A 483,864-nucleotide genomic window follows, 5' to 3' on the forward strand; every position below is an offset into this window, starting at 1 on the left:
TTCAGTTATCTAGCAAGGTGTAATCTTGGAATTGGTCGTCAATACTAAAACTATATATATATATATGTATATTCATATATATACATATACATATATATGTATATATAGTTTATACATATGTATATATAGTATATACATATATGTATATATATATGTATATATATATTCATATATACACATATACATATATATATGTATATTCACAGGATATAGAGTACAGCATAGGGAATAGAGTCAATGGAATTGTAATAGATATATACGGTGTCAGAGGGGCAATAGATTGGGGGGGTTATCACTTTGTGAGAGGTGAAATTTCTAACTAGTACATTGTTTTGTACACCTGAAACTAATAATAAATAAATAAATACATAAATAAATAAATATATAAAATAAAACATTCAAATAAAAGCAAGTCCTATATTTGTCTTTCTAAAATCTAATTAATAGTTCATTGTACTGCATTAACTTTTCATAAAAATAATTAATTTAACAATATATTTCTGGTAGTCAAGACTATATCCAAGTTCAGATACTTGATCTCAAAGAGTGGTCACCAAAGTTGTTAAATTACCCAGGCTGAGCTGAACAACTTTTATCTTACTTATAAAAGCTTTCATCTTGATGCCCTAGAGGTATTTGTACATTTTCTGTGTCTCGTTAACTTGACTGAAAAATTGCTCTGAGGAAAACAGGGATCACAGACTATCCAAATACAATCACTTTTAAAAGACAAAACACCTACACTCCACCACTAAGCTTCATGCAACTTTTTGATCGAGTACTCCTGTCAAGCACCAGACAATAGAATTGTTATAGAGAAAACCACAGGCCCCAAAAGCATCACTTGTGCTAAAGCCCATGATGCCAAGCCTAGATTTCATACCTGACCTAATTGCTGTTTCAACCTCTCCCAGAAACATAATCTTAATCAACCAGTCTGGAATTTTCTGGTCAACACCAATGAGGTAATCTGTCACATGGCTCTCTCCACACCCCATAGAAATGAGAAGCAATCTGTATAAGTAATAAAAACGCTTTCCGTTCCATTCCCCCCACCCCCAAAAAAAATGTTGTCTTGGTCTAAAAATAATCCTGCATTTCCTTTTCTCTTGCACCACCTTTCTTCATATGAAAACCTTTGGTTTTGTACAACCCCGCCCAGTGCCCCCAAATTGCTAAATGAGCTGCTGCTCAATTCATGAATCACTTAATAAGGCCAATTACTGTGTTTCCCTGAAAATACAACTTAGCTGGACAATCAGCTCTAATGCGTATTTTGGAACAAAAATTAATATAACACCTGGTATTATATTATATTATATTATATTATATTATATTATATTATATTATTACATTATATAATTTGACATGACATGACATTATATTATATTGTAAGACCCGGTGTTATATTATTGTAAAATAAGACCGGGTCTTATATTAAATTTTTGCTCCAAAAGACGCATTGGAGCTAATTGTCTGGCTAGGTCTTATTTTCAAGGAAACACGGTAGATCTTCAAAATGTATTCAGTTGAATTTTACTCTTTAACAGCCTCCTGACTCAACATACATAAAATTCATACTTATGAGGATAAACACGTGCTAACGACAAGAAATATCCCAAGTATGATCCTCGTTTCCACGTCACAGCAGATTCTAAGTCAGTGTGAAGGAACATTGTTCCATCACCAGCTCTGTGATCAGTGAACAACTCTGTATCCTGTCATGGACCTTTGACAAATGATCTGCAGGAGACCACACTGACGTCATCAGATGAGGATACTTTCATTAAGGACACAAACGATCAAGACAAAAGAAAACGTTCGACAAAAAAACACTGTAATGCGAAAGGTAATCTCTATTTCTTAAATTGCAAAAAAATTATGTTTTTCCTTTTACAGTTACCCAGAAAACTATTGTTCCGAAATCCTGCCTGTGTTCAACTTGAGCAGTAGATACATAAAGCTGATGGCATCAAAGCATTCTTATTTTAAATTGTTTAAATTATCATTACACAGCTTAATGTGACTGTTTTATATATATATATATATATATATATATATATATATATATATATATATCTACTTTTGAACATAAAAACTTAACATCCTTTTTTCAAAAGTGAAAAATTATTCTGGATATAAGGGTGGGGGGGCGTAGGGAAGAACAAGGATAAAAGAATGATTTGGGTTTTGTATCACATAAGCCTTCCATTATATCCACTGATTATCTGCTCAGTTTTTCTGCAACTCTCCTGAAATCACATTTACTTCAACTTTAAACAAAACTTTTGAGTTAGTTAGAAACTAAGACGTAGGTTTTTTCACAGTGGATCCTTCAGGCTCCGAGTATGACAGTGGAAGTCTGTTTCTGCTAATTTCAGCTCTTCCTTGGCAATGTCCAGAAGCCTACAAGGAAATAGGCTTCTTTCTGGTCCCATCTATCACAGCCACAGAATTATATAATAACACGTCAAAATAATGAAATCCTGCAGGGCCTTCCAAAAGTTCCAAGAAAGATGTAAGTTTTTTCTTTAACAAGTATATTTTGTAGACTCATACTACTTTGAAAACTGAAAATCAATATATGGCATTTTGGTTGAGCATAATATTAAAAGACAGTATCATGACGTTCTTCAACTTTTCAAGAGAAAGCGGCATTTTCCACATATGCTCATTATATCTGGGATCATTTCAGCTTTCAGAAATGGTAAGCTGTCTGCTTATAATTAGATCATAAAGAATGATTCAATGACAATTGAAGTATCTATACAAAAACAGCATTTGGATGGTATTTCTCCTATCAAAAGCCAAATTTCTTTTGCTGTTAAATCTTTCAGATACTTTCTAACACGTGATATAACATTCTACATTATCTTATTAAAATAAAACCGAATTTATTATCTTTTTTTCCACAACCGAAGTCACATACAAGGAATTTCCTGACCAAAAGTGAAAATAACATGTTTTCCTGACTACACATACTCATTATAGAGATTTTAGAAAACAGAAAAGTATGAAGGAGAAAATAAAAATCATTTATATTTTCACTTTCCAAAGATATCTGGTACATTTTGTCCCAGTTTAAAAACTTTTTGTTTTGAAAGAATTTTAGACTTACAGAAAAGTTGCACAACTAGCACTGAGGGTTACCTCAAATTCCCCACATAACTTCCCGTAAGGTTAATACCTGGAATAATCATAGTAAAATTACCAAAACTAAGAACTCAACATTGGCACAATCCTATTAACCAAACCACAGACTTTATTCACATTTGTCCAGTTTTTCTATTTATGTCCTTTTACTGTTCCAGAACTTTGTGTTGCATTTAGTTGTCATGTTCATATGGTCTCCTCTGACTTGTGACGTGTGATGAAGTTGACACTTCTGAAGAGTACTGGTCAGTTATTTTGCGGAATGTTCATCAGTTTGATTTTGTTGGATATTTTCTCATGATTAGAGGTTATGTGTTTTGGGCAAGAATAGTACAGAGGTGATGTGTCTCCCCCCTGCCCCCCCAGTGTATCTTATCAAGGAGTATATGATGTGAACATTTCATGGGTTATGTTAACCTTGATCACTTTGTAAAAGTGGTGCCTGCCAGGTTTCTCCACTCTAAACTTACTATTTTCTCCTTTGTAATTAACACATGTTTTGGAAGAAGTACTTTCAAATGCAAATATCGTGCTTGTCCTCAAACTTTCACCTAATAATTTTAGTATCCATCAGTGGATCTTGCCTACAATAATTTATTGTGGTATTCTAGTGATGATTTTCTATTTCCCTCACTATTTCTTCATTTACTAATTGGGATTCTTCCCCAAGGAAGAGCTGTCTCTTCTCTATTCACATATTTACTCAAATACTTATTCATGTCAGTATGGCCTCATGGGTGCTTATTTTATTCTATGGGTTATAGCCCAATTCTACTTTTTTCTTTTGTAAATTGTTCTAGCTTTGACTTTTGGAAATCTTTTCAGTTTGGCTGCTGTACCGTTTCAACAAGCCCCTATCTTTTTTACATGCTGCCACTGCAAGAGGTGGGAGTCTATCTTATACATTTTCTGTCCCAGCCCTATAAACAACCATATCCCTGGAAGAGCCCTGGTTCCTTTTATTAGATAATGACATTATAGACCAAGATCTGTGTGGCATTTATGCTCAGTGCTATTAGGGTGTCACTAATTTTAGTCTCTCTCAATGGACAGAGCTTCAGAATATATGTTTGTATGTCTACTAACCCACATATACACACAGATCTAAATTTATTTCTGTATTTATCTTTATATATATTAAAAGCCATGAGCTCATATTGATGTCTACAATTCCAATTCAAAACTACAGCATTTATTCTAGCCTTCTCCCTTGCCTTGTATTTCACTTCTTTTTACTACAGACAGTGAGAAAACTGACTCTCATTGTTTACAATATACTCGTATTATGTATTTGTCTAACTCCAGTATACACAGAAGTAGTTTCTAAACTATGAATCCATACCCATGTAAGAAACAAATTTACTAAGCTAAGTACATTATTTGTATATGGTTCTTTTTATCTTTAGTTTCACATTATTCAGTCAAAATGATGTTTTGCAAAGTTAATTTGGTTAGTTCTTTCCTCTTCTACCTCCCTCAGTGTTATGTCACTCATGTGTCATATAGTCATATTCATTTGCTACAGTTTCTGTACCATTTGGGGTTCTTTCCTCATCCTGGTCAATTTAGAAAACATTTTACATATTAGGTTGGTGCAAACATAATTGCAGTTTAACAGGTTAAAAATAAATGCAAATACCCCAATTACTTTTGTACCAACCTAATACATACTATGCAATTCATTCTTTGTGATGTAAAGTTGTATGAGTTTTGACAAATACAGAACATACAGGTACCCTCAACCTCCAGCCTCCAGAAAGTTGAGAAGCCTGTGTGGCACTCCCCAGATCAGCCTTGCTAAAAAAGAAAAGAAAAGAAAAAGAAAAAGCACTTCTTGCTCAGCTTTTGCTTTTCAGTGTCCTCATCCCAGGGCTCAGAAGCCAGGTGTTGAGGTGTGCATGGGAAGCCTGAAGACCTGTTTCATCTCTCTCTGTGACCTTACCGCTGAATCTCCACGATCAATAGTCACCAGCCCTTTACATGTGGTTTTATGTGAATATGAAATCATCCCCACCCCCACCCAAGTTCCCACATAGGCCAGTTCCAGTAGTCAACCCTGAAAACGTCTTTTGTTAAAATGCCTTAACCAGCATTTGTCTCCCCAGAGCTAGTTCTGGTGTGATGGGAATTCTGTGCTCCTTTGTAGTTCAAAGAGATACCGGGAACTAAAGCTCCCAAAACCTCCCTAGAGGCAACTAAAGCTTTGAGCTTTAGTCATCAGGCAGCCCTGCAGGAACTGGATATGATCCAAGGACTGTTCAAGCCTATTGACCAATGTGAGAGGCCTTCTGAAGTGGCAGGCTTTCGGATAGCAGTAAGACTGTGGAGTCTTCAACGGGCCCTGGGTTCTCTTGGTCCAAAATATGAACAATCTTTCATGCCACATGGGAAGAAGTTATGACATCTGTGGCAGCCATGGCTTCAGGTAGCCCAGGGCTTTTTAAATATCTGTTAACTATACTTCAAATAGCTCTATAACCAAATGATTCATTGATCCTGAAAACTAGATGAAAAGAATCCCCGTTCCTCTTTGGATTCCTGATACTCTTTAATTTTGGAGCCAACTTTTCAGTTTTGAAATTGAAAAGACTGAAGAACTTTGCCAGTTTACAGCTTCAAAAAAATAAATGAAATGGAGAAGATAAGTCTGTCTTGAGGCAGTATAATAATAGTCTTCCCACTAAAATGTACAATGGCTTTTATAAAATTGTTAAGGGCACACGGAAGAAGGAAAAAAGATAAAGATGATGCTGTCTACCTTTTTACATTTCTAAAACAAGTGTTGAAGATTTTTCAAGTAAAATAGGAATACTGAATTTTACCTCCATGTAGGGATTCTTATTTTAGTCTAGAAAGAAATGGTTTTCTACCAATCTGAAAAATTCTCTTCTCAGCCAAATATCAAAGACTAGAGCTGGAGATGTAAGCAAGGTGGGGCAGAAAGAGCCCCCATGCTGCATCAATCAGCCTGGATTTGAATCAACCTTCTATCAATTACCAGCTAAGTCACTGCAAGGAAGTCATTTAATCGCTCTGGCTCTCTATTTTCCCATCTATAAAGTAACACATACCTCACAGGCAATTAGAATCAAATAAAAAATTTGTGTCGACATGCCTAGCGCATAATAGGTTTTCTATAAATGTTAATTGAATCAGAACATAACTGTGGTTATATGTGGTTCTGCATATTTTCCTTAAAACCAACTCTAGTGATAATATTGTGTGCATATTGGCTTTGTCGCCTAGCTACCTGGACATTGCCGTGGCTATTATAACACAGGGGAAACAAACTTAGTCTCTGATGGATGGCAGCTCACACTCCAGACCTAACGTTGTGCCCTCAATAACACATAAACAGAATTATACATTAATGTCTACTGCGGAATTATGGCCAAATACTTGATGGAGAGTGTCATTCTCTGGGTAGGAAGGAAATCAACCATAGCCTGATGCCTCAAATAAAGCCATGTTTTAAGACAAAGAGTTTTCCAGGAATTTTCTCAAGACTGCTTTTTCTTTTCTTTTTTTTTTTTTAAATTCCCGTTGGACTTAAAAAAAAATTCCAGCTGCTGGAAAGAACTGCAAAATATAAGTAATTTTATTTAATAAAGCATTTTTTTGCCCCTTTAAAAATGAGCTTACTTCATGGAAAACGGCTATATGATTAAAACTTTCTTAGTTAAATCTCAATAGCAACAAGCCCATATCATTAATAGAATTTCCTAGTTGTTGCCTTAACCAAGAATAATATAACTACATAATTTATTATCCAGACTGAGACACTTTGGGGAGTAAAAGTAGGCTTTAATAATAAATATGCTGGGACCATAAAGCAAATTTAGGGATGGTTTTAGGAAAACCTGAACAGAGGGTCACTCTCCCTTTCCAGAAAGTTTGACTCGCCTGATGGCTGATATTTAAGAGGACTGACGCATTAAGGAACTGCTGAAAGAAGTAAGGCTGTTTAGACTTAGCCGAAGCGTATCATGACTCTTTTTCTCCCTGAATTGGAAGATTTTCATGTCATTTTCATTTTAGCATTAACTGACTCCACAAAAAACTCTGTGTGCCTGAATTGTCACCAAATTTCAAAGCAGGACTAGATTTCCTATAGGGAAGGCCTGGACTATGATCTAGCGTTTGCCAATGCATCAGAAACAGTATGCCAATTTTGTGATTATTAGATTTGAACCTCATCATATGGCACCCCTGTCCCCTGTCAAAGGACACATTGTTTTCAACAGGTCTGAGGATATGAGATTAAAAGAGAAATCTGGGTTTTCAGAATACGTGTGAAAGGAGCAGGAGGGACGATGTATGTATTATATTCTATAGATATTTCTGTTTAAATATTATAGTGTCTGCAGTACATATTTGAGTCTATTAGATTTATCAATTAGGTATAGTGGAAGTTGTCTTAATATTGTACAATATTCTTTTTGTGAAACAATTTGCTTAATAATATAACATAAATATCATCATTAATTGTTATTATAAGTAACTCACAGGTACTTACAATGTTTTTATAATGGCATGTTTTCTTTTTCAGGGATCAGACAAGGCCTATTTGTTTTACCTCCTGTCTTTTTCCAGCTTTCTATATTCACTTTGAAAATTCACTTAGATATATCTTCCAGCTGGTATATTACTGAAGACACTAACATAGTATTTTTTTAAAAGTGAATGATTGAATTAAAAATAAACTCAATTAAAGTTTCTTGCCAAAAGCCAGATACTATATATTTAACATGTTTATCCCTAGTTGCATTTGTAAATTCATTTTTCTCTTCTTCTTTATATGATTCATTTATTTGATAATTCAAGTAGCATTTTTGAACAATTTTCTCTGCGATGAGTAGAATGATCATTGTGAGCATGCCAGCGTAAGGCCTGTGCCCTGTCTCAAGGTGCTCACTATCCCATTTTTCTTATTTAGAATAAGATAACAGAGTAAGGATTATTACTATATATTTGTATTATATGTGCTTGGGGTTCAGGAAAAACATGCGCAAAATATGCAAATTCTAAAATTATTTTGAAGTCTAGGTATTTAAAAAGGTCAAAAAAAGTGTTTTTCTCTTCCCAGCTAATAGAGATGGAGGGAAATCTGCCAAGCAAAGAGGTTCAATTTGGCCATGCATTCATTAGCATCTTCGTACACTGCCACTCTACCCAGACAAGAGGAGGTACTTACAGAATGATATGGGGACTGTCAAGCATGAGTGCGTTTCCCAAAGGGAAAGCCTTATTTTCCACCAGTATTTCATTATTTCTTTTTTTCTCTCTCTCTCCAGTAAACAAAGTTCTTTGCAGAACCCACCTATTCCTTCGCAAATGCTAGATTGTACAAAATTTCATTTCAGAGTAAAATATCTTTAATGCAAATGCTCTTGTCTAATACCACTTCTGTATGAGATTGATGATGAATTTAGATATTTCATTTACAAAGAGCCATAGGCTGACAATGTTTAGTAAATTTTACTCTCCTTATAAAGACAAAAACAGACTTGTAGAAATTTATCAAATTAATATTTGACTAATACGATTTATCCAAGGTTGATTTAAAGTAATGTATATTAAATTTCCTGTAGTTCAATGTTGAAATTCATTGCTAAGCTCAGTGAGGCTAAGGCATTTAAAATCATCTTAAATGAAATAGGAATAGAACAAACTGTCATTTGAATCAAGGACTGAGAAAAGCAATATTAATATATATATATATATATATATATATATATATATATATATATATATATATAAATCATTAAAATAACCACAAAAATAAAATATAAAGATACATTGTGTGAGATTTTAGTAAGTGTTACAAACTGAAGGAAGTAGGGTAATACCCACACAAAGTTAGCATACCCTCAGGTGACTGTCCTAACTGTTAAGATTCAGGGTGTCTGCTTTCCAGACAAAAGCAGCTCATAAATGAGTCTTTCCATCCAAGCAAAAAAGTAGCCAAACATCTATGTCTCCTTCCTGGTCACTCATATCCACCAACACTACAATAACAAATTTATGAACTTACTTGTTATATAGACAGATGGAAAGTGATTACCAAGTTACAATAGTTTACAAGAGGTGGAGGGCATTCCTTGGGGGAGCAAGTTCTTTTTCCAGGAAAGTCAGATTCTTACTTCAGCTGGTCACTGTTGGAGTCCCTTGTTACCAAATAATCACATATTCCTCCCGTCTGAGTTCTGAGCAAATTGAGAAATGGGCTCAAAAGTCACATAGTGATTAAACTATCTACTGAAATTTCATTAAAGCTGGATTAGAACGTTCCCTTGGATCCAAGAACAAAAATATGCCTCTAATTCATCCTCCTGTGCAGTTCCAGGGGGTCTCATCAGGACAGGCCAGTCCTATGGGGCATTGAACTTAGAGGAAAGAGAAACGTGTAAGGGTCCTAAAGGAAGCCAAAGGGAAGAACAGAGGGACAGAAAGACAAGTGACACATGAGCCTGGCTTTTACATCTTATTTTGCTATCACATCAGTTAGATAAACCATCCTCTTAGAGAAAAGGACCTGTTTTTACCGCATGCTTCACAGAGGGCTGAAGTGACTGGTGAATGGGTGAAGAAAGTGAGAAGACAAGATGGTCAACTTTATAGTGGTTTAGAATAAAATACAGGTCCTCTAAACCAAATGAAGGAAGAAACAAAAACCTCTTTAATTACATCTGCCTACGTTGTACTTATTTTCCCTGACTATACACATGCGTATACACACACACACACACACACACACACACACACACACGACCATTTATTCTGGCACAAAATCATATTTGGCCTTTTGTTGTTACTTAAATGTCTCACACGTGTCTTCCTTCCCCGATTATAGATTATAAATTCCAAGAAGAAGACAGTATAGTGCAGCAAAAGCATATGAGCTCCTGGATAACTTGGTGCAAATTCCAGGTCTGCAATTTACCAGGTGTGTGATCTTGGCCGACTAATTCAACCCTTCTGAGGCTCCATCTCCTCATCAATAAAGTGGGACTAACTCCCAGGATCATTGTGGGTCATACAAATATCAATGCATACAAAACATCTGTTGAATGTGCTTTAGAAACATCACTACTTGTATTCTTCCCCACAGCAGACATCTGTTATCTCTTTTGAATTCTGCACGTAGCATGATTTTCTATACATTTTTAAGAATGTCAAATGACTTAATGAATATTAAGCTCCCACTGCCCTGCCTTGGAAGCCACTACTGAACAAATACTACTTTTGTATGTACAGTTTTTGAATATTTGTATATTTTTAGTGTGTGAATATTCTATCCTTGTACATTAGGAATAATCTGCTTTCCAAGTTAGATGTGTTTTGTAAAACTATGCCAACACATTTTGCAGTCCATTGTTTCTAAGACTAATCGAAGGCTTATTACAATGGGTATGAAGTTTCAGTTCTGCAACATGAATAAATTCAAGACATCTAATTTATAGTATGGTAATTATAGTTAACAACAATGTGTACTTGAAATTTGCTAACAGGGTAGATCTTAAGGGTTCTCACTGCAGGAATAGGTAGTACCACAGAGGTTGGAGATAGAATTGCACCCAAAGAAAGCTTGCACCACTCAATATTGCTGAACCATCACAGATTCTTGAATAAAGTGGGTGTCCCTGGGTCTGCAGGTGTCTGGGACAGACTATCTCGGAGTTCTCTGAATTGACTTTTGTGTAAAATGCAATGTTATTAAAGAATAAGTAATACAACTATGCTGATTTGAGGTAAAATATATTATTGAAACTCAACAGTAACCAAAGCAATTTAGAAATTAGATCAACAAAGTTTTCTTTTCTAGTAGGCATACTTTATCACCCACATTTTTAAAATGGCAGGTGGATGGTAATAATAAAAACAAGAGAGATCTTTGCTTGGTTAATTACTGTGTTTAATTTTTTTACAGACAGTGCCTAATCTTTTCAGCATTCCCTTATCCTGGCTTGCTCTTTAAGCTTTGGGAACTTCCACTTACAAAATAGTAAATACTATTCTGAGAATATTTTGATGAGTCAAAATTTTATAAACATAAATACACATATAACACATATATGTATCCATATGTAAATTCACTATAAGGTTAAAAATAGTTTTCTGGTGGAGAGGATTATCCTCTTGTATTAATTAGTGTGGTAGCCAGCCTTCCAGTTGACCCCAACAATTCCCACCTCTTGATATTCACACCTTTGTTTAAGCAACACCTTTGTGAGCTGGCTCCTATTTGCAGGGTTCCATTCAATATGAGAATAAAGGTGCCCCTAGTTCAAAAGCAGAAAACAAAAATTGCCATGAAAGGCACTCAATTATAAAGTTTTTTCCTTTCTTCCATGGTAACTTCCTTTCTTACCTTGTCACGGTATTTTTTATTTGTAATTTGGTGTCAACCATATTATTTATGCATGTGTATAAAAATATTTATAAATTGTCTGATCAGACATCACCTACAAAACATAAATTCAACTATAAAATTATTAAGATTTGCAAGATCAGAGAGCATTAAATCAATTGTGGTGCCTTTCTGAACACAGTGTTCTCTACAGCTACATACATTGCAAGCCCGGTAAACTAGTCCATCCCCTTCTACAGTGTACCAGGGATAATCTGTGGGATTATTAGAATTTAACAGAAGTGATTTTAAGTCATTTCCATGATTAGGTTATACAAGACGTTGTGGTGCCTCTCTCTGCACTTACTGTAATAGAAGCCAGCTTCCATATCTGAGGACACTGTGGAGAGGTTTACATGGTGAAAAGAGAGGTTTCCAGCAAGCAAGAAACGGAAGACACTAGCCAATAACTATATAACTGAGCCTTCTTAGAAACAGTTCCGTCAATGCAATCATGGCTTCAGATGATGCAGCCCTTGCAGAAAATGTGATTGTATCCTCAGGCAAGACACTGAGTCAATGCTCTTGAATGCCTGATTCTCAGAAACTGTGACAATAATTACCTAAAGCTGCTGCATTTTAGAGTGCTTTGTTATGCAATGATACAACTAATATAGTTAGACCGGGCGAATTTCTAAAAATGAATAGACTGCCCCTAAATGTGTGACTTACCAAACACAATAAAAGTGTGCCTTTTCCTTACATAACAGTTCTGAGCACACGAATGGGTTATTGAAGCAGCTCTCTTCCACGAAGTCATTCACGGACCCATTCCGGCAGGGTTTGCTGGCTTCAACACATGGCTTCCAGGTCACATTCAATTAAAAGGATTCTTTTTTCCAACAGAAAAATTTGGTATCATCCAGATTTTCACATTTATTTATATCAAGTTGAGAAAAGCAGTTTCTTATTATTCTTTGTATTTTCTCTGATGCTGCAATTATTCTCCCCTTATCATTAGACATTTCTAGCATCTACTCTTTTTTTATTTTTTATTTTATTTTATTGGGGAAGAGTGTGTTTCTCCAGGGCCCATCAGCTCCACGTCGTTGTCCTTCAATCTAGTTGTGGAGGGCGCAGCTCAGCTCCAAGTCCACTCATCGTTTTCAATCTTTAGTTGCAGGAGGTGCAGCCCACCATCCCACGAGGGAATTGAACTGGCACCCTTGTTGTTAAGAGCTCAGCAGCAGCTCATGGTCTTCAATCTAGTTGTGGAGGGTGCAGCTCACTGACCCATGTTGAAATCAAACCGACAACACTGTTGTTCAGAGCTCGCATTCTAACCACTGAACCATCCGGTTGCCCCTCCTTTTTTTTCTTGCTTTGGTGAGCTTGTTCTTTATATTTTTCAATAGCGTTTGAAAAAGAACAGTTTTTGAATTTTTCTTGCCAACTCAATTCCACTTTTATTTTGTTAATGCCTTCTTTCTGCTTATTTTGTTCCCATTTCAACTCCTTTATTTGAATGTATAAATTATTATTTTATTTTTATATTAAGTGGTTATAAGTATTTAATGTATTTAACTCTCAGCAATGTTTTACTAGTATGCCACTAATTCTGGCGTATAATGGTTTCACTATTGTTATAGATACTGTGTTATTTTTATTTGTATTTCCTCTTTGATCCAAAGTCATTTTAGAGATACTATGAATAAAGGAAGTGACATTTCATATTCTATAATATAGTGACGTTTTCTTATTCTCAATTAGTGACACAAAACTCAAATCTTGAAACACATGAACAAGAAAAAACTTCTCATTTGTTTTCACTATGGCTACTACTACTACTACTATTCCTAATACTTTTGCACATACATATGCTTTAAATATAAATGAAGCTACATGGTTTCAAATTAATTGTAAGTGGAATGGAAAGAAACAGTATTAAGTGTAAATTAACACTGCAGCCCTCAAACCCATGGTTGTCCCCTAAATAGCTCTCCTTTTCACTTTTCTGTGAGTTAAAGGGTACAACACACTTCTGGAGGCCCTACCCCATCTTCATTCAAAGAGCATATATGAAATTAGGTTCCTGTTTAAATTTACTACATTTGTTGTTTTTCAGATAGGGTTTTCTTTACATTTGAGGACACTTGCAGCATTTTTCTAGGGTGAAACCTGAATTGATTTATAAAATACATTATTTATTCTGTTTCAAAATAGAGAAAAATTATGGATCTAACTACCAATGGGATGTTAAGATATATTTATTCTTAATTATCTATCTAGTTTCTCAAGCATCCATCTTTTCGTGGCTCAGATTCTTCACATTCTTCCCCCTTAATTTAGAGAAGTGCAAACCTGGCAGCCATGTTGATACTGAAAAGCTGAATGTCTTAGCTGTAGATGCCCAGGACTAAATAAAGGCAATTGAATTATTTCTCCAGTATGTTAATATTAGGACAGTCCTCTCTCTCTCTCTCTCTCTCTCTCTCTCTCTCTCTCTGTCTCTCTCTCTGGCTGAAACTATTATCCGTGCAACAATTTCCACCACGTAGATAGAAAAGCAGCAGAGAATACTGGCATGCAAGATGAAGTGGAAAAAAACAAAACAAAACCCCCCAGCAGAATGGTCTGGGGTGGGAGTATCGGAGAGACAGTCTGGAGAACATTGTAGTTTGTTTTAGTCTTTATCTATCTCTGGCGTCCTTGGGGCATTTCTGTTTAATGATTTTCTTTTTAGCTCAAGTTCCTTTCTCTCACTTATAATTAAAGCAGTCCCAACTAATATGATCTCCTAATCATTCCCACGGGCACAAGAAAGCATGGATTGATTGCCGGTATTTTGCTCATACGCTGAGACTGGTATGCATAACTGCGGTTTCCCCAGAGAACCTCAGATTATACCTCTGTGGGGAAATGATCAAAATGGGGGCTCTGCCCTTGGCCTTCTCCTGCTTCCACTTTATTAGCAGTGGCAGTGGCAGTACCAGATCTTCCAGGCTGTTCTAGTTTGTAGCCATCTCAGGCTTGGCTCATTTATCACAACTGTCTGGTTTTCTCTTCCCTGCCTGTCCAAAGTTATTTTTGCTACTTTGGCTAGAGGAAGGTGGAAAGGAACTAATGGGCAGCAAATTAGGAAAAGTTGAAAAGTGTGGAGAACCAGAAATACTAGGAAAGCAAATGAGAAAAGGAAGTAATACCATAGCAACCAGAAAGGGTTTGGTTGGTCAGAAGTAAAGGCACAAAGGTGGGAGTTATAAGAAAAGGGAGTGAAATAAGTAAGGGGAGAAAATAATGCAAAAGACTGCATCTGTCAGATAGATATTAAATGGCATTTTCATTTCTCCTCATTTTTTTTTTCACTCGAGAGATATTCCTCAGTGTCTCTTTAGTCTCAGTAGGTGTCATGCAGGGTCTCTGCTTCCACTCCCCACATAAGAATGCAGGACATGGTGAGGCCAAAAAGGAACACCCACGGAGCCATAGATAGGGGAGTCATACCACTATATTCTCGATGGCGGCTGGGTTGGAGACACAGGAAGCAGGAGCCACTATCTGCAACCTGCCGTCCACTTCTCTGCAATCCGCAACCCGCGCTCTACCGCTTGCTAGCTCAGCTACCATCTTCTTACTAGTCCCCCATTTGCTACTAGCGTAGCCATGGCATTTATATTAGTGGCCAATGGCTCACTTGTTACAGCTGACGGCCAACTAGCCACAGCTGATGGCCATCCAATCACATTTGATGGCCATTTACTACCTGAGCGAGCACCTTTCCACGTGAGGCCGAGAGCTTGGAAACTGCACTCCTGGCTCTGTCCCCACACTAGGTTTTGAAACCTTCTCTGCCTCCTTTACATATGGACACCCCAGCCTTTCTCTCTAGCCCATGGTTCTCAACCCTGGTTGAACATTAGAATCACTTGGGAAATATTTTAAAATACTGATACCTGGGCTCCACATCAGACCACACAGATCAGAATCTCTGGAAGCACAAGCCAGTGTTAGTGTTTTAAAAAGCTGCCCAGCTGCATTGAAAACTGCTCACTTTCCACTTCCTGTGAGCAGAACCACATGATAAAAAACTCTTGCAATATTATATTCCTTTTGCCTCAAGTTTCTTCAGCAATTGTCATTCATATTTCTTTTCTTCCTTGTGATCTTGGCGGAAAATTGTCCTATGTGCTTTCCAAGATAATGCCGCTATGTGTCTTCCTCGTTCCACTACCTACTCTTCACTATGTCCAGTTGCTTCATTGTCACTTCTTTTTCTTGATTCAACCTCTCCCTTTCCTGAACCTAAAAACTGCCCCAAACAGCTACTCATCAAGGAAACCTGCTATTTATACCCTACTTTCTCTCTTGGTATCAGTCCTTCTGCATTATCTTCACCATCGAATTTCTTTTTCCACTTTCTTAGATACTGTTTTCATGGTTCAAGTTAGGTTTCACATTCAACTCTAGTGGCACTGTTTACTCAAAGGCCACTGATGGCTCCCTGATACCCAGATCCCGTGACTTACCTTCGTCCTCATTCAGCCTAATGTTACGACACTATTTGACCGAGCTGGTCCTGATCCTCCTGATGCTCTGCCCTGTCTCTCTTACCTGTGGTGACAACATTCCATCTGCCTCCCTATCATCAGTCCCCAAAAGTCTCACCCATCTTGTAAACCTCATTTCAAACTTTCCCTCATCCATGAAGCTTTTATATCATAGAATTCTTATGCCATAGAATTTACCTCTATCACTATTAACAATCATCTTTCCCTTTATAATTAATCATTTTAGGTGTTTTACAATGCTGCCTTAGAAAAACATACATCTATTATTCATAGTAAAATTTTCACGAAGAAATAACAATACATTTGGTAGGACTAGTTGGATGTGAGGAGTAAAGGACGTATAAGGGTCAAGGTTGGTTCGCAGGCCTAGGGCTTGAGCAAATGACCTTGGACAAGGAACGTGTTAAAGGAGTGAGAGCCGAAAAATCACTACATTTTAGAGCACACTGTGTGCAGGATGGCTGTGGGCCATTGACTCAGATTGATAAGGGAGAGAAAGACAGATTTTGTTGGAGTTTTGGCCAGGGAAAGTGGTCTCTTTCTCTACTGAAAGCACTCAAAGTGAACAGGTCAAGAACAGAGCCTATAGATACCAATATTTGAGAATCAGACAAATGAAGAGATTCCAGCTTCCTATTTAGATAAAACTCATATAATGGGCAAAATCAAATACTTTGAAATATTTGATGCCATGTTGATAGATTACAACTTTCATTATATTTATCTTATGTGCAAAACAAAGCACTATGTCATAAAAGGAAATTAAATCAGTCTAATAGGGGCTGCATTCTTCAGAACACACTCTAGATTTTTTGTTTTTTTTCCTTTGCCTGTGATACTTGAGTTTTTCCATTTCTTCTAACAGAAGCTAGTATTTTCAAAATATTTGGCCCTTTAGGATGGTTTCTGTCCACAGAAAAACCTAGGAATGGCAAGTGCCTGGAGCCTTAAATACCTGTTGATGTGGTTACAGGTTTGCTAGAGAATTTTTGCCATCAACAACAACAACTTACAGAAAAAAAAAATTAAGATGATATGGGGAATACAATCACCTATCTGCTCAAGTATGATTGCATCTTCTCAGTTTTGAATCCTTGTCTGATATTCCATGATAGTCATCATCGTCATCATCATCCCTAACATTTTTGGAGAACACAGTGGGTGCCAGGCATTGTGCTAAGTGCTTTACTCCTTATAACAACTCAATTATGATAATTTTAAAAAGCAGAAACTGAGATTTAGAATTAGTTGCCTGAGTCACATAATCATTAAGTGCCAAGACAGTCATCTTATGTTGATGTAAGCCAAGAGCTCTTAACCATCGCAACTGTAATATCCCTTCTTTTGTATGACCACAAAAACTCGTGGTTCACTAAAAGCTCTCTTCACCAACCTCCACTTGGCAGGTGGACTGATGCTCTCCATTCCCTCCACGGTACGAGCTAACTAGCACCCAACGCCCGCTGCACACCGTTACTATGTCTCTGCACTTCGACTCCCATAAGGTGAAGCTGTACACTTATAGAGAGTCAGTTTGTCTTTGTTTTCAAACCTCTTTATACTGTTCATAGATAGCAATCATGTGACTTAATTAAACATTATGTAAATCAATGATATAGAAGGGTCAGAGAAGGGATGTTGTTGTTCAATGAAAACAATGTTGAATACATGTACAAATAACTTTGTATAGATGAACTGCCTAACATTGCTGTTGAATTAGGTGTTGGCGAGATAGTAATAAAATTTCTAAAACTTGACTCAGCATTCAAATTGCTTTCCAGGTCTATAAATTCTTGTTTCCCTTTTTTAAAAGCTAGAATTGGACACTGGACTTTGCATGATGGTTGTGGTTTATGAGAAAAAGGAGTATGCATTCCAATCATCAGATATACACTCAAAGGAAATATCTTGGCAATACAGCAAGTGACTGTGCCTTGCAAGTTTTAAATTTAAATATTTACAGTATATATGGGTTACCTGTTTCTATTAGCTGACCAACTACTGGTCCCAACTATAGGGTTTCTACCAAACATCTTATACTGCACTTTTCACAACGTGAACACAGATGCTAACATATCTGTCTTTTTTCTAGCTTATGAACTCTTTGATTACATCAGTGATCTCCCAATCATTATATATAACTTTGAAATATACATTTGCATTTACTATTTTAATAAATATAAGTCTGATAATCTGTTAATTTACCATAGCCCAAAGATAAAATCAAGCCCTTTATAATCTTGATCCTAGGGAAGCTTAGGCACTTAATGCCCATATTTCCCACCTCCATGCCAAGAACTCTTGCAAATATCACCTGAAACACAGCTGCCATTTCCTTTTCTAAATAATATTCTTCATATATCCTGAAACAGTAAGTATGTGGCTTAATCTAATCTCTCCCACCATTTAAAATTCTCCATAGGTGATATAAGGAAGGGATCTAGTATTTGTTATGCACCTACTACATGGTAAAGTGGGTTATGTATTTTACATGATATTTAATTGTCATAGCAACCGTGTGTGGTAGATATTATTACACTCATTTTATGGATGACAAAATGAAAACTCCAAGGAGGGAAGTATTCGTGAAGTGTTACATAGGAAATAAGGATTCAAACACAAGTTTGTCTAATTGTACATTCTACAATTGTTCTGATGTACCTTGGTATTTATGTCACCAAAGAATAATTACATAAGATAAGTAAATAGCAATAAGAATGTGAAGGGAATAGATTTTTGCACAACCTGATTGTTTTATTTATTTATTTTATTTATTTATTTATTTATTTATTTATTTATTTATTTATTTATTTAGTGTCATTTAAAGACTCTCATGCTGTTTTAAAACAGGCCTCTAAAGTCTAAAGCTTTAAGACGATTTACTTATTCTAACAACAGAAGATTCTTCATCCATAAATGCTACAATTGTATAAACCTTATCTAAACAAATAGGTGAGATAGATAGATAGATAGATAGATAGATAGATAGATAGATAGAAAAGGAAGGAAGGAAAGAAAAAAGGAAGGAAGGAAGAAAGGAAGGAAAGAAGGAAGGAAGGAAAGAAGGAAAAAAGGCAGGGAGAGAAGGAAGGAGGAAGGAAAGAAAAGAAATTTAATTTTCAGACTATTTATAATGGATATACAATATACATACACATATATACACAGATACATACATAAATGTATACATTTCTACTTATGTTGCCATTTTTCTAGGCAAACTGGTTTGATCAGAAAATTTTTTATCATACTTAGATATTAGCATATGTATCTCTCTGTAAATTTTCTACCTGCAACTTATTTTCAGTATTTGCTATGTGTTACATAAAACACATAGCAATACCTGAAACAAAAATATATATATGATTCCCCCACTATATCTCATATCATGACAGGATCTCCATCTACTCCTCTGTTTTCCGTTGGGTACACTCAATTTTGTTTTCAACAAAAGTTGTGTCATGTACTCATCATGCCATGCTGACCATTCATGAAATACTTATTCTGATGAACAGCCCATCTTTTCACATCTTGTCAATTCTCTTTATCCTTTCTGTGACTCTGATGAACCATTGTGAAAACAACAAATAGCAGCTTCCTGGATATACATGTGTATGTTGTGTAAGAGGAAAAGAACATCCAGGCATAGAATAAGCTCTGCCCTTTTCCATGTTTTCAAACCAACAACAGGTATGGCCCACTAACTCTCCATCAATGTTTCTTTAACAAGGAGGGGGAGAATTTCTCCTTTTTTATTCTAAAAGTTGTAATCAAAGAAGTACTCCATTGAGAGTAGGTCTACATATTAGGGCTACCTGGTTCTGCCCCTCTTCAATATGCATATTCTATTAGTAACTAAAAACAAAAATATATTTTAGAAGGGTAAAATTACAAACCCCTAGGGAAGAAAATTACTTGTATAATGAAAATACTACCAGGCACTTAAGTAAAGCAGCTCTGGCGGGGACAACAATAATATAATTTATCACCAGAAAGCACACTAAGACGCAGAATACATAATCATCTTATCAGTACGCTGAGAGCAGTGGCAAAACTCATTTGAATTAAGAACCAAAGATGTATATCTCAAGGAAATTATAAAGTGTCAAGCAATCAGTAAAACTGAGATGAATGCTAACAGTCTTTCAAGAGGTAGAATTTGGCGGGGCGGGGGTGGCGTGGGGGACTGAAGTCTGTAACTATACAAAGGGTTAAAAATGTACTGCAAGGTGAGGAGTAAAAATGGCTTGTTAGGGAAGTGCATGTACTTGAAACATAATAGAATTCTTTCCTTTTATTTTTTTTCTTCTATAGAACTATCTATCAAGGTACCACAACAATAAAATTAAAATTATTTCCATTTGCTGAGAGCCTAAAAGTATAATATATCATCTGGGGCAGGAACTTCATTAAATGCACAGTGTTTAAGTTTTTGCTGCTATCGTTCCAATTTCATTTTGTTGTTAAGCTACTCTGTGTTGTATATAAACCACCATTATGCTCTTTTAGACTGAAGCCATCCACAGTAAACTGCACTGAAAATGTAATATCCGGCACACTAAAATAGTACTTTTTTTGCAAGAGAATTGCCCTGGGTAGGTGAGGAAAGAGCAGCCTTTCTGTCCCATCCATTCCCAGAGAAAACGTGATAAATGCCCCAGCCCCAGAGGGCTTGTGAGTCTCTCCCTTGATGTGTCCTGGGACGCTGTGGGGCCCCATGGGCACAGGTGCCCCCTTCTTTTTGTTCCTTAGTGCAGACAAGCCATAATATATTTCCAGATGGAACTATTCTAAGAAACAACAGAAAAATAAGCAAAGGAAATGCAAAAACCTAAAAACAAAATATAAAGTGAAAGCCTCCAGTCTAGGATGCCTAAAGACTGCAAAGAAGCGTTGGAGGCAAAGGAGGAAAACAATGAGACTGAAGCAAATTCATCTTAATTTCATCTTTGTTTTGCCTTATACTGGAGATGTGCATTTGGATATGGTGGTCCACAATTTCTGCTGTAATTTGTTTGTTTTAATGTATAAAACGTGACTAGTAACTCCTACTTTACAGGCCTGTAATAAGGATTCACGTTACACAGGACACTAACTTTTCTGTAAACTCCTAAGTGTGATCAAATGTAGGCATTTTTTTACCTTTTGAAGCAGCTGTGTTCAGGAACAGCTCATCATACACTGTTTCAGTTGGCACTGCCCTTCAGGGATGCAGAGATCGCTTGTTAGTTCAGAGCTCACAAGTAGATTCAGTCACAGTATTATGTGTGACCTCTCCAGTGAGAGTGCTGCTTTATGTCTGAGAACCTTGCCCTCACCCCCGTGTAATAAGTCTAAAAAACTTAAGTTTTGCCTGCTCCAATAGCCCTGTGCCTGTTAAAGGCATATTCTCTCCCAAGGGCCTGCCTTTCCCCCCTCTCTATCCATTTTTCAATTTCTCTCCCAGGTGAGACTCATATTTATTTCATTTGATAACACCTGACATCAGTGCTATATAGCCCCCTGAAGCCAGTCCCTCCCTAGTTTATACAGAACTGGAAAACTCTTCTTTTCCCCTCTCCCATTCTTGTAAGGGGAGAAGGAGTATTCTGGTCAAATGAGTTTAGCTTTCCGAATATCACAATATCTTAAGCATTTATAAATAACCCTATGCATATATTCACTTCTTCTTATGCCTTAGATCCTTCCTATGAACAAAGCTAGGCACATGAGTCCCCACACAAATCACCACCATGGCCAATGCCTCATGGCCTTATGCCTCATTAAGGGCATAAGGACTGCGGAGAGAGAGACAGCCCCCACCCTCACCACTGAGATGCAGGAGGGTTTGAGAGAACCAAGAAAAACTTCCTGCCAATGGGCTTTGTACCAAGTTCAAGGTAGTGATAGTTTGCCACAAAGGGAGGGGCACGAGTGCCGGGAGGGACCCACCAAGAAAGTGCAGGAAAATGAAGTCCTTTGTGTCTGAGGGTGAATGAAAATTGACCAAAATTCTCCCGCACGCCATACCCTACATTAAGTGTAGTGGTCCCCACTTGTCCACGGTTTCACTTCCCATGGTTTTAGTTGCCCATATAATCAACTCAGTTCAAAACTATTAAATAGGAAATTTCAGAAATAATTCATAAATTTTGAATTCCGTGCTGTCCTAAGTAGTGTGATGAAATATCACGCTGTCCTGCTCCCTCCCACCTGGGACGTGAATCCTCCCTTTGTCCAATGTCTCCATGTTCTATACACTACCTGTCTGTGAGTCACCTCTGGGTTAGCAGATTGACTGTGGTATCACAGTGCTCGTGTTCAAACCACAAGAGTAATGATGCTGGCAATGAGAATATGCGAAAGAACAGTCATAAAGTACTTCCTTCATGTGAAAAGGTAAGTACCGTACAATAGGATATTGAGAGAGAGAGAGAGAGAGACCGACCACAGGCACATAACGTTTATTACAGTATATTGTTATAATTTCTTTATTTTACTATTAATTATTGTTGTTAATCTCTTACTGTGCCCAATTTATAAGTTAAACTTTATCCTAGGTATGTACAGAGGGTGCCAAAAAATATTAAGAAAGGAAAAAACTATTAAAATTATACTGACAGTAACTAACCACTTTGAGCACCTCTTGTAATTGCAGAAGCCCAATGTGACTTGTATTCATCTTTTGTGATCGGTATACATTGAGTATTACATTTTTCCTTTCTTAACATGTGTATGCAATTTTTTTGGTGCCCTCTGTATATACAGGAAAAACCATAGTATATAGAGGGTTCAGCACTATCCAGGATTTCAGGCATCCACTGCAGGTCTTGGGACATACCCCCTGTAGATGAGAGGGGCCTTACTGTACTTGCATGTTTTCTTACAAACAATGACTAGAATGCAATAAAAAATATATATATATAATATACATGAAAATACGTCATCAAGAATAAACAGTCAATAGATGAAAATCCAGGCATGGAACACATGTAAAACTGATCAGACTGGGACTTTAATGTAACTACTACTCTAGACCAGCTGCAGCAGCATAACATCAATAACCCCCTATCTATTCAAGCAGTGGTTTTTCAAGTTTGTTTGGAAAACCACCAATGGCGGCATCTCCTGGGAACTTATTGGAAATGCAAGTTTGGGGGCCTCACCGTATACCCACAGAATTTTGGAAGGGCGTCCAGCAATTTGTTTTTAAAAACCCGCCAAGTGATTGTGATGCATACTAAAATGTTAGGATTGCTATACTAAAGAAATTGAATTCACTACCATAAATACAGACAACAGAAGACCCAGATATCTCCACTCATAAATTCTATTAAAATTTTAGGATTAAATAATAGCAATGCAACTCAAATATTTTTGGAGAATAAAGTGGAACAGTTTTGAACTCATTTCAGGAGGCCAATATAACCCAGATACCAACCTGGTAAGGATATTACAAGAAAAGGAAAATATAGACCAATGTCCCTCATAAACTAATTTATTAAAAATTTTAACAAAAATTAGATTATTTAATCCAACAACATATAAAAAAAGATAATACATCATGACCAATGAGATTTATCCCAGGAATGCCAAGTTGGATTGACAATAGAAATTTAACCATAAAATTCATGATATTAACAAAAAAGAAATATTGTAAGATCCTTTTAATAGATGCACATAAAGCATTTGACAAAAGTTAACACCATTAATGTTAAGAATTTCTATCCAAGTAGGAGTAGAAGACAAAATCCTAAATTTGATCAAAGGAATCTACAAAAGACCAACAGCTAAATTCCCACTTAATTACTAAACATTATGCATGAAGCCCTTAGAACAATGTCTGGGACAAAGTACAGCGAAATGTTCTGCAAAAAAAAAAAAAAAAATCACATGAGTTTTTAATTTGTCTTGGCACAAATGCTACAAGTAACTACATGTTGTGAAATTTCATGATATCATATTAACTTTTATCCTGGCAAAAATTAATATTAAATTTTATTAAAATTTTAATAAAATCTAAAAAAAATAAAGAAATCAATAGATGTTCTTTGACTTTTTTTTATTACTACTATTTTGGGGGGAAGCTATCTTTACATTTGGTTTCGAAAGTTAATGATGTTCTGAATACGTCAGCACAGGAAAAGAGATTTTGAGTCATAAAATTATTTTTAAATGCTTACTATGTTCTTCCTTCCTAAAGAATGGATAATGTCTTTTTTTTTCATAGACTGAAAATCTTTGCAGCAAAAACGCAAGTTTCTTATGATGTGACTGTGTGTTTCTGAGAAAGAGTGAGAATGTATGTATTTGATCTGTTCTGCATGCTGAGGTCCCTTTTTATCTTTTCCTACTTTATGTGTCTGAATAGAGCTAGTTTACTTGCAGCATCAGATATTACTAAAGCACATACATTTAGGTGGTGGTTCAGTGGTTCCAAATGGACCTAGTGTCCCAGTAATTTTCCCAATACAGATCTTAAAAATCAAAAGCCTATTCAGAGAAGTACAATATTTCCCTATTTCTCTTTAGTTTTCTGAAAGATAGACACTTTCTTCCTTTAAAAGCTGCCTTCAGAGTTTCAAACTGTCCTAACTCCTTATTTCAACTCTCTAAACTTTAGTCCTCTCTCATTAGGACAAAACAAAGAAAAAAACCTTTATTTATAATAATTCATATCTTCACTATAGCCCTGTGATATGATACTAATATTATCTCCATTTTATAGATGAGACTGTGTCAAAGTGAGATTAGGCAATTTAAAGTGCTGTACCTAGTTAGTGGCAGAGCTAAATTGTGAACCCGGGTATATGGACTCCAGACTCCAGCCCTTAAACAATACATATACTGCCACTCAATTTAAAATTACTTGCTTGATGTCTTCATTAAAGGGTAGGTTTCACAAAGACACCAACTATTTACCTTGCTTACAGGGCCTAGCATATAGTAGATATCTAAGAAATAGACACTGAATGAATGAACCATGCCAGGTAGCTATTTTTATCCCTGATTTACTGATGAGGAAGCCAAAACAATCTCCTAGGATTAAAGAAGCCAAAGTAATCTACTCAGAATCAAGCAAATAGACAATATATCCAGGATTTGAACCTGGACCATTCTGACTCCAAATCTTTTCCTAAGTCCTCTTATAGCACACCGTCCTAACTCTTCTTTAGAAATCTGGAAATACTCAGAAAATTAACAGACAGCAAAAATGCACTAGGGAGAATTTATCCCTTTGAGGGATTTGTATGAAATCACTGTTGTCATGAAGCTTTTATAAAAGGAAGTCCTCAGCATTATCTGCTTGTGATGGCAGTGGCCTTCAGGTACCTGACGATGATGATGATGATGATGATTCCTAAGACAAAAATCAATCTTAGTACCAAAAACAAAAAAAGGAGACCAGTGTTGTACAACTAGGACATAATATTGTTTACTTCAATTAGTCCATTAGGCATCAGGTATGAAACTTCTATGTGTTTTGTAAATATGATCTTCTATTTTAATGGTTAAACATTATCTGGGCAAATGAAAAATTCACTCAGTTTTGTAATAAAACATCAGATATTGATTCAGTGTTGTAATTAATGTAACACTACACGACCTAGATGATTATTTGAAAAAATTTTTTTAACTCTTTACTTTTTAATGGTATCTTTCACACTGTATGAAATATTTTTCAACAGGAAAAGGGTAAAATAAATTTAAGGTAGGCAGACTGAACTAAAAGATACCGATACAATCATAATAAAAAATATAAAGGAAATAAATCAAATTTACTTGTTTTCTTTACAGATACAGAGGTAAAAATGGAAATTTTTACAATTAAGTTCACGGACTAATCCTAGAAAAAGGGCTATCGGCCTTATTGCTGAATATCACTATGGTCACCTTTGAAGTACTCCCCTTAGGAAGCTATGCACCAATGCCAGTACCTAGTCCAACCTTTAAAGCAATTTTGGAACGCTTTTTCTAGAATGGCCATCAGAGCTGTCATCATATTACCCTTGATATCATGAATGTTATCAAAATGTCTTCCTTTCAATATTTCATTTATCTTCAGGTAAAGAAAGAAGTCATTGGGGGGCCAGGTCAGATGAGTAGGGAGAGTGTTCCAGTACAGTTATTTGTTTACTGGCTAAAATGTCCTTCACAGACAGTGCAGTGTGAGCTGGTGCATTCTCGTAATGCAAGAGCCATAAATTGGTGGTGAAAAGTTCAGGTCATTTTCGTCTAACTTTTTCATGCAGCCTTTTCAGCACTTCCAAATAGTAAAGTCGGTTAACTGTTTGTCCATTTGGTACAAATTCATAATGAATAATCTCTCTGATATCAAAAAAGTTTAGTGACATCTTTGCAACAAGTTCATGAACTTGTTATATCTTGTCTATTTTAGCAGATGGCTAAGAATTAGTCTACTAGGAACAGCATTCAAGTCACCAACATCAAAGTCAGAAGGCCTTTATCTTAACAGTGATGTTCAGTAACGTTCTATCCTTACATCCAATTGTTTTCTTCTTAAAGGAGAAAACTAAAAGAGCATTGGAAAAGCAGCCATTGTCACCACTCAGGGCCAGCTGCAGGCATAGCCACAATGTCTACCCACATAAATCATGGTCTGCTGCTGTCCAGACAAGCTGGTGACTCATTCCCAGACTTGCCCTCTGGATAAAATTGTAATTACTGGAAAATTTCACAATTTCAGCCTCATGTTGTAAGTAATAAGAAAGCACAAATGTATGTTTAATGAACAAATAAAACATTTGTTTTTGATGGTTTGAGTGACCTAATCTAGTGCTTCCATCTTTTGATCAATACAAGACTAAAATACCTTCCACTAACTCTTTAAAGTAGCAAGAAGAAGAAATGGTATCAATAAAATATATGTTGACAACAACCTGTGAATAAAGGCCACACTAAAGTGTATCGTCCTTACTTTTTTTCCTTCTTTCCTACCTCACTTCTCTGATGCTTTCATGCACTAAATATTTTTCGAGCATCTATCATGAGCAGGCTAAGTCTGTGGCTATGTATGCTGTGTCACTAGCACACTTCTGGAAGCTAGGACACTGTATTGATATATGGAAGTATACAATGGATAACATTAGAAAGAGTGATAAGCAGTTCAATCCATTGAGATAAGTGAAGCTGGATGAAGAGAATTTCTGGCTGGGGTAATCAGATAAGACATCTGAGACCCTACTCGATTTTCATTAGGATTACCAATTCATTTATAACTCCTCTTTAAAAATATGCTAGTCTTCTGTTTTTTTTTACTTTCCTATTAATTGGAATGGATATATGCCATTATCCAACATTTCAATAACACTCTTGGGCACCTCTAAATGTATTTGTGTTTTGATTTTTTTTATCACATTGGTCTTACAAAATACCAGTTCTGGATAATCTTTTTTATTTTTCCATATTACTTAGCAGTGACTGTTTTAAACCTTGTCAATTTTCCTGAAACTTCCATCTTTGTTACTTTCCATCTCTTCCTTGGTGTCAGCAGTTCACATTACCTATACCGCCTCAGAGGGAAAATAGACAACGTCAGTTAGACATTTCCTCATTCTCTAAATCACCAAACATATTCCTTCTTTTTACATCCATCTCCACCCTCTCTCTTTTTTGCAAAAGAGGAGCTGGTCCTCCTCCTTGTAAAATTCAAAATCCCCCAGCTGTGATTTGAAGCTCATCTTCTCCCACCTTATCAGGCACTTTACACAAGCAAGTATTTTTTTCTCCCTGCAATAGTTTCTAATTTTCCCTTTAAACCTAATTATTTTCAATTGTTTTTAAGCTCTCTCAAGCCTGTTAGAATGAAAAAACTAAAACCTTGACCTGATTCTTCACTCTCCTTCAGCTACAACAAACTTGTCAAAACATTGTGCTTGTTTCTCTGTTTCCAATTTCTCATCTCATTACTAGTCAATACTCTAATCTGACTTGAACTCCCACCATTCCACCAAAATATCTTTCATCAAGACGTCCCTAGTGACCTCCATGTCACTAAATGCAATTATCTTTTTGAAGTTTTTATCTTATTTGATTTCTGAGTAGCATTTGACAATGTTTAACATTATCTTCTTCTTGAGACACATTCTTTCTTTGATATGTTATATCCCATATTTGGGCATTACTGCCTGGTGTTCTCCGCATGCTTTTTCTCTTCTGCCCAGGAGGTACTTATTGGCCTTCCTCCAGGCCAGACCTAGGCTCTCTTCTGCTTCTACATCTCTCTCTAAGCAATTCCATGGTTTTAGTTACCATTGAACATAAATCTTATGCATCTCCTAAGATTTCTCTCAATTGCTTCTCTTATTCTTTGGTGATCAGTGATCAGCACCCTACTTAAACCTGGCCACACCTCTACCTCAAGGTGAATACTGGGGTTGTTTGATTTGGGTGTTAATGTTGAATAGACTTTTACAAGGTGGAGTATAGAAATAGAGGAAATTATTCCAGATATCAACAAAGGCAAATGAAGGCACAAATTCATAAGAAAAAAAAAGATCAAGGCCAATTTTGGAATCAGGAAGTCATCAGCTTGTTATAAACAAAAGCTTTAAAATAGGTTGAGCCTGGGTTGGGGAGGCATTTGGCTATCAGATAAGGAGCCCAGTCCCCACCCAATCAATAACAGTAATCCCATGATGGTTTGCAAGAAGGGACATATGATATTAAAACAGTGGTTTAAGACGACAAACCTCAGGGCTTTATGAAAGGTAGATTTATGGAAAGAAAACTATAGAAACTGGAACATGAAGTTGGAATATAACTATTTTAGGCTTTCTGATTTGGGATGAGAAAGGCCTAATCCAGATGACAATGAGAACTAGAAGAAAGAATGAGCCCAGAAAACATACTGAAAGATGGCAACTAAATTTGGTGTGCAGGATATGCAGCAGATGGAAATTCAGGCTAAAAAGTCTCTTGAAGTTCAAAGCAATTGGAAAAAGAGAGTTACTGTTTAGTGTTCATGAGGGGATTTGAAAAATGTGAAACTAGCATCTAGGACAAAAACCTGGGCTGTCCATATCAATTGAAAAGTCATACTCAAAGAAATGATAGCTAAAATTTTCAAAACTGAGTTTTCCAAAGAGAAGAATGTAGACAAAAGAAAAGAGAAGTTCATGGATAAGCCCTTAGGAGGTATATACACTGTTAAGGAAGAAGAAAAAAAAGCACAAGCAGAGACTTAATTTTTTATTTTAATTTGGCCAGAGAAGCCAAGGAAAGGAATTATGTCAAGAATGTTTCTGAGAAGTGGAGGAGAAAGGAAAGCTCTTGGCAAATTCTGAGAGTTTTTAAATCTTTGCAAGGGGTTTAGAAGAGATAGATGAAAACAGCTCAGTCTTTGAAGAAATGTTGTGGTTACAGGAAAACAAAGTTATAAAATGCTAGTTTAAAGAGGAAGTAGAACTGGTAAAAAGTTTATATTTTTGCTTGCTTATTTTAGGCAAAAAAAACCAGACAGTGTGTTTATATAGTGTGGAAAGGCGATTTTTGGAAAGAGGAGACATAATATATACTAAAGAAGTAATTAAGTGATAAATATTTTGGAGGATGGAACAAACTAAAGGAATGTAGGGAACGGGAAAAGATAAGTTAGAGAAAAAAAGGAACAACTCTGTCCTTCCAACCACTGTCGAAAATAGATTAGTTGTGAGAGTAATGTGTTCAGAAGTCTATTCAAAATGAATGAGATAAAGTTTTAGGGCACTGTTGGAAAAGAAAGATAAGGGAGGAATCAGATCACCTGCAGTTATTCATCCCCTAAAATGGCCATGAACAAAACAGAAAGGAGGGGCTGCCAAGATACTTCTGCAGCATTCCTTTAGAAAAGCGATTAGGATAAGTTTTGCCCAAATGATTGTTGTATGTGTTATGTTTAGAAAAATCGAAACCTGGGAAAGCAAATAGGTTTAGTCTGTCTTGTCAACTCCAATTAATAAACCTGCAGCACTCCTGGAAAAGATTCTGAGGCCTGTTCTAGCTCAGCAGGAGAGCACCCTGGGATTGGCTGGCAGTGTCCACTGTGGGCCCCGCATACAGGATTGATAGTTTTGCTAAATCTGGAACCACAACTATAACTTGTTTAGTCCAATTTTCTCATATGTAGATGACAAGTAAGACATCAGTTGGATATTCATCACAGGTTTATATGAAAGTAGAAATGTCAGGCCAAGCCAACCCACTTGAAGATTCCTTACCTGAAAGACTTGGACTTTGAAAGCTGGGTTTTGAAACCTACAGGGTTCAAGCACAAATACCAGACTCCCCTCATTTCTCTAAACTGTTTTCAGATTTCATGTTTGCTCCTTCCTTCCAAGTTCATCTGGGACTGATGTGGAAATACATTTGAACTTTACATTGAAAAGATAGAACAAAATTTGCAACACTATCCAAGATTGGCTGTCTGCTATTCATTTCAGTGAGTGAGGATGGTAGGGAGGGAGGACAGCAGAGGTAGCTCTATATGCAGAAAAGTCTCTGCAGATCAGGGAAGGGAGGTGGCAAAACACCTTCTATAGAGTGTCAACCCCTATCAATGATGCAAATACTGGTCAGTGGACCTGGGAGGAAGGCGCGTAGTTGGGGGCAACCGTCCTCTTCATTTGCTTCAACGCATTAATTTAAACTGGAGATAAAAATTAGCTACGGGAAAGTAAGTCAAAAGGTCCATCGTTTTATTAAAGGTATTTAATGAAGAATAGAAATATTGATATATTTCTTGAGTATAATTAATTTTTTGACTGACGTTGTTGAAGCTAATTTCTGTATTTCATAGTTGCATTCTTGTTTTCTAACTTGTGCTATAAAATTCCTCTGTTATTATGTAGTGCATTGTTCATGTGAAGCTGTTTTTAAAGGAAACACAGTTCTGTCTTGATAACTATCAGGAAACTACCAGATGTTTCCTACTGTCTCAGCCAAACCAGTCAACAGTTTGATTGAGCTTTCATGGACACGGTCATGAAAAGCATGCCATCATGGCCTCCCCCATAATACAGCATCTAAAGCTTCAGCACACAGCAAAAGGTGCCACTTAAATAGTTAGGAAAAAATAAAAAAGCAAAAAATGAGGAACATCATTCTAAAATGTTATATTTCTTACTAAAAAACAAACAACAACAACAAAACAACCGCAGTAGTCATATTCAAACTTTTAATCCAAAAAAAGTAACAGATTTGCTTTCTAATACCAAGTGACATTACCATAAATAAAACAAAAGTTATATTTTTTTCTCTTCTGAAAGTGGAGAAATATTTGAAATTAGTGAGAGAGTTAGGTTACTTGCTGTTTAAGAATAATATAGTAGGACCTGCCCGGTGGCTCAGGCGGTTGGAGCTCCGTGCTCCTGATTCTGAAGTCTGCCAGTTCGATTCCCACATGGGCCAGTGGGCTCTCAACCACAAGGTTGCTGGTTCAACTCCTCGACTCCCGCAAGGGATGGTGGGCTGTGCCCCCTGCAACTAGCAACTGGCAACTGGACCTGGAGCTGAGCTGCGCCCTCCACAACTAAGACTGAAAGGACAACAACTTGACTTGGAAAAAAAAAGTCCTGGACGTACACACTGTTCCCCAATAAAGTCCTGTTCCCCTTGCCAATAAAATCTTTAAATAATAATAAAAAAAAAGAATAATATAGTAATGTTTATGGTATTTCTGGTGCACAAAAGGTTATCCTCTTTATCTGGTTAATTTATTTATCTTTCTCTTATCAATCTTTGCCTTTGGTGTTTACACTTAGAAGCATCTTTAGGGGTGGCGGGTTAGCTCAGTTGGTTAGAACACAGTGCTCTTAACAACCAGGTTGCAGGTTCGATTCCCCACATGGGCCACTTTGAGTCGTGCCCTCCTCAACTAGATTGAAACAACTACTTGACTTTGAGCTGATGGGTCCTGGAAAAACACACTTAAAATAAATAAAAGTTTTTTTAAAAAAAGGAAGTATCTTTGCCACCCAAAGATTATTTTTTTTCAAAGGATATTATATATCCTGTGAACGGCTATTTGCTAAGCAAGTTTTTTATCTGAATAATCCAGAAGTGGTTGCAGTACCCTTTGCTCAGTGTACATTCTAGCCTCAGGGCTACCTGGATGCAGGTGAGGTGGGGAAGGAAAGAGGGTTTCAGACCAAGTGATTGGCATATGCAATCCAATGGGAGGCAGCAAACCATAAGGCGTACTTAGCTACTATCAGCCAGCAGTCCTTTAGATGGGCATACATACAGACGAACATGGGGCAAAATCTAACAATATAGATTCAAAACATGTGGCATGGAGCTTTGAAGCCAATCTGAGTAGTTTATATCTGTTAAGCAGGCAAAATAAGGCCAGTGACGTTTTCTGAAAGGGAAAGTGAATTATTGAGCAATAGTGAGATTCCTCATGCAAGGGGTAAAGAGAGAAATGTGAAGGGCAGTGGGTCATGGCATGTCCGTGCATGACAGCCTGGAAAGAGTTGCTACCAACCAAGTCAGAAAAACTCCAAGAAACAGAGGCCAGCAGGGAGGCATGGTGGGCAAGCTTTCAGACCGAAGGAGAAAAGGACTTTGAGTGGAAAGCAGCTTCCAATGATACAGAAGGTCACAAGTGAATGAGAATTTAAATGCAGTAGATTTGGCAGCTGGAAAGTCATACAGAAGTAGCTGGTGGTGAGAATGGATGTGAGGTGGCAATATTTCAAAGAATGAGTAATTAGCAGGAATGGAGTCAGGCAAACCATGCAGACAGTGCCTGAAAAAGTAGGAACAAAATTGAATAAAAGCTGGGAGGGGTACTGCTCTCACAGGAAAAAGGGAAAGTTTCTCCTTTTGTTTCCTTGTTATAATTGTTCTTATTTCCATTTGGGTGGAGAATTCAAGTCACATTTTTTTAGGCAGAAAAGAGAAAAACAATCAAGGGCAAGTATAGAAAATCTAAGTGATATACCATAACTTGTAGACATACTATGTCCCAGGAGATTCAAGGATACAAGAGCTCAAGAAGACAGGCTTAGCGAAAAAAGGAAAATGCTTGCTTCTCCATCAGAAAAGAGAGGCACCAAGAAAGAAATATGAACATTTGACATATTCTGATGTAGAAAGGAGAAAAATTAGGGAAGCATACATCTGATGTTTTAAACTTTTCTGCTGAGTAATAGGGTAGGACATTTGCAAGCGAGATGGCAGGCTGACGCAAGGCGGGACTCTTAAAGCGAAGAGAGAAAGTTGGTAACTAATGCAGTGGAGGATTCAAGAAAGAAGTAAAAGATAGGTAAAAGTGAAAGGAAAACAATCCCAACGCTGCAACTGGCTTAGACAAGGTTGGTTAGGATTTCTCCATACTTAGTCATCATCCTGGCAGCAGATGAAAACTTGAGATCACAATGATGGAAAACCGCTTTTCATTAGAAATTAACTGGAATTTGGAGGTGAGATAGAACAGAAAATAGAGGATGGGGAGGAGACATGTTGAAGGAGGACTGGTTAGCAAGGTTTGGAGAGAAGGATGGCAGAAAGACAGTACCAGAGATATCTGAAACTCAACTTGAGGTTGTTTCCGCTTAAATTCCTCTTTACTCACATCACGAATAATATTTGCTACATACAGAAATGCCTGTGAGAGCAGTTTGGGGGAAGTGAAGAAAAGACTCAGAAAAGAATAGTGGCAGGAAGAGAAATATGAGTGGGCTAACGGGATGTGCTGTGCAGAATTCAGAACCAGAGGTGACCTTGAGAAAATCTCAGGAATTCATACACACGGGCCTTGACTTTCCACAGGACATAGAACAGGAGAGCTGAGTGAGTTTTGTCCCACTCTTCAAGAAGGGTGTGAAATTATCTGACAGAACTGACACAGGTATGATAGTAAAATGCTGACTACCTGGTCCAAGCGGGGTAGAGGCAAAGAAACTCGGAGTGTGCGGAAAAAATTGGAGAAAGTAGAGAGAATGTAAAGGTAGATGTGGACAAACATCAGAATCTATAGAAAAGGAAGGGAGAGAGGAAGGCCTAAAAAATTCACAAGTTTGGGGTTGAAGATGAAAGAGTTTTAAGATTAACCAGTGCTGACAGAAGTAAAGAGGAAAAGAAGATGATGAAACAAAGTAGCAACTGCAATACTGAAGCAAAAGGACAATACTGATATTTTGATATTTGAGTTGCTAATTTATTATAAAGCAGGACGTGGTTGGCATTATATTCCACATTCTGCCTAAGGGGCCGTTCTCCCTGAAAGAGGGTCGGGGTCCAAGCCTGGGGTGCCTTGACCTTTTGGCTCAGATGATTGAGGAAAAAAGTCCTGGTTTAAATAAATCATCTAAGAGCACCAGGGGTCAGGCCCCTGACAATTTGTCAGGCTTAGAATAAGAAGCAAAGGAGACTGAAGTGCATCAGTAATCAGCCTGCAGAGACAGCCTGGGAATTGGACAAGTAATGACCTCGGACCTTTCCTTACTGTCATCTACTCCCACAATCAAATTAAAACAAGAACAATGTCATTAGATAGTTTCAAAGGGGATAAAGGAAGTCAGAATATTTTCTATGTGATAGCAAAAAGGGCACATATCATACTAATACACAGTACAAAGAATTTCCACAAAGTGAACACAATTGTGTAATTAGGGACCTCATCCAACACCAAAATATGACCAGTGTCCCAGAAGCCCCCTTCCTGTTCCCCTTTGTCACACCACACACCTAAGAACAACCACAATCTTGACGTGTAACATTATGGATTTGTTTTGCTTTCAAAAATTCACTGTCATTTTGTTCACATTTTTAATATGCTCTGGTTATAGCTCAAGATAGAAATTACTCATACCTCAAATTGGTAATATACCAACAAAAATGCTAATATTTTAACACTTAAATAGCACAGCATAAAATAGCACCAAATAATGGAACAGCAGAATGTACAACACTAGTATTGCAATCACTTGGGTGAAGGAGATTGAGAAATTCTAAGGTTGAAGTATTGAAAGAGTCATCCCATCATCTTAGAACTTGGCAAGAGGTCAGGTGGAAGGGTGGAGTCCAGGCCTCTGATGTCATCAAGGAAGAAGCATGGTTAGCAGGTGACCGCATCCAAGGAGACGGGATGAAAGCAAGCAGTATGAACTTCAAGTGTTAATAACTGACGGCCGTAAAGCGGTGGTCAGCGTATGGCAGTGGGGAACCCTCCAGTCCATGAAGGACAATTGGTAAAAGAAGGAGCAACCCCTTTAATTGATGGTGATAATAGGAAAAGCTAATGGAAGTAAACATGGGGGAAGATGGGTCAGTTTGATTACCGTGGAATGTAAGGTAGACAGGGCACAGTGGAGGGTGCAGAAGGCTCTGTGCTCCAAGTCTTCTGGAAGTGCTGAATACAATGAAACAGAAACAGGGTCTAAATGAAAGGCCCAAAGCAACCTGTTTTATCTGGGTTATACAGGCAAACTCCCTCTTAAGGTAAAGGGTCCTCACCATTTTTGCCTTATTGACACTTCAGAGATGAAAACAGTAGATTTTCTTACCAATGGGGGCAGGCAGGGAGGCATAGGCACACATTTTAAATTAAATTTCAGAAGGTTAACTGACTCCTGAAATTCATTCCTATATACTCATGTATACTACTGGTTAAGAGCTCTTGGTTTAAGGAAAATGTGTATTTGAAAAAGTAGCATGCCAACTGAGGATATTTATTTAAAGAGAGTAAAGACACTGTGTAGTGGGAAAAGTCAGAAGTCACACTAGATGTAAGACCTTGGGAAATTCCTGAAGCCCTGAGACTTAATTTTCTCATCTCTATGATAAAAATCAGTCATGAGGTCCTTAGGTGTTCTGGGACCAATTTCCACTTGGAGTGGGCCAGTTCCCACACAACACTAAGGAATTTTTAGACATCACCCAGATATCTAGGAATTTAACTCAATTCTGACACTATCTGCTTGGAGACAGTATCAGATCCTACAGGTTAAGGGTTCAGTCCTACAAGACTGCCCCCACTTCAGATGCCAGTTCCAAGCCCAGCTTGTTGTTATCTGCACTTCTGCCCTATAGGCTATCAATAAGAAGTTCCCACAGCCTCCTCCTTGGGTTTGATTAGTTTGCTAGAACAATTCATAGAACTCAAACATTTTACTTACTAGATTACTGGTTTATTATAAAAGGACATAACTCAGGAATAGCCAGGTGGAAGAGGTGCATAGGGCAAGGCAGGGGGAAAGGGCGTGAAGATGCCATGCTCTCTCTGAGGGCACCACACTCCCCAATCTTGCTTTTACCAACCTGGAAGTTCTCCAAACCCAGTCCTTTTGGGGTTTCATGGAGGCTTCATTACATGGGCATGCTTGATTAAATCATTGGCCATTGGCAACTGATTCAACCTCCAGCCCCTCTCTCTTCTCCGGATGAAAGTTCCAACCCTCCATTCACAGGGTTGGTTCCCCTGGCCACCAGCCGCCACACTTAGGTGCCTTCTAAGAGTCACCTCATTAACAACAAAAGACACCTTTGTGGCTCTCCTCCCTCAGGAAATTCCAGAGGTTTTAGGAGCTCTGTGCCAGAAATGGGGACAAAGGCCGAATATGTATTTCTTAATATAAATCACAATGTCACATGGGGTTTAATTAATATGTATACAGCCTACCTCTCAGGATCAAATGAAATAATGTGATTGGGCACAGAAAACATCAAAAAACTCTACAAAGAAAAGTCATTAGTGTTATGCTTATCCATTGTTGGTTCATTCGCCCACAAGAATCCAGCTCTCCCTAGTACTGAATGTATGAAGAGTAGGAAAACATCTTTCTTGTTCCCGCTGATAAGTAAATGGGTGAATCTCCTCATGTATAGACTGCAATCAAGACTGGAAAAAGGAAATAAATACATTTCAAATGGGGGAAACTAAATTTCAAAAGGGAAAATTTTCTTTAGAAACTTTTAGTGGCCTAAATTATGAGTTAGATAGAACAGTTTTTTAATTTCAGATTTAGGTGCATTATAAATGATAGTAACAGGCAGTATGCCGTGCTATTTTTCCATTGCTACTTAATCTCAGATGTCATTTTCTGGATGTCTTTATCCTAAGTTTCTGAAGGAAAGAAAAAAAGAAAGAAAGAAAACTTTGTGTTCCATTGTGTCGTCAATTAAACAGCAGTGAAACACTCTGTTAAAGTATTATAGCAAAAATCTGTTAAAGCCAAGTCTAACCAAATACCCCATTCAGATGCAATTTTGGCTTAACTCAGTTTTTTAAGAAATATAGAAAGTTAAGATTAGTCTAATCAGGTTTTGGTAATAATAATAATAAAGATAGAGAAAAAGATGGAGAATAAGAGGAAATGAGAGAAATGAGAAAGAGGGAAGGAGATGGGAGGGGAGAGTACGGGAGAAAAAGAGGGAGAGAAAGAGGAAGAAGAGAAAAAGATGTACAAGAAAACCAATACCGTGTCAATGTGGAAAACTAAGAAGATACACAGGACTCTAACCCAATACTCTTTATCTTTTACCCTCATTCATTATCAACCTCTATTTATTAAGGGTTAACTACACCATGTACTAAGGGGAATACAAAATATGTATGCGATGCAATTCTTTGTTATAGACATACATACCAGGTTTCACATGAAAGAAATTAAAATCAACTTCTCTCGAGAATGGAAAGTACAATATCCAAGAAAACAACATTAAACAAGGAGAAAATGAGATTCCAGTGGAATCAGACACTCTGGCCTCAAATCCTGTATGACCCTGGGAAATTACCTAAGCTATCCAAACCTCAGTTTTGTTTCTATAAAATGGGGATAATCCTATTCCAAATTTTAGAGGGTCCTTGTGAAGATAAAATAAGTCAAACTGTACGAAGCCCCAGGCACAAAGTCAGATAAACTCAACAAAAGTTAGGAAACAGCAGGAACAGGAACAGAAGTAGGAAGAAGCCTCTAAATAAGGAGACTACAGAAATGACACCCTCCTGTGGCATTGCCACTAATTTGCTACACAACCTATATAAATGCCACTGGCCCATGGTTTCCTCATTTTATGAGTTAGAAGGACACAGTTGACAAAATTTCCCTCACTTCTGATGCCAATTGCAAGTTCAGGGGTCCTTAAGACTAACCTTAAATAATTTGCTAGAATGACTTCCCAAACTCACAGAAAGCTGTTATGCTCACTGTTCATTACAGGTAAGAGAAACAGATTAAAATTAGCCAAGAGAAGTGATGCATGGGGCAGAGTCCAGGAAAGTTTCAAGGAGGGAGCTTTCAATTGCCCTCTCCCAATGGAATCATGGACACCACTACTTTCTCGGGAACAATGTGTGACAGTAAGCATGGGTACTGCCAAGCAGGGAAACTCACTGAAGTCTTGGTATTCAGAGTCTTTACTGGGGCTCCATGGTCAATTGGCCACACAGCTGGCCTGTCTGTAGCCTCTGCAGAGATCAAGCTGATACCACATGACTCAAAGACTCACTATAAATCACAGTGTTATACTTTCTGCCATGGCCGGATGTCCCCAGGTAAATAGACATTCTTATTAGGCAGGACATTTAAAGGGCTTAGAGGTTGCCTCCCAGAGACAAATAGGCAAAGGCCAAACCTCTCTCTGGACAATGTTAAATTCTTTACTATATACTATCAAAAGTTGGACTTTGAGCTCTAATACTCTAGACCAATAGTCTTCCAACTTTTATTGCCTGGAACTTACAAAACAATGAATTTTAGGAGTTGACTTGAACACGTATATGTTTTGTAAGATAAATACACTTTTGTTATACGGACTATATGCTGATATTTTAATTTGATTTGGTTTTATCAAAAATATTGGTGACAGTCCACTGTATTGACCACTAATGGATCCTAACATGCAGTTTGAAAAACAGGGATGTAGAGCAGTGCCCTGTGGGCCAAATTCAGCCTTGTGATGGTTTTTATAAAAATGGTTTTATTGAACCACAACTACACTCATTCATTTATGTATTTTATTGTCTGTGGCTGCTTTCATATTAGAGTAGTTGCCACAGACGCAGTATGGCCTGCAAAGGCTAAAATATTTATTATCTGGCTCTTTACAGAAAACGTTCAACAACCTCTGATCTAGTGTATCATTATTATGATTTATGACCTCAGGAAACTATATTTATAATATTGCCTATCTCTCTTCCAATTCATGACAAAGGCATAATCTTCTACCCACTTTTATTTTTTATGGTTTGTACAAATGTATGATAATAGCACCAATTTTAGATTGCAGGCTCCCAAGTAAATTTTGTGAATAAGACTCTCTGAAATTATGTTGAAAAATGCTCTTCTAAAAAGAATAAAAAGATCACACATTTCTGAGGTCAACTACCACCTCAATGGATGCATCAAGGCAGTAATACTTTAAGCTCACGATATGCGTGCTTTCAAATTTGTGATTGTGTTACTCACTAATAAAATAAAAGTATTTGCAAACTCCTTCTCTTCCAGATAATCTGCCCCCTTTCAACTACAACAAAGTATGAGGAATTATGTGAGAAACTTTTGATATACGCGCAGTAAAAAAAATCACAAGCCTGAGTAATACTGATCAAGATTGAGGAGGGAAAGAGAAACATAGTACATCAAGAAAAAAAAAAAGCCAACACAGACATACACACAAAGAAATAGCAATAGGAATCCTGCTAATAGTCCAAATTTAGACAGAATGTTCAGAGGAATTAAAACAAGAGCAAATTTGGGAGGTAAGGAGTAAATTAAATAGCAAACCCATATTCTCTGGACATCCTCCTCATCCCAGACATCAAGACTGAATATTAGAAAAGACAAGAAATGTAGCCTGCCCCATAGGGTGAGCTAGGAGCTGCATAATATTATCAGCTTCTGAAATATTGGCAGGATTGACTTATCATAGACTTTATCCTCACCAGACTGACTGACAAGTGTTGGGAAAAGAAATAAAAGCTTGTGATTTCACAGAGTTTGTCTCCAATGAAAAGGAGTTCTCTGCGTGAAGAGGTCATCCAGTTTCAGGAATCCATTCTGTTCTATAAGATGTGATAAGGACACAATCAGAGCCTGCAGTCTCCTGTTTTCCAGAAACTGAGGTATCCTTAAACTGAGTTAGAAAGTTAATTTTCAAGAGGTTGCTCTTTTTTTCCTAGGTGCAGTTTGGCTCTGCCATGCTAGCTGTGGGTGTTTGTCAAGTTACTGAAACTCTCTGATTCATTTTGATGCTTCTCTTCTCACAGCAGATTTTTAATCCTAGCCCTCCCACCTTTTTGAATTACTGTCCGAGTAGGTGCCCTGACCATCCCCATGGTTAGCCTTTAGCATCAGAATCTTCTGGTTTATCCTAATGGAGCTTCTTTTCTCACATATCCCCAGGTTATTCCTTTTGGCTTCCACCGCCCAAGGTTGAGACCAATATGCTCATCCAATGAGATGGATCGATTATAAAATGTCCCCAACTTTTCACCCTTCTTTGTATCTATGCCTTTTGCCATGTGACTTTGCAGCTCTCTCACTCAAGAGGGGGTATCTGTTTTATTTCCTTTGAATCTTGTGTATTGCTTTGCACAAATGAATATGGTGAAAGTGATGGTGTGTTAGTTATTTCTCTAGGCCTAAAGACACCTTTTATGCTTCTACTTTCTTCTTAGAACCCTGTTAGGTTATGAGAACAAGTCTAGGCAAGTCTGTTAAAGGATGAAAAAATATAAACTCATCACCAACTTTGCCCCAGCCCACTCCTAGCCAACACCCAGTGAACCAGTCGGTCCTCAGCGGATCCGTCAAAGGACCGCAGACGAACCAGGGAAACCAGCCAAGATCCACGTAGAACCAGGCCCAGATACACTGACTGGCAAACTCATAAGCAATACTAAGCACATCATGCTAAGTCATCGACTATTCTAAATATGTTACCCACAATAGTTGAAAAACATTTCAAAGACTTTTTCCCAAAGACAATATACCCCATTAACTATAGGTTCCTTCTGCTATTGTTACATACATTTAATAAATGCTCTCTTGGACTGTCAAGCTGCTCTGAATAAGTGAAAGTTCTCCCTCTTAGTTTAATATTGCACAATTCTGTTCCTTCTTTTAAACTACTCTCTCTCCTTTCATGAATTGTTCCCAGAAAAAAGGACAGAAAATGTCCTAGTTTTTCTTGAATCATTCACTTATTACCCCTCGTTTTCTCAAATGCTTAATCCACTTACCTCTGTACATAAAATTGGTTTAATTAACGGACTTGATAAATGTCACTACTATTCGTGTCGACCAGTTCCTAGAATGCAGGGAAAATATTGGCGGAACTTGTCCATAGACGGTCATGTTTATAGGCTGTTAGTCCATTTGTCTAATCAAATTAAAACAAATGGTTTTTAAATGTCTCAATTACTCGCTGCCTCAACTGAAAACCCCAAATATTAATATATATTAATTCTACCTAACATCTGCTTTTATATTAAAATAATATACATATAAATAAGAATCAGCTGAAAACCTAATTGCATACAATCTTTCAAAGACTAATTAAAACCAAAAAAAAAAGACGTCTGGATATTGGTGATTAAAGAGAATGCACATCTATGTTGTGATGTTCCGTATTAACCCATAACTTTAGTTATAAAAAGGAAACCCTCAGTAACAGAGTACTTTGAACTGTTTTAAATAATGAGTGAACTATATCAATATGTGTCAGAGTTTTCAGATTATGTTTTCAAATTATTTAATATAGGTTTAAATGTTTCTCTCCTCTTCATTCTTTTTCTCTTAGATTGAGACACATACAGGTTTTAATATTATTTTAAAACATTCAGTAAGTCAAGACCAACTCCTTTTTCTTCCTCCCTACACAGTACCAAACAGCTGTGAAAGTTTGAATGAATACGCCCATTCTGTAGAATAGATACATGTTTTTATGTATTTATATTTAATCTGATTACTTCCGAAAGAGATTTGAAGGTGTTTACTTATAAATATTGATCAATGTCAATACGTGACAATTTTTATGGATTTAAGGAGCTCTATTCTTAAGCTAATCAGGCCCATTAATTCCCAAACAAACTCTGTGAAGTAGGTTATTAACATCATCTGTCTCAGGTTGGCTATAAGAAAAGGCTGAGATGACACAAGCAAAAGCTCATGACAACCTTTATTAAAGAAAACATACAAGGTTTAATAGAAACTGAGTTTGATCACCTCTTTGAAAAGATTGCTCGGTACCTAGAGGCAATTCTCTAGGGCTGACTGACTGTCACTTATTAATTTTGGTATTTTCAGCAAAGTTCTTACAGGGTCTGATTTATTTCTTTTAGGCATTCTACCATCATTCATGTAGCTTCTGTCAGATAAATTCTGGTACTAAACTGAGTGATTATGTTATTCAGCAAATGAGCAAAAGCTATTTGACATGTAATTAGAGTTCATCACTGTTATAATAATTTAGAAGCTTGATATGATTTTTATTAACAAAATTCACCCACTTCAAGTAGGTTAAAATTGTTATATTAGGCTGTGATTACAGAAAATCAACCAACCAACAAACAAATAAAAACAACTAAAATAAGCTGCTATAAAACTCTATGTCATGTACCAGGCCTAAAAATTTCTGAGGCTATAGTAGCTGGCTATCCCTATGCCAAAAGCCTCTTCAAAAAATTGTTGAGCTAATAGTTCTTTTCACTCTGCATATGTGTTGGCTTCTATAAGAGAAACAGTATTGTGTAATGTTTAAGGCACAGTCTCTGTGTTGCTAGTTACACTAGCTACATGACTTTGTGTAAATTATTTACCTGATACGTAGGGTACTTGTGAGAATTAAAAAACATAATCTATGTAAAAAACTTACTCCAGTGCCAAACAAACATTAAGCACTTCATATGTATAAGCTATCATCATCATCAATTATCATCACCATTATTATTATTATCATGCCATCATCATATCATTATTAAAAAATACAAAAAACACTTCCCCATTTATCCTAACTTATACATCATAGTATATTCTGTAATTTCCACTGATATTTGATTAATTATAATTTCTGTAAATTCCATGATAGTAAGGACTTTTTCTAATTCAACACTATATCCTTTGGGCCTAAACCAGTGCCTAGTACAGAGAGGGAACTCCAAATATTTTTGTTGTGGAATAAACAAATGCATACATATATTTATATATGTGTCAACATGAATTATTTTTCATGACTGTTGAATTTTCCAAGGATCTTTTACCTTCATTGGAAGTGTAACTTTGGCACGATAACTTTGGGGCCAATTTTCATGTTTAATGAAATTATGCACTCTAATAACAGGGTTTTTTGTTTGTTTGTTTGTTTGGTTTTAGAACAGGAGATCATTATTTAATGTGTGTATGACACAAAAGGAAAAGGAAGAATAGCATCAATGAGTCTCTACATTCTCCCAACACCAGTGAATCCTTTTTCATAGTCTATGGATTCATCCCCTCAAACAGAATGTAGCTCAGGTGGAAAAGGTGCTGATGACATCCTGGTCTTCCTTGGTTAGTTCAGCTCAGTGCACAGAGCAGGGTATCAAGGTTCATCGTAACAGGAGGGCTCCCGCATCACTTTCCTTCTGTGACCATACCTCCCCTCTCTGTTACATCAAAGATATCTTCTCATTAGTCCCTGCTCTCCTAGTCTGTTATATTAGAAATAGGGGCTTACTTCTCCTTGATTATCATCTTTCTAAGACTCAGAGGGGAAAAGGTGGACTATACTTATTATTGATTCAATATCCTTGTCTTACTTGGTAGGATAAGCTTAATAGATCAAAATATTCTACCAGTCAAATCATATTGACTACAGAAATTTATTTCTTATTCAAAGAACATAATATTAATACCAAAATATACTTACTTTCCAAAGCCTAAACATAGCTATATGAATTTTGATTCTATTATTTTGTTTTTAAATTAATTTTACTTTTTAAACCAAAGAATATATTCATAGGGTCCAAAATCAAAACTTTATAGAAAAATATACAATGAGAAGTCTCAATCACATTCTTTCCCTCCTGGCTCTAATAGGTAGCAATTTTTATTAGTTTTCTATATAGCCTTCCAATGTTTCTTTACGCAAATAAAAGCAGATGAAAATAGATAACATAAAAAGTGCTCAAAATCACTAATCATTAGGGAAATGCAAATCAAAACCACGATGAGAATCACCTCATACCTGTCAGAATGGATATTATTAAAAAGAAATAACAAGTATTGGTGAGGATTTGGGGAAAAGGGAACCCTTGTGCACTGTTGGGAACATAAGTTGGTGCAGCTACTATGAGAAACAGTATGGAGTTTCCTCAAAGAATTAAGATTAGAACTACCATATGACCCAGAAATTCCATTTCTGAGTATTTATCAGAAGAAAATGAAAACACAAATTTGAAAAGATATATGCACTCCCATGTTCAATGTAGCATTATTTATAATAGCCAAGATAACAGGAACAACCTAAGTGTCCCTTGATGGATAAAGAAAATGTCACACACACACACACACACACACACACAGGAATATTATTCAGCTATAAACAAAAGAAGGAAATCTTATCATCAGCAACAACATGTATGAACCTTGAGGGCATTATGTTAAGTCAAATCAGACAGAGAAAAGCAAATGTTGTGTGTGATCTTACTTATATGTGGAATCTAAAAAAAAAGAAAAGCAAACTCATAGGTATACAGTGGTGGTTGCCAGGGTGGGGAGTTGGGATGGGTCCAATCGATGAAGGTGGTCAAAAGGTACATGAAAATCTGACTGTAAAAAACACAGGAAATGAAGGAAATGCAAATTTAGAAAATAATAAGATATCAGTTTGCATCCAACATGCAAAATAAACTTTCTTAAAATACCAAGTATAGTGAGCTTGCAATGTAAATTCTGCCTACAAGTAGAAAAGCCATTTTGCTTATTTAATATGAGTTCATAGAATCTAAGTCTCAGTACACAAAGCATAGTAGCTAATCAGATACAAAATGTTTGCACAACTACTACATATAATTGGAAGAAACTGAACACATGATTTAAATTCTACTTACCAAATTCCCACTAAAGGTCACTTTAATCATATATCCAAATATATAGTTGCCCTATTTTTCATTTTCTTCATAATGCAAGCTAATAAGTTTGTAGCAGAAAATCAAGAGGCTTTTATTATATTTCTAAAGGTTTGCTGAGTTACTACGATGAGACAGTAAGAAAAAAAAAAGCGGAATTACATTGAGTAGAACATCTACAAGGTTGGATATTTACTAACAAATAACCAAAAGTGGGCTGACTAACTTGTCACCCCAATAAATTTAATTAATTAAAAAAAAAAAAAGAAAGTACATGAAAAGAAAAAGCTAGGACTTACTTGGAGGTGCACTGTCATGCTGTGGAGCCATCTACTTGCTGCGCCATTTGTCCTGCAGGGTCTCTGCTCCCGCTCCCCACATAAGAACACAGGATATGGTGAGGCCAAAAAGGAACACCACGGAGTCATAGATAGGGGAGTCATACCACTATATTCTCGCTGGCAGCTGGGTTGGAGACACAGGAAGCAGGAGCCACACTATCCACAGCCTGCCGTCCATTTCTCTCTGGCAAACAACCTCACTTGCTAGCTGCAGTCCGCTGTGCTAACTGCAATCTGTGCTTGCTAGCCCAGCTACCATTTTCTTGCTAACCCCTTTTTCCTGCTAGCCTAGCCACGGCAGTTATATTAGTGGACAATGGCTCACTGGTTACAGCTGACGACCTACTAACCACAGCTGATGGCCAGCCAATCACAGTTGATGGCCATTTGCTACCTGAGTGAGCACCTTTCCATGTGAGGGCGAGAGCCTGGAAACTGCACTCCTGGTTCTGTCCCCACATGCACTTTAATGGAATGTGGCTAATAGAAACTCAGGGTACAGCCTTGTAATCTACCACTCTCAAGAAGTTAGGGGATAAATGTGTTGACTTGGCTCTCCATGAAGGAAGCACAGAATTGAATCTGCTTTCACAAGAACCAGAAGGGATGTTTGCTTTCTTGTGCAACAGAAGAAAACGTTATGACTTGAAAGAAATGGAATAGCTCATTAAAGTAAAACTTAAAAAGTACCAAGGTACTAAAAAATCCCATGCCACCTTAAATGTTAAATGACTAATAGTAGCAACATATTCCAAATGCAAATTGTTTTATGGTTGTTGGAAAAAATATGCATACCTTTACTGTCCTTAAACCTTACCTTAGAGTAGAACGTGCTTTGGGCTAAAATTATCCTTGGACTCTCAGTAATTCCAGTTGACGTCAGCCCATAGAACAAGGCAGGAAACTAAAGGAAATAGTCTCTGCTCTTGGTTTGTTGTAACGTGCTCTTTCGAAAGCCAGGGTATCCAGTTCTTTTGCAGAAACGGAAAGAAAAGGAATTTCGAAGTGAGGGTGCTGATGTACTTTGGGAAGCTGCTGGACGTTACAGCACCCTGGCTTGGTAACATACACCTTCTATGTTATCCCTGGCTTGGTAACATACACCTGCACATCCAAGCAGGCAAAAAGACCTCACCAAGGAAACACCTGGTCTTCTGGTTCCACACTCTGCAAGGCAAGTTAGTAACTAAGCCCATTTGAGCTGAAGCTAACCTGTAATGGCTTTGTCTTTCTTCTGGCTTAAAACAGGAGCATTTTGCATCCAAAAATAACAGAGAAAGACGGGGTAGGAAATGTTCAAAGAAGGGAAGAAAGGTCCCTTTCTTTGAGGTCCAAGATACAGGGCCTTCACAAAGGATTCCAGCAGGCCACTTACTCTGGCGTGTTGTGCCTGAGGGCTAAGATGGCTGCAGCCGTGATTATGCTCTGAAAAGTTACCCCAGGGAGGAGGAGAAGGTATTTGCAACACCTATCCCCGACAAAGGATGAATGGACAGAATATGTGAAAAATTCCTACAAATTAATGAGCAGAAAAACCAGCTAATTTTAGAAATGGACAAAAAATTAACTGGTCCCTTAGGAAAGAAGGAAAAGAGTCATGCTTGCATTTATGACAACATGGATAAAACTAGAGCATTATGCTAAGTGAAATAAGTCAGAGAAAGACAAATACCGTAAGATTTCACTTATATGTGGAACCTAAAAATAAACGAAGATACAAAACAGAAACAAACTCATAGATACAGAAAACATGTTGATGGTCCCCAGATGGGAGCGGGGTTAAAGGGATGGATGAAAAAGATGAAAGGGATTAAGATGTACGAATTGCCAATTATGAAAATAGTCATGGAGATGTAAAGCACAGCATAGGGGATACAGTCAATAATATTGTCATTACTGTGTATGGTGTCAGGGGGTACTAGACCCATCAGGGTGATTATTTCATTAGGTATATAAATGTCTAATCACTGTTGTACACCTGAATCTAATATAATATTGTATGTCAACTGTAATTGAAAGACAGATAAAACAATAATCATCTAAAAAAAATTTTGGAAAAAAATAGAGGCATGGTTGACTAAGGCCTGATGGAAAAGGGCTGGCAGAAGTGAGTGCAGAGCCAAGTGTCTGTGCCAATGCCACTGAACTAAAGTGTCACCATGCTGAAGACCTGGAGATTCTGTGGGAGGTGCAAGTCCCTGATGGCTTACATACCTCGCTGGCCCAAGGGTTCCCCTCCTGGTCTCCAACCCCCTCTCTTTCCCAAGGTACTATGGCAGCAACACTTTGAACAAGATCTGCGTGATGATAAACCGGAGAAGTGCTAATGTAGACAAAGTGTGGCCTGGTTCCTGGACTCAGATAATCTTGCTCTTGTCAACATTAGGGATTCTACTCACTTCGTTTCCTAATAACATTAGATCGAAAACATTCCAGGAGTCAGAACTCAGTTCAGCACCGTAAACCCTGAGAGGTTTGAAGCAGAGAGCTGGATTGGAGACCTGATCTATCAAACCATCTAATCTTTTGATACATGTCCCAAACACCCAAAAGGTTATGGGGAGAAATGTAAAAGTGATGCAAGAAAAAAAAAGAAGAAGCATTCTTAAATTGCCAACACTCATTTTCCAGAGATACAACTTTATTTGAGGCATAGCAATATACTGAAAGAGGTGAGTCATGCACAAGTAATGTCCTTATTTCCATAACTGTACATTTGTTATTCTCTGCTCTCTTAAAAGGGTGGGTAGTGAGCGAAGATGAGAAGCACATAGCTTTTATACAAAACCGTATCTATATAAGTGCTTAAGAAAGTCCCCTTTAAATTTAGTTTTTCTTTCTTTAAAAGGCATGTCGGTTTTATTTTCGAAAACTAAAACAAGCTAGTTCTTCCACTGAGGATGAAGTTTCTCCCCAGAGTTATTTATGAAATAATGCAGCTGCCTTTTTCTTTAAAGGGATTCTTGTCTTCTGGAATTCCTTTCACCAGAGGATCCTCTCCAGAACGTTCTTCAATGTAGTTCTTTATTTCTTCAGAACATTTAGACACCTTACGGAAAAAAAGAAAGAATTAGGTCAGAACTGTTCAAACTTTGGCACTACCTTTCAGTGACATTAATATAATTGGGTACAACCAGCATTTTAGAAAATGAAATAGAAGAGAATAAAAATTTTAGCGTGCAGCACGGAGCATGTATAATATAGTGAATGATACAATCTATGTAAAATATATTTCTTACTATGGTCAGGGTCAAAAAGTTTGAAAGTCACTGTATTAAATAGGTCATCCCCAGTAATTTCTTTCCACTGGGCTTCATAGGATTTCCTTCCTCTGCTAACACAGTTATGACATGTCCACAATAGTTGAAGAACTGCAACATACCCTGCTTTCAATTTTCCATGCTAATGAACAGGTGCAATAATAAATTCCCAAATGTTTTTGGGGTGCGTCCTGCCAAAATTCTCACTTACTATGGGTGTGTGCCATGTTCTGCAGTTTCACAAATAGACAGAAGCATTGGAAAAAGTCTGACTCTGAAAGGCTGAAGTTGCCCAATCGTCTCATTCTGTGTCTCTGCTCAGAATTCCTTCCTGTTAGTTGCTTGAGGGCAATGATCCTAATAAAAGACTTATCTGAGGTTTATTATGGTAAGCTGAGTGAGACTCCAGTGTGTGTATACAGTCCTTTTAAACTTTGTGTGCAGTGGAGAAAGAATTAAATAGCTTCTTCAAAAGGTCTATTCTTAAGAGATAGTTTGCAAGAGTGTGTAAAAGGAAAAGGACTAATAAGGGAAGAAAAAATAAAAAACAATTTGTGTATTAATTAAGGCCTGCATATTACTACCGTGTTTTCCTGAAAATAAGACTTAGCCAGACCATCAGCTGCGCCTTTTGGAGCAAAAATTAATATAAGACCCAGCCTTATTTTAATATAAGACCAGGTATAATATAATAAATATAATATAATATAATATAATATAATATAATATAATATAATATAATATAATACTGGGCCGTATATAATATAAGACTGGGTAATATAATATAATATAATATTATATAATAAATACTGGGTCTTATGTTAATTTTTGCTCCGAAAGACGCATTAGAGCTGATGGTCTGGCTAGGTCTTATTTTTGGGGGAACACAGTAGTAAGAAATTAGAAGTAAAACTTACAGAAGCTCCAGCAAATTCCAATAGAGACCTCTTAAAATGAGGCAAACGTTACCACTGAATTTATAATCTTGATTAAGAAACTTCAAACTGTTATTAAATGGGTGACACTAAAACATGTTTGCATGTGTATCCCAAAAGGTATATAATTATTTACTTATAAATAAGTACAGATACTATTGTGTTAATACATCATGCATAATTATAAAACAGAACCTGGAAATTATTTTTTAAATGAGATTTAAAACCGACCCAAAATAGAACTTTAAATATTTTACTCCCACACCCCAAAGACTGCACACCAGTGTGGAGGCCACTGATCTAAAATTTCAAATGAGGTCCTGTAGTTAGCTGGATTCAAATGTGACAAAATAAAATCTTTTCAAGTACCAATCTCTCCATTCTTACTGACATTCACAATGTGTGAACTGTAAGTGAATTTTCAGAAGTGACGATGCAAGTATCCATAACTTGGGGTCTGTGGCCTTAGAGAAACTTATGGGTAAGATTCAAGTTCCCCTAAATTGTATCTGTTCTTAAAGAGGCTTCCTCGTTGGGTTTCCAAAAAGTTCTGCAACCTCCAAAGAGAATCAGCACTTCTCTGATGCATTTCCTTCCGTGATGAAGAGGGTATGTTTGAACAATAATTAGCTGGAGCCAAAGTTCAGCCTGTGAATTTTGCAGAGCACACAGCTCAGACAAGAACAGTTGATTGACCAAATAACAGACTGGGTATCAGAAGACATGTGTTTTAGTAACTGCCCTATCATTATCTCTGGGGTCTTAAATGAGGAGTTAGTTAGATGCTTGGAATTCAGGGTTTTTTAATCCTGAAATGTAAGAGAGTTAAATGATCTCTAAGAGCCATAGTGTTTGTCTAGCACTAATATTCTATAATTCAAACATAATGAAATATGTTTGAATATTATTCTTAGGACTTTGATGTCCCTCTCTCTATCCCCTAAGGCTATCCCTAAAAATTTCCCTCCCTCTGGCATGTACACTTGGAGTTTCTGAAGCTGGAAAGCCAATCTAGCAGGATGTGCCCTAGATGTAGAGGTTGGGAGCTGGCAGGGAGGACCTGCTATGAATAATGCTTTAATTTCCACATAGTCAGCTGCATCTAGGTCCTGTCCAATTTCTAATTTGAAGTCTTAAGTAACTAGAAGACACTTTTTTCTTTTTTCCCCTATAACTTCTGCATAATGATACCAGATATTAAGATTCTCTATCTTTGCCCACAAATGCTTCACTTCTATATATGCAACTGTTTAACATATAACCTCTAAGGTTAATTGTGTGAAAAACTAAGTGGCCAGCACATGCTGTACTGTGGCCTTTGTCATCCACAAGATGGGCCCCTTAAAGTTTCAAGAAACAAGCCTATTCGTGGGTCTCTTAACTTTGTTTTTTTTTTTTTTCCTTTAAACACAGCAGAATTTTTAAAGCTACAAAAACTCTCAACATGGGTAGAAAGGGCTTTGTACTACAAAATCTAGGAAGAGTGGGGATATTTGGAAGTGAAAGGTAAATTTGAGAAAAGAAATGTGTAAAGAGGAAAACTCAGAAAAGCTGGCATCTTCCAAACATCACTCAAAATGTACATCCTGAATAACAAGACTCTTGGTCATGAATGGATTTATTATTACTAGAGTAGGAAGGTAAGTGAGCATATTTACCATACCTACTTCATTGCTGTTGTTTTTAATTTTTTTTTTTAGCATTAAACCATAGAGAAATAAAGCCAGTTTAAATTTTTCTTAGTGGGGAGAAAGGACGAGATCTTATCCCTTAAAAAAGATATCTATCCAAAACGCTTTTCCTGGACTAAGGTTACCTGATTAGGGGGAAAAAGGAAGAAATAAAGGCCCCTATTAACAGTAAGAAACTGAAGTAAAAAAATTATAAAATCTCTAACAAACTTCAGTGGAGACTTCCAAACACAGGCATATATTTTCACTGAATTTGTAATCCAGTTTGGAGGTTTATACAATTTTTCATCAGGATCACTAAAAAAAACTTTCACATGCACCTCAGTATATGTATAATTATAAGTAAATACATATACTGCTGTATTTGTTCATTAAGTATACTTATAAAACATAAACTGGAAATTATAACGGGATGGACTTTACAAATAGAAATAGAAATTGTAATGTTGGCTTCTGAGCCACCGACTGTTCACAGCACACATTTGGAGAGCCCTGGTGGAACTGAAAACTAGGTATTTCAAGACTTTAAATTGTGATTTTAGAAAAACCTTTCAAATACCATTCTTTCCCATAATGAAAAAGATCAAGGAACTAAGTAACCATCTGTCCTTTTTCTACAGCTTGAGTGGTTTTTTTTTTAAACCAACTGTCTAACAGTAGGCAAAATTCCTTGTCTGTTTTCCCCACTCTAGGTTCCTCATATGTCCGGACATCTGGCTTTACATTACTCATCGGATCCCTGCTTTCTCCTGTACCCCCCATGACTCCCCCACATCAACTGGCAGTTCCCAGGAAACACTTCAGGAAGAAGCCCTATTTCAAGAGAAGCTGCCAAAACAAAACAAAAACAAACAACTATTTTACCAGGAGAAGCCGACCCTGGTTCATTGCAGAGAAGGAAATGTTCTGAGACAGGCAACTTACCTGTTGTCTCTGCAACTTCACTTCTTTGCGAAGTTGCTCAACTTCCATCTTCAGCTTCTCCTTTTCTGGCAAATCTTCGATGTGAAGGGCCGGCATCCTCGCCCCAGAAGTGGGCCCGGGGACAGCGCTGTTAAGTGGCGCGGCTGGAAGTGCTTGCAGAGCAGGGCGCGTCCCAAAATAACCGCGGTGCCTGCGCACCGCGCCCACCCGCTCAGGACGGGACCGCCTCCCCGCGCGCCGGTCCCCAGGGCCTAGAGGGCTCGGCTGCCTCCGGGCGGTGCCCTCACGCCAGCCCTGCCCAGCGACCCGGGATCTTAAAAGCCCTGGTCTCTTTCTCAGGTCCCCACAAGCCCAGGAGGCCTGTCCTAGGGAGGGTTCAGTTTAAAAGGCAGCCTAAGGATCTTGAAACGCTTCGCGCGGCGGGATCTCCAGCGGGGATGCTGGCCCGGGACCTGGCCCTCGTCCCAGCCACGCCACAACCGCGGGGCACCAGCCTGGGCTGGGGCCCAAGGTTTGGGGTTGTGCTAGCCCACTTTCCTGGTGAAACAACAAAAGCGTTACTTTTTGTTCCTTTTTTTTTTTTTTCGTTCCCAAGTCATATCCGGGTTTTGTTTGTGAAGCAAGAAAAGGAGGACACTACACGGCAGGAAATAACGGCCCTTCACCTCTCCAAGAGTTTCAAAAATATACAGCACGCCACTTTCCCCCAGTTACATACGTGTTTGTTGTGGGAACTGTGGACGCTTAAGACAAGTCCCAAGAGGAAAATGAAACTGAGCAGCTGTGATCTCAGAAACACCCACCACATCTGTTGATGTCTATCCATCCAGTGTGTTCAATGCCTCGGAAGGACTTACACATTTTGGAATCAAAGGGGGATGGGGATATGAATAGTATTTACAACGTGCAGGGCCATTTTCTGATATTTAACAACTTTCTGCATCGTCACCAGCAGAGTGTGTATTCTTTCTTCAGGGGGTATTTTGTAATGATTGGCGGATAAGCAGATGATACTAGAGAAGACAGAAGAAGGAATCCTGTTCGCGCCAAAGATTTTCTCCCCTCCCCATCTGCCACTTTCTGGGTGACACTTGACCCCAAGGGTTTTCAATTCCTGGGTGGAGCACCTTCCTGGATGAAGGCAGAAAATTCACTGAGTATTGGTTTCTCCACTTTCTGGAAAGCAATATTCTTCTAACTGCCACTGTGTAAAACCAGGAAAAGTGTCTAATGTGAAAAATGTTTACGTGCAGTATAAACTTTTCCTTTAACTATAAACCAAAACCCTGTTAATGGTGTTTAAAAGACTAGAAGAAAAATAAAGCATGAGTGTAAGAAACCTTCCCAAGCAGTGAGATAGTTCTCTTTCTCTCTGGGGATTACCTACTGCCTATAGAGTCAAATTCAAATAAGAGTGGAGCCATTGACTGACTATTTTGGGGTGCTTCGCCTTACCCACACATAGCTACTCCCTGTTTTGTGAGCAGAGGTTTTGTTTGTCAAAAAACACAAAGAGCTATTTGATGAGTACTCCTGGGTTCTAGTCCCAGCTGTGACACTGGCCATCACTGGAAAAGTCACTTATTTTTTTATGGATTTTGGTTTTCTAATTTGTAAAATATGTGATGGGTCAGGAGAGGGGTGAATTAGCTAAGTTATGTTTGTTTCTTATTATATTTATGTATCTACATCTGATAAGTCACTTTCACGAAGAAAAATGTGGAGGAGTTTCTTTTTCTGTATTAGAAGTACCAGGCATTCCAAATCTCCCAGACTCAAAGAACTTAGATCAGCTGCTGGAGTTTTCCCTGTTCCTAAGCAGTGAACCAGGACAGAAACCCACATCTGTCTCTAGAACCCATGCATTTTTTTGGATTCTCCATTGCTCAAGTTTAAAAGGTTGGTTAAAAATAGGTTAAATAGGTTAGGGAAAGCAGTTAATGTGGCCTAAATTAAATAAGTTCAGCATCCAAATTAAATAAGTTGGTTAAGTAAATTAATGTATATTTCAAGTCATAAACATAGAATTACTTCTGGTTAGTAATTTTTTTCCCCCTGTGTAGTCATCTAGTTGCATGCAGTGAAAAATATTTATAAATCTAGAGTGATTCCAACTTCTTCCACAGTTTTATGAAACTTAGGGATGAAATACGTATTAGTCTACTTTTTTAAGGTTTTATTCGTATCAAATAATTCACATGCTAATATTATATTAAATACATTGGTTAAACTAAAATGAATTGGGAAATGCTGAAATCCCTTGATCACACAGGGATGATCATTTTGTAAGTTACATAAATGTTATATAAATGTCTAACCACTACCTTGTACACCTGAAACTAATATTATATGTCAACTGTAATTGAACATTTTTAAAAAAAAATCATTGGTTACATAAGAAAAACTAAAAAGAAAGAAAAGAGGTCAACTGTAATTGAACATTTTTAAAAAAAAATCATTGGTTACATAAGAAAAACTAAAAAGAAAGAAAAGAGGGCATCTGCGTAATAAGAATAAAATTAACCATGTGGTTATTTTCACTTTAAAGCATAAATGAGCAAAGATCATGAAATATTTACCTTGGCATGAAAAACAAAGAAATACAATTATTTGACTATTTTCCTCATGTATTAAGTATGTTGTTAAAAATCCATGTAAAGAAAACTCTTTTAGAAAATGTTAAGGGCAGTTATATTGGAATGAATTTAGTACTAAGTTGAACTCAGAAAAGACCAGGGTTCTGGTCTTATTTTATCTTATGACTTTTGAAAGACAATGCCTCTGTTTTATAGGTATAAATACACTAGGTTGCCACCCAAATTCTGCTTCTCTGAAATTTATAAAGTAAATGACTGTTTAGGCCATAAAAATGATGGTTTATTTAAGGAAAATCTTTAACAGACATTTCGTATACTCTTGGTTCACTTGGCATTTGGTTCTATTTATTATAACAATCACATGGACATTTTCATGAACTCATCCATTCCATGTAACTACGTGTATAAGATTCCTTTTCTAGATGGAGATAATGTGAAGTCATAGGATGACCTGTGTCTGATGCTCTGGTTACCTAAACAACTAATAAGTCATGCTGTCAAAATGATTTATTTTTTCAATTTTGTTCTTTCAAGCCTTTTACTTCCTTCATATATAATTTGCCATTCTCATTACTCAGCTTATTGTTTTCCTCATGTTAATACATTCTTTTAGGAATTTTGTAAATTTGATATTAGCCTTGTTTTAAAATGTGGTTACAATAAAATCAATCCAAATTAAAATAACACTGAGGTTTTTGTTTTTTTCTTGCCAAAGCTTAAACTCACCTATGTATACAAAGTGCAAGTATCTCAAATGATATAGTAAGTACATGTATGTATACTTGACCCATTCTTACTAAAGGTATCAAGAAGTTTTGTTGAAAGGCAAAATGCTAAGACTGTGCCTGGTGTATTTTTTGCTTCCCCATAGTTTTACTTCATTTTATTTAACCTAATAATCCATGGCACTGAAATAACTTCTGTGGGAAAAAAAAATAAAACAGTTACTCAGTGCCGTTTGTAGCTGGATAGCCTGTGGGACTGTCATGATTTCATTTCCTTCTTCCTGGATCATCTTTCTTTATACTTCCTTCCTATGATTTTTATCTTATTCAAAATTCTGCTGACAATCTATATTTGTAAGCAATGGGAAGTTTACCCTACTGTTGATTTAATTAATACGTCAATAAGAATTCTGAATTACCCAATATAAAAGTGCCTGCTTTGAATTAAATTAAACATTTATTAAGTCAATTAAATTGTAGAGACAATTTATTGGTAATTGGTATGGTCATTTCAAAGATGAACAGGACTCTGGCTTGGGAAATTTACAATATACCATTAAGACAACCATACTAATTATAATAAGAGAAAGCAAAGTAATGTTAAATGACTTAAGAGACATACAAAATACTCCTGGGATGGAGTGAGGGACAGAAGAGATAGTTTTTGTGAGCCTCAGAAGAGAAGTAGGATTTCAAGAGGCTGAAATGAGATGTAATGGACGGACATTTCAGGTGGAGAGATTAGTATGACTATACTCTAGAAGGTGGGAAGATGAGGTGTCACGTCAGGGATAATTTAATATTTAAGTTTGTTTACTATAGGAAGTCTACAGGGCTTATAATAATAAAGGACATTAATTAGCTTTTCTTCTATATGCTCCTGTTTGGTCTAAGTGATTTTAAATATTCATATATTCATTCTAATTCCCCATTTATACATTAAAAAGAAAAACACTGAGGTTCAAAGAGCAGAAGTTACTTCTATAAAGTCCTCAACTAGACAGTAGATGAACAAAGATTTTAATTAAGAATTGACTGACTCCAAAGTCTATTTCCAGCTGTTAGATGAAAGCTAGAGAGGTTGGTTTGGACTGTACATGTTACTAAATTCCATAGCCAAGACTGTAGTTTTTAATCAGAAAAAAAAGATATATGGAACACATTAATAAACACTAAATTGCCCATGGAAAACCCCTAGAGACAGACCACAATTAAACAAACAAACGAAAAATAAAATCTATAGTAGGCTAGATGGTGATAAGTGCTATGGAGCAAAATAGAGTGGGAAAGGAAGACAGAAGTGCTGGGGTGGTTGGAGAGGGTTTTTGTAATTTTAAACAGGGGGAAAAGAGCTTTACCTGAGGAAAAAAAGCTAAGAGACTCTAGTATTATATTCTGGAATGCCTTAATACCCAAAACATGTTTGATATGTGGTAGAGTGTGTTGCTAACTATTCAGCCAGAGAGCCAGAGTCTGGACCCGAGAAAGTTGCCAATTCACTTTTTTGGGCCTTGATTTTTCTCCACTCCAAAATGAAGGTGTTGGACAGGAGTCACTAGATCTTTGTTGAGCATTTGCTATGGCCAGAGTGGGAGGATGCAGTGCACATCCAAACTTGGGACGAACTTTAGATTCCCTTCCAGACCAAATAATAGATAATTCTTATCTTGCAGTTAAGAGGATTATGATGAATTAGCATTTCTGATGACTGATGCATCTAAAAATATCACTGTAAATGTGAGAGAGCAACAAGGAAACACTAACAACAAAAATAGTTTCCTAGCGGGGTCTTTAACACGTCTTTTGTTACAGAAGCAGAGGCAAGATTATCTCTGAGTCATTAGCACACAAGTAGTGAAATTTGGCTTATGCAAACTTAATAAGATGCCAGGAGGAAAGGGATTAGAAAGAGGATTCAAATGATGGCTATTCTTGTATCTTGACTTTACAGTGTCACACAGAAGAAAGGACTGAACTGGTGAGAGTCATCATGGAGCTGGAATAGCATGTATCTTATTAAAGGATTCTGGATAGTTTATCTAGTTCCCTTCCCAGTAATAATACTAATTAACACTTATTGGGCCTTACCATGTGCCAGGCAATATGCTAAGTGCTACAGTCACCCTAGTATAATATTTAATCCCCATGAAAAAGGGGATAGAATTATTATTATCCTTATTCTACAGTAAAAGAAGCTGAGATTTAGAAAGATGAAGTAGTTTTTCCAATCAGTTAGGCAGTAAAGTGCCAGAGCCAGAACTCTTTGGATTCCCAATAACCTTCATTCTGGTGCTGGTTAAATCCACTGTGACCATCCACTGAACCCTTAATCCAGTTGGCATACTGGGAAAAAGTCACTTTATTGGTGACAAGTAGAACCACTGACTGGGGGTTAAAGGGAAAAGGGAAACAGAAAATAAAACATCAACAACAAAAATCTTTACAGCACATATTCTGCCAGGATAGGTCTTCTGTGAATCAAAAGTATAGACTCCCTAATTTTGTAGGCAAGAGAAAGGTTGGGAAAATATAAGTCTAACCATAGGATTTCCAAGTGGAATACTTCAGTGTTGAAAGGGGAAGTAAAGAAATACAAAACATTAACTATAGGCAACTAAAATAATATAGGCTCATTCATAAAACATAATAATTATTATTAAAGAAAGGGGTGAATCAATATTTCTTGTCAATTGTGTATTAAACCCTGTGCTAAATACTTGAACAAAAACAGGCATGCATGCTCACATCCCAATTTTTATTAAAAGTTTATGTTTAGAAATTTAAAATTTCATGTACATGCTTAATATTGTTATATATGATCAAACATTAATATTGTCATTAAAGCTCAAGATATTCCAAGGATTTTTAAATTTATTACTATTATTATTACTATTACTTATTACTTATGAAATCACACAGCCTCCTTTGAGCTCCTTGAAGGGATTTTTGTCCTCTGGGATACCCTTTACTAGTGGATCTTCCCCAGATCTTTCTTCAACATAATCTCTTACTTCTTCACAACACTTGGATACCTTAAAGGAAAGGAGAAAGAGATGACTTATTTGTTTTCATATAGAAACTGGAGAATCCAAAAATGTATTTATTATAATTTTTGTGTTCTATCTTTTACGTGTGATTCTGCTTTCTGCCAATGTGTGTGTACTTTCTAGCAGAGAAGAAGAAATAGCTGCACCCTCCCGTCCTGGATATCTCCAGGCAAAGGATAAACAGCTGGCCACACTCCAGCTAAGGGCTCCCAGCAGATACTGCCTCCAGCCTCTTAAAAGGAGACAGGATCCAGAGATCAGAACACAGCTGGCAACATAAGTCAAGAATGTCACCAGAGAGAACATTGATTAAATATTTTTCCTCATTCCAAAAATGTGACCTGTAAAGGTGGATGGGAATGAATAATTGCTAAATTCCAGGCTTATAGCCACTGCTGGAGTCTCAGAAGTATGCACATGTAATTTTATTTTAAACTCATCTACAATGATTGACCAAGACAGTACTCTAGAAGGTGAGTGCCAAAGGGTCGCGGACCTTTGGCTGATTTGTTCACATGTGTGCCAGGCAGACAAAACAGAGCCTGCGTTTGGTTGGTATTCAGTAAATAAATATTTATTGCAATGAATCATTTGTTTTGTTTATGTGCTTGCGCTACACTCATCTGCACCATTGTAGTAATGACTTAGTGAAAACTTAGGCTTTAGTATTTTAATGGACTCAGCTGGAGTCTGTTCATATATCATTTAACACACCTTTTAAAGGCAATGTCCCATACATGTGTAAATATAAGTGTGTAGGTTGTGTGTGTGTGTGTGTGTGTGTGTACACATTTATAGACACACATGGGATCAAATTATTCATGTTTTAAACTTTCAACTTGTTTTATTTTCCCTTAATATATCATTCATGAGATTAACACAGAACAACTTCATTTTTGGCAGCCCATTAAGTGGCCATTCCCTAGTTACCTAACCAATTTATTGCTTTATTTTTTTAATGAAATCTTTATATTCATTGTTGTATGTAAATTCCAAGCAACATTAGTCATACGACTTAAGATTACAACTCTGCAGATTCATTATTTACATTTTAGGACATATCATTTCTAACTGGGGCCAAGCACTGGTCAAGTGGCTCCTTCGTATGATGATACTTGGGGGTAATATAGTTTTGAAATAAGTTGTCATTTAGATTCACATTTCTTCTTCCTCAAAATGCAAAATTGAGATTTAGATTCACTCCCCCTCCCTCCCCTCCCCCCACCCCTCGCTCCTCCCAACACCAGTTCTTTTGGATCCAATCAGATGTCAGGAACAGAGGTTTAAATTGCTGTCCTAATTCAGGAGTCAGTGAGGAGTTGGTTTTGACAGAGTCTGGGCAGGACCACAGGCTATAAGAAGCAATAAATTACCTAAAATCCTATGTGAGTGTATATGTTTAAAATTATTTTAGTGATACTTATTATAAGAATGCATACATATAGTGCATTATATATATATACATATATATGTATATGTATATATATATAGTGTAATTCAAGATTACATGGCATGGTGGAAAGCTTCAACACTGGATTCAGAACACGCCAGTCTTGAATTTTGGCTCTGCTCACTGACCAGCTAAGTATCTCAGTTAATTAAGATTGCTCATCTAAGATTTAGTTACTTCATGTGTAAACTAGCAAGAGCAACACTGGTTACAGTAAATGCCTGACATATAAAGATGCTCAACCAAATGATAGCTCTTGTTATCTATTATTCCGAAGATTATCTTTAGTCTTTGCCTATTACATTTGCTTTAGTTATTGAAAATCTGTCTGTCACCTTTAGAAACTGGATGCAAAGAGTTGTCTTACTCTGATAATACTACTTCCTTGACAGAAAAATAGGTTGAGGAATATTATGACTAGTCTGGTTCATCGATATCAATAATAATTTAAAAAATAACTGAAATAATAGTTGAAAGCACTTGCTATGTGCTAGGCATTGTTCTCAGAGCTTTGTATATATTACTCCACTTATTCTTCCCAATTGCCTTCTGAATTAGATGTTGTTACTATGCCCATTTACAGAAGAAGAAAGAGAAGCAAAGATAAGTCAGATAACTTAGATGAATGTTACACAGGGAGAAAGCTGTGGAGCCAGAACCTGAATCCAGAGACTATCCACTTAACCATGCTGTAATGACACTGTGCCATCCGGTGTCAGAGTTGTGGGTTCAGGACCTGGAAGGTGTGTGTGTGTGTGTGTGTGTGTGTGTGTGCGCGCGGTTTTGGCAGTCTGAGATTCAATTAGTTTGACTTCCAAAGTAAAAATTCCCAGGTGAACTGGCCACAAGAAAATAATAAAAATATGAAGACAACCAAATTGCCTGCAAAACAACAATCCTGAATATATAAATAATAAAACAGCTTTTAGATGTTTCAAGTAAAGAAGCAAAAATAACTCTCTTTTACCTGAAAATTATATTTTATTTTCCCCAAATTCTAAAGATTTGAACTTTCTGGGGTATGTGTTCCAAGCTTTTATGCTGTTTGTAGATTGAATTTTATCTTGACAACAAGACATGTTTTGCTTATATGGAAAGGGCCACAGTGAAGTTTGAGACAATTATAAACATAAAATAAGCCAAAATTCCTGTTTTTATAGGGAGTAAGAGTTTTGAGCAAAGTCTGAAGATAACACAAACTCCTTTTTTTGCTTTGGCCTGATAAAATGAATTTTTAAAAAAGTTTAAAATATAGTCTTATCATGTGTGGAGGAGTTTTTGTTTCTGCAAACTTTTCTAAAATGAAGAAATCTAACATACCTATCTACATTTGCTAAGCTTCAGTCACTGTTTGCTTGGTGGAACTTTTATTCCTTTGCCATTTCTGCTCCTTCTGATGGCAAAGAACATTCATTTCTTAGACCTGTCAGATGTTTCTGAGAGCAAACAGTGAGTTCTTCTACTTGAACTCATTTTTATTTGCAAAGAAGGGATAGAATGTACTTATTCATTGCAGGCCATGACAGTACTGGAGGCCTTGGCTAAAAGTACTTGAACAATATCAAAGTATTGTACTAAGTAAAATAAAGGTTATCAATTTAGAAAGGTAAAAACAAAATGCCTATATGCATTGCTTCATTTTATTGCTTTGCTAAAATATGGTCTCTGTCTCATAGTCTTCATTTTTTTCTTTCTTTTCTTTTAAACAACTCTAAAAATGTAAAAACATTTCTAATTTAGTGGTCATAAAAAAAACAGGCTGAGGGCTAGATCTCGCCCATGGGAAATAGTTTGCCCAAACTTCCTTCAGTTTAGATTCTAAATCAAGAGATAATTGTGATTATTAATTTTCTTAATCTCCAATGAATTTTTACCTGAAAATTTTATTTTTAACTACATTGAGCCTCTCCAGTGAACGGTGTGGGGCACGATAAATAATTTCCCCTCTACCTTTCTAGGTTCTTGGCTGAGAACCCTCAGTAATAGAAAAGCAGATTAACAGGAGAAAAACAAACAGAAGTTGAATAACATGTAAACCCTCTGTAAACATGGGAGATATACCAGAAAACTGAATAAATCCCTGAAATGGCCCGGGGCATCTCCTTAAATACATCTCCAGCTAACGACAAAAGAAAGATGGGGTGATGGTGAGGGCCATTTATGAAAGGATCCCAGGCAAAGCATAATGCAGGAGGGGAAAGTGTTATGCAGATTTAGTCTTTGCCTCTCCACTGGTAAGATTTTCTAGAGATTTATTCATCCTTCTCTTCCTGGTACAGAGACACCCTTCCAAATAGAGATTTCCCTTATAAACATAAATGTCTCTTACAGACAGGTAACTCCTGCTTGGTTTTCAGAGCTTCTCCTGTATCTGCTGTATCTTAAAAATAACCAGCCTACAATAATCCCAATCCTTATGCCAAAGAGGCGTATTTTGGGGGAGCAAATTCTGCATCCTTTCAATGGCTTCTAATCTGGTAAGTCCTACAGTATCTCTAGTTTAAAATAAAATTCAAAAGAAAACAGCAGTTTACCAGCATTCTTTCCAGTGTCACTTCTTTCTTGAGCTGGTCCACTTCCATCTTCAACTTGTCCTTTTCTGTCAGATCTTCAATATTGATCACAGGCATCTTTTGCCAGCTGGAAAAAAAAAAAAAAGTAGAACATTAGTTTATACACCAGAATTTCTGGACTTGCTTCAACTCCAGTGTTAGCCAACCCTTCCCTCAGATCTTCACTTACTAAGTGAATGGGTTCTTTCTTTGTGTGTTAACCAATTTCTCACAAATGTTCTCTGAACAATTCTAGCATTGAACATTAGCCTTGGGATTTTAAAGCTTCTTTGTAATCTTCACTAATATGATTAAACCAAGTGCTTGACTCTAAACATCTGCTAGTCGGTTTGGGGGGGAGGTCAGTTCAGTGAGTAGGTAATTTTAGATACTCCTAAACTCCTCCTTTCCTCCAATTTTTTCTCAGTGTAAAGTTTTGGATTTCCAACCCTTTTCTCCAACTCCAAAGCCCTCCACCACATGATTTAGAAATAACCCATGTGACTTGAAAGTGTTCCTCCAAACAATACATGGCATTTGTATGTAGCTGTCACAGTGAATTGGACATCAATGATGAGCAAATGTAACAGGTTAAAGGGGACATAGTGAGTTTGATCATGAAGGAATGGACTTTTCTGCACTCTTAGCAATCTCTACTCTTCAATTAGATAGATGGGCACTAGGAAAGATCCATGGGCACAATAGCTGGTGGTACCTGCGTGAAATTGCTTGGAAAATATTTCATTATAGCCAAGTGGCATCATGCTTGTAATCTCTATTTCTCTTTTGCCTCTCTGGTCCAATTTTTATAATGACATATTTTATGAAAGTAATCATATTCAGGTCACATGCTATTTCAGAGAACAACTTATCAGACATCTACATAAAAATACTCTGCTAATCATACATCAGCAATTAACTTATTTCCTAGTGTTTTCATTTCCAAAATCTTTGAGGAAATATTACTTCCCCTCCCAATTTTATAATATCCTGTTCTTCCCTGGGAAAGAGGTAGTTTAGCATATTTTTAGGAGTACCTGCCTACACAGGCAAGCACAGAGGTAGAAACGAACACCCCATGTGTACCCAAAGCCAATGTTTCCTATTTTTTTTTAATTTTGTTATTGTGTTCTTATTTTAAGAAACAACGTGACAACAAAAAGATTATTTGTTCCTGTGTAATTACTGTTTGATATTCGAGAGCCCATTTTCAATTTTATTCTCACCTTCCTTCTCACTCTCTTCTGACTAGAAAAATTCACAAGTGCATCTATTTCACTGATCATTTTTACCTGTTGACATCGTTCTTTGCACAATTTTTCTCCGTCTTTAGAAACTTCTTCCACTTGGCAATGGCTCTGACACTTCAGTGTGTGTAAGAATCACTTTGGGAACTTATGAAAATATGATCCCAACCTAAGAGGTTTTGATTTGGGGTAGGGCTTAGAATTTCATTTTCTCTGTTCCAGAGAAGCCATACCAACTTAACTTCTCTGTGCCCCAGTTTACTGAGAAATAGAAGCAATATTACCTACACTGCAGATTTCTTAAGAGGAATAAAGATTGCATAACAATGTGTAGCACAGGGAAAGCACTTAGTACATGTTAGCTGAATGTACCCCTAGACATTCAGACTATACTATCTTACATGTCACTTGCTCATAGGGGGCTTTATAAGTGCTCTTAAAGGCTATCATGTAGACATGATTTAGCTCCTTTAATATTACGTGCAGTAGATACTCTTGGTGCCCTGCCCAAATCCTCCTTTCCGGGGGGTGTGGGGGTATTTACCCTACCAGCAGCTATAGGTGTTGAGTGTCAAGGGCAAATCTTCTGCATAGGTTTGTCTTTAGCTGATTGGAACCACTTCTACTGGTGATATCTTGGTGGTGATGTCTCCAATTGGCTCCCTGAGATGACCTGAACAAATGACTGGTTCTAATAACTCAGACCATTTACCTCTGGGCTGAAAAACCTTTGAATAATTGAAAACCTTCCTGAGCTCCCCATGGGTTCAAGGATGAAGCAAGGCTTCCGAAACCATATATTTGCTTAACTTCTGTTTTATCCTGCTTTCCTCCTTCCTTCAGATGTTTCTCCTGAGAGCTCACCCTAAGTAAATCATTTGGACAAGGATCCCTGCCTTGGCTCTGCTTTTAAGAATGTAAAACAGTATGGATTGCAAGGACCTTTACAAGAGCATCTGTATCTTTCATAACTTTTATGTTCTTATTATTTAGTGTCTGTTGTTCTGTATATTGTTCGGTACACAGAAGAGAATCATGAAGTGTTGATAAACCGTGCGCAACTTATGTCATAAATATTCACCTAGACATAGAGAAATAGTGCAACACATCTAACATCACTTTATTAACTAACAAATGATTTAACTTTAAAATGCTGCGATTCACCACGTTTAAGAATATTTTAAGTAAAACACGCTTCATTTCACAAAAGTGAATATTAGAAGATTCAAGAATGCTTGCCAGATTTGATGCCACAGGTCTTGTGTGAAACAAATTTAAAGAGTGAGGATCAAAACTCTCAGCCCCCTCAAGGACACCCAGACACACAGAGAAGGGAAGCGTATATTGTCTGCATGAAGCGTCTAGATGCTCAGAGTTGTATTGAGGTCAAGGGTTTAAAGGGATTCAAACACCATCTAATTTACTCTCTATCCCATTTTGCAGATGAAGTAAAGGTGGTCTGGAGAATTAAAATGCCCCAAATCGCACAATGGGTGGTCATAAAGTTGGGGTTATAACACAGGTATTGGTTTTCTGCCCTGGGCTGTTTTCCATTCCAGCACACTTTTCTCAGTTACCCTTCTTCAAACCAGTGTAAATTAGTAGATTTCCTTTTTCATACTCCAGAATTAAATTAAATTATATATATAAAGCAAACAAAAATTTATTTACCCCCTCACACGCACCACCCATTCCTACCTGGCTACCTGGGCCCCTCATATTCTAAGCTTTCAAGATTGACCACTTCTCCATGAAGTTCTAAGTCGGGCTAGATCAGTTTACTGGCCCTATTTCCAAGTATCCCCACCCCAAACAGCACCAGAATAGAAGGGGAAGACTGAAGACTTACATATCAACAAGCTAAGGTAGCCGTTACTGCTAACCCAGGGGAGAAACATACCACCGTTATGTAGAAGACATTTGCCTTTACCTCTTTCTGCATCCTGTACTACCATCAGTGGAGCTGAGATCAGAAGCAGAAGAGGAGGGGAAGGACACATATCCCAGTTGTACCCTATCTATGGAACAGTGGGTTTCAAGGGGAGCAATACTGCCCCCTAGGGGGACTTTTGAAAATATGTCTGGTTGTTTTTTTTCACTGTTTTTTGTGGGTGTGGGTGAGGGGATGTTGGGAGGCTAGAACTATGTAGAGTAGCTTAAGTTTCTCACCGACGTCTTTCAGAGTTTTCATCAGGTTTCTTGCTAATTTATTTCAGAATTAAAACGGGCTAGTGTAAAATTTAAAGGCTACCTGTTTCTGCTTTATATATTATAGATAAGCACATTTTAAAGTATGAAAACTTGACAAAACATGTAACACGTAAGGGCTATATTAGAGAAAATTTATTCAAATTATTTTAAAAAGTCCTTTGTTTTCTACAGAGGATCAATCACAGATTATTTGAAATAGAAATCTTGCTAGCACACTTTAAATATTTTGAGTTATAAACAATTCAGTTTGACACATTTATAAACAAACAAATCTACTGTTTCATGTACAATGAACTTGTGATCATATGGGTATACATTTTCTTATCTTCTATTCTTTTTTATCCTGACATTATACTTGGGAGTATAAAAAATAAGAGCAAATATTTTATTCATTCATTCAACAAATATTTACTGAGCGCTATTATGTGTGAAACACTATTTTAGATAAATGCTTAAGGGTAGAGCAAAGAAAAAAAATTAGAAAACTTTGCCCACCAGGAACTTACATTCTACTGAGGGAGACAACGAATGCAATCAAAAATAAAAGGTACCCTATATCAGATTGTGATAAGTGATAAGGAGAAAAATAAAACAGGGAAGCAATAGGAGTAGGAAGGGTCAAGAAAAGTGGTTCAATTATTGAGAGAGTGATCAGAGAAGGCTTCTCTGAGACAATGCTAACCGAGTGAAGACCTGAAGAAAATGAAAGAGTGGGCCATGTCTGTAACTAAGAGAAAATTGTCCCAGGAAATAATAAGTGCAAAGGTAGCAGTGAGCCAGTATGATTATGAGGAAGCAAAGGAACATGAGGGAAGAATAATATATGGTATCAGTGAATAGGTAGATGTTACATTGTAAAGACTGGCTTTACTCTGAGTGACTTAGGGAACATTGGAGGGTTTTGAGTACTAGAGAGACATTATCTCTATAAATAGACTCATATACTTTAGTGGCATTACTCTGGCAACTATTTCGAGTGGCACTTAGAGGGCAAGGGTGGAAGCAGGGAAGAGGCAATTTCGGTAATTAAGGTGAGACATGATGGTGGCTAAAACCAGGGTAACAGGAGTGGAGGTTGGGACAGTTGGTGAGGTTCTAAGTATATTTTAAAACTAGAGATAATAGGATGTGCTGAGAGATCAGAATGAAGAAGAAAGGGAGAAGTCAAGATAACTCCAATGATTGGGGCCTGAACAACAGGAAGAAGGAATTCGCTGTTTTCTGAGATCACAGAGATTGTGATAAGAGGAATCCAAAGTTTGAGATGCCTGTCAAACATTCATTTCAATGGGCAGTCGGGGAATTTAGGAGAAAGGACAGAGATTAAGAGAGCCACCAGAACAGATGAGAAAAACCAGGGCAAATGGGAAAGACAAAAGAATGAAGGACTAAACGCCTCGGGAGCATTCTAAATAGAGGAAGATAAGATGACATTTACAAAGGATATTGAGTTGGCTGTGATGAGGATTAAATGAGATGATGTTAGCTAACAACTCTGGAATGTGTATTGTGTGCCAACACTGTGCTGAACACATGTGTGCAATGCCTCTATCTATGTATCTACTCTTTCCTTCTGTATCTACTCTATCCTTCTGCCTTTCTATGGGCCAATAAAATGATAGCAGGTAACAAATATTTATGTATTCATTCAGAAAATATTTATTGAGTAACTACCACAGACCAGGGACTTCTTTGATTGCTAGGGGTTGCAGCAAGAAACAAAATCAGTTTTCTTATTTCTTACTGTGTTTATACTTCACTATATAAATCATTCTTTCCAGTTGAGTTTTTTTTTTCCTGTTACATAACAGGTAGTTTGTATTTTTGGTTTTTTTTCATTTAATCAGGTTGGTCATGCATTTTCCCGCATTTGGTTTTTGAAAGCCAGTTGCTTTTGTGTCTGTTGATATTTTATTACATGACTACCATTCTCTCTCAGCCTGTTAGCTTATCCTTAAAGTACAGGTGACTTACAGACATTCAAATATATTTTATGATAACTCACTATCTTACCCAGAGCAACTCTGTTTCTCTGTTTCTACTGAACCAGTTGGGTCTTCAAGACACTTAAAAAGAGGAGAAATAATGATAAGTAACTTTTCCTTTCCATAGACATTTATGAGATCCTACTTTCTAGGTCTTTTTATTGGCACTAGAATACAATGGTGAATATGGCAGGAAGTTCCCTGCTGCCACAGAGCTTATGTAATACTGAGAGGATCAGACAAGTAAAATATAAATAATAAACATTGCAATTTAAAATGATAAATGCTATAAAGATGTTTTGTGATACCATAAAGTCATCAGGAGTGACCGGGATATGGAACAACATCTCATGGACTGATGAGAGAGAGTGCCAGGAAACCAAAACTCAATGGCCAAGGAGACAGTGAATATCAGGAGGTGAGCATTTCATGCAGCGTGAAGGGCTAAGCAGAGGAAACAGCCCATGCAAAGGAACAAACTTTTTGTACAAAGAGAATAGAAGACAGAGTGTAACTTGAGTATAGTAAAGTCACAGGACAGTGATAGGATAAAGTTAGTAAGGGATACAGTGGTCAGATCACATAGAGTCAGAATGAGTGACCTTGCATGGTAGGTAAGGAATAAAACGAGGAGCTAATGAAGGGTTTGAATTTTTGTTGAAGGAGTGAGGTGTGTGATATGGTCCGATATGTTAAAAAATACTCTGCTATGTGGGCTTGAGTGGGGAACAAAAATGGAAACTGGGAGTTTCGGTAAGAATCTGATGTAATGGTCCTTTAAGAACAGTTGGATCTGAACTATGTTGGTGGCCGTGGATATAAAGAAATAAAGGAAGATTAAAAATGTGATTTGGAGGTAGAATTGACAGGACTATTGATGGATTGGGCACTGAAGAAATGGGAGGTGTTAAGAATGATTCCAAAGTTTTTGGCTTGAGAATGTAAGTGTCATTTACAGAAAGGAGGAGAATTGGGAGAATATGACCAAGACTTCAGTTTAGAATGTATAATTTTTGAGATGTCGTTAGACACCCAAGTGGAGATGTTAAGTAGATATAAGTGTTTGGAATTCAGAGGTGAGATCAAGACTATACATAAATATCTGTATATGTGAATAGATGTGTGTGTGTGTGTGTGTGTGTGTGTGTGTGTGATTTATATATACTGGAAATTATATATACTGGAATATATACTGGAAATTACATAAAAAGAGAGTACAGTTACAGAAGAAATCTCAAGGTTGAGCCTTGATTCACCCCAACCTTTAATGGGCAGGCAGAGGAGAAAGACAGATTGATTGAGAAGTAGTAGTCAACTAAGTAGGGGAAAACCAGAAGAATGTGGTATAAAGATTAAAAGAAAAGCATTTTAAGAATGAGGAAGTATTTGAAATTGCTAAATACTGCTGGGAGGCTAGACAAAATGTAAATGGGAAACTGTGGTCTTTGGTGACCTTATGGAAAACTGCTTGGGGTGTCACGATGAGTTGCCCTTGATAAGAGCACTTTCTATTCTTTCTTTTCCCAATGTGACAGTTTAATTGGAGTAGCATGTGCAACAAAAGGGAAATGAGAAAATGGAGGCAGATAGTGAAGATAACATTTCTGTTAAGTTTTACTGGAAAAGGGAGCAGTGAAATGGAGCCCTAACAGGAAAGAGATATGCAGTCAATTGTGAACTTTAAGTTTGGGATGAAAGAAAGTCAGATATAGGTCACTCCATACAGAAACTATTAAAACCTGGATGCTGAGGAATAAGATGTTGCAAAGGGATGAGAGGAGCGAAGTCCTTGAGAAGGCAAGAGGGGAAAGGAGCCAGAAGAGGAGCCAAAGGGTTCATTTCTGCCTAGAACAGGGCATGATTTCCATTGTAAGAGAAAGGAAGACAGAGAATATAGGAGATTCAGTTGGCCAGTAAGAACAAGTCTCTCTCCTCTGCAGGGTTCGGTATATCTAGTCCAGGCTAGCGGACTCAACTCTCTTCTAATACAGACTTTTCAGTTCAATTCTGTTTTTCCCTCAGCTAATAATCAACAAGAGAAAAAAAAAAGTGAGAGTCGGAGGAGATGTATGCCCCTTTCAGTCTGTAGCTACTGCCTCCTCCTGCCCCCAAATGGCAGGCTGTCCCTCTGATGTGACTTGACACAAAATAATTTCCACACAAAGCTAGAACAAACGAACATTTGGAAGGCTGATGACACTTTATTTAGTACGTAATGTATAACTAACATGAGATTTGGGCTAGAGTCTAAATATGACAACAGTTTTGCAAGAAAGAGTGTCTTTATACCTGTAGAGGTCAAGATCCATTACTTTCTGCTAAATATAACTCTGAAAATAATAAGGACTTTAGGGATTAACTCTCTCAATCCTCTAGTCTGATTATCAACTTTGGCAGATGTTTCTTTTAGAGCATTGTAGCAATGTATTGACATTGCACTTATCTTTTTCTTTTGTTTTGGTTTTCAATGATACACTTTATATTTGAGTAAAAAGAAAATCTGAAATAGAGCTGCCCAGGAACTAGGGTCATGAGCACATGTTATATATAATAAGCCTGACTTTGGTCCCCACTAACGGGAAAGAAAAGGATGTGTGCGTGAGACCAGGGCATTACGATCAGATTGCCTCTTCTGGCTCCATAGGAAGAATGAGAACAAAACGAGGCATAAGGAATATCTCATCCTTTCACGTGGCGCCAACTTATTACATAACACTCACAAGTGCACTCCGTGTCCGACAGAGGGCGCATTAGAGCAAACATTTCCTACATGGCCCAACTTGCTAGAAAAATGCCTACTTGGTGAAGCAGTTACCTAAACTTTAACAAAACCCTCGTTATCCCTAATCTCTCAGAAGAGATTAACTGCCTTTCTTAGTAGATGTGTAAACTCCTCGTTGGTGCCAGTTGGACTCATTTCAGACTTTATTTTGACAGGGTTTAAACTAACAGGCAGCAAGAACATCTTTGTTTAAGGCGTTTATCCATGTAACTCTTCGTGACTATGTTTTATATAATATGTATGGCCAAGTCACTGGGCTCAATTAATTCTCCTCATTAATTTATGAGCTAGACATGCCACTTCTCTCTAAGGTATCTGACAGAAAGGAAGACCATCTGCTTCAATCCTTTCCTTAAATTCATGGTTACCTTCCCAGCCTGTGGGGCTCTCAGAGGATAGAACAACAAGCTAAAAGCTGAGGAACTCTAGGAGCCAATGTGTTCCAATTCAACTTTATATCCATTTGTTATGGGGCCCAGGGGTGGGTGAGAAAGAACAGAGGCAGGTATCTGACACATGCACAAATACTACTGAACTCACTGCAGCTTTTGTGTGTTTTAATTCTGTATTTATTGTTCTACTGTAAGGTTTTGGTAGAGGAGAGCCCAGGTCTGGATATAGTCAAATGAATCCAGGTCTGAGTATCAAGAACTTGGGTTGTAGTCTCAGCTCTGCCAATAACTAAGGTTAAGTAAACGTGATCAGCCATTTTATCTTGCTACGTCTCAATCTGTAACTCTATAAAATGAAAATACTGGAACAGATGGTATTTATAGTTCCTTTCAGCATTCTCATTGTAAGAACTCCATGCCTTATTTTACAGAACGCAAAGCCATTTTGAGCCTCTGATTTTGCTGCAGCCACTCAAGCGACCTATCACTTGGTATTGCAATGACAAATCAATCTGGGTGACTGTTCTTCCCAGTTCCCTCCAGCCTTGCATTTCCTGTTGACTTTGGATAAAGGAATTGTTTTCCTTAGCTATGTTGTAACCTTTTGGCTTAGACACTGGTTTAAAGGGATAGAAGTACAATGACATCCCTGTGGAAGCCGATAGTGGTGATCACATAACTCCTTCCACATGGTCCTAAGGATAAATTCTGAGAAAATTTAGAGTCCCTGTATATTGGAAGATTTGTTTTTTTTCCATGGATATAACAATACTCAAGTGTTTTACAATTAATTTCCTCCCTGATAACCTAGCTTGAGAATCTCAAAAGGCTAACTACTCCTTTTGTTCAATTCTCCTTCTTCCCTATTCCTGCTGCATACTCACGGAGGCGTTAAAGATGTCCCCTGTTTGGCATGGAACAAGGGAAGGAAACTAACATTTCTAGAGTACCTCTGGACATGGATTTCAACATGTGACTACCTACAGACTCTACTCCACAGAGGGGTGAAAAGCCTGGTTTTGGTCCCTTCCCACTCCTTGTGTTACACAGCAGGCTTAAGTGGACTCAGTACTCTGCTCTGAGAGAACCCCAAGCTCATTTCCTCAGAAAACACCATCACAAAGTGATGTTTGATTGTGTGCCTCCTTCCTGGGCAGAGAGGTGGCCTCTGACTCAGCCAAAGAGAAGAGCTGACGGGAGCCAAGTCGCAGGTTTCAGTCCTACAAGGACAGTTCAGGTGGCTGTTTCCTGATTGTGGTTGATGCTTCGTCTGAAAATTTTGTGTCGAGGCACAGTGGGAACAGGGCCATGGGGTGATGTGAGTGGCTTCTGCGCCTGAGTGTGAGGAGTTGAAGCACATCTCTCTGGGTGCCTAGGCATTTTCCCATTAATTCTCATAACACACTCCTAAGGTACAGTTATTATATCCATTTGACAGATACAGAAACCGAGGCTGAGAGTTTATATAACTTGTCCAAAGGAACAAGGAATAAAATCCAGGTCTCCTCTGACTCCTATGTCTATTTTCCCATTACATCATGCAATTTCCCAAAATAAGCTGCCCTAATTAAAAAGATTCTTCTTTTTATATGAAGCAAAACATGTCCAAAAAATGCCAAACAAAAAACAGAAGTGACAACAGTCAAGAAGAACGACAAGTTTGACACAGTATCCATCCTTGAATGTATTTTAGTCCATTTGGGAGATGTTTTTAATCATATTCAGAAGAATGGAAACAAGTTTGAAGTTGAATTAACTTTTTTCCTGAACATGATCCTGGCTAAATGTTTGATAAAAATTTCCTTCCTCTAATAATATGTGGGGGGTACTGGGAGGGTCTAATCTGATTCTCCTATGAATGTATCTTCCTAAAACCATCTGGCTGTCTCACTGGTTGGTGTGCTGCAGCCAGCTCACAGTGGCTCTGGCAAACTGTACCCATCTATTTCCAATTCTGGTAGTTTGACATTAGTCACAGCGGGAGCATTTACATCATGGAAATCAGTAATCTATACAAACCAGCATCTCCACCCCTGTTTTTCCTCCTGGAGAGTTGGCTGTTAAACATTTATCCTTGTATCTCTGTCATTCTTAATCATAGATATCTGGTCATCTGACAGCATAAGCAATACTGAGTATTTCCAGACTGGGCTAGTTTTCCTAGGGATATGATTCTATGCCACTACATTAGAATAATGAAAAATGACACAAGGGGGTATAGTGTGCAAAATGTCCCAGACTATTGACCCACTGTGAGCATAGGGGGTCGCAGAAACTTGGAGAACTCCTATAAACTCCCTCCACTATCCTCAGGAGGAGTTAGGAATAATGATTCTCTTGAGAATATTGAATAGAACAAGAGGAAAAGGGGGCAGAAGGGAAGATACATTCATTGAGAGAACTCATTAAAATCTCCAAAAATATCTTTAATATCTAATGTAAAATTCCAGTGTAGAACCTTTATTTTTCCTCTTATCTTTTTGGTATAAATACAATGTTAGACTCAGGCTAATGTGACAGAGGAGCGATGAACTTTAATAGATTCACTGATATTAGGATATGTGTGGAGCAGGGCTGATCTGGTCAAACGCTCAGGGTCCCCCAAGGCCACCTCTCTTTGGACATTTATGCTCCTGCTCAAAAAACATAGCTACAACTGTCATATATGGCTGATAGGTGTAAAATGGTATAATCATTTTGGAAAACGGTTTGTCAGTCTCTAATATTTCCAAATATTTTACCCGAGTAATAAAAGTTGTATGTACTCACAAAGCACCTTTATTCATAATAATCCCAAATGAGAAACAACACAAATGTCCAGTAACAAGACATTTATGGTATAGTCTTATATTGGAAGATTCCTTAGCACTTAAAAGGAACAAACTTTATAACAGCGTGGGTGTGTCTCAAAAACATCAGTGGAGCGAAAGAAGTACAAAACAGTCCGTGCTTTATGATTCTATTTGCGTGAGATTCAAGAACAGGCAATACTATAATCGTCAACGGTGATCAGAAGAGTGGTTGCCCTTGGTCTGGGGATGGAAGGATTGACTGGAAAAAGGTACGAGAGAACGTAACGGGGTGAGGTGATGGAAATGTGCTTATTCTTGACTGGAGTGGTGATTACAAGGGTATATACATAGCTGTGAAAAATTCATGAAACTATGCACTTACGGGAAATTAAGAGCTTTTTACTAACTGTAAAGTAGATGTCGATTGAAATATGTATAGATGTATATATGGATAAATGCAAGTAAATACACGAATGTGTAAATTTCTAATCTAATCAAAGGGTCTATTACAATGAGCCTCAGCTCTATGAATTCCACACTTTCTCTCTGCCCTTCAAACACGTGGGGTTAGTGCTTTCAACAACGCAGATTCAGGCTTCAGAGAGATGCTATACCTGGGAACCTCGTACGATCATTTCCCTCTAGTTTGCCGATTTCCAATCACTGACACAAAAGGCCCCATTTGGTCATTCCCTCTGGGCCGCAGGAGAAAGTTGGGGCAACAGGTTCAACTTGGAGGGGAATTCCTCTCCTCCTCCGCACGCACGTCCCAGGGCCGGGACAGCAGCGGGCGTCACAGCCCGCGGGGCATGAATCAGAGTCCCCCAGGCTCCGCAAAGACACGCCCCGCCCCGTCCGGGGTCGGAAGGACTCTCACCCTACAAAAGGCGAACACCCACCACCGACACCCAGGTCAGGCCGCCCTGAGTCTGGACTCTGCGCACCTTTCTCCTGCCGGTGCCTTCTGGAGACCCCTCGCCTCGCGGGCCCCTGAAACCTGGACACCATGGACCCTCCCGGTACCCTCGTGCTGTTGGTTCTGCCATTGCTCGTGATGGGCACTGCGCTGGGCGACGTGACTCAGGACCGGCCAGGTAGCGCCCGCCGCCTCCATCCGGAAGACCCCCTCTTCCGTCTGGGCTTCCCCCGGGCCAGGCAGGGAGGGCGCCCTGCCCCCGCTTTCCCCAGGCCCCTGCCTGGGACCCGGCGCCCGCGCCCCAGTATGCACTTTTTATATCCGCGGGGGCCCCTCCGTTCCGAACTCCCCGGGAGACCCCTCCCTCCGCGGACATGTGGCTGACCTCCCTCCCTCTCTGACTTCCCTTCTGCTCCTCCCGTAGGAAACAACGCGGCGGTGTGCCTCCTGCCCCCAGAGGTAGGGCCGTGCCGGGCCCGGATCCCCAGTTTTTACTACGACCGGTACACGCAGAGCTGCCGCCAGTTCATGTACGGGGGCTGCGAGGGCAACGCCAACAACTTCGAGTCCCCGGAGGCCTGCGAGGAAGCCTGCTGGAAAATAGAGAGTAAGTCGCGGCGCGGGCACTCGGAACCCTGGCGCCCTCCCGCGTGCGGAGGGGCCGCCAGGAACTTAGCTGACTGTCTAGGTCCTGCTGCCACCAGGACATTTTAGTCTCAAATGTTAGGCAAGGCTCACCGGTTTTCAGTTTCCCGAAAGTCATCACCAAGCTGCAACCCCTCACGTTGTTTTCCCTCCCCTAACTGGAATTCATCAGAACTCGGAGCCTGTGCAGACTGGGAAAGATTTCATCTTAGGGCAAAATAATGCAAAGGTATAAGGTAGTAGGCGCGACCCAAGTGCTTTTCTCTACTTACCTTTAGTCCCAAACCTATGATTTGTATGCCTCCCTGAGAACACCATTTCCTCGTGTCAGTTAGGCATCTATCTGAAATACTTTGAGTGGATTTTATTAAACTGTGATTTAGCTCATTAAAACCTTACTTTTGCCCCCTGATAGTCAAATATGTCTTTGTTAGTATAGGGATATAGTGGAGATACACTATACTGTTTTCTATTCTATTTTAATTATGTTTATTGTATCTGTGAAGGCCTGTAACAGAACATGGGGCTTCACCATTAAAGGAATTGAACCAAGGGGGAATGTGTATTCCTGTGAATAGTTATTTAAACTTCTTATGTAGGAACAATCAGAACACCCCAAGAGAACAGTGTTTCTACTGAATCACGGTTCAGTCAGGTCTGGAGACACTTTATAAAACAAAAGCTAAATAAGTGGATTAATGGGCAATCTTTGGGGATTTACTATCCCAGCACTAAATATGATGCCAGTTCCTCCCAGATGTTTCTGAAAATACAGTAAAATTTTGAAAGTAATACTAAGAAGGCTAATTTTTGACTAACATTGCTTTTTGCCCTCCTTTTCCTAGAAGTTCCCAAAATTTGCCGGTTGGAAGTCAGTGAGGGGCAGTGTGGTGAGACCAGAGAAGACTATTTCTTCAATCTAAGTTCCATGGCATGTGAAAAATTCATGTCTGGCGGGTGTCACCGCAGTGGGAACCAGTTCCCGGATGAAGCTACTTGCAGGGGCTTCTGTACACCAAAGAAACGTAAATACTATTTTTATGCTGTTTCTATTTCATTTCTTAACTGAGACTTGAGGGTGGAAAAATCCCATTCAATGTGGAATTAACATGGTTTGTGTTTAGGTAATTTCATATATAATGCAATATCAATATTCACACTATTGCTTTGTAAGGGAGCATAATTCCCATTTTTACATATGAGAAAACAAGGTAGGAGAAGCTAATGACTTGCCAAGTTGTCAGGGCTTGAAAACAATAAAGCCCATGATTCAAATTTTTGCTTCCTTTCTGCATTGTTTCTTTAGAACTATTTTTCATCTGTTCAATTTACACATTAAAAATACAGTACATATTTATTAATGAGTGCCATGACCTCAGGTTTGTATAGAATCAGTTGTATATATGAAATAGTGGACTATACATAGACTTAAAATGGTGAGACTTCAAAATTTCTTCCTAAAGTTTTTGGTTAGATTTGTGTAGCCTTTAGTAATTGCAAATTGCAGCACAAAAAGATCGCTATTCCATGTTTCTCTTCTCCCCATTTCTTATCTACCCCCCACCACAGTCCCTGAATTGATGAGTTACTTGGGTAGTATTTAATATTTGTAGACAGAGATAATACAGGTATTTTCCCTAGGCACAGCAGAGACACATACACACAGATAAATAAATTCAACAAACCAGGAAAATTTGCCTTGACAGAGACTTTGATAAAGCTCTACAGCTATACTGTATTGAATATGCAAAATGTTGAATCAATGAGGTGATGGTGATTGCTGGTGTTTTTAAAAATTGTTTGTGTTAATGTTTCAGGGGCCACCTGGGAATTAGATACAGGGATACTTGATTAATCATGGAAGGAGAGCTGATAAACATTTAAAATAAAACTACCAATGTAAGAAAGTTTGCAAAACATGTCATATATTATCACTTGAAACATGATTATCTGTTTGTTTGGTTTTTTTACCTGACCATATCTGTTTTTTGGGTTTAATTTGTTTACATACTCAAATGATACAAGGACATAGCTTCTGAAGAAGTTCTGTCCTGTTTCTAAACATTTAGAATTAACAAAATACAGCACGTAAGCTTTCTTGAAATTTGAGGCACATTTTTTCAATGGTTTAGTTTGATATGTTGGATTCAGCATGAAGCTTCTATGGGATTAGACTGTCTTCAGTTCCTTCAGTAATCATCACAGTGTAGTGATTCTGGTATCATTGCGTTTCTAATTTTATTTCCTTTTTCATAAAGGTCCATCATATTGCTACAGTCCAAAAGATGAGGGCCTGTGTTCCGCCAATGTGACTCGTTACCATTTTAATCCAAGATACAAAGCCTGTGAGGCCTTCACCTACACTGGCTGTGGGGGAAACCACAATAACTTTGTTAGCATGAAAGATTGCAAACGTGTTTGCGTAAAAGGTAAATAATTTTTCGTACTCAGTTTTCAAACTAACTTTGTAAATAATTCCTAAGCAAAACTGTATGTTGTGTACCATACTGCCATTACTAGACGATGTCTACATAAACAGCACCGTGGTACTGATCAGCTTTGTAACAATGCTTATGCTGGTTCGCTACAGTAAACAGTAGCTGTACCCTTGTGTTTTGAAGATAAATTATTATTAACTGAGTGGACAGTAAAACTGATTTTATAATTATTAAAACTCAGGTGAGGTAATTTTGTAAGCATGTTGGAAATGGTGATTTACAGTGAACCTACAGATTGATGTGATGTTTATTTTTATTTTGTTGACTGTAGGCTTGAAGAAGAAAAAGAGTAAGAAAACGCCAAAGTTTCTGTTTACTAACAGAAACCTGGAAATTCAGAAGAAGCGATTTTAACCTTTTTTTTTTTTTGGATATTACCTTGTGAATGCTATTGCCTTTATGGTTACATCTGAAGAATAATATGAGAACCTGAGTAAATGAATCACTAGTGATTTATTCACCAGTTTTTATTGATCAAAGTTACTTTTTAAAAATTTTGTCCATTTTTATACACCATTAGCTGCTACTTAAATGTGAATCTATTATTTTTCATTTACTGTTCAACGGTGTTTTATGGGTTTGAATTCTTGCTGTGCATAAGATATAAAAGTAAATATGACTCACCCAGTTGTTGGGGTTGCCCTTCTGATTTCAGACGATGATAGTAACTGAAAAACATAAGACAATATAGTCATGTTCTTTTAACCCATATGATGATAAAAAGAGTCAGCAAATACATTTAATTTTGCATTTAAATGTTAGATTACATTTTAGGCCCAAGGTGACAAACTTGTAGATTTACCAACGGTTTGAAAAATATTACAACTGTAATGTAGACACTAACTTACTTCCATTGCTGTTGTGTCATTTAAAAGATAATAAATTTTTGACTGAATTAAAAAGCTTGTAAATTTATTAAAATCAGAAATCTTCCTAGAGGGAAAACATTCTCTCTCTTTGTTTTTCTTTATCTATTTACCCATCCATCCATCCATCCATCTCCACAGGCATATATATGGTTTACTATACATATAGATAGATGGCTTTTAATAGTTTTCCTGTTGTTACATTATTTGCTAAGACTAATGGATTGGAGACCACAAAAGTTGATAAAATCTTTCGACTATTCAAGATGTTTATTTACATCACACCAGAGACTTAAATTTAATAATTTACATTCTACCAATAAGTTATTCTTGATAAATATGATCATTTTAAACAGTTTTCTCTTCCTCTGTAATAAAAAGATATTTAAAATTCTTACTTTTTTGGCAAAATTAATATGTTTATAACTATGCCCCGTGATCTAGCAAAATTTTGAATGCATTTGCCTTCTGCTTAAGAAATCCCTCTTTTAAAAATCTATCCCAAAGGTATTGTGACAAAAATACAAAATGGTATATGCCTGAGGTCATTCACTGATATATTATTTGGAATAACTGATAACTGGAAACAAACCAGATGCTCATCGATAGGGGATTGGTTAAAGAAATTATGGATGAGAAATGAGCAAAATATCTCTATATAGATACCATTTGATCCTCAGAATAAGATGTGGAATTAACATGGTTTGTGTTTAGGTAATTTCATATATAATGAAAACATTAAGGAACATTAAGGAAACATTAAGGAACATTAAGGAAAACAGGTTTTAGAGCAATATGTATAAACACTTACACACACACACAGACACAAATCACAGAAGGTATAAAGATATTAAAAACGGTTGCCTATGGGGGAAGGAAGAAACAGAGGATTAGATAGGTATGGAGATAAAATTCATGTGAATGTACCTTGCAACATAGTTTTGGTCTTAGACCATGTAAACATTTTACATACTTAAAAACCAAAATTAAATAAAGAATTAAAAGCATTCCCTTCAAAATTGGAAAAAAAACAAAATAATTGAACCCAAATGAACATCAAATAGTGGCATAACTATACAAAGGATATATGATTATTTTCAGTGACTTTCAAAACAAGTATTTTGACTACATATCTTTTGGAGGATATACTCTAAGGGTCAACTAAAACCTGAAAATGCATTTAGTAGACTTACTGCCAGTAATATTGATATTGTTATTTTGAAACTATCATATAGAAAATTCTATCTTACACTATATATTCTGTAAGAAAATATAAGGACTTACATTTCTTTAGAAGTCAAGATTTTCAGTGTTAAGAGTAAGAGAGATATAAGTACAAAATTAAGAAATTACCTCTAATTTTTAAATTGGAATTACAAATATTAGTATGAACTCAAAATCTATTTTCTCTTTCCAAAAAAAAAAAAAATGTGTTTTCCACTCTTCTGTTGAAAGTCCTTGAATCAATGACAACCCAGTAGCACTAAATGCACCTACCATCCAAATCGTGGTCTCTAAATATTATTTCCCACTAAAAGGAACTAGAGCCAGGGCTCTTAGGAATAATTGCTGAGTCCAGGTCTAGAACAGGGCATATGTAAGATGAACCTGGGCAATCTTATACCAGAAATCAAGGAACCTATCGAAGACTAATAAATCATGTCACAAAAACAGGAGAGTAACATTAAGGGGCTCCCACTGACCTAAAATGAGATAATCTGAGCATCAAAACAAATAATGACCACAATATATATATAAGTATATAAATATGAATATAAAATGAGTTCATAATTACACATACACACACACCTCTTTGGTCACTTTTTGACGTTGCTAGGGCACTCGCATTGCTTTGAAAAACTGGTGAATTAACGAAAGAATAAAGCCTTTATTCTTTCTTTTTCTTTATCCTTAAAAAACTTTACACAAGGAAACTAGTGTATGAGAGAAAGTTACTCATAGAGGAGTCCCTCCTAATACATGCACTCAAATGTTAGAAGATAGCCGTAATGAAAGTAGGCATCACCTGTGGATGTAGAAACCATGGCATGAAAAGTTTATGGTGAACAGTATCAGGGAGGAATCAGGCAAACATCTCTGAACTCATGGATACTTTATTATCATCAAAAGTGTGCCATCAGACATTGTTTGCTGTCTAATCTGATATAATAAGAAGTGTACACGCCCTTCCCATGAAGTAATTTTTCAGAAAAAAATAAAGAAAATACTTGAACCTGAAATTAGTTGAGCCTCTAGACCTTACTATCATATTGCCAGATTCTAAGGCAGTTTTGGGGATAAAGGAAAAAGAAGAAACCCGCGAAAGTCAATCAGTCAAATCCATAATGTTGGCCACTCTACAGGACAAATAGTTTTTCCAACAAACCAATGAAAATTTTAAAAGAAGGGAGGCGGGGGAGGCAGTGATTTTACAGACAAAAAGCCGCATGTCATTAAAAGGTTTTTCGTTGAATAAGGCCTGTATTTGTAGCTGTTTTGGGTGGGTTTTGCGAATGATTACAGCAGAAAGATCTTGTGTGTGCTCTGGGGTTGTCGGTTAAGTGCTACAGAGCCTTTGGGAATTTGGGGGATTCCTAGTGAAACAAGGAAATTTCATTTAGTATTTGCTGCCTATAATCCCGCTGTAGCCAAAGACCTTAGGGGTTCATGGACCCCACTCAGCCTACAGCTGCCACTCTGTTCAGCATAGGTAGGAAGTCCATCTTTTTGATACAACTGTTCTAATACCCCAAACCTCTGCCATTTTATTTTAACGAAGAAACAAATGAAGCTGGATATTCTGCTGTCAAAGGGAAATTCCTTTTCGCCACAATCTGCTTCAAGACAAGTCACTACTGTGGTTTCACCAGACAGCCTGACTGAAAGGAATGTCTCATTCTGTGACACAAAAAGACAAAAAAGAATTGGCTGGCTTTAAATAACAGTCTTTGACTGAAAAAAAAAAATTGCTCTGGACCACGCATGCCTCCCTTATGCACACACATTGTCTTGTCACATGTTCAACCAGAGGAACTGCAGCGGAACTTTCAAGATTAACTGGATCAGAGTATCTCCAAGTCCACATGCTGTGTCCCCCAACAGTCCTGTGGACATTTAGCTAACAATATATATTATCCAGTGACGGGATGTTTGTCCCCGTATTGTAACAGCGGCTGTGGCACATCCAGAGATAAACCTCTGAGGTGTCCCCAGGGAGTGCAACTGAAAAAGCAACATCAGAAGGATGCTGATTGGTTTTCCTTTAGCCTCTTAATGACCTTTTGGACTCCATGATAAGAGAAGGAACTTGTCTTTAGGAGCTTCCTGTTTCTCGTAAAATATAGGTCTTGTGATGAAAATAAGGAAAAGTGGAGTAATGCCGAGTTGTAACTTTAACATATTCTTTTTCTATATATTCTGTTATAAACTTAGAGATGGACGCAAGCAAATGTGGAATTCAGAATCATTCAAAATTATTTCTTCTCTCTTCCCCCACTTGTTCTATTAGTCACCAAGTGTACCTATTGAAGTCTATTCTAATCCTCCTTATCTGATTCTAGGAAAATTAAAACACTCTCCCAAGTTTTCTTCCTGCCTATGTCTGCTCCATATCCAGTCATCCACAATGATGCCAGGGTACTCTTTCTGGAAAAAAAAAAATATTATTCCTCTGCTTGAAACTCTTCAGCGGTTTCTACTGAATGCTCCCAAGTCCCTAATGTGTCATTGAATCAAGACTTCTTACATGTATACCATGATATTCCTCTCCAGATTCATGCCCCATTTCATCATCACCTATAACCTGCAATTCAGTTGGACTAAATTATGTTCAGTTTCTAAAGCAGGTCATACTGCTTGATTTTTCTATAGTGTGGTTATTAAATCTTGTACATGAGAACCATCTGGGGAGCCAGACACACGGCAGCTCCTATTCCCCGTGCCCAGGGATTTGATTTACATGGTTGATTTGGTGTACATCATAAACAAAGGTGTACATTATAAGCAATGGTCCTGGATAGTTAGGCTGTACACTTCATCACACTTTGAGGACCACTATTTTATGCCTCAGTGTAAGGAATTTTTGTTTTGGTCTCACTGCCACTCCAAGATTGCCACCTCTGTTTTTGCAATTTCCACATCTCTTCTCCTTCCCAATTCCCCAATAGACTTCCATCTACCAGGCCTCAGACTCCAGCTGGGTTAAAAACCCTCTTTTTCTTAGGGTAGCATTATCTGTATTTCACCAACTGTAGGACACCACGACACTCTCCTGTTTTTTGGATAATCTTCACATTATTTTCTCAGTTACATATAAATCGAAGTTTTGCTTCAGAAGTAGGCATAGGTGGTTTTATTAGGTCTCCTTATGGCTCTGTACACTCTTTGGAGGGTACGTGGAGTGATTGTTTAAGTATCCAAATTATCCTAGGGAAATCTAAACATTATGTTAAAACTAAAATAATGTTTTGGTTTAAAGACCATAGGTTAATGTTTCCTTTCTGTTTTGTATCCTACTTTGATTTTTATATTTCATACCTCTTAATGTGCATAGAATATAAATTATATGTTGACAGTACCTTCAAAGCCTAAACTCCTTAACCCATGAATGCATTTGTAACCTTCTGTTTCCTAGTATTTGATGCAAATATATTCTTTAGCAAAGACACAAATTGATAGAGTCCTAGACTAGCTGAGGCCAGCTGTTCCCCTCTCAGACTATAATGGGGGTTAATCTTATAGTAATTTTATATTAATCAAAAGATATATCTTTTGCTTAGACTGTTCTTTTGATATTTGATACTGAAGAGGTCTGCCTTCTGTTCTTAGCCATCCTCTCCTGGAAAATTTTCATCTGAACCACAGCTTTAATTCACATGACAAATTGATATTCCACCTTGTGTTTTAAAGTTAATCCTTTTGGATAACTTTTACTTGTAAAATATATTTTTTTACATAGAGGAGTTATTCATCTATAATTTTAAAGGATATATTCTCAGTTCTTTTTTATTTCTTGAGTTTGTTAGGGCTAGATGAATGATGGCATACCATCAGTTTAATTATTACCCGATGTAAATAAACTTTTGTTTTAAATATAGACTACAATTTTAAGTGAACAAAGCTGTTTACAACTTTTTAACAAATATTACTATCTATAATAAAATGTGGCAAAATGTTATTTTCTAAATTAAACTTTTGTGTGTAAATGTCATTTCTCATAACTAATAATCAAGGCTAGATTAATCTCAAATTAAGTGTTTCCATATGCTTCAAGGAAACAATTATCTTTAAAATCAGGATATTTCTACATTATTAAGTCAATAGTCCTAACGTGTTAAAACAAACATTTAACTACTAAAGGCCAGGAAATTGTCCCTCTTAAATAATAGACAAATGAGATGAAATAGTACATGAATGGATCTTGAGATTATAATGCTAAGTGAAATGAGTCAGACAGAAAAAATAGAGAACCGTATTATTTTACCTGATATGTGGGATATAAAACTGAAAACAACAAAAGAACAAGACAAACTAATGAAGAAACAAAAACTCATAGACATAGACAGTAGTTTAGTGGTTACCTAACAGTAAGGGGTGAGGGGAGTGGTAGATGAGGGTAAAGGGGATCAAATATACGGTGATGGAAGGAGAACTGACTCTGGGTGGTGAACACACAATGTGACATATAGATGATGTATTACAGAATTGTACACCTGAAATCTATGTAACTTTATTAACAATTGTCACCCCAATAAACTTTAATTTAAAAAAATACAAAAAAATTGACAAATGGTTATTTCTGGTCTTTCTTTGCTAAGGAATCGTATTGACTTTTATAATGGTATCACAGAGTTTTATTTCTCTTTAAAAGTAATTTCTTCACTATTTGGATACATTCATTCTTCAAAGTAATTTTAAAATCTGTTTTTCAAGTTAAAAAATAATCCCAATCCTTTAATTCAATTTACATATACAATTGCATTGGCTGAAATTTCCAGAAAAAAATGATGCCTAATAATGAAGAAAGTGCATTTTTTATTTCTGAATTTTATCAACATACCTTTTGCGTCTGATAGTTAACAATGCCATTGACTACAGGTTTGAAATTAATATAATTTATCAAATTAATAAAGTATAATCATTTTCCTAATTACTAGGAGGCTTTTCCTTATATCAAAAATATATCATGGATCTAGTTAGATTTTCAACACATAAATGTGATCATATGTTTCTCCTTTGATGTTTTGATATGATAAATTATCTAACAGATATATCAATATGGGCTTATTGATACATTCCAAAAAATAAACATTATATGAACATTAAAACAATATAATGCTGGCCTAAATTTGATAATTTTTAAAGAAATTGACCTAAAATCTGTAGTCTTTTTTCTTTCCAATGCTCTCTCAAACTTTAGCATTAGTGTTATGCTTATATACAAATATTCTAAAATATTCTATCTTTTTTTATGTTCTGGGATTTTATAAGATTTACTTATTTCTTTTTTTTTGGAGGGTTTTAATAACGTACACATTTAACAATCTGAGCTTAGCACTCTTTTAGAGGAAGTTCTTTGTTGACATTTTCTATTTTATTTATGACTTAATTTATTTAGGCTTTTTATACTTTTTGGAGTTAATTTTAGTAATCAGTCTTTTCCTTTGATGGAGGCTTTGAATTGAATTTTACATCATATCTTTTTAAGAATTTTTTATGCTTATTATACCTTTATCTACTTGATTAGACTTTTTAATGAACAAATAATTAAACATGATTCCAGTGTATGTATCATAATAAATTAATTTTTGCTTTTATCTTTATTAATTCCACCACCTATTTTTGTAAGTACATAAGTTTTGGGTTTTTTTTCTTAATTGATTTAAATATAGATTTTTTTCTTAATTGATTTAAATATAGAAGATATGACTGAAATGTAACATAGGTTTGAAATGTAATAAATGAATTTAAAAAGTAGAAATCTGTAATTAAATCTTTAAAAATTTATGCAAAAAAATCAATAATACTAATTTTAGGGAGGGTTAAAATATGATAGAGTTAAATTGAAAAATTAAGCTTAAGTGGAAGGGAGACTGGCTGCAATTAAAATATTCAAGGGAAATAAAGGTATTTACTGATATTTGATTTTATTAGGTTAGATATGATCACTAAAAAAACGAAGATACGGTATGTGGTTTATAAATTATTAAAGAAAAAAATGAAATTAGAAACATAATCAATTCAAATGAGGGTGAAAATGGAGTAAAGAAGAGTCCAATGATACAAAAGCTAGGACCAATAGAAAGCACAATATAAGCCAATAGAAAGAAATTTAACATTAATTACATTAAATGCACTTCTAAAGACAAAGAACTTCGAAAGACAAACATTATCTTCCTGGAATAAATAATAAATTCCAGCTCTTTGCTGTTCAACAGAAACAAATCTAAAACATAAATAAACAGAAATATTAACCATAAAATGATTGAAATACATACCAGGCAAATACCAACCAAAAATGTTAGTATATTTCTATTAATATAATGCCAAAATTCTATCCAATATTCAAATTTAAAAAACTGATTCACTAAGAAAATGTAACTATTCTAAACTTAAGTGCACCTAAGAACAGATTAAGTATGTATCTATTTACAGCAAAACTGTAAAACTTAACAGAACTATAAGGATAAATGAATCAATATACTACCAGAGTGGGAAATCTTGATACACTTCTCTTGGTAATTGAAAGTTTAAGAAAGAAAAGAAATCACTAAGGATATGTATCCTACTTAAGTTAGTATAATATCACTGTAGTATAAAACAGACAAAGACCGTACATAAATAAATGGGTTCAGTTGTGTTCCAACAAAACTTCACTGACAGAAACAAGTGACTGGCTAGATTTAGTTTGTAAGCTATGGTTTGCTGATCCCTGTTCCTAAGTATACACTGAATGTTAATGAAAATTACCACCTAACAAAAAAGCAAGTCTCAACCATTTTCAAGGAATTGGTATATCAGTCATGAAAACAATACAGTTAAGTTCATTATCATCAATAAAAAGTTAACTAGAAAATTTCTTTTGAAATTTAGGAAAACCCTCATGGGTCAGAAAGAAATAGTTGGAAATTAGAAAATATTTTGAACTGAATAATAATGAAAATATTGGCTGTCAAAACTTGTAGAAGACAGCTAAGCAGGTACTTAGAAAGAAATTGTTAGCATTTAATGCATATATTTAATGCACCTTATCCTAGAAAATATGAAATGCTTAAATTCATGAGTTGAGCATCCAAGTTAAGAACTGAGATTTTTTAAAAAAGAAGGTTGAATTATCAAATCAGACTCATATGAATAAGATATCAAGCTTTATTAACCATATCAAAGATGCAAATAATCAAACAGCTTAATCAAATCACAGAGAGATCCAGCACTTCAGGCAGGGCATTTTTTTTTTAATGGAGTATTGGAAATTCTCTAGCCCAGAACACTCATACTAAAAGAACCATTTATGTCATAAATCATCTTTGTTTTATATTCTGATGGTTATAGCTTATTTGATATTTTCCAGGCAATTATGTCCTATAAATCTATAGATTTCAGATTCTTAACTTTAAACAATTCTAAATAACCAGGCATCTCATACAAAAATCCTCTCATAGATAAGACCTCTCCTTCTACAAATCCACTTGGTTTGTTTGTTATGAAGTCTGTCATGAGTTTATTTACACAGAGATTAGACTGAGGCATTTGCCTTCTTTTCCAGGGGTTTCTGCACCCCCAGCCAGAAATGCATTGCAAAACTGCTGCTTTAATCATTTATTTCCCAAGAAAGAGTCAGAACAATGGAATAAAGCTAAAAACAAAACAAAACAAATCCCCCCAAACCACAGAAGGATGAACTAAGTAGAAACAAAGATTAGTGGACAGAATAAATGATACCAAACAAACAAACAAGCAAACCCGGATTCATTGGCAATATTAGTAAAATGGATAAACTTCTGGCAAGATTAACAAAACAAAAACAAAGAAAGGGAACGAAAAATAATAAATATCAATAAGTACATCTGTGAAGAGGGATGACAAGGATAATAAGAGCATATTTATCACAATTTTTATGACAACAAAACAGAAATCTTAAATTGAATGGACACAATCCTAGAAGAGAACCTGTAGCCAAGCAAGCAATGACAGAGAAACTTGAGGGAAAGGATTGTTGGGAGCTGCAAATGTTGTTAAAGGTAGAACTGAGACTAAAGAAAAGGTGGGAGTAAGAGTAAGAATGGAATGACTTAGTTGTATGCTCAGTCATAGCGGAAATAAAACAACAAAAATCAGGAGGTAAAGGAGAGAAAGTGGAAAACAGAATCAGCTCTGATAGCTGGGAGTCAAAGGATATCTCTTGAAAGCTGAGAAATCAAGTAGTTGGGATATTAACATTTTCACAAATACAAACACTAAGATTGAGTAAAATTATGCAATTTCACTACCAGTGAAGGGTAGACAATATGAGTTAATTGTAGCTCATAGTAAGGAACAGATAGATAGAGGGCAAAGAAAGAGAGAACAGAGAACATTTTATAAAAGTAAAACTACAAAGTTGCTAGTAGAAAAGAAATACCAAACTTCTGAAATATGTGAGAACTGATATAAAAGGCAAAGATAATAGAACACCTAGTGAAATACACATATTTATAAAAACGGAAGAGACTTCCCATTTCCAGTCTGGCTTATAAAGAGCTTGGGGGCTGTCATTCTGTCCTCACAAGAAAAAAGCAGAACAAACTGAAAATCAACAACTTTTCATAGATATATCAGATTTGAGGTCACAGGATAAACAGCTACCCCCAAAACTGGAAAAAAAAAAAAAGGTGAGTGCAGAGAATCACAGCTTACCAGGATCGGAGGCTGAGAGCAGAAGCACACAGCTGAAGCCAGCAACTAGTACTAGAAACACTTAAATGAAAATTGACTAATTGCTGGAGCCTGAGCATGGGCTAATTTGAGAGATGAAAAATTCCTGGGGGCCCAGCCTCATAAAGTTGAACATAGTCTTACCATATGATCCAGTATTCGTGCTCCTGAGTATTTCAGTTGATAATTTATGTCCACACAGAAACCTGCACACAAATCATTATAGCAACTTTATTTATATTTACTAAAAGTTGCATCCTATCAAGATGTCCTTCAACAGGTGAGTGGATAAAGAAATGGAATATTATTAGCAGTAAAAAGAAACAAGCTGTCGAGCCACTGAAAGACATGGAGGAAACTTAAATGCATATTGCTAAGTGAAAAAGCTAGTCTGGAAAGCCTACATCCTGTATGATTCTAACTATATGACATTCCGGAAAAGACAAAACTATAAAGACATAAAAGGATCAGTGATTGTCAGGCATTTGAGGGAAAGAAGGGAAGGACAAGTAGGTAGAGCACAGTGAATTTTTAGGGCAATGAAACTACTCGTCATGATACTCTAATGGTGGATACATGACATTATGTATTTGTCAAAACCATATGACTGTACAATACAAAGAGTAATCCTAATGCAAACTACGGAACTTAGTTAATAATAATGCACCAATATTAGTTCATCAATTGTAACAAATATAGCACATTAATGCAAGATATTAATAACGGGAAATTGTGTGCAGGAGAAGAGGGGATAAATGGCAACTCTACTGTTTGTTCAATTTTTCTATAAATCTAAAGCTGTTCTAAAAAGTGTATTAGTTAAAAACACGGAGTAAATAATGTAACACACCATGAAAGGATTCAAATATGCCTACCATATCAGTGAAGGCATATCAGTTTTACATGATATGTAAAATAAAAGATTGCATCACAAAGAAAAACCTACCTTCCTATTATATACAAGAGACAAATCTAAAAGTAATCTGATTAAATCTAAAAATAAAAGGAGGAGTAAAGGCAAGTAGAAAATAGATTGTTTTGAGTGTGAAACGGTAGAATAAAAGGTTAAAACCTACATTTAAATAAGACAAAAAGGACATAGTATAATGTTAAGGATATGACTCATAATGAAGACATAGTAGTTATGAATATCTATACACCCATACACCGATAACACAGAATCAGTTTTCATACAGCTGAAGTGCCCATATGTACAATGGATATTACTCTGCTATGAAAAAGAATGAAATCTTACCATTTGTGACAATATGGATGGACCTGGAAGGTATTATGCTAAGTGAAATAAGTGTCTTTCTCAGACAGAGAAAGACAAATACTATAAGTTCTCATGTATTTGTGGAATCTAAAGAACAAAATAAATGAGCAACCAAAACAGAAACAGACTCATAGATGCAAGGAATAAGCTGATGGTTGCCAGGGAGTTTGGGAGCAGGGTGAAAAGGTGATTAAGAAGTACAAATTGATAGTTGCAAAATAGTCATGGGGATGTAAAGAATCGGAAATATAGTCAATAATGTGGTAATAACTATGCATAGTGCCAGATGAGTACTAGACTAGTCAGGGGATCATTTCTTAAATTATATACATGTCTAACCACTATGCTGTACAACTGAAGAGTTTAGCAAATAATAAACTGACACAGATTTGCTAAACTGATGTAGGGTATTCTTATATTCCCACTTTAAGATGCATTCTGGCATTCTAACTTGGAAAAAAGTAGACAAAGCAGAAAAACCTCATGCTGTGTGGTTCTTCCACCCTCTGGCTTGCCAATAGCATTTATTTGGAAAACCATAACTCCCAAGATACCCGGTTCTATGGTCATCCCTCTTCTCTCCCTCTCTATTTCCTTCTGCATTGTTTGCTGGGAGTCACAAGCGCTAATTGGCTACATATAGGAAAAGTGCTACTGATGAGGGATTGTGATATTGTTCTTCCCAGGTAGCTCCCATACTCCCTGCTTCCTGGTACTCATTACCTTGTCCCTTCTCACATTGGATCAGGAGTTGTCTGTGAGACCAATAGCGTACGAAAGAAATGAGGGGACATGATGGGATGTAACTTCTGGGATTCCCAAAGTTTCCATCTTGCTAGTTCTCTCACTCTCTTTCTTCTTTTTCTTTTCTGGGTTACTCATTCTGGATGAGTCTAGTTTCTACATCTTGCAGACACTCAGGTAGCCCATGGAGAGAACCATTTGGTGAGGAATAGAAGCCTGTCAACAACCACAAGAGTGAATCCACTTAGAAGTGGATTCTCCAGCACCAGTCAATCTTTGAGATGACTGATGCCCTGGCCGCCACCTTAGTGTAGCTTTATGAGAGATGCTGAGACAAAAACACCCAAAAAGAGCTGCTCTCGGATTCCCTGACACTCAGAAACTGCATGAGATATGAAACGATTGTTGTTTTAAGCTGCTCAATTTTGAGATAATTTGTTATGGAGCAATAGATAACTAATATAAGAATGAAGGTAAATATTTTGGCTTATCTCAAAAATTAGTACTCACACAGTATATGGATGGTTGACAAGTTTGTGGTGGTTTAGCCAAAAAATGTATGTATATACTTTTCTAAACTAGGAAACAGAGTAAGGGAAGAATGAAGGATCTTTTATTCAGAAAAGGGAGTTTTCTTTTTTTCTAGCATGGCTGCATGAGCGGGCAGGAGTTTGTTTTTTAAATCTAGTTCCTTTAGTGCAAATGTCTTTCAGACCCTGATAACAGGTTTTCTAGCAATTTTAGTTTTCAGCATCATTATGTGTTTATTTTTCTATATCTTCATGGATTCATTGTGACCATTTAGGAAAACTCTATAACAGGATTTACTAAGCCAATTCAATTTAGAAGCAAACTTTGTTTCTATAACAAAATTAAATGCATATGATTTCAATGATTTTAAGTTTATTGATGTTCATTTCATGGGTCAGGATATGGTGTCTTGGTGAATGTTCTGCAACTATACTTGTTACTTTTTCTATTTCTTTTTTCAGTTCTACCAGTTTTGCTTCATTTATTTTGAGACTTTTTTGTTTGGTGTGCACAGTATTGGCATCATTATGTGTTTCTGCTAAATTGATCCTTTTATCATTGTGTCATATCCCTTTTTCTTTCTAGCAATTTTCTCTGAAAGTCTATTTCATCAGACACCTCCTTCTGGTCTCGGTGGGTTCCCCCCCCCCTGTAAATCTCAATGCTTAGCATCCTGCCTTGTAAATTATTGGCAATTGATAACTATCCTTGGAATGAATGAATAAATGAATTTCTAGGAAGCAGTCACATTTCAAAGCTTCATCATATTATAGTTCTCTCTATTTCAGGTTGTATTCATTGGTTTATAAAAAGGATTTGAAAAATCACCTTTTTTTTGTGTGGCAACTACTTGATATAAATGGTTGATTTTCCCATCCTTGGGAATAAAAAGCAGAAGTTAATTCATGTCAGGCTGTGTTGCTTTTTGTTTCATCACCATAGTTATCTATTGTGAGCAAGAAATAACTTGTGTGGCTTCCTCTACCTCCTATGTTTCCGCTCTTACCTGGAAATTAATCACTACTTACACCACAAAGGCTTGTACAAACAGCACTTGTTCAATGTGAAACTGACAAATCAAGTACTGCTAACATTCTTTATTTCTTAGCGAAGTAAAGAGCAGGAAATGCTAAGTTCATGGAAAAGTGACATGTCCTTCAACCACATAGAGAGAGAATAGAAGATCATTTTAAATTCTATGGGGTTTCAGGTCTATTACTTTTAGAATAAAGGTGTATAGGAAGAAGGAAGTTAAGAAACACAAGTTAGTGTGCAATAGTGGTTACCTTTTGCCATTTTTTATTAAGCTTTTCCTAAGTATGAATAGTAGATGATTACAAATAGATACTTTGATTTTCTATAGAAATTGAAAAACTACATTTGTTAAGGAAAAAATCAACTTTGTTCCTTCAGAATAATTTCACATTTCTTCTTATGTTAAAAGAGGGTGGGCGAGAAAGTAACTTTCCCTTCCTTGTAATGCCAAGCATAATTAGAGAGAGAAATTTGGATTGCTCAATGCTGAGACATTCTCCCTAGTATATTAATCATATCTTGTAGAGGATTGAGTTGTGCACTACTTAATGGTGAGGTAGCATTATCTGTTCAGATCAGTTTGTTCAGCTTGCAGGGCCAAGGGTTCATAAGTCATGAATCAGTTTCAGTCAGTTGCAAAATAGACCTGAAGCCTGAGATGGATAGGGCTGAAGGGAAATGGCTGACCTATCTACCCTCCCAGGGAGAAGGGCAGAGTGAGGGCATGGCAAGGGGCATTTTAAGGCAGAGTGAGGGGTTCTGTTCCAAGAAGTCCTAGGGACAAGACTTTCCTGTGTTCGAGGGTGGAAATTTGAGCACTTTTACAGGAATGGGTAGATACCCTCCTGCTAAAGGCTATACTTTAGAAATAAATGTAGCAGTAACTTTCCCTTCCTTGTAATGCCAAGCATAATTAAACAGAGAGATTTGGATCTCTGAGATGTGCTGGCTTAGTCAGGGAGAACTAAAACTGAAGACATTAGTCATGTGACTAAATAAATTAATTTCTCTCAACCAATTCCTTGTAAAGAGTTGACAGTATCCTCATATAAGGAAAGGGGAAAAGCCTTTACTCCTTTTGCTCCACTACTTGGGTGGGAGTCCACCATAGACAGCACAGCTATCATCAAATGCTTCTAAGCAAGGGAGTCTGGAAGCATCTTATCTAGGGAATCCTCTTGCCTCTGCCAGGGGAGAGACACCTCCAACAGGTGCAGGTCCCATGTTTGGTTAGACATAGCAATATTGTGGTGGGAGGGTGACTAGAGCAGGTATCAGTGGCAACAGAGAGTTTTCGGTAGTTATGCATGAAGCAGACTGATGCCAGATAGAAAAGTGCTCTAGGAGGGGTAATGGGTGTGTAAAACATATGTCTAGCAGGAGGGACCCCTTGAAAGCCTCAAATGAGAGCAACAAGACGTGTTTCCTCAGTTCAAATTGACCATTAGAGCGATGTACCCCTCTTGATCTAGAGCTTTCTCTGAGCTGTCTGTAACCCATAGGAACTTAAACGTGAAACAGGCTGGAGTGGCTAACAGGGTAGGGACAAGCCTATAAAGAATAACTTGGGGTACTCTATGGATCCCTTTTCCACTGTGGATCTACTTCAGGTTGAAGTTCTATAGGGCCACTATGGCTGCAGAAGACAGGGACTGAACACCCGAGAGAAAAACTTCCCACTCTTCCAATGTTTCATTGGGGAACATGCCCCTAAAAATAAATTGTTAGGAAAATGGATACTGAAGTTTAACTTATAATAATTGGATAATTCCAGCACTTAGCCCTACTCTTAGAAAGGTCTGAATTGTTTTCTTATTTAAGAAGGCACAGGGGAATGAGTGTTTAAGTACTTGCCAAGATTTTTTTCTACTCATATTTCATGAAACAGTTTTATTCAAACTCTTCACATATACAAAATCAATTCTGAGTGTTTTGAATCAATTACAAGGGTTAGATTACATCATATCACTTCTGTCTACATTGGGAAGTAGCACTCTTTGAATCCAGGATGGGTCGTGTGGTCACTGGATATTTTATCCTAAGCTGCCATTTGTACAGTATCATGGCAGATTCCCTATAGGTATATATTTATTCATCCTATAGGTATATATTTATTATCTTCACAATATAAGACGTACTGTTCTATTTTTTTTTGTTTCTTTAACTTCTGTTTTCAGGTTTTTCAAGGTAAAATGTATATACAATAAAACACATATTTTTAGAGTATAATATAAATAATTTTGATAAATCTACTCAACCGTATGTTTCATACCCCCATCAAGATAAAGAAAAATATCCCCATCATCCTAAAGTATTCCTTCATAGACCATTCCACACAATTACATCCTCCCCATAGATACCAATTTTCTGATACTTTTCCCTTTAGTTTACTTTACCTGTTCTAGAATTTCATGAAATGAAACACTCCAATATGTACTCTTTTGTGTTCATCTTCTTTCACTTAACATAACATTTGTGAGACAGTGTGTATCCAGTAGCCCGTTCTTTTTTATTGCTGAGTAATATTCCATCATATAAATATTCTGTAATTTATTAATCCACTTCCCTATTGATTAACATTTAGACTTTTTCCCCAGTGTTTGGCTATCAGGAATAATGCAAATTTTATAAAGGTATGTTTTTTATTTCTCTTGGGAAAACATTAGTAGAACTGCTGGATCATTGGGGAATGTTTAACCCTTAAAAAACTGACAAACAGTTCTCCAAAGTGGTTTTAGTATTTTACACACCCACTAGCAGCATTTAGTTCTCGTTTTTTCACATTCTTACAATTGTCACACTTTTAATTCACACACTCTAATTTTTCACACTAAGGATTGTCAGCCTTTTAAATTTTAGTCTTTCTAGTAATGATATCTCCTTTGCTTTTAATTGGCATTTCCTTAATGATTACTGTCAATGAGCAAATTTTCATGTAATTTTAGCACATCTTTCTTTGTGAAATGTTTGTTCTTTTGCCTGTTTTTCAATTGTTGTTAGTCTTCTTATTGTTAAATTGCAAGAAATCTTCATGTGCTCTAGATATAACTCCATTGCCAGATATAAGCTGTATAAGTATTTTCTCCCAGTCTGGCTTACTGTTCAGTTTCTTAATAGTGCTGTGAAGAAAAGGGAGAATTTCCCCCTTCTACCCTTCTTTAGTTATGACTGGACTAATACTAAAACAATACAATTGACACAAGACTAGATTAACAGTAGAAAAAACAATTTAATGTGTATGCATGGGAGAACCAGAATATGATGCTCATATCATAAAAATGAGGCTCAAAGAAATGATCAAACCAGGCCCTTTTTCGACTTTTCGACAAAGAAACAATAAATTTGTGAGAAATTGACAGGACAAAGAAGGTTAGTGCTCATTAGAAAAGAATCTAAGCAAGACTTGAGTATTTGTTAGTGAGGAATCTATATGTAGTAAATTGGAAAAGTGGCAAAAAGATTTGATTAGACAGCATTTTTGGTTCTGAGTTGTTTAACTCTTGTGATCAGGGATGTCTTTGGGGTGCAGGGAAGACAGCTTTCGGGTGGACTATTTATTTCCTGTACCCAACGTGACAAGGGAGAATCAAAGTGCCCTTCTGGCATTGGCTGCTTATCAAGTAACTTTAATTCAAAGTCATCAATTCACCATTGTGAGATATTTTGGGGCAGCCCCTCTCGGGCCCCAACAGTGTCTTCTGATGAATAAAAGTTTTAATGTTAATTAAGTCCAATTTATCAGTTTTTTTCTTTTATATTTTTTGCTTTCTAGTTTTGAACTAAGACATCTTTGCATGCCCTAGATGTCAATGACCATCTCCCATATTTTGCTGAGAATATTTATGGCTATTCCTTCTTGAGTGAGTTTAGGTAACCAGGGCTTTTCAAGAAATTTGTCCATTTTATATAAATTGTCAAATGTATCTGCATGAAGTGGTGTATTATAATTTCTTACTATCTGTATAGTATCTGCAGGATTTCCTCTTTCATTTTTTGATGTTGTCCAACTGTGCTTGTTTTCTCTCTCCTAAAATCAGTCTACCTATGGATTTATCAATTCCATAAATATTTTCAAAGAATTCATTTTTAGTTTTGTTAATTTTTTCCATTGTTTCTCTGTTTTTTACTTAATTGATTTCGGTCCTTATAGTTATTGTTTCCTTTTTTACTTATTTGGGTTTACTTTGCTCACTTTGTTCCCAGCTTTTCATCATGTAAATTTAAATACTTGACCTTAAACCTTTCTGTTTTCTTACTGTAAGTATTTAAAACTGTAAATTTCTAAGTCTTGTGTTAGATGTATTTCATCCATTTGATATGTTGTTTTTATTTTCATTCAGTTAAAAATATTTTCCAGTTTCCCTTGAGATTATTTCTTTGCCTCACGGATTACTTACAAGGGCATTGTTTAATTTCCAAATACTTAGACTTTCTAGATATTTTCTTGCTATTGATTCCCAATTTAATTGTTTTATCTGAGAATATACTCTGTGCTAATTTAATGTTTTTATGTAATAAGAGTTGTTTTGTGACACATCATATAGTAAATGTTCCAAATGCACTTGAAAATAAGTGTTATTTCACAGTGTTAGGTGTACTGTCCTATATATGTCTGTTATATTTGGTCATTGGTAATCTTGTTTACATCTATATCCTTTCTAATTTGTTGTGTACTTGCTGTCAATTACTGTGAAAGGGCCAGGAAACTCTTGCACTATGATTGTCGATTTGCCTATTTCCCTCTTCACTTTTGTGAGTTATTGCTTCATGCATTTTGAAACTCTTTTATTTGGCATATATATATATATATATATTTATATATCTATCTATCTATCTATCTATATATATATATATATATATATATATATTTATATATCTATAGATATATATAGTTTTGCCTTAATGATCAATTAATCCTTTCTCACTGCAAAATGTATTTCTTAACTTGAAAATTTTTTTCCTGATATTAATGTAACCACTCCAGTTTTCTTATATATATACTACTTGCCTTGATGATATTTTTTCCATCCATTTATTTCTATCTGTGACATTTTATTTGAAGTATATCTTTTCCAGACTCCATATAATGGGTTTTTGCTATTTTATCCCATCTGAAAGAATCTTTGCCTTTGATGTAATTATTGATATGGTTGGATTGAGGCCTACCATTTGCTGTTTGTTTGCTGTCTCCTATCTTTATTATCTCTTTCTCCTATCTTTATTGTCTCTATCTCCTATCTTTATTATCTCTGTCTCCTATCTTTATTATCCCTTTTCCTGCCTTACTTTTGAATTAACTAAATATATATTAGAATTTCATTTTATTCTTAGCTTGTATAGCTATCATCCTTAGGTTATCCTTCTAGTGGTTTCCTTAGGGGCTGCATTATATATTCTTAATTTATCACTGCCTACTCATGGTTAATTTTGCAGTACTTCATATACAATATATGAATCTTGCAAAAATGTATTTTCATTTCTGCAACCCATATTCTTTAAGGTACTGTTGTCATATATTGTACCTACATATATTATGAACTGCACAGTAATTTATGTGTTATTTTTAAATAAGAGAAGGAAAACATCTCTTTCATATTAACCATGTAGTTATAATTATTGGAGCTCTTCAATCCTTTCTGTAGACTGTGTTTTCCATTGATGATAGAGCAAATCCTTTCTGCTTAAAGAACTCCCCATAGATTGAAGTGTCCATTGACCACAGGCAAGGAACCAATGCAGTGTCTCTTAGGAATGTATCATCACAGGCAAAGGAAACAGTTTTAAATGATATGACCTTTTTATAGAAAGTAGATAAAGAGTTGGAGCCAAGGTGAAGGACTAAATGATATGGAAAAAAGGGGCAGAAAATGGATGATATTAAAAAGTGGAACTGCAGCAGTCTACATGCATTTCTGATCTGCTAAATTTTCTTCATTTGTATTCAAATTTGATTTACATCTTCTTATATCACTCCAGTGGCGACTGACCTAACTTGCAGACTATATTAAAGGCAGAAAAGAACAAACCAAATTCAGCTTCTACAAAGTTATTTGAGTATAGCAAACTACCATTCTTGATTACAGGGTGGAATACAAATGATTGAGGTGTGCACTCTTGGATGTAACAAATCTTCAGTGTCTTTGATGTATAACCAGAGTCATTTTTGTCAAAGGACAGATATTATAAGTCACCTGTACTTATAATGGTTAGAATGTATTCCTAGATCTTTATACTTGTATAGTTTTGCCCTGCTTGATATTGAAAGGAGAACAAGGAATAACAATGAACAATTTGAGACATGTATACTTTGGGCGATGAAATCTATGACCTTTTCAAAATATTTCAGCCTAGCTTCATTTTGTTTCTAGGTGAGGATTCAGGAAAAGACACTGTTTGAATCTTGAGTCAGTGCATTTTTCCCCATTAAATATAATCTTTCATTTGATTTTAAGGAATTTTAATTGTTATAATTCCCTATTTCTTGGAAACATGAACATACGACCGTAGTTTAGTTAAGATTCTCTTTCCTTATCCTGTTTTTCAATCTGGAAAAGGAATTTCATTGACCTTTATTGCGAACACAGATGTTAAATTGCCAAATGTCTTAAATCTAGATAGATGTAACTTAAATCACCTTTCCTGATGATTTGAACTTTGGGTCCGTCAAGGTATTGATTTATCTTTGTCAGTATGAATTTGAAATAGCACCTAATGCTGTTTTCCCAAATTTTCCACCTTTTCCCCATTGTTTTCTCTTCCCATGAACATGTGTTTAAAGATATATTTTTAATTCAACAAACCACATTTGTTAGACAGTAGCTTGTGTTCCCTCATAACAGATCAATGTCTAATTTTTGTTGGAACTTTTAAATCATGGAAAATTACTTGTAAACACACATTTATTTATTTTGGGTAAGTCAAATAATACAGGGGCTGCAATGGGGATGTAGTAAGTACAAAAGCTAGAATACGATGGTTTCCTTGATAACAACATCTATCTTATTAGAAACATTTTCAAGAGTGACTTTAGTAAAGAGATATCATTAACAGGGTCAGTAATTGCTACTGAAATCTAGAAAAGAAAATTGGCTGCATGGCATAGTCACAAATATTATCTGGAGACATTTTATTGAATAATGTCTCCAGATAATATTTGTGAATATTGAAAATTATTTTATTTTATTTTTAAGGCAATCCATAAGGTAAAAGTAAATCTCATAGAATATTAAATATTTAAATGTATCTAAATATCCTCAACATTCTTGTCTCTTCAAATTTTCCACTTCCTGTCATATCAGTTGTTTCAGATTTCATAGATCTGCCTTGGTCCAAACACCTCTGTTTAGAGGTGACAGGATGTCACTCTAAATAGGTCATCTCTAAGTGCTTTCAGTTACAAACATTGTATTTATACTCTATGAAATTAATAGTTTGATGAAATTTTAAGGTTCAGATCTTTACCCTTCATACAATTCCCATAATACCCCTGTCAGGTTCCAGATACCACTTCTCCTGGCTTTGTGGTTCCTTATCTGTAGAAAGACCCATGCTTGATTTTTTTCTTTGTTCCTCTTCTAACCTCCATCAAAACTCATCGTTTGCATAATTGCCAACACATAGTGCAAAAGAAATTAAAGGGGCACAGGGCTAATTCACATGATAAATGCATTTACATTTTATGTCCCTCAGTAGAATGGGAACTTTCTGATGGAGAAAGCTTTATCTTCAGTTTTCCTCAAGCACAGGAAATGTAGTTAGCATTTCTTCTCTTCTTCACTCTCATGAAGCTACCCTTGGGTAAAGCAGTACTGATCTCCTAAATGCCACATACAATTTTTAAGTTTTTATCTTATTTGCCTTTTTTTCAGCATGGATAGATTGCCTATTTCTTTCTAATTTGTTTTTCTTTTGTTGGGTTTGGAAACACAGCTCTATCCAGGTTTGCTTATTCTCTCTGACTTCTCTTTCTCCATCTGCTTAATTGGGTTTTCTTTCCTGAAATAGTGGTGTTTCCCAGGATTTTATCCTCACCACTGTTTTCTTCTTATTTTTCCCCTTCTCTCCCTGAATAAAATAATTTATTTCCATTTTTCTGAGTATTTTTGAGTACTAGATGTTCTTGCTTTTTTGTCTGTCAGGCTCTGACAGGTCCTTCGAGATCCAGCTGGCCATCAGTTTCTCTTAAGGATGCTAAAAAGCCCAGCTCTGGTATTGTCTCCTCTGTGAATTATTTCTTGGTCTTTCTCTATAGAGCAAATCAATTCCATTCTATAAGACTGTTGATTTACATACAACTCCATGATTGCTCTTATTATGCTTTAACATGTCACCTTTTTTTTGTGACTCTATGAGCTACTAGAGGGCAAGTTTTGTGTCTTATTTGTCTGTCTCTAATGTCTAGTATAGTGCACAGTATATGGCATATGCTCAATACGTGTACATTGAATGAATGAGGGAGCACATGAATAGATAAGCAAGTGAAAAAGTAAATACTATTTAACTGTATTGCTTCAAACAGTTGTTTGAAGCAACTGTATTGCTTCAAACTGTATTGCTTCAAACCACGGCCAGTTTACACAAGTACAGAAGCAGGGAGGAATCAAAAAGTTTCAGTTCCACACTTACATAACTAAATTGTAAATTTGACCTTAAAATTATTCTGTCATATCTGCTTCCACAGTTTATAAACTCATGTAAATTTAGCAAAGAAAGTTCCCCCTTTGATGAAATCAATTTTAAAATATGCATTTTGTAATCTTTTATAAAGGTTCCACTGACAAACCCACCATGTCCCCAATATATGTACTAATCTTTGCTCATGTTTTGTTTGTATGACATTTAAGTATTGTCAAATATTTGAATTCATTTGGCTGCAAAATTTAATCTGACTAGAAAGTAAGAAAAAAATATAGAAGGAATGACTAGACTACTTCTTTTTCAGAAGTAAAATATGGTTTTTTTTTTTGTGTTTTTTTTTTTCATAAATTTATTTATTTATTAGTTTCAGGTGTACAAAACAAGGTAATACTTAGACGTTCATCATCCATATCCCTCACACTGTGAACCCCCCTCCCCCCATCCACCATCCCTCCGACCCCACACCGAACCATCACATTATATATATAAAATTATAGTTGGCATTCATTAATGTCCAGCCTCTGGTGTCCAATGCCATGATCAGGTATCCACAGCATCCCTGAGGTGGTCTCCCAAACAGGACGCATGCCCATCGGATACCCAACAAAATCTCCACAACATTATAGAATACCTTCCCCAAATTAATTTTCAAAAACAAACAAAAAAAAACAAACAAACAAACAAACAAAAAAAAAAACAAAAAAAAACCCCGAGGCCATCTTGTGGTCACCAGCTGCCTCCAAATCCCTTCACTTTTCCCCTTATCCCCAACCCCCTCCCACACACCCATCTAACCACTCTCGGTTTTTTCTCCGCGTCCCCAAAACTGTCTCTGATTAGTTCATTCGCATAGTCTTTTCTTTAGATTCCATATATAAGTGAGATCATATGGTACTTGTCTTTCTCTTTCTGACTTATTTCACTTAACATAATGTTCTCTAGATCCATCCATGTTGCTGCAAATGATAAGATTTCTTTCTTCTTTATGGCTGCGTAATACTCCATTGTATAAATGTACCACAGCTTCTTAATCCAGTCATCTACCGATGGGCATTTCGGTTGTTTAAATATGGTATATTTTTTACCTGTTTATACAATCAAGCTTTCAACATTCAGGGGAAAAAGTGCACTGATAGCCCATGGTTAGAGACTCTATGATAGATAATTATTGTGTTTAAAAATACATTTAAGATAATGTTTTACTGACTCCATTGGAAGTCTCTGGTGAAATTCAGAATCCTTATAATAATATTTAATGAAATTAACTGGTCTCTTAATATTGAGCCAGTCATTTTTTAAGAAATACACCTGACACCTTCATTTGAACCACCCTAAAAATAGCAATGCTGACAAAAATGATTAATCATTAGAATACACCATCTTGTATATTCTTTGATCAATGGTTACCAGTTAATTTTGGGAAAATAACTAATTTGAATTAATGGAATTTTCTCTCTTGACACCATGGATTTTAAACAACTCTGAAAAAAAATGTCTTACCCTCAGACTCTATGGTTGTATAAAATTTTGTGGTTGATTATGTTCACGTGGCTAACTAAGAGAAAATAAAATGGTTTGCTTGTTATATCAGTGTTCCAGAGTAAATTATGTGGATGCCAATAAACTCTCTAAGCTCATCAAAAGCAAGAAGGATTAGATTGCATCAGGCAAACAAATAATTCGCCATGATTGCTGCTTATTTTCAAGCACATCTTTATATATAATTGGTTCCTTTTCCTTAAAAGTTGTCATTTTGTGTCTAACTTCATGTCTAAGATGAAAATATAATTTTCTAGTGTTGGTTTACACAGCCTATCAAGAAGACAGCATTATTTAATTTATTGGATGAGAAAGACTTATTGGGCAGGAGGAATTTTTTCTCTATTTCCTTCCCTGAAACTGCTTTAAAGCCAAACTTATAATGAAATAATGGAAGGATGGCGCCTACCTGCCGCCTGCGTGGGAGAAGGATTTTACACAGGGAAAATGGCAACTGTCCCGCCAGTCCTCACTCTGAAGCCACACAACTCAGTCTCTCCCACAACTCAGTCTCTCCCTATTCATCTCTGACTCCTCCCAAGTCACCCATTGGAGCCCAGGATATTTGAATGGTATTTTCATAAATATGGAACATTATTCATTGAACAAGTCTCAGTAAGCCACTTGTGTCCCCTTCTGGTAGGGGTTGACAATAAATCCTCCAACAACTCTCAATCTAGTAATAAGGACTGAGACTCCAACAGGCAAAGCATCTCAGAATGCCAAGTATGGCAAAATCCACTACATTTATTTTGGGGCGCTGAATAGAATCGGTACAATTCGGTGACAGGACAAGAGCCTCTGACTTACTATGACATGAATCTCTGTACAGGACCACCAGACATTTTTCACTTGTGACTTAGACCATCTGCGTCCTGCTGATGCAATAATGAAGAAAGCCTGGAAAGAAACCCCCAAGCTAGGATTTCTGCAATTCAAGAAGCCTGAGAAATAAATGAGTGTGCAACTGCTTATATTCTTTTGCCTGAAGAGGAAGCAACAACCATTGCTGAAGCAGAAAAGCTGTTTAAGCAGTCCCTGAAGGTTGGAGATAGCTGTTACCCATGTTACCCAGGAGCTCCAGCTTCATGGATCCCACCCAGTGTGAAGCCCAACACAGAAAGGTTTCCCCCAGGTTGACGTGTTGGGGGCTCAGAATTGTAACATGATTAATCAGAGCAAATTTTCAGGCCAGTTCAAAGAATGATTTTCCTAGATAAGAATAAAGACTGGTTTTTCCTTTCAAAAGAATTTAAGAAAAATAAAGAAATAAAAGTCCAATTGCCATATCTGACAGTATTGGGAAAACAAAGGATGGCAACCACAGAAAAGAATGAACAAAATTGTAATTACTATTGTGGTTACCTTATGGTAAAGTGCAGGAAAGTCTCAGAAACATCCCAAAGGTGTAATAACTGGTCTGAATATACTCAGAGCACAGACAACTCATTACAGAGACATTTCTTTGGGATTTCTCTAATGATCATAATGACAAAGATGAGTCAAAGATATAGCCAAGTTTACAAATGACCCAAAGATACAGCCAAGGAGTTATACCTCTATATTGAAGGGGAGCAGAATTTGCCACTCAAAAATATGCCTCTTTGGGATATTGATTAGTTTAAGCTGATTATCATCAGCAAGGCCCAGAAGACTCAGAAAGAACCTTTGACCTTCACCCTAACTGTGTAAAAGAGTTAAAGATAGAAGACCTCTTTCAGGAAGGAGTTATCACCATAGATAAATACAGTTTAATCTGAAACTTCCTACGTATGGTATAGACAGGGAGAAGGATTGATCAAAGTCCTTTCTTTGGCCCCTTGTCTCTAGATGGCCCAGCAAACACTTGTTTACTAACGATTAACTCTTTTCATCTACCTGTAAATTCACTTTACTTCCATTTGAAGTCCCAGGCCCCTAACTCTTCCTTAGACCAAAATAACAAATATACCTCATTTTGCCTTTTTCTTTTGGAATTCTTCATGCTTATGTGAATTTCTGTGTGTATGTATTAAAACTTGATTTTCCTTCTCTTAATTTGCCTTAGGGCATAAAATTATTCCACCAGCCATAAGAACCAAGAATGGGGGGAACTTTCCTTACCTCCGTAATATCATATCCCCAAAGACTTTGTTCTTGACACAGTAACTAGACCTGGCTTGATTAAAATCCTAAATTCAGTTCACTATAGATGGTTATGATGAGTCAGTTTAAAGACTGAAGAAATATCTGGGCGATCTATGCATTTTCCTGCTATTACTGTCTGTCTATCAAAGTCCAGAATTCTGTGAACCTGGATATAAGAAGTGGGTCATCATTCAGCACTCACTGTCCTCCTAAACAAAGAATGCAAAGTAGTACAAAGACCAAATCAAATGCAAAATTTGGGATGAACTCAAGGCTAAGAGTTATGCAAAGAGATGGAAAAAAAAACTAAAAGCACTGTATTCATTTTTTCTCAACAGACAATGACTCCAAATTGAAGAAGACGAATGCAAAATGCAATAAGAAGGTCATTATGTTATCTTAAGGAATTTTGATTAATAATAGGAGTCAATGTAGATCAGCATCCACAAATTCTAACAAAAATTACTCCCCCCCAAAAAACCCTGAAACCTCATTGTACACAAACCAAAATAGTTTAACTAAATAACTTGTAAATCATATCATAACTACAGTAGAAATGATATGGTGGCACCAAAGAGAAGAGACAAATTGTTCTGTAACATCAGGAGCTCGCTCGCTATGAAAACCTTCTGCAGGCAGCTGGTGGAGTTGCTTCTCCTCTAGCCGCCTACAGAGCAACAGAATGATCTTTTGTATGTTTTTGATGAAGCAAAAATCATACACACACACACACACATACACACACAAAACAGTTGTATTCAAGTAAGCCTCTCCAGAATAATGAAAACTGTCCTGAGTCTGCTGAAAAAGTTTAATATTTTTTTAGACAAAATTCATCCTACATACTAAATATTAGTTTGCTTAGGAGTTTCAATGCTGCATATAGAAGCATAGTAAATCTTCCCTTATATAGACTCGGAAGAAGGAAATAAGGTCAATCTTTGGAGTATGACCTAGGTGTCTGGTGGGATTTTTAATTTTAGTCTAATTAACATGAAATGAGGTCATCTTTTCAGAAGTCCCAGAACATGTATTATGAATGGAAATGCTTGAGATGTTTATAATTACTCATGTTAAATAAATTGCTTAGTGAGAGTATTAGGTCCCTTATCAACAGCCTTAGAGGAAATATGCAAACTAATTATTTTTCAGTCAGAAACTAGAGAAGGAATTACCCGAAGATGAATAGTTGGAGTAGTTAGGGATCTGGTTTTATTCATCCTCAATTTACTTTTGAAGGTAACATATACAACACATTTAACATTAATTTACTTGTAAATACTATAAATCAGTTTTCTAGTACATATACCAAACTTGGGCTTATCTGCAAATACAGCCAATCTACCTGTGTACACACATAGGTAATGTATCTCATCCATGACAACCTGGAAATCTTTCATTTGGTTTATTACCTTTCCTGACGCCATTCTTACAATGTCATCTTAGCAAATACGTAGTAGCCTAAGTTCCAGAAAAAAAAAAGGCAAAACTACATAGACTAGATTTGTATAATGCTTAAGTATACTCTTGTACTTTATATGAAAAATTAAGGTATGAGGACAACCAAATTGAATAATTTTGGACAAAAGTCCATTTGGGGAAGGAAGTCACCCAAATCAATATTTTGTAGTCATTATTTAAGCCATATATTTGCCAAATAGCTCCTTTAATTTGGGCAGAGAAACTCTATAAGTTATAAGGAATAGTTAAGAAGAAAGGTTAATCCACCATGAGAGAGTCCTACAAGTGAGATAAATCTCAAATATAATCTTAGTAAGGCCCATCACAGCTTTTGGTGAATACTTTGAGTGACTTTTTGAGAGTTGCATATTTAAAAAAATATGTTCTTACTTGAATGCCTCATAGCCTGTCCTTCACATAATTAGAGTCAATATTTTAGGTTATAAGGAGCTTACAATCTGGAAGAGAAAGACGTTAGTATTTTATAAAGAATTAACTACTATAAGAAGGATGTCACCTAGTACATTATATTCAGAGTCGTGAAAGAGAAGGACAAGAGATTTTGAAAATGGAGATAGAAAGAATAGCAACTTTAAAAAATCTAGAGGAAGAGAGGTCAATAGAAAGATATAGAATGGAGGTCTAGGATGGAATACCCACCTCATAGAGAAATCCGAATGTATATGGAGGAGGGATAGAAGAGAGTGGGAGAAATAGAGGATAAACTTTTAATCTTCGAATTTGAGTTTGGAGGTAGTCGATGTTGAACAGTCAGGAGGGGAATGAAAAAGACAGGGGCGGTGGGGGGAGAAAGAAAAGTTTGACAGGAAAATAACACCTGTTAAAATTTGTCATTAATAGAGCTGAGAGTGGGTTTCTGAAGAAGATTCCCATAAGCAGAAAATCACAAGCAAGATTGGCAGATTCTGTTTCCAAATAAAGTCTGACAGGCAGAATTTCACAATGTATCAGTCTATGGATGACGAAATTTCCTCCTGCAAGAGACAGGAACCATGTCTGGGTGAAAATATGAAAATCGAAGGTGTCCATTAAAATAAATAACATTCTGTCACTGGGTGTTTACCTTCATATTTACAATGATTAACCATTTGTTACTTTTACCTGGGAGAGTATCAGGACATCAGACTTCCCTCCAATCTTCAAGAGAACCATCATGGTATTTTCTTGGTTGTCTGCTTTCTTTCCAGCAGGCATTACATTTTTTACTACTATTACTCTATTCATTTGCCTAATTTCTCACATTCCTGCAGATACTTGGTCACTGAAACAATGTTCGTGAGAGATTTGTGCAATGGTACGGCTTCATGATATGACTTGGGAGCTGCTCATTCCAGAGGGTAATTTCTCACTGGTGAGCTGCTGGGTCATCAGCAAAGCCAGTCACCTCCTAGGCAGATGGCCTCAGGCTTGACAGGAGCCACTAAGGAGGACATTTACGTATAACTTTTTGAAAAGCCTAGCAGATAAGCATGGATATGTTCCCATCATTCTGAAAAATCATTATGTTCTGCCTAGAATGCAACATTTTTCATTATAATGAATAATACAACAAACATCCTGATCTTATAATGCTTACACTTTAAAATTTTAGTGGAAAAAGACCATGAACACTATCTAATACAATGGTTTCCCAATGATAGTAGCTGAAATTCTTTCTTTCAAATGAAGTCTTACATGGAATTCCTTTGTCTGTGTGCAACTTCTCTCTGACGTAGTGCCATGGTTGTTTAGAGAAAGGAGAGAGGTTTCTTTTATGTTCCATCTTCCCTCAAACTTTCTATGACTGTTTCCTAAAAGAGTTCCTATATTTTCCATTTTATCTGGGAGATACTTTTCACATTTCTTATTAAATCCTTTCTTTAAAATCCTCAGCACAGGGACTGATGCCCTTCCAAGATTTCTTTTGGCAACTTTCTAATAGGGAGGGTAGTCTTGATGAGCGATCTCATCAGCAATTCTCATGAGTCTCCTTTCCCAAGATTAAACAAGTCATTTCCCAGGTCTCAGGGGTTTCTATCTTATTTAATGGAATGCTTTCAAGAGAAAGGCCCCACATTTGACATATAGATTAAGGGGGGGAAAATCCTAACACAGACTAATTTTGTTATCCAACAGGGTAGAACAGTGTAGGTGTAAAATTGTGTTCTTCCTGAAATAATACAGTTTAGAAAAATATTAACTCTTCAAACCAGATGATAACAGCATGCATATACTTAGATCCCCAGATTGGATTTTTATCTAATAGTTTGAGCATTGTGTATAGGAGAAACCAATTTTTTGTTGTTGCTGGTGTGTGTGTACGTGTATGTATTTTACTAACACGTGATTATATTTTCTAACATCTCAATCCAAAATAGAAATTTATTTTGGAAGGGAGCAGTGAGGAATACACACACACACACACACACACACACACACACACGCACGCACGCGCCAAAAAAAAGTATACACATTTTAACAAAGGAAAAAACTATTAAAACTGTAACAATGTGTGCTGATAACAAAAGATGAATACAAGTCAAGTTTGACTTCTGCAATTACAAGAGGTGCTCAAAGTGGTTTTTTCAGTGTCCAGACACTTCTGATTATGGCGAATTACTGCCTGGGCAACGTTGACCAAAGTGCCCACTTATATACATTTTTTTGGCACCCCCGGTATACGAGTATATATCCCTTTTCTTTGCAAAGGTGGCAACCTGAAACTAATAAGATTTTTAAAGTTTGAATATTTAACACTGTCTTTAAGTTAAATAATGACCAAGTCTATGAGACAAAGATTTATTTTCTTGCTTCTTTCTTCTTGCTTTCCCTCTCTTTTTCTTTTATCCCGTCAACTATTTACACTTTTTGCTTTTGTTTTTTACATAGTGCCATTTAGCAATTCACATATGTCTCCTGTGGAGCAAACAAATATAATGTTTTCTTCGCTTTTGTGACTGGCAGGGGCAGGACAAGAAAATAATTCCAGCATAAATAATTGGCTACCTAGAAGAGTTTTCCACAAAACAAAAATAGAAAACAGTAAATTAAAAACTTCACTTTCAGAAACAGTTGTCTGGCAAACTTTCTTTCATTTGCAAAGTAGTCTCTGAAACATCAATCCTGTGACAAGCCATTCCCCTTTTTGCATGGCTTACCAGGTCAAAATGGAGTTTTCTCACACAGTTGCTTGGATCTCTTCAAACATCTAGTAGTTATACCCCAGTCAGTGTTCATTCTAATTGGCAGAAGCTTCAGTACCCAGGCAAAAAAGATAATCACATCTTTTCACATCTCAGTCCTTAAGTATTCTTCGCACATTTGATAAGCGAGGTTACACAATATTCAGAGCAAAATCTCCAGTGTTGAAATTGTTATAAGGACTTTGTAGATTCACAGTACTATTTTCCTTAAGTAAATTAATTTTATGGTTGAATCAGTACCATGGCCATACTTAAAAACAAAAAGGGAAAAAAACTCAATTCTCAAAATTAGTATTTCCAAACCTTATCTGAAAGTTGTAAAGAATTGCTTGAAGTCCAATGGGCTAACAGGAGGTATAATGTAACCTTGAACTGAGGTAAATACAGAAGGCACTGAGAATACCTTTGCCATGCTCTGAAGGGAAAGAGCTATGGTTTTCTCCTTCTGGGAACAGCCCTTCATCTGAGTGGGTGAACAGTGATCTGCTTGGGTGACATTTGAAGCAACTGGACTCTCAGCATGACTTGGGTGAGTGTTCAAGCCAAAATAAACTTGTATTGTTATCCAAGCCCTTGGTTTTTCAGAATCATTAACTCACTAGGGATGACAGGAAACTGCATTATCTCTTAACAGAAACCCATTTTGTCTTGAAACAAATTCCCACAAACCATAGTAGTATTCTCTGAGGCTTTATTTCTTACACTTGCCTTTGAGATATTTACCATCCTTTTATAAGTTGGAGTTTTGATGATTAGCATTGTAGATGTTTTGTATCATCCAAAAACTTTCTAAGGAAAGAGGACTAGAACTAGGAATTTTAGTTCTGAGAAGAAAGCATTTCTACTAAGTTTGAAGTACTAATATGTGAGAAATCAAAATTCTCCAGAGTGTATAGGTACAGAATTTGAAGAAATGGAAAATTAACCTCACTGGGCTCTTTTTAGTTGATTCAAAATAAGTTACCCATTCACTTATTATTGAGCTTCAGTTGATCCTGCAGAACGTCTCCAAAGATAAAGGACTGAAATCCTGTCACATGTGGTCAATTTAATCCCCAGGCTATCTAGTGCATCACATGAGCTCTTAGAGTGATCTAAAGACAGAATTTTAAATATTAGCTTAATATTAATCGGTTGATTTATTTGATTTTCTCAGTAATATGCTTCATATTTGCTTACATGGATTTTCCTGTCATCCTGCTTCTTCCAGCATTAACGGCCACCGCACATATTAACAGCACTCGTGGTTTATTTTCTGTTAATAGACTGAACAAGCCTTCCCCTTCTGTCTCTTCAGGCAAGCAGTCTCCTCACTATAATCATTTATCTCTAGTCACAGAAAAAATACATCTCTGTCTTGGTCTCTCTCTCTCTCTCTCTCTCTCTCTCTCTCTTTCTCTGCTCTTACTAAATAAAATTTAACCTTTGAGGAACTACCTGTGACACGATCATGGTAGCAGAGGTTTTTTTCTTAATCTTCCTGAAACTCCTTGAATCCAAACTGATTAGCCATAGAGTAAAAGACAAAAAACATACTCAGATGACATTTTCAACAAATTTTATATCACAATCCGAAATCTATCAATTTACTTAATGGGGAAACACTAGAGGCTTTCCAACAAACGCCGGAAATAATACAAGGACACCCACTATCATCACAGACATGGTATTGAAGACATGGTATTGAAGATATTAGCTGATGCAATTAGAAAAAAAAACAGAGACCAGAAAGCAGAAAACAAAAGGTAAAACTAGCATAATTAGTGGGTGATGTGATTGAATTTTGGGGAAATCCAAGAGAATCTATTTAAAACGTGTTAAAACAAAAATTTAGTAAAGGAGAAGGATGTAAAATTATCATACAGAAATTAATAGTCTTCATGTATACAAACAATAATCTATTAGAAATATAAGAAAAGGCCCATTTAGGGTAGCAATAAAAATAGTTAAAAGACCTAGGCAAAGCCGTAACATAAACATATCTTAACAAACCCTTAACGTTAAAACATTATTAAAACTACAAAATGTATTTGAATAAAAAGATTGAATTATCATGTTTTTTTAAACATAAAGACTCAATAAATGTGTATCAGTTCAATGTTAATATATAAGTTAATATAATTCTAATAAAATTCCAAAAATGTTTGCAACTAGATATGATTATTAAATTGATAAGGAAAAATAAGCAAGAATAGCAAAGAAAACAGCAATTCATGATAAAAATTCTCAGCAAACTAAATGAAGATGGAAACTTCCTTAATCTAACAAAGAGCATCCATGGATGGTGGGAGGGTACCCTAAAAATAACGTCGTACTTAATGTTCAAGTATTGAAGGTTTTCCACCTAATATTTAGCACAAGAAAGGATGCTAGCTCTCATCAATTCTATTCAATATTGTACTTGGCATCCTAGCTATTGTAATAAAGCAAAGAGAGGAAATAAAAGGCATGCAGGCTGAAAACAAAGAAGTAAAAATATCTCTATATTCTGAAGCAAGATTGTTTATAAAAAATAACCAGAAAACTTTTGGAAAGAAATAACAAAGTCAGTGAGTTTGCTTCTATAATTTAAAATGTGTGTTGATGCATGAAGAGACAGATCAATGGAATAGAATAGGAATGGCAATAATAAACCCAATTATATGCAGAAATGTAATGTATAATATAAGTGGGCTTCCCAAATTGCTGAGGAAAAAGGAAAAATTTGACTTTTTATTACAGGTGTTTCTCACTCTGCATAGTAAATTAATGCATTGTGATATAGTGATGTAAAAAATGACTATTCAAGTTGACATCAGGTAAAGCAATCTTAATAGCTAATGGAAAAGTTATAATTCCGTGTTTCCCTGAAAATAAGACCTAGCCGGACAATCAGCTCTAATGCATCTTTAGAAGCAAAAATTAATATAAGACCGGTCTTATTTACTATAAGACCATATTATAATAATGATATGAGATGATATGATATGATATATGATATGATATAATATATACCAGGTCTTATATTAATTTTTGCTCCAAAAGACATATTAGAGCTGATTGTCCGGCTAGGTCTTATTTTCGGGGAAAATTGTTTGTTCTATAAGGTCTTTTAACATTTTTTTGTCAAAGCACTAGACTTTCCTTTAATGTGGATTATGAATGTACAGGGGATTTTTAAAAAGTAAAAAAAAACATTTATTTAGCACACTTCAATTTGAAACAGAAACATGAAGAATGTGTGTTTTATTTCTTCATAAAAATTTAAGAGTAGTTTTAATAGTGCTAAGCTTCTTCTTGCTGTCATATAACTTATGAAACAGAGAATGCATCTTCTTGAGGCCTTGGAAAATTGTCCCCCTCCTTTCTAAGTTTGGATCAGTTTCCCAAATTTTATTCTTTGCACTTTCAATGTTATGAAATATCCCTCATAGTTCTAATGTGAACTTTTTTTCTTTTGCTGGCATCCCTTCCTCTGGGATTCTTCATGTATTTATTGCAACTGCATTCTGTATTTATGTCATCAAGTACTTTCGGCTGAACATACAAAGTTTCTCAAAATGCAGAAGTGTCACCATTCCCACACTCAGCTATTTTTTAAAAAATAATTCCACTTATGTTTGGTTCATATCTACTTACAACATTATCATTTTTATTTCTTTACCACATTTTTATCTTTGTTGAACAATTCTCTATCTGTTTTTGTCAAATATCAAATGGATTTGTCACTGGGAGACAAGAAATCAGGACAACTACATGCTTTACTGTCTGTGCATGAACTGAATCATAGGTGTACAGTGACTGATTACCAACAGCCTTTGAAAGAATAGCATGATTTTTCACTGATCAAGATGTACATCTGTTGTTTATGTGGTGATTTGTAAACCAAAGAGCAAGCAACAAAATTTGTACTTTATATAATTATTCAGTTACTATGGTAACTGGAATTTGAGCTATATTATTGAAGGACAGTGTTATTTACCTAAACCGTGGTAATTGAAATTCATGCATATTTAAATCATGAAAACTGGGATTGCTTGTAATTGTTGTTCGTATAACTTGTTAGCCATTAGAGAAAAGACAAAATCATATTTGTACCTTACTCCCACACTCGGATAAATTCCACAATAGATCACAGCCCTAAACATAATAAAAAAACACACAGAAACTAAAAGAAAATATAGATGAATTTCTTTGTAACTTGAGTATAGGAAATATTTTCTAATCATTACTCAACATATAAAAGGAAATGATTAGTAAATTTGACTACATATGTTTTTTTCAGTGTAATAAATAAAAGAAAACAAAGAAAAATTCCATGAGCAAAACCAAAGGACAAACAAAAATATTTTTTAAAAAGGTATTTCTATGTATACCATGTACCAAAAGCTTTTATAAATCAAGGCGGGGGAGTGGGGGAAGACCAATAATTTCCTGAGAAAATGGGCAAAAGATATGAATAAAGCATACAAGAAGATATATTTAAAATTATCAGGCATGTGGAAAACCCCCTGGCTCCATATATAATAAAAGAAACAACAATCTAATCTATATTGAGATATCACTGCTCACCTATCAGATTTGCAAAAATAAAAAAGTGGTAATATCTTGCAAAACTATAGTACAGTATTACAACCAGTATGGATATTGATACAGTCAAGATATTGACATTTTCATCACCAAGATCTTTCTTGTTGTCTTTTTATAGCTATACCCCTACTCTTTTAACCACTGGCAACCACTAATCTTCTCTTTTATAACTTTGTCATGTTAAGAATGTTAAACATATATGGAATTACCTAATAGTATGTAAACTTTTGGGACCGGCTTGTTTATTTTACTCAATATTTTTCTGAAGATTCATCCAAGGTTTTTTAATGTATCAATACCTTGTTCCCCTTTTACTGTTGAGTAGTATTCTATGTTACAGTTATGCCACAGTTTGTTTATTCACCAATTGAAGGCCATATGGCGGTTTCCAATACAGTTTCCAATTTTTGGCTGCTTTAAATAAAGCTGTTATAAACATTTATGTACATATTTTGTGTGTGTGTGAGCATACATCTTCATTTATTTCTCTGGGATAAATGCCCAGGAAGGAATTTGCTGGGTCTTATGATAATCGCATATTTAGTTTTTTCACAAACTGTGAAACTATTTCCACATGATGGTGGTACCATTGTGCATTCTAACTAGCAATGTATATAATCCACTGTAACAGTGTCTGTCTTTCAATTGGTGTATTTAGACTTCTTAAATGTCATTTAATTGTTTCATATCAGGGGTATGTCTGCCATTAAAATTTTCACTTTCTGTCTGTCCTGTTTTTCCTGTTTCCTTTTTTTCTGCTTTTCTAAGGTTATTTGAACATTTTTAAAGAATTTCCTTTTGTTTATTTGTAGCATTTTGCTTTAAAATCTTTATTAGATAGCCACGTAAGTCTAAGATTTCTATCATGTTTGTGAATGAACAATCATATTTAAAAAGATAAGGATAGCTATTTTTCAGTAGTTATAATATGCTAAGACTTACACTTCTTATGTGTTTATTTCTAGAATAGCTCTGTGAAGTAGGTACTATTACTACCTACCTATTATTAGGTGATATAGCCCTCTCCCCTCCAACTCCTAGTCTAGGCTGAAAAGGAAAAAGGTGACAACATTAACTTCGAAGAATGGAAAATAAGCACACCACCTATATTAAATCCCTATGCTAGAAAAAAGTGTTACATTGGGAATGATTCTGAAAATAAATAAATAGCACATTAGCGAATACTGTGGATCCTATCCTAACCCAAAAAAAAAAAAAAAAAAAGAAATCCCATTATAGATTGGGATTGTAAAACAGATGTGTGCTTTGGGTTAAGTTGACACTATTGTGAAACTCTATTGGTGGACATTGATTGGCTCAAGTCAATCAGTAGAATATCATCTTTTGTTACAGTAATTATTGGCTCAAGGATCGGAATATGACTTATGTCAGCCCACACATCCTAAAGTCCAAGGCTTTGCCTGAAGGTTAAGGAAGGTAAATTCTTTTGTCTTGGTATTACCTAGAACTTCAGACTTTTAGCTAATTTAAGGAATGTGAGATTGAGAATAAAGATAATACAGAAGGGCAGAGTTAAGATAACAGCAGAGAAAGGAAACTAGAACTCTGACAAACTCAGGTGAATCTAGCTCTACCTCTAGAATTTTCAGTTAAAATAGCCAATAAATTAACGTCATAGTTTAAAAAAATTAAGTGATCCCAAAAGGCCCCAAGGAATACAATCTTTCAGTTTTATGCTTTATTGTCTTTTAAGACAATGCTTCTACAAACTGCTTACCACTGTCGGTCTTGAAAATTTTTTCAAACATTTTTCCGTCTTAGCCTTCAAAAGGCATAAACATAAGGAACTGCCAAGTCTTATAACAGATCAGCTTAGCTGACAAAATCAGCAAAAAGACATATAATGAGAAATTTATAATGTGCTATAGTTTTTTTACACTAATTTTATAGGTATCTATGTCTTATATTTTAGATTTCCTGTATTTTTGTAAATATAACAAATGTACATGGAAAGAATTCAAATATCTTAATTGAAGATATTTGATTCAAATATCAATAATTGATTGATTCAAATATCAATAAGCTACAATTAATAGATACTACCCCATCCCTGCTATATGGGCCTCTAGTTCTCTTACCTAGAGGCAATTACTGTTATTATTTACTTGATTAAGCACGAGGAAATATTGTATACACATAAAACAGATGGGTAATTATCTGTCCGTTTTTTGTGAGTGCAAATGATTACTAACTGCATATACCTTTCTGTATATTGCTTCTTCTATTTAACAATATATTTTCCAGACATTCCATATTAGTCACGTTGGTCATTCATTTATTATATATGAACTCTGTAATTTATAACCAATCCTCATTTTATGGATGTTAGGTTTGTTTTCAGTATTTCATATCACAAACAGCCTTGTACATACAATACAATACAATAAATACAATACAATAAATAGCCTTATACATACTTCTTTGCAGATGTATCAACATATATCTAGTATAAATTCCTGGAATTGCTAACCATGATATAAGTGCATTTTGAATTCTAATAAATATTGCTAAATTGCCCTCCAGAGATTCTTTTTTTTTTCATAAACTCTCCTCAATTTAATTTTGTTGACATTTTACCATCTGATAGGTAAAGACTTTTATATGTTTAATTTGCATTTATTTATTATGAATGATATTGAGCCTTGTTTTACATGATTATAAACTATCCATATCTGTTTCCCTGAGAAGCTTTTATGTTGATCGTTTGCTTATTGATTTATAAGCTCTTTTAAGGATGAGCCATTGAGGATCACGTGTTTATGGTGGACAGTGGGGATTGGTTTACTTAAACTCTATTCTCCCTGTCTCTAGTATTCCTTCTTTTCTGAAACTATTAGAAAACTAACACAGTAGTTCCCCCTTATCCATGATTTTGCTTTCCACAGTTTCAGTTACCCCCAGTCAACGGTGGTCCAAAAATATTAAATGGAAAATTCCATAAATAAACAATTCATAAGTTTTAAATTGTGCACCATTCTGAATAGTGTGATGGAATCTTGTGCTGTCCCCCTCCCTCCCACCTGGGACATGAATCACCCTTTTCTCCAGTGTATCCATACTGTATATGCTACCTGCCCATTTGCTAGTCACTTAGTATCTGTCTCTGTTATCAGATCGACTGTGGCAGTGTTGCAGTGCTTGTGTTCAAGTGACCCTATTTTACTTACTAATGGCCCCAAAGTTCAAGACTAGGGATGTTGGCAATTCAAATACGCCAAAGAGAAACCATAAGTTGCTTCCTTTAAGTCAAAAGGTGAAAGTTCTCAATAAGAAAAGAAAAAAAAATGTATGCTGAGGTTGCTAAAATCTATAGTAAGAACTAATCTTCTATCCATGAAATTTGAAGGAAAACGAAATTCATGCTAGTTTTGCAGTCACACCTCAAACGTATTGTCAGAAGGTCAATACTAACCTAATGCTACATCACAATGCCTGTCATTCACTTCACTTCATCTCGTTACGTAGGCGTCTTATCATCTCATCATCACAAGAAGGGTGAATGTGATATTTTGAGATCTAAAGAGACCACATTCACATAACTTTTATTACAGTGTATTATTATAATTGTTCTATTTTATTAGTTGTTATTATTAATCTCTTACTGTGAATAATTTATAATGTAAGCTTTATCATAGATATGTGTATATAGTAAAAACATGGTATATAAAGGGTTCAATATTATCCACTGTTTCAGGCAGCCACTGGGGATTTTGGATTGTGTCCCCCATGGATAAGGGGGAAGTACAGCAACATTTCCAGACTACCTTAGAGCTAGATTTCTGTAGTGAATTGGTATTGCAGTTAGATGTGTTTGCATGAGATTTGGATGGAAGCAGTAATAGAGAATCTGTGTTCATTTTCCTGATACTTCGGCTTTTTACTGTTAAGTAAAATTTTGGAGATGTGAAGTTTATATACAGTATTGGTTTATTTCTCATCTTCTTGATGGAAAGAGCCTCTTATGTGCATGGTGAGAGACCCTTGTGCTAGAAGCAGCAGGTACCAGTGCCAATTCACCAGCTTTGTGTCTTCCAGTGTTTCAGCTTCCCAACTCCATCTCCCTGATCCTTGAATTCCAACATCCCCGGGTATCCACAGAGCTTATCTTTACACTTTTTTTTTAAAGTCTCAGTTCAAATATCCTTTCTTGGGCCATGTATTTAAAACCCTTCTGTTTTTAGCTCTCCGTATCCTCCTCATTTTATTTATCTTACTCACTGTACTTACACCATTGAACCTTCTATATATTTTCTTATTTGTTTTTTTAGTGTCTATCTCCACACTAGGACATAAACCTGAGGAAGGGAGGGATTTTGTCTGTTTTGTTCAGCGCTACCACACAGAACCTAGCAATGTACTTGCCTCATGGTAGAGCCTCAATACATACAGAGGGTGCCCCCAAAAACGTATACACATTTTAAGAAGGAAAAAACTGTATTAAAATTGTAATACTCAATATATACTGATAACAAAAGATAAATACAAGTCACGTTTGACTTCTGCAATTACAAGAGGTGCTTAAAGTGGTTACCATTAGCGTAATTTTAATAGTTTTTTCCTTCCTTAAAATGTGTATACATTTTTTTGGCACCCTCTGTATTTGTTAAATACTGAATGAATGAATTCAGGAGTGGAAGAAAAATCTAATAGATTGAGTTGAGGACAATAATGGGATAAAAATAAACTTAGCTTGCTCAGTAAACCAATAATATAGAAACTACGAGTAAAGTCCCATATGGTTTTGAGATTATTTGGACTCTAATATGTTCCATATAAATAAATAATTTTAGCTGTTATATCTCTATATCATTTGAGAGCTGATAAGCTTTCTGTCTCATTACTTTTCTTTCTGATATTTTGGCTATATTTTCAATTATAAATTTCAGAATCAATGTAATTATTTCCTTACATCTCATGTTAGCCTTTTTTATAGATAGTCTCAAATGTGATTAATTTGGGGAAAATAACAAATTCCCAATATTGGATTGTTTTATATAAAAAAAAATTATCTCTTTTTATGTTGCTCATTGGCCATTTAAATATTTCTTCATATAGATTTTGTTCACTTTTGCTAAGTTAATTCTTATGTCTTTTTTGTATATGGAAATATTTTATTACATTATATTTACTTAATGATTACTATTTAAACATAGGAAAGTTATTGATTTTTTAACAACTTCAAAAAATTGAGATATGCTTCATATACCATAAAATCCACTTATTTTAAGTACACAATTCAATAGATTTTAGTATATTCTCCAAGTTGTATGACCTTCCCCGGAGCATAATTTTAGAACATATTCATCACCCCAAAAGAAATGCAATGCTCATTAATAGTCACTCCCATACCCTTCTATTCTTAGATTGTTGACTGATATTACCTAGAAAGGGGTTTACTAAATGTTTTTTCTGCATCTGTTCAGATGATTATGATGTTGTTTATTCTGTTACTATGATATTAATTGATTTGCATATTTAAATCCCACAAAGACATGGCATATAATTATTTTTATGTGTTGTTGGATTTGTTGATGATTTTTGAATCAAGATTCAGAAGAGATATTGGTGTGTAGTTTTCCTTTTCACACTGACTTTGTCTGGTTTGGATATCAAAATAATACTGACATCATAGAAAGTGTTGAAAAGTTTTTGCTCCTCTTTTATTTTTTTCAAATAGTTGTAAAGGAATGGTACTAAGTCTTCTTTAACTGTTCAATAGAATTTACCAGCAAAGACTTGTACACTCAGGCTTTTCTTTGTGTGAAGTTTTTAAATTACTAATTCAATCACTTCATTTGTTATGTCTTTTCAGATTTTTATTTCTTCTTCAGTTGAGGTGATAGATGTTGTGTTTTCATTTTTTTAAAGTTTTCTATTTCATCTCTCTTTCTAGGAATTTCTAGGAGTTTGTCCATTTCATCTGAGTTCTATAATTTGTTAGCATACAGTTGTTCATTGTATTCCCTTACAATCCTTTAAATTTTTGTAATGTAGGTAGTGATGTCCCTTATTTCATTCCTGACTTGAATAATTTGAGTCTTCTCTCTTTTTTTATTGGTCAGTGTAGCTAGAGTTTTTGTCAATTTTGTTGATTTTTTTAGTTGAATTTTGTTAAACTAACTTTTAGTTTCATTGATTTTTCTCCATTCTTTTTCTATTCCTTATGTCATTTAATTCCAGTCTGATCTTTATTTCTTTCCTTTTGTTTGCTTTAGATTTAGTTAGTTTTTTTTTTCAGTTTCTTAAAATGGAATTTTATATCATTAATTGAAGAACTTTTTTCAATATAGTAATTTTTTATACCTATATCACAGCCATAAATTTTCCCCCAAATACTGCTTAGTAGTAACAGTCACGGTGCATAAACTTTTCTCATTCTTGTGTATTGCTGAAATTGTTCTATGATTCTGCCATGTTTGTTTGTTTTTTACAGTGACTCAAAGTACATGGAGACATACAGACACATACTAAATAACATTTATTCATATTTGATATACTATCTTGTTAAGATAATGTCTGGATTGCATCAATTGTTTTTCATTATCTTAGAAGATAACTGTATATTTTCTACCTCACTATCAATCTCATGTGACTGAGTTGAGGCCACCAGCAGCTGGGATTCTCAGAACGATATCTGGAACACCAGGAAGGGAATTCAGAGGTTGGCTAGCAAAAAAGTAAGAGAATAAAAAAGAAAAGACAAATGTCTAAGTCAAAACACTGGGAGCCAATGCCAAAATAAAAATTCAAGTGGAATCATTGAAATCCTGTGACTTCTGAAAATTATCTGCAAGACTTTATTTCTCCACTTGAGATTATTCTTTAGATATTTAGGTATTATTTCATGTATAAAACATGAATCAGCACACCTTGTGAATGATACAGTTATATTAAATAAAGCATTTATGAAGTATTACTGATAACAACAAAAATGATACAATTATTTCCTAGAAGAGAAATTTTACTCCTCACACATAGTAAGATATGAGACACAGAAAAGAATTTTGTTTTTCCCTTATGAATTGCAGTTGATTTGATGGATTGTGTGTCTCCAAAAGTTTGCATACAGCTATTTTGGCTCAGTTTCTCATTTTATTATGAATAGAAGGAATCTGCTTTTGCCAATCAATAAAACTATACTGTATCATCTGAACTGAGATGAGAACTACCTCCTGTTGCTAGTTCAATGTCCTGCTGTCACCCTTGCTCTTTAGCCATGAGAATAGCATGTGTGTACTATTTGCCCTAAGGTTGATATTCATATGGAAACATTAACTGGCCGATGGTGATCAAGACGCTCTCGCTCTTCGTCTAAAGACTGTTGTCATTTGACAATTTGTGCAGAGTTCTAAATATTTCTACTTAGGAGCATTACTTTGCTGATCCTTGATTATTTGTATAAAACAGACCCAGGTAGGAGTCATCTCAACCCACAGATAGCATTGAGTTCATTTTATTTAGTTAGCACTTTAAATTGATCTAAAGTCTTCTCTTGTAATTCAAGGTTTGAGAATCCTGTTCATTATTAAAATAGTGATAGCTGTTACTTATTCTTGTTGGGTTAAGAGCATTTCTTTCTTAGGTCATTTAATCCTATGAGTTGTGGACAATTATTATCTATTTTTTTACAGAAGATAAAATTCAGGCTTACAGGTATGAAATTATTTTCCCAGGCTCTTATAGATCTTATACAGCGAAGACAATATTCAAACCCAGAGTTCCTGAGCCGGTTTTCTTCATCTCTAAACTCATGTTATTCCTAACCACCCCTTCTGTTATCCCTTCATTAGTTGTTGTTTCATGTTACATACAATCTTAGTTTCAATAAGAAGTGGGCAATGGAAAAGAAAGGAGAGGAAACACGAATTTCTCTTCTAGTCATAGGAAAGAAGAACATTATAGTGATCTATTTCACTTAACAAATACTTATTATATTTGTTAAATATGATATCATCTATTATTTTTAAGGCAATAGGGATATGCAGTTTTAAAAAATGACAGAGAAGTCTATTCTTATGGAACTTACATTCTAGAGATCATGAGGCAATCAAGTCTGAATCTTTTGAGGTGAATTTGTCTGTATTTTATTTGTAAAATTTAACTTCAGGAAAGGTGTAACCAGACTTCATCTCTTTGTTAATCAAAACTTTCCAAGGGTTGAATTTATCACTATTGGTATCTGTGAGGCAAGCTTGGCTTTCGTAGCTTGGCTTAATAAGCTATTTATAAATAATTAAAAAAACTGACACACAAAAAAACTATAACGTGAAATTAGCCAATGTTTTTCTATTTAAGATAACAACTGAATATAGCAAAATTAAATAAAAGAGTTTTTTGACTTTTTAACTAGGTGATATATTACTTATTATGGAGTCTACTGTCCACTTTATAGACAGATATTATATCTTAGGAGCATGGCTTGTCATATAATTTCATGGTGACACATTTTACTTGAACAGGGTACTACCTGCTTTCCTGTAAAATCAGAGGGTTCAGATGAATCTCTAGTTAACTAAAATTGTGATTCTAACTATTTTATATACAGGATAAAATATACGAAAAAATACTGTGAGGTTTTACAAGCACCATCCAAATGTTCCTTTTCCTTGTGAAAGACATTTTCAAGATCACACAAAATTAGTGGGGAGCCAGAATAAAATCCAGGTTTCAGTTTCCTAAACTGGGGCTTTTTATATTGCACAACCCTTACGTATAAGTACATGAGCCTGAAAGATGTATGAGGCACAATGGATAAGATTTTTTAGTATAGTAACCTCATTTTTAAAACGTCATTTTCATTCTATGAGAGTGACTAAATTTGCCAATACATAGATCCACTTAAGGTTTTAAAGTTAAAGAAAATAACTAATGGCTTTTAAAATATGTCCTTTGCATGGACCAGATATGAAATAGTTTGTGAAATGAAATGTCAGAAGTACTACACTTTCCAATAATTAATCACTATCCATTTGTCTATGCTAAAACTTGGCTTTTAAGGAAGAAATTTTAAAAACTCTAATTATAGCTTACAGAACAAAATAGCTGAGAAAATTGATGTTCAGCAGCTTAATGGGATTCGTTATTGATCCAATATAGCATTATGAGAAGGTTGTTTTTCTCTTTATCAAAAGGCTACCCACTTACACCAATACTACCAGTTCAAAATTATCAATTTGTCATACTAACATGCTACTCAAATCAATTGTCAAGCTCTAAAACACCAAAGTTATATATAAAAGGCTAAAAGACAGATTTTCTAGGTGAGTACATATATGAGATGTTGGGAATGCATGAAAATCTCTCTTGAAACTGAAAAGTGGAAATACTACAAACCATTTCCATTTCAGTGAATTTACATTTTGTATGTCAGCTCAAGATGGTGGAGTAGGTAAATGCTTTGCTTACCTCCTCTCACCACCATATCAAAATTACAACTAAACTACAGAACATTGAGCATCAGCTGAAGTCTAGCTGAACCAAACCTCTACAAGTAAAAACATACAGAAAAAGCCACCTTGAGACGGGTAAGAGGGACAGAGACATGAAATGGGCTGGTCCCACACCTTTGTGTGGCCATTAAAAATTGGGAAGGATCTTGGCTGCAGAGGTCTTCCTGAGGCATAAGGGGTCCTAGTCTCACACCAGGCTCCCCAGTCCAGGGTTCCACTGCCAGGGAAAGAAGTTCCCATAACTTTTAGCTGTGAAAACCAGTATAGATTGTAGCTGTGTGAGACTAAGGGCTGCAGTCACAGGTGCTCCTTTTAAAGGGCTCCCACATGGACTTACTCGCTGACAGACTCACTCATTCTGAGCTCCAGCACTGGGGCAGCAGCTAGAAAGGCACTAGGGACATATGGGTGTTGGGGGGTGGGGGAGACTAAATTGTCTAGCTTGAAGATGAGGGTTGGAAGGACAGCTTTTTCCCTGATGGAGGAGCTGATGGAAGCCATTGTTTCTTTGTTGAGCCTTCCCCAGTCCCGGCATGCAGACGCAGGTGGCTGCCATATCTGAGTCTCCATCAACATGGCTAACACTGTTCATTGGCCCCACCCTGGTGATTCCCCGAGACTCTGTCCACCCAACTTTCAGGCACACCCAAGCCTCTTCCAGTGGCTTTTCCATACAAACAGCTTGTCTTGGCTCATGTTGCGCACCTTCCTAAAATCTCTCAAAGGTTGACAAAACCTAAATAAGTAGCATCTGTCTTCAGCATGTCCCATACCTCTGGTTGAGCAGCCCTAAGCCCGGCACTAGCAATGGCCAGCCTTGGTTCACAGCTTGTCCTCTCGAAGTATTAATAACTCCAAGCCAATTGCTGGTCATGGCCATCTGTGGATTGCTTGTGCCTGATGCCAGGTGGCCCCTGGCAGGGCACAGGCTACAGCTGAATGTGACCAGCAGCAGGTCCCCTCCCAGGAGGTCCTGGGGCTGGCATGTCCAGTGGCCATCTTCAGACCTAGCCAGAGCATCACCGGATTACCTCCAAGGATGACACACCTAAAGGGCAGACTGGGCAGGCACCAGATCCCTGCTACAATGAACCCTGCTCTGTAGTGTCAGCTCCTGCCCTACAACTTCTCCACTGTAGTCACAGCCAGTCCTCACAACCAGACTGAAGGTCATTCCCTCCCACTGATGTATATGTGGCAATCAAGGTTCAACTACAACAGAAGGGCACATACTACCTACACAAGGGACACACATGGAGCACCTGGCTTTGATGACCAGGGAGACTGTGCCACTGGGCCCCACAGGACACCTACTATTAATATATAAGGCCACTCTACTAAGACCAGGAAGCATAGCAGCCATCCCTAATACATAGAAATAAACCTAAGGAGGCAGCCAAAATGGGAAGATAAAGAAACATGTCCCAAATAAAATAAAATTAAATTAAATTAAAAACAACAACAACAAAAACAAAAACAGAACAAAGCTCCAAAAAAAGAACTAAACAAAATGGAGACAAACAATCTACCAGAAGTAGAGTTCCAAAGACTGGTTATAAGGATGTTCAATGATCTCAGAGAGCATCAACAAAGAGATAGGAAACATAAAAATGGAGATAGAAAACATAAAAGAGAATCAGTCAGAAATGAAGAATACAATAACTGAACTGAAGACTACATTAGAGAGAATCAATAGTAGATTGGAAAAAGCAGAGGATCAAATCAGCAGTTTGGAAGATAAAGTAGCAGAAAACACCCAATCAAAACAGCAAAAAGAAAAGAATCCAAAAACATGAGGATAGTTTAAGGGGCCTCTGATACAACATCAAGCATACCAACATTGTCATCATAGGGATACCAGAAGAAGGGAGAGAGCAAGGTATTGAAAACCTATTAGAAGAAATAATGATGGAAAACTTCCCTAACCTAGTGAAGGAAATAGATATACAAGCCCAGGAAGCACAGAGTCCCAAATGATAAACCAAAACAAGCCCACACCAAGACAAACCATAATTAAAATGCCGAAGGCTAAAGACAAAGAATCTTAAAAGCAGAATCTTAAACATCTGAACAACTATGGTACACATATTTGCATAAAAATCTTTAAAAAGAATAAAAATTTACGTTTAGTGATGTAAACTCACTCCTTGGTTATAATGAAATTGAAAGCAGAACTGATTTCTTTCATTTCATTACTTGCAAATCAACTTTACAAAATATTTCTTTAGTACCAGTCAGGAAAAGTCACATTCCATTAACTAATTCCTTTCATAGAATTACAACTTATTCTTTTACTTGCTGGATTTAGGTACTGCTCTTATACGTTAAACAAGTTTCAGCTTTGTCATTGTTCCTAAGCTAAGACAGAAAGCAATATGACTGCAGTCCTCTGAAAAGTAATCTTAAATATTGGTTTACCTTGGAAAGTAATCTTAAATATTGGTTTAACCCATGTGGGGGTTATAGTTTATGTAAGTCATAAGTGTAAGTATTGATATGTTTTAAATGTCATTTTAGAGTTCAGAAGCCCAATAGCACCCTAGTTGTAGGACTTTCTATTGCTTTTCCCATACTATTCCATACTTTGATCATATTAGGTTACCATTTCTAATTTCCAAAAGTATTCTGTATTAGAACAAGAAATACCAGCCAACTGTGAAAAACAACTATCAAATCTCAGTGGCTTAGCATGATAAAAATTTATTTCTTCCTCAAATCACTGTTGGCTGCAAGTTAGCTAGTTCTCCTTCAAGAATGTCTCAAGAATCTAGGCTACTTCCATCCTAGAACATTGCCATCTTAAACACATGGCCTCCACGGTAACCACAGAAGTTTAAGAGAGTGGACAAGCACTCAGTAGATTGTTATGGCAGGCTTCTAAATGAATACATTACTTCTGCCTACAATTCATCAGCCAGAATCCAGTCCTGTGGTCATATCTAATTGTAAGAGAGGCTCAGAAATACAGTGTTCCTCTGTGTCCAGGAAAAGGAAAGAGGAATGGTGAACACATACTTATTTTCTGTCACAATTCCCTAAACAACAAATCTGTAATTCCTAAACATTTCGGATTGTCATCGGAACCCTAGAAAGCTGGTTATTAGTGGTAGAAAGGGAAGTTGTTGGGGACAGATAAATGTAGCAGGCAGGACACACACAGATATTTGACAAACAAAGAGCTGTCAACCCCTGTCAGACATAGCGTCTTCTTGTCTCTCTTCTGTTCTCCCCACCAGCCATCCCTCCTGGTATTTCCCAAAAACTCCCCTTGAGCTGACTTTGGAACAGTTTGAACTGGCCCACAGAGAGTAAAGACTTTCAAGGTTTCTAAGTATCTTGATTTCTACTTCATGAAGAAACCAGATAACCTTAGTGGAGGCAGCAGGGGGCAAGAAAAAATAATGGGCCCAGAATTTAAACTGTTTATAGAAATAAATGCTTTTTTCTGTTGAGATACTGAAGTGTACAATTCTGAGTCACTCTATTTAGCTGCATATTAAAATGAACTTCCAAAGTACTGTGGGGTCATATTGAGGCCTGCTAAGAATCTAGTGAGCTGATAAACTGATACCTCAGAGAAAGGAAAAATAAAAATTAAATTGGAAATAAAAATTAACAACAACCTTGGGCGGTTCAAAAATAAACTTCCATCTTATCAGTTCCTTTCAAAGACTCCAGTCATGGGTATTGTTGTGCATGGAAGAAGTAATTTTCTTTTCAAAGTTTTTCATTCAATAAGATGACAAAGGTATCTGAAATTACAGATCTGAACTCACCGAGAATCAATGCTTTTCCTGCTGGCAACTTAGCAGCTTTTGTAATTGATGTGACAGTTTGATTTTCTCACTGCCACCGACAATCGACATGTTACTCCATCTCTCAAGCAAATCTTTAAAAAAAAAGATTTTCAGTTTTACTTTTTAGTAGATATTAACATTCTCTAAACAAGATATGGGAGCAATGACAGACGATACATTCTAGGTTTTAACAACATCCTGCCTTGGATGATACAAGACAAAAAGTTGTCAGTTTGACTTTAGCAGTATACCTAATAATTAGCTCCACAGGACAACTGATCGTTTAAAATCTTTCTCTAAAGTCCTTTAGAAAAAGATTCTCCTTAGCACAAGGTTAGCTGGACATGAGTGGTGGTAGACATGGGCTCAAACCTTGACTTCACTGTCCCAGAATTATTTTTCTTGGCTTTGAGAATAAAGTAGAAGACCTTTAACATAGCAATAGAACACCATTTAGACCTTGTCCTTTCTAACTTTATCTTTTTTCACCCTTTTGTCACCCACACATGTTGAACTTGAGCCCCACTGAATACACTGTTTCAGAATGTTTCACATTGATTTTTCACACCCCTAGGTCTTTTTGCACTAACTATTCTCTCAGCCTGGATATACTGTATCAGTCAGAATTAGTTAGGTTAGGTTGCCTTAAGAAATGACCCTTCGCATGTCAGAGTCTTAAAACAAGAGACGTTTATTTTTTCACTCACGCAGTGTGGATGGGTGAAGCTCAGGTCATCACAGCCACTCTGACACCAAGCCTGGTGGAAACTTCATCTCAAATTGTGTTTCCACCATGATCACAGCAGAATTGAGAAAGGAACATACCAAATACTGTACTGGCTTTTTTTTTTTTTTTTTTTTTTGTAACCTGAAAGGGTCAGTCTTTCATTCTACTCACATTTCCTTAGCCAAAGAAAAGCACATGCCTATTCCTAAATTGAAAGGGGATTATAAATGCAATCCTCCCACGGAAAGAAGAAATCCTCGTATTCTTGTTAAGCAGCACCTCTGATTACCACATCAACCTTTCCAGCAGGTGAAGTTTTACTCACTTCTCACTTCACAAGATCCAAGAAAATGCCACCTCCTCTGAGAAGCCTTCCATGACATCTCAAGATAATTAATTGCTTCTTTATCTTCACTGTTCAAATATTTTGGACAGACTTTCTTGGAATACTTATCATATTAGATTAGAATAATCTAGTGCCATGTCTGTATTACACTGTATTACAATGAAAGTTCCTTATTCACAGTTTTTTTTCACCAAATACCTAGTATAGTTGCAGCATGTGCTGGGTGCTTGCTAGCAGCTCCTTGAGGAAGGTTTGTTTGTCCATGTTCCTCATTAGATCATAAGCTCACTGAGTACATAGACAATGCCTTTGGCATCATCTTAACCCTAGTGTCTTGCAATAGTACTTGGCACTAGTAAATGCCTGCTATATATTGGATAAACTAATTAATTGATTAATTATTTTGTAATTATACATGTTTTATTAGTAGGGTAGGCTGGGTTATGCTGCAGTAACAAAACAGTTCCAAAATATTAGATAAGTTTAGATAAGTCTATGAATTGTTCATGTTACATATTCTACATAGATGGGCAAGTGACTCTGTTCCATCCACCCAGTTAGGGACCTAGGCTGATCTAAGCTCTATGTCTTAGAGCTGAATCATCTGTAACTCAAGGCCTTTTCAGTTACCCTGGCAGAAGAATAAAAACCTGGAGCATCGTAGATGGCTCTTCAAGTCTTCAGCCTAGAAATGACCTATCACACTTCTATTCATGTTTTATTTTCCTTGGCCAGAACTTATCACATGGGCCCATAACTGCAGAGGGCTGAGAAATATGAAGAAACAAATTGGAAACAGTGTGCATTACTGCTTCGGTCACACAATTGAACACAATATTCTCATCATAGGAAATAAAATGTTCTCAATACGGAAATACAACATTGGTGAGTAATATAATCACATTTCTCTAGCACTTTCCAAGTGAGAACGTGCCCGAACTCAAGAGCTGCTATAAAATGCCTATAGAGTTAATAATAAGAAGAATCAAACTGTTGTTTTTTAGGAAACAGTTCTTTCACAGACACTTAAATGACTTTCAGGTTAAAAATGAATCTTCCTTCCAACTTCCTGTTAAGTACCTATACCAATAAAACTATGCAATAATACTAAAAGCTAAGAATAATATTTAGCTATGTGCTAGACAGAGGCTGGAAGGAATTTACGTACTCCAGTAAGAGATGTTGATGGCTTTCCACAGACAACCAAAGTACTAGCTTTTGCGAGCCTGGCTTCCATGTCAGCACAGGGCTTGGGAGGGAAGGAATACTCACTTCCACGTTTTCCCAGCTCAAGGATGCTGAAATTTCACTAACCAGAAAACTGTGATGTTTTTCATCATTATATAGGTATTGGTACATTATGGAAGTCACAGTTTTGTCCTGCTTCTATTTTTCTATTTTTTTTTCTCTCTCTATTTTCTTTATGGTTAGAAGTCTTAAAACCGGCAACGCCATAAGCAGACAGGTGGGAGCCTTGTTTCCTAGAATGTCCTCTATTAGAGTGTGTTGTTTATGTGTGTTCATCTGAATAAAGCAATAGGGATTGCCTCAGACTCTCTCTTTTGTGTATAAAATACAGGATGGCAGCAAAGAAGTGAATTTTATCACACGCTATTGGAGTTATATTAGTTGAATAGCTAATAGGCCTGGAAATGTGCTCATTAGGTTGTACTCTTAAACCTGCTCCTTAGCTATCAGGATCACAAAAAGGTATTCTACTGCAACGAAGTGGGCAAGGGAAGCTGATTCAATGAACATACCCCGTGTGACAATAGATAATTTTGACTAGAACATTTCACTTTCAAGAATAAGTAAGCAAGAACAAAATAAAGCAAATGAGAACTATAGAAAATGTACTTCAAGATATTGCAAAGCATTCTGAATGTAGAATATTCCTAGGTTTTTATGTCTTCACCCCAATCACATATTTTGATAGCAACATTTCTATTTTCTAAGCTATTTGTAAGCCTTTTCTGAGACTTCCCAAAGCTTTCATTTTGTTTTTATAGAAACAATTCTTATTCATCTCACATTCAAACCTCATGGGTTTACATATTTGATCAAATTACATGATTACTACAGCAAGTGCTTACGCTATCGTTGTATAACAAAAACTTAGAGGCTTAAAAGAATAATTTGATTTTTTTTTTTTTTTACACTTCTGCATTTTGAATGGGGCTCGGCTGGGTGGTTCTTTCATCCTACCTGTTGTCTTCTGGGACTGGCGTGTCTGATGCCTCAGCTGGGATGGCTGGAATAGCTAGGAAGTGACTGGGAGTCTCTCTCCATGTGGCCTCACCACAGACCTATATTGGGATAATCAGACTTCTTATGTGGTGGTTGGTGTTCAAGAGACAGGAAGCAGGTGCCCCCCAGTGCCCTTAAGGCTCAAGCCTGGAACTAGCAGAACTGCATGTCTGCCACATTTTTATTGGTCACAGAAAGCCACAGGGCCAGCCTAGATTCAAGAGGAGCATAAGTAGGCTCCAACCCTGGAAGTGAGGAGTTGCATGTTCACGCAGGGAGGGAAATATGATTACAGCTACCTTTGGAAAGTACCACAGCAAATAAAACTGGCATTAACAGATTTAGAGGCAAAAATAATTGGCTCTTGGTAAACATCCAGCTTACCTGGTGTGAGCAGATGTGTGTACACTTCGGGGAGAATAACCCACGAGCCATAAATTCAGTGGGTAGTAACATGAATGTGATCATTTTACAGAGGCATTACTTAATCCAGTGATTTTGCATGGTGAAATTTGGTTAAGAATGTTTCTATATATTAATTTGTTAATTAAAAAGAAAAAACTGTTAGTAGAAACGATGATGAAAATAAACTGCAAATGACCTTTGATATAAAGGAATATATCTTATGATAGAGAGGAAGGAGAATTGCATGAAAAGAACGTTTGGACCAGATATACTGAATTGAGAGGTAATTGGATGTGCAAAGAGAGCATTCATGGACAAAAGGGTGAAAGTCTGGACAGTCCCTGTTTGACCAAATTGACAAAAGTTGTCCTAGCTCCCTAGGTCAATTCAAAAGACACGATGCTCTCACATAAAATACACACCAACTTCTCTATACATGAGTTCATTTTAATACTCAGTGTTTCATTTATGGAGTCAAGCATTGCCTTACCCCAGGATTACGGATTAAAAAAACCAAAAAACCTCTTGTCAACACACAACTTTTTCAGACCAAACTCTCACTCTTAAAGTGTCTACAAAGTGTTGGAGTGTTTCTGTATGAATGAGTGGTGCAAAGAAGTTTTAGATGTGTGTCTAGCTCACCAGACCTTGAATAACACTTACATTTAATGCTTCTTCCCCAAATCGATCCCTAATTTTGTCCTGCTGGCTCAGCGGTGGCCTGCTAACTTAACCAATTTTATTCTACTTCTGGTTTTTAATATGTGTAAGTGCTATTAGAATTGAACGTGTCTAACAGATTTTTTTTCACTATTCATTAAACCAGCCTTTAAACTATGAAGTAGAGTTTTGAAGATCAGAAAAATGAAAGAACCAGAAAGTACTCTGAGAGATAATCTCATTTATTTTCAAATAAAGATCTGCTATCTCCAACCCTCGAAGGGTCCTTGTGATTTGGTAAGAAATACACAAGTCTTTTGAACCAACTGGGCTTGAACCCTGGCTATTGAGCCAAGGTATTATCTTCTCTGAACTTTGCTTCCCTTGTCTGTAAAATATAGATAATAGTGTCTTAATCAGAGAAGACATTTAAATATCAAATGAGATAAACTATGAGAAAATAGTCTTTAAGGTCTAAAACTCCATAAAATTCATATATTCATTTAGCTAATGTTTGCACATTACCCACTCTATGCCATGAACTGTACCAGATACCATGTATACTTCTCCATGTGGATTACAGTGGTGAATGTTGATTATTTAAGTTATAATCTTTCATAATTGTCTCGTTAAAACCCCACAATATCACTGAAATTAAAGCCTTGGTTTTCAGGATAAGTGTCCTCATCCTTCTGTTTTGAAGGTACTATAATGCCCCGTTGTCCTTTGAAGTGATGCAGTGATTCCCCCATCTAAACTCCCTCAACCTCATACAGTTTACAATTTTTCTTGGCAGTTCAACCATTATGAAGAGTTGTGTCCAAAATCCCTCTGTCATAGAGTCTGACTCGGTTTTTGATGTTAGAATGCTGAGAGCTTTTAAACTTCCCCTCTCCTCTTTCCTTTCTGCCTCACACCTTGGCAACCTGATAAGAAAGCCTAGGTACTTCCTCCATTGGAAATTGAAACCACAAAAGCCTCTTCCTACCATCCTGTAATTATAAAAATAAATAAATAAATCCCCAAACTAGTCTCTTCTGTCTGCTTGCTCAAGCCATTTTTGGACCTGTTTGGGAAATCTGCTCTCCTGTCCCCAGAAAGCCTCATTATGTATAATAAATAATAACCCTTTTTTTCTACCCTCTTGGTGCATGCCTGGGCTCTTCAGACTTGATATCCAAACTAAATTTTTGTGGGGGTCAATTCTGTGTCTGTGTATGGTCCCTGATTCTGCAGAATGGCCACAATTGGCTCTGAGAGGGCAATGCCAACAATCACTCACTGAGGGGGTCTGTCTTCTCTTTGGCTTGCTAGCTGGCTCTGTGGGCTGATGGCCAAAATGCACTTTGAGCTGCTGCCTGCTGGCTGGCCTGCGCTTTGAGCCGTGCTCTTTGTGCTGCATTTGCTGAGTTCTACTGAGCCTCTGTCTTAGATTTAACCAACCTAAGTTAGAAGTTTCAGTACTTAATTGGCTTCTAGGGAAAGAAGTAACAGATTCAAGTTCTGGTTAAAGCAACCCTGCATCACGTGTCTCCGCCCAGACCTACCTGTGTCTTAGATTAAATCATGTGTTTCAATTCCAGCATCCATTGTTATAACTGACACTGTTCAGAGAACGACTCTTGTCCTGTGACTAGTTGTGACCAAGTGGATTTCATCCAGGTGAATGCCCTCATTCTATAGAGTTCATGAGAAAGATAAATATAGCCTTATTGGGTAGGAACTCTCATGGAAGAAGAATTTGAATATCAGTCATTAGTTGCAAATTTGAACTCCTAAAGGCAGATGGCCCACTAGTATCCTCCCAAATGCCTCTGATGATGCTGCTACTGCTGCACTTATGTTTCTGTTGCCAAAAAGACACTTATCATCAGACGTATAGAGAAAAAACACCCAAGGCATTCCTATAGCACAATCAAGGACGAATTCAACCATTGCCAGAAGGTCTAACCCTGATAATATTGATTTGAGGGTCTCTGGAGGAAGGAGCATATAATATGAGCAGGGTAGAGAGGAACCCACTCAAGTGTATCTTGTAAACACATCCATACACACACTCATACACACACAGAGCGACACACACACACACTGTCTCACAGAGAGAGAGAGACAGAGACAGAGAGAGAGAGAGAGAGAGAGAGAGAGAGAGAGAACAAGAAAGCAACGAAGAAAGAAAGCTAGCTAGCTAGCTGGACATAGAGGAAGGTAACATACAAAAAAAATGAATTAAGAAAAGGTCCACAATTTGACCCAACTGGAAATCCAAAAGTTACAAAAATAATTTAGACAGCAAAAGGAAAAAAATGCTGATTGGTTTTTGTGCCTCTCCAGCATAGATTCTTAATTAACTTTAACATCTGCTGAAATGCACCAATTGGCAAACCTTCATGTCCTTAATCAATATGGGGACTCAGGTTACAGTTACACTGGCAATCCCACTAAAATGAAATAAGGTACCTGCCATAATCTTAGGGGACTTATTGAACATAAAGTAGAGGACATTTGCCTCATTTTCGCCACTGGAACTATTGCCTTGCCTAAATTCTCCATATTCATAGCACTTATTGCCCCAAAATATTCTATAATAAGCATAAATGCCCTGACCTAATGCATAGTAAGTTAAAATTAAATTAAGTCTTTGCACTTACAAATTAGATTGGCAAATGAGAGTACATGGACCCTCTCTCAGATTAAAATAGTTAATATAGCTCAAGGTAAATTAGAATTGGGAACTTCAAGGATTGAACCACATAAAAAGACCTATTTAGAGAAGAGGTGATTATTTCCACTGCTTCTCCATTTAATAGTCTAATTTGGCTTCTTGTACTTGGAAGGAATGAACAGCACCACGCAGTTCTGCAACCTGGCTTTGGTCTCATGTTTTAAGGTTCCCATACCCAATGTCACTGAAGTTACTGACTCCATACAAACAGCAACTAGTAAATATTTTGCTATGGTAGATTACAACAAAAGGCTCTAGAATCAGTCCAAATTGTGTACAATAGGCACTCCCATTAGTATACCCAAGACTCCTTTATTGTAGAGGCTTTAATAACCTCCTGCCGTGTCTTTTGGAGTCTCTTGACCACCTATAATGGTCACAAGTCACCCATCGGCTTCTGATGCAAGAAACTGCCCTCCTTGACCCCATTCTACAGGCCATTATAGTGCAATTTCTGGCCACATACTGGGCCTGTGGCCCTCCATCCCCACTACGTACCTTGTCTTGGGTCATGGAAGCAGCAATTCTCAAGTTCGACATGACTACTGAGGCTCCTTGCTGCTGGATACAGCCAAACCTGGGCACTCTGACACATTCCACCTGTAGGACGGCTTGCCCTCCTCTGTCCTTAGTCTCTTGCTGTATTCCAGAGTGCTATGGGAAATAACCCGTCTCCAGGTTCCTCTGGCTCCCGGAGTCCCTTGGAATCAACTGAATGAACCGTGAAGAGAGTGTATAAACTTTATGGATGACACTATCAGCATCACAAATAATGGAGCTCACTGCAGAGCAGCTGCTTTCCATCCCTTAGCCAGGATGTGCCTGATAAAGGACAGGACACATGGACCAGCACAATTGGTCAAACTTCAAGCACTGAAGCACTGGATGTCAGGCATCTTCGTACTGGCTGACTGTTGAGTCAGCCCTATCTGCACAATTTTAGTCTTTGGGTGTGATCCACTCAATGGAAGCAACAATTCCTTATCTCTGATTACCACCTCAGAGATAAAGAACTCTGGTAATTTCTTACCTCACAGATACCCAAAACATAAATCAAGGATATACATATCTTTTTTCTTTCCATAGCCTGTTTTCTTTTTCAATTACAGTCGACATTCGATATTATTTTATATTAGTTTCAGGTGTACAGCATAGTAGTGAGACATTTATATAGTTTATGAAGTGATTCCTCCCAATTAGTCTAGTGCCCATCTGACACCATACATAGTTATTACAATATTATTGACTATATTCCCTATGCTATACTTTACATACCCATGACTATGTTGAAACTACCAGTTTGTACTTTTTAATCCCTTCACCTTTATCACCCAGCCTCGAATCCCCCACCCATCTGGCAACTATCAGTTTGTTCTTTGTATCTATGAGTGTATTTCCGTTTTGTTTGTTTATTTATTTTGCTCTTTAGATTCCACATGTAAGTGAGATCATGTTACTTGTCTTTCTGTCTGACTTATTTCACTTAGCATAATAACCTCTAGTTCCATCTATGTTGTCGCTAATGGTAAGATTTCATTCTTTTTTATGGCCGAGTAATATCCCTTGTATGTAACACATCTTCTTTATCCAGTCATCTGTTGATGGGCATTTAGGTTGATTCCATATCTTGGCTATTGTAAATACTGCAATGAACATAGGGGGTTACACATGTCTTTATACATACTAAAGCTATATCTAAGGCCTTGCCGTGATAGTCTTTACATTCCTTAGATTTCCGGACATTATTAATAGTGACCAAGGCACTCACTTTACTTTTCAGGATATAGAAAACTGAGCTTTTGAAGAATACATTCAAGGATCTTTTCTTTCCTTTGCCAGTCTCATAGAGTACAGTAATAGCCTACTTATATAAGTTCAAATTCAATTAAATGAACATGGTGCATTTCAGTCATCTGTCAACTATCAGGGAGTAGATTTTAAGAGCAAGATTGACTCCATCTGTGGCTGCTTGATTGCTGAAAGCTTTTGAGCTTCCCTACTACTTCTTTTTTGCCTCACATCTGGACAAGCTCATAAGAAAGCCCAGATACTCCCTTTTTTGGCAATGACAGGAAATTCTAACCAGGCATACACTTTCCTGCAAGGGAACATTTACTCCAGCCCCACTCTTTCACCCTGCCATAAAAATCCCAAGAAAGTCTCTTTTCCACACTCTTTCAAGCTAGTTTTGAACCAGCTTGAGAAGCCTGCCCTGCTTTTCCCAGAAATCCGGTGGTGTCATTAGTCTCAGTATTTACATCTAATTGTGAGTGGGTGTGCTCTTGTTTCTAAGGATGGCCACAATATCTTGCATCAAAAGCCTTCTTTACCCATGCAAAATGTATAAGTGGAAACCTTAACAAATTCTTCTCTTTTCTTGTCACTTCTATAAAAAGTAAGCCACAGAACGAAGGTTTCTATTTCCTGCCCTCCAGACAGGACCTATGTCCCCCAAAACTATAAAATATATGCCCCTTTGTTTTTTGATGAGACCATATTATCTCATATCATGTATTAAAAATACTACCTGGTTTAATGGTACCTGATTAATGGGAGGGCACCTATGGCAGAGTGCGTTTAAGAGTATATAATGACAATCCCTGGATTTCTCTCAAAAACATTGTTAGGTTATCAGGGTCTGTATCTTTTCCTGACTTTGCCTGTGATCATCTCACGTCTTTGATTTCAGCTTTATATTGTTTCTGCATAGCCATCCCAAAACTTAAAAATACAACCATCTTACTTGCTTGTGATTGTATGGGACAGAAATTTGGACACAGAATGGTGGGGATTACTCAGCTCATCTTTGCACCTTATGGGACCAGCTGGTATAGCTCAAGTGACTGGGGGCTGTCTACATCAGTTCCAATGAGGTCATACACCTGGGGCCTCTGTCCTTGCTATTGATTGGGCACCTAATTTCTCAGCCATGTGAACTCTTCATATGGTCAGCTTGACCACATCGTGTTGTCAAGATAGTTGGACTTCCTACATGGCCATCAACTCCTTCCAAAATGTAAAGTGTTCAGTGAAAGAGCAAATGTTTCTGGGTTTTCCTGAGGCTTTAGACAAGTACCACTCCTGCTGCATTTTATTAATTAAAGCAGATTTCGGGGCCAGCCAAGATTTAGAGGGGAGTCTACACACGGTTAAGGGTATTGGGAGTCTGGTTAATTGGCTGATAACCAAAGTACTAGTCTACCCTACCTTCCAGAGCAATATCTATTTCCAAAGCTACTATCATCTCCACATAAACTGACCTGATTCCTGGCATATTGGATGTGTTCTGACCACAGCATTTCTGAGTAGCATAATTCCATAGTGGCAGACACTATAAAGTACCACAAATAAGATAAAATGCAGAGGAGAACATGAAAAAATGACTAAAAATCAGAGAACGTGAAATCGGAGCTCAGATTGCCTTTCTCTTAATAAGACTGTAAGGTAAAACAACTATGAGTAATGTCCCCAAATCTAACAGGCTCAAGGACTCACCTCTGTCATATTATAACATCTTAGGCTCACTATATTTTGTTTAACATAGTATATTATGAGAAATAATAGCTATCATTGAACTTTGCATGATTTTTTTTTTTATCTTTTAAAAGTATTTAAACAGTGTCTGCTTTAAAAGTGTGTGGGGGAAAGAGATAGAGTGGGGAGGAGGAAGACAGAGAGAGAGAGAGAGAGAGAGAGAGAGAGAGAGAGAGAGAGCAAGCAAGGGGGGCACTCATATGTGCATATATCATAAAGAAGAAGTGAAGTCATCAAGTGAAAATGAAATGAATTGCCAAGTGTCTATTTAGATAACAAGCAGGATAGTGCTATTTATTGTTCCATTCTATTACTGACATTTTCTTTCACACCACAGGTTGTCATGACCCATCATCCTGTAGCATTTCATGATTGGAATTCTGCCACATGACATTTTACTAACCACATTTCATTGAACATATCTTAACCCTTGACATTTGGGCCCCGGTGATATATTTGAACCAGCAATCAAAATGCTTTCCTAAGAAGTAAGCAGGGTTTGAGTCTATGAAAGGGATGAAGATGTCCTCTCTTTATTTTAATAAGACATTTACCATTTCCCAGATGTAAGATTTCCTATTAATATTCTTTAGATGCAAGTTGAAACTATGATTTTCCCCTTCATTAGGATTTCTTTAGCATATGTTATAATCTTAGTAACTACTATAAAGCCATTCAGATAAAATCTTTTCTTTCAAGGAATATAAGTAGCTTATTATTTTTTAACTGTGCTACTTGCCAAGTAAATTTTTTTGAGGAATAATTGATCATTTAAAATTGGATATATTTAAGGTACAGAACTTGATGATTTGATATACATATACATTATGAGATAACAAAGGTATAACATATATATTATTACTTCATATAGTTGCCATTTTCTTTTCTTTCTTTTTTTTATGGTGAGAATACTTAATATCTACCCTGTTAGCAAATTTCAAGTATGCAATACAGTATTGTTAACTATAATTACACTGTTGTATATTAGATCTACAGAACTTACCAAATAGACTCTTATTCAGGATTTTTACTTATAAATTGCCTTTATATTTTACAAATTTTAAAGAGCTGTATTAAAATTTAACCTAGATTTAATTTTTCCTGTTGAATTTCTATGTAATCTTTAGAAATCTAATTGTCTTTCATGTCTTCCCAAAATAGCTGACAATACTTGATAGCCAATGATATCAGAGATTGGCAACTTGCTTCTCATTGGTAAAATATGACCCATTGCCTGGTTTTGTAAATAATGTTTTATTGGAACCTGGCCATGCAATCATTTAAATATTATCAATATCTTCTTTCATTTTACAACAGCAAAACTGAGTGGTTGCAAAAGACACTGTATAGCCTGCAAAGTCTAAAATATTTACACCTGGCTCTTTATAGGAAAAGTTTGCTGACCATGAGAATATTGTACAATTTAATAATACAGCATTTTGAAATATTTTGACTAAGTTCTAAAATACAATAATAGATATATATCTCAAAGTGAGATCAAATGTACACAAACTTAACACCTACAGAAATTTACCTGTTATTCCCTCTCACCCACATTAGATATTTTATTTTCCTTTCTCTTTCTCCTCAATTTCACTGATTCTTCTCTTTAGTTGCTCTTCTCTTCAGGCTAATGTTTCTCACAGTGTGATTCCCGAACCACCTCAAATCACCCAGTATTTGTAAAAAGACACTTTATTGAGTCTCATGTCAGCTGATGATTCTACAGCTTTCAAAGGGCTTTTAGAGTAAGCATTCCCATTCGATTATACTTCAATGTAAATGATAGGGTTTTAGCAACTTCTAACTCCTTTATGTTTTGTAATTCACTATCAGAATCAGTTAATAGATATCATTCATTGGAGAGCTTGGGGGATCAGCTGTCTTAAAAGTCACTGCTGTTCCCACTCCTGCAAGCTCGCTTTACCAAAAACAATATGAATATCTTGGTCACTCTCTGACTTTTGTTCCTATTTCTCAGTTGGGTTGAACTCCGAACGGGAGAAGGGGTGAGTGGTAATTACAGTGAGCCAGACAGATGCGTCCACAGGGACGTATTAGGACACAGCAACTCTAATTAGTCTCTTTTGAGCATCTGGACTTGAAATTTAAACCACATCAGACAATCCCAGTTGAAATGGATTCGCTTTTACATATAAGTCAATAAATGGGTTGTCATAGAACTACAAATACACAAAAAATTAGGAATTTTATGATATAAATGTATTCCCAAAGCGTCACTATAATAGAAAAATATTAATGAGAGGAAGAAATGTATCTGTATCTGTAAATGTAAATGTATCTGAGAGATAAGACTGAAGACTGAAGCAGAAACACTGTGACACAGAAATAAAAAAAGCATGATTATGAAGAATAAAAGAGTTTTTGCTCCAGTCATTTTTTAGGCCAAGCTACAAATTGCCCTGAAGATCTATATGATATCCAGGAGTCCATATAATACATTTCCATATTGATTTTAATCAGTTAAAAAAAAGCAGGTTGGGGGAATTTGGTGAAGGTAGTCAAAACGTACAAACTTCCGGTTATAAAATAAGTCTTGGGGCTGTAATATACAGTTACAATGAATACAGTTAACAGTTGACTGTGGTATATTTGAAAGCTGCTAAGAGTAAATCCTAAAAGTTCTCATCACATGAGAAAGCTATTTTTTTGTAACTATATGAGGTGATGGATGTTAATTAAACATATTTTGGTAATCACTCCGCAATATATACATTATAATGACTTATAATGTTAAGTCATTATACTGTACACTTTAAATGTATACAGTGTTGTATGTCATTTATATATCAATATAATAGGGTGGAGAAGCAAATGCTATTGATTTGAACTAGATTCTTCCTGTAAGAAAAGAATTTGTATGGTTTCTACAAATTGGAATATCTCCTTGACATTTGGCAGTTGTATTAGTTATCTATTTCTGCATAATACAAGTTATCCCTAGAATTTAGCAGCTTAAAAACAACAGACATCATTATGCTAGGAATCCTGGCATGGCTTAGCTGGCTGCCTCTGGCTTAGTCTCTCAGAAGGCTGCCATCAAGGCACTGGCCAGGGAAACAGTCATATAAGGCTTATTTCCAAGCTCACTCATGTGGCAGTTTAGAAGGCTTCAGTCCTCTGGCAAAACTCACAGCATGGTTGGTGACTTCCCTCGAGGAAGCAAGCAAGGGAAGACAGCTCAGATGCCTTATTTCAAGCTGCCGTAATGGAGAAAACCATATGGCAAAGAACTAATGTCTCTGGCCAGCAGTCTGTGAAGCCCCATGAGGACTTTTTGGAAGTTTACTTCCCTAGTAGAAACTTGTGATAACTGCAAGCCCAGCCAACACATTGACAGTAGCCTTCTGAGAGACATGGAGCTAAGAAAGGCTCCAGAGAAACTATTTCATACAAATGTCAACCAAAGAAAGTCTGTGTTGCTACATCAAATAAAAAAAGACTTGACAACAAAAAGTACAACCATAGATAAAGAGGGGCCTGTCACAATAAAATAACAGTTTAATTTGCCCAGAAGATAAAATAACTCCAACTTTTCATGTACCTAACTTATATAGCCGCATTAAATGTAAAACAAAATTTAACAAAAGTAATAAGGAAGATAGACAAATGCACAATCATAAAGGGTCAAATTTACCCATCTTTGTCAGTAACTGATGGAGCACACACACAAATTAATCAATACATAAAAATTTTAAACATTGTTATTAGCAAAACTCATCTAATGGAAATGTAGAAAGTAGTTTATAGAACAGTCATTTTTCCAGGTATAGAGAAAATATTTTAAAAATTCACCATACCTTGTGCCATAAAGTTAGTGTGAACAGATTTTGAGGATAAAATAAAAACATACATCTATTTTTTTACCTCAGCTTAATTATAATATAAATAAGAAACTACATAATCACCATCTTGTATTTCATATTCTAGAATACTATATAATTATTTATTATATATATTGTTTATTTTCTATTTATCTCTTCTAGAGAACAGAGATTTTTCACTTTGGGGTTTTTGTTTGTTTGTTTGCTTTTTGTTTTCACTGATGTATCCATCCCCAAATGCCTACAACAGTGCCTGAAACAGTGATATTAGATACAGATTTGTTTATGTTGATGTCGTTGATCGTTAGCATCAAAAAGAGAACTTGTATGCCGCCTAGAAGACTGCTCTCCACCCCAAATTTGGAGGTTCTTTTTTGAGTTGTGGCTGAGCAACTAGTAACTGACTGACTAAAGCAGGGTGGAGATGTAAGGACCTTGTGGCTGGGGTATCGAGGCAGGAGCCTGGTCTTAGGGTTAGTTATTGAAAGGGGAGAGATCGAGGACATGGCTGCAGAATACTGATGGAGGCTAATGTAGAATTACCGAGGCACTGAGGGTGACATTGAGAACAACACTGTCCATCTGAGGGGGGTGGACCACTGCTGAACTGTTGTTTAGGTAGTTAAATGAGTATTAATGAAAATGGAGATTACAATCAAGTATACATGATGTTCTCTTTGCACATATATTCTAATTTCTTTATTGTCTTTTTAGCTGTGTCTAATATACTGTTAAACTTCCAACAAGTTTTTAATATATTACTTAAAGGTTTCCAATTTTTCAGTTTTAGACATGCCTTTTGGTTCTTTTTTTAGACTTTCCAATTCTATACATAAATTCCCAATTTTGTGTTTTATTTCTTAAAAAGTATTAGGCATCATTACTTTAGAGGGTGTCTGATAATTTGTCTGGATCTCTTCAGATTCTATTTCTATTGTCTTTTATTTATCTTGTTTTTTAAATTACATTCTTATATGGCTGGTTAGTTTTTATTGAGTGCCAGATATAAGTGAAAAATTTTTAAGAGAATTTGAACTCTGATATTATATTATATTCCTCCAGATGGATATTAGTTCGCATTGGGCAGATATTTATGGGCACTAGCTATCCCAGAATTCCTTAATTCAGTTACAGATTTGATGATTTGTAGCTCGGTTTCAGACTTGAAGACTCTTATTTCTAGGCTAAAGATTTTACGGTCCCCACTCATACGTGGAGGTTTAATACATACACACACCTCAATGATCCCTGAATTCCAGATTTTTGCTTAGTCCAGTAAGTCCTATTGAAATTCCTGTTCAGCTTCTGTGCCTTCTTTGCACTTGTACTGCAATTAATTGATGCTCTTTGGGGAAAAGTGTCCCCAGAGGACAAGTTTACTTCTTTGGATTCCTTTCTTTGTCTTGACATCTGCTCCATAATTTTTCCCTATTTTGCTAGTCATCTGAGACCTGTAAACATGGTGTGCTTTTTAATAATTTGACCAGCTTTCTAAATTGTTCTCAGTGGAAGGATTGTAGAAATAACAAGTTCTACCATTACCAGAAGTGGAAGCACATTTATTCGACCTGGCACAATGTAATTTCAAGATTTTGGCATAAACTCATGGAAATTATTGTGAATAAAATCACACTTAAGACTTGATATTAGATTCTTGTCTATCCTGATAGGTTGTTACTCAGAGAAGACTTAATTTTAATTACGCAGTAAAACATAAGACATCTGCACACATGGAAAAAATTTTCAAACCTTTCACAGTTGACTGTTATCTTAGGGCATCTAGAATGGATGCCCAGTATCAACAAAATAAGAGTATTTTCTTGACCAAGTGTCTTCCCCATATTCTTCCTCTCTTATCTCAGTTCTAATATTCCTCCTTATTTATGCCTCAGAAGTGTTAAGTGCTAGTGATACATTCATCTCATGTTCTCTCTCTTCTACTTGCTACCCCTGGCCTTCAATTTCTCCTTTTATTATCTGTGCCTGGCTTTTTACACAAATGCCCCACTTGTGATTACTGTAAGACTACGTGGCCAGTAGTCTTCAGCAACGAAGCATACTGGCTTATGGGTCAGATAATATTCTGTCTCACGCCTACCAGAAAGCTGAAATTGCTGTGCTTGGCAAACAGGTTCAGAAAATTGTCTGGCATCAGTGTAGATGTGGGTGAGTGCCTGCCTATGAAAGTATGTGATAATGATGAAAACTTTGGACATAGACACTGAGTACGGGTATAGGAAAACTGACAAAATGAAACTAGGAAAATAAAATAACATTTATTTGTCTGTATAAAATTAATGCTAATTACTGTCATTTCTGTGAACTACCATTTATTCTTAATTAAGATGTAGCAAAATAATGATTATGTGTGATGAAATAGTTACTAAAGGAAATCAAAAAAAAAAAAAAAAACAGAAAACATGACATATCCACATTAAAAATTTCCTGAAGTCTAATAGCTGGTGACTAAGAATGGATACAAATTAAAAATGATAACTCACGTTTTACCACCTTGCTTTTTTCATATGCATGACACCCTGCAAGCTCTGGAGTGGACACATAGTATCAGAAAGGAGGTTAGGAAGTCTGAGCTTGGTTATCATCCCATGCATGAAATGATTTGAGCTTCTGGCAAAGCCTCCCTCCCAGTTTCCCTGCATTTCTATGACTGTCTGAGGATATCTCACATTTGCTTATTAATAAGCATAATCAGTGCTTTGCTTGGCTCCACAGCCCTGGTCAGCGGCAATGTTGCTCTTTTAGGCACTCATCTTTGTTTCTGATTGCTGCCAGACTAGGGTGATCTCCGGACTATGCCAGTACTCTGTCTGACATATCATCCTCTCCAGGTATCCACGGAGGCATTGAGAAGCTGGACTGAAAGACAAGTCTGAGTGGTAGACCATATGCAATGTTCACAGTCATCTCTTCTTCCACAATGATTACTTCTTTGCTACAGGTCAAACTTTCTGAAGCAAATAAACATCACTGACCATTGGGCGGCTGTACTTTCTTCAGATAAGCTCGGAAAATTCCTAGCCCAATGGTAGACATGCAAAACTCCAAAATTCAAGATGAGATTGCTTCTACTTCAGTAATCAAACTTTATAGTATGTGGCCACATGAAGTTGCTAGTACTGACAACCTAAACCATTTAGGAAAGCACTACCTCTAAGTTTACATAAAACACTTCAAGAAATAGTTACCAGAGGCAAGGTATATATTTGCCATATTGTGCTGTAATCAGTAAAGTATACACAAGAACAAGTGCTTTGGGTTGCATTTTTTAAATTCATATGCTAATAATTTGTGACACAACACACATATGAAGTCAGAGACCATATCTGTTCTTTTTCTTTCTTGTTGTTTATTTGTTTGTTTTTAACTTCTATCACCATGAATCCAGCACACGGTGGGTTCTCAATAGATACCGGTTAAAAAAATAAATTGAGAAAGGGTTAACTTCCCATTTTGGATGAACTTTCCAGCTGCAGTCATATTTTCAGATGAGAATTTAAAAACTCTTAAATCAGAAAGCCTGGGAAATGTCTTTTTTGGTCTGGCCTGTCACTGATAAAGGATTTAGGACCTATTCTGCGGTGTATCTGGTTCAGTAATGGAGGCAATTCTTTCTTATATAAGTTGACATAATGACAATTATGTCTCTGGAAGAGACCTTTCTGTTCAAAGTTCTGTAATAAAGTACATGTAAAATAATATACATTTATCCCTGAGTGAAATGAAACTTGTCCTTTAAAACTAACTTTAAAAATGTTCTTTCTAAGGGCCAATCTGTTAAATATATAGCACTTCTGGAAAACTGTGATGGCAGACTAAAACTGTAGCAAAATTGACTAGAGAAAATAAAAGAAGCTAGTGTTGTGTTATAACAATTTAATTTTTCCCATCTTTATGAGGTATAATTGACAAGTAAAAATTATATATAGTTAAGGCATACAGTGAGATGTTTTGAGATATGTGTGCATTGTGAAATGATTACCACATTCAAGTTAATTGACATTTGCATCTCTTCACACTCCTTTTGGTGTATGTGTGTGGTGAGAACAATTAAGATTTACTCTTAGCAGATTTCAAGGATACAATATAGTAGTATTGACTATAGTCACCATGCTGTACATTAGATCTCCAGAACTCATTCTGAACAACTAAAACTTTACCCTTTGACCAATATCTTCCCATTTCCCCCACCAGCCAGACCCTGGAAACACTATTCTACTCTCTGTTTCTATGAGTTTTACTTTTTCAGATTTCACATATAAGTAATCATGCAATATTTTCCTTGTGTATATATATATATATATATATATACACACACATATATACATATATACATACACACACACACACACACACACACACACACACACACACACACATATATATATATATATATATATATATATATATATATATATATATAATGGTTTGATTTATTTTATTATCCCCATTCTTTTTTTTCAGCTTTTTATTTTTTTAATTAAATTTATTGGGGTGACAATGGTTAACAAAATTACATAGGTTTCAAGTGTGCATTTCTACAATATATAATCTATGTATCAGATTGTGTGTTCACCACCCAGAGTCAGTTTTCCTTCCATCACCATATATTGGATCTCATTTATCCTTTTCTACCATCCACTTCTCCCCTTACCCTCTGGTAACCACTAAACTGTTGTCAGTGTCTTTGAACCTTCAAAAAAACAAAGAAGCAACCAACCAAATGGGAGAAGATATTTGCAAAAAACACCTCTGATAAAGGGCTAATATCCAAAATATACTCATATAACTCAACAAGAAAATAAACAATCCAATCAAAAAATGGGCAGAGGGCCTGAACAGACACTTCTGCCAAGAAGTCATACAGTCAACAGATATATGAAAAACTGCTCCATTTCACGAGCTGTTAGAGAAATGTAACTCAAAACTACAATGAGATATCATCTCATACCTGTTAGAATGGCTATCATCAACAAGACAAATAATAACAAGTGTTGGAGAGGCTGTGGAAAAAAAGGAACCCTCATATGCTGCTACTGGAAGGTAAACTGGTGCAGCTGCTATGGAAAACAGTAGGGAAGTTCCTCAAAAAATTAAGAATAGAATTACCATATGACCCAGAAATCCCTCTCCTGGGTATCTACCCCAAAAAAGCTGAAAACATTTATCCATAAAGGTATATGTACTCTGATGTTCATTGCAGCTTTATTTACAGTGGCCAAGACATGGAAATAACCAAAGTGTCCTTTGATAGATGATTGGATAAATAAGATTGTGGTACATATACACAATGGAATACCATTCTGCCATAAGAAAAACTGAAATAGTGTCATTTGTGACAACATGGATAATCTTGAGATTATGATGCTAAGCAAAATAAGTCAGACAGAAAAAGTCAAGAACCATATGACTTTACTTATATGTGGGATATACAACTGAAAGCAACAAAGGAGCAAGACAAACAAAGAAACACGCAGTCTTTTTCTTTCTGTGTCTGGCTTATCTGAGCCAGCATAATGCCCTCTAGTTTCATACATGTTGCTGCAAATGGCAGGATTTCCTTCTTTTCTAAGGCTGAATAATATTCCATTATGTACTCTCTCTCTATATATATAGTATATATAAATATAAATATATATGCATATATATTTAGTATATACGAATACATATATTTACATATATATAATTTTTTTTTCTTTATCCAGTCATCTTTTGATGGACATTTAGGTTTAATATGATTGAATTTTGTATGCCCCTACATAAAAAGACATTTTATGTCCACTGATAAGTTGGTGATAAGGAGAACTCAGGGGTAAATGCAAATCTCTTCTCTATTTAGGTCAGTGACAGTCCTTCCACTGAAGGGATTGATATAACCGTGATCTGGAAAACTTCCAAGATCATGATTTGAGCTTACTGTTTTATTATTTGACTTCTTCCCTGGCAAAAAAATTATAGCAGAATATCAAGAATTGGCTAAAGCAATTCATTTGCTGTAAACAATGTTGGTAGTTAAAGGACACACCATAGCTTCATCAATTAGATTACCAAACTTTCTCTTGGACAAGATTAATTTAACACTTTAGTATTTGAGAGATTTTTCAAGCTAATTAAGTCAGAATTGGTTGGCGGTAGAGCTTGGAGAATGGTAATTTTTCAAATCTCCTTGAGGAATTCTTTTGTGGATCCAAGAATAGGAACCACTGCTCTAGGTAACATTAGTGGGTGGGAAGTGGTTATTACTGTTCACTCATGCAGCTCTATTCTTACTTCTTGACACTTCCCATTCCCTTGTACCAAGTGAGGCCATGTCACAAGCTTTGGCCAATGGACTACAAGGGATAGTAAGAGGGACATTTATGAGTTCACTTGGCAAAAAGCTCCTGCTTGACTCTAGCTATCTCATTTTTTTATGGCAGTTTGGGAACTCCATTGAGATGGGAGAGCTGCAAAATAGAAGCAACCTGTATCCCTGAGTAACTGAATGAAGGAGAACTGCCCTGGAGAACCCTAAATTTTACATGAGAAGAGAGAATAGTTTGTTGTATAAACGACTAAGATTTCATTGTGTTGGGTTGTTAATCCTTCAGCCTAAAACCTTATTATCCAACATGAGTCCACAGACTAAAAGTACTTAACGTTACCTAGGTAGGGGCTTGTTAGAAAAGCAGACTGTCAGGCCACATCTTAGAACTGCCTAGTCCCAAGGAGATTTGTGTTCATGTCAAGGTTTGAGAAGCACTGATCTTAGCATATTCTGACTAATTCTTTATCCTTCTTTGAAATATCCTTGAGGCAAATGCACAGCCAGCGGCGAAGGCCAATCCCAAGAGTCCCTGGTACAATCAGAGTTGTTCACTCATTCATTCACCTATCCATCTGTCTATCCTTCTATCCAGGAACTAAGTGAGAAAATGTATTTAGCTTTCTTGAAACATTAATTCACCAAATATTTATTGAGAAGCTATAATCAAAGGAATAGCAAGTACATCAATGAATGAGTCAGTTAAAGTTGCACACATAAAAGGTATACAGGATTCAAACAAATAATTAAGCAAAAAGGATACAGGATGAAGAGTGTGCTATGATGGCCTAGGTAGTAGATGATATAGATTCTCATGAGAGACATAAGGAAAGGTTACCTAGAAGGTGTAATATTTAAGCTAAGATCTGAAGGTTGAGAAAGACTTATTAATCAAGTTATGGGAATGCTATTAAATATGTTGGACCACAGTGTGAAATTGTTCAGGAGAATGAAGAAAGAGCAGAGATAGTTGAGCAAGGACCTGAGTTCTGTGCTCAAGCACACGAAGAAGAGCAAGGCTAATTGCAAAGAGGGTTAAAATAATTTTTCGAACGCGTGAATAAAATTTGTATTCAGACTTTTCAAATCTTGTAAGAACTCAAGTTGGGTTAGTCCACTGAGGAAGATCAGTGAGTTCTTCCAGGAAATAAAAGCTGTTCCATGCCCCCCACACACTTTTTTTTTTTCCATTTGTGTCCAGCAGATAACGTTTGTAGCTTTCCGCTGACATCTAAACATTCTGATCTGATGCTTTTTGCCCTTGGGTCTGGTGAATTGGGAGGTGCGCATACCTTTCTCCTGCAATCTTGAGGAGCTTTTCCCAAGGCATGTATTGAAATGGCATGTTAACATAAGACATATTGAAATAGAGTTGGAGTAATGTCTTATTAATCAAATCGGTCATGAATCGTTTATTTGTAAGAATCAGAGGCATTAAGCTCTGGAGCAATAATTTAAAAATATAGAAGTTTTCAGTTGGGAAGGTGAATATTGCCATACCAATAGAAACAGAAAGACAAAGACTCAGAATGTGATATGGTTTGCACAAGGATTAAAAGAGCCAGGAATAGCAGAGAGGCTATTAGTGATTGAACAAAGTGGTCTATCTATTTTAATTAACCCCTTTTCCATACTTTGCCTGTTCATGGACTTCAGAAATCAAAATAGGCCTGTCCATTAACCACAGGATATTTTGTAATTATGGATCTCATTCTTGACAACTATTATTCAAGTAGCTATTGGGGATCAAAGCTCCTGGGTATATGGAAAAAGCAAATGTATGGACTGTGAACTCTGGAAAACTTTGCATGAGAGCCTTCATTTAGATGTTGCTAGTGTAATTTCATATATCTTGACAATAGATTTAGAAGTCAAAGCCCATTATTATGAAATCCAAGAGTTATGTCCATTCTGATATTGCTAGTATTTTATTAAAGTGAACATTTCTAGTTATCAGGACTCAAAAATATGTTTGGTATATTTGATATTTTAGCTGCATTCCATAAATTATGGTATGTTGCATTTTCTTTACTATTTAGTTAAAAATACTTTCTAGTGTCACTTGGTATTAGCCACAGATGATTAAGAAGTGTGTTGTTAATTTCAAATATTTGTAGTTTTCCTAGGTATTATATTGTTATTGATTTCTGATTTAGTTCCAGTGTTGACAGAGAACATACTCTATGATTTTAATCCTTCTAAATTTATTCAGGCTTGTTTTAAAGCCCAGCATATTGTCTACCTAGGTAAATGTCCACATATACTTGAAAAGAATATGTATTCTGCAGTTGTTGGATGTAGGAATCTATAAACATCAATAAGTCATGGTCGTTATTAGTGTTTCCAGATCATCTTTCTTACTCCAATATAGTATTCCAATAATACTTTTAGTCCATTAATTTTCAATGTAATTATTGATGTGGTTGGATATACGACTAACATTTTGTTGGGGATTTTTTCTGTTGGTCACCTCTGCTTTGTTGTTTTTTTTCTTTTTCTCCTTTCTTATCCACTTTTGTGTCATTAAATACTTTTGAGAATTCCATTTCAATTATCTATATATTTAGTTATACATTTTTGTACTATTTTTAGTAGTTGCTCAGATTACAATACACATACTCAATGTTTCACAGTCTACACAGAGTTAATATTTTACCATTTGACACAGAATTTAAAACCTTTGCAACTTTGTATCAGTTCATTTACCTTTTTCTTCCTGGCAGCATCCTTTATGATAGTTTCCATGGTACATCTACATGTATTATAAACCTCACTTGAAAATGTTTCATTTTTGTTTTATATAGTCACAAAAGTTTTAAATAAATTAAGAAGAACACATAGTCGTCTATATTTAACTTGATATTTACCATTTCAGATATTCTTCATTCTTTCTGGAAGATTTGACTTTTCATATGATATAATTTCTTTTTAGACTGAAAAACTTACTTTATCATTTCTTGTACTGAAAATCTGATTATAATGTTTTTGTTTATCTGGAAAATTCTATTTCCCCTTCATTCTTAAAAAATAGAGAATTTTGGGTGATTATTTTTTCTTTCTCAGCACTTTAAAAATGTACTGTCTTCCAATTTCAATATTTTCTATTGAGGAATATGTAGTCATTCAAATCATTATTTTCCTGTGTCATGTTTTTTGCTTAAATTTTTTTCTCTTTTTCTTTGATTTGCAGCAATTTGTGATGTGTTTGGGCATGCTTTTCTTTTGGTGTAGGGTTTGCTAAGTTCTTAAAGCTGTAAGTTTATGTCTTTCACTAAATTTGGAAATTTTTCAGTTGTTATATCTCAAAATCTTTCTCTGTCCCATTCTTCTCCTCTCTCACTGGGACTACAATTATCTATATGATAGACTTTTTGCACAGGGCCTTAGTACTGTCAATTTTTTTCACACTTTTTTGCTTTCTATTTCAGATTTAACAATTTTTATTGACTGTCTTTCATCATCTCCATCTTCCAAATAAGCTCATTCTATGAATTGTTTATATCAAGTACATATTTTACATTTATAAAAATATCCCTGTCTCTCCTTTATATTTTCCATTTTTCTGCTGAAATGTCCTATATTTTCATTCATTAAAAACTTTTTTTGTGCTATTTGCAACAACATGAATGGATCTTGAAATTATTATGCTAAGTGAAATAAGTCAGACAGAAAAAGTCGAGAACCATATGATTTCACTGATATGTGGTATATAAAACTGAAAACAACAAAGGAAGAAAAACAAATGAAGAAACAAAAACTCACAGACACAGACAATAGTTTAGTGGTTACCAGGGGGTGGGGGGTAGGGGATGGTAAATAAGGGTAAGGGGGATCAAATATATGGTGATGGAAGGATAACTGCCTCTGGGTGGTGACACACAATGTGATATATAGATGATGTATTACTGAATTGTACACCTGAAACCTATGTAACTTTACTAACAATTGTCACCCCAATAAACTTTATTTTTTTTTAAAAAAAGAACTTTTTTTAAAGCTTGTTGAGCATGGTTGTCACAGCTACTTTAAAGTCCTTGACTGAAAATTCCAACATCTAGGTAACCTCAGATTTGGACTCCATTAATCTTCTTTTCCTCTTAGCATAGCTCCTTATATGTCAAGTAAACTTGGATTTATCTTAAATATTGGGAATGTTATAATGTGAAGCCCCTAAATTCTGCTACATTGTTCTGAAGAGTGTTGATGTTTTTGTTTTAGCAGGCAAAAAACTCCATCTACAACTTAGGTCGGAAGCATTTTCAAATCTTCAGTTAGTTCTGTAAGCCTTAATTGCATCGCTTTGCTTATGCCATACATATGTCTGATTCAAGGATAAGACAAAACTTTAAGCAGAGTTTACACCCAGAATGTGGGTTTTTTGGCTCAGGTTCTCTCCTCTCCAGGATTTTCCTCGTCGCTCACTGAGATTCATTGTTGCCTGAGCTCTGTCTCCTGTTTCCTTATCCTCTACAGAGCGAGGATTTCTTTATAAGAGTTATAGCTGCCTACTCTGTAGTTGTGGCTCACTGTCGGGCCAAAATCACAAAACTGGAATCTCACATTTTGCATTTCACATTCTCATAAAATGAAAAAAATGGCGATTTCTCTCTCCAAATTGTAACTATACTCCAAAATCTACGTGCTTCTATTCATTTTCTAGAGTCTTCAAGTAATTGTTTATTTTGTATTTGTTGACAGTTTAGTATTGATTTACTAGATATTCTATGATGAGTTTATACTCTTTATACTCAGATAAAGAGTGTATTTTATATTTGCAGGGACTAGCTTTCCTCATCTCCACTCTGACTGTGGATTCACCTGTCTCTCCCGGTTTCAGTGAGACTATTTACCCTGTAACCTCAATTCTCTAATGAAACCAAGAAAAGTCATTGATTTCCGTTTGTTTAGTTTTTACTTATTATAAGGAGAGGAATGATAACTTCCAAACTCTTATATGTTGGGCCTGAAACTAGACGTTTCTGTTATTTTTAAATTTTTATTCAGTTTATCGTCTTTAATTCATGGTGTTTTTTCATGCCTCCAACTAGGTTACCTAATTCATAGAGGAATGCTGTGCTACATTATATTCTCTGACTCAAGTGTTGTGTGTGTGTGTGTGTGTGTGTGTGTGTGTGTGTGTGTGTGTGTGTCTTCTTATGATGGCTTTGAATGGGTTTTGGGTTCAATTCCTTGGGTTCAAGGAATTATTCTGTTCATGAGGATGTCTGATAAATTCTCTGATAAATTTGTTGAATAATCAATAGCAGGTGATCCTAAGCGAGTAAAGGGAGCACTAGTAAGGTTTTATTAAATTTCCTCCTAAAATCCAACTCATTTTTAACTTTACTAGCTTCTGTTTCCATGGTAAAGTGCAGTTTCTTTAATAAAGCATGTGGGGCTTTTTTTCTGTGTTCTTTGAATTTTTTTTTTAAATAATTCATTTTCTTAGAGGCTTTCTGCCACTTTCTTTCCCTCTTACCATCCAAGGGATGCTTTTGTTTTGAGGTGCCTCCTCTTCCCCAGAATAGTGCCTTCTCAGGACTGCTGCTTTTAGGTTGTACTCTTTCCAGCTCTTCATGTTCACTGACAAATAGCCACATGTTCTGATCCTATCATGAAACTGTTCTCAGCATTTCCTGAGTCAGGATGGAAACCACTTCCTCTGGGCTTGACCCGTGATGTGCTTGCTGTCGGTGTCCCGTTACTGAGGTAGCACTCTCTTTTCTTCTGCTCCTTTCTTGCCTTGATCCTCTGCTTTTCTGTGAGCCTCTGAGATAATCCTGCTGTCTTCCGATTTTTATTTATCTACCTAACGGTCAACTGAAGATTGTATTTCCACCTGCCTCCCAGTTGTACTGTAGGCATAAGTTGTGAATAGTTTTATCTGCTGCTTGTTTTGATCTCTATGGTTTTCTTTGAGAAGATTAATAGAGATATGTAAAATATAAGTACCTCATCTTACTTACAAAGGGAAAGAGAAAGTCTTTTACTAATTCCCTTTATATTATTTTTTAACCCTTTCAATAAACATATGAAATAGATATTATTACCCCCATTTTGCAGATGAGGAAGCTCTGAGAAGTTATTTTGCCTGCAATCATTTCCTTGCAAAGTGACAGAGTCAGGGTTAAACCCATATTTAATCTATAGTTCTTAACTATTGCGCTATATATTGGGGTGACAGTATTATGCCTGACAGTACAAGGTGCTGGATTCAGATTGCCCAAGTTAAAATCTTGACTCTACAACATGCTAGCTGTGACCAAGTTATAAAACCTAGAGAACTTAGAGAACATCTAGTTCTTCATCCACAAAATGAGGATAGTATAGTACTTTTCCTTACAAAAATATCTTAATTGTAGATGAAATAATCCACGTAAAGTTCATATCACCTATGAAGTACTTAATATATATTATACATAGTAATTCCTAAAGTATATTGCATTAGTTGAGACTTTTGGTGTTTTCAAGCATCTTCATGGTAGGATGGTTTCTAAATTTGAGCATATAAAAACAATATTAAATATTTGATTGCAGACTTATTGAGGCCAAATTCAAAGCAAACTTCAAATTTGCCACTGTCTACTCTCCACGTGAACCTGCAATAGCTAATTTCATCGTAGACGTCCTTTACACGATAACTCTTTCGAATAGCTTCCAACTTTGAAGGTCTAACTGCGCTCTAATCACAGTAGGGTGCTGATTCTCTATCCCCCTGTTCATGGGTCAATTTCCCTAATGCATCCTCTTGCAATCAGATTAGATTCCACTGTTTTTAGTAGTGCTTAAAGGCAGTTTAATTACAAATTGTACCACTGAAAAAGATCATGTAGAAGAAAACAACCATATCCCAAATTGGTCACACGAGAGGTATAGATTAAAGCAACTATTCCTAAATGAAGCCAAAAGAAGCATTTTAATAAAGACAACCAGTTGGAATCTTCAATGATACTGAAATAATTGTTGCTGAGAGAAGGGGACATAATTGTTTATATAAATAGTTTATATCCTTATGTTTTCTAAAATGAATTTAAAGAATTAAATATATATATATATATATATATATATATATATATATATATATATATATATATATATATATATATATATTTATACACAGAGGGTTCCAAAAAATTATATGCATTTTAAAAAGGAAAAAAACTGTATGAAAATTGTAACACTCAATATATAGTGACAGCAAAAGATGAATACAAGTCATGTGTATACATTTTTGGGGCACCCATGGTATACGAGTGTGTGTGTGTGTGTGTGTGTGTGTGTGTCACATGTATGTCATCACCTGATTTATGATAAAGATGCCATTGAAATTTAGTAAGAAAATTATAGTGTTTTCAATAAATGGTGCTGGATTAATTGGATATTTATATGGACAAAAATAAACCAGATCCTTACTTATTATTTACCACAAAATTAATTTCAGATGATTAGTCTATCTAAATAACATATAGTCTTTATAATTTTGCGGTACTCAAAAACATCATTAAACAAGTCACAAAGATTACTAATAATCAACAGATGATACATGGATAGATAAATAGCTTGAGGATAGATGTATCAATGGATCGATAGAAAGGTCACAGGTTAATGACAGACAGGTAAGTAAATACATAGAAATCTTAAAATACAGATAGATGATGGGGTAGGTGTGTGTGTGTGTGTGTGTGTGTGTGTGTGTGTGTGCGTGTGTGCGTGTGCGTGTGTTTTCTGGGAGCATTCACACAAAAACTGTTAACAATGATTAATTTTGTGAAGGGAGTGGGAGTGAGTGAAAGTGGTAGGGGATAGAGAGAGGCTTTAATTTGTGCATCTTCAACTGTTTCTATTATCTAAAGGTACATTTTTAAATGTCAATAAAATATCATAGAAGTATTAGCAAGTTTATTTTTTTCATTTACATTTCATTGAATAAAAATCCCCATAAGTATTATTTTATCATAAATCAATAAAATGTTTAATAAAGAAAATACAGTTATGTCTCTTCCCTTTTAAAACCCTTGCTGATTCCCTATTCCAAAGATAAAATGTCCTAGGACTATACAAAGCATAAAACAGTCCCTGGAACAAAAGGCCCTTATTATCTGGACTTTGTCTACATATCCAGCTATTTTTCATTCTTTTTCTTCAACACATTATGCTAGATTATACTGAACTGTCTACGGCTGTCCAAAAATATCACGTCTCATAGACCCTTGACTTTCCAAATACACAGCTTCCTCTGTTGAGAATGTTTGTATCTACTTTTCTGCCTGAAATTTCTTTGTTGTTTCTTTAAAACTCAGCTCAGACATTAAGTCCTTCAGAAAAGTTAATTACTTCTTCCTTGGTATTCCCACTGTGCTCTGTATATACGTCTTTGCTTTTTTTTCTCTATTTTATCATCTTTGAAATTGCTTTCTTTACTTTTTTATCACCAGCATTTATCTATGCATTTGCAGTACATGACATGATCGCATGTCATGTCATGTAAGGGTTCAGTTAATGGATTGAATTAACAAGTTAAAAGTCTCTGGTCCAAAAATAATTAAATGAAAGAAATTGTTTGTACCGTGGCCACATATGCACATAGAGAAGACAGGAAAACTACAGATACCAATCATACATAAGCTGGATACCTGTGGAAAGATTTGTCCTTATTACATGAGCTCTCTTTCAAAAAAAAATGGCATTTGATTGTTGAATTGATTGGTGCAGTTCTCTACAACTTGTCTTTGAGTAGAGGAAAGTTTTTAAGTGTACTGGATATTTCTGAGTTGCCTAGCAACGGAATTTTACCTTCAGTATTGGCTGCTTCTCTTATTGGTTGTGGAAGAACATCTGATCAGGCCAGTCAACTGTCTCTGATCAGCATTTTCAGAATCTTATTTTTTTTAAGTCTTTGGCGAAAACTGAATGTTCTATGTCAGAATAGTTTGAACCAGAATGATTTGAATAATCTAGAAACAGAATGGTTTGAAGTCCTAAGATTTCTATGAGTAGAAATATTCTCTACATAATTTTCATGGTGTCATATCCAAGGGAAAACAGGTCTTGTTAAATAGGTAGTACATTATAAAAAAAACAAAAAACAAAAAAACTCCTGGGATTCTTATAGCAATATATTTCTCTCAAAATAAAATCAAATTGACCTTTGCTTTTTATTAAATGAATTAAATTGAGATTGAAAATAAAACAATGCCAGGTTGATGATTTTATGAAAATTAATAAAAGTCATAGACATGTATTTTCTCTTTTTCCCACAATATCTAACTTTGGAGATTTTGCAGCTCTGACAAAGTTAAATCAATATTTGAATCTTTGGATAACTAACACTTCAGAGAAATGGATAATGACCAGTAATATATGCCATCATATTCATTTTACCAGTACATAAACCTGAACGGTTCATTTATTCAGTTTCACTCATTCATTTCACAAATATTTAGTAAGCATTTACTGTATTCCTAGTATAGTACCAGATGCCAGGGACACGATGAGGAGGAAAAGAGACAAGTTCATGCCCTGTCACAATAACTAGACACCCTATCAATCTGTTTAATTATTTTTTCTCTGCAGAACAGATTTCCCTGCTGTATAGACCACAGCTCCTAAGTTACAGTTCCTCTCTTCAAAGGCCAATCTATACTGCACTGTTTTGAACCCAATTCCAAATCCCCAGGTGGGCAAACTGATTAGTCTGGCTCAGGTCATTTGCCATTCTGGACCAGCACCTGTAGCACAGGTAAGAGGTAGTATAGTAAAAGCATACCCCATGTGTCAGTGGACCCACTGAAGTGCATGCTTTTGGAAGACACCTTAAAAATACCTCTAGAAACATATAGATTGGAAAGATATTTCTTTTAAGAGTTGACATATTCCAAAGAATGCATTTGAAAGAACAACTTACAAAATGTCAGAAAACCCAAGTTCTAATTCCAGCAATCACATACGGCTCCATGAGTCTGAGAAGATGATTTGAAGAATGTAAACAATTCATGGTGTTGATGAGCCCTAGTCTCTCATGCATTTGTCATCTCCTCTGTTTTCATTATCATTACATAAAGATTTAAAAGTACTAAAGTATTTTACATGTGAACAAAATACTCTCTTGACCCCATATTCCCCAGTTCTGAACCCTTTCTTCTGCTTCACAGCTTATCGTAGTACTTACGGCTTCCCCTCCCACTCACGCCTCAACTCTGTCTGCTCTTCCTAAAAGCTTCCTAAAAGCCCATCTGTCTGCTCTTCCTAAAACTTCCCTGAAAATACTCTTACGAAGGACTTGATTACACAGACTGTGAGAAGTATTAAGGAAAAACTTCTGCTCTTACCTTACTCGACCTCTCAGAAATATTTGGTTTCATCATTATTCCCTCCATAAAACAATTATTTTCTTGACTCCTATGACACCACATTCTCCTAGGCAGCAAGAATAATATTTTTGCTGTGAAGAAGCACATTAGAGAAAAGGGAAGGGTTCCATGACCCTTGATGGGGACTGGGGGAGGAGAGGGGAGAGAAGTGGCTTACCTATAAACTCTGTGTGATCTGGTGAGAGTAATAGGATGGAAAGATTCCTCAGCATCAAGACCTGTGCTCCCTTAAGATCACAATGGAAAGTTGATAGATATCCTTTCCCCAGGTACCCAGGGTCTCAGAGCAATCTTGTGTCATTCAAGCCATTTTGTTCAAGCTATTTTGCCATTTTGCCATTTTGCCTCTTCTGCTGGAGGTAGAGGGTAAGAAGGTTGGAGCCAAAGTGGAGAAACAGGTGGTTCTGTTTATTTTCACCCTCTTAGCCTTTAAGGTGGCATGTGTTTAGGAGACACCAGTGCCCTGGCTGAGATCACTGCTTCCAGCATGGGTATTAAACGACATTTGGAACATCCAATAACTATGGGTCCTGATACAACATATCATTTCATTTACTATTAGCCAGAAAGCTGCATGAGTTCTTAGGATACCTGAGACAAGTGAAAAATACCACATAAAAGTGAATTGCTTTTGTATTTCCTATGGATATAAATCAAGAGGAATACATGAATAGCCACAAACCACATGCCAGAGTCTGTGTAGATTATCTTGAGTAAACTTGCCAAGCTATTTGTAGTTGGGACTACCATCTGGTTACTGTATTACACTGTCATCTGTCATGATCCATATTCCCCCACTGGGGCCAGTCTGGTGAATTGAATGGGAATAGATAGGACACATCACCCTGTACCCTTCAACCCTTTAATGCTGCCATTAACACCAGTATTGCTTCAGATTTCCTATCTTGACTGGCAGAGAGGCAATTTCAGGATCTTATGTTGATCCTTCCCTCCACACTTGCTCTCACCCCACATTTCAGAGAACCTGTGTGTTTGAACAGCGGCTAAATATATGCAGCCTTAGTATGCATTTGAGGATGAGGGAACTTTACCTGTGGGCACACACAACAGTGCCTCACCTTACACCACAGTCACAGGCCACTTGCTTCCCAGAGGGGTTTTCCTATTTAAACATATATGTGCGATATCACAAGATCCAGCTCGGGTCCAAGTATGCAAAACCTGGATGTGTGGGGGAGTTAATACTCTGTGGGGATAAATCTTGACCAATGGAAGACAGGATCAGATGGATAATTTCTTCTCACATCTCCTCTTTGCACTGTTTGAGTACGTAGCAGCTTCATAGAGCTTCTCTAAAGGTGAGCTGCAGGACTTTTTGTCATGAAACTGTGACTATCTCACTAACATATTCCCTTATACTTACGCCCCCTCTTTTTCTCCCTTGTTCTTTCCACAGACTCCTGCTTTCTTCCTTAAATTGCCCAATAAAGTGTTAGTGTATACGCATTTGTTTTCTAAGTAACCAGGTTAAGACTTTTATAAAATGAAGACAATAAAATCCCTACCTTCCAGGATTGTTATTAGGATTAAATGAATATTCAGGAAAAGTGCTTAGCCTAGTACTTGTCACACAGCCTATGCTTGATGAATGTTAAGTACTATTGTCATTGTTTTGTTGTAGTTGTTAATAGCCGTAGTAACAGTATAATCTGCTTCTTCAAGGAAACAGTTTCAAAATTACTATGTGTTCCATGAAGCATCTAAGCACAAATTCAGCCTTAGTAACTTGATGTCTTCATTCATCTAAAGTTCTCGCTCTGTTTTCTGTGACTGCAATAATTTAAAACTCACGTTTTGAGTGGAACAAGGAAAATAAAATCACACTGTTCTGGGGGATTCATAACAGGCAGTATTTTGCAGCAGTTTGCAAAATATTCTTTTCAACAGTATATTTTCAGCAATCAAAAACAATATGAAAATTAAAACTCTTTAAAAGTTCTTGGTAATAACAAAACTAGAGTGAACGGCTGAAGCATTTCTACAAGACATAATATCACACATATATACATAATGGACAAATTTCTTGGCACATTATTTTAAAGGAACCAAGTTTTCTTTTGTGCTTCCTAGGAAAATAATTTTATTCAATAGACAGTAGGTACGTATGAAACATGAAACACTCTATTCCCCTCCTAATCTATTGATAAGTTTCTATAAGGAAAATAGTAAAGGCTGAACAGGATGCTGCTTCACCTGCAATGTTACTACTGCCTGTACTAAATAGCTTCTGTACACTTATTCTTTTTATATGTAACCCAAATATTTTAGGTCATATTAGTTTGTGACTAGTAAAGGAAGTAAGTCTTCTTAAGTGCATGACAGGAGTATGGGGCTATTTCAAATAAATGAAATAAAATGAACGATAACAAATGATTTCTGATGGCTCCCAAAGGTGTGTATTTCACAAATTAGTCTGTATGCACACGCACTTCTCTCTCCGGCTCCAATATCCAGTTGCTCCAGTTGTGTGCAGCTTGAGAAGTCATTTGAGAAGGGTGGCCACAACATAGCTAGCTGCTCACTATGACGCCGGTGCTCATGCCAATGTTGCTGGTTTTCAGAATGCCAGGGTATGATTGGCTTCTAGCAGAAACAGGCAGGAAAATTGGCTCCTTCCCAGACAGACTTTGGATCACAAACACAAAACCTATCATTCCAAAAAACGTCTCTCACATTGATCCATCAGCTTTTGTTCATGATCTTGGCCCAGAATCTCATCAAATCTCTGAAATTCTGTTTCTGGTTTTTCTTTTCTTTCTGCTCCTCAAAATGAATAGTCTCAACTGAGCATTCTTCAGATTCACCTATTCTTTCTTCTGACTGCTTAAATCAGCTGTGGACCCCTCTAGTATTTTTTTTTTTAATTTCAGTTATAGTTTTCAACTGCATAATTCCACTTGGTTCTATTTTACATAATTTTTTCTTTATTGATATTTTCTATTTGGTGGAATAATGCACTCAGTTATTTTTACATGGTTCCCATTAGTTCTCTGACTATATTTTAAATACTGGTGTAAAGTCTTTGTCTAGTAAGTAAGTCCAATGCCCTGTTTCCTCAGAGATAGTTTCGATTGATTGCTTTTTTTCCCCTTGTGCTGGACCTTTCTTTCTTGTTCCTTTTCATGTTTATAATTTTTTGTTGAAACTTAGACATTGTAAATAATTGATATGGTGACTCTGGAAGTTAGATCTTTCCCTCCCTTGAGTTTATTGTTGTTGATGTTAGTTGTTATTGTTGTTGTTTATGTAGTGACATTTCCAAAATAATTCTGTGAAGTCTGTATTTTTTTGGCCATGTATGATCATTAAAATCTATTGTGGGTTAACTTAATGTTCACCTAATGATTGGACAGAAATTTCCTTAAATGCCTTCAATGAGTAAACCTCCCAGAGTTTGCAAAATGACTCTGTGTGTGTGATTGGACATATCTTTAACACTCAGTCAGGCAGTGGACAACTCTGCTTGAGCGTTCATTTCCTGTATAGCATCTGAGGTGAGCGTCTAAAGTAAGAGTCGGAGGTGAGAACTTAGGGCCTTCTCAGTACTTTCCTAGGCATGTGCATGACCCTGGACATGGGCACAGCCCTGTGCATAGGTGTGGCCTTTCCTAGTCCCAGGAATAGATGAGACCCTTTCAAAGCCTTCTATAGACATCAAGGTTTCCTGATATTTCTTTAAAGTTTCTCCATTAGCCGGTTGTTTTCCCCAACTGTTTTACACTGCCTCGGGCAGTCATGACGTTCATTAATTGCTTCTAATCTGTTTTTAGACAAACAGCTCCATGTAAAAAAAAGGCTTTTGGTACTAGGCTAGCTCTGAAGGATTCGAATAAAGACAGCTTTGAAAATGAGGTCTTCCACTGAACCACCAGACATGTTAAACAAGGATAATTCTCTGGGATTGAGGTTTTGAAGGACATTCACTTCTATTCAGCCCCTCCAGTGACTCCATTTGAGTTCTTTTCACTGTCATTGGGTTGTCAAGGCTACTGTGGAGTTCAGAAATGGAAGATGGAAATAGAGTAACCAAAAACGCCACAAAACTCACTGTTCTTATAGAGATTCAGCTGTTTTTCTTGAATAAATGCTTCCTAGATTGCTGCAAGCCTTTGTTTAATTGTCAGAGTTCTTATAAAGTTGATTCTAACAATTTTTGCCAGCATTCATAAATGAGAGAATCTTTGGAGGACCTTACTCCACTAGTTTTACTGACGTTTCACTTTTTGTTATTTTAGGCTTTCATTTAATTTTGCTGTAGATGTAGTCAACTTCAGTAGCAGAATCCTGTCTAAGTTTGATGTTAGAACTTTTCTTGAGAAAACAAAAGTGAATGAATACCTGCATACAAGTGCACAGTCTACTTCCCAGAGAAGCTGTCTGAAGTATGCTAGCCTACTCTATGTGCTCTGCCAGCCCATGGTGCTATAAACTTGATGGATTGACATGTATTCTCAGATTGTGGAAGCTTAACTAAATTATTCCTGATACAATACTCTTTCAATAAAAGATAGTTGATTACGCTATTGATGCAGATATAGAGCACCCTCTAGTTCAGTTGTACAAAACTCAGCTTCTAATGAAAACAATGTGTTTGTAACTATGAGAAAGTTAACCAACCTTGTACTTTTCCAAGGCAATTATTTTTTTTTTTTCTTGCTTGAATTGACTGTCTTACTCGGGTTTCAAAAGAAAATTCAGCTAAGCTTTGAATTTTGGATTCTAATGGATAGCACTGGATCCTCTAAACTAGAATGTAATATATGCAGGACAGAGTAGCAGTGAAGATCATAAACTCTGAAGACAGAATGCCTAGGATTGAATACTGCCTGGGGTTGAATCCACCACTTTCTTGTGGGATGTCTTTTGGCAAGTTTCTGAAAGGTCATCTCTGTCTTCTCAAATTAGCAGTCTCCCATGGTTTTGGGGGGTTGCTTCTCTTTCTATCATGCCTCCAGCAGAAAGTCAAAGGCATTATAGGAATCATTTCATTGGTTACCTTTTCTTGAAGATAGTAGATTGGTGCTGTCTGTTGTCCATGTCCAATGTCTGAATACAGTCATTTCACATACAAGTATTCTGTCTAATACTCTAAGTGCTTACATCAGAAGTCCAGGTCCATGACCAGTTACTTTGTCATGGTTGGAAGTGGAAGTCCCTAATTATTATTATTTTTAAATTATCAAATTCCCCCAGATTTGCAGGTGAAAGTCTCATCAAACGCTCACCTTGTCCCTTTAAATCTGCCTTCTTTGTTTTTAAAAAATATTTTTGAAATAAAATATACTCATAGTGCACTACATAAGTACAGGACATGGCTTGATTATTTTTAGTTTTGTCAATAATTACTGATTTTATTAAATTGTGATCCGAGCATGACAATACATTATTTCTAATTTTAAAATTTGGCATCTCTTTATGTTTGTATATATGGTAGACTTCGTCCCATTGAAAAAGAATATCATTCTCTATTTTGGGAAAACAAAGTTTGATATATGTCCATAAAGTAAACACTATTAAAATTGTTTAGGTTTTCTATAGTCTAACTTATTTTTGTACCCATTTTATTTCTCTTTAGATTGAGAAGAATATGTTAATATTTTCTATGACCAGTGTACCAGTGTCCATTGGCTTGCATATATTTCTGCTTTATTAAGGTTATGCTGTGCTATTTGGAATGTAGGTATGCAAAATTGCTTACCTTGTGAATACTTGTGAATAGTATTTTAGCATTACAAAGTGTCCTATTGTTTCTCATTTAGTACTTTTATTCTAATTTACTCTAAATTTAGTCTAAATTCTACCTGGTCAGTCATCAAGGTAACAACCTCTTCATTATTTTTGCTTTTGCTTGGTACCATCTAGTATTAATACACTGAGGTAAGTGTCTTAAATAAACAGCACTTTTGGTCTTTTATATATATTTGTTTGTTTTAGTATGGCCTCTTCTTATCTGCATCCATCTTTCTCATCATTATCCAGTCTCCCAAGGACATACCCCTCTCTAAAATGTCTTCTTCTCCAGAGGTGGTGACTTCCCAAGACTGTTGTATTTGGTCCCATTCATTTCTAAGCCTCTTCTTTTTGATTCCCAGTAGCTATGCTCTGACCTACAAGGTTTAACATTCATGTTCAGCATTTCCTAATTAGAATGGTGACAGTTGATATAATCTGTTTTCCACTAGTGCAGGTCCCAAAGACACTCTCCTCTTCTCTGTAGAGCACACATCTGACTTTCAGCTCTGGAGTGGATTCTAGAGAGAACTCTTCTGGTCTTGGGTATTTATTGTCCATTTCCATGAATATTAGAGTTTTGGGTCATCTACATCCCTTAATTATGCTCTAGGTATGGTAAGTGTGTGATACTTATTTTATTTTTTTATTTCTTGTGGCTTTGAAAGAAGATGTGTGGGAACATTGAAATTTAGGCTGTTTCTATCATCCTGTGGAAGATTGGAAGATAACTATTTTTTCGTCTCCCTTTCATGATTTACTTTGCTTATCAATTTATTTTTCAACATTTCTAAATCAGTTAAGATATTTCTCTTAAAATAAATTGGATTTTGCTTTGAAAGACAATTTAAAATATTGTTCTTGTAATTGAATGAAGTCCAATAACATTTATTGGTATGAGAGTAAGTTTGGTTCCTGTTCTGCATTTCATGTAATGTCTCATTTACTTTTTCAATATGTGGGTTATTTTCTTTCCATTTTTTATTGTTGTTTTTTTGATAATTATTTTGTATTTATATAGCAAGCATTTAACTTTATAATCCTACCTTCATATGAAGTGGAAAACTATGTAGTATGTAACTTTTTTTATCTGTATTTTCTCTATTTTTCCTACTTTTCAATTTTGTTCAATAATATCTTTATTTGTGTTTACCTCTGTGTTTTTATATAGTTAAATTTCTACTACTTAATTTGTCAGCTTTCATGCTTCTGCTGTGATGTTCACATATGTTTTCCTGTGGCTTGCACTATCAACAACAAAGACATTTTATATGACATATTGTGTAACATTTTGTAATAATTTTTTTCTGTCATCAATGCCATTAGATTCTAATTTATCTATACCTAAATCTAATTTATGCCACTTAGTATTTTTTTAATATTTTGTGCTAAAATTGAATATAATGTAAATTTATTTCCATATAACAGAGGTTTAAAATAAAAATTATGTCACTTACATACAAAGCAGCTCAAAATGTTATTAAATGCATAAAATAGTCAAAATATCAACTTTTTGTTTTGTTGTGGATTTTTGACACATTTGGAAAAAAAACTGTATACCAATTAATGCAGTGAAAGAGTTTTACGCAATATACTTTGACTTTCTGCGTTCTACCTTTTCTCCTCTTGTCACGACATTTTGGCTAGCTGTCATTTCTATGTTGTAAGAACATTTCACATTTACAGACCATTCTACTACTTTTATTTCATCATTTTTTTGTCAAAAATTTACTGTTAAGGGTAATCATTATTCATCACCACCCCTTCAATGGACTTTTCATATAACTCCTTGGATGGATAAAAATCATGCTCTAGTATATTCTTCGGGAAGGGCTTATGAATGCAATATTCCCTAATTTTCTCTATATTCAAAGTTATCAATAGCCTTTACACTTCATAACTTGATTGGGTAAAATCACATTGGTTCATACTTTTCCCCCTTATGTATTTTGAATATTTTTTACTGATGCAGAATTTTGCTATGAAAAGATATCTAACATGAAACTTTTCTTTTGCTTATAAGAGATTCAGTATATTTGTCTGGATATTACACAAATTCTTTATAATTACATTTCAGTAATTTTAATAGGATATAGCTTAGTGTTGACAACATTTCTGGTGACTTTTTTATCATCTGCCAGAATGTTATATTGATATTTATCCTATATATTGTGGTGTCTTTAGGTGAAGGATGATCAAATTTCTTTTCTATTATTCATACTCAAAATAGATATACTCTCCTCAACTAGAAGCAAGAGTTCTTCTGAAAATGATGATGGGAAGATCCAGGCCCCTTTTCTAAGCTTTATGTGTCAAAAGTTTCTTTATCTGTTGTTTCAATGCAGATTTTTGAAATATGAGTCTTCTGAGTCATATGAATATGACTCTGGCTGCTTTTATTCTGATCCTCACATCCTATCTTGTTTCAGGAGGGCTTCTATCTCCTGCCCCGTTTTACAGGTTTCTTCACAAACATCATCTTTGAACATAGCACACCCACATTTAGATGTTATGGTGTGCTCACATTTTCAGAAATCTGTCACCTCTATACTTACCTAAAATTTGCTATGCCTCTCTCTCTACTTTTCCCAGCTCCTGCCCTATTCAGTTAAGAACCTCAGGTCTCAGAATGAGAACTATGTTTTCTAGTACAGAATATTTGCTACAGATTTATATGAGCTTTCCAAGACTTCATCTTCATTCCATGCTCTTCTCTGCAGCACCTTTACAACTTCCTATATGGATGGATTTGCTAATTAACTCTATCTTTGTCAGATTTAGAGTTTACAGGATTTGGAGTTTGTCAGTTTTTTCTCTTTTAGATTTTCTGACAGTGTAGTTTGTGTGTGAGATTTTTATTGCTTACTAGTATTATTTAGGGTAATCCTGGCTGTTTTAATGAATAACCCCCAAAGTTAAATGTCTAACAAAAGCAAAGTTTATTTTTTACTCATGAAAAGTCCATTATAAGAGTTCCTGTTGTTGGTGTGTTTCCTCCACTTGGTGATTTAGGGCTCCAGGCTTCTTCTATTTTGTTGCTCCCCTTGGCTGAGCTTCAGAGTCCTCCACATTCAGCCAGGAGATAGAGGTAGAAAAGATGAAGGAGAGAGACTCACTTCTTAACCATCTTAGCTCAGAATTTACACACATCCACTTCTGCTCACAATTTTAGATGAGAACTATTCACATGGTTCCACCTAAATGTCAAGTTGGGTGCTCTCCAGACTTTGCAGGATGGGGAGCTGGTTCCCAGAAACAAATCTAAACAATGGAAAGGAAGCATAAATATTTTATGGGTAGCCTGCTTTCTGTCACTGTTTCTCTTCTTATTCTGTATGGTGTCCAGAAGAAATGGAAGATTCAGAACTAATTTGCTGAAAAGAAAATCCTTAGAATAAATTTTAATGAAACCAAATGTAAGCAAAGCGACTACTTTCTAAATATTCTTTGAACTATTGGTGGTTTGTTGTTTCTGCTATTAATTGATTTTCTTTTTGTGGTGGACTAATCTGGTACTTTGTTTTTGTTCCAAAGATGGAGTAATAATGTTACAGAAAATCCACAGAGAACTCAATAATCACTGTGGTTTTAAAGTGTCAATCTAAAATTTTGTGCTGACAAGCGAAGCACTACCAACATGTGCTTTTAAAATAGCTATGTGAACTCTGTGTCCTAAGTAGCAGAGGAGGATTTGATGCTAATTTTAATCTATAAGCAATGAGATTACAGATGGGGCATGATGAGTATTATATCCATTAAAACAGTAACTACCTCATGTGAAATCATTATAGGGTCTTCTTGAAAATTAAATGCAAGTCTTTGCTAATTTATATTGACCAATTGCTGGGAACACGACTAACTATTGGGAAGGTAATTTTTAATTTGAGCCACATTTATTATTAGAAGTGCAAGTACCTGAGATCTTGAATTCCGTGTATTAGCTCAAGCTGCACAGACTGACTATTTGCTCAGTTGATTAACCAGTACCTCAGAGAGGGCATACACTAAAATTTGAATGACAGAAAGTTTTTATAAATGCATAAAATGAAAAATTTTAAATTTAAGAAGATATAAAAGTTGGAATGGAATGGATTGCTTACTGACTCTTAATTATGCACCCCTGGGAGCCCAAGAAAATGTTCCTTAATTAAGTCATAGCTTCTTAATTCACAGATATAAGACAGTTGCTCTATACCGGACTCACTGAATGAGAGGGATCACATGATATGAGGCCTCTTTCTAAGTCATACTCAATGTGACCTGTCAATTTTTCTAATGTGGCTATGCATTGGTAAAAGAGGAAATACTTTGATATTCTGAAAACAATTAGGTATTGTTAACTCTCATCTAACAGCAATACCTAGAATTCCAAAATATTACTGTAATCAACCAATTAATGTTAGGGCTTATAATGGCCAGGTAATAGATTAATTGATTTGACAGAAAAATATCATATGCAAGAATCGAAAGTAATTCCATGTATCTTGGAGTATTCAATTGTTTCATCTATCTTTCCAATAACAAATTAACATACCCTACATACTCTAAGCTATTGACTTAGACTATGGTTTTTCTTATCCCAATAATTGAAAATAATTAAAATAGCGCAAAAATGGCAGAAAGAGCAGCAGACTTCCACTGTCTTACCTCAGGGCTATGTCAATTCTCTTGCTCTTTAATATTATATAGTTCAGAGAAATATTGATCATTCAGAAATCCTATAGAACATCATGCGATCCATTATATTGATATCATTATGTAAGGTGGATCAGGTGAGCATAAAAGGGGAGGAATTACAGGTGCCTTAACACAGCATGAGAGAAAATAGGCAGTAAATCCCAAGAAAATTTAGAAGCTTGCCATATCAGTGCAACATCTAGGAGTCCACTGGTCTGAGACATGTAAGATATACTCCCTAAAGTAAGAGAAAAGTTGATACACATTACGCTGTACAAGAAAGAAGCACAGTATTTATCAGGCTCTTTTGGATTTTAGAAACAACGTATATCATACTTAGTTCACTATCCCACCCATTTACTGGGAAACCCATAGGTTGCCAGGTTTAAATCAAGCCCAAAGCTAAAGAAGGCTCTACAGCACACCCAAACTATGGCATAACCTGTCCCACTACTTAAGCCTTATAACAAAGCAGTCCCAGTAGTAATGAATGTGTGACACAGAGAAATGTAACATGGTGCCTTTTGCCAATCCCAAAGAAGAACCACAGTGCAGAACTGCCTCTGGCTTACTATCGAGCTTCAGTAAAGACTGAATATAGTCAGTAAACATTGTTTTGCTGGGACCCAGGAATACAAAGCGATTATGACACTCATACTGCTCATTGTGAACGGAATTATTTCATTTATTGAATCATGTGCAGAAGCATGTCATTGTTCAATGGGTGATGAACATGGGATGGGCCCTTGCAGACACGAAAGAATGAGTAACTTGCATGAATAGGATCCTCAAGCTCCCAGTTCCTACCACTTTTTTGCCTTAGCCTTAAATACACCTATGATCTTTTAGGAAGTTCCCTATGGCTAGTTACCCAAGGAGCAAAAAATATGGTCAGTTCTATAGTTAGCAGAGGAAGAAAAGTATTTTTCTTTTTCCCCTCATGATGTTCTGTCACCAGACAAAACTCGATAGCCACTACATAATAGAGCTCCTCAGGGCTGGCCCTGAATGACAGCAATGAAAGGAATCTTTTCAGTTGGTTGGCTTGTCCCCAGTCCACAGTAGAAGAGTTGGCCTGAAGTATTGATTTACACTGAAACTATTTCTTTGGCAACTCCAAAGATTTTGTGAGCCATTAAATACTCAGTCATAAATCTATCTCTGCTCAAACCTGCTCGAGAGCATTAGAGTGTCTGCAAATGAACCCTGACCAAAGAAATTAACTAATATTTTATGACTTGACTATATAATATACTATGTTCATGATCACAGAGGAATTATAGTCAAATGACATATATAAAGAACAACTGTGGCTGCTTTTGTTTGTATTTCGCAGAAATTATTTCTACATGTTTGGTTAAGCTAAAACAATCCTCATCTTGACAGAGGGGTGGGGCTGTTATAATATCGACTGAGAGAATTGCTTTCTTTAAAAACAAAATAATTTCTAAGAATATAGAGAGAGGTGAATCTGAGAAGTCAGAATGCGTTTGCCTGGTGAAAGGCACAAGAGGTTAAACACTGTCTTTGGTTAATAAGTCAACTGCCCTGAGTGCTTGGGGTCATAAAATCTCTAAGCTATGGTGTGCTGGGAATTTTAAAATGCAGCTTTACATGACCTGGGTGAATGATTGAAATATTGATGTAGGTATTACTCTAGAAAGAACATTAACTTTCCTTCTTAATTTCAAAAGTCAGTATTGAACTCCGTCTAGGTGGACTGATAAATAAACCATCCTTGAGAAAGTAACAGCAACTAATATGTACCTGATTTGACCGAAGGAGTGGAAAACAATAAAATAAATAATGTAAAGGTCTTGTTTTCTGGGAACCTTCAGGGCAAATATGCCTCTTTTGGAAATGTCAGTACAAAACAGGTAAATAGTGACATTTAATCTATTTCTTCACCAGAAAAAAAAAAAGAAGTGTATCTTATAAAGGTTGAAGGATGTTTTTTCTAGAGTATATGAGGGCGATTCCGGAATAAATTATTTTTTGTTACATTTCTTTAGGTTTATGGTAAATAAAAATACTGATAATAATGTCCATTAGCATTTAGCAAGTTTCTGCCATGTGACTGGCTCTGTATTAAGTGTCTCACATAATTTCAGTAGCCTTGTGAAATTACAGAGATAAAATCTGAACTTGGTTTGTCTGGTTCCAAAACTTGCAATTTTCCTCAGTGCCACTCAAATAAATATATGTGGAAATATAATTGAAAAGACATTTCATAACAAAGGACTAAATGATTTAGGTGTTGATTTAATGCAGGAAAGTGCTACATCATTCATGCTACTTAGAATGGCTTCTCAATATTAGGATTATTGATACACAATAAGAACACTAGTTTTCTCATATTTAAGCCCAGTGCTGAACTAAGTTGCCAGAGACACGACAGTATTATGTCTTTTTGTAATTTTATACCACTTGCTGGCACAAAATTTCTCGAACTCAGGACCTCTGCCCTTCTGTGACTGATCAGTGAGTTAAACTACATACTCTTAGATTTGCATTACCTCCATTCTTGCCATGACTGCTATTCCATTCATGTGCTCCTTGTGAAAGCACTAGGATGAGAACCTAGTTGTTTATTAAATTTCCTCAGGGCTTTCTTCTGGGTTTATTAAATTTCTTTGGTCTTCATACCTGCTCTACACTTTCTTCCTTTGATAATGCCCTGTGCTCTAGAAGTTACGCATCACTTCGTTTCTCAAATTCTCAAGCACCAGACGATCATTTCCCAGAGAGAGTTCTCAACTAATTTCCAGAAGAAAAGTATGTGCTTCCTTGTATCCTGTATTCATGCCTACCCAAGAACACCCATTGCAGCAGAGACACTGAGCAACCAGATAGATAATTTGACTCATCTGGTAGAGAGCAGGCAGCTGCCCTCCTCCGTCATCCCAGTGTTTTCACAGTGGGCATATGAATGGGTTAGCCATGGTGGCCAGAGCGGAGGCCATGCCTATACCTAACAGTATGTATTCTAATTCACTAAGACTGATTCTTGCTGCTGAATGTCCAACCCAAAAGCAGCAAAAATTGACATGAAACCCTCAATATGGTACCATCCCTGATGAGCCCACACAATTCCTTGATGGCCAGTTAAATAGATCTGACCCCTTCTTCCGCAGAAGGCAGCAACTTGTCCTTATTGGGATATGAATCGCAATCCTTATTAGGATTGCTACAGATTCCAGTTATGGATTTAATTTTTCTACACACAGAGCCTTGGCCAGCTGAGCCCAAGAACTCACAGAATGTCAGATTAATTATATTGTGATACTGCCTCACGTTGCTTCATACCAAGTAATCCATTGATTTGCCATACATTGCATCTCCCACCAGCTGCTGGACTGCTAGAATGTTGATATGAGCTCTCACAGGGGCAGCTGAAGCATGAGCATAGAGATGACTAGCAGGGTCAGGGAATGTTTATGGTGCTGTTGTATGCAGAACACTGAGTCCTGGAACAAAAAGGATGGAAGACAGAGTGACTGCTCTCACCATCATTCCAAGTGATCAGCTTGAGGAGTTTTTGTTTTCTATCAATGTAAGTTTAAGCTCAGCTTTACTTGAGGTCCGTGTTCTTTGGCAGGAGTGGTGTCTGGAGTTAGGAAGGGTTCTTTCACCAGAGGATCCAGCAACCTGTAAATTGCCACCTGGTCACATGATGCTCTTCAAAGTACCAAAGAAAGGAGTACTAGCCATGTTAACTGACCCTGATTATCACGAGAAACATAGCGGAGGCAGATATGGCTGAAACTAGAGGGATTCACTGGGATGCTTGTTTTGCTTCCATGTTCAGTAATAGCCATGAATGGGCCTTCATAGCAACCACACCTGAAATGGGCATAAGAACCATAGGAGCTCAGACTTTTGAGTGATGAAGCTATAGTCTCCCCACGAGGACAGCAAAAGTACTGGATAGGTTGAGGGGAATTTAGGAGTAGTTGAGGAGGGAGGTTCAGAAATAATTACAGCTAGTTTCTCTAGTTTCCCTGTTTCATAAACTGTCACTGGCTACTGCTTCAGAGAAATAATGAAAGGACAGAATTTAACATGGGGTATACGTGAATCAGAATATTCAAGTGTGGACTTCAACCAATATTGTCAGTGCCTGCCTGGTTCATCTCACTCTGGCTTTATCACTTCAGTTGATTCTAGCTGACTTCCAGTTCTTTTAAATGCTAGTAATTGTAACTCTGCCCCAGAGCTTTCTCCAAAGCTACAGATGGTCACTTTTGCCTTTCCACACCATTGGCTGTAATTGCCAGGAAATTAACTCCAACTTCTCCCCACATCCCAGTAGGGACAGCTGTCAATCAATGACAAACAGCAAGGAGTTTGTCATTGAGCTGATGGATGAATATCCCAGTTCCCTCACTCAGAACTGGCAAGTCCCCTTGGAAATACTCCTTGCCATGATCATCTCTCATTGGTTCCCCTCTTTCTAGAACCTTAGCACCTCCAGTCTTAATTATTACAGTAATTGTTTCTCTAATTCCTTTATATTGGTAATTTTTCTTTTTAATTTTAGCAACTTTTCTAGTTGATTGGTTAGAGCATGTTTGGTGCAAGCTACTCTATCCTAATCAACAGTGGAAATCCCCTGTGAACCACTTCTGAGTTTCTAACTTAATGCCCAGCTATTTAAAAGTATGTTAATAATAAGTAGCGTTTATTGAGCAATTACTATTTGACTGCTCTATAACGTTCAGCATGCATAATTGTCTAAAACTAGCCCATCTATAGGTATTATTCCTATTTTACATATAAGAAAATGAGGTAGAGAGAGGCTAAATAACTTTCTATTGATCACAATTTAATTAATAAGTAATCGTCTTGAATTTCAAGCTAAGTCTGGTTGTAAGCGTTTTACTGCCTTTCTAATGATCCTCAAGTTTTATACGTACAGCATAATTAAGTGTATAAAGAGTGTAAAGTGTAGGCCTAGCCCCGAGTTATTCTGATTAATTTTTGTCTATAGAGAGCTCAGCATCAACATCATTGCCAGGCAGCCCAGATAATTTTTATGTATACATTCAAAGACTATACTCTGGGAAGCACTACCCTACATCAGATTGCCTATCCATTTCATACCTTATATAAGTAGACACTTTAACAAAATTGCAATTTTCTTGAATTCAGAGGTCAAACATTATGCTTTGAGTATGATTCTCATAGGACATAACACAGCACATGGAAGGGCTTCAGTAAATATTTTATGACTAACAGCAAATATTCTACCAGAGGGACGTTGTACATGATTTGCTAGTATTATGGTCTAGCAAGAATAAGAAAAAAACAAACAAAAAATTCTCCTTTGCAGTAGTGCAAGAATCACAAGACATCTGTGCCTGCCTTGGACGAGAATATATGAATAATTTAAAAGAATAACATTGTACCTACCCTGCTTGATATGAGGCTATATAATTTATTATAATCAACATGATATATAGCTGATGTAATACAGAACTGTACACCTGAAATCTATGTAACTTTACTAACAATTATCTCCCCAATAAACTTTCAATAAAAAAGAAAGAAAAACTAATCAGAAAAATATTATTTTAAATGGCTCATTTCAAGTTAAATCAGTATCTTTTTATTAAGAATATTATTCATTTATTTTTGACAATAAATCTTGTGAAAAGGAGCTCTCTTAAAGAAAAATTGAGTTCCAATATTTAAAATTTTCAGTGAGTTTTACAGAAATAGACTAAACCCCAAGGAATATTCTAAAGTTTTAGATATCATTTTAATTCAGCATGCATTTATTTAGCATAAATTTTCATTTATTTTATCATATATGTATTTTATAGACACATCATTCTTTCCAGTTTGTTCAGCTTGACTTCATTAAGTACCGAGGTCTTTGCAGCAGACTCTCCTATAAGGCACTTTTATTTGGGAGTGTAATGACAGCTCATCTGTCATACACATATTCTGGAGATTTTATTTCTGTAACATAAGGAAAACTTTGACTTCCACTTATTGGTATAGTAAGTACTTGGGGTAAAAATTTTGGCTAATATATGGCAAGAGAGCTAATCTTTCTATCAAAAAACAATTAATACTAACAAAAATGACAATTCAGAAAAATACTGGGAATAAGAATAACAGGTTAATCATATATAGATACTTTCTACTAATTGAAGTATCAACAGGAGAGATATAAGAAATATAAAATTAGAGCACAAAGCCCAGACTAATCCGTACTTCTGGAGAGTTATATTATGTCCAAGGTATGCTAAAGGAATATGATATCCAAATGAATGTCATCCTTGTCTGTAAAAGCAGTGAAAAAGATTGAAAGCCAGTGTTCTATTATTGTGCCTAAGTATCAAGCAAAGAAAAGACATCTCACATAAAAAAAAAAGATTCTAAAGAAAATACAAAGCATTAAAAAGAGAAAGCAAAAACAAAATAAAACAAACAAACAAAAATAAATATCATAAAAGTATTTGTCATAAAATTCCTCAATAAACGAACAAAACCTACTCTGAATGGGTAAAGAAATAAAAACTGCCCATGTGGAACTTAAAATAGATGACGATTAAACAAAGTGACCAACGTTTTGAAATATTAAGATGGAATCCACTCTGGGCAGGATGGATTGGTTACAGCAGGCCAATGATCGCCTTGCAATAACTAGAAAGAGAAATAAATTTAAATTTTCATGTTTATATAGACATTGGAAAACTGTGGAAGCAATGAAAATTGAAGAAAATAAAATGCCTTTGAAGAGCAGGGCAAAATTTTTTCAATGTCAGGGTACTGAAAAGACAGAGATACGCATGGAGAGAGCGGAGGAGTATGGAGAATATAATGAATATTTACAACAGGATTCTTAGAAAATTAGGATTGAAAAGGAATTTCCTCAATCTCAAAAAAGAGTATCAGCCAAAGAAAATATAGCAAACATCACACTGAATGGTGACAGCTTTCTTCTGAGATGGGAAAGACAAAGATATTCTGTCACCAATTCTAATCAAAATCATACTAGAAGTCCTATCCAGTGCCATAAGGCAAGAAAACAAAATAAAAAATATTAAGATTAAAAAGAAGAAATAAACTGCCATTGTTGTCAAATAACATGAATGTGTATGTAGGAAATCTGAAGGAATCTACAATTATTAGAAATAAGTAAATATAAAAAGTCTAATAAAAACATTAATAAAATAAATTTTTAAAAATTTACCTTTATAATTTCAAAACAATTATATCAAAAACCCAGCAATAAATCTAATGGAAAAATGTATATATTGAAAAAATTAAAAAGTCCTTTAAATACAGGATACACACTCTTCATAGATTGGAGGACTCAGTACACTAAAGATGTCAAGCGTCCTTAAATTAGTTTACAGGTTCAATCTAATCCCAACCAAAATTCCAGCTGCTATATTTTTTTGAAAATCAAATTTATATGGAAATTCAAAAGGCCAAGAATAACAAAGACAAACTTATAGAAAGTCAGACCATTCTTATTATTAATATAATGATCTAATATTTAAGATGGTGTTGTACTGGTACATAGGTAAACAAAAACACCAGTACAGAAAAGGATTCACAGTTATCTGATACATGGTAAAGCTGAGCTGTCAGTACATACAGACAGAATGGTTTTTTCAAAAATAATGCTAACTCATTGAATATTTATACAGAAAAAAATAAACTCATTCTTCAGTGGATTATAGACCTAAATGTGAAAAACAAAGCTATAATGCTTTTAAAAGAAAACATGTGAATAAGTGTTCATGATCTTGGGGTAGGCAAAGATTTCTTCAACATTGCAAAAAGCATTAACCATAAAGAGAAAATGTTGACAAATAGCACTAAATTAAAATTAAGAACTGTTGTTCATCCAAAGATACCATTAAGAGAGTATGATGGCAGGCCATAGGCTGGAGAATATTTTTGAAGACTTAAATTGGACAAAGGATTTATGTTCAGACTATATAAAGAACACTTACAAGGCAATTTTTAAAAGGTAGACAAGTTAGTAAAATTTTGGATAAAAGACTTGAACAGGTACGTCACAAGAAATGATATACAAATGACCAGCACATACATGACAAAGTACTCAACTTCATTCATTATCAAGGAAGTGTAAAATAAATCCACAGTTTTCTATTTATACACTTTCACCAAAATGGCTAACTTGAAAATGACAGGTAATAGCAAGTGCTGGCAAGAGCAAGGAACAACTGAAACACTCACAGTCAGCTTGTGGTAGTGAAACTGATAAAATTGCTTTGTAAGTCAGGTTGGTAGTAACTACTAAAACTGAATTTGTGCAAAACCTAGGACCCAGCAAATCCACTCTAGGTATGAACACAACAGAAAAGAATTCACATGTAAACCAAAGGATATGTACAGTAATCTTTATAGCAGCATTATTTAAAAAACAGAAAAAAGAAACTGGAAACAACTGAATGCTAACCAACTGCAAAATTAATAAACTGTGATATATGTTTCCAACAGAATATTCAGCAATACAAATGAACAATCTGTAGCTACAAAAAACAGCACGGATGAAATCCGCAAACATAATGTTTAATGAAAAAAGCCAGAAGTAATGTGTAATTCCACTCATCTAAATCTTAAAAACAGAAAAGGTAATCTAAAGTGTTAGAAATTATAACAAAAGTTATCATGAAATAAGGATTGAAAATGACTCAAAGGAGTTCCTGTGGTACAAGTAATGTTCTGTTTCTTGATATGGGTGCTGGTTCTAGGTGGAAATGTGGTCACTTGGTGAGAATTCATTGAGCAATATATTTATTATGATTTGCACTCTTTTCTATATAAATTATACATTTCAATAAGAGTTTGCAAATTATGTGGTTCATGAAGGAAATAAATATAATTCTGAGTGTATGAGCCAGAAAATTAGGTAATATTAAGTCATTGTGAATGTAGAACATATGGCAAGGCAAATTTCATAAAACTATAATCATATGTATATCACTGATGAATCAATGTCACTTCAAGATAGTACCAGTGACTTTCCTAAATGAAGTTACTGAAATTAAAGCATCATTTTAAGTTAAAGTTTAAAAGAAAGCTTTATTAAGCAGGGAACAGAAAAGGGACATTAGTGTCTGATTTGGGTAATTGCTTGACTACCTTAGAATATTGCTTAAATTTTATGCAAAATGTAGACAACTATTCTTTTTTGTTGACATTCTATAGGAATATTCTCTTCCCTGTTTCAAAATGTCTTTCCAATGCAACCTGTTATTACAGAAAATGGATTTGAAAGTTTCAGCTTATTCATTTATTATCGAATCCTGAAATGGCACCAGATGTATAAGGGAGTAGCTTTCATTGGTTTTCCCAAGGGTAACATAAAATTATTCGATATTCACCCAAATGAATCATTCTGAAATAGAACACCACATGTAACGTACCAAATAGTCTCATAGAGGATGAAAAATGTTCTAAGGAAAGGTTTAGAATGGTAGATCCCTCTAAGAATAAATTAAACTAGTACAGCGATACATTCCTAAAAAAGTACTGTTTTATAAACATAAAATGTAAATTTATTTGATTAGCTATATAAATATGAAGACATATTTCAATAAATAAATACAATTATTATAATTATGTGCTTATAGCTTATTTTTGAAATAATAAATTTGTAGGAACTAGTTCTACAGATCTTACAGTCAAAGAAGGCCCAATGGTCTTCCTTTTTATAAAACAAAAAAATGCTATGATTTGACCATATGTGAACTCTGGAAAGAATCCTCAATGTTTCTGTCTTACCTTGTCTCTCCTTTGGAATATTTTTCATTTTGCAGGACTACAACCTTACGATCAACAGCCTCTGGCTAAAAACTCCCTCACGGACAGTGCTGTGTGAGCTGGTGCATTGTCGCAATGCAAGAACCATGAATTGTTGGCGAAAATTCAGGTCATCTAACTTTTTCACACAGCCTTTTCAGCACTTCCAAATAGTAAACTTGGTTAACTGTTTGTCCAGTTGGTACAAATTCATAATGAATAATCCTTCTGATATCAAAAAAAGGTTAGCAACAGCGTTCTAACAAGTTCGCGAACTTAATTTCATGAACTTAATTTTGGTATATATATGTATGTATATATATACGTATATATGTATACATATGTGTATATGTGTATATGTGTGTGTATATAAATACACATACATGTATATACACATACATATACATGCATGCATATATATATGTACATATATATATGCATATTCCAAAGATTGGCCTATTGGCCTTCTGAATCCCAGTAAAAGCAGAAAGATATTTTAATAAAACGCATGTCCCCATTTTCCAACCCCCAGGAGGGCTTTGACCATATTCTGTCTTCCAGTGTTTCAATCATTTGTGATAAGGCCGAGAAATCTGCATTTTAAAATTTTTCCCAGTAGTCCAGATTTGTAACCAGGCTTCAGAATCAATTGAATAAGGTTGTTTAGCCTGAATCACTATGAAACAATACATGGTAACTTACTGGAATGTATCTTCATTTCCCTTTTCTATCCCCCAAATATAAACATATCCTTGTTCAAGTGTTTGCATTTCAAGGTCACAATAACGGTTGCACCTTAACCCTTTTGCATCATAACATTTTCATAAAGACTATGTACACTACCGAGGGAAGGGGGTGTTTCTACCTAATATATATCTACCATTCCATTCACCCACCATCTCCTACCTCTTATTTCTATTTCATTGCATAAGAACGACATTATCCACATGTAGCTGTAACAGTAGTGTCCCATGTGCACGGGGGAATAGGGTCCAAGACTTCCAGTGGATGCCTGGAACTGTGGTTAGTAGCAAACCCTATATAAACTATATTTTTTCCTGTACATACATACCTATGATAAAGTTAAGTTTATAAATTAAACATAGTAAGAGGTTAATAATAATAATTAATAATTAAATAGAATAATTATAAGTTATTAAAGCAAAGATTTTGGGGTTTGTAAGCATTTTGTTTGGAGCAGGAATTTTCTTAAATGCGACTGAAATTACATTGAGTAGATAACTTCCCACTTTGCCTGTTTCACTCGGTTATTGACTATAAAAACTTTCTCTCCAAAACTAAATTACAAGCTCTTTCAGCTCAGGACATATTTGAAGATCTCTCTTTGTAGCCTTTAACAAAGCCTAGAATTAAGAATGCCCTCACATACTTATTCATAACATTAGATTCAGAAATTAGTGTGACATGCCAGTATTTTGAATTATTATCCACATGAGTGAATAAATGTGACTTCAAATCCAGATCTGATTCTTTGCATTCTGACTATGGGAAAATCATGCTTCATTATGGGAACCAGGAAACCAGAGTCACATCCCTTTTGATTAATGGTCATTTGAAATTTTTGGTCACGTTCCCAGTTCTGAGCTAAGGCATTAAGAACCAACTTGGTGAGCACATTTTAAAATCATGTGTCTAAATTGTATTTTGGGGTCCTATACCATATAAGACATTGTGATAAACCTTTTCATATACATCATGTCATTGAGCTATTCTCTTTTGTTCTAATGTGAAGATATTGCCTATCACTGGAAAGGAAAAAATAAAATACATCTAGGTCTAGATATATTTTTTTAAATAATACATGTGAGGAATTACATAGAAAGCACAATGAGAAAATTTGCCTTGGACTGTGGTAATTACATCTGAATTAATCAGGTATCTGCATTGCAAAAGACAGAAACTCAAGTCAAATTACATTAATGAAAACAATGGAATTTATTGAGTGATGCAAGTGGAAAGTTCAAGGTTACTTTGGACATGGTTGTAGCCAGAGATTTATATAACACCATTAAGATCCTTTCCTTTCCATCTCTCTGCGCAGCTTGCTCTATGGTTAGATTCAATCTCAGGCAAAGCCCTGAAAGCCCTCGGCTTACAATGTCTGTACAACTTGTGATCCCATAAAAAAGAGGCAATCAGATCTGCACCAACATCCTTGTCAATTCTTGAGGAGTACTTTGATGGGTCCTCGCTTGGGCTACATATCCACTGTCGTCTTGAGTGAGTTGGGGCTTTATGATTAAATGGCCCAAAAGACTCCCACGTAGTAAAGAAGGAACTTTCCAAAAGAAAAATGTGCTAGGCAGGCAAACAGAAATAGAAGTCTACTGAATTACTGAAGTTTTTATGTCCTTCAGTTTTATGTTTGCATGTAATCAATAATTTATACTAATTATAAATATTATGTATATGCAAAGCAGCCTATATGCTGACACTTTCCTCAGTAGATTGTCAGCTTCTAAAACATAAAACATTATTACAGAGAAAGGAACATTATAACGCCTTATAAATTAGGTACTCTTGGATGTAACACATGGCAAAGCTGATTCATGTTAAAAGTTTTATATGCTATTCATCTTGTATCTAGAATACGTTGAGTTTATGTTTTGATAACAGTTTCATAATTCTCTCCATTTCAGGATGAGTTCAGAGTATGATAAAATATTTAATCTATAACAACTTCTCCATTCTCTAACTCTAAATGCTTATCATAAACATTTTCTATAAGACTGGATAGTAAATATTTTAGATTTGTGAGTCACCAGGATTCTTCTGCAACTACCAGCTTTAATGTTGGAGCACAAAGAAGCCATAGATAATTCGTGAAAGAATGATTGTGTTTGTGTTCCATTACATGTTATTTATTTATGTATGTATTTATTTATTTATTTATGGTGGACTGACTTTGGCTTATGTGCTGTAGTTTGCCAACTTAGTGGACTTGGTGACTTGGTGACATTCAGTATTTATCACACAGTGTGTCAAGACTCAGATAGAGAATCATGACCTGTACTGACGTTTTAATCATGAACAATTCTAACTTAAAGTACTAAGTCAATTCATTTCTCCTTCATTTCAAATGTCCTACTATTAATTGGAGGATTGTCAGAATGAAGTAGAAAAAATTGTATCAAGTCCACTGAGATTCTTCCTAAAAAGTCATTAAAACAATGACTAACATTTTATTGTAATTTATACTTATGTAGTACTTTCATGAGAAATTGCATCATTGGTTCTTTAGAACGACCCTGTGTGAAACTACCTTTTTACTCCAAGTTTTTCCCACCCACTCCCCTGACTCAGCAAGGCACAGACTCTTTTCATTTTAAGGATTTCACTTGTAATAACTCTGGGAACATAAACAGGGAACAACAGAAAACACAAACAGGAATATTTTTCTGACCTCTCGTACCAATAGATCCTAATGCATGTGCTGATATATACATATAGGATTCCTCCTTTTCCTTTAAGTAGAAAAAATGGTCATTGATAAAGTCTATCTAACTCCCCCAAGTATTTCTAAAATGCATAAAGACATCTATATAACAATAGTATAAGTATCTCTACATAAGAAAAATCATCTAAAACAATTATTTAATTATTATACTTGCTACTAAAGGATTGATAGATATGTTTGAGTTCAAAATGCAATGAAATAGCACAGCCTTGTATACCAATCACTTTTTCCTCCTGTCACAAATATCACAATGCAAATAATGGGAAAAATAATCAAATACACAATAAATGCAAATAACATTTAGAAAAACAAAATAAGCAAACAAGGTAATATTTAATGTGTGCTTCACATCAAAAAGTCACCTGAGTGAACTCTGGTGGCAAGAGGACGAAAATGAAAGTCTCTGCTGTGTAATGATGGGTGAAGAGTGCGAGGGTGATACAGTGAAGGAGTGAAAAGGTAATGCCTGAGATTTATCCATATACAAATCCAGTGAATAGTTGGATAGTCTTTTCTTCTTGGCATTAAGTCTCTTGAACAAGAGAAACTACAAAACATTATCCAAAGGCATAAGCGAAGCAACGGGATTACAAACCAAATAAAGACTCAAAATAGAAGGCTTGTTTGGACTTGTTGCTTATGATTACACAGCTCCTAATAATGAGACTGCATTTTTAACGTGATGCTTCTGTTCATATTGTAATTGTTCTCTTATGCAACAGCAATTATTTTGAATTCATGTAAATTTTCCTTTAAGCACTTGTCATCAAATATTTCTGGCTCCTTTCTTCTTTCTCTAACCAACAATAAGCATCAAATTGAGCAATTTACTTGGTAGCAAGTTTTTGCAAAATGATTCCAAATTTAAATATTGTAATTGTTTACCATACAAAAAATCCAGTTTCCTGAGAAAGATGTAATTTGTTTTGTGTTAATTGATCCTTTCCTTAAAACATTGAAAGCCATTATGACATAAAGTAATCAGTGTGTTCCATACTTTGTTGATAGCCTGTCACTATATGTTTTCCAAGACTGACTGGTGAATTTGATGTCTTTTTAATTTTCATTGTGATAAAAACATTTAACAATAGGTTTACCCTCTTAACAGATTTTGATTTTACAATACAATATTGTTAACTATATGCACAGTGTTGTACAGCATATATCTAGAACTTTTTCATTTTGCATAACAGAAATTTTATACCCATTGAATAGCAACTCCCATTTCCCCCTCCCACCCATCTCCTCAAAACCACCCTTCCATTCTCTTTACCTATGAGTTTAACTATTTTAAATACCCCATATAAGTGGAAGCATTGCCAAAACCAATGCTGTGCACTTTTATTTCTAGGAGTTTCAGGTCTTACATTTAAGTCTTTAATCCATTTTGAGTAGATTTTTATGTATGGTATAAGAGTCCAATTTCATTCTTTTGCAAGTAGATATCCAGTTTTCCCAACACCATTTGTTAAAGAGAATATCCTTTCTCCAATTTGTCTTGGCATCTTGAATATTAAGCATAGGCTTATTTTGTTCCATTGGTCTGCATGTCTGGCTTTATGACAAGGGCCAATACCAGTTTTACCTATTGTAGCTTTGTTTTATATATATTATATATACACATATACATATATACGTATGTATATATATGTATATATACATACGTATATATGTATGTATATGTATGTATATATGTATGTGTATATATATATATATATACACATATATATACACATATATATATACATATATATTTTAATTTTTATTGGGGAATATTGGGGAACAGTGTGCTTTTTCCAGGACCCATAAGCTCCAAGTCAAGTTGTCCTTCAGTCTAGTTGTGGAGGGCACAGCTCAACTCCAAATCTAGTCGCCGTTTCCATCCCATGCTGGAATTGAACCAGCAACCTTGTTTTTAAGGGCTCGATCTCTAACCAACTGAGCCATCCAGCCACCCACCAGCAGCTCAGCAGCAGCTTGTTGTCTTCAATCTAATTGTGGAGGGCGCAGCTCACTGGCCCATGTAGGAATCGAACCGGCAACCCTGTTGTTAACAGCTCATACTCTAACCAACTGAGCCATCCAGCCACCCCTGTAATATATTTTTGAAATCAGGAAATGTGATGCCTTCAGGTTTGTTCTTTTTTTTTAATGTACAATTATTTTGTTTTTATTTTATTTATTTATTTTTTGTTGTTTCAGGTGTATAAAAAAATGTACAGGTGTACAAAACAGTTAGACATTTACAACTCTCATAAAGTGATAACCCCCCCAATCTACTATCCCTCTGACATTGAATATAGCTGTTACAATTCCACTGACTATATTCTCTATGTTGTACTCCACTTCCTGTGACTATATACAATTATGTATATATACATAATTATATTATTATATATTTAATTATATACATAATAATATAATTATACTTGACATTCAATATTATTCAACTTCAGCTTCAGGTGTATAGCGCAGTGGTCAGGCATCTACACAGTCTGTACAGTGTTCTCCCTAATAAGTCCAGTGCCCATCTGGCACCCTACATAATCTTTACAACATTAGTGATTATATTTCCCAAACTGTATTTCATATCCCCCCTGACTATACTGCGACTACCAATTTGTACTTTCTAATCCCTTTACCTTCTGCGCCATCTCCACCCACCTCCCATCTAGCAACCATACAGATGGCCAAAAGACATATGAAAAAATGCTCAACGTCACTAATGATAGAGAAATGCAAATAAAAACCACAATGAGATACCACCTGACCCTGGTCAGAATGGCTATCATCAATCAATCAACAAACGAGTGCTGGTGAGGATATGGAGGAAAGGGAACCCTGGTGCACCATTGGTGGGATTGCAGATAAGTGCAGCCACTATGGAAAACAGTATGGAAGTACCTCAAAATATTGAAAATGGAACTACCTTATGACCCAGGAATTCCACTCCTGGGAATCTATCCAGAGAAATCCAAAACACTAATTTGAAAAAATATATGCACCCCTATGTTTATTGCAATGCTATTCACAATAGCCAACATATGGAAACAACCGAAATGCCCATCGATAGACAGATAAAGAAACTGGTACATTTATACAATGGAGTGTTACTTGGCCTCCGGCTTTGTTCTTATTTCTAAAGATTGTTTTGGCTATTTGGGATCTTTCATGCTTCCATGTAAATTTTAGGATTTTTTTTTCTATGTCTGTAAAAAAAATAACATTAGGTTTTGATAGGGATTGCACTGAATCTCCAGACCACTTTGGGTAGCGTGGACATTGTAGCAATATCTTCCAATCTATGAACACAGGATGTTTTTCCATTTATTTGTGTCTTTCTTAACTTCTTTCATCAATGTTTTGTAGTTTTCAGTGTATAAAGTTTTCACCTCTTTGGTTGTTTATTTCTAATTACCTTATACTTGGTGATGCCATAGTAAATTATATTGTTTTTGCAATTTCCTTTTAGGATAGTTCATTCATTACTAGTATATAGAAATACAACTGAAGGTTTTATATGTAGATTTTGTACACTGCAAGTTTATTGAATTTGTTTACTTGTCCTAAAAGTTTTAGAATCGTTAGATTTTTCTAAATATTAAATCATGTCATCTGCAAACAGACATAACATTACTTCTTTTCTTCTGATTTGAATGCCTTTTATTTATTATTCTTGTCTATTTTCTCTGCTTACAGTACCATGTGAAATATAAGGAGTAAAAGTGGGCATACTTGCTTTGTTCCTTATCTTACAGGAAAGCTTTCACCTTTTGGGTTCTGACTATGATGTTATCTGTGGGCTTTTCACATATAGCTTTTATTATGTGAAGTAATTTGCTTCTATTCCTAGTTTGTCAAGAACTTTTATCATGAAAGGGTACTGAATATGACAAATGCTTTACTACATCTGGTGAAATGATAATATGGTTTTTATCCTTTATTCTAATGTGGTATATCACATTTATTGATTTTCATATATTGAATTATCCCTGAATACTAGAGATAAATCACACTTGGTCATGCTATATAATCCTTTTAAGGTGCTGTTGAATTCAGTTTGCTAGTACAGTATTTTGTTGAGGATTTTTGTATCTATGTTCATCAGGGATATTGGTCTGTAGTTTTCTTGTAGCTTCTTTCTCTGGCTTTGGCATCAGAGTAATACTAGTCTCTTAAAGTGCATTTAGATATGTCCCATCCTTTTCAATTTTTTGCAAAAATTTGAGAAGTATTGGTGTTAGCTCTTCTTAAATGTTTTTTTTAGAATTCACTAGTGATGCCATCTGGTCCTAGACTTTTCTTGATTGGGAGGTAGTGATTACTTATTCAATTTCCTTACTTGTTATAGGTCTGTTCAGATTTTATATTTCTTCATGATTCAGTCTTAGTAGGTTGTATGTTTCTAGGAATTTATACATTCTTTACACATTTATACATTCTTTAAGTTATCAATTTGTTGTATGATTGTTCATAGTAATCTCTTATGATTCTTTTTATTTCTTGATATATTTATAATATATATTCTTTAATTTAAGATATTTGTTATTGGAGCCTTCTCCCTTTTCTTGTTTAATCTAACTAAAAGTTTGTCAATATTGTTGTTCTTTTCAAGCAATCAATTTTTCAGTTATTTTTTTCTTTTTAAACTTCCTTGAGGTGTAGAGTTAAGTTGTTGATTTAATGTCTTTCTTCTTTTTACTAAGCATTTACTGCTATAAGCAACCCTCTTAGTATTGCCTTTGCTATACCCTGTAAGTTTTTATATACTGTGTTTTCATTTACCATTTCTGTCAAGATATTTTGTAATTTCTTCTTGATATCTTTTTCAGCTCATCAATTGTCAGTATTGTGTTGCTAAATTCCACACATTTAATGAAATTTCCAGTTTTTCTTCTGCTATTGATTAGTAGTTTCATTCCATGGTGATCAAAAAAGATACTTGGTCTGATTTCAAGCTTCTTAAATTTGTTAAGCTTATTTTGTGACCTAACATGTGATCTATTCTGAAGAAAGTTCTGTGTTCACTTAAGAAAAATGTGTATTCTGCTGCTGTTCAGTGAAATATTCTATATATGTTTGTTAGGTCCATTTTGTTAAGAATGTTGTTCAAGTTCACTGTTTCCTTAATGATTTTCTGACTAGATATTCTATTCATTATTGTAAGTGGGGTACTGAAGTCTCCTAGTATTGTGTGTATATCTTCTTGGTAAATTCAACTTTTATCATTATATAATATTCTTTTTGTCTTAAGTGACTGTTTTTGTATTACAGTCCATTTTGTTTCATATAAATATAATCACCAATGCTCATTTGGTTACTATTTGAATGGAATATCGTTTTCCATTTCTTCACTTGAAGTTCATATATGTCTTAAATCTAAAGTGAATTTCTTGTAAACAGCATATAGTTGGAAATTATTTTGTATTTTGTATAAATTCAGATGTGATATTATTTTGATTGTGTAGTTTATATTTAAAGTAGTTAATGGCCAGAATGACTTGGTACTGCCATTTAGTAATTGTTTTCTGTGTGTCTACTTTTTTTGTCTGTCTTTTCTTCTCTTGTTGTCTTCCTTTGTGTTTCATTGTTTGTTTTTCTTTTTTTTTCTATTGGTATTCTGTGATTCCTCTATGTTTTGTATATGGTCTATAGACATTATCTTTGTGGTTACCATGGGGCTTATATAAAATAACACACAAGAGTTTATTTTAAGCTGATAGCAAACCAACTTAATTTCATATGAAAACTCTAGACTTTTACTTCTCTCCCTCCACATTTTATGTATTGATGTCACAATTTACAAAAGGAGGAAGCATGAGGTGGGAGGAAGCTATACCACTAGAGAAATACTTGTGGATGTCACACCCCAAGACAAAGCCCCTCTAAAAGGATGAGATTTAATCAAATTATGGAGCATTCGCACTGTATTATGCCATTGTATAGGGTCTCCATTACAATAGCAGTGGATTACAGTTGAAAATCTGGAAAACACAGACTTATCTAAGGAGGAGTACTTAGGGAAGCATACAGCAAGAGGTATACAAAAACAAGTATGCAAGAGGAATTTGAAGCATTTGAAAGAAGCATCTGCCACCCAGGTATACAATAAACATGAAACAGAGCTCAATTCATAGACAAATTAAAATATATTTTTACACTAGAGTTCTCATTATCTAGTTCCTTTTGCACAAAACAATATCAAAAAATTACAGAGCATGACAAAAGGCAAGGAAAATCATAAGAGACAAATTAATTTCAGAACCAGACTCAGATGACACAGATGTTGACATTATCAGACAGGGAATTTAAAATGACTATAATTAATACGTTAAGGGCACTAATGGAAAAAGTAGACATTGTAAAATGGGTAATGTAAGAAGAGAGATGAAAAGTGAAAGAAAGAATCAAAAAGAAATGCTAGGAATTGAAACCATTATAACAGAAATGAAAAATATCTTTAGTGGGATTGTCAGTAGACTCAAAATAACCCAGGAAAGAACTAGAGAACTTGAAGATAGATCAATAATATGCAAACTAAAATGCAAATGGGAAAAAAAGAAATGAATAAAAGAGAACAGAACATCCAAAATAATTGGAATAATATAAAAAATATATGACATAGATGTAGCTGAAAAACTAGACAAAAAAGAGAGATAAGAGTAGAAGAAATATTTAAAATAATAATGGCAAAGAACCTTTCAAATTAATGACAACATGCAAACCATAGATCCAGGAAGCTCAGAAAACACAAAACATTATGAAAAACAACAATAATAATAAAAGCCACCTCAGTATATCATATTCAATCTTTAGAAAACAAAACAGAAAATCTTGAAAAAACAAACACTAAGTTAAAAATCCATATTTAGTTAAATTATCCTTCAAAAATGAAAGAGTAATAAAGACTTTCTCAGACAAACAAAAACAGAATTTATTGCCAGAAGAATTGACCTTCAAGAAACGTTGAAAAGTAGGTTTTGTTACACAGAACAAAAATTACATATGTCAAAAATTTGGATCTATTAATACATAAAGGAAGAGAGTCAGAGAAAGAATAAATAAAAGTAAAATGTGATCTTTTATTTTTCTTTCTTTTATTTTTTTAATTGGGCTAAAAGATAATTGTTAGTTTAAAGTAATAAAGTAACAGTGTATTGGGTGATTACAGCATATAAAAAAATGAAAGGTAAGTAAAGAAAAGGAAATAAAATAAGATGCCACAAGGGATGAGAGATAGAAACTGAGAACTCTTTTTAAATACACCTACATTTCACACAAAGCACTATAGTGTCATTTGAAGGTGGGCATATATTACTTAAAAATGTATATTGTGGTTAGAAGCAAAACTCATCTATGTATTTTCTACAAGAATTCAGCTTTATAAATATATAAGGACTCATTTGGAATAAAAGCAAATGGATATATAAAGATATGCTATGTTAAGACTAATCAACAGAAAGGTGGAGTAGCCATATTAATTTTTGACAAATCACATGATCACCCCAACAGATGCAGAAAAAAAGCATTTGACAAAATTAAACACCCTTTCACAATAAAAATAAAAAATCTCAACAAACTAGAAATAGAAGGAAATTACATTGATATAATAAAAGCCATATAGGAAAAAGCCACAGCTAATATCATACTCAATGATGAAAAACTGAATGCTTTTCCTCTAAGATCACAGTCTAGTGAAGGCTAAGAAGACATGTTGACTAAATGTAATGTAGTCCTCTGGATCAGAAGAAAGACATGGGGGAAAAACTAAGGAAAGTTGAATAAAGTATGAACTTTAGTTAACAATAATGTGTCATATCAGTTCATTAATTATGACTAATGTACTATACTAATGTAAGATATTTATGATAGATAAAATTGCTGTGAGGTATATGCAAACTCTCTATACCATTTTTGCAACTTTTTTGTGACTCTAAACTAAAAATTTATTAAAAATAATTTTTAAGAGTCACATTTGACTTCTACAATTACAAGAGCTGCTCAAAGTGGTTACCATCAGTGTAATTTTAATACAGTTTTTTCCTTTCTTAAAATGTGTATACATTTTTTTGGCATCCTTTGTATTTATACAATAGAACATTGCTCAGCTATAAAGGAAAAGAATGATATCTTGCCATCTGCAACATGGATGGACCTAGAGGGTATTATGCTAAGTGAAATAAGTCAGGCAGACAAAGACAAATACCATATGATTTCACTTATACGTGAAATCAAGTAAACAAACAAACAAACAAAACAGAAACAAACTCATAGATACAAAGAACATTTTGGCGCTTGCCACCAGATGGGAGGGGTGTTGGAAGGATGGGTGAAGAAAAGGAAAGGATTAAGAGGTACAGATTGGTAGTTATGGGAAGGGAGGTGGATGAAGGGGGGAAGGGATTAAAAGGTACAAATCTTTAGTTACAAATTAATCATGGGGATGTAAAGTATAGCATAGGGAACATAGTCAATACAATTGTAACAACTATGTATGGTGTGACATGGGTACGACATTTATTGAAGGGATCACTTCATAAATTATGTAAATGTCTAATCACTATGTTGTACACTAGAAACATATATTGTATGTCAATATATTTTTTTAAATTTAAAAAATAATAATTTTTAAAAAGAAAAAAGCAATGAAAATTATTTTATGTGAAAAAATGCCATCATAAAATTAATACCCTTCTGTAAGATTGGGCCAGATCAAAAAAGAAATGAAAATGAAAATCACAAATTATTTACAAAATTATGTAAAGAAGAACAAATCTCAATTTAACTGATGTAGGAATGTAATTTCTGGGCGATGACACTGTATAATGGTAGATCAGATTGCCAGATGTGTGATTCTGGGAAAGGTACTTAGCTCCTCCTTAGCATTCTCATCTGCAAAATGGTGATGATACCAAAACCTCCCAGCTCATGATGATCAAAGGAGAATGCATATGGAACACCTAGGAGTTTGGCACATAGCCAAGTGTTCTTAAACAATTTCTGTGTAATTGTTGTATTTATTCCTCCTTCCCCTTATCTTCTTCTCTTATTCCTGTCTCTTCTTATTTTCCTCAATGTGTTTTTTTTTACTCTTTTTAATAAAAAATACATTAAAAAATGAACAAGTGATAAAACAATATTGTCAATTTAAAAGATCCACATATAAGAGTACCTACTGGATGATTATATTTATATAAAATTCTAAAAGGAGAAAATTAATCTGTGGTTATAAAAACCACAATAGCCGATGCCTTGAGAATCAGGGATTGCCTACAAATAGATACAAGGAAACTTTCTGGGGTGATAGATTATCTTGATGGGATTGTGGGTTACAAGCGTGAATGTATTATCAATACTCATCAAAGTACATACTTAAAATCTGAACATTTCACTGTATAAAAAGTTATCGCAATTGAAAAACTGCATATTATGATATGCCCTATTAACAAAGTGAATCCAGAATTAATAACACTTTTATAGTTCACAGATATTTTCTCACTTGTATATAAAAACATGACTGTATGCATACACATAGGGGACAGCTTCATGGCCTTTGTTTATTTTGTATTCACCTTTGTTATATACTTTGTAACTTTCAACTTTTCTTCCAGTTATGGGTTTCTCTTTTCAACTCTCACCTGTTTTCCTTAGAGACGTTTTCAGTTTATTAAATCACATTTTCAATTAGTATTGTAAGGTAATAGTATCAATATACAACATTTTTAGACAATATGAGTGAAGACACGATTCCTTTAGAAGAGTAACTGGAACACAGCCTCACATACCACACTCAACATACGCCTAAACATGCTGCCAGTCAACTTAATCATGTTTCATGATACTAGGCTTGAAATTTAGACTGTGAGTTTTGGGTAGAACATTTTACAAATTACTATAGCAAAAATGTTCTTGAGAATTCAGCTATAGATAAATACTTGTAATTTGATGGATTATAAAATCTATACTCCATTGTATATATTCAGGGAAGTGCAGGAAAGAATGCCTGAGGAGGTGTTTTGGAATTTTGATCTCCCGGGTAGTCAAATAATGCTGCTAGCTAAGATGATGTAAAAGATGGACTATTTGACATGACAGACTGAAAAGAAACTGAGTCTAAATTTCATTGTTGTTATGTGAAATTTAGGCCTGGAACAAGGGAGGGTGATTGAAGATAGAGAGGGGTTGGTATTCAATCTCATTATTTTAATTTCATGTTAACACTTTAGGTTGATAGACATCCCCTAGAAAAATCAGAGGTTTGGACCTATGGTCCAGTCTTTTCCTTTCCTCTCCAGGGAGAGACTGGAAGCTGGGATGTTTTTTTTCTTTGTGCTAAGCCAGATAGTGTGCCATGGTGTGCGCTAGCTTTCTAGATAAAGTCGCAGTCTATCCTCAATGCCCCAAGATGACTAGCTTGCACTCATCAGCCCTCCAAGACAGGCAAGACAGAAATCAGTGCCTTGAGCAGCGCCTAGAAAAATCATGTTGAAGTATGGTTTAATCCTTTCCTTTCGGTCCTCAGGGAGAAGCTGGGAGCTGGGGGCTTTCCTCCTGATCATATGAATCTGTGCTGGAGTAGGGCTTAATGATGAGAACATATTTCTAATGTTTCTACCGGCCTTGATCAAGCTCTTCCACCCTTGTCTGAGATGTAGGAACCTCTGAACTAGTCTGTGGACTTTCTCACGGGGGGATAGTTCTCTGTATTCTTGTTGTCTCCATGTTGTCTGCTGGGGGAAGGAGAGTCCCAGGCTTCCTATTTTGTGATCTTGTTGAATTCGCCCCCCTGCTTAGCTCTCATCCTTTCAAATTCTGGTTTCAGCATGTCTTGGGAATTCTGAACCATGCACCAAGGCCAAAAAGAATATAAGTCCATGAAACTTTTTTGGTGGGATTTTGAGGAAATGACACATTAACAAAAAGAAGTGCCTATGAAGACTCTAAAAGGAAAAAAATGAGAAGGAGCAAGAATTCAGCACGATTCTGAAACAATTCAGCAAGTAATCTGTCTCTGTTGTAGTCCTAGATACATTTTATAGAAAAATTAATCAATAGACATGTGGATCTACCAGTCTCCTGTGAGTTTAGATAATATAAGTCATTTTCCTAAACAGCTCTGGGTAAATGGCTACATGTGACTGTCTGAACCAGGAACATCATCTTCAAGACTCTATCCTGTAAAACCCTCCCTAATGTAGGTAGATATTTATTTACTTCAGAAACAACGTTTCTAATTAGATTTTCTAGTATGGCATAGAAAATATGCTGTGTTTTGTGTTGTGCATGCCTGTGGCTTAAAATGTGTAGGTTTAATTAAATGACACATCTAATGTGAAATTAAAATGCCACCAAGCGTTTGTCTCTCAAAACACAGTGTCTTGGATATTAGTGCAAAAGAAAATAAATAGAAACTTGGGCCTTCCCCAAAACAGGTTCTCTGAAATACAAACATGGTGGAAATAAAGGTTCAATTGCATCAATGCAAGATTTTCCTGTCAGACGTCAATATCCTTCATTGTCCTTTGCTTGTGTTTGACCTTCAACAGCTGGTAGTTGTCTTTTATGGTAGTCAAAAGAAAGAAAATGGAAATAAAATGAAGGAGAAAAGCAATTATTTTATTCCCAAACATGCACGCAGCCTTCCATCCAACAGGGACTTTCTGAAATTTAAAACGATGGCTTCCAGGTTAACTAGCTCTAGAAAAGCCAGTACATGTTTCCTGGTTCCATAGTTTTTGCTGAAAATATCCACTTTCAGGACAATAGTAGAGGCAGCTTAGTAAGGAAAAATGGTGACTGACCTAAGAATCAAAACACTTGATAGTACTCTTTACCAATAAACCGCAACACTTTAGTTGAATTACTTTACATTTTTTTTAAATGTAGTTACTTCATTATTTTTGGTCAAGTCTTGATCCTTTGAATATTACATGGTTTCTATAGATTGCACTGAAAAGACTGTACTTTGCATGCATGTGTGCACTTAGGCCTATGGTCTTAAAATATTAAAACCCTGGTGTACCATGGGTTTTGCAATCAAATCTGGGTTTGAATCTTTGTTGGGTCACTTACTAGCTGCATCTACCAGAGCAAGTTACTTAAACTCTCTGAACTTCAATTTCCTCCTTATAACATGGGAAGTGTGGCACTTATGTTAATTAGAAGGTTTGGTACAGATTTAATTATACAACAAATGTTATTCCACAAGTCAAAATAGGTGTTTTATAAATACAGTTTTCTTTCCCCATTGACCCATCTCTATTTAATCATACAGTTACTATCTAAAAAAAGGGTTGATTTTGGAAGAATTTATGGAATGCCTACTTCTATTATACTATAGAGTCTGGTTCAAAGGAAATATCATGTAACTTAGAAGTTAGGGAACTAAAGTTTTGATTTTATTTTTATCCATAGCATTAAACAAATCAATAACAATTAAGCACAAACAATTAAAGAATCTGAGAGTTTGGGTTCTCATATGTACATATGTAACACAGAGATAATAAAATCTCCCCTAATTATAAGTAACTGACCATATACGTTTTCCTGGGATACTTTTGAGACTTAAAGTGAGTGCTATTTATAGTATCATACTATGGCCACTCTATCTAGAAGGTTATAAGAGGACCAACTGAGATGATGTATGTGAAATTGCAAAACACTGTACAACCTGCCTAATAGACGACAGCTTTTATGCTAAATGGACAAAAAAAGCCCAATTTTGCTCCTAACATCCTGATCTTATATATTTTTTCCAGTACCTAACTTATGTTATATTCAAAGTATTCAGAACAAGGGGAATTGTGACCCAATGTATCATCATGTGCCGAGATGACTTCAGTACCAGGGGATGGGATTCTATATCAAACTCATGTGTAAAATGGAATAAGTCAGAAAATCTAAGTTACTGTTATTATCAAGTGATCATATATAAGGTGAAGATATATATCTCTTGAAACATTTCAATTATGTTTCAATTATAAATTTTAAAATGTCCAAGCAGATGTAGTTATAAAAATAATTTTTTGTAATAACTTTATTATATATTTTTTCAGTTTTAAGCTCAATTTTCCAACTTGTAACATCAATGAATCAGTGTAAAGCATATCACTTCAACTACTATTCATCACTTATAAATTGAATTTTTAAAAATCATCATCAAATTCTATTAGAATGCAGGTTGGACCATGGTTGTAGACCCTCGGGCCCTTTGCAGATTTCTATGAGAATGTGAAGTAGAACCACCTCACCCTGAGTCAATAGCCAGACACTGACTTTCATTATAAACTAAATGGCTGTTACAGGAGCAGTATTATGGATAGGGAAGTTTTAATTTGATAGAGCTGAGGGGGATCCAGACTGAACAGATTTCAATAAAAGTTATGCAGAAAGATGACTGGCTGGGAGCACTCTTGTTCAGGAAATTATGGCTGAAAAAAGACAGCATTCTCTCAAGTTATTGCAATAGTTATAGGCAATTTTCAAAGAAACCGTATTACTAGTGATTTTAAAAGAAATGGCAGTAAAAGGCGGCTTCCTGTTTCTATTTAGCAACTGGTACATAGCTGAAAGCGAAGAATCCATGGAGCATGAACCCCGTATGGTCCGTGTGATTTCTATGTCTGCAGGTAGAATTTCTCATAATTGGCCATTTATTCTCTTCAATTCAACAATTATTTCATTCATTTCATAAGTAACTGGCACAGGTCTAGAGACTGGAAAAGGAAACACAAAATTCCCTCTCCTCTTTGGCATGGGCACTCTATTGGAGGAAGACAGAAGAGAAAGAAAATAAATACATAGATTGTATAATCTATTTATGTGTGATAAATGAACTGGAGAAAAAGCAGAGAAAGTGATGGGGGATCAGTATTGCAAAGTTTAAGTCGAGTGGTATGTGAAAGCATCATTAAGAACCGTCTTGTGAATAACCTAATAAGATGACTGCGTGTATAAAACTGGCTACTGTGTAAAAGTTAATGGCAAATTACCTCTCTATAAGGTAATACACAGTAGGAATAAATTCAATCATGGCTTAAAATGCAGCTAGGGCAGAAAATAAAATGAAATTGACTCTCTAGACTAACATTTCTCAGAATCAGGCTCTGACCTGCACCAGAGTCACATGAGGTACATATTAAAATGGAGATTCCTCACTCTCAAACCACACCTCGTGAATCAGAACGGCTAGGCATGGCTCCTAGGGATGTGTCATTTATCATGCTTTTTGGATGATTCTGAGGGATTCGAGTATTAAGACGGATGAGTGCAAAAATGTCAAGACTCAAGTAAAAAATCCACTCATTTACTTCGTTAACAAATATTTTCTGAGTGTTCTCAACTGTGTACCTGTCAGATCTAAGGAGATGGACCCACACTTTAGATGGCTCTGATCCAATGGAGGCAAGTAAATATACAAATAAATTAACAAAAGAACATAGCAGCTTATGCTGTTTTTATGGATTTAGTTTCAATTTAGAGAAGACAGCCGAGGATTGTTTTCTCGTATGCTTACAAAAAGAATCTATGCATGAAAAGGCCTTGAATTTGTGCCCTCTGTACCCAAGTCAGCTGCTACTTTGTGGTCTTCATGGAGCTCTAACACTGTGTCTGTCCAATGATGTGTTTCATGTAAAACTATTTTTTATTTGCAGGAATTCCATGATGTTAACACAAACATTCCTATTTGGTTGCTCATTAATTTGAGAAATGGTTATTGAGGCCTATAATATACCAGTGTTCTAGAGGAAGAGATAAACAGACCAGAAGATGGGTGCCATACAATGTAATAGAGGTCTGTGAACTACGTATGTGCTTTAGGAGCACAAGGACGAAGTTTACTAACTGCTTGGACTTCTGGGGTTATTTTCACAAAGGAGATAACATTTGGATTAGGCCTTAATGGATGTGTTAGACTTTGCCAGGCAGAGGAAAAGAAAAGCATGTACCATCATCACTGAACAATGGAAGTTGTCAAAAAAAAAACAACAAAAAAAAACCAACAACAACACTGCCAATCATTAGAATCAGTGTCCTCTAATGTAGTTTCTTTTGTTGTTGTTGTTTTAATTTAAAACAGCCCTTAGTAGATAATCAATAATTCCAAATTTAACTCCATGTCAGAGTCATTTCTCCCCTTCTTATGTCCTTCTCAAGATCATGGATGAGAGTGGGAGAAGCTGATGGGCTCAATGGCATTAGGGAAGAAGCACTTGTGTGCCTTTATGCCAGTTTCTGCTGCAGGGCAGATTCTCATTCACTGCTGCCATCAACTAAGGTATGGGGAGGAGGCTAGTACCATCACTTTGCTTTCCCTGTGGTTTGATCTCTTGCCCTTTTCAGAACCCTGTAGTCCCCCTTGGTAACTCTTCCTCACGGCCAGTATGGCTAGCTATCACTGCTTTTTATCACTGAACCATGCAGCCCACTGTAAAGCCTTCAGCTAAAATGTGCCATTTGGCCCCACTGCAGCAAGCTTTTCTGCAATGTGCTCTAACGCTCAATATCTATACCCCTTTGGGGAAATTACTTAAACACTACTTGCCTCCATTTTCTCATTTGTTATATGAGGATAATGATATTAACCTCCTCAGTGTGTGGTTTCATGGATTAAATGAGTTAATAAAGATAATGTGCTGAGAAGGGGGCCTGGCATATTTATAAACAGTCAATGCATATTTGCTATTATTATTAGTTCATCATTCCCCCTTGAGGCATGAAGAACTTCTGGGTCCTTTTTCTGTTGTGTGTGAGACACTGAGAAGCAGGAGACTGCCTCAGGTAACCCATGGAGATGCATCTTTCTGCCACAGCTATTGTCCCCACCATGTTGACGTGCAGTCACCCTGCATGGTAGTCTCCTTATGCTTTTGACTTTTTATTCAATGAAAAAAAAAATCCCTCTCTCTTTTTGGGATGTTACCTCAAAGAAGTGAAGTAAGGACACACTGCAGATCTGACTGCCCTTTTCTTTTCTCCCCATAAGACCGTGGGCCAGAGGCACAGACTATTCTTTCTTTTCACCGTTAAAAGGTATTTTCTTGCATCATAACCTGAGATCTCTTTATGGCTTGGAGTTAAAGCTTATGTTTGAGGTTTTCAGAATTGGCGCTTGATGTTAATATGAGCTAATTTTTTTTAAAGAAAGTTTTCATTCCAAAGTCTGCCTTTCTTTCAGAACCATTCTTTTACCATGAACACCCCAAATTCTAGTTTGAGTGTCAAAGCTCAACATTAATTCCTTCTCTTTATCTTCTTGTAATAATAATCTTAATCATCCCTAAGACAATATGCCTCCTGAGGAATAGTGAGAAAATAACACACAATGAAATATAAACAAGGAAAAAGCAATGTACATATTTCAAAAATATTATTCTCATTTTCTCCATAAGGATTAAAGGGTTTAGTGTGTTTAAAAAGCAAAAAATAATGATTAATTTGGTGTTATAAGTGTAGAGTTGATGTGTGTGTGTGTGTGTGTGTGTGTGTGTGTGTGTGTGTGTGTGTGTTGGGGAGATAGGGTAGAACGGAAGGTGGTTAAAAAAGCTAACTAATAAGATAACAAGAAGCCAGTTTCAATCAGGTTGAGAAAAGTATTACATGTCATGCTAAGTGATTTTTGTTTTTCATTTAGTTGAAATAACAATACAGTGTATTAAGTAGGCTTTCTATTTGCATGTCCATTTCATGTGTAAAAAACAAAAGCTCTGAAATATTAAGCTACTCTCTTGTATTATCATCACTGCAATTGTCAGAGCTGGGATAAGAATTTAGTTCTGGTTCATAATCTATCATATTACATCCTTTTTTAAAAAAACTATAATTAACTTCTTTGGAGAACTTATAAACTGGCATTTTTACTCTTAAGATAAATAAGATAAATCCAATAGAACAATTGCTTAAATCAAAAGCATTTCATTGTTCCGAAAATCGTGTGCCTCTAGCAAAACAGAATCCCAAGGCTGTGTTCAGATTCTCTGATAAATTTATTGCCTGCCTATTTTTCACTGTCTTACTTGCTTTCACGGTTGGTAAAGACTCAGTAATTCTAACTATGAGGATATCAAATTGCACTCATGTACAGTCTAGATGATGTCATTTCTTTTTTTGAGCCATACAATTTTTTGAAAATAAAGGTGTAATTTCAAAAGTGTCTGCCAGATTGATTACAAATCTTTTCTGGAGCTCTCCATAAATATGCTCTTTTTGTACTACCACTTAACCAAGACCTAAGAGATGCAAGTTGCTTAAGCCACATTTTCTGGAACTAATATGAGTCTGTCTGAAATACCAATTAGAAACATCTTTAGATAAGTCTATTTGCTAATAGTGCATGGGATACAATACAGTTTTGCAATTAAAGAATTACTTTTGACCACATAAGCAGTCAGTACCATCAATGCATGACAGAAAGTAAATTCTTTACATACATAATTTTGTTGCTAATTTCATTGAGAGTCCAAAGCTTCATTCATTTAAAAAAGTATTTATTGGGCATCTATTGTTTTGCCATTGAAGATGCGTAGATGAATGAGGTAGACATGGTCTCTGCCCCCCAGCAGCATAGAATTGTTACAAAGGTTTGAAGGAAGAAAACAGTGTCTAAGTTTCTAATGAGTAAACCTAAACTAATATGAGGTGTCAGGGAAGGCTTCCACAGAGAAATGATCTTTAAGCAAAGACATGAAAAATAAGTACAATTTATCCACATGACTAGACAGGGAAATTCATTACCAGGAAGAAGAAATGCAAAAGCTCTGATTGGGGATAAGAGGAGTTTAGGAAATTCAAAGAATGAAAAACTATATGGCAGAAGCATGAAAATGAGGGAGACATGGCCAGAATATGAAGGACTTTATAGACCAAGTTATTTTAAAAGTGAAGAGAAAGAGAAAGCCACCAATAATTTTAAATAAGGTATTATCATGGCTGATTTTTATTTTTAGAAGATTACTTCAGATTAGAACCATGGTGCATACAACTCAGGGAGCCATCATTCTCGTTCACAATTCACCATGCATAGGAATTCCTGTTCCAGATACTACGTTCTGTTCCAGAGAATGGACCAGAGGTGATGAGAGTAAAAACAGGACTTCCATGGGAAGAGAATGCATTGGCCCATGCAAGAGATAACAATGGCTTGGATTTAGGTGAACGAAAAGTAGTGAAAAGAAGTGGAAGCATTTGAAAAAATATCATGGAGGTAGAATTCATGATAAATGTAATGTGAGATTATTTATAGGAACTGATATAGAGAAAACAATCAATAATAATTTATTGCTTTCTGGTTGGTTGGTCATGGTGCCATTTTGGGGCATAGGGAGCTAGAAGACAGTGGGAATCATAACTTCAGTTTGGGGCATGGCAGTTTTGAAGGACCCAATAAAACTCATGAGTGGAGATTTAGAATAGAATGTCTAGTGTTTTGTTTGGGACCTCAGAAGAGGAATTTGAGCTAGAAACATAAAGTTGGAATGGTCACTATATAGATGGAATGAAATAGTAAAAACTTTTTACCACTGCAGTGGTAAAAAACAACAGCTAAGAGCAGGTGGAGAGAGAAGAAAATAGGGACTGGGGTGAAACCATTAGGACTTCTACAGTTAAAAGTCTAAAAGAAGAGAAGTAGACAGAACACTGACATATTAATCATTGGATGGATCTGAGTTTACTTTTTGGTTTCTTGTCATAATAGCAAAGCTAGAAAATAAATTAAGATCTGTTAATGAGTGTGCTTTGTACCTTGTTGAAAAAAAATAAAGAAGTAGACAAAAAGGTAGAAGCAAAGCCATGAGAGTGACATAGAGTTGAGGGAATTGAGTCTTTTAAAGCAGAATGAGCATTCAGCTAAGTCTACGGCTACTGAGGCCAGAAAGAGGATTCATTACATCCTATGACAGGGAGGACCTTTTCCAAGGTGTGTTTAGGGCAGCAGTCATATTGGAATGAATAGCGGAGTGAATGGGGATGAGCATGTAGTGATCACAAGAAATTTGATTGTGAAATGAGCAAAATAGAAACAATATAAATAGAAATCATATAAATTTTGTAAATTAGGGCTGACTTTCTTTTCTTCTATATGTTTATAAACCTCACACTATGTTTTTATTTATTCTTGTTAAAATAATTGATAACTTTTTATATAGTTTAAATAATAAAAAAAATATTATGTTCATTCACACAGGTAATGTTTACTATAATCTTTGGTCCTTTATTTTCTTCTGGTATTATTTTCCGTCTCACTGAAGGACTTCCTTTAATTTTTCTCATAGTGTCAGTCTGCTGGTCACAAATTCTTTTGTTTTTGTGTGTCTGAAAATTTCTTTATTGTACTTTTGTTTTTGAAAGATGTGTTTGCTGGGTGTTAGAATTCTTAGCTGACTTTTTCTTTCATTATTTTAAAGATGTTCTTCCACTCTATTCAAGATTTATCTGATGAAAAATCATTATGTACCTTGGGATTTCTTAAGCCTCTTACATCTGTTTACAATTTTCATAAAATTTAAAGAATTTTGACCAGTATTTCTTCAAATATTTTTTTCTATTCTTCTTTCTCTTGACTCTTCTGCAGACACTCCAATTAAATGTGTATTAGGCTGCTTGAAGATGTCCCATAGCATGTAGGTGCTCTGTAAATTTATTTTGAGTCTTTTGAGTCATATATATATATATATATATATATATATATATATATATATATATATATACATGAACTTAGAGACATAATAATAGAAACTATCTGAAATAAAACGTATATTTTCTATCATTATGTCTCTAAATTCATTAATCTTTCCTTTACAACATGTAATCAGTCTTTAAACTCATCTACAACATTTTTCTTCTTAAACATTAGTTTTCATCTCTAGAAATTTGATTTGGGTCTTTGTATAAATTCCATTTAATATGCTCAATCTTTCCTTTAGCTTTTTAAACATATGGAACACATTTATAATAACTATTGTAATATCCCCGTCTGCTATATCTAACATCTGTGTCAGTTCTTTGTTGGTTTTAATTGATTAATGTTTCTTGTCATTATGGATTGCATTTTCCTGCTTTTGGGTATACCTGGTAGTTTCTGACTGAATGCCAAACATTATGCATTTTATCTTGTTGGATGCTGAATGTATTTCTAGTTCTACATATTCTTGAGCTTTGTTCTGAGATGTAATTATTTGGAAATACTTCGGTTACTTTAGCTTTCACTTTTAAGATTTACTAGATGGAATCTAGATTAGTCTACAGCTAATTATTCCCCATTACTGAGGCAAGATTCTTCTGAGTGCTCTACCCAATGTTGTGTGACTTATGAGTTTTCCCAGTCTGGCTGATGGAGGAAGGCACCATTCCCAGCTACAGTGGTCTCCGGGTAATGTTACTGCTAATCATTCTTGATAGTTCTTTCCTAAGCTTGGGACTACAATTTACCAAGAGTGTTCTAAATGCTATCCAGATATCTCTCTCTATTCAACTTTCTCCTCTCCAATACTTTGCTCATGAACTCTAGCCACTTTGGTCTCTACAGATTCCGAGGTTCTCCTCCTTAACCAGTGAGATTGCTGAGCCCTACCTCAAGGATTTCCCATCTTTGAGCCATGGCGGGTAACTTTCTCAAGGTGGCAGGCTCGGTGAATCATAGGGCTCACCCTGTGTATTTCTCACGTCACAGGTGTTATTATCCTTTGCAGTCTTGTCTTTCAAGTTTTCTAAATTATTGCTTATTTTATTGTGTACAACTTTTTAGTTGTTTCAGGTGGGGCAGTACATCTGTTCCCTCATACTCCATCTTGGCTGGAAGCAGAAGAGCCTGTGGCTCTTTCTCACTAATAGTGATTGCAAGATGTAGTAAATTGCCCTTCACCACGAAGGGAATGTCATCTGCATAATTCATCTGCATCCAGTTCACTCATAAAATTGCTGAAGATTGCAAAACCAGGGATAAAGCTTTGTAGCTTGTCAGTGAGAATACTTTTTCAAAACTTACATTAACCCATTATTCAACGTTTTCCATGTTATAAATTTATGTAATTGTCATATTAGCCTATACATTTGCACCTAGCCATCTGTTTTCCATTAACCAACTTACTCATTGATTCATTCCACTTTTAAATGTTTAATTTTGGGGAAGAATTAGTAAATACATTTTCCTGTATGGTGGGCATTAATTCTCCTCTCTGAATATTTCTGACTCCTCACGTCCTTGGCCGATGATAGAATTGCACTTTCTGATCCACTTACGGATCCACTTATTATGAGTAGAATTATTGCATACCACTATTACTTCAAACACTTAATTGCCAGAGCAAAACCCACTAGAGATTGCTTTATTCTCTAACTTTTGATATAGTGGCTGCTCCCCCCACTGAAGTCCCTGAATAAAGTAAAAGAATAGTCACCTTTGCCAGCTCATGATAAACAAGCAACATGAGTGTGAAATAAACCTTTGTTATTTTAAACCACTGATATTCAGGGTGTGTGTGTGTGTGTGTGTGTGTGTGTGTGTGTGTCCCAGTATATTTTAGACTCTATTTACTGATACAGTTTATAAAAAATTAAAACATTACAATAAAAATTAAAATTTTATTTGAATATCAGACACAGTGCCAATTTTCTCCCACTCTGTCCCTGGAACCATTTAATAATGATTATAACCTTTTGAGTCTTGTTGGCATTTTTCCTACTTCTCTCACAATGTATAATGGGTCAACTTGCTTATTCTCATAAAAAATGTTTTAAACATATTTCTGTTGATACATGGAAAGCTATTTCATTGCTTTTATCTGCCATATAGTATCATGTCATATGAATATGCCACATTTATCTATTCTATTTTGATTACTATGTATATGCAGTACACATAGTACACATAGGTCTGTTGATAGACATTTAGGCTATTTTTTAAATTTCATACCACTGTAATAACAAAATACCTTTCCATATGTCTCTTTATATATACATGAAAGCAGGATATTTGCTTTGTATGGTATACACATTTAAAGTTTTAACAAACAGTGCTAACTCTGTTCCAAAGTGACTGAACCACTTTATATTGCAACCATTTTTGTTAGGATCATTTCTATGTTTATTGTTTTGGTTCATATAACAGAAAGAAAACATGATTTATTTCTCATACAGAAAAAAAAAAACGAAAAACAACCCAGCTCCATTTGAATAGTAATTATGGATATAGCACAGTTATGGACATTGGAAATACAAAGATAAATGGGGCACAGCTGAGGAGCTATCACTACACAAAGAGAATCACATTGATAACATTGATTCTTTGCATTAGGATTTATTAAATAAAATTAGGTTAATATTTTCCTTAATTGTAGTCACTCATAAAAATGAGCTTTCAAATATGGTATAATTATCGATAACCTATTTTCTCCAGCTTCAAACTGAATAGCAGCTTATATAAAATGAGCCACTTAATTGAAGCAGTATTTTGTAGGATATTTTATATTAGCTAACATTTCATTGTGATTTTATTAGATGGTGGTCTCAGTAAATGTAGGAAAAAGTTTTATTTTTACTGAAAATGGAGACTGGAAATACACTGTTATAAGTTATTTTCACTACATATGAAAATGTACAGTACTATTTGAAGACACTTGGATTATTTTAAAATGTATATTATAAACCCTAATGTTTATACACAAAGCATTTTAAAAGTTTTAAAATCAAGTATGAATAAGTCACTAGACAAGATAAAATGGAATCACAAAAAATGCTCAAGTGAAATTTGAGAAGTCAGGAAAACAAAGACAAATGCAACAAATAGAGCAAGATGGTAGATTCAAATCCAACTATCATCACTTTAAAAGTGAATGGTCTAAACACACTTTGTTAAAAGAGATTATCAGATTGGATAGAATAGCAAGACTATAGTCATATTGTCGACAAGAAACCCACTTTAAATATAAAGTTATATAGATTAAAGTAAAAGAATAGAGCTGCTGTAAAAAATGCTTGCCGTTTCTCAAAAAAATTAAACACAGAATTACCATATGACCCAGAAATTCACTCCTAGGTATATATCAAGACAACTGAAAATATATGATCACCCCAAAACTTGTACACAAATGGTCATAACAGCATTATTCATAATAGCTCATAAATTGAAGCAATTCAAATGCGTATCAAGTGATGAATGAATAAGCAATATGTGATATATCCGTATATTGAAATGTTAATAAGCCATAAAAAGCAATAAAGTACTGGAATATGCTACAAGTGGAAAACCTTGCAAATATTATGTTAAATGAAAGAAGCCAGAAATAAAATGCCATATATTAGATGATTCTATTTATATGCAATGTCCAGAATGGACAAAACCATAGAAACTGACATTAGGTGAGTGGTTGCCAAGAGTTGGAGGGAAGGGAGAAATGGATTGACTGCTAACAGACTTGGAAGTTATTTTGGTGTAGTGAAAATATTTTGAAATAAAATAATCCTGATGGTCACATAACATTGTGAATATATTGAAAATTACTCTATTGGACATTGAAATAGTAGATTATATGTTATATGAAATTTATTTCAATAAAAAATTGTAAAGTAAGGGAATAAAGTTATACCATGCGACAAAAAATCAAAGAAAGCTGAAGTAGCTAAATTAATTTTAGACCGAGCCAACTTCAAAACAAGGAAAATTTTCCGGGATTAAGAAAGAAACATTGCATAATAACAGAGGGGTGAATTCTATAAGGGACATAACAATCTGAAACATGTATGTATATGACAATAGAGCATCAAACTGCACAAGACAAACACTGATAGGACTAAAAGGAGAAATAGATAAATCTACTTTTGTAGTTAAAAAAATGATAGACTTCACCACTACAAACAAGCAGGCAAGATTTTAGTAAGGATAAAGATAATCTTGACCAGCACTATCAATCAACTTTAGAACACTCTAAACACCAACATTAAAATGCACATTTTTTTCAAGTGCACGTGAAACATTTGCCACGCTAAGCCATATTCTGATTCATAAAATAAACCTTAACAAACAAAAAGAATATAAATCATGCAAAGTATGTTCTGATACCATAATGTAATTTAACTAAATACCACTAAGAAAACTAGAAAATGCCCAAACAGTTGTAAAATAAACAATATACTTCTAAATAAACAATGAATCAAAAGGAAAATTTTTAAATATTTTGAACTTAATTACATTGCAAATAGGTACAACTATCAAAATTGTAGAATGCAGCTAAAGCAATGCTGAGAGGGATAATTATAGCATAAAATGAATATATTTTAAAAGAAGAAGGACCTACCAATCAACCAATATCCTAGGCTTTCATCTTAAGAAACCAGAGAAAGAATTACAAACTAAACCTAACACAAACCTAAGAAAGGAAATAACAAAAACTAAGAGCCGAAATCTATTAAATTAAAAACAGGAAAACAATAGAAAAAAGTCAATGAAACTAAAATCTAGTTATCTGCAAAGCTCAGTAAAACTGACAAATTTCTAGCTATGCCAACCAAGAAAAAAACAGCAGAGAAAGAGAAAAATTACCATTATAAAGAATAAAAGAGGAGCCATCACTACTTATCCCACATATGTTAAAATGATAATAAAGAAATAAGAACAATTCTATTAACTATAATTACAAAAATTTAGATGAAATGAAATAATTCTTTGAAAGATACAAACTACTAAAATTCACTCAAGTTATTCAAGATAACTTGAATAGCCCTGTATCTATTAAACAAATTAAATTATTAGTAAAAAACAAAAACAAAAAATGAGAAAAAAACATCAAGCCCAGATGATGTCCCTCATAATTTAAAAAAATATTTAAAGAAAACATAATAGCAATTCTACACACCCCTTTCAGAAAATAGAAAAGAGAATGTTTTCCAATTCATTTTATGAGGTCATAGTTACCCCAATATCAAAGCCAGACTAAAAAATTATAACAAAAGAAAACTAAAGACCAATATCACTCAAGAACATTGAAGCAAAGATCCCCAACAAAATACATGAAATAAAACTCAGTAATACACAAGCAGGATAGTACATCATGCCTATATGGAGTTCATCCTAGGAATGCAATGCTAGTTTAATATTCATAAATCAATCAACATCATTCATCATATTAATAGACTGAAAATGAAACACTGTATTATCATATCAGTAAATGCAAAAAGTATTTAACAAATTTCAAAACTCATTAATGATAAAAACTCCCAAATACTTGGAGTAGAGAGCAACATCTTTAACCTAACAAAGGACATGTATGTGGAAACCTAGAGCTAACATCATGTTTAATGCCAAGAAACTGAATGCTTTACCTTCAATATCAGATCCAAGGCATGGATATCCTTTCTCACCACTTGCAATACTGTGTTTTATAAGAAATATATATTTGGTCATTAAGATGACAAAAATATATTTCTCAAATATACTTGGTGTTCATCTACAATTCCTGCCTCACTGTTTCTGAAACCCTCGGAATTTCCCAAGAGTGGAGAGTGATAAAGGTGTCTCTTGTTATGTTAATAAAGTGGCTTTTGGAAAGCCTAAAGATGGGGCCTAATTGCCAGGAAACCAACCATGTGATTCAAGGCTTCTAACTTTTAGGCTCACCAACCCCGACACCCCCACCTCTTCCACAGGAGGCAAGAGGAAATGTAGGTTGAATCATGGGGACCAATGATTTAATCCACCATGACTATGTAATGAAGCCTCCATAAAAACACAAAGGACAGGGTTTGAAGAGCTTCTGGGTTGATGGAGCTGCAAGGGAGAGTGTCCCACCTCTCCATTATAATACCTCTCCATTATAATACCATGTTTCCCTGAAAAATAAGACCTACCCAGAAAAATAAGCCCTAACATGATTTTTCAGGATGATATCCCCTGAACATAAGCCCTAAACCCAGTCTTATTTTCAGGGAAACACAGTATATTCCACTCAGCTATTGGTTTTACTCAAAGCAGAAACACTAGGCTGTTGATTTAAATTTGATAAACATTATTATGCCATATCCCTAGTGTTTCTGAATGAACCAGGAGTCAGACATATGTTATTGGGAAAAGAGAGCTATTTTGCCAAAGGCGAAAAGAGTGTATTCTCAAAGAATATCTAAAAGAAGAAACACAAATCTCCTCTTATCAGATACCAAGATCTGCAGTCCTTAAACAGGTGCTAACCTTCTTAATTTGTTCTCTAGGTCTCTCTCTAAAAATATGTTGTAGTGTTTTTGATTTATGCATTGTTAAGAGCAATAATATCTAACCCACCCACCTCACACCTGGTGAGAAACAGATGACATTATCCTCAGCTGCTGAATGGACATTCACTTCCAGGATGTAACTAAGAATACCTAAGGAACAGCTACATACACGCACACACAATGGGTAAGAAAAACTGAAGGAACGTAATGGTCATCTGTTTTAACAAGATAATCTTATTTACCTCCAAATTCCACTCCACAAGCAAAAATTCAAAACCTTAGCAGAATAAAGTACCTTCCAACACTTCATCTGATTGCTTTCCGAAAAAGTCTTTAATCAAAGTCAAGTACTAAAATTATGCAAGAACAGAAAAACATCATAACTAGCTTACACCTACAATTTCTAGTTCCCTACACAAATGGAAATTCTTGTCCCTCTAGCACAGCTTCTGACTTCATCAATGGAACAATACAGCAATTGAAGCCTGTTTGCTTTAGGAAAGGTTAAATGAACCCCTAAACTGATCTAATCATAGTTTGATAAAACCAAAGAGATGGAATTTCGCCAATCTAGGTGCTAACCTAACATATACTGAGGGATGAAATATACCTGCATTCTTGCTGAGGCGTCATCATCGGGGGGTCAGATGTACCGAGCAGTCATGGGAGCCAACATAGCATTTTGGTCTTCCCATTATTTTTACTTGAAGAGGTCCCAAGACCAGTCTGCCACCAGAGATGGGGCAGTGGATGCAGGTGTGCAGATACTTGTGAAAAGACTCTCCCCCACAAATGGAACCTGGAGGAAGGATCAATAAGATTCACAGTAAGAGATCCAAATAAACAGAGAGAAAAGGGGGAAAGGATATACACTGTTAACTATGGTACCTCTATTAGAGAAGCCATCCAGGCTCATCATCCACAATTAGGAAGCCTCAGGTGTCCATCTCTTTATATCCCCATGAGATAGTTCCTTTGTTTGCAAGCATATGTATGCCAAGCCCAGACGCTATTCCTTTCTCCCCAGATCTAGCCATCCTCAGTGCCTCACTCTTCTTAATTTTATCTAGTCACTAAAAATGCCTCACCTCTCCTCCATTCCTAAATTGGGCTTCCTTCCTAGCGTTATTTTTAGAACTCTGCTCTTTCCCATTTCTGTTGCTGAGAAGGGAGAGAGGATAATCTTTAGTTCTGGGGGGAAGGAAAAGTGGAAAAAGTCAGTGGGATGGTCTGGTCTCTTCTTGGCAGCTTGTTTTTTCTTCTTCTGATTAACTCCAGACAGTTACTTTTAAAAAAATAAAACACATACTTTATTTCAAGGAACAATCTTCTGTATTGTTTACATATTGTTAGTTCCTTATTATGCTCAAAGAGCTTTTTATTTTGTTTTTGTTTTGTCCCAATGGGGAAGTTTATTATAAAATTCACTTGTATTGTATTTTCCTAATTTGGGGAATAATTTGTTTGTTTGCTTGCTTGCTTATTTATTGCAATTTGTGGGAGATGTGCCGTTCTCTCCCATGTTGGTTAATTAAATATCCCTGTATGTGGTAGGAAACATTACTAAACAGTGCAAATATTGACATGTTAGATTCTTTGAATAATGTATCATACTGATAATTATTTTCCTGTTAGGATAATTCATGACGATAGCATTACTTAAGACAATAATTCAACATCAGAAAATAAAATAACCAAGGTAATAACTGTAAATGTTCACTGAGTGATAATTAGTGATTCCTGGCCAGCAAACAAATTTCCTCGTCAGTATAATTCTTCTTTAGCATAGAACCTCTCTCAAGTCATTAGGATTTCTCAGTAAAATCCAAATTGAGAAAAAAAGAAATTGGCCCAGTTTAACAACTGCAGTGTATGATTGTAGGCCGAGACAGTGTGATTAATCCAGAATTAGCAGTTATTTACTATTTTCCCTAAAAATAACACTTAGAAGCAAGGCAACTCAGTTCTCAGACTCAGATTGTTCATTTTACATCTAATGATTATAATGACTGCTTGCTTCAAAGCATATTTTGTGGATTAAATAATAACCACGCATGTAAAAGAACCCTAGAAATCATGGGAAATATTATAGTATTAAAAATATTATTTTCTTACTTTCTGCAGAAATACCTCTGTACTTTAATGATGTTTATACTATTTTTTGCCATAAAGGAGAGTTTATTTGTATTCCATACAATGCTTCCATCTTTTCCTCTATAGTTTATGCTTTTATTATTATGCTAAGAAGTCTTTTTCTCCCCAACCATTACATAATATTCATGCATATTTTATCTTAAGTTTTTTAGTCTCTTCATTGTAATGTTTAACTCAGCTAGAGTTTAACTTTGTTATAAGGTGTGTAACTTAGTTATCTAAAATATTTTTTCTCTCTGCAAATGATTAGTCAGTTATCTTTTGAAATGGCAGGGCCGAAAATCCTATCCCCATTTTAGGGGTCAGTAACAAACACTCAAGGAGGTAAAGTGATAATCAGTGGTGTGGAAAACAACTCAAACCTGCTTTCAAGACCTGACTGTAACCAGCATTTTTCACCTCCACATTAAATAAATTGCACATGGTGGAAATATTTACACCAGGAAAATTGGTATAACAAACAATACAAACCAGAGCTCCCTCCTTCTCTTGCTCTCTCCTTCCTCCCTCCCTCCCTCCCTTTTTCTTTTCACCCTCCCTTTTTCCTTTCTTCCTTCCTTCTTTTCTTCTTTCCTTCCTCCCTTCTTTCCTTCCTTCCAACAGCCAGTGTATCAGCATACCACTGGAAAGTTCTCACTCACAGTGGGCAGTACACTGTGTTAAGGTATTAACAAGATGATAGCATAAACATGGCTTATCTTCCTGGAGTATCATTTAATTTAGTGGTAACATATTTAAGTATAAGAAACATAAGTATATTATAAAGTAGGATATGAAATTCCCATTACTTGTCAAGATTTAGCTTGATATTACAAAAAAAAAAGTGTCCTTGGGGCAGACAGATTTCATCCATACTCCCAACTCCCAGTACAGAGGTGAAAAAGATGTTATTAACTCTCCTTGTCTTTAGGATATCTTCCACAGAAAAGATGAAAAGAAGTAGAATGGAATATTTATAAGGACTAGGGATTCCTCCTACAACCTCTAGCTTACACATCCTGTAATTTTAATGGAGGAAGCTGGAACAAAACTGCAAATCGTCTAGCAGATCATTGGTCTTTCAAGGACAGTCCACTACTTCCCACTAGCTCATTTTCAGTGTAGACTTAATGTAAAGAAAGCAGAAAATGCGTGCTGCTTGCCAACATACTCTAAATATTTAGAGTACTAGTACCCATCTCTACTGCAAGCGACCTCTAAGGTGTCTCCCCATGATCCCCACCTCCTGTATTCATGACCTTGTGTGACTTCCAACTCTTGAGTTTGTGCTGAACTTACTGACTCACTTTTAATGAATAAAATGTGGCAGAAGTAATGGGATGTCCCTTCTGCAATTAGACTTTTAATAGTCTGTGGTTTGTTTGGGGCCCTCTTTCGCTCTCTTTTGACTTGCTCTCTCGGAGAGAAGCCAGCTGCCGTGTTTTGAGCTATAGAGAGATCAACGTGGCAAGGAACTAATATCTCCAGACAATAGCCAGCAGAATCTGAGGCCTGTCAACAGCCATGGGAGTGTGCTTCGAAGTGGATCTTCTGTGAGTTGAACCTTGAGATGACTGCAGCCCTGGCTGATACCTTGATTGTAGCTTTGTGATAGATGGAATCAGATGCCCAGTTAAGCCATGTCAGAATCCCTGACCCTACAAAACTACGAGATAATGAATGTTTGTTGTCTTAAGCCACTAAACTTTGGAATGATTTATTACACAACAATAGATAACTAATACAATCCTCAAGGAACTCAACTCGAGGATGATACTATTGTGAGGACTTACATGTTAAGAGTCTGACAGACTGATCCATCTAGCAAATGCACCTGCTTCTCTTCTGAAGGCCTCTTTTATTTACTGTTCTTGGGGCATAAAGGTATCGATACTGCCTCCTTGTGAGTGGTATCTGAATTTCATGTATTTGGATTTTTTTTCTTTCTGAATAGTCCTATACCTTTTATTTCAGTTCTTCTCCTCCCACTCAAACACTTTTATTGGCAGCTTGTCACTGAACTTTTGTTAGCCTGGAGCTATACTAGGGACAAAAGAAAATGGCCATGGAAAGACCAGCCGTATATCTGATGCTAATAAGATTAGCACCAAACTTTGACCAAACTCCACAGTCTCTGCTGAGTTTGGTGCATCTGCTGAGGGCAGGAAAATGGTTCCACCTTGCCTGAAAACTCAGTGAGGGTTTCCCAGAAAAAGAAGCAGCTGGTCATAAAAGGGCCCTATGTGTACAATTTTGCAAGTATGCAGTAATGCCACTCTCAGAGTCTTCATATTTTTAAATCACTTTTGTCCTCTCCTATGTTTAGAGAGCTTTAAGTGCTCTCTCGTATACCTGCACGATTTTGTTGCTATATACTATGTCGTTTCAGATATGGTTTTAAAAATTAACACTAGCATAACTTACCCAGTGGTGATTATTTCTCTCATTGCACTATGGTATTCTGACTTATTGCTAAGATTTACTGGGACACGGGAGGGTTGGGGAATGTTTCAGGGCCAGCTGAGTGTGTGCTTAGGAGCAGATGCTGTCAACTGTTTGTTAGAAGAGAAATCTGCTGTCTGGAACTCATTAAGCCCACAGGTCAGTGGCAAGGCCAGGAATATGGCCGTGGATTTAATATTTTCTGTCTTCACCTTGCAAGGGGAATAGCATGTTAAGCATTTCTTACATTTTCTAATCCCTCATCACATAGACTTCCTTCATAAGGTGATCCCTACCTCCACTGACATTGATTGCAAAAACTTTGAACATTCTGATCACTCTTCTCTCTGTTGCCTGATACTGTATGTTGGATTCTTGTTGCTTGGCCTTGCTCAGTCTGCTTGGTTACTCCGTTTATTGATGTTTATATTATACAAAATGGTCCTATTCACCAGTTGCCTAGCCCTAATAGATTCAAACAATTCTGAGTCACTTGGTCATTTATTAACCTGATCATTTATTGCTCCAGTGTGACCAACTTTTGCAAAGTAATCTTGCATTGTTGCAGCTTGCCCTTTGATGTGTAAAGTTGAGTTGAAGTGGGAAGGAAGCATCTGACTATTCCCCTCCTTCTCCACCAGATTTGTTGTCTGAACTGTCCAGGACTAAAAGCTTTCTTTTCCTGTGAGTTAACACACTTTTTTGCATAGGAGGATAACTTTCCAGCTACCACATATTCGCAGATCCATCTAAGCAGGATAAAATAAATGTTTATTAATAGCCATTTTTATATAGGAAAGCTGGATTGTGGACCCAGGTCCTCTTTCTGGCCACATCTCTCTCCACATTCAATGCCCTCATTAAATACCGGTTCCCCATGAAACTGTACGAAATTTTTCTAGTTGGGAGCAACACCAACTACCTAGGAATTCCTCACCATTTTGATGGTGCCACTCTCATCATGAACCAGAGGCAGCTAGCATTTTAGCTGTTTGCGTACATCTTTACCTCCCCACTAAACTGTTGATTCCTTGAAATCAGTGAAATATTTCCCTTTGTATTGCCCCCCAGCTTCTTGCACCAAAACCTGCCACAAAAGGAGTTCAATAAATATTTGTGGATTGAATGAATGAAAAAAATGAATGAAAAGAAGCAGTCTGCACTTGCCAAGGTTCGAAGGCACTGGGCCATGAAGATCATGAGAATAGCAGTAGGAGGTACAGATGAAATTTTGAGGCGGGAGACAGGAGGAGCTGAAAATGGGTCCAGGCGCAGGTGAAAGACAGAATCTAAAGTTATGACTAACCTCATCACTGAAAAGGTCTGGCCAATTTAAAGTGATATATTTTGATTCGTTTGTTCGTTTTTTTGCTACCAAAAAAGTTGACTGTAACAGTTAACTCCTGGAGTTGTCTAAGCCAGGAAAGGAAAAGGAAACTATTATTAACTATCAAACTACGAGTAATGGGCATTTATTTGACAGTTTTGAGCATTAGAATTGAGCTAAGCTCTCCATCAAAACATGAAGTAGCTATACATAGACATAGGATACATTTCCAAATATCACATGCTATTATGATTATTTTGTGAAAATGATACTGGCGACCACTTTCAACATTTGAGTCACTTTGGGGTGGCAATGCTGTGATGTCACTTCTACGTATGGACTGTCCCTGAGTTCGTAAATGTGTAAGACGGTAGAAACAGCACTGATTAGATCTGAAGTATGATTCAATTGTGCGTTTCACCAGCTGTGTGACTTCAGGTAAGTCCCTCTAACCTTTCTGGGTTTCATTTTCCTAATTTTAAAATGAGGACTTAGATTGGAAAATTCATCAAGTCTAATATTCCTTAGTTCTAGGACTTAGGAATATAACACGCAAATGTGGACAAGCCTTTCCTTTGCTTTCTCCTCCTTCTATCTGGGCAGGGCCCCTCCCTCTCCACCAGCCACGGATTTTTTTCTGGGCTCTGAGGCTTCCTGGACCACAGGAACCCCCTAGTGGCCACCTGGGGAACTGTCTCACTAGACATTTCCTCCAGTTGCTAAATCTTGAGGGAAATTACAGACACACTGGAGAGCCTTCCTTCCTGTCTTTGACGTTTTTACTCAGAATTCAGTGGATAGTACCTTGTGTAATCTTTTCTAACATATCTATGTACTTTTCCTTTTCTCTTCCAACTACTTTCCAATTATCTCAGGGAATATTTTCTCCTTCTTTCCCCTTCTACTCTCTCTTCATATTTTATTTATGAGATAAAATAGGGGGACTCTTGTTTCATTTTTTTTAAAACAATATTGCTAAAAAAATTAATAACTTTTTTCTGATTGTACAAGGACATATATGTTTATTATAGAAAGTTTGGAAAATAAGAAGGTAAATTACCCACAACATTGTTATCTAGAGCTATCCACTGGAAATAATTCAGGACACTTCCTTTTAAACTTCTTTTGTATGCAAATGTAAATACCTTTCAAAATATAATTTGGATTATGCTACACTTTTGTTTTTGTTTTTTATAGCCTGATATTATTCACTCAACACTTCATATCCTAATTATTTTCCAATGTCTGTATTGATTCAACTCCATATCTCATATTCCCAAGTCTAATAATAATACTTTATCTAGTGATTCCTTTGTGCCTGGCACTATTCTAAGCACTATACATAGATTATCCCCTGAAATCCTCAAATAACCGCGTGATACAAACACTGCTATTATCCACATTTTAATGATTTGGAAAGAGACAGCAAGATAAGTAATTTGTGCAGGGTAACACAGCTAGCAAATTCTAACATTGGAATTTGAGCCCAGAAGCCCAGCTCCAGAGTTTGTGCAACTAAGTATTATATGTACCATGCTCTGTCAGCATTCCTGTCATCTCTAACCTCAAACTATACCCCAAATTATACAACTTCTTTCTACTTTCTTACCACTTCCCTGGTCTAAGGTGCTACAATCTTTGACCTGGATTATTTCAAAAGTGTCACATCTGTTCTTCTTGCTTCTGACTTGCCTATTCCCAGTCTACTTTTGACACAATACCCAGAAATATTCTTTTAGAATATCAGTACTATTGAGTCAATTCTTTGATTAAAACCTTCCAGTTGCTGTCATTTGACTCAGAATAGGAGCCATAGTCCTTTCCGTAATCTGGATCTTTCGGTTCACATCTAATACCCCCATCCTCACTCACTAGCTCCCTTGGCCCTCCCCCCACTGCCCTCTATTGTTCCCTAAATGTACTATGGGGCATTCGTACTTATTGTCCTGTTGCATGGAATGTTCTTCCACAGGAGAGCCACGTGAATTGCTTTCTTACCTTTTTAAGGTCTTTTTGTAAATGTCACCATCTCAGCAAAACTTTACCTTACTACAATTTAAAATTTTTGAGGCTTATTGAGGTACAATTGACAAAAAATTGTAAAATATTTGAAGTGTGCAATGTGGTAATTTGATATACTTATACCTTGTGAAAGAATTCCCACCATTGAGTTAATGAACATATTTACCTTTTCCAGGAGCCTTCTATGTCACCATCTTGGTCCCTCACTCCCTAACCATTTCTTAAATTGCAAGCATTCTCTCAATTCTACCTCGCTGCCCGTGGCAATGCCAGATCACCTCCCTTAATTTTTATTAATATACAGCGGGTACCAAAAAATGTATACACGTTTTAAGAAACGAAAAACTGTATTAAAATAGTAATGCTGAATATATATTGATACTAAAAGATGAATACAAGTCACATTTGACTTCTGCAATTAAAAGAGGTGCTCAAAGTGGTTACCATCAGTGTAATTTTAATAGTTGTTTCCTTTCTTAAAATGTGCATACATTTTGGGGGGCATCCTATGTATTAATAAATTAATATATAACAAATTAATGTTTATTTTATATATATAGATATATAGTATGATTGGTATTCTTTATTTTTTGGTCTCTTCTGACTAGAACAGGCAGAGTATGTGTCTTAATTGCTTACACGTCAAAAATTTTCTAACAAAGATTAGCTCAACATATATCTTCTTGATTTGTATGTTATTCTTTAAAATTTTAATCCTTTAATGCATCTGGAACTTATTTTGCTATGTGATATGAGATTTTTTTTTCTTCAAACCATTTGATCACTAATTTATCCCATCCACATTAAGTTGTGATCTTATTTTGCCATATACCAACATGTGTCTTTTTATTAATCTCTCTGGCCAGAATTACGTAAAGCCCATACTCTTCCAATGATTGTAGTTCTGAAAATGTTTGAATATATGATAGAGCAAATTAACTCATCATCGGTGGTGAGTTAACTTTGTCTTAAACATTTTCTAAGGTACTTTCATCACTTTACTCTTACAAAGTTAATTTAGAATTATGTCACTTACTTCCAAAATGGGACTTTGATTAGACTTTCATTAAACCTTTGAATTATTTGGGAAGAATCAATACCTTCAGGCTATTCAGTGTTTTTAACAAAGAACATGCTGTATTTCATTCATTTGTATCTATGATTTGTTCCAAAAGGAATTTAGGTTGATTACATCAACTCATAAATTATAAAATCTATAATAAGAGAATGAGGAAAATAGGACAAGAAGAGGAGGAAAACAAACATAAGAAGTAATTAGAGGTGAGCTCAATACACAAAATGCATTCCACATGCTTCTACACACTAAATAAATGGGATCCACAAATCCCAATAAATGGGATCCGTGTCTAAGCCATGGAGAAAACATTACAGAGAGGGAGTTCAACAATTTCCCTAAGATTAAAAAAAGTTTTGAAAAAAAGAGATCAATTTCTCCCATAGCAACACTAAAAGTGGCCCTGAATTGTAAGAAACAGTGCTTTCAAATCCAACAACAAATACTATAGGGTTATAAATTAAATACCCCACATTGTAGGTTATCACATAGCATCAAAATGCAGTTTACTTAAAGTTAGCTATTCAGAACCATAAAGATGTGATCCACATCCACAACTCCTGGTGGACTGTCTTAATACAGGGGAAGTTTTGGCATAACTAGATTATGCAGCAATTAGTTTCAACTTAAGTGAACTATCTGATTGGTTATTGGCTATGGTGGGAATAATTCTGAAGCTTCACTGAGGCTTAATAAAACCCTCCACAACTAGATTGAAGGACAGCAACTTGGAGCTGATGGGCCCTGGAGAAACACACTGTTCCCCAATATTCCCCAATAAAAATTTTACAAAAAAAGGAGTTCTGAGATCAATTACTGATATCCAGTTGGGTTCAGGGGTGAGCAGGTATCAATCCATAAGCTATTAGTTGACCATATAGGAGAAATGAATGTGTGTACAGCTTCTAAAAAATCCTCTATAGAAATAATTTGAAATATATAAAAGTTCAGATTTAAAAAACTAGGCAAACCCCAAACTAAATATTTCGAAGAAAACCACACCTAGACATTTCATAATCAAAGTGCTGAAACCTGAAGACACAGAAAAAACTCTTGAAAGCAGCTGGGTGGGGATGAGGGTGAGGAGTCATTACATTAAATATAAAGGAACAACGATTTGAATAACTGCAGATTTTGCATTAGAAATCACGACAGACAGAAGAAAGATAAAATTTTTAAACCGCTGAGTAAAAAGAATACTCAACCTAGAATTTTATATATAGCAAAAAAAAAAAAAAAATCAGATATAGCAAAAAAATCAAGAATGAAGGCAAATAAAGATGTTCTCAGATGAAGAAAATTAAGAGAATTTGCCTCCATCGATGGTCCATAAAGAAAGATTTTTGGGGCTGAAGGAGATGATACCAGAGGGAAACTTGGAACTTCAGGAATGAAAGGGAAATGACAGAAATAGTAAACATTTTAGGAAATGTAATAGGTTACAATCTTTCTTGAATTATTTAAAATGATTCATCATTGTAATAAATAATTGTAATATTGTCCGGGGAGAGGATTTCAGTGTATGCAGATATAATATATTTGTAAACTATAACATAAGAGAGAAAAGTTAAAGGACCTCTAAGGTACAAAGCCCTCTATTTTTTGTTTGTTTGTATTTTGGATTGGGACTGATAATTATATTATTACGTCATTCTTCCAGCATCAAGTATTATTCAAGTTCACAACTATTCAGGTAAGAGAAACCCTTGAAATTTCAGTTCTTATATATTACTGTACTACATTTAGATTGAAAACAAACATTTGCCTAAGGTTCTGCTTTTTAATTATTAGAGGAGAGAGTACCTATCACTTTAGTTTTTTTTTTTCTTAACATTTTTAATATGGTAAAAAATACACATAACATTACCATTTTAACAATTTTTAAGTATACAGTTCAGTATGTGTTTAAGTATATTCACATTATTATGCAGCAGATCTAGAGAAATTTTTCATCATGCAACACTGAAACTCTATACCCACTGAAAATAACTGAATATATAGAAAGAAGTTGGATCGTTAGGTCAAATGGTAATTCTCTTTTTAATTTCCTGAGGACCCTCCATACTGTTTTCCATAACGATTACACCATTTTAAATTCCCCCCAACATTCGACAAGTGTTCCAACTTTTCTGCATCCTCACCAACACTTGTTTTATGTTCTTTTGAAAGTGGCCGTCCTAATGGGTATGAGGTGATATCACAATTTGTGTCTGTGTGTTTTAAGACCTTGTTTGTTTTGTTTTGTTTTGTTTTTTTTTACAGCAGCTTTAGGTCTACAACAAAGTTGAAAAGAAGGTACAGAGATTTCCCATATACCCTTGCCCTCACATAATGCCTGGTCTCCTCCATTATTAATTTCACTCACCAGAATTGTACAATTTTTTACCTAGGATAAACCTTTATCACCACATCATAATCACCCAAAGTCCACATTTTACCTTGGAGTTCACTCTACATTCTATGTACATTCTATGGGTTTGGGCAAATGTATAATGACATATATCCATCCTTATAATATCATACAGAATATTTTAACTGTCTTAAAAATCCAGTGTTCTGCCTATTTATCTCAGCTCCACCCACCCATAGCAACCACTGATCTTATTGTCTCCATAGTTTTGCCTTTTCCAGAATGCCATGTCATTGGAATCATACAGTATGTAGACTTTTCGGATTAGTTTTATTCACTTAGCAATATACGCATTTAAGGTTCCTCCATGTCTTTTCATGGCTTGATAGCTCTTTTTTTCAGTACTGAATAATATTCCATTGTCTGGATGTACCCCAATTTATTTATCCATTCATCTACTGAAGAACATCTTGGCTGCTTCCAAGTCTTGGCAATTATGAATAAGACTGCTAGAAACATCTGGGTGCATGCAGGTTTTTATATAAACTTAGGTTTTCAACTCCTTTGGGTAAAAAGGAACACAACTGCTGGATCATATGGTAGGAGTATGTTTAATTTTGTAAGAAATCGCCAAAATGTCTTCAAAAGTGTTTGTACCATTTTGCATTCCCACCAGTAATGAAGGAGAGTTCCTGGTACTCCATATCCTCACCAGCATTTGTTGTTGTCAGTGTTCCAGATTTTGGCCATTCTAAAAGGTGTGTAGTAGTATCTCATTGTTGTGTTAACTTGCATTTCCCTGATGATATACTATGTGGAGTGTCTTTTCATGCGCTTATTTTCCATCTGTATATCTTCTTTGCTGAGGTGTCTGTTAAGGTACTTGGCCGATTTTTTATTGGATTGCTTGTCTTCTTACTGTTGAGTCCTAAGAGTTCTTTGTATATTTTGGGTAGCAGTCCTTTATCAGATATGTTTTAGAAAATATTCCCTCCCAAACTGTGGCTTGTCTTCCAATTCCCTTAACATTGCTTTTGCAGGGAGACGTTTTTAATTTTAATGACAACCAGTTCATCCATTATTTCCTTCATGGATTGTGTCTTCAGTATTATGTCTATAAAAGTATTACCATACCCATGGTCATCTAGGTTTTCTTCTATATTATTTTCTAGGGATTTTTTTAGTTTTGCATTTTAAATTTAGGTCTATGATCCATTTTGATTTAGTATTTGTGAAGGGTGTAAGGTGTATCTAGATTCCTTACTTTGCATGTGGATGTCCAGTTGTTTCAGCATCAGTTGTTGAAGACACTGTCTTTCTCCATTGTATTGTCTTTGCTCGCTTGTCAAAGATCAGTTGACTATATTTATCGGGGTCTATTTCTGGGTTCTCTATTCTATTCCATTGATCTATTTGTCTATTCTTTAACTAATACCATACTATCTTGATTACTGTAGCCTTATAGTAAATTTTGAAGTTGTGAAGCAGCAGTCCTCCAATTTTGTTCTTTTCCTTTGTTGTGTTAGCTATTCTTGGTTTTTTCTCTATATATATAAACTTTAGAATCAGGTTGTCAATATCCATAAATAACTTATTGGAATTTTTATTGGTATTGAATTGAATCTACAGATCAAGTTGGAAATCACTGACATCTTGATAATATTGAGATTTCCTATCCATAAACATGGAATATTTCTCTACTTAGTTTTTTAAAATTTTGTTCATCACTTTTGCAGTTTTTCTCATCTAGAACTTGTATATACAGAGGGTGCCAAAAAAAGGTATACACATTTTAAGAATGGAAAAAAACTGTATTAAAATTATGCTGATGGTAACCACTTTGAGCACCTCTTGTAATTGCAGAAGTCAAACATGACTTGTATTCTTCATCTTTTGTTATTTGTATATATTGAGCATTACAATTTTAATAGTTTTTTTCTTTCCTTAAAATGTGTATACATTTTTTGGTGCCCTCTGTATTTTGTTAGATTTATACTTAAGTATTTAAATTTGGGGGTGCTAATGTAAATGGTATCTTTTATTTCAAATTCCAATTGTTCAATGTTGGTATATAAAAAAAGAAACTGAATTTTGTACATTAACCTTGTATCCTGCAATCTTGTTATAATTACTTATGAGTGCCAGGAGTTTTTGTGTTGATTCTTTCAGATTTTCTACATAGATGATCATGTCATCTGTGAACAAAGACAGTTTTGTTTTCCTTCCCAATCTGTATGCCACTTATTTCCTTTTCTTGCTTTATTGTATTAGCAAAGACTAATTACAAAGGGAAAGCTTTGAGTTTCTCACCATTAAGTATAATATTACCTGTAGGTTTTGGTAGATAAACTTTATAAGTTATGAAAGTTCCTTTCTATTCCTACTTTACTGAGAGCTTTTATCATGAATCATGGTTGGACTTTGTTAAATGCTTTTTCTGCATTTATTGCTATCTCCTTGTGGTTTTGATTTGCATATCCCTAAAGATTATTTATGATAATCATCTTTTCATGTACTTATTCGCCATTTGTATATGTTTTGCAGAAAAATGTTTACTCAAGTCTTTTGCCCATTTTTAAGTTGGTTATCTTGTTGAGTTGTACACGTTCTTTATGTATTTTGGATATAATTCATATGAGATATATGATTTGCAGTTATATTCTCCCATTCTGTAGGTTGCCTTTTTACTCTGTTGTTGGTTTCTGTTGATGTGCAGAAATTTTTAAGTTTGATGAAGTTCCATTTGTCTATTTTTTATTTTGTTGCCTATGTTTTTTATGTCATATCCAAGAAATTATTGCCAAATCCTATGTTCTGAAGATTTCTCCCTATGATTTCTTCTAGGAGTTTTATAGTTTCAGGTATTAATTTTATGTCTTTAATCTATTTTGAGTTAATTTTTGTAAATGGGGTAAGGTAAGAATCTAATTTCATTCTTTTGCATGTTGATATCCAGTTTTTCCAACATAATTGGTTGAAGAAACTGTCATTTCCTGATTATGTAGTCTTGGCACCCTTGTCAAAATCATTTGGCCATAAATGCAAGGGTTTATTTCTGGGTTCTCTATTCTGTTCCATAAGTCTATTTATCTTATGCCAGTACCACACTGTATTAATTACTGTCGTTTTGTAGTATGTTTCAAAATCAGGAATTATGAGGCCTCCAGTTTTTTTATTTTATTTTTCTGAGTTCCCCCAACCCTTGGTGATTCAGTCTTTTGTGGTTCCATATGAATTTTAGAATTTATTTTTCTATTTCTGAAAAAAATATTGTGATTTTCATAGAGATTATTTTGAATCTGTCGATCACTTTGTGTAATATGAACATTTTAACAATAGTAAATCTTCCAATCAATGAACACAGGATGTCTATCCATTTATTTGTATCTTCTTTGATTTAGCAATATTTTGAAGTTTTCAATGTATAAGTATTTCACCTCATCGGTTGAATTTATTCTTAAGTATTTTGTCCTTTTCTGATGTGATAGTAAATGAGATTTGTTTCTTAATTTCTCTCTCAGATTGGTCATTATCAATGTATAGAAATGCAACAAATTTTTGTCTGTTGATTTTCTATCCTGGAACTTTGTTTATCAATTGTAACATTTTTGTGGAATCTTTAGGATTTTCTACATATAGGATCATGTCATTTGTGGACAGATATAATTTTACTTTTTCTTTTGTAATTTGGATGCCCTTCATTTCTTTTTCTAGTAAAATGTTCTGGTAGAAAACTTCCAGTATTATGCTGAATGGTGGTGGTGAAAGTGGGCATCCTTGCCGTATTCCTGATCTTAGAGCAAAAGCTTTCTGTCTTTCTCCATTAAAGCTGTGGGATATATTAGGTTGGTGCAAAAGTAATTGTGGTTTAAAGAGGAAAAAATAATTGTAAAAACTGCAATTACTTTTGTACCAACCTAATATATACTGGGGGTGCCAAAAAATGTATACAAGTGGACACTTTGGTCAACGTTGCTCAAGCAGTAGTTTGCTGTAATCAGAAGTGTCTGGACACTGATGGTAACCACTTTGAGTAACTCTTGTAATTCCAGAAGTCAAACGTGACTTGTAATAATTTTTTTTATTATCAGTATATATTGAGTATTACAATTTTAATACAGTCTGCCTTTCTTAAAGTGTGTATACATTATATATATGTATATACATATATATATATATATATATCTTTTATCATGATGAGTTATTTTCTTTCTAGTCTTAATTTGCTGAGTGTTTTATCATGAAAAGATATTGAATTTTGTCAAATGCTTTTTCTGCATCAGTTGAGATTATCATGTGGTTTTTTTTGTCCTCCATTTTCTTAATGTGACATATTATATTGATTGATTTTTATATGTTGAACCATCCTTGAATTCCAGGTATAAATCTTACATGGTGATGGTGTATGACATTGTATTCTTGAACTCAGTTTACTAGTATTTTGTTCAGGATTTTTGCATTATATTCATCAGGGATATTGGTCTGTAGTTTTCTTTCTTGTGGTGTCTTTGTCTGGTTTTTATATAATGGTAGTGTTGGCCTCATATAATGAATTTAGGGGTATTCACAGTTTGAGGAATATTGGTATTAATTCTTCTTTAAATATTTGGTAGAATTGACCAGTGCAGCCATCTGGTCCTGGGCTTTTCTTTGCTGGCAAATTTTTTGATTGCTGATTCAGTCTCCTTACTGGTTATAAATCTGTTCATATATTTTTTTTATTTCTCCATGATTCAGTATTAATAGATTGCATATTTCCAGTAATTTATCTATTTCTTCTGAAGTATACAATTTTGGGGGTTATAATTTCATAATAGTCTCTCTGTAGTTGCAATTTTCTTTTTATTTCTGCAACATTTTAATATCTTTCATTTCTAATTTTAACTATTATGTCATATCTCTACTTTTCTCAGTCTTTTCAAAGGCTTTTTCAATTTCATTATCTTTTTCAAAAATAGCTCTTTGTTTCATTGATATTTTTCTATTTCATAGGTATTTATGCAAGTGAAATAAAAACATATGTTCATGCCAAAACCTGTTAACAAATGTTTATAGCAGCTTTAATTGCCAAAACTTAGAAGAAACCCACTCTCATCTGGAGAATAAATAATCAAATTGTGTTGTCTATTTAAAGAAATATTACTTAAAAATAAAAGGGTTTGAACTACTGATACCTACAATGACATTCATATATTTCAAATACATTATCCTAGCTGAAAGAAGTTAGACTCAAACGTCAGTGTGATTCCTTTTATTTGACATTCTGAAAAATGCAAAACTATATGGATAGAAAACAATCAGTGATATCAAGGTTTAAAGAAATAGTTTTGACTATAAAGTGGCAGACAAGACATTTTGGAAAGGGACTGTTGAAATAGTTCTGTATTTTTTTATTTATGGTTGTGGTTACATGACTCTATGCATTTGACAATGGAACTATGCAATATAAAGATTGAATTTTATTGTTTATAAATTTTAAATAAATTTGAAAAAATCAAAATACCACCAAAATTTTCTATTTGAGTCAGAAAACTGAACACAGATTAATATATAGTGCTTTTTCTTAAAGACAATGAAAAATTCACTATCTTTAATCTTCTTTATTAATGTAACATTTCATCTTACCAAAAAAAAGTAATAGGAATTTTGTCTTCCTATTATAAAGACATCGGTGTACTACTCAGCCATGTTGCTAAAGTACTCTGTCAGTGGGATGGAGGTAAAAAAAGAAGAGATTATGGGCTTTTTGATAAATCTTTCCTGTTATATGTGTGGTTGTTCTGTGAGCAAGAGAATCTGCTATCTTGGTAGTTTTCTGAATAGAGTTGTCTAACAGAAAGAATCAATGAAGCTACTGACTGATTAACGAACAGGAAAACACGGAATGCTGCTATCTTTTTCAACAGTGAAAAAATACAGACTTTAAGAATAAACAGAGCCAGACACATAATATGTGACTCATTTTCTCTAATCCTAGCTCATTGTTTTCAAAAACTAATTTATATCCACATGTTGATGAAAATTAAATGTTAATAAGTTTTTTTTTTCTTTTTTTTTGTGGTAGGATGTGAGGTTTTAGTATTTTGGGATCAGATCGATCCACTCTTATAAACGTCTGATGTAATTAATGTTAGTCTTTGAACTTCTCAGTGTTTCTTTTCCTAAATCTTCATTATCTACTTTACTCCCCATTTGTTTCTGTTTCTTTTGTTTAACACAAGACAATAAAATATTTTCATTTTAGGTGTGTTACAGATTTTGCTAATTCCTCCCAAAAGCCACCAGTCTTTACAGAACAGTGAACTCCAACAGGGTCTTCAATAGCTTGAAAAATATCCTTAAAACTAGTTAGACAAAAGGAAAAGTCATCAAAATCGACATAAAGAAATCATATGCAATGTTTTCCTACAATTAATTTTCTGTTCTCAATCCCTTGCAGCTCTTCTTCCCCTATACCTATGTTATATTGTTTTTGTAGCCATGGCAATATTAGGGAGAAGAGGAATTGATAGAATGCAATTTAAAACATAGACTTTGTATGTAAGTATACGTGCAGGAGCATAATTTCTTTACTGTGCATCAAGCCAGTCTGTCAACACAATTTCTCTAGAAACAAATACAATCTTATAATACCAAATTTTCCAATTTGAATAATTATCTGAGTACCTAAATGCTGAACTCTAAATTTAGTGCTGATGAATCAATATGAGGATTTTTTAAAAGATGAATAACATGCCATTTTCTGTTTTTGCCTGATTTACGGAGGAGTGCTTTAAATGTATTAAGACTCGCGTTTATGGTAAATGTTAGTATATAGGATCCAGAGATCAAAGAGAGTAGATATGTGGACCACACAGAAGGGAAACATGAGAGGTTATGACCACGGAATGGGAGAACAGGTCAATGTGTAGGATGAGGAAAAAATGGAAAGATTGGGTAGCCCACCTAAACCCCAGTGTCCCCTACTTTGTTACCCTGGTAGAAAACCCAAGTGTACAAATCCTTTGTCTCTCTACTTCTTGAATTCTGTACACATCCGTCTTTCCCCAGTCCCTTCTTTATCACAGAGTCACTCTCAGCGCCACTTACCCCATAACCTTGTTCCCATCCCCAATCCAGCTCAAGTTCTTGTATCAGAACACTTTCAGTGACTTACATATCAAGAGTCTCTGCATTTACCCAGAAGGTGGTATGTTATGGGAAAGATTAAATATTTCTCTGCTAGAGTTGGGTGTTTCTTTGATAGACAACTTTGAATATATGTTTCTCATAGAATCATTATATTATTGCTATATTAATATAATACAGTACCTCAGATATATTTAGATTTGGCCTCATCGAGAGATACAAATACCCTGTATAATATTTTTCCCCAAAGAAAAATATCTTCCAGTTCTGAACAACTGATTTGCAATCAAATGTCTGCAACCTAACCTATTGTTACAGGAGGAATTCCAGGTAGATATATTTGTATCTGTGCTGTCTTCTTCATTACTTTAAATTTCTGGGCACTAGAGATAAGATTAAACCTTTTATTAGATTAGTAATGAAGATAGAGTATCTACTTTGTGCCATAAGCCAGACTCTAAAGAAGAGGAAATTAATCACCATCAATTGTTTACTTTATACAAATTTGGCTGTGGTCTATGCTTGGCCAATTCAAAAGGAACTAAACAAATCTAGTCTTTTCCCTCTGGGAACTTAAAATCAAATATAGGCTATTCTAATAAAGCCATAGAGGCCCAGGAAACATGTAAATTAAATAAGAAGTATTTATAAGTCAAAAATAAATTGAATTAAATGAGAGTTGATCTTTTCAGAAGTGTTCTGAAAGGTTACAAGGTATCCCTCTGCGACAGTGAAGGGCTGCCTTGTGATGCTATCCCTGAGATTCTTTGATTTGCCTACTTCCCACGCTGTGGAGGACTTTTCCCTGAATCTAGAGCATTGGAACCATCAAAGGTTTACACTCAGTGTTAACACTGCACTTGTGAGGAGAGCATAAATCTGCCTGGCTATCTCTTTCTTCTCTATAGTTATTCCACACTTGGAACTTTACCTTTCATTTTGAAAATATAGAATTCCTTCCATTGTGGCACGTTGGTTCAGTTGAAGAACAAAGAAAATCTGGCCTCACACAAATATATAATTGGAAAAGAGAGGAATGTTTCAGTAGCCTTTTTTCCCCAGCTATCTTTTACCCTCTCCATATATTTTAAATTTTCTACAATAAACATGTAAGGTTTTTTAAAATTAAATTTATTGTGATGACAATGGTTAGTAAAATTACATAGGCTTCAAGTGTACGATTCTATAATATATCATCTATATAACACATTGAGAGCTCACATTCCAGAACAGTTCTCATTCCATCACTGTATATTTGACCCCCTTTACCCTCTTCTACCATCCCACTAGTAGCCTCTTTAAGATAACCTGATAACCACCAAAACTTAGTGAGTGGTAATTTCTTAAATGTTAGTTGTAATATGGTATCTGAAACTATATCAATACACTTTATGTGTTCTGTCACATTAAATTGATTTGTCTACCTTGAATTTTGAGTAAGTTATTTTATCCATGAAAGATTTGGTAACAGAATACATTGGTCATTTGGAAAATATTGGTCATTGAGTTATACAGAGCTTATAAATATTGATATATTTCATTATACAATATAAACATTATGTTTTTTAATATCTCTAAAAATATTTTCAGAAAAGTCTTTATGTGTCGGGACGTTATCGGCTCATGTTGTTTGACACAAATTTTTCAAAAATTTAGAGAACTGACTCTGAGTGGTGAACATACAATGTGATACATAGATGATGTATTACAGAATTGTACAACTGAAATCTATGTAACTTTACTGACAATTGTCACCCCAATAAACTTTAATTAAAAATTTTTATTTCAAAATTTTAATTTATTTATTTATTTTTTTTTTTTAAATTAATTTTATTGGGGTGACAATTGTTAGTAAATTTACATAGATTTCAGGTGTACAATTCTGTATTACATCGCCTATAAATCCCATTGTGTGTTCACCACCCAGAGTCAGTTCTCCTTCCATCACCATATATTTGATCCCCCTTACCCTCATCACCCTCCCCCCACCCCCTTACCCTCTGGTAACCACTAAATTATTGTCTGTGTCTATGAGTTTTTGTTTCTCATTTGTTTGTCTTGTTCTTTTTGGTTTATATACCACATATCAGTGAAATCATAGGGTTCTCTGCTTTTTCTGTCTGACTTATTTCACTTAGCATTATTTTCTCGAGATCCATCCATGTTGTCACAAATGCTCCTATATCATCTTTCCTTAACGCCGAATAGTATTCCATTGTGTATATGTACCACAACTTCTTTATCCATTCATCTATCGAAGGACATTTTGGTTGTTTCCATGTCTTGGCCACCGTAAACAAAGCTGCAATGAACATTGGCGTACACGTGTCTCTATAGAGAAATGCTTTTATATTTTTGGGGTAGATACCCAGGAGAGCGATTGCTGGGTCATATGGTAATTCTATTCGTAATTTCTTGAGGAACCTCCACACTGCCTTCCATAGCGGCTGCACCAGTCTGCACTCCCACCAACAGTGTATGAGAGTTCCTTTTTCTCCACAGCCTCTCCAACACTTGTTACTATTTGTTTTGTTGATGAAAGCCATTCTGACTGGGGTGAGGTGATATCTCATTGTGGTTTTCATTTGCATTTCTCTGATGATTAGCGATGTTGAGCATTTTTTCATATGTCTATTTGCCATTTGTATATCCTCTTTGGAGAAATGTCTCTTTAGGTCTTCTGTCCATTTTTCAATTGGGTTGTTTGTTTTTTTGTTGTTGAGTTTCATGAGTTCCTTGTATATTTTGGATATTAGCCCCTTATCAGAGGAACTGTTTGCGAAAATCTTCTCCCATTCAGTTGGTTGCCTCATTATTTTGTCAATAGTTTCTTTTGCTGTGCAGAAGCTTTTCAGTTTCATATAATCCCATTTGTTTATTTTAGTTTTTACTTCCATTGCCTTTGGAGTCAAATTCATAAAATGCTCTTTGAACCCAAGGTCCATAAGTTTAGTACCTATGTTTTCTTCAATGCAGTTTATTGTGTCAGGTCTTATGCTTAAGTCTTTGATCCATTTTGAATTAATTTTGGTACATGGTGACAGATAGCAGTCCAGTTTCATTCTTTTGCACGTAGCTATCCAATTCTGCCAGCACCATTTATTGAAGAGGCTGTCTTTCCTCCATTGTATGTTTTTAGCTTCTTTGTCAAAAATTATCTGTCCATATTTATGTGGTTTTATTTCTGGGTTCTCAATTCTATTCCATTGGTCTATGCGTCTGTTTTTCCGCCAATACCAAGCTGTTTTGATTATTGTAGCCCTGTAGTACAAGGAAAAATCAGGGAGTGTGATACCTCCAGTATTGTTCTTTTTTTTTAATATTGCTTTGGCTATTCGGGGTCTTTTGTGGTTCCAAACAAATCTGATGATTTTTTGTTCTATTTCTTTAAAAAATGCCATTGGGATTTTAATGGGGATTGCATTAAATCTATATATGGCTTTGGGTAATATGGCCATTTTAACTATGTTGATTCTTCCAATCCATGAGCACGGAATGTCTTTCCATTTCTTTGTGTCTTCTTCAATTTCTTTCAAAAATGTCTTATAGTTTTCAGCATATAAATCCTTCACATCCTTGGTTAAGTTTATTCCTAGGTATTTTATTCTTTTTGCTGCAATTGCAAAAGGAATTGTTTTTTCTATCTCTTTTTCTGAGATTTCATTGTTGGTATATAGGAAAGCAATGGACTTTTGTACGTTGATTTTGTAGCCAGCAACTTTACTGTATTCATTGATTGTTTCTAATAGCTTTTTGGTGGAGTCTTTAGGGTTTTCTATATATAGCATCATGTCATCTGCAAAGAGTGACAATTTAACTTCTTCATTCCCAATTTGGATGCCTTTTATTTCTTTCTCTTGCCTGATAGCTCTGGCGAGGACTTCCAACACTATGTTGAAAAGCAGAGGTGATAGGGGACAACCTTGTCGTGTTCCTGAACGTAGAGCAAAGGGCTTCAGCTTTTCACCATTAATTATGAGATTAGCTGAGGGCTTGTCGTATATGGCCTTTATTATGTTGAGGTATTTTCCTTCTATACCAATTTTAGTAAGTGTTTTAATCATAAATGGATGTTGTATCTTATCAAATGCTTTTTCTGCATCAATTGATAGAATCATATGATTTTTGTCCTTTATTTTGTTTATGTGATGTATCACATTGATGGATTTGCGAATGTTGAACCATCCTTGTGCCCCGGGGATGAACCCCACTTGGTCGTGATGAATAATCTTTTTAATGCATTGTTGTATTCGATTTGCTAGAATTTTGTTTAGGATTTTAGCATCTGTATTCATCAGAGATATAGGTCTGTAGTTTTCTTTTTTTGTGTTGTCCTTACCAGGTTTTGGTATCAGGGTAATGTTGGCCTCATAAAATGAGTTAGGGAGTACTGACTGTTCTTCAATTTTTTGGAAGAGTTTGAGCAGGATTGGTATTAGATCCTCTTTGAAGGTTTGGTAGAATTCACCGGTGAAGCCATCTGGTCCAGGACTTTTGATTTTGGGAAGGTTTTTGATGACTGATTCAATTTCGTTACTGGTGATCGGCCTGTTAAGATTTTCCAGTTCTTCATGATTCAGCCTTGGAAGGCTATATGTTTCTAAGAACTTGTCCATTTCTTCTAAGTTATTAAATTTGGTGGCATATAGTCCTTCATAGTATTCTTGGATAATCCTTTGTATTTCTGTGGTGTCCGTGATAACTTCCCCTTTTTCATTTCTGATTTTGTTAATTAGTGTCTTCTCTCTTTTTATCTTAGTGAGTCTAGCCAAGGGTTTGTCGATTTTGTTAATCTTTTCAAAGAACCAGCTTTTTGTCACATTAATTTTTTCTATTGTCTTTTTGTTCTCTAGTTCATTTAGTTCTGCTCTGATTTTTGTTATTTCCTTTCTTCTGCTGACCTTGGGTTTCGCTTGTTCTTCTTTTTCTAGTTTTTTAAGGTGTAACATGAGATTATTTATTTGGGATTTTTCTTGTTTCTTGAGATAGGCCTGTAATGATATAAATTTCCCTCTTAAAACTGCTTTCGCGGCATCCCAAAAATTTTGGTAGGATGTATTTTCATTGTCATTTGTTTCTATGTATCTTTTGAGCTCTCCTCTAATTTCTTCTTTGACCCAGTCGTTCTTTAAAAGTATGTTGTTTAATCTCCATGTATTTGTGTTTTTTCCTGCTTTCTTTTTGCAGTTGATATCCAATTTCAAAGCTTTGTGATCAGAGAATATGCTTGGTATGATTTCAATCTTCTTAAATTTGCTGAGGCTGATTTTGTGTCCCAATATATGGTCTATCCTTGAGAATGTTCCATGTACACTAGAAAAGAATGTATAGTCTGATGTTTTAGGATGAAGTGCTCTATATATGTCAATTATGTCCAATTCATCTAATGTGTCATTTAGGGCTGCGATTTCATTATTTATCTTCTGTTTGGATGATCTATCCATAGCTGTCAATGATGTATTTAAGTCCCCTAGTATAATTGTGTTTTGGTCAATTTCTCCCTTTAGTTCTGTTAGTAGTTGCTTGGTATATTTCGGTGCTCCCTGATTGGGGGCATAAATATTGATGACTGTTATGTCTTCTTGTTGTATAGTCCCCTTTACCATTATGAAATGTCCATCTTTGTCTCTTGTTATCTTTTTCACCCTGAAGTCTGTTTCATCGGAAATCATTATGGCAACACCTGATTTTCTCTGGGTACCATTTGCTTGGAGTGTCAATTTCCACCCTTTCACTTTGAGTCTATGCTTGTCCTTGTAGCTGAGATGTGTCTCTTGTAGGCAGCATATGGTTGGGTTTAGTTTTTTGATCCAATCTGCTACTCTGTGTCTCTTTATTGGTGAGTTCAGTCCATTTACATTTAGGGTGATTATTGATATGTGAGGATTTCCTGTCATTCTGTCTTTAGTTTTCTGGTAAGGCTGTATCTCCATTGTTTCTTTGCCTTTTTGTTGTTGTCTGTTATTTCTGTGTGGTGGTATTCTATGATGTTTCCCTCTGTTTCTTCTTTTATTACAGTATATATTTCAGATTTGGATGTTTTTTGAGTGGTTACCCTTGAGTTTATGTAAAAGAAAGTTTGATATTTAGAGTATTCCAGTTTCTTCAGTACGCTTACTTTCTCCATTCCCATATTCTGGTTCAGGCCTTTACGCTCCCCCTTTTTATGTTTCGGTTGCCACAAGTTGTCCCTGTTGATGGTGGTCTAATAGCCTCCTTTAGTATTTCTTGTAGTGCAGGTCGTGTATTAGAAAATTCCCTCAGCTTCTGGATGTCTGGAAAGGTCTTTATTCCTCCTTCATATCTAAAGGAGATCTTTGCTGGATATATTATTCTTGGCTCATGATTTCTCTCTTTCAATAGTTTGAATATTTGGTTCCATTCCCTCCTAGCTTGTAGAGTTTCTGCTGAAAAATCTGATGATAATCTAATGGGCTTTCCTTTGTAAGTTACCGTCTTCTTTTCCCTGGCTGCCTTGAGGATTCTTTCTTTGTCATTGATTTTAGACAGCTTCAATACAATGTGCCTTGGTGAAGGCCTGTTGGGATTGAGGTAATTAGGTGTTCTATTTGCTTCTTGGATTTGAGGATCCAGTTCTGTCCACAAGTTTGGGAAGTTCTCATCGACGATTTGTTTGAATATATTCTCTGTTCCCTTCCCTCTTTCTTCTCCTTCTGGTATGCCCATTATTCTTATATTGCTCTTTCTGATGGAGTCAGAAAGTTCTTGTAGAGTTCTTTCATTTCTTTTAAGTCTCAAGTCTCTTTCTTCTTCCCTCTGTGTAAATTCCAGGTTCCTATCTTCGATGTCACTGATTCTTTCCTCCATCTGGTCAACTCTACTACCTAAGCTGGATATTTTATTGTTAATTTCTTCTATTGAGTTCTTAATCTCCAGAAATTCTATTTGGTTCTTTTTCAAGATTTCAATCTCTTTTGTAAAATGCTCATGGTGTTCTTTGATTGTGTTTCTGAGTTCATTAAACTGCCTTTCTGTGTTTTCTTGCATCTCGTTCAGTTTTTTCAGAATTGCGATCTTGAATTCTCTGTCATTTAAATCACAAAGGTCCATATCTCTAAGTTCCTTTTCTGGAGACTTTTCACTTTCTTTCTGAGCTATCTTGTTGCCTTGGTTATTCATGGCAATCACTGATTTACTATTTCTCTTCCTAGACATCTACAGGAGTGTCTTCTGCAACAGGTTGATAGGTATGCGAAGAGCTTTTGGAGTTCCAAAGCTCTTTCTGCACCAGATTCAGAGCCCGTTTGTTTCAGCAGTTCTGTTTACTCCTGCAGGGATCCGCCCAGATAGGTGGGGCTAGGGGCGGGGTGAGTTGTGAGAGGTGGCCCAGAGCAATGGCGGTGACCACCACCACAGCCAGTCCTGCTTCCACAGCTCCCTCCCCTTTGCCGGAACTAGTTGAGCTGCGAATCTGTGTCTGCGGTCCACAGTTCTCAGAGCAGCAAATATTCTGTCCTTTGATCCGACACTGCTACTTTATGCTTCTAGCACCGGGCAGGTGGGGGCGGGGCGAGCTCTGGGAGGGTAGGGAGGGGGCGGCTAGTCTCCGTGCCTAAGGCTTCCGTTCTCCGCTCGGCAGTGAGGGCTTAAACCACCGATTTCAGCCCTCTTCCCTCAGTCTTTGCTCCGAGGTCTGCCGTGAGCGAGCGTTGGGTTCAGCCGTGCTATATGCTGCCCCCTCAGCCCTGTGGGCCGTAAGCGGAGCCCTAGCAGTCCGAGTCCTTCCCTCTCCCGCAGCGGCGGTAGTTCCCGGGCGCAGCGGGCTCCGAGCACTGAGCTAGGTCTGTGTCCTGCGCGCGCAGCTCCGTCTCGGCACTTCTCTCCCTCCTCCCCTGCTCGCGCGATTCACCCACCTGGAGGTGAATTCAGTAGTCGGCCTCTTCGTCTTCCCTGTCTGCTGTGCAAGGAGTCCTTTGTGGAGTTATTGTTGTCCGATTCGTTGTAAATTCCAGGGGAGCGTTACAGAGGCTCACCTCACGCCGCCATTTTTCTCCTTCTATTCCAAATTTTAATTTATTTTAAGGTACCTGTGAGTCTGTTTCTGTTAACTGGTTATTTTGGCTTGTTTTTTCGTTTATTTGTTTTTCATTTTTGTCACTTGGCTACTTGGCTGGCCTCATACATTTTTATTTGAATACTAAACATTGTGTATGCAATATTGTAAATTATCTGCTTTTTGCCATTTTTCCCCAGAGGGGATTTAATTTTCTTTTTTCAGATAGTCAGAATAGGGCCACATCTTACTTCTGACCGAAACATTTGCATATTGATGAAAAGATTTAATCAGCAAATATATATAATAATTCTAAATTTGTGTGTGTGTGTGCAACCATACACAGAACACCATACTTTAAAAAGATATCTAACAAAAAATAAAAATGACAAGAAAAATAGTAATCACTTAATACTCAGTAATTTATAGCTCAAGAAAATAATCTCTAGGAAAGACAAAGATTGAACAATAGAACCATTAAGTTTGAACTAACGAAAATATAAATACTATACCATATGTGTAAGGAACCAGTACACGCTCCTTAAAAATATACATTTTTAACTGAACCTAGAATGTTAACTAAAATTGTCCAAACATTAGGTCATTGATCAAGTCTCAATAAATTTCAATCTATCAGACAATTTTTTTATCAACATGCAATTGAGATAGAAATCAATAACAAAATATATCTTTAAAAATCACATGTATTTGGATATCTTAAAACATAAATAATTCATAGACAAAAAATCATAACAAAAATTACAAAATATTTAGAATTGAATAATGAAGAAAATAGAAAATCTCAAAACTTATGTGATTTTAATTTTATGTCAACTTGACTGGGCTAAGGGATACCTAGGAAACATTATATCTGGGTGTATATTTGAAGGTGTTTCTAAAAGAGATTAAAATTTGTATTGATGAACTAAATAAAGCAGACAGCTGTTCCCAGTATGGAGGGCCATCATTCAATTTGTTGAGCCTCATTAGAACAAAAAAGGAAAGGAAGTGCGAATTTGCTCTCTCTGCTTGATCTGACACATCCATCTCCTGCCCTCAGATATCAGTGCTCCTGGTTCTATGGCTTTCAGACTCAGATTGTAATTTACACCATCAGACACACCACACACACACACACACACACCATTCTCAGGTCTTCAGACTTGGTCTGATTTACACTGCTGACTAGTATTATGGTTCTCCAGCTTGCAGATGGCATATTATGGGACTTCTTAGCCTCTGTAATCATGTAATATGATTCCTATAATAAATATTTTCTTCTATCTATTATTCTGTTTCTCTAATACATTGCAGGATACATGCAAAGTAATATGAGGAAGACATTTTATAAGCTTAAATGCTCATGTTAAAAAAGAAAGACTAAAAGTGAATGAGCTAAGCTTCCAATTTAAGTTAGGAAAAGCATAATGAATAAACCAAAAACAAGTAGGAAAAAGGCCTAATAACAAATTAATAAAATAGAAAAAAAAGCATGAAAAAGATCAACAAATTGAAAATTTGGTTTAATAAAAGTGCATAAACCTCAGTCAATATTGATGAAGATAAACAAAAGAAAACAAAACCAAAAAAATAACCTTCGAATCCTCTAAAATTATTATCCTTTTTATACTGGAAAGAAAGCAATATTTAGCAAAGCTCTCTTAGATCATGAAGAAAAAAATAAAATAATGCAAAGAAAATACTATTTTCCTAAGGAGAACGTATTGCAAATGTATTTATTTCCTCTTAAAGGTGTCAGTGACCATATTTCTCACCATTGCTTATAGATGTGAATTTTTTGGACTTGTTTCCAATAACCTTCAAACCTAAACATTCAGAAAGAAAAGAAATGGCTGCATATTGTTTCTCTGTGAATGTATGTATGTGTGAGCAGACATGTGGTTATGTGTGTGAGCCTTTCCTTTTTACAATGAAAATAGATAAGATTTAAAAAATAAGTTCCTCACATACAAACAAAAATAAAATAGGAATCAGCGAACACCCTGAAAAAAAAATGGGGGGAAAATACAGGAACCTGTAAAAAGAATCACAAGAATAAAGGAAGGATGGAAGGAAGAAAGGAAGGAAGGAAGGAAGGAAGGAAGGAAGGAAGGAAGGAAGGAAGGAAGGAAGGAAGGAAGGAAGGAAGGAAGAAACGAAGGGAAGGAAGAGAGGGAGACAGGGAGGGAGGGAGGGAGGGAGGAAAAAAGAAATCCTATCCATCGTTTGATATTTCAAAGGTCTTTTTCAGATCTCAAATAGAAGGCTGGTGATAATTTGTTTGGTGCCACTGAAAAACTTAATCCTCTCTGCCCTCTCGGTTTATGTGGGATTTCTACCTGCCTGATCTTAGCCTTGGGTGGAGGAAGTGGTGGATTTTGGCCTGAGGGAAAGTACAAAGCAGAAGTTGGCAAATTATGGCCTGGAGGCCATATATGGCCTTCTACTGGTTTTGTAAATAAAGTTATATTGGAACACAGTCACAGTTATTTGTCTTTATATTGTCTATGACCACTTTCATTGTACATGATCAGAACTAAATAGTGGTGAGATAGACTATATGGCCCACGATGTTTAAAATATTTATTGTCTGGCCTTTTACAGAAAAACTGACAATTCCTGCTGTGAGGAGTTCACATGATCAACAGGGAGTTTTACAATTACAACTATCTGTTAATGACAGAACATCTCAAAAGAACCTCTGCTTTCTTTCAAGATTAGTCCTTAGTGTAGTGGTTTGGATTAGACAACATGACAAGGCACCTTGGGGTAATACATATTGTACAGAAAAACTTTAAATGAGAGAGACAGAGAAAGAGACAAAGAGAACACTTGACAAGAGTTAATGGCTGAATATCTTAATATAGAAAAAGAAGCTCTTTCCACTGATGTAGAATAGTGTCAAACATAGTCATTATACCCAGCCCACGGTTTTCTATTGTCATTTTAGAATACTTTTCATGCTTATTAAGGATATAAGACTGGTCATCCTGGAGGCTGCTCTGTTTTTGTTTCAGGAAAACAACTTATCTTCGCTGAGCTATGGAGTTCTTATTATCAAAGTGCTCCCTTTTACAAAGACTCAAAGAATTTTTACTTTTGTGGCTATGACACATTTGTATAAACTACTGTCAATTTTCAAGGAAAACCTCATTATACAGATATTTCCTTAAGAAAATGACTCAACAAAATAAAAGGGCACTTCAAAAATTTACATGGTTCATTGTGACTATGTTACCATTTTTAAGAATTCATATGGAATCCTAGGACCATTTTAAAATTGGAAAAGCCACAATTAGTACTATCTATCAAACATTGGAAAGTGATGTCTCTAGAAATATCATACTAATTAGTTTTGCTTGGATGCTTCAAAAAATAATTAAGCAAACCATCAATTAATCATGCAGTTACATAAAATACAACTCCCTGGGATAAAAATTATCATAGTTTTGTGACAAACTATTCCGTTCAGTTGTACTTCTAGAGATGCAAAATTACGTCTTTCAGTATTTCAAGAAAAATAATAGTATGCTTGCTCTTTATTGGGCAGAGTTTACTTCATTTACAGATGTACTCGGATATTCTTATATATCTTAAGGTTTTTCTAAAAAGGTGTGTACCAACAGAACTCCAAGGTCTGAAGAATATAAGTCTCTTTTTCAACGTTATAAATCCAGATTAAAATCCTGGCTCTTGCCTTGGGTCTTAAGTGATTCTGTAAATTATTTCATCTTTCTGAAGTTCAGTTTTTCATCAATAAAATTGGGATAACAGTAGTATTTATCTCATAGGGTATTGTGAGGATTAAATGAGTTAACAAATATAAAGCTTATGTTACATTGTCTGGAATATGGCAAAAGCTAAGAAAAAAAAAGGTTAATATTATTATGCTCCCTGTAATCAGGAAAACTAATTATGCTGTACCACCACATGTGAAAGCGCCTTGGTGAAATCAGTTGTTACACCAATAAGCTTTCTCCTGGTTGATTGAGTTTTGGTTTTTGTCTTTGGTATTTGAGTTTTTGTTTGTTTTGCTTTCTTGTTTTAAGTAAATTTGTGTTCCTCAAGTGGATGTTTTTAAGTGACTAGCTTTACCTTGCATTCATGGCAGAGCAATATTTGGACCATAATTATTTGCTAATACCTTTCAACAGACATGGCAACCTATAGAACACATGCCACCCCTTTACTCTCCCACTTCAGGAAAGACATCACTAATCAATGACAGCATTTCTTTTTTATCTGAATTCTAATGCAGCTCAGAATCCTTCTCAATACATCACTACTGGAAGACAAGAGCAGTAGATCAAAGATAATATCTGGGCTGAAATGTGATTGGCACCCCTGATTTAGGAGATGGTGCCTGGTAAATTTTCATTATCTGTATCTTTTATTCTCCGATACCTTCCATTCCTTTTAATTCTTCTCCATGTCTATATTTTTACCTTCCTAAGTCTTGGGTCTACTAGTGATTGCCACCCTCTCTATCGTATCTCAGATCCATTGTTAAAATTGATACTAAGATGTTGTTTACTGAATTTCTATACTATAAAGAGCTGCCTAGAAAAATCACACCTGCCCTTACAGAGTCTACAGACTAGTGGATTTACATAAACATTAACAAATAGTCACCTTTAGAATTTTAAATTACAGTTGAATTAAATTCTATAAAGGAAAAGTATACAACAGGAGTCCTGACTGAATCTAGTGAGTCAGAAGATTTCCTTAAGGTGGTAATGTTTGTGCTGATACCAAAAGATGAACAGAACTTAGAAGGAGGTGGTGAGAGATAAAAACATTCCAGGCACGGAGGTTAGTATGAATGAAAGTTTAGGGATATGAGGAACAGAGTGTATTTAGAGAACTTACAAAGCCAGCCCTCACAAACCCCATAGGTAAGAGCTATGGAAATAAATATCCTGACCTCAATTTCTTTCTTTTTTTTTAATTAAAATTTTTTGGGTGACAATAGTCAACAAAGCAACATAAGTTTCAAGTGGACAATTCTATAATACCTCATCTATATATTGCATTATGTGTTCACCACCCAGAGTCAATTCTTGTCTCTTCCACACCTCTCCTCCCTCCTTTTGATGTCCTGCTGGTACTACAGATTGGCAAAATCCAGTACTTAATCTGAGTCCAAAAGACAAGGACAGAGCATGTTGGAGGATGGTCAAGAATGTATCTAGAGAGGCAAGGAAAGATACCCACTCACTCACTCAGTTGGGGAAATGAAGCGACTTTACTTATGAAAGGTCAGTGAAGAACAATATAACAAGTCCAAAATTATAATGCCCAAACTTCCTCAGAGCATTGGCAGACCCCATGGAACTACATATGACTACTTATTCTTTTCCCATAAGAAAAATTCAACACTGAGGTCTCTATTGCTTTTGCCAAGGTCCCCCTTCTATTGGTACTGGGCACTTTGGTATTATCTGAACCTCATCACTTAGCACACGTTAGTGACAGGTATTGGATGGTACTTGGCTATAGAAGAATATCTTAGGGAGTTGATTTCTTCACATGGATGACAGAAAAGAAAATCAGGTAGACAATGTGTAACTCTGTGATTATGGAGAGTGACAGATAGACTAACTTTGCTTCTGACATTCTTTTTCACCTATCAAGTCATTGCTTATGATTACTAATCAGTCTGACAACTTTATTCTTATATGAATGTTCAGTTATCGAATTTTGAGGATGCTGGTTATTTTCAAGACAGTTTCTCTTTCTTTGATCCTTTGTCTCCTGTACCTCAAGTGTTAAAAGTATATATATTTCCTAAATTTTGATCTTCAGAGAAAATAGTGAGGTCTGGGGCTACTTGACCGTGAACATTCTCAGACTTTCCTTTTCCATCTCATAATACCTCTATTGCTAACCTCTCAGAGTTCTCAGAAAATAAAAAGATGTAATATATGAGGCACCTTTTTTTTTTTTTAACGTTTTGCTTTTCTCTTGTGCTTCTTTTCTTTTTACAGGTTTTTGTATTTTCCCACTATTTCTTTTAGGGTATTGGCTGATTCCTATTTTATTTTTATTTGTATATGAGGAACTTATATTTTAAATCTTATCTGTTTTCATTGTATAAAAGGAGAGACTCACACACATAACCACAATGTGTGTGCTCACACATACATACATTCACAGAGAAACAATACCCAGTCATTTTTATTCTTTCTGAATGTTTAGGCTTGAAGGTTATTGGAAACAAGGCCAATAAATTCACATCTAGAAGCAATGGTGAGAAATATGGCCACTGACACCTTTAAGAGGAAATAAATACATTTGCAATAAATTCTCCTTAGGAAAGTAGTGTTTTCTTTGCATTGTTTTATTATTTTTCTCTTCATGATCTAAAGTGCTTTGCTAAATATTGCTTACTTTCCTGATATGAAAAGTATGGCAATTTTAAAGGATTTGAAGTTTAATTTTTCACAATGCCCTTTTAAAATATAAATTTCTTTCAAATTTATAATTTTATCATGCATGTTATCCGTATACTAATAGAAGAGAATAATATACATTGAGTTTATATTAATAATTGTAAATTATAGTATTGCCATGTAGTTACCCAGACAAATTAACGTTCATTGAGAGTCATATTTACTCATATACTTTATGCCTAATGTAAGCACTTGAATCTTGACCACAGTGGCAGAATCCATCTTCCAAGTTCACAAATCTCTTTATATATAATATTACTATTTAAAGAAGCTCTTTAACTGGAACTCTTTTGTGTTTTTTTTTTTATTTAATTTTTTTTTGTTGTTGTTTTTTTTTAAGAAGGGCACAGCTCACTTGGCCCTTGGGGGGGATCAAACCCGCAACCTTGGTGCTACCAGCACGATGGTCTAACCAACTGAGATGACCTGCCACCCCTAAGTGGAACTCTTGTAGTCTACAATATCACTGAACCCACACTCTGAAAAGAGAACTATATTTAGTGTTCTCTACATTTAACACAGGCATAACTTTTTATATAAAGTCAAGTTTTGATGTACATTTCCAGTTCCCATTCACCAGCAATTGGTAAAACCTCATTGACTGTATGTCGAAGATCAGTCATTTTTCTGAGCAAATTAGGATTCCTTTTCATGTACTGGTTCCCCTCCTTGTCTCTGCTGAGTCTGCCCTAGATATTCTCTTTTTATATCAGATAACATTACCACCTGGAATACATTTTTAATCTTTGCTTATATGCTTCCTCAAAGCTCCCTTTCAGTATAGAAACTTTATAACTTTGTTATTAAGGAAATATTACATTCTTCCATTACATTCAAAAGTTGTGCTTCTTATCACCCATTGAGCTGGAAAGGACTAGTCTCTTTGTGATACACAGACACTATGTTTCTCTTCTCTTCTTTGAATGGTTTGCTTAACTTGTTTGAAAATTCCATATTCTAATTGAAAATTCAAATGTTTTGTTGTAGTATCAAATTAAAAATTGATCTCCATCTCATCTTCATCCTTACCCAATTGATCAAAATTGTAGACACCAAAGTATGTCCCACATTTGACACACAAACTCTTGCTAGAGTACGTCAGGAAGATGTTAGTGTTTAAAATGCATACATCTAATAGTATATGAGTGAAATTACAAATATGTGGAATAACTACCTTCATTTTTTCTTCTGTACCCAAGGCACAAATGTCCAATTGATCATGATATTTTTTTCTGTTTGACTCAAATATCCACTGATCAGAGTTATGAGATGATATCTACCTCCCTTTCAGATGTAGTGGATACCCTGTGTGCCTTAAGAATGTTACATTTGTGGTGAAGTATATAATCAAAAGATATCCATGTTACTGTAAATGTTATCATGAGGGAAACAATTAATTTAACATAAAAATACTGAGAAGGATAATGGGAGGAAAAAGATTCATTTCCATCACCCCAATGGATCTGCTACTGAAGGATACTATTTACATCAGGTTAAAAGTATATGGTAATTCACTTTAATGAATCACTGATTTGGTGTAAAAATTGCTTTAATTTAAGTGACTAAGGGACTATTATGGCGTATAATTATTTGTGTTGAGAGAGGGGAGTTTAGATGAAATAAATTTGGCAGCATATTTATAAATGTTGATGCTACGTGGTGGGTAATGAGGGGTCCATTCTACTACTCCTCTTACATTTCTGTATGTTTGAAAGCTTTCAGAATTAAAAGTAAAAACAAAAAGAGAGGAAATGATTCATATTTTGATCTATTGTGTAACTTCTATTATATAGTCTGGCTAGTGTGCTCTTATTCTATTCATACTCCTAAGCACCCACATTTATTTTAACCAATAACTATATTGACCTAAACTTCCTAATATTTCCTATCTCACTCATTTATCATTCTTAGCAAGTCTAGAGAGCCACTTTAAATTTAATTTCTTTTCAATTATAAATGAGCCAAATGCCTTATTTTCATGCATTTTCAAATTTCAAGAATCTTATTCAATATACTATGAGATTGCTGAGGGCATTCGATGCTCTGTGCTGATGCTGAAGGAGTAGAAGAAAAGAAGTTGCTTTTCAGTAGTGGAAAACAGTATGGAGGTACCTCAAAAAATTGAAAATGGAACTACATTATGATCCAACAATTCTACTCCCGGGTATTTATCCAAAGGAATCCAAAATACTAATTCAAAAAAATATATGCACCTCTATGTTTATTGCAGTGCTATTCACTTTAGCCAAGATACAGAAACAACCAAAATGCCCATATAAATATAAAGAAACGTGGATAAAGAAAACGTGGTACATTTACAAAATGGAATATTATTTGGCCATAAAAAGGAATGAAATCTTACCATTTGCAACAACATGGATTGACCTAGAGAATATTAGGCTAAGAGAAATAAGTCAGACTGAGGAAGACAAATACTATATGATCTCACTAATATGTGGGATCTAAAGAACAGAATAAATGAGCAAACTAAACAGAAATAGACTTAGAAATACAGAGAAAAAAACTGATGGTTGCTAGATGGGAAGGGGTGGGGATAGAGGAGAAGGTGAGGGTATTAGAAAGTGCAAAGTAGTAGTCATGATATAGTCATGGGGATATGAAATATTGTATGGGGAATATAATCAATAATGTTGTAAACATTATGTAGGGCACTGGCCATATCAAGGGGGATCACTTCTTTGACTGTGTAGATACCTGACCATTACGCTATACGTCTGAAGCTGAAGTAGAATAATATTGAATGTCAACTATTATACACACACACACACACACACACACACACACACATGCATACAGAGGGTGCCAAAAATGTATACACATTTTAAGAAAGGAAAAAACTATTAAAATTGAAATACTCAATATGTACCAATAACAGATGAATTCAAGTCATGTGTATATATTTTTTTGGCACCCCAGTATATACAGTCACAGGATGTAGAGTACCGCATGAGGAATACAGTCAATGGTATTAAAACAGCCATATACGACGTCAGAGGGGTAATAGGTTGGGGGAGAGTATCACTCTGTGAGGGATGTAAATGTCTAACTATTACATTGCTTTGTACACCTGAAATTAATAAAAAATTGCTTTTCATATTGCTTTCAAGTATCCTTCTTATCTTATTGTAGCCATTGATTAATAGCTCCCTATGAAATTATAGTATGCTTTAAACTATTTCATACGTTTTTTTTTTTTTCCATAAGGACATATAAACACTTGAATTTAATACCATTTCTGCAGTTTCTGTGAAGAAGCGGCTAGTTTCTTTCTCAATTCTGCCAACAACATGTACGGTGATCTTGGACTAACTTCTCTTTATCTGAATCATCTCCAAGATCAGGACCACAATTCTTCAACCCTACTCCCTTTGTCTTGGAGATTGAATACCAATCAATTTTTCTGGAGATAGAACATTTATATCCAGGCTAAGTGTTACCTCCTTTCTGAAATCCTCTGTGTTTTTTTCTGCTATTAGAAGTATTCATTCCTTCTCAGTTTTAATATCACTTTGATTATAATTCATCCTCAAATTTTATCACACTGTGACTTGTATTATAGGAAGATGATTTCTTGCCTGTCTCTCAAGTGAGGATATGAATTATTTTTTAATTTATGACTCTGAACAAACCATATTTTATTAATCTTTGAATCTCAGGAGTTAGTATAGTAATCTCTCAAAGTGTTTATTGAATTGAATGGAATTAGAGCTCAATTTGTCCAATGTTCACATGTTACAAAGAAACTCAAGCCTGGACTGGACAGTATTTCCTCACCTTTTTCACATCATGACACACAGACACGAAATATTAACATTTCCCTGGAGGCTCCAGCTGGTCCGGGCATGCCACCCCCAACCTCCTACCCGTTTCTGGACACCTGAAAAGCTAAGCAGATCATTATCTCAACCCGGTTCTAACCCATTGACAGCCTTTCCCTATGCCGCGTCATATAGGAGAGAAGGAGGCTCTGGCTGTGTGCCTTCCTCTAGGTCATCCGGCTTTCTAGCTGCAAATACTTTGCATGTTCAATGGACATTTAATGTGCAATTAAATGTGTATAACAATAAACCTATTAGTGAATAAAACATGTCCTTTTTCATTTAAGTGATAGCCAATTCCTCCTGGCTATTTCTGTATGTACAACACTCTGTGAACAAAATCATCTTAAGCTATGCTCTCCAAAGTGTGAGTGGGATATTTTGAATAAATATTGGGTTTTATTTTCTGTATCTCCAGATGCAATAGTTCTATCAACCTTAGTTTCAGGTTATGGACCCTTTCCTTCATTAAAAAAATGAAAATGACTTTTTATGGCTGTGTTGTATAAAGAGTATAATCTCTGGTTCAGTCATTATATATTCATTATTACATTTTCTTCTTACTTTAGAAGAAATTATAAATTAGATATTTCTTGGGCCCTAGGCACTGTGCCTAATGGCAAAGTTGGCTCTGTCCAATCCATTAATGATTTCTGGCTTTGAAGTTCACACCCACTGGGACCCCTTTAGTTAACCATCCCATGGGCTAAATTTCTGGATGTCTCCAGCAGTAAAACAATTGGTCTTAGAAATGATTGGACACAAAAGTAGCAAAGTTGAACATACAAGCAGGACTAAAAACAGTATATTCTAATTTCTATTCTAGGGCACATTAGTGTGCTATTGGGCAAATCCATTGAATTTAGTGTCATTACCTTTGTTCACTTAACAATAACTCATAGGAGGTGAAGTTGGAACACTGAATCATTATATAAGACTTCATACTGTGAATCAAGTTGCCTAACTGGCTGCTGTTGGGTAACTGACATCTGTCATAGAAACCAAATACAAAATCTGAATTCACAATCTGCATAGAATCTGCTCTCTCATGCTTCGTAGTTTCAAATTATTTTCAATGAGAAAATGTCCCCATGTTTTCCAGAGAGCAAATGGCTCTGAATTAACACAAGGCATGATAGATGAAGGGGAACAGAGTTAAGTGGCTAAGTTCCTGCTCTTAGTTGCATGGTGAAGGTAGAATGCCCTTCCTTACTTTTTCCTTTTCCATGTTTATTATTATTATTATTATTACATTTATTAGGTGACATTGGTTAATAAAATTATATAGGCTTCAAAGGTCAAATACATGGTGATGAAAGATGTGACTTTGGGTGGTGAACACCCAATGCAATATACAAATTATAGAATTCCATGTGGTTTTTTTTTTTAATTCAGAACTCTTTCTCACCAGTGTTCCCAGGTGAAAACTGACATGAGATGAGGAATGTCTTACCTTCACTCACATTCCATTCTGAAACGTGTCATTTCCAGGTGGGCTCGGATCTGCTCAAACACTAAAAATCCAAGTTCCTGATAGCAATCTTTTTCTGCATTCTTTGATATGTATGATAGGGATAAAGCTACTGTTGCTAGTTTCAGTCTGAAGATTGCCAACGTTCATGCCAGAAAGATGGAAGTATTTTACACCAGCATTTATTTCATTTACTTCAATGAACTGCTTTCCTGAGAGAGTTCAGCACTTCTTCACCACTGGGGCCTCTGATTAGGTGCTGAGTGCTAGTGAGGGCTCTCTCCCTACAGAGTCCTCAGGAACTTTATCATGGCTCTGCACTCAGATAGGAACTGGGACTGCTATGTCCTCTCACTCCTCGCACTTGGGGATGGGCTTGTCAGATGGAACTGCTCATAAGAGAAGAGGCTACAGCATTTGAGGATTGTAATTCATTCATTCAAAACGTATTTATAGAACGCTTACTAAATACCAGGTCCTAGATTCCAATACACAAAGAGGAAAGACAGTTTGTGTTCTAAAGAGTTCACATAATCTGAGGGAAGAGACGATAAGAAACAACTCTTACATTGGAGAGATAAATGCTATGATTCAAATAATTAGAAAAAAAATTATGTATGCTCTACAATAGGGTAATATCAAGTTGGTGACAGCTTATGTTTAACACCAGATAAATTCAGATTATTTCTTTATTTGGGCTTAATACACTTTCCTACTTTGTGGTTTCTATAGGTGGAGGACGTTATTCTTTCATTCCTGCTGTTTCAGTCTTACTGTTTCATATCATCTTGTGTCCTGGATTCTGTTCATTTTAAAATTCATCATTCCCCATCACCATTTTCTTATGTTCCTCCCAAATTTTTCACCAAAGAGGTGAAATGTTCACTTTAGAAGTTAAATAGAAAAAAATACTTTGAAAATGTAGAGGCAAGGTATTGCATTAGTTTCCCATGACTGCTGTAACAAATTACCACAAACTTGGTGGCTTAAAACAACATAAACTTATTCTCTTACAGTTCTGGAGGCCAGAAATCTAATACCTATCATTTTTTACTGCTCTAAAGTAAAGTTGTCAACAGGGCTCTGATATTTTTGGAGGATCTAGGGAAGAATTCATTTCCTTGCCTTTCCCAGTTATTAAAGGCCACTTATATTCCTTGGCTTGTGGAATCTATCTATCTTCAAAGCTTATCAACCCAACCTCTACTTCCAATGTCACATGGCCTTTTCTCTGATTCTGTTCCTCCTACACGCTTCTTACAAGAACCTTGTGACTACACTGGTTGACTTGGATAATCCACGATAATCTCAAAATCCTTAATTGCATCTGCAAAATTTCTTTCGCTTTATAAGGCAATATTCATGGATTGCAGGGATAAGGCTACAGACATATTTAGGGGACCATTATTCAGCCTACCAGAAGTATTCTGAGCCCAAAGAATTCATGAAATACATTCAGGGCTTATGTTTCTGGATGGTGCATTCTATACTACTACCATACATTTCCCCAGACCTCAGTCCACTCCTAGACCTTGATTATAAAATCAAAACCTGGCTAACAGTGGTATTTCTTATTGATTTTTCCCAATGGAAACATTACACAGTTTTACCCTATTTTTGTTTAAAATGTATGTGTAATTCTGTAAAAATGTATATGTAAAAATGCAAATGTAATTCTGCTTCATAGACATTTAACTTATCTGAAAATTTCACTTGGAAAAATGCTCATACTTTCACAAAACTGGAGATGTTTTTCCTCAATTCATGGTCTTCAAAAGTAAAGATGATAGGTGTTAAGTCAGAGTTGAGAACCATGGAGAAACATGCACAGTTTCCAGTGTTTTGTTTCTAGTGAGATTGACTTTTGCTCTAATTTTACACTTAGTCCTTAGTGAGAAAATTTTTTTTCTAAATTAACATCATCTGAGTCAATTAAAAGAAGAGTGTGTGTGTGTGTGTGTGTGTGTGTGTGTGTGTGTGTGTTTCAAATGACAAAATGCCGCTTGCGTTTTCACTAAGCAATTGCCCATGAGGATATGGATTAAACTGTATTTGATAAAACCAATAGTGCTAAAGCTATTTATATTTCCTCCCTCTAGCATCTAACTAGTCTTGCAATGGAAAGATCAAGTTATGCAAAATGGTTCAGGTCTTAGACATTCAACTTATTCCCATTTCAGTTTCATTTCTTGTTTACTGATAAGAAGCATCAATCAAAGTACTACATACTGTTGGAAACCAAAACATTTATTCCGTACCACTGCTGATAGAGAAATATTAGTAATTTTTATAAGCAGGACATTTGTCAAAGATTAGGATGATAAGATGTAGACAAAGGCTTCTAAGATTTAGAGTTTAAAATGACATGCACATTCATGATTCCTTTGGTAGGAATCATCTATTGCTTATCGTGTGCATTTTCAGTTAGGAAAACCACCAAATATCCAAAGTTTACTCTACATGGATAGTTTTGGAAATGCTTGAACTTGAATCAAAATTGACTGTTGCTGTAAATATCTTAATTTTTGTCATTTTCTTTCTTTCATTTCAGTTCCAGTCTTTAGGAAGGCAATATGGGGAGGTAGCTGGAGCAAAAACAGGAAGCTGGATGTTCTCCTCAGCTTACCTGACACCATTAGGCAAGTTATTCAGAAAAAAAATACTGCAAAGCATCCTTGTTTTCAACATAATAATGCCTGATGAGATATTATTCCCAGTAGGTTTTGAACACCTGAAGCAAAGACCCTACATACATGAAAATTGTCTGCATTTACATTTACACTAAATTATCATAGTTTCATTTGATATTTATTCTATTTTACTTTCATATACATTTTAATGAGTGATTTGTATAGGTCTCATGGTATTTAAAAAGAAATATAGCACAAAGATGCTGTACGGTACTCATTTGGCTTTATATTTGACTTAGTAAGTCCTCCATTTAGTTGATACAAGGCTCTACCCTTTTTTAGGTAATTATCATTTCAGATGAGAAATAGCAATAAAATCACCTTGGTCTCAGATATGAAGCCACAATTACTATTTCCGTCTTTAGTACAATTTCACTATGTCTATCTCTACCCTAGAAAACTGTCAGCATAACATCAAAATATCATAAAAGAGAATTTGAGGTCTCTATTTTTAAACTATTATAGTATTACAGGTTCTATTGCCACACCCAAGTCACAAATCTTGTTGATAGGTTGATTCCTCCACCCTAATTTCACTGGAAATTAGATCCAGTGATAAAAAAAATGGGGGCAAAATGACTGTATACATTTTCTTTTCGTTTTTTTTCTTTATACCTTCTCTGTTAATCCTAGCTTTAACATAGATTATGTAATTGATCAGCTTCAAGATGTTTAAACAAACACACAACTAAGATTTCTTTCTCTTATGGAGTTTTCATTCAACTCCTTCTTTAAGCAAATAGTTTTACATTATTATTATAGATACTAATATGTGCTAAGATCTAAGTGCAGTGAGTGTAATGACAAAACTCATATTTAGAGAATAAAAGAGATAATGTTGCTTAATGTCTGAGATCTGGTTTTTCAGATATAACATGGGATTGATATCTACTTTGTAGAATTACTGTAAAAATGAAGATCAAGCATTCAAAGAGAGTAGCTCTGATTATTTGTAGTGGTAGTGGTGTTATCAAAGTCATTATTTCAGAGTCCTTAGGTAAATGAGTGAAACGAATCCTGAAGGAGACTGAAATGTTTCACCACTGAAAAGTCTTCAGAGTCTAACTATGATTCGATTGCAATAAAATTTATTAAAGCCAAGACTCTTTATAACTACATATACCATTCCCCTTTACTCCTGTGAAATTCAGACATTTCCCCCCAAGATTGTGGTACAATAAACAGGACTCCGAATATGCTGGTTTTTACATAGTTAAATCAAGTGATCACTTGATAGGTCTTAGGATATCTTTTGACCTTCAACTAAGGCAACTGTACAAGCAAGCATGTCACCTTGTATTTGTGCTTATTTTGTCTACTTTATTTTTTCATGAGGTTCCTAGAGAAGGGCACTTTCAATTTCAGCCACTTATTATTCTTCAGTTATTTCCGAAACATTCATAGCAACGTGTTTAAGGAACTGAATACAAGTGTGACTGAGCAAAGCAAGTAAGGTCATATTAGGACTCTTGGCTACAAGTAACAGAAACTCAAACAAGCTTTTTTCAAAACAGAAAAGAAAAGATAATTTATTGGTTCTCTTAACTGGAAAATTTAAGAGCTAAGTTTTGGAGTTGCGATTGTCATGGAAGAGCGATCATTCTATGGTGATTAAAAATGAGTGAGAGAACCTGCATTAATATTTTAAAATAATTACAAGCCAGTGGAATTTTCTGTTTAAGCAAGTAAGGTGGCCAAATTTGAAAACTTTTTTTTTCAGTAAGGAAATAATGCAGTTATTCAACAAATTTTGATAATGCACATCGCCAAACCATACCTGGTTACCCCTCTACACAGACTTTTAGCCTTCTCCACCCCTACTATGTGATTTAAGACTAATTCATGTAAACCAGGCATTTTTATCCTCTGCTTTTTATTTTTTCAGCCATTATGAGGCACTGTCTGAAAGTGTAAGGTTAGGGGAAGAGAATTCAGGGTATTTATCCCTATTCTGTCTTGAGTTGGCAAAGACTGTGTTCCTTGATCAAAACTTCAGCTTCTTTTAGATGGGTCTTTCCCAGCCACACCTTGTTGGAGATCTCACAAGTTTCTAGTAAACATTCCCTCTCTTTGTCCTTTCAAGCCTGCCCGTGATGGCAGCTTTCTGCTTTTGCTAGATCTTGGGTGTTTTGCTATTCTTAATTGTTTTGTTTAAACATGGCTGCATATTTGTAAAAAAAAAAAAAAATGGTTTGTTAAAACTATTTTCGATAACCCCTCAGGATGTTGCTATCTTTTTCCTGCTGATTTCGTGTCTGACACAGTAATTTATACCAGGCCTGACCTCTGAAAAAGACCTTTCAAGATGTAATTCCGTAATTGAGTTGTTCTCATATTAGATGAATATACTAACCTTATCATGCAGATGGAAGGATAAGCGTTATTGCTCCCAATTTCTCATTTCTCTACAATAGAATTGCACAGCCATACTCTTGCCATGGACTCAAGATGGGCAGAGTAAAGTTCCTCACCCCTTTATGAAAGTCAATGATGTTTCAAATGCATGGGCAACAACCACAGTGGTTTTGGGGGTTACATGTTCATAATCTTAAGTCAAAGTAAGCTGTATCACCTATCCCGCATATCTCCTCAAGGTCCAAAAGGGTTTTAATCTCTATGAGTCATTAGCCAACAGAATAATTACTCTTAGATAGCAATTCCACAGACGAAGAATTTAAAGAATTAAATGACTGTCTTTGCTTATGTGCAGAGTATCTAACTACTCAAAACAAGACAAAATTTTCCAGTAATCAATTACATAGAAAATGTGAGTAAATTATTTGAGTTAGAAAGTGTTTGATGAAATATTTTTACCTTCTCTGGTAATGAGAACACTTCTCTGGCCATGAGAAGACAGTGATGTGAAGTGGGGAAGCTCTAAATGTCAACTTTGTCACAATCTTCACATTTATATTTAGTATAATTTGTATTGGGCAAATCACTTAATCTGCATGCTATCTATTTATTGTTTTAAACTGAGAGTTTAAGAGACCTCTAGTTGTGCTTCAAACTTTTATATTTCAAATGTCTAAGACAGTTTTTAATTCTTTTTGAAATTTCTGCCTTCCAAAGGTCTTTCGAAGCCTCACCAACTTCATGAAGTCAATCAGGACTTTAAACACAGTGTTCTAAATAGGAAATGGAATATAAACACGGGCTGAGTGTCTCAGTGACCTTTGAAATAGTGGCACCACGCTGGTTGCAAAGTAATATCATATCACAGCACTGTCAAGACCATGAAACAAGACATTTGAACTAAATACCAACAAATCAGAAAAAGAAAAGAAAACCGGAAGAGTACCACTGAATAATCTCCTATACTGCATTCCATTTAGAAACCAAATAAAAACTTATGGTAGTTACAAACTTCTCATAGGCAATTTCAACCCCATACACAGGGGAAGTAAGGGCAGTGTAGTGGCAGGTTTGGAGAAAAGCAAAACCTTTCCTCCAGCATGAAAATGGCTCCCAACATTGTTGGGGAACTCTCTCTGGGCTAACAGAGAAAAGGCTGCAAAAACATAGAAAGGGCTAACAGAGGGGAGTCAGGGCAGCTCATGCTGGGCTTCACTTTCTAGAGAGTGTGCCAGCCTCCCTTATGGAGAGAGGTTTGGTTAGGGCAAGCGTAGCCATCTGGGATCCCTGAAAGCTGGTCCTAAGGTGGGTGCTTTCTTCCCCAAAGTTAAAATGCACAGAGTTGGGCTACCAAATGAGCTATGATGGGAAAAAGGGCTTGAAATGAGTACTGGATACCAAAATATAGACAAAACTCAGGGGCAGAGAACCATGAACACAGGAATAAGGGATACTAAGTAAAAATGGAGAAAAGAGGTGGGGTTTGGGGGGATGTGAACAAATACTGGAGCTAGAGGGTCATTGCTTATGACAGAACTTTAAGACACTGCCAATATATGTGTGCAAAACTCTGGGGTGGAAGAAAGGAATAAAGCAGTAAGTACCACATCTCTTCGTTGTCCAGGTTCTGAGCAAATTGAGAAAAAAATAAACTGCAGCTATGGAGAGCAAATGATCACTTTTATTAATCAGTGGCTAGTTACGTGGGATAGTGAAGTGGGATTGCCAATATCGGATGCCTGAATTATATAGATTTAGGCACCCAGTTGCAAGAAGTGCTGGACCAATGCAGTCCTCCCTTCGTTGGCGAGATCTGCCCAGGTAGGAGTCGCAGTGTGAAGGAGAGGAGAATCTGTCTTGTAAAAGGGCTGGTTCCTGGAGTGACACAAGTGGAGCTGAGCCAAGCATGTCTAGTTACCCTCCCCGAGTTTACCACCCAGATAAATTATTCTACTTCCTCAGGGCAGAGTGAGGAGAGCAGGGGAGAGAGATCTAGGTTATACTGATTGGGTTCCATGTACAGGAAAGAAATGTTAAGAATAGGGATGGCACCTTCCCCACTAATAGGAAGTGGCCAAGTTTGGGTGGATTTGCTGGGGCAGTGGAAAGAGCTGTAAAAGGAACTATTAGCCAGGCGGGTAAAGTCACAGTGTTGTGCTCCCAGACCTGGAAGGAAGCAGTGCTCATCCTTATCCAACCTCCATGTAATGAAAACATTTTTAAGGACCTTGAAAACAGCCAAGGAAACAACGTATTAATTAACCCCAGCACTTTCTTCATCATATTTCTGTATCTGTCTGGTTCCAACACCTCCCTATAGTTGCTTAGCACTTTATACTTTTCAAAAACTTCCATATATTGTAATTTTCTTTATATTCATAATCATCCTTTTGGGGAAAACAAAACTATCATCACTATGATATATATTTCATAGGAAAGTACAGAGGGCTAAAATGCTATTTTCTTGGAAGATATTTAGTAGAAGAACTACAAGAAGAATATGTTTCCTAAAATATTTAGGAAGAGAATATAAAACTTTGGAATTACTTAATGGTATAAGTAGAAGCTAACAAAGAAAGCCAAGATGTTTCTTAACATATTGGACTTGTTCTCAGAATACGAAAATCCAAATACCTGGAATTTTAGGCTGAGGCCAATTATCATTAACCAAGCATCTTGTGTGTAAATCTTTCACCCATTCAATCAATGAGCTAAAATATTACACAGTATCATATACAGGAAAATCAGTTCTGCTTTTTCAAGCAGATCCATTAAAGGTGGGTTTACAGATATTCCACTTCAGATTTTTTTGCTAAACTCATGGAAATATAGAAAAGTCTTTATAACCATTCTTTCTAGGGGGAAAAGGATAGTTGTGTGTAAGCCAGTCACTTACTTACACTGAGTTCACAACACATGCTACGCTCTATGCTAGGTGCTTGTTTGTATAAAGAAGAGGGAATATAAAGCCTGAAATGGAAGCATAAAAGATAAAATAAAGATAATTTGTTTAAAGTCTACTTTTAACTTTTAGAATTTTTCTGGGAGATTTTATATGATATATCAATTTCTTTCTATCAGAATTTTACTTTACAATTTACATGGGAGCTATATTTACCCTACTCAGCTTGTAAATAAAAATGATTTATCTTTACTGCCCTTTTTTTTTAAAGAAAGTGTAAGTGATTATCATTATATGGATAATCACTTTAACACTTCCATCATATCACAGTATCATGAGGGAAGGGATTAGGAGAAAACAACACTTGGATCCCAGAGCAGTTCAAATAATGTAAGAACTGAATGATATGTTTCTGAAGGACAACATGATGCATTATTCTAGGTGAAAACAGAATAAGTCACTATAGCATCTCTGGACTGAACTGGCAATAAGCTTATAATTTAATGAATCCACAGAAAGAACCTATTTTTATTATGGTGTTCTCTCTGCCTATTACCGTGTTTCCCCAAAAATAAGACCTAGCTAGACAATCAGCTCTAATGTGTCTTTTGGAGCAAAAATTAATATAAGACCCAGTCTTATATTACATGACATTACATTATATTATATTAGACCCAGTCTTATAGTAAAATAACAGCCGGTCTTATATTATAGTAAAATAAGACTGGGTGTTATATTAATTTTTGCTCCAAAAGATGCATTAGAGCTGATTGTTCGGCTGGGTCTTATTTTCTGGGAAACACGGTAGGAGGGTATTTTCATTACCATTATGAAACATAGTATGTCCCTAATCACGTAAGATCCTATGGACTGACTTATGCCATGATTGAAATACTGAACTATCTTTCAAAAAACAAAGCAAAACAAAACAAAACAAAATATTACTAGTAGTATCCATCTTGTAAGAATCTTTATCTATGAAAAGTTTTTTAGACAGGCTTATTCTGGATAGGAAAATGAGCCTATATTAGTTTGCCTGACAAAGTATTCTAAATATCTCCCTGTCAATTGAACAATTCATTCTATTCAAGTAGACGATCTCAAGGGGTCTTGTTTATCCTGTGATGGGAACATAAGCCATAGTTATGACACAACTACCGGATCTGAAATATTCGGTACTAAAAATATTCATCTGTGTCAATATGGGACCCAACTTAAAGGAGACACCTGACACAATCTGCAGTTCTGTAGGGGCTCTTTAACCATGATTCATTTTCTTTGTCCAAATGGGGTTATACACTACCTTTTGCTTTTTAAAATGAATAACCTACCCAATTGTACTTCTCAGAGACAAGTGAGATATACAAGTACACAGCAAGTAATTCATCTACTTGATTTCCTGAGTTTGGTAAAATCTGAGACAATCACTGGCCTATTGCTAACAAATGTACTACAATATAGGGCATGAGATTAGAGCAAGCCCCAATAAAGTCATGGGTGACCCCACAAAGACCGGTGGGGAAACACCTGTGGTACAAAATCACATGGCGGCATTTCTAGAAATGATAGGCTATTTGTCATATAGTGAGGAGTGAACAGCTTCAGGCTGGAGGTGTGAAATTGATGGCAGAAATGTAGAAGTCTCAGAGAGGGCACATAGAGAGATAGGAAGGAATTAAGTCACAAGTCTGATTTGGAGCATTTACCAACAGTCGATCTGAAAAGGTCAAGCTTTATAGCGCCCAAATAAGAGAACTTAATAAGTAGACACTTAATTCATGTGGCTGATGATGATAATAAGCTGTGAGGACATAATCAACCAAGAATTTGAGCTAGGTAGTGCAGGTCAGAGTACTATTCTAAAGGCAGAATGCAATCCCTGAGTCAGGAACAGAGTGGGGAACTAGGAAGTCAGCAAGTGTTATGGACGTATTCGTATATTGAAGTCCTAATCCCCAGTGTGGCTGTATTTGAAGTAAGGAAGTAATTAAAGTTAAATGAAGTCATAGGGTGGGGTCCTGATACCACAGGATAAGAAGAGATAAGAAGAGATGCCAGAGAGCTCTCTCTCCCTTCTTCCTCATGCATGCACCCAGGAGGAGTCAGTATGAGCAACAGCAAGAAGGCAGTTGTCTGTAACCCAAGCAGAGAGCACTCATGAAACATCAACCCAGCTGGTACATTAACCTTGGACTTCCATTCTCCAGGACTGTGAGAAAATAAATTTCTATTGTTTCAGCCACCTAGTCTGTTATGGCAGCCCTCGCAGACTAATGCAGCAAGCATTGTCAGGCAAAGAACTTTGCAAAGGGAATTACATAATTTTGTGTTTGAGCTGAGGAATCTGATATTACGGCATTAGAGCTTCTATTTCTCAATAGGATGTAAGCTGCAGGACAGCAGGGAGTTAGTCATTCACTGCTACACTCACAATTCCTAGAACACAACAGGTGTTCAATAAATATTGGTTGAATGAATTTCATCTTACCAAAACTGGTCAGAGACCTGCAGTAAAGGAAATTATAAACAAAAGCAGAGAGTCAAATAGCTCCCAGTACAGCATCTTACACACAATAGATGATGGACTAATGTTATCCCAAAACAGAGATAGTTGCAGAGCCATCGCTGTACCGGCTCCAAAGTTTCAGAGTAAGGTCATTCCATAGAGTACTAACCAAACTCCTCTAGGCCAATTTGGTTGCCTTTTGAAAGATAGAAAACACTGTTGAAAGGCAACTTATTCAGGAAGAACATAATGGACTTCCTCATTTTTCTAAGAAAATAGCCATTAAGTGACCATGACTCAAAACTTGGTAAACTGTAAACAAACTTGGAAACAAGATACAAAGGCCAAAATTGTGTGTGTGTGAAACATCGCATAATTTATAGACTGTTCACTAATAAAGCAAATTCAAAGTGCAGATTATTAATACTGTGGGTGCCATACACTACATGTACACATATAGAAATTTTATAGGGAACTACTGGAGAGCCAGTGTTTGTCATGTACACTTATATCCTATTAGTTAAGGCAAATCATAAATAACAAGCCCAAAGTCAAGGAGCAAGGACATTCATTTGACACACCAGGAAAGCACAGAAACGACACGCATGTGTAAACAAATTGTATTACAAAGTAATAAAGTGTTGGAACGAGTAATTCAATCTATCACAGTATTTTCTGACTTTTAAATTTTTTGAAAGTCTTTATGATTAGTTCTTATTTGCTAATATGGTATTATTTGCTTTTCCTTGATTATTAAAGAGATTAAACACATTTTCATAGTAAATATATTGGAATAATAATAACTATAATAATAATAATAAAATGACAGCTCATCAAAATATGTGAGATATAGTTAAAACAATGCTAAAAAGAGAAATTTATAGGTTGAAATACAATTTCTCAAAAAGAAGGAAAGTTTAAATTCAATAACCTAAGATGCCACTTGAACAAGCTAGAAAACAAAGAGCAAATTATATGCAAAGTACAAGGAAAAAGTTAAAAGCTAATGGAAACCACAGAAATAGAAGATGAACAAAAAGTAGAGAAAATCAAGAAAGTAAAAAGTTGGTTTTCTGCAAGGATTAAAAGATTAATTTAGGTAAAATTATCAAAAACCGTATAGGAAATACAAATTAACATCAAGAAGAAAAACATTGAAATGATAAGGAAACATTGTGAATAATAAAATAAAATGTGGCTCACTATGATACAACATCCAGCAAGTGGATGGATTTCAAATGTAAAGAAGCCAGACATGGAAGAATACATCCCAATCATTCCATTTATATGAATTCCAAGAACAGATAATCGTGACAGAATATTAGAAAGTCATGGAAGGTACGGTGGGGGAAGGAGGAATGACTATTTCTGGGGTGCAGGAAATGGTCTGTATCTTGTGTTCTTTTGTGCTTCCACAGGTGTATACAGATGTTAAACCTGAGCATTTAAGATCTGTGAATTTTATTCCAAGTTAATCATACCTCAATTTAAAATAAACCAAACTGCTAAAAGTAGACTTTCCTTGCTTGCGTCTTTGTTTAGAAAAAGGTTAAACCCTATTACCTGACTGTTGACATCTTCAATGATCTGATATTTCTCCTTTGCTTAGCTTTCTCCCAATCCACTAGTCCTATATATTTCTTCCCAAATATGTTTTTCCTTCTCTGTAAGCCTTTCCCAAAGCTGTTTATGCTTTCTGGAGTACTATGCTCCTTGACTTCCAAATTCTGATCCCTCAAAGCCTAGTTCTACTCCCCTTTAAGTCTTGCCTATCTACTCCTGCTGCTAGTATTATTATTATTAGTAGTAGTAGTAGTACTACTACTACTACTAATAATAACCACCATTTCACATGCTGTAGACTGTGCTGTTTTACTTATTTAGTCACTTCTCATAACAGCCCCATAAGATAGGCAATTTTATCCCTACTCTGATACAGTAAACTAGGCCCAAAAGAAATTTGCAAAATATTATACAATTAGAAAGAAGCAGAGTCGAGTTTGACTTTAAAGACTGTGCTCTTAAGCCCATGACACGACATCCAGGCAGGCTTTCTTTTGGTCAGTATGAGTAAGCACTTTAATATAGTGGGATTTTTGTTTGTTTGTTTGTTTGTTTGTTTATTTGTAAGCAAGGGCACCTTTCCTATTTATTTGTTTATTTATGTGTTTGTTTGTTTATTTATTTTAAGAAGGGCGCAGCTCACAGTGGCCCATGTGGGGATCAAACCGGCACCCTTGGTGTTATTAGCACCAGGCTCTAACCAACTGAGCTAACCGACTACCCCACTATAGTGGTTTTTGTTGTCACTGTCTCTTAAGAATAGAAACAAGTGCTGTCATTTCTCTTACTCCTCCTAAAATACTTAACATATGTATAGTCATATAGACAACTAAGGACATCGTTGCTGATTGATTGAAAATAGTTGTTTCCAGGTCTCCTGGGCTAGATTTTTGCCTACGTAAATGAAGGAAACAACCACAATAATTGTGGCTAAAATAATGGAAGTTTTGTTGTCTTATGCCTAAATTGTTGCCAATACTATCACTTGTCAGACACATGCTGCCAGGTTATAACATAGTAACGATTAAAGCCAACTTTAAATATTAACATGAATATACGGACATAGTTCTTATCTGTACAAATATTTGGTATTCATTAGAGCTATAATGAAAGCAAAGCTAAGTCATTTGGATAAAATGCTCTTAGCCCAAAATTAAAGCCAAGGATGTTTTATTCTACTTCTTTGTATTTTGAAAAGATTAAGTGACAAGTGTTGCTTGTTGTAATTTGAGTTGTCTCTCATTAAATTAGTTGAGTGGAAATTCTCTGACATCCTTTGTTTCTTTGTCTTTCTGAATATCTCAAGGTGTTCTTATTTTATGTCAGTGTATACTCATCTTTCTCCAACCCCAGCACTTTTAATCTCAATATGACAAGGAACTACATTTATTTGTCTTTCCCTTTCCCTCTGTCTTCCATTAAGAGGAAGAGCAAAAGACTGGATGGAGGGCAGGAACCAGAGTATTTCTACCCTTCTTCCTTCTCTCTCTACTTCTGGTGACATCTCTGGCAAGGGACACATACCCTGCTGGCTCCAACTTCCATTACATAGCCTTCCACTTGCCCCAATGATTCTGAGTCCCCTAGAAAGATCTACCTTTGGACTCTGGTAATATAATCACATCTTCTTGTCCCTCAAGTTCTAGGGTAATAGTGCTGTCCTGCTGTTGCACACCTTTAGATTGCTTCACCTTCTGCTTTTTGATGTCTCAGCTATTCTCTCTATATACATACATAAATACATAAATACATACATAAAGGTAACCAGGTTCCAGTAATCATTGTCTCCACAAAGTTCCCCTTTTTTGAAAGACCCAGAGATGTTTTATTTTGTTATGTTTTTTCCACTTTTTGGACCTTGACTGATATACATACACTTTAACCATTTTCTTTTAATTAATTAGTATGACTCAATGCTCATAAGTTATATAGTAATATGCTTTCAAAAACTTCAAAGGCAATTTATTAAAATACTTTTATTTCCTGTCTTGCTCATTCAAGATGTGATGACAGCAATTAGTAGCATTATGGAAGTCTTGTTGTCCCTACTCTTCTTGATACTATAAAGTGAAAAGTCACACTGATGTGCATGATAATACTAATTTCTTTGTGTTGGTCAGTGTTTCCTCCTTACTTCAATTTGTTAGGTATATTTCAATTTCTGTTTGGCTTTGTAAGGAACTTTAATTTGTATGTTTAACATAATAATTTACCAATTAATTAGTAGACAGAAGTCTTTCAGTAAATAAAATGAAATAGACATTTGTTCTTACGTGAAGATGACAACCAAATAGTGTCTCAAAAGAGAAGTAGTCATCCTTTTGAAAGATGAGTCAGTCTAAGGAAACATCTTTTTTCCTATGGATTTATTAATGAATTAGCAAGTTCTGTTCATTTATCTGAAGTTTTATATCACAAATATATATTAATAAAAAATTAGAGCCTTTCTAAAATAAGGTGTTATTGCCTTGTCTTGAGATAAATTAGGACATATTTTGTTAAACCAATTGAAATTCAGGACTCAATAAACAGGTCTACTGTAGGAACTCACACCAAGATGAGCTCTTAAGACAGATATCTGGAGCTGCATAGAATGATATGGTCCACTGTGTCTTAGATATATATCCAGGAAACTCCACATTGAAGCTTCATATATCAGCAGTAGCAAAGTAAAATGTGTTCTTTGTTTCCACTGGGATGTGACTAGATGAGAGAAGCCACATGCCTCACCAAAACCAGCACATTCTTTGATAACCTTCCTGATGTATTGCAGTGTTGTTAACCCAATAGCAAGTTACATGCCTACAAAGTGGGTCTGTGGGAAAAAAAGGACCGATCACACAGCTGCTACCACATACTTGAATAACTCCATCAATGACCTCTATTGACAACACACAAAAAAAAGATCGCCTAACACAGAAATATGTCATGATTGGGAAAGAGGATTTAAAGTCACATAAGTTACATGTGATCTTGGAAAACATACTTCCTCCCTTAGACCTCAGTTTACTCTTTTATAAAGGTGTCCAGGCTCCTTCTACCTCTAATATTTCTTATACTGGAATCTCCCACCTCCCTTTTGTTTGACAATATTGTCTCCTGATTAGCTGGCTAGACATTTGTAAAGGAAAATGGGACACAGGACTCTCACAGGACATGAACAAATGAACTTATGCATATTATAAAGATACCAGAACTAATATTAATGGAAACCCTAAAAAAAAAAGCTAAACCATGCAAAAAAGAAAAAAGTATGGACTATCAGGAAGTCTGAATGGGTGAATGGGGTGAAAGTCAAAGTTGAGTAGCTCAGAACAGAAGTAAAAAGAGGAGGGATGTAAAAATAAAATAAAATAAAATAAAATAAAACTAAAATAAATAAATAAATAAATAAATAAATAAATAAATAAATAAATAAAAAGAGAAGCATCAAAGAGAGAACAACTCAGCAGAAAGAAGCTAAGGAGATAATGTTTTCTTGTGCTCTCCCTTAAGTACAAGGGGCAGTAAAGTCATTCACTTCATAGTCAGTCTTTTGAGATAATTACAAACAAATGCACAGAAGACAATGATCTTTTAAACCACGATTTACAGTGACCCCAATAACGTAGAAAATCTCCTTTTCCCAATTAATAAGTACATGCCCTTAGCGAGGGAGCATTTTCTCTTCTTTTCAGCTTAGTAGTACGGAATTAATTGCTTGAGCATCTGACAGAGTCAATCTCTAAAATATTTCGAACCTCCTTTTCCCTTGTTTTTCATATTTTCTTATTCCCAGAAAACTGGAAGTTAACTAGGAGGAAACTCTAATCTCTTATGGAGTTTCATTTTAAAACAGAAAAGAGTATATCAAGTTGAGTAGGTTCCTTTGTGCATTTTTATTCTATGAACAATTTAATCCTGAAGAGTAATTGAGAAGTAACTTAAGTTGGACAATGTCACACAATAGACACATACCTCTGTATTTGCAGAGGATTTTACTTTGCAGTCATGAGGAAAATTGAGTTGCTCAGCACTGTGGTCAATGCAGACCATTACAAGGGGTGTTACGGAGAAAACAAGTAACTTCCAAACTTCCCAATACGAGCTCACTATTTAATCTGTAAAGTCTTTTGTGTGTCTTCAGAACAGGGTGCCACAGAGTTTGGGATTTTTATCTTCTCATCATAGGATAGGGCATGACATCCAGTTCTTTTACATAGAAATGGAGAATTCAAGACTTTGAAAATAAAGGGGAGCTCTAAGATTTCAGTGGTAAAATGTAACTCTCACAGCATGTGACCACAAAGAGCATTACATAGATAGAATAATTTGTGTTATTCCCTCCCTCCCCCATCTCTTGATCAATCTAGTATTTGAAATCTTTTTCAGCAAGAGTGGAGTACTAGATAGCCCTATGAGGTCAGGGATTGTCAATCCTAAATATGTTCATCAAAATAACAACAAAAATTATTTAACTAATTAATTAACTTAAAAAGCAACAATAATAATAGTGGTTGTCATAATATCAAATACTTATTTCAGGACTTACATGCATTATCTAGTTTAATTTTCACAATTCTCTAAAGTAGATAGTATGATACACATTTTATAAACCAGGAAGACAAGACTTGGAGAAGTTATATTAAACAGTTTATGGGCATGTTTTACTCCTTTCAAATCTGTCTTTGGAGGTATTTTATCAATTGTACTAAAAATTATTTCATATGTTTAATTTAATGTTTCTCAGAAGAAAAGTTTCTGAGACTATGGAGCCAATTTTTGATTATTTTTAGAATGGCTCACAAAAGTTTCTGCATGTGTTTATAATGTAATGTTAAACAAAATAATGCAGTATTTCCATTTCTGCTTTTTCAGTGTATGTAAAAGTATTCAAATTTTGTTTGAAAAGAGTGCGAGTTGTACTGGGAGTATCTGAATAGAAATATCCATCACTTATGTAATGACTACATTCATGGCAATCACCGATTGGTTTATAACTCAACTGGAAGATACCAGCCACCGACAGTGATTGCTTTTTAAACAGCTTTGAGATATATTTCACATGTATATATATGGTATATATAACTTGCCTACTTAAAGTGCATCATTCAATATTTTTAGTATATTCACAAGGTTGTGCCATGATCATCTCAACCTATTTAAAAATAATTTGTCCTCCCTAAAAGAAATCCCATGCTTATTAACAGCAAATGTGCATTCCTCTTCAACCCCTCTCCCCACCTCCAACTCTGAGGAACCACTAATTTACTTTATGACTCTATAAATTTTCATATCCTGGACATGTCATATAAATGTAAATATATAATCCATGGTCTTTTGTGACAGACATTTTTACTGAGAATATTGCTTTAAAATTTCATCTTTGTTGTAATATTTATCAGTTATTGATTTCTTTTTATTGTATCATAATATGCCATTGAATAGACATCCAACATTATATTTACTCATTCATCAGTTGATGAATATTTGTTTTTTTCCCCAATTTTGGCTATTATGAATAGCTACTATGAATTGCTACTGTGAACATTGTGTACAGTGGGCATAGGTTTTTTTTTTGTTATCTCTTGGGTATATATCTAGGAGCAGAATTGCTGAATTATATGGTAACTCTATTTTTCACTTTTGAGAGATAGTTAAAATGATTTCCATAACAACTGCACCATTTTATATTCTTATCAGCAATGTATGAAAATTTCAAATTCTTTACATACTTGCCAACAGCTGTCATGCCAACAGCTTCTTGCCAACAGCTGTCATTATCTTTCTTTTTTATTATAGTATCCTAGTGTGTGTGTGAAGTGATATCACACCATAGTTTTGATTTGCATTCCCCTAATGACTACTAATGTTGAAAATTTTTTCACATGCTGAATAGCTAGTTTTATGTTTTCTTTGGAAAAATGTCTACTCAAATCCTTTGGCCATTTAAAAATTTGCTATTTTTTGTTTGTTTGTTTGAGGTAAAACTGATGTAACACAAAATTAATCATTTAAAAGTATATAATTCAGTGGCACTTATTACATTCACACTGCACTAATTCATATATATATGTATATGTATACATATATATACATATATATATGTATGTATGTCTTTTTATATATATACATATATATATGTATATGTATATATATATATATATATGTATATATATATATATATATATCATGTTCAGTGTAAATGTAAATGTGTTCAGTGTAAATCACAGTATTTGTATAAACTATGTGGACAAACTCTTGCAGTATGGTTCAAAGCCCAAAGCACCTAAAACACTCTTATCAGTCAGAGAATTCCATGAGCTAAATTCTCAAGAGCAAGCCAAACGCCAGCAATGAAAACAGGTCTTTCTTTGAAATATGGAAAGTTTGAGCAACTCAGGCCTACTGGATTAACCCTTTTGCACAAAACTTGTATCTAGAATATACAAATAACTCTTAAAACTCTTTAATCAGGCAAGCAAACCAACAGAAATGGTGAAAAGATTTAAACAAACATTCACAAAAGAAGATATATAGATAGCCAATAAGAACCTAGAAAAGATTGTCAATATCTTTACTCATCATGAAAATGCAAATTAAATCACAAATGAGTTACCATTAGACATGACTAAAATAGGATAGGATTAAAATGACTGACAATACCAAGTGCTAGCTAGCTTGAATGTAGAAAAACTTTGAAATCTCATATATTGTTGGTTGGGTGATAAAATGGTAAGACCACTTTGAAAAATAGTTAAACATACACTTATCATAAAATTCAGCAAATCCTTCTTCAGTATTTACCCAAGAAAATTGAAAATATATGCTGACACAAGACTTGCACTCAATTTTTCCTGATATTCTGCTATAATTTCCTGCAAGGGAAGAAATCAAAAAATAAAAAAGTAAGCTCAATTTATGGTCTTGGAAGTTTTCCAGATCGCAGTTATATCAATCCCTTCAGTGGAGGGATTGTCACTGACCTAAATAGACACGAAATTTGCATTTACTCCTGAGTTCTCGCTCCTTATCACCAACTTATCAGTGCACGTAAAATGTCTTGATAAGAGCACACAAAATTCAATCACTTTAAACCTACTATTCAGCCTTCAGAAAAGAAGGAAATCCTGCTATTTACAACAACATGTATGAAACTAGAGAGCATTATGCAGGCTGAAATAAGCCAGACTCAGAAAGAAAAAGACTGTATGTTTCTTTGTCTTGTTCCCTTGTTGCTTTCAGTTTTATATACCACATATCAGTGAACTTTCTTGACTAGTTCTGATTTATTTCACTTAGCATAATAATCTCAAGACCCATCCATGTTATCGCAAATGGCAGAATAGTATTCTATTGTGTATATATACCACATCTTTATCCAATCATCTATCGAAGGAGATTCTGGTTGTTTCCATGTCTTGGCCACTGTAAATAATGCTGCAATGAACATCACAGTACATATATATTTACAGATAAATGTTTTCAGATTTTTGGGGGGTAGATACCCAGGAGAGGGATTTCTGGGTCATATGATAATTCTATTCTTAATTTTTTGAGGAACCTCCATACTGTTTTCCATAGCAGCTGTACTAATTTACATTCCCACCAACAGTGTATGAGGGTTCCTGTTTCTCCAAAGCCTCTCTAACACTTGTTATTGTCTTGTTGATGATAGCCATTCTAACAAGTGTGAGGTGATATCTTACCTCATTGTGGTTTTGATTTGTATTTCCCTAATAGCTAGTGAAGTTAAACAGTTTTTCATATGTCTGTTGGCTGTTTGTCTTCTTGGGAGAAGTGTTTGTTAAGGTCCTCAGCCCATTTTTTAATTGAAGTTTTTGGGGTTTTTTTGTTGAGTTTTTTTGTATGAGTTCTTTATATATTTTGAATATTAGCCCCTTATCAGAGGTTTTTGTTTGCAAATATCTCCTCCCATTTGGTTGGTTGTCTTTTTATTTTGTTGATGGTTTCTTTTGCTGTGCAGAAGCTTTTCAGTTTGATATAGTTTCATTCATTTATTTTTGCTTTTACTTCCCTTGCCCATAGGTCAAATTCATAAAATCTCTAAGACCAAGGTTCATAAGTTTAGTAACTATGTTTTCTTCTATGCATTTTATTGTTTCAGGTCTCATATTTAGGTCTTTGATCCATTTTGAGTTAATTTAGGTGTATGCCGACAGATAGCAGTCTAGTTTCATTCTTTTGCACATAGCTCATAGACACAGACAACAGTTAGTGGTAACCAGAGGGTGAGGGGGTCAGAGGGAAGGTAGAAGAGGGTAAAGGGGTTCAAATATATGGTGACAGAAAGAGATTTGACTTTGGGTGATTAACCCACAATGCTATATATAGATGATGTATTATAGAATTGTACACTTGAAACCTATATTATTTTATTAACCAATGTCACCCCAGTAAATTTAATTTAAAACGAGATTTGAATTTTATCCTAAAAACAATGGAAAATTTCTAAATGGTTTTAAGTAAGGGAATAATAATCTGATTAGTTTTTAGGAACTGTCACTCTTTTAACAGTCTTGCCTTTCTCTATAATGAATCTCAATTAATAAAATTAGGAAAGAATCTTCCCAAAAAGGATAAAAAGATATCTCATAAAAGTAGATTTGTAAAAACTGAAATTGGAGTCACTGGATCAATACTTAATTGCATTTTATTTGTCTTCTAGTTAGGTGAATAAATAAATGTCCTTGATTTTAAACCAATTTGAATTAATTTTCTGTTGCTTGCTTTCAAAAGCATCTTTACATCTCATCAATCATAAACTACATAGAAAACATATACAGATAATCCAGTCAATTATTTTATGTATAAAACTCATGCATATCAAACAATTAGATTATAAAATATTTTTCATGTATTTCACAATTTCAATTACAATTAACTTCAGCCTACATTTTTACATATATTCAATTCCTAATTAAAAGTGATACATTATTTTTTAAATTTATTTGTTGCTGATAATGCACTTTCTCAAAAAAATAAAATTTAAATTTAAATAAAATCCTAACTAAGTGGTATATGTGAAATTTGCCTTTAAGTAAATATCATTAAATATTTAATTCAAAAATATATACATAAACAAATATATCATGAAACTCATGACATTCTGATCTGAAATTATGTAATATATTTTAGACTGTAATATAAATATTCAAAATATTAACTTTTAAAAATTTCCAATAGATAAAAAAGATTTTATGTAGATAATGATGGGCAGATAGATTTTTGAGATAAACTTTTCTAAATTTGAGAATGCCAATTTAAGGTATTAGAGAATATAATTATTATGGAAAAAGTCACATTCACAGGTTACTAGACATCATTATAGTTAATTTTTTTCATTGTTAGTAATTGACAAAATGTAATGAGTGGAGCTCTCTCCTCTTCATTCTTTCATGTACTGCTCTTTGCTCTCAATGAACATCTTAAAGAAAGAAAGAAAATGACCCATAAGATATACATTGATTGCACAATCAGCCCAGGAATGATTCACGTATACAAAGCTTCCATTTATTCCTAAATTGTGCCCTTTGTCCTTATATCTTTCTTTCTCTGTATGCTTTCCTTAAAAACAGCACAATGGAGACTAGCAGCAAGGCTGCCATTTTGTCATTTAATTTGAATTATACAACTGCTTCCATTTCCACAATGTGCTAAACCACTTTCCAAATTAGTTTTAGAACCTGCTTCTGAGGTGATCCAATGTTTATCTCGGTAACTATAGGATAATTTATGCCCGGAATTAAAACTTTGTTTTTGTTTTCATTTCCATTAATGAACAGAATAAGCAGATATTCATGCCTGACCAAATTAAGTTGCCTTATATATATTTTTGTATACTGTAGTAATGGTTATATTGAATTCTAATTCAGTTGGTTGGTGCTATAGATTGAATGTTTGTGTCCCACTCCATATTCATGTGTTGAGAATCTAATGCCCAAGGTGACAGCATTAGGAGGTGGGAACTTGGGAGAGGACTAAGTCAGGAAGGCAGAGCCCTCATGAATGGGCTTAATGCCCTTATAACAGAGGACTGACAGAGCTCCCTAGCCCTTCCGTTATGTGAGGACACAGCTACCGTGAGCAGCAGTCTGCTGGCCTTCACCACAGCCTGACCCTGTTGACACCCTGCTCTTGGACTTCCCAGCCTCCAGAACTGTGAGAAACCAATTTCTGTTGTTTATAAGCCACCCAAACAGTTGTATTTTGTTATAGCAGCCTGAGCAGACTAACAATTGGGATTTTCCCACATCAGTTTTCGTTTGCAGTATTTTTATAATTGAGCTCTCGACATTAAGTCAATCTAAAAACAAATAAATTTATTTTTGTTCCTTATATCTTTCTCCCTTCAATAGGTTAAGGAAGAAAATTTTCTATATATATTCAGTAAAAACATCTCCTGAAATAGGAAACTCTTACTAAATAAATATCTAATAAGTATCACAGTGAAACAATACTAGTAGTCAAAAGCATGGGATTCTGAAATAGGCAGATTTGGGTTTCAAAGAGTTTTCCAATTAATAGCAATATCACCATGGAGATAATGTCTCTCTAAGCTTTACTTTTCTAGTCTATTAAATAGACAAATTAGGGTACTTGTAAGGATAAAGTTAAATTATAAATAAAAAAAATGTAAACGTACTTAGCAAAGTGAACGAAGTGACAAATTTTAGTGTTCAATAAAAGTTAACTTTTATCCTTAAAAATTACTATCATTATTTTTATTATTTTTTGTCAGACTCTAATAATATTTTATTTTCATTATTTGGTAAACTATTGGAATACAAAGATAAATTAAGACGTCGGAAGTGGTCCTGTACAGTTCACAGCCTATTGGAGGAATAAGACATGCTAACAGATGGCTATAATTCAGTGAGATTATCTCTATTACAGTATGAAAAATATACTGTGTTATTTCAAGGGAAGAAGATATTATAGATTAGTTTTACCTCAAAGTGAAAGTAGGTAAAGTGTGACAGCTGCTGGAAAGATGAAAGGAAAATCTACATTAATGTTATGACATTTAAGCTTTCTCAAAAACTTCCTGTATGAGTCTGTTCATTTGAATCCCTCATTTTCCACCATGACTATTTTAGACTTTATCCACCCCTCCTCACACTTACAATGCCTTATTTCCTCCCCACAGTCCAAAAGATGACAATGTTTCATAGTTTTTTGAGAACAGAGAAACCATCAGGCTGGTACTCTATTAATTTCATTTTTCTAATATGTAAACCTGTCTATATGGAAACCTAGCAATGTCCTTTCCGTACCATTACACTAAAGGAACTTAACTTCCAGGTGTATTTTGGATGTCATCTCTTCCGCTTTCTCAGAAAACTACGTTACCTATTCCTCCTTTTCTTTTGTATATTTAACAACTCCCTTCAACTGGATCCTTCTAGTTGGCTTTTAAATATGATAAGTATCTCCTATAGAGAAAAGTAAAATGTAACAAGCATCTCTAGCCACTGCCTGATCTTCTCCCTTTCGCAAGCTAACTTCTTTAGAGTTTTCCAGACAACGTTTTCTTTCCCTCACGATCATTTTAATCTCCAGTCTAGTTTCTGCTTCCATCACTTCATGTTAACAGCTCTTTTTAAGGTAACCAATAAACCTCATTTGACTAACGCTAAGAAAAATATTTCTTACTTGATATTTTAGGAGGGTTTGTCACACTGTATGCTCTTTTCTTTGAAATACTTGTTTTCTTGGCTTCCGTGACAATTCTTTTACTTCCAAGCTGATTGCCTCCCTGTCTCCTGTGCAAGTTAATTGACTTCCACCTGGCCATTATGTGTTACAATTCTGGAAGTTCAATCTTCTTTTCATGCCATAGTCTCCCTGGGTGACGTCATCCATGCCGGAGACTTTACTTATCACCAATACACCACTGACTCGTATCCAACTGCCTACTTTGCATTTCTTGTTAAGTTTCTCAAAGGCACATCAAACTCTACACATGTCAAGCCCAATTAATGTCTCTACCTCCCACAACCACCTCATAATCCACTTAGCCTGGGGGTCTTCCAATGTGTGACAAACCGGACACCTGCTTTAAATGACCCATCTTCCTTGTCCCGCAATCTGTCACTAAGTCATCAATTTTAGCTCCTGAATATCTCTTATTTCTGACTATTTTCTTATATCTTCACTGCCATCACCATAGTCCAAGCTGCTATTATCTCTCACTCCAAAAACTGCAATGTCCTCTGTATTTATTTTCTATTGCCAAGTAAAAAGTTACCAGAAACTGAACATCTTAAAATAACACCAATTTATTAGCTCACAGTTCTGTAAGTCAAAAGTCCAGTAGGGGGCAGGCATAGCTAGGTTCTCTACTCAGGGCATCAAAAGGCTAAAACCAAAGTGTCCGATGGTCTCACTTGTCTATAAAGTGGTCTTATGTCATTTGAATGAATGTGAAATGCCATGCAGCGTGTGTTGTGTGTGTGTGTGTGTGTGTGTGTGTGTGTGTGTGTAAACACTTCAAATAATCAAAGGGTGGTAGACGAGGGCAAAGGGGATCAAATATATGGTGATGGAAGAACTGACTCTGGGTGGAAAACACACAGTGTGATATATAGATGATGTATTACAGAATTGTACACCTGAAATCTATGTAACTTTACTAACCATTGTCACTTCAATAAACTGTAATTTAAAAAAAAAAAAAACAAAGTGTCCGATAGGCTAAGTTCTTATCTGCAGGCTCTGGGAGAAAATCGACTTCAAAGCTCATTCTTGTGTTGGTAGAATTAAGTTCCTTGTAGTTAGTTGTTGGACTGAGGGCTCCATTTCCTTGCTGCCTGTCATCCAGGAACTGCTCTGAGCTCCTAGAGGCTTCTTTCGTTCCTTTCTCTCCATCTTCAAGCCATCAATGGCACAACAAATCCTTCTTGTACTTTGAGTCTCTGATATCCTGTTCTATAATTTGCTAAAGAAAATTCTGTGCTTCTAAGTAAGTTTAAGGTCAGGTCAGTTCCACACAAATAATCTGCCAATTTTAAGATAAACAAATTTGGGAGCTTAATTCATCTGTAAGATGTTTTCACAGAAGTACCAAGATTAGTATTTAATTGAACAACTGGGAGAAACTATCTATGCACCTTTGTCCCTTGGTGAGGCAACTCAGAAAGATCATCCAAGGTCACACATCAGAGAAATCCTAACTACGTCTCCCCACAATGCTAACAAAATTATACTTTATTCTCCAGGGTGGGAGAACCATTTAAGGTTTCCAAACAGATGACAGACACGATCAGGTCAGTGTTTAAAAGGATGACTAGCAACAATGTGAGAGATGAATTTGGTTAAGAGAATGTGCACAAGAGGTAGAGACACCATTAAGAAAACTGTAAAATAAGCCAGACCATAAAGTGGACAGATATTCTGAAAGAAAAGGGTTGGATTCTAGAGACATTCTGGAGATCTCACAAAACTTTAACTCAGTCATCCGGATTTTAATTAAAACACCACTCAATCATTCAGTAAGTATTCCCTTATGTACTCTTTTTAGAACTACATTTAGCTTGTTGCTAGGACGTTAATATCATCAAAAACCCGAGTAATCTTCTGGAATATTCCCACCCTTAATTTCTCAGATATCAACCTAACTATGAAATATGTAAACTATAGGTTTCTACAAAATCAATATAGGTTTCTACAAAATCAATGCTTAACTAAAATATGTATTAGTTAAAGTATTTTGAAAACTGCAAGGTATTAAACAAATGTAACACATTCCTGATGCCTAACCTTCCTTAGGAAAATTCAACCCCACTCCCTCTGATACCTAACCCTGAAAACTCCAGAAAATAAGATTAATCTACCCAGCATCTTTGGATTTCCTTAAATATCAAGATGGTCCTTGAGGTAGCCCAGAATACTGATCTTTTTTGAATGATATCCTAATCAGGACTTTTGTCCTCTGGTCACTTTCATTTTCTCAGTAACACAGGACTTCTCAGTCTTTCTGATCTGTTGGCAGCTCCCCAGTCTGCTAGCAGAATCACAGAATCATTCCATTCAATTCAAATCGTTTTTATTAAACATTTACTATCTATGCAGCATGACATGGTAGACATCATGGGAGAAATCAATGGTAACTAAGCAACTATTACGATCCTCAAGTCATCCATAACACAGTAAGGAAGATGGACATAGTCAATTAAAATACAGTGTCAAAAGTGAAAAAAAATCAAGGTATATATAAAGTCCTGTGAGGCATACAGTGGATAGCAAATTGTTACACTTTATTTTTTTCCACAGTAATTTTGTAGGACGGCTTACCAAAAACTGAAATCTGGATTTATTTTTAAAGACAACCCATATTGAAATTAAAACTATAGAATGAAGTAGTGTAAGGTCAACTATTTCTAACATTAACAAACACTAAAATATCCAAATATCTCTATATGAGAGTAGTTTTATTTTAATTATACATTGTTTGGAAAACTCAGAATGACAAACTTTTGCCTTTAGTTTGGTCACTACATCACAAATTAAATTTTACATATATCTATTGGGAAAAGCACTGCAAAAAATCTTTTTAATCATTAAAGGATTTTCCTTTAATTTAATGGACATTTAAAATTAATTGTTTTAATATTGCTAGTTATAGGAACATGTATCTATATTTGAAAAGTTAAAGTGCACACATATGAGCCACTTTCAGTCTATAGAAAATCTTTGACACATTTAAGGACTTACAGATTTTTGAAACTCTAATGGTTCTACAGGTTAGCCGAGCTCCGTGGCCTAGAGCTCAGAAAAGGAAGCACAGTTTGCGTTTCTGGGGCACTGAGAAAGAATTAGAAAGTATGTGGGGAGCTAGAATGGAATTTAGAATAGTCATAGATGTTTCACACTCTGTAAGTCTATGTGAATCCTTAATACAAAATGTCAAAATTAGTAGAGACATTAATGGTTTTGTTTCTTGGTTCTCCTCATTTTATAATGAGGAAACTGAAACCCAGGAAAGTTAAAATACTGCTAATAGTAACCAAGCAATATAACCAAAAGTATGACCCAGGATCTTGAATCTAAATATATTATTTTATCCAATCCATTAAATTAAAGGAAATGGCTTAATGATTAAAAAGATTTTTGCAGTGCATTTTTTTCTAATAGATATATGTAAAATTTCATTTGTGATTTATTGACCAAACTAAAGGCAAATTTTGATGTTAATTACTTAGAAAAAGAAGATAAATTATAAAAAAATATTAAATCTATATTGATTTGTACGCATTTAAGTTTCATTGGAAACTTTAAAATATACATTGACACATTTTCCTTTCCAAGAATGAGAAACACAAATAAACCACAGACAACTTAAAGCTTGTTTCCTCCAAGAAAGATTTGTGTCTGTAGCTCATTGAGCATTCTAGGTCAGAATAATTATGCAGGAGAAGAAATATTGGACAATGCAGGGACTGACACTTCATCTCTATTCCCACAATAATTACTTGGCTTCATTTCCTAAAGTCTTAGATGAGGAGCTAATTTCCGTTCTGTTGTTTTGACTATAAATGAGATTGTCATTTGCTTCTGTTTAACTCTGATTAAAAGTAATAACCACTTAAGTATGACTATTTAATCTAGTTTTGATCAAAACCACCTGTCACCACCAATAATAGAATTTAAAACATTTATTATACAATATATTTATCCAGAATTCTATTTGTTCTCAAACAAGGAAACAAGCTCTATGTTGTATCTCTTTAAAGACCACTCATATTCTTTTACAGAATGGACCAATGCTGGGTTTTGTCACCAATGGGTTTGCACATCATCAAAGTTCAGGAAGGACAAAGCTTTGGCATCATGCAAAAACGGAAGTTGGAACTAAGGGCACTGCAAAAAGATGAGTCACTTGTCACAACAACACCTGAAGAGACCTTCCCTCCCAAAGCCATCAGACATTGTAATTATTGAATCAAGATGACAAAAATAAATATGTAAAGTGAATTAAAGATATAAATAAGAATTTCAAAAAAAAAAACTAGAAAAATGTAACATATTTAAAACATAATGAAAAGTTAAACCACAAATAGATACAGCTATTATAAAATTTTAAGTTATTAAATTGAAAGCTAGATATTGAAATAGCCAGGCATAGAAAAAATAGAAAAAGAATTAGGAAATATAGAAAGTGTAAAAACAAAAGTTAGTAGGAATTCAAGTAGAAGATAAATTTGAAAATGGCAGATGGAAAAAGAAAGCATAATTTTACCAGGTAAAAGTTCCAGAAATAAGAGTTAGATCTGAGAAAGAAGCTGGAAATATAAAGGGGAAATCATGGCAGCATAAGAATCAAAGAAAAGTGAAACCAAAATTCAGAATATATACTGTCCAAAGCACTGCTGACAACTTAATGGATTAATGAGATAGATTCCATGGACACGGTAGGAAACACTAATGGAGACTACAAGGAATTGAAAGGTCGAATAATATAATGCCAGATCTGTGAGTTTCACGATTTTCTTGACAGTGCCAGATTCAAGAACTTCAACTAACTCCAAGCAAGATTAAAAATAATAATAAAAGCTTTTCTAGATACATTATACTTATCTAGACTTCATCATAGTGCTGAAAGCCAAAGATAGAGAGAATATCTTGAAAGCAGCCAGAGGAAAATGGCACATTACATACAGAATAACAAGGATTAAGTCACGGATGATTTAGAAATTCTCCAAGCCAGAAGACGTTGATATTCATGGAGCTGAAGGAAAAATATTGTCAACTAAGAATTCTATGTCCAATGAACATAACTCCAAAGATGAGCGTGAAATGAATACATTTTCATAAAAACAAAAACTGAGAGAATTGATGCCTCACAGACTTGCACTATCAGAAATACTAAAGGAAAATACTCTAGAGGGCAACCTGAACCTATAGAAAGAAATTTTAAAAACCAAAAAGAGTAAAGATACGAATATATTATCAGTGAAGATACAGGAGAGAAAAATGACACTAATAGCCACATTAACCTAAATGGTAACTGTGAGATGATGGATGTGTTAACTAATCTGATTGGGATAATCATTTTGTAAATATCGTATATGAAATCATGATGTTGTACACTTTAAATCACACAATGTTATATGTCAATTATATCTTAATAAAGCTGGAAAAAATAACTACATTAACCTATTGCCAATTGTATAGCCCTACACCCAAAAACTAAAGAGGCATATCCTTTTCAAGTACTTATAAAATGTACATGAAGACAGACCATATCACAGAACTGAAAACAAATCTTAAACGTATTTGAAAATATTTAAACTTTATATAGTATGATCCCTGGTCAAAATAGAATTAAATTATAAATCACCCAAATAAAGCATTTAGAATTGCCCCAGATATCTGGAAATTAAACAACTTACACTTAAACAAATCATGGGTCAAAGAAGAAATCACACAAAAAATTAGAAAATATTTTTAACCATTGATAATCAAAGCACAACACATCAACATTTTTTTGATACAGCTAAAACAGTACTTTGAAGGAAATTTCAGTCATTAAATGTTCATAGAAAAAAAGGTCTCAAATCAAAGATCTAATCTTCTCCACTAAAGATGAAAAAAGAATAGCCAATTACACCTGAAGCAAGCAAAAGGAGGGAAATAAGAAAGACAAAGGCAGTAACTTATAAAATTAAACACAGAAAACCAATAGGGAAAATCAAGTATACCAATGTTTGTTCTTTAAAAAGATCAATAAAATTAAAGATCTCTATTAAGGCTGTTCAGAAAAAAGAAAAAGCAAATTATCAGTGGAAGGTCTGAGAGAAAGAAAATCACTACAGATCTTACAGAAATTATGAATAACTTCATATCGATAAATCGAAAAACTTGGATTAAATAAAAAAATCTCTTGAAAGACACAAATTACTAAAACTCACTTGAGAAAAAAATACATAACCTGAATAAGTTTGTACTTAATAAAGAAATTGATCCATATTTGAAAATCTTCTTACAGAGAAAACTTAAGTTCCAGATAGCTTCACTGGTGAATTCTACAAAATACTTAAGGAAGAAATACCAACTTTACACACTATCTTTCAGAAATATTCTACTGAAGGAAGCAGGCTGATAAAATTATTCAGATGCATACACATGCTACCTTTCATTTAAAAAAAAGGAAATATCACTAAGACGGTGAAATCAAGAGCACAGAGAGCAGAGCCAAGACACTCCAGGGCACAAATGAGAGCTCAAGGGGCTGAGCAGAGAGCCATGAAGGATTATCCCCAAGGCTTGAAACCTAATCAAGAAACTCCGGCTAGAGTTTGCCTGAATAAATTTCAAAACTGCATTGGACCATTTATTCTTTTTTACCTTTCATTTTTGCCCTTTTTGAATTGGAATGCCTATAACTGTTAGTCTATATTTGTCCCACAATTGTATGTAGGGAGTGTTACAATCATGTAAGTTGTCTCTTTTGTTTCACAGGTCCACAGATGAAAACTAATTGTGCCCCAGGAGTTACGCTTAAGGGATTAAAACCAGGAGCCTCATCTGCATGTGATTTACATTATTTAAATGTTGAGAGTTTGAACTTTTGAGCTAATAAGATGTAGATGAGATTCTGGATTTGAACCAATGCTGTAATGGGGTGAGGCACTTGGAATACTTGGGATCGAATGAATTTGTTGTGCATTTGGCAGGAACTTGAATCTTTAGGGTCAGATGGCAGACCGGTAGGCAGGACTCTAAAATAGTCCCCAAGAATTACCAACTTCCTGACACATATTCCCTGCATAATATTGGGATCTTGACTATGACAGATTTTACCCTAGTGATTAGGTTACATTATAGACAGTTGACTTTCAGATACAAAAAGTATCCAGGTGGGTCTGACCAAATCACATGAGCCTTTAAAAGTAGAGCATTTTCTTCAGCTGGTCACAGAAGAAATAGATTTCCAAAGCATAAAAAGGATTTGATATGCCATTGCTACCTTGAAGATCCAGGTTATTACCATGCCTCACCTGGAGTAATAGAAGATGAAAATAGGGGTGATAAAAAAGGAGGAGGAAGATGAAAAATTATATGATCCAATTATATGTAAAATTATGTACCTGGGGGGTGTGGGTAAATGCACAGAAGATGTATTAAAACACTAAATAAAATGTGAGTGGTACTTATTTTGGAATGGTAAAATTTCAAGAGATCTTAACTTTCTTATATTTATATGTATCATTTAAATGCTTCAACATAGAGATATATTATTTCTTTAATACTAAAGAAAATGTAACTGTTTTTATTGTTACAAATTTAAATACAATTGATTTTAAAATAACACATAAAAAAGCAACTGTGATATTACAGATAAGATTGGAAGATGGGGGGATGTTAAGGTGGAAGAGAGAGAGATTCTGTGAATCAGTAAGAACAAAGTCAAATAACCAAAGAGAAAAATAGGAACAAAAATTTTTTTTCAGAAAAGCAAAACCTGATAGCAAATAAATATAGGGCAACCTGCTAGTGATAAATGTGTAATAAAACCACAATATGATACAATTTCATAACCCGAGGCTGGCAAAAAAAAAAAGAAATAAAAATAAAGTCTGATAATACCAAGTGTTAATGAGAGTGTGGAAAAATAAAATCTCTCTTATGCATGGCTGGAGAAAGTGTAAGTTTGAGAAAAATTGGGGGATATATGATAAATTTGAAGATGCATTTCCTATGAATTAGCAATTCCCTGTTAGAGACTCTCACACATGTACACAAGGAGAAATGTACACAAATGTGCAGCACAGCACTGTTTGTAATAGAGACAAATTGCAAACAACTTGAATGTCCTTCAGTTGAAGGATGGATAAATAAACTGCACTCTACTCATCTATGTAAGAGTTGTATCAATATGGATGAATTTCACAAAATTTCATACACTGACTATAAAACTCTTTTATAAAACAGGCAAAACAACAACATATGAAGTAAAAACTTACATGGGAAGATAAACACTAAATGTCGGAGAATGGCTGAAGGATAAATAGGAATGAGATTAGCATGGTACACGTAGGGATTTCCAAGTGCAGTTTGTTTAAAAAAAATGACAAAATGTTATGATTGACAAATTTGAGGGAAAGATGAATGATAATGATGATGAAGATGGACAGATAGAATTTGTTTCATAATGTAAAAAACTTGAAATGTTATAAAAATGTATTTTCCAAACATCTGCTAATAATTTTTAAATGGAAATATATCTAAAATGACCTGGCATATATTAGCTAATAAAGTCTCACTTTATTTTACTAATTGAGGATAATCTATTATTACTAAACTGTCAAGGTTCTATTAGGGGTCATTTGTTTGATCATCATTTCATGAGGAACAGAACTCTAACACTGGATCTATACCTAACAATTGATCAAACCACACAACAGTTGAACCAGTCATTGCAACTCTCTTCAAGATCAATATCAATCTTTACAATATAGATTGGACTGCAAGGCCAGACATATTGTGAAGCTGGAGAAAATGATGGGCTCAACATGATTCTACAGCCAGTGTGGAGTGTCCCAAAGAGGTGACATAGCAAAATCCTTCCAGTGTGTCTGATTAATTAAGTTAATTTAGAATCCTACCCTGCAAGCTTTTTCTGTTGTTTTTTTTTTGGTTATTAATCCTCCATTTCACTTCCTGGAAAAATTTTGCTTTTAATTTTGCCTTTTTAGGCTCAGAAATAACTACATTATTTCTGAAGGTTTCCTGTACCCATTTTACAAAGAGCAGGTTCAATCCATTTTGACAACACAATAATGGGAATATAGCTTCCCCTATACCTAATTAAGAATCGGAATGTAACATCCAGAGAAGAAAAATTGGAGACACAGAAAAATTGGTAGATGCAGACTATTGCACGAGATGGACAAGATTGTAATATACTGGAATTTTACAACATACTCCATAATGTTATTATCTAATATACATATTCCTGAAGTTTAAAAGCTCTTCTAATAAATGGATACCTTTAAATACCCTGTGGCATATGAAAATGTTGATTTCCTTCCACATGATATGACCGTTTACTAGAATTAGAATGCATCAACAGTTTGACTGTAATATACAAATAGAGGAGACAGTATACTTTTATGGGCATTCAAAACACAGCAGGTAAAGACATTCAGGTTTCTTTTATTATCTTCTTAAGCCAATCCCCATAATGACATATGGAATTATGGAATGATGTAATTGTTGTCAGCTAAGAAGAGTGACAAAACATAATCTGGGTACTCAGATTAGAATTCTGAATATCCAACTAAGCAAATACCTCTAATAGTCTGCTTACAAGTAATGCCTGTCTACTCATACAGTAGAGTTATACATAATAGCTGCTGCTGGATATAACGTGCAGCAAGCAGCCTTCAGAATAAGGAAGAGCAAATTCTATTTCAAACTTTTTTCCCACGTTAGGGGAAGATGTAGGAAAAAAAATCCCTACAGAGCTCTCAAAATCCTAGCCTCCGCACAGCAGTGTGGGAGAGGTACTCTTGTGATGCCTGCAAAGGAAAAGATGTAGATCACATTATTCATGGATACCACCTGCTGGTAGACACGCAGCATTGCTACCCAGAGAAGGGCACAGAGGGTAAATGCGTACACAAAGAAATTAAAAGACCAGAGTACACTGAATAGAGAAACATGACATTTAGAAAAGGGTGATGAAATTGACTAGGCTTTACAGCAAGCTGGTGACAATACCTCATTTCCTCAAGAACTTTTCTAACAAATTTCTGAGTTTTGACTTTGAAATGTCTGTAGTAGCAGTGACATGTAGCAATTGGCTCCACATTATAACTTTGTAACTACCAATAATTGTACATAAATCCAATTTTCTAGGCTATTAATTCTTATATCTAGAACACTGATTCTCAAAAGGGACAATTTTGCCGCCCCTCCCCTCCTAAGGGAAATTAGTCAGTGTCTGGGGACAGTTTTAGTTGTCACCATGAGGGGCGGGGCTTGCTACTGATATCTAGTGGTGCTAAGCGTCCTACAACACAAAGGACAGCCCCCACAACAAAGGGAAATCTAGTCCAAAATAAAAAGAGCGACAAATTTGAGAAATCCTGATCTAGGGGGACCAATTTAAATATAAAAATACACAAAACTGGCTTTTATTTAATAAATATTATGTAGTACTTACCATGTGTCCAGCTCTCTTCTTTTTTTTTTTTTATTTTTTTTAATTTACAAACTTAATTGTCAGGTCTTGCATGACACTAAATTTTTTTTTAATTTATTGGGGTGACAATTGTTAGTAAAGTTACATAGATTTCAGGTATACAATTCTGTATTACCTCATCTATAAATCCCATTGTGTTTTCACCACCCAGAGTCAGCTCTCTTCTAAGACCTTTACAAACATTAACATATTTTATTTTCATAACAACTCTAGGAGGTATATATTATTAATAGCCCCGTTTTTAAAATGGGGAAACTGAAACACTTTATTTTAGTTTTTAAAATAGTTTGTCTGAGATGTTACAACCAGCAAGTGCTGGAGCCATAATTTTAACCCAGGGACATTGGCTCCACGGTCCATTCCCTAAACTACGAAACTATGCTGATCACTTTTCAGTGGACATATTTTTTTAAATATAAGGATATACCCAAAAGTAGGATTACCATTTCAATGATTTTTCTGCATATCTTAGGATATTCTGCTAGAACCTGATAAAGTCAATGTATTGTCATTTACTGCATAACAATGCAGTAAATTGTCATTGGTGTCCCTGTGTCATGGGAGTAAGTTGGTATAGCAGGGGATGCGGGGAACACTGTGTTTTGAAATTCAAAAGATATGAGTTCAAAGGCAACCAACAGAATGGGAGAAGATATTTGTAAATGATACCTTCAATAAGGGGCTAATACTCAAAAAATATAAAGAACTCATACAACTCAATAATAACAACAACAACAAAAAGTCAATCCGATTTAAAAAAAAAAAAAAAGATGGACAGAGGACCTGAATAGACACTTTTCCAAGGAAAACATACAGATGGCCAATTGATATATAAAAAAATCCTCAACATCACTAGTCATAAGGAAAATACAAATCAAAACTACAATGAGATACCACCTCATACCTGTTAGAATGGCTATAAAGACAAGAAATAACAAGTGTTGGTGAGGCTGTGGAGAAAAGAGAAAGTGTTGGTGGGATTGTAAATTAGTACAGCTACTATGGAAAACAGTATGGAGGTTCCTCAAAAAATTAAGAATAGAGCTTCCATATGACCCAGCAATTCCTCTTCTGGGTATCTACCTGAAATTTTGAAAACACTTATTCATAGAGATATATGAACCGCTATGTTCACTGCAGCATTATTCACAATAACCAAGACATGGAAACAACCTTAGTGTCCTTCTCAGGTGACCGGATAAAAAATATGTGGTACATATATATACAATGGAATACTACTCCGCCATAAAAAGGATGAAATATTGCCATTTGTGGCAATGTGGATGGATCTTGAGAGTATTATACTAAGTGAAATAAGTCAGATAGAAAAGGACATGAACCATATGATTTCACTTATATGTGGTATATAAAACAAATAAATAACAAAACAAACTCATAGATACAGATAACTGAATGGTTATTACCAGAAAAAAAGGAAAGGTGGTGGGAGGACGAAGAGAGCCAAGGGGGTCAAATGGTAATGGAAGGAGACTATGGGTGGTGAGCACACAATTGAAAATACAGGTGTCATATTTCAAGCTGTACACCTGAAATTTATATAATGTTATTATCAATGTTACCCCCCAAAATTAATAAATTTTTAAGTGAAAAATTCAAAAAAAGATAGATGTTCAAACTCTATCCCTTAACCCTGTGGCCTTCACCAACTTTCTAAGCCTGTTTCCTTCTTGTAAAATAGAAGTATTAATACTTGCAGATTTGTTGCAAGGAATGGAGATAAGGCATGCTGTGCGCATAGCACCTGGAAGACATTGAAAGTCATAATAGCCAATAAAAATGGTTATTATCATTCTTTTTCTATTTAATAGACTGGAATTTCTTACCAATATCCAACTGGTTCCATATTCCCTCTTCCTTTACCTTCTCTACTTCCCTTCCCATTCAAGTCTGAATATCTAGTTCTAAAACATTTCTGACTCTCCCAGTTGGCCCCAATAACTGAACTTAATTCTCTCATTTCCCTGGCTGGGTAATAAGTAAAGGTATTATGACAATGCATATAGAAATACATTTGTGTGTGTGTGTGCTTGTGGTTTGAGTCTCTTGAAAAAGTATTTCTTTGTTCATCTCGTTGCTATGTTGATTTCTTTGTCTTAGCCAGTTCAGATATAAATTCATGTCTCCTCTATCATTTCTTTATCTGAACCAAGACAATTCCCTCAGAAAATAACATTATAAATGGTTCAATTTGCGTTTGCAATGTCAAATTTGACTCATTAGTTTACCTGTAGTAGAAGACCCACTCAAGCTTGGGAAGAAAAGGATTTTATGTGTTAATTCATACCACTGGGAAATTTGGAAATGTAGCCAGGTCCTAGGGTTTCAAGTGTGGCTAAACAGAAGACATTACCTCTTTGCCTATTATTATTATTATTATTATTATTATTATTATTGTTATCATTGTTATTATTATTATTATTATTTAGAGCCTTCCACAATATCCTGCTGAAAAATCCCTAGAGGCTTTGATTAGCCTGAGTAGGTCAAATGCTCATCACTGAAAAATCAAAGTGGCCAGTGAGATAGTTTACTCTGACTTATATGGCCTATGCCATGTTCCTTGTCCTTCAATGACCAGAAAGATAAGAGCTATGGTCACTTACAAAAAAAGAGTTTCATCACCAGAAGAGATTACAGACACATGTTGTCCACTAGTCACCAAAGAGTTCAAGCTTGGATTGTAAGGAAACAAGTTTTGGTTCTGCATTTGCATGCACTAGATTCCTAAATCAAGGTTATTTTTAATGTTTTCATTCTTTTACCTTAAGATTTATCTTGACACAAAAGATTAAAATGTAGAAGTACTTGATGAACTATTATTGAGAAAAATATATTCAACTAGTAGGACCAGGCTAGCACCAATGACAGAAATGGGAATGATAGGAACCTAATTACAGGGAAGGTAAGGGACACCTAACCAAGCACAGCATAGGATTTGGAAAATATGGTGACAGGGAAAAAATTGTGTCCAGAGAAGCAGTTGCCTTCTGAGAAGTGTAGTACGACAAGCATCAAGCAAACTAAAATATGTGAGATGGCAGGCACAGTAGTAAATCTAAATAAGTCCAAACACCTATTCCACGCCTACTCAACTGTTTTCTATACCTGGCACCCACCCCACAGTGGTTAGAATAAGGAAAATCTATATTAAAGAGATCGAGTTATCAAAGGTGGTTATGGAATGGCGTCTTTTGTAATGTAACCCAGAGTGAACTAAGAGACATTTTTTTTAACCTAAAAAGATGTAAGAGAATAGTTCCCTAAGGAAAGATATATTATTTAATGCTATATCACCAGCACTTTTACTTATTAGCATAATAAAGAAATGAATGACAATCCTTATTTGCAATAGTAAAGTAATAATAGCCTTTCAGACTTCCCACTTTGAGACAATGTCATCAGGGAGACTTCTGCTCCTCCTTTCTCTACTTTCAAGATCTGAAAATTCTCACACCTCCTATCCAATGACAGAATTATAAGTGACTAAGAATAACTAACAAACCAGGCTACAAAATAGACTTTTCAGAAGGAACCAAAAAGCTAAAAGACACAGAGCAGCTCTAGTGGAGACAGCAAGAAAAGTTGGTAAGGAGAAGATAGAAATAAGATTTAAAGCCAGAAGACAAAAGCATGGGACGAGTAGAAAATGTGAGAGAAACCAATTTTGAATATCTATTACCTATGGACTCTGAATGTGATGGAATATGAGCTTTGTACTTGAAGCAGAAGACTACTGAGATATTCTTCAGGATCCCTTGCATGGATTTAGCTAAGAAGAGGCAACCAACCAAATGGTAGAAGATATTTGCAAACAAAACCTCTGATAAGGGGCTAATATCCAAAATATATAAAGAACTCATACAACTCAACAACAAAAAATGAATGATACAATTAAAAAAACGGGCACAAAACCTAAACAGACATTTTTCCCAAGAAGACAAACAAACAGCTACAGGTATATGAAAAAATGCTCAACTCTACTAGTTATTATGGAAATGCAAATCAAAACCACAATGAGATATCACCTCACACCTGTTACAATGGCTATCATCAACAGCACAAGTAATAACAAGTATTGGACAGGTTGTGGAGGAAAAGGAACACTCATACACTGCTGATGGGAATGTAAATTGGTAGAATCACTATGGAAAAGAGTATGGAAGTTCCTCAAAAAATTAAGAATAGAATTACCATATAACCAGCAACCCCTCTTCTGGGTATTTACTCAAAGAAACCTGAAAACATTTATCAGTAAAGATATATCTATTCCTATGTTCATTGCATCATTCTTTATGGTGGCCAAGACATGAAAACAAGCAAAGCATCCTTCAATAGATGACTGGTACCTGTATACAATGGTATATAGCAGGTGTTCACCAAACTTTTTGAAATGAATATGTCATCCTAGATCTATGCTCCTTTATTATAGAAGACAACGGTGGTCAAATCCATAAGAAAAGATGAAATACTGCCATGCAACATGATGGATCCTGAGATTATCATGCTAAGCAAAATAAGTCAGACAGAAAAAGCCTAGAACCATAGGATTTCACTCATATGTGGGATATAAAACAGACAGCAACAAATGAACATGACAAACAAACAAGCAAAAACTCATAAACACAGACAACAGTGTAGTGGTTACCAGAGGGTAAGGTGGGAGTGGGTGTGGTAGAAGAGGGTAAAGGAGGTCAAATATATAGTGATAGACGGAGAACTGACTCTGGGTGGTGAACACACAGTGCAGTATATATATGATGTATAATAGAAATATGCACGTGAAATCTATATAATTTTACTAATCAATGTCACCCCAATAAGTTTAATAAAAATTAAAAAGAAAAATAAAACCTGCCATATATATGCTAGGATCTGTGTCAGCACCAAAAATTTACAATTAGGACAATATATTTCTGACAGAGGATAGAGATAGCTTCTGTAATAGTAGATAAACAAAATTTCATGGAAAGGGGATGAGACAGTGGAGAGAAAGAGCCTAGAGAAGAGCAATTGGAAAGTAGTATATGGATTGTATCGTTTAGGAGCTAGGAAACTGGGAAGACTTTAAATAAAGAATTCAGGCAATTAAAATGAGATAAGAATTTGTTATAAATAGGTGTTTTAAACCCAAGAAAAAAGCAGAAGTATTAGAACTAAGGAGCCATGGTCAAATTAGGATTGACAATAAAATTGACTCGATCTTTTATACCCCAGGCATAGACCTGCACTTCCTGAAATTTTGTCCCTGATAAGATGGGGCAGATCTCAGAAGCTAGAGATGGAGAATGGACCCATAGGTGATGATGGTGCTGTATGAAGAAAAACAAAGTTGTAAAGATAGTTACTAAGTTTTCTAATATGACCAGAGAGTGAACAGATACCTATTCATTTGGGTTCTTCTTTTTTGATTCATTGTATCTAGGATATTAACAAATTTTAAATATTAGTCTTGGTGATCATAGGGGTGAAATAGTTCAAATTCCTCATCAAATTCCTATTTTCCTTAGAACATCAGTTCAAAAGCATTTCAATAGGATTAACATAAATGGCATAGAATATATATATACATGTATATACCCTTTGTCAATTCTGATGGACCTGCCCAAAATGGCTCACCCTAGGCATGAGAATTTTGTATTCCAGTCATTATTGATCCATATTTGTATTATTTGTGTTGTTATTAAAATGTTTACCCCAAAACATTTTAGTAACAGATATAGATGTTCACTGTTTATCAAACAGCTTTGGGTGCTACTGGAACCCTGCCATATATCACCAAGGAAACAGACCCAATTTGAAAAGCTCAGTTTTAGAGCAAAATAAAATTGTTTTGATCTTCAGAGGAAAAGGTGCAATGGCTAAATTTGGATAAAATTACTCCATGCTTTCCTCTTTTTCCCCCCACCACATCACATAAACGTTCTGAATATTCTTTGGAAATTCATGCCATGTATATAGTAATTGTACTGGACATTGATTCCACTGGTTTAAACAAGCTCCTTCTCAAAAGTCTTTAAACCTATCCTGATAATAAGAAAACTCTTTTCTGTTAGAATTATTCTGCAAATTTAAAGCATAACTTCCGGTAAAACAAACAAAATTATCTTTTATTCTTGAAGGATACATGATTCTAAGGAGACAAATTTTATGAGGAACCCTTTGAGGAAAAAAATGTCAAATGTCTTTTTGTCAATTACTAATTTACAGAATTGATTTTGATCTTATATGGTAAACTGTTGTAAGACTATAATTGATACTATCTCAAGGCACTTTGTCTTCAGTATCTAAATATACCATGATGCTTGGCTTTCACTGTCATGTTTATAATCATGAGTCCTTAAAGCTAAGAGATGAAAACCATTTTGACCGATGCTGGGCTTTGTCATAACAAATGTTCAATGGGATGTTCTGTCAAGGTAGTCCCACCTCACTTGCAAAATTTGCCCTTCCCTTTTTAGACTCTTCAAGTCAGATGCTAAGAAATAACAACAGATCATAAATAATTCCTATGAATGGAAAATATGAAAAATTATGAAAATAATGCATATAGCCATACTCTTATCAGATTACTGATTACACTTATGAAACATATATCTCTGAGTAAGGATTCATGGAGTTGGTATGAAACACTCCCTTAATAATGCAATCGTTTTATTATAAGTCCTGATCATGAAGAAAGTTAGGGTATGAAACCTGTAATATGATGAACTTTTCCTCATGAATTGTCACAGCTTTTCCCTTCCCCTATTGCTTCCCCTACTTGAAGAAGAACATTTTGTCTTGTCAGATTCACAAGAAGCAAAGATTAAAATTTTAATTTTTATCAATATATGCTCAATTTTCAGGTAGAAACTGGCTTCAATTAAGAGATTTACCAGCTTTTGGTTCAAGATTTTTGACATAAGAAGATCCTGACCTCACCTCCTCCTACAAACACATGAAATCTCCAGCTACATAGAAAACAACTTCATCTGAAAAAAACCTAAAAACTGGCTGAGCCACTAGCATCCACCAAACAAGAGGTCAACACAGAAGTGGGTAGGAGAGGATGGGACACAATCTTGCCATACATACTACCACCTCCATGTGGAGACCCACAGTGTGGAGACAATTCAAAACCAGAAGCTTTACACTAATGAGGAAAGGGTGTGAACCCCACATCAGACACTCCCAATTGTACGTGAAAGAAAAGCCTCCCCCCACCCACACAAACAGCTAGCTTTGAAAACCAACAGGGTTTTGTGACACAAGACCTGAAAGGTTGTCACCATCTGGACTCTTAAAGGACTCGTGCACTGTGACTCACCAGCTCCAGGTCCCAGCAGGAAGCAACGGATGGAGGGGTGCCTGGACATGGTGTAGGAGAGGCTCCTTTTCTCTTCCTGGAACATCCGCCTGAGATGCAGGCATCAGATTGACACACATTTGGGGGCCTGCTGGATGCTCTCCAGGGACAGACTGGTGGACACCATTGTCTCACTTTCCCTCCTCATTGTTCCTGCCCGGTTGGTGCCATCTTTCCTTTCTTTTTTTCTTTCTTTCTCTCTTTCTCTCTTTCTCTCTTTCTCTCTTTCTCTCTCTCTCTCTCTTTCTCTCTCTCTCTCTCCCTCTCTCCCCCTCCCCCTCTCCCTCCCCCTCTCCCTCTCTCTCTCTCTTTCTTTTTCTTTTTTAAAACTCTAGGCTTTCTCTCTCTCCCTGTCACCCTTTCCCTCTCCCCCTCTCCCTCTCCTTCCTTCTTCCTCTCTCTCCTTCTTTTCTCTCTCCCCACAGGTGCCATTCTACACCCTCTACCGCACTACAGCCTGTGGGTGCCATTTTCACATTTTCTCTCTATGACACTCCTAAGCACTAGCATCTCCCAGAGAGGGAGCTTTTACTTATGTGTGGTGACTCCATCTTTGTAGCTAAGGGATGCCTCTTGATAACCTGACCCCAGTGGCCAGCAAGGCTTGTGTTCCTGCATCCCACAGTCCCATGAGGAGAGAGTTCTTGGCAGGCTGCCATCTGCAGGGCACTGCACAGAGTTCAGACTGAGACATACCCTAAGTCTTTCTGTGAAAGAGACCTGTTTACTCTTTCTGGAGCATCAGCCTGAGGAGCAGACTCTGGTTTCGCATCTCTAGGACCCTACAAAGGTGCTGTTAGGGAACTTATGTTGCCTGGGAGATGTCATCTTTGCGCTCTCCATCAGCCTCACTCCAGCTCCCAGGTATCTCTCAGATAGGAGATTACACACTCCCCTGGAACGCTGATTTTTGTGGCTGCTGCTCAGGGGACATTTTAGATCACCTGGCACTGGTAACCAGTGGGGCATATGCCTCCAGTCCCATAGAGTGCACTTTCAAAGCTGCTGCCTGAGGGTCTGGCTTCCAATTATATACCACAATATAGCACATTAGAAAACTCTAAGTAAGAAAAATAATCTTCCACAATCTCACCAGTATTCCTTGACTTTCTCATTTATGCCTTGTCCTTATCCACATTCAGTTTCCAAATCTGTATTGATTTTTATCTTCTAGTCTGGTAACTTTAAAATATGTTGGTTTTTAAAAGTCTATCTCTTAAAGAGCTATGCATAAGCTCTACCAAACACAGCATTAGTTTCTAATATACATGTCATGAATAACTTTCAGAATATCATAGGTTACCCTCCTTGTGTTTCTTGTTTTCTCCTGCAACATTTCATGGACTAACTTTGCTAAGCAGTGCCTGTCAAGATACATATTTTACATTCATCTCTTCAATTCATGCTTATTAAACTTCATAGATATAACCACTGGTAACCCATGATATATTATTAAGACCAAACAATTAATTTGTCTTTTTATTTAAAAGAAAACAAATTTCTAACTTCAAAACCTCTGCATGCATTTACTATAATTATTTGAGGATCTTTTCAAAACTCCTTTTTAATCTTTTGAGGTTTCCCCTCTAACTTTACCAAAGATAGTATTAATGAATCAATAATTAATTTTGAACAAATTTGCTTTAGTTTTAAAACAAGTTTGCAATGTTATTTATTTAAGCTTTTGGAAATATGAAAAAAAAAATATTGTGTACCCTTCAAAGAAAATTTTTTAAAAACTGACCTAACAAATTCTCTGGTGCATGAACTTTGTATAAATACATCACTATCTCTTCTATTACCATAAGGCTTAGTGATTATGGTCTTAGGGTGACAATAAAAATTTCTTTTAAATAAGTAGTGCCCAATATCTTCTTCTGAACATTTTTTTTAACTTTTAGACAGAGTAAGGAATTGAAGACTCTGTGATCATTTATATCAGATTAATTCTAATGTGTATCCTTTCTTAAAGTAAATGAATTAACCTGATCATTAAGCCTTATTTTGTTTTAAATGCACTTTGTGGTCTTGACTATCTGAATTACACATACCACATTATAGCACATTAGAAACCTCTAAATAACAAAAATAATCATCCAGACTCTCACCCACACTCCTTGAATTTTTATTTATGCAGCCCTTCAGTCCTTGTCCACGCTCATTTTAAATACTCATAGAATTGTGAACATGGTTTTATGGCAAAAATGTAAGGAAGTTATTTTTCATCAGACCTCTTTACATCATTCTGCCCAAACTTCATGAGTACATCTTTTAATTACCTCTCTTTCTGATCTTGTTTTCACTTAAAGAAAATCTATTCCCATTAATAAAGCTTACCTAGAACAGCTCTTCACTAGTGGTTAACATCCATCTTCCCACCCAATGGTGTCCCATTTTTCCTCGTCCTACATTTGACATCCTATTTAGATTTTGACCAAGTTCCACTATAACTCTTTATGCCATCCTTAAAAATCACATTGGCAGGGAGATCCAAAATGGTGGAGTAAACACTGTGCCTACCTCCTTCCATGAACACATTAAAATTACAACTAAATTACAGACAAATCAACCTGGAGAACCATCTGAAGTCTAACCAAACAGAAGTTCTATGAATAAAAATATAAAGAAGCCAAGACGAGACTGGTAGGATGGGAAGAGATGGGGAACAGGCCACAAACCTCTGTGTAGTGGTTAAGAATCAGGAGGGATATCTCAGCCAGGGAGTTTCCCCCTGGAGGAGCAAGGGACTCCAACTCCCCACACCAGGCTCCCCAGCCCAGAGTACTGATGCCAGGAAGAAGAACCCCCACAACATCTGGTCATGACAAACAGTGGGGATTCCAACCATCCTTCTGGGACAGAAGGCTTCGGGGAAATCCAGACATCCTCTTAAAGGGCCCACGCACAGACTCAGTCGCTCGCAGGCACTTACCTTGGGCTCTGGTGGAGGGGCTGTGACTCGGGAAGCATTGGAGACATATAGGGAGGCAGACTGAGGTATGTGGCTTGGGGGATGTGGGGGGGGGGAACTGGAGGACAGTTGGCATTTTATCTGTGTGAGGTCCTCTTCCCAAGCAGCTGGGAGCCATCTTTCTTGTGTTGAGCCCACCCGCACCACAGCCAAATCTGAATCTGATTGGCCTGGTGAGGTCTGCTGATCCACCCTGCTGACTCACTGGGATGCCACCTCACCCAACTCACCCACGCATTGTACTCTGTCTTGGAAAACTGTCAGAGTCTGGCAGGCCTCCGGTGGGTGCCTAGTGGCCTCAGTGTGCTCTGAGGCTTTTGCTGAGTAGATTCAGGCTCAGCACTGGCACCAAACCAGAATTTACATTAACCTGGTAACCACACTCTTCTCATTCTAGTGACTCCCTGAGACCTGGCCTCACTCAGGCCATACCACACAAGGATCTATCAGTGATGGGCCCTTAAGGGAGCCAGCTGGTGGAAGCAGGCCTCAGGATGTCCTGGCTTTTGGTGGGGCTACCCCAGGTCCAGTACTAGTGACCTAGGCCTGCACCAGAACCCCTCCCAAGAGGGCCCAGAACCAACATGCTTGGAGGTTGGCTTCAGACCACAGCAGAGCACCACCCAATTAGCCCACAAACTATACACACAAAGGGTAGTCCCAACAGCCACCAGAGCTCGCTGGAACAAATCCCACTCAATGGGGTAAGCTCCCCACAGAGCAGCCCGTAAGGTCTACCTAATACATAGAAACAAACGCAGAGAGGCAGCCAAAATGAGGAAACAAAGAAATGAAGCAAATGAAAGAACAGGCAGACAATCCAGAAAATGAACTAAACAAAATGGAGGTAAGCAACCTACCAGAGACAGAGTTCAAATCAATGGTTATAAGGACACTCAAGGAACTTAGTGAGAACTTCAACAAAGAGATAGCAAGCATAAAAAAAGGACAAAAACCATTAAAAAAGAACCATTCCGAAGTGAAGTAACTGAAATGAAGAATGCACCAGAAGGAATCACCAGCAGACTACATGATGCAGGTAATCAAATCAGTGATATGGAATACAAGGTAGCAGAAAGCACTGAATCAGAATAGCAAAAAGAAAAAGGAATCCAACATCATAAGGAGAGTTTAAGAGACTTCTGGAACAACATCAAGAATAACAACATTCACATAACAGGGGCATAAGAAGGAGAAGAGAGAAAAAGCAAGAGATTGAGAACCTATTTGAAGAAATAATGACCCAGAAAGGCTATCATTTAAAATTGAAGGACAGATAAGGTTAGGTAAGTCATTTTCTTTTCAAATTAGTTTCTTCATCTGATAAAAAAAAATCTGAACAAAAATATATGTTTTGCCCATCTCACTGACTTGTTTTAAATACAAAGAGCACTCGACAAATTGTACAGTGTTATATACAATGCTACATAATGAGAGTTAATGTAGAATATAGTTAAGTGTAGACTCTAGTGTCTTTTTAATATACACTTGCTAGCTATATGACCTTGGCCAAGTTCTGTAATCTCTGTAATATTCCATTTCTTCAACTTTAAAAAGTTATAAGAGGGTTTAATAATAGAACTGATTTCCTAGGATTTTTGCTCACCTTATGCAAGATAACACACGTTTGGTTTGAGTTTCCTCAGATGCAGATCTTGAGACAAAGATTCAAGTGCAAGTAATTTAATGGGAGGTAGGGAAGTGAGACAGAATAAGGAAGCAATAAAAGGTGCATTATTAGATAAATTACTGCCTTGGGTTATTAGAACTCAGTTTTGCTAGGGAACTATGAGTTTGAGGAATGGTATAGAACATATCCCAGAAATGAATATATACATACCGGGGGTGTGAAAAAAATGTATACACATGATTTTGTTATCAGTATATATTGAGTATTACAATTTTAATACACTTTTTTCCTTTCTTAAAATGTGTATACTTTTTTTTGGCACTTTCTGTATATATGTGTGTATATGTATATATATATACATATACATATACATATACACACATATACATATACACACGTATATATACATGTATATACATATACACACATATATACATATGTATATATGTATATACAATATACATACATATATATACATATGTGTATATGTATATATACACACATATATACAGAAAGTGCCAAAAAAGTATATAATATTCATCTTCAAGTTAATCTATACTCTCATTTCTTATATCCAGTTACCATACCCATTAAACAAATGTTCATTTTTCATATTGTATATTTTTCATTTCTAGAATTTCTGCCTGTTTCTCTTAAACTTGCCATTTCTCTGCTAAAATTCTCCATCTGTCATATCTCTTCTTTACCTGCCCTGGTTATTATTGCTACATAAATAAATTACAAACTTAGCAGCTAAAAATAACCATTTTAGTTTGCTTAATGAATTAATGCTAATTCAGAAAAGGTCCAGGCTTTCATTGTCTCTTCATATTCTGTCCATATTCAAGGGGAGATAAAATAGACATCACTTCTCAGTAGTGTCAAAAAATTATGGGGCCATGTTTTAAACCACATGACCTTTACTTCTAAATTAAATATATTTGTCATAGCTATGTTAAAGACTTTTTCTGCCAATTTCATATCTGTATTATCTGTGGGTCTGTTTCAACTAACTCTTCCTTCTGTTGACTGTGGGTGACATTGTCCTGCCTCTTCATATACCCTGCAATTTCTAACTAAATGCCACATATTGTGTCTAAAAATAACAGCAAGGACCAATATAGATAAAATTACTCCAAAATGACATGCTCCTTCCTCAGACAAGCCATTAGGTTGAGCTACAAAGTGAGTATACTCAAGGTTGTATAACCTGTTTTGGCCTTTATTACAGTTTTAGTTGGATACAATTCACCGTTGCATTCAAATATTTTGATGATGAAATCAAGTCTTTTCCTCACCATAGGAAGATACTGAAGATCTCTCTCTACTTTACCCCCCAATTCCCAGCATTATGTATTGCCGAGGAATTTTCTTTGCTTTCTATCTTTCTACCCTTCTTCCCTGGCCCCAGTTTTCCAGGGGTTTATGCTTAGTGAAGGTTGCATGCACCTCAGGCTCATTTCTCTGAGCTTTCCTGCTCTGCCCTGAGCCTCCAGTGTCCTGCTTTCTTGCCCTTGATGACAGCTCTATGCAGCTTGGAGATGCATCTCATCTTTCTTTCCCTGTACCTAACCTTCACACATTCTTGCTGTGCTTCATTGAAAATCCCATGGGAATGAATTTATGGCTATGTGTCAACTTACTTTATAACTGGGATTTTCAGAAATCTAATTGCTCATTGCTATCTACACATAGCCATTAAAAGTTCACTAAAAATTTGACTGCTTGTATTTACCTCCATCTGCTGAAAGCTTTCCTACCACAGCCCCAACCAAGACAGCAAGCAGAGGCATCTTCTCTCCTAAAAGGGGTAATTCTTAATCCTTCCTAAAATTTAGCTCATTTGGATTCCGTTATATTCTCAGCTCTCTAAAGAGTTTCTGAAAACTATGATTTTATAATAGCTTACATGACAGGTTTTTATTTTTTGTTTTTCTTTTTCTAGTTTATTTTCTTATTTAAGTATAGTTGGTATAAAATCTTATATTGATTATATTAGTTTCAGGTATACATTATAGTGATTTGAAATATTTATATCTTACTATGTGATCATTCCACTAATAATCATCTGTCTAATAATTCTAAAAATCATCTGTCACCTTGTAACTTATCACAATATTATTGACTATATTCCCCTTCCCCTTTTCACTCATCCCCTCACCCCTTCCCTCTGGTAACCATCTCTGTTTCTATGAGTCTGTTTCTGTTTTGTTTTGTTTGTTTGCTTTGTTTTCTTAGATTCCACTTATAAGTGAAACCATACCGTATTTGTCTTTCTCTGCCTGACTTATTTCACTTAGCATAATACCCTCTAGATCCATCCATGTTGTCAGAAATGGCAAGATTTCATTCTTTCTTCTTGCTGTGTGTTTTGGTTTTTAGAGATGAAAATAATGGTCTCTTTCAAAGCTCTACATGAACTGATTTTAAATGAGAAAAACTTTCCGTTATATATAGCATGACCTTATTCCACAGTGTTGAGGGTCTGCAATGTGATTCTTCTACTGGGCTCACTAGAGTCTCCACACATTACACTCATGCACTGCCTAACAGCGTTTCAGTCAATGACAGACTGCATGTATGATGGCAGCCCATAAGATTATAATGGAGCTGAAAATTTACTATCACCTTGTGACGAGGTAACTGTCTTAATGTCATAGCACAACACACTACTCACATGTTAGTGATGATGCTGGTGTAAACAAACCCACTGCGCTGCCAGTTGTATAAAAGTATAGCACCTACAATTATGTATATTCCATAATACTTGAAAATGAAAAACGACTATGTTACTGGTTTAGGTATTCACTATTCTATACCTTTTATCATTATTTTTGAGTGTATTCTTTCTACTTGTTAAAAAAAAAAAAAAGTGAGGCTGGTCCTTAGGGAAAAGGAATGATAAGATGTAAACCTGGAGGTCACGGGGCCCGAGGGGATGATATCAGACCTGGAGGTTTCCTTATTCCTCTGTCCCCTTTACCAGGGAGTCGGAGAAGGCCTGATTCAGCACCTATAGATTATTATCATCCTAGCACTCTCTACACGTTTCCCATATGATTAGCCACATTAACTATTCAGAACACCAACGTGTAGGGCCCTTATCCACAGCTGCCTTCACTTGCCTGCAGACGTAGCGGTGCCTGAAACTGTTGAGCCGCTTCTGAACTCCCCATGAGTATATCCATTTTCTACAACCAAGCGTGCATCCTTGATACCTATAGAGACAGTGATAGTAAGGAAAGGAGGAGTGCCCAGCCATTGTTCTTGGGAAACACCATCTTCAGTGATGAAAATCATCTCTGTTATTTGCGATCTTTCTGCTTACCAATATATCTAGTTAATGAAATTCTCCAGTTCCCACACCATACTAGATATCTGAAAATGTTTTATATTGAGGAAATAAGTGTGTTAATCTTCTAATAATCCCATTCATTTCCATCACTATTGGTAGAGTACCTTTCAAATGAAATGTGAAAAGAAGATCCAGACTTTCTGTGATTATTAGAGATTTCATTACACTTTCCATGAAATTGACATTGCCAACCCCAGTGCCTTCCTCAATTCAAGTGAAAATAATTATATTTTGTCTCAGTCACCTTTTTGAATGTGTAATCTCAGAGTAAAAATTATTTCTGTTTTCTACATACTGGACTATGATTTTGTGCATTTTTGGAGCGTTCCTAACTTTGCCAATCACTTCAAATTTCATATACAAGTCTTGAATTTTAACCAAGAAAAAAAATGGGAAACATTTTTTTAAAGAAGCCAAATGTTCTTTAAAGACGAACGTCTTTAAAGGTAGTGTTGCCAAATTACATCAACATATTCAACACTGGGTTTTTGTGTGAATAGATGAATATTACTAGTCTCCACATTGCCACAGAAATAATCATCAAAAAAATACAGTAAAAGATAGCACATTTCTCTAATATAGGAAAGTAGAAATATTAGCCAAAGATATGGCAGGTCCAGGGCAGATTTTTCTCCAATCAAAACAATTAAATCTTTGAAACAATGTAATATGGCAGGCAGAAAACAAATAATTTTTAACTGACTATCTCATGACTTCCTTTAGAGTTTTTAGACTTTGTGTAACTAGAAGTTTCCTATAGAAAGGAAACTTCTTTCTGAGGAAGTAAAATTAACAGCAGTCCCAACTCTCCCTCAATTATTTTTCATGTTATCATTTCACTTTCAATATTATTTATTCACATTTAGGGATAATAATTCTGTTTTGTAACTTATGACAGATGGTATAGAAAGAGGAGAACTAAGAAAAATATGGAGATTGGATATTCACCACAGAGATTTTCCTTTCATATGACATTAAATTCATTTTTATTTGCATTATATTGATATGTCATCTCTTCTCTCTGTTTCCTAAAAACCTTCCTAAGACCAGAACTGTTTAGCAATATAATTTGGTGATAGATTTCTAAAACTGGCTCTGGAGCCCTTGTAGAAAATATTGTAAATATTCCCTACATGGGTCAACTTAATTTTCAAAAAGTTTGTAGTGTGAGTGACACCATAGGAAAGGAAGCTATAAGCAACACCTCCTGGGCTCTGATCAATCAGAATGAATGTTATGACTGATAAGAACACTGACCATAAACAATGGCACAATTATGCAATCTGAAGATGGGGTCATCAGGAAAAATTGTTAGGATATAGGAATAATAATGAAGGCATTTTTGTGCATTTTTCAACATCTCAGTAAAGCTGATATAATGTAGGATTAAAAAGTATAGCAAGAGATATTACAATCTTTATTCTCTTGCCAAAAAGAAAAACAAAACAGTGAAAGAAGTTTAAGAAAATAAGATTCCTGACTTCATTTCAATGTAGAAAAATGTTTTATAATTCCTAACATGGAATAATGGTGACCACTTCTAGTTCTCTAAATTTATGTTTAAAGATTTTATTTTGTATGCAGTACATACACCAATGACTTCATGTCATCCATCAGCATCATCTCTCTGTCAGATAACAGGATTTGTTTACAGGTGACTTTCATGTGAAAACTGATTTTCGTTTATTGTTAGCAATAGATAATTTCGTGACGTTTCCAACTGCTCAAAGGGGCAGTTGTTAGCAATAGATAATTTGGTGAACTCTCCAACTGCTCAAAGGGGCCACCCACAATGAAAAGGATTCATAAAAGCCTCCCGAACAATGCATGGGTTGCTTAGTAATTCCAAGAAACTATCCACATTTCAAAATGGAAAAAAATAGAGTGAAGATAGAGGAACAAGATGCATTTTGAAGTTATTTCAAAGAGTAAATGCCCTAAGCTTTCTTTTGTGTACTCAAAATAAAAAGAATCTAAAGAATTTTTAAACTTTACATTGAATAAAAACGGGTCATGAGATTGCAAATCAAAAATGAGCAAGAAATGAAAATGGTGGCTCAGTGACCCTTCAGCAGTTTAAATTCTTGTTTGAGAAAGTAACCACAAGTTCTCACTTGACCTTCCATCACTCCCAGTCACTCTCTAGACAGCTTCAAGAAGAGAATGTGTTGTCTAAAAGAGAATTTCTCTTTGTGAGATCCCAAGCAACCCATGTTGCATTTAATACGCCTGTACAAGACGGTATATATTCTGAGGTCATGGCCTGTTTCATTTTCTTCTCTTCCTGTTAACTTTGACAGCACCCTTTGGTGAATCAAACTCATTACAAACAGGAAGCTAATATTTACAACTCTCTTACCACTTAGGTATGTGTCTATCTAGTTCAGATGACGATTTTCTTTAGTTGAATCATTGAACCTTTGTAAAGCATAACACTTATAGAATCATATTCTCATAAATCACTGTTTTTCAAGACTTTTTCACCACAACTCAGTAAAAAAATACATTTTTCACCATAACCCAGTAAACATGTGCATATGCTTACATACATATGTAATTGAAATAAAGACCCTTTATACTATACAGTGAAATCTAATATTCTCTATTTCATTGTAGTTGGGTCACTCTTAAGCTGCTATATATTGTTTCCATTTTAATTGCTTGTCTAGGCCTACTAAATTCATATCATAAACCATCTATAGTTTATATTCTTCAGTTTGGGAAACACTGCTGTAAAGATCTCAAAATATTACCTACACCTTTGTTCCAAATGGGAAGAAATCAAGAAAAGGGGGCTCTCTCTTAGAGATGCTGAGTTCTGTAGAAAAAAAAGCACTATTCTCTGAGATAACCTGCTAATCCAAGTAGAAATTTATTTCAGGCACAAGGATATGTTTAGCTAAATGTCTTTAAACAATCTCTAAACCCTGATGGCAAAAGTCCAGAACCTCACAACATTGTGGGAACTCTGTAGTACTGCACTTGAATTGACCATGAAGTTCCCCTTTATTGCTTCCATAGATGAAGTTACATGTTAAATGTAGAAGGACCAAAAGAGGCAATTTCTTCTTTGCCTGGAATGTTGACTTATGGAAGAACAAGGGACATCTTAAGGGCTGTGCAATGCCAATATGAACCTGATATTGTGACATTATTATCAGTATCACCCTATTAATATCAATGTCAAATAGGATGGATATTACTATAGTTGGGTATTGGAGGCAAGAGACACACAAAATGATCTCATGGTTCTCTAAGCCCATCAGGACATACTTAGTATTATCTTTATGATATAACCAAAAACAAAAGTATTTGGAGCATTTTATTAGTGTTTAAAATTCGTTAGCATTTATTTCATTTGAATTTGCCTTTGCTTTTTTTCTAAAGTTCTACTGTATTCTTATACCACAAGTTCCCAGGCATGCTTCCTCTGTTTAAATCATATATAAAGATTACACACACACACACACACACACACACACACACACACACTACATATTCTTTTTAGTTAAAATTAAAGTTTTATGCCCCCTGAAGCCCTTCAAAAGAAAAAACATGCACAGCAGACAATGTTTTCCTTCTTTTCCTAAATAAAAGGCAACAAAACAGCATGACTAAAAGATTTTTCCACATTTAAAATACTTTTCCTGGGAAAAACATTATTTGTAGGGTGAGTGTAAGGATTTAGTCACATAGCTTACTCAGTGTGGTCCAATATCTGGCATTACGCATTCTCTGACTATGGACTACATTCTAGTAAAAAGGGAGTAAAGGGATCACTTTTTAGAACCACATTATCTTACGCGTATTCAGGCTATTGAAATGTTCATGCATATTGAAGAGAGAACTTTGGATCCCCAAAGATCCAAAGTTCTTCTTTATATTAATAAAGAAGACAGTATTTTCTTCTTAGTAGGCTTAATATGGAGAGAAGAAAGACCAAGAGACAAGAAAATTCAACAATACAAACTACACTGACTTTAATATGAACATGTTCAGTGATTCCAAATAGATTTTGATACACCTTAAAATTCTAATCAACTGAAAATAGCTATGAAAACACCAGGATCATTTTTTTACACAAAGTCTTATGATCTCTTTGACATAAAAAAAGATAGTATAAAAAAGAAGGTATATGTAGAGATATGCCTCGACAAGATGCAGAAACAAAGATCATTTTGCTGTATTTTTTTTAAGTATTTTACTCAACTATCTCAGTGAGAAATATGGTTTATCTGCGATTAAAATTTTTATATTTAATAGGGTATAACTTGGTCAAATCAACCCAAAGCATACTTTAAATAATTACATATTTGACAAGTAACTTGATATTTATCTTATATCCATTCACATCCAAATTTTTATTATACATTTTAAGGAAAGCTACTTGTTATTACTATAACAATACTGGAATTTTTAAATGTACTATTACCGCTTCAAGTAAAATTAATCTGGATAAGAAAAACATGTATTTGATGTGAATTTATACTTTAACATATATTCTATGGCAGTGTGTATGTGTGTGTGTGAGTGTATGTGTTTACAGTGGCATTATTTTTTTTAGCATAAAATAAGCAATCTTAGCTTAAAGACAGCATTAGCAATTGTAATATTGCTGAAGTTAAGTCTTCTCAGTAGTAATATTAAGAGTCTTAAAGTTAACTGGATATCGAAAACAAACTTAATTACTTTAGTTTTAAAAGAGTCCCTGCATCGTTTCTCATAAAGACATTTTAAGTCATGTGTGACTTGGTTGCAAATACTATAGGTCTATATTATTAATCTTTGAATGTCAGACCAAAAATTAGAATTGAAAACCTCCCAACTGCAAAACTTTACCTTTAATCACTAGCAAATATTTATGATGTAAGCTTGTTAGAACATCTGAGTTTGTTATTTGTTAACATGGCTATTTTTAATTATACAAGTTTTGCTCATTTTCTTAGGCTATATAAAGCATACTGTTAATTAGTATCATGAAAAGGCATCCATTGAGTGGGTATGAAACATTAATATATATGTGCCACTTGCCACAAATGACTCATGGTTGAGGAGCTCTTTTCAGACACTTCGTGTGGACTCCAAGATGGCCCGTTTGAAGTCTAGACAAGTCTGAATCAGTATGTATTAGAATAAACTTTAAAATTCTGTTTCTCATGGTTCATCTTTTTGGGGGGCAGTGAGAGTGGTATTTCAGTATGTTGGAGTGGCAAATTTGGGAAGATGAAGGAAATGACCCAAATAGGACTCACACACTGCTTTAGCTTGAAGTTGTTTGGGTCGACAGGTTAGGGAAAAGGACTCCTTCACACAACCCAGCCTGGAGCTCTTGGGTTTTGAGACAAAACCCCAATTAATATAAAATAAAATACATCACCTACTTTACCTCCTTTGAACACAGATTTTTTGGGGAAGCCAAACGGGGACTAGGGGTGTTTGGACTAAATATAATATTATGTTCGACATGTAGCCTGAACATCCTGTATCCACATTGTTTGAGGAAGCCAGCAAGTGCATGCCTAGAAAGGACATTTGGAGAAAAGGTTTAAAATGTGGACAGATTCCTGTATCAAAAGTGGCTTAAAAGAGGCTGCTTCCTTTTAAACCTCAAAATGAAAGTATACTTTTCTAATATTAATGGGATTGGGTGTCCACAAAATTCTGGGATTTTAAGGTATAAGACAATTTAAAAACTTGCTGAATGAAAGTAACTTGGAGGGACCAGACATCTGACCATGGGCAGAACTAAGATTTTTTTAAGGGAATATGGGAACCTTAATTTTTGAGCCTCAGACCAAAGAGTAAGCTGCTGCTCTTGTGGCCTGAATTTCACAGTCAGCAGAGTTCTTACTAAATCCTACTGGCTATCAAAGACTGGAGTTTGTTTCTAGTGGCATGGGAGCCTCCATCTAAACCAGGGACATGGACATTGGTTTATCCTAGTTATTGATTTAAAAAAAACATCGGCACTGAGAACGTTCATATTTCTTCATGGGGAGTCATATTGTATTCCAATTAGAAAAAAAGATGTAGAAAAATATTGTGTTCTAATAAAAAAAAATTTTCATTTATTTACCAAATATTAATTGAGCACTTAGTATGTACTAAAGTAGTGAAGTTCATTTCCAGCCCAAGAGAGTTGAGATGAGTTCAGGAAATAAGAAGATATGAGTTCAGGAGATGAGAAGGAGTAGGGCTACAGCATGAGACCTGGGCAGAGGATGTATTGCTTCTGATTTGGCCCTGAGGAAACAGCTTCCTGAGGGAAGCTTCTGGAAGCACAGCTTTTGGCAGCAGAGTCTTAACAAGCTCCTTCAGACTTCCAAAATATGGTAGGGAAGGACAGACAATAGCACCATTAACCTCTTACTGTGAAATTTCTCTCAAATGTATCTTAACATCTGGAAGACTGAGTGACAGCCTGGAAAAGCTGAAACCAAGAGTCTCTTTCTCTATATTTTTTTTTTTCCTATTTCTGCTGTATACTTAATTTCCTCAAATAATGCTAATGCTCTTTAGCTACCAACTTTAGTCTGGACCTAGATTTTAGTAAGTACTGATACGGAGAAATTGCTTTGCTTGGGACTTATTATTGTATAAGAAAGCCAACATTTAGAGGATAAGTGGCTACTTTTAGATTTTGGGGTCTCGGATTCTGGGGATATTTATAGTTCACTCACATAAATATTATTCCAATGCTATAGTCCTGTATTGTGTTGATATTCTGGTACTTAAAAAGAATATATGAGAAACTGGTCACATTAGTTAACTGTTGTTATACAACAAACAATCCCCAAACAACTTTTATTTGCTCATGACTCTGTAATTTGGCAATTTAGGCAAAGATCTCTGGGACAGACAGCAGGTTTCTATTCCATGTGGGGGCAGCTGGGCTGATTCACATGTTTGCGGTCAGCTGGCCAGTGGGTCAGGGTCTGGATGGTCCTGGGTGGCCTCACTCTCTTGTTTAGCAATTGGCATGGACTTTTGGCAGAGGCACTATTTCTTTCCCACATCACCTCCTCATATGTCTAATTCAGATGTCCTCATCCAGTGGCTGGATTTCAAGATGTCACGGCCCAATGCAAAAATGCTCATCAAGCCTCTGCTTGCATCACATATACTGATGTTTAATAAGACAAAGTAAGTCTTGAGGACAACCCCAGAGTCAATATGGAGCACACAAGGGAATGGATGGTTAGAGGCATGACTTAATGGGGGCCATTAACATACCAAAATTGTGGTGAGAATAATCCATCTTTAGTGAAGAAAATACAGCATGTGCCAAATGACTTGAGCTAAACATACACACATTCATTCACCTGAGTGAGACTCTTTTAGGTAGGCGAAACTTTTGAATTATTGCAGTGTGAGAAAAAAGAGTGATACATTTGTGGGAAAGTAATTTCTAAGCAGAAAAAGGTAAGAAAATTAATTTGCCCTTCTCTGTGCTTACCTGTAGTATTCATATCACAATGCATAACTGTCTAGCAAGTGTGATTGGACAAGAATTATTCAAGATAGGACACAGAAGAGATGGCAAATCCATGACTCGCTGTGACCTTAGAGTTACCTTAATGTTTTATCTTAACTCATTGCAGAAACTTCTAGAAAGATTATAAAATATCTGAGGATGTAGTTTTGAAATCCTTGTACAAATTCTTTGATAGCCCTTCCTTCAAGTGGCACACTTTTGTTTTCCTCCTCTTGAGTGTGGGCTGGATTTAGTGACTCACTTCTGAGGAATAGTGTGTGATAGAGTGATGTACAAGATTAAGACACAAAAGACATTTTGGCTTTCTCTTTTGTCTCTCTTCTTGGATTACGCTCTCTAGAAGAAGCAGCTGCCATGTCATGAGGACACTCAAGGAGCTCTGTAGAAAGGTCCATGTGGTGAGAGGCTGGGGCATCCAGTCAACAACTATGTGAGCGAGCCATCATGGAAACAGATTCTCCAACCCCACCCAAGCCTTCAGTGACTGTGGTGCCATCTGATATCTGGAGTGCAACCCTGTGAGAAACTGAACCAGAACCACCCAGCTTAGCCATTCCCAGATTCCAATCTCTCAGAAACTGTGTGAGATAATAAAGGTTTGTTGTTTGAAGCTGCTAAATTTGGGGGTAATTTTTTGCACAATAATAGAAAACAGCAGAGCTGAACTGCCTCTATCATTAATCCCAGATGCACAAAGCAGAATATGGAAAAGGCTCAAGAAAATCACCATAGTGTTGCAGGTAAGACTTACTGATGTTTTCTGACATCTTCCCCCAACAGAGACAGCCTTACCCTTAGCTGATCGTAGACCTGACCTTTAACTCCATGGGATTAACAGAAGAACAACTACAAAGACAACAATTTTGGCTAATGGAGAAATAAATTAAAACTTCTCCTCAAGCCCTCTGCTCTTTACTATGCCTCAAAGATGAATCAGAATCAGCTGAAATAATACTCTACTGCCAAGAAAGAAAAGGTACTTCACTGAATTTCTAAGGGGGGGAGGGAGGTAACCATTGGTTAACAAGTCTAGCACAGAGAGGTGTGGCTCCATTTATACAATTCCCATGGAGCCTAGGTGGTGACAAGCCGGGGGCTACTGCCACAGAGTAGGGTCACACACTCTTCACTCTTTCTACTACTCTTTTTCTCTTCTATTCACAAGTCTAAGAGAAGTCCAGAACAAGTTTTCCCACAAAGCAAAAAAAAACACAAAACAACCAAATTAAAACAACAACAAAAATCTCTAAGTGTTTCTTTTTCTCTCCTCCCACTCTTCTCCCTCCTGAAAACTAGACCTGGACTCTTATGCCACCAGAAGAATATGTAGAGTGGACTACTTAGCACAGTTTCATTCTAGACAATGGAGGCAAATATGCATTTCTGATTTCTTCTTCTCCTTCTTCTTCTCCTTCTCCTTCTCCTTCTCCTTTTCTTTTCTTCTCCTCTTCCTCCCCCTTCTTCTTCTTCCTGTTTTTTTTTTCTTCCTCTTCTTCCCTCTTTCATTGTGTTTCTCTCTGATTCAGTTTTCTCAAACACAAGCATAAGTGTTGCCATCAGAGGTAAGATACCAGATTCCAAGCGGGGGTTTTTAGGGGGAAGTAGACTACTATGTGTAGGGAAAAAGAGCTATTCATGAAGCCCAGCCAACCTTCACAAGATCAAAACCCAGCCAAGAATGAAATATCACTTTGCCTTCTTCATACTTCTTTGTGCATACATATGTTTCTGGGGCTTTCAGGAAAGGAAGCAGAAGTAGGGTTCAGAAATTAGTTGGTCCTAATTGACCACTCTTTTGAGTCAATTTTTATATACAATTATTAAGTGAAATGTGGGAATTATTTGCTTGCATTAATCGGGGGATCAAGTTAAGAAATGAATACAATTACAATATCATCAGCCTAGACTATCTGATTGTCAAATTGTCAGTCTGGCTAATGTTCTATGTAATGTGAGGAAATGCAGTATTATTCCAAGCAGGAATGGGGCACTACCATAGCAGGCAAATTTTCGTAGTGTCAAGTTCAAATGAAAATAGCAATTTAACATTCTTTGTCCTGATTTTGTAGTTTCTGTACCCAAATCCCATTAATTGAGGAGGCGTTTTGCTTGAATATGAACTGTGGGACTGGATCATAGCTGATAAACTGTGAAATAATTTAACCACTTAGTGAAAGAAGAATAAAAAAAGACCCAAGAGTTATCACGGTCATGACAACTTAACAAAATCTTCTGTTTGGTATAAAAATAACTTTAAAAAGCAAAACTCTAGTCAATCTAAAGAAGTGAATATTACATATTAAAAGTATGTATTGAATGTCTGGTATATACCAAATTCATTATATGATGATCTCATTTAATTTTCATTAAAAATGCCTGTGAGGGCAGCACTTTTATCATTCCTATTTTATAGATAAGAAAACCGAGGCTTAGAGAATTCAAATCTGTTGGTGATAATCATCCAAAGAGTCAGGAGGCAAGTCTAGGTAGGCGGACCCCAGAATATTCATTCCTAACCACCTCACTCTAGTATCTCTAACAGGAAAGAACCCTGAAATACTGAAGTACTATTAAGTGCCACCAGCAAATTCTGCTAAAGGATTAGGAGATTCCACTCACAGTGGAATACTTCAGACCTGATGATTTCAAAGGAGAGAAATGAAGAATATTTATTTACTATGTCTTTTCCTAGCTACCAGCCTGGTAATATTATAATGTAATTGTCTGTCTGCCTGTCTCTCTTCCTGTCCCTTATTCTAACATCATGGATTATGGGAACTTCAATCCTTTCTGACTCAAAGCTGGGTATCCAGGAGATATTCTTTGCGTGGCTCAAAATTGCCACTTTCTTCCATATTCAAAACACAGTCTCAGGCCATTGTCATTGCCCCGACCAACAGTTCCCAGCATCCTAGAGGACATCTATATGCTGCACCCATCATCGTTGCCCAGTGAAGCTTTGTAAAATGCTCTACTCTACCTGCATCACTGAACAGACGGTTTTCTTATCCCACTTGAACTGTTCTGGTACTGAATTGGCAAAGATAATATTGCTCCAAGCCCTCAGCTTTGTACAGGAATATCAGCGACATCTGCTGTTTGACTGTATTTTCTCCTTCCTTTAGAACTCTGGCATTGAATCTGAGGAAGCTAGCGAGACATTTTGAGTATCACTTCACCATGACAGAATGAAAGGGTGCTTTCCTCATGTCATAAATGAAATGTCATGAAAATATTCCTTCCCCAGACCTTATGATAATAAGGGAGAGCTGATCAGGGCTGGCTGTCAGCCCCCAGAACAGGTACTTATTTCCTTTCTACCAGGCTCTTAGTTCCTCATGAAAATATCCCTGGTTGGTCCACTAACCTACCCTAAGAACATGACCAGATAAAGATGAAGCTCCAGGAAACAGAGTTAGCACATTATTCCAGCATTCTGGACATATCAGAAACCCATCATCAATTAGCCACAGGGCTGGCTAGTATATTATAACCTATTCAAATGTTTTGTGTGTGTTTTTTTTTAAATGCATGCTCTAGTTTGGGATCAAATAGTGTATGATAATACTGTTAAGTATTTTACTTATGATTAAATTGGAAGTATAGCAATTCTGCATAAATTATAAGTTATATGTTTAGGAAACTTTACAATTTCACTGCACTTTTTAAATGGTATAGAAACTTACAATATTATCAATGTATATGTGTGTCAATTAAACATCATGCCAGTTGAGGACATGTCTAATCAAACTGGCAGCATGATAGGATCATGGTTCAGAAAGAAGCCACTTCTTTATTATGCAAGTAAAAGGTAATATCAGGTATATATTTGCAGGACACGTTTGTGTGGGAAGGGTGTAAAATCACCTTTCTAAAATCAATGCAGGCTCTTTTCTGATATTCCTGGTATGCAAAACTCATCAATGCAAAGAACAAACAATAAGCAGAAGAAATGAAAGGACTTAAGAACCCACCCTCTGCCTTCCAAGACTCTAAATTAAAGAAACCTGGCAGGACAGACTGGGTTGCTCTCTCTGAGGTCTGATGGTAGAAATGAACTCTAAAGTTACCCAAAGAGAATGAACCAGGTGGGAAAATGCAGTTAGGCCTGTTGACAGGAAACCTCAGGTTCACCAGCAACAGGCAAGGGCTTATTATAGCACAATGAGTCTAAGACTGGAAGCCCTTTGGGACCCAACCAGTTCTCTTTGGGAAACACTGGGTGAGCATGTCTGTTATTCTGAATCAGGACCTCTTGGTATTGTGGACACCAGGGGGTGAGCAATGGCATCTCTGTAGAGTGGAGCCAGCATTCTTAGTCTTGCACAAGACCTACTCCCACAGTGCCACTAGGTGTGCCGAGAAGCAACGGCAAGACTCATGGACACCCAGGTAACACTCATTCTGGCATTTAAAAATAAAAGTGAAATTTCACTCTATTAGAACTGAGTAAATCTTGGGGTCCTTTGGAAATTTTAAAGTAAACGGATATAAGAAAACATCTAATGGATTTCCAGCAATTAAGAGCATTTGGAAGCATTAGTTGAATCCCCCAAGTTGATGAAGTGTCTTTTTATTGGCTTTTTGGCTTACCAATATTATGATTCCAGCTGTCTTACTCTTGTTTCTTAGACTCACCTCCCAAATTAACCACCTGTACCTAAGTCCTCTCTCAAATTCTGCTTTGAGCGGAAACACAGACTAAGACAGGTACTTTGAGAAGCAACCGTAGAATAACTAGATTCCAGACAGGGACAAAATCTTGTGCAAGAGCACAAAAGTGAGAGAGAGGATGCTACTAAAGCATCTAAGTAGATTGGCATGGCTCTAATACAGACCTGGGAGGTAGTGCGACGATGAAGAGGGTGCTGGATAGAAATATTTCGTAAGAACTCAGACTAGGAAATTCCAAATAGTGGAGTGATTTATGTAAAGAGCTTGGACTCTACTTTTTAAGACATAATGATTCAGAGAAGATCTTTCAGCCATGAAATGGCATGTTCAAATATATATTTCAGAAAGATAGCTCCCAAAAAGTATGGAAGACAGAGAAAACTGGGGAAATAGACAACCTAACAGACTATGACAATGTCTCAGGTAAGAAAACAAATGAGGCCTTGAACTAAGGTAGTGGCAGTAAAAGTGGAAAGGAGGGTAGATAATTAACAGAATCACCTGGAAAGCAGCATAATGTGATGGGGAATACTGCAAACTAGAGTCAGAGTACCTGGATTTCAATCACTGCCCAAGTGTTGCTTGGGGCAAAGTCTTAAACTTTTTAGGCATGGTTTCCTCAGATGTGCTATGGGGATATTAATATTAAAGTCTAATAGGGGTATTGAGTGTTAATTGAAATAATGTTGAGTTTTTGGGCACAGTGCCTGGCAGATTACCATCCTTATCATCATCATCGTCATCGTTGACCGAATATAGAAAGTTAAAAAAAAAAAAAGGTAATATTTTTATTTTGTCAAAAATAACAACTTTGTTTTTTCAGAATGCTTTTTCACAGCACTACATCACCATAGTAAAATTATTATTGGCCATATCTCCTCCCAGAAAAACTTAAGTGTCATTATTCTAGTTGAGATTATTGTAGATGTAGTTACCTGCCTAAGGTCACACAAGCTGCAAATTACAGGGCTGAAATTTGAAGCATGATCTCTTACAACCAGTCATGTCTTGGTCCACTAACCAGATATAACCCTAGTTACCAGCATGCCCATGTGCAATAGGGTATGAAGAAAGAAGTTTCCTTCATACAGCAACCATTCATCAAGAACCCAGGAAGTCTCCTAGATTTTATAAAAGGCATTGTTTTATCTGTAAGTCATTTTATCTGTTCTGAAGGTAATCACGGCAATGATTGACATGGGGAATTATTGGACATCTAGTTTCTGGTTGGTATCTTGATTAACTCTCTCAGCAACTCAGTGAGATAGACGTGTTCATTATTATTTTCCAAATAAGGAAATCTAGGCTGGGAGAAATTAATCCACTTATCCACAGTCACAGGAGCAAAGGATGAAACTGAGATTTGGACCTTGAGCTGTATGATTCTAAATCTCACACTTTTTCAGAGTTTGAGGTCTTAGAGATGTGGTGTTTCCTGGAGATCACAAATTCTAAAGATGTATTCAGATGAACACAAATCAAAGCAGACTGAGAACTTTGGAAGTGAAGATACCAAAAACTGATGAAAGTAGATTATGAAAATCCAGAGAATAAAGGGAGAAGTTGCTATGGAAGTCAAATGAGGTGGGTCAAATACTGGTTCTTGAAAACACGGTGCAGGGTCTGTTGAAAGCCGGTGGGGTATGTGCAATTAGAAGGAATCAGTAGATAAAGGCAGACAAGTTTGGCAGAAGATTTCATAAGTGGATAGTGGAATTTGAAAGAGGAATTATTTTTTATGGCAGAGTAATAACTTCCTACAGAGTTAGGAATTTCTTGCCATAATACATTTAATCAATGCCTTTTTTTCTGAATTAAATATCCTTATAGATTATACTGCACTGAGTTTCTGCCATTGGGAAACAAGACTGAATGAATTGAAATCTAAAAGCACTAAGTTGGAGAAAAGGATACTATAAGGTCCCATCATTGACTTGGAAATTAACTTAGTAATTTTCTTACAATTTTATACAAAAATAACAGTGTGATGGCATATTGGCTGTGACAGCATTGCAATTGTCTTCCCCCAAACCCCTTCTCTTCATCTACCCTTAGTAACAGAACCCAATTTTATTTGGGTGATAAGGTTACTAGCTAAAAGAATGCATTTTCCATATCTCCTTGTGAAAAGGTATAGCTCAAGTCAATGAGATGTAAGCAGACTTGTGAGACTTCTGAGAAAGTATACGTTGTCTCTGAAGACCCTAAGGATGGCAGAGCAGCAAGATAAAGGGAAACTGGATTTCTGATAATCCTGGAGTCATCGCAACGCCAGCAACTGCCTACCGCTAGACTCCTCTATGAGTGAATTAAAACTTTCCTTGTATGTTAAGCTCCCATAATTTTGGGTTTTCCCATTTTATATGGTTGAATCTGATCTTAACCAATATAGGATTAGTTAGATTAAACCATTATTGACTTAAGTTGTTGTTAAATGCTTGACCATCTTAAATTAAAATTGAAGTAGATAAATAGATGATTCAAATAATTTAAAATTTATCAATGGAGTTTTTTGTAGCTGAATTCAGTCCAAGAGTATCAAATATAATAATTATTTGAAAGCTGATCTTAGAGGAATGAGTCGATTAGGTGATATTAGATAAAAATGGTCTTGAATTTCTTCCATAATTTCAGTATTTCACACACAGAGCGTAAGCAATAAAGATAACAAAGTGTTTGGACTATTTCCATAAATAATTCATGTTCTTATGATAAAAGGAAAATGTTCAAATGCAACAGAAATGCAGGAATTCATTTTAATCTCCAACATTTACTGAAGTATCTATACTTTACCATTAAATTATATTGTGAAAGAAAATGTGCTATTTTGAAGTGTAATATGATTCTTAAATATAAATCTTATGATGATCCACTACACATTAAATTAATAATGAAAAGAAATAGCAGATTGTGGAAGAGTCATGAATATGCTTGCTAAAAATCTCTTCATCAAATTTTGTTATAATTTGGCTATAATTTTTCTGTTTCATCTTTGCAGGGTTCCTCCTCTGACTGAGTAATTCCAGAATGAGAGAAGACATCAGGAGATACTGATCTCAGGATGGAGTTCTTTCAGAGGGAAGGAGAAGAAGGGAAAAAAGCGGCCATGGAACAATACTAAGTGGGGCACCATGCATACTTTAAAAATCATCTTCTTAATTAAGAGAATAAAAAAATAATAATTAATGAGAGGGAATGTAGACAATCAAGCTCGGTCTCTATCAGGGAGAAGAAGAGGGAACTGCAAATAGGAGGTTGCTTTTTGGCTTAAAAAAGGAACAGATCCATTTAAAATGTCACACTAGTCAGAATGTGTCACTTGCATCCTCGTTTTATCTTATTTTGTGTTTTATTACAGAGTAATTTCTCTAACCCCATAACTTCCATCATCACTTATTTACAGAGGAATCCTAAATGTCCATCTCCAGGTCTCACTTCTGCTCTGAATTCTAGATCTGAATGCTGACATCTTCGTATGAATGTGAAATAGTCACAGGGAACCCAAAGACATTAAAAATGAAAAATTACTATTTTCCTCTGCCCCGCTCCCAACTCACATGTTCTCTATCTTGATTAATGTCATCACCTTTACTACCCATTTTTCCCTACACTCTCTCTCTGATCCCCAAATGGACTTACCTCTGCAAAAGTTTCCTTTTATTTATTTCTTCCTTTCCACTGTTTCTGCTAAGGATGTAAATTAGCTACCATCACCCCATCTCTCATTAAAACCATTGGACATCCTTGTAACTGATCTCCATCCTTCCGGTCCCTTTCCCCTTTAACTGAAGACAATTTACTTTCTAAAATCCACATCTCTCCTTGCAAGCCTTCAGTCACAAACTGTCCCTAACCACCTTTATATTTTCACCTCCTGTCATTTATTTCCCACGACCTTATGCTCCAGTGACATGAAGCAATTCACATTTCTTCAAACAAGATATGCACTTGGGGCCTTTATGACTTGCCTGGTATTCTTTTCTCTGCATGAGATGCCCACTTCCCTTCCCTGCTCGGCCTGTTCACAGTACCTGTGTGTGTATATCTGTGGCACCTTCTTTGTGATTCCCAGTCAGAGTAAGTTGTTCTCTCTCCTTCAGTGTGCTCTTAAAGCATCGAGTATACACCTCTATTAAAACACTTATATCTTGTGTGGTACTTAATTGTTCACTTCCCTTCCACCACTAGGCTTTAAATTCTTTCAGAGAAGAGACCATGTTTTATCTATTCTTATATCCTTAAGATATAACTCTCTTATCTTGTACATAGTAGGTGCTTGGTTTTTCTTAATTGATATAAAATATACTGTCATGCTACCCAAATAACGGTTGTTTTTGTTTATTTGTTCGTTTGTTTTATACATTTTTCTTTCTCCCTGGAAAAAAAAATTATCTACTACTTTAGTTTCCTTCTCAAAAGGCAATGACTTGAAATGAGCAGGGAATCAAACCTCGGAGATACTCGTACTATTGCATTTACACAGCACTTTTTAAGTGCAGCACAGTGCTTAATAATCACCCTAATTATTTATTAAAATTTAACTCTCTTTTCCAGTTAATTAAACTTGCACTTGGTAAAGCTATCCCATTTTGGCAGATAAGCAGCTTTTTCTACGCATCCCTATATGTGTTAAAGGCTGACTGGATACAATTTTTACAGCAGTGCAAGTTTTCAAATTTCTCTCCCTACTTAAATACAGGGCAGTATCAATAGAAAGGCTCTCCCGAAGAAACAATGAGACTTTATCTATTGCCTCTAAAGGAGTAAAGCTTAAATAATTTAGAGAGTTGTTATTTTTTTCCCTTTATATATCTACCTGCTTACAGATTAAAAGTACCCTTTAAAAAAAACATAAATATTAAAAGAGTGTATAGCATGGTTTTTGGTCTTCCTAAAGTATTTATACTACTATGAGTCAATGATCTGGATTTTATGCCAACAAAAAAACGCAGAGTCCTTATTCACTTCAGACATGCTTATCTCCAAAATGTACCAATTCCAACACAGCATGTTTCTTTTCTAGGAGACATTTGCCTTCCTCTCTGGTTTTTGGATGCAGGTGCTATTTGGGGAAGACACAAGCAGAGGCAGACACATTTTACAGATATGCAGAGGCTCTGGAACTGCTGATATGATTCTGGAGTTTCAATCACAAAAATATCACACTCCAGTAGGCATCAATTTCCTCACAGCACCACTCTGTAAGGGGCTTCCTCTGAACATCCGATTGGAACGACGCTGAAACTTGATTACAAGTTCTTTTTTCCAAAGAGGGGCTGTCATATTTTTTTTCTTTGTTTAAACATTTTAAAATTATTTAATTATATAATGTTTTAAACATATCAAAGATATACAGAAAATAACTTAGCCTTCTATATACACATCACCTCGATTTGACAAGTGTTAATATTTTGTCACACTTTACTTCAGATTTTCTAAGAAATGAAACTGTATCACTACAGCCTAAGTCTCACGCCCCATCCTTTCTCCCTCTCTCCCTTCTAAATGATAATCCAAACAATAGTAGTCTATCTTATTTATGGATGCACCTAAATGTAATAAAGGGCTTCTTTTAACTAGTGACTTGACAATTACAAAAAGGAATGGATTCATTTAAAATTTGTGAAACTATGCTCTAGAGTTTAGAGAAGGAATTGGCAAATTTTCAGGAAAAGCACGGTAGTAAATATTTCAGGTCTCTGTTACAACTATTCAACTCTGCTTCTGTAGTGCAAAAGCGGCCATCCACAATACACAAATGAATGCACAAGGCTGTATTCCCATATAAGTTTATTTACACAAACAGATGGCAGGCCAGATTTGGCCGACATTCTGTTGTTTTCTGACCTCTGCACTACACAGTCTAGATTGAACTATTTAATTTATTGAAGAGCTACCTGCAACACAATTATATAAAGAATAAGCTATAAATAAATATTCACTGTGGTTCTTATAATAACTTCTCTAGAAGGATAAAAAATTGTCCCCATTATCTGTTCTCCCCTTCTTTTATAATGATATAATTTTTAGTACATGATAGTCTGGAATAAAGATTGATTTTCCCATACTGCTTTGTAGTTTGTGGCCATGTGACTAAATTATGCCAATAATTATAAGTACTAGAGTCACATGACAGCTTCTGTGAACTCCTTAAAAGAAATCTGGCTTTTTCCTTTGCTCTGCATCCTGCTGCTTGAAATGTGGTCACAGTCATTGGCACTCTGGCTTAGCTCATGGGGACTAAACCTCACCCTAGAAATGGGAGAGCGACAAGCTGGAAGGAGCCCAGGTCTTTGGTGACTTGTTAGAACTAGATTCTGTTAGCCATGTTATCCCTCAGATTCCCATCTCAATAAGCTTTTTAAATGAGAGAAATAAGTTTTCATATTATCAACCCATAGCTATTTGGAGTTCTTGCAGCCATACCTAATTCCAACTGATATAACTTTCAGGCCTACTCAGTAAGCAATGGGCAAAACCCTCAGGTTCACTCAGCATCGATATTGCTGTCTGACAGAGTATCCTCCCTCCTCACCCAGATTCTGCCTTGTTCACTTCTCTTCATCATGGAACCTTCTGGAGGATTGATTGTATTTACATACAAAATGTAAAGAAGTATCAATCGTCTCTCTCTAACTGTTCTCCAAAGCATCGATGGAAAATTCTATACAGAGACTTTAACCGTTTTATTTCCCTAATTCTGATTTATACTAATACCTACAACAGATTCCTGCAAATGCTAAAAATTTCAGTGTTCTTTGATCTAAATATCTGTGCCTATGACGTATTACCCTGGATAATGACTCTCGTGAGCTTCCAAGCGTTGTTTCTACACAGACATCACTAAAATGGTTGTTATTTGAGCTGCCATAGTTGCAGCTGGAAGAAAACAGATTCCAGACTGGGTAAAACCTGAAAAGGTTACCCCGATGCAAAACCATGTAATCTATCCTTTGAACTTCTTATCATATGTCCCCCTAGATATAGCAAGGATTTGGAGTGATTCAATTCACATCTGTTTTCATGTAAAGCACTTTTTCTCATCATATCCTAGATGATGACTGGAGGAGGTAAGTTGCAAAGAAAATTACAATCTCATTTGAAATGTTATTTAAAATAAGAGAAAGATAAGAAGATATAATTAATATTTTTAGCATGGCAAAACTGGAGAGAAAAGAACCAGAATGTTAATGTCGCTTATCTTTGGTGAAATTACAGGTGATTTATTTCTTCCCTTTTATTTTCTAAATATTCTACAACAAACATTTATTACTTTTGAAAACAGAAAACATTTATAATTCAAGTCCTGAAAAAACTCAGTTAAATAAAGAAAACACATAGAATGAAAAATATAAGGAAAATCAACATGGCACAGAAATCACGAGCAAACAATAGACCAACAGTTCTCATTTGTCTGCATTAAAGGAAGACAATAAAGATTCAGCTCCTCCAACATGCAAATGATACAGTGTTCAATTTCACTTTGGTTGGTTTTGAAACACCTCTGCAATTAACCTTCTAGTCTCTTCTCTGAGCCTTTGAACCTCAGTTTCATCCTCTGTGAAACTGTACCCATCCCTCTGAGCAGCTGGGAGGACTGAAAATTGATGTGACGGCACCTGGATTTCCATTACTAGTAGATGAATAATCATTTCCTATCATTGTAATAGCAGATGTTCAATCAATGAGTGAAACGCTATGTGAGTGCTCACTGTGAGCTGTGGGAAACAAAGAAGAATGGGAAAGCCTCTCTGTACCCAAGGACATCACAATTGAGTTGGAGGAAGAAGACATATACCAAAATGTTACAATGCAACGTTCTTTATAAGAGAGGAACAAAGTACAATGAAGTCAGAGGCAAATTAAGAAAGGTTTTACACGGCATAGTATTCCAATGTGAAGATGGAAGAATTATTTTGGTAAAAGAAGTGAAAATCCTGAATTCTAGAGTTGGTTGTCCCTGCAACTGTGTGACACAGGACAGGGTGACGAACTTTCTCTGAGTTTCAGATTCATCATTTTTCCAATTAGGACGATTTTCCCAGATGATTTCTAAGATAATTTCTGCTTTTATAACAAAAACTGATACCGTATTTTGTACAAGAATTGATCTAACTTCTTCATAGCTACAGATCAGATAAAGATTGTGTGTGTGTGTGTGTGTGTGTGCTATAAAGCTTAGGATACAAATACAATTATTATCATCCCCATATTTCAACCGAGGAACTGAAGTATAGAGAGATAAAGTAAATTTCCTAAAGTCACACAACTAGGAATCGAAGCCAAGCATTCCCCACCCAGTACCATTTGTGTGAAATATTGAATGGTTTTTAGGATTTTATAAGAAATAACTTTTTTAAAGGAGTACTTTCCAGAATGGAAACTCACCAAGAGCAAAAGCAGAAAAGTAAGTGAGCAAGAGAGCTTTAGGGAGGCCACACATGATCCTGAAAAGAGCAGGTCTTGGAGTAAAATTACAAGAGTTGGAATATTTATTCATTTTGTGACAGTGATAAAATTACTTGAGCTTTAGTTATCTATAAATTAAAGATAATAACACATTCCTTTTAAGATTGAAGTAAAGATCAAATAAAATAATCATGTAAAATACTGAACAGCATCTGGCATATGGTGGGTACCTAATAAATTGAAGCTATTAGTACTAATAGATGAATAGCCTAGTTTGACCTAATATGTCAGAATAAGGTGAGAATTGGACAATAATTGGCTACAAAGGTAGTTAGGATACAAGTTGGGAAAATCTTGAATACCTGGCTAGGAAGTTTGGATTTTTTTCAGTCACTTAAGTTTTCAAGAACAGAATTTTGTATGTCTAAAGCCAATATTAAAACTGTTCAAGGTTTCTGAGCACTAACTTCACTTGGTGGACAGGGGGAGATGATACTGAGGGAGGATCCTGGGCTAAAATATAAAACTGTATGGAAAATAATACACATCCATTTATGAGGACACTGGCTCTGACCTCTCAGTTTACGGGATTGTTGAAGTTTCTAGATAGAAAGACATATTGTTATATTCAGATGTGTCAATTTCTAAAAAGCTGAAAATATAGAAAGGAATTTTTAAATAAGAAATTATTGAACTGCCTTTATTCAATTATCATCCAAAGTTTGATGTCAAATCTATGCCATCTCATTCTGAGCAAATGAGGATGTGTCCAGCAAAGAAAGAGAAAGGGAAAAAAAAAGTGAACTAAATAAGTAAGTCTGAATTCAATCCAGTTCACACTTGTAAGTTAAGATGAATGTGGAGTCAGGCAATTTTACCAATAAATAAATATTCAACACATTTATTGAATAAGGGCTATATGCCTTACACTTTGCTAAGAACTTCACCTACTTTATTTCAATTAATCCCACAATGAAGTATTTCAAATACGTATATTTTAATACTCATAGCTATGTATTTTATTGTCACCACTTTTCAAATGAGGAAACAGACTCAGAGACATTAAGTGTTTGCCAAAGTACACAGAGATGTTAAATGACTTGAACCAGGATTGAAAACCAATCTTTGTGGCTCCATTGCTTAGTACAAACTAAATAAAGCCAGTCACTACCACTTCTACCCAAATGTTGACCACCACCGCCATCATCACAACCACTATCACAACCACTGTCACCATTATGACTCCCACAACCACCTCTTACAATATTAGTATCACTATCATGACTATCACCACCACCACAGCCAACTACAAATATCAACACTATCACCACCATCACTACCACCACCACCAGGACAACCATCACACCAGCAACATCAGCACAACAATCACACCACTAGTACCACCACCACAACCCTCTCCATCACCACGATCATCTCCACCCCCACCATAGGACCACCATCACCACCAGCACCACAACCACCATCACCACCACCACTATGATCACCACCAGTACCATTACTAATAACAAGTACCTCCACCACTGACACTCCCTTCTGCCTCTAAAGAAGTTTACTTTCTTTTAACCAAGTATCCTTCCAGGAAAAATACCTGATGTCCATAAAAATTCAGAAATAAATTTATTTCCCAACTTCCCCCTGCACGAAAGACACATACTCATCAACAACGTTCCCCTCCCCGGACAATTGTCCTCAATACTTCTACTACAGATAATGACTAAGATATTTTTGAGGTTAAAAAGACCAGAATTAGTCCTGTTTTCCATGGTCATGCAGTAATGTTTTTAATAGACAAAGAATATTTCTACAATTTAAAAGAATAATGTTTATAAGATGAAGTGTATATTTGAGGGGAATGATTCTAAAGCCTTGAAATATAAAGGATGAGCCATAATCCAGCATCATGGGCCTAAGAACTTGTTAGAAATGCAGAGTCTCAGGCCTCACCCCTGATTTGATAAATCAGAATCTGCATTATAACAAGAAACGCAGGTGATCTGAGACACCTCAAAATTTAAGAAGCACTGCTCTAAATCCCTTAAATCTATCATTTTGCATATAACAGTGGATGATTTTTGTTTGTCTGTATTTTTTGAAGAGCTCGACTCAGACACATAACAAATATAACATTTCCTTTTAAATAAAAGTATAAAACTGTTTTCAGAAAGCTGAGAATCTAGCTGGTTCATCATTTAGCAATGAAAATGAAAACAGGTATTCTTTCTAAGAAAGGGAAAAGCAGGCTGCAATAGTAGAAGAAATTTTGAATATATGGGAAAAGGATGTTAGAAAAGGGTTAAACAACAAGGTAAAATAGGAACAGATATTTGAAAGAAACAATAACAGGGAAAACATAGAACAGGAATAAAGAGGATACAGGAGAGTGCTGCCCCCCTTTGAAGTAGAGAAGGGAAAGCTGGTAAAAGCTGACACTAAGTGGCAGAGGCTGTTAATGAGTTCTGAAGACATGTTTTTCATCACCACCAGCACCATATATATATACATATATATATATACACACATATATACATATATATATATATGTGTATATATATATATATATATACACGTGTATATATAAATCTGTAATCAATATAGTACTCTGTAGTCAATATCTGAGGACCATGGTAACAAGGGTAGTTTAAGAATCACCCCATGGATGAAATACCGATTTCTCATAATTCCGTCCTCTCTTTTAATCCTTGTTCCTACTCATGATCTTTCCCTTTATGTAGAAAAACTCCTCCCTCTTTTCAGTATCCACCTTTGAAACAGGTGTGCACACTCATCTCATCTTCCTCCTTGAGGAACATATACAATTAAAATTAATTTCCAATGTATTTATAGATGCCCACCATGGGCCTATTCTTCTGTCATTTAGAATCATAGGATTTTTAAGAAATTAAAGAAGCCTACCTGAAGTACAGCAGTCCGTCTGATTTCACATCCCTTACAAACTGGGGTCTCTGTTCTCTCCTTGTGTCTCCTCCTGCCAGGCAAGATTGGGACCGGTTGACTCCAAATTCTATAAAAACATTTTCATACATGTAAGGCCTCAATTTTAGGAACTGGGTCAAAAGTTTCTCTTCGTATTTTTATTTTACCTTAAAAATATCTTTTCTTAGTATTTTATACTGATTCTATTTTCTTTTCTACCTTTTAAATGCCCCAGTCATGTAAATTATCATCAAAATGACATTTTTGCTTTAACTCTGAACTGGAAACAATGTTATAAATGTTTAAACACAATATCTAAAGAAAAGCTGTGTAGACAATCTATTCTACTGTTACGTGATTTCATTCATGTATATTTACCATGAAACGTAAAATGTCACCTCTCATTTTGTACTAAAAAGGGATAATTCTATTTCTAGGGCATGTAAAGCTCTGTTGTTTCTAACACTTAACCCACCCACACCAGAGTCTGTTAGTGCCAGAGTATCAGATTTCAGAGAGACGATAACTAGTAAAAACAAATCTCTTCCCAGGCAGAATTAATCCCCTCTCTTCTGAGCTCCCAGGGCACGAGAACACACTTCTGTTGCAGATCTTTGAATTATTATTAATTGTTTAAATGGTTTGACTCCTCCATCAGACTGTACTGTGCCCGGGAGGCAAAAATCCACTGTAATTCAGATGGCTAGGTGTTCAGTTTTTGGTTAGTTGAAACAGAAATTGTTTTTTGAAAGATTTTTTTGGGGGGCTGTCATTTAAAAATATGTCAATCTGTACAGAATTGCCAATGAAAATAATCTTATGCCTCACTAATTATAATCTATAAATATATGTGGGGCATAATTACTGAATCAAGGCCAGTCAAGTATATATTACTGTATATATATAATTATTATATATTATAATATATGTATTAATAAATGTTTATATATTATATAAGTATAATACATATATGTATTAGAATCTGCCTGTTTTAGAATCTGGACTCCTTTGTCGAATCATTTAACTCATTAAGCATCTGTCTCTGCATCTGTAAAACTGGAATAATAATTGTACCTACTTCATAGAGTTAAAATGAGATAATACATTAAAGTGCTTAATATAATGCCTAGGTTATATTGGGTAGTAGTTGTTCAATAAGCAAAATCAACAAAGCTATTGATTTTTAATCAGAAAGCGGCATACTAAGAATCATAAATATTAAAGACAAGTTTTGCATTGGTACTGAGGGAAGTTGTATATTATCTTGCATTTTAGCACTCGACCAGCATATCCTGAGACAACCGACGCTTAAAGGCTAATGCCATGTGAGAGTTCTCTCCTAATTTAATTTCAATGGACCAGCCTCCAAAGTACTGAAAATTACCACTACCTATCCCGTATTGCGAGCCAGATAGATACCTCCTATCTCCCGGATTCCTGAGCACAGACCAAATATGAGTAAATTACAGAAAGCCTTTCTCAAAGAAATGCTCACACACAGTCACACACACACACACACACACACACACAAAAATGGATTTCTGACCCAAGTGGTATTCATTTCACTTAACGAAGGGTGAAGTGGCACTGTATAAGATTTTTCACTAGAGAGCTCCAACTGGCTGGCTCTTTCTCGTTCACATCTCAGCTCAAGGAGGGCCTCCCCAAGCATCCTAAGGCAGCACGACCCATGCCTGACTCTCAGCCCTCTGTACATGGTCTTCATACCAGTGCCAGTATCTGAAATTAACAACTTATTTCTTATTTTATTATCTATCTCCATCTTCCCACTAGAATGTAAACTTTTTAAACTCAATCAGTCATTATTTATTAAAGAACTTCATAAATGGATGCATGCATCAATTTGCTTCTGCAGTTTTTTTTCTCCTGGCTTCTGGAAGCTAGGAAATACCTGGATATTTCCCAGCTTTATCAGCGATGGAACAATTAGTTTCCACTGCTAGTTAATGGTGGATGCCTCCACGATCCCCTCCTACCCTGAGTTATTTATTTATAAAGTTAACAGTTAACCCAAATGAAGTTTATAAAAGTACAACCTGGAAAGACACTTCCTAGTTTAAGTGGAATTTATTTTTTCCCTGCCAGGAGACACATGCTGCAGAGAAACACAACTGTGTTTTACCCTTAGAAATATGAAGAGAAAAGAGACACTTTCAAAAGCATTAGCTCCTATTTATATATATAAAAAAAAAAAAGAAGAAGAAGAAGAAAAGAAAAGAAAAAAAGGCCAAAAATCAAAGCAGGAGAAAGCTTGATCTACCAGGTGGAAGTTCAAATCATTTCCAGATGAAAATATTTATTTTTCACTGAGGCAAATTATTATTCTGTCTGTCATGATGAGGTCTGTAAATCTGTGAAGGGTAATTATATACAGGATAATCACCAGCTGTTGTATATTTGGAAGGAGGCTACAAGAAGAAGAAACAAACATCCTCAAATAGACTGTGGGCTTCTTGAAGGTAGGGGCTTCATATTATATTTTTTGGGTCCCCCATGGGTAGCTAGGCCAGTGTGTTTTGACATAAGATAGTATTAAATATGCATCGTATTGCCAATACATACATATGAGAGATTGGACTGAATTTCAATATAAAGAAAAGCTTGCTGATTGGGGAGTTAACTAACGCTAGGAATTGGATTCCTGAGAGAGGCTGAGAAATTTTCCTCTAACTGTCTTTTCAAAGGAAAGCAAACTAATCCATTTAACCTGATAAATGATTATTTTTTCAAATAAAACAAAATGACTTTTTTCAGTTCCTCCAAAATGTGACTTTCCTTAACATTTATAACAAGTTTTAGTAGAGTGAATTTCTAATAAAAGGCAATTTTTCTTCCACTCACTGTAATTCAAAAATTGTATGATTTTTATGAAAAAGTCTCTGGGTTCTAGAACCATAAATGGAATTAAAGTGATATGGTCCAAATCCTGGTGTTGCCGATGCATCAGCCTTGGTCTGGAGAGACACAGCTGAGAGGTCACTCAACCTGCCGATAGTGGCAAAACTTCCTCAGCAGTGAGAACGGAGGGTCGGAGGACTACAGTGGCGTTTACATCAAAAGGCTGTACTTTAGCACCCAGACATGGAAGACAAGATCTACAACAAAATTATTCACTCTAAATTAATATCTGCCCAAAGGGGAAATTTTTTTTAAAAGAAGACAGAGAGAAGGAAAACGGCAGAGTCTCATAAAGATAGAGAATTTTAATCATAAGTAATCAGTGAAAATACCAGAATTGTGTGATTGCCACATTTTAAGATGATTTTCTGAGTGCCCCTTCACTGAACTAATTTCACTAAAAGATTTATTTGCAAATACAAGGTATTCTATTTGAAGAGTGGCTTATTATAACCAAGTATCTTAAGATATTTGAGTCAGAGAAAAATATACACATTACTTTGCATCTCAATACACACCTATGGAGATAGGAGAGACACAAGCTTCCAGAAACCATGCTCACACTTGTCACTGACGATGAACTTGACTATTTTCTATTCTATTCCACTTCGTTTTTAAAATGTAGTTTGTGCACACTAAGTTGATTTCAGAACCGATGCCTGGTTCTAAAGCATTTCCAAAAACACTTGCCAATTCCTCTTACCAGACCATCCCTAGGTTAATACCCACCTTCCCAAATCAACAACACAGTATCTACAGAGAAAATATTTCAATAGTGTCAAGACAGCAATAGAGTTAAATTTCTGTAAACTCCAAATGCTTCTAACCGGTGCAAACCCCTTTGGTGTTCAAAAACACGTCTGTTGCTGACAAAGTTAATTTTATCCTCTTGCAAGACCAAAGAGCCTTATCCTTCATCCTACTCCTACTGTGTCACCTTCCTTGAAATCTTCTGCCTACAGAGAACTCTCCTTTTCCACTCCAATAATGTCTCTTAACCCAATTAGCACTTTAATCAGTCTGAGTCTCTTCTACTTATACCACACCCATGCCATTTTTCTCACTAATATTGAGACTATCTAAGTTAAGGTTAAGGGCTGTGTCCTACACCCCTTTAGTAGCTTTACAGAACCAAGCCTGTCTAGCTCTCAGATTACTGGTTGTCAGTCAGGGATATAAGATGCCCTAGGATTCAACTCCAACAGAAAAATCTCCCTGTGCTTGCTGTATCACACTGTGCAGAAGACAGCAGCACCCTCCACTCGACAAAAATTGCCCCCATTCAATGTTATTTCCATGACTTGGGCAACAACAGGGAAATTTTCAGTGTTAGCTCCCAGCAGTTGACTATAGGAGATACTCAAAACAATTTGAGTAATTCTCTGCTTTTTTGCACAGAGAAGGGGTAATTAGTGTTCTGAACGATAATTCATCAAAGAGGACATGGTCAGGTTGTTAGCTGGTTAGCAGCAGCTGGGAAGCAGGGAGCTACTATTGAACTCAGGACAGATGTCAAAGGGTGGTGAATATTGGTATCTGAGTCCTGAATTCAGAAGGTTTCTTGTACAGGTTTTGTGTGTGTGTGTGTGTGTGTGTGTGTGTGTGTGTGTGTTCCTTTATAAAATTCCTCTCCCCATTGCCCAGCTTTCCTTTCCTAGTCACATTTTTTACTGCTAACAACATCGTTCCCACTTAGATCCCCTAAATAAAGGGACTCTAGAATATTCCCCTGCAGTGGGGCGGTGCTGTAGGGTTTGAATGCATGGTGAGTCACACACAGCCCTCGAGGTCACCAGACTGGAGGTGGCAGGGAAGTGGGGGGGGGGTATGGAGGGGAGGGAGAGCCTGGAAAAACAAAACCCCTGGAAGGTCTGGTGGGAACGTTGCTCTGACCCTAGACTCTCCTCTAGTGGGTCCCCTGAAAGCCCCCAATCACACAAATTAGGGGTCCCTGAAGTCCCCCTAGGGTGGGAAGTGGAAGCTCCCCTAGGGCAGACACACATGCACCTTTTGCCTATAGTAATTTATCTCTCCAGGGAAGGAATCTGAGAAGCCATGGGTGCAGGTTGAGGACCTATTCACAGGACACCTGTCTCCTGGGTGCTTAGGAGAAAGTTGGGAAGCCCAGGAAAGTGTACCGTCTGGCTTTCATCTCCTCCTATTTTGTTGTTACCATTATTTCTTTTGCTGAGCACACAATGTTGTTAACCCGAACGATGCATGGCCACCTTGCAGTCCCCAGACGCACGGGATGCTGCATTCTCACAGCTCAACGCCCCACAGAGTTAGGAAAAAAGTGTCCGCTGCTGCCTTGCTCTACCCAGCTGTGAGTTAAAGCATGTTAAGGGCTGTGCGTCCTTGCAGCCAACTTGCCCGCTTCCCTGGGTGCTACTGCCAGCCCGGGATTCACCCTGTCGGGACTCAGATTGTCCCGGGATCCGCCTGGCATCAAGGTCTTTAGGGGGGAAAAGGAGGGTGTCGCAGTCCCCACGTCTGGCACTCCAGACCTCCTTCTTTCCACTCTGTCCTCACTGCGCTCATTCACTCTAGGCTACTGTGCCCACCACCAGCCCCCTACGTGGAGGGCGCAGTTCTCCCAAATCCAGCTTGCACCCCCAGCTCCGGACAGCTTGCCGAACTCCGGACGCTCTCCCAGGGCTTGCCGGACCCCCATGACCCTTCTTCTTACCTCCTGCCTCCTGGCTTCTTTTCTTGCTTCCTCTCAGCACCCCAGCTCTTAGCCAACCGTTTACCCACCCATCCCCTTTCCACTTTCAACACCTCGCCCACTACCGATCCTCTCCACAGGCGCCCAGGTGGTGCTATCCCCCTAGCAGTGACTGAAGGAGCCCAGGTGGCACAGTCTCCCGGGGTAGGTTCTTTTGGAAATTCACCTCCCTCCTGAATTTGCATCCCCCAGGGAGGGGACTGGGCTCACAGAAAGCTGTCTCCGGAGACGGGCTACAGACTATGCCCCCCCACCCCTCTCTACCCAAGGTCTAACTGGGGTCCCTCTCCTGCTCCCTGTGTTTACGCCGCATTTTAGTCTCCGGGACTCGTGGGGTGAGCCCCAGCCCGGACTGGAGTAAGGCAACCGCGGCGGGCGCAGCCCCACTCGCGGGCCGGGGCAAGAGGGGGTGGCGAGGAGGCGCTCGGAGCTCTCCTGCTCGCCCCTCCCTCTTCAGGGACAGGAAAGGGCTGATGGGGGCGGAAGGGACCAGGGCGGGGGGGCTGGTGCTCATCAATTCCGCAGCCACCTCCTCTGCAGCCGGGGGGGCCAGTGGGGGAGGCAGGCGGGGTGGAGAGGGAGCGCGGGCGACGACTAAGACTCTTAAGTCAGGAGAAGTTTGCGCACAGCTCAGAGCTGGGCGAGGGAAGGAAGGCGCCGGGTAGGTGAGCCTCCTGGACTTTGGGGAGATGGAAAGAAAGCATGGGGGAAAGCAGTTGCCTTTTAGCCTGTAATACAAGCTGAGGCTGGGTTTAAACCATCACTTAAGACAGAATTAAAGTGTCAGGAAATCGGGAATGGGGCAGGAGAGGGAGGGCTCAAGATTAACGCAGTTTGCTCTCATGTCCAACTAGGGCAGCCAGCCCCCCAGACGCTGGGTGGGCTGCGCGGCGCGGCTGGAGGACCCCTCTGGGTTGGAGAGGTCTGCACCTTACCCTGCAGCTGACATCTCCTGCTCAGCAGATGGGGGCTAAAGCATGAGTTCCTGAGTCTCTGGAGTCACCAACTGCGAATTTCCTTCTAACATGAAGAAGTATCCAGCCGAAATTATGCTAGGTAAGGGGGGTCTAGGGGAGAGAGGGTCTAGGGGAAAGCTTTGGGATGTTCCCAGCAATGGTTAACAGTGGCAGTGCCCAACGTACCTTGATTTTTATTATTTTTATTATTATTATTATTATTATTATTATTATTATTATTATTATTATTATTATTGCAAACTGCTGTTTGATTGTGGTGTTGGAGGTTCTGATGTCGGGTCAGATTAGTCTCAGCTACCTCACTTTACCCTTGGTTAAAGAAAAGATGGTAGTCCTGGGAAGGTGCTACAACTTAAGATTTCATATTGAAGAGTTCTCTGATTTTTTTGTGACTTTTACTATGCTGTTATTGTCAATTTTTCCCTTAAAAGTTTTATTCTCCAACTTATCGGGTATGAAAATTACGGGGATGAAAGTGGTGGATTTTTTCCAAAAGGTGTTTGTTAACTAACACACAGGTAATGTCGGCATCTACGTGATGTGTCATGGTTGTTCTGGATATTGGGATGAGCACAGTGGTGAATGGACTTGCTTGTTAAGTCATGTTTTACAGAGAATTATTTTCCAACAATCATTTATGCATAGCAGCCATTCTTCACACCTATTAGGAAAAATATGTTGTGTGCGTAGTTTCCAAAAGGGTACTCTTTTTTCATGATGCTCTTTCCAAGCCTGGGTGAAAGACATCAAGAAAAGCTCTAACAAATGAATTCTTCTCAAAACATTTATTTTCCTTCCTGTCCAAGAAAATCCAATCAAAGTCAGAAATCAACAATCCAGTTAGATTTTTAGCCCATCCTTCAGGCTTTATCTTGCAAATCTATGCAACAAAAGTTCTATCTGAAAGCTTTAACCTAATAGTACACGGTATACGCAGGACTAGAAGACCGGTTCCATTTACCGATCTTCAAGAGACCCTCATGCTGTGTTGGCTGTAATTAACCCGAACCAAGTCATCTGTTCAAGGCTATTTGTTGAAATTATTGGGTTATTGAAAGTGAAATGCTCAAAATAAACCAAAGTGTAACCAAGTCGTTCCTGAAACTAATCTTTAAATAGCAGAGTGTCCAAGTTTGAGTGTGTCTTAAGTGATAATAGAAAGCAAATATTTTATACATTTGGACCACTGTGGCTTACCATGAAAGACAATGTCGGAATGAATGTTTTTAGTGTTGTGGGATTTATAAAATAAAACTTGTAATAGCATGTTGCTATCCTGCTACGCATTCGGTTAAAGAACTCAGCCTTTAAAAAGGTGACATTGCTGGTTTTCTTCACTAGCATTATGAGAGGAACTAAGGTGATTAGATTTGCAAAGCATCTTTGCAGTTTAAGTCAGTATTCTCTGTGGGCACTTATTTCTACTCAATATTTTAATATAGCTGAAAACATCCATCGGCCGGGATTTGTGTTGGTTCTATGTCTCTCTAATCTACAGTTAATTTTAGGAACTTTGGCCATAAGAATAATATTCGGTCATATTGTAAAATGCTCTAAGATTACTTATTGACCACACCAATACACCGAGCAAAGTGAACATGAAACCCTTATTATAACTTATTCACAGGAACACGTAAATAACCTTAGAGTTGTATTGTTTTATGATGCTTGGAATTGAATAAACTTAGCTGATATAAATATGGCTTTGTTTCCCATTTTCTTGTGTTTTTGGAACTCCAGATAATGAATGATGATGGATAGGTAAAGATAGAATTTGCCTCAATCACTTAAAGAAATGGAGCTAAATGTTAGCACAGGTGTGCCATGGCAGGTCTGTTCTTGATGAACCTCTCAGTCTCTTTCAGTGTTGACATGAATGAGGATATTATCTATTGTTGGTTTTTATCAGAGTAAAAATAAAATGGAAATAGAAGACCGGTGATATTTTCAGTGATAACCTAAACCAGTGTTCTCTATCCGGGCTTCAAATTAGAATTAATGGGAGAACTTCCAACAAATATAGATGCCTAGACCCTACCCCAAACCAATAAATCAGAACATCGAGGAAGGGGTCTGCATTTTGATATATTTTTAACATGATTATAATGTGCAGCCATGATTGGGAATCATTGATTGAGATGATTCCCGTCAGATTTTGTAGAGCCTGTTAGTGTCGGAGGGTCATCGTGAAAATAAATGCCATATGTTCTATTATCAGTCTAATCTTTTTTCTCTAAATATATATATAGATATAAAACTTGACTTCCCAATTAGAAGAAACAGCCTTTTTTTCTTTGATGTTAGATGTTTAAATCATACCAGCTTCCAGGGGAAAAAATGTTTTTCCCCCAGAAAACAAGCTATTGAGTTTGAAACTTATTTGACTATCTAGAAAATGCTTTAGTAAATTAAGTCTACCTTTAGGAGATGTTGGAAATAATGCTTTATGAAACACAGATTTTGATCTCATTTTTCTAAGACCTGCATGATGTGTAATGTACAAATATGTACCCTTTTGAAAGGGGAAAAGGAGAAAAATAGTACCACTCTCCTAGGCACACCAACTAATAAATATATCCTGGGTGCCAGCTATGTTCTAGAATTTTCACAGAAATTATTTATTTAAACCTTACAATAGTTTTGTGATGTGCCATCTATTATTCTGAATTACGTATGAGGAAATTAAGGACCCATTAGGTTGATGCACTTGCTCAAAGCCACAAACCAAGTAAAATTTAATATGTATTTGAACCCAGGTCTTCTAATTCTGGTTGTATATATATATATATTTAAATTTAAAGACAGCATTTTTTTTAAGAGCACAGATTCTGGCATGACTCCGCTTTAGTTTTATGCCCGGCTCCATCATTTTCTAAGAAGCCACGTGATTTGGGGCAAATAATCTAACCTCTCCATGCCTTAATTTCCTTTGTAAAATGAGGTTTTTCTAAAGAAACTTAAATGAGTTAATATTTACAAATCTCTTTTGGTATGTGCCTGGTGCATAGTAGGTCCTATGTAAGTGTTACTTCTTTTTAAATGTCATTTATTCAAAAATATTTTTGATTATTATATGCCAAGAATTGCATTAACCCTGATGTTATGTCAAAAAATAATACATGTCCCTATTGTCAAGGATTTTGTGTCTAACAGAGAATGACCAATGTATAATCATTCCACTCAGGTATGAGATTTCTTTCCATTTTAGTTCTAATTAAAAGCATTATTTTGTGTGACAAGTGTGTCCTTTTCAATGTTGATATGAACTTCCAGATGTCCGTATACTGAGGATTATAAAACCAATTGATAATAATTTGTGTTGTAACAATGGTATTAACTTGTCTTCATTTCTACTATCGAAACACAGAAAATAATATTCCCATGTTTCTGGCTTCACTTTATGAGTTTAGAAAACTGGTAATACGGAAAGGTTTCAGGTCTTTACATTTTTATTTTCAAGGTGAAGAATTTGGGGGGGGGAGAATTGGTAAAAAAAAAAAAATGTTATCGGAATCTATTCCTCAATACTTCTAAGTGCAGTTTCCTTGAATTGTTTTCCGGAAAGAGTGTTGTCTGATTGGAACATAGTTTAAAAAAGAAAAGAAAAGAATTTTAGAGTATGAAGAGTCGATAAAGGAATACAGTTAAAGGTCTCTAATATTGGACTGGCTCGGCAAAAATCTATCTCATAGGAGCTGGCTATGTTTCTCCCACGGTGCCGGCAGCTCCACGCCGCTGACCAGTATACCTGTGATACCCAAGGTATAAGATTCTGTCTTTGTTCAAATAAAAAGCCTCTCTTTATTAAAAATAGCATATGAATCAGTGTTCTTTGTAAAATAATAACACAGAGACTCTAAACCTATGGAGCCATTGTTCAAAGAAATAAAGTACCTGGCTCGGTGAAATATTTTTGGGTTTTGTAATCAATATTTAACCACTTTTTTTCATTAAAATTTCTATTTGCAAATATATGTATATCTTTCTTCTCTCGAAGTCAAGTCTTAAGGCTATTCCCAATTTTTCCCATGAATGCTGCAATTTTCTTCCAGTTTAAGCTTTTATTACCTTTAACAAAATACTTAGATATTCTCCTAATATTCAGGCACAGTCTCTGTGTTACATTCAGTGTTACATAACGCAGTCAGACTTGTTTTCCAAGCTCCCATTTGGTTACCCTCTATGCATAATCATTCAGTGATTGCCCAGGGACCCTAAGACTTAGAACCACTCTTCAGCCTGACATTTAAGATGTTTTATGATATAATCCTATTGTATCTTTCCTATCCAAGTCAAACACAACCGGGCAACAGCTCCCTAATTCCAGTTCTGAAGCGTTAGTGACGCCGCAAAAATCGATTCCAGGGTTGGAGTCCATCCTTCACTTTCAACACTTATGCCCTTGCCTCAAAATTGGTGTATGTGGCAGGGGAGGGGGCTTTGCATTAATGGGTCAGTTGCAGAGCTGTTTTGCTGTGGTTTTGCTGTGGTGTTGGTTTTCCTCCTGCAACCCTAGTCTCTGCCTTTTATTTCTCTGGTAGTTCAGAATTCGGCATTTCAAATCGTAACCTTCCTCCATCCTTCAAAATGTTCTAATCATTCACCCGTAACACATCCAACAAATTTCCATTCTTATAGCTTTGCTCATATTTTAAAACTCAATAAATATTTACTAAATGTCTATTATATCCTAGTCAAGGGATATTGTGATAAATTACAGTTCCCCGCTTTATGAGGACTGGAGGAGACACGACAAACCAATAGCCAATTACGCACCCGTGTAATAAGTACTGCAATAGAGAAATGCCATGAATGCTCTGGAAGCAGGGAGAAGCAGCACTGACCTGGGCTTTAAGGAAGCTTTCCGAAGGAGGTGACTCTAAAAGGGACATGATTGAGCATTGAAATGACAAGACAGAATGAACCGGATTAGGAGGGGAAGAGATGAAGAGTGTCACAAACAGGACACCAGGCTGTAAAAAGCCCTGGATGCTTGAAACAACATGATGATTTGGGGAAGCCAGGTATTTTAGTTGGTTCTGGCGATGTCTGCTGGGCACCCATTACAAAGGGGTTTACATTTTAACATGAAGACAGTGCAGGTCCCTGAAGGAGTCAAAGTAGGGGACTGACATAATCCGACTTGCCATTCTGATAGATTACTCTGCTGGAAAAATAGGAGGAATATTAGACTGAAAGTAGGATGGATATAAGTTAATGGGAAGCTGGGACCCTTACTGCAGTAACACGGGAGAAACAATTAGGGTCACCTTATTGGACATAGGAAAGAAAACGGGATATGAGTATAGGAATAGCTTTTGTAGCAGTTAGTGAATGACAGAAATTGGAGGTGAGATAAATGAGGGAAGTGGCCAATTGTATGACCAATCCCGGGTTTCTTTCACAGGTAACAGGAGAGATGGATATCATTCACACAATCCAGACAAGGAATATTTTAGGGAAGGAAGATAAAGAATTTAATTTGGAATGTGATACATTTGGCTTCTTCATGTGATTATGTACAGTAGAAGTAGACATAGAAATTTGTGGCTCAAGAGAGAATTCTGTAATAGAGATATAAATTTTGGGAGATGTTACGTGTACCTATTTCAGCTGATAGTATAGGAATGGAGAATTTCACCTTTAGAGAATACACACACACACACACACACACACACACACACATATACACATATTCATGTTTATCAAAGGCAGAAAATTAAAAAGAAAAGAAAAACATGTAAGTACACACCTCTCCTTATCCCTGCCTCTTGCACTGGTCTGATGGTACTTAGGTGGTATGTATAGGTATTACAGGCAGGGAAATAACAGGATTTTCCTTCTCATATTTCCAATATAAGCCAGAGCCCTGGAAGCAATTAATCCTAAATTGTTTGAATTACCAATCATCAGCAAGTTAAGACCTAGACTTTAGTAATATCACTAAAATAATAACAAAAACAGCTACAATTCATTGAGCCCCTACTGTGTGCTGGATACAGTGATGCTCAGTCACTTCCCATAACAATCCTACTAGATGTAATGAAGCAATGAAGCACATACCAAAGGTGAAGAAACATAGACCCAGAAATCTCACATTATTTGCCAATGTTCACGTATCTCTGAAGCAACAGTATTATTACAGTGCAAACCTGTTTGCTTGATGCCAAAAGACTACTCAATCCACTGCTGCAGTCAAATGACATTTTGATGGTGACTTAGAGATCTTTTTATTTTAATTGGTATATATTAATTGTCCTGAATTATCAGAGCCTTTCATAACAGATGGAATTAGGAGCCCCTCTCCATGGACTTTCAAGTTATTATTTCTGGAGGTTTTAAACTCAGCTTTCCAGCTCAATGGGGCTACGGGAGCTGTGGGTATACGAAGATTGAAAGCCCAGACTTTTGGAAAAGGCCGAAAGAGTCCAGGCTCATGCTATATGTCAAGTGGACATTCTAGGTAGCTCTGTACATAAGCAGGAATTCTCTGCACGGCAATAAAAAAACGTGAAATGTGATAGAGTTCTTCTAGGCTTTCATGTCTGACCCAAATCTATTTCTATTAAGTAGATGTGAAATGAATTTTTTGTAAACATATGTGAATTTGGTGTCAGTCTAATACGAAAGCTATATTTATTCTTTCCTGGCACCTAAAAGTAACAGTATTTATCCCAGGACTATACTAGGGAAAGAAATACCTCTTTGATAAGAATAATTTGTCAAGGAAAGCTCTGCCGTTTGAGGAAATTTCCTCCCTAGCGGGGTGGTTCGCAAAGTCAACACGGGCAACAAGGGAAAAAAGAAAAGCAAATTGCACTGCTGCCAAATTTAAATTTCAAATTGGCTTGGCTCATGCATTAATTAACCCAAACTTTGGCATAATTATTTGTTTCTAACCTTATGTCTAACAGACAGAATTCTTGCAAGCATGAGGGTGTGTTGTAGAATATGTCAGTGTTTATAGACATTGAGATGGGATCTCTTTAGCCTAAGATTCAAAGAAGTTCACGGCACAGAGAACATAGTCATGCAAATTGCTTTAGCACTTCATTCCCCAGGCGGCTAGGTCAGAACAATATTAGAACACTTCTTCATTCCTAACATCATATAGACTGCCAAGATGGCATAAGGCAAAAATGCCAGCAACGTGGAGGGCGATCCTTGTTTCTCAAGGGCCAATTCAGGAAAAAACAGAATTTACTGAGTTGCTTTTTTTCCGATTCAAAATGCAAATAATTGTGTGGCTTCCAATGAGAAAAATATATCTGCTTGCAAATTAGATATATTATTTTAGTGAATAGAAAGTTCATGAGAACCTTGAATTTCTCCTTAGCTACTAAAATTTTAATAATCTTGGGTAAATTTGTGAAGTACCAACTTGGAGCAGCAAATATCAAAACTAGAAGTTATAGTCCCATTGAGAGGCATTTTAATTTGCTAAAGAGGCATCCCTAGTACTTGAGGTGATGCCATACATTTTCTTGGTAACTGGTATTTTAACCCTTTGTTATTGATTGAGTCCAGATGCTTTCATTAAAGAGGAGACCGAAGCAGATATCATGTATTTTTCCACCAGCAGGTGACAGTGCTGCCATGAGAATTTCAGCCTTCTGACTCCAGGTCCAGTGCTCTCTTAAGGAAGTCTGCAAAGTTGCCAGGAGTCATGAGTATTTGCAAAGAAATATTTGCATGAATGTCCTTATGGATGACCATGAGGAGAGTTAAACACATAAATAAGAGTGGCCCTGGGCTACACTACATCAGAGGCAGAGCCTGTCTCTGGTGTTGAGTCACTTAGTTTCCCATGTACCTGTCACTCATAATATTCCCATTAATTCTAGAATCCTGCTTTCCTAAGGAAAAGCCCCGTTGCTTGAGCCTTTGCATAATCTCCCTCTCAACCCCCTTTGCCCACCAAAATCAATTGCCTTTTTTTTAACCTTATCCCCAAAATCCCTACTGTCTGCAAATAATGTAGTAGTGGAATGAACCCTTATTCCCATCAGAAAAAAATTATTTGCATTATCAATGATTCAGGAGGTAATTCTTGAACTTGCATTTCCTGATGTGTGTTCTTTGATCAAATCGGTTTCAATCTTTATTCCCAAACTTTAAGCTTTATGCTACATGTGAGCATATTAAAAAGCTGTGAGAAGTCTGCTTCGCTGCATATCCACCACCTGTAAGGTAGCCAACCACTGTCATCTCTCGTCAGGACCACTCCAGCAGCCTCCTATCTGACCTTCTCACTAGCCTTTGGAGCCCTCCCCTACAATTCTCTGTGAGCACCCAAAGGGAACTCCTGAAATGCAAATCAGACCAGGCTTTACAACCCTTTAAGGGCTCTGACCATGCTCAGACACTCCTCACCTTGGCCTCAAGTTCCTCTGTGACCTGGCTGTCACAGCCTATTGCTCCAACCTCCTCTTACCTGGACCACTTACTCCACCACACTGATCTTGATCCGTTCACTGGGACATACCCTGTTCTTCACACATGCTATTCCTGCTCTTCCCTCCATTATAATGCTCTTTTACTAATTTTCACATATCTTGCTGCTTCTACTACTTCAGGCCTTAGTTTAAATGTCATTGTCTCAAAGAGGTCTGCCACAGTCGGTTGTACTTTCTAAACTACGTATTGCCCTGTTAATCTCTATAGCCGCACCTTGTTTACTTCCATATATATTATTTATTTTCATATAGATTATTTCCATAATCTAGACAGAGCCAATGTGCAACTTTGATCCATTATCTGATTCCCAAAAGTACAACTACCAATTTTTAAGAAAAGTATGTTTTTAAAACTTTCAAGGAAACTCACATATAAAATACATTTATTGAAATAGTTCAACAATGATGATAATGATAATAGCTAACACTTACATAGCTCTTACTATGAACCAGTAATGTGCTAAGCCTTTTGTAGATTTTAACATATTTAATCTTCACAGCAACCCTCTCAGGTAGGTACCATTCTTATCTCCTTTACAAATGAGGAAACAAGCACAGAGAGGTAAGTAACCTACCGAAGAACACGCAGCTAACCCATGACAGATGCTGAAATGAAACCAAGGAGGCCTGGCTCCAGACAGTAAGTAAACCCTATAAGGGAAATGTATATTTACATTATATTTTATATCTATTGTAACTTTATATTAAATGCTTAACAGCCAAAGTTTTGTTCTTGTGATGTAAAATATCTTTCAGTTTTGCGATTTTGCAGGTCTTTCAACAGCAGCGGACCGACGGATTTCTCTCTTTTTCTTAGAAAATTAAAGGAATTAATTAATGCTTTTTCTTACTTGTTCTAAATATTAATCTTTACAGCTGCTGTGGGAGGTACTGCTGCTAATAGTATTCCACTCTGCCCTGTGGTTTATAAGGGGAAATTGTCCTCCAGCAGTTGACACCTCATTCGTAAAATACAGAGTCAAATACAAAAACTTAACCTGTTTTATTATTGTAAAAGTACAGTTTCTACCAAAACAAAAAACAAACAAAAAAAATGCAAAACACAACTCTTTACAAAACGTGGTTTTAAAGAGAATTTCAAAACTATATTTTGATTACTTACATGAAAATTAGTCAGAAACCCATACTATATATGGTTTCAATGATGTGCAGGGGAAAAAACGTGGTCTAAAATTGGCCAGTACAAGTACATTGAATTTTAATTAGCCTAAAAAGGGTCAAGTTTCCTATTCACTCACTTGGAGATAATAAACTTTCCAAGATCTATTTTGGAGCATGGCCACTCTTTTCCATGTGTTCTAAATGGTCTCATTTTCCTGTGCGATGACTACGCCGTACTCTGTGTACTTGTGCAACGAGAGGGATCTGTTCAGATACCCAAAGGAAAGTCTGCGTGTACTTCCACTTTCAAACTGCTCAGCCTTTTGCAAGTGATTTGTATTTACCATCTCTGATACATTTTTAATGTATTTACCATTTCTGTGGTTATTTTCTTCTCTAATATTAATTTTAGTTCTTTTATTTGCTGTTTTAAAATTTTTCATGCATTCTGTTGTGTGATATGTTTTATTCTAAAGCTTCTTTTTTTCTTTTACTCCACAGTTACAGCTCATTTTAAGAATAATAAAAGAAAGAATGGAAAACATGTGTTTCAGGGACATTTCACAGAATACTGATCTAGAACCTAACTGTTTTACATTAGATTACCCAATTTCCCTGTAAATAAGGTTATTTTTCCAGCAGTCAATTATCATTCTAGAGGCAGGGAAAGGAATGCACCAGAAATTGAGAAGATTTTATCCTCCAAAATTGTATGAAAGTGTAATCAAATTCATGGAGAAAAAGAATGGAAGAAAAAGGAGCATATATATGGCACAAGAAAAAACTGTTATTTCAATCTAGTTAGAAAAGAATATCTACTCTTGACATTTCTTCTGTCAATTTGATATGATGCTATATTCTAATTACTCAATAAAAAAGTAGCGCAGGATTTTTTTTGCCTTTTATCAACCTCAAGAATTACAGAATAATATTTATGTTACCCTCAGTAATGCAAAACATTCTCTTAGGACACGGAAAAAAAGGCACTTGATCTTTAACACAGAAATTCATCTTGAAGGCTTTTGAAGATTGATCAGTGTCTCTAATAGAAAAGGAGCAGTCATCATTCTATTCAGTTTACGTCACCATTAAATCAATTTAGTCAATTTAGCAGAAGTCCCAACTTTCAGAAACATTGCATTATAGAATTCATTTAGACCTGGCCTAATTTTTTCCCTTCCAGAAAGCCAAAGAACAATCGGTTTACAAACAAACGTAGGAAAGTTAGAATGGAGAGCATACTGGCTCTGGCAATAGTGTATTGAACTTCAAAAGATGAGATAGAGCCTACTTTCTCTGATACTTCTGTAATGATTTAACAATCAGGGATTTTTCTAAGACCGCTTTTTTGTTATTAATATTTTCAAGCTGTTCCACCTTTGAGCATAACAAGAAAAAACACATTTGAGCTCTTCTTTCTATTTATTATAAATTCCCACCTAAATGATTCAGGATAAGACCTCTAGTTTTGATACACCAGGTTCTGTCGATAAGTTATCTCACCATCAGTTTTACAAATGCCTACCCATTCTTAGCCTTCATCCTTACGTCCTTGTGTTAGTTTACGTTAGTCCATGATCTACATACTTAATACGTGAGGGATTTTCAAAAGAACATAACACTTCCCGCTCCTCTCTATCACTTGTAAGTCTTCTAGAACAACCTTTTACCTTTCTCCACTCCTTAGTACACAGGTTCTTAGGGATGATTACAGCAGATCTTAACGGTCCTAATCCAATTCCTTCATTATATAGATGAAGAAATAAAAAAGATGTGATTTCTTCAGTGTCACATAGTTCCCTTTTCCCTTCAATCACATGTTCGGGGGGAATAAGAGGGAATGGCTATTTTAGCTCCATCCATCGTGCATCAGATAATTTTACATTTGGATTTAGAGGTGAATATTAGAAATAAAATAGGACATCCTCTATCAAGGAGCCAAGATGATTGCAATAGAGGCTCAGTTTATTTCTCCTTTTGGCTTCATCACTGCCCAGAATCTTCCAGCTAGCCAGACTAAACGCGATATTAAATTTAAACAGGGGTCAGGATCCAGACATAACCACCACGGTGACTAGTGGGCATTAGGTGTGGAGGTAAGTGGCACCTTGGGTGGCTCTCTGAGTTGTCCAGGCCGATGGACACCTGAAAACATAGACTTAGGCAAGAAAGAAAGCAAGCTTATCTGGTCTTAACATTACTCATTGTATCCAAGCTGGAATTTTTTTGTTGTAAAGTCTTCATCTTTTTTTTTCTTTCCTTTTCACAATGCTTTTAAGCAGAAGTCCAAAATAGATATTCTGAAGCTTTTTAGTCGTAAGCATGCATGTGTTTTGCTTGTAAGATTTCTCAGTGTGCTTGTTTAAATAACATTCAAAACTTTCCCAAGGCAGTTTGTTGATGGAATTTCTTTCAAATGCGTTCAGAACCTTACAAGACAAATAATCAGGACAGGTAAGTTTTTAAGCACACGATACAGGGATTGGCTGGAGCCTGGGAAAGAGTTCCAAGCAGAGCACCGACAAGGGATTTGGGGGAGCTAAGGGCAGTCTGTGAATGCACTAGGGGAGTGGGGATGGGAAATGTCACAAAAACAATAATGACTATTATTCAATGGGTTTCTGACATATGCCAATCTATGTACAAACATGCGTTATTTTATTTATGTTCCACAGCACCCCTGCAAGTTAGGTATTTTTGTCTCCATTTTACCGATGGGAAAACTGAAAATCAAAGAATCTAAATAAATTAATAATAAGAAGAAATAATAATATAATAAGAATTATAGTTAATAATAATATGTTCATAAGTTAACTTAGAAACTAACATTTTTAGAGGGCTTATTAGAGAGCACTTGGATGAATTATCTAGTTCATTCTCATAATAATAACAGGCATTATTATCATACCCATTTTACCTCTAGGAAATAAAGAGGCTTAGAGACTTAAAGGAAGATAGTATAACTACAAGCAGAAGCAGGATTTCAAGGTAAACAGCCTAACTACAGAGCGCATGGTTTGAATCGCTGTTCTCGCCTACTAAAGGCAGGGCACACATTCTTGCCCAGGTCTGTTTGCAGCTCCGTCCATGATTTTTCAGGGTCCCACATGAACTTTAAAATAGTAGTTCTCAAATTTGGTCTGATGACCCATGTTGATTCATGATGAACAGCATTATTTAAAACACACATCTACAGAATGATGGAGGCACATTTAAATGAAGTTTCCCTGTCTGGCAGCACAGATCAAAAATAATATCAAGGGTTTCTCCTGCCACCAAGTGTGTTCAATTTTAAAGACTGCACTTTGTTCAAAGATTGTATTACCACTTTTCTAGGGCAAAAATATCCCTTCTTTTTCTCTAATTATGATGGTAATTGGTGACAGTCTTTTAAATAGTCCTTAAATATTTAAATATTCTTAAATATTTAAACATTATAAATTTGTCAACCCTATGCCCCCTACCTCACATGAGGAACAATGAGAGAGGAATTGTATTCATTCACAAAATTTAAAAATCTGGGCTCTTTTAAAAGAGGAAAATAATGCTTTTAGGGAATGAGGAGTAGTCCACAAAGCAAACTCTACAAATTGGCCCAAGATTAACCCTAATGCCAGCGAGTACCACTTTATGGTTTTTACAGAATTTTCAAGGAAGCAGATTATACTTGAAAGAAAATGAAATTAGTTTATACATGTATTTTTATTGCATTCTCCATATACAAAACACCTAAGCTTTGTAGAGGAGTGTACATGTCGTCTAGGAAGTGTCTTCACGGTCAATGTCTCATTCAATCTGCACCCAACACCCCCTGATGCCCTGCTACTGAAACAGGATGGGGGTTGTCTTTCCAGTGCACACCAGGATAGACTACTTATTAGTATTGTTTGGCCACTCTTCGCCTCAGTTTCCTTTAATGAAGGAAATATTCTATCTTAAAAGATTTTTCATGGATTTTAAATAAAGCAAGAAAAGTGCTGAGCATGGTACAAGGCATACAGCAATCACTGCCTCTGTTATTATAATTACTATGATGCTCATTCTACAGATGATAAAATTGTAACTTGGATTACAATATGAGCTAAAGGGGCTCATCTAGTGAAGGGATGGAGTTGGGGCTTGGACTCAATTCTATCTGCATCCCAAAGCTTCTGCTCATTACCTCTCACCCACAATACTATATGAATCGCTAACTCCTTTTCACTGTCCCATACCACAATTCCAGTAATGGTAAACACCTGAGATCCCGCTGATTCAAATGTGCCTCCATCATTCTAACAATTACGGGGAAGTCAAAAAGTAGATGTGTGTTCTAGATGATGCTGTCCACATAGGCAGAGCACATAAACTTCTCAGGAAAATCACATGAGATTTAAAATGATTTATTGTATCTATCAATCGAATAGAAGAAACATTAAAACAAATGAGAGTAGGAATGGCAATTGTAAAGATCACCAGATGATATGAAAAATAAAATTTCTCTAGGGCATAAAAGAGGTAGTAGTGAAAGGTCATCAGTTTAATGGGAAGATAAAATTTAAAAGTGGACCCATAATTTTTATATCTATAAAAGAGGCCTTATGGTGTGACTAGTGCATGCTAGCAGATACATTTTCCTAAATTACACACATTGATAGCATGTTATTTATTTGTTTATTTTTTATTTAAATTTCGTGAAGTGACTTCACCTCTCTAGGATAGAGCATGGCTTTAATTGTGGACAGAAGATTAGAAAAAGTGGACATCTCACTGATTCTTTAGTCAAAGCTTTGTTTTCATTAAAATCTTAAAGAATAAGAAGTTTCTGTCTTTTTAAAGAGAAAGGAGAAGTATAACATATTGCAGTCCTTAGAGGGGACAAATGAGGAAGCAAAGCCAATGTCTTTTCTTTTAGAAGGGTTTTCTCTTAATACAGCACACTCTAATTTAGAGTTTCATTGCTTGCGTTCATCAGAGATCTGGATCTTAAACAGCTGCTTCTAACATATTCAGAGACAAGGGTATGGATATATTCACTATACACTGTGTTGTAAGAATGAATATCTTGAACCAAAGAATTTAACAGATATTAAGTTTCATATCTTCCCATGATTTACGGTGCAAATTTGCCACAGGAGCTTGTCACATGGTGTGTCAGCCATCAGACAGGGAAGATAACAAAACTGGATCACCAAAGGGAAGTTAAGTGTTATGAAGTAAAGTTATACACATTAACAGTTAGGCAGGGATCCCAGTGACAGTCTGAAAGAGCAGGAGATAACGTTTGAGAATCTCACTTACTGCACCAATTTATGAAAATGACTTGAAAATATTTACATTCAAAGACCTACATATTTCTTCATAGATTAACATTGCTCCATGAAAAATAAAAAGGAGAAATATTCAAATGTTTGTCTTTCAAATACCTAAGTATCATGCCAGCCACTAACCACTATTCCTAAAAGTAAGAAGGGGAGAGTCACAGCGTTTAGCTTTGGGTTTATTTCAGGAAATGGAAATATTTTAGATGAAATAATCAACTGGACTTATAACACCAATCAATTATTTTACTAAGCCAGAAAAGCGCAAAGGCCTTGGTATATAACTCATGAGACTGGGGAAGGTACTTCTTTTTTTATTGTTTCTATTCTCATTGCTTTTTTTTTTTTTTTTTACCTCTTTTTGTGTGTGTGGTGAGAATGCTGATGATCCACTTTCTTGGCAAAATACAGTATTATTAACTATAGTCACCAAGCCGTATGTTGGAAGGCACTTCTTAATAGGCAAACTACAGAAAACCAGATCAGCCCAGTTTTACTGGACAGCAGTCATGGGCACTGATTTGTCTTAGGGGCCTAGGAGCAGGGAGCAGAAAAGTCTAGTCTTAGCAGCATCCAATTAAGTAGGTCTGCCCTGTGAACCATGTGTGTGAATCCTCCTAAGAAAGAGGTACTATAGAAACTTTCCTAATTTGCCCTACCATTTTTGAAAGTTATAATCTGTTTCCAGTCTTACAATGTTTTCTCAAAATAATTTTCTCAATTTCTCTTCTGTCCTCATATAAGGGAAGTTGATAGGGACAATGATTTCCTTAGTTGTCAGATTTTTGTAACCTCGCATCTCTTTTCCTTACTGCACTGAAACAGTTCTGATACCTCAGCCAGCAACAGAATCACTTAGAAGGCTTGGTAAAATACAGCTTGCTGGCCTCACCCCAGAGTTTCTGCTTCAGTCTAAGGTGAGGCTCCAAAATTTGCATTTCTAGTAAGTTCCCAGGTGATGCTACTATTTTTGGTCAAGCCATCAAGCTCACAATACCTCCCAGGTATCCCTTTCGACACACTATCTTCCCCATCCCTTCCATAGTTTGAGGATTTTCCATTTGATTACTGCATGCCCACTGCTATCTAGCCTTTCATCAGCCCTAGCATTTCCCTGGCCAATCAGAATGTCAGCAAAGCACGGACAATAATGTGATTGTGTTCTGAGTGAAGTATTCCAGATGCTTTGCCTCTTCATTGCACATGTTTCTAATATTATCTTTCCTTCTCGTACTTTCTGATATTTCCAAATTTGTATCAAAAATAGCTCCCTTATGTTTCTTAATTCCAGTTAAATGTTGATTAATATAATAAAAAGAATCATCTTTATTTAAAAGACTATCAAGAACAGCAAAACATGATGAAATCTGCCCTCCCCTCTCAACATCTTTACTGTTTTCAAGAGAGATTAAAAAAAAAAAACAAAACACGAAACTCTACTTATTTCAGATGGCATTCTTCTTGCTCACAAATGGTGAAAATTTCAAGACGTCGCTATTTTCCCCCCTAAAACAAATGGCATAGTAAATAATGTCCTTTTAAATAGTACAAATGAAAATTGCCAAATTTAGGTATTCAAAGAAATAAAGATCCTACCAATATGACTGCTTTTAAAACTCCTACTGCTGGCATAATAATTACGGGGAAGTCAAAAAGTGCTTTATGTCTTCCTAAAAATTGGATATAGGGCAGTAGTTCAAGAGTGTATATATTTTTGTTTTGTTTACTCTACTTGTTTATTTTAACAATAAAAAAGTTTTAAGAAGAAGCAAAGAAGCTTACTAGATTTAGTTTATTTGTTCAAATCACACATACTGTGTGCCTTTTCTGGGTGAGGCACTGCTTCAGGCAGTTGAGGTACAGCAGTAAAAGGCAGACCCGCTGTGCTTCCTCAGAAGCATTCTAACGCAGAAGACAGGTGAGAAACAAATAAATATAACCAAAAGATTAAAAGGAGGATAAACAAATAAATATAACCAAAAGATTAAAAGGAGTATGGTCTTGCCTTACCAAGGGTCAAAACATACCATGAAACTGAAATGACTAAAGTTTCATGGTATTGACACAGAAAAAGGATAAATAGATGAGTGGAACAGAATAAAAGGCTAGGAACACCCTGGAATTTAGTATATGGTGACAATGACATTTCAAATCAGGAGTGAAATGATGAGGAATTCGAAATACATATCTGCCTTGTACCGTACTCAGAAACAAACACTGATGTGTGTCAGTGTAAAAATTTAAATTGTGAATGTATTAGGAGGAATAGAAGAGAATATATTTGTGATAATCTAGGTGTTATAATTCTAATCATTGTATTATACAAAACCCAAAAAAGGTGGGGGAGTGGGATGAAGGATTTGACTATATCTAAATGTAAAATTTCTATAAAGTGATCATTTCTGAAAATAAAATTATAAGTGAACTACCAACATGAAAAAAAGTATTCGCAACATATAGAGCAAATAATATTTATTGAACACCTACTCTGTATGAAGCACCACCCTACAATTTAACAAACATTGTGTTATTTTTAAGACTCAAGAAAAACCTATCAGGCATGTAGTCTTATTATTCTGGTTTTATGTATAAACAGTTTGAGGATTGGATACTTTAGATAAAGTACCAAAGTCATCCAGCAAGAAAGAGGCAAAACGAATTTAAACTAAGGTCTCTCTGACTCTAGAGTTTATCACTAAACACTAAGATACAAAGAGCTCCTTTAAATCCAAAATGCAAAGGAAAAATAACCCAATTTTTTAAAAGTTGGGAAGTGTTATAAATCCACTGAAGATGAACCAAATAGCCAAGGTCATTATAATAAGTCTAATTCACGATCAAGGAAAAGCTGGTGATATAGTATTACTTGTCAAAATTACAAATGCTCATATGCTTTGGCCCAGCATTTCTATTTATTATCTACCCTAGAGAAATGAGGGTCTTTCTGTACATATCCTTCGGGACCTCTATAATGTTCCTTGAAATATTATTTGTAATACTTCAAAGCTAATTACTCCGTAAACACCAATCAATAGGGGAATAGTTAAATGTATGGCATATCTGTATGGTGCAGTACTATACAGCCACTATAAAAGAATAAAGTATATGTACTGACATGAAAAAATGTTTATCACATATTAAGAAAAAAGAAAGTTTTAGAAGAATATATCTAGAGAGATAAATAGATCCTGTTTTGTAAAATTATACATTCTGTGCACACCTGCATGCACAGAAAAATATCTAGAGTGGTAAACTTCGAATCGTTAATGGTTTCTACTACTGAGCAGTTATATTGGAGAAGTGGGATGGGTATGAAAGAGAACTTTAACTTTTATGATATAAAGTATAAAATAAAATCAAAATTCTCTCCAGTTTAGATGTTACAATAAAAAAATATGTGCTTTTGCAAATGGTAAGATTTCATTCTTTGTTTATGGCCTAGAGAATATTATGCTAAGTGAAATAAGTCAGACTGTGAAAGACAAGTACCATATTATCTCACTTATATGTGGAATCTAAAGAATAGAATAAATGAGCAAACAAAACAGAAATAGACTCAGATACAGAGAAAAAAACTGATGGCTGCTAGATGGGAGGGGGTTGGGGTTGGAGGAGAAGATGACGGAATTAGAAAGTACAAATTTGTAGTCACAAAATAATCACGGGGATGTGAAATACGATATGGCGAATATAATCAATAATGTTGTAAAGATTATGTAGGGCGCCAGATGGGTGCTGGATTTATCAGGGGGATCACTTCATAGACTGTGTAGATGCCTGACCACTGCGCTGTACACCTGAGGCTGAAGTAGAATAATACTGAATGTCAACTGTAATTAAACATATAGACATAGATGATATATAGATATTGATACAGATATATATTCACGGGATATAAAGTACAGCCTAGGGAATATAGCCAATGACATTGTGACAGCTCTATGATGTCAGAGGGGTAGTGGACTTGGGGGGTCTAATGTGAGGGTTGTAAATGTCTGATCATGATGTTTTGTACACCTGAAACTAATATTAAAAAAATAAAATAAAATTTAAAAAATACGTGTTTTGTTAAAGGCAATAAGAAAAAAGTGCAGCGGAAAATATTTTAAAAACAGATTTTATTTAAAAAGTAAAGAACATGTCAAAGATATTCCAAATTAAACAGCATAGACCATTTCTTCTTGAATAGGATCTCTGAATGCAAGGGGAAATACTCTCAATTTATATCTGACTCAAGGATATCAATGCCCTTGAATACCAAGCTGTGCTTTCATACTTTTCCAGGCCACTGATAATAAAAGCCATTTCAATTCCATTTCCATGTTCATCCTCCCTCCCTATTCTGCTGTTTTGAAGCCCTGGGAAAACAAATTCAAGTGTCCCCAAGTATCTCTGTGACCTAAGGCAAACCTTAATGGATTCAGAAAGGATCATGTGCCCATGTTGATTTTTGAACCATTTGCTAGATGCGGTATTTGGTTAAGGTGAGCCGCAGTGTGAAACATCTGTCCCACGCATTTGGCCATCAGTTTCTCGCCTCTGTATTACAGATTAACCTTATTCGCTGCACAGTTGGTGCAGAGGACCTTAGTGGATATGCGATGTTTTAATAAGATTAAAAATTGAGCAGAAATACTTGTTCATTCATAAGTGTGGTAAACCTCTTCTGTCCACCAATCAGCCTCTAGTCTTGTCTCCTTGCTGTCAAGTTCTTGTTTATCAAGACCTGTTTTTAAACAGATGATTTCAGATTAAATGCTTAGCTCAATATTTCTACCCATTTGAACAAATCTATGATCAGCTCCATGCTGTGTTTAATTTGGGCCACTTGACAGAGTCAGTATCCTGCATCAATCAACTCGAACAAAGTTCAGAATTCAATGTCTCCCCTCTGATAAATGTCTATCCCTTCAAAACAACATGAAGGGAAAGGGAAACATCACTCTAAATGCTTGCGTTAATCTGCTCCATAAGTGACATTTTGCTTTTTAAACCACTATCAAATTTATTTGGGGCTACCAGCCCTAATCCCATCCCAGCTGTTCCAAAGGACCCCAGGAGTATGCAGGCCTGTGATTTCTTTGTCACAGCCAGTTTGAGGATAATGAGTCAGTCTTTCTCCAGCCTACCCACAGTCTTTCAGGGCCCCAAATTAACTGGGCCTGCAGTGCTTTGAAGCATGGAGGGGATAGGGTACTTGATGGAGCCTGATCAGATTGAAATCCCCTCTTATCGAGCTCCTGACCTTCTCTTTATCCAGAAGTTTCTCCAGCCCCATGCAGAGTGTTGACTCCTGAGGAGTAATTCTGTTTGACATTCTTTGTCATCTGCCTGGGGCCTGCCTGCACAGAACTTCCCACCAGCCCTCAAGTCCTGGGGAGATGGGACCTGGCAGTTACCCCATAACCGCAAGGACCCTCAGGATAGTAATTAAGTAGTGACTCTGGAGTCAGAGATTCTAATGTCAAGCCCTGGCCTTGCCAGTTACTGACAACATGATGTGGGGCAAACAATTTAACCATCCTATGCCTCAGTTTTCTCCTCTATTCTATAAGGATATTAGTTCCTAGCTCTCAGAGTTATTGTGTCAATGAAGATTGGATGAGTAAGGCTTTTAGCACAATGCTCAAATATTAATGATATTATGTAGTATATAACATGTACTATTATATTATATTATATTATATTATATTATATTATATTATATTATATTATATTATATTATATTAATTATATTATGGCCTGACAACAGGATGGTTCACTATCTCGGCCTTTAGAATTCTTCACTTGTCCTAGTCCTGCAGCTGAGACTTCCCTTTGGAACACAGTGCTTGGTTTAGACTGGAAATAGCCAACTGCTACCTGGTCTTAAACTTTCTGCTCTTCCTAATGAACTATAGCTGGACTCTGTCTCCTTATAGTTTTCATACATCTCTCATTCCCCTAGATTAGGCTATACCTTGTTCTTAGAAAAGGTTGATGAATATCAATCCCTTTGGGGAGACATATAACGGGGTCATCTTTTTTTTTCATCTTTAATAATTTAGGTCATGTGGGCTGTCTAACTTCTATCTCCTTTGATCTCTTTCTTTCTTTGAGGAAAGTTCACATTTGTAAGATGGTTCTTAATCTATAAAGAATAGTAACAAATCTTTCCTAGTCAGTGTTAAAAACCTGTCTTTCCAATCTCTAAATAATAGACTATCATGAGACATAAATATACTATCCAGTAATGACCTCTAATAGAACTGGTGTCTCTAACAAAACACAAAAACATATTTTTATACATCAATTTTCATGACGGTCTATTTAAAATGCATGTCTTCATGTGAAAAAATAGATAAAACCAACATTTTGTGGCAATATACCAAAGCCACCATGAAAATATCACACTAAAGCAAAAAGTGGAGTGGATGTGTCGCTCTGGGGTTTATCTTTTGATCCTGACAACTTTCACAATTAAAGTTGAAATCTAAACATCTTGAACAAATTAATAAAAGCAGAAATGGCAAATAGGTTCCTTCTCATTTGTCTGCTCTGGAGCTCTGCATTGAGAAGTATGCTGAGGTCACATGCAGGTACTGTATGCCATGCTAGATAATTAATACCTATCATGGCTGCAGGAGTGGTAGTGATGGGATTTGTACCACTCAGTTACCATCCCACTTGTCTTTGGATTGCACATGCATTTGCTCTGTGTGGTCAAAGTATGGTACGCATTTTGTAGAAAGGGAGAGTGCGCTGACATTTGGGGAGTGGGGACAAGGATTATTCTGAATGACACACTATTCAAAGAACTTCACAAATACTCATTGAATAACTACAATAACCCCCCCAAAAGTACACACTATTATTAACTCCATTTTACAAATGGGGACATTGAGGCACAGAAAAATGTCAGTAACTTGCCCAAGGTGATACAGATAATCATGAGCAAAGCTCATTGGTGGAGCTCTCAGGAAGTCTGGTTCCACACTGTGTCCTTACCACTGTACTAATATGCCTCCAAAGTTTTTTGTGCAAAAAAAAAAAAAAAAAGAAAACAATAAATTTTCATGGATATCTTTCTAAAGCATGAATTTTGTAAACCTAGCACCATAGAATCTTAGTGTAGGACGGGATTTTGTTGGTTATCTAGACCAAACTTACACCTGTTAAAGGATCCAGTCCCTAGTACCCAGTCCCATCTCAGTATCTCCAGATTTTTCCCTTACTGAACAGCTCTCAAAACGCTTTGATATATTGAGCCAAAATCTGCTTCCCTATGAGTCACACCTTTGATCCTACTCATGTCCTGTATGGAGCAAACAAACTGTCTTCCACAGGATGGTAGCCAACATCCTGTCAGTGAGACTCTCTACCTTGAGTGAAATGTGATAAGGAAAAAGGCAGCAGATTTTAAAAACAACCTATAATGCAGTGAAAGGTGATTTTATTTTAAAACTTTCTCCCTCCAAATGAACACTATATATTTCGAAAGAAGAAGGTTGTTAAGGTTCACATTTCCACTAGGCAGCTAAAACAGATGGATTCTTTGGCCATCACCCTAGGAAGAAATTCTCTGTTTATCCCACCCAATGAGGAAGAACTTCCCAAGGGCTGTCAGACATACTCATTGAACCTGATCCACCGTGCCCAACAGGACAAAAGTAATCCCTTCTTTAGCAGAAGCGTTGCTACATAGGGAAGAAGGGAACTCTACTGGAGCGTTTCATCTTATGATGTCCCTCAATTGCTTGTTTGAGATTCACAAATGCTCTTTGATATAATGATCTATTAATGTTCTGTACTTCATTTATGAAGATAATGCTAATTATCAAAGATTAACTTAGACATTGAGAGGATGGAAATAGGCCAAAGAGATAATGACAGAGATATGGTCTAATATAAAGGTTTAAGAGCAAACCTGATTCACCCATACTTCAGGCCCTGAAAGTGACTTTCTAATGATGGGACTGAATAGAAAATGGCCAATCAATTGATCACAAAGGTCAGGCCTTGACCTTGCTTTAGTTGAAGTAATATGCATATGCTCATCTATATACATGCCAATGGAGCTGAATCTTATGTTTTAAAATTACTGAAATGTAAGCCCTGACACAGCACAGCCTCAGAAAGGGCATTACATCAACCATCAGGATTCAGGGGTTCCAGTTCCAGCTCTGCCAATAGGTTTTGTGACTAGGGTAAGATCATAAAATTTATTGAGTCCCTCTTAGTCTTTGAGAAAATTGAAGAGTATTTGATCTTATTTAATCTTCATAGCCAATTTCTAAATTAGATAATACATTTACCTTGCACAGATGAGGAAACTAAAAGTCTGAGAGACTAATTAACAATGGCCAAGATCACTCAGCTAGTAAATGACAAAGCTAGGGTTTGACACCAGCTTTTTTCTGCTATTTCCATCACTTAACCTCTTGAGTCTTAGTTTACTTCTTTATATAAGTGAGGTCTACATGCTCTCTATATCCATTGTAACTTTGTCATTCTTTAATTACAGTGTAAATATTAAAATGTAATATCTTGTTCTATTATCATTATTATTACTCTATCCATTTCACTGACTGCTAGCACACCTTTTTCTTAATTTGTATTATATACATCAAAATTTATCTCAGTCACATTTACCAAATAATGAAGCTTGTACCTGGGTTGGCTTGACATACTATATCACCATGATTTAAATTTTACATTTGATGTATCTGTAAAATCAACTTAAATATTACAGAATTTGACTCCTGAAGTCTGAAGCTACAGGGACCCTTTGCTGAAAAATAGAGATGCTGGCACCTTTTGTCTCCTTCATCCAGGAGATGCCACCGACAGAATAGGCCTCATATTTGTTTTTCCAAAGGGTATGGGCAAAGAAACTCCTACAACCTTTTGCCAAACTCCGCTTTAGCTGTCACTTTTGGCCTGGTGCTTACAAATAAAGTTGTTATTCTATATGTGCAAATGGACTCTAAAATAGCTGCCACTAAAAACAAACCCATTGAAGAACACTGCTACTGTTTTGTTGGTGTTATTGTTTGAGCATTATAGAATTGATTCTGAGCATATGAATCAGGTTAGAAAAAAAGGCTTCTGTGATAAATTGGGACACCGCAAGGCTTCTAAGAGCGTTTGGTAGGAATAAGCTCTGGGATATATGCAGGCAAACTTTTCAAATAAGTTGGAAAAATTTGCCTGCATGTATCCCAGAGCTTATTCCTACCAAACGCTCTTAGAAGCCTTGCTGTTGAAATACACATTTCAAGTTGAGTGCATTTCTTGGTAATTCACAAGCTGTCCACTAGGTGGCAGAGGGTTAACACTCTGTTCATGGCTTCTCCTGTTACAAGGAACTTTCTTGAAGTTGGTTGAAAAACAGTTTCTGGAAAGACTTGCTTTATAGGTACGGTGTTGAAATATACATCAAGCCATATTCATTTTTGAAAATATATTTTGAGATTAAATAATTTTTGAGCTTTTATATTTTATTTGGGATTTGTTAACTTTATACTGTCATTATGCCTTCTTCCTCCAAATATTTATCTTCTCACTTCTGATGATTGTTTTCCTTATAAATAAGTAGAAGCAGATGTAGCTTGGAAGTGGATTTTTCAGTATTACAAACATTAATTAGCAAACTTCTTGAAAGCACAAATTTGAAGAATCAAGACTACTGGCTTATGGATTGCTGGAAGTTGATAGTGCTATTGTGCATTTTGCAAGTGATTTGTAGTTGTAGCAGAGCAAAAACCGAAAAAGGTCACATCTACAAATGTTGCAGATAATACATACAAAAGCATCAATACATCTCAGTTATTTGAATATATCAAATCGGTGTTTTGCCATCTTTAATCCATCTAGGTATTGTACTTGCCTAATACCCTTTTTCAAATTGTCCCAGTTCCCACATCTCATTTTCACGTGTGTGTGTGTGTGTGTGTGTGTGTGTGTGTGTGTGTGTGTGTATGTCTGTTTAGCCTAAATGGAAATTCTTAGTGACAATAAACGTAAATTCTAAAGGTACTAAAATCTGCCGACCTTGATCAAATTGACAAATTTCTCCACTAATTTGTCTTTAAGGGGGAACTAAAACCATTTAGCACACTAAGTAGTAAACACAGTCTAACAAAGTTATTATTTTGAGAAACAAAGTTGCTTAAATGCTCTGCACTGGGAAAACATAAAAAAGATTCCACCTCACATTTTGACATATCTTTGTATTTAGCTAAAGTGCAACAAATGGTGAACTATATCATTGTGTTCTGAAGCAAATCATTGTGTTTAATTATGTTGCCTGTCTGATCCCTCCAGAAGAAAAGATTTTTAGTGACTGAAACTGAATTGCCTATTTGCACTGTTTAAAGCACTGTTCCATCAGCAGCATATGGTAGTTTGGAATACATAAGCTCCTGGATAGCCCCTCTTGAATGTACTTGTCATTGTAATAATATTTATACACTGCTCATGGTCTTTACATCTCAGTTGAGTTACAAAGGTACAGAACTGCATTAGCTTTGCATTTCCCATTAACTCTACTTAGTAAGGTTTTCAACAAGCCTTCAATCTGCAGGTTTATCTAGTCAGATGGTCTGAATGAATTCTAAGAGCATTATCTTAATTTTTTATTTTGATCTTTTCATCTTGATGCCCTATCCACAAATCTTAAAATTATTCTTGCGGGAAATTTTCTAATAAAAATAATGAATAACACCAGCCTCCAGAATAATTGTTTTCATATTATCTAATGTCAACTTCCTAAGCTGGGTTTTTAAAATGGTCCACAGCTGGGAATGCTCAAGAAACCAATTGGAAACTTCAGTGGTTGAGGAGATTTTATTCTCTGTTTTCTACCAGATATCCTCTTCTCCCTCTCCACCTTCCCTAGTTGAAAGAAACATAGAATTGAGAAATAAGGGAATCCCCTGATACATGTCATTGACTTTAATATAACAAAAAGAAGGTCTAAGAGTACTTGATCATTCAGTCCCTGACACTGACCTAAGTCTCCGGTCAACTCATAGTGCCCATGTGGTGTGTGGTCTTGTCTCATTGTACACGGAGAAAGACAGAGCCGCGTGCCTAGAGGGTGCTGGCACCTGTTTAGAATGAGCTATTAATATCCTATTAGGATTGCCTGAGGGATTATTGTCAAACACTTTTCAAAAAATAATGGCATTTTCTTCCATATTAGTATTTTCAATTTGTTAATTTGCAGCAATTATTTTTCTTCTTAATAAGAGGAAAGAAAGGGTGCTCCAACATATGTTTAGGAGGGTCTCTTACCATTGTTTCACTTATTCAGTCCCTGCCCTCACTTGATGTAAGAGAAATGCAAGCATGGCGTGTAGCTCAGAGGCTGCTTGTGTTCATTCCAATACCCACCCTTGTTTAATGATGAAAGAGGGGTTAGGAGGTGACCCCAACAGTAGCAGCAAGAGGAAAGTTTAACTTCAGGAAGTTGACAGTTATTTTTGTTTAGATTTTAAAAAATTAAAAACACTGTGTCCAAACTCCAGGAAAAATAATTGGTAATAGAAGCAAAGAAATTCTAGACTCAGAAGTCCCATGAAGTCATCTCTGTACCTCTTGCCAGCAATAGGGTCGTTTAAAAACATGTTCTCAGGGTCTGGGCCAGCTTCACATCAGCTGCCCCGAAGATGGGACTTCCATCATTTCTTTGGCAAAACATCCCCGAAATCCAGCAGGCAAGGTCTTCTGACCTGCCTTTCTCAGGTCAATGTACTACCGGTACTAGGAGATACCACCTTAACTTTCTGTTTAATGCAACTTCTTAACCACTATTGGTTTTATTTGAGCCTATACATCCAGAAGCAGAATTTACATTGCAAAGTTCAAATCCTTTTTATATTTACCATCACAATTATTTTGCCCTTCTAAGTCTAAATTTAGCAAAACCAGCACTCTGTACTTGGCAAGAGGACAGGATTTTTCATCTAGGGTACCAAAAAAAAAAAAAAAGCAATGGCATATGTGAAGGTCTCAACGTACTGAAGAGGCTACTAGGTTCCTTTTTTTCCTGCTAATATCATCAACTGGAATCGCATTTTTTTTTTTTGTATAGGTCCACCCACATTACAAAGTAAACCAAGATACATTATCTCATGGGTATTTTATTCTTTCTGTTCCACTAATTTAACACTCAGCAGGTCCAATCTCGTGCACAAAGCAGCCTGAAGAGAAAGCCCAGGCACTAGTACCGTGCAGCTTGTTTCCAGGGAAAAGTGTGGGACAGCTCACGAAAAGATGAGTTCATGTTGAGCCTGGGAAAGCTGTACAGCGGCCTTTCCTGCTGCTCGGCATGAAATGAGCCATGAGCAGCATGAAATCACTGACCACAGGTGTAGAGCTTCGCAGTGACATAAATATCCTTGCTGCTTAGCAGTTGGAGGAAGGCTGTGGGAAGATTTGCCACAAGCGCCTCGCGGCCAAGTCTGCCTTTATAAAGAAATGGTCATTTAGGCCCCAGTGTTGCCAGGGCGCCTGAGCCGAACTTCCAATGAAAGGACTCAGGAAGAATTAGAGAAATATGTAGGTGAATACTTATCTCAGGTTATTTTAAGGAAAAGAGCAAAAGAAAAAAATCATCAAGTGCAAAACTAGTTTGACCACAAACACTTAAAAATCTGTGTGTTAATAAAAACTCCATAAATAAAGTTCGCAAAGACAAATAAAGGCAAAATTGTAATCTATATGATAAATTATTAACAATACAGCTATATAAAGTGTTTTAAAATTCTTTGGAAAAAATAAGTTTAACTGATGTGAACATATATAAAGAAGATGGAAAGCACATCATCAAAGGAGGGGTAAAGTCATAAAGTATATGAAAAATATTCAAATTCACTAAAAACAAGATATATGTAAATTAATGTAATAAATATACTCTGTTTGCCTATAAAACTTGAAGACTTTTTTTTTTCTTAAGTGTAACATTCAGCCTTAGCTGAATGTGGAAAGAGGAAAATATACCATCTGATTTCAATTTTCAACTCTTCCATTTTATTTGGTATCAGACCAAATTTTATTTATCTATTTCTGCATCATTTTGTTCATTTCTTGTCAATATAAGCAGGATACAGTCAGATTTTTGATCAAATTAAAAGTTACTGTCTTTTAATGGAGAAATATATTCCAACTATATTTATTGTCATACTGGCATAATTGATCTTAAGTTTTGCTGCTAATTTTCTAGTTTCCTTTCATTCTATTATTTTTGTTTGTTATACAGTCTATAATTTGTTTATTTTTAATGTCTATTGAAATTTTGAAGGTGTAAATTCTATAGAAATCATTACCACATGTAAATATACCTTAATTACTAATCATAATAATTATAAACAGATCATTAACAGAAACAAATACAAGTAATAATGAAAATATTAAATACAGTAGTTTTATCAATCTGATAGAATACTTTGTAATCATTAAAATTTTTATTTAAAACAAATTTTGGCATGGAAAAAAAATCTCAATATAATAACTTGACAAACAACTAGTACAGAATGATCCCAAATATATGTATATATATCGTATTCATAGAGAAAGACTGAGAGGTAAATATATCAAAATAGCAACAATGTTTGCCACCTATTTATCAGTTATGTGTAACTTTTTCTCTGCCATATATTTTTTAATTTTTCAAATTTTATGTAATGAGTTTATACTTTCTTAACAGCCCAAAAACAACCACTGAAGTGAATTTTAACAGAATGCTTATCAATGTGCTTCTTGGAAAGCAAAAACATCAGACTCTTCTAATGCCTGGTAGCAGATTGTAGAGATTATTTAGAAATCCAAAACCCCAGTTTGCAATGGACGGTCACAGGCCATCCTTTAAGATGGGTGGCTATTTCTAGCCACATAATAAGCTGTATATCTGTGGATGGACAAATGGATGGAGTGGAACTTCACTGGCACTCTGCCAAACTGTTTTCATATGTTAGAATAAAAGTCACAAATTCTTTGTAGGTTTGAAAACTTAAGGTATAATTATGGTTTCTCCAACTCCAGTCCAACTCCACACGCTTGTTATGCAATGTATTCGTTTTCTACTGTTGCTAGGGGTACTCAGCTCAGGGTCCCCCAAGGTTGAAATTGTGCTGTCCAGTCTGCTCTGATCTCATCAGAGTTGGAGTCTTCTTCCAAGAGTGTTTCAAGATTGTTAGTAGAATTTAGGTTTTTGGAGTTGTAGGATAGAGTTTCCTGTTTCCTTGCAGGTTGTAGGTCTGAATTCCCTGCTTTCTTGCCAGCTATTGGCCAGGGACTGCTCTTAGCTACTAGAGGAGGTCCACAGTTTCTTCTATGTGGCCACCACCATAGGTCTTTTTATTCTTCCAATTTCCAATTTCTTTAAAGGAAGGGCCACGTTCCTTTAAAGACTCACCTGATCAATTCAAGCCCACCAGGAAAATCTCCCAATTGATTAACTCAAAGTGAATAGATTTGGAACCTTAATTATATTTGCAAAAACCTTCCTTTTTGTCATATAACATATCCTCATCATGGGAGTGAATTAAAATATATTCAGTCCTGCCCAAACTCAAGGGGAATGGTTTATACTGGGACAGTACACCAGGAGGCAGGAATCTTGGAGGTCATCTTGGAATTTTGCCTACCACGTGCTTTAAGAGCCCACATCACCAAGAAACCAAATAACTAACTCTTACTGAGCACTTTCTGTCTGTCATGTCATGACTGTGCTAGGCATTTTGCTTCTATTAATTCACTTCAATACTCAACAATAATCCTATGATAGAAATGTTTTTATTATCTTTGTTTTATATATTGGATAAATGAGACTTTTTGAGACATTCAGTAACTTGTCCAAGAACACACAACAAGCAAGACCTAACCCTAGGTCTGATATGTCTGATTGCAGAGACCTGTGCCATGAGAAAATGACTTGTTGGATGGCATTGACCAAAGAGTACATTGTCATACACTCTTAAGGATAATTATTGATTTCAGAGGAACACTTCTTCCTTTAATCATCCATTTATCAACCAGCAAAGATTTATTAACTTTCTCACTTTTCCCGGGACACTCGGTTGAGCAATCAGTGGTTATACATATTTCTACTAGATCTTTGCCCTCAAAACCTTGTGATCAAAATGGAAGAATAAAAATAATCATGTGCCTCCTCTAAATAGCAACCAAGATCTTCAATACATGAAATATGATGCATTTGACACGCAAGTGATAGAATTGATATACATATAGACCATTCTGAGGTTTAACATTCACAGAAAACTTCAGGAAAGAGATGAGACTTTGATATAAGTGATTAGGATTTCAGAAGGATATGGATGAAACGTTAATATATAGAAGAAAATCATCTAGGGAGTTTTTGCAACACATCAACATGTTGTAACATGTTATATATGAAATAAGGCATATCAGGTATCTAAGTTCAGATTCGTCTAGGAACTAAGATACACAAAATCTGGAGGGAATGTGGAAATTTTTCATCTGAGGCTCCTAGACTCTAGAGGAGTCTTTCTCAGAGTGTGGTATAAGGTCACCATCAACTTACCTACATCAGTGTCATCTAGAGTTTGTTAAAATGCAGATTCTAGGTGCCCCTTCACTTGGTATCTCAGGGAGCGTATCTCAGGAATCCACTATGTAAACAACCATGGAGGAGACACTTATTTCAATAACCACTATACTGGAGGGCGCATACGCAGGCTTTGAGATGGAGCATATGCTGAAATGGTGCACAAACTCTTGCACACATGTGCCTGTCTGCCTGGAGAGAGCCTCATGGCTCCTGTGAAATTCTCCAAACGGTCTGTGAACCAAAAACAGAAGGCCAAGAAACATTAGGCTACAAAAGAGAAGGCAAAGGTGTTTTAAAGCTAGAGAAACAGAATGTTTTCAGTGTTAAAGAGATCAGAACTGTCTGGTCCAGGATAGAAACACTAACCTCAGGGTGGATCTGAGTAGGCAGTGCTGTTAAATGGATGATAATGCCTACCAAGTATTCGCCACCTCTACTGATGGTGGAAGAAGAATAACTATCATAACACTGTAGCAGAAAGAATTGACACAGGAAATGAACACTTCGTCACCCTAAACATGCTGGGACTACCCCAGAGGGCAAGAATAAACTGGGTGATCACCTATCCAGAAAGTCAGACACACTGACTGTCAGACATACCAAAAGGCAGATTATCTGGGTCTGTCTGCTTCTTTAGTAGAAAATAGAATTATACAATCTTGGTTGTTTTTGTTATTGTGATAGCCACAATGGTCCTAATAAAGGAAGAGACTTTATGACATTCAAGGTATTTTAATGTTTAGGTTTATTAAAAATTAAATTTAACTTATTACGACTTTTATGTCCTTCATTAATTATCCATTATCACAGCAAAATGATCACTCCTACAATTTAGTGGATCAGTAAGTAATTTTTTAAAAAGGCATGTGTTGAGAATATTCTACCTGGCTAATTTTCTACTGGAAAAAGATGTGAAAACTTTTTATATTTAATAGTACCTATTCTAAATAAAATAAATTTAAATTTATGAATGGAATTGTATAAGTCGTCTTGGGCCCTGGCTAAAACAGTCCCATAACAACTAAGCAAGTTCATTAGTTTGGTAAAAAAAAAAACCAAAAACCTATCAAACATGTTGTATGATTTTATATGAGAATAAAAATGTTGACTTTTTTTATCCAGATGGTTTGAATATTATATATATTTACATAAATATGAATATTACATATTAAATATATGTATATGCATAGTAATGGCTTAAAACAGCACTGGATTATAAACAGGATTGGAAGTCTATAGAAAATAATTCAGGGAAAGAATTGTAACAGCTGGTTACATGATTTTTAAAATAAAATTACAAAAATAAATCACATAAGAAGCTAATTACATAGACTAAACTTAAACTAATAATAATAAGAAGAAATACCGAAGAAAATATTTTCACTAAGTTGGAAAGCTATGAAATTCAACAAAGTTAAAAAAGGGATAAGAGACATATAGTTATATCTAGAAGTATTCATTTATACTTTAGATGTGAAAAACATTGAATTAATATCAAAGAGAGAAGCTGAAAAGTAGAAAATGTATAATGTGGAACTAGACTAATAAAACCCTATAAAAAGCTGATATCTGCAAACCTGCAAGACATTGTCTAATGCAGCATAGTCCGTAAAGGGGACATAACCTGTTTAGAATAGTGTCAAGGAAGAATTTCACTTGAACCTGAAACCTGGAACAGAGTTTAAGAGAAAAAATTCTTTTCATTACTTCACTAAATTTTTCCTTGTTTTGCAGTTTAATGAATGTTTTATGAACGCTCATTGAAAATGAAGAAATTTTTTCATAATTCTTTTCTTAATATGAGTTTATTTCTTTAACTTGTCAGAGAATTTCACATTTAAAAAATGCCTCAAAGAGCAGTACAAGAAATTTCTACACATCCTGTACCCAGATTTACGAATTCATTGGCCTTATCAATTTTCATAAATTTTGGACCATTTAAGAATAAGTTGAAAACATGGTGTCCCTTTACACTGAAATACTTCAGTGTGTATTGTCTAAGAATAAGTATATCCTCTTATATAACCACAGCTGAATTCTCAAAATCAAGAGATTTAACAATGATACAATTCTATTATTCAATCCACAGCCGATAGTTAAATTAAATTCCATCACTAACTTTTTATATCAAGAATGACTCAAACAAAACTTCATGAAAAAATACGAGGAAATTAAGAAATTGCTAAACATTCAAAAGAAAGCAAAAGAACCTTTTCTCTTGGGGAAAAAATAAATAAAAGGCTATGCTCTCTGCTACTCTGCTATTCCCTATAATTTTTAGAGATTTTATTTTTTTGCATAATGTCACAAAAGCCCAGAGTTTTCTGCAAGGTCTCCAGTTTTTCTTTCCAAAATTGTTAACAGAAAACATTAACATTTCTTAAATAGAAATGCATGGCACAGTAGGTCAGATCTCTTTAAGCTGATCAGTAGAGCAGGAAGAAAATTAATGCCCAGGGTTGGTGACAAAGTGTGCCATTCACTTCCATGAAATAGCATGTGTCGGGCTGAGAGCAAAAAGCATTTAGCATAGCAAATAGCTCCCAAGATTTATTTTGCCCTTTAAAATGCTCTTATACTTCCTCCATGTACTTGCAGCTTGTAATCAATGACTAGAAGTGAGAAAGAACTTCGGGACAGCCCCACCAATTACCTTACTCCTTCTCCTAAGACAGAATAGCAAAATAGTAACCTGAACGAATATTCTATCTTGGTACATACACATAAACACACGTGATATTAAATAAATGAGTAAAATTATTCAATTCAACAAAGGTTAAGAAGGCACCTAGAGAGATTTGAGAGGATGCAGATAAGTATGTCAAATTTAAAAAAAATTAATTCTGCTTTAACTAGAGAACTTTAAATATGGTGTTAGCTGACAGAGTTCAGTTGGTTTGATAGTTCTCACAGTCCCAACCCACACGGTGGTTCAGTCTGCATGTAACTTTATAATTAGGTCAGAGAAATGATCAACCTGCCTCTTAGGCCAAGGGCAAGTGCTTAGACAGTATGTACAGCCCTGAATAGATAAGCCAAGACTATTTACTTCTGGTTTTCAGTACAAAATTCTTTGGCAATTTTTTATATATCTCAGTTGAAAACTGCTCAGCCAAGGAGAGATACCTTTGGTCTCTGTGAGAATACTGATTCATTCATTCACACATTGAAAAACTGTGAACTTATTGATAGAAGCAATAGTATAACAGTAATCATTATCTGTATATTATGTTGCAGCTTATGAAAGACTTTAGCATAAATAATATCATGTAATCCTCATACGTACTCCTGTCAGATAGAGGCTCTCAATGTGTTCATTTTATATGACACTGTGTTTAAGTGCTAAGGAGAATAAAATGTTAAATAAGACAGGCCCATGCACCAAAGAAATTTAGGCTTACATAGTGAAATATGCAGCCACGTGGAATTATGTTCAATATACGGCATGGGAAATCTAGTCAATGATGTTGATGGTCGCTGGACCGATCGCAGTGATCACTTCTTTAGCACAGGGAATATAATCAATGATACGGTCATGACTCTGTCCTGCCAGGTGGGTTCCATTGACTATGTTGTATGCCTGAAACTAATACTGTATTGTACACTAGCTATATTTTAATAAGAATCTTAAAGAGGAAAAAATATATATATTTATATATATAAAGAATAAAAAAGAATCAGCATTTCAGCTTGTTTGCTCTCAATTATCCAATAGATTTCAGTTGTGCAATTACTAGGATCTCATAGAAGCCATGTCTTATGATTAGAAGAAATGCTAATGGTACCTGGAGAAACAGAGCATCAGCATAGAATTAAAAATCATAGGTCAACAAGATTCAATGACTGTGAAATTTACACTCATTTTATTCTAGGTATTTATTTACATGAAGAATTCTAGAATTATGAATGGCCATAAACTAATCTGTAAATAATGTTGAGAGGCGATATAGTTTACTGAGTTAGGAGGATTTGTATCACAGCTCTATCACGGATTTAGAGACATTGGCCAAGTTTTTAATTCTCTGAATCCTAGGTGAAGGTAGTAATCAGTCTCTCAGTTTATATGTAGATTGAGATATTACACATAAAATACCCAGTGTAACTCAGTAAATGTCATCTCTTGTATGAGTATTTGAATAGTTCTATATGGAATTATTTATATATTTCTAAACACTGTAGGTTCTTGGAATTCCTACACTCATCACAAGAATGGCTTCTTTTGCGATCGTAATTAGTATAACTTTGGAGTTTGGTTGGAAGGGGTGTGACCGTGGTCAGATACAGAAATAATGTCTACCTACATTACATCTTTATTCAAAAAAATGACAATTATTTTTGAATAAGTCAAGTTTGCAATCTCTGAGCCAATCTGCATATTTGTGACCAGGGAGCACATCTCAGGAGGCAGCATGGTACAGTAGGAAGCAAATGGGCGTGGAAAGCAGAGTCGCCTAGTTTACAAATCCCAGCTCATCTGTTTACTCCCTGTGCAATTTGGGGCATGCTTCTTGATCTCACTCAGTTTTACTTTCTATTCTTTCAATAAGAATTATCACCAATACCTACTTTTTACTGTTGTATGTATTTTAGATAATATGCAATACTTGCCAAACTTTTGTGTAGTAAATCCTTTAGATCATTCTTTTTAAAGTGGCATCTTCAAAATCATCCTTCTGCTAGATAGAGGGATATTTTGCTAACCAAATGGTGCTTGATTTGTTTTCCACTTTGAAAATGTGGGATAGGAAGCTGTTTTTTAGGGCAATAAGAGTATCTATACCAACTGCTAAATAAATACCAGGTAGGTAAACGCAGACTGCTACCAAATTTATGAGCAGTGACTCCCAGATTTATTTCCCAAAGAAATAACATTCCCGACAGAAAATTATTGAATGCTTCCTAAATTTATAGAGCATGGGGGAGAAAAAGACTCAAAATGGTGATAGCTTATTTTTGTAAATTGTAGATCTAAACCAAATTTTAAATCTAAATTTTAGCTACTAACCCTTGTGAGCAAAGGTCCCTGTCTTTCCACTTTCCTTCAATCGGAGTGAACCCAGGGTAAAATGACGAAATGAACAGGCTTTTATTTGAGTGTGTTTCCCCACTTTAACTTCCCAGTTCATGATTAAGCGTCCAACAATGCCAAGTTTTTTGATATTTCCTTCAATATCCTCCCCCACTGAAACCTCATCTCTGCTGTTTCATTAACACAAAAATTAATAACAGCTTTGAGCTTTTATCCATCTCATTGGTCTGCATTTCAACAGAGGTCAAAGGCCAATATTTCAATGAAAACATGAAGTATAATTTGTTAAAAAAAAAACAATCATGCTTCTGGAGAAAAGGGTGCCAGATTAGGAAGATGATTGGCACTTCCTACAAATATTAAGTCATATTAGATTATTGGGCATTTTATCTCGTGGGCATTTTAGTTAAAACAGTAAAAGTGAAAGTGTCCATCAGACACACTTTGGGCTTATTATGAATGAAAATCACATACCTGAGTCCCATGGGAAAGGGATTTTTCTTCAATTTAGACTACTTATTTTATTGAATAAAACAAGAATAAAAATGAGAAATTTGGTACCACTTTTATCCACTAAAATGTTAGTTCCTGAGCAACTTTTAGAGAAATATCTTTAATCCCATGTTTTTCTAGGTATTGTCAGTCTTCATACTTGTTAGAGTCCTGGGAGGTAAGCACCATTATGTTCCTTGTTTTGTGAAAGCTCAGAAAAGGAAAGTAATTAAGGATCAGTAAGTAGTATCAGCAGAGCTGAGGCTCGAATTAATGTATCCAATTCAGTGGAGTATTTCCTAACGTGAGCCAGGTCCTCCACCACCCAGTGCTACGGGGCCTTCCTCTTTGGTATTGCAGGATTTCTTCTCTGCTTGGCATTGGTGTGGCCCAGAAAAGGGCCGTGCTACTTTTCATTACACTGGTACCATGAGTTGGCCAAGGAGGAAGAGGGCTTTGACTCCTGCAACTTACATTGCCCTGCAAAGCCCAGATGTCGCAGCCCATACTGGGCGATTGCCCTGGCTGTGTTCCCTGGGTTAGACTGCATTTGCCTAAGAAAAAAATATATACCGTGTTTCCCTGAAAATAAGACCTAACTGGAAAATAAGCCCGAGCATGATTTTTCAGGATGATATCCCCTGAACATAAGCCCTAATGCATCTTTTGGAGCAAAAATTAATATAAGACCCAGTCTTATTTTGGGGAAAACACGGTATACAGTATATCAAAGTTCTGCTCTTTGATCTAGGATTATTGTTCCTGTGGAGGTTTTCTTCCCCACAATCTATCTTTGAGCAAAAAAGTAATATTTGAAATTGGCAAAAGTAACTAAAGGAGTCGATAACCAACCAACTGGAACATATGATCACTTACTTCCTAAATATAAGGTCATCCCTTCCTGTAACCATGATTCAAAAAAGTCTTGGTTCTCTGGGACTCCTGTGTCAACCAGTCATAAGAAAGGAAGCCAGAGCACCGGTTTTTGTTTTTTTGTTTTTTCATGTTTGGCAGTACGTTGATCTTTGTAAAGCATATCAACCAAATAAATTGATACTACATCTAGAGTGCCAAGCATTTCCACATCAACTAGGAAATGAGAAATTATCTTTCACACCAATGACATCAAATACTCACCTCTTGAGATTTTTCTGCTTCAGCCATGAGCAATCAAGGCTCTAGGATGTACATGTGTATTGGATTCCTTCCTGCAAATTCCTCTGGGCCTTTCAACAAAGGAGCACCCCTGCCATTTTTAGTCTAAAGAATGTCATCTATAGGCCACAATCTGTCCACTATTCCAAACGCTAGCCAGATGGACTGTTAGCAGGTCTGCTCTAATTTGGGAACCATTTCAGTTCTGAAATAAAGTGCCTTAATAATTTTGTTCCATGTGTATCAGTCATTGGCTGAGTTGTTGGCCCACCATGAAAAGCAATTATGCAGCTTTCTCATTACTATCATTATCCATCTGTAAAGCATCCTGTCAATAAACTGCATTCTCTGCTGCCTGGAGTCTATTTTAACCTAACCTCCTGAATATTGTTCTATTCTGCCTAAGGTAAGAGGAGGTGCAGCACACAGCACACACAATGGAAGGACTTACATAGATTCGTGCTAGTGCAGAGTGGGGGAGAGTGTGCACCACTGGCAAGGGTCCCCTTCTTGTCTTCAGCAATGTCTCACTCTTGGCGCTAAATCCTCCCAGCACTGAATATAATCTCTCTGTGGATTGTGGGTATCGCTATTTATTATAGAGCCTGCACTTGCCTTTAGATAGAATGAATCATCCAGTATCTTTCCCAAAGTTGAGAAAGAGAAATGATTTGAAGAAGTGAGAACTTTATTTTTTAATTTATTTTTCTTAATTTATCGAGGTGACAATTGTTAGTGAAATTACATAGATTTCAGGTATACAATTCTGTATTACATCATCTATAAATCCCATTGTGTGTTCACCACCCAGAGTCAGTTCTCCTTCCATCACCATATATTTGATCCCCCTTACCCTCGTCTCCCACCCCTTACCACTACTTTCTTTTATTCACATCACATACTTCTGACAATTATTTCTGCATGACTTTCTATAGGTAGTAGTTGAGAGTATTCAAGTGTTCGTAGTGACAAAACTCATATTCTTCTTACAATTTGTTTAAGTTTTTTTTTTTTTTTAATCTCAGAAAGAATAATATTTCTAATTTGGTTTGAATGTTAACCACATTGTGAGCTTGGCTGATTTATTGATTCAGTATACTAAATATGTTTCAGCTGACATTTAAAAACAACTTCTATGATAATTCCTTGATGATGAGTTCATCGTATTTAAATTTTAGCTACACATTGAATTTTGTTTAAGACTTTGGCCACCAAATTTTTGGGTTATTTCAATTATCTGAAAGCTAGAGGATTCCTTTGTTTGTTTTTAACTTTTTATTAGCAGTGGCTTTCACTGCTAATGTTACTGTTGATATGGAAACCAGTAAAAACAATGACCACAATGAAAGAAATAGGTATTAAAAATGTAAATATAATTGTATGACCATATATGCTCATATTCCCATGAAATTCTGAAATTGCTTTGGAGAGCATATAAAAATAGATTCAAGGAAAAGGAATATTTTTCATATTGTCTCCCCAGATTGCTAATTTGCTAATTTCTCCATCTTCCAAACGGTTTGTGATTTCAGCTCTCTTTTGTGATATGTAACGGTAATGTGTGATTGAAGGAAATGTTCCTGAAGTTATATGGTCTGCAAGATGGACATATGGAACACCAAAGGTGATAATTTAGCATCTCTGATCCCTGCCAGTATGCAAAAACTTTTAGAGCAACTCAGCCTAGGTTCCCACATGCCATAATTTTCATTCCACCATTTCTTAAAGCAAATTTTTCTTCACAGAGGGAAGTCACAATTAGCATTCATATCGTGTTATGTCAATGAGTTATTCAACTATACTAATTCTAATAAAGTTAAAGCAAAGAAATAAAAGATAAGAATAGAACATCCCATCCATGATATAATTTATAATTTAGATATAATATAAATTATAATAATACTTGAACTTTTACATTCTGCTATGTTCTCTGTAGAGAGCCTTTTTTTCCAGGTACCTTCAAGTAGCTTACAGCAGAGGCTCTCAAATTTTAGCTCGCATGGGAATCATCTGGATTGTTGATAATAACACTGATTGCTGGGATCACCACTAGAGTGTCTGGCTCACTAGTTCTGGGTTGAGGTCAAAAATATGTATTTCTAACAAGCTCCTAAGTGACACCCATGCTGCTGGTCCAGGGACTACATTTGGAAAACCATGGGCTTAAAGGACCATCTATTCTGCTAGGATTGGATTTTTCCATCGATCACCCATTTTGAAAGCTCTAAAATGAACAAAGGATTTATTTTTCCCTGGCTTTATTGAGATATAATTGACATAAAACATTGTGTAATTTTAAGGTATACAATGTTGATCAATTAACAAAGAATTTGTATAAGGCTCTAAGAAAGTTGGAGTATTGATGCAAGATGCTTTGACTATCCTTTAATATTACTGTTTATTCCTGGAAATTTAATGATTCTTTCCATAGATGGTGCTGCTCTCCTCAGAGAAGTTAATCACATCAACACCTGTGTGACTAATTACCATCTGTGCTCTCTGGAACCTTGCTAATAGGAGAACGTGTCAAAGATCTTTAATGAATTTTAAAATGCTCCACTTATGGATGACCATAAGCCCTTTTTTATGTACAGGCAATGATGGGCCACCTGCCTAATCTATTACATTAATCCAAATAAATGAAATTGAGCCAAGCTTTTTGTGTGATGTGGCATTCAAGTTAAATTAAAAAGTAGAAATAAAGTCCACAGTTACATACTCTATATAGCTTCTAGAATGAAAAAGAAAAACCTGGACCACCTGCTAAGTCCCCAAATAGGTCTGGCTGTCAGAAAGGACTAGAGAGGATTCTCCACTAACAGAACAGTCCATATCTAACATTCCTATAAAAATAGTAGAATTGGTCATAGCTTAGACTAAGCAAAAACCTGTCTGCCACTCACTTTCTATAAGGATCACTTAACCTCTCAAACACTGTATTTTCTCAGTTCCATAATAAGGGACAATTATGTTGCTCTGCCCCATAATTATGTGAGAGCACTAGTAGTGGAAGAGAGCTCTTTTTAGAACTTGACTTTCTAAAGTATAAATAATGGTCAGGGTACTTATCATTTTATCTTTTCTCAATTTTGTTAACCAATTTGCCTGAGAGTTCATGCTGTAAAACATAAGATCTGATAGAGATCAGTGAAAAATAAAGAACTCTGTTTTACACATAGAAATGTAAAATTAGTGATGTTTGTGAGGCTTTTGCTATTACAAGGGGAGTATAAATTAAAGTGTTAATCTAAATGCAGAGGAAAATTTTGCCTTTGCATACATTAACATTAATTTTATTGAACTACTTTCCCAATAACTACTCTAAGTCTTTTAGAGTAGTAATCACTGACTTTGCCCAAAACTTAGTTAGTCATCTTTCTGTTCATCATTCATTTATTCATTCATTCAACAAATACTAATACCTAGTGTTCTATTGGGTAAGTCCCAGATGCAACACATTTAAATATAAAATTAAATAAAAGAAAAAAGACAAATGAAAAGATACCCGGCATTTATGAGATAAGTGATTTAAAAATAAATGAAAAATCATAGTATCACATATATAAGTTTTGTGATTCTTCGAGTGGTTGTTTTACTTTGAAACTATATGAAATACACACATATCTTTATCATATGTTCACTTGTCAAATTTCATTTATTAATCGATTCATCCACGAATGCAACAGGCATTAAAATAACTAATTTTTCTATAGTCATATTTCAGGCCAGTGCTTATAGCTTATAGCTATATATAGCTATAGCATCACTCCAAGATCAATTGGAGACCAAAGTTTCTGATAGGAATAAAGCCAAACATTTCTCTTTCACAAAAATCTCCAATAACATTGGTTACGTATAATATATATCTGTTTCAGGCTAAGTTAGCTGCTTGAGTGTTCAAACCACGTATTTTCTGGCAAAATAGAACATTATTATGATGGAACTCTTACTTTAGGAAATTTCAGTGTGGCTTTTCCTTTGTGTTTATTTGTTCTTTAAAGGCCAAATATGGGTAAGACATATTTCTAATTCTTTTCCCAATAAAGTTTTTTTAAGTACATTTTCAAATAAAATAATCAATTTTGAGATATTTAAATGGAGAACAATGTTTCAGAGCTTTATTAATATTATATCATAAAATTTTAAATTTCATAGCAATTTTCCAAACATTATTGAAGGTATACTTTGAACCAAACACTGTGCAAGGCTCTGATAATACAAAAATGAGTATAGAGGTGAACCTGCAAGTGTTTAAGTTAATGCTAATCTTTGTTACTAGTGTACAGATTTTATTTCAAAATTGACTGAACTTCTAGACAAATCAGAGGATCTGAGCAGTTTTTAACTCTGAGGGAAAAAAGACTAACATCTCAGAGCAGTAGACAATGGTATCTTATATTCTGGGACCTCAAATAAGCCATTAAATTAATATGCTTCTTTAATAAGCCTCCTACATTCAATTTTAGTGTTTACAAAAACTTTATATCTGTAATAAAACTGAGCAGGTCTGTTTTCTCCAAAGATGCTTCAACTTTAATTGTTTTAACCCTGAAGATAGCATTTCTTTCCCCACTAGAGCAAACCTAGCTGAAGTAGCACAGAATTCTGCCCTCATGAAATGGGCTTCTATTTAATGAAGTGCTTCTGTTGCTTATGTTTCTCTTTTATAATAGCTATGGGCCACTGTTTTGTCTCAGAAGCTTATCTGCAGAGCTATTCCTAAATAATATTTTGAAGTGGGCAAAGTTTGTTTTACATGCTTTCTTTAGAGAACCATTTAGTCATTTTCTGAAAATGTCTACCTACTTCAGTTACCATCTTTAATCAGGGGATCTAAACAATTTTTAAATTAAAAAATGTATTACTCAAAATCACAAATATAAATAAGTGTAAAATAAATTTAAGTAATTAAATTGTCAAATGATATTTTTTAAGTTTATAGCATTTATAGTTTGTAAGTGATTAAAGATTAAAACTATATGAAGATTTTGAGGACATCCTATATATAGAGAAGCAAACAATATTTAGATATAAAACTTAAATATAAATATATACTTTTTAGTGAACAAAATATAATACATATTAACTTGTAAAATTATGTATCAAAACATGCATTTATGTGAATATATAGTATATGTAAATGTATGTAAATATGACATAACTATAAATATTATATATATACCCATATATATCCTCCAAAATGTACTCATTTGCCAAGTTGACTATTTGACAGAGAAAGAAAAAGATATATGCTATCGAGTGAATTTGAAGTTCTGTTAAAAGCTTGAAAGCTATTTTGTATACAATCACTCCTTATAAAGAAAAACACGTTTTGTAGCACAAATCTAAATTTGGGAGAAAGAATGCCATCATGAGAAAGACAGAGCTTTGTCTCAAAACTATTTTGTTCTGATCATGGCTAACTCAATGCCATGTGTTCTGGGAATGGAATAACCCAAAGCTAGAATTTTGGTATCTTATATTTACTCATAATCTTATACTGTCAAACATAGACTCTCCCCTTTTTGTTTTAATTTGTTGAAGTCATAAGGAATTACATTGTTGAATAAACTTCTAAAACTTATAGTTTGAATAAACTTCTAAAACTTAGAAGTATAGTTATAAGAACTGACATGTATTTTCTCTGTCGACAACCACATATAATCACTTTGTTTCTTTTTGTAATAATTTGCAGCTTAATCTGTTTGAGCAGCTTGAATGGAATAAAATTTCATAAATTATCACTTTACATTATTTCATATTCTTTTGAATATTCTGAAAGTCTTATTAACATTCTTTATGACCACAGTTAAATAAATAACCCACATACAAATCTAAGTTATTCGTAGTATTCATTATAAATTGCAATCTAATTATTTTCTTTACCTTGTCTCTGAATCAATATTGGTAATATTTTAACTTTTTTCCCCTTCTTTACACCATTTTACAGAGGACAGCAGCAGTGTGATGAACTGATATAAACAAAAGAATAAATGGCCAAGGAGGGGGTGTCTCTACCAGGCTCTGCTACTGGTTAGAAGTGTCATCTTGGGGAAAATCACTTCATCACTCAAGGCTCAAGTTCCCTCACCTCAACAAACAAAAAACAATCCAATTCACATAGTTGGATGCTAAAGGCACTTTCTGTATTTTACTGTCAATGTATCTTTTTAGAATACCATCTTTATGTTGACTATTTATCAGAATAACTCATTGATAAATATCCATTGATTCTAATCACATTTCATTTGTCTTGTTTAATTCCTGTCTAGAAGTGACAATAAAAGCAAAAGGGTGAATTCCAGATTTTCTCACATGTTCCACTAGGATTTCATCCTGATTTCCCCCACACACACAATAATTCTTTTCCAAAGAGCACTTAGTCACTTTTGAGCTTTCTTAATATAAAACAAGTCTCTAAGCCACATAAGGGATACTAACCAAAAGAAAATATTTGAAGCCATTACTGAAAGATTCCATAGCCAAAGAAATAATCAGTGACTGGAAGTTAAACACATTCTGCAATGCGTGTAGAGAAGTGTTTAAGAGCATCTGTAGTAAAGATGTTTCCAAGAACCCTAGAAAGAAAGGAAAGGAGAGACAGACAGAGACAGACAGAGAGAGAAATAGAGAGACATAGAGAAGGAGAGAGAGAAAGGTTGATTTAAGAATTAACACTGAATGACTCTTGTCAATCTAATTCCTAACTGGTCATTAAACTTTCAAATTGACAAACTTACTGACTTAAATCCCTAGACTAACATCTCCAGCCTTGATCTCAATGAGTATACTATACTGCGGCACTGACATCCAGAGGGGTGTCATCTAGCAAAGCCAACTCAAATTGAGTTCCTGGCTCCTGATGGCTCCTTTGCTTTGTCTTTAACACACACACTATCACCTGCCTACATCATCTTCTACTCTCAACCTTAATTTGAAAGGCTCTCTGATTTCAGTGGGTTAGTTAGTTCATGTTTTTAGTCTGAACATACTTCTGAGAAATCCAAACAAGTGCCTTCTGAGATAGGCTGCAAGACCCAAGTAACCTAGCAACTTCTGTTATGCTAAGTCCAGATTTGTAAAAAAAAAATTCAAATAATTGGAGAAAAGTACAGCAGGGAGTCAATGTTGAAAAGTCATCTTTTTCAACATATTTTGATTTGGTCAATGGGAAGATAGGAATGCGTAGAACATGGGAAAGATAGGAATGTGTAAAATAATAACCTTTCTAAAAGGTTATTATTATTACCAAAAAAAAGCGATTATCATTTTCTATTTAACCGAGTCTAGGAAAAGAAAATAGTTTTTCTGGCTCAAAGCTTTGAGATTACTACTCGACCACTAGACTTTTCCAGTAATGATAATTATAACTGACATTTATGAAACACTTTCTCTGTGTTCAGGCACTTCCCAAAGTACATTGCATGGCTTAATATTCTTTAATTCTCCAAACAACCCTATGTGGTAAATATTTATATTAACCTTTTATTCTTAAAGATGAAGAGACTGACACAGAGGTGACATGACTCACCCTAAAAATTTTAATTTTATAGTAGAAAAAATTAGGGACACAAAATTCACTTCAAAGCATCCTTTGTTATAATATCTTTGGAATTAATTTTCTGAAAAAGATTGTAGGTTTCATTACCTAATTAGAGACAAAGGCTAAAATACAGATATTTATTTAAAAAATATGCACACACATACATTTTTATTTATTTTGTTCCCAAGTCTAATATTTTGATAATTTTGTGAGCTCGATTGCACATGTAAGCTCCTTGTGAGAGGAGAACACAATCAGCAAGTTTATGGAACAACTTGAAATTAAATTTGCTTACTTAGTACTAGAAAGCCTTTTTCTCCTCAAGCAGAGATAAAATTAATAAATAATATACATGAGATGTAAGATCATAATTTGATTATAAGTTGGAGGAGAAAATTGTAAACATATGTACAAAAAAATGGGGGGAAAAAGAACAAAATGTTGGAGGTGGTTGTGGTGGGACACTAGCCAATTGTCTTCCTCCTTCTACATATATTTTTCATTTTATTTAATGGGGGATCATTACCTCTATGGTGAAAAATATTTAAGTATGGAAATTGGAAGTGTAATTATAGAGTACTATAATCAGAGTCTTAGTATTATAAATATATTATCTAGAATAAATTTCTATAAAATATGAGCATCCATTATAGAAATTTCTACACAGTAATATGCACATTTGTTAGATTTGTTTGGGATATTAGAAACTTACTATTTCAAAATGAGCCCTACCTTATTACCAAAATATTAGATACTCGAACTAGACATTGGATTTTTAATATCTACTTATTGCAAACTTCTTTTTATTGACGTAAATTTTATTTCACTGTTGTGGTTTAGACTTAAAAATACAGGAACAACCTCTAAGTTTAAAACAGCAATCAAAGGGAATGTTTTGCTCATTTGCTGGTAATTTTGAAGTGTTATTTTAGTCAAGGCACTCTGTTAAGCACTAATTGAGGCTTAGCAAGACCAACAGAATATAATTCCTGTTCTCAAAGAGCTCTCAATCTAGTTGAACACATGAAACATTTACCCATATACCATGTTTCCCCGAAAATAAGACCTAACAGGACAATCAGCTCTTATGCATCTTTTAGAGAAAAAATTAATATAAAACCCGGTCTTATTTTACTGTAACATAAGACCAGGTGATATATAATATAATATAATATAATATAATATAATATAATATAATATAATACAATATAATACAATACTGGGTATAATATAACATAATATAATACCAGGTCTTATTTTACTATAAAACCGGTTAATATAATATAATATAATGCCGGGTCTTATATTAATTTTTGCTCCAAAAGATGCATTAGAGCTGATTGTCCGGCTAGGTCTTATTTTTGGGGAAACACGGCAGAAGTTGGGGGAAAAATTGAAGACATAAGGATAGATTTAATGAATTGGTTCATTCAGCAAACACTTGAATACCTACTAGATGATGGGAACACTCAAAAATATTATCTTTTAAAACATATATTACCTTTTAAAACATATATAGAAATATTAATAATAAAACAAGAGAGCCACTGAAATGAATGGAAATATAAAAACAGAAGAAATTTTTTTAAACCAGCTGTTCTGTGAGAAACCCATGGTTCTATAGTGTATTCAACAGAGTATCTTAGCAAATAAAAATATATATACTTTTACTGTGAGGAGATGTTATAATTTTTTTTTTCATTTTTAACATTTATTAACATGAATGATTAACTTGATCTTCCTTGGACATAATTGTTTTCCCATTATCTATGGAGCATTTAAGACTTCTAATTGTCCTTTGGCATTAATCATATGCATTCCAGTTTCCTTTGAAGCCAGATGGTCTTTAAAACCATCCTAGAAACACAGTGAGAGGAGGGGGCGTCAAAACACACACGCAGGTAAAGGCCATGACTGGCTTTCTGGGGCACGCAAAGAATTAAGGAGGAACAGCAGCCTCCTGGGGCAGCTCTGTGCCTGGATTTGCGATGGACCGCATTTGGAGAGTGTTAATGGTCACTTCCGGCCTTCATGGGGCCTGGTTTGCCTTAAATATTTTGTTTGTTACAGAGCAGCCTCTACTGCCTTATTCATTAGAAGCCAGTTCCTAAGTGCAGTCATCATACACTAAAAGGAAAGTGGTTATCATAAATCATGTCAGTGTTGCCATCTATCAAGGAAAACAATTTTATGAGTGCTATTTAGACCCAGATAAGTTTCCAGGGAATTATATGATACTCTTGCTGGTGTAAGAGGCAGATGCAGCCAAACAGCATGCAGCTTTTTAAGAACCACTGAAGAGCCTCTTCCGCTCTGAATGAGAGCTGCTTTTTAATCAGACTTTTCAGATGGTCTGTATAAGTTGTAGTAATTCATACTATCAAAAATATAATTATCTTAAATATTTTAGGACCTCCAGCTGGATTTAAGCAAGTAAGAAGCTACCCACATGTTATACTCACCAAATATTTGTTGATTCCACACAAATTTTACAAAAGTTTTGTGTTACGTATATTTTTCAGACTCTGAATTACTTTTATTACAAATTCTGGTATCAGAAAACAAAAGCAATGCTGTTCTAAAATGAAGAAAGCATCGTGTGGTACTGGGAAAAGGAAAACATGGGCTGTAGATCCAGAAAACCTTTGGTTTGAATTTCAAATCTGCCTCCTCTTACTAAATGGAAGACTTGGACTAAGTTTCTTAATTTTTCTGGGATGCTGTTTCTTCTTCAGTAAAACAAAGATGCCATGTACCCTATGTGGAAAACTTTCCCTCCACGGCTATTAGACAATCTGTAATTCCACATGGTACTCTGAACGAGGAAAATGTGGAGCAGAGCAATGCTGGCCTACTCTGACTTCAAAATATAATTTTGATGGGAAGAGACATTTTTATATCACCCATATAAATAATTGTAGAGTACTCCCTACTATACTTTGATCCGTGAAATATGCCTTTGCTCACAATAGGGAAATTTATAGGGAAAAAGATCTCAAAAGCCTTCAGAAAACATATATTTTTTAAAGATTTAGGTTATTGCATAGCATCTCTGAAAATCCTTTCTATATTAAAGAAAATAGTAAAAGCATTATAAACATAATGTCTAACTCGTATGATTATAGGGAAGCTTTAGGAAACTAATGATGTAGGCAAACTATTTTTATGTATTCAGCCTATAAACATCCACATTTGGAATTAGAATTAACTATTACTAATTTTACCATACAGATTTTTCAGTTCTGTATTTAAAGTTTCATGATATATAGATGTCATATACATAATTTACTTGCTGAGTCCTTAGGGACATAGTCTACAAATGCAACACTGTTCCTGGAATGAATAAGATTCACTTTATGGAATGATTTCCATTGAGGAAATAAATTGAGAACTTCTGTATTTGACAGAAACTTAACCTCCAATAAACTGAGGGATTTATTGGATACATTGATAAATTCCAAATGTTGCTTTGGTCAAAGTCTTTAGAAAGAAAATAAAGCTAGTTTCTGCTTTGAAGGCCATTGACCTTGTCCAAAGTTTTAGATTGATTCTAAATTTGAATTTTTTGCTGAGTTGTCTTGAAAGTTTTTTCATTTTGTCTTGTTTTTGTCGTATATATTCAAAGGTACAAAAGGACCTAGGGCATCTGTTTATTTATATGAGATTAGGAAGCTTGTGAGTTCTTAAATACCTTATTAGGATCTTCTCTTTCTCAGGTAACAGTGTCCTATTTCTAATAACTTGAGTCTCAGGGTTGCCAGCAACTCTTGAGAGAATAGCTCCACAAATTAGATTTTCAGTAATGTACAAGATAAGACTTCATCATTTCCTGTCTAAAAACCAGTATTGTTGGAGAAAAGAATTTTGCTTGGGTATCCTATGAGACCCTTCTCTGCCATACTCTCATCTGAACCAACATGGCGCTGCTGTGCCTTGCTTGGCCCTCAGCTCAATCACAGATCTCTCAAAGGCCAAGTCCAACTCCAATTCCTAGAAACAAAACTTTATTCTGTCTCACTAAAACCGAGTCATCTTTCAAGTAATAATGTCCAATCTAATTTGCCAACCGTCCTCTTCCTGTTTCCTAGGCAGAGAAGCTGGTGGTTCTGAGAATCGATGCCCACTTGTCTAGCATGGATCTTCATTATGGTTAAGTCACAGCCTCACAGCATGGAGTTTTCCTTTAGATCCACAGTTCATTTCTGCCACGCAGGACTTTTAACATGCAAGTTGGATTTTCTATGTTCAAGAAAGGCATCATATTATTTGCGTATAATTTCTTCCCTTCAGATAACAATTTCCCTCATTTCCTTTAAGGATCACTTTGTTTCTAAAAAATAAAAATGCATACCAATGCCTCCTGACAGAAAAGTTCCCTTTTCCTTTCTTCTCTGTTTCTCTTAAGGTAGAGATCTCAGGAAAAGCGAAAGGGTAATATGAAGAGCTAAAACTTAATTTTAGATCTACCAGACTACTACCCAGGAACTTAAGGGGATGTTTCCTTACCCACACCTCTGCCACACCCAATAAATCAGAATCTTGGGCCAGGAAACCAGTGAGCTTTTGAAGTTCCCCAGGTGATTCTAGCAAAGCATCCAGACTTGAGAAGCCCTGGAGTTTCCAATTATGAAATAATATTGAATACCTCTTGTGTCCCCAGCTTGTGTTTGCTACTACCTATTACCCGTGTGACTTTTAATATAGTCTGTATGGTTTTTATATGTGTAAAGTGGAGGTGGTGAGTGGTAACAACTGCTCTACTTTTTTTTTTTTTTGAAAAAGACAAGCAAACTATTTACCTCCCATATAGTAATTCATTCTGTTTGAGGATTTGTAAATATGCATCAATGTGATTAGGATGATCAGTATGTCATTTCCACTCCATTCACTCTGTCAGAACTAAAACTCTGGAAGTATTTAGCTAATGGCTATTACATTATTTTATCTTTACAATTTCCATTCCTTCATTCAACAAATATTTATTGGGTATATTTCATGATATTCCCTTATTTTGAATATCTCATCACAAAATCATGGATCCTAGGGCTAGAAGGAACCTAGTCCAATTTCCCCAATTAGAAGATGGAAAAGCTGAGACCCAGAGGGTATTGTGACTTATTCAAGACTAGTTACATTAGACTAACACATCCAGGTAGTTGCAGAGTTAGAAAAAGACCAAAATACTCCCCCTTAATCTTTTACCTGAAGCCCTTGAGCCATATTTTATTATAGTTATCTATTGTTGCATTAAAAATTGTCTCAATATTTAGTAGCTTAAAACAATAATAATTGTTTATTAATCTCTCAGCATTTCTGTGGGTCAGGAATTTAGACAGGACACAGTGGGAACAACTTGACTTTATTATTTGAAGTCTGGGACTTCAACCAGAAGACTTATAGGTAGGGAGCTAGAATTATCTCAAAGCTCTTTCATCACATGTGTGGCAGTTGATACTCAGACTATCAGAATGCCCATACTTGGCTTTCTTACAACCTAGTGGCTGGGTGCCAAGGGGAAGTTATCAAGAAAGAGAGCCAAGGAGAAACCATCAGCGTTTTATGTCTGAGCCTAGAAAATCATGAAGAGCCATTTCTGCCACACTCTGAAGACCAAGTCAGTTAATAAGGTATGCTCAGACTCAAGAGGAGGGAATATAGACCCCACAAGTGGAAATATGAATGTCCAATCACATTGTAAGATCACGTGGGATGAGATCTATATTGGAGCCGCTATCTTTGGGAAAATACAATCTGCCACAAGTCAAAGCTTATTTGGGGGAGCTTAGTACAAGTTTAAAACCATGTCCATCATTTTTTTATATATAAATGCATCTCCGATCATACAAATAGGTCATTATAAGGATGACACTCTACCTGTTATGCCCTTGACTGGATTTCATTTCAAACAGGGTTAACTAAAAATATTTCTATGATCCTACCCACTAGACCATTCAACTACTATTTACAGTCATAACTTTCATTTTGTTTATTGCTAGATGAGTGTTCAATGTCAATAGCAGAATTCAAGTCTAAATTCAATTAAATTGCTTTAAAAAGCAATTGCATTTAATGGTTTCATTAGAGTGTGTTGAAAACCCACCCTCCTTTATGAGTCCACATACCTTCTGACAGCCATACTTCTGCGAGAATAGTATTAGGTTGGTGCAAAAGTAATTGTGATTTTTGCAATTATTTTCAACCTTTTAAAATGAAATTACTTTTGCACCAACATAATATATCCAACTGGAAAATATATTACATTTTGCACTACTCATTCCTCCCTTCTGTTGACTAAGTACATTGAATTTAGTTTTGATTAAATACCCAATATACACATTAGAATTCTCTTATGTTGATATTTGTGCAGTAAATATACATTTGTCTTTATTTGGGTATACGCCAAATAGCAAGAGGTTTTAATTGTATTTAATATCTATGCTGCCATGAGATTCTCTGAGAGTATCCTACGACATATTGTGGACTTGATCCTGGAACTCTTAAGTTAATCAGAGATCAAGGTTTTGTGAAATTAGGATCACTGGTTCTTATAGATGAAAATACAGAAGAGGTAGCCATCTTCATCTTGTGCACAAAGGAAAGCAGACTTCATCAGCATGACTACAGTCCTGCACACACAGTGGTAAAGGGGATGGGTTTTTCTTGTTTGTTTCTTCTACTTTTCTTTCTTGGTCATGTTTTCTTTCCTGGGGGCCTGATTCAACTTTCCAGGTTGTCTCGACATTAAGGCCCCCTATCAACCTGCCTTACCTGACCTTGCCATCTGCCCCTTTCGATCCTGACTCACTACCCTCCCTGCTCTTCAGTGTCCTGCCAGCGAGCTGTTTCTCCTTTTGAAACGCTGCTGTTGCACTAATGTTCACCTGACAGCTTAATATGCCCCATTTTTACCACTTCTCGCCCCATTAGTATTCTCTCTCTTTCTCTGTATTCAGTAAAGAAGTGTTCTGCTGCCCTTCTTAATTACATTAAGGCTTCTTACTCTTCATCTCATGAACCTAATTTGGTTCTTGGAGACTTTATTCTTCTCTGATATTAGCCACTTCCTGGAGGAAAAGTCCTTGCTTAGTAAAGGAAACTAGGAAACAGACTCTCCAGATCTTATGCCCCAATCACCAAACTGAAGTTGCAAAACAAACCAATCACCATAGATTGCTCTTTGGCCAAATGATTCATCAAACAACTGAGCCGTCAGGATGTTTGGTCGCATGTAGTAACAACAACAGCACATTCTTATTTATTTCCTGCAGGGACAGTTAGTTCTTTTCTTCTGCAATGCAGTGATCATTATTTGCTTTTTGTTTATTTGTAATGTCCTTTGTTTAAGGACGTTAAGAAAACACATTAAGGGATATTCAACAACCCCTCTGTGATTGCTCTTAAAGTTGCTGAGAGTTGGTGAGGTAGCCTTAAGTGTGCCCCCAAGAAACACATGTCTCTAGGAGAATATGTATAAGAAATAGTGAAATTGGTCTTTAGTGAAACCACTTCATGTCCTAAACTTAGAAGCCTCCCAACAAAACCCAATCTTGTATCAGTAAATCGCACCCCCATCAGTCATATTATAAAAGTCAGAAACCTAGGAGTTCTGCACACTATTCTCACCTTCATACTCCCCATATTTAATTCACGATCAAGTCTTACAATTTTACTTCCTAAATCACTTCCAAATAGGCAATGTCTCTGTCCTAGACCACTGCAATCACCTCCTTAACTGGTCTTTTACTTCTATTCCTGCCTTCTTCCAACTTTTTCTCCAAGTTACCTATCATAATTATGATATCTGTTACCAAGTTACCAAGTTACATAGTTATGATATCTGTCCTCTCACCACCCCTTTCTCTGCCCCATTAAAACACTTTAAAGGCTTTCCTATGGATCTTAGGTAATGGAGGCAAAGCTTTCATGGGGCTCGTATGTAGTATTAATTTCCTAGGGCTGCCATAACAAAGTACCACCAACTGGGTGGCTTAGCAGAAATTTATTTGCTCCCAGATCTGAAGGCTGGAAGTCCAAGATCAGAGTGTTGACAGGGCTGATTTCTTTCGGAGACCTCTTTCCTTGGCTTGTAGATGGCTGTCTTCTCTCTCTGCCTTCACATGGCCACCCCTTTCTATCCTACTTGTCTCATAAGACTAGTCATATTAGATTAGGGCCCACCCTAATGACCTCATGTAATTTTAATTACCATTTTAAAAGACAGAGATCCAAATACAGTCACATCCTGGGGTAGGATGTGACTAGAAGTTAAAACTTCAACGTATACACTTTAAGGGGACATAATTCAGCCCATAATATATGGATGTTGTGTAATCTGACCACCCCTACTCCCTTTACAGCCCCATGTCTCACTTTAGCTCATAGGAATCTCAAATTCATCATATTTTCCCAAAACCATAGGACTTTACATGTTGTTTCCACTACCCAGAATTCTCTCCCCCTCTGCTTGCTAAACTCCGACTCTTTCAGCACAGCTAATTCAATCTATCCTGATTCATGAAGCTTCCCTGCCCATCCTTGCTAGGTAAAGTCCCTTATTAGAGACTCTCAGAACTCCAAGTTCTCCTTTATAACACTTATCATAATTATGATTTTGCATTTATTTTCCTAATTTTTTTTTTAATATCTCTCTCCTCAATGTTACTTTAAGTGCCATGTTGGTAGGAATCTCATATACTTTTGTTTACTATTATATTTCTAGGGTCTAACACCGTACCTGACACAAAATATAAGGTCAACAAATATTTTTTTTTGTTTGTTTGAATAGTGATATGACTCCAAAAATTTACTGTGGTCACTAACACACATAACCAAGCAAATAAAATTAGCATACAGAAATGTTACAGTTTTGGACTTTCTACAATCCTGACTAAGAGATCAAACAAAGATTTAACAAAGAAATCTCTAGTAGCTGTGATCTAAATCGAGTATTTTTCACATATGATATACATTTCACCATTATTTGGCTCTCACACAAGCAATATAGCTGTAAATAATTGTTTGTAGTTCATTTTTGACCTCTGGCCACTTAACTAGTTGCTGTTGAAAATCTTATTATCTGTTTGTTTAATCTGTATTCCCCTTGTGATTAGTGATGTTGAGCATCTTTTCATGTATTTATTGGCCATTTGTATATCTTCTTTGGAGACATTTCTATTTAAGTCCTTTGTCCATGTTTCAATGTAGTTATTTTTTTCTTGTTGTTGAGGTTTTTTGTTCTTTTTTTTTTTTAGTAACTTATATAACACCTGTCTCTTCCTGAGAACTATCAAGTTAAAAAAAAATTACCACGACAAGATATAACATGGTTGTAATTTATATAAGGTTGCCAATCTGGCATTTTTTATCAAAGATATAATTATAAGACAAGTCATTGAACATTTTGAACATTTATCTCTTTTAGGTCTTAAAACCTTAAGGATTATTGTAGACATAGAGAGCCCTATCATATTTACAAATACTATTTGAGTGTCTGCCCAAGATGGCAGATCACAAATTTCACATAAAATAGGAGAACAGAAAAGACTTGCTTAACAGAGGAAATAATATGTAGTTAAAGAATTCCTGCTGGCATCCTTTGGGTACCAGGTACTACTGAGGTTAGATAACTGTATTATGGTCTATCGTTTTGCAGTCAGTAGCTGCCTTTATTTCAAGCACAGATGTTGCAAAATTTAACTATTTTTAGCTACATTTAAATAATGTTACAATGACAGGGTATACTAGGGAAAGCACATATGACATGTAACAGAATTTGTTGTTTTTTTCCCCTGCTGGTTGGAGTTTCCAAAGAAGCAAAATCGTGATAAGGAGTAAAATGGAAAACGTGGGCCATTTTCTATACTATCCCTGGATGTGTTCTGCCTTTGTGTTTTGTTGGGTGTATTATGACTATTCTTCATTGGCCACTGAGATTCACTTCTCTTTATAGCTTAGTAATTACATTTGTGAAATATATTTTTAACATCTAATCACCATTAGGTCACTCTTAAGGGATAAAATTAGAAAGATCATCAGACATTCTGTCTTAAATGTATTGCTAATTTAGTACTAATTCATTTTTTTATTATTATCACTTGCTGTTGGTATCATGAACAGAGCTTTAATTATAGAGAATGATCCTGGTTGAAATGGCACTCCCACTGGCTTAAGTGCCTTCCTTTAATTTGTGGGATATCCCTTACTGGGGCTTATTATCAAACATTATTGTTAAGTATACTTCCAGTTCCTGGAAGGCATATTGAAAGCAAATCCAAACACTTAACTTGAGATGAGTATAACTTTCCCTCCGCCCCTCCATAGCTTTTTTCTTCTGTGCTCCAAAGCTACACCACAGGGAACATTCCTATTAGCAACACTGAATAAAACCCGGAACAAAAGGGAGTTAGTTTATTTGCCTCTTCTTTTCTATCTTTCAAAAGCAAGTTTTGTACATTGTAAAACTTAGAAAACATATAAAGCGAAAGAAAATCATCTGCAATCCCACCTCCTGAGAGATTTTAGTACCATCTTTGCCACATACTATGCTGTGGAAACTTGTGTGATTTACCTGAAGGTGTGTGTGTGCATGTGCTCACGTGTGTGTGTGTGTGTGTGTGTGTTTGTGTGTGTGTGTGTGTGTCTATTCTCTCTCTTCTTCCTCAGAAATGTCTTATTCATTCCTGATACATTAACCGTGGGCTTGATGCTATGACTTGCTTAGGTCAGTGGAACGTGCATAGGTGTGTCTTACCCCATCAGAGCAAAGCTTGAAATGCCATTTTGTGGTTTGACTCCTCTGGCATGACCACCCCCCATCATGAGAACCACATGCGCCAGATCAGTGCTGCTCTTCCAGCTTTAGCCACAGAAAGAAAGTCACATGGAACAGATCCACAAAGGGAACTTCAGCTGCCCCAGAGCTCCATGTAACTTGAGCGAAAAATAAATATCTAGTTTTTAAACCACTGAGATTTGGGGGGTTGTTTATTACACAGCGTATCTGACTAAACTTTTACCTAGCCCCTGAAAGATTCAGTTTCCACAGCTGCAAAATTATAACAGTATTAGTACTTACATAGAAAGACTATTAAAAAGATTGAGTGAATGCATCAATAGTGCCTTCTGCATAATAAGAACACAAAAATGAATTTTATTCTATTGTTCAAGCCTTTCTTCTGAGCACATATAAGTATATATCTACAAAACTGAGATTATACTATACATTCAATTTGTAGTCATTTTTTTAAAGTAATAAGGTACCATAGGTATCTATTTAGGTAATTAAATATTCTAATACACAATTTTTAATAGCTGCATACTATCCCACAGTGTAGATGTACAAAAGTTTATTTAACAAATCCATTATTTTGAGTGTTTAGTTTGCTTCCAAATTCCACTATAGTAGACAATGTTATAATGAATACATCTATAATTAAATCTGGGCTAATTTATGATTGTGTCCTGAGGGGGGAGAAAAAAATCCTGGTCAAAGGGTTTTGACACATCTTGCAAAATCATTTACATTTACTGTAATTTACAAAATTTCATATTAATAAAGAAAAGTTTGCCAGAAGATAGTTATATATTTTCATTACTATAATTATTAATGGATGGCAATATGAGGAAACTACTCATAAAAGTGTTGCTTTTTATATTTGGAAATTATGTTATGTATATTTTTTAATGGGCTATTGTCTTTACACCTTTCTAAATTATTTCAACCTTTCTCTTGCCAATGCTTAAATAAGCTGACTCTAAAGCAGCAGTTGATATGGATCAGATGGAAATATTTGGCTGGCTCTGTTTCCCACAGTTCTTTGGTTAGGAGAGCCCTAAACTTCTGAGTGCTTCCTGGAAGAAGATTTAGATGGCTTTGGGGTAGAAGGTAGCTATAAAGTCAGCCCACCGAAGGCACCAGGAGGACAAGGGAATATATATATCCCTCTGACATGGGATATTTTGAGTCAGAATAGGAGGGAAAGTAGCTCATAACCTTATCAAGAATGAGGAAACTAGCTTTAAGAAATTAGGCTAAACGTAGTACCGAAGCTTAAGCCAACTCAAGAAGTTCCTTCTTGTACCTCCAGCTATAAGAGACATCAGAGAATTAGAAATGCCCTTCCTAAGAAAAGCAGGGTTAATGCTCCCATGCCAGCCCCTTCGAGGTATTCCCAGGCTCTGGGACCAGGGCCTGTGAACAGCAGCCTCACCACTTATACTGGGTTAAGAAGATCCTTGATGAACCGAGATGTCTGATTTTGATCTTCATTCTCTTTCATTGTATAAATTCTGCATTTGATTCTGACAAAAGGAGAAACATATAGTACTTCATTTTTAAATTACAAATTGTAGGAACATTGAAGCAGTTAATAAAGAAGTATTTGTTGTAATATAGCCCAATATTCACTTTGGTGACCCACTCTAGAATTAGCACAATTCTGCAGAATGCAACTTCAAAACTGATATTGACACCTTTGTGAATAATTGCTTCAATAAAGTTAGAAAAAAATCTAAGTAATTTACATCTGTCTTTAAGCAATAATCATTCTGAAGTATGATTTACATGCATCATTTAGATAAAAGTCAATATAGTCAATACAGTTGATCTTGGAAAATCATATTTGTCTAATGTTTCTAAAACTAGTAGCCATAAATCTCCTAATGTCTTTTAGATTTAGTCCTTACTGGAGGTTTTTGGTAGTTACAGTGGGTTGGTTCCTAATGAGAACTAAGAATCCTCACTGTCCCATAACCTTTCAACAAGGGATGTTCATAAAGAGACTCTAAGGGAAGTATGTCGTCACTATTTGGAATTAATTATTTTAAAAATGTATAAAAATTTTAATTCTATAAAAATGCTAAGCAAAATATCTATTAACCAAGAGAAAGGATGAAATACATTTAACACATTTACCAATCTTCAAATAGAATGTTATCAGTTTAAGAGACAATAAATCTTTACCAAACTTCTTTATTTTGTCCAGAGCAAAATATTATATACTCTTTTACACACAGACCAATTAAAAAGAAAAATCATTGGCAACTTATTTTCAAACTATCATTACTTAATATTGATTTTAAATGTGCATGTTTCTAGAATCAGTGTGAAATTGGGAAAGAACACAGTTTTAAAGAATTGTTTTTAAATTTTGTCTCCGTCCCTCATTGACTGTGGGAACTTAGCAAAGTCACTTAACATCTGTGAACCTTTGATTCCTTCTGTATAAAGTGGGGATAATTCTTATTTACATTTGATGTTTGGATAATGTATAGAATTACTTGGCTCTTAGTATGCACTCAGTTCATTTTATTTCCTTTCTTCCTTTCCCAACAGTTCTCCTCTAAAAATCAAAAGTCCATTTTAATTTGGCTAAAGACTACTATATACGTATTCTTGGGTATCAATCAACGAAGACAATACATAGGTTTTCTTAATAAACATTAGGTTCCCCCTGTCTTTCCAGAGAATATCAGAACATTCCTGAATCTAAAGCCTGAAGTTCAAAGGTGTATTCACTCCTGCAGCTGAGAACAGTGACTGAGGGAAGAACGCTGTGACTTGTCACCTTCCTACCATCAGTTAGTTCAGGTCCCAGTTAGTTCAGGTCCCCCTTATCAACCGTGCCCAAAAACAACAGCAGAGAAGCAGTGAATTTATGTTAGCGTCCACTTGTATTGGAGAAGCTATTGCCAGTCAAGGTTAGAGAAGAGTCACAGGTCCTGTTCGAGTAAACTCTTGGTCAATTGTTATTCCAATTCAGTTCATTGGCTTTGCATAAATTCTAGCTCTTACTTCTCCAGGGCTTCCTTGAGCTAGCTAGTATCACTGAACGCTGACCACCAGGAGGCATGAGAAATGCAAGGAAATGTCACAGGAATGTGGTCAGATATTGGGAAAATCTGAATAGGGATTACTTATGGATCGAGGCTACCAAGATGCCCCCAGACTCATCCTGAATTCACTGAACTTGGGCTGTATGCGTCTCACTTATGATCCCATCTACATCCTAAAACCTAATCACATTCATTAAGATTTCTTCTTTGGTCTAATTAAATTTATGATTGGCTAAGTCTTGTTTTAGGCACCATCATTTCTTTATAGATTTAATTTTTTAAAAAAGTGAACTGGCGAAGTGATTTGTATGCAAGTTTCCTCACAAGGACTAAGACTTTTTAAATAAAACACGTTGTAAAATGTTCACTTCACCTGAAATATTCAATTGCCACATTGAAATTGACTTTGACACCAGCATTATAGGTAAAAGTCACCTAGAGCAGAGCCTTGAATATTAGCTGTTAGGGTCATGGTGGGAAACCACTGCTATGAGGAAAACTATTTGCATTATCATGGCTGACTTTTAGAGATCCAGCTCAACTGCCCATCCATGATGTCATTAATTCCACTTAATCTCACTGTTTTTCAAGAGAATCCACCTAACTTGACAGATCCTTTTGAACAACTTACACAGCTATACAAAAAGAATACTGTCCGAGGCATTCAAATTTCAGGGAAATAGATCCTTAAATAATTTAATAGAAAGAAAATCTTTATAATGATTAAATTACATTGGATGGTACTTTTCTCTGTTAGTCAATATATGCTACTGGAATAGGAAATACAGTGGCAAACATGTCTCTTGTAAGGTAAGATTCTAGGTGAAATATCTTTGTGTGAAATCCCAGAAATGGTGAGAGGATTGGGAAACTTGTGTAAATAAGGGGGTACGGAAGGGTAGCTCCACTCAGGCATTCTTTTGTAGTGCATAATGACTCATAAGAGCAAGACAGTGCATTTGACTCGGTACATATTTGAGGAGTGAATTTATAAATACAATGAGTGCTCTCTGCCTCATTCCAGCCCACCTCCATTTCTGCAATCACAAACATACAGAGATATATGAAGAATAAGCTGAAAGATTACGGGAGAGAAGAGGGAAGTGGAGAACTCTAAGGCTAGTTTACAGCTAGTAAGCATTGGTATAATAGGGCCTGTGGTTAACAACCAGCAATTATTCTAACTGGTAGATGTTTAAGTAGCAATGATAGTTAAATATATTTAACAACACCAAAGGTTTTTCCTTTATTTAACCCATTTTATTCAGGTCTAGGCAACTTCTACACTAAGATATCCTTGAAATCAGAACCAAACAGAATTCCTGAAGATGATTAAGAAAAATTAAACTGGGTTGGAGGTTGAACTGTGGTCATGGGTTACTGATGTCCCAACTAGACCAAGTCTTAGAGGCTTCTCTGGCAGAAGAGTGAAGTCAGCTAGGAAAACCCTTTGATGTGCGGCAGGGTGGTAATTTAGAGTGTACACTAGTTTGGGAATCTAATGACAGAAGTTTAACCAGAGCTCTTCCTCTAACTTTCTAACCAGTTTGAGGAAAATCACTTCAGTAGGTTTTCATTAACCATCTATACAGTGAGAAGATAGGAAAATTTGAATTCCAGAATCCCTTCCAATTCCATCTAATGAAATCAGGCATATCTTTTTTCTAAAAGATTTTTTTAGTAGTGTGTGTATAAGGACACAACAATGTATATATAAGGACTAAATCATAAAATCACAATTTGAAATTTCAGTTGATATTTATAGAATGATTTGATGTATGTATGACATTGACTTCTATATAAATATTTTAAAGTTTGACTAAAAAAAGTTTATAACTTGTATTACCAATGCAGTGCCTCTCAGGCAGTCTCCTGAGTAAAAGAGGTTAGTTTTCACATATCAGTATTTGTGAAAGTGGATTTTCAAAACAAAAACCAACATATTTAATGCGATTGTCAGTTCATTAGAACTGCAGTAATCCAGACAACTTGTGGCAAACTCCAGCACTTTTATTCCAATATAATAAAGAAATGCTAAGTTTGCAATATTTACCCATAACTACAGCCTTTCAGCTAATAAAGAGAGAAACAGGGGCCGCCAGGTGGCTCAGGCGGTTAGAGCTCTATGCTCCTAACTCTGAAGGCTGCCGGTTAGATTCCCACATGGGCCAGTGGGCTCTCAACCACAAGGTTGCCAGTTCAATTCCTCTACTCTGGCAAGGGATGGTGGGCTCCGCCCGCTGCAACTAAGATTGAACAGGCACCTTGAGCTGAGCTGCCTCCCAGATGGCTCAGTTGGTTGGAGCGCGGCCTCTCAACCACAAGGTTGCTGCAACTTAAGGCTGAACGGCACCCTCTACAACAACAACTTGACTTGGAAAAAAGTCCTGGAAGTACACACTGTTCCCCAATAAAGTCCTGTTAAAAGAAAAAAAAAGAGAGAGAGCAACACACCTTCCATTCACTGAAATCAGTGGAAGGGAATTATTATCCACACTTGCCTGTCCATTTCTTTAGTGTTGTTGCACATTATTATTGGTAAATATAATTAGTAACAACAGCTAATTCAAATGAATTTATTTAAAGGGTCTATTGTTGCAGGACTTCTCAGAACCTGTAATACCCTATCATAAATATTGTAATATAAACATAAAATTTTTCCAGAAAAGAGCACATGGTAATCCATATTTCTCAAACTTCGTCCTGGTGAACTACTTCTTCCTTTTTTGTTTTAGAAGAGTGATCACAGGGATCATATTTTGAAGAAAACAATGTGGAAAATGCTGTTTTCATTTATTTCCTATTGGAGGGTCAAATAGCCCCAATATTTATCTAATGGCTATGTTGTCTCCCTCTGCAATATATATTTTTTGCATTTTCTTACAGTTCAACTTAGAGCCAGTGTTGGGGTGGAAAGAACCCTTAATTATGGTCCAGTAATCTAATTGTATAGATAATGAAATTGATGTCCAGAAAGGTGCAATAACATACTTGAGTCACGTAGTAAGTTTGAAGTTCTAGTAGTAGAATATGATCCCTTATTCCTTAGCCCTGTATTTTTTTCCCAATTATTCTGCCCTGACTTGTCTTCCCATATTCGCCATAGCTGATCTCAACAGAAGTGCTTATAAAAAACCCATAAACATGCTAATTACAATCAGGTAAATTTTAGGTTTCCAATAGAAGACCTGCTGACAATGGAAATTCCATTTTTCCAAAACTGAGTTTATTTTTTTATTTGTTATATGGCAGTATTTATGTAATGACTAAGAGCATAGACTGTGGAATCGGCCCACTTAGAGTTTCTTCAACATATCCAGTGATTACCACATCCTCATCTTTGCTCATGCTGATCTTTTAGACTGGATTATTTTTCTCCCAATCTTTCCCATATTGAAGTTAAATTTTTATCCTGAGATGGCATCAAAGCACATGTAATAAGTACATGATATATTTTTAGTTAAATTGATTTGAACCAGTTTTTATCTCTCCTTTCCCTATCACGGGTACTATTGGAAATCCAATAATAGACAGAATCCACGAGGTTATGAAGCTCTTTCCTCAAATTAGTTTCAATTAGCCAGATTATCTATTAATAATATTCATTTAAGTAATAGCACACTTTTGCACCTCACATGGTTCTGAACCATTTATCCAAGATCTCTCAGTTTATTAATGTTGCCTAGCCAGCTGCATAAAGGCGATCTATCTGTTTCATTCAACAAATGTTTATTGAGCACTTACTACATCAGGTCATTGATATGAGTCAAAGAAAAAGCCTCATTCTTTTTGATATCACATCAGTTTTATTCTGCTTCACTTCTTATCTAGATTCCTACTTTTACATTTCATGCTAACCTATTTACCAAAAACAGCTCCCCAATGCAGAGTGTACCAGTTTTTACCAACTAGACTTAGAGACTGGATTTAGATAGGCATTTTAAACTCATGATGAGGAGCAGGAAGGCACTCTGTTTTGCTTAATGTGGCAACATAAGTTGGGTTTATGACCGCATTATGCCTTGGCATATTAGTTACTGTAGTAATGAAGAATGATTTTCTAGTAGATTGTATAATCAAGTTGTTATCCAAACAGAAGGCATTGCTAATGCAACAAACCAGCCTACCCTGTGGTTTCACTGACCTGCTCACTTGAACTATACAGTTACAGACATATTAAAATAGAACTGTCTTCAAAAGAAGTGCCACATTTCAAATTTGAAACAGACTTTAGGTCTTGGATGACAAAAGCCCACAGCTGTTTTTATTTTTTATCTGTTTTTTAAATTAAATTTATTGAGGTGACATTGGTTAATAAGATCATATAGGTTTCAAATGTACATTCTATAATACGTCTATATATTGCATTGTGTGGTAGAAGAGGGTAAAGGGGATCAAATACATGGTGACGCAAGGAGATTTGACTTTGGGAGGTGAACACAGCTACTTTTAGATAAGCAATGCCTGACTCTTCTCTTTCCTACTCTTTGCCACATCCCTCATCCTTCTTGTTTTCACAGCCAGGATACTAGAGGAGAGATTCTTGACAAATAATGCTCCCAAAAAAGCAATCGCCTCTGAGATGCCTTTTATAACTTTGGGCTTTGTACCAAGACTAGGGAATATTTAAAACCTCAGAAATTATCATAAATTACACTTTTGCTCCATGGAGAAGAATAGAAAATTGTAAGTTAAAGGGCAGCTCTTTCTCACGATTTGCAGGCATAATTAACTATGGTGCTTGTTGCTATAGGAGGGTGCTGTGTACCATTTAAAGTTTGTAGGGAATCAGTGAAGGAGGGAATCAGTGAAGGAATACAATTGCACTCATTTTAGTATGGGAAATGGGTTGGAGAGATCAAGACGAGGAAGGGAGACTGGTTGTGAGGCTTTTACTAGGGTACTGATGAGAACGTGGAGACAGGCACTAAGGTAGTGGTGAGGGGCGGAAGTATTTGAAAAGATACCAAATGCAGATAGATTTGGAGTACTGGAGACTACATGTTGGGCATGAGGAAGTGAGTGGAATCAAGATTGGTCCCTGGTATCTCATTTGGACAATTCATGGATAATTTTGCTAGTCACTGATGGACACAGAAATGCAAGGAATCGGATAGGGAAAATAATGCATTCAAATTTGTTACTGTTGTGTATGGAGAAGATACAGTTGTAAACAATCACAGAGTTCTATGCTTCATTTAATTTATTAGACTATAAACCACCATCATATCAATAATTATCATGTGTAACTGATTGTGTGAAATACAGAGGTATATAGATAGCTAAAACATAATTCTTATCTGAAAGGGGTTTAGCATCAGGTAAGAATGTTAGGTTGTATGTATACATAGATGAAAATATATGGCAAACATACAATGTGCTAAAAGGGTGATTTGGTTAATAAATTTCCTAGGCACTCAAAACCTACTTTTCTAGCCTTATTTTTACTTCCTAAGAAGTCCTAAGCTCCAGCTAAATTAAACTATTGTGTTTCTTATTCTTTGGCTACTCCTAAATTTTCCAATCTCCATATTTGTTTTAATTTGTTTCCTCTGGCTATAGATGTTTGCTTTTCAAAATCCTATTTAGTTTTCAAATTACATCAAAGTACAAATCCTGCCCTGTTCCTCCCAATCAGAAATTCTCTCTCTTTTATGAGGCGAGGTATTTGTACAATTTTATTGAAGTTTTTAACCCAGTCTGTATTTAGCACATGGCTTATTCATGTCTACTCCCTCCCCTGCCCACTATGCTCAGTTTCTTATAATGAAACTATACCTCATGCAGCTCACCCATATCTGCACTCTTCATAATGAGTGCATTAGCTGTTAATATGTATATGTATGTGTTTTTAACTTACTATTAGACTTGAACTAAATCAGAAACAATGAATAATGATCAGCACATAAGATGACACTTGAAAATTATACTTAACATTCTCAATTTCCTGTCATACTGATATGTAAATCGAATACAACTTACTTTTTGGGGGACAAGTATATCAGGCATGCAGTACAATGCTAACTCATACCTAGTAGAAATGTATAATCTATAAGTGATTTAGTAAATATAGTGTTAGATGCCATCATAACTACTTACCCCTAGTTGACATATTGTTTTCACACAAATCTCACTGATGAAAAGAAATATATATATATATATGTATATATATATATGTGTGTGTGTGTGTATATATATATATATATACATATATATATACACAAAATAAAGGGGAAAAATTTTTAAAAATATACACACACATATATATGTATATACATACATATGTACATATATATACACATATATATGTATAAAATATACACATACATATATGTGCATACATGTATGTGTATATTTTTAAAATTTTTTTGCCCTTTATTATCTTTCCTTATGTAAAATTGTCTACATAGTCATGAAAAACTGTTCATACTTGTGACAAAGCAGTCTGTTTCTGACTATTGTGGTCTTGAGTAAGAACAGTGACCTGTTAGGTGGCATATTCAATCCTTGCTCTGGAAGAAATTTATTCTTAATAGCAACTTGAAGCTTGAAGAAGAATTGTAAGAAGGAAAAATACTCAAGACTCTCAATAAGACTCCTTAAATAAGTTGGTCTTTCGATTACCTAGAAGACATGAGTATCAATCCTTTACAAATCAGATTTTACTGTTTATGTCCAATGAGGTGATTTCTTTGTGGATGTTTCCAATGAAATTTTCAGCAGTTCTATGGATGCCACATGTTAATTGAAGTCCACAATTGGAATTCTTTGTTTTGGTCTTGATATGCAAAGGTGGCTTCCAAATATCTTAATAGGAGGACATTAGACAACAACCAGACAATAATCTTTCCTGGCTGAAAGGAAGGACAGAACACGCAGTTCCAAGCATACTCTTCTTATTTACATGGATTTTTTTTAGGAGGTCTTAGGACATTGATCCTCTTCATGTCAAATATAAAGACAAGAAAAGGAGTATAGTCAACATCAAAGGTATATTAATTTTAATGTCTTTGTCATTTTTTTATATTTCTCTAGGCATTAGAAGGTCATATGTCAGAACAAAAATGAAATTCACCATTACTCGCTGGTGCTTTATATTCTTCATCTTTCTACATGTAAGTAAAACAAAATTATTCTAAGCTACATTAATCAAGAATGCTGAAATATGGAGTAATGTTTTGAGTATGACTGAATGGACATTAATAAGAGTAGATATTGTTCTCCAGAAGCCAAAACTAAGTTCCTCAAAACTATCATTTATTGTGAGAACACCACAACACCACATGGTTACATGATCTTTAGTCGAATTCTTAACACAGACACACATACACATTCATACAAATATTAGGCTAATAAAATCCATAAAGAAGCCTTAACATGAAATTTCTTTCAAATGCTTTTTTTTTCCACTCCCAAATCACATTCCAATTCCTGATAGAATATCTGAGCATTTAACTACTGATGAGTCTTTGTCTTTCATAATTTCTGGTGTCAGGAAGTATTTTATAATGGTGATCTTTCTTGTTGAAATTGTAGGCTCTATGAAAGCAGGATCTACTCATATGCTTGTTTTATTCAGCACTGTATCCTCAGCATTTAGGACAGTGTTTGGCTCACCAAATCAATGACTATTTGTTGATTGATTGATCTTAAAACCAGTGGGAAAAGGGTCCTACGACTACAGAATAGTGTTCAGCTACACTGGCAAAGGATTTTTACATTTTAAATCACTTGTTGGTTCGTTAATTTCTCTTTCCTCTGTCATAAATTCAAGAGGCATTAAAATTAGAAATAATCTCAACATTTAAATATTATTGTCAACTATAGTCATGATAAGTGTCCATCTAGAGTTATAACACTAATACTATATATAACAGGAATAATTATCTACCCTTTTCTGTTTACAAGAGATTTCTACTCATATGACTTGCTGGCATCTCCAAAACATGTCCAAAGAGAACTTACCTTCTTCTTCATAGTAAGGTTTTTCTTTCCCAACTTCTCCCCTTTCTCAGGACTCTACTATTTTTTTCCAGTTATATAAGCTAAAATATCTGGGCTATTTGACTATTACTATTTTCCATTCCTTATATTCAAATATGCCTTCACCTTCTCATTATTTATAAAAGTGCTGAGAGTTGCTCTTTCTTGTTCTATCACAAGGTGACCCGGTCCATACCTTCAGCTTCCTGGCTGGTCTTGCCAACTAATCAGTGGACATCTGATAACTACCACATGAATTTTACTAACACTCTCCTTTCACAGCCTTTACTGACCCAAAAGCTGCAAAAATATCTTTATTTCTTTATCATGTTTAATAATATTAGCTAAAATGTATTGAGCCTTTCATGTCCCATCACTTTGTATGTTTTCTCAGGGCTCTGTGTTACCTTATTTTCCTTGACTCCATTTTTTACTAACCTTCAAATATGCTCCCCTATAGGCAGATGGTTTCCTTACAGTACCTCACACTTGTCATTTCCTACCTCTGGAATGACATGCATTCCTTTCCCTCCACCCACAAAGCTTCCCTCTCCCTCTGCCTACACAGACAATACATATACTTAAGGTCCAATTCAAAGCCTGCCTTGTCTCTATAGCAGTTCCTGACTATTCTTGCTCCATGCTCTCTCCCCACTGAATTTGTACTGTATTATATACTGTACAACCTAGCACTTAGTGAGATGCTGCCTCATTGGACGTGATGCCTCATCTATACAAAAATAGACACTGGAAAAAAGTGAGGCTCTACCATGAGTAGCCTGGGGCACATAGGTTAACTTAAAAAGGATGATTCTGTTTTAGAGACTGTGGGGAATAGAGAAAAATACATAACCCTGTTTCTGCCATCAATATATATGGGAAAACATCAATGCTGGAACAATTTAGACAGAATAAAGCCAAATAAAAGTGTGTTTCAACTTTTAGAGAGCAAGGAGCATTCTTAACTTTGGAAGAAGAAACGTCAGCACGGCCTGAAGCTTACTAGTCTTCTCCAAAAAAGTCTCTACGCAGATAAAAAATCACAGATTCAAGCACCACTAAAATACATAGCCACAAATTGACATCTATATAAACACGACTTAGGACAATATATTAGAGAGTGATATTTTTACACACACACACACACACACACACACACACACACACACACACCCCAACTTTGATAAACAGGATGTACGATGGTTATGAGGATCAACTGAGACTGACAAAACTAATGTCAGCCTGTACTAAAAATGCAAAAGATCTAAGAGAAATATTCAAGATTTACACTGATCTTTCGGCAATGAAAATGAATTACCTTGTATAGGTCATCTGCTGATGAAACCAATTAAAGAGTTTAAGGCTAATTATTCAAGGCATAATATTTCAGAACAGATTTGTTTACTTTAAGGAATAAATGGGGTAAATGTTCGTCACTGTGCACAGTCTCAGCACAAATAAAAATCAGCTGAAGAAGTCCAATAAAAAAGTTTACTTAGTACACAAACATATCTATTTTTAATAACGTGAGTCATAATTCTTAGGCATTCCAAAGAAGGCAAAGTTGATTTAATATCACTATTCTTTGGAAATCAGGTTATTTTCTTTATTTACATCTAAACTTTACAGTGATAATAAAATTAAAAATCATATGAGAAAGATGTGCATGATTTTGTGTGGGTGTTATACATTTTTAATAGTGAATGGAATGAATGCAAATATAAAATTTGTAGGTAGAATTTGCAGATGAAATGTGAACACTTATTAGTTATAAAGCAAGAATATTCTACATGGAGACTATACATAATTGTTACTTATAGAAAGAAAACAAATGTTTTCAAACCTTTCATTATTTCATTTACTTATGTATATGCCCGTCCTTACTCTCTATAAGTAACTGATTTTTGTTTTTTACTACAGCACCCAACCCCCGTCCTTCCTTCCATTGCAAATGACACCTTTCCTCTAGGACTAGAGTCGGAGCCATTTCTGTACGTCATGGGACGAAGGAAAATGATGGACGCACAGTTGAAATGCTATAACCGAATGCAACAGTTACCCCCATACCAGGGAGAAGGTGAATAGAATGATGTATATAAACATGTGTTTCAAACATCACTGAAGGCTTATTTTCTTCCATGAGTAAATATGTGTTGACTAATTTTAATTTAACATGCCAGCAGTTTGAACAGTGGTTTTCATACCGTAGTATATTTGTGTATTTCGTGCAGCAGACATGCATAGTTTCTTGGCTCAAGTTCAGCCAAAGACTTTCTGGCTAACATTTGCGCTTATGACAAAATTACTGCAAAAACTCAGTATTCACACTTGGCAAGCAGGAACAATACAGGACTAAGTGAGGGAGAGGAATTGGAAAATGACAGGATGGAAATTGGAAAATTTCCACTTGCCTCAGGTGGAACCTGTCAAAACCTTGTCTTGTTTGGGTTTAATTAGGTACTATCTTCCCTTAGCTGTCAATTGGTTGGCAACTCATACTATTCCTTCTCCTTTTCTACCTCTAATTCCCAGAGGAGTTAGAAAAAGGTATCGCCTAGGCAGACATTGTTTATCTATTGGCTTCTCTATAGTGCTGTATGTGATTGCCCAAATATTCTCAGGGCCAAGCATATTCTGTTAGCTATAAAGTGCCCAGAGGAAAACAAAAGGGAGGGTGCGATGGCCAAGCATTGCTACATCTATTTTAATTCTCTTCCCTGTCCCCTAAATCATTTGACAAGACCCAACAAGAGCTTGTATACCCTTGTATATTCTAAGACTACACTCTTGGTAGAGGGGAAAATTGGTTAAATATACTCTATTACTATACATGGTTTGCCTTCAAATAGTTAAAGTTTTAATCTATATTTCCCATTTTTAGCATTTTTCTTTGAACAAAATACTAAGCCAATCGGACAATAGATGTATGTTATTTTTCTGTCTGCAGTAGTTTCAATGTTTTTTAAGAGCCTGAAGAGGCATTATATGCAATTTACCCCCCCTAAAGAAACTATTTCTCTGAAGCAAATGGAACAATAGAAACAAAAAACCAGTATTTTCAGAGACGAAGTGAATGCGATCACCTTCACTTTAGTCTTAGTTATCTTAGGAGTCTGAACTTTTTGCTATTGATCATTATTTAAAACTCTATTTTATCTCTTTATAGAGATAAATCTTCATGTTTTAGGGAGGTTTAATTTTTGAAAGTAGTGAGAAATCACTTGGAGCCATCATTGATGAATACATAAAGTGATTACACTGAGCATTATTTTAGCCAGTAATAAAGTGTGATTCTAAAGTACTAAGACTTTTCATATATGTGATCCAACTGGCTGCAAATACATCTTCAGTAGGAATTTTGAACAACTGCATCACCCTTGGATTAAGACTAGAACCACCCAAGGCAACCTCTTTGAAGATTAGTGGTTAGTAGGATATATATGCTTCAAAGCTGCATAGCTTTTTTTCAAGGCAAGCCTTTTGCTCAAGGGTTATATTGCATATACTTTCACAAGAGATCTCTGGTAGCAAGCACTTCTGGAGAGATTTTAAACAAAAGATTTTGAAGAAACGATTTCATGCAGAAGATGTGTGTCTATGAGGAACAAATGCAGAGAACCTTACAAAAATGTAAATTCCATTAGTAATCAGAAAGCTAATGCCTTTATTTTGTTGCCACTGCTGTTTTTAATATTTCAATATCGAAGTGGAGAGCCCCAGAAGAACTGTCTCTGCATTGTTAAATATTGCTGAGGATTCTGCAGTTTATGACAATGTTAATTTCTTTCTAAATGTCCAGGTCCATTTTGCAACCGTACCTGGGATGGATGGTTGTGCTGGGATGACACACCGGCTGGAGTAGTGACCCAACAGCACTGCCCAGATTATTTTCCCGACTTTGATCCAATAGGTAAAATATTTATTTTTATTTTATATTTTGCTGTGAAGCTGTTAGAGTTTTCATGGAAAGAAAATCAGATATAAAATAGACCTACCTAATCATCCTCTACACATTTTTGTATGTGCTGAAGCATTTCCATAAATGAAATACCCAGTTGCAAGTATTACGAGCTATCCTTATTTTTTAAGTCACATTGCTGCTCAGTTGTGCACACTGGTCATAAAGTCGATTATATTTTGAGTAAAAATTAACATTTTATATAGGAAAAAACATAGCACATGTAGGGTTTAGTACTATCTGGGGTTTCAGGCATCCACTGGGGGTGTTGGAACATATGCCCTGTGGATAAGGGAGGCTACTGGGTCTCATTTTATAGTCACACAATATTTGACACAAAACCACAAGTGAACCCGTCTCCTGAGATCTTACCTAACCCTCTCTGTATAAGGAAGTACCATAGTCTTGGAAAAGCATTTGAAAAAACAGTATTTCTAAATCTCCATACAAATTTGTGCAGAGTGAATACTTTTAGAATTTTCAGGGATGGCATGTTTTTTTCTCAGGCCTCAATCTAGTCACACTGTTGTGGTTGGAAGTTGAGCTAGATGCTTAGACAGGATAAATGTCACAGAATACCAGGTGAAAAGTGGAATAAGAAGCTAGGGAGCTGAAGTTATATATCTTAGAATGGTCAGATATCCAAATAGATGGGCGGTTCTGGAATCCAAGATGTTCAGTGGTTAGTGGTCAGGAGGAATGCAGAGGAATGAGGAGGTAGATGAGGTTGGCTAACAGCCTCCATCTAGAGACTAGACACATGGGAGTGGAGAATGGGATTGAGGAGGTGCTAATAGTCAGTGAGTGATTCTCAACTTGGCTAAGAAGCTGGGGAAATTTTTAAAAATCCTGATGCCTGGTACCACCTCAAACAATCTGATTTAATTAGTTTGGAGTATGGGGGGGTGGGTGGGGGGGCACCAGGAATTTTAAAAGTTCTGCTTGTGACTAAATCAGCCAAGACAAAAATGTGTAAAACAATTAAGAAAGTGGCCAGTACGAAGAAAGATCACCAGTAGTGTGCTAAGCAGTTGTGCCAGGGGGAGGCAGAACCCACCGTGTTTCCCCGAAAATAAGACCTAGCTGGACCATCAGCTCTAAGGTGTCTTTGGGAGCAAAAATTAACATAAGACCAGGTCTTATTTTACTATAAGACCCGGTCTTATATAATATTGTATAAGTCCGGATCTATATAATATAATATAATATAATATAATATAATATAATATAATATAATTAATATAATTAATATAATATAATATATAATATGAAAATATAATACTGGGTGTTATATTAATTTTTGCTCCAAAAGACGCATTAGAGCTGATTGTCTGGCTAGGCCTTATTTTGGGGGAAACACGGTAGTATCAGATGAGACTGGTACAGGCCATGAAGGAAGGTGTGAAAAGTAGTAGTACTTTTCACTCTCAGAGGAGTTTAAACCTTAGTTATAAAGGAGGACCAAATACTGAAAGTTAAGTGGGTCCAGCTAGAGACACAGTATGAAAGTCCCTGTTACGGGGTGAGATTTGTTCCTGAGTGGAGAGCAACCCTAAGCCTGCAGAGGATGTTTAAGGGGCTCTAGATGTTGAAACTGGCCTGCTGTGGGAATAGGGTCCCAGGGAAGCAGGTCATTCCACCTCCAGCTCCGTATCTCTTCTAAAAAGATGAGATCCTTCCACACCTCACAGAGCTCATCCTTCTTCCTTCAGTGTCCTTTAGGGAATGGTGCCATGGACGAGAGACCATCCAATCATGGAAGGGAATACCAGGCTCCTGACAAAGGAGGATTTTCTTTGAATTATCTTGACTGGACTAGAAATAGCATTTTGAAAAGAGGAATCAGTGTTTGTTTTGTGCTTAACAGACTATGGAAAATCAACCTTGACTTTCAGGTTTTTTTCAAGAGTTTCTACCGTGTTTTAGGGTCAACCAGCCCATCCGGTTATTCTCATTCACTGACAATGAACGACGGTTATTGACCATAGACTGAAAATGAGGACATCAATTAAGATAGAAAACAGCCATCAGATGGTAAATCTAGGCAACAAAGTTTCTGGAATCCAGATTAGAGCAGAGAAATTAGTCTATCTCTAAGACAATGTTTGGGAGATGCTTTTTGTGCTTTCTTCAAGGATGAGATCCCAAGTGCTACCCCAGCGAGACAGAGATAATGGAAATGGGATTATAGGAGACCACTTTTAAAACCAGTTCAGGCCAGCTACTTCTGGGAATTCTCACTTTGATAAAAAAGTTGGGATGAGAAGAGAGAAAGGGCTTAATCCTGTGCCCTGCTCAGTACTCCATCCCTGTAAACTCTAACTAAATGCTGTTGGATGGTAATCCTTCAAGTCTTTACTGAGTCTGCCCAATTAATGATGCTTAATTAATCTTGATTTGACAACTATATTAGAGGTAACTTGACTGGCACAAAGAGCTATTCTGCAATTGAGGCTACAAGGCCAGTTCCAACGCTGTAATGGGCTCTTGCCAAAGTGACTGTAATTATTGACTAAAAGGCAAGTTTTGGATCAACAAAACAGGGATTTCCAGGCAGAGATCCATTTTTTTAGCTGAGTATTTAGATTGAACTGTCTCAGCTGGGGGACAAATCCACTTCAAAAGAAAATCACATCTTAAAAATACCTATCTATAAAAAACAAATTCTCTAGGATTTTACCATTGACTCAAAATTATATCTTGATGATACACAAAACAATTTAATGAAATGACAAAGATTTCATTTTAGACAAAATGCTTGGTAACAGAGTGAATGAGTGAATTAACAGTACTGAAATTTAAAAGAGGCTAATAGTCTGAAGGAATAATGCTAGCGTGTAAAAAGCAAATTTAATAAGGAAGTATTTAAGGCCCTGCCCTTGGAGTCAAACATTCAATCAACATTAACTACACAGAGCTAAGATGCTTTAGGACAATGATTGTCAACCCTGATAACCCTTTGGAATTAATGATCTTTTTTAAAAAATGCTGATTCCTGGTATGTCTCCAGATCAATCGAATTTGAATCACTGGAAATTGGTCCTAAGAATCTGTAAAGCTCCCCCACGTGAATCTAGTGTGAGGGAAGGATGCTGTCTGTCATGGTGCAGGCCAATCGGAGAATATTTTAGCAGGAAACACCACTATATGAGCACATGCAGGGAGGCCCCAGGCTGTGAGGGAACTGCAAGCTGCGTGGTGTGAGTCCGTGGGGAGGTTTGGTTTGAAAAGGGAAAGTCAAAACAGACATATTCTTTTTTCAAATATTGAAAGACTTGCCAGGTGGAAGAGGACTCATTCTTGATAGCTGCAACAGTTAGAATTGGAAACGCCTATATCCAGACTTTAGTGACATCAAAACAAAGCAACAATATTTCCGACAGTGCCGTCCACGATTGGAATGTCTTCAGGACGAAAGCCTCTCCTCCATATCATATATTTTGCCATACTTAGCTACATAGGTTTGTTAAAATTAAATTATGTTTATTTTGATAAAGCAAAAACTACTTCTGACAATCAAATCAGATCTCAGGGATATTTCAGCCAAGTAATTTTTTAACATGGATTGCTTCCTTAGCTCTTAAGCTAAGGTGTCTTCCAAATATTAGTATATGATTCTGACTTCCACATCCCTGTACTAAAAAAAAAAAAAAAATATATATATAAAAGGCTTATCCATAAGTGACAGGTCCTTGCCTAAGCCAAGGAAGCAAAATGCTTTAAAAATATTTTACCTAAGAAATTATCAAAAATCAAAACTTGGCGTGGGTTCCAAATACACTGGTAAAATCTCTGCATATTATACCAATTCATGGCTGTTATCTGATCTCTGAGGTAATAAACACATTGCAGAGGTACTTTGAAAACTAGAGAAAGTCTGAATAATTCAGATTAAATTTGGCAAGTGTGTTCATTTTAATGTTTACTTATTACTTATTTTAATGTTTACTTATTCATTATTTCCATTTTATTTAATTCAATATATTTTTTTCTTCCAAACGTTTAGCTTGGTTGGGTTAGAATTTAAATACTATCTTATAGTCAAACAAAATTATTGTTGCTTCTTTGGGTCACTGGAGCAAAGTACAAAGAGCTTTGCCACAAGACCATAAGGTTAAATGCAGAGATTACTAGCCCTGCTATAGCTTTGGAATCAAGTAGACCTGGATTTATTCCCTAGCCTCACTACTCGGTAATTATAGTAGGGGAATTTACTTAACTTCTCTGAGCCTCAGTTTCCTCATATGTTGAATGGGGCGGTCATTATTAACATTTAAGGAGATAATTCTGCAAAATGCTTATTAGCACGGTGCCTGGCCCGTAGCAAACGCAGTGATTTTTAATATGTCAATCCAGCTGAATCAGTGGATTTCACCATCACCTAAGAGATGATTTAAAAATAGGGAAAGCTAAATCCCTAATATATTCTTCGTGAGACGTAAAGAGATAATTTAAATGCAATCTTTTTGAGAGACATAACAATCACCTCTTGATATTTCCCTTAGTTTTGGACTTCTTTGTTCTATTGAATTTAACCATGTGAAATTTCTAGTATTTGACCATTTGACCCACAAAAACTGAAGTTTCATGCAGTCAAACTAATAAATAAATATTGTGGATAAATGAAGAAAAGTATGCTCTTGCTCTTTTCATATAGTTCTACCTAAAATCAGAAGTTTAATGTTAAAAAATATGAGGTAGAGTATAAGATAGCACTTTGGAGTCTGACAGACCTGGGATTAAATCCTAGCTCACCCCCTATCTATGGACTTTTCCAACTTCATAACCTTTCTCACTGTTTGCATCCTGTTGTAAATGGAGATAGCGATGTCTGCTTTTCACAGCTTTGCTGAAGATAAAATGAGACAACGCGCATTAAACGTCTTGTATAATGAAAACATATGTATAATCTATTAGATTCATGGTAGTTTCTATTACGGATATCCACGTTTAAGTTCTATAAAGTGATTAACACTTTGGAATGGTTTTTAAGCCTTAATTTATTCTTTTTCCTTCTTGGTATTTTGAAATAGTAATGCAATATTTGTTATGTTTCATTAACAGAAAAGGTTACGAAATACTGTGACGAAAACGGGTTTTGGTATAAACATCCTGAGTACAATAAAACCTGGTCTAACTATAGTATGTGTAATGCTTTCACTCCTGATAAAGTGAAGGTAGGTTCCATTTCCAATTTCAATATTTGGTGAAAATACCATTATTTATACATGGAAAAGTATGCATAACTGTAAAATACCTGCTACCAAGAAGCTAACCTTTATTATAGAAGGAAATCAGATGACGACTTCTAAGTCCTAGGAAGTCTTTGAAGTGGCATTAGAGAAAACGACATATTACTTCTTGGTTGGCACTCAGTGTCAATGAGAGTTTCATGAGCATATGGAATCAGGCCATTTATGTCAAGGGGAATAGGGTCCATGGAACAGAGGACGGGATTCTCCACAATGCCAGATATTAGGCAGATTTCCAGGGCCTCTTTAAGATCTCTCTTTGCATGGAAGAGTTCCAAAATGACAAATTTTTCCTTAAGTCACAAGCTAACACTTACCTCCCTCCTTGCCCCGAGATGTCCATGATAGTTTTATCATCAGGTCTTAAAGGAACCCTAATAGTGGAGCTTCTCATTAGCCTGTTGATAAAGGTGTGGCTGTTTAGGTTATTTTCAGTAGAAGTTCATCTTGATTTGTTAGTACTCCTCCTTAGTGGCTGTGAAATATTTTTGCTATCTCTGCTTAGAAACCTTTAAGTCCTGGAAAAAATCCCAGATACCTACCCTTCTTCAGATGTGTCAGGTCACTACGCCCACAACCAGGCAGCCTCCTGTCCCGACAGAGCTGGGAGAAACAGTTGGTCCTTGTGTAACCACAGGGGCATCTCTGCACAACCCTGATGGCTGCAACAAAAACCTATTGTTTCCTTCAAAGATAGGAAGGTATGCTACCTGATCACGAAGTTGGAAGCTAAACGCATATCAGACGCTATAGGAGTATAGAAAAGTTTCTTGTTATTAATAACAAAACAAACAACAACCCCAAACAAACAAGATGAATAACTAACTCAGAGACCAGTTGCGAGAGGGACACCTTGTCACAGGTACAGGCTGAAGGCACCAAAGCCACTTACCTCTTCACAAATGTCTCAGTTACCGCTGAGACTCACACGCACGTCTACATGCTAATGGAGAGCTAAGTTCAGTTTGAAACGACATGTCACTGAGTAAGGAATTTCCTGAATGAGTGCTGATTATGATTTTACAGGAAGAAAATGTCATAATTCCATTAACTGAATTGTTATACAAAGTGCAGATCCAAATAAATAATTCTCAGTGCTGCCATATTTGACATTCTCACACACTGGCCACATCTGAGAAGAAAGGAAAGTACTTTCAGAATCAACGTTCCCCTCTAGGCACCTAACATAATGCTTGAAATTCTTTGCACAAACCTTCCATTTATAGAGAGGCAATTTTTTTTTGATGAAAGAATTTATCAAACAACAACAAAAACCAGTCTTAAGAATGACACAAGAATGGTAACTAAATTATGAGCTGTAGGTTTAATATTACACATTCAGAAGAATAAATATTTTTAAAGTATTGTAGAGGCAACTGAAGGAAAATGAACTAAGTGATATGAAGTTTTCTTAGAAACAAAATATGCAGAAAGAAAAATAAAATACGGATGGAGGATAAAGGTGTGGATTTATATCCAAATCAAAAATAGTATTTTAAATGACAAAGGAATTTCAAATGGTAAACTAATTTAAAGGAAGGACTTTTAGAAATGCCACTCCTGGTTTTCTGGATAGTGGTAACATTAGAAAAATAGCCAGAAAATGAATTCCTGGGAGAAAAGACTGGAACTGAGTGTTTTCTTGCAAAGATTCCTGAATACTTCCTAAGTAGGGCTCTATAAGCTATTTTGAAGTTTTTATCAGCTCTAGATATAGACCAACTATTCAAACTTTATTATCATTACCTGCAAGGATAAAAAGCACTGTTAGGAGAGAAGCAGCAATAACGAAAATGGCAAACAATGTGTAAATGCCTGATGAAATGGTGCAACAGGCACAGTGCAGAAGTTGATTAGTGCATTTGAAATTCTAAGGCCTAGAAAGGCAATATTTCTGTCCAGCAATAATGCAAATAACCAAACAAAGGACTATGCATGCTTTGAGAGCCTTTTAGCAGGATTAACACTTGCATTTCAGACCTTCACAGGGAAATTAACAAGAATCAAAATGTTCACGGGTAACGACTTATACATAAATGCCACATTTCTCCCAGGAATTCAAAGAACTTCACAGAAATTATCCAACTTATCTACACTATATTTGCATTTATGCCAGGATCCACTAAACTATGGAAGAAACTTAAGACCAGAAGTCAAGAGACTGTTGTCCTCATTTCAAGTCATTGGTTCTCTCTGAGACTCCGTTTTTTGTTTTTTTTCCATCCATCCAATGACTATTGCAGTTTCTTTCTTTTCCCAAAAACATAGAATAAGGGTAACCAATTCTGAAAACAAGTTATATGTTTGGGGGATGGTACCCTTCAATAAATAGAGAAAAAATCCTCCACTTACTATCCGAGGAGTGCCAAAGGTCCACCTGCCCCCAAATATTTCTCCCACAATCATCATAAACATAAAAGGTGACATTGGAAAATATAACACTGTGAGGGTAAAATAAGTAAATGATTTAGAGTTAACATTACTTTCCAATAGCACTTTCACCATTCATGTACCAGAGGCCCTTATATGCCTGAGTCTATAGCTGCAGGTGACCAAGGAGTACACCCAAAAGGTGTGATTTCTTTTTAATTTAGAACATGCATTTCAGTTTGTTGAAAATCAGAGAGTTAGGCATCAATTGTCATTTTTTCCCATATTGATATTTAGCTGAGCCAGCAGCATTTATTGAAAAGACCTTCCTTTCCCTACTGTAGTGCCACCATCATTATGTATCGAGTGACTATATATGTCACTACATGCTTCTGAACTCTTCATTACATAAGTTTATTTGTCTCTCCCTGCACCAATACCACTCTGCTTGATGACAGTAGCTTTATAATAAATCATGATATTCCATAGAGTAGGTCTTCCCACTGTGTTCTTCTAAGATTGTCTTAGTTATATTTTGTCCTTTGTATTTCAATATAAATTCTAGAATCTGTCAAATTTCACATGCAAAGAAGCCTTATAACTGCATTGAATGTATAGATCAGTTTGAAGAAATTTGAGATCTTTATAATATTGTATCTTACAAATATTGACTAGAATATATCCCTCTATTTGTCTTTAATATCTCTCAATAATGTTTTCTAGATTTCCGTGTAGAGGTCACACACATCCTTCCCTAAATTTATTCTCAGGCTTTTGATTTTTCAATGCAATTGTGAATGCCATATTTGAAATTTTGTTTTCTATTTGTTGTTCATGTATTAAAATTGTTTTTGTTTTTATATTCAGTAATTTTATCAAATTCATTTATTAATTTTAGTTTATAAATTATTTTGCATTTTGCATATCTACAGGATTATATCAGCTACCAATAATGACAGATGAATTTCTAGGTAGCCATTAATATACTTTGTGTCTCTATAGATTTGTCTATGCTGTATATTTCATATCAATGGGGTTATATAATAGGTTGTCTTTTGTAACTGACTTCTTTCATTTAGCATAACGTTTTCAAGGATCATTTACATTATGGCATGTATCTGTATTTCATTCTGTTTTATGGCTGTACAGTATTCCATTCTATGGATAAACCACATTCACCAATTGATGGACACTGGAGTTATTTTCATTGTTTGGCTATTATGCATAATACTGCTATAAACATTTGTGTAGACATATATTTTCATTTCTCTTGGGTCTTTTTCTTCCTTGATCAGTCTTGCCAGGGAGGATTGAAATTAATTTTTTTATGAGCTAAGTTTTGTCTTTGTTGATCCTCTTAATTGTACGTTCAAGCTCCCTTTATTACCATTTCCTTTCTTTTACACTTTGAGTTTAATTTTCTTATTTGTCTTAACTCCTTTAGATAGAAATTTATATCATTGGTTCTCAATGTTCCCCATTTCTCATATATCCCTTTTTGTCTTTAAACTTCTATGTACAGCTTTATCCCTAAAAAATTTTGGTATGTCATTGTGAGTTCTACCTTGATCCAATGGTCATTTAGAAATGTATTGCTTAATTTTCATAATATGAGAGTATTTTTTAAGTTATCTTTTTAGTAAGGATTTCTACACTATTGTGAAGTGCTCTTTAAGATTTCAATTATTTGAAATATGCTGTGATTTGCTTTACTGACCAGTGTATGTCAATTTGGATAAACATTATTTGAATATTTAGTCAGCATTTGAAAAGAATAGGTATTCTGCAGATGTTGGGTGCAGTGTTTATTATGTGTGAATTAGTAAAATTTGTTAATCATGTGCAAATCTTCTATAGCTTGATTTGTTTTTGGCTGTGTGTTTTATTGATTACTAGGAAGTGTCACTTTTTGCTTTATGCTTCATATGGTTTGAGTTTATATTATTACGTACATAGACATTTTAAATTGCTATATCTTCCTGACTTAAAGTTGGACCTGTATGATGTTACATGTTTTCTTATTGTTACTGTTTACCTGGGTCATCTTTCCCCATCCTTTTAAATCCAATATTTCTGTATCCCAGTATCTAGCAGTGTTTCTTGTAAGCAGCATACAATTGCTTTAAAAATTATCTAGTCCAACCAAATTATGTTATAGGTGAGGACTTCTGAGGCCTAGAGAGGTGATATGACTGACTTATGGGCGTCACACAGAGACTTAATGATAATACTCTGAGAAAAGAACAGCTCTGATAAATCCAGTCTTATGTTCTTCCCACTACATCATGCATATCCTTAATCTGATAATATACAATCTGTTAGTCCAATTTATTGTAATTCAATATAAATTAACTCTCTGAAATATTTGTTATGATTTTAGTAGATTTTTCTGAAGCAGGAAAACCACTGTTGATTTACACTGATATTTAAAAATAGAAACTATTTTCCTTTTTTTATAATCATTTATTCATTTATTTGTTTTTGTAACTTTTTGTTTTTGTTGTTGTTATTCCAGAATGCTTACGTTCTGTACTACTTGGCTATTGTGGGTCACTCTGTTTCGATTCTTACCTTAGCGGCTTCTCTGGGGATTTTCATGTTTTACAAGTAAGTACCCTTATAACATCTGCTTTTTATTTTCTTCTTTAAGGTAACTGAAATATACAGAAAATGCTGCAAAAGTTTGGTGGGCAAGGGGTTCTGCAAATCATAAAAGACGTGGAAGTCATGCAGTAGCAAGAAAAATGATATTAAAATATGCTTTTAACCCTATCTTTGAGGAAAATAGGATAGATTCATATAATTTTCAAAAGCAATATATGTCCTCCACAGAATGAAATAGTCTTGTGAGCCCATAAGTACACTGTGTTAACACAGTAAAGGTTCCATTTACCATCGCTAAGTTTCCATGAAGTATTGAGAAGAGGATCATCCTCCTTTTTTTCCCCCCACTCTAAAATATGGAGGCTATGGCCATAGGTTCAAGTGCACCCTGTCTTATTATGAGCTGTATCACAAGTGGATTTGGCCAGAAAAGAAGTGGGGTTGTGAGGCCCTTATAGTGTTTAGCCAGAGAAGGAAGGTAAATCTCCCTTCTGTTCTTGACTCATTCAGCCAGGGTCAAGGAGAATCTCTGGAAAATGGCCTGATGTCAATTGTCAGTTTTTTGCCTCTGCAAATCCAGCATTGCTAACTGCAAGACCCTTTTAAGATACTGTGAGGTATAAAATTTCAGTGAGTGTTTCTGTTCTAAAGCTGTGTCTATACACTTGATTGCATTATCTATGACAAAATTATTAAGTTGATACAGATACTGATTTCACAATAATGGAAAATTTAAAACATTGATTCTGTGTTTTCAGGAGTGACTTCATAACATATATGAGACAGTAATATACGTTAAATTTCTTTCTAAAAACGTGTTCCAAATTTAATGTAATTTCCTTAAAACAAAGGCAGGAGGCACTACATTACCTTTGCATGAGAGAGAATTCTGCTAACTTCTATACTATCATGGGGTCTACTTCCACTAATACTTTTTATCGTTGTGATAGTATACAAATGAGGAAGAAAAGCTCCTTCATAGGCCCAGACTGCAAATAATCCTTCACACATTTTTTTTGTCAGCTTCAGGTGTACAAAACAATGTAATAGTTAGACATTTATACACCTCAAAAAGTGATAACCCCCTCCCCCAATCTACTACCCCCTGACATTGTATACAGGTGTTACAGTTCCACTGACTCTATTCCTTATGCTGTACTCCACATCCTTTAAAGATGTGCTATGTAATTAAATATACAGTGATTCATAAATAGAATAGAATATTAATTTGATTTTTATTAAAATATTATAGTACTAAGGAAAATTAGACTTACATCAAACACTTCACTATTCTTCATGGAAGTTTGAAATGTTTTCAAAATTAACACTATTAAATGTTTTATAAGTCTTAAAAAAGAAAGAAAATTAAACCAAGGAGAGAGTCACCTGTGAACCCACCTTTAACACAACTATTATTTTCTTTTGATCCTTTTTAAATCTTTGCCTATATATTATATCATAAATATATATATATATATACATATAATGTCTATATCTTATGTAGTCAAGATTCTTATATTGACCTAGCAACATGACTGAATAACAATTTTTTTGTTAAATGAGTAGCAAATAATAAGTAAAATAGAGAATGAGCTCCTTCCATATATGGTTTAACAGGAGGACATAAACAAAGCAACAATACACAAGGGATTAATTACTAGAATTAAAACAAAAGCATACTTTAAATTCCAGTGATCAGAATACAGCAGAGTAATCATGTTGCATGATTAATCTTGGAACATCTGTTCATTTTTCAACTACACCTGACCATGTAAATACATCAGTATGGCTCTCATACAACTTTGATTAAAAAGTCTATCACTAAAAGTCTATTGTTTAAAACATTCTAACATAACCATAAAGAAATTGAAAGAAAAATCCCCCAAGTTTGTAATGGTGCAACTGATAAATGTATTCAAGACTTTAAAGATGAAAAATATCAAGGGGTCATTTCTTAGTTCTTTATTCCTCTAGTCACCTAAAAAGTGATGAGGAGTGAGACTCAAATCAGCAACAAAAAAAAACAAAAAAGGAAAGAAAAAATAATGTGCTAATGTTCTAACAATCATTTCTATATTAAGTCACTGAAAATTGGTATTTAAAAGTGCAGCACATGGGCACCATAGAATATTCCTCAACTCCAGTTAATCCCAAAACAAAATTAATCTGGTCAGAACCTTGAAAAAATATGGGTGCAGATTGTCTAGGAAGCACCTGATTTTGTCTTACTTCCTCTCAATTCCAAAAAACTACTGAATAACAGCTCAAATCTTGGGAGGAAAAAAATAAGTCTTATTGATTTATAATCTGGATTTAATAATGGGAAGAGATAAACTGAAACAGCTGGTTCTCCAGAACACACACAACAAGAAACAAACAGGATATGAAAAATACGCATGCCAAAATGCTAAACTTTCAAATCCAGAAGAAATCATATCTGATTTTTATACTTGTTCTTAACCTTATGCTAAGCCTACCCAAACTAAAAATACCAAAGGTATCTGTTTTCTTAAAAATAAAGTATGTTTCTTATTCTTCAATTTTTTTTCTGTGCATTTCCATTTCAGATATATTAGAAGTGATTTTGAAAAATAAAAGGTAATTCTGATCTGTCACTGAATTTTATCTTTTAATTAGCAACACTTTCCCAAAATTGTTTTCAAATACTCAACATCAGCCTTATGGTCTTTACTGCATGTTACAACAGAAGGTTTTATGATTTATGCACTTAAACGGCATCATCTGTTTGAAATCTGAGCAAAAAATAATCATCACTCCCTTGCTTTACATTCCCAGGGCTGAGTTATTTTGAAAAACCCAATCAATTTCATAAAACTGCCATGAAACCAAAATGAGAAGTCATACCTAGCTCCACTTCTGAAACCTAATGCCGCATTCATAATCATCCAATTGAAACCTCACTCTAAAATCATAAAATGTGCCTTCTAGGGACTATAAAAAGGAGTAACCCTGCAGTTGTCTTCCTCCAACCATTGCAGAGGAATTCAAAGTTACTGAATATATATATGGGTGGCTGTGGAACTGCCAATACTTTGCTGCTAAAAATACCGGGATATTACTCAGAATGAGATCAAGACATGCTTATAATTAAACTGTGATTTTATTCTGAGCATGCCAGTATAGGTAACAGGCAGGGCTCTGTAACTCTGAAATAAATAAGAATCATGCTCCCTGTGCTATCAGAAAATAAATGTAGAAATGTATTTAGAAAATCTTTGTTATTTTAAAGAATAAAATTGAGCTTCTATGCCCTCTTCAAGATAGGGGAAACATTTTTCTTTTCAGTGATTTAAATCATAGAAGAGGCAACACTAAAGATCTTAACTGTACAAAAATGATAGAATTAAAATAATGTTCAGGATTATAAAAGGTTACTTCCGGTCCACTGGTTTAAAGATGAAGACACCCTCTTTAGGATGATATTTGGTTTGGGACCTTTCCGGGGAAAATAGTTAGGAGCAATAATATGGAGAGGGATTAAACAGAAACATCAAATTAATTTAGCAATTCCCCTCACTGCTAGAAGCCAATAGTAAATGTCCACAACAGAATTAAAGATGAGACAGGGAAGACTGGCTTGAGAAAGTCACACAAGTGGACATTTATTTATGTTTGTTTCCTGACCACGTTAAGCAAGTTTACAATAAATTCACTTACCCCATCAATTCCCCTTACAATTTATTAATTGAGATTTCTGTAGAATAAGCCTAAATACTGAAACATCTCATAGTTTACTCTCTAGAAAGTATTAATACAATAATAATTCATTAACATTTATTTTGACTGCTCAATACCCAAGACTTACTTATTGTTAAATATTTCAAACATTAATTACTCTTGCCTGAAAGTTAGTAGAGAGATATGTTGGAAGACAGGGGGTGCCTTCATTGCATTACCTTGTCTACATTACATTACATTGGCCACATTAAGAAAAAAGGGAGGTTTCCACTGGGACCTCCAAAAGGAATACTGACTGATTCCTTTACTACTCACTCAGTATTCCCTATTATTCAGCCACGTCTGTAGTGGATGGATAGATAACTCTTTATCTTGTATAATATGCACTATTATACATCTCGGGCTACCTCCCTCTTCCTCCAAAGAAACCATTAAATCACAGGCACCAAAGATATCCTTCTTTCTCTCAACCTGCCCTTGACATGACAGGACACCAAATAACTTTTGGTCATATTTTGGCATACCGTTCACTAATAGAACAGTAGTAATAGGAAAGGAAGCAAGAATTATGAGTGAAAGGGAGTTCCTTAAAGATAAAAATTTTGTGCTAAATCCAAAGGTAAAAAGTCCCTTGTCAGATGGAAAAGATGTATAATATTGTGTTTTCAGGTTTTTCTAGGAGATTTAATGCAATCCATTTCACATTCCCTTTCCTTCCCTCACTTCTCTTGTCTATCGTCAAGGAAAACGTAGAGTTATACTGGAAGATAATGACTTTTCTTGTACTAGTCACAACTTGTACTAGTCACAATGATTCCAAATGCATACTTTTCATGCACCAATAAATCCGCAACAACTTTTGTTTGTTTCCTTATTTGCTACTTTCTTACGCTGTCTTATAAGGAGTGAATACTGCCCTTGCTTGTCCTAGGATATCAAACTGGTTTATGTGATCTGCAAAACCTAAGGCAAATATTAAATGCTTTCTCAAGCAACGAAAAGCTCCCCAAAACCACACACATGCATACATAGGGTATCAATAACTTAAAAATATTTTTTTTAGTGTGAAAGATTTGCACCAGATAAACTAAAACCATGAAAATGACATTTCACTTTAACCTTAAAATGGGACAGCTTGAGAATCATACTCAAGTAGATCATTATCTCTTCTTCACATCTGAGTGACACCTTGATTGGGCCAAGACAGGAGCAGATTATGTTGTTTTATCCTCCCACTATTAGAGAATCTATAATACTGATGGTTCCCTGTCATTCAAAGAGTAAGTAAGATTCTGTCCATCTAAATACCTATTTTTTTATCAAGGGGAATGAAGTATAGCTAACATCAGGTTTGTGCTGTTTCTACCAAAGACATTTCAGATCTGACAGGAAAATGTTGTCAGCTTCTCTCCTGTTCATTCAAGCAACAAGATATTTGCATTGAGAACAATTAAACACATAATTACTTATGCTAAGCTTAGTTAATCCTCTTTAGCATTCTATACCTCTCCTTCAGAAGTGTTATATCATGAGTAAATAAACAATTATATAGTTGATAAGGTCCCTGAAGGCAGAAGTTAACTGTTTTGCTCATCCCTGTATCCCTAACATCTGACAGAAGGTCTGAATTTTAGTGGGTACACAGTATATGTGTTGGATTATTGAATGAATTTTAATAAATTTAAAGTACCTTTAATTTGCTTCAAAAAGCTCAGTGTAAATGTCATCAAGCATAACAAAAAATGTAAAACTTAATAAGCAGAAATTACATTGTAACCTTCAAGAATAAGAAACTCATATTATATATTAGTCATATTCTTTCTTTGTAGCCTACCAGTTAATCTAGCTTTAAACAATCATTTTCTCATTATGTATACAATGCAGTAGTGTATATAAGTTTTACCTATTAGGATAGCATCCACTATTAGTTAATACCTATATTAAGAACTTGGCAAATGTTCAGTATGATACAAAGTATAAGATATGAGATCCTTGACCCTTTAATGTAATTATCTGATGTACCAGAAAACTTGGTCACAGCTCCAAGAAGAAAATTGTTCTTATATAAAAATTTTTAATTAAAAAAAAATGACTATTAAGCCCTACAATGTATTAGACACTGTTCTAGGTGCACAAAAGCAAATTGCTTTAGCACTTTTATTCTAGTGAGAGAAAAGGAGAAAAAGAACAGGCAATAAACAAATGTGATATGTCAGGAGACGAGAAGAAAAACAAAGCACAAGGGCCTGAGAGTAAGCAGGAGGTGCAGGAAGTGCATTTTCCTGAGGGTGGTTCTGGTTTACACAGAACATTAACCTTAACCAATCCTTTAAATTAACGTGGTACATCAGCCGATTATTGAACTCTACCAGACCAAAAGAAAACCAAGCATGAGAATAGCAGCACTGTATGATGCATCCACCCACATGCCTTAGTTCTCGATACTGTCAACCATCACTGGTTCAAGCTAGGCTGCGTCCAACAATGAAACCACAGATATTAGGTTGGTGCACAAGTAATTGCAGTTTTGCAATTATTTTTAAACTTTTAAACCACAATTTAATAGTTGCCTTTTAGTGAGAAAAACTATAAAATGCTATTAGGACTGTATGGAAAATGGCAGGACACACACAGGTTGAACGTGCACTATGGAAGCGTTTATACCATATAAATGGGTATGATGTTTCATATAAATATTTTTTTTTCTTTTTAAAGCCTTAAATTTGCAAACTACTCTTATAGCATTATTGTCAAACCAATCAGGTTCGCTTAACTTTACAGACTTTTCTGCTGCAGAATAAAGTAGCACATGACAGCGTTGTGTGTGTTTGTGTGTGTGTGTGTGTGTGTGTGTATGTGTGTGAAAAAGTTCTCTAAACCTCATCTTTACAATAGGCTGCCTCTTGAATATAAAGTTCTATATTCTACCCCTGCTCAGCAAGTTGGGAATTTAAAATATTCTGTTAATAATTTTACTAATGTTTGTGCTTTCTGAAAAGTTGAAAAACGTAGCTACAATAATTAAAATGTGCTCTGATAGATGCCCTCATTACTTAAATTTACTTTCTACTGCCAATTGAAAATTCATTTTCCCCTGATTTGGAAATCTAAGAAAAACATTATTAGTACACCCAGACCATTCTCTTATTCATCTTTACCTAGAATTTCCTTTTCAAAATTCCTAGGATCTAACTTTATTCCATCAAGATTTTTTAGGGGTAGTTACTATGCTCAATTGCATCAGTAACTGAATGTTTCAAGTTTTCACATTATGCTAAACATTTTTAGACTGGATCAAATATGGTAAATATAAGATTTTTATTCATCTAGGATAATCATTCCAATTTTGTTATAGCCATCCTACAGGCTTTCTTCATTTGCATCAAAAAGTGAAACAGGATATTCAAACTAATGTTTGCTTGTGCAAACATTCACAGAAATACATATGTACAAGTTTATGAAGTGGAGGACAGAGGAATAGAAAACCCAGCAAACCACTTAGCACCCAAAAGGTGGGAAATAGCTATCCAACAAGTAGCAGCCCTTTGATAGGTGTTGTCAGATCCAAACCACAATATGCCTCCTAATGAGATCAAATTTGAGCCTGTTTAAAATTCTTTGCCTGTGTCTGAGCTCCACCATCAGGAGGATGTGGAAAGGAGAAAGCACAGAGTGGATTCCAGTTGGAATATGAGAAATAAAAAGATGTTAGAAGAAATGGCAAAAAGGATGACAGGACACTTAAAAAGTCTGTCTGTGTGATGGATCAAGGACATGGATTCAGTACTTTGTCACAGTCAGCCTTGGTTCTGACTTTATGCTCTGTTTTCCCACGTACCACACAATTTCTGCCTCATTACATCAATGAATAGTTGACTTTTGATCTATAACATACTCCAAACCCTAATGGTTTCCATTGTAAGTATCCTTCTCTTAATTAATTTCATGACATTTGTTACAATTAAAAGTGATTTTATCATGCACTCTTTTAGTTGTACAAAATCACCCTGAGGACTGAAAACGAAGTTGCTGTGACTGGAAAACTGTTTCTAAAAATCAGGCAAAAAGTAGTAATGAGTCTTAAAGATGGGACCAGCCACACTTATTTCTGTATGTTCTCTTATCCGTTGCTAAAGGAAACATTTAAAATATTACCCAAAGCGTCCTTTTTCCCCAGATACTTCAACATTGTGGCACTGGTTAATGTTTTTCGTAACTGTTTCTTCCAGGAACCTTGGCTGCCAAAGGGTAACTCTGCATAAGCACATGTTTCTGACTTACATTCTGAATTCTATGATTATCATCATCCACCTGGTTGAAGTGGTACCCAACGGAGAGCTCGTGAGAAGGGATCCGGTGAGCACTGCATAATTTGTTTTTAATTTTATTTTTAAGAATATAACACCCATAAATAGTGAACATGGGGTCGTTGCTTGACTTATGCAGCTCTTTACGTGTGTCATCATATTTACTTTTATAGTTGAGTTTTGCATTAAGTAAGACATATCATTTCTATGCAGTTATTTAAAGTAATTTTTATGTACCATAGCAAAGGGCTGGGTATAATTCAATTATAATCAAATAAGAATTATACAACAAATTGTAAGTTTTTACTACTAATCAAAAATGTGTTAACATCTATGGGAAGTTTACTGAACACATCTTGTGAACACACACAATACTAGGTGTACAAGGGAAGTGCTTCCCAGTGGCCCCAGTGTGTCACTAGTAAGTTACAAGTGTGCCCAGGTAATCCCCTCAGTATTCTGGCACCAGGCTGGGTTTGGGCCAGTCACTTCAGCTACGGGTTGCTATGTATTTACTCAAGTAAGCCATGTAAATATCATGTTCTATATCTACCTGACTTGAAAAAGGTTTAATTACCCCTAGTTCACTCACTCTCATCTCCCAGTCTCTGCTGATGGTCCCCATAAACTGAGCTTAACCAGAAACCAGAGGGCAAAGAAGCCCTGATGGAGATACACAGATCGGTTTCTCTGGGCCCAGGGCAGTTGGAGGAGGGTGGAGAGTGCATGTGAAAGCACAAACATAAGCTATCTAGCACAAAAGAATGGCCAAGGGATAGTTTCCTTTTTGTTCTTCTGCTTAACTCTATTACGCAAGCTTCTGTAGATAGCCTCATCTTTCAAAACTGGCATTTGACAGCTCTGCCAACCCAATGACAAAAATGCATGAAATCTGCCCAGAGCATGCATCCTGCGTGACAGTGGCATGGCATGGGAAAGCAACTTAATTTGGCTTCTAATGGATCCAGTGTTAATAGTTTTTACAGTATGAACATATCCAAAAAGGCATCATGATCTGTCATTTAAAACTATGGCATCTGTTATCCGAGACAAAGCCCTGCTTTACCTGCAGAATGAGACCCAATGGGTTTACCTTGATGAGTTTCTTTTTTAATGCTGATTTTAATGAAAGTGATCTCATGTCATTTAATCCTCATAAAATCCCAGTGCAGGGTGGATATTATTGCCATGGTTAGCTGAGTAAACTGAGGCTCAGTGATGGCATATGTCCCCTGTACTGTGGATAGAGATGGATTCAAACCCAGTCCTGTCTCACAGAATCCCATCCGCTCCCCTCTTTACTACATGGTGCTCTTGATTGTCTTGATTTATTTCCTTAGGAAGATGTGTTCTTAAAGAAATAGTCTCAATCATTTCAAAGTGATGACTGTCCATAATTGGACATGTACACTACATTTAATTAGGGACGCTGACCCCTACTAAGTTCAAAACAGATGTAGAAGTACTAACTAAGCATCTCTCAGCAAAGAAGATTCAATTTTTTGGCTTCCTATTTCCCATTAAGTGTGGAAGCCCTGAGAAAGTTATTGTCTGTACAAAGTACACCAAGAAATGGCAATTCAGTCATTAAATAATCAACCCTGGGAGCAGTGCTTACTCAAATTACAAGTACTGTAAATTCTTTAATAGACTCTCTCATCTTTCCTGTGGGGGTCTCACACCCACATGTCATGCCAACACTCTCTGGCTGTTAGGATGAAGGGGACTTCTCATCCATTGTGAAATTGTACTCAACTTGTTATCTTCCTGAAACAGTCTAAATTGAGGGTTTTTCTAAGTTTGCTATTGAATGATAGAAGCCATTTAACTTTATCTATCAAATGAGAGTAATAAAACCTGCCCTCCTTACTTCTTAGAGGTTGTCCTAGAGTCTCACAAGAAGCATAAAGATTTTAAAAATTCCCAAGGGTGTAATACTGTGAGCACTTGCTCTCAGGATTGCTGCTAATCCTTGCCCTGTGGCTAATTCCCTAGGTCTTTGCAGATGGCTTTCCCTACCAATCTGTTACTGTAGTCATTGCTCCTAACCGTCTCATGAGTTATCATCACCAGTTGTTTTCACTTTCATGGTATAGTTTAGGGGCAGACATGCCTATGTACTCTGCCAGTCATTACCCACAGGCAGCCAGCTCAGCCCTGCCTTGCAGCAACCCTCCTGCCTAAAAACCTTTCATACAACCTGTAAGCAGATGTTTCAGGACCTGGCTCAGCCACTGTGCAGCTGATTTCCTGGGAGAAGGTAAGTATGAGTGGAGGGGAGTGAGAAAAATTCACAAGAAGCTTTCTTCTGGGTATGGAGGAGGGAGGGTGGTTTTCTCACACACATTAGGCATTCTCAAAGTGACCTAAGTTTGAAAAACAGGGACGAAGCTTATCTTAATGACATGACCAGCACTTGGTTCTCTCAAATCAATATACTGTTAATGTAAAAGATGTTTATTTTTAGCTATGTAAAAGCAAACTTCCTAGGAAAAAAACTATAAAATACTGGAAAGGTAGAATTTAATCCAATTCATTGTTGTTGGAGCACCCAAAACTTAAATTGAGTCTTCAGAACTAAATTCTAATCAGTTTTTTAAAATATCTATTTGTGACATCCCTTTCACAGGATGTGATGGTGCCATGCAACCATGCATGTGGGATTCAGTCATTTGTTTACCTATTTCAAAAAGTGTGTGTGTGTTTAATGAAAAACAAAGGAGCAAAAAGTCTGTATGCCTGAGTGAGACGCCTCCTTTCCCCTGAGAGTAGACAAAATAAGAATAAGCCACCAATTACAAGCCACTTACAATAGTAAATGGGAAATGTCATGTGAGAACACACTGCACCCTCTTTCACATTTCCAAATGTCTGTTTACTCCATAACACAAAATTGGGAAACATGTGCCTCTCACCAAATACATATAAATAGTATAGGCTAAAAACAAAGAAAACATAGGCTACAATGACAAAAATTAATTCATGTTTGTAAATTGTGAAACATACACTTGACCCAGTGGGAAAAAAACTAGGTCATTTGTTTTTAGTACTTTCTTTATTTGAATACAGTTATTGTTTTTCATTGAAATTTCGTTAAATCTCTTATCTAAACCTTCAAATATAAACAAAACAAGATCGCTCTCTCTAGGCAAACAAAATAGGGCAAAACAAGAAAGGGCAGGAGAGAACCCTCAGTTAGACATATATGTAATTCGTCCTTGAGTCTCCATGTTTATTATTTCCAAGAGAGACACAAATCGTAAAATTTGTTTTGTATCTCACCTTGAAAATGCAAATTGTGCCATAACTGTGTTCATAGAGGCCCAATTTCTTGAGTATCTTTTCCCATTCAAAAGATTGTTAAAGTGTATCGCAATTGAAACTATAAATTCAGACATCAAGAAAGAAGAAATTTTTCCTGTTGTAATATATGTGAATATGCAGGGGATAAACAAGAACTAGGCAAGCTCCATCTTCCCTGGGTGTAAAGTTCTCTACCTCTAAAGAGACAGACAAAATAGTATCCAAACAATAAGAGTAATCTCATCAACATATTACTAAGTCACATGCAAAATTACATGTTTAAAATTTATATTTTAAATGAATTATTTAAAATATTGCATTTTTCTTGAAAAACCGACATTCCAGAAAACATTAGATTAAGGTTCTCCATAACCAAGAAGAGTGGAGACAGCAAAGAAAAACGCAACGATAGACAAAAAAAAAAAAAAAAATTTTGAAAGGGAAATTATGGACATTGTCAATCTACAAATATTGATTGAAATTGCAACTAATGTGAAAAATATAACCAGTCATCAATAAAAGAAAAGCATGTCCATCAGCAGATCATCTATCTGTGATTCAGGCATATGTCCTTTTTTTTTTTTTTACAAAACAATACATAATTTTTAAAGATACTTTGTTTTTTAAGCAAATTAAAGGCAAAGTTATGGGTTATTTTTTCATTTGACACAATTCTCAAGTCCCTGAATTAGCAGTTAGAAGACAAAAAGATGTTCCTTCCCAGTGCCCATGGGAATACATTTTTAAAAACAAAAAGTTATTTATTGTAAAATGTGGCGGCACCATTCCAAATGTTGTCACACTACTTCTATAAGAGTTTATTTTGTTGGGGGCAAAAGAAAACAGTGTTCTCACTCCTCAGTGAGTAATCCCTATGAGTTTGTGGTCCCTTTCCCGTCAAGGTAGTCAATTTCTTTCCTTGGAAGTTTTTTGATTAAGCAGATTCTCTCGTGTAACACCAAGCATGAGAAACTTATTCCTTCACATTCTTTTTTTTTAAAAAAGTTAAACTCAGAATAACTCATGGCATAAATAAGGGCTGAATAGATCCTCAGTTTATTGAGTGATGTGAAAATTGCACATTGTCATTTGTGTCATTTGAGCATTTCATTTCCATAATATCGAAAATTTTATTTTTCTTGTTCTATCTGCTTATTTCTTCATGTAGAAAATCAGGAGGCAGAATTAAAAGTATTATTCTTTCTGCGTCTAAAGGCAGCTGGCAGCATACTTGTCATTTTCTAGAAAGAAATGTCTCTCTGAACTTTTATCTGGGTCTGAAAGGGACAATACAGGGAGATTGGTTTTTCCTGGATTCTTTGCACTTCAAAAGACAAAACAATCGAGTCACATTTTCCATAGCTTCTTCTATGAGTAAAGTCAAATGAGTCCTTGAAAAACAAAATGAATTTCTTCTAATTCTCATTTGTTCGGGACAACCAAGCCACCAGACTATGTCAGAACTCCATCTTAGTCATAGGAAGGTTAGCTCAGAATGAACACTCAGGGCTGAAGCACTAGAGACTGATGAAACCCAGGGTGGAAAATGGACTCTTCCTGCCCAACCCAGAGAAGGCTGGTGCAAGGGCGGGCATAGAAATGTGAGGGAGGCAACAGGGACAGCAGAGTTCTTGAGATGAGAGATCAATGCAGATAAAACTAGACTGGAATTCTCCATTTTTGGTAGCCTATGGAAGAAATTAGATTGGGAATGAAAGAGTATGATGGATTGGAGGGACAATGCAGAGACTAATACCAAGATGTGGTCATGGGATAAACTATCCTACCCTGGTCATTTATGCTACTTCACTTTATTTACAGACAAAAATAGTCAATGGCATTTTAACCAAGATCCAATGACACAGGAAAGTATACAGGATTTTTTAATTCCTTTTATTTATAATCAACTTCTTTCCCATTTGGATTTGAAGAATTTGTTCCTAAAATGGCTACCAGCATCAATCCAATTTCCAGTTTCTCTCATCTGGTCAATCTGTGTGGTACCTCTACACAGGAAATCAGTGCCTTAAAAAATGGTATCATGTGACATGGTTTACATAGTGAGTCTTCATCTCAACACTGTAGGCTGTTTTGAAAAGGTTATCATGAATTTAGTGAAAAACTTTTTATAGATTTGTTTTCATTCTCAAAAAGCTTCCAGTTGGGATACAAGGAGTCTTGTACACCCCATTAGGATATGTTGATTCATTGTTAGAAAGCTTTGGAGCAACAGTCAATTTGATATTTGCTGTGCTTCGCTGGATTGCTCCTAATGCTATAGAGGTGTTCTTGCTAAACTACAGGATCTCAAATCCTAGTTCTTCTACTTCCTTACAGATTATTCTGTATTCTTGAGCAAGTTATTTAACCTCATTGTACCTCATTTTCCTAATGTGTAAAGAGGAGATAAGAATAGCACCTTCCTCATAGAGTTGTGTTAAATAGGTGTATGTGTTAAATAAACTGATACATCTAAAATCCACAAAACAGGGTCTGGCACATAACAAGTCTCAAATGTTAGCTATTATTCTTTATAATATAGTTGTTACCATTGTCATTAGGCGTTAAGCACGTGTCATTTTCTAACTGCGGAACCCAGTTCCATTTTTGTGTTATACAGCATAGGAAATGTGGAAACTCAGAACTTGTGTAAAATACTGCTTCAATCCAAAAGGGACTACGTGTAAAAGCAGAATGCAGAGAATACTCAGAGGTTTGTAAATCACAAATAATCAAAAGGACTGTGGTCTGAGACAATAAAACTAAATCAGTCATGGCTTGAGATGCCCCAGTAAAGAGGGATATAATGTGCTTATTATACCATATAAAGACCTTGGGCACTGCAAGCTGTTAATTTTTATACCCCTGCCACATTTCTAACAGACTTTCTTTTCCATAATGTGTGTATCCTGCTTTTCTGTTTACTGCAGTTTTGTTTGCTGAACACTTCCAGAGTGCTTCCTTTACCAATTTCTCGATCATCTTCCAACGTACTTATCTCAGATGGGACCTTTTCCCCGCTAAACGCACTGAACCATGACTACAGTTCCACAGATTCAAGCTCATTTTCTCTGAGGCCTTATCAGAAATCAGCTCAGGATTGCACGACAGACTCACATTTAATTGAAAACATTGTATCTTTAAATTCTTCAGGAAAAGGACTTCAGAACTTCCCTACAAAATTATTTAATGCTGACTTTCTAGCTGGGTGACGTTTCTCCTTCATTCAGCTAGCTTTAAACAATGTACAAGTTGATAGTTTTCAAGTTGATATGAGGGGAGCCTTTTTGTCCCTTAGTTTATCAACTGCACTGGCATCTTGACATAAAGTTCTATAATTCCTCCTCACGAGGTTTTAGTATACATGTGAATCAAAGTCAGGACATTTCTTATTGCGTTGTGAATCGACTGGAACAGAAAACTTGTGCTCTTTGATGCTTAGGATTATCAGCAATAGAAGGCCAGCAAGTAACCAAAACAGGAGTCATCAGCTGGTTCAGCATAGCTCCTGGCTCACATGTGAGAAATTTATCATTTGGTTATCTCCTCTTCACTGCTAAGGAGATATCACCAACTTCAGGAGCAGCATTAACAATTTCTGGGTTATTTGCCTCCTTGGCTGTAGGAAAGAGGCTGTAAAAGTCATGTAACAAATCCTTGGATGCTCTCAAAAATTATGGGTCTCAGACACATTGCAGGAAGATGAACCTCTCTAGTCTATGTAAGTCACCAGAATGAAACAGGAAAAGAACATTTGGGGGACTAGGCTTCCATTCTTCTCGACGGCTGCTTATACGCTCATATGTAGTACCAATGATCTATGCACTATCGCTCTGATTTGTGGATACAGAGGGTGGCACGTGTTGACAGATGCTTGTGGAAACTGATTGCAGGCTGAATGCACATACTTTGTCTCATGTTCACGTGTACTCTCTGTTCACTGTCAACCCTTGCCCGTGTCTCCAACTGAGTACCTCCATTTCTTTCTGACAGCTGAGCTGCAAGGTTTTGCATTTTTTCCACCAGTACATGATGGCTTGCAATTATTTCTGGATGCTCTGTGAAGGGATCTACCTTCACACAATGGTCGTGGTGACCATGTTCACGGAGGAGCAGCACCTGCGCTGGTATTATCTTCTTGGCTGGGGTATGTATTTCCTCCAGCTGAGTTTTGAACCACCTTCACCTCTATCTTTATATTTACAATCTTCCTTTGGTCTTGGTCACAGAGAACAGTCAGGGGTCCAGGTCCTTTGAGGAATGATGAGACCGAGGTGTGGGCAGGAGTTCAGTCTCCAAGAGAGCATCATCGAAGCCCTTTAACAAGTTCATATACACTGTGATAAGCATAGGAGTCAGTGCAGAATGAAGGGGTATGATTATGGGTGTCTTTAGATGACCCAGCTAATAGACAGACAAAAAAACATGATTGAGAGAAGGTCTGATGAGGCCCCCTTTAGTTTTATTTATCATGAGTTTGTAGAGCAAAGAAGAATTTCACCTTCTGAGTCCTGTATGTCCTCCAACCTGGCCCCACTTTCCTTCCTCAAGAACATGCATTCCTATCAATACTTCAGCAGGACTCCTCCATTAAAAAGTCAGGACGTAGAGTCCAGCTGAGCAATAGACAGAACCACGTGGGCCTCCAAGTAGTGCTTATACAAGATCATAGCACACGGCAATGGCTTTTAAAAGCCTGTGGTGGGATTGCTTAAACTGTGGCTGCTTCTGTATGGATTGACCACAGCAGGGTGCTGAGGTCTGTGAGGAGGCTCTAGAATTGCTCCCTTCCCTCCAGAACTGCTAACAGTCTAGCTCACGCTGGTGGAAGGGAAACAGATAGAGTTAGTGAAAGGGGGAGGCTCTAGGACAAAAATGCATGGTGCCTTATCAAAACAAAACAAAACAAATAAACAAACAAACAAAAACCGTCCCGTGAAACTCCCACATCAGAGGAGGATTCTTACTATAGAGCCAAGGCGACCCTTGCTCTCCACTGACAGGGTGACTGTGACTCTCAGAGCAGAGGCTATGGATTGCCTTCAACTAAGCCTGTACTTTAATGCAGCATTTTGGGGAACCCCTAAACATATCGATAAAAGGGAAAGATTTACTGAAGAGGAAGGATAATCCAAAGGCTTTCTAAGAACATCAACCTTTGTATTTAAACCCTTACCCAACAGGCATTATTACCAACTGTGTAGATATGTGTCTATATAAGCGGCCCCAAATCTTTTCCACAATCTACACCAGGGCTGGCTTTATGCAATATTTGTTTCCATAACACCCAGTCCCTAACAGAAATACATGGCTTTTAACCAAACATATGACCAAAATCCCATGGGATAATCCTATAATGGTGGGTCAAGGTGGCAGATATGGGGGGGGGGGTGTCTTGACATTAAACTGATGATACTACAACAGAGATTAAGATGTTCTAATTTCAGCAAAAAGAGAGAAATTATCATAATCTAGAGTATTTTACAGAAGTCAAGGGCTGAAACCAGGACCAGACAACCAGGAATGCCCTACCTCTCTCTTTTGTCTCTGCTTTGCTCTGAGCGTCTGTGTTAACCCTTCTCTGTCTCCACAGACCATAGATCACAGGTCTCTGCTCCCCCAATTCTAGCGGTAAATACAACCTACCCCAAAGTTCCCTGAGTTCACATTTTTCTGTTGCAGCTACCCGGAAAGACTAAAAGCTTGTCTGTAAGTGCCAATTCTAAATAGCCGGGCAAGAGGATCTGAGTGGTCCAACTGAAGTCAGGGGGCCACCTATGGTTCAATGACCTGTGGCCAAGGCCATTAAGGAATATAGTGTCACATAGTGCAAACATATCTGGGGTGAGTGACCCATCCAGAAAAAAAATGGGAGAGGGGTCTTTGTGAATTGGATAGCCATCTAGAATACACCCCAAAACACCTCATCTTGTGGGCCACTCCCCATTGAGGGACAGCAGTGGCAGCCCCAGTATCCTGTTTCCTTAACCATCCAGTGAAGTTAGAAATCAGGCTTTTGACTCTTCTCCTGGTCCCACTACAGTTGCTAGTTCACCTGCTCATCCCTGTCCTCAAGACAGGTCAGAATACAAAGGCCAAAGTGGTCTTTTACTGTTTTTTCCTTTTAGCTCCAGCCTTCTACAGGAGGTTTATCCTTCCTTGCTTGCCTTTCTCAGCCTCATACACACCCTCTCCTTAATTTCTAATCTTCCAAAGCTGGTCATGCCAGGAATCAACTAGATACAATTTAATCCCCCCAATAGCAATTTTAATCACCACAATAGTAATGACTGGTGCTGGTCAGATGTCTTCCTGTTGAAGATCTGAAAATGCCATCCCACCTCAGGCCTGCCACACACCTGCGCACACACCCAGAGACAACCATTTCCATCTGATCTATTTAACTTATTTCCTTTGAAATAAAATTTATGGCATACTTCTTGTACCAGTTTTGACTATTGAAGAAACATCTATCTGCCACACTCAGAAAATTTTCATGCAAGAAAAAAGGTATAAATTTATTCTTGCCTGTGACATCCAGCAGAGATAAGAGTACCCGGAAGGAACAATTTACACTGCTCTTTCCGTACTGTTGCATTGTGAATTAGTTATAAAACTTTTGGCATCCTCGTAGATTGCTCAGTGATGACATCTGCTTAACACCCATAAACAATTCAAAGGTAAAAAGGAACAAGTTGTTCAGCTGTATCAAAAAGATGGTAATGAAAAAAAGCAAAATATCTATGGGATACTTTAACCTTTCTTAATCAAAAAATGCTTACAACTTTACCAGAATAATTCAAGGAAACTCCTAAAGAACATTGCACTTAGTAATGTAAGCACAGAATCATCCATTTCAAAGGATGAGAAAGATTTGCACTCCCATAAATAGATGTTTGGAAAATAGTCAACCAGTATAGTTCTAAAATGTAATTATTTTTCAGCATGCCAGAGATCTATTTTTCTTCATTCCTACACACACACACACACACACACACACACACACACACTTCACCAAACTCTGTCACATTCAAAAATCACAGTACCAAATCTCACTCATGAGAACAAAATTGAAAGACAGCATGATGACGTGTTTTAAAGCAATAACCCTCTCTTCAAACTTTAGGTAAGCATCATCTTTGCATGTACAAGTAAAATTACAATCAAAATAGCTTCTCAAGAAAAATAGTTTCACAGAAACTTTAGTGGACCAGACAAGAAGAAATTTCTACTGAATATTTTTACTATCCTTTTGAAATTATTTTCACACCAAAAGAGCATTATAGGTCCTAAATTTTGCAATGCCAAGAAATAAGGTATAATGTATATTTTATAAAGAGTCTGAAAGTGGTGCAGCAGAAAATTTGGTCCAAGAAGTTTATGTCCTGAGATCAAACGTTTGCAGGTGATACACATTCCATCCATTCATTTCAGCTGTAAATAATATTACCCACTCCAGGATCTGTAAGGGATCTCAAAGAATTATAAGAGGCATATAAACATTGACCTCTGGGTGAAAAGTAGTGGTGGTGAACTTCTCCCCATCAAAAAATGAAAGACTGTTTCCTTCAGTAGTTACTCCCTTACAAGTCTGCACGGGATCACTTACCTCTCTGTTTCTCTCAGATCAAAGCAACTTAAAAATACTGAAGTTTAGTTCTCAAAAAAAAAAAAATCATTTATTTCACAACCCTCTTCAGATTGATTCTTTGCCTTGCTGGTTCTCCTCTTGTTGTGAATCAAAGAAGGAAAATCCCCCCATGGATTTTTGCAATAAGCAAATAGAATTTATCTAGTCCCCTTAAAAATAAAATCCTAGGAATAGGAATTACCTTTCACCCTCATTATCGTTAGTAGGAGGGAAGGGTTGTTATGGCTCTTGGGGCCTGGAGGGAGGGGAGGTAGAGGACAGAAAAATCAAAGTGCATAAAAAGAGACACCATGTCTAGAGGAAGGCCCTAGGAGTTAGAGATAGGGGGTCTATATTCCTCTTTATATTAAGAAACACATTTTCTTTTCTACAAAATGATGAAACGGAAGTGAGATCTCCATATGCCTCTCTTGTTGTATAATTAAAAATATGTATTTCAGAATAAATTGAGAGAATGAATTTCTCTTTCTAAACCCATGTAGGGAAATGGTATGTTAGAACTGCTGTGAATACAATACAATTGTGTTTTGTGTAAATAGTCAAACTCAAATTCTTTCATGTCAAACATTTAATCGATGGTGCTATTGAGTTTTACGCTTCATGGGTTGAGACGCTGAGTTTGTTCTTGGATGAAAACTCAACCTTCTTGGGCATTGTTTTTTTTGCATATAATTCACAGAAATTCAAAGTGTGTAGATCTAATTCACTTCTAAGACACATTTCTAATCTGATGATAATTTTAAAATTCATTATACAAATGTCTCAACCAAATTAAACAATATTCTATTGTGCATGAGTGCATTTGAGAAAAAAAGAGAATATTTTTCTTACAAAATTATAATTTTACTCTAGATTACCTTTATAGAATGAAAATTGATTTTAAAAAGAAGTAACCTGACAGGATGCATTGCCAGTAACTATCTCCATCATTCTCTTTATAGATTCAAAGTTGTTTTTCACTAGCTCTTCCAGTGTAGTCAGGGAAGTCGATACTGTCACTAAGCTGCCTTAATGAAGGTCCTGCAACTATAACTTACAGATGGTACAGAATGCACTAGTTACTCTGAAGTGTCCTTATTGAAAAAGAACAGGATCGATGCATGTGATAAAAGCAGACAGAAAAACAAAAAGCCCAGAAGAAATACTGTAAACATCCACCACAGGCTTTTGGAGCAATCAGCCTATCATTTCTATATGCTGTCTCTAGGTCATTTCCCTCCACCGTGACCCAGCCCCTCTCCATAAGAGAGCCCAGTTCACATGCAATGCAAAGTTTTCTGCTCTCAGTTAACCGTCATTCTCATCATCATCATCAAGGACATAACAATGGCACAATAGCCATAGTAAGAGTGGTAATGTAACCTATCATAGTGGATAATTTGTGAAAGGCTTTTAATTATTTGGGTGCTTTTAACCAAACTCTCTGAAAGCACATGATATTCTAATGAGAACATTTTTACCTGGTTTGACCAAAGATAATTCGACCAAAGAAACATCAGGGAAATATCTTGACAGAAATGTTCAATTTGCCACTATTTTTTTTTTTAAGTAAAATACCATTTTCCATGCAACTGTAGTTATAGTCCATGACCAAGAAACCAGGTGTGATTTTTCCTTTTTCACATTTGTAGGGTTCCCGTTGGTGCCAACCACTATCCATGCTGTTAGCAGGGCACTGTACTTCAATGACAAGTAAGTATGGTGGATTTTGGTTAACATATTTGTAAATAAAATGCATTTGTACTGATGTGTTCTTCCCCCTTTCTTTCAGCTGCTGGCTGAGTGTGGAAACCTATTTGCTTTACATCATCCACGGCCCTGTCATGGCAGCATTAGTGGTGAGAATTGCTGTTTAAATCCATTATTAACAGTGCTATATCTGGGGATTTCTGTGAAGATGGATCTATGCAATATATATATATATATATGTAACTTTCAAATAAAGCTAATTTAATGATAATAATCTATAATAAGAACAACTTGATTTGAGAGTCTTCAAGTGAAAAAATATTTTTATTTAATAAAATTGGAGGGGCACACCAGCTGGTTTCTATACACTCCACAATGACATATTTTTAAAAACAATTCTATAACTAAATTCTCCTAGTTAAAGGTAAAGACCAAGCAGCTGAAGAAAAACAAAAGTGTTGCTGATAAGAAAGTGAGACACCACAAAGTCCCCCTGCAGTTTTTTCCCTGGGCCAAACAAAACCGTCTTCCACTTCATCTTTGAGCAATCTACTACCAATGATCACACACTTAAAGTATTTCAGGCACGGCACACACACATTGTCATGCTGTTTTTAATGGCAGCCTTTCAAAATAGATATATCATCAGGATGTTTTACTCATTAGGAAAACGAAACCCAAAGACTCAACTAAACTTATCCAAAATCACATGACTAATAAGAAGTTGGGTTGGGGGAGAATATGACTGTCTGAATCTATATCCAAGCTCTTTCTTTATACCCATGGTTTACTATGTGTTGGCCAGCATCAGAACCATCAAATTTAATATTTAGACATTTTCCCCATTAACCACAAAGACAGGGATTTGTTCAAATAAGAATGAGAAAAATAAAAACAGTCTGAGTCATAGACGCACGTTCTGTTCCTATACTGAAGAAATATCAACTTATAACTGATCAAATTGTGTTCTCATTCAGAGTCTTCTAACTTTCCTGGCCTTTCTAATGCAAATTCCATTTCCTTTTCCCATTTTTACAGTAGTGAAGTACCTACTATCCCAATTTTCTTCACAAGAACCCACTGACATGGGTCTTGAATATTTACAACACCCGATAAGAATTCCATTCCAAGAGACTAAAGGTCTCTTTCCTTTCCTGAAATTTTTGGGCAATACAATTATTTCTATTTCAGGTATGGAAATCATTCTAATTATTTTTAAATCAGTTATCAACTAAAGTTTAAAAACACTTTAGTTCAAAACTAATCTTCACAGCCAAAATTAATTGTACCCCACCAGAATGGCTAATATTAAAAATGGTGACCAGACTAAGTGTTGGCAAGGTGAAAACTGGAATTCTCATATGTGCTTGAAAGAACATAAAATGGAAAACAGTTTGGCAGATTTTATAAAGTTAAACGCACATTTACCATACGAACAGGTAATTCCATTCCTGGGTACTTAGTAAAGGAAATGAAAACATACGTCCACACAAAGACTAGCATACAAATAGTCACAGCATGTTTTTTCACTATAGTCAGATTGTGGAAGCAATTCCATTCTCATCTACAGGAGAATGAATAAACAAATAATGTGTATTATTCACATAACAGAGTACTACTCAGCAATAAAAACAAATTAAATGCTAATATACACATGGATGAATGTCACAGATAGTATATTAAACCAAAGAAGTTGGACACAAAAGACTACATACTATATAATACTTCATTTCTATGGTAATAGAAATCAGCGGGTGCTAGAGGTGAGCATGAGGTGGTTGTTGACTGCAAAGGGGCAGGAAGGAATTTTCCAGGGTGATGCAAATGCTCTTTCCTTGTTCGGAGTGGTTGTTACACAGGTGCATACATTTTTCTAAACTTCTCAAGTGTAAACTGAAAATCTTCTTTTTATTGAATGTACATTTTACCTCAATGAATTTATTTTATTTAATGTTATAAAAAAAAAAAAGAAGGCTGGGTTAGCTGTCTCCACTCCATAAACTTTACAGATAAATTTTCAGTCCTCATTTTACTTTTAATTAAATAGTCCTGGCTATGGGGATCATCTTCATAACAAAAAGACAAGAAAGCAAGATCCAAATCTTTTCCCCTCTGTAAAAATAAAACTCAAAATAAAGAATAAACTCCCTCATTACAGTCGTATCAAATATATTTACGTGTACAGGAAAATATTTTCTCATTTGGGGAAAATAAAAGGAAATGTCATTCAGGTCTGAAAGGATCTTGGTTATACTGATGCTCGGTGTCTCAGAGATGCTGACCAATTCATACAACATCTCACGCAATCTCTCACGCCCTATGTACCGTAGGTAACATCTGCTTCCCACACTAACTAAATAAGAATTGAGGAAAGTGGATATCCTTACGTGGTGATTTTCTCATTCATAACGTATCTTGCAGGTCAACTTCTTCTTTCTGCTGAACATTGTCCGTGTGCTCGTGAAGAAAATGAGGGAAACCCAGGAGGCTGAGCCGCACATGTACCTGAAGGCCGTGAGGGCCACTCTGATCCTGGTGCCCCTGCTGGGGATCCAGTTCGTCGTCTTTCCCTGGAGACCTTCCAACAAGATTCTTGGGAAAATCTATGACTACCTGATGCACTCTCTGATTCATTTCCAGGTAGGGAAGCCAATGGTGCATTTATTCCATGACTTGCTCAGCTAGTTGATGAAAGATGATCTACTCTGTTTCCCTGAAAATAACACCTAGCTGGACCATCAGCTCTAATGCATCTTTTGGAGCAAAAATTAATGTAAGACCCAGTCTTATTTTATTATAAGACTCAGTCTTATATAATATATAAAGCCTGGTATTATAGTATAGTATAGTATAGTATACTGGGTCTTATATAATATAAAAATTAATGTAAGACCCAGTATTATATTATATTATACTATATTATATTATTTTATATTATATTATACCAGGTCTTATATTAATTTTTGCTCCAAAAGATTCATTAGAGTTGACTGTCTGGCTAGGTCTTATTTTCGGGGAAACACAGTAGTTTTGGGGGCTTTTATGTGATTAGAAGGACCCTTTCGACCATATGTAATCTGAAAGGGCTTCTCATTCCCTACTTTCCCATTTTTTGAATCTTAAAATTAAGGAAGGAAACAGGGGCGGGTATGGACTTGGAGAAACATCTTTATGAAGGCAAATATTCAGCCAGGGATTGACCCATCGCACAGTGCTGAGGACAGAGCTTCTCCTCGCACAGTCCTTTTGACCTTTCCTTCCTCTCCCCAGTCTTTTGAGAGCCACAGCTGTTTTTGCTTTATTGAGGGGAGTTTTGAAGAAGAACATAAATGATGGCAACCAGTTTCCCAACCTGGATTACTATCAACATAGTTGCTGATGCCATAAAAACACAGGGTAGAGAAGCAGATGTTTGTATCAGTGTGAAATGCTTCCAGGGGACCCCCGCTGGAAGCAGCTATATCCCTCTTAAACCGGAATCCAGTTTCCATTGACTTTATTTCACTGCCTTGGTCCTGAATGGAGAAATCAGGACCTTAGAATATCCATCAGTTTAGCCATTCCTATAATGTTAGGCAGACCCCAGAGAAAGGGTATGGCTGACATTCTCACATGGTCTAATAAAAAATAACGGTAATTATAGCTGCCATTTATTAAGTGCTTACTGTGTGAGGTAAGTATTATTACGCCTATCTTACAGTTAAGGAAATGGAATTTTCTGTTTAGTGGCAAAGTCCGGAGATCTAACTCTAAAGCCCAGGCTCTTAAATCTCATAATTTACAGCCTCCAAGGCAACAGCTCCAAGCCAAAATGGGGAAGGAAAGCAGGTCTTATGAAGCACTTTGTTGCTTCTGCTTTCTCATTCCTCCCAGAGCCCTCTGACGGCCCCACCCAGGCATATTCTCCCTGGTCGGTAATTTTCAGACCCTCCTTTCATAAATAGACATTGACTGCATGGTGTGTAATGAATTTGCACAGAGCCCTCCATGCCATCTACCCTGTCACTCTCCACTTGTCAGTAGGATGTCAGGAATCCATCTGTGACAGTTCAGTGACTATAAAGAGAGGTGTATGCAGGTCTTTCCTCATGTGGGAGAGAATGAAGTGACCTCTCAGGGGCTGTCTTGTGTCGGGGCCTGTTGCCATTTGCTCTGCCCAGATCTGAAGCCCTGTTGAAGGCATCGTGCTAGACGGGGCATGGGAGGTCCCAAGACAGAGCAGAAACTGCCACAGGCCCTTAGGCCAGAGTTTTACTGTCTCGATTATACATTTCAAAATAATTTTATTTTCTACTGCTAAGGCTTACTGTGAAGAAGGAGGACAAAATTAATTAGGCTAAAATTAAGTTTAAAGATTGTTTTAATAATTTAATAATTGCTTTGCCCATTCTTATAGAAAATTAAATCTTAAGCCCAAAGGAACTCCTGAGTAGTGACGAGGACCTCAGGGGTCACTTATCCCACGTCCTTGAGAGATGAACTTGACTGTGGGTACAGTACTGCACTAGTTCACCAGAGGACACAGGGCACAGTCAGGCCCACAGTCACACACTGCGACACTTGTGCTTGCACAAGATTTCTCTACTAAACTCTACAAGATCTGTTTTTAAAAATTTTAAATATAAACAATTCTTTTCACATCCACTATAATCATCATATGCTGCTATAAATCTCCCTGTTAAAGGCAGCAATATATTAGCCAGATTGTCTAGAACTGTTCTTTTGGCCAAACGATAGAATCTTGACAAGAAAAATACATTTCTAATGGGATATTCTTATAGTGAAGCACTGACTATGAGTGGTGGTAACTGTTTTGCATCGAGCCTGGACTTGCTATTGCAGTCGTGAAATGTTCCTTTCCAGGGTGTCTATTTATAGTGATTGCTAATCAACATAAATGCACACAAAAATAACTTCGACTCTCTTCTTCCCCCTCTTTTTAGGGCTTCTTCGTTGCGGTGATCTATTGCTTCTACAACAACGAGGTAAGCGTGCACTTCATATAATACCACCGCTCGTTTATATAAAGCCAGCACGTTACAGTTTCCAAAGGGCCTCTTTTCATTTCATTCCAAAGGTCCTCACTTCTGCAGTTTTGCTCACAGAGTTTCATGACCAGCAGATTGTTTTCTCCACCACTGCAAGCTGAATCTTTTCTATAATTTGTATGATACAACTGCAGATACTACCCAGACATGCAGCTAAGTTCTGATTCCCTTAGATTGCACCCTGAGCAGCAATAGTGAAAGCTATTCTGGATTCCCATAAAAACAGAAGTCATGCCCCCATTCCCTTTAAAACACCAAACTCTTCATGAGAGCAGAGCCAATATCCAGCTGATTTGTACTGGTTCACTGCCTTCTTTTCCAGTTTGGTGCCAGTGTTATACCACTTAGTCAACATTTTGAAAATCTCCCTGAAGTCAAGCCTCAAAATGAATTCTAAAATAAGTAATTTATCCTGAATATTTAGATAAGTAAAATCTAGATATCCTCATGGCCAGTGTTTTCGGGTTTTAGCCACGGTTCCCTTTCTTCCAATGAAATCTTGCCTGGGAGCCCAGTTCGTAAAACATAAAAAAGTGGAGCTGCTTAAATTTGTACCAAAGAACTCCCAGGGGTTCAGGAAACATGATTTAAAACCTCCCTCATTTTTCAGGTGAGAAATCTCAACTCCAGAAAGATCACAAGACTTGCCCAGTGTCACAATGATAGTTGTATAACCAGGACTAACATCCAAATTTCCTGATTCTTAACTGAATGAACTAAATCTTCCACTGCACTGCCTTATGTCTATGATTCCTCCCTGAAACTTTGTTAGTACATTTTCTGTAGTTCTATGCTACATAACTTTTCATGTAAAAGCATTTCTCATAATATTAAATTAATTCCCATTAAGAATAATTTTATACCAAGGCAAATCACATTTTGTTAAGAGATCAACATATTATTTTCCTGTTAGTAATTAAAAAGATTTTCTAGTATTATCAAATATTATCAATTGATATTTAATTGATTCTCTATTCTTTATTTCTTCAGTTGAACAATATTTAATGAGCACCTATAATATTTTGCTGCTCTGTGATATTACTCATCTCCAACCCCAATACCACAAGATTTTTGTTGCTCCTATTCTCCCTTTTATTTGGTATATTCCTTCCTTCAGCCATTCATCCACCAATTCATTCCTTCATTCAACAAAAATATTTTGTTCATTTACTATTGCTAGGGGCTTGACTAAAGGCCCAGGATAAAAATGAAAAGACATCCTTCTGCTGACAGCTGTTAAAGTGTGTCTTCCTTTTTTTCCTTTTTTTTTTAGAAGAGTAAAAATTAATAAGTAACAAGGGCTTAGGTCACCCCATCTTTATATCAATTTCTGTGGGTATATATTCTTGCCTTTGAGTTATTTCAGGTGGCATACAAACCAAATGTTTTCATCTAGAATAATATTAATAAAGGACTAATATAAAAATCAGTTTCAGAAGGAGCATACCTTAAAAACATGAGAGGATTGCATGCATTTGTAAAAATACCTCAATATTTATCGTGTCTTAATTATGATGCTGTCTTTGAAGTGTCAGGTATAGAAAGCAAACCCAGAGGTACTCGTAACAACTGAATGTGTCTAGTTCATCTGAATGTCATCTCTGCTCTTTGAAGTAAAGGAACCATACTCATTTTAATTAAGATCCAGTGCTAAGGGAAGGTACAAGTGGGACACTGCTAGCAATGCAGAAGTTGCATACTGCGCCAAGTATAATATCACAGCCCCGTGGATTTAGGCATCTGGGCTTTCTGTGAACGTACTGTGTTACAACATTAAACACAGGCAGGCCACTCATACATGCTGGAAATTATTTCCCGCTGTATCTGAGATCGTGGTTGTAACTGGGCTTTGCCTGGTTGAATATTAAGTGTTAGACGAGGTCTAGGGAATAATATGTCACTGTGCAATGAAAATAGAGGTTTTAATTTTTGTTTATTACCTGTATGTTGTAAGTGATTCCTGTTATGAAAATGGATTAGATAGGCAATGGATCGTCTAGAAGCAGGGAAGAAACTTGGAGAATTACAATCACATAAATCAAGAGACAACCATGGGAGCATGCTTATGTATCAAACATTTCCTACAACAACTCTTCCAAGTATGCGGACATTGACCATCCAAACATGTCAATACATTACTGAGTATATCAGAGACCTCAAAAAATGATTATGACTATAAATATGGCTATAAATATTTTTTTCCAAGCAGTAGATTAAAACTTGAGAGAGTACTAAGAACACAGTGGATTTTCGCCCTTTTTCATGCTTCTTGCCTATGCATTGTGGATAAAATAGTTTTTGGATCAAAGTAGCACGGTCAGAATGATCTCAACTTAATGGTCACAAATTAGAGTGTGTGAAAACTAAAATTTTGTTTATTTGCTGTCATCTTGCTTTGAAGAGCCCATTGCACTAGCCTCTAATACAGGCAAACATCATTTTGTTATGCTTTTGCTTTAGTGCATATCACAGATGTTGTGTGTTTTACAAATTAGAGGCAAGGCCCTCCACCTGCAAAAAAACATTAGGACTGGCTTTATGTGAAGCTCACTTTATTGCGGTGGTCTGGAACAGAACCCACAATATCACCAAGGTATGCCTTAGTTTATAACAGAAAATATTTAGTTAGGGAGATCTAAGAAGGCAAAGTAGATTAACACTGTGCCTGCGTCCTTCCATGAACACATTAAAATTACAACTAAATTATAGAATAGTCCACCTGGAGAACCATCTGAAGTTTAGCCAAACAGAAGTGCTACACCAAAAATATAAAGAACAAGCCACATCGAGACTGGTAGTTGAGGCAGAGACGCGGACCAGCCCCAAACCTCCATGTGGTGGCTGAGAATCAGGAGGGATATTGCAGCCACAGAGATTCCCCTAGAAGAGCAATGGACTCCAGCCCCACACCAGGCTCCCCAGCCGAAAGTATTGGTGTTGGAAAGAGGAGCCCCCACAATATTTGGCTGTGAAACACAGTGGGGATTCCAGGTGGAATGGAAAACTGAGGGAAACCCAGACATCCTCTCAAATGCCCCACGCAGAGACTCACTCACTCACAAGCACTTACCTGGCTCCGGTGGACGGAGGATGACTCAGGGGAGTGTCAGAGACAGACTGAGGCAGGTGGCTTCCCGAAGAGAGCTGGAGGACAGTCGTCAATTTCCCTGTGAGGGGCCCTGGTCCCATGCAGCTGGCAAGCAGGCATCATCTTTCCTGCGTTGAGCCCTCCCCCACAGGCCAAATCTGTATCTGATTGGTCTGGTGAGTTCCACTGCTCCACCCTGCTTACTCACTGGGACCCCACCCTACCCAACTCCCCCAAAGCTGAAGGCACTTTCTCAGCATAAAGCCAGCCTTGCATGAATTGGACTCTGTCTTGAAGAACTATCAGAGTCCAGGAGGCCCTAGGCGGGTGGTGACTGGCCTCAGCGTGCTCTGAGACTTATGCGGAGTCACTCCAGGCTCAGCACTGGCACCAAACCAGAATTTACATTAACCTGGTGACCACAACTCTGGCCACTCTTCCCTGAGACCCTGCCTCACCCAACTCTCCCTATGTCATCTCCTACATGTTCTCTATATTGTGGCTTTTAGGTAAATTCTATTTTTAAACCAGTAAAGTTTTCACTAATTATGCAAAGGGAAGCTTTTCTATTTATAAATTCTTTCTTTCACTCAATAAAACCTGGCTTTCAAAACTAATATATTTCTAGAGACTCAGAAAAGTCAGCTTTGTGACTGAAAGCTAAGCAATGACTTATTTGTTCTAGACCAGTATTCTCAAAGTGTAAATCAGAATCTCCCGGAAAGTTTGTGAAAACACAGATTGCTGGGCTCCTAGCAGCAGATTCCTATTCAGTAGAACAAGGATGGAGCCTAAGAAGTTCTAGCAAGTTCCCAGGTGATGCTGATGCTGCTGATTTGGAGACCGCACTTTGAGAACCAGTACTTTAGACAGAATCTAATGTGCCCTTTAAGCTATGAATGCCCTTAATGAATGGGGGAGACGCAGGGCAATGTTATTTAAGAAACACAATAATTAAATATTTTCAAAAATATTAACTTTATTACAGATGATACTTATGTATTATTGTCTTTTAGAACAAGATGTCCTTCCCAAACATAGGAAAGTAAGTAGTGAACGGGAATTAGAAAGCCCTGGTCTTGTAATCATCAAGTGCCCAATCACCTCAAACTAAAGGCCATATAAATTCTGTAAGATAAACTATCCTACAAAATAAAGACCAGTAGAAATATTGCTGATATGTCCTCCAAAAGGTGGGAAAAAATATCAGTAACAACTCTGTGACTAGTATTCAGAAGTATCCCTTAGCATTTAATTAATAGACTATCCTGGGGATCCAGCTTCCAAAAGTCTTATCAAAACATTTAAAGCATGCAATTACTTTTTAACTTCCACTGAATTTAAAGTGTTTTTTTAAAAATCATGATTTTTAATCTTAAGCTCAGATTGCAGCAGTTCTGTTGAATTGTGGTGGCAGAAAGTGAAGGAGTGAAAAAGCAGGCCTTAAAATCATTTAATTCATGGAATCAAACCTCCTGGTATAAACCCTGCCTTCCATTCAAGTACATAAGTGCAGGTGCTTATGATGGACTTAACAGGAGAACAAAGGCCAAAACAAAAATATTCGATTCTGACCTGATTTTCATTTTTACAAATATATATAAACTGAGGCTCAAATATACCAACCTTACACAGTGGGTTTGTAATAGAACCAGGTTCAATAATTTTGTCTTCAAACCATCAGACCAAGGCTCTATTTCTTAAAGTTGGCAGTAAATAAATTCTTATCATCAGGGGGAACTCTAAAGTGACTTGTGTCAATTGCTTTTATAACAGGTGATGAATTTATATAGTAATTCAAAACTTTGTATGTTATGCTATCTATCCCGTTGGCAACTCCTAACATTTCTAATGCTTCTGAAGTAATGAGCATCTCTTTGGTTTTTGTTTTTGTTTTTGTTTTTGTTTTTGTTTTTTTTCCAAATGGGCTCAATATCCTTATTCCTGGTTCAAAGCAGCATTAGGCTCTACCTGTAGTATTGTAGGAGATAACTGCCTTTTTAAAAGTATAATTATTGAAGTGTCTTTCACACGCTATAAGGGCCTATTCTAATATGTGTGGTTTACAAATTGAAGCAGATTGCTATCTCCACAAAAATGGTTAGGTTATAAGTTTAGAATACAATTATAGGGAGTTATGAACATTTCTGTAGCAATAATTTTAAAAAAAATTAAAATAGACTTCAAACCCTTTGGCCTCATACTGGGCTGGGTACTTCATTAATATGTAGGGCACTGCAGTTGGGATTATTTTAAAAGGACAGGTGAAGAGAAGCAAAGTCATACCTTTTTTTTTTCCACTAAGCATTTTTACAAACTCACTTTAAACTTAGAACTGTCTCTGCTGGATACCACTAAATATCTTTGTAAGTTTCAGTTATAAGGACAATTCTTCAACATGGCATATGGTGGTTCTTAGATTATAAACCTGGCATTGAAGGAAGTACATTTAATAAACAGTACAACCCAAATAAAGCCACGCCATCTCTTGGCTGGTCTCAACAGGAAAGTACATTGTATAGAAATCCAAATCCAAAATCCAAAAGAGAATTGGAAAGCAATTTAAATATTTACCAGACTCTTGAAGATGTGTTAAAGGAGGAATTTCATGCATGGCAAAAAAAAGTAAAATTTACTCATGTTTTATCTGAAAATATAACACAGTGGAGATGTGTTTTCCCAGATATATTCATCTTTTGGTTTCATATCAATCCTTTCTGATATAATCAGCCTAGTCTCTCTTCAATTCTGTAGCTCTCCCTACTGCACAGATTGCAAAGCAAAAGCCCAGAAACTTGTCAGGGAAGCACAGGGTCTTCTCGGGGAGTGATGTGCAGGATGAAGGGAGCAGTGGAAGGAGAAAGTATGAACTACTTATACATCAATACCTTTAATAAATGCAATTGTACTGGAAAATACATTCCTAGGGATGAACTCCCCATTGAGTGTTTTCTTTCTTTTTCCCCAAAGATCCAACAACACTCTTTTCTCCGTGCAAACCACAATGAGAAGAAAACTCTTTTCATTTGCACTAGCATCAGATAATTCACAGGAAGTGGGAAGCCCAGGCTATAGAGCATTCTTTGTGGAGACCTACTTTAGAATGTATGAGAGACAATTGAGATCAGAAACTATGTGTGTGATTGAGAGTTTTTAATTTTCCTAGCACCACCACCCTCAAAAAAAAAGACAAAAGAGTTTCATTTTAATCTAGATTTGAGGTCAGTATCCTGTCATAATAACAGTACAGTAATAATAATAATAGCAGTGGCCTCCTTAAAGCTTGTGTGGTCCTTAAAGCTTAGAAGTCACTTTGATATATCCTGTAACAAGTTAATCCTTCAAACATCTAGTTAAGGTAGGAGAGTTATAGTAAAGAAAGGAGACTCAGAGAAGTTAACTATCCTGCTCAAGATGACATGGCTAATGTGGGCAGAGTCGGTTTCTTGACCATGAGTTCAGTACTTTTTTTTTTCATGGCATCACATGAAACCTGGTGAAATGATCTCATAGGCAGAAAAGGAATGGAAAGATGGTGTGATGTTCTCTCCTGCCCAGATGGTCGCAGTATTACAGTGTTTGATTCTGATAATTTCCAAAAGTAGCAACCCATTGGAGCTCAAGAGCAATTTCCAGAAACGCACATCTTGGCATGAGAGATCCAGTGACAGTGGTAGATGATCCAATGTCCAGTGCTTACGATTTGCCTCAGGGAAGAATTCAAAACCCATGATTCTAAGTCTTATATCAAAACTCAGGGTTTCATATTTGCATGAAAGAAAACTTTGGTTTCTCCTCAGGCTCGCTGTAGACGTGTTCAGCACCCTCACCCTAATACCACTGGACCCCAACACACTCATTATAATACAGTCATGGATGATCATTGTCTGCACTGAAAGAGTCATGAACTCATTCTAGAATGGATGTTGACAACCAGTCAACAAATATTTGTTGAATTACCTGTTCTGTGCCAAACAGCATGACAAGTTCTGGACAAAGAGGAACAGGACCTGGTTCCTGTTCTTAAGGATGTCAGCATGCAGGACGAGAGAGACATACTAAATCATTACAACAAAATGTAGTAAAAACGATAATGAATATGTGGACAAGTGCAACAAAAGCACAGGAAAGAGACTCCTAACTCTGTACGAGGGGTCAAGAAAAGTTTCCCGGGGATGACAGCAGAATTGAGTCCTGCAAAGGGAGTTTTAGCATTGGCGAAGGGGGAGTGAGGGGCATTCCAGTGAGAGGGGACAGAGAGAGTAGAGACCTGATGGGACGAAACAATAAACCTGGTAGGGATAAATAAGCAGTGTGTTACTTGGGCAGAATAAAGGTCAAGGCAATAAGTGGCTAAGAACCACCTTGGCAGAGAGAAGAGACACTTCAGGTGAAAGCAGTGAAATGATGGGAATTTTCCACTCCTCCCACCAACAGCATCTGTGTCTGGTGTTCCAGTGCTTTTACTGGACATTAAATCCCTCCTTCATGCACCTGACTGAGTGACTGAAATGGAAGCATTTTTGGTAAACAGCTAAAGGACGAAACCCTCAGACTAAGACTTCAGGTCATTTTTGATGTGGATTGAATTCCTTCTCCTGAAGAGAATAACCCTGACCAAGTTCAGCCCATGTGGAATATGTCACCCTTTGCTATCTTGAATGGCAATGGCTGAGTGCAAAAAGCCAAAGTGTGTGAAGGCGTACATCGTTTTGATTAGAAAGAATAGAAGGATTTAATCTTTCACACTTTGTCTTCTCCCTGTGTCTTGACCTCTAGACAAAAATGTCTCACGGTGTCAACAGTCAGTGCTCAGGGATTCAGCACTAGATGTAGAAAAACTGTCCTAATTGATTTTCTTCTTCACTGTTCCATTCTTCCTCACTTCTCTCTCTTCCATTCCTCAAACCCACCATTTTCTCTTCAGCATTATTATAGCTTATATCTGTACCTCATCTAGTAACATGCCCAGATAACCATAGGAGGCAAAACACTTACACAAATCAATTTTCAACCAGTAAATAGCCCTAATAAAGAACTCAGCCAGACAGGTGCCTGAAAAGTGCTAGATAATAATAAGGGAGATATTTGACTCTCTCAAATTCAGTCACAGTGACTGGAAAATCCTTGGGGGTCAGTAAGAGCAAAAGAAGGGGACTGTTTTCACTGTGCATGAGCACCACACTAGATGATTTAAATAACCTCACTAAATCTAACCAATAGCTCTCTGAATTACTGTTATGTTTCCCTTTTTACAAAGGAGAAAACTCTTAAGTTAAAGAAATAAACATGGAGCAAACAAACTGGGACTCAAACTCAAAGAGCGCAGTCTTTGGCACATAATCTCACACACTTGATGCCGTCATCTTGCCTGTGCCATGACCACAAAAGACAAATCCTATTTTCAATTCAGTGCTAAACTTGATGGTCAGCTCTCTATGGTGGATGCTGTGGCCAAGAAGCATGTGACCAAAGAGCCACGAGCCTCCCCTGCAATTGTGGCTCTGCCATGTTTCTGTTGTCTGACGACGGATATATTGCATCCCCTCAGCCATTGTCTATAAAGTGAAGAGAACAGTCATGCTGTTGTGTCATGAAAAAAGTTAATACTAATCAAGTGTTTGGACTACAGCACCTGGGAAGCCCACAACACATAGTAGCTAAACCTTTTCATGCAATTTGATGTTTCCCTGTGTGTCTTTTGTCAGCACAAAGTTCAGCTGCATGGCACACAGCTCACTCATGGCCCTTAATGTTTCTTTCTTTGTCTCTTCTAAAGAAAATTACATATAAAGTGCTTTGCACCCAAGCAATCATCACTTCCAAAACAAACAAACAAACAAAACAGAAGACAGACTTTGTTGTTGCCTCAGTAATTTAGAAAGACTAGTATTCCAAATGACTCAATGACCAAAGTATTCTGATTGCCATTTGTCATCTTGAGCTTTCCAGCTGGTCTATTGTATATAGATGAACCTCTCCAGCTACAGTTTCACACTCACTTGACTTGTTTTTCAATGAGTCATTAGACTGCTTTTCCTTTTCTGAGTTAAAATATTTAAAATTATATGACAAACACTAATAATTACCTGGAGAGTAATTAGTACTCTACCACATACAGAAAAAAATGTATTTGCCACAGAAACATTTAGTCTTCTTAATCATGCATGTAGCTTTGTAACAACAGGTTGTGTTATTGTGTATATCGCCTTTCAGATTCATACAAATGTAAAGTAGATAAAATGGCTCTCCACAATCAAGTCGTTACATGTTTTATCTCATGTCATATTATTTCCAGATTCTCCCGAATGTGCCTCATAATGTTTAGGTATTATATTCAGATTTGGCAGCAAAACCAAGGATGTATTAATAAATTAATGCAACTATTTTGTATATAAGCTTGTCTTGTATACTGAGCAATAGAATCTTTCAGAAATATAAAGCAGACATTGTAGCAATAATCTCTTGTTTTATCATTTTGTTCAGCTATAGAGAAAAGCAAGAAGTTTAGGAAACAATAGAAAGGATTAACTTAACTACTAAATTGAACCCAGGTCTGTAAAAAGCAGAGCCAGACAAGTAAATTTCAGGACTGTGGTGGTGTCTTCAGTTGTGGTTGTTGTACTTTTCATATTCAGAGCTTCCTGACTCTAGCCTCTTCTCCACTCTTGTGTTCAACATAAAGTTTATAATATTTATAAAGCAAGTTTGTTAAGTTTACGTATTAGAAAGAGATTGATAGAAAGAGATAGAAAGAGATTGAAGTTTTATTCTTAAAAGGTTGTCACTCCATTCACCAGAGTTTTCTCTGGCACACCCCATCTCAAGCCATGTTGATAAAAGAAAAGCAACAGTATGAGACCACTATCATACAATCCAGAATTGTGCTATGGTTTACATTTATATGTTCATGACCAATAATGTAGAGATTTAGATCAAAGTTTCTGCCTAATCACAGGTGGTAGCAGATAAAAAAAAACAGAAAACGTTCTAGCTCTTTCTCTCTGATATGACATATTGAGTGTGAAACCAAATCAAATTTCATTCATTGGCTGTAAGAGCTAAAGAAGAAACCTTTGCACACAATAGCAAGGAACTTTGCCAAAGGTAGTGCAGGCAGGTAACTCCATTCTCCAAATCTTCCAAGATGGTGTGTTCCATGGCCAAAGCGTCTCCCGCGCAGCCCCTTAGATCAGAGTTATAAATTCAACCAATCTCTTATAAGTTCCAAGAATTGTGTTCGTAAACTTGGCTCAGGTCATTTCTGACAATTATACGAAAGCAAGACTCTCTTTTCTCTTCTAGGTCCAAGCCACCGTGAAGCGCCACTGGGCCCAAATTAAATTCCAGTGGGAGCAGCGCCGGGAGAGCCGCAACCCCCGGCGCCCCAATTTTCATGCTGCAGCTGCAGCTGCAGCGGCCGCCGAGGCTGAGGCGGGCGATATCCCCATCTACATCTGCCATCAGGAGCCCAGGAACATCGAGCCCGCCATCATCCTGGGCGAGGAGAGTGCTGAGGTCATCCCTATGGAAATCATCGAGCAGGAGTCATGCGCTTAAATGTGAAGCAAATAGAGCTTTGTGATATCTGAGCCTTCATGTCCTGGGAAAATGACCAACCATGCGTTTCAAGTGATCCCCATCCTCCCAGGAGCTAAACATCATTTGTGAAGAATTATTAAGTGATTTTGTCCATAGTGAATCTGAAGAAAGTTCTTCTTGGTACTATTGCTATGGGAGACGGTCTAAGGAATGGAGTCTCCCACTGCCACACTTGTAAATTCCATCTTTCATTCAGAACTGAAATGCAGGTGTAATGCAAGCAAAGTATCCAAGAAAAACACAATCAAATTGACCTAGTTCAAATACAGGGTGCTCCTTGTTAATCTTGAGCCATTTATACCTTTGAAAAATTAAAATCACTGTCAATGTTTTTCTTTTTAACTCTACACTTTGAATTCAAATATTTCTGTATTTGGCTATCAATCTAAGTTTTAATCTTTTTTTATTTCAATCAATTGTGAGGCTACTCACATGTTTTACCATCCACACATATAAATCATGCAAATTGCAACATGACCTCTGCAAGACAAGTGGCTTTCTAATATAGAGATGACTAAGAATGTGGGGATGAAGCCCTGCATTTGGCAAAAAGATGTAATGCTTTGAATGAAAAAGAAATTTAGAGTCAATTTGATCGAAACATTAAATGGGCCTATTTGTTCATTGCATGCTCAGGCTGGTTTTGAATACCCCTGTCCACTGGGCAGCCCTAACTGCTGAAAGAAACCAGTTTTCATGTTAAATGTGCTTTGGTCACTGATATTTATAAATTGGGAGGTCACAGAATCCTTCGCTAAATTTTTCACAAAACTGCCGAAAACATAATTCCTAGTGGAAGAGAATACTCTTTACAGAGTTTTCTACTTTCCTAAGCTCCAGGATTTATAAAGCAAACCACTTCAAAATTTATAAAGCAGATTACCTCTTGCCCTTGGGTGCTATCTAGCAGTAAAAGATAAATTTACGACTGGTAATTAAAAGACTCCACATAAGTCCATTAACTGCCTTCCACCCAGCTTCAAAGCTGAACAAGATCTCCGTCTTTCCCAGGAAGATTCATTAGGGCTAATTAGAAATCAGTTTGTAGTTGACCTCTTGTTGGCTGCTATTAGCAAAACCAGAGGGGGTAAAAATGAAACCGCCAGAAGTTTAACCATATACCAAGTCATTTAAAATAAAAGTAGTTTCTCATTAAAATCTCCCTCAGTATAAAATCTTCAAAAATCCCTGAATCAATCAGTATTATTACTAGCACATAAAATTAATTTGTGGATTTTCCACAGCAATCGGTTACCGTTACTTAATTTATATGCTAAATGAGGAGATACATTGAAACCCTCCAAATCTCAAAACTCTCATCTATGTCATCTTATGCCACTGGCTTTCAGAAGTGATTCAGTTGAGGAAAGACAAAAAAAAAAATTGATTTGTTCTGCTTACATATTTAGTTCACCCCCCCCCAAATAAAATATATATATATATATTCTTTCAGAAAATATTTTGGATACTAAAGTAGTTTAAGTCTCCTTTACTGACTGTAAAGGAGGAGTTAAAGAGAAGGTATTTTTCCAATCACAGTGTTTATGTAGTGATGTTTCTATTTTTGTTTACAAACATGGAAAACAGTGTATTCCTGGCAGCTCTAGTACAAATGTGATAATATATTGCTGAAATATTCTAGATGTTATTGAGCTAATACAGTAGGGGCTGAAGAAAACAAAATAGCTTACTATAGAATTGGCAAAATTATGTGAAATGCTTATGCTATGTATATGTATAAATTAATACAGAGTATGTTATAAGCAAAAAGGTGTACATTTGCATATTTTTCGAAAGAAATATATTCTTCATCTTTCCATGCATTCATCTCGTCTCCTGTTCATTCCATGCTCTTTTTCATTTCAGTCATTGGATGCTAACATCCCATCTGGCTTGTACTGCAGGAGGGGGAGATAATCCAAAAAACATAGGTTAGAAAACCATGTGCAAAAACATTAAGGTTATTATCTTTCTTTGTCAGTTTAACCGTCTTCAGTCTTCGGCCTGACTGTAGTTCATGGCACAGTTCTCATACCCTTGATAATACAAAAACCACATATAACTATCGATATCTATTGTGTAAGTTTGGGGAGCACAGCAAAGAAAGCTAGGGCAAGAAAATATCACATCCTTTTCTCGTTCTTGTTTTTGTTTTTTAAATTTATTCTGGGACCAGACTTGAACTGTCCAACATCATGTCAGATCATTAGAATTGTTAAAATCATTGATTTTTAATACAGTTTGAGAGAGACTAATACAAAAACCACATATAACTATCGATATCTATTGTGTAAGTTTGGGGAGCACAGCAAAGAAAGCTAGGGCAAGAAAATATCACATCCTTTTCTCGTTCTTGTTTTTGTTTTTTAAATTTATTCTGGGACCAGACTTGAACTGTCCAACATCATGTCAGATCATTAGAATTGTTAAAATCATTGATTTTTAATACAGTTTGAGAGAGACTAAGGCTAAATAAAAGGCAACTAATTAAGTATCATTAGAATGCATAAAGGCCACTATTGGAAAGATTTTCATATCTGGAAAGCCTGAAGTGGAAAAAATAAGGATTAAATGAGAACTTTTCCAGAAAGGACACATAAGGGCCACATCTTTCCCTGTATGCTCCAGTGGGTGATACAGATAGATACTATTGACCTTGCGAGCTTAAAGAACAAAAGTAATTTCCCGTCATACCATAAAATCTGATTCTTCTTTTAAGATTTCTATTAAAAATATAGCTAACATACAATGTTGTATTAGTTTCAGGTGTATACAGTAGTTATTCAACATTTATATACCTAAAGAAGATATCACCATAAATCCAGTAACCATCTAATATTATACCATACTATCACAGTGTTATGGACTATATTCCCCATGCTGTCCATTACATCCTCATGACTTGTTTGTCTTATACCTGGAAATTTGGACCTCTTATTCCCCTTCACATTTTCCCCCCTTTTAAATTTTTCAATTATACTTGACATTCAATATTAGTTTATATTAATTTCAGGTGTACAACCTAGTGGTTAGACATTTACATAATTTAAGAAGTGGTCCCCCTGACTAGTCTAGTACCCACTTAGCACTATACATAGTGATTACCGTATTATTGACTATATTCCCTATGCTTTACTTTATATCCTTGTGACTCTTTTATAACTACTAATTTGTACTTCTTAATCCCTTCATCTTTTTCACCCTGCCTCCAATCCCTCTCCCACCTATCACCCTGATAAATCTAGTACCCACCTGATACCATACATGGTTATTACAATATTATTGACTATATTCCTTATGCTATGTGGATAGATATTATTACTCTTGTGATCTTGAAGAACAAAAGTAACTTCCCCATCATACCATAAAATCAGCTTTTCAAGATGGTAACTTGAACTCACATGGTCAGCTGCCCACCTGCTTTGATCCCTACTACAAAGTGATTCAAACTTTTGGGTACACATGGATATCATGGGTCCTGAGGAGGCAAAAACGGCGGAGAAGACCTGACAAAAACATTATAATCATGGAGCTTCAACTCTTCTCATTCGTTCCTTCATTCATTATCATTGATTCAATAGATGCTTCCTATATGTTTCATTCAGCTATACAACAAATATTTATTAATAGTATTTATCATGGCAAAGTTCCTTTGCAGTGGTGGCTGCTTCTTTCCTGTGTCAATGGTAACAATCAAAACCTGCTAAGTGAAGCAGTAACCTAAAACCATAATCGCTGATATGGGTGTGGAAGAACCACATGTGGTTGGATGTGGCAGCTAAGTGTGATCTTTCCTCTTCATTAGCACTGGATGGGACAGCCTAGTTATAAGAAACATTCTCAGAACAAGATCTCTGCATAAAGGCTTAGCGAGGACTTATTTTCTTGACAACAAGGTCCAAAATGGAGATTCTTCCACTGCCTAGATTACAGTTCAACTGCTTATCAGAATTCTAAATGAGCTTATTCACAAAAAGGGGAGATAAGAAGTCATATTTTAAAAAGCAATCAGGTATACTCAGAAGTAAATTTCATTTGTTATTTTGAGAAAGGTGACAAGATTTCTCACTACTAACTGACACTTAGTAAACTTGATGTTACTAAACTAATCCATAGATAACTTGTGTGGGGTGAGGGCATTAGGGGAACAATAACTAAAAGCATAAAGAAAAAGGATGATAATGTGTCTGTGTGTGAGAACAAAGGTAGGTAGAAAAGTCACATCTGAAAATTAAGAACTAAAGATATTTCTGGTTTGTTTTTTTTTCTGAACATAGAATTAACTTCTGTTTAATATATATGAATAATCTGAAACATGAAAGGAGAGACAACAGCCACTGAAACTGGAAACTAACTTAGGTCCGGAAGGTTTTCTAACATTGTTATCTTCGTCCATTTGGATTAGCAAGCATCTCTGTAAGATTTCAGAGATTTTCCATTATCCTAACATTGGCCAGACAGTTTCCTAGGTCACTGATTAGTGTCCATTTTCCATTTACAGAAATCCAATGCCTTCTATCTAACTTTCCAGAAAACCTCCCACTGAGACTCAAATCGTACCCTCACTCTTTGCCGATTGACCAGCAATGCCACAGCATGTCACTGCAGTCTCCTTTACTTAAAAGACTTATTATCTTATTTTAATTTGAAGAAATGGCTTCCAAATAAAATCTCAGAGTTTTACTAGTGAAGTACTGAATAGAAATTCAATAAAACCACTTAAGATGTCTTTAATGAAAAAATAAATAAGTAAAAGAAAGAAAAGAACTTTCAGAATAGATCAGGAAATCTGTCTCCATCTGCCCCTGCCAGATTGGTTGATCAAAGCTATCATACCGGCCTCTCATACAGAGACCCTACAGTTAAACATACACCCAGCAGCAAACTCTCAAAATCTTTGCACAGCAGGGTAGGTGGTTAGCCTCAGGCCAGCAAGTATTTCTCTGGATATAGCACTTCTCCACTGCACTCATGCATCACAACTTCTGTCCATTGTCATCACAAGAGGGATACTATGGAGCTTAAAGTTGTAGAGGACATCCCTTAAATAGAGATAATTTGGGAAGGAAAAAAGAAAGGAACACCAATCCTTGAAATACTGCAGTCAATATAGACCTATAGACATCAGTTTACTTACTCTTTATAACAACCAAAACTAGTTTTATCCCCATTTGAGTGGTGAGAAAACTAAGTGGAAGCTGAGTAACATGTCCATCACAGCCACACAGTCGGTAAGTGACTGAGCTAGGATCTGAAGCAAGAGTGCCTAATACCTCTGCTTTTTAAATCACCATCTTTGTCTGCCCTGCTATACCATCCTGCCCTTCAAAGCAAAACTGTTCTGCCTCTTAACTCTAAAGAATACCAGAGAGTTTTCTCCTGGTGGTAGAGAGGACAGAAGTTGTTCGCAAATCTGAGGGGTCTTCAGGTGTGATTTATCTTTCTATAGTTTGAAAGGATTTCTTTCTATAGTGATGATTTCTTTCTCTAGCCAGGGAGGTTTTCACACATAGTGTTGGTTTGCAGTTCTCCATTTCCAATGTGGTCCTCGTGCAAATACTTGGGAGACAAAACATATACTGGGGAACATTCCATGGTCTCCTTGTGGACACATCTGATCGAATTTGAGGCCTGTTGAAGAGCCGGGTAAGAGTAGGCAGGGCTGTTCTTGCACTGTTTGTAGTAAGACTCCCACTTATTGGTTGATAAGAATTGAGTCCTGAATAGATAAGATGGTGAGAACCATGAATATTCATTCACCCATTTGACTATGTGCCATGTGATGAAGCAAAGTGGGGAGTGGAGAAAGAAGAGGTACTGAGAGTGTAGGGCCAGCTGATATGGCAAACGAGTTAGGGTTATTGGCTCCCTCTCCAGATGCCAACCCTGGAGAAGCTCTAGAAGCAGAGGGACCACATGCATTCCGGGCATTAGTAATTAATGAAAAACAGGACAGAAAAAAAAAGAAATACACAAAAATAAAAAATTAGGCTTTTGAGCCAGTGTGTATTATGAGGAGAGGTCTTAAGATGTATGAAATAAGTGTTAATATAAGATTAATTATGGTAAATTGGTCAAAGCCACCAATTAAAAACAGAGAATCTCATGTTGGATTAAAACATTAAAGCCCAACAATGTATAGGTGATGAGAGACATAGCTAAGACAAAAAGAGAAAGAGAGAGAGAGAGAAAAGAACAAGGAAAAAAAGATTGAAAATGGATGGGAAAATTTATGATAGGGATATATGAACAAAAAAAAAAGTGAGTTCTCTCAATACCTGTCTAAATAGAATTTAAGACAAAAAAATCATAAAGGATAGAAAGGGAATTATAACTAGTAAAAAGGAATGATTAATCAAGAAGATCATAACCATCATAATCTCATACGCATCTTAGAATACAGCTTCAAAATACATCAGGCAACAGTGGGAGAACTGCAGGAAGAAATAGATGATCTATCAATTGTAGTTGAAGATTTTAACATACTGTCTCAGAATCTGACATATCATACAAACAAAATATTAGAAGTGTTATAAAATATCTGAAAAACACAACTATCAAACTCAAGTTAATAAAAATATATCAAACTCTATGATCAATAAACAGGAAACATGCATTCTTTTTGCATACATATAGAGTGTTTACAAAAACAGCCACATTTAAGACCATAAAGGAAACCTCCATTAATTCCAAGGTATTAATACCATTCAAAAGGTCTTTGACCATAATGCAATACATTAGAAATTAATAACAAAATTATAGTTTAAACAATCTGATGTTGGAAACAATATACATTTCTATATAAATGTTACTTTTAAAACTTTTTTCAAAATATAGAATGGTGACTGTTTTGTATTAGTGTCATATTAGTTTTAAATTATTAAGCCTAGTTAAAGAAAGCATCACATCTTTAAATATATGGGACACACCTAAAGCAGTTTCCTTGAAGGACACTAAAACTTCAGATGTTTTTATCTAAGAAACAAGAAGGTGAACAACAGAGTAAAAGAAAAAAGAAAGGCACAAGAAGAAAATGTTATGCGAAAAATTAACTAGATGTAATGGTATCCTCCAAGTACACTGTCAGGCAAGCTAACTCAGAGGCCATGGCCTGAAATAGTTCATAGACTAAATTAAGATGCTTAAATCATGCAGTTTGTTCAGTTGTGAAAACACTCAGTGAGAAGACTGGGGAAGAAGATGGGGTAGGTTAGCCACACTTAGGATGGAGTACTAACAGGAAGGACTAACCACATTACTAGAATCCTTAAGTACAGTGTTTACATGTCCTCACTGGGCCACATATTTCCTGCTAAAGGTGTGGATGTGTGGACTAGAGTTGAGGTTTGAGCAATGGACACAGAATGTGGAAGATGCCTAGAGTCAACCTGTGGTACTTGCTCTTATCAGAGAGTGACACAAGGCTAAGTACTCATGGCTACTATTGTAGCTTGCCAATTATCATAATTAACAGCTACGAGTTTTTCTGTATTTCTTGAGCAGAAGGCACAGGAGCTAGAATAGACGTCACCATGGGTGACATTATGACTATTGAGTGTCTTAGAAGCCTTGTGTATAGTAGAGTATAGTGAATATTAGGGGCTCTAATACCATGGTATCTTTAGGGTGTCATAAATGCTTGGTGTCTCGTAGTTTCTCCATATTTTATAGTCTATCTTGAACACACATATGCGCTATTCAATTTATTCTATGTCTAATATATCTTACAGGTTATAAACCTACTTATTATTCACTCTTCTCATTTATTTTCCTTATCTTTATGGCAGAATTGAATGTTCTAAGAATCTCATCAAACACGTATTGCAGATGGACATGAGTTTCCGAGCAGAAATCAATGTAATAAAGGATTTAAAAAAGAAGACCAACAAAACTAAATATTTGGTTCTTTGAAAAAAAATTTTAAAGTAAAAGACTTCTAGTGAAACTGATTAAGGCAAAAAGAGATGCTTATTTTTAACATATACAATAAAATGATGAATAATCAAGACACCCCAGAGATTAAAAAAACAATAAGATCATGATGTCCACATGTATATGTTCATTGTACAACTATATACTAATAAATTTGAAAACTTGAATGAAACAACTAGATTTCTAGAAAAATATACAGTACATAAATGGAAAAATTGGGCATAAAAAATAGAAAACTTAAACAAACTAATTAGCAAAAACTATGGTCTTAAGTGATTTTATAGATAAGTTCTATCAAATTTATTGAGGAATAGTTAATTTTTACCTTAAAACATTTTCCAGATATAGACGATTTCCTGGAATACATAACAAAGGTAGCACCACAAATCAAGGAACAACAATCAAATCAGGAGAGATGGTGTTCAAAAAAGTAGCTCACAACAGGTAGAAAAAAAATGGGTCTTTATCGCTTACTAATACCACATAAGAGGTAGATTCCAGGGAGATTAAGATTTAATTATAAAAGATAAATATATGCATTTACAAAAAGAATATGTCAGCAAATAGCAGGGAAAGATTTCTTAGACAAATTGTGTAAACTACAAGGCAAAATTAAGATGAATTTGTTTACATTAAAATAAAGACACTTGGTCAACAATGAATAGTGTCCTTGTTAAGTAGATATCTTTACCTGAAAAATGATAGAATGGAAGATAAAACTGACAGTAAATTAATATCAAGAACATAAAAAGAACTCCAGCAAATCAACAAGAAAAATAATGGCATGGGATATAAAAGAAGGTTGTACAAAAGGTCATCCAAAAGGTTAAAAAGCATATGAAGATACACACACACTCATTAGCTAGCAGAGACGTGCTTACTGAAACAATAATGCTGCTATTATACATGGGAACATGACTATTCCAAGGAAGACCGCTAAATTCTGTGCCTCATCTGGTGAGAGAGGGGAACCTACAAAGTGGACATTAGGTTTGTCTGATTCAGAAGTTTCACAGATGATATATATTTTAGGAACAAGCAGGTATCTCTATTTGGGGAAAAGCAACCCTATTCCAGTTCATTGGAAGATGAAAGAATAGAAGAAAATAATTCTGAAAGAAAGGAAGGAAAGCCAAAGTTTGGACTTAATAACTAGCAAAACACATATAGGAAAGATAACTCTTGATCTGATTTGTGTGGCAGCTATGTGGTCAAGGAAGGTGAAACGGAAGCATTTAATTAACAACAATGACAACTCCAAACCCCATCCATCTAAAAGTCAATAACAATAAATAACCTGCTTACCCCTGTACTTAGTATATATGTTGAAATAAGTGAATCAAAAAAGACACTTCACACAAATGAAGATACATCTCTCTCCATTCTAGAACTGTGAGTCTGCTGATGCACTGATAAAGTAATCCCAATCTCTCCATCCACACCCCCACCTAAGAGACTGTCTCCTATGTTTAGTTTGGATGACCTCACTGTATTTGCCACAGCACATTGGACATGGGTGGACACCTCATCTGGTTGAGATAATCAAAATCTCTCAGGAATTTTAACTAAGAGACATAGAGATTATTATTTATATGATGATGGATTTTGGAGATACAAGTCCACAAAGATTCTGACTTCACAGACATTTTTAGCCATAAGAAGTATGAGAATTAAGTTAGCAAACTCATTCTAGAAAAAGTACTACATACCTCATTGCTGAAACGCACTACAGTCATCTTCAAAGCACTCCCCTTGGAAACTCTGCACTGATGTCAGGACCTAGTCCACCCTTCCTAGCAATTTTAGAACTCTCTTTCTGGAATGGCCAGCAGAGCTGTCATTGTATTATACTTGATGTCCTGAATGTCATCAAAATGTCTTCCTTTCAATATTTCCTGTCTCTTCGGGTAAAGAAAGAAGCCATTGGGGGCCATATCAGGTGAGTAGGGAGGGTGTTCCAATACAGTGATTTGCTTACTGGCTAAAAACTCCCTCACAGACAGTGCCGTGTGAGCTGGTGCATTGTCGTGATGCAAGAGCCATGAATTATTGGCGAAAAGTTCAGGTCGTCTGACTTCCTCACACAGCATTTTCAGCACGTCCAAATGGTAAATTTGGTTAACTATTTGCCCAGTTGGTACAAATTCGTAATGAATAATCCCTCTGACATCAAAAAAGCTTAGCAACATCACTGCAACAAGTTCGTGAACTTAATTGTCAGACCTCGTATACATACATACCTTTACATACCTCATTCCCCTGAAAATAAGACCTAGCCAGACAATCAGTTCTAATGCGTCTTTTGGAGCAAAAATCAATATAAGACGAGGTAGATGAGATAAGATAAGATAACAATATAATATAAAATACGGGGTTTTATATTAAATTTTGCTCCAAAATATGTATAGGAGCTGATTGTCTTGCTAGGTCTTATTTTCAGGGAAACACGGTACTGATAAATAAGACAAATAATCAGGAAAACAAAATGGACAGACTGAGAGAATAAAAATAAGGAACCATGATGATAGAGAGAGAGAGAGATGAAAAAAACAGCTGCCGATTACTTTCTATGTCTCAATAGACCTGTCTATTTTACCAACAATTGGATTCTATAACATTGTCATGTAATCTTACAATGAATCTCTCTTTTCCTTGACATCATTTCAATAGATTTCTGTCCTAATATTACAGTGTGCCTTGACGAAGGTAATTGGCTTCTGAGAGTGTATGTCTAAGTCCTGAACAAAAGCTTGCCAAGGCTTATTAAATGCACCTGACATACTCTTCTTACTCCCATAGGAATGAACAGTAATGTCATAAAAAAAAGTTCCCTGTCAGAGAATTTTAGGTAAAAAGCTGAATATCATGGAAACAGAGATGGTTTTCATCACTTCCTCCAAATGAAAGTAGTAGCTTTGTTAGAAAAAGTAGAGAGAATGAAAAGAGTTCAATCTGAGGGTATCAGCGAAAAATAGAATTTGGTTTTCTGAATCTTGTTACAACATACATTGAGTCTCTACTGAGGCCTTGTCTGCCCATCCTAAAGGCTGAGAGGATTCTAGTGGGCAGAAACCTACTGGAAAAAATCAAGAAATTTTTGAACTGGAAAATGAGAAAGAGAGGGATACTGGTACCCAGATACAGCTCCACAACCTTCTCTGAAGGACCCCAGCATAATAGATAAAGTAGAACCATAGGATATATTCCATGGAAAATTACTTTGGAAGAAAGACAGAAATAATTTTTATATCCTACAAAGATTATATAACAAGGTAAAGTGGAATGAGAGTAACAAAGTGAGTCAGAAATATTAACACAAATAGAGAAATACTGTCACATGGATGTTATAGAAATTTGGAGAAACAGCAGCAATAGAACAGCGTGATGCCTTACTGATATTTTCTTAAAAATTCAACTATTACAGGAGCAGAAGACTAGAATACTATATTGAAAATGTATGAAAAAATCATTGATTTGCCTATAAAACTAGTACTGGACCTGATGAAGAAGGGGAATAAAGCATCTAAAAAAAACAGTGTGGTACCATGAAGCTCTCTGAGCAAGATGGGACACATTGTGAAGAAATGTGCACAACTGGAATTCCTACTTCTATTAGTGGTTGATTAGGTAATTCAGATTAATTCTCTCTCAGAAAACAACTACAAACCTTATTAATTTTAATAAAATATTAATATCATCTTGTTAAAAACATACAAGTGAAAACAAGAAAGAAACAAAGCACAAAATCAAAAGTGAAGAGAAAGTAATACACAGAAAGAGATGTGCTCTCAGAAGGCACCTGCACACTGAGGGCATTTGCCAAGGTGAACCTTAATTTTGACAGGCTAAAAAGATGAACAACTAACAGACAAAAAATAAAATAAAATAAAAATCTCCCTACAATGAACTCGCATCCCTAAAAGGCTACGCCACCAAAATGCAGGATGAGGGTGAATTAAAGTGAAATTACTTTTATGGAATTTCATCCTATTCCACTCGTCAGGATAAACTAAGGAATTTCAGCTTCCCCCACAATCTACACCCTCTGGTAGGGTCCCCTTCTCTACTAAATTAGTCCTCTTCCAACAAGGCAGACTTTTGGTCGCTGGAAAACATGCATCTTTATCATACTAGAAATGAAAGTGAAGAAACCTTCTCTACACTGCCAGAAAAAAAGGGCAGCTTCAACCTGTGTCACAGTGATACACATCTTGGTAAAAATCAAATATCAGACTTTCTCTTTTCTTAAGCTTCTTTAAGCATATCAAGTTTTTTTTCTCTGAATGGTTCTTCCTTCAGCATTTCTAATTTGGTTTTGATGGGGAGAAAAACAAGCACCTTCCTTCTGCCATTGGTGGAAGAAAGGGGAAGTTTGAGGTCTTGAATATTTACAATTCTCCTAGGAAATTCTTTCTCCCAAGGCCTCTTTACCTCAACTCTTTTATACTGTCAAAATGCACGATAAGACAATGTTGGGAAACTAATTTACAATCTGTTGGGACCCCCAGTGTGGAAACTTCTTGTTTTAGGATATTCTGTATGGATATTGGACACCTATCAGATTGTTCTCGACCACTGTAGTCTCAATCAAATCTGAGACATAACGAGTGCTATTTTGACATTCTGTTTACAATACTAACATATATGTACAAGAATTTCACAAATGTTTTGTTTGGAGGTAGATTGGTATAAAAAAAAAGAACACCATTTCTAGTGTTGGATAGAATTTGGTTCAAATTTGATCTCTGCTACTTAGTAACTGTATCACCTTCCTCATTTGTTAAATGTAGATATCCAACTTCACAGCATCTTGAGAAGTAAACTAGATAATAAGTAGATATAATAACTTCACTGACTCATTGAAAGGAGTCAACAAATCCACTTCCTTATTCCCTCCCAGGCTGCTGTGAGGTAGACATTGTAATGACCAATTTCCTAATGACATTAGCCCAGGAACTAAGTGACAGAGACCATTCTCAAACAGTGACCTTCACACATTTTTACCACATCAACTTGCCTTCCTGTGAGAAAGCTTGAGAGTGTGATAGATGCTTCAGATAAATGTCCTTTTCCATTGCTTATTCCTACTCTGTGAAACTTAGTAGAGATTGTGGAAACCATTCTTCAACCTGCTCGGATATTTCCATGGTGGTTTAGATATACATTATGCACCCTGAATGAGCCCATTTGTGTTTAGAATTTTGATTCGTTAGCAAATTCACAATAATTTTGAAAACCAGTTAAGATTCAAATCGCAGCTCTGAGGATATGACTGTCGATGACTATATTTATAGAGATCGGTGCACAGAGAGAGCATGAGTGTTTGTCAAGTTCCAAACACCATCATTAAAATGTATAAATTATTTTTGCACTCGGGATGTTCAAAGTCTTTACATTTGTAGGTGTATTCATCCTACAAAGTAAATAAGACATTGGTCTCATAGGCTTATTTATTTATACTTCGCATGTATCCATAGGTTTGCAGATTAAAAAAGAAAAACAGATTGGAATTGTAGCAGACATGGCGAGTGTCATTTGGCTCTCCCTTGAAGAAAGGACTGGCTGCCCAGATGTTTCGCCAGCTGTTAACTCCAGGTCCCTCTCATCTTTTGAGCTGAGCACACACTTTTTTCAGGAGGGCCCCAGCCAAAGACCAAGTGGTAAATTTCTTTAAAATAAAGTCTGAGAAGCTTAAATATGCAACTTTAATGTGTTTATGAATCACCTGGGGGTTGTTAAAATAACAATCCCATTCAGCAGGTCCCATTCAGAGGCTGAGATCTAAAAATCTGCATTACTAACACAGTGATACCAAGTGATCACGCAAGTGGTACCAATGCTGAACCACACTTTCTTGAATAGCTTCTAGCCAGGAGCATTCAGCATGTCATGGCATCTACTAGTACGTTCTACAGAGGGAAGGAAGAACATGGTTTCATCTGGAAAATCAGGAGAGTTTCTTCAATAACGATAAATGAGGTTTTACTTTGATCACATGCTATGCTAAGTACTTTGCATACCGTATTTTATGTTTTCCCCTGAAACTCTGTATCAAGGAAAATATTATTCCCATTTAATGGATCACAAAAGTAAGGCCCAGCCAGCTAACTTGGTCAATGTCACACAACTAGTTCAGTGGCAAGAAACACTCTGACTAGCAGAGAACAGCACTTCTTATTTCCAGTTAAGATTTTGAAGAAAAAAAAAAAAGATTTTGAAAATCACATTGTATATGTTTACCACCCAGAATCAGTTCTCCTTCCATCACCACATATTTGATCCCATTTACCCTAATCTACTACACCCCTTCCTCCATACCATGTGGTAACCACTAAACGATTGTGTATCACAGATTGTACCCTTGAAACCAATGTAATTTTATTAACCATTGTCACCCCAATAAATTTTAATTAAAATTTTTTTTTTGAAAATCAGCTAAATAGAAGGAAATGTAACCAGTCTGAAAAGAGCCCACTTTTCAGTTTCTTTAGGTTATAGTTCAAGGAATTTTCCCAAAAGAAATATGAAGCAAAAGAGAGAAAATGTTCAATTCTGATACTTCTGAAAAGATTCTGAGGGAGGTAAGTCCATGCCATACTTCATTTACTAAAGGCAAAATTCTTATCCATATTAATACAAACACTTTTCATGTTTGAAATTCTGTCTTCTCTATTAACTTACAGTGTTTGTGATTTTTTTTGTGTGATGAAGAATCAAGCATACACATTATATTAGCCTAAAAGGAATACAGTGTCAAAAATTATAAATATAAATATGCAACCAAACCCAAATTGAGTTTTACTGAATCTTAAATATTTACTAAGTTGCTGTATAATTCAGCCCTCTAAAAATCTGGAAGAGAATCCCTTCTCTATTAGTAAGGACCTAAAAAGAAGAGATAGTCACATTTACATTTTATCCTATTCTTTGATTCACTATCTTACCACCTACAAGAGAAAAAAAACAACACAATAAATTAGGACCATGATACAAAAAAGCAGATGTTTTTAAATTGTTCTTCTCGAACAATAGTACAACTAAAAGCCATTTTTGATTCTATAAAACTTTTCTCCTTTAGCTATATTAATTACTAGTTGAGGGAATTTTGAAGAATAAACTTAGTTTCATAATGCACTCTAACAGAAAAAAACATTTTGCAGATGGTAATTTCAGACTGTGAGGTATTCATGGCAAGTCTTACTCAGCTTGGCAAATATTTGAGGGCCTATCAGCAGTGAAAGCATAATTCTGTACCATGTGGCCGCTGTTGGAGAAATTGAGGATCCTGCATGTTTGATTCAGAGTCACAGTAACCAATCAACTCTCTTACTCTCTTTCTTCAAAAAACTGAATCATTTGGGGGAAACAGACAGGAAAAATAAAATTTAGTATCTATTATTTTTTTTTAAATTACAATTTACAAATAACATTCTCATTTTCTTGAAACAAATTTTTTTTTTTTTTTTCAGTAAAAGCAATGACAGATAAACCCGAGGTGAGGTGGAACCTGCTGAAAGGATCATGGATTTGGAGTCTGATTACCATTGTTCTCACCCCAGCTCTGTCACACGCTAGCTCTTGGTTTTTACATATGAAATGAAGCCTTTCTGGCTTTGCAATTCTAAGACTGTGTGAAAAATTTCCTTAGCAATGACAAAACATCAAAAACCATAAATACAGTGACTGCATTACATCTAACATTTAAGAGGTTAGGTTATAAACCAAAGAAGAATATCCACAATTATCTAAAAGAGCTACTAAAGTACTCATACTGTTTCCAGTACATATCCGTGTGAAGCTAGATTTTCTTTATATACTTCAACCAAAAACAATATATTTCAACAGATTGCGAAGCAGGTATGAGAATCCAGTTATCTTCATTTAGCCAATCAGTAAAAAGATATGCAAATATGTAAAAGAATGCCTTTCTTTTCACTAAATGTTGTTTTAGAAAAATTTGTTTGGAAAATATAGTTATTTTATATGAATATGTTATTCACGTTATTGTATAATAACTTCATTTTATTTTAAATAAATATTAAGTAAATAAAAAAACATAGTGATTGTTTTCATTTTCCAGTGTACCATAGTGAAATGATAGTTACCAGAGGTCACCCCAGGTTGATGGATTAGATGGACTATTCAGGGAGTTTTATTTTCTTCTTTAAACATTTCAGGTTTTTCCTGAATTTTCACAGTGAGCACATATTACTCTTACATTCATAAAATGCCATTTCAATTTTGAAAAAGAAATAAAGTGAACCAGTTCTTTCAATAGCATATATATATATATATATATATATATATTCCATGGAAAGTTATCTCTCTGTTCAATTCAAGCAATAAAGTACATATATTAGTAGTAGTCATTTGTACCACCATTGAGATATGTTACATTTTTAATGAGGTTGATTGATATTTCTTTTAATAAAAACAAAATTAAAAGCGGAATGCTTTCTTCACTTGAAATCAGCTTGATACCATGAACAGAGAATGGCTTCTTCAATCCCCATATACTCACCCAAGAATCCCAACCCTTTTACTTCCTAGCTGTGAATTTGGACAACTTAGCCAACCTCTCTGATGGCCACGGGTAGGGCCACTGAATGGGTTCCTGGCTAACTGCTTCTCAGTGCTAGCACTCTCTTCTGTGTTCCGCTCTGGGAGGTTGAGTCTGGACTCTGGAAACTACATATCCCAGAATGTCTTGCCAGCTGGATTCCAATTAAGATTTGTCAGTGGAGTCACAGGCTGGTGATTGGAAGGTGACTAGATTCTTGCAGCACCCTTGACCCCTGACTGCAAGTGACCCTCCTGCTCCAGCTCCTGCTCCAGATTTCCGCTTCTCTAGGCACTGCCAGCACCAGTGACACTAACGTCAGCCTTCAGAATATCAGCCAGCTGCTCTGCATCCCTGATCCAGGCACTAGGCAGGGTGGGTCCAGAGACAGCAGCCACACTGCACACCTCCTTCTGTGTGCTCCCCCTCTGAGGACCAAGCACCACTGGCTTGTACCCTCACCTCAGAGATCCAAGCACCAACTCTAGAGGGGCTTTCCTCTGAGCCCCTGGGTTCTAACAACTTAACTCTACCCTTCTTTTCCCCAACCTGCGAATCTGCTAACCTACCTATCCAGATAAGGGATATTCTTCCTCCGTTATCCTTCTAGTGGAAATCCACTCAAATGTGTGCCTTAGCAAACAACACATTTCAATTCCTTTGGGTTGCTTATAAATGGTCCAAATGGTACATTTTAAAGTCTACCACATCAAAGGTCTGTTGTATTTCTAGAAATTGTTCATAAGAGATCAGACAATAAACGTGATTGTAGCTGCACATCTGCATGAATGTTCCAGTGTACAATTTCCTGCATTCTTTGCAAGGACTATTCTACCCCAAGAAGTTCCACTTCTGTCGCGTCCCATGCGACGTGAGTTGTGGGGAGCGAGGAGGGAGGCGCAGGGTTAAGAAAAGACAGTAGCCATGAATAGAGTTTAAGCAGGGCCAAGGGACCCCCCAGTCTCAAGGACTGGGTGCCTAATTGGGCCTAGCATTAGCTTTTATTAGTTAGGTGGGGAAGTAAAGGAGATAAAGCTTGTCAATCTCAAGATCTATGAACCCTATACATCATGATAGGAAACTGATACAAGTCAATCACCCTTGCCTACAGGCAGCTGGACTGTAAGTCTCAGGATGTATGTACTTCCCCAGGTTTTGGGAAGGAAGGCAGCAACAGAGGCAGAGGGTTTTCTTAGCCCTGGGAAGGTGGGAGGCTGTGTCCACCTCTACGAACCCCATGGGTTCTCCTGTTGGTCCCTATTCGACTGTGCCTGGCTTGAGTTGTCCCCCCACCCCGTGGGGAATCTTACTCATCATTGGCTGACCAGCCATCTTATTGGGGCCAAACAGGGAGACATGAGGTGCAAACACAAAGGTGAAGCAAGGTCCCTGAAAGGATCCGTCTCACAGACTCTCTTTTCTTTAGGGGCAGGTACATGTAGACAAACAGGTAGGCTGCTGCGTGACCACACACTTCCTAAGTGGATAAGTTCCCAGTTAATCGGAAAACTGATTTTCCCCAAATAAAATGTCACTCCTCCAAACCACTAACTTTTAAGTCCTCACATTTTCATCCCATTTTTTTTTATCTAAGAGGGAAGGAGCAAGGAATCTCTAGTAAGACAAATTACATTACTTAAAAAGACCTCTACTTTAACATTCTCTAGAGAGTTCCTTAAAGATTTTTCAATCAGTAGGAAAGCCCTCTAAGATAATGATCAAAATTTTAAGATTTTTGTCCATACAGTCAACTTTTTAGTTGTGACATGACATTGTCACTAAGGTAACATACACCAGCCAGATACAATTTCTCCCTCTAGGTAAGGAAAAAAATGCACTATATTTTGAGCATTTCCTAATGGATCCAGTAATCAATAAGTAAAAGAGATTGCATCAAGCCCAGAGTCTGTTATTAGCTGGTGTATTCTCCTGATGAATGAAGTGATTTTCTATAGTCTCTTAAATTCTAAAGAGTATAAAAGGAGGATAACTCTATTGTCCTCTGTATCCCCCACTTCTCTGGACTAATTTATAGAGAACTAAGAGCATTAGTGTCTTTCTCCACTTTAATAACTATAAATCAAAGAGGAGTTGTTTAGAATGAGGATAGAAGGGGATGATCGTAAAGATCCTAGGTCTGTCTGGAAACAATTTTAGATGTGTGAATTCTACAGAATTTAATGGCTCCTGCCTTTACAATGGAGTTGTTTTTTTTCTATGCATCATGAGTGGTCCTGGCTGGACTTACAGGACATGCAGCCCTTTCAGAATGTAAAGAATGAAGTGCTATTTCTGGGACATCACACTGGGGTCTAATCATAGAAATTGATTTATTTCCTGGAAACCACGAGAGGGCTGAAAGGGAAATGTGACAGCAGCTGGTCCTATACCAGCCAGGGTTTATAGTCTCTAAGAGGAGGTAGTTTTCAAGTAGAAATGAGAGACTATTTTCCCAAGTGACTCTGTGAGACTCGAGCATAAGAAGCAATGCTCAGGTCCGGGTTCAAAGTGAAGCTTGAAATAGGAAAAAGACAACCAACCCCACACAGACCATAGCATGGCCCAGGTACGGTAAGGATTAAAGGCAACACAACATGGTTTTGTACTTTAGGGTTTTGTCATTTTAGTAATTGAAGGTGGTGATACTTTGGGTTGTTTCAGAAAACATCCAGGTCGATCCCCCATAAGGACGTGACCAAACAGGGGTGTGTCCGCAGGCCGGGCCGATGACCAGAAGACAAGGGGACGTGGCTCAGTGCTGAGAGAGCGGCAGCACCCTGCATAGGTTGCACGTCACTCCTTGGGGACAATTGTGCTGGGCAGTGGTCTTTACATTACATACAAGAAGGCTACTAAATATAGAGACTGGGAAATGAATGCTAATTGTTTTCATCGACCCACAAACCGATAGAAAGTGGAAACTTTCCAATTATACATACTTACTATATATTGGATTTTGTGAAGTTACCAAATGTTTGATTTGCAAAACATTTTTCAGCCCGAGACCATTATTTTTGACGTGTCTATTTACAATGTCTTCAATTCAGTCTCCTTATCTTTGTGGTTTTCCAAGGCCACCAAATTAAGATTCTAGGTAGCAATCATTCTCTTTTCAATGACTAAAACCAAACATTTTAAGATTTTTGTGTTTAAACCATTACTCTAACTTCTTTACTGTCACATTTCAGTTCTGGATATTTCTGAAATTAAAAATAATGATGATTTTAAGAAACCCCATTTGAATAGAAATTTTATAATCTCTATTTCGACTTATTAAAAGAAATCAGCAAATGTAGGCAGAAAGATCTCTTTGGCACTTTATATCTTGATGAATTCCCCCATTTCCTCCCATTGGTGCTAGGCAGCTTTACTGTATGCATTAGCTATATGCATTTGGATGGCAAAATCTGAAAATGTGTCACTGTTGCATTAAAGTCGTATACTGCCAAGCTGCTATACCATTATAATGGCAACTCTGGGTTTATGGGATGTGATCACCTTTTTAAATTTATCTTTAAGATCATGTCTTACTTATTTCTCAGGAAAAGGTTATCCTCAGAATTCCCACTGCTTTCAAAGAAAACCCTGAGAAGTAAAATTTTAGCAGAAGTAAGATTTAATTAATTAATGAAAGCAAATGAGGTTATTAGGTAGTCGGTTCTATTGGGATTTCAGCTGTCCATTGGAAATGGTTAAAGGTTTTGGCAAAGGTACAAATCTCAGCAGAACTTGACAGCCCATTAGTGGAATCCAATTCTTTCTCCATGAAACAGACACCTCTGACATGCAGACTGGAAGGGGAAATTACTCTTGACAGTGGACTGAGGGCAGACCTCTGCTAGAGCCTCGCAAAGAAAGCATTCAGACTAACTCTCCCATAAGTTCTTGAAGTGCTCAGGTTTCCCTCTGTTTAGGACTGACCATTATATCTACATATTCTGCTGAACCTCAGTCTCCATATTGGGTGTGCAGAACTTCCTTCATTGTTCAGAAAAGTAGGCATTCGGAGCAGTGAGAACATGGCTCTGGGAGAATGTGAGGATAATACTGTGGTAAGATAAACTGAGCCCAACAACAGGTAATTTAAATGCAATCCTGTATCACAACTACTCCAGGGGAGAGACCGTGTCCCTGTGGTCTGCAAGGAAATTCATCAAACCTCAGGGACAAACGACATCTTTGTCCCAAAGAGGATGACATCTAAGACACTCTTGTCAGAGAAAAACAAAATCCCTCATTAGAAGACCCTCCTAGCAGGCAAGCCCATGTCCACCCTAAACATTTCCCCACCCCCTGAATCTAGTACCCAGGAAATACACCACTCCCTATCAGCTGTGTTGGTACCCCTGAATGTTCATGTCCTCAGGTTTTCTAGCCAAACCACTCTTAAGCTCACTTCACCATTGCTGACATTTCCAGGGCTTGGAAAACAGTAGAAAATTTCAGGTTACAGAATATTCTATTCCAGAAGCAAACCCTGAACTGCTCATACATGCAATCGGCGCTTTCCAAAATATTATCAACCATTTCCCTTCGTTTGGGCAGGTAATGGGCTACAATTTTTTTTCCTCAAAAACTAGAAAATAAAACATGTTTTCTTAAAATAACAGGGATTACTTATAACTTCCAATTTTTTATTTGAAATATTGTCTTGATTCTAAGATCTTCCCTATTACCAGTTGCCATTTAGATTTGTATCTTCTTTTTATAATCCTATACTCACTTCAGAGAGATCAGTTGGAGATGCTAATCTTTTAGGAAATATTTCCACACCACCATTTCTCACACTCAGCAAATTTAAGTCTCAATGTTACTACCTGTAGCCCAAGGGGGTGGAAATAATGATGAGGGGTACAGATTAGATCATCTGTCTTCATCTTTCAAAAATTCACTGTGAACAAATTTTCATTCCAAACTAGTTGAGTCCTTTGCTTCCGTCACCCAAAGATCCCTCACGGACTAGCCCAGCTCTAGCACCTTATAAAGGGAATGATATACTCTGCATTCTACTTGGTCGGCATTATGGCATTTTCATGATGGTATTCTCTTACTGTGTGCATGTCCCAGAGCTCAGATGGCCTGTCCTAAAACCCCTCCTTCCCACTCTGATAAAAGGAAACAGCTCAAAATAACTGACGATGAAGAAAAGAACTCAATTCAGAACACGGTGATAAATCCCTAGTCATTGACGGCACAGAGTCAGAGGACAGCTCAAGATCATTTCTGTCCAGCATCTTATTCAGATGCTAGCCAGAACCTTGAGTAATTTCTAAGTAATTTTATCATAGCTTAAACCAACTTTGTATGATATCTAAATGGGGTTATCATTTTGGAGTACTATCAGCCATAAGAATTGAATAAATATACATGTAGAAATTAAATGGTTATTTTCCCAGAACTAAAGAAGAAAGCTTAGGTAGACTACATTTTCTTTCAAAAATTGTTCGATTTAAAGGATGAATGCTCTCCTGATTTATCCACCTTTGCATTATTACTAATCTATAAAAAGAAAATAGATTGTCATATTTTATTTTGCCCCATTTCCATTTTCACAAGTTTCTAGCTTCCACCACTAAATTTTCCTTCCTTTATCCCGAGTGGTCAATCAAGTACTACCAAGACTGACCTCCTTTCTTTTGCCAGGTGTCCACTTGGCCACCTGTCTGGCTCTTACTCTAAATAAAGTGTGTCAAGATTGACTCTGCAGTGGTTCGCAGCTGGCCACTTAATATTTATGGGCTCTGATGTTTCCTTTTGAAAATAAACCTATTCCCTCTAGTGTATCTGCTAGTGTGAGCAGTCACCTGCTCTTGAAGTGTATGAGACTCTAGTGCTAATTCCTAGCTCAGTGATCCAAATGCGTCCATTTCAGTCTAGAGTCTGGACCACAGCGTCCTCTCCACAGGGACTGTCTGTCTGCTCTCAGCTGCAGGGCTAGAAAACATGAAGCAGCAGCCCATGGGCCAATTGAGGGGGACCTGTCTCCTCCTTACATTGGCTTGGGCAAAGCATGTGAAAGGTGGTTGCCTTATAGGCAGTGGGGGAGAATCCTTGACCCACTTGCCCATCCACGACTTGTTCTTACTCCACACAGCCAGAGAGAGGGCTTGAGAAGATAACACCAGGAGTATACTTTAAAAGCAAAACCCATGCACAGTTCTTCTTACCTTAACATCCGGGCTTCCTATGTTTCATGATAACCCCTTCAATCAATCATTTTTGCTGTTAAGGAATACATGATCAAGTGTTCACATGGTTGACTATTTTAAATCCATCATCACTTTTTTTTACACAGGAGAGACTGAGGTGCAAATGGAACTAACTGTACATATTGTCTCTAAATTTAGAAAATTGGTCAGCAGTGAAGTCGGATTAAAGAAATGAATAATTGGGCTAGGTCAGTATCAAGCCCATGGTTTCACATGGTCCTCCAGGAATGCCTCAGACCCTGTGTTCATGTAAAAGTGACATGTTTATTGAAGTTTAAGTTTTCTCTTTTTCTTTAGCTCTCCACTAGATCCTCCCAATAAGGACCCTGGAAGACACTGGATGTGTGGGCGGCTGAAGAAGGGAAAAGGAGGAGTCTGATATGTTTCTTGTCCTATTACACTCTTCCTCTCTCTTTACCACATACACCTTCCCTGCCACTTAGCTCAGAAGGCTGAGGATTCCATGGAAACTGTCAAAAGTTGCTTCTGATTTTGGTCTAAGTGTTGAAACCTATTTTTCCATTTCTAGTATAAACCAAGCAGAGATCTGAAAATGGCTCCCTTGGGAAACAGTGGCCTACTGTGTGTGGTTGAACTGGGGATGGAGGGGAGGGTCAATAAAAGAGACTCGAATGTAATGCAAAGACTTCCACAGCATTTAGGAAGGGCAGTGGCATAATGGATAGAGAGTGGCAAATATCAGAAATGTATACTTAAGTTAGTTTGGGTATTGTACTAATTCAAGCAAGAGATACTAAGAGCCTGGAATTGACCAATGTTCATGTGAATGAAAAGGAAATGGCTGGTATCAGAGGAACACTGTGGGCAAAACCACCTAGTATTTCCTAGGCTGTGGAAGATAAAGGAAAGTGAGGAACTGAAATGGCCTCAAGATTTCCATCCAGGTATAGAAAGATGGTTATGGCATTAACTAAGAGAGGATTTCAGGAAACGAAGAGGTCTGGACAAAGGATGTAGGTGAAGAAAATCTTGGGTTGGATTCATAATATGCTTCAAATATAAATGAAAGAACAAAAAACATGATCCAAGTTGGTTAAGAACTTTAAGTTCTGACATTTTAATCTTTTTCTTTATTATAATTTATATAGTCTTCCCTAAACCCAGTCATTGGGAAATTGGTGACTGAGTATATATTAAACCTGTTCTCCCCATGACTGTGTTCCCCTCTGTAGGAGATAATAACCAGCTATGAATCAAGATGCCTGGAATCAAGGCAGGCTCTAGATTGTCAACAGCCTCTAATTATATGTGAAATTTCCTGTGCTATTAAATGAACTTGTAATGATAAACCATTAGTATAATAAATGTGTTCACCATTTTCACAACAACCAAAAAAGTTTGCCTCTTTGTTTCTAAAGATTAGTGTAAAACACAGTTGGGGAAAGAGAACTCTTATATTCATGTTTAGACTTCCTTTACAAAATTTCTTGATGTATACAACATATATATTTTATAATACTGTATAATTTTCTAAAGTATAATCTAGCATATTATATTGATCTGATACCATAGTCAGTTTTAGATTTTCGCAGAAATAAAGATTATTCTGCTTTCTGATAAAGTGTGCAAATACTTTCCTAATAAATTGTTCCCCTTTTTAAGCTCCATATTCCAGTTCCCATGAAAGGTCTCTGGATGGTTCCTCCCTATAAAACCCATTGTGTTGTATTTAAATTTCAATTGTATAATCAGTTATACTCATACTCGTATAACCTTTCATGGAAGAGTTCTGCTCTCTAACCTATAGTTTTTCTGCTTCTTCCAAATGACAATCATTTTTTGTATGTTTTAATGAGAAAGGCACTAGTCATCCAAAACCAAAAGAGAGAAAGATACAAGACTTGTACAAAGTCTTTTTACTTCTTAACGTGGAGTCTATCACTCACTCAATCATGCAGAAAATATTGAGTACAATTGCTCTGATAGACACTTGGGGTCCCAAAGTTGACCAAGATAGGTCTTTTCTTAAAGTTCAGCAAGGGAGATAGACAAGTAAACCAATAACTACAGTACTGCGTGATGAGAGAAATGACCAGTGACACATCAGGTGCTATGGAAGCACAGAGGATGGAGAACAATGATACAAGAATGGAGGGAGTCAGAGAATACTTTTAAGCAAGTTAAGCCTCAGGGGAGTCTTGAAGGATGAATGGGGTCCCTATCTTTTTAACTACTACGCTTAAATAAAATATACCCATGCAAAGCTGTTATAATTAAAAGAGCCTAATGGGTCCTTGCTCATAAACATAATCCTTGCCAATATGCCACATTGTTTGAAATTCCCACCTGGTAAGTCATTTTATATTAAGATTCTCTCTGAGAAAGACTACTGTCAAATGCAAATTCCTCAACTAGAAATGTTAATACAATAATAAACGACCATTCATATATGTACATGTATAGTTTATCAATTTCTGAGCAATGAACTAGGTCAAGAAATGGGATTCTAAACAGAAAAAATTGGCAGGAAAGAGCAAGAAGAGCCAAGATCCTATAAGAATGCTGTGAAGGGCTGGGCCTAGTGGGGGTATCACCACAGGAGTCTCCATACACTAGTTTCTTGGCAAGGTTGTGGTTGTACGTAGAAGAGAAATAGGACAGCCCTTGAAAAATAGAAGAAAAAGAGGCCTAACTCACAATTTCATCTCATGTTATCTCAAATCTTCCACTTCCCAGGGAAGGAATAGAAAACTTTGTTGCCATTTTAGATCTTCAATTGGAAGGAAGCCAACTCAATAAGATGAGCCAAGAGACAAAGTTTGGGCTTCAATTTTGCATTCCACTGAGAAGGCACCCCCAAAGAGCCACTGAACTGTCACAAAGAATTTTGAAGTCAGAATCATATTTATAAACACTTTAATAAACAAAAATCAAATGTACAGAGTTGACTCCAAGCTGGCTGATAAGACAGGAAATTGATACATGTTGAACCCACATATGTTGGAAATCAAAGAGCAGGTTAGTCTTGCCTATAACAAAAGCATTGTGGAGAATAGTGTGTGTGTGTGTGTGTGTGTGTGTGTGTGCTTTGTTTCTTTTTAATATGCTGTGACCTTCCATTTTCAAAAAAATGAAGTAAAAGTAAATTTCCCATGATGGCTCTAAAGCCACAGTGAGCTAACTACAATCTAAGTTTATAAATCCCTCCAAGTTACAAACTCCAAATGCCAAGGACAACCAAGCACAAACAGCCAACTGGGCTTTAAGCTATAGCCAATTCAATAATTTCCTTTCTTTGCTTCCCCACTTTCTCTGTATGTTTTTCCCCTGGCTCCTTTCGGAACATGCCTAACCACTTGTGGTTTTGGCACTGCCTGATTGGAATTGATTCTTGTTCAAATAAACTCTTAAAATTTTTAACATGCCTCAGGTTATCTTTTAACAACTCTTAACAGGTGCTGGTGAGTTCATTTTTCTATTTTAATTGCCTCGTGTTGTCCTTCCACAATCCCACAGTGTGTTCCCTTTCTAGGATAAAGCTGGCTGTCCACGTTTCCTCCATCGTGATGCTTCCTACTCTGACCCTGGTTAGCCCTTAGGTGTTAGCTCAAACAGCTTGTCCAGTCTTTCCAAGCAGACTGTCAACTTTTCACTGTATCTTCGCTCATTAATTAGATTTTCAAGGCTTTTGGTCATGACTGCTACTTATCTCTGAACTCCTTTCATTTTGCCCTCATTTCTCATGAAACGAGACAGTCAGGACTGAATACATTACTCACCAAAGTAGAAGTAAAGGACCATATGGCCTCCCAAAACTATTATGAAATTCCTTGAGCTATGCTTTCTAATAAGTTTTTTAAAATCCATCTCCCATTTAAGATTTGAATACAATTTTCTGTCTAGTAAGAACTTCGGTTGCATTTTTGTTCCCTGCGTTTATCCTTCTAGTTCAAAAATTATTTGTGAGAATATTTCTCTGAATGGACCAGCTCCAGGTTTTAGAAAACATCATATTACTTGTATCATGCCAATATTCCTAATTTTTCAATCTCAACATGACCAAAATTTTGAAATAGAGAAAATTAAAAAGTACTTTTTTAAAAAGTAAAATTTTTCAGGAATACCCTATTTGAAATCATCTTGCTTAGAGAATGCCAAACTAAATCTATTAACATAACAAATTCCCACAGATTGCTTTTTGAAAACAGTATTAAGAGGCATTATAATTAACCTTTAGTTTTGACACAACATCAAAATAATAAAGGGCTTTGCAATTTACACAGTCTTCAATTTTGTTGTCAGGGAAAGATGTTTTCAAGTGTATTAGATCTAAGAGTGATTATTCGATTCCTGACAGTTTGAGTTACAGAGGTTCATAGAACTCTAGAATCTTTAGCCAATGTGTAATAATCAATAAAAATAACTTTTCAAAGAATGAGCTCAAAAGGAATATATTCTTAGTGATTTCTCCAAGAACAAGGAAACATTGTATGAAAAAAAATGCACTGGTTCAATATTTTAAAAGCAAACAAACAAGCAAATAAACAAACACGATGTAAACAGCATGATCTTATCCATCCAGGAAGCAGAGGAAGGCAGGGCAATATCAGTCTACCTAAGAACAAGAGTTTTGCCAAAAATAGGGAAACACACTTTCATGAAGAAAGGTCTTGTAACCACAAAAAATAAACAAAACAAAACAAAAATAGTATCAAAAACAAGAAGCTGTGATGTGATGGGAAAAACTGTAATTGCTGGGCCTTAAAAAAAATGTGTAAATTGTGTCTTTTGGATACTGAACATGACATTTATCAACAGTGAATGAGGACACACAAAAAACCAACCTATTCACAAAGGAGAGATTATATCAGACAAATGTCTGTCTAAATGGATCTGGCAGGGAATGTTTTTCTTCTTTAAAAAGATAAATAAATAAATAACAGGTCAGTCCCTGCCAAGGAGCGACACTGCTTGATTCCACTTAACTGAAGCATTTCTTCATTTTTTACCTGAAAGATTTCAGAATATTCTATGTTCATTCCAAATGGTAGATCAAATATAATAAAAATGGATCAACACCAACCATCTTCCTGAGTAAACAGTAATATAACTCCTGTGCCTCTGACACAAAAGACCTGTGTGGCAATTACTTTATTCTTCCCATGAACGGTATAAACAGCATGATCTGATTTTAAGCGGTTTACTTTCTAAGGAAGTTTGAAAGTATTTCTGAAAAACACAATCAATAATATTCCATGTTGATAGATTCTAATCCATTTAAATCTGGTTTTCCACCTTTTGGTGACTCATCTTGACTTGAAAGCTAACCAGAATAAAAAAATTCCTAAATTTGTATATGGGCTAAAGATACTTTGGGCTTCCCTCCCCAATAACCCAATACTCAATTAATGTAAGGCTAATTTCAGACATTGTTATTAACCAGGGATCTTAGATGCAAGTGAGAGAAAGCAACTCAAAACAAGGGATCATAGTCACAAGTGATAGAAAGCCAACTCAAACCAGCAGAAGAAGGAAAAAAGGAATGTATTGATTAATATAGCTGAAAAAGCCATGGTTGAACTGGGTTTGGACATAGTAAGAACCAGAAGTTCAAGGTATCATCTGAACTCAGTCACCCTTTCTCCTTTCTGAGTTTCACTAACACACAGAGGTGTCAGCTTTGTTCACTGGCAGGCCCTCTCCATTTAATGATTTCCAGCTTCTCTTTCCCCCTAGTTCCAATTAAAACCCACAATCACTGGCCTTCCTGGGTCATGTTTCCATGCTTGCAACCGGAAGGGGTTGTGCACGAGGGACTGAGTGACCCCATATACAAAGACCAAGAATGGAGAGGGGTGGTTCCCCAAAGGAAAATGAGTCTGTTACTGGAAATAGGAAAGATCGATACTGGGCAAGCAAAACCTACGTATGTCTATCAAAAATAGTCAGGAGCCTTCGGCTACAGGTAACAACACCAATTTTAACTAAGACAATAAAGAGAGACACGATTCTCACAAGAAGAGAGAAAGAACACAGGGTAAACTGAACAGTAGATGTCTAGACTTGTAACATAGCACACTGTAAGGTTCCATTTTATTATGGCCCCTATAAATATGCCTTCCAGGTCTCTGAAAACAGGTACAGGAAATAAATAGATGAATAAATAAACATCACTGTGGTAACTGTATTCTAATGAAGGAACTCTTGTAGGTTCTCCAGCTCCTGTCCTCTGTGCATTGCTTACAAAGTGAATTATCTTCTAATAAAAAGTTGTCTTGTAAAAAAAAAAAAATGTCCTAAGAGGGTAGAAGCATCAGTTTAATCTAGTGCCTATAAATGCACCTGGAAGAGCCTGAAAGTAGACGTGGTATCTATGTGACATAATCTATGTTCCTTTTTTCTTTGACGCCCAAAAAGATGACACAAATTCTTCTGTATTGTTTGAGTGATTCTCCAGTAAGTGAAACTGTAAAGTTCTTTTCCCTCCTCATATGATACCTGATTTGGTTTTGATATGTATATATATTTTATGTGTATATGAATAGACTGCTTCAAATTACTTTTGCAAGTACAATGGGGCATATTGTGGAACAAAATAAGTATTAAGGTATTTTAGATATTTATACATGTGAATCCAGAAATTCTTCTTTTTCTGGACCCCACATCTTATTCCTTATAGTTCCAGTCTTTCCAATTACAGCACAAGATAGATCTTTTAAGAGTTTGTGTATATCAAGGAAAATCTGGAAAGTCCATTGTTCAGTAAAAGCTATTTGACTTCTAGAATACGTACTTGTCAAATTTTGATACAAAAAACTCTACAACCAGACTCTGTTAAACAGAAGAGCCATTTCTTACCTGATAAGAACCTTAAGTTTACATTGCTCTTCGCAGTTTTCAAAGTAACCTGGTGAGGTAGTCAGTATCAGAACTATTACCTATTAGTGTCCCTGCTTTTCATTTGTGCTGAGCCCTGAGGGATGCGAAAGAGCCAGACATGGGAGAATCTGGGAGAACAGCATGCACAGAGGCCCTGAGACGTTCGTATATTTGGATAACAGAAAGAGCAACGAGGCTGGACCAGGCTGAGGAAAGCCAGAGCATCAGCCGAGGCCAGAGAGGTACATCAATAAATGGCATTTGAGCGCCGAATGGGACCATGATTTCTGAAAACAGAATCAGAGCAATGGTCTGTACAGAATATTTTTTCAAATGTTCATATTTATTGCTATTAAAAAAGTACATGAAAATGAAATCCCATATTGCTATACATTTGAAATTATCTTTGTAGTAATGAGAGAGCATGACCTGAGCACAAATTGTCCTAAGAATCCACGACGTGAAGCTAATCTATAGTGATGGCCCTGGCACAGGTCTGCCTGGAAGACACAGAAGCAACAACAAATCCCTACAAAGATTCACTGCAAAGTCTTCTGGACTCAATTTATCATGATAAGGAGCAGTTTACTTTGAAGACTGGAATGCAATCAATCTCTTGCTGATGATATTATTCTTTGCTGAACATTTTGTCGCTTTCTGGAACTTCTTTCATTTGCACATAATCATCTTGAACAATGCTGCTGTGTGAATAATAGTCAAATAAGGCAGAGGAAATAAGCAAGCCCCACTTAGCAGGGAATGATCTTTAACTCACATGGGTGCCTCACATAATGGGGGTACACTGAACATCAACTGAAATGGAAACTAGGGTTGGGGGAAGAAAGTCTCACACAGCCCTACCCTGAGACTTAGCATCACAGGACTTCTTTGTATGTACTCTTCTGAACACTGGTATTCAGAGAAAGAGAGGCGCTCACTTCACAATCTGAGAGACACAAAGGAAATCTCAAATAGGGCCTGTCTGGAAAAGGACATGATGCCCTAATAAGTTTTGAGTGAACTTCAAAGGGTCTACTTTCAGGAACTGCTGTGGCTTCTCTTTTTCCCAACAATTTCCTCCTTCAGCCCTTTCCCCTTCTACCCAGTCAAGACATCCCCTCACCACTAATCTATAACGGGCCCTCTTAGCGTGTTTAGCAAAGCAGAACAGAGTACTCTTCTGCCCAGACTCGCAAACTTGTTTTAGAGTATATCCCACATCTGGGGTGGCCGAACAGGATCCAGTTTATTTGTCAACCAAGTTGCTTCAAACCATGCTTAACATCATATTTTTTTTTCTTATAAGCTGATTATGGAAGAGATTGCTCATTGCCCTAAACAGAAATGAATTGTTTTATCACTTTAAACAGATACACGTACATTACTCGGGCATTGAAAAACTGTGAGGCTCACTCACGTGAGGTTTTTGGTTTTCCTCTGAATGGGAACCCTTTACTGCAGCTAACATAGGAGGAGAGGCTCAAGTCAAAGCAAGGACTCTCTGAAATCACCAGTCTTTTCCTGAAACTTCTTATTTCACATGCTAAAGTTTTTGAACTCAGTAAGAGAAATGACACCAGAGAAATTAACCAACACTCATATTTCATTGTAGGGTCTTAGAGGACTTACTAAAACTAAGGAAAACACTGTATTAGTCAGCGTTCTCCAGAGAAACAGAACCGATAGTATATATATATATATATATATATATATGGAGAGAGAGAGAGAGAGAGAGAGAGAGAGAGAGAGAGAGAGCCAAAAAAATGTATACACATTTTAAGACAGGAAAGAACTGTATTAATTGTAATAATATATACCAATAACAAAAAATGAATACAAGACAAGATTGAGTTCTGCAATTACAAGAGGTGCTCAAAGTGGTTACAATCAGCATCCAGACACTTCTGATTATGGCAAACTACTGCTTGAGGAATGTTGACCTATGTGTACACTTGTATACATTTTATTGGCACCCTCGGTATACATACCACTAATATACCATATATATATATCATATATATGGAGACAGACAGACAGACAGACAGAGAGATTTATTATAAAGAATTGGCTCACATGAGTATAGAAACGGATGAGTCCCAAGATCTGCAGGGCGAGTCAGCAAGCTGCAGACCCGGGAGAGCCAACAATGTAGTTCTGGTACAAAACTGCAGCCTTGACACTCAGGAAGAGCAGATGTTTCAGTCTGAGTCCAAAGATAGGAAAATGCCAATGTCTCAATTTAAAGACAGGCAGGAGGAATTCTCTCTTACTTGAATGAAGGTCAGCCCTTTTGTTCTACACAGGCCTTCAGCTGATTGCATGAGACCCATTACATGAGGGAGAGCAATTTGCTTTACTCAGTCTACTGATTCAAATGTTTCTCCTAATCCAAAAACACCCTCATAAAAACACCCAGAATAATGATTGACCAAATATCTAGGCACACCATGGCCCAATCAAGTTGACACACAAAATTAACGATCACACTTATCAATATGACTATACCTTAAGCTATACCCTCAAATTAATTCTTTGATGGAGGTTATAGAGCCAGAGGCTGGGCTTTCTCATCCAGAAATTAATGCTACTTCACTCAGGACATTTTCAGAGGGTTAAGGGTGCAGAGCAAAATGCCGAAAATTTGATTTTGTGCCTTTTTTTGTACAATCTAAATTATACATCATGAAATTTTGTGCAACTGAGACTTATTATGTGAAGCTGGAGACTTCCTTTATATTGTCCCTGACATTAAGAAATTTGTGAACTTCCTTTATGAAGAACCAAACAGCCTAGGTATCTCCTACTAGCTCCAGAATAAGGATAAGGTAAAATCTCAAATAATCAGAAGCTTAGATTAAATAGTATTTTCCAATACTATTTTTGGGAAGAAACAAAACACAGTTAACAAAGAACAAATTACAAGATTTAGTCAAAAAGCCGGCCCCCAAGGGAGGATAGATAACAGTTGATCTCTTCCATCTAGAATTGACATGTTTGAATAATGAGAATTCTGAGTGATGACTCTGAATTACTATAAGGTCTTTAATCATTTTCAAAGAAACAAACTACGACAACAAACCCCTCAATTATCTACTAATGAGTGTGCATTTACTCAGCTGAGATATTTAGAAATATTTTGTCAATAAATATTAAGCCCCAAAGGGTTTGGAGATGGTTTGGGTTTTAAAGTCAGATAGACATCAATGATATCAGTTATGATGATGTATGGGAGTAGAGCAAGCTACTAAAAGGTGTCTTTGTGTTTTGTTGGTACTCATGACAAAAATGCTCACTGGGTGTGATTTGATCTCAAGGCTCACACAGGGGTATAAAGGACTCCAAGAGAGGAAAGGACTCCAAGAGCACATGAAGGCAGAAATGACCTCATCTTTGAAAGTGGACACTTCTCTTTACGCCCAAATTTTGTGTGGGACTCCAGATGGGGATAGGAAGGAAGGTACTTGTGGAAGATGACTAGAGCCCTGAGATGTAGTGGAAGTCTCTGGGTCTGAATTGTTCATTTGTAGAAAAGAATAGTGAGTAGGCTTTCTCTGAAGTAAACACAAGTATAAGGGCTCAAGAACAAGGGAGGACCAGACTGTACCAGCATCTTCAGGGGCAAATGGTCATCTGGCTTTCAGCCGTTTTCCAGGAGCCATGGAAGTCCTTATAATTCTTACATGGCATTAGTAGAGGGGAGGGCCCCTGAAAACATAACTGAAATTGCATTTCTTAATATCTTGGCAAGTGGGAACATAAACATTTAATTTTTTAAAGAGCTTTATTGAAGTAAAATTGACATACAATAAACTACATTTGCAATTCCTTGATAGCTAATAAGGTTGTACATCTTCCCATGTGCTTACTGGCAATCAATGTATCTCTTTTGGTGAAGTACAGAAGGTGCCAAAAAAATGTATACACATTTTAAGAAAGAAAAACTGTATTAAAATTTTAATACTCAATATATACCGATAACCAAAAAAAAAATGAATACAAGTCACATTTGACTTCTGCAATTACAAGAGGTACTCAAAGTGTTTACTATCAGCGTCCAGACATATCTGATTATGGCAAACTACTGTTTGAGCAATGTTGACCAAAGCGTCCGCTTGTATACATTTTTTTTGATATGCCAGGTATATGTCCACATATTTTATTCATTTTTAATTGGGTTTTTGCTCCCTGATTATTGAGTTTTGAGGGCTGTTTACATATTCTAGATACAATTCCTTTATCAGATAAGTGATTTGCAGATATTTTCTCTCAGTCCATGGCTTATTGTTTTTCCTCTTAACAATGTCTTTTGAAAAGTATAAGTTCTTAATTTTTACACAATCCAACTTATCATTTTTTTTTTTGCTGGATCATGCTTTTGGTATTGAATTTAAGAAATCTTTGCCTGATCCAAAGTCACAAAAATTTTCCCATGTTTCTTTCTAAAAGTTTTAAGATTTAGGTTTTATATTTAGATGTAGGATTCATTTTGAGTTAATTTTTGTATATGATGCAAGCTGTGAATCAATTCTCTGTTATGTTTTGTTTTGTTTTGTTTTGTTTTGTTTGTTTTGTTTTACATATGGATATCCAGTGGTTCTAGGACCATTGTGGGAAAGACTATCTTTCTCCAATAAATCGCCTTTGTGTTTTGTTGAAAATCAATGTAAAACCATATATATGTGGGTCTATTTCCAGAATCCCATTATGTTCCATTGTCTATATGTTGATCTTGACAGCACTACCAAACTATCTTGATTATTGTAGCTTTACAATAAGTCCTGCAGTCAAAGTGAAAAAAACTGTTGAGAGCAGACATCCTTGCTTTGCTCCCAATCTTAGGGAGAAAAAATAATTCAGTTTGTCATCATTAACTATAATGTTACTTGTAGTGTCTTTGTGGATACTGTTTACCAAGCTGATTAAGTTCCCCTCTATTCCTTTCTCTGAGAGTTTCTATCATGAATGGGTGATTAATTTTTTTCAAAAGCTTCGTCTGCACTATCCTTTCTCCATCGAATTGACTCTGATGGAATCAAACTGGAATCAATAGCAGAAAAATAAGAAGGAAATCTCCAAATACTTGGAAACACACTTCCAAAGCAACACACTTCTAAATAACCTATAAGTCAAAGAGGAAGCCTCAAGGAAAATCAAAAGATAAATTGAACCAACTGAAAATCCACCCTATCAAAACTTGTAGAAAAAAGCTAAATCACTGCTGGGAATGAAACTTTTAGTTTTAAATGCTTACATTAGAAAAGAGGAGAAGTCTCAAATCAATAATCTAAGTGCCCACCACAAAAGAAGATAGATCAAAAGAATCCAAACAAGCAGAAATAAGAAATAAGAGCAAAAATTGATGAAATTGAAAACAGAAAAACAATAGGGAAATTCAATGAAATAAAGAGCTGATTCTGCAAAGATCAATAAGATGGACAAACCATTAGAAAGACTTAAAAGTTAAAAAAGGGGAAAGACACAAATTACCAATAGCAGGAATTAACAGTAGGTATCACTACAGATCATGCAGACATCAAAGGGATAATAAGAGAATATTACAAAGAATTCTATAGAAATAAATTTGACAGCTTATACAAAACAAAGCAAATACTCAAAAAACACCAACTACCACAACTCACTCGCTATGAAATAGATCATTTGAATAGCGCTATGTCTGTTAAGGAAATTGCATTTGTAATTTAAAATCTCCCAAAAAGAAATCTCCAGGCCCAGATTGTTTCACTGAAGAATTAACACCGATTCTAAACAATCTTTTCCAAGAAATAAGAGAAGGCAACACTTACCAATTCATTCTCTGAAGTTATAACCCTGATATCAAAACTTCAAAAAGACAGTGCAAAAAAGAAAACTACAGACTACTATTCCTCATGAATATATGTGGTGTGATCAAAAAATATGGTGAATATTTAAATTTTTAAAAATGTATTCCAGTAATAGACACATTGTCATTAATCTCCCTTAAAATACTTCCCCTTGCTTTGCACGTACTTACCCCATCATTGTTGCCACTTTCTGAAGCAGTTCTGGAGGTCCTCTTTCGTGAGTGTCTTTAGTTGTGCTGTTGTGGCTGCCTCAATGGCCTAAATTGATTCAAAATGTTGACTTTTCATGGTCGTTTTGACTTTGGGTAAGAGACAAAAGTCGCATGGTGCCAGATCCAGTAAATGAAGTGGATGAGGACGCACTGTAAAGTTTTTATTTGACAGAAATTGCTGTACCAGAAGAGATGTGTGACACAGAGCCATACAGTGAATGCTGCTGCTGAGTGTCATCCAACAGAAAGGGAGGGATCTTCACAATGGGAAGCAGTGCGTTGAACCTTAGTGACAGTGTGTGACAAGTTTCAACTTGTTTGGTGCAGTCAGTCTGCTGTGAGCTACAGGTGAGAGAAGGTGTGTTTTAAAGAGTGCCGTAAATCATCCTTCATCAGGACAACACTCCGTGTCACACACTGCTGCTGGTAGAAAACAATTTATATCAAATAAAAACATTAAGGTGTGCCCTCATCCACCTTATTCACTAGCTCTGGCACCATGTGACTTCCAGCTCTTCCCCAAATTCAAAATAATTCAGGACATCAGGCAGCCACGACAGCACAAGTAAAGACACTCAAAAAAGAGGACTTCCAGAACTACTTCAGAAAATGGCAGCAATGATGGAATAAGCGTGTTCTAAGTGAGGGGAAGTATTTTGTGGGGGGATTAATGGCAATGTGTCTTTTACTGTGATAAATTCATTTTTATTTAAACATTCACCGTATGTTTTGATCACACCTCAGAGACATAAAAATCCTTTAAAATATTTACAAATAGAAGTGGTACATAAAAAGAATTTCACAGCATGACCAAGTGGGGTTTATTCCAGGGATGCAAGGCTGGTCCAATATTTCAAAAGGAAATCAATGTAATCAACACATCAACAGGCTAAAGAAGAAATTACATGTGAATTACATTTCCCTCACTGGCCAGAAGTATAAGATAGGCTCTAGGAACATGTCAACACAAAGGCACTTTAGGGATGGGTTTTGGTCTGTGTTGTAAAACTCCTAAGACATCCTAAATGGTCAAGGTATTGAGGCTTGTGCTGTTTGTTCTACTGAAGGTTAAAATTACCAACTCATACAGTGACTAGGTTCATTTTCCAATTTACTGACATAGTGACCAGGGCAAAGGGAAAACAGAAAAACCAACACTCAGTTAAGAGTTAATAATAATAATCATACCAATTCATTAGCTGGTAAGGCTAACTTTCAATACAAACCCTACACATTAAATTGCAAAATGACAGTTGTAGAACAAATATGGTGAGTCCTTTTAATCTGTCAACACTTTGAGCTGTGTACTGGAGAGCACCAAGAATATCTTGCCATCGGTGGAATCTCCCACATTCCCGGGCCAGTGGAAAATATGGAGAATAACTATACCATTTCCCCGAAAACAAGACCTAGTCAGACAATTAGCTCTAATGCATCTTTTGGAGCAAAAATTAATATAAGACCCAGTCTTATTTTACTATAATATAAGACCAGGTATGATATGATGTGATATGATATGATATGATATGATATGATATGATATGATATAATTAATATAATATAATATAACATAACAACATAACATACTATACTATACTATACTATACTATACTATACTATACTATACTATAATACAATACCGGGTCTTATATTAATTTTTGCTCCAAAAGATGCATTAGAGCTGATTGTCTGGCTAGGTCTTATTTTTGGGGAAACACGGTAAAACAAACAGAAGGACTATGCAGACTTAATGTTAAAACTGTTTATTATGTGACTCAGAAAAATAGAACACTTCTTAGAGACATCAAGGGGTTTACTCATTTCCTATAAGCAGACATTATTTTTAAAGGAGTCTAAGAAATTGAAACAAAGCCAGGCAAACTCATTATCATCCATCTGCAGGATTGTGAAACATGCAGCACCTTTAGTCTTCAACTGTATAGCCTGAGTGTGAGAGGTTGAGGTGACTAAGGGTGGTAATTAAGCATACTTGGGGAGTAGGCAGCTTGCCCAAGGAAGGTGAAATATCTAAATCCCACTCTCCCTGCCATTTGTACATGCCATTTATACATCTCAGTTCATGCATCATCAACTAACACCCACCTTCCCTTCCTCGGGGACTCTTTCTAATTTGGTTTCAACTTCCTCTACTGAAACTATACTATAGCAGTGGTTCTCAGTCTGAAGCTTTCTTCTCTAAGGCTTGTTCAGCTAAAGGAAGGGGCACCTGAGAAGTTCTTGCTTTGCCTTGCGGATGGCTTCGTCATTCAGGCAGTAGCAGAAGGAACAGGACCAGTATGCATACGCAGCACCACTGTAGGGGCAATACTCCCATTGTCATCTAGGTGACGGCAGCCCCTGCAGTTGTGTAGTGTACACACACACAGGCCTGAAGGCGGCTTTGCAAAACTACATTCTTCAAATAGGGGAGAACTGATCAATAAGGTGAAGAAGATGAGCATGGTGGAAGAATAGAACCAAATTCATAGGATTCACAGTACCAGGCTCAAAAATGGTCAGTAGACAATAATAATAACTAATATATATTGTCTTATGTCACTCACTTCACTGAGAATTTTACATATTTTATCTCATTTAATCTTCCACTATGACATGTTCTATTATCCCAATTTTACAGATGAGGAAACTGGGGCACTAGGAAGTTATGGAATTTGCCCAAGTTCACGTAGCACCTTAGACTCTGGGGCTGAGTCATTTAACCACCATGCTATATACACTATCTCCCTCAAGAGAGGACAGATTTTTGAAAAACGGTCAGGAAAATATATCACAGTCCTGTGTCTGGAGACTAAAAGGGAATTTAGCTCTACAACAGTAAAAAAAAAAAAAAAAAAAAAAAAAAAAAAAAAGGGAGAAGAAAAACAAAAAGAAATTCTTACTGTGGAGTTCCAAGCCATCAATCTAAGAAAGAAGAAAGAGCTGTCTGAAGGTGGCAGTGTGCCTCCCCAAAGGAATATTCTGCTCATATCACTGCAAAAAGTACAAAAGATGAAGAGAGGCAGTTGCATAACCAGAGTCAAATACAGAAAAGTAACAAGGCATCTTCCCAGAGGTTAAATCTCAGTATGACCTGAGATATAAGAAGCCTCAGGACAACTCTAAGGGTTGTTACATATGTGTTCCAACCAGGAAGAAGGAGGAAAACACATCACTGACTGCTTGAGGCACATGGAATAATATTAATTGGTTTTCTAAAAAGAATGTTCATTATAATTAAAAGGGAAGAACAAACACAATTAAGATAAATGAAAGTCAGAGAGACATAACACTTTAGTAAGTAAACATATACCCAGAAACTTTACATGAATATGTCTTCTTCCTCTGGTTATATAGGAATGAGAAGTGAGAACTAGCATAAATTTCTGCACAATTATACGGAAGAAAGGTGTGTGAAGTCTGGAAATAGGTGAATAACATTCTAACTTATTAAATAGAATTAGACTTCCCACACAACCATATGGTGAACTTATCATGGAACACTTGGCAGAATTCAAGAATAAAATATCAAAAAATAAGTGTGAACATTTATAAAAATAAAAGGTCATCATCAAAGGTCTGCATAGATTCAAGGGAGGACAGAATACTAAAACGTTTTCAGTTTCCATATTGAGCGTGTTGCTAGTATTTTATCCTCAGCAAAGAATTTCACAAAATGTCATATAACCTTTGTGGTCAAACTGGAAAAACCTGGGAAAAACAATAAAAGGTAGTGCATTCATGGCTCTTATGCACTTATTCGGGGTTCTGATTACTGGAGTTGCCTTTGCTGAGCCTGAGAGCTCTGTCCTTGGTTCTGTGCCATTTACATTTCTATCCACTTGACTGAAGACATTGAATTCTCCCTTATCACTAGGGCAGCAGAGGAGGTCATGGTTCATATTCTGAATGACAGAATCTGAAACCAAAATGTTCTAGACAGGCAGCGCAAGGCCAAAAGTAGAACAATAACTAGATGAAAATTAGGTGAGATCTTGAATTGACACTTAAAACGATCCACTATATAAATGCCAAAGATAATAGATTTTAACCACACTGAATAAATTTAAGAGCTTCTGTTGACTAGATACTCAAAATGAGTTCATGTTCTGCCTATGACCTGGTTATCATCAGTCAATGTCGCGGCAGGTAGCATTAATGGAAGGGAGAGAGACGGGTATCTATATTATCCCTGATCAGAGGGCAGCATGTAGAACAAGGAATGGAGGCCCCATGGAATGCAGTTTCAGATCTGGGAAGATCTCTGATGATCAGAACTTCTGAAAAAGTGAGTTTCATGCTGCTGGAAATTCTCAAGAAGTAGCTAGAACTGACCTGGTGGGAACGCTCTAAAAGATATCCTGCCTTGAAGATGCCCAGAAGTTACAAATATCCATAACGTACCTAGTGGCAGGTCGCACTAGGTGACCTCTAAGCTTCCCAGCAGCCTCCAAAACTGTTAGATTTCACTCGGGAAGCTTCTTGGCGTGTTGTCATGTGGTCCCCTGGGGCTACATAGTATGGTATCGCTACTGCCAGGCCCACATGGGGCCTCCCAGGCAGATTCTCTGGATCCCAGATGAACAGGATATTCCTGGACTTTGCATTCACAAGAGTCCTGATATGATATGCCCACTCGTCATTCCTCTATCTCCATGCACATCTACTGGGGACTCCCTCAAATCACAACTAAGAGATACTGGCTTTTTTTCCCTGCATGCTCAATTGTTACCTGTTTTTACTAAAATACTTTTTAGCCTTCAACTCTACCTTGCCAGATGGACAATTCTAGTGTGATGGTCTCATCGCTAAATCTTCTCATTTCAAATGCTATAAGTATGTCATATATACATTGTCCCTGAAGCTGAGGGGACAGGAGCTTATAGCATCATTTGATCAATCCCTGCCCACCCCAAC

The 483,864-nt window shown here is 35.9% G+C and overlaps 4 protein-coding genes across 10 annotated transcripts; 2 read left to right on the forward strand and 2 right to left on the reverse strand.

Moving 5' to 3' along the window:
• Nucleotides 1-48,054: 48,054 nt before the first annotated feature.
• On the reverse strand, nt 48,055-53,090 carry GNG11 (G protein subunit gamma 11). Its single transcript, XM_081079644.1, has 2 exons — nt 52,258-53,090; nt 48,055-48,496 (listed from the first exon to the last, which is right to left on the reverse strand). The coding sequence occupies exons 1-2, from the start codon at nt 52,351-52,353 to the stop codon at nt 48,371-48,373; spliced, it is 222 nt and encodes a 73-aa protein (XP_080935770.1). The 5' UTR covers nt 52,354-53,090; the 3' UTR covers nt 48,055-48,370.
• Nucleotides 53,091-58,318: 5,228 nt separating this feature from the next.
• Nucleotides 58,319-325,340, reverse strand: GNGT1 (G protein subunit gamma transducin 1). 5 transcript variants are annotated; one of them, XM_081079674.1, is made up of 6 exons: nt 325,281-325,301; nt 319,652-319,760; nt 127,243-127,355; nt 78,721-78,764; nt 62,611-62,716; nt 58,319-58,611 (listed from the first exon to the last, which is right to left on the reverse strand). In XM_081079674.1, the coding sequence occupies exons 5-6, from the start codon at nt 62,704-62,706 to the stop codon at nt 58,483-58,485; spliced, it is 225 nt and encodes a 74-aa protein (XP_080935800.1). In that variant the 5' UTR covers nt 62,707-62,716; nt 78,721-78,764; nt 127,243-127,355; nt 319,652-319,760; nt 325,281-325,301; the 3' UTR covers nt 58,319-58,482. The 5 variants fall into 5 exon arrangements, with proteins under 5 accessions (XP_080935800.1, XP_080935801.1, XP_080935802.1 ...); XM_081079675.1 differs by having other exon boundaries at nt 319,652-319,724; nt 325,281-325,296; XM_081079676.1 differs by lacking the exon at nt 127,243-127,355 and having other exon boundaries at nt 325,281-325,340.
• TFPI2 (tissue factor pathway inhibitor 2) lies at nt 74,201-79,358 on the forward strand. Its single transcript, XM_081079672.1, has 5 exons — nt 74,201-75,131; nt 75,378-75,560; nt 76,444-76,623; nt 77,857-78,027; nt 78,368-79,358. The coding sequence occupies exons 1-5, from the start codon at nt 75,044-75,046 to the stop codon at nt 78,448-78,450; spliced, it is 705 nt and encodes a 234-aa protein (XP_080935798.1). The 5' UTR covers nt 74,201-75,043; the 3' UTR covers nt 78,451-79,358.
• A 24-nt stretch (nt 325,341-325,364) lies between the features above and the next one.
• Nucleotides 325,365-445,119, forward strand: CALCR (calcitonin receptor). 3 transcript variants are annotated; one of them, XM_081079671.1, is made up of 14 exons: nt 325,365-325,463; nt 326,174-326,375; nt 391,836-391,915; nt 394,704-394,860; nt 396,583-396,693; nt 401,806-401,918; nt 406,879-406,970; nt 414,896-415,022; nt 422,270-422,423; nt 427,559-427,619; nt 427,699-427,765; nt 430,038-430,256; nt 432,560-432,601; nt 443,058-445,119. In XM_081079671.1, the coding sequence occupies exons 2-14, from the start codon at nt 326,345-326,347 to the stop codon at nt 443,310-443,312; spliced, it is 1,509 nt and encodes a 502-aa protein (XP_080935797.1). In that variant the 5' UTR covers nt 325,365-325,463; nt 326,174-326,344; the 3' UTR covers nt 443,313-445,119. The 3 variants fall into 3 exon arrangements, with proteins under 3 accessions (XP_080935797.1, XP_080935795.1, XP_080935796.1); XM_081079669.1 differs by lacking the exon at nt 325,365-325,463 and adding an exon at nt 325,887-325,980; XM_081079670.1 differs by lacking the exon at nt 325,365-325,463 and adding an exon at nt 325,952-325,984.
• The last annotated feature ends 38,745 nt before the right edge of the window (nt 445,120-483,864 follow it).

This window comes from Rhinolophus hipposideros (genome assembly GCF_964194185.1).
Source record: "Rhinolophus hipposideros genome assembly, chromosome: 18".
NCBI lineage: Eukaryota > Metazoa > Chordata > Mammalia > Chiroptera > Rhinolophidae > Rhinolophus > Rhinolophus hipposideros.

Coding starts and splice junctions, on each gene's coding strand:
- GNG11 (XM_081079644.1), bottom strand. CDS start 52,353: ATGCCGGCCCTTCACATCGAAGATTTGCCAGAAAAGGAGAAGCTGAAG. Junction 48,497..52,257: donor TGAAGTTGCAGAGACAACAG/GTAAGTTGCCTG, acceptor TTTTTCCGTAAG/GTGTCTAAATGTTCTGAAGA.
- CALCR (XM_081079671.1), top strand. CDS start 326,345: ATGAAGAAGTATCCAGCCGAAATTATGCTAG. Junction 406,971..414,895: donor GGGATTTTCATGTTTTACAA/GTAAGTACCCTT, acceptor TGTTTCTTCCAG/GAACCTTGGCTGCCAAAGGG. Junction 430,257..432,559: donor ACTCTCTGATTCATTTCCAG/GTAGGGAAGCCA, acceptor CCCTCTTTTTAG/GGCTTCTTCGTTGCGGTGAT.
- GNGT1 (XM_081079673.1), bottom strand. CDS start 78,791: ATGACTATATTGTCTTATGTTTTTCAGTTACTATCATCGTCTGAAATC. Junction 62,717..78,720: donor AGGGCAACCCCAACAACTGG/GTGAGTCATATT, acceptor TTTTTTTTCCAG/CTGGCAAAAGATGCCTGTGA. Junction 58,612..62,610: donor TGACACTGGAAAGAATGCTG/GTAAACTGCTGT, acceptor CTTTCCTTTAAG/GTATCCAAGTGTTGTGAAGA.
- TFPI2 (XM_081079672.1), top strand. CDS start 75,044: ATGGACCCTCCCGGTACCCTCGTGCTGTTGGTTCTGCCATTGCTCGTG. Junction 75,561..76,443: donor AGCCTGCTGGAAAATAGAGA/GTAAGTCGCGGC, acceptor TCCTTTTCCTAG/AAGTTCCCAAAATTTGCCGG. Junction 76,624..77,856: donor CTTCTGTACACCAAAGAAAC/GTAAATACTATT, acceptor TTTTTCATAAAG/GTCCATCATATTGCTACAGT.